The sequence below is a fragment of the Limanda limanda genome, chromosome 19 (genome assembly GCF_963576545.1).
Source record: "Limanda limanda chromosome 19, fLimLim1.1, whole genome shotgun sequence".
In the NCBI taxonomy this organism is placed as follows: Eukaryota; Metazoa; Chordata; class Actinopteri; order Pleuronectiformes; family Pleuronectidae; genus Limanda; species Limanda limanda.
Window position 1 is genome coordinate 15,436,465 of NC_083654.1, and position 571,034 is coordinate 16,007,498.

Below are 571,034 nucleotides of genomic sequence, written 5' to 3' on the forward strand. Positions count from 1 at the left end.
GTGCCTGATGAAGTCCTTGAAACTGGATACTTTCAAAATGTGTTGTTTTTTAGTCCTTTCCTAAATCAGCCATTTAAGTCTTTCCTTAACGCACAGCCCAAGTAAGAGGACATTGCTTTCCCTCCTAACATTGCAACAATCGTTAAACTAAAATTGCACTCAGTCGAGCGTAAACCCTTAACAAAAGCCCAACAGTTGCCTTCAATTAAAACAAGCCATATAGCTAAGGCCACATTAGCTACACATTGTTAGTAGTTACAGGTTTCTAGTTCTATTTGCTATCACATAGCGGTGCAAAAAAATCCAGGAGAGCAGGACTTAGATTTAAGTTTTTTCTCAAAACCCTGCGCCCACACTCAAACAGCTTGTGCTTAGAATTGCTCTGCTTCAGCTGAGACTCTGCGCTTACGCTCAGATTTGTTGTTGCTTGCACTCTGATTTTCTGCGCTCCAGCTTTAGCTCCTCTCCTCTGCACTCATGCTGCTTCTTTGTGAAACATCTGCTCCCAGCGTCCAAAAAAACAAACAGGAACAGAAGAGAAATCCGAGAGAGGCTGAGTGAGGAGATCTGAGTGCAAGCAACAAAATATCTGCGTTTGAGCACAAGTAGAGGAAATCTAAGCACAAGCAGGGGCTAATTGTGTGTGAGTGCAAAATATAAACACGAAATCAATAGGTCCTGATCTCAAACTGAAAGAGAACGATCAAGGCCCTGGTTAAAAGCCAGTTGGTTGGAAACAGGAGAGAGACAATGGTCTTTTATGTCTAAGACTAAATTAACTCTTTACTTAGATGCTGTTGATGCCTCGACGAGGTTCGAACAAAGTGTTAAATCCCCTGATGGTGTCTAAACAGCAGGTGACTATTCTCTCAATCTCCACGTACATATTTCCATCACATTTCATGCGTACAACCAAGTACCACACCACAGACGTCTTTGACTGGACTATTTGTCCAAAAACACACATATACAATCGTCCCCATTTGTAGGATTTATTGTACTCAAACTACAAGGACAAATAAAAGACTCTGGATTCTTGCAGCGCTGCTTTGGATTAAGGGCAGGAACTATAAACTCTATCTTCCTCTGGACAATACAAATGAATCATACTAGTACTTATATAAGACATTTCTAATAAAAAAGCTTATGCGGCTCATTTGAAAGTGTTGACTTTTTCTGTGTGACTGTGGAATTGATGCGTTTCTCATTTATGCTCGTATAAATCTTTTTTTTCTCTAAATGAATAGTAATTCTAAAGATATATATGAGCAAAGATGATGGTACTCATACTAAATCTCATTGCGACTTTATAGACGAATACACACGTTGACTAGTTGAACGTGTGATGGAAGGATCATCGACGCAGTAGGAAATGATTTCGGTGGCTCATTTTTTTGCAGAGCAGCACACAGCTGGTCCTAATAAAACAAATCATGGAGAATAAAAGAAGAGAATATGACCGGTAGAGCCGTCATGGCTGTGTCATCAAGATACATGTATGACCCTGCATGTGTGCTATGAATATGTATGTTGTATGTATAAGATGTGACCCTGGACATTAATATGTATTGGGTGGTAATGAGGCGAATGGCCAGATCAGATGGGTCCTTCTTAACTGGTCACATGTGGCTCATTAGGACGGGGCCGCACAAAGCACCTGACGCCCTCAAGACGACTCCCGCACCCCAGGAATTATTCCATATCATATTTGTTTTTACCAGCAGGACAGAGGGAGACGGGGGGGACACGGCGAGACAAATGTCAACATTGGGACATGAACTCGTCTGACAGGTGAACTGACAGGAAGGGTAGACAGAGGTAGAGTGAAGTTCAAATGGGATTGTTAGTGTCCCGGAGCACGACATTCAAGTCGACCACTGCTCCCGTAGTTGACCCTGACCTCTGACCTATATGTGGACAGGGGGATTTTTAAAAATCATTATGGGTACAACTCTGGAATTGAGGTGATGATATATTTTGAGCCGTTAGAAGTGGTCAATATTACCCCCAGGGCTAATGGGAGCAGGTATTTGAGACAAAAATTATTCTCATGATATTTGGCAGCTATTTGTTGAAATCTTGACCAGCAGGACGACAGTTCATATTAACTACTCACATGTGTGTCATTAGAGTAGGTTGATATACGACAGCTGATGCCCATGTGGGCGTTGTGTGGATACAGAGTTACAGCGAATCACTGAAACCTGGTGTCTCTCAATGCAGCTTTTCTTACTATAAAATCTAAAGAGCATTATGTTTGTGACAATTGACCAGATTTTACGGGTGGTAAACTTTGTAAATAAGACGTCTGGTCCACGTTGGATTTCCCATCTGCGTCATCAACTTGTGAATCGTTGGCTACTTTGAAATAATTCAATTCAAATTCAATTTCAATGATCCTAGGGAGACTTTGTGCCGTAAAGGACCCGCCCCTCTGATTCTTACATTCCCTACATGTTCTAACTTGGAGACATCATCTAATACCTCATTCGATGATATTGCATAAAATCTGTTTGAATATAACCAATTTTTGCCATATTTGCACATGACAATGAAACACCACTTCAATCCATATCCAAGAAATGTGCCTCTGCCGTCAATGTGCAATATGTGATATTAAACCAGGAGCCCATTAGTCATTATGAATCTCCGGCTCTGCTTTGAAACTCTCTTGTACTTGGGAGTTCTCTGACTTGTTGGTGGTAAGCTGCACTCTTCCCTGGTGCTTTACACACCGACAGAGCCCTAACCCCCCCTCCTTATTACCATGTTATAAAAGTTGCAGTGACGGCCATCTTGTTGGGAGAGGATCAACCTCCAGGCCTCTGGTAGATGCTTGTGGAATGATAAAGCACTTAGGGGTGAGGCATGATCATTAGGGAGAAGCCTTCAGCTTGTATAAGAACTGGATAACTGCCTGTGACAATGTAATACCACGTCTGTGTCCCTCATACGATTTTAAAACCATTTCCCTCTGTCAGGGAAAAGGATGAATAGCAGCAAATTAGATGACTTTAAACTGTATAAAAGTTTTCTATCAGTACTAAAGATTCATTTGTTCACATTTAAAAGATTTAAGTCCTTGTACTGTCGAGAATCATGATGTTTATTGGATTCTGTGTGTCGTGGCTCCCTGCGGTTTCATTTCATCTATTTACCGTAAACTGGATTTGCCATTACGCAATGATCTGAACACCTTGTGATATAACTGGTGTATTTGTCTCCCAGTACAATATGAGCACAGAAGGATTTTCCAGTTTTATCACGGACGTTGTTGAGGAAAGGTACAAACTAGTAATGGGGCTGCCATGGAAAGTTAATGTATTTTTGAATGTATGATGGGACAGTTTCACGTTACATGAACAAATTGTAGAATTTGTATGTACATATAGATAGATAGATAGATAGATAGATAGATAGATAGATAGATAGATAGATAGATAGATAGATAGATAGATAGATAGATAGATAGATAGATAGATAGATAGATAGATAGATAGATAGATAGATAGATAGATAGATAGATAGATAGATAGATAGATAGATAGATAGATAGATAGATAGATAGATAGATAGATAGATAGATAGATAGATAGATAGATAGATAGATAGATAGATAGATAGATAGATAGATAGATAGATAGATAGATAGATAGATAGATGAGCAGTCTGACAGGTTTATGAGTCATTAATTCAAACACAGACGGCTTATTAACCAGTCTGTGTCCACAGCTGGCTCACACCTGATACCGTCCATAGCCCCTAGACACCGTCAACCATGTGCGTGTGGATGTGTGTGTGTGTGTGTGTGTGTGTGTCTGCATGTGCACGCATGAATACACACTGATGTGTTTGGGTGCATAGTTGCATGCTCCTGCGGTGCATTAATATCATAGGAAATAAGTCCACTGGTTCCACTGCCCCACTGCGGAGGATGTCAGCTCATATTATCAAAGCATTTAGGCACTTTGTAAGTACTGATGCAGCACATGAGACAAGAGCGCACAAAATAACACTGACAGGAAAAGACAGGAGAAATGGGACATTGCATTAGTGACTTAGTATTCAGTATACTACACGTAGAAGAGTTCCCATACAAGAACAGAATACCATGCTGTAAGAGTGTGTGTCAATGGGAGGATTTGTCAAACATATTGACCGAGGTTCTTTTGGATTTTAGTTGCAGTGTAAATTTCTAAGTGAATTGATGTCCCGGAGCAGTTGAAGGGACTTTGGGGCCCAAGGCAAAAAGGACCTTGGGGTCCTACATCAACACCTCCCCCTAAGTCTTTGACCAAACCCGGCTTGGGGCCTCATTAAGGTTTTTTTCCACCATTATGTCAATTCACAAAATTACTGTTGCTGTGGACTAAAATATCTGTGAGACCCCTTTTCAACACTAAACCAAGATACAGTTGGTATGTTGGTTTAATAATATACTGTATTTGCAGAGTTAACGTTCAGAGTTCATTACTCACAGGTTGTGAAGGGAGTTAGCAAAAGAAGTCAACTCAGATTGTGGCAATTTGAGTTATAACTTGTTTAAATATATATATTTATATTAATAGCCTACAATTTAGAATACAACTTCATGTCGACAAAAGCGACTGTAGCATGCAAACACAACATCTGCTTTAATGCAATAATCCTGCAAAAAGTTTCATTTCAACCTCTGATGGTTGCATTCAGAGCTCTGTGGGAGAAAAAAGAAAAACAGACCTCTCCATAACAACATTTCCATGCAAAATATATCCCTGTATTGATTCTAATTTCTTGCTCTACTGAGATTAAATGCTTGTTTCCTGTAAAATAATCAACAGGAGCTCTTCTGGGTATAAATACATGCACTTTAAATAATGTCAACAATTCCTATTCCATTTTTTGTTTATCCTCTAATTGGAAGGAAGGCAACCAGCAGGAGCACCAGTGATCCATTTAGCCTCCCCACTGCTGTGTAAATGAAACCATCTCAAGTCTGCGTCAGGTGGAGTTTATGTCACCGCTCCGAAATCCAAAGAAATATGAAAATCAGCTCAAATTGAAGGTAACGAAAAAAGCAAAGGTGGTTTGTGATCGATGGAGATGTTTGTTGTTATCCCCGTCGGATTGAAGCTACGTGCAGATTTATTTGAGCTCAGGTCGCAGCCGTGTCAACGTGTCAAAAAGCGAGTTGAACCGTCTTCTCCGTGTGTGATCGGGGACATTTTAGTCTCCATTTGCAAACATGAGAAGGTCACACATGAGGCTCGTCATTTAAATTGTCTCTCGTTTTGTGCAACAACTCCGCAGAGTGATGAGATTCAGCGGGTTAATTGGGTCGAGGGACAGTGCACACACACACACACACACACACACACACACACACACACACACACACACACACACACACACACACACACACACACACACACACACACATCAACCACCAAATAATCCTCTTAGCTTTATAATGAAGGGAGAAGAAGAAGTCGAGAGAGAAATATGGTGAAACGGGGAAGAGGAGAAAGAGGACGAGGATGGAGACACGAGGGAAAGAAAGAAAGAGAGACCGAGATGCTGGTCAAGATAAAAGGATAAACACGGAGGGATAAAAACGTGGGGATGCTGCGGTGGAAGGAAAAGTGAGACTGGAGACAGGGGGGAGAAAAAGTTGAAGGGGTGACAGTAAGGAGTGGATTGTGAAGTAACAATGCTTTGTTGCCATGGAAACAAACATTTTTGTCAGCCCCAGAGGCGAGGAAGTAACCTGCTTGTTAAACCTCTTGTGATATCTTGTTAAGCCGTTGTTGTGTTTGCGCGAGCGGTAGCATGTTGTTGAAGGCTAATGAAACACTGTGGGCACGTGTCTGCCTTTGTTCTGGTTTGGCTTTTATTCGACTCTGGCTTTTTGGATTAATTACTCTTTTCACTCTCAAGTGAATGTGTGGAGTTTTGATACGTTTATAGAGTCAGTAGAAATTAGCCGTTACATTTTTGTTTCCTTTACGCAGCTGGAAGTTCTTCATCTAAGTTTTCCTTCCTTATTCTTTCTTCCATTTCTCACATTCTCGGTCTAAAGCTTCTTTATAACATTTAAAGGTGTTGTAATTAATTTACAGGTCCAGTGTGTAAGATTTAGGTGAAAGGGATCTTTTGGCAGATATTGAATATAAAATAATTCTAGTGTGTGTTTTCACGAGTGTGTTTGATCTAAATTGTATAACTTGTTGTTTTCTTTACCCTAGAATGGGCCCTTTGTATTTAAATACTTTATATGTCCTCTCTACGGAGGCCACCATGTTTTTTTATAGTAGCAAACTGGACAACCTAAACACCTTTTGAGTTTCTACGACGACTGAAGGCTACCACAGGTTCTCTTTCATGTTCGGAAGGAGAGCGTGAGGTGAGGGGAACTCAGCGGCAACACGCAGCTTCACCACTAGCTTTCACTAAATTCTACAACTGAACCTCTAGGATTGGAAAATTGTCTTAATTTGAAAAGAAATGTGTCGTCTTTCCAGAGTTCGTTCACCATAAAAGTCACCAAAAACTTAAATTGGTGATATAAAGTATTCACCAACAAGCTAAGCTGAGGACTTGCTCTGCAGAGACACATACATGTTTGCTTTGATCGTAATTGAATATATTGTATTGACCACAAGCTTTGATCTCAACCCTAAGGGCATTTTCAGGGAACATCTGGACGACGGTTTACATCTCTGTTTACATCTGATCCGGTTAGCTTTGGTTTCACGTTGCAATTTATGGAGCCGTCTAAAGAATTTACAATGAAATACATGCATCCTGTTGTCATCACCTGAACAGGTTGAACCATGTCTTGAATTGGTGATTCTTGAAGGTGCGGTGGAGAAGCTGTTATCAAAAACAGGCCAAGAAGTGATGCATTATAAAATTGGGGATAATGATGCATCAGGTTTACTCAAGATTCTCCTCGAGGGTATTCACAGCGTTGTTAACACAGAAAAAGACAGAGGTGTGGATGTGAATAATGAAAAATAGAGCTTTATTTAATCCTAAAATAAAATACTTTCTCCCCTCTGCCCACCCGAGCTACTCTGGAACTCCAAATAAAGTCTTTCATTCTCATTTTTGCTTTTATGTCAAACCCAGATGTCTTCAGACTTGTATTGTTGCCAGTTTTACATATTTGGACAGAATAGAAATTATTTTGTGCTCCGGCAGAGTGACCTAGATAATAGTAAGTAAGTCCCGCTGCTACAGAGTTAACACAAATACCTCGTTTTAGGGAGAAGAATCTGTCTACTTGAGGCCTCTGCGGAGAACTGTGATCACAGATAAAATACAAGAATCAGGTCAGGTCATATTTACAGCTCCCATGCCTCACATTTAATTCTTACTTGGCACATATACCTTTTTTAGCAGACAGCAGTCTCAACAAAAATATCAGATCTAAATCCTCACCTGACGATCTGAAAACCGACTGACGGGATACTTGCTTTCCAAACATTCACCTTCATGATTTACCCTTTTTTTTAAAAAAACATTAAGTGCATTTGAGTTCCTTAATTTCACCGAAGTCAAATACACAATAACAGTTTTTTTGTAATTTATTAAAGTTTTGCAGTTCTTACACCTAAATCCGGGACATTATGGACAGAAGAGACATAAAAACTATTTTCTACTTGTATTGTGCTTTAAACGTGACTCATCCAAACACGGACGCAGCTGATGGAGCTGTATTATTTTCAGTCTTTGTCAATGTCAGTACATTTATATAGAATTTGAGTCATATATGTGAAATACTGGATTATTGCGTAGGAACTTCTTGGTCAGCTAAGACAGTAAATGGATCAGAGGAGAATATCATATAGACGTTTGGCACAAATATACCCACGTATGCACCGGCCAATCCCTTTCTCTCACTTTTTCCTTCAGTGTGAGCGAGCCTCGCTCTCCCTCTCTGTAATACTGCTGATTCCAGTGTGACAGAGTTGCAGAGCCGTGCAGTTATTCCATTGAGTTATACCGCATCTACTCCAGTGGAGGAGAACTGGATCATATCTCGGTTTCCTTCAGTCGAGACAAGAAGGAAGTTATGTGTTTAATCTCCAGAAACCACATGGACCTCACTGAAGGTTTTTCAACAAAAAGAAAAGACCAAATTAATGATAAGGGATAAAAGGCTTTGATGTTATTATTAACTCAATGAATCTTTCATCGTTATCGCTTTTCATGAGGGTAATAAATTTAATTTCTTTGCCTATGAAAAGTGAAATATGAGAAGACATAATTCTTTGTTCTCTTTCCAAATCTATGGACATTTATCAACACGTTGTTTTGTATTTTATTTATAAAAACAAACTATTCTGGTTCTAGAGAAAAGCACAACACTATTAATCCACCACTCTTGTTTTAAATTATGTAATTTGAAATTTAGATTAAAGTTAGTTTAAATACTACCTTTGCAATTAGAAAACAATTCAGATTCAACATTTTTCATTGCAACACTCTCAGTTCAGGATACATTAAAACTGTTTATTTTTTATTTTTGCTCTCTGCACTCATGTTAATTTCTTGTGATGCTTATAACTCTCGTTACTGCGTTTTTTTACAAAAAGGATGGATGGTCTGTTTCTGTATGAGGAGAGATTTGCATATGTATTTGTTTATCTCTAGGCTCTTATTAGAAAGCTGCTTTTCTTACATTACTTCCATGTTGGTTTGGTCCAGTGGACCACAATGCACTGGGACTAATGACGCTCCTCGTCCCTGGAGCCTACACTGACCTTGGAAGATCTGCTTTTGTCTTCTCTGCAGAATTTACTACAAATGAAGTTAACTGAATTGAACTTTTAGTCACTTTTCAGTAAAAGTTAGAATGACAAATATATAAATAATTTGTATAACCTACTTCAACTGCAATACATGAAGTAATATATATATATGTATTGTTTTCAATGAGTGTCCCTGCTGGTTTTCCTATTTTGTCGGACAAGGGTCCAACAAAAGACTGTCACTGTGGGATGATGAGACTGCGTAAATAGACTGACTCCCTCCATCTGTGTTCCTGTGTGGGTGCATGTGTTACAGGACGCAGGGGGAACAAAGGATTTTCGTGACACAAGGGGCCCAGGACGGGACTGAAGGGTGGGGGTGGGGGATAAGGAGGGAGGGAGGGAGGAGGAGGAGGAGGAGGAGGAGGAGGATAAATTAGGAAAACACAACCCAGTGGAGCCGTGGAGCGACTCTGGAAGAGTTGAGCCACCAGAAGAGGGGGATCAGAGGATAAATGAGGAATAAATGACAAGGAAGTTTCAGAACGACATGCTTTAATGGTTTTAGGGTTGAGCACTTTTGAGGGCTTCTTTTTTTCTCCTCAGCTCGACCTCATTCAACTTTGTGAAGAAGCTCACAGGAAGTGTAGTTAAGTCTGCTTATGTCAGCTGAGTTAACGGGAGGCTGCAGTCGAGTCAGTGCGTAAACTAGTCACCTGAATTCTGGGCCGACGCCGGCAAAGTCAGTCTGACCTTTCGCTCAATGCAAATTTGTAATCCTCGTCTGACTTTGTCTGAAGGACTGAAACAGTAAACATACACCAGCTTGGAGTGCAAATGGATAATAATAATAATTTCAGCTCTAGACAGTGACAGGCTCCAACAGCAGTTTCTACAAAGGTTTTTTTTTTCAAACAATTGGGTACAATTTAGTGTGGAATCTGCTGAAGGGTTTTATGGGAGCAAACAGAAAGAGGCCAGTTTGCGAAACAGAGCAAAGTCTTCAAAGTCTCTCGGTGCCAGATGGTGGAACAAGCAAAAGACCAAAGAACAATTTCAAATGAGGTCATTCAAGTCAAGAAAGCAAAAGTGAAAAAAAGCACATGTTGAATAACACAAAGGATAAAAGATTTGTATGTCTCAAAAACATTAGCATTTACTCTTAACCCTGCATCTATCTGTAAATAATACTGTCTGTGCTCTTATGGTTAAATAAAAACTGCATTTCATTGGCTTTGTACTTGTACTCGACTAGACAATGAATCTTATCTAATCTACATACCAATCGCTCAATGGCTCAAGATATGCTTCTCCAACCTATTAAAATTATTCAACAAAAAGTGAATGATGTTCCAAAGTGTTACGTTTAGCGACAAAAAACAATTATGAGGCTATTTGCTTTCAAAACCTTTATTATCTAACATTTTGCATCATTTTTTGTCAATTCTACTGCATGTTTTTCAGTGTAACTTGATGTTTTTATCCAGTATTCAGTCGCGTAGAGCATACGAACGCTTCCCCATGTTTTCACGCTTTTCCAGAAAGCGTTTTGTAAAATCTGGTTTGATGGCTGATTATCAGCGCTCGCCCAGACGTCTGTTGTTCCCCCAACAATAGAGAACCACCAGCAGCCCCTCTTGCCGCATGTGAGTGTGTGTTAATCACGCGGCTCTTATCAGCAACCGTCAGACCTGCAGAGACTCCGATGTGCTCCCTGCTGATAGCTGCACACACAGAGGTCTCCTCCCCCTTTGGGCTTTTAAACAGAGAACTAATAGACCCCGGCCTGGAAAATAAAAGCCGAAGATCATTACCAAGCAAGAACGACAACTGGGTGGAAGAGTTACTATAGAGAAACAAACAGCTGATGATACGCTGGCCTCTTGATGTGCAGCCGCTGAGTGGGAAGACGCTGAGAAACCCACTGCTGTGCGAAGGCAACTGGCAATAAGTGGGATTTTAACGGTTTTGCTGCAAAATCAGATGAGAATTTGCTTCAAGCAGGTTTTTATTATTCCTGCAGATATGTCATTTAAAAAACAGACCAGTAGTTTAAAGTCCTTAAGACAAAAAAATGGCAAAAACACACGAAATACAGACGTCATTTCTCTTATTTAAACTGACCTATCACAAGATGCATATTTTTAGAAGGCATTTCCTGCATCATATCAACCTGAGGCATTAGAGGTCAGACTGGGTCGACTGTTTGAATCATGTCCTGCAACCCGTGACTCTGACTCTGATTTCAGCTTTGACGTTGAGAGAAAGACACACAGGGAGTGGGGGGTGAAAGGATAAAATCAATCATTAGAGTCTATTCACTCTGTCTCTATGGTGCCAATGGAAAGGCTCTTAACCTGCTGACACACACACATGCACGCACACACACACACACATGCACATAGAAGGAGAGAGAGCGAGCTGTAATGAACAGTCAAGGGAGTCCATTGCCCTTTTTGTTCACATTTAGACCCTTGATTTGTCGAGACCTTTGACCACAGAGGTCAAAGAGGTCAACATTTTGACTCTGAGGAGAAATTCTGCATGTGTGTGTGTGTGTGTGGTTGTGTGTGTGTGTGTGCCCTGGACAGTGATCCAAGATGAAAAATAATATAAAACGATTTCCAGAGGCCATATCAAAAGCTCTGTCCTGAATATTTTGATGGAGCAGTTTAATGGTGAAACCTTGATGAGAGTTGACACACGTGTCTATGAATAAACACATAATGAGGGGTGAGTGTGAATAGCAGGTCAGAGGCACATGGACCTCAGGTCTGCTCGGATGTGTGGGAACTTCAGTCTGCAGATGACAGCTCGTTAACCGGAGGAGGTTTGACCGCCAACCTAATCATTCTCCCTCTCTACCCCCCTTCCCCCCCCCCCCAGGCGCCGCAGCAACAAGGTCAAACGCGGAGGCTGAGGAGGAAGCGTGATCCGAGCAGGAAGGTGTTTGTCTTCATATTTTCGCTCACATGGGTGGATGAGGGGTGTTCAACATATTAAAGGTTCAGCCACAAAACAACAAATTTTCAGATATGAAGACTGCCCAGAAAATGCCCCAAAAATTGGGTACAGACCTTGAAGGAGAAGAAGGCAGTAGGACATTGTTCAGGTCTGATGCGTTCACAACAACAGGAACATGTTCGGGACGTTCAGGTCAGGGACGGAGCCTCGGTAGAGCACAAAGGAGGCAGGACATGACGTATACATTCCAGTGTGGAAATCTTGTGTTTTTATTTACAACACATCCACACCGGTGTTTGCCGTTATCAACAAAAGTTTTCGAATTTTGTTGTCTCTTAAATTAACATCTTTGTCTGTGTGGTCTACACGTATGGGCCTCCTTTTTCATCTTGACACATTTTGACACACTTCAAAGTTAAAGACTCCAAGTATAATTAGAGAGCAATTCCACTTGAAAAATCTTGAAAACCCTCTTAAATTTGAGAAGAGACCCATGAATAATGGATGAAAGGGAAGCAGCACATTTTTCCTCTAAAGTATCACATCACAAACTGAGCTCAGTAATGCACCGTGAGTCTTGATCAGATGACAGACACACTGTGTTTACATTCGCATGGGAAAGGTCAGTGCTCCTTAATGAGGACTAATGACGAGTGTTTTCTTAACTTTCTCCCGGCTCCTGTGGAGAGATTGTGAAATTACAGTGTCAGGAGAGCTTGACTTCCTCTTTTCATCAATTTTAATCTTTGTGTGTCACCATGCAGCCTCTTACCTGCATAATGAATGTTCAGATGCAGCTTTGAAGCATTGTTTACCTCTGAAATGACAGAGAAACATTGAAAATGACCAATTTCTTCAAACCTTCAACACGTCAGCAGACGGATGGCTACGGGAAGAGAGGAGGTAAAGGCGACAAAGAAAAGAGATAAAGAGGGAGAAATTCCTGCAGCGTCATATACACCAAATTTAATTCTTTAAGTTGCAATAAGCAGTTTGGTTATTAATCAGCCTATAGAAGTCTGTGTGGGCTAATAAAATGAACGAATAAATGGAAAAAGAGATAACACTGATGGAGCTGTAGAGATAGAGAACTGGGCCAAGCAGGGATCAGCTTCACACCGAGATCACACACATGGAGAGCTGTATCCATATCTCTATTTTATTTTTCTTCCTGTCTGTTTACCTCCCTCGCTCAATCTTTACCTCCATCACTGTCTGATGTTCTCTCTCTCTTTCTCTCTGTGTCTCAGACTCAGCTTGTCTCAGAGGGAGAGAGGTTGATAGATAAAGGATTAGCATTGACAGAGAGATGGGTCAGCAGTGAAAACCGGCAGATGGAGGGGAGAGGAAGAAGAGAAAGACGACCAGAGGAAATGGAAAGAGTTGTTTTATGACCGCGTCAATGAAAGGAACAATGGTTGTGCATCTCGTTTTCTTTTTGTTTCTCCAAAGGCTGTGGACAGGGCAGTGAGGTCAGAGAGGGAACTACTGAGAGAGAGAAAGAGAGAGAGAGTGAAGTATCACCACCTGATCAATACACTTTTGTTGTCTCTCTATACGCACTGTCTATTTTTATAGATAGATAGATGAATGGAGGAAGGATGGTCAGATGGATGGATAGATAGATAGATAGATAGATAGATAGATAGATAGATAGATAGATAGATAGATAGATAGATAGATAGATAGATAGATAGATAGATAGATAGATAGATAGATAGATAGATAGATAGATAGATAGATAGATAGATAGATAGATAGATAGATAGATAGATAGATAGATAGATAGATAGATAGATAGATAGATAGATAGATAGATAGATAGATAGATAGATAGATAGATAGATAGATAGATAGATAGATAGATAGATAGATAGATAGATAGATAGATAGATAGATAGATAGATAGATAGATAGATAGATAGATAGAGTCATGGGGGTCTAGGTGGTCGTCTCTGTGTGTGTGTGTCTGATTGAACATATTGTGAGGACGGGAGCAGACAAAAGGAGATCATGATGACAAAAAAATATCGTGCACACACTCAGACAAACACACAGGAAGAGAGGGAATGAGACGTGTAATCATCTCCAATCACGATGGTATTGATTTGGTGCTTGATTTCTCTCTCTCTCTCTATCTCTCTCTCTCTCTCTCTCTCTCTCCCCTACCTCCCTCATCCCCTCCCTCGCTCTCCCACCAGCACCTGGCTCTCTCACAGTGGGACACTGAGGCTCAATAGCAGCAGAGACAGTTACACATCATTATCTTTCCATCTTACATGCACACTTTCCTCTTTTGAAGTACAGTACACACACACATGCTCTCTCTCTCTCTCTCTCTCTCTCTCTCTCTCTCTCTCTCTCTCTCTCTCTCTCTCTCTCTCTCTCTCTCTCTCTCTCTCTCTCTCTCTCTCTCTCTCTCTCTCTCCCTCCCTGGCCACTGGCTCTGAAACGAACCACATGCAGATCTTTTCTGCTCCCCTCTGCTCTCCAATCATGATTGGCTGCTTTCCTGCAACAATTTTTGGGACACCGACTGTTTCCATCCTCTAAACTTTACTTCCCATTCACTCTACGATAACCTGGTTAATCTCACACCTCCTTTTCATTTCAAATTTGAAAATGAAAGCTGTGACAAGCTGAAGTAATATTTTCAATATCACATGCCACTTGGAGGTCAGCGCACAAGTGCAGGGGAAACGATCAGGTCTGACTGTCTGCATGGACGGTAACAACTTTATGGACAGTAGTGCGAGCATGCAGCAAATAATGCGCAGCAACAGAAAACAACACCAAGTCTCTGATGTTTGGTTCATTATGATACTGTATCAGGACATGATGGAATATGGTGACCATCACAGTCTAGACACAGCTTTGTGGTGACGAGATGTCTGTCAGTCAGCAGGATTACGTAAAAACTACAGAACAGAGTTCATTGAAACTTGGTGGAAGGTATGAGCCGCGGAAGAACCCACAAACCAACAATATGTTTGTTCTTCCTTTAAATTTGAGAGATTTTGTTTTGAGGGGAAAGGTCCTGTCACATATGAATTTAGATATTTAAAGTAATGTCTCAGTTATGTCTATGACAAGAGATTGTGTGAATTAATCTGCAGGTTGTTTCTTTTGTGTTTGAACTGACAGAGAAAACCCTGGTTCCAGGCTGGCATCACAGGGGAATCCCAGATGTGTGTCAGCGTGTGTGGGTGTGTGTGTGTGTGTGTGTCAATGTGTCTATAGCCGTATGTTAATCAATGCCGTTAATGTTGCAATGAATTAGTAGTTTAGATGTCACGGGACGCTTAACACAGCTGATCCTTACCAGACACCCACCCACATTCATACACACACACACACTCTCTACTACTTTAGCAATTTGGGATAATTAGCCTACTATACAATGTCCGCCTGGGGTCCCCAGGGGTCCTCTGGGATGTGTGTGGGTGGGTGTGTGTAGGTGTGTGTGTGAGCGCCCTCACAGCTGCTCCTGGTGTCAAGCCTTTGATAGATGAGAGATAGAGAGAGTGTTCATTTACCGCCCCACACACACAAACACACCCTCGCACACACCTGACTGCTCATTTATTGGTCTAACAGATTGGTCCTTTGTTGCTCGGTCGCTGGTTCACGCTGGAAGAACTGCTGAAGTTCAGACTACGACGCTCGGGGGGGAAAGCTCCCTGTCGTCAAGCATAAATGCCTTAAATGCTGAGACCAGACCGCCTATGAAATTTGTGTTATAATTAGGAAATAAGAGGCTCCATAAACAGACAGTAGTTTGACGAGGAACAGACGCAGGGGAGAGTAAGTGTGTGATGGATGAGTGAGTGTGATTGCCTTCAGCACCAACAACAAGGTTTCCCAGTTTACACACAGGGAGATTCTGTTGTCAAGTTATCATTTGGTAAAGAAGGTTTTATCTCTTGACCGTAACCAAACATGACAGTTATTTCTCAAAGTTTTAGCCCTTTTCATTGCCTATATCGATAAGAAAACATGTTCATATACTGTTTGTGTATAAACATGTATTTTCATACAGTTAAACATTTATTTACATGCATGTGTGTGTGTGTGTGTGCGTGCGTGTGTGTGTGTTTGTGTGTTTGTCTGTGTGTCGTAAAAGATACACAATAAATCTGTACAACTTTTCAAACATCATATAATTATTATTTGAAAATTAGGCTACTTAAGGAAATTTATTGCAAATATGATCCATATGCACATCCTGTATTTCAATTTGCTCAAAAATTTGCGAATTACCGCAGCTTTTACCCCCTGAAAGTTTCAGTGATAATAGAACTAGAAGTTCTCTCAGAGATCACTTATCTCCACCACGGCCTAACACTCCTCCTATGAAACCACATTTAAGATTTAATAGATCTGCATCAAAATTGAATGGTCTCTTTTCTGATCCATTTCGCATCCTTTCACCAAACTTCATGGAAATCATTTAAGTTGTTTTTCTGTAATCATTCTCAAAAACAGACATTCAAACCCACCAACGGACTGACTGACAGGAGCCTCCTGGACGGAGGTAACGATCCTAAACAACAGTGTGTGGGACATTTGGTTCTATTTTGTGTAGATTTCAGGCCAATAAAGCAGCAATTTGATTTCTTCTCCTTTTATCTCCCTCCTTTGAGACGGATAGATTCCAGGATCTTTTTCTTGACTATTTTGTGAGACAATGATCCCCCCCTCCCCCTTTCCTCAACTCCACCCACCCATCCATCCATCTCCTCATTCCTCCATCCCTCCATCTCTTCGATATTGATGAAGCAATGGGCCCCAGGCTGAGAGACACCACCTCATCTGGTTTAAATTACCTCCAAACCGCATACACACCTGCACCAGCACCAGCACCACGGAGCCTGCATGAGTGTGTGTGTGGCTGGGTGCAGAGGAGGGAGGGCGTTAGTGCCTCTGGGATAGGTGGCGGGGGAACACCCATGACCCCGACCATGCAGATGAACGCACACACAGACACACACACAACAGGAAGAGAGCAACAGAGCAGGTGGGGTGTGACATGAGCTGTAAGGCAGAGGGGATATTAAACTGCCACATGTGTTCTGTTTACTATTCTCTAATTAGCCCCCAGGCTGTCTTATAGACTTCACACACACACACACACACACACACACACACACAGACACACACACACACACACACACTCTCACTCACTCCCTAGCACACACACCGTATCTTGTCTGGAGTTAAATGCCTTTCATATACAATCTCAATAACATCTTCTGTGATACTATGTTGCTCTGGACATTTGAACTGGCGACATCTTGTATATAACATCACACCGGACCCTCAGTGAACTGTACATAAAGGACGAGTGTGTGTGAAGATCATGACCTCCAGGTGCGCCTCCCTCACTCTGCCCATCGGGCTCAGGGGGACGCCATATTTGTCATGTTGATGATGTACGGTTCACCGGCAAACGCAGGCGTACAGAGATGTATGAGTTTCCTCCATGCACCTGAACCGTTGTGAATGGCCAAAGGAAAGATTAGTGTCGCGCTGGGACCCAGAGCTGTGAAATTGAATAATAAGGAAGTGGCTGAAAGAGTTTATTGCTGTGTTTGCATGAATAAATGCACAAAAAAAGTTCACGTGTGTGACTGGGTCCCCCTATGTGCTTCGGCCAGCAGTGGTCGCATGTTGGGTTGCGATCCAGCCTTGTGCTGGATGTGTACCCTGCTCCCTCTCCCAGTTCAGGCTAAACTTGGTCCTATCAGTAAAGGCAACGTAAAAAAATGAGAATTATCTAAAAAATGAAATCTAAACTCGTGTAAAAACACATTTTAATTGGTTCTATCTAGTCCGAAAAATGTCTGAAATGTTCCAAAGGGAAAAAATGAAAAGGAAGGATGGAAGGGAAGGTTGATAACTTGCTGCGTTTTGAGCGTTTTGGAAAATGAGCGGCTCCCTAATAGAATTCACCATGGTGTCGTTCCAGAAGTGTCTCACACACACACACACACACACACACACACACACACACACAGACGCATACACAGAAACACAGAGATACACAACAAGTGATACACACACTTGCACACACACTGAGGTGAGCAAGTTTAATTGAAAAGAACCAAGCAGAGAGAAATCTGATAGCTACAGTTTGGCCTGAGGTGGGAGGAAAAGAAGAGAGGGAAGCAGAAAAAGGACAGGAGGTGAGGGTGGACAGAGAGATGCTGTGACACAATGAAATAGGTGGAGAGAGAGAGCGAGAGAAAAGGAGGGAGAGAGCATATTTAAATAAAAGAAATGCAGGTTATTTGAGGTGACAACTTTTGTGTGTGACGCTGCATGATGTCAACCAACAGTAACACTGAACGTTTATAGGGCCAATTCACCGAATTACAACCCCTGTCTTTCATTCTCCCCTAATAGTTTGTCAAGGTTTTCTTGAAATACTTTGAGGTGAAAGGTTTTTTGTTTATAAATGTTTAAAAACAACTTCCTCTTACACAAAATATAGTGAAAACCCAAATGGCACACAACAACAGTTTTTGCTTCTATTTAATTTATCCTAGTAGATGATCCACTGAGTCATTTCAATAGAAAAGACATTTGTGTTCCAAATAAAGGTGAATTTAATTGCACATTCAACTTTGTTGGGGGGGAAATAAATCTCTTTGAGATTCACGCCTCCTTTTCTAAATCTTATTTCTTCTCATTTTCTACATTGTATTAAAGCTAATAATGATCAAATGTATTTGATGCGTGTTATACAATATGTCTAGTGATCATTTATGTGAAGTGACCTCAACAGCAAAATGAGTCATATTCTTGCGTCACTCAGCAACAGAGTCCATAATCTTATATTTATTCAGGTTCTGCAGCGTTTGAGCTTCAACCCTCTGCTGCAGAGCGACTGGGACTCTTTTAATGCAGGAAACCAAAATACCGTTTGGCACAGACGTCATCAGTGTAAAGTCAGTGCTGACTCGGGCAGATCTGTCACACTCAATGTTTCTTATGATTGACTGCCTTTATGTCCGGCTCGTGTGGCGTGCAATCATTTCTTACTCTGGACCGACAGCGTGTGTACAGAACAGTAAGTCAGAGGAGGGAAATCAAAACAGTTCTAAAGAATGATGCCAGGAAAGAACTGTTTTTGGTTCAATTAGGTACTTTTTAGACATTTTAAAAGACATTGGTACACTTCTTTTAGATTCCTTCAAAAAAGGAAAACATTTTAGACAAATTGTTCAATTTTTCTAAATTACACTTTGATAAATGGACATTAACTGTAAATAATAATATATTTTTACTAATAATAATGAAATAAATATTCTAAACAATACTCTAAGCAAAGATTGAGTATTGTTAAGCAATGATAACAAATCAATCTTGTATACAAAGCATATTGTTGCTTTATTTCACTAATATCAAGATTTTAATAGAAGTCATCAAAAAACTTAAACAATTGCTTTAGTAATTATATGATGCAGCCTACTTCCAAAAAGCAAAAAATAATTTCTTTAATTCTTTATTCTGAGATTATTGCAGGTTTCACAGCATGAACAACAGAACTGTGACAAAGTGGAGAGAAAACAAGAGTAAGAGAGAAAGAGGTCTGTATAACATCCCTTTGTCCTGCCCACGCACACACACACACACACACACACGCACGCACGCACGCACGCACGCACGCACGCACGCACACACACACACACACACACACACACACACACACACACACACACACAGTGACAGGGACACACACAGTTTGGACTCCAACATGGAATAACGTGAGGTTAGAGTCATTTGTGTTTGTGAGATAAAGTAACAACAAAGGACACTTGTTATACTATAAAGCAAACAAAGGACACACACAAACACACACCGCCAGGGTCTTTGTCTTGTTTTCACCGTCTTAACTCTCACATGTAATTAGCCTCACTCTCTCTCTCTGTCCATTGCAGACACCGATAGAACACAGGAGGGGGTCAGTGTGTGTGTGTGTGTGTGTGTGTGTGTTTGCATGCTGGCCTACTTGTCCAACAGAGGTCCTTCCCATTTTTACACACTCCAGCAGGACATCAGTGACCCATAAGAGGACACTTCGGGGGTGGACTTTTGGTCATGTTTCAAATAAAGCTATAATCATGTATAGAAACCCTCTCATGGAGTCATTTTAAATGTAGCCATGACAGTACCCAGTTTGACCAAAGTTTGAATGTCTACCATACAGGACCTTTAAATCACACAAGCAATATTCACTCACAATATATATACTACAAGAAGTTAGATTTTTTAGTATTTCTTAATGTTTCATTTTGTAAAGCACCAGAAATCATGGTCCTCACTTGGTTGATGTAGTCCCACAGTCCCCTGTTGGTAAGGTAGGGATCTATGTGTGGGGTTCTTTTGTATGTGTGTCGGTGTGGGTGGTTACGGGGACAGGGGGGGCCCCAAGTGTCTCAAGGGACAGGTTATGACAAATAAGATTAATGTGTCCCCTATTTCCAGACTGGTGCACTGGCCTCTCTTTCCCTCACACACACACACGCACACACACACACACGTCATAAAAACACATACACGCCTCGTTGATAGCTCTTTCTCACAGGAGAGGGTCCATATGGGGACTAGAGGAGGGTGGGAGGGCATGTGCGCCACACCAGGACGTCACCTCTCTTTCTTTTTCTTTGTTGTCACATACGGCTGAGGAACCATTATATTTCACAATCAATCCCAATTATAATTTAATCAATTTTTGAAAAGCAAAGGGTATCTTTGATCCACTGAAGTTTGTATGTATGTTAACTAAAGAAAAGGGTGAAAGTGAAACTAGAACCTACCAAATATTTGTTCCATTCATTTTCATGGAAAGAAAATACCTAAAAAGTGAATTGTTTAATATCTGGAATAAAGACTCGTTTTAATTTACATCTGCAGGACATGGTCACTCAATAATACGCAAATTGATGTAAATATGATGATATTCCATCTCCACGGTGTTTATTTCTTGCACTGGCAGCATGTGGCTGTAGTTTCACCAACAAACACGACGAGCGTCTCACGGTTCAGTCGACACAAGTCTTGTAATGATTCAACATGAGAACCGATCCGAGCTCAGCGCTGATGAATCTGTTAGCCAGCACTGGCGCTCTCTGTCCATCTGAAGTGTGTTCAGTGGCTTCAGGACGTTTGTGCTTCACCTTTGACCTCAGCTCTTTTGGCCCCTTTATGCTTGAGTGGTTGTTACACACACCACCGAGACAAAGAGGAAATCTGTCTTTGCGCGAGACAAAGAAATGATAGAATGAAGTAGAAAATGTCTTTGTTCTCAATGCACAAGTATGAGTTTAGGTTTTGCAGCTTCCATGATCAATGCTGTAAAAGAAAAACATTCAAAAGTAGGATGGAAATAAACAATAAATAAGGTAAAATATCAATTAGATTAAAAAAATAAATCGAGATGCTGATTCTGTCCACGCCGTGTGAGAGAGAAACTGGGAATTTAAAACCTGCATTTTGCTAGTTTTAGTCATACCCGTCCATACCTCCATTACTATAAAAAAAGGTTCTGGGCAAATAATATTATTATTATTTTGCATTGTATTAAAACTTTTGATTGATGGTAGAGTTCAGATAAAACTCAAATGTGGATTCAACTAAGTCTGTGTATGGGTCTGTGTTTTGTTTTTCTGCGGAAAAGAATCTCACCTCTTCTCAAAGTTCAAGGTATGGTGTGTTGTGTTTGTGTGCATTTGTGTGTGAGTTCGGTTCAGTACATAGTTTATCTGCATGACAAGTTCATTTTTGTGTAAGTGTGTGTGAGTGTGTGTAAGTGAGTGTATGTTTGTGCGAATAAGCCTCAGTGGTGTAATCTTTTCCCCTTGTACTCCCGCTGCGCTCCTCTCTCCTCCTGATCTGAGCCTGTACCCCCGACTGAGACAAAATATATGTGTGTGTGTGTGTGTGTGTGTGTGTGTGTGTGTGTGTGTGTGTGTGTGTGTGTGTGTGTGTGTGTGTGTGTGTGTGTGTGCGTGTGGCTGCAGATACCCAGCAGATTCGCACCCCATGGGATCTCTGCCTCACACATGCCTGAGGGCCCCCAAGAGAGACGGTAAATGGTTAAAAGAAAAAGTTTCCGAAAAAACGTTCATCTCAATCTGCAGATGAACACTGTGCACACAGTGTAATTACTGTGGTTTTTGTTAGTATTACAGGTGTATTATTGTTGCAAGTAGAAGTAAGAGCTGTAGTTGTGGGGTTGTACCGGAGATAACAGGCAGGGACGAAAAAGAGGACACGAGAAAAACACTGACAGAGGACAGAAGAGGAGGACAACAAATCGACAATTTCTTAGAACTAATTGGATTAATAGGAGGCTAAATCAATGTGGGATGATCTGGTGTATGAGTGCTCATGTGTGCGTGTCTGTGTGCAGCGGTTTTTTCTGCAAAAACAAGCCGGAGAAAAATAATATGCAGAAAAAAATGAAGACAGATTTAGATAGACAGCCAGGGAGAGAGAAGAGACAGAGAGAGAAAATCATCAAGGCAAGGAGACAGAGAGTGATGTTCCTCCTCTCTGTCCTGCTCTGAAACTAATTGCTCCCGGATTAGAGGAGATTATGTAAAAAAAAACGATACAAAAATGATACAAAGCCCTCCACAGGTCTGGTTTCCATGGCAATAGTCTGCAACAGGACAACAGCAACAGGGATGGAAAATAAAACCATCGGTTGTCAGGATGATGCAGTTTCACACCAGACGTACAAAACAATTGAGAGGAAGATGGAAGCTCATTTTAGATCTGAACAGGTGCTGAACCTGTGGCTTCACTGCAAGTGGCACAAGTCATGATGTGCTTCCTACGGTAAAATGAATAAAAGAGATTCTTTAATTATCGAGAAAGCTGCACGAAATATATTTAAATAAGGAAATATGGATACAATTTGATACGATACAATACAATAAGAAAAGATAAGAAAATATATAATACGATCCGATACGATAGGATACAATGCAATACATATGGAATAATATCACTAGTGCATTTTATACAGATACAAATACATAAGGATGGACAAGAAAAGATAAAAGTTTGATTAGAGGATTGAAAACACGTCTTCAGGAGCCAGGAGTCAATTCGTTTAGCATAAACACTGGAGACGGATGAAAGCAGCTGACCGAGCACTTTCTAAAGTTCAGAAATAGCCTCCAGCTGGTAACACACTGGTTAATATGTTATGGCTGATTCAACAAGTTGAACGTGATTACTTTATATATCCATCCTTAGCCCCGGAGCATGTTCGATCCACCTTGTGAGCAACAATCAGAGAGATGTTCTGTTCGTGAAATTCTGCTCTGCAGTCAAAAAGAAGAATTCGGGCTTGTTTAGATGTTAAGCTGCAAACCTCCGATGCTGATATTTGCGGTAAAGACACATATAAGGTTTTATTTTTCTGATGATTCCTCCATGTAAGTCATATTCCAGCCGGTGTCACAGTGGAATCGTGCTGCTGAGTCTCTCTGAGGATTTTTTGAGAAGTTTTCCACAGCAGACTTCAGGTTGACCTCCATCGTGCCTGTTGACTATTTACAGTTGCACTGAACTGAGGAAACATCTGCATAAAACTTTGCTTTCCTCTTCTCCTGCTTCGTAGGCATCAATTATTTGAATTTCCAGAGAGCTGAGGGGGAAATTAGCTTCACCTGATTGTGAACAAATCCCGACCCCAGAGGCTAATCAAGGTCCGAGAACTGTAGATTTTATATTTTACTATTGACCGAAATTTCTGTGGCGGCCCAAACTTTAGCATTTTGCTCTTTTCCCTTTGTGTAAAACAAAAACATTAGCACAAATCTTCACTTTGGCATTATACTACACAAAAAAAAGTTTTATACAGTTTATATAGTCAATAAACACACAAAGTGTTTCATAGTTTCTGTTATAAATCAAATTTAATTGGTTGCATAAATCTAAAATTGGTGACCAGTGGGAGGACTGTCATTTCCTTTTCTCGAGCAGTGCACACGGCAGCAGACCACACAATGATACTCATTATTTGCACTCGCTGATAATTAGGAAAAAAGTTCATTCTATACAGCTATGTTGAAATTCAGAGAGAAAGAAAGAAGATGACAGAGTGTGGAGAGAAACAAAAAGCTCCCGAGGCATCACACGCTCGGAAAAAGAACACTGTTGAACTTCAATTATTCACTGAGGCATCGTCTTGTTTCGGCACCTAAAAACCATCTGCCGTTAATTAACAACAAGAGCCTATACCTTCCAGAACGCGGCTAATTCTCTGTCTGACTATCGTGACTGCTTATGGATCGCAGATAAAACACTGACTGCTTCAGGCTTCACATCCAGCTCTGTGTGGGTTTCAGTGCTCGTACAAACGCTCTACATCCTGTCAGCTCTTGTTTTTTCCATCAGTGTCACACCGTCGGTTCGTCTGTGAAATGCACTCGACTCTGAAGTAGCAAGCTTTCCTCTCTCCGTCTGACAGGCTGATCACACAGGCTGAGGCTGCAGGTTTTTTTTCAGTTTTTTTCCTCCTCATTGCTTCTGAAATATATTCTTCAATCTTTATAGAGGATTTGTGAACACAGACACTTGTACCTGAGACAAGCAGACAAACCATTTTACCTCCAAATCATCAAGAAAGTCTGTGTGTTTGCTGAGATGTGACACATGTACAACCCTGTTCAGTTCTGTTCCCTGGTGACCGCATCAAGTTGGGTTTTTTTTTTTTGGTGGGGGGGGGTATCATCTAGTAAATTTCAGATGTACTTTTCTTTTCGATTTAGAAGATTTCAGTAATCCGGTCATTTTCGGAATAATCTGAATACTAACGTTTTTCGAATTTCTGATATGCTCAAATTTTTCCAATAAATCCTATGGGATCTTTTTTACTGGTATACATTCATATAGATTCACTTGATTTTTCCAAGAATTTTGCAGGAAATTCCAAAAAGTTTAAAAGTTATTCTGTCCTGTGTAAAATATATCCTTGCTGTTTGCATGACATACTTTCTCTATTAGGTTGTGTTCTATATTTGCTGTTGTTTGATGCATATGTGTTGAATTCATTCTCTGAAGTTGATTGTTGTCTATTTGCATTGAGCTGCAGGGTCTGGTAATCTTTTAATATGATATCTTGTTTATTAATCTTTGTTAAAAACCTAATCACTGTTATCCCAACAGGCCATATTTCAAACACACACACACACCCTCACAGTCTTTTCCTACTTTCCTTGGCCAGATGTTAGCATTACGATTTTGATGTAAAACCAAGTGTGAGAATAATTTTAATTATCTAGCCACCTGGACAGAGTTACAGCACGCACACATGCACACATGCACACAAACACACACACACACACACACACACACACACACACACACACACACACACACACTCCCTGCCATGATTCTTTGACATCCATTTATGTACCATATTAGAATAACCTATAACCTTTTACTTTCTAAGTTGAATATACATATTTATTTTCTCACTGTTGTGTGTTATTGTGCGACCCTGGGACCATTTGTCAGGAGAAAACAAAAACAGACAAAAGCACACGTGCACACATTGTTTCAGATAACAGATGTTGTCCTTCTCTTAATTAAAGTTGGTAAATTAAGACGTTGTAGTTACTCACTGCTGAAGAAACAGGCCTCATCACACACACAAACACACACACACACACACTCATAGTTCTATCTTCTTCACACTATCCTTTAATTGGCTGTAATACTACAGCTTGTGTCATTGTTATTAAAGGACAGCAGCAGACACTGTTGTTGTCATTGTGCTTCAATGAGTTTAAAGCTATTTCTGAGTGCTTTTTAAATCACAGGTTTGAATCCAGCCATCACACAGGGCGCAGAGTGGACATGTTTTTTTGCTTCGGACGACTGAGCCACAACGTCCACCATGGTGTTGACCCCGTCACTCTGCAAGATCCTTCCTCTTTCTCTGTTTATTCACCCTGTCGTCTGGGTCTTGAGGATCAAATTAATATATTTTATAATAAGAGTGTCTTTCCAATTGTTATGTCACAGCTCACAGCATTTTTGAAATATAAGATTAAAATCTGATGTGTAAGATATAAAACAAATTCCTTCCCTACTACTGCTACTGTTTGAAAAAAATCATTTAAGTATTTTTCCGGTCATTTTTGGATCTTTTTCAGGCTTTCTTCAAATTTGGTAGGGGATGGTTAAATATTTGTGGTTATATCTGGGATATTGGCAACATTTTCAGTAATATATCCAGAGAATTCTTCTGAAATTATTCAAGGATTTTACAAAACAATTTCAGGGATTTTAATGAGGAAAAAAAGTGGAGTCCAGCAATGTCTGTGATGTTCTTGATTTGAAGTAAAGAGCCGAACCATGAATGTTTCGGGAGGTGATCTCTGTTTATTCTGCCAAAACGAGCCAAAGAACCAGTCAATATTTTGCATATGGAGTCCCTACACCAATTGATAACACAAATAAAAGGGAAAATCACACTTTAACTAGCAGGTAAACTCACAAACACAGGAGTACAATGATAAAAAGGGGAGAGGTGAAGCAGGAGACACACTCACAAGAGGGTCCCTCAAAATTGGACTATGGTTATTTGGTCTTTATCACAATAGAAATCAAGACTCACAACTTTATTCATTTGTTTTTCTTTTTTCTCTCATTTCTTAGCCAAAAAAATCTTTCAATTTCTGAAATGCACTTTTTTCTTTGCCATTGCAGAGGGCCGACTGGCAGCAGGAGAAGGTGAAGTCGGGTTCGGAGAATCTGACGGCCAGAGTCATGAAGTCACAGTCTGAGTTCCTGATACATGTGGTGAAGGTCTTTCCTGATTGGGACAAACAATGGGACAAGCATTCGCTCTGTGGACTTGTATGGATGTGTATATTTATATATTATCTATATTTTATTCTGCCTACAGAATATATACAATCAACGCCATCAAACTATATCACACATATATTTTGAACCTTTACCATGCTTACCTGTACTGGTGAGTTCGAGGCAGCTGTCTTCACCCTGGTTACAGTCCTGCTTGGCTTCACAGTTGTTGGAGGAGCCGTCAGGGCACGAGTAGCACTGCAGAGAATCACCTGCACAGACACACACACAAACACAAACACACACGCAGTCAGTGGATTTGTGGAGTTAAATTTGTAGATTAAAGTCGCCAAATATATCATAATCCATCAAAAATGAGAGATGTCATTCTATAATAAATGTTCTTAATAAAATGAAGGTGGCATCAATCTTCTCATCTCCAAAAATTAAAATGTTCCTCTGATGGAAAAGGTAAACAACAGCTCCAGTATTTCCCAAAACCTTTTCAAAGAATGCATATTTGAAATATCTGTACACTTTACTTCCAAGTGCTAAACTTTAAATAATGGAGAAGTATATTATTTTAAATATTTATATACCCGTCTCCAGTGTGTTAAATAACAGCAACATGGCGGAGTGGTACCAACTCAACAATGATGAAGCAAAAATGTTCCTGCCATGTTGCAAATCACAAAACACATTTGTTTGCACTTTCTCCATGAAATATCACACGGAATATTATGAATGATTATCACTGACTCTGCAAAGTGGGAAGTGGAAGCATGTGACACAACAGCAGCACATTCAAACGACACGGACGTGCCAAACTGTTCCTTCGGGCGTCGTGTCCTCTTCCAGAAACACGTAATCTCCCTCTCGCTCCACTTGGCTGCACTTTTCAAAGAGGGGATAAAAAAACCTGAGCATTAATGAAGGAGTTTCTTCTTTAGCCTCTCTCACCAAATCCAAACATGGCAAAGCTGAAGGCCAGGCACAGCAGCAGCGAGCTCCTCATGGTGACTGAAAGCACTGTCACGTCTGAGAATCTGAACAAAAGACACAATTAGAGTTTAGTCAAAATCTGGAGAAAGGATTTCCCCTTCAATGCAGGTTTAATGAGACTTTCTCTGCAGACTCTTATCGCCTATTATTAAATAAATGCTGAGCTGCCGTCGTTAAAACACTCACCTGTGGATGAGAAGAAAATGACTTTCAGCTTGTGAGGATGAAACTTTGTGTGACAGAATCAACAGAAAGAGTAAACAAGCCATTTTTTTGGGTTCAGAGTCCGTGTGTGGATCTGTGTCAGACAGCGACAGATTGGCCAAAACAGTGAACACACATGTTTGTGTAACACAGAAAGTAGATCAGTATCAATACGGTTCAAAAGCTTTCTTTCCGAATTCTAATCCTTGTCTTTATTTCCTATAAATCAACTAATATTTCATTTAGTTTTTGTTATTTTCTTTTCTCATTATTGTGTGTAAAATATAAAAATAACTTGAATTGTGCTTCATGTTTATCTGCTTATTCTAATAGATAAGCAGTGTTTATAGGTTAAGAGTGTTTATAACATGATTCTTATTGTTAGTCCATGGTCAAAAGTTTCTTGCGAGATGAGAAAGATCTGGTGAGGAACTTTTTCTTGTGATAATTTCTTTGTGTTAAAACAAAACAAGCATTCATTTGCATTTTCTTTTTGAAAACTCAGGGCATCAAACTGTTGCACTGGGCGACAGGAAACCTCAGGTCCTCAAATTCACACGACCCCATTTGAATCGGTTTGAAATAAATAGTTCCATTTTATGTTTTTAACGAAAAATGTCAGGAGAACTTTTTCTTTTTGCTGTGATGCAGCGACCCAGGTTTTGTGTCAATTAACACTGAATCGTATATGAGTATCTATAAAGTGTTTTATAGTCCTGAATTCATATTTAGTGTTTCTGTCTTTCTCTCTCTTTCTCTCTCTCTGCAGGTCATTATAAACGTCAGAGCCTGATGGCGTGAAATCAGACTTGACCCACACACACACACACACACACACACACACACACACACACACACACACACACACACACACACACACACACACACTCAGAAGCATGAAATCCAAGTTTGTGTTACAGTTTTTCTACACTAATTATTTTCTTTACGGACCTGCAGCTTTTTTTAATTTGGAGAGATTGTTTCGATGTAAATAATAGATGAAATTAGACCGTAACCTGCAGAGTTTATTTAAGTTTATCGTCATTAAACCTTAAAAGTTGGGTTTTAAGGAGAATTGTTATATTTTAGGGTTATGTTTAATTCAGAGGAGTAAAATGTGTTTCCTTTTTCCCAGGGGGGAGCTCCACATTCTCTCACAGAGGTTTGAACGTGGCCGTGTGAAAAGCCACATGACTTTCCTTTGCCATTGCAGCTATTTAGGTTAATGAGTGTCTGTCCTGCTGCTCATTACTTCTTGTCTGAGGCCAAGCTACAGGCGGCTGTAACGAGGCAAACTGCTGCTTTCCAATTGTTTCTGGTGCCGATGAGGATTTTTTTTCTACCAGCTTTGCAGTGTTCATGCCGACCACATGTGTGTCATTTCTATCTGAATGGGGGGAAAAGACTCTTTTCAATGGTTATATAATGTGCACCGAGCTTATTTGGCCATAAAGGACACCACTGATCGTGAAGTAGAACCAGAAGCAATTATTGCATTAGAAGGTCAGAACTCCTGAGCCATTATGATTATGATTATGATTTGTTAGGATCAAAATCAGAAGACTGATCCGGATAGAATTGAATATTAGTTATAGTGTGAAAAATAAAGGTGCAGAGACAAGTGCAAATTTATACTTTTTTATATCTGCATCAGTGTTTTATATCATTCAACCGTCACACGTCAAACTCAGCAATAAAATAAATGACTTAAATTTGATGGACATCTAGTAAATCAATAAATAATGAATATTAATGATCCTTATTTGACTCCATACACTGCTCACACTACGGTTTAGTATACATTCTTTAAAATTGTGAACTCTTCTTACTGCATCAAATGCTTCATGTGCAAACCCACCACCCTTTCTGATGTAACTGTACATTCTCCAGTCTTCATTTTCTCATTTATTTTTCTTTCTTCTCAACTTGCCCTTCATTCATTCATCCGCTCATTCATTTATTCACTGCCTTGTTTCATTCCTTGTTACATCTCTCTCTCTCTCTCTCTCTCTCTCTCTCTCTCTCTCTCTCTCTCTCTCTCTCTCTCTCTCTCCCCCCTTCAGTCCACCACAATGTCTCACAGTCTTTCATTTCCCAGTCCACTGAGTTAAATATGGGAAAACCAAACCAATCAGGCCATGACATGGTTATTATTTTTAACACATTTTAATTCCCTTTCTCTATGTGTGTGTGTGTATGTGTGTGTGTGCGTGCGTGCGTCCATTTCCATTTCTTCCGTTAGAAGATTTAAGATTTAAACTCATGAATTAATAAATCATTAACATTTGACCAGTGATTGTGTTTGTGTGTGTGTGTGTGTGTGTGTGTGTATAGGTGCCTTTTGAGGCAGTATATGCACAGACACACACATGAGTATTCTCTGATGAATGATCCATAAATTATTCTACATGGATGCAGATTTGCACAAACCACATGTATTATGCAAATTACGCGCCAACCAACCGAAATTACCAAATCCAGGGATTAAACTACAAATGTATAAATAGGGGGATGGAAAGTCTACAATATTTGGAAAGATAATGCAGCAGCAAGGTCAGATTTTTAAAAGTGTAGATCAGGATTGAGCTTATTTTTCCGCCACCTGGGGGCAGTGGAAACTAATTGTGTGACCAACCCTTAAAAGTTGATCTGGTGAACTTCTTAATAAACATCACGGCCACTTGAAACTGTTCTGCCTTTAATACTTTGTATGTTTAGTTGCTATTAAACTGTGTAATCCGTCTCAGATTTTCTACCAGGCATCAATTTTCGAGGCTAAAGTTATATCAGTAAAACAAGTTTTGTGTCACGAGTCTGAGTTTCTCTCTCAGGATGAAGATCTAGAGTGAGAGGGCGAGAGATTTGGCATCAAACTGTTGTGAATGTATTGGTGGATGCATTTTTGCTTTAGTTTGGTTTTATATCATGATGTCACTCTATCTGTGCTTCTTGTGTGATTTATTGTGTTTGACATATTCTTTGTAATATTGTACAGTTGTAATGTGTACTTTTGCTTTGATCTCTTTTCAATGTACCTTCATTTATAGATGGAATTGATAAAATACTCTAAAAAACTCAAACAACACAACAACAAGTTACAGCTTTCAAAAATATTCTAACAGGTGAATTATGGACCTCGGTAAAGCAGTTAAATAAATCGTTAATGTAGTTAGAATTTACTGCAATACTTTTGTAAATGTTTTCCCTTTATACCAAGGTCGTTCCAGTAATGACCAACTTCAGCTTGCATGCTTGCACACAGCAGCACGTGTGACACACAGATCCCTGTTCACTGACGAGGTGAGGACACACGGTCACCGGATCCCACAGGACATTAGTCCTCAAGTCGTCCGGTCACGTTCAGGACACTGACAAATACGTGTTGTAAGTACCCTTTAATTAGATGAGGGAAGAAATAGTGTCCTCATTAGAGACGTAATTAACTCAATGGACGCTGAATTATACCAATTAAACATCACATACATGTACAGTAGATATAGTGTGTGTGTGTGTGTATATATAAGAGAGAGAGGGCGAGAGAGAGAGAGAGAGAGAGAGAGAGAGAGAGAGAGAGAGAGAGAGAGAGAGAGAGAGAGAGAGAGAGAGAGAGAGAGAGAGAGAGAGAGAAAGAGAGAGAGAGAGATGTTTATATCATCTCACATGTCCACCCATTAAAGGGTTAATACAGTAATTTAATAAATGTAGGGGGGTTGACAGAGGGAGCAATAGAATGCAGGTAGTGTAATTATCTGCAGTGACCTGAGTGTCCATGCATGTAGGACATACCTGCCCCCCCCCCTGTCTCTAGAGCCTTGAATCTCACTGTGTTCCCTCCTCCCTCATCTTCTTCCTCTCTCTTCTCCCTGGTTCCTCTCAATGATTTTCAACCTCTCACCTGAAGCGAATTCACCTTCTTCTCTGGACTCTAACTGAAAATTCCTTTTGTGTTGCGTTTTCAAATATGATCTATCACATTGCAAAGACATGCAGGTTAAGTCCTGTGATGGACTGGTGAGCTGGACCCCACCTCTCGCCCAAGGTCAAGTGGGATTGGCTCCGGCCCACCTACCCAAACCGAGCCTGTTCGGGTTTGGACAGAAAGTTGCGTCTCTTTAAGTCCAGATCACGTTGTCTCCAAACCAGGGTCCAACGTTTGTGTAAAGGAAAAGCTCGCGGCCTCTTTAAGAAATGGATTCCAGGGTAAATCTGATTCTCTGTGTTGTGGCAGGAGGATAATACATAACCACTGTTATTGTTTAGAGGACAATTTGGATCAACTGGACATGAGAGGGATTGAGGAGACAAGGTGGAGGAATCCTTGGGATGCAGGCGCTCTGGGGTGAAACCAAGAGTTATTCAAAGTGTCTGTGTGATCATTCATTTTAAAGCCTGTCCCTTAAGAGTCTTCAAACTTTATAGACGCACAGCACTAAATTGCCAGAGAACTCTTTTTAATCCTTGAGAAATTAAAAACAGCTGCCAGCTGGTGCACAGCGTTTCAGGACAGATATCACATGTCGTCAATTAATAAATTATGCTATTTATGAATTAAAAGGAGGAGAAGTGGGAAGAGGGAGATCAGGATCAGGTTCAGGACTAACATCACGTCTTTCTTCCCCCTATCTTTTCACTCCACAGGAAGGTTGTGCAGCTCTGTGGGAAATTGTCCTGGGAGATTAGTGTGTGGATACATGTTGTACTATCTTTGTGAGGACCAGTTTGACGATTAGACTTCTAAGGACTGCTTGAGGGTTGAGGGTTAAATCAAGGTTAGACTGCGGAATGCATTAGTGTCTTTCCCAAATTTACTCAAAGTTCTGTGTGTGTGTGTTTATGTGTGTGTGTGGGGGGGGTGTTTGTGTGTGTGGGTGTGTGTGTGTTTGTGTGTGGATTACCAATGTTTGGTCTTTATTTCCAGCACCCAAGAAAGCACTGTTTGACTCTTTCACAACAGGGGCTCTTGCTTCAATCGCATGCCCCCCCCCCCCCCTCCATGTGTGCGTGTGTGTTTGTGTGTGTGTGTGTGTGTGTGTGTGTGTGTGTGTGTGTGTGTGTGTGTGTGTGTGTACATTTACGTACGGTTCAGTGTGTGCCCATATTTATCCACTTGCAACATGTCTGAGCCTTTGAACTTGTTTTCTTGTGTTTCAACAGTTTGTGTGTGTGTGTGTGTGTGTGTGTGTGTGTGTGTGTGTGTGTGTGTGTGTGTGTGTGTGTGTGTGTGTGTGTGTGTGTGTGTGTGTGTGTGTGTGTGTGTGTGTGTGTGTGTTTATGCATATGTATGTGTGGGTGTGCGTGTCGTCCAGGGAACATATAACTGGATTAGCCGTCATGCTTTTATTTCTGTAATGGAAACATCAGCTTCAGAAGGAAAGTAGGGCTGAGGCCAGGCAGCGAGTGTGTACGAGGCAGTGGGGGAGAGAGGGAGGCAGTGGGGGAGAGAGGGAGGCAGGAGGGGAGACGGGTGTAAGTGGTGTTAACAGCGAGAGACTCTTTATTCAACATGTTTTTCTGCTTCAGATTTGCTTTGAACCGCGGCATTAATACTGAAAGCTTCGTGTTTGATTTCGGGTCTGGATCTTTGATAATACTTTTATCTTTTTAGGGTCCATAAATTCCAATTTGTTTCCAAAGGTTTTCCTGGAAAGCACATGAGAATTCGGTTCTAATTAAATGTAGTCGTTCGTGTTTACACTTCTAGCTATGTCTAACTAAGTAGCATTGACACTTTAATTCAAGTCATAATGCTGCTGGAAAAAATGCCAAATGTTAATCATTTTTTTCAAATGTTATTTTATTTTGGAAAGATATATTTCGAACAGTAATTACTGCACTTTACTTTGTGGTAATTGAATGTGTGAGACATTAATATCCTTTGTGGGCGATTCTAAATATTCCAGCCATTTATATTGTTGTTTCTGAAAAGACAAACTCTCTGCAGCAATGTGTCTGCACTATCAACAACAGATATGATTTAATAAGGATGCACTTTCTTTGACCCACCACAGTGTGTGTGTTTGTGTGTGTGTGTGCGCACAGTGGGGGACTTGATGAATGTGTGTGTTGAGAACATCTACAGGTTTACATGACAGACGGGGTGGCAGAGAGTGACATGATGATGGGGGGCATGAAAACAGGTCACTGGACAGTGTGTGTTTTGTCTAAAAGATTAACCATACTTGCTATGGCCCTGTGTTTGTGTGTGTCTGTGTGTGTGTGTATGTGTGTGTGTGTGTGTGTGTGTGTGTGTGTGTGTGTGTGTGTGTGTGTGTGTGTGTGTGTGTGTGTGTGTGTGTGTGTGTGTGTGTGTGTGTGTGTGTGTGTGTGTGTGTGTGTGTGTGTGTGTGTGCTGGGGCAGATGTCCAGGATCCCATGTCATGAGCGAGCTTGTGTGTGTGTGTCACTGTCTGATCATGTGTGTGAAGTGATGTGCAGCCAATCAACTCAATCTCCTTCCCTCGAGTGATTTATGCGGCTATTGACATGATTTCAGTTCATATTCCAGACGTGAAGAAAGAAAATAACACACTTTTTTTAAAGAGACAATTAAAAGATTAATTCCAGGAGACATTTCGTGTTGTTTTCTGTTTTTTACCGATGACTTATTTCAGTCCAAACTCCAGGGAAATGAACCGGCCGGCTATTCTTGTATATTGAAACATTTTCGGAACGGGTCTAAGCAATGTAAGCGATTTTGGAAATGTTATAGAGCTGAACAGAATTAGCAGAATAGATTACAATACCAAGCTCCGCTGTTGTTTGTCATTTTACAGCTGAACGACTCCAGAACTGAAGGAAACAACTTTTCCAAGCAATCTCAGTTCACACGAGTAAACTGGCTTCATACTCTCACGCAGTAATGAGGTGTTAACAAGATTTGAATCCACTGAACAGTAACAGAGGGTGGAAACAGTGAAATGATGTGGGGACAAATGTGTTAAATTGATGTATGTATACACTATGTAAACTACTGTTTGATGTTTCCATATGTGGGGAACAATCTTTCTGTTGTAGTATTTTCTTCTGCAGTGTCTCATTAGGAAAACAAGTCCATTTCCTTTGCTTTTTATATCCTCCCTCATTGATTCAACTGTGATTTCATGATACATTTAAATTTTCAATCCCAACAACTAACCTGGAATCTTAAATAAGAACTAAAATATGTCCTTGATCATAATTCAGTAGTTATTGTTAAGATAATCTACTAACCACTGCAGGATGGTTGAATGAAATCCAGTTAGACACAAGCTTCATCACTTCTCCACACATTACTTCATAATTTTAATTCTGACAAGGTGATGTATTTAATGCACTTCCTGTTAATCATTGCAACATATACAATTAATTCATTTCAGACCAGAAGAACTTTATTTCTCAGCCTAAAACTAACTTCTAACTTTCACAGGATGGCACAACAAAGATGCATGAATTGCTGTAATAAAGCAACTGCACCATCTAGTGGTTTGAATTAGCAACTGGCAAATACACACACACATTTATAATACAAAAACAAAAAAAACTGCTCGATAAAATCCTATTTTTTATCTATAATAACAGTTATTAACTCTTCACGCACAGCCTCTTAGTTATTCTTAACTTCAACTATTTAAAATCCTTACTAAATAATAGAATTTATCTATAAAACGCATCTATCTATAAAGAAGAAGAGCCACGTTGATGTTTTATTCTCATCTCAGAATAATGAAAATGGGCAAACTGAACAGCTGTGTTTGAAAGTACATGTTGTGTATTTCTGTGATTGTGTGACTGGTTTCAAACTGCAGAGTCGGTGAAAGTACAACAGGATTTTAAAAGTTAAAAAAAGAACAAACAGCATAATCTCACCATTGTTTTGTTTTATTTCCTCATGACTAACAGGGGTTATGAGACCGTCTCTGTATCAGTAACACAATATGATAGAGGAAAACAGCAGCATTGTTAACATATCTGTTCTGTTCCACTGTGAGAATGTGTTGATGAACCTGAGACACACATTCATCAGGTTTCTCTGGGTACTTGTTCTTGTACCAGGGCTGAAAACTGTCCATCAAGGTGTTATGTGGTTTGTTCTCAACACTGGGATGATTATTTGTGCTTGAAACAACCTGAAGATCAAGTTTATATTCAGTTTACTGTAATGCCGAAGCCAAAAGCTGCTGAGCCGCAGCATGGCCCCTCTTTAACTTTAATCTATTGGGCTGAAATACTACTTTTTGGTATATTGGTGTTTATCTTTCTGCAATGCCATAAACCCTCCATTGAAATCCTCACAAGAGACAGTAACTGGCAAAGCCTTTGACCCTCCTCCCTTCAGTTCTTTGACGACTGACATTTAGTTTGATGAACTTCAAGGAAGGAAACATCTTTGCCTTCAAAAAATACAAGATGTCAAGCTATCAGCTTACAAGGAACTGTCCAGAAAGATTAATAACTTAGAGACGACATGTTCTTTTTCTTTAGATACCTCAGTGTTGAATGTCAGGTTGGCCATGAGTCACTGGATCCTAATAACACAACCCTTCTCTGACACGATCAAATTAACACCATGCTCTTCCTCTAAAGACGCATTAATCTGTCTGCACATTTCAATAATGATTTCACATACATGAGGTGTAAAATAATACTGTTGTTTAGGATGTTGGCTTGAGTAGATCAATAGTTCCTTAATGGTTCCTTCCATTAAGATCGCCTGATGTGAAAATAATTTTTAACTTCATCATCGAATCCGTAAATCAGTATCTCAACAGTAGGGACCTTCTGAAATGAACCCATGGATCTATACAGATCAGGCCTACTGCACACAGTCCCAGGGGGCGCTGTCTTTTTGGGCCCCCTATAAGAAGTGAGTGTTAATATTTCTTGTTTGAAAGTCAAAGAGCTCAGTTAAAAGACTAAAAACAACCATAAATAACCTGTCCACACGTCTTGTTTGTGAGATCAGCCTTCAGATAATTTTGTTGCGTTGATATATATTGAGGTACTTTTTTGGGGTGTGCATTTGAGAGCTCCTTGAGGCCTATGTCCATGTTTTATATGTGTGACCTTTAAGTGACCTTGAGATCCTCAGGCAGAGGCGGGATATCTGAGCCAGAAACCTGGTTGAAAACTGAAGAGGACAGGGCAGTCAGATTTCCGGGATCTGGAACAATATTTATTTATCATTTTTTCCCAGATTTTACTTTAATTTTAAAGATTTTACTTTAATTTCAGTTTTAGCAATTTAGTTGATTAGTATGTGTTTACATTATTTATCTGATCATTTAAGTTGAAGTTTGTGAGATATTACATTAAGTAGAATTTGACCATTTTAAATTAATATATTTTACATTTTCTGTCTGAGAATTTTTTTTTACAATTCTGTTTAAAGGATGACGATTTTCAAATTGCTGCCTTGTGAAGCACTTTACAAAGGATCTACAAATAAAAAGGATATGGTTATTATGGTTAGAAATAGGCTGTTGTTGCAGGGCTACTTCAGAGCTGCAGTGCTGAATGTTACCATGAATCCCAGCCTCAGACGTCATGTGGTGGATGTAACCTGTTGGAAGTCTCCACCACATGACATGTGAGGCTGGGATTCATGTTACATGTTGGAAGTCACCATCATGAATCTCAGCTCAGGTGAGAGCAGCTTCAACACACAGGTGAGAGGCATCACGAGCCACCTCTCGGCCAATCACAGCCCAGAGTCGAGGTCCATTGAGGAGCAGAGGTTTGAAACAGATAAGAGCTCAAGGAACTTGTGGAGAAACACCTGGAGCCCGAATCAGCCTCAGTGTGACTCGGTGCCAGCGTCTCCTCTCTGTTTAAATAAGTAGATCTAAGTATTTGTTGTTGGTATTTATAAAGAAAACATGTCTTCCTCCTCCGGGCTCTTCCTCCTCCACGTCCTGTCCGTGTGGGGTGCGTTGGGCTCCGTGTCGGGGTCTCCCGCCCTGGAGGAGGTGTACCAGGCCGTAGTGAGCGTCGTGTCCCCGGGGCAGCAGACTCTGAGCGGGGAATCGCTCGGATTCCTCTTTAATACGCTGGAGAAACGTGTGCAGTGCGGAGGAGCAGTGTCGTGTGGAAAGGTGAGTTTTATGGGGCTTCGCTCCGCGGGCAGAGAGCCGGGCGAGGCGGCCGTGTGGCGGCGGTGAGGAGCGGGAGGTCAAGGTCCAACAGCCGAGACCCGGCCGCTGCACCCCGCTGGGCCCGGGGAGAGCTCCGGGGAAAACCTCCGCTCCTCACCGGAACTTTAAACACATATACAGTAATATAGTAATTTTATCAGCTGGATATGATGTGTGTGTTTGTGCGTTTATATCATGACTTAATCTGCATAAATAAAGAAAATTATTATTATTATTATAATAATTATAACTTTAAGATAAGCATATAATATAATAAGCATTTTAAAACAAATATCCCTATTCATCTGTAGGCTATTAGACCAATGCTGTGTGTACATTAGTATTATTATTACTTTATGATAAGCTTATAATATAATACGATTTTTTCTTAAAGAAACAATATCCCAATGTACCCGTATGGTATTGAGGCCTATATTGTGTGTACAATTATTATTATTATTATTACTTCATGATACGCATATAATGTCATCTTTTTTTTTTTTTAAAGAAAAATATTCCAGTGTACATGTATTCTAAGTTATACAGGCCGACGTTGTGTCTAACATTATTATTATTTTTTCTTTATGATAAGCATTTAATGTAATAAGCATTTTTTTTAAAGAAAGATATCCCTCTGTATATGTATAGGTCGATATCGCGTATAAAATTATAATTATTTTTACAAAATTAAGATACTTTAAGGTTAGTTAGTCATTTGTTGGTTACTTGGATGAACCTGTTGTTTCAGTGAGTGTGAGTAAAGTCCTTGAACTTCCTCTGACTGTATGATCTAATCTGTGTGAATGGACAGTGCGTGGTTGATAAGCTACGTGTTGAACAAGTGCTGGTGAATGGAGCAGATAAAAAGAACAAATGAAACAGTTTTCAATTGTGACATAGGCTTCTATTATAAATTCACTTACACTTGATACAGTGAATAGTAACATAATGTATAACAATACATTGTAAATTAACAAACCCACAGTTTAACCGTGTGAGTTCATATTAAAGTTGCAGCTTTTGTTTCCTGTTTTGAAAGTTTAGAAAAATAATGAACTAATCCAGGACTCTTTTCTCAATACGTGTGTTTTTATAGACACAAATTTCCCAGGAAATGACTGAATCAGTAATTGATTATCTGCTAATTTAATCTGTGTGTGTGTTTGTGTGTGTGCTGTCTGTGTAGTGTGATCTAACAGGTGGTGTTCACCAGCTGTTTGGCAATCACTCCATCCACGGGGAGGAGGAAGCTGGAAGAGTCGGCCATAATGAAACCATCAGCGTCTCCCAGTTCAGCGACCTCGCCGCCGGCAGCGTCCTCTACCTCACTTCTCCTGGCCCGGTCTGCCACGCGATAATTGAGGGGAGGTGGGGCGAGGAGACGGAGCATTTCCTCCACAGGGTCACACACCATGAGGAGCACGAGCATCTGGAGCACGAAGAGGGCCGGACGCAACATGACCACGAACACATAGACGTTCACCAATTAGAGACTGTGTTTGTAGAGCTCCGGCGCCACTATGAGCCGTCACCCAGTGAGGTAAGCTCAGGTCGACAGCAACAGTTTGATCCAACAGTCCCCTCATTGCACAAACTCATGAATATCATTCACCTACACATGTCTGATTTTTAACAATTATCTACTGTAAAAGCTCAGTTCTTTTTCACTCCACATGGACTTTTAAATTAAATTTGTACAGCAGCCAGCGCCCAAATTCAGTGCAACAGTAGTTTTTCTCCCTTACAGTATTTATTACTCAATATATCTTATCATATGGGTGATGCCTGCTGGGGCCGACCTACTAGGCTTTGCCCTGCACTCAGCCACATCACCATAGCACATGAAAGAGAGTTAAACTGGGAAGTCATCACCACAGAAGTGAACAATCAAACTTTTGCAGTATTTAGTTTTACTATGACATCAGTTTGCCAATTAATATGAGGCCTCACAGCAGTTAACATGACTTCACAGTCCTCCCGAAGCATTCAGGAGGAGTTTAAAATATGAGCAAATTTGAACAACTCTATTATAGTTGAGTTCATTAGTTAAAATTCCATCATACCTTCTCTCCCTCCCCCTCATCCCCACCAGAGCTGTCTAACAGCCAGCGACATCATGGCAGAAGTCAACGCATCGTTACCAGACCAGAGACAGGAAGTGGGCGCAGTTCTGGGCCGAGTCCTGTATCACGCTCTGCAAGGTCACTGCTTCGTCAGCGAGTCCCTGCCCGAGGAGAGCTTTTTCCTGGATTACATCGTGGGCCGCCTGGGGTCAGAGAACTTCACTGTCGGGGGTAAATGTCCTGCACAAAAGAATATTGCTCAAAAATGTTTCGGTGGCAAGTCAAATTACAACTTAGACTATATCTGCAAAATGCATTTTTGGTAGTTGTGTATATGTTATACTGTTCTATGCAAAATGTATCTGTTGGTTGCACTTAAATATTATAATTTTCTTGTTTTTATATATTTTCTTTCTTTATGTTATTGGTCACATCATTGGTTCTTGCTGTAAATGTGCTGAACACCCACATTACTCTTATGGTGGTTTACATTTGTCCCCTGCAGATTTGGAGACCCTTATGAGGAGTCTGAACATTGGGACTGAAGACGAACATGGGCACGAATCCCACGGGCACGAACCCCACGGGGATGCACACCAAGAAGACGAACACGGTCATCATGATGACAGCGGTGCAAGACGGAGGAGGAGGAGGAGCAGCCGCCATGAGGGACATGGAGGAAACAGCACCTGGGATAAGGTGGAAACTACATTTCAACATTCAGTTCATACGTGATCTTAGACAGGTGCATAGAATAAGAGAAAAGGTCATGAGTCAAAGTTTAAAACAAAGAACTCCTGCACATTTTCAACATGTTTTCGCTCAGTAAATACCTGATAAAAGTCTTTTGATTGCATCTAAACTGTAATTCTTTTTTTTCTTAATTTCTCCCAGCGCTGTTTCTCGGCTGAGGAGCTGGTCCTGATCTTCGGCCTGGCTGCAAACAGCTCTGCCTCCTCGGTTCAGTCCGACGTGGCTCGGCTCAGCCCGGCGTTCGTCCAGCAGATACTAAGCGGAGCCTGCGCACACATGACTGAGCCAGTGAACCCAGATGATCTCACCAGGATGGAGAGTAAGTGTGTGGACTGGATTTTACGAGGTGACGATGACTAATGCGATCCTGCCTCTCCGGTTGGAGATATTGGACGCGAAGATGCAAATTTGTGTCGATGACCCTGAACTTTCTCTCTGTTCTCGCCTCTACTTGTAGGATACCTCTATGCAACCCTCGCCAATGTGGTGATAACACTCACGTCCATGTTTGGCATCGTGCTGCTGCTGTGTACCTCGTGTACCAGTGTGTTCCAGTTTGCTGTCCAGTTTTGCATCAGTCTGGCTGTAGGTTCACTGACTGGAGATGCCCTATTGCACCTGTTACCCATGGTGAGTCCTTTTTAGACCAATAATAAGAAGGTAAAAGACTGCAGAACAACAACAACAAACATTTTTGTCAATTTTTGTGCAGCACATACTCAGCTGGACTTCGTCTTTGTTCAGTTTCTAGGTTTACACGTTCACACAGACAATGGCGGCGGCCACGATCACGATCACGATCACCAGGAAGAAACGCCAGACTACATTTACAAGATGTTGGTGGTGATAGCCGGGATTTACTACTTTTACCTGATGGAAACCGTCTTCTCTCTGGTCGCATACAGAGATAATCACAGCCATCACCATCACCAGCACCATCACGCTGTAAGTCAAATAAAACACTACAAATAAATGTATTATCACTATCCCACCACTATCCCATTAATTAAAGAAAGCTGTGATTTTTAAAACATTGTCAATGAAAGTATGGAAACTCAATGGTTACAGGTCCCAGGTAAATCTTGTCAAACTAGATTGTGAATAAGCTGAAATAAGAATATGAACAAATATGACAAAATTAATCTTTCATTTTATTCATAATAAGTGTTTTATTTTAGCTTCATCCAGATAAATGATCCTGTATAGTTGTCTCTCTTTTTCTTTTTAGGAAGAATCTGAGCCTCATCACTGTGACCATGGGAGGGTTTTAGAGATGTATCAGCAGGAAAGGAAACAAAGACAAAACAAGTCGGCCTCGAAGGCAGATCTGGTAAGAAACCGTCATTTGGTTTAATGCGGAATATTAATAAATACTGGATATTTATGTAACAAGGATCTTACTCACCTGCACAGAACTAAATAAGTCATATATACAAGACTATAGTACTGAGGAAATCTTCAGCTACTTCTCCTACAGTTTGTAAGAAATAGATCTTATAAAGCTTGATGAGTTATCTGATGTTTTATCAATATTATGTGACATATACATTTCAGGTTACCCTTGAAGACAACCACAAAGTGCGCACAAGAGGTAAGTAAACACAAAAAGAGTGACATCACCCAGCTGTGATGATGGTGCTCATCATCTTGGCACCACTGCTAACTATGACTTTGTCCACCTGCCTCTGCAGAACAGCGTCTGCTGCCTTACATGATCACCATCGGTGACGGGATCCACAACTTTGCAGACGGCTTAGCGCTCGGTGCAGCTTTCTCCCTGTCATGGAAGTCTGGTTTGGCCACGTCTCTGGCTGTGCTGTGCCATGAGCTACCACACGAACTGGGTAAAGAACACACACAAAAGCAGGACATGTGTGGTTTGATCTTTTTGTTTTCATCCAATTTTTAACACCTGTTGCTTTTCTTTCTCTTTAGGGGATTTTGCCATTTTGCTGCACAGCGGCGTGTCAGTACGCAGGGCGCTGCTTTTAAACATCGCCAGTGCCATGACCTCGTTCATTGGCCTGTACATTGCTCTGTCGGTCGCCACTAACCTGGCAACCCAACAGTGGATAGCCGCCGTCACCTCTGGACTCTTTCTGTACGTGGGACTGGCTGATATGGTGAGTGGTTCTGCTCACAGGCAATGCAAGAGAACAGAAGGGGTTATGTTTACAGGATATACAGAGAAAAGTGGTTTGTTGCTGTAAAACTGACTTCCCCAAATCCAGGACAATAAGCTAACTAAGTAACCTCCACCTCTGTTTCTCTCTCCAGCTCCCCACCATGGTCCACATCAGCAACAAGAAACCCTGGCTGATGTTTCTGCTGCAGAATGTCGGCCTTCTCACCGGCTGGGGAATCCTGCTGCTGCTGTCACTTTACGAAGAGAGGTTTTACACCTTTTAAGGCACGGACTTGTACAAACAGCACGCCAGCACATTGGTGTGGCTTGTTTTGGTGCACTCAATGCCAACTGTAAAAATGTATGAATTAACAATATATATATATATATATATATATATATATTAACATCTATGCATGTTACACCTTAAGGACAGTATGAAAAGCAGGAAAAAAGTCGACAGAATACTGTCAGACACAACGGGGTAAAGACACTGTCAGATGAGGAGCTAATCCAGTGTTAATTAAAACTAGCTGTGTCTTCTAAATAACTGTAACTCCAAAGCCCTGTCACCACATAATACAATCCATTACAACACCACTAACTACAGCCAAGAGAGCTTGTGCTTCTCTGACATGTGATTTATTACAAGACTTGTGTAGTGGACTGAATTCTGCCTTTTTAAATAGGACTCTCAGTTTAGGGTAGTTATTGTTTAAAAATTTAAAAAATGTGTCGATAATGGTCTGATGCTTACAAAAGAAAAGAAACGTCAACAAATTAACTTTTTATCAATGAGGCACAAAAAGAGTCAGTGCAGATGTTTTTTTATAAATTCCGAGCACTGATAAATGTCAATAGGCTAATATACATGCGTCACTCTCCTTCAATTCTTTAGTGATGTACTTTTATTATATAGCTTTGTACAGAATTGTTCTTTTGGTACATTTAATTAAATGTATTTGAAATCAAACATGTCACATTTGCAAAGGAAAAAAGTATACAGTTAAGAAATTATATTGAATACACTATGGTATATCTTTTGTATATTTGGTATATATTTTGTACTTTTGTCTTGTTTAAAGATGAATTTAAAGAAAATCTAAAACCTCATTAGGTCATTGAGTAATTTGCAGTTTTTTTCTTCAGCCTTAGTAGCACGTGGATGGAGACTTAAAGCAAATTGTACTTTAAGGAACAATAAGAGTGAATCTGTTTTCACCCACTCTCGCTCATGTTCATGTTCCTTCTTCCATTAGATCATGGGTCTGTCTTTAAAATCGTATTTGCAATATTGATGTGAATGAGGCCAGAGGGGCAGTGGATACTGTATTTTTATGTGTCTCATCTAATCTCTTTGTCATGTCATCATCTTCATTAGGGACAGAGTCCACTGACGACTCATTGCACAAAAACAGAGACATATATGCTCACTGGGCACTTCATTCGAAACACCTGCTTATTTGTGCAATTATCCAATTGGAGAATCACGTGGCAGCCGTGCAATGCACTAAAATCACAGTTTAAAATCAGATAAGATATGCTTTGAAACCTTACTTGAAGGACAGGAACTACTTGCGTTTGCAATTATTCCTCTGAGCAGTCAGAAACGGCCTGTGGAGTTCCACAAGGCTCCAGTCTGGGGCCTCTTCTGTTCAACATATACATGCTACCTTCAGCTCAGATAATGGAAAACAACAAAATGTTTCCACTATCATACAGATGGCACTTACATTTATAAAACCATAGCACCAGGGGACTATAACTTTAAACCTTTACACTCACGCATCATCTAGTCTCCTAATGACATCTGGGAGAAGAGTTTTCTGTCACTGTATTTTATTAAATAATAATTACGTACTCCTTACACTGCACTTTAACCTTTGCTCTTGTATTTTTTTATTTTCTATTGAACTCATGTTATGTAAAGCACTCTGAACTGCCTTATTGATGAAATGTGCAAAATTATAAACCCGCCATGCCTTAAAAACAATGAATCGTGGTTTAAATACCAAAGATAACAAGTCTTGTCAAAATAGTTTGAAATGAATGCTGTCTCTGTTTTTAACTGTGAATATAGTGACTCTTAAAACATTTAAAATGTGACATTACTTGCAAAATATTAAAGATTTAAACTTTGAAATTCATATTTATCATTCTTGCACAACAAATATACTAAAAACAGTATTTAAAGCTGCCTTTGTCAGCAGCTCCTCGCCGGTTTGTCGGTTTATGAACCTTTTGTGTCTATTAGCTGTATTTTGTAACTGCCTGGATGTTTACCTGCCTGTATACCTGCCCGCCAGCTTGTCCACGCATCTACATCTAAGCCTGTTTATTTATCATTAGACTATCTTCATTGAACGGGCCTGCGTTTGTGTTTGCATTTGTTTCCAGCAGGGTGACAATACACCTGTAGGGTATCTTGCCTGTAGGGACGGCAAAGTGAAGACACAACCCTGCTTGAAGTTTTACACATTAGCCAGTTTGTAAAATACAGATCTAAAGACTCAACAGCTTCTTAGTTGTGTTGAGTCAGCACAAAGGGCGACTAAGGATCGGAATTGGCAATATATAGATATATACTATCTTTGAAAAAATTATATTGGCATTATAGTGAGTGGAAAACTGGGCCTGATTACCCAGGGTTCCATTTGGCGAGGTCCATTGAAAAACCTAAATTGTGTGCGTGAATAGGCAGTAGTCCACGACACAGTGTTTGTTTTTGGTTGTGTTGGCTGAAAGTTGGTTTTGCGTTTGCTTATAATATAATCAGTTGTGTTGTGTGTTTTTCCATCTCGACTTTTAATAATAACCCTAACAATTTCAATAGGGCCTCAGGTCTGTCAGTGCCTGTCAGTGCTCGGGCCCTAAATACCATAGAATCCATTCCAGGAAGAAGTAGGAGCTGTTTGCAAAAGTGAAGCCCTAAACTGTTAGTGGTTAGAAGCTCAGTGGTAAAGTTACATGCATGGGGTGCACGTGCAGTATGTGCTTGCACATCTACTTTGTCTCAGACAAAATGACCCATTTAATGACACACACATGTACTTCAGGTTGCTTTACTGATCCTTTAAGCATATGCTGTAAAAAAAAATGACAGAGATTGCAGCATGTGGCTGCTGACTGAGGAAAACGTTTTTTTTCCTGAAGTCAGCTTCTCAGCCCTCTACAGAACATTTCAAGAGGTTCAATGAGCTCTGGGTCTCCTGTAGGTTTTATTAAATGGAACTTTAGAGTCACGTCTAGAACTGGACCTTTGAGCGCCTTATACATTAGACTGGATGATACACCTTTTACAGTAGTGTTGCTGATAGACACAGACAAGAGAGACATCCCTGCCGTATCTGTGGAAATCAGGATGGGAACTTTTACGACTTCATAAAGATGTTTATGAAGCAGTAATCCAGTGACACAGAAAGATGAGAGGAGCCATAAATAAAAAGAGCCACTTAATGCATGAAATGAAAACGCTGACTTCTCGTGTTACTGTAACGTCTGAAGGGTAAATGATCATTTTTGGGAACACGTGTACAGTAAATAGTGGTGAAGCCTTAAGACGACAGGGCATAGAATGAGTGGTTAGACTGAATGACTGTTATTAAGAGGAGCTAATGTGTAATGGACATCCAGGTGTGACAGTGTTACAGTAGGGCTGGTTATACTTGTTATAATGGTCATATCCAACATTTAGACGTCTGTATGTTGTAATGGGTGACGACAAGTCTCGAGTTCCAGTATCTGATACGGTTGCACTTAGTCCTCTTGCTATGCCGTCAACCAAACACAATTTGTGTTCAGAAAGTCAGACAGGGTGTTCCTCGATTTTCCCAGTTCGAGAAAAATTTGTCAGTCACACTCATCACCAGCCACTAAAAGATGATTATCTGTAAAGAGCCTGTACCACCACATGAGAAAATTGCCATTTTGCACGTTGATAAAAAACAGTTTGACAAGTTTATGCTTTGAAAGAAACTACACCCTCTACTGCAGTGGTTTAAAACCTAGGGGCAAGGTCCCTGCCAGGGGCCATTAGGTTAATGTGTGGGGTCATTAGATGATAAAGAAGGAATGATGAATACATTGTGAAAGATTCCTGCTCAAGAGAATTAAGATTTTAAGATTTTTATTTTCATTTGTAATTCAGACTTTGAACAACATTTCATATACAATGCGGTTGATCTGTTCATGAGAATATGAAAAAGAAGAATGAAGGTCAGCTGAAACTTCACATTTAGTCCAAATCTATTCTTCTGAAGGCTCAGGCTTGATCGATAATAAAAATTCCCCGGGAGTGGCTGTTTGCACATCAATCACCGTCACTGACCTTCTTTCGTTAACCTTTTTGGGAAAGTCAATAGCCCATCCCCCCCGGATCACCCTCAGAGATATTTATATTATCACAAGAAAGTAAATAAGCCGAGTTATAGTGTCGGCCATAAACTCTAACAGATTTTTAACATTGCTTTTGTCATGCATGTTTGAAAAAAGCCCTGCTGCAGCACCCTGGTTCAAATTAACTCCTCCACATATATTTATAAATGTTGGAAAGACGACACCTTTGTCCTCACTGGACTGATTTCTTGACATTTTATGACATTATGTCAGAGTCAAAGCAGATATGTAAAAGCCAGAGTCCACAGTAAGGAGAGCTGGCCCGGCTGCCGCCTCAGCCACGCAGTCGCAATTCTGGTTTCAATCCCAAATGTTGCGATGGTGGTGTTTCATTTTCCTGTTGAGTCAAATGAGAAATACCTTCCTCATGTCTGTGCAGTGTACATTAAGCCATGGCCAGGAGACAGTTAGCTTAGTCTACACCCCCCTGGTTTCCATACTTTGTCCTAAACTAAGCTAAGCGGCTTCTCGCTGTGTCTTTATATAAAACATACAAACATCAGAGAGGTGCCGATCTTCTTATCTCTGCATTAAAAAAAGTAATTTCCCAATAAGTATAAACCCTTTCTAGATCAGGTCAAGCTGTTCTAACTTAGCTGTCATAAACAGATGTGCTTACTTTCAGTACATGGGCCTTTACAGCAACATGAGAGAAATAAACCATGCATTGTTAAAGTTTATGACTCACAAGGTCCATGTCTGCTGCTGCAGTTCAGAAACTGATGAACAAAAGCTGATACAAAGGAAAATCCTGAAACTGACTTCAAAGAGGGACTCGTCATAAGAGACTTTATTTTTTATCAAGCAATAGTTAATTAATGATTCCTGTCAATACAAGCCAATATTAGTATTCTTATCTCATGTGTCTTACTTATTGAGTCAACAGTAATATTGACACAGATAAGTGGTGGGAGGAAAATCTCACTTTGTTTTTGCTCTTCTATTTTTACTTCCTCATATCAGTTCATTTCTAGGTCAGGACTTTTCTATTCTATGAGGATTTAGGGTTTTTAGATTAAAACCAAACTAAATAAACACCTTCTCTGCCTACCAGGCTCCTTAAGAGATTTTCCTGACATATTTTAAATGAATGTCACCACACGACCAAGCTAGAAAAATATATTTTATTTAATTACAAATCACACAGAATTTTTTTCACATATATACAAAAACACAGAAAACAGCATAAGTTAAATGATCCAACAAGATGTCGTCAAGGTGTTTTTTGGTAGAATTGATCCAAAACAAAGCTCTAGAAAGTGCACGTCTGTGTTTTTGCATCCTCAGTATGCGTTTCTGTTCATTTCTGGTCAGTTACTTGAAGTGTATGATTTCCTGAGTGGCCAGTCTGATGAGCTGGTTGAAGTCGAACTGAATGTACTTCCTCCAGTAACGTCTGTCTCGGCCGTAGGTCAGGGCAGGATAGCACGGACTTCCTGAGAAGCAGAGTTCAGCTCAAGTAAGTGTTAAGTTGTTACTTTAGGTATAAATCCTCATTCACAGGTAAATGCACTTTAAACTGGGCATGAATTGTGGATGATTTAAACCTGACTCATCCTTACTGACAATCCAGGGAGATACGGGCAAGGTTAGCATTGTTGGTCCCTTTCCGCCTTCATGACACAATGTTACATTCTTCCTGTAAAGTGTTGAATTCAAGAGCTTTTTTTTCTCCACGCATACCTGCACCCCTCTCGTTCGTCATAAAATAAACCAAAGAAGCTGTTAAAGACCTGACTTTTCCTCGTTCTACACAGATCCTCAAAAGTTGCACAAACTTAAATATTTATATATTTTAAAAGGTGATGATAGATAAGTGGATTGTAGTGATATTTCAGGCAGTTGTCTTCAGTTTCACAATCCAGTCATTCAGCCTGTTTAATCCTCTGAGACGTGGTAAAGGCCAGTGGAGATGTGATCTAACCTTCTTAGTTTAACGTGATAACAGTTAAGACTGGACAGTGAAGTTTGGGAAAGTCTGCACCAGGTGAGACAGAATGACTAGATTTGTGTGTGTATGGGACTGATTGATAGGGAAACCAGTGAGCATGTGTAAAGGTGGTTGTGTTTCGTCATTTTGTAAATAAATGTTTTCATATTGAGACAATATAATCTTTGGACCCAGTTTATTTCTATCAATATCCTCTAATCAGAGCTCAGTTCTACTATAAGAGTGCGAATGTCAATTTTTTCCCATTGGACCTATAGCGCCCTCTAGAGGTCATTCACCAATTTCAAAACAAGGTGAAACAAAATCAGGTAAATGTACTGCCAACTGAGAAAGTTGGTGGAGCCAGCACTACTTGTGGAAAAGTTAGTCTGAATCCCTGTTTATGTCTCACCTATGCCATGGAGGATTCTGGCAACTGCTCTTCCAGAAAACTTCTCGTCGCTCCGGTTGGAGAGGAAACTTCTGATGTCGGCTCGGATCTGATTTTCCCAGTCCAACAGCTACAAAGACAAATCAACAAGTAAACCAGAATATTCAGAGCATCTAGGACACAAATTCAGCGAATATATCGGCCCTGTGTGTTTTACTTTGTATCTGTCGAGCTCCTCGATCTCCAGTGTTTTGAGCGTGTGCTCTCTGTCTCGCCGCTTTTCAAAGTATTCAGAGAGAAGGCCTTTCAGCTTCAGACTGCGTTCTGCATCCAAATCATCCACACAGGACAAGACGCTCTTGAAGGCAACACTGCAACAAAGTGCACACACACACACACACACACAAATCAATCAAGGGACTTAAGTGATAGATAGGTGGGATTTACCAAATTAAAACAGATTAGCAAATATCAGTCAAAGAACTGAATAACCGTAAACTGCCAGTAACAACATCCCATTAAAAAGAACTGAAAACACTTATTTTAAGGTTTAAGGAATTGTAAAACACTGTTTACAATATGTTCATACCTCTTGAAGGCCTTAAAACAGGCCGTCAGCTGGTAGAGCTGCGTGGTCTCTTGGTCCTTCACTCGATTATAGAGGAACTGACAAACTCTGTCCATCTCCTCGTCACTCAGGTCGCCGAAGGAGCGGAAGTAGAAGGACGGAGAGGAGAATTCCACGTGGATGCCGCTACGGCCACCAGCTGTAAATCAAATATTTATGATGAAACTCTGCAGAAAAATATATTTTTCTGCAGAGTTTACAAACACAGCCCTTCGACACACCTCTGCTGGTGCTCCACTGCAGCTGCCTGAGCCCCCTCTTCACAAGAGGAAGCTGCCATCCCATAGTGTCCGCAACCTCCACCACGTCAAACTCCAGCTGATCACATGACTCCACTCTCTGGCCCGCCATCCGCATTCTGGCCAGAACCACCGAGACTGGAGGACAGCTGTGGAGAAGAAAAGTAAATTCAAGCTGACTTGATTTCAACCTATTTTTCACACAGTGAAATCTAGTGCAACAGAATTTTTTAACATTTCTTACATTTTTGTGATTTTCTGGAGGTGTCTCGGTCCATCATAGCAGCTGACTTTACACACAGACAGGGTGGGGTGGAGGAGTTCGACGAAGCGCTGAGGATGCAGCTCCAGATAACAGAGCAGAGTTTCCACACCTGACAGACACACACACACATAGAGAGAGAGAGAGACAGAAACAGCTTCAACAATTAGGTTTTGTTCCACTTGTTAGGAAAGTTTGTCCTCTCAGTTTTTTATAATCTTTTAATGGCTGAATCTGGGTTCCGTGCATCAAGTATTCAAAGTATTTAATTATAATAAAAGATAGATAGATAGAGTACTTTATTCATCCCCGAAGGGAAATTAAGTTGTCATAGCAGCCGGTATATTTGAATACAATAAAATACAATACAATACAATAGAATAAAATTAAAAATATTGAGGTAGAAAGAATAAACAAATAGAACAAATAAATGAATACTCTGTCATATCGACTATACTATTTATTTTGTTTTGATTGACCTTTGCTTCATGTACATATTCTTGTGTGTGTTTCTACTCACCTTCCTCTGTGATGTCCAGAGTCTCCACAGTCTGTTGGATGGGAATCGCTCTCTCGTGAGTGTGACACACTCGCTCTCGGGGCCAATCCCTGCTCTCTCCTCTGTCCTCTTTCAGCCCATCGCCGGCTGCCTTCCCCTCCACACACAAAGCATCAGCTCCCTCATCTTTTACAGCCTCCTCCTCTTGGCACGCCTCCTTTTCCTTTCCTTCATCTCCGTCTTCCTGGATTGGTAATGGACCGGGATGTGACGTCTCCTTAAAGTCAAAACATAATTAACTTCGGTTTCAGCCATGTCATTGTCTTTTATAGGGTTAAATGGTGAAAAACAAAAACAAAACATCAAATTGAATAAACCTGTGCAGCAGCAGGTTTGGGTTTGTCTGCGTCTTCTATGTCCTGCTGAGTAGGAGGGTTCACACTGATCTCCTGATCACACACATCCATCATCTCCAACAGATCAGAGTCATCAATGTCCTACACAGTCAGAGAGATACACCATGTTACTTTACATGAAGTTTTAGTTTGAGCAACATGGATTTAACACTTATTGGAAAAGCATTTAGACCACAAACACACACAGATACATGTAAAAGGGGGAGTTACCTTGATGAGCGCCTGTTGTTTCTGGTGTATCAGTTTACATTTGCATGGAGGGAACACTTTCTGGACCAGCCTCTTCACTGTGTAGTGGTCCACTGTGTCCGCATAGATGTGACGACGGAGCTCGTGGAGGTCTCCACCCTTTACACAAAAACACACAGGCAGTGAATTGATTTATTAATAAATGAATAAATAGACAGAAGATTAAGAGACTCCTTCCTAACTGAATAATTTAATTCTCACCTCAGGGTCCAGGAAGAGGTGACAGTGGGCAGGTTCTCCGTCTCTCCCTGCCCTCCCAATCTCCTGCACGTAGCTCTCAAAGCTCTGGAAAAAATAAGCACAAGTTAGGGAATGTTGATGTGGACGGGACATGAGAAGTTCATAGTCAATCAAATTCCATATTCATGCAGTAAACTGTTAAAAAGTAAAGCAAACAAACTCTCTAGAAAACAATACGTTCGGTAGTTGTTCCAGAAATGGAAACTATTTGATTTCATAACTTTTGGTTATTTTCCAAGTTTGTAACAAGCACCATTTAAAATCTCTCTATCTACGCTTTGTTTTTGTTTATGCGACAGGATTACAAAGTTTGAAGAGCCACTGGCAACAACCCACCTTTGGCATGTTGTAGTGGATGATACCACGAACATCAGATTTATCGAGGCCCATGCCAAAAGCCACAGTGGCCACCACCAGTCTAAGCTCCCCGCACATGAAGTTGTTCTGGACACGACGGCGCTCGGAGCCTGACAGGCCGGCGTGGTACGTCTCGGCCTGCCACTTCAGCGGCTTACGTAACTTCTTCCTTGCTGAATACAGACGGGACAAAGAGATGGTTAAAGATTTCAAATGGAGTAAATTATTTTGTTGGTTGATGTTATTAACCTCTATCCTAAACTAGGCTCAAACATTTTTCTCTCTTAGTTTGAATGACAAAAAATGAAATTGAAATACAAGTGGTTCTTACCCAGGTCTTTCTTCCTCTGTGCTGCAGGGTTGGTTTGTGTCTGGCTGCTGCTGTTTTTGTTTTCTTTCAGCAGCACCCCCTGCAGGCAGGTCCTGAGCAGCGCAGACACTCGAGCTGTCTCCTCTCTCCTGGTGCAGTAGACGATGATGGAGTCCAGACAACCAAAGCGGTCGCCTTTCAACAAGGCCACTAAAGACTTCAAATATAAAGAAAGAAAAGACGAACAGGCAGAGTTAACAAATTAAATACACAACAGACACAAGTGGGAAGATGGAGTCCTTGGGCAAAATGTAAATCCTCCCACCTGATCCTTGTCTCTATCCATGGACACAGACAGATACAGGTTGTTAGGCACTGCTGCAGATCGGACTGCGATACCCTCGGGATCGGTGATGTCCAGATGCATAGCGATGTCCACAGCAGTAGATTGAGTGGCTGTGGCAGTGAGTCCCAGCAAGCACTGCACTCCCAAACGCTCCCTTAGTACCTGAAAATATACAAAAATTACAAACCTGCCTATGATGCTCATCAGACAAGTGCAAGGATAAAGAGGTAAGAATATAAATCAATCAGAAATGTTCCCATACAGATGTGCTGGAATTGGGTTATTAATATATTTTCTTTAAAAATCTCTACCTTAATTTGGTAACTATCTAACCTTTAAACAATATTAGTGTTATCACATGTATGTTGAAATTCTTCAGTGCATTGTATTGTAGTATTCAGATGTTTTTTTACCCTTAAATTAACTGAAGCTGGTCTAAGAGGTGAGATATGGGCCAACCTGCAGTCTAGTAACCTAAACACACACAAACAAACACAAACCGACATGCACCCACCTTGCACAGCCTCAGGTAACACGGTCTGAAGTTGTGTGACCACTCAGAGACACAGTGAGCTTCATCTATACAGGCGAAGGCCACAGGAGGGAGCTCCTGAGCAGAGGGTAGACAGCCTGTACCTGAACGACCTCCACCAACAAGAGCCTCCGGAGAGAGGAGCAACAAACACACCTGGCCGGACTTCACCTGGAGAAACAGAGAAGAATGTATGAGGGTTCATACGTAGGCCAAGATTTCAAACAGCTTTACTGTACAGTCAAAAACCTGCACAACTGCATATCAAACAACATGGATGACAACTGTGCGAACTTCATCTCGTGATGATTTGACATTAACGACAGTGATTGACACTGTCAACTACAGTGTACAAAAGAGAGAATAACACTAGAGGTCAATGTATTGGCCTAAACCTTCTATTAAGAACAGTTTGTGAGTTTATCAAGAATCTTCATACACAATTGAGAAGAAGAAGAAGAGTGATGAAAAGGAGATAACAGGAAACTCCTGCTACTCAACTGTGGAATTTCCTTATGTGCGTTACCTTTTCTATGGCAGCTTCCCTCTGTTTCATGGACATGTTGGAGTGGATACAGGCTGCCTTCAGACTGGCTGGCAGACCAGACACCTGGAAACACACATGAAATGAGTGTCAACTGCATCACTGTTTAAAATAAGGGATTCAATTTGCTCTAATCTGTGAATTAAGAAAATGTATATTTCTTACCTGATCATCCATGAGTGAGACGAGAGGCGAGATGACCAGTGTGATGGATTTTGACCTCTTAGCGTAGAGGTAGGCTGGAAGCTGATAGCACAAAGATTTACCCATTCCTGTTGACAACACTACCAGGGTAGAGAGACCTTAAGACAGAGAGAAGAAAGAGACAAACATGAATACAGGTGATAGGTTCACAGATAAACAATATACAGAGCCAGTCTGTGTTGTGTGTGTTGTACCTGACAGGATCCTCATGATGGCCTCCTCTTGTCCTGGTCTAAACGACTCATAGCCGAGTTCTTTCAGAGCCGCATGCACATCAGCAGGTGTCTCTGAACACATGTACACAGACAGAGTTAACTTTTGAGAAAATCACTTTATATCCATTTACCACGTTATTTAACATAAAGGAGTTACGTGTGTTTACCCTGAACTTTCCCATCCTCTGTGAGGGGATAGAGCGGTTCCATCGGGGGCGGAGCAACAGGCTTCTCATAATCAGGACGGATCACTTCCAACAACACGTCCTCTTTATGCTTAGGATCCGCCTCAATGTCCTGGTCCTGTTGGTCCTCATTGACACTGGGGGATGACCCTGCAACACACACACACCAGGATTCACATAAACATACCAAAACCAAAAGTATGTGTGATATTGGGACTAAGAGTTCTTGTGTTTGTAGCAGTGTTTTGGATAAAGTAGTTATATCGATTTATAAATAGATCCATACCTGCCTGCACACATTTATTTTTCAGAAAACAACAAACCCAGACAAACTGAATAAATTATTTATAAAGATGAAGCGACAGGCTCAACAAAGTTTAGTCCTACCAAGCCACTGAGTTTGCAGGGTTCCGGTTGCCCTGGCAACCTCCTCCAGAGTTGGAAGTTCAAACGGCTCCTCTGCAACTGCATCGTCCACGGGAATAGGAGGGGGAGGAGCTACACAACAGAGTTCAGAGGTATTTAATGTTCGTCAGTACACAAAGGTTTGAACCTTGGTTTAGATTTTCAGGCGTCAAAACATCTTTTGTTTTATTTTCTAGCAGTTTACATTTGCCACTGCCCTCATGCAAATAACCTATTAAGTTATGTGTGAACGTTCCCTCTGTTACCTGGTCCTTTGCAGTCCTTGGCCCAGTGTCCAGTCCCGTTGCACTTGTAGCAGGTGTCGGTCTGGCGACTGAACCCCCCCCTAAAGCCTCCTCTCCCTCCTCTGCCAAAGCCTGCACCTCCACCAAAACGTTCACCTTTCAGCTGGAACTTCTGCATGTACATCTGAAACATACACCATGGATTCATGACACCAAGAGAACAAGATATCTTATCTAAACACACATCGACGTGTGGGACGATCGTGCACGAACACACAAAAACACTTGTACAAAATATACCTGTTTGCGTAGACCCATCCCTCTGAGTGCGTAACCTTTGACATGAGATTTCTTCTTCATGTTTATCTTCACAAAGTTACCCTCTCGAGCTTTCACGCCTCTGTCAAAGTAAAACAAAAATCATTTTCTACAGGCTGCAAATAAACTTGCTGCATCACCATTTTGCAGCACGTGGTCATGTGTGATCTTACTTGGGTTTCACAGGCTGACTCTGACACATTCTCTTGGTCAGAAATTCCTCATCTATTTCTCCCATCAAGTTCTCCTGGGGCGCCTTGATGAGAAAAAGACCATATCCAAATATTACCATTTAATGAATTAGTACAAAAATTACATGACTCGACAATATGCTCCATGATAAACATAAAAATTATTAATTTAGCTCCTTACTTTTTGGGGTTCCTTAATTGGTTTCTCTTCCTCCTCTCCATCTTCCTCTACCTTTTTCTTGGTTCTTCTTTTTTTCCCTCCTTCTCGAGATGGGCTGGGGTTCAAATCAGAGCTCTCCTCTTTCTTTTTCACACTCCTCTTCTTTTTCACTCCTCCCTCTGTGTCGTCTCCCTCTCCCTCTCTCTGCCTCTTCTTCCCCCTCTTCTTCGTACCTTTGGCCTTGGGACTGGTCTCACCCTCATCCTCTAGTGTTGGAGTCGGTGTCGGCTCTCTTTGCATCTCCTCACCTCTCTTCTTTTTTTCTTCCTCTCCTCCTTTGCCTTTTTTGGAGGGTTGTCGAGCAGCTTTTGGAACAATATCATCACCTATTTCATCACCATTAATGCTCTTAATGCCTTCATCTCTTCCTGGGTCTATCGCCTCTCCTCTTTCTCCCTCTGCAGCTATTTCTCCTTTGTCTACTCTTTCACCTCCTTGCATTTCTCCTTGTGGTTCCCTCTCTACTTTCCTCTCTGCCTGTACCTCCTGGTTGCCGGCTGCAGGTTTCTCCTCTGCCCCGATCTCCCCAAACACCTGACATCTCTCCAGCCACTTGGTGTCAACAGAACTCAGCCTGCTGACAGGAGAGGGCCTTCCTTCGGTTCCGCTAGCTGACATTCCTCCTCTGAAACCTCCAAGAAACTGACGACGGGGAGTTCCTATTGTTTCAGAATTTGTTTTTTTGTCTGAAGCTCCAATAGTGTCGTTTAACTTTCCTGGTGTTCTAAAGCCTTCTCCTGAGGTTTCTTTATTACGTGGAGGAGACAACGACAACAAGGCAGAAGATCTGGCTGAAGAGGAACGGGGACTAGAGACATTGAGATTTTGTGAGCTAAGCACTTTGCTGGTACTAACCCTACTACTTATATTACCTATTTTAGTAATACTACCACTACTAGCTGCATCTGAAGCTTCATCACTAAACTCTTTAACAAGTTCAAAAGGTGTAAACGGCTCCTCGGTTTCCTCTGATTGTTGGATCTTTGGCGCCAGAGACCCCAAACAAGACTTAACTCTTCTGTGAACAAAGAAGGATTCACTCAAAGATTATTAACAGGCTGTTCGGTTAAAATTAAAGAGGATATGCAATAATATGAATTATGGTGTAATAGCTGGGCTCGAGAATTCATGAAATTCTGCAATTTACAATATGGTAAATATTAAAAAAAATATATGTAATAATTAAGACAGAGATTTACACGTATTATCAAGAATACTACTATAATATTCAAATCATTTAAATCATTATTATTATAGACCAAATAGCAATGCAATCCTCATTTGGTTATACATCTTTGATTAATGATAAATTCCATTGAAATACTTTAATTTCATTACCTCGGTGAAAAGGGGCTGGATTCAGGGTCAGTGAATTTTGCCTTGTCAGTGACAGCAGCAGCAGAAACAGGGCTGCATGTTGCACCACTCTGTCGACTTTTTAATAAGTTCAGAGGAACTCGACCAGGAAGGATTGATTTCCTCAGGGAGTCAGGTTTCTCCTGGAATCACAACAGGAAATCATTACATCGGTGCTAAAACAAAATTTACTGTGGCCATGAACATTTTATCTCTATTTTGGTTCCGCAAATCTTGTGGTTTTATTTTGTGTCTTACCTTACTGAGTTCAGCCAGGTTCTGTTTAAGCTTTAGCCCATAATATTGGGACGAGGCCATTAGACTATCCCGGTCCTCAGATGTCAGTTTGGGACTCGACACGGGCATCATACTGCGATTCAGATGAGCTCCCCAGCAGTCGGACTTCTGAAGGAACAGACAACACACAAAGACAGTCAACAATTTGGACAATATAGTGTAGTTGTATAACTTCTGCCAAGTAAACAGTTCTAGTTTAAATTCTGCACAGGGCCAGATCTCTAATGGGTTTATATTGATGGACGACTTTTTCAAAATAATATGTGACACAAATACTCTTTGCACTAACCTCAGCTGTAGTTTTACACTGTTCATTGCGTTCGCAGGCTGCATCACCGCCGCTGTTCTCTTTGGCTAGTTTCAAATCTCGATATTCTTTATACAGTTCTGAAAACACAGACACACACAGAATGATTATTTCCTGTCTCTGAGCAGATGATTTAAGCAGCAGTTGAAAGAAATGCGAGGTTCAAAGAAAATAAATGTTATAATGCAAATGTAAAGTCAGCACTCACTCCTGGTCTCTTCTGGAGATTGATCAACGTCCTCCTGAAAAACAGAGATTTTGAAATTCACATTTTATTATTGTTCCCCAAGAAATTAATTTGAATGTAAATGTGCTTCCGTAGTTTTTCTATTATTTACATTGTATGCTTTGTTTCTAGTTTAATTTTATTGTTCAATTGTATTTTTTAAGCCAATATTTCAATATGGTGCTGTACTTGTACTGCTGTCGGTAAATGTGTTATTTCATAAAAAAATACAAATGAACATTTCACAGATTTTATTAAGTAAAACTTCTGTTGTATGAATTTGACCGGTTACCTTCAGGCAGACGTTACAAAGCCAAACCAACATAATTCACCCACCTCAATAAGGAAACATCTGGATTGGGTCAAGTATCTCAATGACCTTTGCTCTTTGTCTGGCACACTTCACACTCTGGTTTTGGGGTTTAATACCAGTTTGTTTTTAGTTAGTTTAGTTTAAGTGTTTTAAGCTCACTTTTATTCTGCTGTATTATTAGTATTCTGGGTCTTTGCACGATATGTCCTGGGGTACTGTTTGTTGTACAATGTACTGTTCTGCAGCTGCTGAAGCACTTTGACCCAAGACAAATTTCCCCATTGGGTCAATGGAGTCTATTTGATTTGATCAAACTCAGACAAGTCAGATTCTAAATCGTATTAAATGCCACTGGAGGGGAGACCCAGTGCTTTACAGTCACGGGCAGAGGAAGACAGGTGATGACACTATCTGCAGCAGAGAAGAGACATGTCCAATGTGCATACACTGATATAACACACACACACACACATATAGTGGAAATCACCTTGTTGGGTTTCCTCTGGTGCTGCTGGACGAAATCCTGCTCCCAGTTCTTCAGCAGCAGCTTCACCTCGTTGTAACGACTCATGCTGTCTCCGGGTTGGATGTGAAATCCTCCTGATATCTAACCTGACAGCTTTAACTCTCCCTGTGTGTGAACACGTTCCTGTAGAATCTGAGGCACAACTTCAGGCGGAAGCTGCATCAACACGAAGGCTAAACATTACTGTTCGTGAATGAGAAGCTGTGACTTAACGCAGCTTCTTTTCTCTCTAATAAAAGTCACAGCGACGTCAACAGACTTGTTTTTAATTCATAATAAGACACAGGAAACTTCAGTGAGGAGCCACTTCCGCTTTGTGATGTTTACAATCTTCCCGCGCCGGTGACGTCACATGTCGGGTTGCCAGGTTTTTTCGTTCATCCCCGATCTCTCCACAAAACATTGTGGTTGTTGATTGTTTGATTTCACCACAGACTGATCGATATGAAGACACCAGAGCTGATGTAAGATCTGATGATGATAGCTATGGATGTGTCCATTATTTATCATTATTTAATTTGTAATTTGAAAATTTGTATCTTTTCTTTGTACACCAACACTCTCGGCTCTGTCATTCACTCACATGGCTTTTCCTACCATAGCTATGCTGATGACACCCAACTAATCCTGTCTTTTCCCCGATCAGAAACACAGGTAGCAGCTCGAATCTCTGCCTGTCTGACTGACATCTCTCAGTGGATGACCGCTCACCACCTGAAGATTAATCTTGACAAGACTGAAATACTTTTCCTTCCAGGGACAAACTCTCCCACCCATGACCTGACTATTAACCTTGACAACTCCGTGCTGACCCCCACTCAGACTGCTAGGAACCTGGGTGTGACACTCAACTGCCAACTCTCCCCTTCTGCCAACATTGCTGCAACAACGCGGTCCTGTAGATTCATGCTTTACAACATCCGGAGAATACGCCCCCTTCTCACTCAGAAGGCGGTGCAGGTTCTGGTCCAGGCCCTGGTCATCTCACGCCTCGACTACTGTAACTCCCTCCTGGCAGGTCTACCTGCTACTGCCATCCGACCTTTGCAGCTCATCCAGAATGCAGCAGCTCGACTGGTTTTTAACCAACCTAAATTCACTCGCACTACTCCGCTCCTCCGCTCCCTACACTGGCTACCAGTGACTGCCCGCATCCGGTTCAAAACACTAGTACTCGCATACCATGCTGTAAACAGATCAGGTCCAGTTTACATCCAGGACATGGTCAAACACTACACACCAGCACGTTCTCTCCGCTCTGCTTCAGCTAAACGACTCGTTCCTCCTTCACTGCGAGCTAAACACTCATCAAAATCACGACTGTTTGCTGTCCTAGCTCCTAAATGGTGGAATGAGCTCCCACTCGACATCCGGACATCTGAAAGTTTACACATCTTTCGTCGAAAACTAAAAACATACCTCTTCCGACTGTACCTTGAATAATAAAAAAAAAAAAAAAAAAAAAAACCACTAACCACTTTTGAAAACTAACACTTTGGTAGCACTAAAATGGCACTTACTTATAGCACTCTGTAGTTTTGCTTTATTTCGAAGAAATTTTACTGTCTTGATTCTTGTTGTTCTTGGTTTGTACCCTCAGGGTTGAATGCACTTATTGTAAGTCGCTTTGGATAAAAGCGTCAGCTAAATGAAATGTAATGTAATGTAATGTAATGTAATGTAATGTAATGTACCCAAAAGTCGGTGTCACGTCCTCCCGCCTCCTTTATTAAAGGGACAGGCTTCAGAAAAATCCCACAATGCTCTTTCTCCTTGAAATTAGGTTTTTTCTGTCCCTTTTCAGCACCTTGAATCTACCTCTGTGTATGCAGTCTGAGTCTGCTGTATAATATATAAAACCTTACTTTACCTCCATAATGATCAAAAATTCTGACAGAACCATGAAAGATCATATTTATTTCACCTGTCAAGGGTCAGCCTTATATTCATGAGATTTAAATTATCATAAAATCTACTTTGCAACCCTCTTTAGATTTTTAAGTTGGGTGTTTTTTCAAATTTTCATTTGTTCAGCACCAAACTAATCAAAAATAAATTTTACCAAGTGAAAAAATAAGATCTTCCAAAACATTCTCCACATTGAAATTAAACTATACGGGTAACGACTGTATATAAATATCAATGACTGTAAATAAATATCAGTTATTGAAAATAAAGATTAGTGATGTAAATAAGAATCAATGATGTAAGTAAAGATCAATAATTGTCTTGCACATATTTGCACAGATGATTGTCTCTGAGGATCTGGCTCTCTTATGACTGAGGCTTGATTTGCTACTTTTTTTTATGTTGTCATTTTCTGCATTCTCAAACATGACGGAGAGAAAAATGTGGCAATATTATTTTCTAGATCCAGTGACATTTAGGTTCATTATAGTGAGTGGATCATTTTATGTAATGCACTAAAGCAAAGAACCTTTAAAGTGATAACGAAACAGGAGGACAGAAATAAAGACACACTTTATTTTAAGGAGCTGGTGTGTATAAAACTATTCATATGGAAGTCAATACCACAAATATACACAGCTCTGATAGTGAGGATGGACGTTAATTTCCATTTTTCATGATGAGACGTGACTTCATTCCAGCTGAGAGACCTCATGGAAGTATGCACCAAGCATCTTGGTTCCCTGAATGTAGTTGGATCTGAAAGTGAAATATAAAATAGTGATGAGCTTGTTTAGACAGTGAATAGTTGTTTAATAAAAGCTGCACTGGAACAGACACATTTTTCTCTAACTTGGGTGGAGCACCAAAACAACAACTTATTATAAACACTCCTTACATAATGTTTTCTTTGGCCTGATCAAAACAATTTATTTTCCAGAGAGCTTTTCTTAGCTGGAGAGGTGTGGGTGTGAAATTAAACTAAACTGCACTGTGATGATACCTGTTGAGTTTCTCATTCTGGGAGTGAGCTCCATCATCGGAGGATCCAACCGGAAGCAGCATGACGTTACGCCCTGTGGCCTCCTGGAAGGTCAAGGTGACGGGGATGCTTCCACCCTCGCGGGTCAGGTCCGGCTCCACACCAAAGACTACGGCACAGCAAGGAGGATGATATGAAGGTTAGAATAGTAATCCAGTCAAATGAAAATCCCTCCTTGGCCGTAATATTTCCATCAAAAGGTCTGGAGACTAAGTCTTTGTACCTGTCTTCATGGCTTTTCGACCAGCCATGTAGTGTGGGTGGTTGAAGTCAGTGACCCAGGCCTTGGCTCCATGACCCATATAAACATTGAGTTTGTTTGGGGATCCTGTTTCAGCAAATGTCTTCTTCAGATGGTCGATAACCTTGAAAATAAAAGGAAAGAATATCAGTGAAACCAATAAAGGCATACATACATATATATATGTTTAATCAAAAGGCCAAACAACACCAACATTAACATTCTATTCTTTACTGGCAACATTTTATTTGTAGACATAATTCTATCCAGAACAGCGTAACCAAGCGAGTCATCTGTTTGATACATGGTGATCGGTGAAGTCATTAACTTTACATTTTCACTGACAGGGACTAATATTTTCCACTTAAAAACTACCAGAGGATTTAATTACAGTTAGTGTTAGACACTACCATTCAATGTATGGTCTACCTTCTTCTCCACAACTGCGGGGTCCATGTCAGGGACGAGTCGGATGGAGAACTTGCCAATGACCTTGCGGGGGATAACAGTCTTGGAACCTGCTTCAGAGAAAGCCCCCTCGATCCCATGAAGAGAGAGAGATGGGTACCTCCAGCGGTGCATCAGGATTTTCTCCTGCAAGGAAAAATAATAGGATGAATACACCTTAGCATACACCATATTAATACGGCAGCCATTTCCTTTAACATCTCACACACGTCACGGTTGTACTACCGCGATCCAACTTGCAAGTCGTATAAACCTAGGGAATCTGACAAACTTATCATTTGTCCCCTCATCTACTGATCACTAACTAGAGAACGAATATTTAAAACATGTGTCACGGTTAAACAACATATTCGATAGCCCCATTAGCTACGATTAAAAAATAGCTAGTGTTAGCATTCAACCATTTTGTAGCTAACATTAGTGTTTGATAGTGATCAGTACGACATTTTTACTCTGAAATATTACTGCCCTGGACACATTTATTCCATTCAGGAAGTGAACAGATAAAACTGGTCTATCCTTTGTCTTTTGAGCTGCTGATCAGTCGGGTAGCAGTGACTTTATAATAGTTTGTCAGTTTCTATGCGACAAGGAAAATGGCCTCAGAGAAGTGCCTCAACGTACAGAAGAGAAATAACTTTCTTGCCTTTGTCTCATGCAGCAGATGTTTAACTCCAACATCTTTGCAATACTCATCCAGATCAAACTCAATTTTCTCATACAGCTTTTTCTCGTCTTCCGTCAGAGGGGCCACCTCGTCGCTCATCCCAGGAACCAGAATCTCTCCCTTCAGGTTGACCAGGGAGCCTGTTTAACATGTGACAAGCTAAAGATTAGAACTGCTACAGTTCAGAGAGGCGTTTGTTTATGATCCAAGTTTGCTTCTGATATTGCGCTCAAATGGGTTAATGAGGTTATGATTCAATAATCAGCTTCACTTGCCCATAAGTCCAATAAGGTCGGTCATAGCCTCATAAACAGAGCCGCCAAACACCCCCGAGTGCAGGTCCTTCTCACAGCCACTCACCTTGAAAGATAAGAATAAACTGTAATGGTGATGTGCTGCATACAAACGCAATTTCACAGAATGCAGAATCACAGATGTTCTGCTGCATCATTACATTTTGTAGGACCACAGTTTAATGGATTTTTTTTTTTAAAGTTAAAACATTGCATCAATTTGTCTCCACCTCAATGAAGAAGTAGCAGATTCCTCTCAGACCATAGGTGATGCAGGGTTTGGTCTTGCCCAGCCAGTAGTTGTCAGAGATGCAGACGTAGTCCACGTCTTTTAAGAAGGTGTCTTTCCGAGATAGCACTAGCTCATCTAGGCCCTCAGATCCAGACTCCTCCATCCCCTCGAAGCAGAACTTGATATTGATGGGAAGCTCCTGGAAAATGAAGAAAGTTAACCGAAAAATAAAAGATTTGTTAAGTTTAAGTATGAGATATTTGATATTATGTACACAGTGCCTACTAGTAGGTACACTTTTATGTTTTTCCATCTCCAGGCAAACAGCATTCCAAACAGCAAATTTCGAATGGGTGTTGACGTTTTCCCATCACTGAAGCCATACAAAAGCATCTTCAGGTTTTTCACCATACAGATGAAAGGAGGCTCTGGTTGGCAGGATATCAAACTAATAAAACGATCGTGCTTACAATAGAGAGAGCTTTGTTTGTGTGCGTGTGAATCTGTGGCATAGGCAACCAGCGAGACAATAAAATGTGCTGACAACAAACTGAAAGTGAAGGGTCTGGTTTACTTGGCGCCTGATGTGTCAAGGTAGAGTCTCAAACAGAGAGTTTTAGATTCCACCTGTGGTGATTACAGAGGTAGAAGCCAAACTGTGACAGTAACTATACCTGCTTGATCTGCTTGTATGCATCAATGCAGTTTAACCAAGCCAATACTGGACCCTTGTCGTCAGTAGAACCTCTTCCGTACAGCTTACCTTCAAAGACAAGACAATGTTTTAGAATGTACAAGTACAACTTTCTGGTGATTGATCGTCTTTTGAATTATTCTGATGGTGCATGTTTTTGATTCAGGATGAAGATCATGGTCATGGGCTGGGCTTTGGAAATATAAGGACAAGGATATGATCACAAGGACGAAGCTAATAAAAACACAAAAATATATTTGTACTCAAGGTTGTATTAAGATAATTATGATGAAAACCGCTTTGCTCACCAAAGAACAAATCTGAGCAATATACACAACACACATTTTGATAATGTGAATTTCTTTTTTAAATCTAGCACAGCTGATAAGGTTCTTCTCTCACCATCTTTCTCCACCAGAGTGAAAGGCTCAGTATCCCAGCCGTCATCAAGCTTGGCTGGCTGGACATCAAGGTGGCCGTAGATACACACAGTCTTCTTACCAGGGTCTGAGCCCAAATGCCCCAGGATGACAGGGGGGAGGGGGATCTCTTCTCCAGAAGGAAGCTGCATGAACAAAATAAAATGACGACCGAATACAACTGCTGTAGAGAATTGTGCAACATTTCAGGACAGGTTTTTTCTTTTTTTTAAAGGATGCATTTGGCATAGTTTCAAAGGGAGCATTAAAAGGGATCCATTACTCACTGTGACATGTCTATTCTCTGGAAACTGATTTTTTTTCAGACAAATTCAAACATTAACAGCGCACACTCACCGTCTGTTTGCCAATGTCCACCATCTCCACTTCACCCCCCAGTCTCTTGATTTCTTCGGCAGCCATTTCCATCATCTTCTTGATCTCCCCACGCTTCTCTGGCCAAGCAGACACACTCTGGACTGCTACCCAATCGGCAAGACGCTAGAAAATTTAAAACATTAATTCATTAAAGTTCAATATCATACAACCAAAGAGTGTAAATATTCTAAATTGTACAGTGGAACTCGAGTGATGTTCTGAGATACGCTGGCTCAACATTTTTTGACATTAGGCTCACACATCTGACCCAAGCTCAAGAGAAATGAGGTCTAAACTCACCTGCACATACGTATCCTGTTGTTCGTCCACATGCTTGAAGAGCTTTGGAAGATAAGCCATCTTTACCAGCGACTGGAGGAGCTGAGAGTTCAACAGGCAGAAAGGATACGAATGGTGTGAGTGTGTGGCCCATACCTTGTGTTGTTTTATAGGAAGAAGAACACACCCTATGGCTTGAGGCTGACTTCTGCACACAATGAAAGTGAGAGTTGTGAAACAGTAGAGGAGTTGGGGTGATTTTTCAACGCTAAAAAGATGACTGGCTGATACTTTGTGCATCTTGTAGGCTATTGCTTATAGATATGTGTACATAGGGTTTAAGATTAAGGTTAAAAAAAGTATTTTTATACATTTCATAGATATAATGGCACTTAGTAGAGGTCTTACCTCCACCAAGGCCAAACAGTCCCCTGAAATTCCATGAAGCCGCATCAAATTGCACACACTCATTGAAATCACTCTCCTAAACCTGCCTGATTTTATTCAGAAATTGGTGAAAATGTCAAAGAAACTAACTTTACGCAATGTTCCAGGGAAGTGAAAAAAATGGCTCAGGTCCAAACCTTCCACTGAATTCCTATGTAAATCTGTTCAGTAGCTTTTTGCGCAATCTTGCATCATACGAACAGGTGCAAAACCGCCACCTCCTTGACTGAGATAACAATGGGTACCAGGCACGTGCAGAGACATTTTTGGGGCCAGGTGCTCAAACCAAAAAAAAGGGCAACCATCGCCAAAATTAAAAATAATAATAATAAATAAATAAAAACGTACTGATTATCCCTCATTTGTTTTACTAGTTGATGGCCTGATGCAATATAAAAGAGAGCTGCTACCCTGATCTGCTTGCTGCAGTTCCCTGTCCTTCTGCTTTTGGAGTCTCTCTTTTCTTGACTGCAAATTTTTAAATGAGATAAATCAATTTTGTGCATAATAATCAAGAGTGACTTACATAATCTCTATAAAGCCGACAACACAGTACACACACATTTGTGTTTACTGTTTTCTGAAAGAGTTGCTGCATTACACTAATAATATACCATACCTCACCAGAATGTCATGTAGCTCAACTTAAGACCTACCTTTCGTTTCAATAATTACGATTTTAAATGAAACAAAACTAGTGAACTTGTCCAATTTGTAGAACAGTAAAACTGCCTTTAAATTCTCTGCCTGCCTGCCCGTCTGCCTGTCTTTCTGCCTGCCTGCATCTCTCTCCCTCTTTCTCTTCATTAAACATGACAAACGTCAGTAAACAGCTAGACAAGTTTTTTGTTTGTTTATTTTTTAGGAAACGTCGGACCAGTTGCGACGTAATGTTTTCAGCGGCGCTAAAGTTGTGGTTAATTTATCACCAAACAACGTCGGGGGATTGCACACACAGCGTCATTACCTGCTGTGTGTCTGATTCTGCGGGTCAGAGGAGAAGTGGCTGCAGCCGTTTGGCCCTCAGCTGCATGAGGAGGAGGAGGAGGAGGGAGGGGCCAGCGGGGGCTTGTGACCGCCGCGGAGCATGTCGGGGCGAAATTCTCACAAGAACTCAAATAAATGCCCCGTCAGATATCAAAACACGTTGGGGGGAATTGATGACGGAGAGAGTAATTTTCATTCTTAAATATTGATGAATGAAGAAATAATTGGGCTCCAGCAGAAGGGCACTTTTCTCATCCAGGGCAAAAGGGCTGGTGCTTGAGCACCACTAGGGGTCTATCTGTGCACGTGCCTGATGGGTACGATAAAGTAGAGGGAGCAATAAGGTGAGGGAGTGCCCCAGGCTGCTGGGTGTGAAGACAGTGAGCAAGCAGGTGATCCTGAGCACCAGCAATAGCAGGTTATAGATTTGGTAACAAACAAATTCAAAAAGACAAAGATGACAAGACTGAAACAAGATTCGGTTGAAGCCTTTTTAATTCTCAATTGAGCGATGTTCTAGCACAGAAAGGCTCATGAAACTGGTCCTTTGATCCTTAAAGGAGACCTATTATGCCCATTTTACCACAAGTTGATATGGTTACTTGGGGTCTTAATGAAATGTCTGTAACATTTTTTGGTCAAAATACCACAAGGATCATTTAAAACAGCAGCCTTTTTACCCTGTCTAAAGCAGCCCTCTTCAGATTGACCTGTTTTGGAAGCTAACACTGCTGCAACTTTTGCGGCAAAATGCACTTAAAACCCCGGGTATGAGTCTATTATAAAGCGAGCGACGGAGGCGGCAACGAGCTGCTGGTGACCGGCACCGGGTCGTGCAGCTCGGGCTGCGTGGAGCAAATCTGTAAGAGCCACAAAAGTTATAATGCACAGCTCTCTCCCCCCCTCCTCCTCCTCCGCTCCGCCACCCGGGCGCTGAGCGAGCCCCCGGCACCGGTACAATGCAACCGGAGACCGGGGGGGTCCTTGAACACGTTCCGGTGCTAGCTTCTAACAAAGACAGACACACACAGAAGCTACGAGTCGGGTTAGCCTCCGAGTGCATTGTTTTCTATGTAAACGTGCTGCATGCTCGGGACGCCACACACACACACACACACACAAGCTAGACTCTGAGAGCATTGCTCCTCCACTCCGGACCCTGGGATCTCTCCCCCCACCTCCCAGTGCGATGCTTCCCGGGTGGGGGGCCACATGCAATACTGCTGTAAATACGTTCACAAGCAACCATTCCAGAAAGTGCTGGAGCTCTAAACACAAACTAGCAGCTAGCTACCGTTAGCTCCCTGCTGATACACGTAAAGCATCTAAGTGGCCACAGAGGCAGAGACACGGTCCCCAACACCGGGACGTCCCCGGACTTGCTTAGCTCCCGACAAACAGCTGTTTCTATTTATTCATGCTGCTTCTACCGGGGCAAAACACACACACAGAAGCCAGCGTTAGCTGCTGCTGCTACCCGTAAACACACACTGACACCAACAAGTCACAGCCAGCTGAGGTAGCAGAGGCACATAGTCCACAGCATCAACACAGCTCCGAAGCTCCGCAGCTCCTACCTGGAAAAAACACCAACAGCTCGCGGTGTCTCCCGGCTCCGGGTTCGCGCTGCCGGCTTGCGGCTCCCGGGCTCCGGTGGTTGCGCCGGGCTTCGGGCTACGCGATGGCTCCGGGCTACGGTGGTGCGAGGCAGCTAGTGGAGGCAGCTAGTGGAGACAGATAGTGCGAGCCGGAGCGCGGAGCGGAGGTCCGGTCGGAGCTCCGGCCGGCGGAGCTCCCCGGCGTAAACAAACACATCCACCAGAAGCGAGCAGCTGACATGGAGCCAGCAGCCCCCGTGCGAGCCCGGGCTGAGGAGGGAGCTGTGGCAGGTAAATCACCCCGACCGCAGGCTCTGTTTCCTCCGCCTCTCACCCAGCTGATCGTGAGATCGCGGCTTCTGCCCCGGCAGCCTCCTCCGTGATCACGGAGCAGGAGCCGGGGCTCCTGCTCCGTGATCGCGGAAGAGGCAGCCTGCTCCGCGATCACAGAGCATCAGCCGGAGCCCGAGCTGAGGAGGGAGCTGTGGCAGGTAAATCACCCCAACCGCAGGCTCTGTTTCCTCCGCCTCTCACCCAGCTCCCTGGCTGGTTAGCTCTGTCTTCTGAAGCTGGAGTCACATGAACAGCTTTGTGAGGATTTGTGCAGCCCAGCCCTGAGCATCTCAGTGGTCGAATTCGTTTCATGCTGCTAGTTTGCTTATCCAAGTGTTTCTAAGGCTCGCAAGAATGCAATGGCGGCTGGCCGGACACCATGGAATAAAGTGGGTGGTTCTTAAATCTTTGGTGGTTCCATCTATTGGTGGGATAGATCTATGGGGGAGTGGGTTTTGGGCGAGTGTGACGTACATCAGACCAATAATCCCATTCGACGCACTCTCGCACATAGCTTCTGACATAGAGGAAACACAACAAATCGCGGGGGTTGTTTTTTTCCAGAGTTTTTGGGACGGTAGACATGCCAGATACCCAAAATAACGTGTAGAAGCACTACAAAAGTGGCATTTTCATAATAGGTGCCCTTTAATACTGGAATCCACACCAAGCCAGGAACTCATTCGTACACACCAAACAGGAGCAGCCATTAACCTGGGGACAGAGCAGACACAAACATACTTGCAGAGAATGCAGAATGATAAAACATAAACCCTTAATTCTAATCTTGACAATGTTTGTATACAAGTCTGCACGGGGAACCTCAAGGCTGCTACACACTCGAGGACAATCGGGGCGATTTTAGACCCAATTTGCCCCTTCCGACAATCACAGTGGTGTTCCCAACCGGAGGTAACTCGCTGTCGGCTACCTGCCCAAATAATCTTGAAGTGTGGGAGGTTTACATGATAATCTTAGTGCTACCGATTGACTCGCAGGCTCCCCGTTCTTGAATCAATTATGAGAGAATGCTCAATTGCCTTTCCATTAGACTGTATGTATCTGAGAAAGATCTTTGTAAAAGGGAATACCTCATAGTGTCAAATAAGCCTAAGAGAGCAAGATATGGACTGATCACCTTTAGCAGGGTCCCTGGTGAGGGTGTCTGATGATCACTGTATGACCCCAGGTTCACTGAAGATGTGTACAATGAAAAGCAGCATAAGGTTTGTTAAAGAATCTAGTTTTAATGTTGTGTTCCTGCTCTAATGTACAATGTGTTTAGCTACTGGTATATATCAAGATCCTTACAATCCATTCCATTAACCAGCCATTTAGCAATCATGGGCAGTTTACTACATTGTGACCATGCGCAACAAAGTCTTACTGCAATTACATCCTGGTCGTTTTATGCACATCTCACTTTTAACCTGAGACTAAATCCTGTGACATTACTGTGAGAAGGTAATTGAAGGTACTTATTTAGGGAAAACCCTATCGAGGTGATAAAGAAACAAGACAACAGTAACAAAGAAACACTTTTATTATAAGGAGGCAGTGTGTACAAAACGTAAACTGTGGAAGGCAAATCATACCACCAAGTCCTACAGCTCTGATAGTGAGGATGGACATTCTTTTACATTTTTCATGATGAGACGTGACTTCATTCCAGCTGAGAGACCTCATGGAAGTATGCACCCAGCATCTTGGTTCCCTGAATGTAGTTGGATCTGAAAGTGAAATATAAAATAGTGATGAGCTTGTTTAGACAGTGAATAGTTGTTTAATACAAGCTGCAATGGAACGGACACATTTTTCTCTAACTTGGGTGGAACACCACAACAACATATTACTAAAAACACGCCTTACAAAATGTTTTCTCTGGCCTGATCAATACCATTTATTTTCCAGTGAGCTTTTCTTAGCTGGAAAGGTGTGGGTGTGAAAGTAAACTAAACTGCACTGTGATGATACCTGTTGAGTTTCTCATTCTGGGAGTGAGCTCCATCATCGGAGGATCCAACCGGAAGCAGCATGACGTTACGCCCTGTGGCCTCCTGGAAGGTCAGTGTGACGGGGATGCTTCCACCCTCGCGGGTCAGGTCCGGCTCCACACCAAAGACTACGGCACAGCAAGGAGGATGAGACAAAGTTTAGAATAGTAATCCAGTCAAAGGAAAATCCCTCCTGGGCCTTAAGAAATTCCATCAAAAGGTCTGGTGACTAAGTCTTTGTACCTGTCTTCATGGCTTTTCGACCAGCCATGTAGTGTGGGTGGTTGAAGTCAGAGACCCAGGCCTTGGCTCCATGGCCCATATATACATTGAGTTTGTTTGGGGATCCCGTTTCAGCAAATGTCTTCTTCAGATGGTCGATAACCTTGAAAATAAAAGGAAAGAATATCAGTGAAACCAATAAAGGCATACATAAACATATATGTTTAATAAAAGGCCAAACAACACCAACATTAACATTCTTTACTGGCCAGTTTTATTTGTAGACACAATTCTATCCAGAACAGCGTAACCAAACCATCTGTTTGATATATGGTGATTGGTGAAGTCATTAACTTTAAAATTTCACTGACAGGGACTAATATTTTCCAGATAAAAACTACCAGAGGATTAAATTAGAGTTAGTGTTAGACACCACCATTCAATTTCATGGTCTACCTTCTTCTCCACAACTGCGGGGTCCATGTCAGGGACGAGTCGGATGGAGAACTTGCCAATGACCTTGCGGGGGATAACAGTCTTGGCACCTGCTTCAGAGAAAGCCCCCTCGATCCCATGAAGAGAGAGAGATGGGTACCTCCAGCGGTGCATTAGGATTTTCTCCTGCAGGGAAAAATAATAGGATGAATACACCTTAGCATACACCATATTAATACGGCAGCCATTTTCCTTTAACATCTCACAGCTTGCAAGTCGTACAAACCTAGGGAATCTGACAAACTTATCATTTGTCCCCTCATCTACTGATCACTAACTACAGAACGAATATTTAAAATCTGGGGCGACATGTGTCACGGTTAAACAACATATTCGATAGCCCCTTAGCCACCATTAGACAACAGCTAGTGCTAGCATTCAACCAGTTTGTAGCTAACATTAGTGTTTGGTAGTGATCAGTATGACATTTTTCCTCTGAAATATTACTGCACTCGACACATTTATTCCAGCCATGAAGTGAACAGATTAAACAGGTCTATCCTTTGTCTTTTGAGCTGCTGCTCAGTCGGGTAGCAGTGACTTTATAATAGTTTGTCAGTTTCTATGACCTGCCACCTGGATCACAGGTACAAGGAAAATGGCCTCAGAGAAGTGCCTCAATGTACAGAAGAGAAATAAGTTCCTTGCCTTTGTCTCATGCAGCAGATGTTTAACTCCAACATCTTTGCAGTACTCATCCAGATCAAACTCAATCTTCTCATACAGCTTTTCCTCGTCTTTCGTCAGAGGGGCCACCTCGTCGCTCATCCCAGGAACCAAAATCTCTCCCTTCAGGTTGACCAGGGAGCCTGTTTAACATGTGACAAGCAAGAGATTAGAACTGCTACAGTTCAGAGAGGCGTTTGTTTTATCAGCTTCACTTGCCCATAAGTCCAATAAGGTCGGTCATAGCCTCATGTACAGAGCCGCCAAACACCCCCGAGTGCAGGTCCTTCTCACAGCCACTCACCTTGAAAGATAAGAATAAACTGTTATGGTGATGTGCTGCATCGAAACGCAATTTTGCAGAATGCAGAATCACTGATGTTCTGCTGCATCATTACATTTTGTAGGACCACAGTTTAATGGATTGTTTTTAAAAGTTAAAACATTGCATCAATTTGACTCCACCTCAATGAAGAAGTAGCAGATTCCTCTCAGACCATAGGTGATGCAGGGTTTGGTCTTGCCCAGCCAGTAGTTGTCAGAGATGCAGACGTAGTCCACGTCTTTTAAGAAGGTGTCTTTCCGAGATAGCACTAACTCATCTAGGCCCTCAGATCCAGACTCCTCCATCCCCTCGAAGCAGAATTTGATATTGATGGGAAGCTCCTGGAAAATGAAGGGAGATAAACTTAACTGTTAAAATTTCTCTTTACATCATCTATACGTGACTTAGCTGTTAATTCTGTCTCTTATGTTATTGGTTGTAAAAGTTGTTGAATTATTTGTTGTAGGACAAAATTGTCCATCCAAGCATGTAATCACAAATTATTTTTCTATTCATAGAATCTATAGGTTGTGTCTTTAGCCCTACAGAATGTGATACATCTGACAATAAAAAATTTAATATATTATATTGCATGTAACCTGCTGTGTTAAGTAACTACTGTAACTAATAAGAAAACAAAACATGTGTGATTTAAGTACAGAAACTGTGGTAAAATGAATTAAATATAACCAGAGGTAAATTTGTTAAAGAAATAAATAATGAAATACAATAGGTAAAGGCCAAATCTATCAAGGCCTTATCAATTTTATTAAAGTATGCTGAAGTTTGTCATTTATATTTTTAATCTTTACCTTTTAAAGTTTAATATTGTATTTTGATCAATGCTGTACGCTTTGCATCTGCTGAAACAAATGCAATAAAGATATTAATTAATAAGAGAAGTTGCAGACATTGAATTTGTGCTCAGTATTATAGTAAATGGAGTTCTTTGTAGCTGTTCATACAACTTAAATTCTTGTGCCCCTCTTTCCAGTGTTGAAACTGTGCAATTAAATCACACTATCTTTTGATCATAGAATAGCTACTGGATTTGTTTACTGGAGCTGTTGAGTGAAAGTTAAGCATATCCTGTGTCATTGTTTTGCTTGACAAAACCAATGTCACATGTCACTTGTCGTTTCAGGGATCTGACTTGGATTAATCATTAAGTGTTGATTGGATAAAATGTGCAACACCAGTAACAATTTCGTCCTTTGAGACCTTTGACCACTTTCCCGATGACGGGTCAGACGTGATCGACAACTAATTATCAAATCAGTTCTGTACTTTATCACTGAGATAATTCATTTCTGCAGAATTGCACTGTGCTATATCTTTTCCTTTAATATCAGTTAATCCGACCATGTGTTCATGAATTAAAGTGTGATCTAAATGTTTAAGTTTATATCTACCTGCTGGATCTTCTGGTAGGCCTCAATGCAGTTAAACCAGCACAAAACTGGACCCTTGTCGTCAGTAGAACCTCTTCCAAAGAGCTTACCTGTAAAGACAATGAACCTTTTAGTTTAGACTTTACTTGAGATTGTTACGTCTTTCAAATTATTCTGATGATTGTGTTTGTTTGCAGAAAAAAGTCTGTGTTACGGTCAGTCTCAATGTTCAACTCTTCTCTCCCTTTGGCAAATACAGTTAAGGTAAGCTCGGATCAAATTAAGACTCGTCCCATAGAGCTGAGTCTGAGATAACCACTTGATTCAGGTACCATGATTTTACTTTCTCTGGTGCCATCTGACTATCCTTAGACAGAATGAAAGGGAAGAAAGGTTATCTATCCATCCATTATTAATCTAACATTATATTCTCTGCTGGGAAATTACCTCTTTGGGGTTATTATATCTGCAGCCCCACACAATATGTACAGACAAAGTTGCAGATCGCTTCCACATTAAATACGTGGGAGCAAGGTTAGAAGAAATAGAAATTGAAACATGTTGGCGAGTAAGAAAATAATTCAACAGACAGGAAGCGGACAAGAGGAAGTGGATGTTCTTTCTGTCAGCTGACTGTCACCAGACAAAACACAAGATGATTTCGGTATTGATATTAGTTGAACCAAAAATCCAGCAAGCAAAATAAGGAAGGATGTGAAAAGTTGTATCAAAATGTATTGAAAAATTTACTTGTGACTTTTATGTAATTTGATAATGTATCAGTATGGATGGAAAAGGGAAGCCGTTGTGCAGACACAAAAACACTGGATCACAATAATTATAGTAAACAGCATACAGTTGGTTCATTTTGTGTTGTTTAGCATATGATAAGCACAACCCACTCCAGTGTAGAGTCTAACAATGCATAGGTGGCAGTTGATATTTTTGTCTTCAGTTAGGCTTAAATAATAAAAATGGATTCTAAATATAAACAAAAACACTAAACAACATCCATCATTATGTAATATATTAACTACATTTAGTATCTGACCTCAGCCCTTTTGCCCTCTGGAAAGCCTATTGCTGATTCTACTTAAAAACAACAGCACTGGTTCAACTCGATCTGCAGATAAGACATGATTAAGAATATGGCTCTGGGTTGGACTTTGGAAATATGCAAACAGTGATATGATCACAAGAACAAAGCTGATAAAAGCTCAAAGGATAATTAACTCAAAGTTAAATTTCAGTAATGCTGTTGAAAAAGAAACAAGTTTGATCATATTAGTAAGAGAAAGTGATGTTAAAAGGTTTTACTTTATGCCTAATTCAAACTACTTTGACTTAACTGTGCTCCTCGGTTGTCTGCAGGTAATTTATTTTAGTTTTGATACTGAAAGTTAGCAAAACCAAAAATGAAAATCATTACATGGACGCGTGGGAACAGAAACCTTGCAGTCATTCACAACACATCTCCTCTTACATGCCCAGCAAACAAATTCATTTAACACCTTTACACATTTTCCCAAACTGGCTCCAGGGTAAAATTGTATACAATTAATTGTAAACAGCTGATATAGATTTGTTCTTACCATCTTTCTCCACCAGAGTGAAAGGCTCTGTATCCCAGCCGTCATCAATGCTGGCTGGCTGGACATCAAGGTGGCCGTAGATACACACAGTCTTCTTACCAGGGTCTGACCCCAATTGCCCCAGCACAATGGGAGGCAGGGGGATCTCCTCTCCAGAAGGAAGCTGCGTTAAAACAATTTACAATATAATGGGTATATTATACAGCTACCTTTTTGGAGAGGTTCAAGTTTCTGGAGAGAATTAGGCCCATTGTTTGGAATTCTGTTTCAAAAGTAGCATGAAAAAGTTCCTGAAAACCCTTAAAAGTACACCCTCACCTTCTGTTTGCCAATGTCAACCATCTCCACTGTGCCTCCCAGTCTCTCAATGTCCTTGGCGGCCATTTCCATCATCGTCTTGATCTCCCCACGCTTCTCTGGCCAAGCAGACACACTCTGGACTGCCACCCAATCGGCAAGACGCTAGAAATTAAATACATTCACATAAACGTAAGGTTTGGTTAAAGCCTCGGTTTCCATTAACTTTAACTGCAGCTACTGTTAACATGTCACTGAAGGGATTTGCTGAGGTCCACTAGCTCAACTTTTATCACATTTGGCTCACACATCTAACCCAAGCTCACTCAAAATGAATGAGTGACTATGCTCTTCATTAACAAAGACAAACACAACAGAGCTGCATTGAGTTACAAGAGCTATATGGGAGATACTTCATATCAGTCCAATGATAAGTGGACTATAAGCGTAACACATCAAACATTAATCTTGTGTTAAACTATTGTCAAAACTTCTATCAGAATGAGCTTACCTGCACATACAGATCCTGGTGTTCGTCCACATACTTGAAAAGCGTTTTGAGATGAGCCATGTTTGCCAGCGACAGGAGAAGCTGAGGGTTCAACAGGCAGAAAGGGTGTGAGAGTCTACTTTCAACCCTGCAACGTTTTATAGGACAAAGAACACGCCATCCTGCTAAATGCTGACCAATGCTGGAATTTCCGTCTCAGTCATGCACACATTGTAACTGGGGAGAGGGACAGAAGTGCAAGTTCCATATCAGGAAGTGGGGCTGGTGTGATTTTGCAACAGTGCAGAACTGACTGGCCTGGTATTTCGTACATCTTGTAGTTTCTAAATCAACAGCAAATAGAATTGATGTCAAGTTACCGCACCACAAAATTGAAATGTCAGAATTTAGTCCACCATTGCCCTGGTTTGTTCCACTTTACATTTATTATTTAAAGGATCGGTGTGTAAGATTGAGGTATAAGGGATCTATCGGCAGAAATTGAATATAAAATAATCCTATTGTTTTCATTTGTGTGTGATCATCTAAATTGTACAAATTATTGATTTCTTTACCCTAGAATGGGTCGTTTACCTTGAAATACTTTATATTTACATCAGGAGGGTACCATGTTTTTACAGTCTTCCAAACTGGACATATTAAATATATTCTAATGACAATTGAAGGATGCCGAAGGTTCTCCTTCATGTTTGGAATGGGAGGATGAGGTGAGGGGTATTCAGCTGCTCTAATTTAAAAAACCTCAGTGGGATCATTAAATATTTCACAAAGGTTATACAACATATACTCCCACAAACATTGAGTACCTAAATAAGCTAAATTCATTATTAGCACTGAATCTGAAAATTAACTTTTTGGACATAATATTCAGCATATGCATGGTTTTATGGTTTTCATACATGCACATAACAATTTGTTACATATTCAATTCAGGAAAGTTGTGTATATTATGCATTGAGATACTTTTACAATATTAGTGTAGGTAACATATGCTGTGGTGTTGTATGTTACATAGCTCATTTGTGTAGGGAGACGTTCATAGCAGCTGTGTACTTGTCACTATACGAATATATATATATATATATAAATAAAACAGCGTTACACTGGGGCTCGACTACACTCTGTTACCGGTAGCCTAACATCTTTACATACAAGCCCGACTCAACACATCTTCAACTGAGGGTGACGCAGGGAAACACGTCTGTTAGCTGACAGGCTAACTACATGACACAGCTCAGTAACTTCAGGCTACGTTGGGCGAGAGCTAGCTAGCTTCTCCTCCTGAAACCAGGCACATGATGGTCAGGACTTACTTGGTGTTGTGTTGGTCACCGGGCAGCTGAAATCCACATGTGACTCCTCACCTGACAGCTCCTGTGGACACAAAGTACTTCTACACAGTCTGTGGTTTATTCACTGGTTCACGACAACATCCCCAACACGTAATCCTGGCGCAGAGAATTGTGGGTAAACGTTTCGTCACGTAACGCCGGGTTCACAGCGGACCTCAAGCCCATGTGGAGAATCCGTAGCCCCCCCTCTCTTTTTATCTTTATGACTGCTTGTGTGGCTGTAGTGCAGGGGTCTCAAACTCGCGGCCCGCGGGCCAATTGCGGCCCGCGGGACGATATTTTGTGGCCCCCACCTTAATATGAAAGTTTAATGTTAGTGCGGCCCGCACAAACATTGTAGCAGCTCCGCTGTTAGCTGCTGTGTGGGACAATGTTATGATGTTCTGGTTTCCTACTGTGTGCCTGACCAGTGAACGCAGCATGCAAGTGAGTGACATGGGGGGCGGGGTCGTGTGTGTGTGTACGTGTGAGAGTGAGTGAGAGAGAGAGCCGGGAGAGAAAAGAGTGGCTTTGGATGTGCGGTGCAGGAGGGTGAAATTCATAGTTTTCTGCCCTCTTTCGCGCAGGTCATGATGTATCCAGTGCTTCATTTATAAATCACAAGGTGCCGGAACGCTAAGTACATATCACAGCGCAGGTACGACGAGCACAGGTCCCGGAACGCACATAAAACGCCGCTTAAAACAGCACACACGTGCCACTTACAATGCAGTGGGACTTATTTAGGCTATACTGCAGTGACGATATCAGTCTTTATGTCAGTGATTAATAAAGTGGCGTCTTGAGCAAATGCGACTTCTGTGTCCAGCGGAACGGAACACACACACATACACACACACACACACAATTTGTTAAATTGAAGGCAAATTCAAGGGACACCACGGCTCCTTTACGCACACGCTGCGCTGTGAGGTTTTGGGAGCTTCTTTACGCAGACAGATTATTCTAAACCGCAGCAGTTTATAACACGTCATTGAACTAATATCTACATTTTACAGTCTGGGCTGTTTTACATTATTATTTACACCTGATATGTGTGGATGAATTTTAATGATTTAAATTCCCTCATCCTCTGGTGGTGACATTTACGCACCGAGCCACGGACTGTACATGACGATGTGCTAGTTATTTTGGTTCATCTTAGAAGTCTGCATTTGTTATTATTTTATGAAATTGTGATGCTGTTGTTAAGAAAGCTTTATATATATTTTATTAGATTATCTTGTTATTGCGTTGCCACAAATTAGTAATTCATCCACCGATGTCAACAGGGGCTCCGTAATTTTCTAGTGATTACATTATATTGTTATATTTTATTTTAATCATTTCTTAAAAAACTTTTTTTAATGTTCATATTTTTTTCGATACGAGAGGTACCGGATCTGCTCAAATAAGTCCCAGAACGCAGGCAAGCCAACACGCCGGCACAAAGTAAGCACAAAAATGTATAGAAAAATGTGAGGCTACAGGAGGAATTTGATCATAGATTTGCAGACTTCAAGACGCACAGAGCGACTTTTACAAAAATTTTGCGGATCCCTTCTCCTTTGATGTGCAAGATGCCCCTCCTGTGCTTCAAATGGAGCTCATTGGCCTGCAGTGCAACTCTGACCTCAAAGCCAAGTTCAGGGAGGTGAGTGGAAAGGAAGACAAGCTGGGGCAATTTTTGTGAGAATTGAACCCCAGCTTCCTTGAGCTTTCCCGAATGTTTAAGCGGACCATGTGCCTTTTTTGGAGCACATATTTGTGTGAAAAGCTCTTCTCCACCTTGAACTTCAATAAGTCCAGGTACAGGTCCAGGCTTACTGATGATCATCTTCAAGCCATACTGAGGGTCTCAACTGCTTCCTCCCTCAAGCCAAATGTGGCTCAGCTATGTGAGAGGAAGCGCTGCCAGGTCTCTGGCAGCAAGAAGTAGGCAAGAGAAGCCATGTTTACAAGAACTGTTCGTGTTCTTCAATATTCTATTCATGTTCAGAAGAACCCATTGAAGTTAAATAACTGTTAGTAATGACATTAGAGAAGTTTGGATTTTTTTAGCAAAGTTTTTTTTTTTGTGGAATACCTGATGCGGCCCAGCCTCACCCAGATACTGCCTCCAGCGGCCCCCAGGTAATTTGAGTTTGAGACCCCTGCTGTAGTGGATGGGCAGAGGGGGACATTTAATAATGTGATTGGTAAAATTAAATCTCCAGGACAACAGAAGGGGAATTCAAACTATGGGATGCATATTTGATAATTTATATCATAAAATATGTCATCAATATAGTTTAAAATGATTTTTCAGTGTGTTTCCTGGCGTGGTACGCTCGCATCAAGCGCAAAAAATAGACGCTTGAGATTTTAATAGATTCTAAAGGAAACATTTTAAGTTTTAATTAGTCGTCATTGATGCATTTTAGCCCATAATTGTTTTATGTTTTTAGAAACATTTTTACTAAATTTTTAATTTCCGCGACGCGTCCGTTCCGCGTCGCATTCCGTTCCGCGCCCATTTTAAGACAAAGATTTGAAATGGACAGTTGAAGTTTCCTAAATGTTACCACATTGTCCACCTGCATCCTTACTCATTTTTTTGGGGCAATCTTTACACTCATTGGCACATGAAAACCGCAATAAAATACACACAATTTTGGCTCATTTCAACAAATGCCGTTTTTATATAAAAAAATAATACTCTTCAAAATATTATTTATACATGAACCTTTACCTATCCAATAGTGTGCCAACCTTACTCACCGATTTCTCAGATTATTCTTTTTATTATATAACAAAGGACTTTTGTCTAGTCTGCTTAAACCATGTCATAAGGTCAGACACCAAGTTGTACATGACTTTGAGTCAGTGTTGGCCAGTTTTTGATTCTAAATAATATTTAGAAAAAACATTCACCCTCACAACTTCCAGGTTAGTTGGGGATTCTCCAGGAACTTCAGAATGTGTGGGGAGCAAAGCAGTGATCCCATCTTGTGACTGGCTGTGGTAGTGCTGTTCATAAATCCCTACCTCCTCCATGTTACCAAAATAAAAACTAAGGATTTTTTATTTCATCGCAGTTATCACACCAATGCATGTTCAAAAGTAATTCTAGCAATTAGAGGTTTACTATAAGAAAAGACATTGACAGACATGTGATGGTCGAGCACATGTATGGTGGCAACTTGCTACAGAAGCTTCTAATGTTGAGTGCAAGATGGCAGATACAGTCTAAGCTGCTGTTCCAAAACATGTTCATTGTAATGCTGCATTCAGTGAAACACTTTCTTTTCAGTGTCACAAAAAGTTTGTGAATGTGATTGTTATCAATGCCCTCATGAATAGTTAGCAGCTACTAGATTGACCTAAAAGCTGCAGGTAATCTTCAACAAATGACCAGTTAACCATTCCTGTAACTGATTATATTGAAAAGCAAAGTCTATATAGAATGGTTTACAAGAGAATATATTTTTTAAAGAACCAACAACTGTTACTGTAATTTAAAATATAGCATTTATTTGTTTAGTTAATCTCAGGAGTTCCAGCAAATCCCTATGGTGCCTAGAAGCAAAAGAACATGGTTAGACAACATTTAATAGAATTGACAAATTTTCAAGATTAAGACTCACCTTTCCATCAAATGCATTGCTCTACACAAGTCCTTTCTGATGGAAAACAAACTTCTGTAGAGCACATGAAATAAATCTGCAGAAGAAAATATTTCAAAGCTTTAGTGATCATTTGCAAGTAGTACAGATCCTTCAATACCATTCTCTTAGGTTTAAATGTCCATGGACAGTCAGTGTTAGCCCAGAGTTCTCCACTCACTTCTTCATCAAGGTACTTGTTTGTCGTTTGATCCATGAACTGGAAGGCATTGACTATTAAGCGCTTTGTGTAGCGTGATTTAGTAGCGTCGCTGACTTGAAGGATGGACACGTTGGGGTCAAATGGGTTGGCACATCTACAGAGGCAAACACAAGTTATTTATAGGTGGACAGAGGGCAAGGATATTAATGAAAATGCAGTGGACCAGTCATACTTACCTTTCATAAACAAGCACAAGTGCATTCTTTGCAGAGAAAGGGTACGCTAGACAGTAGTTGACGAGAATTACGGCCTTTGGTAATGGAGTATTCAGCCGCAGTTCAAGATACACCGGTTTGCCAAGGAGCAGGCGCAAGGGTTGGTTGTAAGTGGTCAAGTAACTCGAGTACGTACTATCTGTTAGGATTATACAGACAAGCAAACTTTTACTCCAGTCCAGCAAAGAATATTGCATTTGGTTTTCTAACAAATTAATACCGACCTGTAGCAACTCTCAACTGAACACTATACAAGCCGGCGGCAATGACTGATGATGGCAACGTGGACAGTGGGGTCTTGACCATGTAACCAACACTGGCCAGTGACTGCTGAGCGTCACCATCTTTGCTGTAGCGGCACTCAACCATGAATCTGTAAAGACAGGGGGGTTAAGATTGGCACGTTAGTGTAAAACCAAAACTGCCATTAAGACAAATGATAAATAACTTAAATAGAATTGCATCAACAGATTTACGTGTGCTGCATAGACTACTTACTTGAGTGGGTCATTTCTTGTAATTACTCCATACTTGAGGTTCAGAGCTGTGACAACAGTTTGCACCTCAGCCAAGTAGATCTTTGTCTCACCCACGTCCTGTAAAAGAGAAGTAATTTTCTCTTCAGGTTGGCATGTATAATGTACTTCAAGCATTTTTAAAGCGACAAGTAGCTATGAAGCCCAATAAAATGTATTATTGGAGACATTCAGCAGTTGAGAGATTACTAATCAGTGCTAGGATGTGTTCACATCAAGTGAACTGAGAAACATGATCCTATTTTAAGCAAAAGCAGCACACAAAGTAAAGTTTAGAAGCAATATTAGCCACTTCTTGCCACAAAGGGTGCACTGGGTGAGTAGTGTGTTGATGGTAATATTGTCATTTTGGACAGCTATATTTAAAATGCACTGAAAGCGGCTGCAAACATCATTTAAGCAGGAGCACTATTCAAGAGTCATGGGGGGGGGTCAACTTACATAGGAACGAGCTCCACATTCTGTAACTTTAAACTTGAAGATGGCAACCTGGTCATTAACAATGGCTGGTTTACAATTTGGATATCCAGGAATAACAAGCTTGGTGGGGTCCACAGGGATGGATGCAGAGTTGAGGCGAATGGCAAACACAAAGTACTGATCTCCAGTGCACTCTATAATGAAAATATAGATCAGAACTTTCAGGTTACCGGTTTCTGAATTACAAGAATTTCTTTGAAAACAGATGAACAGAATCCTTACCATCCAGTGGATAGTAGCAAACTGATGAAACAGAATCCACACAGCATCCAAGCTTTTCACAATTTGCAGAGGAGATTCCTGGATCGCCACAAGACACCTTTTCCCCAGAAGCGACTGCACAATCTGAAACAAGTGCAATAGACATTATAATAGTGATCCAATAGAAAAGTCAGACACTTAAGCTTCAGTGGCATAATAATTTATGAATACTTCAGTCTCTTAACTCCTGTTGATGGTACATACTATCCTATATTTGCTCAGTCTGATAGCTGAGGTAAATCTTTGGCCATTACAGCCATTTTTCAGTTCCAGCTAATTTTTGCACAATCCCTGTTTGCACTCACTTTGTGCTGGTAGAACGGGTGGATTTGCGCACTTTTCCTTAGGTTGGTCAGAGCGAGGGCGCATGCCAGGGTCATACTTCAGACTCTCTTCACAATTCGCTGTAGCAACTTGTGTCTGACCAAACTCATTGGCGTACAGTAACTCCAGTCCGTAGCTGTCGGTCTGAAATGACTTCAAAATAGAGCTTTTTGCATTAGACTGTGAATGTTAAGTTAAAAAGAAGCACTACATGTTCTAACCATCTTCTGGAAAAACACAAAAGCAATTAAAAACTTACATGTTTTACATGGCATCCACCAAAAGGTACAGTCAAAGTATTCCTGAGAGAGTTCACATCATAACCACAAGACTCTGGAGCATCCATGACAGGCAACAAGTCTGCTGAGCCTGGAGGGAAATGTATTCTTAAGTAGAGAACATTCATCAAAATTAAACTTGACTTTTAAAATTATCAGAAAATGTAAGTACTTACCCAAAACTCTAACGTCACTTAACTGCCCTGTCTGCAGAGTAATTTGAAAACCATTTTCAGTACAGACAACATCGAGGCCTTTAGAGCCCAAACTGGTGCTACTGGTCCATCTCCTTGGTGGGGGTTCCACAAATTCCTCCTCATATTGATCTGTACTGCTGGGCAGGTTAGTTGAAACAGGACCGTCATCTGCCCCATGGAATCCAAAGTCAGCAAAATCATCCATGTTACTGGTGGCATCACCTTCAACCTCAGGAAGTTCATCTTCAGGAATTGGCTCTAAATCATCCTCATAGCCGACACCTGAAGGGTAGATGAAAAACAAAAACTGTATTGAAAGAAAAAAAAAGGTTCCTAATGTAGAATTCTCAGGTAGATATTTGTTCATTTGTTTGAGTAAAAATTCAGCCACTGAGCTCCAGTATGCACTGATCAATTGAACATTTAACAAATAGCTACAATCGTAAATCCAGTCCATTTAGTTAAAATAAGTCACAACACAGTCCAACCACAAAGGGAACATGTAACTTATTGAACACAAGACAAGGTTAGTTAACAAAAGGTGCTGCTAAAATCTGACTGCACAAGTAGTAAAATATATGGAGAGCACTAACCAGTCAAAACAATTAACCAACATTACTCACAGCAGCAATTGTACAAATTCTACAGCCCTGTTACATTTAAATACTTTAAATCTACAGCAGGTCCTCTAAAAGGAGGCCATGTTTTTTAACAGAATCCAAACTGAGTTTTTTGGACAACCGAAGGCTACCAGTGGTTCTCCTTGATGTTTGGAGGTATTCAGCAGCAACATACCACTAAATGATATACACTGAACCTTTAAAAAGACTCAACTTTCCACCTGAAATACGATCAATTTAAATGTCCTTGCTCAAAAACACTCAAATACATACAGGTCCTCAGGATTTGCCCGTTTCCCTGCTGCTGAAGCACACGTCTGCAGGTTTAGGAGCGTCCAGAGTGTGGAGACACATCAGAGCAGAGACAGAGACATCGAAGTTTACCTTCCGAAGCAAAGCCCCGAGCATCAGTCCAGCGCCCGGCCTCGTACTGACTGATCAGCTTGGCGTCGTCGATCCGCTCCCAGCCCTGCACCGACAGCAGCAGAAGTCCAACCAGCCCAACCAACAGCTCCAGCCCAGCCATGGATCCACGTGAACGGTCAAGCTCACACGGTGATACTCCGGATAATGTCCCTGTGTCCCCGCAGCGGTTCAAGTAGGAGTCTGAGTCTGATTGATTGCACCTGGTGGCTGATTGTCACCTGAGGCCAATTAAAGGCCCAAGTGTGTAAACCCGCCAATCAGCTGCGAGGAAACAGAAAAGGAGGAAGTTCCATGTTTATTATTATTATTAATTATTGTATATAACAAATGAAATGATCAAAATGTTTTGTGTTAATTGGTAGGATTTATTATCATTTAAGCTTTGGCCTGAACTTGTTTTTTTTCGGTAGAAACAATAGAAACACTTCTAATTGTAATGTGGTCTAGTTCAACACCACTTCAGTCATACAAATATGGTTAATTATTACCTCTATCCGAACTGAACGTTAGTACCTTAGTAAAGATCGAACTGAAAACTCCATTAGATCTTATGATTATTATAATCTTATTATAAGTTGAACCTAACAAGGTGGCCTGTGTTTTGAAGAATCTAATTTGAACTATTAATCAAAGTGTAACTTTCTAAATGTTCATAAAATTTCCCAAAAAAAATATATTCTCAAAGATTTTTATAATGTAACGTACATTTTAAATTTGAGCATTAAAATAACACAATCACCGTGAGAATTTTTTATGTGAACAATCAATTACTAAAATCCTCCAAAGTAGAATCAATGTCTTTGAGTTGAAAGTATAACAAGTTTCATACAGATGCTATAATATGTCATACTCTACACATGTAGCCACGCAGACTGATGACTCGGGGTATAAGGGGTCTCAGTGTTGCATTAATTCTAGTAACTTAATGTCACATCACAACAAAATTAGTAAACTCAGTAAACTCTCCCCCATTGATTAAAAAATGTACTCCATAATTACAGATTATGAAGCTCAAGATTATGAAGCTCAATATACTCTTGTAATGAGTTGAAATATACATTTAAAGTAAAATGTTAATATCTTGGTGTGGCCAGAGACTTTATTGCATATATTGAAAGTATACAAACATCCATGTACTCATTGCATCACAGGTCAAAGAAACAAGCAATTCGATAGTCTTTTATTATTTAAAACGAAATGATTTTCAAAAAAACATGGATGTTTTGATTGTCAGACAAAGAGAAAATCACTTGTAGGAGTTGGCTTTATGTTTGGGCAGGAAGTTGAAGGTGTTCGGGACAGGTCCGAGGAGCATTTCACTGGAGAAGGGAGAGGGAAAAGGTTATAGTCATAAAATGCATTAAACGATCTCTTTAGACTTAATGCAGCTCGCTGAATGTTATTTTTTTATATATATACGGGTTTCCTGTTCACCTAATCCTGATCCAGTCCCCAGCGTTTTGACTGGCCATCAGTGACTCCAGGTAGTTTCTGCCCATGTAGTACGGAGGTCGCTCGTTGATTTTCTGAGGCACTCGCTCCAAAAGACCCACTGGAATATATCTGAGACACAGAGTGATGAAGAAGGAAAAATAAACCTTATCATCAGTTTTGCTGTTACAGAATATAAGAATTCAAAAACATGGGGTTTTGACAGAAAAACATCTCAACTTCCTTCCTTTCCACCCATGAAAATGTTAATATGAAACATCATTAACTATATCCCCACAGAATATGAAAAACAGTTATATAATATTTTCTTATAAAAAAGAAATACAATATATTGAAGTGCATGATGTTGCCCACCTGCACAGGAAGGACAGCCACTCCAACATGAAGGTGCGGGTCTTCTCCACACCCCGGGTGTCAGAGCCCCAGTGCTCCAGACCGAAGTTGGTGAAATCTCTGAGGATGTCCAGGCGCTCGCTGGACGAGATGTCCCAGTGTCTGCTCTCCTTTATCTCAGTGAAGATCCAGGGCTTAATCAGAGCACCCCTGAAAAGACAAAATCCAAACATCCAAAACAGAATTTTATGGGATCTGTATTATTTTATTGTCAGGTATTACCATTATTGTATCGATGTTGTGTACCTTGCAATCATAATACCAGAAACTCCAGTCTCTTTTGCCCTCATGGCATCTTCATAGGACAGAATGTCTCCATTTCCTGGAACAATACAATCAAGTCACTTTAGCTCACCTCTTCACCCACAAACAGAATGTTCTTTTATGGCCCGTGCATGACTTTACAAACATGAAACTTCCTCATTGTATTACTGTTTTTGTACAGTAGAGGGGGTTGTTCTCTCTTTCCCAGTATTTGTCTCCATATTAACATTTTGCCCTCTTCAGTTTTCTGTGAGCAGCTGCAATCCTTTACATGTCAACATACCAAAAAATGGGATCGGACTGGCCAGCTGGGAGCAGGTGGTGATATAGTCCCAGTCAGCTCCTTTAGTGTAGCGCTGCTCTCTGGATCGGCCATGCAGCTGGAAGGAAATGACAAGTATCATTATCGTTTGATGCCAAAATCATATCTTTTTAATTTGCAGGTATAACAAGTAAAATCTTTTTATTGGCAGGATAAACAAACGGCTCAAACTCATCTCTCTTTTATTATGCATTAATGCATCTGCTATTTAAACCCTGACCGTGATCATGGAGACGCCCCAATCTTTCATCTCTGGGATGAGTTTGTGTGCCATGTTGCTCTTCTCCTGAACTCCCGTGCGGATCTTGACTGTTAAAGGGACATCAAGGACCTGCCGGAAGAAAAACAAGTTTTCATTCAGCCTTTAACTTTGAATTAGAAACTTTGTAGAATCACTGTCTATGTGATCCCAGCTAAAGAAACACATTGTTTTCAAGGTACAGTTATAGTCATCATTTGTTTTGAGTATTTCCTCTTGTATGGTAAACCGAAGCATAACTGACCTTCTCTATGTTAGGTTTTACAGAAGGTAAATAAGACACTTACATAACTCATTCCCTTGATAATCTGTTCAAACTTCCTGGTGCGGTTCATCAAGCCACATCCTCCGCCCTGATGAGGAAAAGCAAATAAACATCTGTCAAAGAAGTGTCACATTGATGCTTTATATTTCCCGTTAAATGCGGCTTTCCTGCCTTATGTACTCAATTAAAAGTTACAGTGCAGTAACATTATAAGAATGATTTTATATTATACCTTCTATCGTCTAAATTAAAGATTAAAAAGTTTTGATAAAATTGATCAGGACATTTTTCACACTGGGCCCTATCTTGCAACAGCTTACACTGCAGGGAGGGAAACCATAAAAACAATAATGAGACTGATTCTGGAACCCTTCCTTGATGAGGGCTTACCTTCTTGTAGACGAGATCGATGGGGCATCCAGAGTTAATGTCCACAAAGTCGACATCAGTGTTGTTGTTGATGAGCTCCGCACACCTCGTCATGGTGTCGGGGAAGGAGCCCTCCACCTGGAGACACATGTTTTAATTTCAGCACTGATGAAAAAAAAAAATGTTTCACTGAGAAGTAGACATTATCAAAATCACAACATGAGCTTGGATGAGTTCTGAAGAGTTTTAAAATTTTTCCACAATAATTCACCTGGACGCCGAAAAGATCTTCACTTTCGTGCCTCTTGAGCAGGGCCCACTCGGACTGCTGCCCCTGAAGCAGGTTTGTGCACATGGCCATCTCCCCACAGGTGATGTCTACACCAAAACGCTTGCACACACGGCGGAAAGGCAGATTTCCACACTGAGGATAGAGGGGGAAGTATTATTATGGGCATTAATTTGATATAATTTGTTCTCTCATTAGTGTAATATGTTTGTTTTAAACATAAAACAAACATATGTTTGACACTGTTCACTGTTTCACTGTTTTGCTTTTTGCATTGGGCATTGTGCATTTCACCTTTTACTTCACTTTTTATAGCTTTTATCTTTTATATATTTTTATATAGATATGTTTATGTCTAAATAAATGCTACCTTGTATAAATATTAGAAAAAGTGAGTAAATAAGAAGTAAATAGTGAGTAAATATATATTGTTTTTTATTATTACTATTGTTTTTTCTTATGTGTAGTGTATTTATTGTGTTTTTATGTTTCTATGTTCATTGTATGCACCAATAACCAAAGCAAATTCCAGGTAGGTGTAAACCTACTTGGCAATAAATACTTTCTGATTCTGATTCTGATAAACTATACACTTCACAATGCAAATTTTGCAATATGTCACAGTTTTTAATTATTAAACATATAACAGAAACTTCAATATTCATCAATCTGGTCGTACTTACAGTTGTAAGAGGAGCAAGGTAGAGCTTGTCTCGAAAGTCCACCTTCATCAAAGAAACACAAAGACACACATTTCTTATCCATGTACGCACACTACTCATAGAGAAATGTAATGTCTCCAGAGTATTTATCAGCGTGAATTGGCTTTTAATGAAGTGTTTGTTGAGCAAGAAGATATGTATTCTTGTTTTATCTCACTCAGTGAAATACTTTGACACATTATGCAGTAATTTTGGAGGATATTCTGTTTAGTTGGCTGAGATGTACCCGTTTCTTTTCACATGGGCGCAACTTGATGATATCTTCATCAGTCAGTGGCCCGACCGTCTTCACTGGAGGCTGTTTATCTGAGCTGGACTGAAGCTTGGCACAAAGAAACCAAAAAAACTATTAACAAAATGACACACAACACCATGGTCATCTGGTTGATCGACTGATGATAAAAAGCGAGAACTCCAACTTTGTACCTTTGTTTCTGCTTCAGTAGAGACGTGCTGCTCTCCTCCTGCTGGATCTGCTGATACTTTAGTTGCACACGCTTCACCTGAGTGTGTAAAGAACCGAATTATAAAACCAGATTTAATCCATTCAAATTTGAAATATGTCTATTTGTATTTGGATACCAAGCCCTACTTTTGAAATGCTGCCAATTTCTGCACTCTGTCAATGTCAATACAACTTCAACCATTTAAAAGACAAATTAAAAGACTACAATTGCCAGCTGCATGCTTAAGGAGAAGCAGAAATACTTGTAAACACATGTAAATCAAAATCAGTAGATCTAAAACCACTTGAATCCTCTTACCATTCCCTTGCTGTTCTGTTTTTTTGTCCCGGTTGTTCGAAAGTGCTTCCAGGTACTCTTCTGACTTTTTGAAGGGCACAGTACGCTTCCTCAGACGAATCTGGAGGTCTTTGCTCAAGCTGTTTGTCACCGGGTTCCTGCCTTCGAGAACCTTTGTTAGCTCTGTGTTCTCCATGGTTTGAAGGTCAGGTGACGTGTGTGCCTTGGCGAAGCGACAGCAGAGACCATAAGAACATTTTCCAAACGTATCATAGAGGTAGCAGCGTTCCCCGATGTCAGCCGGCTTAGAGGCCAGGTATTCAGCGACGTCATGGTAAAATTGGCATTTGTCTCCAAAGGGACACTCCCTGTTCTCCTAAATGGAGAGAAGATCGGACAGCATCCATCAGCTGACAGAAATATTTCACGTGTTTGTGAAGAGTCAGTTAACGCTTCATACCTGAATTATGGAGAGACACAGTCGTTTTTCATCATGGGCGGTCGGCTTCTTGTGTGGCCTCGACTTATTTTGACCTCGAAGGCGTTTACCATCAGGCCACCCCTCCTTTGCCCTTTCCGCTGGGTCGGCCTTAAACTTTTTCACCTCAGGCCCCGACACACACGTCTCCTTTGTCTCCTCAGCTGCACCATTATCAGCTGCCTTTCCTCCTTTTGCCTCGGAATCTATATAGCCGTGAAATTTTTCTCTGGTTGTTATGAATCTGCAATGACAAGAAAAAGAAGAAGGTCATAATCATCCCGTTGTTTCAGCATACTTCTTTCTGTTTCGAGAATGACTCAGATGGATTTCACAAGGTCCTTACTCAGGTCTGAGGGCCGCTTCGCCCTTTACAGCTACCTTCGTCCCCTTCTCAGCGGTGACCTCCGCGGCTTTTTCCATCACCGACCTCACCAGGTGACCAGCTACGTTTAAAACAGAGCACGACAACATTATTAATCTCATGATCCAGTGAGTCTCGACACAATCAAGCTGCATATCCTCAGGTGTCATATAATCAGAATCACAATATTATGTCACAAGTTATTTTGGGCATTGAAAACAATATGATTAATTATTGCAAAATAATAGTCACACACAGGAAAATCAAAGATGGTAATCAGAATAAAATAAAAGCACACACACACACACATGTAAACACAAATATAAGAATGTTTTGCAATCTGCTCTTCTCTTCCTCCCATTCGTTTAAGAGCTAATTTGAAAATGCATGTGCATCTTGTAACGTCCATCTTTAAATGAACCGAGTTACTTGTGTGTTGTTCCTGAGGTTGTCACAGTAAACTGCTGGTGTGGCATATTCTGCTAACATCAACTGAATGATCGCGACCATGCTACCAAGCTAACGGCTAACAGGCAGTTGACGCGTGCAACACCGCGAACAACGACTTATTCATTCATTTCTGATTGTTTAAAAAAGTATCGTCATAAAGATCAAGACGCATTAAGTGTATAAAACGGACTTCACTAGTGTTTCTCACCCTGAGTCACACAGCAACAATCCGGCAGCGTGAGAGAATGATGTTGTGCAGCTGTCAAGCGGCGTCCGTGCCAAACTAGCAACGAATGATGGTTCCGCCTCTACATGTCTGTGGTGCTTATTCCCAGTTATTATTATGATTAATATAACTATTTGTTATACTATTATTTGTCTGTCGTCAATAGTCAAATAATAATGTATTTTGTTATTTGGGTATGGATAAAAACTTCCTCACATTAAAAGTTACATGTTTATACGAGTACATACACACATGAATAGGAAAATAAAGATAACACATGCAGTCAGATCTTATGTTATTAACTTTTATTTCAAAAATCAATCAACATGTAGTCATTTACAAACACTGTGTATATAGATTTTTTGACAGCTGTCAGCCAAAACAATTATTGTTGATTACTCCACTTGATGTTAGAGATGAAACATTTAACAGTCAGTTTATTAATTAGTGATTCAACATTAAATGAAGAAACTGTTCTGATGCACAATTGTTCATTTAAGTAGTTATTTTCGAAAATGCCAACTATTCTAAATGTCAAGCTTCTTAAATGTGAGAATTAGCTCTGTCCTTATTAAAGTGTTTATAAAGTGAATATCTTTGGGTTTTAAAGAATACAGTATGTTTTATAGGAGGGTGTGATGGTCATGTTCACTACTTGCTGACTTTTTACTCACCAAATAATCAATTAGGAAATGTATTCAGATCTGTCAGAAATTATATTATTGTCACAAAATAAATGAGTTATTGTTGAAAAAAGAAAACATGACTATCCTGAAGCCAAGTTCAAATAAAAGTGCACTCCAACATGATCATAATTATATTTCATCTTCTGGTGAGCCGGCAAGTTTTTCTATCTTTGCATCAAACCGCTTTCGGCTGGAGTCCAGGATGTTGATGCCGTTCTTGTGGAAATCATACCCCACTCTCTTCAGCTCCTCCAGTCGCCCTGTGATGTTCTCTGTGCTGTAGTCCAAAACCTTGGGCTTCTCCACTATCTGATTCATGGTTATTCCCCCTTTCAGCAGGCAGTCCAGTTTCAAGCTTAATGTGCTCGGCCCAATGAACAGGACCATTGGATAGCTCATGATCAGTTTTTTAATGTGATTTCTCCGACAGCCGAGGGAAACCATCTTCTGCTTAAGGCTGCTAAAATTGTTTTTCAAATACTCGTTTGAAAGATCCAGAATTTCCGCCACAGGGCCTTGTAGAAGAGCCAGCAGTTCAGCATCACTCAGCTTAAGATATGATCTCAGGATATCGATGTTTGTCTTGACTCTCTTTGTGCTTCGGATGAGAATGTACAGGTTTCTGGTTATGACAGCTTTTACAAACTGCTCTGGATTCGTCCCACCCAGCTCTGCACAGATGTCTTCCAGAAACTCCACCATTTGCCTGTTGAGCTCTAAACTGTTGGAGAATGTTCGCGGCGCTGTTGTCAGCAGGCGGTGGAGGTCTTTGGTGTTCAGTCCCAGTGACGTCAGAAAATCTATGTTCTTCTCCAAGTTCTCATTATCACTGGAGCGGAAGAAAGACTCAGGTGAGCGATCCAGGATGGTCACAATTTCCGCATCAGTCATAAAGATGTTCCTCCACAGATCCCAGCGCTGTTCCAAGTGTTCGCTCGAGCGAGTGATAGCGCGAGGGTACCGGGATACGATGCTGGCGACTACTCTGCGGCTGGCACCTTTGCCTTGCAAAAACTGAGCAAGGCCCTGCTCGTTGGTGAAAGCTTTCCGAAACACGCCGGGCTGTCGCTGGCGAGCTTTTTTCACATCAACTCCCATGAGGTTCAAGTTCTCTAGCAGAGACTCATTCTCTGTGTTCTCCGGCAGCTTGAGCTCAATCGTTTTGGTGGGACCGGTGCAAAGCTTCCCCGGAAGGCACATTGACCTCAAATGTACATTAACGAGTCTCAAGCTGTGCTGCAATGTCACGGACTGATGGAGGTTGAGGAGAGCCCTCACACCAGGTAACGCAGCCATTTTCTAAGAGGACAGCTGCTCCGTCACATCATCGCCAGTGTCAGTGGAGCTAGAAGAAACAAAACATGAATCACGTTACCACAATAACCGCGTGGTCATAAAGCATGCAGGTTTTAATGAGCTCTCTGATGGTAACATTTAACTAACTGTGACACTGTAGTATATACAAACACTACATACATCTTTTAAGACAAATATATTTGTTATATATTGAAGAATTGTTGTTATTAACATGTGGTTGTTAGAGTGGGAAATATTTTTAATGATTATAAAATGCATCATATCTCAATTATTGAAAATATATTTTTCATGTGTTCTCTGACTCTGCAAGGTAAGCAAGACTAAAGCTGTCACATATATGAAATGAAATACAAAATTAAGAATAACCAGGAGGTCTCCAGGTATTAAATGTAGTTAATGATACCAGTACTGATATAAATGCTAATTATTGGTCCCAAATTAGTCCTGCAACCATGTGTAGTTTACCTAGAAAGTGTTATTAACAGGTAATGCTAAACCTGCCTCAGGACCCATCCTAATTCCATGTACATTAGTTTGAATTAATTAATAATTTAATGTTTCTTTATATATGCTTTGAAAAGTCAGTGTCCATAAATACTTTCTATCTGTTCTCCATATCCTTGATATCATGATTTACTTCCTTTGATCCCATATCGCTCTTTCAGGCCTGTTTTAGATATAAATATGAAATGTCTTTGACTATAACTGTATCAGGACATAAAGTTCCTATATCGTGCAGCACAATTACAAACAGAAGTACATTCGATTTTTAAAGGACATACGTGAGTTGATAGGTTTATAGATATAATTAAGTTCTGCATGAAGTTAACTATTAACTATTAAAACTCTAGCTTAGTCACATAGCGCATGACACACTCGTTATTCATTACAAACAGTGCTTGAGGTCTAATACATGACTTTTAATATGGACCCATTGATCAACCTGACAACCTTTCCACACGACATTTAATAAAACAGCAGATACCTTATTGCTACGAGTGAAAGTCTCCTGTTGGGTTGTTTGTCTTCACGCTGGAGAGAGTTACTCCTCTGACAGGTCTGAGAGCAGCACAAACCGGAAACACACAACTTGGTCGTTTGAGGAAGAACCACAATGTGACCTTGGTAGTTAGCGCCATCTATCGGTGTGGAGGTTAAAAAATGAATTCACTTATTACCACTAGATGGAAGCAAATAGGTATTCATGAAGTTCATGCCTGTCGTTGGACCTGGAGGCACACGTGAGATTATAAAGAAGCAATAACTGATGATATGATGAGGAACAATTTGAAATAAGACGATGATTGTATTAATAGACACTGATTTGTCCATTATGCTGGTTACCCCCTTTTCAATCTCATTAGAATACAAACTCTTGTTTTTTTTAAAGCTTTTTATAAATCCAAACAACCCCAACCCAGTTTTTGGATGAGTCAATTTTATAGAATAAATTAAAAGCTGATGGGGCTTGAGTCCGCCTGCAGCGGCTGCACGACCCCCCCTCCTCTCTCTCTCTCTCTCTCTCTCTCCCCCACACACACAGATAAGATGACCTGAAGTGCTTGTCACTGCCCGCCAACACCATAATGATGTACTTCAGAACGTTATTCATGCATGACTGAGTGATACATATGTTAGATAACAGAAAACCCAGCTATGAGGAATAAATGACTGTTGTTCTCGCCTTCACTTCACTCATTTGCTACATGTCATGTTGTCACAAAGAACAGCATTGACTGTATTCTTTATTTAACAGAAATCTCCCCCACAACTCTTATTGAATAAAGGCTCAAATGCCCAGAAATTATATTTTTTTAAGTAAACGATTGTTTGATCATGTTTACTCTGCATTTCATCTCTATAGTTGATTGCACAAATGTTCAAGTCCTTCTGTTGTTAACTTAATTTCAGCATATATCATTTCTCTGCACCTCCTCAGAGCAATTAAAAAAAAAAGAAACTCCAAGAAAGATAATTTAATGGTAACAAGAAGCAATATGGCTCCAACAGCCCAGTGACCCTTAAAGGATTGATGGATGGAGGAAACAATATTTTATTAGGATAGACTTCAGTAAATAGAACAAATACAGAATTTGAAGCTATATGCAGGAAGAAGAGAAGAAACATGATATATGAGAGTCTGACATTCACCATTTACCATGTGTTGTGGGTCACAGCATGACGCTGAGGAACCTGCTGACCCGTTTCTTCTCTTTACTGATGAGACCCACCACCTATGAATATTTTAACACATGTGATATCTTCCTCGGGCAAATTAACTTTCACTCCGCTGCTGTAACATTGTTGAGAACGTTGTGTGATATTCAAAGCAGCTTTCTCTATGACACGTTTTTCCACATTTTTTTCTGTATTTGCATAATGATGTGAAGACAGAAACTGTTCTGGTCTGTGCTGCTTCCTGCTTTAATGATTTTAGGTGCAGGGTAAAGGGTAGGAGGTGGAAAGTGGAGGACACAACAAAGAAAGTCAAATTTGATCTACACTAATAAACAGGAATGAATCAGGGGCCATTTATGCATTTTACATCTTAGCATTTTCAGGGTGTTATGACTGTCTCCATGCTAACTCAAAATATACCTAATGAAACTTACATTTTAAATTACATTTCATATAAAACGGCAAATGACCGAAAAGAGACTTCATGAGCTTTTTCTCATCCCACAGACTTAAAATATCTGATTAACAAAATATCTCAAACCAATTATGGAAAACAAAACCCTTTTTTCATCTTTATTCTGTATAGTGATAAGAGGCATTTCTGCAACGAATATCAATAATGAATTTCTCTTTAGTTTTCTGAGTCAATTCTTATTTTTAGAGCACTTGCTCTCTCTGAGATGTATAGTGAATGTATGCACTTCTTGCCATATACATTCCCGTTGTTGTGTTTTTAATATTACATGGAATCCTGTCCCAATTCATTTGTTAGTGGTCGACTTGGTAAAGTTGCTCGGGTAACTGGTGACACAGTACTCCTTCAGCAAATCAATAATTTAGAGGCAGACAAAACTTTCAACTGCTCAGAGCATCGTGCAGACGGCGTTGTGTTCACAGGTGGGACCGAATATAGGAGAGAATGTCCAAAAGAAGATGGGTGGAATTCAAGATCTGCCAGACGATAAGCTGCTCTGCTCCTGTCAGCCGAAGACACAGGGCGTCCTCTCCTACTGCTGCTGCTGCCGCTGCTTCTGCTGCTGCTGATGGTATGTTTATTGACCTTGACTATATACATATACACACACACAAAGACATATCTGTATATATCATTCATGCACGTCATCAATGCAAGATTGACTTTCTTATAAAAATGAATACAGATAGATTGCATGAGTTTGCTTTCAGGGAAAAACTGAATTCAAATGGAACTAATAACTTAAATTAAACTAGAAAACCTCTGCAGAGGGAATTTGGACCCTAGAATAAATAATCAAATGATAAAACAGATGATCTTTATGTTATTTTTCCTGTGGGCATAACAAACAGTTAAAGCAAAGACACAAAACTAGAGTAAACAAGAAACTTAATCTTAATCTCAAAGGCCCTTCTAAAAATGTAAAACTCAACAACAATGCCCCTTCTAAAATCCTGCCACAAGCTATCATCCCTCTGAATCACTGCCCACGTCTATTATGATTCATAAGGATTGAATAAATTATGTGAAGATGAAACTTCAGTCTGAGTATCAGTCTAGTTTATCAGCTCTTTCTTTTTTTAACTGTTCACTGGAAATGTCTGTTGAGCAGAAACAACACCAGCCTTCAGTTTACAACAACATGACAATGCATAATCGTATGCTTTTTTAATGGTATGTGAATTATTTGTGGACTCAAATTACATGTGGAGCCTGTGAGTAAAATATCAGCCGTCCCTTTCTTTTATCATCTCCATCTGTCCTGGAAACTGATGCCTGCAGTCTCTCATGTTACCTGCTGCCCCCTGCAGCAAATGCAGTTCAAATGTTTCCTCCATATGGAACCAAAATTTCAGCCTGATGCAAAATATAGATTACACACAGCTCAAGACATGAAGGGATGCCCGATGCTTTCATTAGACAAAAACACAGATTTGCAAAGAAAATACTTAGTGGTCTCAAACGGTACAACTCTGGAAACTGGTTACCATAGAAACTGTGGAGATGTTTTAGCAGAATTCAGACTTCCTCACAATTAAATTGAAGACATTGTATAAAATTGTTGATAGTGTTTTAAATACTTCTTAACAACCTTTTTTGTTAAGATTATCCAGATATTTAGGTATCTTTTCTTTACTAATTGAGAAGTTTAAGTAAGTTTGAAGGTATGATGCATTATCCTGTATTTCGTATAAAGATGAGATTAAGTGGAAAGACTGAACACACATTTGTGCATCAGTTTTGTTTTGTTTTCTTTCCTCCTCCAATTTATCATCACCTGACCCATTAGATTTGTCTTGTGACCCTTTGGAGGAGCATGGCCCTGAAGCTGAGGAGCCCTGAGCTCAACTAACAATACAAAGGAGTTAAACAGCTCCTCTGCACCTCAAGTACCCACAACAGTAAAATACTGATTACACATGGTTGCCTGCAGCATCAATTATATAATTTATTACAAAGGGATTGCGTTTCTATAGTTCAAGGAGCTTTTAACACTTTAAGAAGGCCACATTTAACTGATGATATTTCAGTACTATTATACATTTAAAGCTCTTAATGCAGGAGCATTGTGTTATGAAGCAAAGAATCTGATCATCTTGACATTTTAAATGTACTTGTTTCCACATAATAGTCATTTGTTTACTTTACGAAATATATATGAAATACATATGATATGATATGATATATGTGATATATCTCATGTCATGTCATATCATATCATATTATGCAATGTACTGTTATGTTATGTTATGTTATGTTATGCTATGTTATGTTATGTTATGTTATGTTATGATATGTCATGATACAACATTACGTGACGTGGCGTCTCATGCATGACATATTATATTTAATTATATCTGTATATGTCATGTCATGTCATGATATGATATTTGTAACTTTATGTTTTCACGCACTGGCTTTTAAACACTGGTTTTGTACTGCAAAACAATTGTCGGCTCAGTGTCAGTACAATGTCTGGACTTAGAGCAAAGTGCTTTATACTAGTCAAAAAGTTATTGTGTAACTCCTTCTCCTTGCTGTGAGTCCATGTGTATCTCCCTGGAAACTGTTATTGCTTCCATGTGCTGACTGTTACTAAATCACGTAATTGGCTGATTGCGATAAATTCCGATATTTCTGGCGGCTCGTGAAGGCACCACTGGTGGAATGTCGGTGGGCGTGGCCACGCAGGCACCTACCCAACGTCACCCCAGTTGTGTGTCTCATGTTTACGTGGAAAACATGGCGGCGGCGGCGGAGTCCCAACAAGGAGACAGCCCTCAGTGAGCCAGAGTCCTCCCGTCCCCGGCAGCGAGCGGCCGGGGGACACTGTTGACTCCCGGCTTCCGGTCGCTGGTTGTCCCGCATGAAGCAGCTTCTCTCCCGTTTCCGCCACAGGCCCCGCGGTGATGGAGGACGAGGAGCGGCAGAAGAAGCTGGAGGCCGGCAAGGCTAAGGTAGGACTGTCCGTGAGTTAGCTTAACTCTGTGCTGGTTGAAGAAGTGTGAACTGGGGCTTGCACTGGGTTCCGTGTGTCAGCTGTTAGTCTGCGCCCCCTCCCCCTTCCTCTTCCTCCTCCTCACCCTCTTCCTCACCCGGAACGACCCCTCCTCTCTCTCAGCTGTCAGGCACCACGCGTCCCGGTCTGACAGCCGGGCGGGGAGCCGGGCAGCCGGGCGGGGGCACCGCCGGGGGTCGGCTCGCTGCGGCTAGCCACAGCCTCCCCCCCTTTGTCACGCTGCCCTGACTTCACTGGGGTAGTGTATGTGTGTTGTGGAGTTTAGTGTGTGTGCTGCAGACACACACACATTGTTATATCCACGTTGTAATCAAACGCCGCCGGATGGAGTGAGGCTGACAGGCTGGTGGAACAGGATATACAGGACTTACCCCCTCTGGGCGCCACATGCACGGCCACACAGGCCAGACGTGTGCTGCTATCGACATTTATCAATATGCAGCTTCAAGAACGAGGTCAGGGACCCCCCCCCCCATCACACACACACAGACACACACACACACACACTGACCTCCCACCTCCCCCACTAATGCAGCCATTCAGCAACCCATTCAAAACAATGTTGCTGTAGAGAAGGAAAGAAATATGTCAGTGTGTCAGTCCCAGAAATAAATGTCTGGTGTGATTAGGGTTGCAAAGGGGTGGAAAGTTTCCGGTCAATTTCTGGAAACTTTCCGGAAACTTTCCATGGGAAGTTAGGCTCGGGAATTTTGGGAATTTTGAAAAAAAAAGAAACTACTCAAATTAAACGCTGAGCAATAAAAACATTATTCAGCACACGCTGCACGTTGAATTTCAACCCTCCACTGTGCATTCTTCCATCACATGCACAGATAATTCCCAGCATACTTCACTCTACAGCAGCACTATTGAGGCCTGCTGTAGTGTGCAGGACTAGTCAGGTTAGTTTCGATGATATTACTGGGGAAAATATATTAGCATGCTGATTGAGGATTGTTCATCTGTGCATCTAGCCTATTTCCATTAATTTATCCATCAATTGTAAAATATTTTCACAGACGATTCAAATTGTTTGGCTAACTTTTTATATCTCTGGCATTGCATTAGTGTTTTTTTACAAACTTTTTTCTCATCTTATTCTACAGAACAATGCCACGTGCATTATCTCATGTGTGGAGACATTTCACCCCATCCAATGTAGAAGGAAAGGCTGTGTACATTAGCAAATACTGTGCAAAGAACTATGTTAAGAATGACACAACGATGCAGAAGCATATAGTCAAGGGCCCAAAGTTTCCTCAGGGCTCATATCAGCCTATAACAAAACAAAATGTTTATATTTATGTCTGTATATGACAAGGTTAATACAGTTAGTATAAATTATCCACAAAATTTTCAGTTTATTCCCGTTAATTCCCGTTTATTCCCGTATATTCCCGTTAATTCCCATGGAAAGTTTCCAACTTTGAATATCCCGAAATTTTGCAACCCTAGGTGTGATGAATGACACTGAAATAAATATAATAGATATTCAAGATCAAGATTCAATATTTTACTGCCACACTTGACTGCTGAGGTGTTGCATGGCCCTGCAGGATCTCTGCTGTTGACATTTATATACTCAAACAACCTGGGTATAAATTCTGCAAAATATGTATATCAGCCGATAATAGGCATTATAATAAGAGATGAGAATATTGACTCGATAAAACGCTGCAATCAAAACACTTTCCACCCTGACCCGGAGAAACATTTAATATGCTGTGTTGGTCACTCCTGGTGTCGCAGTGGTTTAGGTTTGCACAGTGGGAGTGGGGGGAGAGAGAGAGACCTTAAGAAAGACCATCTCCCTGGTTATGGCTCAGGCATTTTTGGTTTACAAAAGGCTCCTCTGTTCTGCAGGAGGATGTCACACCTGTTGTCTCCATAGCACCCGTCGCCATGTGCTCCCATGCGGGGGAGAAACACATTGATAGATGTCCACAGGGAGATTCATGGTTTATTCTAAAATGCTCCCAAACTCTGACTGGATCCTTCAAGCTCATGTTGAGTCCAAGCTGATATATGTCACTCAGCAACTATGGGGACTATTTGTATTATGACATGACCTACTTTCTCTAAAAACTTGCCGGGAAGACAAGTTCTTTATTTCTACAGTAATTGCTTTTGGTGATAGTTCGGAGGAAATATAACTTTTTTCAGACTTGCTCCTGTTATTATTTTCCAGTTGAAAAAGCAGAAGCAAAGACAGGGGGTGGATGTTTGTTGAAGCGTCCATGTTGAAGTCTAAAAATGTCCGTCTTCTGTTGTATAACTTGCTTGAAAGGACATTTGTCCCCAGTATTGAGTCATACCAGACGATGAGCAATATGCTGATTGTTTTTCTAAGCTATTGTTCGATGACATTGGCTGCAGACATGTTGTTGTTTTCACTTTCCTCTGAGGACAGTTGCATTACAGAGAGCTAGTGGAAGACTTCAGCTTCTGTTACATGATAGATTTGTCTTTCAGTTTCATCTCCTGAGACTTTAAAAGCACCCATCACAGCTCTGATGAGCTCATGATGGTGTAAGATTGAGTGTCAGGTCAGAATGAACTCACAGGCTCACGGTACCTTTCACGCTCATCAGGAGGGAAGACTATGACTTGAACATCTTGTATTTTCACCAGTCCCATGCTGTCTTAGCCCAGACTTTACAGAAGCTTCTAGGTGTCTAAGTGTAAAGTCAACCCAATCTTTGTACTCCAGTGCTGTTATATTTCATAAACTAAAACATGCAAAAGAGATGTTAGATCTGAATGGGTGTCATGAGTTAAGGAAGGCCAAAAGCTCAAAATGTCTCCATTAAACCACATAAAGGTACATTTTAATTTTTAATTTTTACCCTCTCTGTTCATTAGCCCTATCACTGTCAGTATCTTGAGAAGCACAGATGTTAAATGTGACTTCAGGGAATAACATGTCCCACGCCATTTGTTGTTCCAGCACTTACAGAATTACACTGATTGGCTGAAGAGGGAGGGCACCGCACTGTTTGTTCATTTTGCTGAAGGGCTGCACACGTCACGATTATTTGTTTCCCTGCTTCTGTGATGTGGCCACTGGGCACAAACTAAGGATATGACATTACATTTACCAGCCTCTGTCATTATGATAATGCATTCATGTGTTTAATTTGTATCTATGCAGACGTTCCAATAAGGAGGTTAAAGTTATACTCATTGCTTTTGTCTGTTTGTTAGCAGGATAACACAAAAAAAATATGTAACTTATTTTCTTGAAACTTGGTTGAATAGAAGGTCATAGGCCAATAAAGAACCCATTAACTTTTAGAGATATGTGCTCTCTAAGTCCCCTTCTCCTTTAATACAGAATTCCTGCATATACAATTTAATTATCTAAATTTCAGACCTTAAAAAGTCTTAAATTTATAAATATTATATAATATTTTATATTTAAGATAATCCACAGAGAGCCATTTCTAGACCATGTATAACACAGCTCATTTTAAAAGACTTTCCACACAGCGAAAAGGTCAGTGTCACTGTCGGGCAGAGTTGGAGGCTCTGAGGTCAGCAGAGGTACAAGTTAATCTACTTAGCAAAGGCCTGAATAGCTAATCCTTAAGGTGACTAAGCATGAATACACCCTGCATCGCTCTATGTGAGGATGAGATAATTACCACCTTGGCTTTTTAATTGGTTGATATAACCCTGCAGAATTTTACTGTTTTACCAAAGTATTTATCATCTATAATTCAGCAACAGAACACTGAAATACAAGTTGAAAGTCTTATTTTGGCGTGTCGTCCTGCTTGAGAAGGGATTTTCATTTGATTAATTGAATGTGATGGTCAAACAGCTGCCCAGGTTTAATTAGCTCCAACCTGGATGAGGAACCGCACTTAAATTACTGTGCCGTCCTGAGAACTTTCATGGTAACTGAGCAATTACTTTGAAATGCACAAAGTCTTTGTTTTTGCTTGGCCTTGCAGAGAGCGTCAGAGGCAGGAGAGTATATGTGTAATCTGAGGCTGACACACAGAAATCGTACCACACAAGAGGCCGTCTGGGTTTTAATGTCAGATAAAATGTTTTCAGATAGGATTTATCATCACTTTGCCTAAAACACAACAGTTCATTCATTAGAGCTTTGGTAGAACTTTTTGGGATGGATACACAGCAGAAAGCTTTTTGCAGCTTTTTCACACTCATTCTGGTTTGTTAGGTCATGCAGACCTCTTCTTCTGCCAAACAACTTTCTTGTTTTTGCCAAATAATAAGCTTGAAAGTGCTAAGTCGTGTCACCCTTAACAACTGCAGTCTGTTATGGCTGGAAATATTCTGTTATACAAAGGAATTGTGCAAAAAACATAATTCTGCTGCATATTGGTGGATATGGACACCAGAAACACTGTGCATTAAATTTGGGTATGAAACCATGTGAGAATCTGCAAAAAATCCTCCTATAGGCTACATTCAAACCCAGGATGGTGCTGCTATATGTCACTTGATGCACGTATAGACACAATCTATCATATAGTTGAAGTTACTGAGCCTGGAAATCCGATTTTATCAGAAAAATAATTAAGGCCCATGTCGATGCCGTGGTTTTGCACATGAAAAGACAAAAGAAGGTTTCTGTCTTTTTTCCTCTACCAGGAAACATGTGTCTGATGCACTGTTGTTTTTTCTTTGTAGAAGAAGGAGCCTTTTCTAAGGACATTTACATGTCGAGCCTCCTCGACAGGGAGACTGTGGCTGCTGTCATTAGGATGATGATGGTGCAAAAGCACTTTGATAACTCTCTGCAGAGGCTGGAAGGATACTTGACATTGATTGTGGCTCGGATTTCATGGAAAGGCAAGTGCATGATCATGAGGAATAGGAATAGGTTTCAGAGACAAAGCAGGGTGATTTATCCATCTGCTGCTTTATAGTCTTTAGGTGTTATTGAGATAAGCTTACAGGGATTTTTAACTCTTCATGAAGCACCTTATGTTCGGTACTTGTGTTGCATTACCTTGGTATTATGTTTACTGGCAATATGCTCATGTTGAGTATTGTTCCTGTTGCAGCATAAACACCATTCTAAGTGCAAATTGATTTCAGTGCAGCTTCCAACCCTTTTCTTTAAGACATGCATTTGTTGTGGTAATTGCACTGCCTGTGTCTGCCGCTTGACTCAGATTTATCCACTTGCTGTACTGATGATGAACCAGGTGGTGCCGTGGTAGCTTTAGATGCTGTGTTTCAACCGGCATGTGTGTAAAGCAGAGGATTTCGACCCTTGTGTTGGTGGGTGATGGCACCATTAAATGGATTACATGAAGCAATTAGAAATGAGATTTTTTTCTAATACATGTCTTTAATTTTAAATTAAGACAACTGAAATACAGAGTTCTGAGTTTATTGATATTATTCAGACAATAAATTGAGTTTCCATTATTGTCATTGCTCAATCCTGCTCATTGATCCCAACATTATTCACAATGGACTGATACAACCAGACACAATGCAGAGATAGCTACTTCTGTATGAACTGTGTGTCAGGTAGATTATACTCCAGTGTGTTATATATTGTAATATTTCCAAACCTTTTTACTGTGTGTTTGTATTTCTAAATCCCCAAACTACTACATATTTCTCCTTATACCTCATAAGATGTAGATATATTCAGTTTTCATTCTTGCAGTCACAACATTGACTTGTGTTGCCCCATTAACACCAGATTGTAATCACAATCTGTGGATCTCACCATCGAGGAAATACCTAACACTGGCTGCTGTTTCTGTTAGTCTGCTACTATTAGATTTAAAGGGGGGAAAAAAAAGCCTGTGAAAAAAAAGAGTATGCTTGTGTAAATGTGTTCAGACAGCAGATGGTGATTCACCTACGTAGTCTCTGTTTACGCCATATGTTCAGCTGATGGTCTGGTCTGCACAGCCAGAATAAGGCAGCTCGCCATGATAAGCAGCTCAATAGAAGGCGAGGGTTTCCTCAAAAGTCAGTGTTTTTTTGGGACATGATCTTGGCTGGCGTGTGCTCTGCATATCGCACACAGCCGCTTGTGTGCTACTATGATTCAGTCAGAAAGCACAGCCTTGTTCTGTAAGCCTGATATTCATTCATATCTCTCGCTGTGTGCCCTGGTATTTGACGGATAAAGCTCTCGCGAAAGCACAGATAGCTGGGTATATTTGGACGAGGGGTGGAGTTTGTGTGGAGGTGCAGAGGCACAGATCAAGAGCCCTTTGAGCTTTTTAGCTGTGCGTTGTAGGTGGGAGACGTGATCACGACGCCCACTCGCAGCTCTGTCGTGTCCGCCTCTAACCTTTTGTAGAGCATCGCCAAACCAGTCCAAAAGTGCCCACTGTTAGAGCTCCTGCAGGGGTGGGGTTTGCCTGGTACAGTAGGTGGAAACAATCTGCTGCAAGTGAGAGACAAGTAGCGCTGCAGAAAGTTACTGATTAGTCGATCAACACCCCCCCCCCGAAAAAACTGTGAATTTTTAACTCAATCCCAAATCTCTTTTGGTCATTTTTCAACCAACGAATTCTGGCTCCAACGTCAGGAATTTATTTTGTTTATGTCATAAGTACACAAAATGTGGGTACGGGACTGCAATGTCAAATCCAACAGGCTATAGAAATTAAGTTGTACATTTTATACTATACACACACACTCATTCACTAATTGATTGTTATGGTGCACACAGTCATTTCCCAGACAGGTAAGCAAGTATTGGCGTGGTATCCCTGGCAACCAACCCATCTTTATCTGCTGGGATCCATGCAGCACCTGTGTGGTGTGACACCTGTAGCCCCCGCTGTCTGCCCGCTCAGCTGTTTTCTGTCACCCGTCCATCGTAGATAATGAACACCTGCAGTACCAACTGCTCCGGGAGAGAGAAGGAGAGTGAGTTGTGAAGTAGATTAGAGTCGCACACGTGTCCTTGAACAAACTTTGTAATTAATGGTGTTGATTCAAGGAAAATAGAGACAGTATTTAATTACTTCACTTCCACAAATATGATGAATAAAATATACAAATAAATTAATAATTAATCAATATTTCTGTAGTTATTTATTTATTATTTTCATAGAGACTGTGTTCATGAATTAACAGAAATACTGTAAATCAGCCAGAGTAAACTGTATAGGCTCATTTTCAATCCATCATCCTAATGAACTGTACAAAAACAAACATGATTAAAAGTACATCTTTACAAAAGTCAAAACAAAGCAAAATGTTAACAAACCATGAATAAAAACAAGCAAATACCCTATGATTAACATTACAGTGCAGCATTCAGATACAATACTTTCTTACATAACTTTAATCAGGACATAATTTTAAGCAAAAACTTAGTTTTCTCATAATTGTTTTCAAGGAAATGTATCTGATAAGAGACCTTTAAGACATTACCCAAAATAACATTTTCAGTAAGTGTGAATAGTCATGCAAATGAATAAGTAGAAGATTAAAAGACTGCAATTGAGACTCCGTAATGCAGCATGACACTATTGAGAAAATGAACAATTTTAATGAGCTCTAATCCCAAACACAAAACCTCATTACACACAAGTACTCTCTTGTTCTGTTTTAATGTGTTTTCAATGAAATGAAGTGGAGTCAGTGCCTCATAAATTTGTGGAAATCCTTGAGAGAAAACAAGAGATGTCTGTGTTTTAAGAGATTTATTTAATGCTTAAGGGAATCAAAGAATCAAGGACCAAAAAAAACATGTTATTGGCTGTTTGGACAGATCGTTGACATAGTTTGAAAATGTAATCCCTTTACTTGGGATTAGTGCGCTGGCACACCAAGAGGCATGTGTTGTGTCATATGGACACAGGGAGGGAGGATTCACTTGGAGCTGGGAGGACAACTTTTTTTCCGACAAGATGTTTCACTCAGGTTTCTCCAAACTGTGCAGACTCAGAGTAGGTTCATAATATTTGTATATTTTAAATGAATTAGAAGTATTTATTATATAGGCAGACTAATGGGTTATGAGTGTGACTAAAGCAGGTGGTTATTTCCCTTAAGTCTGAAGATAAGGGTCACGTAAACAAACATCTGAACGGAGGCAACGACTAGGAGTTAAGACGAGAATCATTTATAAAATGATGGTTGCTTAAATGTTTTCTAAAGCATTTTTATATCCAAGAATGTCCTTTGTAACATGTAGTTTCTACATATGTAATAGTCTGATTCCCTCTTTTCTCTCCAGCTGGCAGAGTACCGCCAGAGGAAAGCTCACGCCGACTCCCAGAGGAATCAGAAGAGGAAGAAGAAAAAGAGGACAACGGAGGATTCAGAGGGTGATGTGCAGGGACGGGTGCAGTACGACCCCAATGAATCTGCAGAGGTGGAGGACTTCCCAGTTGGAGGACGAGATGGAGAACGAGAGGGAACTAAAGATCCTCCCACCACAGAGTTTACCTTCGCAAGGACGCTGCGAAGCGGAGAGACTGTCCAGCATGATCAGACCTACACTATAGAGGTAGACCCTCACACTTCCTTCTTTTACTTTTTTTTTTTTTTTGACACATTCTGAACACGTCTATTTAATTCCCCTGGATGACCAGTACAAATGAGTTGTACCTCAAGGCTGACATTTAACTTTTTAAATTACCTTCAACGGATTTTAAGATTTATTTTTAAAGCCTGCAGCTCGGTGCCTCTTTGAGAGATTTCCCAGAGCAGAGGCTGGAAACTAAGGCTGCTAACAATGTTTATATTTGAGAGTGTAAAAAAATCTGTCAAATCGGCCAATAATATATATATATATATAGTTAAAACAAGTATTTACATTTAGATTCCTTTAAGTCCTGTTATGAATAATTTGTGACTAAGATGTAATGAGTATGAGAGTTGAATGAATTTTCTTTGGTCCCCAGGGGGGCCGCCGTGCAAATTTAAGCCAGACTCACACATATACTTTCAGATACTTGATTTAATGCAGTTTGATGGGGTTGTGCTGCTTTCTGGCCATTTTTTAAATAAAAATAATACAGCTTTGATAAGTGTGCATTTTAAATTAACTCAACTTTTTAAAGTTGGTTATTAGGGATTTGGTTGAACTTTCAGCAGCTTAGTTCTTTCATTGCATCAGACATCACTGGCCGATAACTTCATCAAACATGCTCTTTGAAACTTAACACAGGGAGGAGAACATTTTCACTGTTGATGTATTCTGTGAATTCATTTCACATATATAACAGCAACCCCTCTAAGCCTTGATTCTTGCGACTTTAATCAGGGTCAGTCAAATTATTATATATTTTAATAAAATATATGTTTTCACATTTGGTCTGTAAGCTTTGAAAAGATACATGACCTTCAGATCTGCAATGAATTCCTATAGATGAATGGGAGATTTGGAGCAGAGGCTCAATAATGGCCGATAAATAAATATTCCGGCAGTTACATCATCCTCGAATAAATCTGCCATCTAAAGCTCAGGGCTAAGGGTCCTCACATGTTTTTCTCCCTCCATCATTGGAGCCCAGTTAGTCTTTTCATCGGCACCGTGCAGCCTCTCTCTCCTTGAACCCACTGTACGTCTGATGGAGTACATGCCCACAGAACTACCCGTTGTCATGGAAACAGACAGTTGCCTTTAAACAGGTAGTGAGGCGTTAGTCTGTGGGACCAATTCCTGTGGCCTTGCAACACTTTTCTGCAGACCTTAAGGGCTGATGAAAGTATGAAGTGTTTTTTTATTTTTCATTCTTTCAGTTTTTACCTTGGGACTGACCCATAGCTCTTACAAAAAGCCGAAGACGTGTTTCTAAAGAGAGTTTAATTAAATTGGCTCTCACACGGTGCTCGGTTCTTTTCAGAGATTTTTGTGACGATGCTGCTTTCTGTGAGATTTAAGTGGTTGCTGTGGAAACAAAGCGGAAACCGAAAGGTTCCATAATGTCACAACAGTTTTTCGCAGCATCTTTAATGGATTATAATTGCAAGTACAAGTGTTGACTCATTGATGCCTCTTTAACTTCAGCGCCTGGAAGTAAACTTTGCATCATACTCTCTTTTCAAAGAGTTTCTATTGTAAAGAGCATTTTATTAAATTTAGATCCAGTATCTCATCCACTTATCGAATCTGAGTCCTTTTAGATGCCTAATTGAATGTTAATGGGTTTTACCTGTCAACAAGTGACTAAAGGCTAAAATAGCTACGACTTTAAGATGTCTCGTTAACTCTGGTTTGTTGGGAGGGAAGAAGCATTCAATCATGCACTTAAAGTGTTACTATCAGAAAATAATTTATGATCAGAGATTTGTTTCTTTCACAATTAAAACTATCCAGTTTTTCTGCCGACTGGTAACTGGGTCCAAAATGGATCCAGCTTTAGGGCCTCATCCCCTGTCTTGTCACATGTCATCAAACCAATTATCTACTTTGTGCATCCTGCCACCCACAGCTGAGGTGGCGTCCAAGTTCAGCTATCACTTAAAACGAAACCTGGAGGAGTGGGTTAAACCCATATTTGAACCCATAGTTAAATGCAGAGTGTCCTCCGAAGTAGGACACAAGCTAAGCATTGTTACTGATTGTTATGACAGAATATTTTACTATGTTGATTTTATGTTATATTGAATTATATTGTAACTAAAGAAAACTAATGGATTTAAGGGTGATAAATGTGACAAATTCAGTAAAGTTTTCTTAATTCTGTAATGATAAAATGGCTTTAACGTTTTCTTGTTGCAGCCGGAGAGTGAAGTGTCCACTACTGCTGAAGATTATTCCTCAGAGGTGAGATGACCTCTCTCTCAAAATATATATTCTCACCTGTTAGATGAACTTTTATTTGATTAATCTGATGGTTAATCAAAATGTTTCAGTGTTTCTCTGAATCTCTTCATATGACTGCTAGTGTGGTTGTATCAGGGGATTTATTGTCACATCTGTGTCTCTCTATGTTTTTGGGAAATCCTAAGTACGAAGTAACTAATGAGGACTGGTTTAGACTAGGTTTTTGCAGAATTTCCCAGACTAAGGAAGATTTAGCATGTGCCTTGTCAACTTCCACTTGGTATCAAGGGTTTCCGTTAATTATGTGTAGCTTGTTAAATATATTAACAGCATATTCCTGCTGTTTTCTTTTGATATGGTCCTAAAGACTGGAAACTAGTGGAAGGGGGTATATCACTAGTGGCTCAGTATCATGGTTTATCTCATCAGCTGTCCGACCAATTGACAGGTGACAATACGAACCTTAATGTTTCACTGACAACCTTGTGAATTAACAGGTGAATGGATGCCACGATGAGATGTCAGAGAATCTAATGATGTCTGCGAAGGATTTTATCTGGGTACAGTAATCTGATCAGGGGATTCCTCCGGCTCTGCTTTGCTGGCAAACCCTCTGGCTGCTGAATTGACTCTGTTGACTTAACATTTTAGTCTTCTGCAAAATTTCCCATAACCCACTAACCACGCCTGTTTTTATGCTTATGTAATTAACCTGAGCATATATCCACAGTCTGTGGGAGCTATGATATGGGAAATATAAATTATATTTTTAAAGAAGAAATGGAACAGGAGTTGACTCTACAGGACTTTTTGACATATTCGGGTTGCACATTATTTCTGGCAGCTGCAGGAGAATGAAATAAGGGAGGGTGAAAAGTGGAAAAGAAGGAACAAGACATTGCAGTGCTTGAAGGAAAGAGGACAGGAGTTGTTACGTAAAAGACCAGCTCTCTTTAGATTCACTATTGTGATATTCGAACAAAGGAGACAAAAACCAGTGAGATAGCAAGTCAGACACTGAGTGCAGGATGACTCGTGCTGGGGATGAGTTTTAGTACATGAAGTAATGTGTACAACATTTTTCATTTCATTCGTTTTTCAGATTAAGTTAAGATTTTTTTTAATGTGGGATGAAACCTTTATTACTCCCAATTTAATCAGCATTGTACAGCTCTGCATCTTTTAAAGAGAAAGTGAGGCAACAGTGATATGTTAGTGTTTCTGCCCCCATCTCTATAGGGCTTCTATTTTTGGGAAGTTGAAACAAATAGCTCTTCACCAGTTGATAACATTAACATATTTATTATACATTTCTTCATGTGGCCCTGACTCTGGCAACTAACAGCTGTTTCTCTGGAGTGGGGAATATGAGCTAAGCTCATTTGTGAAACCTCATCTTGTGTTGTAAAGCTTTGTAAATGCGCCGCTGCCCCTTACTGTTATTTTGCTGTTCAGGAGGAGGTTGAGTCCCTGCCACAGGTGACAAAAGGAGGTACAATGCAGGACGCACTTGCTGCCAAGACCCTGGCAGTGGAGGAGCTAAGTCCGGAGGAAATCAGAGCTGCCTTTGGTACAGAAGGAGTGCAACAGGTAGATATTTTAATAAAATAATTTTATATTTTATCACTTTCTCATCTTTACTTTCAGGCTAAACTTGCTTAATATCTGTATGTTACTGCTGTATAATGTCAACCTTAATCTGTATGAAAGGTCCTTTTACTTATGCAATATTACTTTTACAGCTGCAGGATTTTGAAGCTGCTCTGAAGCAGCGGGATGGCATCATCACGCAGCTCACGTCAAACCTTCAGCAGGCCCGTGAAGAGAAAGACGAGATCATGAAAGAATTCCTGCAGCTGACAGAGCAAAGTCAAAAATTACAAATTCAGTTCCAGCAGGTGAGAATGCAGAGAATAGTTTTTAGTTAAAACTTGTGTGTTAAATTCCTCTATTCCATTTTTATACAGTTATTGCTTTGTACTTCTGCTTTTTATCCATCTGTCCAATTAGCAATTCATGTGTGTATGAGGAGTTTGTTTATAATATAAACAGAAAGTGACAGGTTTTTCTTTTATTACAGCTGCAGGCGGGCGAGACACTAAGGAACACCAGCCACAGCAGCACTGCAACTGGTCTTCTGCAGTCCAGGCAGCAGCTTGTCCAGTACCAACAGCAGCTGGAGGAAATGAACGTGGAGTCCAGAAAGCACCAGGAGAGGAGCAGTGAACAGCAAGAGCACATCAGCCAGCTCCAACACAAACTCAATGAGATGGAGATGGTGAGAAGTTACTTAGTGTTTAGGTTATCAGATATATTTTAGATTTTATTCTGTTAAATTTGAGTGGTTGCACATTATGTTCTCAATTTAACCCTTTGTTTTCTTTGCAGTCAGGACAAAGATCGGAAGAGTCATTTACACAGAGGATGAACAAAAAGGACCTGTTGATTGCTGAACAAGAAAAAGTCCTTGCGGGTCAGGAACAGCTGGTGATGGAGTTGAGAGTGGCCGAGAAGTCTTTTGTACAAACGCTGGAAGAGAAAAGTCTGTTTATATCAGGGCAAACTGCAATAATCACGGAGCATGAGAGGTCATTAACCCTGCTCAGAGAGGAACTGGCTCTTGTGGCAAGGACTTCAAATGAAAGTATTATACAGCAATCAGACAAGAAAGACTTGATCATAGCCGAGCAAGAGAGGGTAATTTCAGAACGAGACGGCTCTCTCTCACAGCTCAAGGATGAGCTCGAGACCTCTGAAAAACGCCTGCGTGATATCCAGCAGCGAATGGACGCAAAAGAATCAGAGCTTGAAAAATGTCTGGATGAGTTGGAGAGCACCAAATCTGACTTGGAGAGCCGTAAGGGTGAAATGGAGAGTTGTAAATTAGAACTGGAGAATGAGCGAGCAGAGTTGGAAAGTTGTAAGGGTGAACTTTCAAGCTCCAGACAGAAAGAGAGAATGTCTTCTAATGAAATCATGCAGCTCATGGGCACAGTGGAGGACCTGCAGAAACGTCGTCACCAGGGCAGCCTGACGGAAAGCGACGCAATCCAAAAAATGCAGGAAGAGACTGGAAAGAAGCTTGAAGTTCTGAGGGCAGAGCTGGACGAGATGTATGGCCAGCAAATTGTGCTAATGAAGCAGGAGCTTAATTTACAAAATGCTGCGAAAGTGGAGCAAATGACTGAGCTACATAGTTCTGAGCTCGAGCTTTTGAAAGCACGATTGTCTCAAAGCTCCACTCTTAGCGCTGCTGAGGTGGACAGTCTCAATGCTAAGATTAAGGAGCTTCAGGGGACAGTAGAGCATTCCCAAGCAATGCATGATGAAACCATACACAAGCTAAGCCAAGTCAACCAAGAAAAACTCCACCTGCAGGTCAAGGTTGAGGATCTTCTTCAGGATCTTTGTTCCGCTAATGAAAAAGTGGAGCAGGTCTCCCACAGTCTTATTTCTCAGGAAAGCCAACTGGGTGAACTGCACCGCCTCCAGGAGACGATTGACGGTCTGAAGAGCGAGCTGGCCGCTGCTCAGGAAGCTGCTGAAGACGCAGAAACTAAACATGAATCAGAAGTAACCAACTACAAGATCAAGTTGGACATGCTAGAGAGGGAGAAAGATGCTGTACTGAACCGCATGGCCGAGTCTCAAGAGGAAGAGCTGGACCGGCTCAGGACTAAGCTTCTGTTCAGCCATGAGGAAGAGCTGACCCATCAGCGTGAAGAATTGCAGAGGGAGGGCTACATGAACACAGAAAACCTTCTCAATGAAGCTGCAGTCAAACACGAGAGAGCGTTGCATGAGCTGCGTGTTAGTTACGAAGAAGAGCTGCAGCTGTCACGAAGAGAGAAGGCAAATTTTGCCACAGAGCGAGATGAGCTTTTGCACCAAATTCTTGGCCTGAAAGAAGACCTCAAGCTGGCTTTGCACAACTCCAGAGCAGATGAGCTTGTCCAGCAGCTCAAAGAGCTTCAGGTGGAGATTGAGGAACTGAGAAAGGGAGAAGAACAACGAGCTAGAATGGAAAATGAAATTCAGACGTTGCGAGAAAAGAAAGAAGTGCTGCGAAAACAGACAAGAGACAAAGAACAATCCTGGGAGAACAAGTGGAAAGAGCAGGAGTTAGAAAAGACAAGCTTAATGGAATCTAATAACACTTTGAAAGAAGAGTTGGACTCAAACTTTTTGCAAATTGAGACACTGACAACAGAAAATAATCAAATTCAGCAAATAGTAGACAAGCTCAGAGAGAAAATAGAAAACCAGAGGACTACTTTCTCATTCGCCGAAAAGAACTTTGAGGTCAACTACCAGGAGCTAAAGGCGGAGTACATGTGTCTCATTGAGGCAAAGACACAGTTGGAAGAGAGGACACTGAAGGAGACACATGAGTCAGCGGCGAAAATTGCCAATCTTCAGTCACAGATTCGGGATCTGGACGAGAGCAGCAGAGCTATTAAATTGGAGGATGCGAAAAAAGAGAATGAGGCTTTGGTCCAAAAAGTTACTACTGAGCTAATGGAGAAACTGAATGTTACTTTGGGTGAGAAGGAAATCCTGGCTGGGAGGGTTTCTGAAGTTACAGAGAAACTCATGTTCACAGAGAGCAAAGTGGGACGGCTGGAGGACGAGCTGATGAACGTGAGAAAAGAAAATGCAAAGGTCATGGCCCAGAATGAAAGCCTAGGAAAAGAACTGGAGAGAGAACAAGAGATTATAAGAGAGCAGGCGAAGGGGCAGGATGCCCAGAGAAAAGCTAAGCTCCAGAAAGAAGAGGATGCTGCTCAGCCAGTTAGTTCTTTTGAGGATCATCACTCTGAGATTCAATCTCTGCGAGAGGAGATAAAGGCTCTTCAGTCCCTGCTGCGAACAGCTGAATCAGAGAGAGACGACATCAAGCAGACCCTGGATCTCGAGAAGGTTTTGCAGACTAATGCAGCGGCAGTCCAGTCTTTGGGGGAGGGACCTGTGGAAGAACGATCCTCGCCACAGAAGTCCACAGCCTCAGGGTCAAACAGGCGCAAGAGACGGCAGAGGTCGAAGCAGGAGCGCAAAGTGGTCACTTCCCCGTCAGGCAGCAGAGAAGAAACGCAGAGGGAGGAGGAAGAGGACGCAGCGGCGGAGGAAGAGAGAGCTGCAAGTGCCGCAGAGCAGGAGAAGCAGCCTCAGATGGAGAGCCAGGTTATGTCATGTTCACAGGAGAGGGCCAGTAAGGAGGACTCCACTGACGGGTACCAGGGAGACGGAGGCAGAGGCTACATCAACAAATCGGTAGGCACTCACTCGCATACAGCTACTGCACCACTCTCTTATGAAACCACTGCACTGCCTTTTTAAGTCGGAATTAAATTACATGTTAGATTGAATCGGGGGCTTTTCAAAAAATATGTCTAAAAAAAAAAAGTGCATTGAAAGAGGCGTGCATCTCATTCACAATTAATCCTGTGCTGTCTCATGTTGTAATTGGCCTCATCACAAATGCTTGCACAGCCTTCACAGCCACAAAGAGCTTAGACATGGAACATATGACTGAGGGATCTTAGCTGTCATGTTTTTGCCCTAGTGACAGTGCCATGATTGCAAATTGCATAAAGGATTATCATTCAAAGGTAGCATTGAGCTGCACAGTCCAACTATTAGAAAGCCATGTTTCGTTTATTAAGTTTGTGAGGACCATTCATTGGCATCAAGGGGGCACTTGAGGGAATATAATGTTAAAGAGATTCCAACCTGCACAGAGCCGTGAGGTGAGATTTCTACTCGTAAAGGGAGCCATGCAATATTTATAATGTGCTTTCATTTGATGCTGCTAGTCCGCAATCTGAATGCAATGTTGCTTTGGAAAAGGACGGAAAATTTAAAAAAAAGGAAAACAATCAACCATAGTCTTCTGACAGCTTTGAATCATTGCCATTGTGTAGAAATGTGTACATTCTAGTTTCTTTCCATCCTGCAGGGAGTGAAGGGTTTGAGGTGAGAAGCCATTTTACACCAATCACGTCTGTGTGTCTGTCACTTCAAGCTCTGTCTCCGTCACACCAGACAAAAGATAGTTTACAGTGTCCTTCTGCCATTTCACATCTGTGCTCTGTTTTTGCTTTTCGTCAGTTCCTGGGTTGGAGTATTTTCTGTGTGCCTTGACCAAAAAAACAGCTGAAATGCAAGTTTAGAAGCCTTTAAAAAATAATTTAACATTTTCTTTAATGCTTAGTGATGTGGGGAAATGACATTTAATTCAATATGTCTTGATGTTCATGTAAGATGTTCTACCTTTGTACTGTCAAGACCAGAACTTAAATCAGGTGCTTGTTAGATGAAAACTCATGTATAGTCAGTCACTCACAATGACCAACTACATGAAAAGCTAATGCACAGGTTTAATTAACAGCTTCACTGGGGTTCGAATTTGAATAAAGAAAAAACAGACAATCGTCAGAACTATTTCATTCTGAAGTGTAGGCGGACAATTTTAATAACAGACTGTCTACACTCCCTCTCCTTCTCAGGAAGTGATCCATAATGATGCATCTTGTCTTTCTGTCCATCACGTCATATTTGTCTGCATTTGTATTGGGGTAACATTTCAAAACAAAAAAACTACAATATTGTTTCTTCTTCTTGTTCAGGTGAGCCAACATGGGAGTGACGGCCATCACACGGAGCCTGACATGTGCCAGAGAGCCGAGGGCGGAGAGACAACTGAGCATGTAAATGGCACTTAGCCCACTTCCTGCCCTTGACTGTGATAGAAAACCAAACAATCTAATGCTCAATAAACAGATGCTCATATAGCAGTTTTGTATTATTCCAGCTTGGTGAATACCTCCTCTTAATGTGGGGGCGTAATGATATTTACTTAGTGCCCCTGGAAAAAATTCTGCACAAATTAAAACAGTAAAACAACAGCGTCGTGACTGCAGAGCAACTGCAGTCGTATAGTGGGAGAAGATATTTAGCTGTGGGATTAGTTGTATTAGAGGCCTTGAAACATTTACAGAGCAGGGCAGTACTGTACTGTGAAGGTAATAAAGAGGAAATAGTTTGGCTATAAACATCTTTCATCAGCCAACCGATCGTCCTTGACGGCACCCAAGGCAGCTGTCAGAGAGAGATTTCCTAGCAACTACTAAACTGTTCATAAGTTGCTGAACCAAAATTTCCCATGAAATCTAAAAAAAAAATTGAAACCTCTCAGTAAATAGTCATGGAGGGAAGAATAATTAATTTACCATATGTTAATTTGCTCATGTATCTCATTTTGTCATTTAAAGTCATTTAAACTCCAACTGAATTTAGATTCAGCCATCAAGTGGTTTTCCTGATTTGAGGATCTGCAGATTATTGTTGCATGAACCGTAAAACCAAACTTACTAAGAAAAAAAAACATTTGAGCAAACATCAGTATGACAGAAACCATCTTTGAGACATTTTTATTCAAAGTGTGTTTTGACTCTTTATCTACTTACTTGGAGGAGGCTGGGTTTATGACCTACACTACAGCTAGCCACCAGGTGGTGATCCAGATGATTTGGCTTCACAGTTAGGGAGCTGTCATGTCATCCATCTTTGTTTACAGTCTATCATGACACTTAACAACTAACCTGTTTTTCAAGATGCGTTCCTGCGCAAGGGCTAATAAATGCTTCATATTTTTGTAGGTTATATTAATTTAGTAGAATTATGTTTCTCAGAAAAGGCGTTTGTTGGTGTGTGTTTAAAACGTCACAACAAAGCTGTCGTCTGTTTGTTCGTTACTTTTCGTCTTTTGTTATTTTGAGCCGCAACATGTGAGTGATTACAGCTTTAAAAGGCCTTTCTTCACTGCGCCATTAGATATAGTCTGGATGAGGACAAAGCAATATGAACGCAGCTTAATTCAAGATGCAGAGTGCACATTAAAAACGTCTGACATCAAAGGTAAAATAATCACAATTTCACAAATGTGAAGCCCTGACCAATTTGTGCTAATGCATTATGCATTATTAGAGGAAGGCTCACCGTGTGCCTTTTGTTCTCTGTCACAGAAGTGGTAATGGCAGACCTCTTCTCCTGAAAACAGGTGCCTTGTGCAACAGCTCGGACATAGAAACAGGATTCATCATTTAGCCGTTCTAATTAGCAAATATGGTAACATGCTGCTCAGTATAATCTGTAATTAATTATAAGTGATATTTTCCTGTTCTTTTTACGACCCTTCCAACCTCAAATTCCCTGTTTCCCTGCAAAACACATTTTTGCCATAGCTTAATAATTAATTTGCTAATTACAACTGCGATGCGGTAATTCTAGTCTTATTGACTATTTTTAGGAACATTAGGACAAACACTCTCATATCCATGGAAACATGTTTTCCCCTGCGCATTTTACCAACTACGTTATTTATGTTGATGTCTTCTTCCTGTCTTAAGGGTGAGTGCCGGCTGCAGATGGAGGCCCAGCGTATCAGCCTGTCTCAGATCCACGCCGCCCATCTCGAGCTGCTGCAGGAAGAGACGGACGCCCGCACACAATCCCTGGAGCTGAAATTGCGAAACCAGAAAGTTCACAGTGTCCTAGGTGAGCTGATGTGCAGTTGATTGCCTTGTATCTGGTAAAGCATTGTTCCCTTTATGTGCTTTGATGGATCAAAAACAGAACAAGATTTTGGTTGGCTGATATATCAAGCATTGTTTTTCTTCTCTGTTTATCATCGTCTGTGTGTTTTTTTGAAACATGTAGAGCATTTAAAAATTTTAATTAATTATGTTGAATTTTCTGCTTTTTTCACAGATGAGCCAAAATTCTTCAAATATCAAGACTTGTTACAAGCCGTGTCAGAAGAATGCATTGAAATCATTCTGGTAATTATGTTAATAACTAGAATGGCACTCAGTAGAGTGTTGACCTCCGCCAACGCCCAAAAGTACCCTTAAATTTTATCCAACCAAATAAAGCACCCTCAAATATCAAATACTGTTCCCTGGAAAATTGGTGAAAATATCAAAAATAATGTTAAAGAAAGTGATAAAAACTCTTCATGGAAACCTGTTCAGTAGTTTTGTGGGGACAGGGGTGAAAACATAACCTCCCTGGCGAACGTAATTATATAAATACAAATACTGTAAAAAGGGTAAATGTTTTGTGTCTCTACATTAATACAGCCTGCAATCATTTCTCTTTCAGTCTTTTCGGAAGCTGTTTGGTGAAGAGTTTTTGGAAAGTGTTGATCTGAGCTGGCAGCCCCCTTCAGAGGAAAGACCAGAAACTAGTGAATCCACCTCCATTATACAGGAGGCCAGAGGTACATTTTTTCATAAAATTAAAAATCCTTAAAAGTACCACAGAAAAACATGTATTTCAAGTGAATGCAGCATATCTGTGTATAACTGTATATTCTAAATCCAGTGTACATTTTTTAATAAAACAAAAGAGTCCAAAAGGATTTTAATCTATGCCACAATTCTGTCTCTAATTGTAGAGCTATACAGAGGTCTTCATCAGGTGAGGGAGAGGATTGAACAGGAGCATCAGAGACTGTCACAGCTCCAGGCTCTGCTGAGGGTTGATGGGAGCAAGGTAAAATCTGTATTCTGAGTCTGTTGAACGAACAGAGGTGGATAACGGAGTCAACAGAGACACACTAACCAATCCGTCTGTGTCACAGATGATGGAACTGCAGATGGCGTTCGATGAACTGAAGAGCTGCAGTGAGAAAGAGACCTCTGACCTACGTGTGCAGGTTACCAGCTGTAGCTCCTCAAGCAAAGGTAAATAGAGTTAAAGTCAATAATGAAAATTCTAAATCAAACAGGTAAAACAGTGTGATCTGGAAACTTTTCACACCCTGAATGTGCATATACTGAAAAACACATACTTGTAAATAGCAAAGTTATCTTACCTGTTTTTAGATGTGGTCGTACTGTTCACTGTTTTGATTTGTTTATATTAGCACATGAATTTCTTACTTCTCATAGATGAGGAACACTTAAAGTTTAATTTATTCTTATCATAAATACTACCCAGTTGAGCATCTTTTACATTTCTCCTCTTTATTGCTGTGTTCAGAGGAGCAGGTTGAGGCACCACCTCCCTCCATAGCCAGTGAGTTACAGAAGCTGAAGGTGGAGGCTCAGGAGAAGCAGCTCCAGCTGGAGGAGAGTCACAGGCAAGAGCTGGAGCTTCTCAGAGCTCACTACCAACAGCAGGCCACAGAGGCAGAGGAGCGATACGCCACTGAGCTCTTCCTGCTGCAGCAGCAACTGCAGGAGGCCACAAGTACACAGACCTACTACAGGTGAGGACACTGTGAAAACACAACACAAACAACACAAGTTTTTAGAAAATGGGTACAGCGGGTTCATCCTAGACAGGTCACCAGCGTGTCATAGGGCATACATACATAGACAAACGATCATTCTCACTCCTATACTCAATTAAGAGTACTCAGGTAACCTAAGCTGTATATCTTTGGACTTTGGGAGGAAGCCAGAGTCGTCTTAGAACACCCACATAGACACAGGGACTCCACACAGGAGGAACTGAACCCAGATCCCTCTTACTGTGTGACAGTGGTAAGAGAAAATGGTGATCCAATCAATTAAACTTAGTATATTAAGACTATTTTGATTTTGTCTTTCACAGATTCTTCTAATTCAGCTTACTTTAAATTAGAGGAACTCATGTAAATAGTTGATTGACTTACACAGTGCATATATAAACATACTGAGCTACATAATCTAACATCTGCTGGTCTGCACATGCTGTGTAGCATGTGGAAGCTTCATGACCCAGTTCTGTTGACGACAAAGACTCGACTAATGAAATATTCACCAGATTTTTGTAAAGCGTCATTCAGGCCTTTTGTTAGTCCTCTAACCTATAAAAGTGCCTTTTCAACTCTTCCGGATGGCTTCCTGTTGGAAGTGATCATTGAAGCACTGATGTGCTGCGTAGGAAACAAGATGAAATTGAGGCACTCGACATGAAGTGCTCAGAAGATTAAACCAAATTGTTTTTTTAATGAATCTCAGGTTGAAGTGACAAAAGCACCTCTGACTTTAACATATTCAAATATATATATAGTTTTTCGTATAACCTGTTTATCACACATGACTTTTTATTTATTCCTGCGTAAGAACTACAACCTGCAAAAAAGACAAAGTAAACTATAGTTAACTATAGACAATTAATATCTCTGAAATACTAGTGACATATGCTCACAGAATAATTTATATTCTATCATCTAGATTAATGTGGATGGTCCCACTGTTGCTGTGAAAACTAAGATGCTGCTGCCCTCCACTGTTTGGTTCTCTAAATACACTTAATATTATAGTTTCATGTTTTAGAAAAAGATTTCCAGACATACAGTTAAACGTGGATTTCTATTTAATCCAACTCATTAATCAATAAACAAACCAGGACTTGTATTGATAATGAAACTTTTGGTTTTGGTTGCAGCCCAAATATAAATATAAATATCAAATTTGTATGACATTAAATAAATACATTTTTTTTAAATCTGTAAACTTTTAAACTCATGTCTAGTTCACAGAACAATTAATTTTGCTTTTGACTTTCAGCCTGTCCACAGTACCTGAGTCCAGCTCTGAGAAGACCGACGAGCGCAGCGACGACCTAAAGGTTTGGCTTCTTCATTTTGGTCTCATCTAAAGCCCTCATGTCACATGCATCACATCCCACTATGAGCCGAAACGTGCACGTCATTAAGATGCTATGACAGTAGGGGGTTGTTGCAGCCTTTAGGCTAAAACATGCTCTAAATCCCCAGCTTTGCTTCAGAACCAGCATCATGAGCGAACCTATATCTAACGATTAAAAGGGTCACACGTTACATAACCCGCCCTTTAAGCGTGTTACTAGTGAACCAAGTGGACTTACTGTAGTCTTGGTGGCTGCATGAAAGGATTCTGTCTTGCGTGAATGAGCCGCTTTCCATTGAAGTCATCGCCCTCTCTCATCGCTCCAACTTCCATCCTTCCCCAGCCTGTCACTCTCACTCCCTCCAATGTCAGAACTCCACAACTCGCGACTGTGGGCCTCCTGCCTCCTCATCCGCAGAGATCCGCGATAGTGGAAGATTGACAGAGGCAGAGGAGCGAAAGAAACCTAAAAGAAACTGGGCATGCTACTTTAAAGACATTAGATTTTTGGAAATGTTAAGCTTGAGGCGACTGGTAGACCAGGAGCTCCATGACTGTGAAACAAACAAGACAGGGATTCATCACGAGACAGAGCAGTAGTGTGTTGGGGGGAAATGTAGCTGTAATATAAGGCAAGACATCTCATAATCACCCTATCATCCCCTCCCCTAGGGGGAGGAGAGAACAAAATGCTGCATTTATTAGTGGGATGATTTGAGCAGCAGTGAAGAAAACCTGTTTATTTCAGGAATTGTCTTGAGGAACTTTTACTTTTAGAACTTCTTGTAACTATCTTGTAATCAGCATAATTTTAAAACACTCCAGTGTGCTGTTAGCTGGTAGTATAATTTGAATCCCTGCAACTCCTCCTCTTCTCTGCTGTCTTCAGTCTTCACAGGACCAGCTTGGACAAGAGTTGTCAGAGGGAGGTGTAGAGTTGAGTTTGTCTAAAAGGTCCACTGGCCTGACTGCACAGCTGCAGGCTCTGAGGAAAGCTCTCTACCACAAGTACGTCCAAGAGGTGGCCACTCTGAAGGAGCAGCACAACAGCGAGCTGAGGAGACTTATAGAACACAGGGAGCAGGGGACGCAAAGAGAAGAGCGTCAAGGAGAGAGGGAGCAGGATTTGGGCAGTGCTGGAAGCTCCAGTGGGAGCCTTGGGGCGGCCGAGCACGTCCTGCTGGAAGAAAAACAACACTGGGAGAGAGTCGAGGAAGAGGTTGCCAAGGTAGGTGGCCAGGCAATTTGTATTTTTACTCTTGGATGGAGAGAGTTTTAATAATACTGGCGAAGATTGTATTTATTTTTATTGATATGAAAATATGTATTCATGTTATTTAATTAATTGTGATACTTAACTTAATAGTTAAAGATAAAGATGTTTTCTGGGGTTTGGGAAGTTTCATTTTCACCTATTTCTGAACTTTTATAGACCAAACAATTGAACCCTCTCAGATCCCCACTATGTCCCACATGATATATATTCTTTAAAATATCTCTGTATCCATGTTTTCTTTCAGGCCATAGTTCAGATGTCAGTGGAGTTTGCACAGCAGACAGAGCTGGCTCGCATCAAGCGTTCCTGCCAGACGAGTACCTCGATGCAGACGCGGTCATACCAGGAGGAGAGGGAGGACCAGCAGCCAGCTCCCAGGGCTTCATTCTCCCAGGGCGCCTGGATGGAGGAGTTGGAGAGGGAGAGACTGGAGAAGGAGCTGGAGGAGAGGAATGCCGAGATCCGAAAATTAAGGGAGAAGCTGCAGAGAAGTGAAACAGCACCTGAGCAGGTTAGTCAGAGGTTATACCTAATTTGGTGATTTATTTTCACCATCATTTGGACCACATTTCATGTGAGACAACTAGCTTCTGCTGTGGCAATAATTTCCAGAAATGCTGTCATACAATTGTGTCCACACATGCTATATAAAGTTAATATTGTGGTTGAAGCTGTTTTAATTTTGCCTTGTGCAAACTTTGCAGCCACACAATTTGGTTTTCAAGTTTACAGAAACATTAACAATGCGTTGCTGGTATAGTCGGATCCTATTTTATACATTATTTAATCCACTTTTTACCCCGAAAGCAACACAGCACCATTTAAAACAAGATGCACAAGATTCTCTGCTGTTAAAGTATTATGATTTAGTAACCATGCATAGTCATAACCAGATTTAGGAAAATCTATTGGTATGATGTCAAAGAATAGTTTTGATTCTAGATGATTCACATTTTCCTCATCCATATACTTCTGTGTCGTGTTTTCCTCCCGTCCTCATTTCTTGAATAGCTAATCCCAGGGTCTGGTCGTCTTTCACTAACCATTTATTGCATGATTAAGCTTTAACTGTGTGGTAGCAGGGGCTGTCAGGTTCAATGTTCTTTATCAAATAAGTTGCTGCTACACCGACTTGGTGCTGATAGAGAAATTATAAGTCAGAGAAAAAAGTTCTTAAGCTTCTATTAGTGGCTGAGATTAATTTTAATAATGTAAAAAACATCTCAGGCATTTCGTCTTAAGTCTGTGACAACACCCAGCTGAGAGGATTTTGTGCACCGTGTTATTCTCTCCTAAATTATCCTAAATCATCTTATTCTCTAAGAAATAAATCAGTTTTCTTTTTATAGCTATAACCCAATTCTATGCTACTTTACTACAAACCAGTTATTCAGTACTTCTCTTACATATCACAAAGTTTAAAACTTCACTAAGTTTACAGTATAAGATATTGTTCGTAAGAAAACTGTAGAGGGGATATTTAAAACATATACTCATACGTGTCTAAAAAAGGGCTTTAATTGAGATCCGTCTCCATCCTGCTCCTCTGAAGTCTCTGCAGTCGTGTCTGTGTGACTGTAGAAGCAGAGCTGAGTTTAAGCTGTTCTCCCAGGAGGTGGCGCTATTGTCTATGTAGCTCAGGTGCACCTGTTGCCATAGCAGCACAAAGATAGTAGTGTTTCTCTCAGCTCCAAGGGAGTGAGAAGTGCGTCTTTGTGTTTGTGTGTGTGTGTGTCTGTGCTCGTAAAAAGGGCAGTGCGCATGTACGTGTGCTGTATGGTGCCTAATTTGAATTCACTCTCACTGCCGCACATCCAGCCACACTGTCCTCTGCTGCTCAGAGTTTTCAGAAGTCTTTTTATCCCGCCGCGATTTTACAATGACGGGGCTCCTGTCTGTGTTGTCTCTACTGCCCGTCCAGGCCTTAAAGAAGAGGAAGGACGATCAGGAAGAGGCTGAGGAAGAGGAAGATCCAGGTGGGACGGGAATAAAGTTATCCTCACAGAATGATGGAGGGTCTTCCGATACGGACAATGAAAGGTAGCGTTGCATTCATACTGCTCTCTAATGGTCTTATAATCAAATCCAGTGCACACAGAAAGTTCTTCCTGTATGATAACCTGCTGCATGAATCATAAACATTACTTATTTCCTGGTCAAGACAAAGTTGGCGCAGTTTAATATCGAGCTTTTACTGACTTTTCCTTCTTGATGTCCACTTCACATATTAAAGATACTCTTCTTTACTGATGTTGGTATTACCTACACTTTGTTTTCTCTCGTTCTTTTAGAAACCTGTTGCGTAAGGCCAATGAGAAACTTACTCAGGTGCTGGTCGATGTCCTAAAGACCACGGCAGCAGCAGAGGAAACTATGGGCCTCCACATGCAAAGTCGCTGTGATGCTTCCAGTGAAGAGCAGCAGGCTGCACCGCCCCCCTCCACCTCACAGAGAGCAACCTGGAAGAAAGTTAACACATCCCCCTTCAGGCCTCATGCTGCAGGCAAGTATCACAGAGGTTCAGAAATGGTGTAGATACAAATGCTGGTATCTTTATCCTGGCCACAGATGGAAAGACTGGAGAGAAAGTGGAGAAAAAAATTCCTGGATCCACCCCCTGTATCTATGTCAAAATATAATGAGTTTGTTCACGGCCCATGTCCCATCCTAGTTTTATGGAAATCTATTCTGTAGCTTTTGCGGGATCCTGCTCAAAACAACAAACAAACAAACAAACGGATAGGGTCAAAACAGAACCTGCTTGATTATGGCAATTATGATATTTTGTCGAGTGGAGCTGACCACAAGTTTATTTATATTAAGTGTGCTTAACTATAAAGTTTGCAATCCAAATTGTACAAATCTGATGTAAGTAACATTTATTGGGGTTTAAATTTATTTAATTTTTGAATAAATTGGACTCTATCCACAAGTCAGAGAAGCGTGGATAGAGATTAGTGTCAGCTCAGTTTCAAAGTGTCAGATAAACTGCTTCATGACTTCATAATTCATTTCCATAACCAAAGAGGTTTGGTGTGGTTTCTATGTTGAACATTTACATTAACACATAGACTACTGTCTTGTTACACTTGTACAGTTATGACCCACAAATTCAACGTGATCACTAACTGTGCAAAGAGCAGCAAGGACAGTTATTCCTGTAATTCCGATGTCAGGATAAACATCAGATTAGCCTGAAGTGTGAATGGTTCATTATAAATGAATGTGGTGAATCCATGGAAGCAACAGACAACAGCTAGTCTCATGACAACAGTCAAATCCTAATACTGTTGTTGATACTAAGACTTTGCCAAAATCCAAAATGTTGATTAATGACGAACCTGTTACTTGATTCTTACTGTTTTTTTAAAGATGAAATATGACGTAGTATTAAACTGGCCTTATCAGCGGGTCTTCGGTCGGTGTCGTCGAATCACCTACCTGCAAGATAATTTCTTCATGTGCAGTGGAGACTGAACTTTACCTATCTTGTGTTTCTATGCAAATAACTTTCGAATTATGCTAAGCAGAGATATTCCAGTGAAATGGACCGAACACAGAGGTGCAGTTGTGTTCAGGCATCAAGTCACAGAACTGAACGTCATGGAGCACCGGGCTCCAAATCCATTAAATTCTGTAAAACCAATGACGCATGAAAATACCTTGACTGCCTCTGTGCTTTAAAAGATTCAATGCTCTATCCAGGTGTGTCTGCATGTCAATATTGTTCCAGTATGAAAATGTTCTGTCAGAAATAGAACCATAACAAAGTGTCAAGTGCGAATCTCACTGCCGCCTCAAGCTGTCACGATACATCATGTCAACCAGCTTGAAGGCAGTTGTGTGAGCGTTTCTTATGATTTTATTTTTTAGCTCTGCTTTGTATCTGGCTCTGTCGTTAATACAAACTACACATCGTGAGCATTTTTATGACCATGACCGGAGGCATTGTATTTTTCTGGCAGGAACGCTTTGAGAGGATTCATTCAAATTTGGCACAAACGTTCACTTGGACTGAAAGATGAACACATTTGATTTTTGTGTTTAAAGGTCAAAGTCGTTACTACATATACTACATAATCTCATACAACTGAAAGGTGGTAATTCTAGTTTAAGAAGCCTTACAATAACTTACCCTATTTCTGTCAAGGTAATGCGTAATCGTTTGTAATGTAACATGGGAAAATTAAATAGTTAAAAGTAGCTCAACATTTAGTATTTCTAGCCATAATTGTGTGGGTGTACTCTCATGTACTTTTGTTTATCCTTCTAAGCAGGAAAAATATCTCTATTACCTGAAACTCTTCAAGACCGATGTAATAAACCACTTGGTGCTTTAAACCTCAGGTGTGTGTTTGTGTGTGTGATATATTTACACTCTCTGTTCCTCCCTGTCGCTCCAGGTCACGCTGCTGACAGTTGCCAGGGCAGTGAGACCTCCACAGACGATGTGATTTCGTGGTCCGGGGAGACGGAGGCTGATGAGGGTCTGGAGGAGTCCCAGAAGATGATGGAAAGCCTGCTGCTGGGGGCGGGGGCACAGTTAGAGAACGAGGAACATCTCATGGGCATCGGCAGCCGACTCCAAACGGCTCTGGAGAAGATGTTAATGGCCATCACAGACACCACCAACCAGGTACAAACCAAACTCTGTCACTCAGCTGATCTGGTGTTTAGTGTCACAGCATGGATTTACTAGATCACCTCATTTTCTTGCCTTAATGCAAATTACACTTTCTCTTTACCAGGGAACGTTGATTCTTTTTAACCTCAGAAGTTAAATTATTCGGTTTTACAAAAAGTATCTTTCTGAGATATTCTTTTATACTTTGCAAACTGTTAGCTATATTACGTCTCATTTAAATGGGGCAACTTAATATAGGTTGGGCATGAGTTTTAGAATCCTGTTCATATCTCAGAATTGTTAAGTGATTCAAACAATACAAATAACATAATAAAAACATGCCAAACTGCTCAATGAAACAGTTTTGTAAATAAGTAGTTACATTTTTGTGGACATACATCAGTAATTAGAAATTAGTTGTTTTGCAGAGAGATCAGTAAGAAAAGATGATGATGAAAGATGGATGCTGGATATTAAGAAGGAAGCCAGAAATTGGATAGTTTATCTTGGCTTAACATGAAGAGTAAAGCCAGCCTACAGATTCTGACCAAACCATCTTTGTAGGCATTTAAATAATCATCACTGTTAATATTTAAAACCCACCCTGAGTTAAAATCCCTGGTCAAGTGAAGCCAATCTTAAGTGGGTTAATGTTTCAGAAGGGCTCTGTGTTTGTTTTACTATAAGTTACCAATCAACGGAAAACCCTAGTGACATGTTTAGCTTTTGTCAAAACATTTAAATGCCCACTCTTCGCACAGTTAACCCCCTGTGAGCTTCTATGCCTGTTCACGGTCATATAATGGTGATGAGGCTGCAGAATTTGCCCGGCAACAAAGTTGAGTTGTCTAGAATTCACGCACAAAAGAGCTGCCTCATTCTCGGTGGTTGCCTGTAGATACGAGCTGTATTTACACTTGAGCTTTTGTCCGGCTGACCTGCCTACCGTAGTCCAGCGGGACGGAGCAGCTCCACCCCCCTGCAGGCTGTCTGTGTAACGGGCCTGCTGTGTCCAGCGTCAGCCAACAGAGACGGGGCCAGTTTAAGTAGGGCAGTGGATGTGTTACTGTAACTGACTGCACGACACATCTTCCCCTTGGCTGGAATTCATGCGTTATTCACGCCGACATGCATTTTATCTTGGTGATCTAAAAATAGCTTGAAAGAAATTTCAGGTCAGGCATCCCAGCATAGTTGTTCCACCGCCCATCCCCACGCCATAGAACGTTATCACCACAATATATTAATTATGTAAGATTGCGACATGTACATAAGCTTAAATAATACATTGATATATCAGCAATAATTTTGATAATTGATTCATTGTTTAAGTAGGTTTTAAATTAAATTAAATGCCAGAAAATGTTCTCCAACCTCTGAATGAAAAAAGGTCTTCTAAAATAAACGTATCACGAACAGGATATCTTTGAGTTCTGAAATGCTAGTTAAACAAAACAAGACCTTTTTATATACATATGACAACAAGGATTCTGGGAAATTTGTGCTCATCTTTTTTATAATAATAGATTACACACGACACACACAATAAGCAGCAGATAAATAACAAAATTAAGATGACAGTTGCTTGCAGCTCCAGTAAACCCCCACTCGCAGTTTCCAACTCTTCCAACTACACACAATTAACAGCACAATAAACTTGTAATCAACAAAGCCTCTAATGGTTTGCTCAATGATTTTCCTGCTGCTATTGATCCCGTACACATTAATCTTTCAGTGAGCGGAGCCGGGTTCATCATGTCTGTGAAGCAGCGTCGTGAGAGAAAGATTGATGTAACAAGCCGGTCAGGAATGTTAAGTGTCTTAAGCGTTAAACTACTGCTGTAAATGATTTGCTCGGGAAAGGTGTTTGTGTTAGCTCATTGCTCCCCTCCCTTTATCTGCCGGTGAGACGCCTCAGTGAGACATGGAAATAGTATGACTGTTGACATGTCAAACAGAGACAGTAGGTGGGACCTAGAGGCTGAATGTCAGAGCGACTTAATTGCTTCTTTTTGTGTCTGCGTATAGGGAGGGAATCAAGTTTGGCAACATTTTGTGAAAAGGGTGTGTGTTGTCTGTGGTTATTTGTGCCTATAAGGAGTGTGTGCGGGAGATCTATTTGCAAATCTACCTGCTCCACTGGCAGTCAGGATTGAAGCCACGCCTGCTTCCCTCCCACTTTTGCTGAACAGTATCCTGCTGTGAGCGATCCGTGTAGGAAGTGAAAGAAAAAAATCCTCCACTCAGATCGGGGAAAACTAACCTGGAAGTCTAGGATTTAATCTTTTATATTTAAACCACATGAGTGGACAGAGGCAAAGTGAGTTTAACAGAGTGACTGTAGCCCGCCTGGGGTAAGTAAACCGCGCCTGACAGGAGACCTATCCGGCATCAGTGAGTAATACTATGTTGTGAGCACCGAGCATGTGCAGAGAGAGGGAATGACAGTCCTACGAAGGAAGTAAGAAGACTGAACGACTTTACATCCGCACGCTGTCATTTCACCCTCGGCTGGCTGCCGCTTGGACCAAACAATTAAAAGGGGCCCCTGGGAGGCTTCCCTGCAGGTCGGGGTTGCTACGGTGGCATAGTATTGTTAAAGAATCTCCAGAGAGAGAGAGAGAGAGAGAGAGCGAGAGAGAGAGAGAGCGAGAGAGCTGGAGCTGACGTGGGAGCGGGAGCTTTACGGAGCGGCATCATATTGTGAAGAAAGAAGGTCAGAATTAACACAGAGACGACTGGAGCTTTTCAAAGAGGACACAAGTAGGAGAAATGCTTGCCTTTGGGTTGACATACCTTGTGCTGTCATGTTCAGGAATTCCCTTTAAGCTGTCGGACCAAACTGTGGAATACACCTGCTGCCGAGGATGACACTTTTTGTAAAACTTTCGCCGCTGTCCGAGGATTATCTGTCTCAATGTGTACCTGGAACTCGTTCTACCTCTACCAGGCAGCATGTGATCAAGATGACGTGAATGTCACCCTATCCCAATGTTGTTTACTCTTCTGGTGTGTGGCAAACATAGAAACTGTTGCTTGGAGCTATCCACCACCTTCTCTCCCCACTGGACTTCATTCTCATTTGCGGCAGCGCAGCCCAGCCTGACGGATCGTGGCGAGTTGAGACATCTTTTGATGAATCCAGGAAAAGAGCGCCAACGTAACAGAACGAGGTTGGAAGTTCTCCCTTCACGCATCCATCCTTTACCATGGACTCCCACCGCGCTTACTGGAATTCGAGCATGCAGAACAGCACGTGGGTGGAGGGGGAGGATCAGGATGTGTACGAGGTGGAATCTCGTATACCCCTTCCCCGACCTTTCCCACTTTGCAGCATCTTGAACGAGAAAAATGCTGTGTTGGTTCAGACAAAGATCTCGCACATCAATCACAGGACTAATGGTCACTTGCTTAAAGTTATCTCCAAAATCTCCCTGCCTACTCCTCCTTATACAGTAAGTTTTACACCTTCAACCCACAACTGTACAGCTTTTTAAATTACACATACAGAGTAGGTTTGTGCAATTTGAAACAGCCTCAGATGGATGTAGGACATGTAGCTGATTAATTTCTTATGGGCACATTTTCTCTCAGCCTGTTTTATTTAGTTCAGGTCCACACATGCAGATGTGATGCAGTTCTAAGCACAAAACAAGCAGCTCTCTGTGCTGCCTTTCAATAAGTAAATGAAAAAATGAGTTCTATGTGGTACAGTCACTTTGCTTCTTCCTGCTTCCCGTAACATTACAAGACCTTTGCTCAGGTAGATGGAAATCTATGGAAAGTAAATATGAAACGAATGCGAACATGCTGGCGGTTTATTGCGTCGTAATGATTTCACTGCCCTCTGTGACCTGACAAGAAGTGATGTCATAGTGTCAGTGGGTCTCTGTCACGTTTACACATCGCCTCATTTTGCTTCTGACTTTTGTACATGTTGCCTTTTTTGTGCAGCAGCATGTATGTTGTTTTCACATTATGAGACAGTGAACTGTGTTCTCACGCCGTTCGCAGACCTTTCATTTTTAAAGGTGACAACAAAATGCTTTTCTCAGTCAGTTTAATAAAAAACTTGCTTATACATTGATCTATTGACTTGCTCTCTGGCTGCAAATTAAAACGTCATAAAACTAAGTATTTTCTCATATCCTCATATATTGTCATCAGTATGAAAATGTTAAAATAGACATTGACAAGAGATAGTGTCAAACCTGTCATATAATCACATGATCAAATGACAGTTTATCTGTCTTTCCCTTCTCCCATGAAATGAGTGTGGTAAGTGCAGGTTTATTTTTCAGTATCACTACTGACGGTGGATGTCATAAGTGTCCCTTTCACATGATAAATAGATGTGTTGTTTGCTGAGGGTTGATCCAGTGATTTTTACATGTCACTCCATCGTCAGAACTTTAATGATCCTTTCTGGCTCCTTAACTCTTTCTAACTCTTTCTAAACCAATATAACTCTGACGCTATCAGCCGAAACTTATTTCTCCAGCTGAGTAGTTCTTTCTATGACAGGTAAACTGATCTCCATGCGTAAAATTGGTGGAGTGCTCCTTTGGGACAAAGATCTAACATTAAAAACCTTTATGCTTACTGAGATTAAACGAGTCTTTCCTTTCCCCCTCCTCAGGTTGAACATGCCCGGATAACCCAGACCGAGCTGATGCGGGAGTCCTTCCGCCACAACCAGGAGATGAGCGAGCTGATCCAGAAGCAGGAGGAGCTGCAGGAGAGGGTCTCCGAGGAGTCCCGCGCACGGGAGCAGCTGGCTCTGGAGCTTCACCGCGCAGAGGGTGAGTGTTTTTAACAGAGTTTGTGTATTTGGGATTTTTTTATACAAAATAGGATCAGCGTGAAATGATTTCAGTTATATCTTAGTTTGATTTAAATGTTTATCACATTTATTGGGAGGTCGTCACAGAATCTGACTTAAATGTGAAGCCACCTTAAAGATGTTTTCCTCACACCAGTCTTCAAGAAATACAGTTTCTCTCACAGTCTCCATGGATTTTTGCGGGCGATCAATTAATGATTACAGAAAACAGAGCTGCATTAGAGAGCAGAAGGCACTGAGGTGAAAACACATGTGTGCATGGGTTTGGAGGTGGGGGTTGTTACTGGGAGTGAGGGGATCAGCTGTTGGAGTGGAAGTGTAAAGGAGTGTGAGACCATCTGTGCTGAGAAATCGACAAATGCTAATTAGCGTTTGCGAGTCTGTTTCTTGTTTGTGTTTGAACACATTTGATTATATCGACAGCTAAATGAATGCGTATGGATGAAACGGTAAGAAAAATCTTCAGCACAGAAACCTCAGTCCGACGTCTGTGTTTATTTTACAACTGAGAACGTTTTAAGTGCAGCAACAGAGTCTTGTGGGACGGGAGGGCAGGGCGCCTGTACCATCCTTGTCAGAGACAGCTGGTCCATGAGGGTCAACTGTTACAACCACATTCACTCTTTACTCAATTCACTAAGAGTATAGTACAGCATTCATGTCCCACACTCTGGCCTCGTGACACTAAACGATGGTGAGTTTATAACAACTTCTAATCTCTCAGTGTCTTTAACATTTGTAGGATCCTGTTACCATGTTTGTTTATGGTCATAAGGTGCCAGAGAATAGCAAATATTTGCCATCATGTGACCTCTGTGGAAGAGCATTATAGATAATAAGGCTGTAGGCAGCAGCTGTGTTGACAATATCCCAAAGCTTGTTTTGTACGAAAGCTAAACATTTTTGATTTATTGTCGAAGAAAAGCAGCAAATCCATTCATTTTAGTAAATTTTAAGATATTTAATATTTTGTTCCGAAAGAAGACTGAAGCAATCACACAATTTTCACAATAGCTGCCAATAATTTTTCTGTCGACTCACTTATAGTTGTTACTCCAAGAGAGAATAGATTCCACCCCCCGGGTTCTGAGTCACAGAGCATTTTTTTCTCTAACCGATTGTTTTCCGCATCTGCCTACGTGGCATGCTTCTTCTTTATAAACTGTGAAGGAGTGCTTGAAATCTGTTGTCTCATGGACACCTGGTACAGCAAGTGGATGGATCCACGTAGGTAAAAGCTCAGGGTGTGGCCTATTCAAACTGGTTTTGAGTTAAGTGACGGACTCAACCTGGAAAGAATATCTTCTTCACAGGCTGATTTGATACGTCATTGAAATGGGACGAGATTGAGATTAGTCAGATGGCTGCAATGTCATGATGAAGTTGTTGTGCAGATTTTTCGGGAGAACTCTGTGTCTTTGGTGGACAGTGTTTTTTTAGGGAGTAATAATGTGCATCCGTTTGAGGTATCCCTCCTTAGGCAAACTTTACACACAGCTTAGGTTCCTGCTGACATTTCTGAAATCAAATGACAACACAGGTGACATTTACCTTCTGTCTCTCTCAGCTTCAGATAAAGATAAAGAGCTCTTTGTCCACACAAAATTATACACAAAATCTGAAATATTTAGATTTGGCCTCGTTCTACACAAAAATTGTAATCACAGTAAATTAATGAATGGTCTTTGACTGGTCTGTAATTGTTTTCCTACATCCTCCCCTGTATTCATGAACTAAATACCATGGTGCCTAATGCTTGCTGACCTGTGACAGTAATCATAGAGCTTTGCATTGTGTTTACTGCTTGTTCTTCATGTCGAGCTAAATGGGTCAGACGTGCTCACTTGTATCCGTCTCTGCCTTTGAATGCGTGGTTGTGCACGTTGCTTTGTTGTGTGTTTTCGTTTGCTTTTGTGTTGTGTTGGTAACCTTGGATTTTGTCTCCCACTGTTAAGTGCTCATTCATCTGGACGGCAGCCTTATGTGTGTGTGCGTGCGACTGAACCTTGACAACAGGGCTCAAGCTAATTTCGCTGTGTTTTTCTGCTGATTGATTCCTTCTCTCCCACACTGTCCACAATCAGGTGTAATTGATGGGTACACGGGCGAACGGGCTGCGTTGGAGGAGCAGTTGCGTCAGAAGGCAGAGCTGCAAATGAACCTTGAGCAAGAGCTGCAGGTGAGGATGAAGGAGGATAACCTTTCTGTGAGGCAGCATGTCACTCGACCACGTTGAAAGTATATGTTTGTGTTTTGCCTCTACAGAGACAGAGTTGTGAGTCACGCGTAAGCACAGTAACTTCAGGTTGAATTTAATCTGCCAGAAGGAAAAACTAAAAATATGTACATATAGAATAAAATGTGAGGCATTAAAGTAGTGTGATTCTCTTTATCATATATATGCATGAACACATATATTAAAGTGAGGCTTGGGCCATAATTCCCCGGCCATTTTAAGCCGAAGAGAAAATTAACCAAGCCTGAGCAGAACCGACAGGCTTTTTGTTTATTTGTGTCATAACCTGACGTGAGCTAGATGCATTTTTCCCCAATTACAGGCGCATTAAGTTTAAAAAGCCAACGTGACCAAACCTGACCTGAATATTATTTCAAATATTTTGTCTACACCCGGTCTGACCTCAGGCTCGGATCAGATATCCACACATTTTAACGCATATATTCATAACCAACAATAGGTTGATCACACTAACAAATATTTTCTGTGTAGCCGAAGTGCAATATATAGATTTCTTTCCCGTCTGTTCTATGGATATTCATTGTTGTCCATTGAAATCTCATGTAAATCTCTTGGGTACTGAAGTTGATTTTGAGGCAGTCCTACATACTGCATCCCGTTGATGGTGATGCCATTAGTGCAGCAAATGCACCGCAGGGTACAGACAACCCAGCCTTATCCATTAAGTAACAAAACAAATATTTTAATATAATCCACGTCATAACTGGATATGATTTTTCCCTGCAGGTTACAAGTAGCCGGCTGCAGGAGTTGGAGCAGGAGAGGCTTCAGATGCAGGAGGAGCGGGAGCTGCTGTCACGGCAACAGGACGCTATGAGGGAGAACGCCGGTCCCCGTGAGCTTTGTACGTATTCCAGAACTCCCTCGACGAAGATGAGAATAACCTACACTACTTGTAGACAGGAAAATATGCGGAAATCAGTATATTCAGCTTGTTCTGAACAATTAATTGTAAAAAAATTTATGTCTAGAAAAAAAAAAAAACTGAGTAAATTATGACCGGTTATATAAGATTTCATCTCTCTCCTAAGATTTTCTACTCTATTTCATCAGGGCTCAAGTTTCCAGTTCCAGTTTGTTTCGCAGTATTGTATTGCAACGAAAGTCAAACGTTTGTCTCATAAACTGACACAAAAACTTTAAATTACTCGTTAAAGCTTGATTTGACATAAATCATTAACCCAGAGTCAGCTGCATGTCATAGAGTGGTTTTAATCATTGTTTTTAATTGTTTTTTAAACTGCTACTCTTTACACGGTTCATTATATTGACAGTAAGCAATTCCTTTATCTACCTTTATACTTATATCTTAGACTGATTTAAAGGTGCACAGCCCTCATATTGATTTCCTCTGTAGTTCACATGTTGCTGCAACCTAATGAAAGTGATTTAATACATGTAAGAGCGTGAGTGGTCGGGTGGTATAGTCAGTGTCAGGTGTAAAGACCAAGGGTCAAATAGTCAATAAAATAATTATATTTTTGTCAAGTCAACACCTTTGGGCTTATCTACGTTGCTGTAACACTTTTTTGTGACACTGGTCATAAATTTACAGGTATTTCCAGAAACATCAAGTTCGATAACTGCATCTGCTCATTTTACATTATATATGATCAAAAAGGTTTCCCATGGGTTTCACTGTTAAAGTGGTGAGTATTCTCTATCTGAGTTTGGAGACCAAAAGGGGCTGTTTCCAAAAGCTTTTCCTTTCACGACATCCTTTCTGCAGCATTAACCTACAACTGGCAGACAGAAAAACGCACTGCCAGACTATCTCCACCTTTCTTTCTCCTGTTCATGACAAAAACCAGAGCATGTTAAACTCCTGTGCTTTCTTATCCTCCCGTAGGCCTAGTTGAAGCTGCAATGGTTGCAGCACCTGAAGCAGGTGTGTCCACTTTGAGCATGGCTCGCTCATGTCTATATGTTCTTTTAATTTGTCTACTGTAGCTGAGTGACAGTATTCATCTGTTTAACCCTAATCCAGCAACTCACCAACAGAAAATAAATAAAAGCTTGGAGCTTGCTTGCTTTGGGCTCACAATTCACTCCGTTCAATCACTAACCTTCGCTTTGGCTTTTCATTTTCATTGATTTTGTCCTGGTCTGTCGTTCTTAATGTCTTGGAGTCAATGCTAGCACTCATATTAGCATGTTTAAATTAAAGTAATCTTCAGACATATAATTGTAGTCACGATTTCCTAATTGTCAACCATCTTCACTCTGTGTTTTTTAATGGTTTATGTTTATTTTGATGTAGATGTGTGCATGCTGTGTTTACAGCATTTCTTTGAGTGAGATGGTTGGCGGTTCAGGAAGTCCCTCTCCCCCTGCCTGTAAACGCTTATTGGGCATGGGTACTGCTATGTCTGGACTGTCCATGTGCTTGATCTCTGTGTCATCCGCACTCTCTCACCTTGTCACTTTTGCACTAATCCTGTGGGGTTTGATCCTGGGTGAACCGGTGGGGGTTGTTCACTGGTGTCGGCAGAAGGGTAAAGAGGCGCCATGATGGGTGTTCATGTTTGGTAACAGGGCATTATGTCGCGAAGCTGACTGAGATGTTAGAAGAGTCTGATGTTCGCCATTATTTCCGTATGGAGTGGAGGAAAATTAACCTCAATATATGAAACCAGAAGGGCATTAGATACTAGAAGAATAAATACATAAATTAGTGAATAGAAAGAAATACATTCTGCAGCGTTAACATAAGAAATGAGACCACTAGAAACTAGAAGAGTTTATACCTCCGCCAAGGTCCAACATTGCCCTCATGAAACCAAATTTAAATTCACTAGATTTATTTGAATCAGCAACACATTTCACAATCACATCAATATCAGTCCATTAAACATGCCTGATACTTTTTCATCAAAATCGATGAATTGTTCTCTGAAAAATCTTGGGGGAAAAAACATCCTTTCTCGCTATGTTATAGAGATTGAAAAAAATTCCTTTTATATGATTTCTTGTGTAATGTTGCCAAGTAACAGTAAAACAAACAAACAAATGCAGACAAAAACATAACATCTTTGGCGGAGGGAATAAAATGCTGTTTGAAAAGACAGTTTGATCTAATTCTCTGAAATCCACAGTGGTGCAAAATGATCAACATTGCAAAGAGCAAAATCAGCATCAATTGTAATTTACCAGGCGCACAGACGTCAGACTCTTCAGATCCATCTCAGCATCCTGCTCATCACTGAAATCAAACCTGAATGACTAAATCCCTCACGTCAACCACCTCCAGGTGTCAGGCAGTGATGCCTAACCTCTCCCCCTCTCCGTCCCCCTGTAGACCTGCTGGAGGAGACCGAGAAGCTGATGAAAGAAAAGGTGGAGGTCCAGCGTCAGGCAGAGAAGGAGAACACAGGCCTCCTGAAGCAGGTGAAGCAGCTGGAGGCCGAGCTGGAGGAACAGGTCAACAGGGTGATAGAGCTGGAGCAAACACAGATGACCGAGAGCGGAGACCTGCAGCAACAGATCCAAGCTCTGGAGAAACAGCTGGAGAAGAACAGGAGGTTCCTCGATGTAAGTGACAATGAAAAGTAACCCTGCTTTCCTGTCGTCTTTGTTGAATATCTGTTTTAATATCTGTCTATTTCTCATATTTTTTATTTCCTTATTTTTGTGTCCAGGAACAAGCTGTGGACCGAGAACACGAGAGGGATTTCTTCCAGCAGGAGATCCAGAAACTGGAGGAGCAGATGAAGAGTCCACAGAAGCTTCAGACAGGCTCTGAGCAAAGAAACCGAGAGGTAACGGGAGAAAGCTCTGTTCTCTGTGGACCAGGCAGTAATAGAGATGTTCATTGTTGTGGCTACAACACTAAGCTCAGAGTCCACAAAAGAGCTGGTAGAATTACTTGTGCTGTTTGGAAAATGATACCAAACAGTGTGAGAGTTACGCAGGTGAATAAGTGAGGTCAATGTTTGTCCTTGCGATCTTTTGAAAGTTGCGTAATAGTGATTTTATTTGCAATGATCCTCAAATACACAATACGCTGGGGGTGCTAATGTTAGTCACTGCACTTTTTCAGCTTTCACTCAAATACAAGAGTTTGTCAGAAATTGTGTATCTGTATCATGTGAATTCTGACAGAAGGACAATAACATGATGTGTAATGTGACCCATGATGTCAGGTTTCAGAAGTGAAAACTCATGTCAGGGTCATGGTGACAGTTCACAGGAGGTATTCAAATAACTTTGGTTAAAGCGCCGCAATATTTTTATAATATCACATGATGTGAAAGGGCTGATTTGTGGTAATAAACCCAAGTTAGCTTGTGTTCTTTAGTGTTGTAAGATATTTGATTTAATTGTTTTATTAGTTGCTTTTATAGTCCCCAACTATTTATGATCAAAAGTTTAAAGCTTGGTTCACACATTTTAAGACTTCAGTATTGCCACATGAGGAAATTGTATCCGACTCATTCGTGACAGTTACTGTTTCATCCTTGTGTATTTTCTCTGCCTGAGGTGCTTTTGCTTTTCTGCTACTAATTTTTCTTTATCCGAACACCATCTAGTCCCCTCTCTCATCAACACTGTCATCTCATGGAGCTGCAGCGCATTTGAAGATTGAATCTTTTCACACCACAAAGTGTTTTGCATGTTAACGTTTGTGACCAGTTTATAATTGACACCTTATTTGTAATTAAAAAGAAGCAATAAGACACGAAAACCAAGAAATTCAAAACGTTTTCCTATAGATAATATGAAGGAGCAGAGTCTGCTTTATAAAATTGACTTTTCTGGGATATTGGCTCTCAGTGTATTTTACATTTCAAAACACTTTCCCACAATTTCTATTATCTTCAGTTTTCCTGTTTTGTCTTTGGGTAATGCTCTGGGTCCTCTGTGTTTGTTGCATATTTTCATATTATTACCCTGTCGCACTTCTGCTTCAACTTTACCACTTTTATCATATCCAGAGACTTGTGCCACACTTTCCTCACTAAGTGCTTTTTCCTTCCCTTTTGCCATTTTGCCCTTGAAATCTTCCTCCTCTGATCCTTTGTGCTGCTGCCTTTTCTCCCTCGTGACTTTTGCAGGTGGATGGAGTAACCTTTAAGGTATTGCTTCTAGCTTCATGTAGAGTCAAGTCTCCCCCAGAGAGCAATTAGTGCATCTTAAGTGATCCTGCCCGACCCTGTAGCAATTAATGACCCTCTCCGTCTCTGTCACCCCCCGTTTCTCTCAGCTCCCTCTGTTTGGATTTGCATTACAGTTTTACTTCTTTTTGAAATGTCTGAACGTCACAACAAAGCCCTGTCTCATTCTGATCCATCCCTTTAAATGTCCCCATCAGCAAAACAGTTAAAACAAATTAGGTTTACAAAATGTGAATGGAATAAGTAAAATAACCTCACCGTAAAACGAGCCAAGTGGCTTTGCTTTAACGTTGTAAGCTGAGCTTATATAGAGGTATTAGTGTCACTTTGATGCTTTAAAATCATTTCTTAAACACATCTATGCAGGAAAATCAAAAAATCTGTCTCGCCAGGTTTTTTTCTGAAAATCGTGCAGGAAGTGTTGTCGAAAAAGACACTTGAGTTGACTGCATTTCATCCTAATTCTAGTGAAGTCAAGCTTCCAAAAATATAAAACCCATTCTGGGCTCAAGTGCTCTGATGAACAGTCTGTACTACACTCAATATATATTAATATTTGATGAAGAGCTGCCAGTGAAAGGATGCATTTCATCAGCCTTACTGCAGTCTATCTTCTTGATCTGAATTGTAACTCGGATTTCAGATCCTTAAAAAAATCTGTCTTTGATGAAGAAACGTAATTTTCTTGTTTAATCAAGCAGTGGAATGTTTGTGAAAGTAGATACTGTTTCTAGAATAAGGACATTCTGGATCATTTTCATTTCCCAGTTCATCCTCAACAAACCCTTCCTCGTCCTGTTGCTCCCGCTCATTGATCTGCTGCTGTTTTGCCGTCTCACAGGTGGATCAGTTACCTGCCAGCATCCTCCTGGTTATTGTTTGGCTCTGTTTGTGTCCCCCTGAATGAAATCTCTCTCTCCCCTCTGTCCCTGCAACTCTTTTTTCTCCTAGCCCCCTCCTTTCTCAGGTGGATCAGCTGACCTCCCAGCTAGCTGTACATGTTTCAGCTATGCTGTGGCGAGTGGCGTCTGTGAACGAATCTCATTAAAAGACCCCCCCCTTCCTCTCTCTCCCTCTCCCCTCCTCCCTATCTCTCTTCCTCTCACTACCAGGTGGACCAGCTGACCTCCCAGCTGAAGGAGAAGGCGGATTGGTGCAGTGAGCTGCTGCTCAGCTCGGAGCAGATGCGTCGTGAGTTAGGAGAGCGCGACGAAGAGATTGACAAGCTGGAGAGCCGCATCCGCGAGCTGGAGCAGGCCCTGCTGTCCAGCGCTGATTCCCTGGAGAAGGTAAGGAACGGGAGGGGGGGGACAGACACTGCAAGAGAGAAAAACCTGAACAATAGCGCGTGAAGCTTGGCTGATGGGGTGTGAGAGAGCGTTTAGATAAGATGACAGCTAGTGGAGTAATGGGAGGAGGGACGGGATGTTAACAGAAGGAGAACAATATGTGGGTGGGTGCACTTCAGCCATCTCGGCAGTTTGCTGTTAGTGATGCTGACACTGAGCCGTGGCTATAAACTGTCCAGATTGCCCCCAGTGTCGGAGGAGGGCTGTGGTGAGTGAAGGAGGAGTAGTGTAGGTAATTTTCCCGTTTGCTCAGTTGACAAATTGCAAATTAAGTGCTTTTGGCGCGATACAGCGTTTATATGTCAAAGCATCTGTCGCTTCCTTCAGAAATCTGTTCTATTACAAGACTTTGCTTCTTCATGTCTTTCCATGGATGTCGTAAACAACCACTGAGCTAAATACTTTCTTTTATGTGTGTGCGTTGCAGGAGGAACAAAAGATACAGCATGCATCAATCACTGAGACCAAACAGCCAACACTGGAGGCTCAGTTACAGACGGAGAGAGAAGCTCTGGAGCGCAAAGAGAAAGAGGTTTCTGTGACGTTCAGTTTGTGATTTGAGGATTTGTTTTAATTAAATACGAGTCTATATATGCATTATTATATCTTCGATAGTGAAGGTTTATATTATGAGGATATACATAACAAACAACAACAACATATCTTTAATCCTCTATACCTGAATTGCTCCTATTTTATACACTGAAACATGCATAAAATAATCTATAAACACAATAAAAATATTCAACATATTTGTGTTGGATGAGAAAAAGATTGAGAAAAGTTGCAACAATCTCGCAAGTGTTCTTTATGTTAATGCATATGACATTTGGATCATTATTAAACGCTGCAAAAACTGATATTAGACTACTTAACTACCTTTTATATGTAAGATTAGGAATAGTTAATATTTAGTATTGAACAAAAATATGCTGATAATATCTGTAAGGATATTTAGGTGCATGTTGCGTCTCTTCAAACAAACTTATCTTGTTTGCCCTGTTGCCTCAGATCTGTAACCTGGAGGAGCAGCTGGAACAGTTCAGAGAGGAGCTGGAGAACAAGAGCGAGGAGGTGCAGCAGTTTCAAATGCAGTTGGAGATCCAGAGCAAGGAGATCAGCAGCCAGCAGGACTATCTAGAAACAAGGGACAGCTTGATCCAGGTAAACAAACTGCGACAGCTTTACATCTTTGGACAACAAGGGAAGTCTGGATGTTAAATGACAGTGGATTACACTTTCAGAGTATATTAACTGTATTAAACAAGTGATGTGTAAACTTTTAATGTGTGACCTAATGTTTACAAACTGTTCTACTAAAGAGCAAAAGGGAAATCACTGGTAACTGTTTTTATATATAATAGCTATCATAGTTTTTGCCCACAAAATAATTCTTGTGCAGTGGGTGAGTTTTCTGATCTTTTTAAAGAAATTCTCCCTGCTGCTAATTTTAATCTGCACAATTTTCAGGATTTTTTATACCTTGCAAGATTTAAGAACGCCCCTGCCACATATTTCTGCTTTGAATGAGTTTTTGGACTTTCAGTAGTCCACCACCACTTGGCTGACTCTTGATGGACGTGTTTTATTAATAGCCATCGCATTATAATCTCTGACTTTTGAAGGTGATGGAGGAGAAGGACAGGCAAATAGCACTTCTTAATGAACAGATCACTAAGCTTCAACACACGGAAACAGCTTCTGATAACAAGGTAACATAATATGCGTATATGAAATAGAACCAAAGTCTATTTCGAATACGCATAGCCCCGTGCTAGTGCATCAGTGTGTGTGTTCCCTGGTTTTCTGTTCACTTTTATTTTCCACCCCCGGTTTTTGCTGTTGGGTTATTTTGTGCTTGTTTTGTTTTGGTAAGTAACTCCACAAAACCATCATTTGTTGTGAGGTGATCATTTGCTCATCTGAGGTGGCTTATTAAACCCCTGAGTCTCTGTAGAGCACTGACAAACTAAAGAAATATTAATTGAAATTATTTGAATCTATGGCCAAACAAATCTTTCTCAGCACTGCAGGGACTCAGAGGTTTCATCATGTAGCGGTATCACCATGGACTCCTCACATCAGGTGTTTTTATGGTTTTATAATCTTGATGTTCTACTCTGTAGGAGATTGATGCGAGGGATGAGCTGCTAAAAGACCTGGAGTCCCAGGTGGAATGCCTGCGTAGTGAACAACAGCGTCAGAAGAGGAATAATGAAGAGGAGCTTGACCAACTGAATGCAGTCATAGAAAAACTTCAGGAGGAACTGGCCAATATTGAGCAAAAACAGGCTGCAGAGGAAGACGAGGGTGAGGCAGAGAGTGGCACGTGGGGGCCTGCTCAAGAGGACTATGATGAAATGAAGCAGAGAATGGACCTGACCACCAACGAGCTGGACACGCTGAAAACGGAGCACATTAAACTGAAGAAGACATATCTGTGTTTTAAAGAGAGCACGGACGCTTTGGATGAAGCAGAAAAACTGGGTAGTTCAGAGGGCGAGTTTGAAGAACTTCTGAGAGAGAAAACTGCAGGTCTCCTCGTCATGCAGGCCCAAGTTCAAGCTCTGGAGCAGAGTGCAACGTCCAGGGTGGAGGAGTTGGGGCTACGTATCCGGGAGCTGGAGGACATGGTTGTCGAAAAAGACTCTGAGTTAAGCCGCAGTCGCCTCCTTGTGGGGCAGACTCAAAGCGATGCAGATGGTCTCCAGCAGAGGGTTTCTAACCTGGAGGGAAATCTGAGGGAGAAAATGGCTTCAGCGCTGGTGAGCCAAGCCACCCTGGAGGCCTTCCAGCAGCAGCACCAGGGATCCAAAGAAAACCAGGACATGCAGAGACGAACAGAGACACGTGTGAAGCCCGATGACGATCCCCATGTTCTTGACTTTGGTGACTTTGGTATTCCCAAAATGGGTTTCAGCGGACTGGGCCAAGGGAGACACGTTTCCACCGGGAAGGTGGTGCATCTGACCCAGAAACTTATGGAGCTGGAGGTGGGACTGAATGGGATGCAGAAAGACCAGGAGCTCCAGAAGCAGCTGCTCTCCAGCTCTGAGGAGGAGGTGCTGGAGTACGAGAAGAGGCTGGCCGTGCTCATGGACCTGCTGGGTCAGATGAAGGCCAGCACACACCAGAGGTCTTCACCGGCTGTGGAGGTAAGAGTTCAGCCAATAAGTTCGAAAATAGCTTTGGATTTTGGGCAGCCTTAAGAAGTTGTTGAAGATGGTTTCTGTTTTCTTCTTTACCATAGAAAAAAGAAATAGAGCGATTATACTTGGTACTTTATATAGGAGAGCACATTTTTTAAGTTTTCCCTGCACTCAAATTATTGGTGAACCAACAAAACCCCTGTGTATTATCTTGATTAAGTATCAGACGGTGAATTGTTGAGTTCAGCTCTGATAGGTTTGGATCTTTGTGATATTTTTCTCAGGTCTCCTCTGCTGTTTCCAAGCCATCAGTGTCAGGACTTGTTCAGGAGTTGCAGGAGGTTAAAGATGAGACCTCGGCCACCAAGCAGCAGCTCGACAGCTACAACAAGAGCAGCAGCAGACTCCAGGAGGAGCTCCAGGTATGTCACATCAAACAGCTCATCTGTGTTTGTACTAACTCTGAAGATAAGGGATGTTTGTGACAATCATCTGCTTTTCTCCCAAGGAAAAAACTGCAACATTAGAGAGAGTACAGGAACAACTTCAAAAGGTAAGGTACATTTTTTATAAACCAATATTTTCTCAGAAGCAAACGGGCCTACTTTCTACTAGTGTTTTCTAATAAGACAACCTGGTCACTTTAGGTATCATCTAGTGACAGTGGGCAAGTCAAGCTTCAAGAGGAACTCATGGAAGCTCAAGAGGAGGCAGCAGCTGCCAAAGAGGAGCTGAACAGCTGCCAGGAGAGTTTGGAGAAGCTGCAGGAACTGCTGCAGGTACAGAGGCAGCTGGACACAGTTAAACTCTGTCTTTGGTTCTGTGAAATCCATGTGTAAAGACCTTGTTGGTGCAAAAACTAATTTTGAAGTATGTTTCTGAAGTCATCAGCCAGTTAGCTTAGCATAGCTAAGGCAACAGGAGGCCAGGCTCTGTATGAAGGTAACAAAATCCAGCTCTTTTAAATCTCACTGATAAACTTTACATTTACACTAATTTCTCTATGGGTTTATCAAACGTGTACATTTTAGAGGTGGCAAGATGTTTTTTCTGCCTCTGCTTAGTTAAGATAACTAGCTGCTGCCTTTAGTATCATACTTCTTTCATTACTTTAAGTGTGGAAACTACCAATATGTATGCATAATTCAAATATAAATGTAGACATATTTTACTTATGCATATTTCTTTTTTAAGGAACGGGAAATGACCATTGCTCACCTCAAAGGAGAACTTTTCCAAGTAAGACATGAGTGTTTTAGCTTTTTTGTTGTTTTTTGCATTTAAATTTTATGCAGTGTGCTTATATTTTTTTTAGTGTGTTTATAATATTTATCAGTGTATATTTATTTCTTTGTATTCAATCCTCTGCTTAACCATCCACCAGGTAAAATCTGTAGAAGGATCTGACAGGACAGAGCTTCTACAGGAGCTGCAGGAGGTCAAAGAAGACGTGGCATCCACCAAAGAGGAGCTCAACAGCTCCAGCCAGCAGAATGTGAAACTACAGGAAGAGCTTCAAGTCCGTGAACTGTCAATATCCAAGCTCAAAGAGGAGCTCCAGCAGCTGGTTAAGGATGTGGATTCCACCAAAGAAGAGCTCAACCGCTCCAGGCAGCAGAATGAGAAACTACAGGAAGAGCTTCAAGTCCGTGAACTGTCTATTTCTAAGCTCAAAGAGGAGCTCCAGCAGCTGATAAAAGATGTGGATTCCACCAAAGAAGAGCTCAACAGCGACAGGCAGCAGAATGAGAAGCTGCAGGAAGAACTCCAAGTCCGTGAACTGTCTATTTCTAAGCTCAATGAGGAGCTCCAGCAGCTGATAAAAGATTTGGATTCCACCAAAGAAGAGCTCAACAGCGACAGGCAACAGAATGAGAAACTGCAGGAGCAGCTCCAAGTCCGTGAACTGTCTATTTCTAAGCTCAATGAGGAGCTCCAGCAGAACAGGCAGCAGAATGAGAAACTCCAGGAGGAGCTCCAAGTCCGTGAACTTTCTATTTCTAAGCTCAATGAGGAGCTCAAGCAGAACAGGCAGAATGACAAACTCCAGGAGCAGCTCCAAGTCCGTGAACTGTCTATTTCTAAGCTCAAAGAGGAGCTCCAGCTGAACAGCCAGCAGAATGAGAAACTGCAGGAGGAGCTCCAAGTCCGTGAACTGTCTATTTCTAAGCTCAAAGAGGAGTTCCAGCAGAACAGCCAGCAGAATGAGAAACTGCAGGAGGAGCTCCAAGTCCGTGAACTGTTTATTTCTAAGCTCAAAGAGGAGTTCCAGCAGAACAGGCAGAATGAGAAACTCCAGGAGGAGCTCCAAGTCCGTGATCTGTCTATTTCTAAGCTCAATGAGGAGCTCAAGCAGAACAGCCAGCAGAATGAGAAACTCCAGGAGGAGCTCCAAGTCCGTGAACTGTCTATTTCTAAGCTCAATGAGGAGCTCCAGCAGAACAGGCAGCAGAATGAGAAACTCCAGGATGAACTGAACATATGTCAAATGTCTGTTTCAAGGCTCAGAGATGAGCTGAAGGAGGCACAGACAGCTCTGATGAAGACGGCAGACTCTGTTCCTCCTTCTCCATCTCCTTCACCATCTCCATCTCCGTCTCCTCAGCCACTGTCCTCTGCTCCATCCTCCTCCACCACCCAGCCCAAGAGGAAGGGAGCCAAACAGCCGGCTGGTAAGGGAAGCAGTGTCAAAGATAAACCATCTCTGTCCAAGAAGACCTCTGCTGGTTCCAGCCAGTCCTCCCACAGATCTCACGGCGCCCGGCCGAACAGCAGCTCTGAACAGCAACATGTGGCCGTGTCGGACTCGTTCACTCAGACCGAACCTCTCCAAATGTTGGACTTCAGCGCGGAAAGCACGTCTGCCGTTAAAGAGGAGATGGAGGAGGTGATCGGCGAGTTTCAGGAGAAGATCGTGCAGATGCAGGAGCTCCACGCTGCAGAAATCCTGGACATGGAGGCTCGGCATATCACGGAGAGCGAGAACCTGCGGCGGGACATACATGCACTGGAGGATGAGTGTAAAGCACTGAAGTCCGTCATCCTCAAGCTACGCTCTGCTGAGGTAAGGAAACACGAGAGAAGGGGTTTGATCAAATCTGAGCTTTGACTGCAGAAACATGTTGTAGTTGTCTCTCTAATACAAAGAAGAAATCATTTGAATCATATTTTGTCATTTCCAGGCTCCAACATTGAGACAAGAGCGTTCTGTGCCCCAGTTCAAAGATGGATACACCAGTGGTAAGATACAACTCACTCGTACCTCCTCTGGTCACATTAGTGCTTCACTTTGCTTTTCATTTTCTTTGTGTAAAAATACACTGAAACTGACAGTGATTAAGCTTTTATTTTTCTTCAGTGCCCTTTTGTGTCTTGGAGTTTTGCTTCGATAAACAGTTTACATGAATAATCTGAGAGCTATAAACCACATAGTCCTGAGTAAGCAGTCTGCTGTGCTGGTTTCAGCACCAGTGTGTTTCTGTTCTTAGTCTTTGTGGTGATAAATCTCAAGATTAAGTTTTATACTAGAACAGTTTCCCCCCAAAAGATTTGCTCTTTATACTTTTTCTTAATAAATCATCAATTAAAAATAGTTGTGAAAACCTCTCATGTTGATTTTCCACATTTCCATTAGCAGTGATAATAATTGTCATGCTGTGATGATGATGTACCTGTGAGATGTAAATCCAGGTGAAACACTGCCCCCTCAGGTTATCTTCTTCAGCAGATGTCGATGATTGTTCTCAGTATTTAGTTTCAAGCTATTTTTGCTGTACACTTGCAGACAGCAGTTCAGACTACAGCCAGCGGACTGGATGTGACCTCCCGAGTTTGCACCAAGAGTTCAGGACAACACCAGAGGGCGCCAGGAGAGAAACTGATGATCAAATGCCTGACCGCATCAAAGTAAAAACCTTTCCCTCCTGTAAACCTTTATTTATCATTCACAGTTGTTAAAAATGACCAGAGACTCAAAATCATCTCAGCGTTTGGTTACGATAATGATGAAAACATGTGTTGGTCTTTTAAACCAAGTTTTGTAGAGAAACCATGTATTTTCTTCTTGTTTCTGTGATTTCTTAAAGGTGTGTTGCTTAAATTGTGTGGTGTTTGTCTATTTTAGTTGTTGCTCCGTGAGGTTCACCAGGAGGGGATGCAGGTGCTCTCTCTGTCGGAGATGCCGCTCCCTGGAGACGAGCCGGGCAACGTCCAAGACTGGATGAAGGAGAGGGATGATTTGCTAGCAACCGTGGATTCTCTCAAAGGCCTCATCACTCAGATGCAGACCCACAGAGAAACACAGGTATAGGAAACTTGCCTTCACACACTACAAGGTTTTAACAAATCTCAAACAAGTCAGAAACCAAAGAGTTAAAAGCAACAAGGATGATTCAGAAATCGAGTTGTCATTTCAAATGGACGAGTCTTCCTCTCTTTGTGTTCTCATGCGTTGATGTCTGTGTCTCTGCCTTTCTGCAGGCGTCGGGCAGCGTGGACTGGCGTGCCGAGCTCCTGGACGCAGTGAGGCAGGTGTTTGTAAGGGAGCGAAGTGTCCTGAAGAACATCCTCTACAGCCAGTTGGACCTGCTGGACACCAGCGACGCCATCATCCACCTCAATCAGCTGGAGCACAGGCTCAATGAACAGGTCAGTGATAACAGCTGTAAACATGTGCTGACGTAAAAGGTCCGATCCAGTTTTTTGTCAAACGATTTATACTAACTAGGGAATTAAAGTCAGAACTCCTGTATCCTGATCTCTTCCGTTTAAATTTTGACCAACTTTATGTTTGTGTGGTACAAGAATCAGTGGAGTACGTCTTTAAAACGTCTTCTAGGTGTCAACTGTTTGACATAAATTGAAGTTAACTAATGTAGCTGAGGACACTAGACATGACAAGTATAACCTCTAGAAGAATTCTCCTTATACCTTAGTTACTGTTAAAATTTAAAATGTTTGTAACTGCACAGCATGTTTTGTAACTGTCACAGCTCTAGGTAATCTAATCTCTAAATTGTTAATAAGTATGTGAACTATGACAGTTTTAATACTACTTATGTAAATCAACCATACTTGATGGTTGTGACATAATTTCAACCTCTGGCTTTAATCCAAGAGATCAAAAGATAAAGAGTCAGGTCCTCAGCTCTCATTTCTCGTCTGTTATGATTTGAGTCTGTCCATAACTCAGAGGGTTTTGTCTTTTGGATGCTGATGCAGGACGCCCTCCACAGAGACGCCATGGGTTCCCTCCACACTGCAGAGCGGACGAGTCTCATCTCTGAGATTCATCAGCTCCGTGGTCAATTAGAGCAAATCCATCAAGGTGAAAAGAAATCTCTTAATTCGTATAATTTATAATTTATTTAATATGAAATACCACATTTCTGTACATGCTATGTCTGATGTTTATTGTTGTCATTCAGGTGTCCGGCCTGCAGCTTCTTTGGCAGCTGAAGTTAGTATGAGGGAGCAGAGGCAGGGAGGAGGAGCGGGAGGAGGAGTGGGAGGAGGAGCGGGAGGAGGAGAGGGAGGAGGAGAGGGAGGAGCAGCGGGAGGAGGAGCAGTGGAGATGGACAGGCTGCTGGTGGAGGAGCTGAAGGTTGAACTGTCCCAGACGAAGCTGGAGCTGGAGACAACGCTCAAGACCCACCACAAACATCTCAAAGAGCTGGACACACTCAGGTGAGACATGATGTTTGAATCCTACACACCCGGATATATTTAAACACCTGTTGGGGTAAAAATACTTCACATGACAGATGTATGAGGACAAAGGTATTTCAGTAATCAGTGACTTATAATAATGTTTGCTGAACAAAACTATTATGTACCTCATCATTAGGTTTTGCAGATTGTCCTCTGCAGTGACACTTACAATCAAATCTGTTTCATTTGAAAGGCCACTATTCATTAAATCCAAAATCCTACACGAATAAAGCATCCATTTGCTCAGTTCTCATTCAAATTATCTTTTGTCTACAGGGCCGAGGTATCGAAGAAAGCTGCCGAGGTGGACGCACTCAGTGACCAGCTGACAGACGAGAGGAAGAGCAGCAGGGATTTGCAGTGGGCCATGGAGAAGGAGAAATGTCGCACTGGAAGAACTGAGGAGAGTAAAAAGGAAGAGATGGAGGTACGAATGGAGTATTTACACAGGAAGACTTTTAGGACATTTTATTATCTAGTGAGCATTACTTCAGCCTCTCTTATTCTTGCTTTAAGAAGTGGTATTTCTATATTTAGGACCTCCATCTCAGTCTGGAGGAGCAGAAGGGCCGTGTGGCCCAGATGACCCTCACCCTGAACCAGGAGCGCCAGGCCTCGTCCCAGCTCTCCCAGCAGGGTGAGCAGGAGCGTCTGAGTCTCCAAAGACGCCTCCAGGAGCTTCAGGTCCAGTTAGACACTGAGCGAGCCAAGGCCCTGGAGATGAGAACCGCACTCGGGAGAGAAAGGGAGCTGCGGACAAGTGTCGCCTCCGAGAACGTCTCCTCCAATGAGGAGCGGGTAGAGAAGGACAGGAGCGGCGTCGAGGAGGAAGGGAGTCTGCTGGAGAGACTGCAGAGGGAGCTGGATAACAAACACACACAGGTGGGATGTTCCACGTTTTCTCTACAAGTCAGTAGATGTACTACTGACATTTTTTTAATCTTAATTGGATCCATGTCTGGTTTAAATAATTTAAGGGGTTACCACATGTTAGGTCTAACTCCTTTTTAAAACTTGAATGTTCCTCTCCAGATTGTGCATCTCCTCGATCAGGTGGAGGCCCATAAGCTCGAGGTGGTGCGGAGAGAGGAAGAGCTGAATTTGGCGAGTCAGAGGTCGAGGAGGGACCAGGAGACGCTGCTGGAGGCTCGGGCCCAGCTGGAAAACCTGGAAGCACAAATGTCAGAGACCCAGGAGCAGCTGGAGAGAGAGATGGAGAAGAGGAAGAGCCTGGAAGAAGAGAAGGAGAGCCTGGAGGAGAGGATAACCCGAGTCGAAGAGCAGAGAAGACAAAAGGAGGGGAGGGGACCTCAGCAGGCTGACAGTCACACTGTAAGAATCCTAACATCTCAGTGACTCCTCTTACAGAGTCCTGTTGTCATCTGAATCGTGACTCAGGAAGTAATAAATCCATATTGTTTGTATCTGAACAGCAGGCAGACGGCCACAGAGATTCCCCCGACCGCACCACAGACTGGGTGTACCAGCAGAAAGGTGGGAATACGTCCCCCCACCTGCAGCTCTCTCCATCAGCTCACACCAGCGGATCTCATCATGGTCCTTGGCGCACGGTCGACAAGATCGTGGGAAAACTCCATCTGGTTTCCTCAAAGATCCGCAGCATGGCGAATAATACAACTGGCAGGTAATTCAAGTGGCTGCAATCAATATATCTATAGTAACAGTTAAATCTGACTCTCTTGTGTGTGGGTTGTGTGGTGTTTATATGAAGCATAAACAAACAGAATCCATGAATGCATTGTGATGTACCAGCCTTTTCCTATGTGGCCTGTTTACTGATTTGTGCATTGTCTCCACAGGCTGACTGCGGAGGTCGACAGTGAAGAGTTGTCCTGGGTGCAGTCCAGTGTTGATGAGGTCATAACTATGCTGCAACAATCCCCCGGTCTACCCTCCATCCCTGAGGTCAGTCAACTTTTTAACCTTCTTTGGTTTGAATTCTACACACTGAATATTTGTTGAATTGTCTCTTTCTGAGTTTATCCTCCTGAATGAACAGTTTCATGTTTCCAAACATTTGACATCTGTTGTGTGATTCCCCCCCCCCCCCTCCTCAGAGTGTGTCCCTGCTGGCAGGAGGCTCCTCCAGCTCCTCCAACTCCCTGACGGAGCGGCTGCTGAGGCAGAATGCCGAGCTGACAGGTTTTGTAAGTCGTCTGACCGAAGAGAAGAACGACCTGAGAAACCACACGCTCCGCTTGGAGGAGGAGCTCCGACGTTACAGGCAGACTGGACTGGGATCAGGAGAAAGTGTGAGTAAACACAAAAAAACGTGCTGACATGAGACTTCAAAAATAGTTCTCCAAACACTCTCTGTCATTTGATTCTATAATAATCTTATATAATGTACAGTAATAATGAACTTTGCTTACTAGGGACATAATGTATCTTACAAACATCTTAAATATCATCCTTACTGTGTATGTTTAGATAGATATCAACTCAAGCATCCACTTTATTGTTGTTTTTAACACATCATACCAGACAATAAGATTCTTTGATTAATCTACTTCCTCCTGCAGTCCCTCAGCCGGAGGGGAGTGTCTAAGATGGACTCGGCCAGTGTGCTGCTGTCCCACGAGCGGGAGACTTGGACTCGAGAGAAGATTCGTCTGGAGAAAGCTTTGAATCTGGCTCAGATGCAGGTGGCCCGACTTCGAGGAGAGATCAGGAGCGACACCCTGCGAGAGATAACTGGACCTGAGGCGGACAACGCTGCACTGAAGGTCGGCTAATAGCTGCTGATAAGTCCCTTCAAGTCACCTTGTATCAGAGGATTTAGTTGTTTAACTGTAGCTCTGAGAAATCCACCGATCAGATCAACGTTGATGGTTGTTTTTTTCTCTTCTCTTCTGTCTCCCGCTTGTAGAGGATGTATGGGAAGTACCTGAGGTCCGAAAGCTTCCGTAAAGCTCTGATCTACCAGAAGAAATACCTGCTGTTACTGCTGGGCGGCTTCCAGGAGTGTGAGGACGCCACGCTGGCGCTGTTGTCCAGGATGGGCGGCCGCCCGTCGCTCTCCTGCCTGGATTCCTCCAGTCAGCGGCGCCGAGGGCTGACGCGCTTCCGCTCCGCCGTCCGAGTCTCTATCGCCCTCTCCAGGTTGGCTGCTGGAGCTCTGGGTTTATTGATTTACAACTGAGGAAACTTGTATTGCCATTTTAATAAAGACTAAATGTTTTTCTCTGTTAATGCAGAATGCGTTTCCTCGTGAAGCGATGGCATAAAGCAACGGGGATGAACACCACGACCCTCTGCAGCGTGCACAAGAATGGAACAGGTCAGACGTCAGGTAACCAAAACTCAACATTCTATTATATCTACATATCGGAGAAAATCCCCTGGAAGTGATGCTCAGTAACTTATCCCTCTTTTCTCTCTCAGGGTCAGAGGCGAGAGATTCACCTTATCTCCTCCATCCGGGCGGCGTGGACATGTACAGAGATAAGAGCAGCGCAGGAGGAGTCTCCGGCAGCAGCAGAGGGAGAAGTGGACGAGAGTCCCCCCGGTCAGCTGTCTCCTCCACCCCCCACAGGTACAACACACACAGAGGCTGCTACTAACATTGGAATTACTAATATTATCAATAAATGCCTAAATAATGACCAGTACAATACATCAGGTCAAAACAATTTAAAGATATTAGAGAAGCAAATGTTTCAATGTTATAAATTACAATCCTCTAGTTGATCAGCTGATTTATTGATGGATCGTTGCTGCACTGATTAACTGTACGTTTCTATCAGCATCCCTCTTTTATCATTAAAAGTATATTTTGACTTTTACAAAATCCTCAAAATGAAAGGTTAAGCAAAAGCAGGATTAATATGTGGTTTTCTGGATTCACACTCGAGGTGACATGTCCCACTTGTTCCTGTTACTGAGGAGGAGGCTGCTGTTGTTTCTGTTCTGTGCAGGTTCCACTTGTCCGGAGACCACGGAGCTCTCACCTGCTCCCACCTGCAGAGCTACGACCCCGACCGGGCGCTCACCGACTACATCTCCAGACTGGAGGCTCTGCAGAGGAGGCTGGGGAACGTGACATCAGGTAACGTGTGCATCACTGTGGGGTCACGTGCACTGGAGGGACAGCGCTCATGCACGGATTTGATCTTATTGTAGTGTTTACGTATAGAAGAAGCTGTTGTGTGCTTTGAATAAATAAGACTACTTTACTAAACCACCTTTGTTTTTCTCCGCAGGTGCTTCATCGTACGCTCAACTGCACTTTGGCTTGAGACGATAGACGCCGACAAGTTACTCTGGCTTGAAGAAACTCAAGTTGCCTTTTCTCGTGCTGAGCGTTCTGCTGTTTTCTATCACTCTGGTGTGGACTGTATCTTTCCATGTGTGGACCAAAACACATTTTTTTTATTCGTGTACGACATGTGTTCAGGCTTTTTGTCGACAGCACTTGAAAAACAGCTACGTTTGTAATTTAATCTGCCTCTTTGTTGTGGATGATCTGCAAATCATGTATATTTGTCTAATGCTAATTTAAGACCTCGTGATTAATTTATGTTCGTGTTCGTATGGGTGGAGCGTTAAGTAGAGAATGTTTGGGTTCAATGTTGAGGAGGCTGCTACTGGAAATCCTACACTACACTGTGTTATGTTGAGGTCGGACAGACGACAGGACATTTGTAGAGAAAGTATTTTTGTAAAGCGTTAGGAGCTTTGAATTTTCTGGGTATTTTGTCAAAAACTGAAATAAAGAGGACAACATTATTTCAAAGAGTGGTGCGTCTTTCGTCTTTGATTAACCGACAGGCTAGGAAACGTTTCATTGGGTCATTAAAGATGTTTTTCCAAAGGATTAAGGAACATGATGCTTTTCTGTCAAATTACAAACTTTATTTGTTCAATTTTTCAATGTTTTGCATTGTTCATAAGATTGAAGTTAGTGTCTCCATCCTGTTTATTTAATTTCTAGTTACAGTTCAGTCATTCATTATTAGTGGGTTTCCATTTCCATGTGGTTTGTTGCAAGCAGCTGGACATATTGTTCTAAAATATAATGTGATCAAACAGCAAATAAGGGCAAAAAGTAAACTTTTACTTAAGAAGGCATCATTTACACGTGGAAATTCATGGACATCATTGCTACCATATGATCATAAATTGTCCTATAGAAATACAGCCTTAAACCTTAAACCTGAGCAGAGTTCTAATCAGCAACAATAACTGCAAACAGACGAAAGAGTTCAGTTACAGTGGAAAAAAGACAAAACTGAAGTTCTTCTCATCAAACGTCAACAGGATCAGAGCGTCAGCAGAGATAAAACATGAAGGTGCAGCATTGTGATTCAGTTTGAGAGCCGAAGGGTTTCTGTGGAATTGGAGCAGTAAAGTGTTTCATGGTCTGTCTGAGGAAGTAGGATTAATAAAGCTGGTGAAACAATCGCACCACAAGTTTTCAGTTCGTAGCTGTTCTGGAGCTTTCAAACTTATCACATGATCTTCAGCAAACTCATTCTGTTTTTGTGTCAGACCCAACCCGGAAGTTTTCCCTGGTAACAGGCCTGTGCAGTGTAAAAAAATATATCATTGTTCCCGGCTCAGATCAGGTATCACACTATATCTCCATGACAACTGAACAAACTCCCCCTGCTGGTGAAGATCATGTGATGCAGTCAAAAGACACTGGACAGCTCCAAACAAACTGGTCCACAGGCTTTTTTTTTTTAAGAATTCACATTGTGAATATGAGCATCAGTGTTCGAGTCAGAGTCACACAACAGGTGTCTTCTGCTCTGGAAACACTAAACAATGATGTATCACGTTAACATTCAGACAAACCATGGACTCCAGATCTAAATGAAGGAAGCAGAAAAGCACAGGCTTGATATTCAGACAGAGCGAAGTGTGTTCATCTAAAGTTTCCTCAAATCAAGTCCCAGAAAGACAGAGATCCACTTCAAACACTCAGGATTCATTCCTCCCTCCCTCCCTTCTCTCCGTCTCTCAGGGTTTCCTCCTCTTGTATCTGATGATGGGCTTGTGAGGCGTGTGGATCATTGTGGTGTAGTCGATCGTGGGGAAATATCCGTCCACCAGGTCAAACTCATACATGCGCAGTAAAATGGACCAGATGGTTTTGATCTGGACGTAAGCAAAGTTCTCCCCGATGCAGCGATGACGGCCTGAAAAACAGACGAGGAAAATATAGTTTGGATTTGGTTTTATACAAATTGACCCATGTGTCTGTTCCATAGCATTTCATTTCAAATTTGCTCAAATTCGTACGTTAAATACATTTTTTCTATTTTCTAAATTCAATTTGTTTTATTTTAAGGTTTGATAACATCTTAGGAATCAACAAGATACACAACACAAGTTATTGTCAATATAGTTGCGTAAGAATGTTGTTATTAATACTAAAGGAATGAAATCTACATCATTTGACTGACAATTTCAGTAATTCATACAAAATATTCAGTTTTAGTCTCATTCTTCTCACCGGCTCCAAATGGCACGTAGGCAAACTTCTCCCCCGCAGCAGGGTTGTCGTTGAGGTAGCGGTCGGGTTCGAACTCCATCCGCTCCGCCCACGTGTCGAGCAGCCGGTGGTTGACCGTCGGGGAGACGCAGACCTGGTGTCCCACTGGGATGGTGTAGCCTGCAGCAGTCTGAGGGAAAGAACACAACATGTTGTCTGAAAGGTTCTGTTCCACACGTTGAAACAAATGATGTGTGACTGAGGTCAAAGTGAACACTGGGCCCGATGTACTCACCTGAGGAGAGCGAGCCATCCTCATCATCGTCATGATGGGGGGGCGCAGACGCAGGGTCTCCTTTAAACAGCGATCCAACAAACTGAGATCCTTCAGCTGCAGACGACAACAGGACAAAGAATGAGAATATACTCTTTTCAATGTTTTGTTAGATTAAAAAGGGCCAGGTGGGTGTGTGTTTATCGCACCTTCACTGGTTTTTAACTGCAGTACAGTTCTACAACCAGGAGGGGGAGACGCCACAGGGATTGTTTCTCTCACCTGATCGAAGTCCAGTGGCGGCAGGTCCTCTCCGCACACGGCCTTCTGCTCAGCGTAGCAGCGATCCTGCAGAGCCTTGTCTCTGGACAGGAAGAATCCCAACCAGGAGCTGGTGGTGGAGGACGTGTGCTGCCCAGCCAGCAGCAGACCAATCAGCATCCCCGAGATCTCATTGTCGTTCAGGTGGCGTCCATCTCTTTAGAGGTTAGAAATAGTATAGTTTAAGGCTTTGTCCATTTGGATTGATACGTTGACGAGCACTGGGACTGACTGATAAATAACAGGGTTCATACACATTTTGACCAATGGATTTCCAGGACTTTTCCATGACTTTTCAATAACTTTAAACCAAATTTCCATGACCGAACATTTTGTGAAATCTCTGTGTATACGCAAAAGTGACAAAATTTAGTATTCAAACTAACAATGAGAATTCCAAGGCATAAGGTAAACCTTAAATGACACAAACCCAAGTATGCCTGCTTATATTTTGAGAGTATTTCTTTAAAAGCATATGAATTATTTAAAACTCAGCGTAACTAACGACATGAAAATATGAATATAACAAATTTCCATGACTTTTCCAAAACTTTTGGGAGATTCTTTTTTTGCATGACTTTTCCAGGCCTGGAAAAACACATTTTAAAATTCCATGACTTTTCCAGGTTTTCCATGACCGTACGAACCCTGAAATAACTTCCTCAGGGAGGGAAGGGGTCTTACTTGTAGGTGGCATCGATGAGCGTCTGCAGGATGTCGTCAGTCTTCTCTCCGGACTTCCTGCGTTTCTGAATCACTTTGAAGAAAATGTTCTTGATCTCTTTGTGAGCTCGGTCCCTCCTCCTAGGAAAATAATTCAAATTGTGGACGCCGTAAGTTCACAGTTTCTACATCATCGGCTGTAAAAATGTTTATTGCCCTTTGGATTTGTCTTTCTTTCGTCCTGTTACAGATGTGGCGTATATGTCCCCTACCTGAAGCTGGGCAGCGGCAGCCAGCCGGGCAGGAGCCAGGCAGCGTGGCTGAACCCTCCGTCCAGGTCGGCGTAGAGCTGAGCCACGTGCTCGTCCAGCATGCTGCGGATCTCCTTCCCGTGGAGGCAGCTGCTGGCCGTCAGGATGATCAGCTCGGCCAGAGCCTCGAACAGGTCTGACAGGACAGTGACAATCCAAATCAGTCAGACAGCAGAGTGTGAACATCCTCATAGACCTGACGTCCCTCATTAACCGCTCGCTTGGATTCTATTTGCTCTTGTTGTTAAATTAATTGAAACGTGAAATGACACTAACAAAAACGTCACTTTACAAATACTCACAATACAGAAAAACTTGTGATATCAGGTGTTTACTTGAATATGTCTTTTTTTTTTTTTTTTTTTTCTGTTTTTATTTAGAAAGGCACATTTCCATCACATACATTAAATACAGCTTTAGTCTGTCAAGGACATAAGAAAGGATGGATGTAGTAAGTTTGGGTGATTTTGTTCATACTGCCTTTCTTGGGTTTAGTTTTATGGGCCTTAATTACTCCATGTAGGAACAATAGCAGAGGTAAAGAGAACACAACCGGGGAGCGCACATCACATCAAAAAAAGGAGGATCACACAAAACACGAGTATATTCAAATAAAATCAGATCTAACTGGTTTTACAGACTAAGTCCATTTGGTCCAGGTCTTATAAAAAATGTCTTTCTCGACCTTGAGGAAAAAAGAGATCTTTTCCATACTCTAATGTCTTTTAAGGTACAACATATCATAAAACTATGGAAACGATAACAATCCAATGTCTAAAAACAGACGTCTGATTCAAATATTCAGATAAAATCACTCCATCTTACTTTTCTCTCCGCTGTCCCCCCACCTCTTGAAGTAGTCGATGGTTTCAGCCTCGAGGATTTTCACGTGTTCTTTGAAATGAGCGATGTTCAGTCCGGTCTTCAACATCTTCTTTTGTTCCAGAAAGAGCTGCAACATGATGCAGAGAGTGTGTGTTACAGCTAGGGTTGCAAAGGGGCGGAAAGTTTCCAGTAAATTTCCGGAAACATCATTCAAAACTCTATTTTAAAGATGTATGGAATCCAGCACACGCTGCACGTTGAATTTCAACCCTCCACTGTGCATTCTTCCATCACATGCACAGATAATTCCCAGCATCCTTCACACTACAGCAGGGCTATTGAGGCCTGCTGTAGTGTGCAGGACTAGTCAGGTAAGTTTCGATGATATTACTGGGGAAAATATATTAGCATGCTGATTGAGGATTGTTCATCCAGCCTATTTCCATTCATTTATCCATCAATTGTAAAATATGTTTACAGACGATTCCAATTGTTTGGCTAACTATTTATATCTCTGGCATTATATTAGTGTTTTTTTACAAACTTTTTTCTCATCTTATTCTACAGAACATTGCCACGTGCACTCTCTCATGTGTGGAGACATTTCACCCCATCCAATGTAGAAGGAAAGGCTGTGTACATTTGCAAATACTGTGCTAAGACCTATGTTAAGAATGACACAACGATGCAGAAGCATGTAGTCAAGTGCCCAAAGTTTCCTCAGGCCTCAAATCAGCCTATAACAAAATAAAATGTTTATATTTATGTCTGTATATGACAAGGTAAATACAGTTAGTATAAATTACCCACAACATTTCCTGTTTATTCCCATTAATTCCCGTATATTCCTGTTAATTCCCATGGAAAGTTTCCAACTTTGAATATTCCCGGAATTTTGCAACCCTAGTTACAGCTGACTGGATACAGAATCAGAACCTTTCTACTGATTCTCTTCTCCTGAATAGACTCACAGCATTGGGCACATCATAGGCGACCCCTTTGCCGAACACCGGGGTGGTGAGCCGGGAGTAGACGTCCTCTGCGTTCAGGTCCTCGTTCTTGCTGTTGAACATCAGTGTCGCTGCTTCGCTGCCCAGCAGGTAGGTGAACGTGCTCCCCACCATGGTGAAGCTGAAGACTGGGCCGTACTGGGAGAGGAGGGGAATAAACCAGAAACATTTGTATTCATCTCCTGTTTGTTTTTCCTCCCTAGAGTTTAGCTTTTCTGGCATCATGAGCTTTTTATTTGAAAAGTCATAAACCAGGTCAGGCATTTTGTTTCCATTCTGTATGATCTGCACAGTGAGGATCCTCTGGTTTCAAACTCCTGAACAAGGCTGATACAGGTCAATCATGTGTGTGAAAGGTTAAATAAGATAAGAGACTCTATGTTTAATCAAGGCGATCTGACTTGTGAGTGCCATCTTGCAACGAAAAATATTTTATTTACCAATGAACTGGATTAGATCATAAATAAAGAAGTCCATTTCCTGGTGTTAGGGCAATCAAACAATAACTGTCACAAAGAATACTGAATAGTTTGAAAATATGGGGCAGGATATTTATTTTTTAGATTCTAAATAACACAATTATTATAATAAAACAGCTGCAGACACACACACACTTTTTGTCTCCACTTACTTTTTCATAGGCATCTTCCAGAAACTCAATGGGACTTTTCCCGAATGCGATGGCGTGGCCCAGGAAGGGGATGTAGGAGGGGATGTATGGAGGAGGTTTCTGCAGGAAGGGAACCAGAGAACAGGGGTTTAAACATGTCCACCATGTCCACAGCAGTGTGTGTCCCCCCCCAGCAGTGTGTACTCACCAGGTCGCTTGCCGGGCCCTGTGTGAGCAGCAGCTTGGAGACGTAGCCCAGAGTCAGGGTGATGACGGAGACAGCCAGCAGCACCGAGGTCAGGTTCTCGTTCACGGTCCCCACGGTGTCCTCCAGCAGTTTGCTGCTCAGCTGGTACAAGTGCGTGGACATGTCTGCGGCGGGAGGAGGAGGAAGCTTCCCCCGGGGACACTGGAGCCTGGAGGTCCCGCTTCGTGGAGTTAGATGGAGGCTAGCAGCTAGCAGCTAACAGCTAACACCCGGTCTCCGGCTCTGTGGACACTTCCAGAGATGTCCTCCAGCATCTCTACCTGTCAACGGCGGTCCTGCCCCCGCCTGACCCAGCGAGCCCTCCTATTGGCTGGAAGCGGGCGTGTCCGTCAAGCAGCCGCCGCCCTGATTGGCTGCCGCTGCCTGAACCGATGTCTGGCTATATGACGTCACCGCTGCCGACAGGACGAGCGTCGCTTTTTCTTTTTTCTTTTTTGTGTTGTTGCAGGACATCTTTGTTGTTTAACGTGTTTATTCTAAATGAAAATCAGAGTTTCTGTTTGTTTAAAGTTCATCTTATTGTCACTGACACAAAGAGTTAATGAAATATATCTGAGTACAGTGATATTTTTTATTTAGAGGAGGATATTCATCTCTAAACTACATGTGGCATTAAATGAGTTTATTTATCATCTCAACTAAAACAGTCAAGTTAAAAATCTAAATATGTTGTAAATGTTTAAAAAGGTGTTAATGTAAAATCAGCGCTGCCCTGGAACATCTAAATTTAAATGTGTTAAAATTAGTATTAGTATAAATAAGTATGTGTTAAAATTAGTATTACTAGTATTAGTAATTATATATAATTAATATATAATTAGTGTTTTTCAAATGTACTCAATATACTTAATTTATTTAAATTTAATAAATAAAACTGGGCTTATGCAGTAAAATTAGTTGATCCTTCACATTTTTCATCATCTAAATAAAAGCACAGTGAAGTTAAAAATCGAAATGTTTAAAATATTTTCAACTTAAAAGTTTTGTCCCATGTCTATTTTTACTTCATTTAAATGAAGTTTATTGGGAGTACTTATAAATATACTATACTATAAATATCCTTATGATCCATGTAACATAATTTCTATGTTTAACAGAATTCTATCCTCAGTTTGAAGTTATTTGATCAACAATCATCGTTTCATTTTCCACACCACTGATCTGAAAGAGTCAATCCATACATCAGGAAGTTTATTAAAACAAAACAAATTAAATAAGCAACATATTTACATGTCATGAAAAAAGAGGACCTGTCAAAAGACACATTCTGAAGTTGTGACGGATATTGCGAAGCCGACTGGTCTCTGTCCTTATTGCTGTTGAGGAAAGTCAGTGTGAGCAGAATCTGCAGAGACGTTTAGCAGCCGTTGGTTTCTTCTTCCAGCGGTTTTCAACCATAAGCGTATTTATCTGTTACAGTTTTATCGTTTGGAGTCATCTGTCCGCTCAGCTTCATTAAAAGCTTCACAATAAGGCCAGCCTGTGGAGAGACAATCAGCATCAGAGTCCCAGTGTTTTCATAAATCGCCAAGAAGGGATTGTTCAGATGATATTTAGATTATTAAATGGACACCAGGTTGCTCTTACCTGTTTTGTGTGCACTATGAAGTTCATTTTGTTGTCACCACTGTGTATCTGGAAGTACTGGTCAGCGTGTCCAAGCTGCCACATGAACGTGCCATACTCTAAACTGATGAGCAGGGCCTGGGAGGACAGAGTTTTAAAAATATAAAATATTAAATCATGCACCTCATGTTCAATTAACAAATAAACAAAGCCTATTCACTGGGTTTAAATGATTGCAATCCTGGACTATAACCAGTATTTGAGCTATCTAACCACTCCAGCTTGTGGCTTGGTACCTTGGTCTCCATATTCATGAGGTGCATCCCCTTGGTGCTGACCCCGACGTACACACGGATGACCTTGTGGTTGCTGGCGCTGGCCTTGGTGTAGACCTGTCCTGTAAAGAAAGCCGCTCCGTAGGTCGGGATGTCCCAGCAGTTCTGCAGGAAGAGTCGCTGCAGGTGGTGCATCTCTTTGCTCAGCCCCTCACTGGTGCTCAGGGCTTTGTATTCGTGAAGTATCCTGTGGGTCCAGTGGTACGCTTTGCTCTTCACCTTTGATATCGGCACAATAGATTTCAGGTTTTCCTCACTGTTGAAAATAGAAACACAGAAGTGCAGCGTTTGGCTTTATACGTTAACCAGATTTCCTGTTACCTACATACTACAGACAAAAAGCCTATCAGTGCTGTATGTATTAAAGCATAAACTTTTACTTGAGGAAGCCCTGCTTGTGCTTTTTGCTCTCGTAGTTGCCGTAGATGATCTGCAGGAGGAGGCTGGCCAGAGTGATCAGCTTGCTGTCCTGAGCAGGGAAGAATCCCTTCAGGAGGCAGTGACGAGCCTCGTCGAACAGGATGAGGATGGCCAGAGGATCCTCCACCTGGAGCAGTGTGTGGCAGAGTGAGGAGTTTTCAACTGACATAACAAGATATACTGGAAATTAGCAGCCTGTTGTAAAAATGTGATCTACCTTTTTCTCGATTTCAAGAGGCAGCCGCACATCCCTGCGGAGAAAGAGCTGAGGCGTCTCCCTTTGAGGATCCAGCACCGTCAGGTCAGTCACAATTTCCGTCCAGATCCGCAGGTGCTGCAGGGGCTTGTGGTACGGCTTCAGCTGCAGGTCTGTCACACACACACAGACACACACTCACACATGTCAATACTTCCTCTTTTAACGCTTGGCCGTGGTCGGTTTCGTAGCCACTGGATGGGATGTGGACTCACTGAGGTTCTCGGAGCAGATCCAGATGGTGAAGTACTGCTGGGTGTCCTGAGAAAGACGCATGCCCTCCATGATCTGCTGTACCGTGGTGTTGTTGCCGTGCTTCAGCTCCACAGAGCGGTACGAGCCGTCCATGCGGTAGATGCGCACCTTCTCATACTGTGGAAAACACGCACACGTGCAGGTCATAAACAAAACCAAGTGAAACAGCTTAAAAGAGTTTCTCTTTTTAAATCCAGATCACTTATGCTTGAGGAAAAGCACCATCTAGTGACCAGCATGTGTAACTGCAATGGAAACATTTCAAAAACATCTATCAAAAACTGTCATTTTCCTTAATGAACACAACAGCACTTGCACAAGCCTGCATTCAGTGTTGTATTCCCACTCTATTCATGAATACACCATATTCATTTCATATATGCAAGCAGAGGCTATTGAGGAAAAAATATTTCTATAACTTGATTGACCCAAAGTGTTCAGATACTAAGACAAAAGAATAAAACTGAAATCCCCATTTAATCTGATTAACAGGCAACATGCATGCACACACATTTAGTATGTAGCATGACTTCAAAATGTATTTGTTCCCTTTGTCGTCACGTTTGCATCACAAACAGATGAACTGGTGTCTGATGAGCAACTCACAGGTTTGCTGCTGGTCTGCTGCAGGAGCTTCATCGTCTCCTCCCACTCGTTCTGCTTGTTCTCCTCACACACCTGTAGAGGGGATCTCTTCTGCTGGTCCTCCATGTGCTGTTGGTGAGAAGTACTTGTTTATTACCACGTTTTGCTGTCTTAGTCAGTTTCTACAGCGGATATTAAGGTTGAATGATTACATGTGTTTACATAATTCCTGATAGACAGCAGGGCAGGTAGCTGCAGCATTGACATCAGGGCTGTGTTCAAATTATACAAGACATTCAAAGATCATATTAGGGGAAAAAAGAAGAGGAAGCATCACATTTCCTACCCGATCGATCTCAGAGTGCTGCAGCAGGAGTTGCACGATCTCCGCGTGACCTCCCCTGGCTGCAAAGTGCAGAGGGGAGCTGAGCTGACCGTTCAGCAGGTTCGGATTACAGTTCCCTTTCTCCAGCAGCAGCTTGGTTGCCTCCACTTTGCCGTGCCTGAAGAGAAAACAAACAAATGCAACTCGTCGTCAACGAGACAAAGGAAAACAAAGGACACACGGACACTGCAGACGTTCTGGTCGCACTCACCAGCAGGCGTAATGGATAGGAGCCCAGTGGTCACTGTCCAGCTGCTTGACTGAGAAGCCGCTGTCCAGGAGCTTCACGAGCAGCTCAGTGTCTCCTTCACAGGCGCTGCGGTGGAGAGGGAAGTCGTCCACCCACTGGCGCTCCCTGCAGAGACAGGAACTTTGTGTTGAGTGTCACATTTTACAGCAAACAAGAGCAGAAGCTGCCAGCAGACGGCAGTAATGTCAGTGCGGTCCATTGAGAAGAGCTTCTCACTTGTCTTCTGTCACACAGTTGGGGCCGTGCTGCCACTTTTCCCTGTTGGGGATCTGGATCTTGGAGTAGTCCGGAGCTCCGAGCCCAAAGTATGGGTTGATAATAACTTTGTCCACCTGTTCAAAAGAGGACAGAGAGTTTATATAATTAAAAAATACATATTATATGGTTAATATATCAACCCTTCAATTGTATAGTATTTCAAGTCTCTTCTGGTATAAAGAAATCCACCTGAGGTCATGATAGAGATAAATCTTCCTTTACGAATTGGACAGCTGTGGCCAAGAAGGAAGAGTGGGTCATCCACTAACCAGAAGCATGGAGGTTCGATCCCCAGCTACACCAGTCCCCAAGTCAATACATCTTTGACGTGACACTAAACCCTAAATTGTCCCTGAGTTTGAATCATGAGCCTTGTGCCGTTTTCACATACAAAGAAGGCAGCAGGAGACTGTCTGGGTCACACTCTCTCACCCGGTTGGTGTACTGCAGGTCGGAGCCGTACAGCGGGTTGAGGATGCACATGTCCGCCTTCTCCAGCGACATCATCTTGCTCTTGATCTCCAGCGCGGTGTAGCCCATGTGCAGACCCTCGTCGCTCAGCTTGCCCTCTCTGCTGTAGGCCGGGTTGCTGACGTTGGTCTTCACCCGCTCTACGGGAGCCGGCCTGAACAGGGCGGGGATAGCGTGAGGTATGGTGTGCTGCTCTGCTAGCCACCTGCGGAGTTCAGAGAGGAAATGTTACAGCCTCATCCCACCGCTGTCAGTAAGGAGGAGTGTGTTCTCAGATAAATCCTCACTTGTCTAAGGCCAGGAGCATCTTGGAGGTGATGGAGCAGAAGTGAACGCTGGTCTCACTGCACACCCGCATGATGTCCTGGAAACAGTAGAAGCTGGGGCTCCCGGCGCTGTAGACAGGCTTGCTGTTGTCTGTTTACAAAGACTTATTAATAAACAGTTTGTAGAGATAAAAATGAATTTCACAAAATCTGAAGTTGTTTCTCTACTCACCTTTAACACCGACTGGCACAACAAACAGGGAGGCCTCTTTCCCTTCATTGTCCCCATCAAGAGGAAATTTCTTCATGTGCACCACTCGCTTTCCTGTAAACCCAAACTGGTTAGAGCAGTGGTTCCCAATCCTCTTATAACTCCTGATTAGAAGGTAAATTCGCATTTAAGAAATGTGCAGCCTGATCATAGCTTCACTGAAGTTTTTGCAGTGACTCTAATAAAGGAGAAATATTCAGGAGCCTAAAAATGCCACAAATGTCTCAGACTCACCTATGAAGCCTTGATTATTGGTTATTGGTCTGATTGTTTCGTCAACATAATCCAGTATGGATTTAGATTTGTCTCCTGCAGCTTGAATCTTTGTCGCCAGGAGGATTTTCTTTCTTTTCTTCTCCTTCCCTTCCAAAGGCACTTCAATCAGCAGGATCTTTACAGCAACCAGAGGGAATAAGCAGTGTTTTCCTTGTTGCTGCTTCGAACACAATGCAGTTGATCTGAACTGTCAGACTCGGCACATTTACCTCATAGGCTTTGGCTCTGTACTCCTTCGAGCTCAGGCTGACTTGACTCTTCGGGCGGATAACAGCGACGAACACTTCTTCCAGGCGATCCTCGTTGCCCATCGTGCCGACCTCTCCTCAGTCCTCACAGAACATCCCAGGTGACGGCCAAATGCTGTGCAGAGGCATGCCTGCCCCAGAGGAGGACACCTGGAGAGAATATGAGTTCACAGAATGTGTAAAGCTTAGACATCTATGATACATGATATTGGGATGTGTTATTCTAATAGGGGATTAACACAGCTGTTTTCATAATTGATTACTCTGCCTATTATTTGTCTTAATCTGTGGATCAGTTGCTTTGTTTATCAAAATGTCCAGTATTCCCTTAATTATGTGACATAGGAGAAAAACCTAAAATTATTTTCTTTGACAAGCTGAACCAAGCAAATTTTTCACATCTACTTCTTTAAAAATTATATTAAATATTTACAGTGAATTGATTAATCTACTAATAGTAATAATTAATAATAATTATAAACTTAATTTATATATAACTTATATTAAAAACGTTACAAAGCACTTCAAAAGTAAAGAAAATATTAAAATGAAAAATGATCAGAGAAAATAAAACAAGAGATGGATGGATGGGTGGATGCTAGATAGATAGATAGATAGATAGATAGATAGATAGATAGATAGATAGATAGATAGATAGATAGATAGATAGATAGATAGATAGATAAAACAATGAAAAATGAGCAGAGAAAATACATACAACAATAGATGGATGGATGATAGATAGATAGATAGATAGATAGATAGATAGATAGATAGATAGATAGATAGATAGATAGATAGATAGATAGACCCTTATACATTATTGGTCTGACAGATTGTCCACGCTTATAATACATTATGAACATGTTAGTTTCATATGTATTTACAATACTAACCCTAACCCTAATACTTCAGGTTTCACTTTCAAACACAAACGATGTACACACACGAATAAAGTAAAATAGAAAGTTAATTTCACAATAACAGGCGAATAAACACTTTTGTGAAGTATCTTAACGATATAAACGTATTTCTGTTATATTAGTTCGTTTTAAGCATCAGTTTAAAAAAACAACTTGTTGAGTTCACGGTTCAGGTCCCGCCCCGGAAGCCAAACTCTGCGGTCTGAACACAGTTATAACATTAAATATAAAAGATACTGTGTTTCCCATTAAACACCGAGTGGACGTGTTGTTTCCTCCACATCCACCGGGACCGGGTTCGAGTCGTGGATCCTCCGGGAGGCTTCACACTAACATCACCATCCCCGTCTCTTCCGCCTGTTCAGCGGCTTCAACTCACCGAAAGCGACCCGTCTGGTGCTCGTTCTCTCCCCGGGTCAGACGCAGGGTTTACCGGGTTGAGTTACCGGGGAACAGCCGGGACCGAGCTCCGGTTGAAACCTCCAGGGCTGATCTGTGTTTGTTGAAGCGGCGACAGGCCTCTCGTTTTGGGGCAGGGCTGCAGAGACCGACCGAGGAATCACGTTTCAGTTCAGGAAACAGAGAACTCTGGTGGTGGGGGGGACTCAGTGCGACCTGCACCCACACACTGACAACACACACACACACACACTGACAGCACGCACACTAGCAACACTTACAACCTCACAACACACCCTCCTCCAGCCACTGAACATTTGAACATTTGCACTGGACTGTTATTTATATATTTTTTTTTTACTACTGTATTATCCCACCTATAGTGTATTCATATTTATTTATATATTTATCTTGCTCATATTGTATTTGTCGTTCTTATATCATACAATTCCTCTTAATACTGTTCATATTCCATATATATTTCTTACTGTACTTCTTATTTATTTACATATTTGACTTTAAATATGCACAATACTCTGCACTTATACTGCCTTTTTTTTAACTTCTGGTTAGATGCTAAACTGGATTTCGTTGTATAAGTACTTGTAATGTGCAATGACAATAAAGTTGAAGCTAATCTAATCTAATCACACACAACACACACACACACTTCATTCAAGCACAAGATATTGTGTCCTTGTGCGTTTTATCAAACAAAAATACTGTAAATGTTTACAACTAATTCCTTGGGAAACATTGTGATCTCCGTTAGAATTTAAAATTATATTAAGGAGGTGTGAAATAGTTCGGACTGACTTTTAATCACTGGCAGGTCGGGGTGTAATGATTCAAGCAATATTTAAGTTAACTTTTTTTCTAGAGGAGGTGGATTTGTATGTGCTGCAAGAATATGTAGTCTGATATATATTAAGTTACAAATTATATTATTTTAAGTGCTACTATATATTATAGGTGTGATATATGAAGGATGATTAAAAAGTACAATTACATTCTGAACTCAGAGGAATGACCTTATGGAATAGTATTAAATTAAAAGTGAGTTAAATAGTTAAACAAACTTTAGTGGAGATGGAAATGATTTCACAACTGAAACTTATAATTTATACATTTTAATTAAAGAGATTGTATAAAACTTCAGCATTTATTGGTTTGTCGCACAAAGCACCGGAAACAAACAGTGGTCTCTTGGAAACAAAAATATACAATAACAGACAAGTATTGAAATTTTGATTAAAGAATATCAGCTCAATTGCACAAATGCAAACATAGTTTTGGTTCTTATATATATATTTACGTTATAATATAATAAATCTTTTTTGGTTGGTCCACAGCTGAGAGTAAACCCAGAGGAAGTTCTCTCTCCGTTGGTCCATGTTCAGGTGGACTTGACTTTGCACTGACTGAGCACATCCTCCATCTTCCTCTGGATGTCCTCCACCCTCTTCGCCCACTTCTCCCGCACCTCGTCTTCATCGTCCTCTGTAACAGCTGTGTAGGCCATGAGCGAGATGAGGCCCATGTGGAACAGGTGGGTGATGTGCGAGCAGCGGCGCTCCATGATCTCCAGGTCCCCGTCGCAGCTGTCCAGGTACACCTTCAGCAGGGTTCTTCCAAACAGCGTCTTGGTCCCCATCACGCCCCGGTAGTACACGTCCAGGCTCATGTCGCTCTTGTCTCTCTCGTAAATCTTCTCGAAGTTCTTCATGTGGCGCTGGGTGTTGTCCGGATCCTTCTTCATGAGCGCCACCATGCTGTTGAAGGCGTTGTACTGGTGCTTGATGTACTCCTCGTACTTGCCGTAGGTTTCGTTCACCTCGTCGATTCGGATCTGCCTCAGGCATTGCTGGTTCTTCTGTGAAATGGTCTCGAGCTTGGTGTGGACCTCCTTGAAGTCCTTGTCCAGAGCGTGGGCCTCCTCGTCCACCAGGCCCTTGCGAGCCACCCCGACCAGGGAGGAGACGATGCCGAAGATGGGGTCTATGGAGGAGGCGAAGGAGGACACCTTCTCCACACAGCACAGCACCTTCGCTACCGTTTGCTTGATTTGTGCCGCGTCAGCCATCACTGGAGCTTTTCTTCTGCCTCTTTAGGATCCACAAAGTGAGTCTGGAGGCTGGAGAGGTAAAAGGTAAAAGTCAACCACATCAGTAATCAACTATAACTCCTCTTCTCGCTTAACATCATATTCGGTTGCTATGCCTGCAGCCCACATGTCACCAGCTGCTGCATGTGCGCCATATTGTTAAAGGTGTCATCTTTCACGCTCATGGGACAACACAATGTGGGTTTGTGTTGCCTGGACACACACGTGTGAGTGGAGGAAGGACTGGAAGGAATTCATAGTTTTATTACTGATGAAATCTGTAAAAATATTTTTAAAAAGGCAGAAAATAGAAATATATATAAATCAACATATTTATTATGCAAGAATTACTTAAATTAATCAGTGATCAAAATTGGTGCCTGTTCATTTTAAACTAACAATTAAGTAGCACTTAAATGGCACTTACTTATAGCACTTTGTAGTTTTGCTTTATTTTTGAAGAAAGTGTACTTTCTTGATTCTTGTTGGGATTGAATGCACTTATTGTAAGTCGCTTTGGATAAAAGTGTCAGCTTAATGAAATGTAATGTAATGTAATGTGGAATAAACCTGTTTTTGTTCCTCCACAATAACTTCCGAGGAACTAAGGTGCAGTATTCCGGCTGACCATCTTAATATGAATTAATTCCAGTTCATGCTTCTCATAGTTGGGGCATTAATCATCCTCCTCAATGCTGCTCTGCAGGAAAAATAACTTAGGAACAACAGCGGGTGTGACTGGTTTCGAAGTAACACCAGAAAGACTGGAAATCAAGGAATGGTGACAGGTTGAGATCTTCATTCAATCCTCTTCTCCAGTTTCAATAACCTCCGGCAGCTGTTTGGTGCCTTGACCTTTAACTTACAGGATCTGCTGCCGGTTTGTTTTCAAGCTTCTTTCCCCTCATTTCCTGATTTCCAACACACACACACACACACCCACACAGACACACACACATGAATCCACCACCCAGTCTTTCAGTTTCATTTCATCCTTCCCAGCTGACTCGGTTGTTACCCAGAATCCCCATCACCCATCAGATCAGAGATTACAGCAGATGTTTACTCACCAGAGATAAAAGTGTTGGTTCTCTCTCTCTCTTTCTCTCTCTCTCTCTCTCTCTCTCTCTCTCTACAGCAGCCGTCTGACTTTGCTCTCCACCATTTCGAAGCACAGCCCCTTCCTGCCAAGTGAGGGAGTGACCATAAAGGAAGTGACTCTGCACCCTGTGCTGATTGGATGAGAGGCAGTTCCTCCACATGCACCGCAGCTTCATGCTCAAACAACCACTGACACTGAATGACAGGGCATCCTCTCCATTGTGTTGTTTTTAATTACAGGTCCACACACCTCACCAAACCTGCATCAGTGACACACACCACAGTAAAGATCTGAAAATAAAGAATCACCAGGAAACAAATAAAATAATGTCCGTTTTATTTATGTCTGAGTATCGGTGACATTGCTGTGGATTTATTTTTTCAATCAGAATTAGTAAACACATCAAAGACTGATATATATAGAATAGGCTTATACAGAGAATAAGGATGTGAAGGATAAATATGAATTTACTTACATTTATCAATTAATACCAAAGTAAGCAGAAGCTATTTAAAATATAAATTGAAGTATTGGGCTACTAATGTGCTTCAATTACATGAAGGTATTTTTGGTGATTAATGTATTAAATTAACTGGTGAATAAATGAGAATATGTTCTTTATTTTATTACATTTATTTTTCCTCCACCATTATGATGCACGTCTCCTGCATCTCGCCCTCCTCCTCCACGATAACAGCTCCGGATGTCTCAAACATGAGAATACGAGGTAAGTTAATTTTAAGACCATACAGTACTTGAAACTCTATGTATTACATGAAGATTTCGTACTTTGGCACCATCTACTGGTAATATGCAGAATTACACTGTGGCAGACATGCTCCTCCCCCTCAGCCTCTTGTTGCCTGTTCCAGTGATGAAGGGGATGGAGGAGTATACGTACACATGTCAGCCATAAAGTACTTCTCTTGATTGCACTTCCCTTTTTAAGGTAACTGTTTCCCCACTTACTTAACATTACAATACAATTTTACATCGACCTCACAAGAGACTTCAAAGATACTTCACCCCACACAATTATTGTGTTAACTGTCAATGTCATAAACAGCATTGTTTGCACTGACAACAGCCTGAGACACACTGAGGAACATTTACCATAAAGATTTTAAACGCTGAATTGGTTTTATAAAACTTTGATTTCCTGGGTTTCACCTGAATTCACCTGACCTGATTATTATTACTATCTTAAAGTATTCAAGGAATTTCTCTTCTATACACTGTGGGTATTCTAACTGTATTTACAGCTAAACAAATACTATTCATCAGGACAAGGTCAAGGCTGTTGTGTAATGTTTGATTTCCTACATAGTGATATGAGACAGGATGGGAAAACATCTGCAAATTTTCCCAAGATCCCCCCACCCTCTCTCTCGCTCTCTGTCCCTCTCTCTCTCCTTCTTACACACACATGCTAATAACTGACAAAGTTTTTACTTACTTTTTTATTAAATTGAAAAAATATGCAATTACAAACAGATACATTTACACAAAATATCTAAATAATAAAAATAAAAACTTCACATCATACAGTACATATAAAAATATAAAAAACACTAGATTGTTAAAGATGAAACAAACTAGTGGCACAAAACTATGTGACTCATTCCTCCAGTTTGTCTGTGGAGGTGGTTGGAGGTGAACTTGTGTTTCTTCTTCTTTGTCTTTTTGGAAAAGTTGCTCTGAAGCCAGAATGTACTCGTCCTTCTTTTACTTACTATTCTCTGTGTGTCTCTGTTATATTGTCCATCTTCTATTGGTTAAACTGAGGGCAAACAAAGTCAAAAACAAAATTCTTAAAATATTGTGTTATATGCAAAAATATGTCTAGACCTTTCTTTTGTCACACTTTTCTCCATTTGGATTATTACACTCTCTTTGATATATTAGCTCACTGATACCTTATCAATATTCTGTCAACTTTCACTAGCTGATAAGCAACACGGTGGGAAATCACTCAGCTGCAACTAATGTGTATTGAACTCCCATTACTGTGAGAAATCTGGATTTTGACAGAGTCACTCTGATTAGAAACACATTTTGTGTTTTAAAATCCTTTTTGCCTCCATTGTCTGAACTGGCTGTTACAGATAGTGTGACAGAGATGTCACCAAAGGTCACAAAAGGTCACAAAAAGTCGACTAAAACCACTGAGTCAGTCCATTACGCAACGTGTTTCTGACCCACGATAAATGAGGGACGTGACCAGATGAATACCCCTCACACACAAACACACCCCTCCACTTGCACCCCAGCTGAGCTCCTCTATGGTATTTCCCACAATAACATCCCGGGTCGACACATTGACTCTGTCCTTTTGCCTCTGACCCTTACACTCCTCTCTCCCTCTCTGTCCCTCTCTCTGCCCGTCACCCTCCAGGCAGCCGGACCAGTCGGAGGATAAACGCCTCCAGATTTCAGGTAAGAAACCGGTGCAGACGAGAGCAGCACAGAAACACGTCAGCAGGTTTGGCACGGGAGCAGTGGTTGGTTTGGTTCTGTTTCGGGATTAGAAAGCTTTAATCCTGCCATTGAATTTGCCTGGAGGGGAGAGCGAGCTCAGCCTGGACTGGGATCAAATTATTTCCACTCTTTGTTGTTGTGGTTCATTCTATTATAGAGAAAATAAAGGCATATTTAAGAGCATTTTAATTTACATATTAACCTGGCTTTATGTGTGCACTCCAAGTAGCTAGCGTCTTGTCAAAATCTGTCCATTTATTTATCTATTGCATGTGTGTAGGTCCCCAAACTAAGTAAATGTTACCACCATGTTCCTGAGGTTCTGTGTGTGGCTGCTGGTGCTGCCATGACACTTACTCACCTAATTAATTAAATGTTGACTGCAAAGAAAATGACTTCGTTCCCTGGAGCTTGAGATGGGGTTGGGGGAATATTGCACCATGCACTTTGACCGGGTACATGCACTTTAATAATTGCACAGGCGTTTGTAAGCAGTTGCCCTTTATTGGATTTGCAGAGTTTGCACATGGCATATTTGCACACTTAAAAACAGTTCATCTTTATTGATTGGTGATACATTTATTGTCCTTTTTAAATCTGTGCTGGTAGGTTCTGTGATGGCCACATGGTTCCACCTGCAAAAGAGGGACATGAGAGTTAATGTGCATTTGTGGTAACTGAACGCTAAGATGAGATGTGGCTAATATCATATGTTGTGCAATAGTGTGTGTTAGTATATTGGGAAGGGTAAAGTGTGTGTTTGACAAGCACCATATTTATAGTTCCGGGGGCATCCAGGTGGTGATTAGTGTGGGTGTGGGAAGATTAGTGTATGTGATTATTGTAATGTGCTGGAATTGGGTATGAGGGGGTGTTTGTAAATAAATGTGTGTGGGTGTGTGTAAATAGGAGAATGGTGGGTATAATGATAAAAGAAAAGTGTTGTTAAAAGGAGAGCATGTCAGCATGGGGAATGGTTTCTCCCTCCTTAACTAGGTATCCTATATAAGGGCCATTTTGTTATCAGTGGGGAGAGTGTTTTCCCGTGGGGTTGCTGCATGAGGTGGAGGACGTGTGCCATGTTGCCTGAGAGACCACAATAAACCCGTCTGTGACACGCAACTATCCTGCCTTGGTCTTCTTTTGCTGTACGGTCCAGCCGTAAGTGTGGTCGTCCTAACATTGACCTCAGTTGTATTATTCTTGTCTATACCTCTATTGATCATAGCTGTTATCACCTCAGAGGAATCAATCTGAGCAACATGAGAGGACGTCCTCTGAAGATGGTCCCAGAGCTGATCGTCCTGCTGGGGTGAGTGAGATCCTGCCATACTGATTCCTAATGTTAAACATTCTCATGTTAAAGTATTTCATTGAATTTAGAACAACTTCGATCAATAAATAGACTCATGATTTAAAGGAAAAAGAAGAATAAACATTGTTGATCACAAAAGAGATCACTATCAAAGGTTATATGCATAAAATATACAAAAATGTCTGAAAAACACAATGTAGTGAAGCTGCAATTGCCCATGAAATGCATATTAAAAAATATTTGCCAATAAGTCTTTTTTTTAATCAGACAAAAACATATTTATTTCTGTTATCATTCATCATAGTTATTAAAAAATACTAAACAATATAACCCTATTACACCATACATTATATTTCAGGGTCATTGCTTTGAGTTATGGTGCCAAACAGAGACCTGATTATGACGACACACCCAACCCGGAGTTCCTCAACCCGTCCTGGATGGCCAGTATCCCCGATGATCAGCCGCTGTCTGAGGTCACCATGCCTGGGACCCACAACACCATGGCCCTGTTCGGGGGGGTGTACGCTGAGTGTCAGACCTGGAGCCTGGCCTCTCAGCTCCAAGCAGGCGTCCGCTTCCTGGACGTCCGTGTGCTCCATGCCAAGGGGAACCTCACCATCCATCACGGGGTGTCCTACCAGCGGGCCCACTTCGGTCATGTGCTGGAGGGTGTAGCTGACTTCCTGCAAGAGTTTCCCAGCGAGACTGTGCTGATGCGTTTAAAGGAGGAGTACAGTGTGACGAATGACATCTATGGGGCTGTGGTAGACTACATCCACCGCTACGCTCACTGGGACCTGCTGTGGCACAGCCGGCTGGTGCCCACCATGGGAGAGGCCCGAGGGAAGCTCATCATCCTGCAAGACTTCTCTGGGCCAGATCTGGGGATGCGCTATGGATCCCTCGACATAGCAGACAGGTGGAAGGTATGAAAAGTTATGATTATTTTTCAGAATTGACTTGATTAGCTTTTTTAGATAATGCTTTTTATTGACCTTTCCAACCCTTAGACGACACAAGTACCTCAACATAGCTCCCACTGTACCACCACCCACAATACACTGTGTATGAGATTGTAAGAGACTATTATATAATCCTTTGGTAATTCGAAGTCTGCGGTTTTCCGTGCAGGTTCCTACACTGGCGCACGTGGAGGAGAAGTGGCAAAGCGTCTATGACCACCTGGAGGCTGCGCCCACAGGAAACCATGCCCAGATCTTTCTCACATTCAGCAGTGGAGCTGGAGTGTTTGCTTTCCCCAGAGCCGTCGCTCAGCGCGTCAACGCACAGCTGTACGACTACCTGAGCGCCAAGACCGACCTCAACCAGCGCCTGGGGATCATATGCATGGACTTCCCTGCTGCTCCCATGATTCAAATGATCATTGACTTCCAACTTAAAGAGGTGACAAAGAGGAGGCCGAACTTGAGTCCAGTTCTTAGCAAGCGAAGTCTGAAATATCTAATTCCTCCACAGTGGAAGAAGATGAGGAAACAAAATGTTTGAGCCAAAATGTAATATAGGGCACAGTAGATCACATCCAGTAGATCCATCACTATGTATAATCTAAACACGATTTAGATTATACTTCGGATAAAACTTGTCATTGTGTCATTCAGCAAAGATACTGGAAACAAAATAAAGTCACATAAATGGCATCATGTGGAGAAATTGAGCAGAAATAAACTGTGGAACCAGATAATGTGTATTATTTTTTCACAATTCTTGTTCACTGCAGCAGCCATGTTTCACTGTCCCTGCTGCAGAGATGCCAGTCGGCTCTAACGTCTTATTCCAGGTCATCGGTCTTCATGTGTCTGAGACCAGGGGAACAGCTTCGGTGACAAACCATCTTCAACTGTCACACACGCTTTGCTCCACTTGAGCCTCAATCTAACTGAAACAGAAAACTAACCTCTTTACTGCTTAGGTTCACTCTGAAAAACATTAAATAGCTTGCTCAACATTTGAAAAAAGACTCTTTAACTAGTGTTGACGTGTATTAGGGAGGGCCTCGGTGCATAAGAAAATTATATAAATATGTTTGTGACCTCAGGGGGAATCGTGCACAACCTGAACTATTACCTCATCAGTTCCCACTTGGTCTTGCTCCGGCTGCTACACTGAAAAAATTAGAGGAAAAAGTTTGTGATGATTACACCCTGAGTGTTTCGTGCCACACTGAAGAGAACTGTTAATACATGAATTCCTCACTGTGCAATCTAGCTGGTGAACCATAGAGTCTGGCCACATCTCACGTGTGGTTTGTGGTTTAATATGCATGTTGCTCGCAGCTCGTTTTTATCAGATGACAGTGACACATTCTATCAGCAGTTCCTCCTCAGAGATGATTTGCGAAACAGTTGTCGAAATGCTTTAGCTTGAACCGTCGTGTCTTAACATCCTGCCCAGTGTCAACTCTGATGCCGACCGGTGCATCGTTCTACATTTAGTGAAAACTGGAAGAAGAGAAAAGGCTTTAAAGTGTCTCCACTCACAGCTGAACAGGTAGGAGCATGACACTGCTGCTGCTGCAGATCCTCTCCTTGGTGTTAAACGACTTAATTTATATCTCCTCTTTCTCTACAGCAAAGATGATTGGGTATCCAGAAGATGACTTTGTTCCCGCAAATCCTGTGTTGATTTCAGCACTTGGTTAGAGTCCTGTCCTCCATCACATTCACTTCCTTTCACATTGTTTTATTTGTTCTACCGTCCTGCTAACTCTCTGTCTCTCTTGCAGTTGTGGTGAATATTATTTGGTGGATGGTTATGATTGCAGGCATTGGACTGGGTAGGTGTTTTTAATGTTGTTATTTTGAAAGAAGGTGCGTCTTGTTCTTTTGTTGAAATTTCAATAATCTTGTTTTTCTGCAGGAGCCACACATCTGCAAGGTTGTCCAGTACAACCCGGGATTCCCGTCTTCCTGATCGCGCTGGGAGCGGCCACCCTCCTCTCTCTTTGTCTGACCTACTTCAGGAGCGGCAGGAGCGGCAGGAGGGAAGGCACACTCGCCCTCCTGAGTTTGATTTTCATGGGTTTCATGTACATCTTCAGTTTCTTCTGGTTCATTGCAGGTGGGAGAAAAAATGTGAGACAGAGGTTTCAATTTTTATGCTTTTTAATGATGGTTAAAACACCAAAAACTATGTCTCAAATCTTTGTTTTCAATATTTTTCTCGAAAACATGAAGTATTTGTGACTAAATTGGTGACAACCACTGTTAAAGGCCCCTGAAAACGCATGATTCTTTATCTTCTTGTTACTATAAGATGGAATTTTACATGAGATAATTCCTGTATTTACCTTATTTTCTGTGCTCCTATCACTTGATTTAAATGAGCGCTGCTTTTTTTATATAAATATGTTCATTAGATGTTGATTTCCAGAGGAATTTCCTTGAAACAACTATTTAATCTTCATGAAACACAAATAGAATCAAAGAAATCAGAAGAATTCTAAGAAAACAATTGTAAACTACACTGCATCATAGTATTGACACGTTGGAGATGTGTTCACCCCTAACAAAAATCGAATAATAATCCAGACTGTTGTAGCGATGTCAGAAAAAACGTGTTCATGTAAAACTAAAAAAAGCTGAATGAGAAAGAAGTTTTTCATGGTTGCGATTTGATGTTGATTCAACTCAACAAAGGAACTTGAAATTGATGTCAGAGGTTGTGCCGTCTGTTCCCTGCAGGCACCTCCTGGGTTTACTCGATCTACCCTCCCAGCTACACACCAGGAGAAGCCCTGTACTGCCACAAGACAACCTTCCAGTATGCGTTTGCTGTCACCACCCTCACGTGGGTCTTTCTGATGATCATATTGGTCATCAGCTGTTGCTTCGCTGTACTGACCTGCTGCAGGACTGTGAGGGCCAGACGCCATTTGATACCCAACCGCAACACGTTCTATGGCACAACAACCAAACTTGAGGAAACCACAGCTGGTGATGTGTGAATTGAACCCAGGTTTGTGTAGTTAAACTTTGCCCAAATTTGGACAGTAATCACACAGATTCTGCTCTGCACCCTCTCTCATGTGTGTGTGTGTGTGTGTGTGTGTGTGTGTGTGTGTGTGTGTGTGTGTGTGTGTGTGTGTGTGTGTGGGTGTATTTTCAAAGGTATGAATATTTCACAACATTAAGACACATGTTGTTTTTCTGTTACAGCTCACGTGGCAGCTCTGTTTTGTCAGATGTAAGAGCTGCAGAAACATCACTCTTACACAACGGCATTGTCACATCGCATCTCCCGTCAGACAGGAAACATTTGAACCAGCACAGGATGAAATGTTATATAATCTATTGGCAGCTAATATCAATCCAGTATTGTGATGAAACCTAAATGGTCTGAGGTTTTATATTGTTAACCACTGTGTGAGAGATTGTTCTTTCATTGAATGAATTGAAAATTAAAGATTTGTATGCTCTTTGCATCATTGATGTGTGTATCATTGAATATTCTTTATCCCATTAATATCTTACATGAATCCTGTGTAGGCTACTAGTAAACATGTAAGGATTCTCTGCTCATTGCCGCCAGTAGTTATTTGAAATGAGTTGAGGTAGATGATTTTTGAATAAATAAATGCTGGCAGTCATGTACAAAACAGTATTTATGAGTGGGAAGAATTTTTCTCTATCTATCTATATTTATCTATCTATCTATCTATCTATCTATCTATCTATCTATCTATCTATCTATCTATCTATCTATCTATCTATCTATCTATCTATCTATCTATCTATCTATCTATCTATCTATCTATCTATCTATCTATCTTCTGTCTGTCTGTCTGTCTGTCTGTCTGTCTGTCTGTCTGTCTGTCTGTCTGTCTGTCTGTCTGTCTGTCTGTCTGTCTGTCTGTCTGTCTGTCTGTCTGTCTGTCTGTCTCACTATCTATCTATCTATCTATCTGTCCGTCCGTCCGTCCGTCCGTCCGTCCGTCCGTCCGTCCGTCCGTCCGTCCGTCCGTCCGTCCATCCATCCATCCATCCATCCATCCATCCATCCATCCATCCATCCATCCATCCATCCATCCATCCATCCATCCATCCATCCATCCATCCATCCATCTATCTATCTATCTATCTATCTATCTATCTATCTATCTATCTATCTATCTATCTATCTATCTATCTATCTATCCATCCATCCATCCATCCATCCGTTTGTCTGTCTGTCTGTCTATCCATCCATCCATCCTATTCCAAAGTGGTGACTTAAATTCCAGGCTTTGTTCGGGGCAGCTATTGTAGGTGCCTGGGGTCCTTCGACGTCACTAGAAAGCGACGCTGGTTGGCTTCAGCGTGTTTTCTGCGGTCACTCTGTCGAACTGAAGGATTTACTAAACACACAGAGACGATATTGAACCTTGTGGTGACTCGTGTGTATAAAGAGGATTTATCTCCTTGCTGAGGGACCATGTGGAGCTCAGGCCGCCGGTTGCTCCACGATGTGCTCACTGCTTCTGTCCGGAGCTTCTCTCTGACTCCTGCTCAGGTCAGTGCCTGTAAACCTGCTCTGACCCACAACCTGTCCGTGTAACACAACAGTACAACTACACCTGGCTGTCAATATTAGGTTGTTTGTTTTGTGTTTTTCACGATAAGCTTGGTCTCATAACAAAACCCGTCTTATTATTATTAGACAAGTCCAATTATATTTACTATTATTATTATATACTGTTGCTGCCATTATTACTATATACTGCTATTATATTGGTATAATTACTTTCATATATAAATATATATTGTGTTATATTATATACTATATATACTGTACTATTTTTATATACTGTCTAACAATAACATTACCATCATATCATCAGTACTATTATTACCATCATCTTGCCACTGCACCTTATCTACCTATTTATCTTGTGTTTCTGTTTTTATTCTTTCTACCTCAATATTTTTTATTTGATTCTATTTTGTTGTTTTTTTATTGTATTCAAATATACCGGCTGCTATGACGACTTAATTTCCCTTCGGGGATGAATAAAGTAATCTATCTATCTATCTATCTATCTATCAATTAAACCCAATGCAGAGATCCTACAAAGACTATTATAATCTTTTTAAGTATCCTTGTCAGTTTTCCATCTGTGTTTTTTTGCATTCTCACCATGTGTATCAGCTTTTCCATCAAGTAGATTTCCTCCATCGTCAGTGAACATTTCCACTTTATTTCAGGGTCTTTTCGTGTCAAATCCTAATTCGGATCTTTTAGAAACATTTGGGTTCCATTGGTTCTTCAAATCACCAAACCTCAATAGGATCTGAGACGTTTCTGCCCAAAACTGTGATAATGACACAATCAACCTACTATGTGTGGGGCTGTTTGTAAAATAGCTTGAAGCTTTGCACTCTCTTAAAAATAAGTATTTCACCTGGACACGACAAAAGACTTGAAAGTTTGTGACATCGTTTTCTGGTGCCTGATGTTTCCACAGAACACCGTTGTGGTGGAGCGATGGTGGAAGGTCCCCTTGTCTAAAGTAGGCAGCCCCCCCAGGCTCAACCCTCGAAGGCACAGAGTCTACAAGGTAGTTGAAGACACCAAGAACGCTCCCAAGGAGAAAATGGAGCTCATTCTGACTCAGACTGTACCAAGTGAGTATCTTCAGAGCATTTAACTGATCAATGAACTTCAGCATTGTTGGGGACTTAGTTTCTGCTTCATAGGAAGCATTAAAATATGCTTAAAGGTTAATAACATCCCTATTTTCCTCTGTTTGCACCATTAACATGTCTTGTTTGTCCTGACAGAGCTCGGTGGAAGAGGAGACACTGTGTTTGTGAAAAAATCCATCGGCAGAAACAAGCTGCTGCCACAGGCTCTCGCAGTGTATTCATCACCTGAGAACAAACAGATGTTCGAGGAGGAGATAAGAGTATGTACTGCTATGATGTTGTTTCATTATCCCCATCGCGTTACACCTCCGAGTTAAGTTATTCATCACTATCACTTTCTTCTATCCACAGCTTCTGCGTGAGGGGAGACCAGAGGACAGAATTCAAACCCGCACTGGACAAATGGTGAGTTGTGTTTCACCCTTCAAAGACTTTCCTCCTCACAACCGGGCTCTTCTATCGCAGGCACAGGTGACTAACAAGTGAAAGTATCAACAGTGGTCGTTTTTTTAAACAAAGATTTTTTCTTACAGACGATAGAGTTCCTGAAACGCTCAAAGCTGCAGATTATCAAAATGCCCTCTGAGGCATTCCAGCTCACTAAAGAGGTCGTCTGCCGACAGTTTCTCAAGAAGGTATGTCGGTCTTTAATTTCTGCGTCCTCGTATTAACCCGTATGTCCCCTACGCTACCTTTTATAAGCATCTCTGTCATTGTCTTACTTTCTAAATACCTTTTTCTTAGCTGGGAGTTGTCGTGCCACCTCATACACTGAGTCTTCCATTTGAGCCAATCAAGGAGTTGGGCGACTATTGGTGTGAAGTGACGGTAAGAAATGCATGTAGCTCCAACCTCCAAGCTTTAATGATTAGTTTCAGAGTTAGGGTTATCACATTTATAATGCAGCTTGATAGAAAAAAAGCAAAACGCAACAGCCACATATAACTTTAGATTGTAACTTTTTCATATTAGTTACCTTGGAGTTTAACTACTTTTTCTCCCAACCAAGAAAGCTACTTTTTTGCCTCACTTGACAGCAGATGTTGCTGTTGTTCTGCCAGAAATCTCAATCTTAATATTTTGTATTATCTAGGTCAATGGAATAAACACTGTCCGTGTCCCGATGTCACTGCTGCCATATGAAGACCAATCTGCAACTTACCAGCGGCAGTTGAAGAGACAAAAGCAGCAGCAGCAGCAGCAGGAGGCGGCAGCCGCACAAGCTGCAGAGGCTGCTGAGGAAGATGAAGCTCTTGTGGAGGCAGTTTCTGAGGCAGCAGTGGAGGCTGAAGCTGTTAAAGACTCTGTGAGTCCAGTTAGTGAACATTCAGCTTCAGCAGAAGCTTCTGCTGCTCAGGAAACGACCTCGGATACACAGACAACTCAAGATACAACAGCACCGCCTAGTGACAGCCCCAAAAAAGACTAAAGGACTTAAAATGAAGATGTCCACGCAACTTCACTGGATTGTTTGTCTTTAACACACATGATACCTGCATAAAATGTTTCACATCAATTTGGGACCACTGCAAAAACAGTGAAAATAAAAGGTAATGTAGCCTGTGCCATCCTATGGGAAACTATCAAGGACTTTTTTCATAAAGGTTTACAATGAAAGGAAACTGCCGTGTTAAAGAACTCATGGAGAATTAAAAGTCCAACATGATTTAAGTACATGTTATCATGTTTAATGCCTGCATCAATGTGATTATATTAATAATTTAAAAATCTAGGGATAACCCACATGCATAGATAGCATCAGTGCTTAGAACTAAGAGGAAAAACGGTTATGAAAAACTTTTGCAAGCAAATCAAAAAACGTGTTTGTTTTCCAACATATTTATTTTTCTTTATATTTACAAGGTTGTTGATTCAGTGTACAAATAGGTAGTAGATGCATTCATCGTCACTGCTAATTTCCTCGGAATCCCCCATGAACTGTGAATAGAAGAAACATTTGAAAACATTACTTTTGAGCAAAAGTATGAAATTCTTTGAGGCAAAATAAATTATCCTGTTGATCTGTTATTACATTTCAAACTTTATGATATAATTTAGAAATGCTTCTCCTCAGGGAGAATCTTCTCTTTAGAGAAGCCAAAAGCTGAGTGAGTTCACAGACAAATTCCAAGATCTGAATAGAAACCAGCTCAGCAAATCTAAAGCTTTAAAATTAAAACTGAGCCAGATAGGTCTTAAAGGAAAATATCAAAAAATTTGGACAGAAAGACGATAACCAATATTTTGGTAGTACAATATGTCCAAGATACGCTGACCAAAAAGCCAATTTCAAATAATCCCTTGTAGGCCCTGATTTACGTATTAGCACATGACGAAATCAAATAGATGCTGAGAATAATTTGAGCTTTAGCCTTGCCGACCTTGGAAAAGAATCTTGCCAGTTCCTGATCGTCCTGCTGGAAAATAGGAAGAAATTACAATTATTTGTAAATTATTTACATTTGTAACTAGCTTGTTCTTCATTGCTGGTTTCGTCAGAATCAGACGCTGTTACCTTTCTGGGTTGGGGGAGACTGTCTAGCAGAGAACGTAGGCTGAAGTTTGATTCGCTGTCCTGAGCTGAAGTCTTGGTCTCCCGGATCGGTCCATCACTTATTTTCTGGCTAGCTGGCAATAGCTAGATCAACATAATAAAACTTGAAATGCAACATACTTCATAGACTAAACAAGCCCTGTGCAACAGGGCAAATGCATCAACATCAAGAGAATATTCTACTTGTATGTCAATGTGGCTCATCCAAATCAATAGTTCATATAAGGTCCTGATTATTGGAAAAGCGTATCATCTGAGTCGAAAGCCATTCTGAAGAATCAGGTCATAGGTCATGGTTATAAGACACAAATAATGTTAACTATGCAAATGAGATTTTATAATATTTATGTGACACTTGTTTCCTCCCTTTTACGTATTTGTATCCTTTTTAATAAGATCTTCTCACCTGAGGTCGTACTTTCTTCTTTGCTGGTTCGTCATCATCAGAATCAGACTATGGAAGAAAAACACGTAGATTACAAATGACAAACTCCTTACATACCACATGAGCTACAATGTGCAATGATCTCAGTTCTCACATCTTGTCTCTTCCTGGGTTTGAGGAGACGGGATAGCTGAAGAAGTAGGCTGTCGACTGACGCGCTGTCCTGAGCTGAAAGCTGGGTCTTCGTCTCCCGGATCAGTTCATCGTTTCTACCTGCAGACTTTTTGGAAGCAGACAGGAGAGATAAGCACCCTCCTGAGCTGCCTCTGCTCTGTGTGGCTGCATTTAATATTCTAAGTATTTATTAAATATCTGGTTGTTGATTACCACAAATCATTATTCTCCTTTTTCCTTTCTTACATACATACATTTTGTATATCTATATCACTTTTACACACATGGGTCTGATGCACGTAAGTCTTACAATCCATAACTAGTGAGAAAGAGAAATGTTTAGCAAAGAGAATATCAACAAATCTGGACAAAAAGATGATCAAAATAATCTTGGTAGTACAATATGTACAAGATACGTTGAAGTGTTAGTCTTTGTAGGCCCTGATTTACATATGAACACATGATGAAATCTACATCAAATAAATGTCGCGTATCATTTGAACTTTAGTCTTACTGACCTGGTTAATGAGATATGTTATCTGATGTTTGCGCCGCTGTTGTCCTGTAGGTCCTTCTCCCTTTTTCTGCAGGAAAAGAGGAAGAAATTACAATTATTATTTCAAAATTACGATATAAAAGTCTTCCTGCTTATAATTATGTGCCCACCTAGTGAAACCTGCATGAATGTTTGTCTTATATGCTATTTCCTGAGTCAAATGAGAACAACTATACGTATCAAATGCATCCAACATCCTGTCTGTCTATTAATGAAAGACTAAACAAGCCCTCTGCACCAGGGCAAATGCCTCAACATCAAGAGAATATGCTCCAACCCTGTCAGGTCTGAGCCTACACGTGGTTAATATGCAGCCAACTCCCACAGTGACAGAGATCAGGTCACCTTGCTGAAGGACTGACGGTTCTGCTTCTCTTCGGTCATGCTCTTCATCATCCACTGCTGGTTGCTGCTGAACTGGTCCTCTCCCTTGATCTCCAGAAACTTCACCTCCTCTTTGCCTCTTTTTCTTTTCCCTTGCAGCCGCATGAACTGAAGTTACAACGAAAGAAAAATAGTCATTGAGGAGTCACAGATGTCACAGCCCCTGAACACAGGCATGACAACCAACCAACCAAGTTGCAATTATGAGAAAAAAAAACAGTGCACTTCTTACCGCTTCACCATCAAACATGGCAGATTGTCCAGGCTCTTCACCCTCCTCTGTCAATGCAGGGTTCGGTTCTTGGGAATATGACTCATCATAGTATTCCTGCCCAAGAAAATCAAAGGTTTAGGATGTCAGTGGCATGGTGATTGTCCTCCCTGGTCTCTTTGGTATAAATACTGCAGCATGAAGGGCTTAATATGTATGATGGATTATAATGCACAGAAAGGAACACTTGTATTTTTGAATGTGTCATCATGGATGACTCAGCAGTGAAGGTTTCCATGACAGCACTCAGATCTTATAAGCAGACTCTTTATATGTCAATGTGGCTCATCCAAATCAATAGTTCAAATATGCATGTATTATTGGAACAGCATGTAATCTGAGTATAAAGCCATTCTGAAGAATTAGGTTGTATGGTTATAAGACGCAAATATTGTTTACCTGAGGGAAAGCCCACGGAACTGTCAGAGGCGGCTGATTTGGACCCCCCCATGCACCGGCACCCACTTGGCTGCCCCAAAAGTCAAGAGGGGCGTCAGACTGACTAGGCTCATCAGCAGGGGAGATAAGAAGAGGCTCTGCGGGGGCTACTGGCTCAGGGTCTGAGCTTGGGATGACTGCGGGAAGAGGCGGGGAGCTTTCGTTTAGGGAGAAGTAGTTCTGTGGGGTTATGTCCTCCTCATCTTGGTCGTTGGTGGCTATTTGTCTAGCCACCTGCAGGGCAGCCGACTTTGCTGCGGCTTTGATGGCAGAAGGAGACGCACTAGGACCGAGCAGACCCCGAGCGGGCATTCCAGGCTTGGGTCCTTTGTGTTCTTGTCTTTTCGTGAGCGTGTAGGGAATCAAGGATCTGGCGATCTCCTTCGCTCTCACGTTTTTGGGCTGTAGTAGAAGGGAGGACAGGCCTCTGCCGGAACTCTGGAGGAGAAAACATATGGATAGAAAGGGGACCGGTGAATTCAGGGAATCACTGTTGAATTTACTATGCAAAAATAATTTTATAATATTTATGTGTCACTGGTTTCCTCCCTTTTATGTATTTGTATCCTTGTTAACAGAGTTGAAAAGGTGAAAAGAACATCAGGAGGTAGAAGGGTTAAATCGAGGCTTGCATGAGAACTGTAGGCTACACTGTTTATGATCACATACAAACACTACATCATGTTTACACAATCCACATTCATTTCACTCAGCTGCTTTTGCACATCTGATGCACGTAAGTCTTACAATCCATTACTAGTGAGAAAGAGAAATATGTACAATACTAACTAGCTGTTAGCTAGCTAGCTTCTTTTCTGGCAAGCTAACTATACTACATCAACAAAATAAAACTTGAACTATGGCAGTATAAACGTACTAGTCTGATTGATATGCATTTGAAAATATGCTTCTGATTTTCTTTATCAAGAGTGCTAGTATGGCTGGTCACAATCATTTCAGACTTACGTTTGCGGTGGTCATAATGAAGCTCTATGAGGAACAGGATAAGGAAAAGGAGCAGGCAATTCTTGGTCTTGATGCTGAAATCTCTGCTGCTGAGGACCTAGAGAATATGTTCTACAGGACAAGCAGGAGTTGTGGTCCTTTGATCCCAGCTCCCCTAAATGAGGAAGGCTCCTTTGATGACAATCTGGAAGGCTCCTTTGATGACTATGAAGATCGTCATCAAAGGAGCCTTCTCCTAATTGAAGAAGGAAGAATAAGCTATAAAAGAATATAGCAAAGAAACACCCATGCATGAAATAACAAAGGAAATGAATATGGGTCCTTTTTGACCCATGTTGTGTATTTACACGTTTACTGCAGAGACCTGGTGACTCTGAGTTAACAGCAAAGAGATTCAACAACAGACTGGTTTTCAACGTACAAGGTTTATTTTCCGATTATTTGTTAATAAATCAATCATCAAACGCAATTCTCAGGTTAATGATGATCCAATAATTGTTTGCACGTCAAACTCAATGACAGATTCATTTTCTGATGATTGACTAATTGATTAATTGTCAAACTCTCTGACAACTGACCAATCAAGGACACTGGTCGATTTTCTGATTATCGATTAATTGTCAAACTCAAGTAACACAGGTTAATCTGCTGTTTACAAACCAAACAGTTAATGATCAAACTCAAGTTATAGGCTCAATTTCCCGTTGATCCACTAATCGATTAATCGTCTCGCTGATGTGTTTTGATCAAGAACCAGTTCACAGACCACACTGGGTTCAATGGTCAGTTCTGTCTGTTGTCTTTGGGTTAACCAGTGAAGCTCAGACACCAGTTCAGAGGACAGGTGCTGCTGGGACACGAACTGGTTAAACTGGCTAATAAATGAGCCATTTAACTGGAATAACAGATCAACAGCAAAGAACATGAGGAACGAGAGCACGACGCGGGGACGCCTGGTCAACGTGGACGCCTACATGAACGTGCGCCTGGAGGAGGTGTTGTACCGGGACCGGCGCGGTCAAGTCACACAGCTGCAGGACCTGTTGTTCACGGGCAGGAACCACAGGGTGTGCAACTTTGGAGGAGAAGGAGGAGGCAATAAGGAGTTTGCCAAGAAAAAGAAATAGACCAAACTCAGCAGGGTTCAGAGCAGGGCGATACGTGGAGGTTACAGGCGCTTCTTTGTGTTTTTCAGATTTGAGTCCACGCATCAATCTGTTTTTCTGACTTTATTTAAGGTTTTGTTGTGAAATTGGGGATTTGTTCACCTCCTCAGGTCATTTAAAGCCTTAAAATGAAACAATCTGACAAAGAGAACAGACCTCATTATGGTAGAGCTGCTCCCAAAGTGTGTTGGTATAAATGTCATGCTGCTTATCAAGGTGCAGGTCAGGTTAGTTTAAGTTATATTTCTCATTAGAAATCTTCTTTAGGCTACATACAGCCAGAAAGATACTAAACAGTTTCCATCCACATCATCTCATACTTGAGTATGAAACTGGTGTTAAACTTAGTTATGTTATATGTAAAAGTCTTAAATTGAAACCCTGATCAAATGACAATGTACAGTTTGAGTTAAACTTTGTTTTTTATTTTGGACAGTTACCTACAGACAGTTGTTTTGAGATTGTAAATAAAGCTAAATGCTCATCAAAAAATCAATCGATCTTTGTTGTTGTCTTTGGTGAAATCATTATTAAAATGAAAAATGTAGCTCAATACAATACAACTTCTATAATTATCTTTGCAGCAGAGTCATGTTAGACCGTGGACAGGTCTCCAGCGTATCACAGGCTCGACAAGGAGACAAACAACCATTCACACTCATATTCCTGCACATAGCTGCTGTATCAAATCCAGTGGTGTTTCTACATTAGGGGCAGCCCCACCAGATGGCGCTGTTGTGCAGAAAGCTAAATACTGCATATCTGAACTTTGTGGCAAAAATATATTTTATTTTATTTTATATGCAAAGTAGCGTGAATGTGTGTGTGAATAAACTTGACTCACAAGCATTATAGTCTTGTTTTGAAGTAATTTGATACGTGTGTGTTTCTGTCTGTGTGCTCGCTATGTCAAACGCTTCCCTCTCAGCTCTGGGCTCAACTGGCCAAGCGTCAGACCAGTGCCATGGGAGCACCATCAGCGTTAACGACACAGGCCACTGTTAACATTGGAAGGTGGTGATTATTCAGATTGGCCCTACGACCCAGCCAAAACCATATTCAAAATCAGTAGATGAATATCCACAGAAAATAAGGATACAAGCTTTGTTCATAAGTAACACTTCCTCTACAATAATGCCGTACTTTTATGTTTCCTATCATTTTATTAGGTACGGACGAGCCTGAAGGACACAGCTGTACTGGCCGTGTTCTGTCTCTTATGGCAAAGAAGACAAATAAAACACTGGGTTCTTATCTAAAGTGTATCAAATCAGAAAACAAAAGATAAACATTGTTCTAATAAGTGTTCATTTGAATATATAATAAATAATGAATATAGAAATTAACTCTAATTATCCATGACACTTAGCAATGACTCTAAACAGTTGCAGGCCATCTTTAGTTAGGGAGGAAAACACAAAGTGTTGTGCAGATGAAGCTGGTGCATGTCGTCCTCATGTTGATAATAATAAATTAATAAATTATGCAAGTAATTTGAGCTACGTGTCTGTCTAATCTTTTTTCTTTCTTGCAATCATTTTACTTTAATGCTGTATTATAGGCAACATCTTTGTGTCGGGCTGAGCGCTAAAGCATGTGAAATGTATTTGAAATAGGATTTCTGCTCCCTGCTGGCACTCAAAATGCAGCCCATAGTATATCTTACTGGTCTATATAGGCCTACTGCTTATAATAATCAGCTACCTCTATTTTTGTGACGGTGACATGACGTCATACAAAATTGCCCCACCAGAAATTTCAGGCTAAAATAGCCACTGATCAAATCCAAATGGAACATATAACAATTACCAGTGAGTGTGGGTGTGGCTCAGTGTGTGTTTTCTGTTGAGTCATCCTGTCCTGCAGCACAATGCTCCTCTGTCTGTTTGTCTGTGAAAATAAAACTTAACAGCCTACACGCAGGAAAACACTCGTCACTATCAATAATCATATAACACTACTGTTGCTGTGGAGGGAAAACAAACATGTCTGCTGCACTGAGCTGTCACTCTCTCCTGTGACCTGTGGCCGGACAGGTCGGGCCAATGGGAACCAGCAGAGCCGGTGAAAGGAAGAGAGTGTTTCGCTTGGAAACTGCCGCCCCAGTGTTCTCCCGATGCACAAGTACGATTGGGAATTTGAGGAATTTGCTAAAGGGGCATGTTATTCCTACGCTGTGTCAGGAAGAGGACAGGCCTGACATAACACGGGCGGAGGCAGCTGGGGCAGATAAACTCTTCACTGATGGGCGTCCACTCAGCAGCTGTATCATTTAAACTGAGTGAAACGCTGTGTTAAATTGAGAGGAGCACGGACACAGGAATTTCCCCTTGGCACTTGGATCATTGTTTTGGCTCCTGTATGTTTTTAGGGACATATTTTTTTCCAAGCTCAATGACAACAGCCCACATAATGACTGCTTACTGGTTTGCTAAAAACACCAGCGAGCGCCACATCAACACGAGATGAACTCAGAATAGCACTTTACAGACACTCGACCGCGTAAACAACTCGCTGACAATACACAGCACAGACTGGTTCGGTGTCACAGACTCCACCAGTGGTCGGAGAGGCAGTCACAGCATTTACTGCAACTAGCAATTTAAAAAAAAAGTCCTGCATTGAAGGAAAAAGAACGGAAGTAGCAGCAGAATAAAGTAACTGCTTTGCAGGAAAATGACCACTATTAAATAGAAGAATAAGAAATAAATAATAATAATGTTATATCTTGTATTGTCAAAGAAAGACATGGGTTCTTTCCGGACCAATCCTGCATCCCTCCACTAGTTTCATGGTAATCTGTCCTGTGATTTCTACTTATCCTTCTAAATAACTAACGATAAATGGTAAGTTTGATTTTAGGACATTGTATTTTATGAGCCTCCACTTTTTTATGTAAAAACTTAATAAGAAAAAGGAACAATTAAATATGGCTGTGAGGTAAACAAATAAAAGTTGTTGACAACAAACGATGAAAACTCCATTATCTGAAGATGTTATTTAAGTAAAATAAAGAATCATGAGCAAAATGTAGTGATAACTAAAGTTGAAAGTACGTTATAAAGACACTGGAGTGTTTTATTATATCATTCGATTATAAATGTCTGTGTGATAATAAAGTACTATGCAGTACCAGCAAGTAACTCAGTTTTAGTGAGTAAATGTGCTTTGTAACTTCCAGCCACACTTGCTTTAGAGATGTATTTTACTAGAAGTATTCAATTGAAAAGTACCTCAAAGTACTGTAGTGAATGTACTTTATTATGTTCAGCACCTGCTGGTCTGTAAACAGGAAGTCAAACTGATTCTTTTCTCTCCCTCGACATTGAGATTAAAATACACCAAATGCACCACTGCCCGGTGCCAATGGCAGCCGACGAGCTATTTCCTGTTCCACCCTCCTGGATTAACAGTGAACAGACCTCAGTGTGGTGACCATACCCCCCCCCCCCCCCCCCCCCCCCCCTCAGTCCTGGAGGCTCAAATCTCCAGCAAGTTCCCTTTCAACAGGATTTCTATAAAAGTGGAGAGTCCAGTGTGGTTGTGGCTTTTATTCTGGAGACAGTTTAATTTTATCTCCACAGGAAAGGGAAACGCTTCCTGCTCCACTTTAGTCTGAGAGTGTTTCAGGCTGGTCCTCCTCCCTCTGATGGATGAGAGGGAGTGGATCTCTCTCTCTCTCTCTCTCTCTCTCTCTCTCTCTCTCTCTCTCTCTCTCTCTCTCTCTCTCTCTCTCTCTCTCTCTCTCCCTCTCTCTCCCTCTCTCTCCCTCTCCCTCTACCTCTCTCTCTCTCTCTCCCTCCCTCTCCCTCTCTCTCTGTCTCTGCTCCAGCAGCATTATTCTGTCTCTAACTCTCAGTGACCAACAGCCTCTTGCTGCTTCCCTCCTCTGAGACATGGGATCTTATCGAAAAGGCGGCTGACGGATCTGAGACCAGCTCCAGAAAGTCATTGTCCCTCACTGGAAACTTTGTGCTGGTGAAGCCGAGCAGCATCAGGTGAGTGATGCTCTGATTTCAGATGGTATCATGTTAGAATATATTTAATTTGAAATCTAAATCAAGCTTGAATTGCATATTAAAATGTACTTTCTGTCAGGACCAGGGCCGGGTCTAGGCAGGGGCAAGAGGGGGCCTGGCCCCCTCAAATAAATGTTGTGCCCCCTCAAACTAAATCCCAATTTATAATAATAATAATATAATAAAGCACAATGCCCCCTCAAGATTTGTGGCTGCCCCCTCATACATGCCTGTCTAGACCCGGCCCTGGTCAGGACACTTGTCTCTCAGACCTTTTCAAAAACATGTTCACATTTTCAATTCACTCTGCTCTGAAGCTGTAAACTGGTTTATTGGGACTTGCAGCGTGTTATTTAAAAGCCACAGTAGCTACAACATGCAACGAAAAAAAGAAATCATCAACTCTTTGAATTTAAATGAGGAAACCTAAGATTCTGTGGTGTGTTTGAAGACTTTCTCAAGCCTCCTCCCTGCAGCAGCAAGTGTCAGTGACAGCATCTTCCTCTGTGAGAGACCTGCACCGTTCACTACTGTAAAATAATGTCTTTATTTTCCAGTGGGGTTCAGGTTTCATCTTCTGACTTAAATAGGATTATCTGAGCAGGAAACGTGGGAGGCTGGAACGGGAATGTGTTTTACGGGGTCACATAAACAGCTTCAGCCGCTGGGGCTTTGCATGTGTGTAGTTAAGTCGAGAAGTTATTGGACTTGTCTGGAAATGCGAGGTGTTAAATCTGTCTGCCCCGAGACTGCGGCTGCATAAAACTGACATTTGTCTCCCTAGGTTACTTGTGTTGTGCGTCCGACCCGGATCAACTTCACCACACAATGTTGTGAATAAATCTGTGGAGTTGGAGCAAAGCTGTTCTCTGAGTAGGAAAACAGTGTGTGCCGTAAACTTCAATTCGGTAAAATACCTGTGAGTTTTATTGCAAAGAAGTAGAATGAGACTCAAAGGTGCAGCCACCTCCACCAGTATCACCCCAAGAAATAAAATCTGCGAGATCTGGATTTTTATTTTGATTAAATATACCTGATTGCAACCCTAACCCTAACCGTGGCCCTGACCAACCAACCAATCAACCACCACCAACCAAACCAACCAAACCAACCAAACCAACCAAACCAACCAAACCAACCAAACCAACCAAACCAACTTAACCAACTAAACCAACCAAACCAACCAAACCAACAAAACCAAACCCAGCAACCAACAAAACAACCGACTAAGAACCAGTTTGATTTTTGGGGAAATGCAGGATCTAAAATCATCAACCATTTCCTGTTAATCGATCAGGACAGAAAACTGCTTCATGAGATATTTTGGCACCAAACCCCATTTAACAGCAACTTGTTGTTTTTTACACTTTGATTTTAAAGAAATAAGATACAACCTGTAAATCACTGATCCGAGGAGCGAAGGTGGAGAATAAACATTTTACCCGGAACATCAAACTATTCCTATAAATTACAGACAAAAAACCCAGACTTGATTACAAGTTGATATCTGCAGTGTGATAACTGCTCCCAGTTTGATAAACCGTCTGAACCACTGGGTGTAAAAACGCAGTCTTTAATTAGAACAAACATTGTTTGGCTTTACACTGAAAACTAAATTGCCCACTTATGTAGTTAAGGTCTGGGGGCAGCAAATTGAGGGCGCAGATGGAGTCATGCTTCTTCCCATGATTCAGTGGATCTGGAGTCAGACACCAAAGGGACCACCAGCGTAATTAGCCTTTAGAAAGAAAAAAGGCCATAGAGAGGGTTCAGGGTCTGCCAGGAGTCACCAGGATAAAGATCAGGGTGGGAGAGAGAGAGAGAGGGAGAGAGAGAGAGAGGGAGAGAGAGAGAGAGAGAGAGAGAGACCTCACCCCTCCAGTGGCGGCGAGTGGAGCTGGCCAGGGTCTCGTTCTCCCCGGGGAGAAAGCAACAGAAAGCAAAACATTCGGCTCTCACGCACACTGTTGTTGTAATGACAGGGAATGTGAGGGGGTGGGAAATATCAGTCATCATGTTTACATCAAGCTTTTACTGTAACCGTGGGACCATCTGTGACAGGGACTCAGACCAACCCCCCCCCGACCACCACCACCAGCCCCACCACCACCACCAGCACTTCCGCCGAATCTAACCACTGACTAAAGGGTCACTTCATTTAAAATACTGCAGTTCCAATGAGGCTGGTGTGGATTGTTTTGGTCCCAATTCAAAATTCCCAGCAACTAATTGGGTGCATGTTCGAAATTCATTATCCCCAGAGGATGAACCCTTAAGACTTTTATTTGGTTCCCGTGCATTATCTGGTTATAAAAGTTGACTCCGGGTCCAGAGAGTAAAGCCAATGCGAAAGTGCCGGAAGCCTGTATTCTCTTGAATGACCAACAGAGGGCGACCCTATGTCGAACCGAATCCAATCAGCTGTTATCGGGGGGCCTCCATCTCAGCTTGGGGGCCCAAGGCACCCCCCGGCTGCCTAGCGCTTTGTCTCATGACCTTAAGTTCTGAACATTCCCACCAGCGTCTACTGGGCTTTGTGTTTACGCCACATTCACGTCAAATCAGATTTACCGTAATAACCCATTTCCCTCTTGTAAATATCCAACATCCAAATCGTCATTACAACAGTTTTTTCAAATCCAGTTTTTAAATGTGCAGAGGTGACGTAAAACAATAAAAGCATAAGTGTAAATGAGCAAACATTAGCATGCTAACAACAGTCTAAACAAGATCTTCTATGTGCACTCTTTGTACACATTGTTTATATTATTGCTATTTTTTATATTTCCTTATGTTTATATTGCATATTTCCATATTTATTTCCCAATGTTTCTTATCTTTTCTTTGCCTTTTGCTGCTGTAACAACTGTCCCAGAAGATTCTCTTATCTTAACTATACGTCTCTGCCAATTAAACTGTTTTTCCAAAGATGTAATTGTTTCACTACCGTCCCACAACTACATCCAATTTTTACCAGCTGCTGCTCGGCCTCTTTATGCTCACTGACTTTTTAAATCTGCATTTGTCTTATTTATACATGATCTCTGTATGACTTTCTAAAAAGACATCCTTTCTTTTTAAATAAATTGTCAGCTGTGACCACTTAAAAACCTCTGTGGACACAAACATCCGTTCATTAATGATTTTAATATTAAAGAATATAAATAATTGGGGAAAAAAAACAAACAGACACATACTTTTTTTTGTGAACTGGCGCTTTAATTTATAATGTTTGGAGTCTTTCCCCGTTGACGTGAAAATAAAAGCAACTTTTTCTGGCATTTTTTCTCTGGGAAAGAAAAAAGAAAAAAGGTCCCAGTTCCTTGAGACCGGAAGAAAGAGCCTCCTCAGGCCCTGATGTCATAAACATATAAACATCCCTCTCAGACGGAGAGGGCCTCGCACGGCTGTCCTCTCCACCGGCCTGACTGTAAAACACAATGTCCCCCTCGTCTGACCTCTGACACGGCTTTAAATCACAGGAATGGGGGGCGGAGCCTCGGACAAACGTTTTCCCAGGTTCTTGGTTGAGCTCAGTCTTCCACTGTGGCTGCAGACGTGACTCTTGATTGCTCCTCGTTAAAGAAAATGAGATTCCGACGCATGTGTGAACTTGTCTTTGCTCCGTGGCAGGAGCTGCTGCTGCAGGAGTTCGGTGGGAGAAGAGCTGGAGATGGTGCAGAGCTGAACCCACAGTGACCCGGGATGGAGCCTGTGCAGAGGGACATGGAGCTGCTTAGTAACAGCATGGCCACCTACGCTCATATCAAAGGTAAAACAGAGGCAGATCCAGGGGTGGGGCCAAGGGGGGCCACGGTCCCCAGCTGGAATTTTAAATCTGCACTTGAAGTAAATGTTTCCAGCTCTGTGTACATTGTCTTCTCGCTGATTGCGTTGTGCTCCCTCGCCCACGCAGCCAACCCCGAGAGCTTCGCCCTCTACTTCATGATGGGCGTCTGTTTCGGCCTGCTCATGGCGCTCTGCCTCCTGGTGGCCGGCATCACCTGCAGGACCCGCCGCAGACGCAAATCCCCTCCTTCGCCCGAGAGGAGACAGCTGAAGGAGTCCAGCGAGGAGGAGGATGAGGAGGATGAGGACGAGGACGAGGACGAGAGCATCGCAGGCGGGGGCGGCGAGGAGGCGGAGATCCCCAAAGTGACCTCGGGTCCCATGAGTGACCGCAGCAGCCAGTCCACCGGGACCCTGAGGAGCGTGAACGTGTTCGCCTCGGCCGAGGAGCTGGAGAAGGCCCGGCGCCTGGAGGAGAGGGAGCGGATCGTCAGGGAGATCTGGAGGAACGGGCAGCCGGACATCCTGGTCACCGGGACGGGGACGCTGGGACGAGTCCATTACCACTAACACACACTTTGACTGTGTCGAGAAAAAGACACCTGACAGACTGCAGAGGTCAAAGGTCAGGGGGACTTGTTACCTCATCTTTTACCATTCAGAGCCCGGGGGGTCTTACAAAGGAGTGGGTTGAGTTGCATTGTGGGAATTGAAGGGTCAAATGGTAATGGGGGGGTTTCGTCCCCGGTCATGTTGTCTTCACTCCATCCAGAGAAAAGGAAGAGTTGCAGTCGAAGCAGCAGATTATTCACTTCATAGACGAGCAACGACCAAAACTATCAACAGGAAGTCAACAAAACTAAACAAGAATCTCGTAGACAAGAGAAAAACAAATGTGAAAACCATCCAACTAAACTCCAACCAGACCAATCCACAGTTTCACTGAACACTTATTATAGTTCCTTTGTGGGGTCGTCGGAAGTAGAGAGAGGGGGAGGAGTCTAAAAAGTCTTCTCCCAATCCAGAGGCAGCGTTCTCCTCTAATGAACCAATCAGTGTGAGCAAACTAAGTTTCAAATTAAGGTTCATTCACACATTCAAACGTAGTTAATCTTAAGACTGACTCAGTCTTAACCATCAGACTCAGCGTATTCTCTCCTCTTGTGAACTTGTTATTGTAAATTGGTTGTGTTTTTATATTTCTTGTGACATAAATACGATTTTTTTTTAATGTATTTGTCTTTATCTGTATTTTATCTTTATAATGTGAATAATAAAATAATTTAACCACTTTTTGAATCTATCACAGGACACATGTTCATCACTGTCAATATTCAATTAACAAAGGTAAAAATGCTCAAATTTCATAAACTTGAAAGAAAAATTGATAAACTACTTTAATTAATAATCAATAATCAGAATGGTCTCTTTTAAGGATGTTCAGCTAATCCTTTACCCTAAATACCATTTGCAGCTCTGGTGTCAGAGGCAGTTTCACGGTGGCCTGATGTTCAAGGATCCTCACAGAAAGCCTCCAGTCTTTTTCCAACATCCACATGAACCTGAGTCTCTCTCCAGCTCCACACTCGCCCTGGTAGAGACACGTCTGTGTGTCCGACGCCATGAAAGAGTCTTTCACCTCAGCTCCACTGTAGATTTTACCAATGCAGCGTAAAAACCCAGCGACGTCCCAGGAGACTGAGTTTTTCCTCGTTCGTTCATGAAAAGGCTGATTATGTTACAGCTGCACGTCAGAGAGAAAGACTGAAGACACTCATGTCCCGGTGGTTTGTGTCTGAATGAGCCTCATGTTTAAAACCCTGACTTGTTCTTCTCCTACAGCTCAGAAGACACATTGATTTTAAGAAACATAAATTGTGAGGGTGCTTCATACAATTCTACAGGTTGACGAATCGTATGGTCGTATAGAACCTTAGAAGAGAACAATATTTGTAGGTAAATATGAAGCTACAGTAACAGACAAAAGTCAAGAATAAAATAAAATTAGCTTCAGTTCCTTTTGACCCTAAAGGATAAGTGATATGTCAGAAAAAAAATTATTTTCTTAACTTTGACACGTGCAGATCAAGTTTGAGTGAAACTAAAAGCTACAACTTTTCACCTCCACTGTTTGTTTTTGCAGGAATACACAGAAACTACAGAAGAAATAGGCCGAGAGAGAACTCATTAAACGTTGTCATGGATCTGGACAAAAGATGTTTTTTTTTTAAAGTGGTTTATTTCATGGAATCTCAAGAACCACACTTCTGATTTGCCCTGAATCAAAGAAAAATTTATTAGACAAGTAATTCAAAGCTCTTGAGAACAGTAAAAAAAGTCTTGAACTTTTGATTAAACAAAAAAACAAATGATACAGTCCTACAGTTGTGTTTAGTACATGCACTATGTACAGTCAAAAGTGAGACAACGAAGAAGTGGGATCCACAAAAACTACTTCTAGCTTGTGTCGACGCTTCGAATGAACAGGTTCGTATTTTGCTACTTGAAAAAATGTCGTGTCACAGATTTTCAGGTTTCTCTTCACGTATTCAGGTTCAGCACAAGGTTTTAACTGCAGGTCTTTGTTTCGAGAGAATCCCTGCAGTTTGTATTTTTAAAAAAAATGTTGTTTTTCCTCCCTCAGACGTTACGATAAGAATAACTTATGTCGCATAATTCTATACACGCACTATTTCTTTTGATTAAAAGTCTAAACAAACGTTGCCACTCACCTACACTGATATCACAGAGGCAGGAAAACCTAACGTGTCTAAAGCAAATCAGATTTTCTTTTTGTGCCAATTCTTTTAATTTTAATTTTTTTTAACTGAAATCACAAATCGATGAGAATATAATGTAGAACACATATAAAATGTCTTCACCTCCTAACGAGGGGAATCAAGGTGAAGTGAAACAGCTCAGATAACAGCGACTAACATCAAGCGTCCGCGGGTTTAACAGAGAAATGTTCACGTTGTATGATGGTGTGTCGATGACGAGTCACGGGTCAGGTTCCCACCACTGATTGGTCCCATGGAGCGAGTTACGAATCAAACACATCAGCCACGTCAAAGATTTATCACGGCGCCAAAAACAGAAAACAAAACAAAAACAGAATGCCTTCCTGTACCTTTTAAACAGATCACATGAGCACAGTATTTTTTATTTTCTAAGGCACAAACTCCTTTCTTATTTCAATATTTTTCAAGAATATCTGTCTTTAAACTTGGTGGCCTCGGTAATCGCTCGTTTACGAAGACACGGCAGCAAAAGGAAACCGATCAAACTCACTGTCTTGTAAAAAAAAAAAGAAGAAACACACACTCATCTTACAGAAGCTGCTTTCAGACGCACAATGAGGTCCGGACATTTTCCTCGGAGTTCACAGAGAGAACGCAAATGTCCGAGTCGGTTGCTCTGAACATTTCCTGCTCACCTCTCAGGACGAATCTCCCGCTGCGTTCTTTGCGAGTCGAACGGCAAACTCTCCGGAAAATGTCCGGTAAACATTGGGTCTGGTTCACGTCTGTAAACAGCTGCACAAACAGAGCACTGCTTTCTCGGTCTAGTCAGTAACAAGGTGTCACTCAAACTAAAACACATTTTAACCGTTAAACCATGAGATGACTTCGAGGGGAGAAACAAAGAAGAAAGAAAGAACCCCTTCACCACGACTCGGACACGCTGATAAAAATGGGAGGATGGAGGGGAGCAGGTCACTGCTTCGGGCCGGGGGGGTCGCGCTCGCCACCGTGGTCTCCACCGCCGCCCCCGCCGCCCTTCACGTCTTTGTGATCCACCTCTATGCCGTCGTCTCCCATGTCCCGCCCCTCTTCTCCCTGGAACATGTCGTGCGTCCACTTTGGGCTGCTGCCTCCCTTCCGGTAGACGAAGCGGCCGCGGCGAGCCGGGAAGGAGCCCCGCCCCCTTCCGCGGTTGTCAATCCAGGTTTTCTCTCCATCACGGTCATCGTGCTGGAAGGAAAACAAGGCGACGTTAACAGGACAAGGGAGAAGAATTGATCATTTGAATGTTTTCATCCCAGTTTGTTAAATTAACATGTAGGATGTTCAAGTATTAATTATCTTTTTTCTCATTTAATGGGTAAATTAAATAAAAAGAAAGAAATACCAGTGGTTATTGTCTAAACCTGTAGGTGGCGTCTTCATGTCTTGTTTTCTGCAGGTGCTCACCAGGTAATACTTCCTGCTCTTGGGTGTATACTCAGGGTCCCACTCCTCCTCGGGGGGGCGCACTGGAGGATTCATATTAGCAGGATTTCCATTGCCGTTGTTGCCTGGATAATTTCCTCTGTTCCAACCTCGTCCTCTCACTCTGGGGAACTGGAAACAAAACAACAAGGGGAAATATTGAAATTCTAGACAAGAGACAAACACACGTTCTGCAGTAAAATGAGTATTTCTGATAACACTGGTTTAGGTCGGAGTGAGAAACAGAAGAACCAGAGAGGACGGGAGGGACAGAGACACACCGATGGAAATCAGGCATTGGTTTAGTGATGGGGTGAAGCTCCACTGATTTCACTACGTTACCTCCATTAAAATCAGGTAATGCATGGAATATTTATGATAGTGTCATCATCATCATCATCCACATTATGTTCCTTAGCATTCGGAGGAAGGAACAGAGCAGAAGTCTAAAGTGATGAGGTTAGGACAGAGAATTGCAAGATTGTCAGCCACTCAGTGAAAAAACATTTCAAACTTACAAATCCACGACCTCGGCCTCTGTCGGGGGCGTGGCCCTCGTATTCCCGGGGGCCTCTATCCCCGGGACCCCCGCAGTCCCTGGGGGGATAACGTGGGTGAGGGTAGCCCTCCTCCGACTGCTCCATCCCCTCGCCCATGTAGGGTTTACCTCTGAAATGTGAAGGGTAAGGGGATGGAGAGGACGAGGAGGAAGAGGAGGACGGGGAGCGATCACGCTTCTTCTTTCCCTTCCTGTGAAATAAATATATTATTATTAATATCCGGTTATAATCCCTGTTGCTGCAGTAGCGCTGCTTCTCATGTCCAAGAAACCGACACGATCGATGGAACATACTTGGACTTTTTGTGGTGTTTCCCAGATTTCTCAGAGGACTTTTCTCTGCTCGGCCCTCGGGAGTCTCCCGGGCTCCTGGCTCCTTTCACTGCAAACTTCTTGCGTCTTTCAATATCCAGACGAAGGTCCATCACATCACCTTTGAACTTTTTAGTCGGATCCTGCAGGAAGATATTTGTTTATTTACCACTGAACCGGCCGTTTCAAATGGGAAAATTATGAATTGAGCAATCAAACGTACATATTCTCAGATTCACTTAACTTGACAAACCTAAAAATTTACAGCATGAATGTATATATGTAGTGTTCCCTCTAGTGGTGAAACCAAAATGTGAATATTCGTAATATAAACTACATATTACATTTAATTACTTTGTTTAAAATACTATATTCACAAATGCAGTAATGTACGAAACAAATATATGTAAATAAGTATTTGTGGTTACCAGCTGCATGCACGTAGCACATTCAAATAAATTAAAATTCACAGTAGTTTTGTGGCTTGATGTTTTTCTTTTCAGGAAAAATACTTACAAGGTAAAGGCACAGATAATCGTCCCTTGAGAGGCTCGGACTCAGGATGTTAATTCACTTCCTTTTAGCCTTTTCTTGGGTTCGTATATACCCAATCAATAACCATATCTCATAGGCTGGGGGGGCTTGCTCGGCACTTACAAAACACAATTGGGCTCTTTTGATTTAGAAATATGCATCCTTTGAAAGAAAAGCACAAAGCTGAACACTGTCGTCTCAAGTTTGCTTGTTCCAAATACGTCACATTTCAAAAGGGCGCGTCACCTTGTAGCTCGCCTCCTCCATATCCTCAAACAGGTGAGAGTGCCTCTTAAAGGCACTGGGGGAAACATCGATTCTCCTGAGAGGGGGGAGGGAACCACTTCATGTCAGTCAGAGAAAATCAGATACAGAATACTGAGCAGTGGAAATGCTTTGTTTCAATAAATCTGCTGAATGTTGTTCGATACCTGTGGATTTCTGGGCTCTTCCTTGGCTTCATCATTTCTACCTCCGCCGCTTTTCTTTGGTACATGGCAAACCGCTCACTTAAAGTCATGTCTGACGAGTGGAAGTGTTGAGCTGCAAGTTCACAACAGAGAAATCCATCATTCCACATACACAGGAGCAGCGAGTACCGAGAACGTGAAGGAGAAAACGATATCGACAACGGCTCAAACACCTGCTGACTGGACTTTTTACCCGACCGGCACATATACTGTACCTTTGATATAGTGCACGATGGAGACTATGTGCTGAGCAAACAGCTCGGACGGGCTGCGGCGGAGCTGTGCTGCCTGAATGTGCTGGAAAGTGGAACGAAACTCCGGATCTTTCTTGGAGACATTCAGCAGATCCCGGGGCACGAGGCGATCTTTAGACGCAGAGGAGCTGAGAGAACAGAATGAGTGAGGGACACTGTTGAGAGAAACATGATCCAAGGTTTAATGGGACAAATATGGAGAGGGTTGACCCTCATGCAGGACGAGGAGGTTTAATCAGATACGTGGACAAGAGAACAGCGTCAGCAGCTCATTAGATCTTCTGACTGAGCTGAGTTAAGATGTACTGACAGTTTCCAGCTTCTTGCTTCTATCTGCACTGTCTTACTTCTTCATACTTGACATTTCACGTGTTCTATGGTATACACATCAAAAATGAGTTGTCATATATTTGGGTCAATTCACGGAGAGTTCTGTACACCAGTGAATTACCACACGTACCTGGGCAGCTCATCTGAAGAACCGAACTTGAGCTCGAACTCCTCCCTCGAACATGACAGGCGCACGGGCGAGTCCTCACGAGGAGGGAACGCTCCAGGAAATAGGGGGCGCTCTTTCTCTCGAGATGTTGACGTGGCCGGGGACGGACTTCTCCGGGTCTTCTCCTTTTTCTCCTTCTTCTTGGACTTCTCCTCCTTCTTCGAGCTGTGCTTGCGGCTCCGGTACATATCCTCCTCCATGTGATCGATGGGCTCAACCTCTTCTTCATCCCTGCGGGTTTTCTCCTTCACGGACGGGTAGGACGTGGTGTAGGTTGGCTCGTCCCCCCACTTCCCGAAAATGTCGCGAGCCGTCAGGGTGGGTTTGTTCTCGCCGTCCTCGTCAATGTCCTGGTCTTTCAGGCCGTGAGACTTGAGGAACTCCTCTTCTCCAGCATCGAAGAAGGGCTGCGTCTTGTCTTCCTTGGCGAAAGAGGACGACATGCTGAAAAGGTCTCCGGGCTTGCTGCCTTTCTCGAGGTCTCTGTCTTCGCTGCTTTGCTCCTTCTCACGACCGTTCTCCCTTTCAGCGGCCTGCTTGTTTTTATTCTCAGCCAAGAACCTGAAAGAGAGAAGAACATTTTAGTGACTCATTGTTTTCTTGGCATTTATCATAAGAAAATTGGCCTCACACCAGTCAACACTTCATCTTCAGTCATTAAATCACTGCATCACTGGCAGAGATGATTTTTGGTCAGGAGAACATAAAACTGAACAGATAGCGCCTCCTTGTGGTAGGGGCAAATTGTTGCCTTTGGACAGAGCCAGGGCATCAGTTTCCCTGTGTCCTGTGTTTAACTATACTGGAACTTATTGTTAAACAGATAAGAGTGGATTCAATGTTCTCATCTAACCTAAACAAACCTAACTCTCAACAATAAAGCTCATAAGTGTCATCCCCAAAATGTCCAACAATCATGTATTTATCCTGTATGAAAAATGCCCAAACCTAATGTAAACAGTACAGACCAGGACTCACATTGCAATAACTATACTCACTTTATCCGTCATCGTCTTAAGAATGTTGGATTTTCACATAACTTCCTCCGAGCGCACAGAAAATAGCCGGCTACATTTTCAATGGCCTTAAAATCAGGGGTCCTACGTTTCATTCCATTTTAACTTGTAATCTTCCAAGGATCTTTGACAAAGGCTAAACGTGTTTGAAATAAAGATAACGGTCATAGTTTGTGAGGAAGATTACAAAATATAACAATGTGATTTGATTAAAAAAAACAAAACGTAAAGAAACAAAAACTAGACGTACTTTTTGAAGGCAGCAGAGATCACAGTCTTATCTCCAGACTTGGCTTCTTCGTTTGAGAAGAACCCGAAGCCGCCGAAGGAGGCGGTTTGTTCCGACTTGCTGGGGCTCTTGGGTGGAGGGGTCTCGCTGCCGATGGTTTTCCACAGAGGACCACCGCTGCTGCTGGGTCCCTTCGTCTCAGAGCCACTGAGAGCGTCCTCCTTCTTAAGGTTAGCACGTTTGGGGCTGGCGTCATAGTCGATCCATTTCCCCCCGGATGCTTTCTCAATAGCGCTGCCGTCCGCGGCGTGCCCTGGTTTCTCTGGTGGACTTTCGGCGAGCTTGTCTTTGGCTTCCTTGGGGCCGCGCTTGCTCTTGTTGCTGCGATGGCGTGGGGATGAGGACCTGGACCGAGAGGATTCGCTGGAGTGCTTGGAGCGCTGAGATCTGCCCGACGACGAGCGCTCGGAGTAGTGCGAGCGGCTCCGGCTGCCGGAGCGCTTCTTGGGAGTGCGGGAGCGGGAGCGCCCCCTCCTGGGACTGTGCGAGTGGTGGTCCTGGTCGTGGTGGCGTTCGTGCCAGCCTCCGCCGCCGCCTCCACCTCCGCCACCACCCTGCCAGTTGGATTTATGGTTGTAACCACCGCCTCCTCGGTTCTGGTAGTGACCACGATTGTAATAGCCGCGGTTGCGGGGTCTGTAGTGGAACGGCCTCCTGTAGCCGCGGTTGTAGCCTCTGAAGCCGCCGCCTCTGTTGTTCTGATAGTCCCTGCTCGGATAGTTTCTGTAGGAGGGAGTGTGAGAACGAGAGCGGGACCGAGACCTGGAGCTGCACGAGAGAGAGAGAAGGGAAAAGACACAAGAAAAAAAAACAATGTCAGCGAAACAATTGATCTGAATGATTGTTGGTTTTACCCCTGATATCAAAGAAGAAATCCCTTTGAGTCAGGCTCTACAATAACTATTGATTGTGGTCAATGGCAAACAAATACAAGACTCGTGCTAACATTTATTTGACTAATGTTATATGACTCACACCGGTACCAGCTGTCGTGTATCGAACAAAGAAAAGAGTAACTAAATATTGACTTAGTATTTATTAAACGGTTCATTGTGCTTTTAGCTGATCTGCAGAGTTAGAGTAGCTGCTCTATAATCACAAACTACATAATTAAAGATCTGTCAGGACCTGCTGAACTTATTCAAAGAAAAATCTGTTAAACTGAATTGATCTGGTGTTAAAACCTGATCACTGGATTTACCTGTAGCGACGTTTCCTGGATCTTGAGCGGGAGTGGCTCCTGGATCGAGATCTGGAGTAGGATCTGGATCTGGACCTGGATCTGGAGCGGGACTGAGCGCGAGCGTCTGGAGCCTTCGACATCTTTGCACTCAGGTCAATTTAAATATTATTGTCCTGCAAAAAAACATTTAAAAAAAGGGAATTAGCGGTTTAAACTTATGAGGTATTATTACACGGTGACCATGTTGCCAATGGTTACAGTGTTGTGTGAAAACATCAAATGCATTTCAAACAAATCCTTCGAGTGAATCAGGATTGGACAAGCCACACATGTCCAGACCAGCTGACAGGTCGGGACTGGACGAGCATGTGACACCTCATCACCAAGAGATCACACGCTACACCTGAATACTGAAGCAAAACCTAAAGCCTCACATGACCTTCAACTGTCAGACAGAAATAAATAAATCAAAACCAACGTGGTGATAACACACAGCTCCGCTTCAAAATTCAACATGTGCACATGAGACGGCAGCAACGTGAGACCGGTGGAGGAGAGAATCTGTGCAGACGAGATGTTCAGGCTGAAGAGCGAGGATCCAAACATCAGAGGCTAGACCTGAATACTGAAGCAACTCCACAAATACATGGACCTGACCAACTACAGACTGTTTACGCGATCACTCTGCGTGATCATATTCTATGTTATTGGTTTCTTAAAGCAAAACTGAGGCGAGTTAAAAGGTTTTTAGCACAAATTCTTTTCAGTCTGGGATCCAGTGCTGACATATTTGGGTAAACTTAAGTTTATGCCTGCTTAGTACCACTTAGCAGCCCTTTAGCATCTACAGTTGTGATATTTATCCTTGTGAGCTATAGTATGTAGTACACAACTTGAAAAAAATGGTGAGCCTATGTTAAGGTATGTGGGTTTTTTTTTTTTCCTGGATGGATGTCCTGTATGTTCGGGATAATTTATACAAAATGATGCGAGCATTGGTCTAAAGCTCTTTTGTGAATGTTGTATCATGTACAACTCCTGTGATATTAGTGCTCAATAAAAAATATATTCAAAAAAAAAAAAGGTTTTTAGCCTCATAACGTTTATCGATGGTTTATGGGTGAGCTACTGGATAATTGGAATTTACCCAAGCGGATTAATTAAGTATCCAACTATCTTATAACTCTGCCTGCACAAGAGAATAAGATGTTGCAATGTTTTGACAACCTCACCCAACTTATTTCAGTTTGTGTCTCTTGTCTTTTCTGCTTCTGTTTGCAGAGATACATTGCCGAGCTTGGTATAGTGCCGTGTATCAACGAGAATGATTTCACTGCAACAAGGATGCAAACCAGGAGGTGACAAAGAGCCACTGCTGCTGGTGATGTCAACTCATCTGCTGTTGACGTATTTGCATTTTCATCACCTGGAGCCATTCAAATGCAAAACAGGGGTGTTTAACTGCGTGTTGTAGAATGCCTGAAACTATTCCACGTATGAGGGGATAACTGTCGCTGTTGGTTAAACAATGGTTGCTCCCTTTTAGCTCCTTCCCTGAAACTGAAATTTGCAAAAAAACGGGTTTCATTTGGCCCGGGTCTCTTTGTGCTTGTTGGTTTGTTTAGCAGCAGGATTAAGCAAGAATTTTAGTTAGAGGTTTCCAGAAAAAATTGGCTGAGGGACGCTCGGAGGCAAAGATCAGAATTTAGTTATTGTTGCGAGCTGGTTTGGGCTGAAAAGTGAGATCTGCTTGTTTTGTGTCCCGATGACCGTGAATTTATGGAAATGTGTTTGAATTCTGTGCACAAACAAACACAGTGTAAACATGGCAGAAGTCCCGAGCAAAGGCAGAAAACTGAGTTAAAGACGAGTCCACTTTAGTTTGGTTTGCTCGTTAGATATGAACCTGGTTGAATACGGTGGCCTACATGGTAAATAACCACACTTCACTATGACAAGTCACAATGGGTCCAACGTTCAGTTTTTCTTTTGGTTGTTTATTGGGCTGATTTTGTTAATCATCACCATTTATAACTATTTGCTCAGAGGGAAAGTAAGGTTACACGTTTGCTGCAGAGACCTGGTGACTCTGAGTTAACAGCAAAGAGATTTAACTACAGACTGGTTTTCAGAATAGCTGCAGGTTAATTTTCTGACTTTGTCAACGTAAGATGTTTATTTTCCAATTATCTGTTAATAAATCAATCATTAAACTCAATTCTCAGGTTAATGATGATCCAATAATCATTTACATGTCAAATTCAGGTCACATATTCATTTTCTGATGATCGACTAATTGATTAATTTACAATTTCAACCAATCAAAGAAACTGGTTGGTTTTGTGATTATCGATTTATCGTCAAACTCAAGTCACAGGTAAGGTTTACCTGTGACTTGAGTTTGACAACCCAAACAATTAATGATCAAATTCAAGTTATAGGTTCATTTCCTTTTGATCCACTAATCGATTAATCGACCCGCCGATGTGTTTTGATCAGGAAACAGTTCACAGACCACACTGGGTTCAATGGTCAGTTCTGTCTGTGAGTAAACCAGTAAAGCTCAGACACCAGTTCAGAGGACAGGTGCTGCTGGGACACGAACTGGTTAAATTATTAATTATTAATAAATTAGCCATTTAACTGGAATAACAGATCTGCAGCAACGAACCGGATCGAACCTGATCGATCATGTTATTCAATCCACATTTCACCACCCACTTCCGGGCTGATCCACGAACATGAGGCCGGGCAGCAGTTACCTTTCTCCCGGGGAGATGTGGATGTGTACCCGGGGTTGGTTTTAAGTGTCCGCGGGAGAAGAGCCGCCTGAGGCCGGGCTCCTGGCGCTGCTCGTCCTCAGAAACTCCTTCCTGGTTTCACCCTCCGACGGATGTTAGCCACCTAGCTTGTTAGCCTCGGCTGGTTCACCGACGTGCGGGGCACAGACAGACCGATTATCCCCCCCTAAGAGCCGGTGGGTCCGGTCCAGCGTGGTCCCTCCGGCTGGATCCTCCGGGGAGCGAGGGGCTGTGGACGTGGATCCGGCAGAACGAGGCTTTTCTCCGGGTTCAGCGTTAGCTAACGATCGATCTACTCACGATGCTATCCATCTTCTGTCGCTGCGGCCAAACCTCGCGATACTCCGTGAGACTCTGCGAGATCTGGAGAGGTTGTTTACAGTGCTGCTGCTTCTCACTATTTAGAGATTTATATTATTTAATTTAATTAGTTATATCACTGTTAATTAGTTCTATCATTGTTATTCTTATAATAACATTCTTCTTCTTAATATTATAATTTCCCTAACTATAAGTAGTAATAGTAGTATTGTTATTTTTACAGTGGCAGTAGTTGTTGTATCTAGAGCTGTATTTCTTATTTCTGTTACATTTTATACAAGGATCTCTATATGAAAACAAACCCTAGTCCTTTTATCATTATTATCATTATTAATATGATTATGAATTGTTTTAGTAATAGTAGTAATTCAGTTCTACAGTTCTGTACTATAGTTGTTATTATTAATATATATATTATTTTCACCATCTCCTGGAGGGGAGCATACGATTCAATACTTTATTGTGACACATCTCAGTTGTTTCTGAATTTGCCTCAGTGTGCCCACAAAGAGATCTTGTATTCGTAATTCATTTCTTTTTTTCTTTATTTTAGTTTATATTCAACTAAAGACATTCTGCATACCAAATTTGATTTGTTTACCACCAAATCACAACATATGTTATGTAAGTAGTACCTCAGTAGTAGTTCTTTATATTTGTATATACGGTATAACTTGGAAACGTAAAATAAACGACAATAAGATGGCAGCAAAACCGGATTAACTTCTAACTTTGTTTACACACCCTGTAGTAGAAAATGTTGGAACCCACCCAAACACACAACTGTCCTGTAGCTCAGCTTTAAGTTGGCGTCTATACGTCGCACTATTTTTATCAGACTGAGCCACATAATGCCTCTGTACCAGAGACTGATCCAGCCGCTCACTAACCAAACACCAGCACCCAAAGATAGTTATTAAAGTCATATTCAATAACATCTCACTCATATGTTTTCTATCGGTCATAGAACAGGAAACAAATATTTAATCTAAACCTCTCAGACTCTATTTATTTCATTTTTATATTAGTCTGCTCTGTGATATTTGACCCTTGAGATTATTTATTTTTAATTTTATTTGTTCTACCGTTATCCAACGTGTGAAAGACTGAGGAGCTGCAGCCGAGCCTCAAACCCAAATATCTGTCCTGATATAATCTCACACAGTCCACAGCCAGCACAGAAGACCTGGTTTAAATTCTTACAACTCAGCCTGGCACGCAGCGATCAGGTCCCCCCCCCCGTTGACCTTCGACTACCACTGTCATTTTCCTCTGCAGCACAGGTGCTGGACACCCGGATGAGCCCGAGTTAAAATTAACCCAGACAAATCTCTCCTTCGGCCACAATGTAGAACCACACACAGCTCTTTGTCTGTCTCTCGTGGTTACGATCTGTTTATGGTCTCACTGGAGGTTTGGATTCCAAGGGGCAGAGGACAACTTGCACCAGTGAGGTCATGAGATTAAAGTGAGAATAAAGTCAGTAAGACTTAAGGGACTTTTCCCCCCCACTGCAACATGAAACGTGTGGAACATTCGGGTCATCTTTTAAAATAGAGCAAACAAGCAACAACATAAACAGCCAAAAATACAAGCTCAATGATATATATTAATGTATTGAGATTGTTGCATCATATAATGGTTAGATTTAGTTTTTACTATATCTTTCATGTCCATATATTTCATGTTTTCCAAATAATACAGTGTAGACTGAAGAATTTTTTTTAAGGTTGTTTGTTTTGTATTACATTTTTAAAATATATATTTGGGTGGGGTTTTCATAATATATTATTATTATTATCATTAAATAAATAAATCATTATCATTAATAAAATAAAGTAAAAGTCACTGACATCCGCAACTCAAATTACAATGTCCACTTCCTCGGAGAAAAGTGAGAATTCCACTCACCTCTGAAATATTTTTATGGCATCACTGTAAAAAACACAACAGCACAATAACCACGTAAAGCCTTTGTGTGTGAAAATAAAATGTCTCACCTCGCAGGGCAGAAGGAAAGTGTCGTGGACGCAGACCGAGCAAGATGGTTCCTACAACCTCGTGCGGAGGGAAACTTCGGTGAAAGGTGATGAGAAAGTGCACAGCCTCCTGCAACCAGCTGTCTGACAAACACTCAGGAGATCACATCTGACTTATAAGTAGTTCCCTTCTCTGGAGGCGTTTTCAATGATGCTGTTTGAAGAGAGCGGTTTGAAAGAATATTTGTAATAAGCCTCCAGGCCAGTGAGCGGAGAGAGAAATGTACGTGTACAGTATGTGTGTGATGAGACAGGGCAAAGTTTAAAAAGCTCATTAGCGTCAGGCGATGACGGTAACTGTCGGGTGGAATCACTCAGCGACACGACATCTGTTCTGACATGTGTGTACTGGTGTTATTGGATGAAGCACAAGTGTGGCTGCACTTCGGGCTCAGACTCACTGAAGCTCCTCTGTTGAGCTGCTTTATTCAATTCTATTTTATTTGTATAGCCCCAAATCATAATATACATTTTCTCAAGGCACTTTACATGAGAGGTCAGGACCTTCCCAGCACAGGGCAATAAACCAACAGGTTCTTGATTGTTTTTTGTTATCACAGTACTTTTATTTATCCTTTCCTTTTGACATTACTTTTAAAAAGACGTTGTACTATTTCATCTTTGATTTTAGATTTTTCTGTTCCATCTTTTGCCGTCTTTTATTGAAATGAGATTGTGTTGATTTGCTTCTTGTCATGCTGCTCGTTCTATACGCTTAAAAACACTTAAAATAGGTTCCAGCTGTGCCACAGGTTTCATCACATCAGTTTAATCTTTATTTATAAACGTGTTAAGATACCTGATCTAACATATACCTGAAATTGAAAACCACTGCTCTTCAGTCCAGATCCTAAAACTCTTGTTGCCAGTGATAAATTCGAAACTTAGTATGATTGAATTCAGTCCTTCACACCATACAAACCACCTGAATCTGAATGTAATGGAACCTGAGTCATGTTGTCATGTAAACATATGAGCTATTTGGTAAACAATGGAACATAATAGTGTATTTCTACTCAGACAAAGAAGCAGGTGGATTCAGATTATTCTTAATGTGAACTGAGGATGAGAGACTCTCTCTGTATCATATGGTGACTAACCTCTCTATTTATACAATCACCACCCAAACCAAAGTAAACAGATACAAACAACAGGTCCAGGATCACATCTCTGTACCAAATGGCAGGGTTGTCCCAGTGAAACAAGCTCCTGTGTATTGGGTTGGACATTTGATATCCTCTCGTCCCTGTGGCAGATGCTCTGTGGCCGAAGCTGATTGGCTGCTGCAGCCGTGAGATTTCGGTTTGAGGGCAAAGTTACCAAGAGCCGAGGTGAAGACAAGAGCGACCACAAAGCCTCTAATATTTGATCGCTAGAGTGGCATCATAGCAAGTGGACCTGAAATCCCACGCACGCACTTTTGATCCTTTGGCCGGACTTCACCTCAGAGTCTCTTCTCGGTGCAACTCAGAGCCGCAGGCAAACAAACACTGCAGGCTGAAAAACACAGGGAACCAGTCAGATCCTGCTCAAGTTGGCTATATCACACAGAAGGACCTGTTTCACAGAGACACCCACTCACTGTCAAACACAGACAAGAATGCAAGTATTATATGAAAATGACATAAATGTTTCCAATCTAAAAAACATATAAAAACAAGTCTAAGAACTACACCATTAACTTGTGTTTGGTCGAGAGGCTTCTTATTGGTTTGAACTTCACTTTTAAACAACAATCTGTCTCCCCCCCCCACCCTTTACAAAAGTTAAAATAACATTTGGATGACATTCACATATCTTCTAGACATCAGGATTCAGATGAATACTCATCTTTCAGTCAAGTTTTCCCTTAATTTTAATGCTTTGCTGCAGGAATTTCATTTAGTAGTCGTGGCCAGAGTTTCCATTGATTTACCCACATGTCTTGAATAAATAGTCAAATGTTGAGTCGATGTGGAAATGGACTCCAGTGCTCTGCTTCTAAACAAATATCTCAGATTAGCACAGAAATACATAAATTAAGTGTGTGTTTCTGAACTTTTCCACCTCAGTTATAATCTACATTCCCCACACGGATTGTGAAGTTGTGTTTATTGGTGCAGAAAAATAGAAAAAGCATTAAAACCTTCATGAAATTGACTGAGGGAGTAAAACCACAGAGTAAAACAGTAGATTGATAAAAACAACATTTGAATCTCAGTTTCATGAGTTTAAAACAAGTGCTGCCCCCTTCTGGTCTGTTGATAATGATATCTAAAATCTATGATTAAATTCAGGAGTGGAAGAACCACTCCAAAGTTTAACCGTAAAAAAAAGCGAGATCCTAAATAATAAAAAATGAAAATACATATTTTGTGTGTACAGAACTTCTGTGAGGTCATAATTTCAATGAAGGCTCGGAGGCGGGTCCCTTTCATAAAGCTTTATTTCACAGATCTCCTGCAGCAGGAGGCCGAGGCAGCCGGGCTCATTACACATTTACATACACTGTCTGTGGCCAGTCCTTACGATGCTGCTCATGTTAAATAACTCAGAAATTCAAGACAAAAACAACAAACACACTCACACACACATTGTTCAACGTAAGATATAACAATAACAATATCAGAACGACAGTAATAATAACAGCCACTGTTGAATAGTATGTATTTCCAGGGTCTGACGCTGTATTTTCTCAAATTTGTTGCACAGTCAGTCATCTTTAAGGTGCACTGTAAAATCTGCTTGTGACGTTTCAATAAAACCTGACGAATGCTGCACCACAACACGCGGTGAAGACAGAGAATACTTGTTGTAGATTTTTTTTATTTATATATTTATATATATATACTTATATATATATTTCGTATGAGTACTTTCTTCTTCCGGGGCAGAGTTCATCTCCTCCTCGTTATCCTCTGCGGCAGATACCGTCGATGTGGATTCAGCGCACTTTGTTTGGCACACTCAGTTTGTAAGCCGCTGTGGTGAGGCATGAAATCTCGTAGCTCAAGCGGAGACATAAGGCGCGTCTCCATCGGATGTGCGTGGACTCACAGGACTTCTGCAGGGGACAGACCACAGGACGGAGGAAAAGAGGCGATGAGAATAATAGGCACGATAATTGATCGTTACTTATAATGTCAATATCATCATTTAAATAGAAAATAGAAAATGATGGAGACTAGACAAGGAAAAATATCAATACATTTTTTTGTCCTATTTTCTTTTTAGTTCTATTTTATGTTCAACTGTTATTATTTTGTAAGACTGTTGTTGTAATTATAAGATTATTACCATACAGGTTTTATTATTGAAGTAATATATCATTTAATTTTATTTATTTAAAAGATGAAAAAATAGGTTATTATAACTATTATCATTCTTATGAAGATGATGATGATTATTATTTTATTATAATATATTTTTAGCCTCCCTCCTAAGGCCCTCTGCCAGGTGATAATAATAATAACCATCATAATCATCAGGATTATACAAAAGCTACTCAATTGACTTCCATAAAACTTGGTGGAGAGCTGGAGCTTGACCCAAGAAAGAAACATTACATTTTGGTGAAGATCCAAATCAGGGTGTGGATCCTGAATTCCTTTTTTTCATTTTGTTTAATGTTGTGAGATATGTTTACATTTTCTTATATTTCCCTATAGTGCTTTTTATTTTTACCGTACCTGCGACATGCTGAGGCTTCATCGGGCTCGTCTTCATCAGGAAGGGCTCTCCTCCTTCAAACGCCAGGATGGGATCGCCCACCAGCCCGCTCTGCTGCTGAGTTGGGTTACTGCCGTTCTTCAGCTTGATGATCTCCTCGAAGTCCGCCTGCTCTCCGTTGGCTGAGACACCATTTTGGTGAGCGGTTGCCTGGACGCCATTCACGACTGCACTGGGGCTCTGCAGGTTTCCAGGAGCTGCAGGGAGAGGAGGGAAAAATGAATGAGCTCATAGGGTCTTGGTTGATAACATCATCCCTTCACTCCTCATGAGAGGTGACCTTACCTTTGTTGAGCTCTGTGTCTTTGCCGTTGACCTGTGGAGAAGCTTTGACGTCTTTCTGTGATAACAAAGAACAAAAGGTCAGGTGGAGACAAGATGAAGTTTAGTAGCTTTCCAGTTTAAAGTGAATCTTGCTGGCTGACCTTCTCTCCTGCGTCACTCTTCCGAGTCCTCTTCATGATCTCCTCAAGGCGCTGAGGGAGAGATCAATAAGTTAGTCAAGTGTGACACGTGTCGTGCAATGTACAGATTTTCCTCTCCTCTTCCTCACCTTCTTCCTCTCCAGTCGCTCCTGCTCTTCTTTGTGGAAGTGTTTCTCTCGCTCGATGCGCTGACGCTCGGCCTCCTCACGGGCCTTTGACTCGGCCTCCTCCCTCTGCACAAAGAAAACAAAAACACGAGAATGAAGTTTAACTATAAAACCAATTCTTGAGGTTTGAATTTCATGACGTCAATGCAGCTGCAGACAAGAAGCAGCAGCGTGTCAGTCACTGTCAATGGAAACCTGCATTTTATTACAGAATAAAGCAATAACCAAAGTTCATCCCTTTAAAAATCTATGATCATAGTGTCGTAGCAAGCTGCTGTTCTTCCTCTATGATCATTTGCGGCCACCAGGGGGCAGCAGGTGCTCAGCTGTCTGTGGTTTGTTCTGCAGTTTCACGGTTGATGCAGCACTGATATAAAGTGATGCATCCTGGACTTAAACAAACACCTGATGGGTTAAAAAACTTTCTCTGACTTTTAACTGAAGCTGCAGAAAGTCACCGGGTCACATGGTGTTAAAACCTGCAGGAACATGGCGGCTGCAGATGTTAGGGTCAGATGCTGGGTTAAGTTTTACTCTCCTCCTCTGTGATGACATGGAGTGTAATTGTATCAAGAAGATCTGTTATATCCTGAGGTGGAGAGATTTTCTACATCTGTTTTGTCTGGTCTGAACATTTTTTAGAATAGGTGTGTGTCTGTATAGGTTTTGCAAAATCAGACAAATTGAGAGTAGCACAATTTTTAGAAAAAGAAAAACCCCTAGAGCAGCCGGATAAGCCACTGTTGTGAGGTCAGTGAAGCCACAGGAAGTAGAAGGTCTCTGACTCGACCCTCATGTCGGTCAGAGAGAGAGAGGACAGAGACAAACTATTGTATCAGTGACACCATTAAGTGCTTCACTGGGTTTTTAGATCCAGTACAGATGTGTCCAGTCTGCAATGAAAACAGAAATGATGACGTGTGTGTGAATCACATCTGTCGAGGGCAGAGCAGCTGCAGCCTGATTGTTTCTCACGTTTACCAGTTCACTGAGGTCTCCTTCCCCCAGTTATCAGACAGTCTCCACACAGCGAGCACTACTCTTCTTCACCCCTCTTCATCTGAAGTGAGATCTAAAAAAACAAGAGGCCACTCCAGCCCGAGCGAGTTTCCCTGTGGTCCTGGTGGAACAATGGTTTGATTGAGGGCTGAGAGGCGAGTGGAGCCGGTGCTTCGGGCGCTGCTTATCTGACCATCGGCCCACTGAGGAGGACGAGTGTCAGCGCCCGGCGAAGGCGACACAGGCCTGTCACTATCTCCCCGGATCACAATGGCTCCCTGCAGCCTCCGCTCATCAGCGTTATTATGAAGGTCACCAGCTGGCATCTGCCCAGGCAGACAAGGGGCTCTCTGAGGATCACATGACACACATCGCCCGTGGCACGGAGCACCCCCCATGTCCAATCTGCCCAGATGCCAGACAGTCGGGGGGTGAGGGAGTCAGAGCAAGAGGCCTGATGTTTGGGCTCGGGAACACACACACACACACACACTCTGAATGGCTCGTATGCATTAATCTTGCTACAGATGGTTAATGGGCTTACTGCATGTGGGGATCACTGGGATTGGTGTTGGTTAATGGAGATGAGAGGGTTTTCAGTATTTACAGTTGACTGGAAAGGATGTCTTCCGTTTCACCGAGAGCAGAGTTTAATACAAGGTTGAGGGTTCAATTCCCAGTAGATATCAGCAGTGGGTTCAAGGAGTTTTCAACATTTAAACAAGTTTTAATGATAAAGTTCCAGTTCTGACCTGTTTCTGCGCCCTCTCGTTCTCCTCCTGCTCGGCTTTAGCTTTCTCCTGCTCCTCCTTCTCCTCCTGAGCGTCTCTCAGGCGCTGCTGCTCGGCCATGAACTGAGCCTCCTCCTCCCTGCGCTTCCGCTCCTCCACCTCCCGGGCCATCGCCTCCTCCCGCAGGATCCTGGAGAGATGTTAGATATATGAAGGTTTGTGGGATTTCTAAACTTTACACTTTGCACATGAGAGAATTTTCTAGAGATGTTCTTAGTCAGTGCAGAACAAATCAGATGAACCTAAAGAAATTATGAATTATAAATGACATTAACAGAGCTTCATATGAATTACAAATCAGGATCATTCATTCGATTTGTTTATTTAAATCAAAATGGAGCCTGTCTTTCATGGAGATTCCTGTTTTGCACTGGATATCAATTTAAGAAATCACATGTTATCGGGGTTTCTGTTATTTGACCTCTGACCTGTTCTTCTGCTCCTGCTCCAGACGCTCCTGCTCCTCCTTCTCCCGCTGCTCTCGGGCTTGTCGGCGTTTCTCTGCCAGGGCGCGAGCTGCCTCCTCCTGGTTGTTGGTGCCCGCTGACGGCTTGTTGGCCGGGGGGGCTGGGCTGGAGGCAGCGGCGGTGGCGGTGGCTGTGGTGGGGGTGGGGGTTCTGGCAGCGGTGGTGGCTGTGGTGGGGGTGGGGGTTCTGGCAGCGGTGGTGGCTGTGGTGGGGGTACTGGCAGCGGCGGTGGGTGCAGCAGACGGAGTGGGATTACTGGTGGAGGCCGCTGCCGGAGACGCAGCTGAGGCAGTGGGCTCTACACTTGGCACTGGAGAAGGAGAAGCTGCAGGTGGGCTGGGGGAAGAAGGTGAAAGCCGAGCTGAGGACACCGCGATGGCAGGAACGTCACCGGAGTCTGAGAGAGAGAGAGAGAGAGAGAGACAACGAAGAGGAGGAGAGATGATGCTTCTGTTTTCTGAAACCACTGGAATATGACGGTTAACATCTGAGTTCCAAGAGTGAAGCTGGTAAAACCATCTGATGCCAGACACACAGGTCACCTTGAAGCTTGGCGGGCAACACTCACCTTTTTTCTCCTCGGCGGTGTCGGGCTGCTTGGGCTCGTGGCCGGTTTCCACGGCGACCGCTGTGACCGTCTGCGGCTGGACCCTGGCGGGCGTCTGGGCCCGTTTAGGTCGGGCCTTGGTGCCAGTGGGTGTCTTCTTACCCGTGGGAGTCTTGGAGGCCGCTGTCGATGATGCTGATGCTGGCACTAGAGGCGACAGGGGCCGACTTTTGGGGGCCGCCGGCGACGGGGGTCTGTTCTTCAGCTTCTGGGTGCTGAGGAGGAGAGAAAGTTGGGATGAGAGGAGATAGGAGCACCAAGGTAATGAGGCTCCCAGTGCGGAGCCCATAACTAGGTCATGTGGAAGCAGCGAGCGACTCCATCTGAAACCCAACAGTCGCTCGCCAAGGACTGAGGGGAGAGGGGGGGTGTAACGTGAGAAGAGGGGAGGCAGGGAGACATATTTGTTTTAAGCATCAGTCAGGAAAACCCCATTCTGTCTACAAGCTCCTCACGGCCGCACAGACACACCTGCTGCCGGCAGAACGCTGACTGAACCGCGGCCAGCCGAGTCTCTTTAAGAGGTTTGATTAAAGAGCCTGGGACCATCTGTCAGACATGAACCTGCTTTGAGGACAAAGCACCAGGACCAAGCAGATCTGTTTCTCTGTTTCTCTACCTATGTTAGTCAAGTCCTCGATGGAGGTTTTATGTGACATTAGAGATATATCTGGTTATCTGGTACCTGGTCTCCGGTCTGGATCTTGTGGTCGTGGCGGCAGGAGACGTCGTCTGTCTCTTCTTCTGCACTTTGTCTTTTGTGAGCGAGTTCTCCCTCTCTTTGTCTTTCTTCTCTTTCTTCTTCTTGTCCAGCTTGAAGATACAACAATAAGCAGCCGTTACCTCACGAGGCTGAAACATCTGCTAACATCTGGTCAGCTGATAGTGTCAGAGAACGACTTCAAAACAGGAAGGAAAGTTGAAACTATTAAATTTGCAACATTAATATCTAAACTAAGTTTTTGACCACTTGATAAAAAACCTCTCCTCCATGTTAGTGGTTTTAATTAGTTATTTTATGCTCAATCATCAACAGGGGAGACAGTTGTTTATTTCCTGTTTCCTTCACCCATGAAACATCCAAAGAACATGATAGCACCACAAAAGGTCAAGTTCACATTCATTAAGTGTATATGAGGGTCATCATGAATACAGTCTGTCTGCCTACCGGCGTGGAGTTTCGTCTGTGTTGGCGCAGCGTGATGTCCGGCGTGCTGGCGGACGAGACCCTCCAGCGCTCGGCGGAGTTCTGGTGCTGGTGGTGATGGGAGCTGGCGTTCAGCGGGTTGGCAGAGGCTGAACGGGAGCAGTGGTGAGAGTCTGAGCGACACATAGACATGCAGAGAGCGACGGCAGGGCCGAGGTCAGGGCTCACAAACACACACACATACACACACACATACACACACCCATACACACACACGTCCACACACCATGCAGAGTAAGAGAGGCTACACAACGAGCCACCACACTGCACTTCAATCACAAGCTTAATCCAATTTTTCATTTCGTCTATTCATGCATTTTGTAGTTTATTCTTTACTCCGAAATCAACTCATCAGCTGTTTTAACAGTTAATTAATGATTAAAAGCTTCTTTCTTTGCTGGTTCCAGCTTCTCACGTGTGATTTTGATTCTTTTATATTAATGTTAACTGATGTTTTTGAGTGTGTGTGTGTGTGAGTTTGTGTGTATTTTAGACTTTTAAGATGTAACTTTTAGATCTGAGAAGCTCTGGTTTGTATTTCTCATCAGTTTCTGACATTTTTAGCCTTAACGATTACTTGTACAAAGAATTTACATGATTAAAAGTTACTGTTGTGGGAAAAAACGAATCCACAGGGTCTGTTTCTGTTTTGGAATAACTGGGTGAACTCAGATAAAGATTGTGTGGTGTGATACTAAAAGCAGCTTGAGGTGAAACATCTCAACTGATGTTTCTTAAGAAATAAACATCAACTACGACCACATTCACCAAAGGGTTTCTCTGTAAAAACCGAAATAGAAACAAAGAATGAACATACTACTGCGTGTTATGAGCCATTCAAACTTTTCTCCTCTCATAAAAAGCCATAAAACATGAGATCAAAAGTTTCTCTCCCTCTTTGCACACTGCACACACACACAGAGGATTGTGGGTAAACGCTGGTCGGAGGGGGGGGGGTCTTACACTCACGGGAGTCGCTGGTGTTGAGGAGGGTGGCGGCGCTGCGGCTGCGAGCCAGGAAGGACAGCGTCGGCGTCATGAGCCGCTCCACGATCCGGCTCTCCCACGGGCTGAGACGCAGACTGCGGGCTGATACAAGAGGACGCCGTGAGTGTCGTAAATACAGTACACAACTACACACACACTTCTCTCTGACACAAACATTTACACACATATTCACACCCCTGTCTGCCTTCGTCTGATGCACAGTGGAGTTTGTATGATGCTGGAAACATCACTGAGACTATATTCCAAATTTGGATAATGATGCTGGAGAGTCTGAGGACTTATTTAGCAGATGTTTGTCAGTGCAGGTCCAACTGCCCTGAAGGATTAACAAATATGTATTTTACCGTATTGTATGATATCATATAAGTTGAAAAACAAGTTTGTAATGTTGCCAATAATCATGTGAAAATAGTGAGTCTGCACAACCGTCTCCACGTCAGTCAACTGGCTGAACCAGTTCAATCTTTTGTGGGGATTAAAAAGTATTCTGTGTGCTTTCCTTTTCTTTTTCTGAATACGCTTGATTAACCCGATGAGTTTACTGAAAAGTAACCTGATTATGAACTTGGCAGAGCTGCATTTAAGACGTGAGGAACATTACACTTTATCCCAATTGTTTCCAGCTCCAGCCTCTGAAAGTTCTTTCATCCAGTGACACGTTCAATGCTCCTTCTAAATGTTTGTAAACTCAAGTATACAAATCAGACGTGATCAGACTCCAAAGATACAGGATTTGACCTTCACCTGCACACAGAACCAGACGTTGGAGAATAAAACACCAGGCAGCAAACCCACATTAATGCTCATTACTTACCACACAAACACAAACACACACACACACAAACACACACCAGAGAGGCTGGCGTTTACTGGACCTCTCTCACACCCAGAGCAGTGCAGAGGCCGGTCAGTTTCTGGTGAGTTCAGAATTAGTGCCTTATGTCCTGAATGCAACACACACACACACACACACACACACACACACACACACACACACACACACACGTTCCACTGTTCTGATGGGATGCAGCGTCACCGAGTGTCATATGATGACAAAAAGCACATACGACATCCAGCAACAGCAGCATAAAACTCAATGCATTGTAATGACGGATGGAAAAACAACAACAACAATAACATCGTCCTCTCATGAGCAGCTCGATGTCAGAGATCAGTCTGAAAGTGTTTGTTAGAGCAGCATACGCCTGTGTATGCATTTTACAGAGCACGGGACAAATACAAGAAACCAGAGAGAGACAAATATATACGACACAGAGTGAGACTCTTCACACAGAACATCGTAAAACTCTTTTCATCAGAATCTGGATTTCAGAAACAAGAGCAGCAATTTTCGAACTATCGTAGGAACACTTCTGTTTTGTAGATTGTAAATAAAGATGGAGGAATTGACAGTTCCCTATATGTGAAGCTGAAACATCTGTATCTCCTCCTGGTGGCCGGCTGCAGAATAGGTCAAAAACCCTGCCTCCTCCATGTTAGAGGATTGGACATGGGCCATTCAAAAGTAAAAATACACAATACATTTATCTCAAAGATGCTTTCTGGCCAAATCATCCTGTAGTGTGAGAAGTTTACAGTCAAAGTTTAATATCACTGACAATATCTTTGATTTTCTTTTAGTATGAGAGGAACAGCGAGTGGGCGAGTGAGCAGACAGTGAAGCGTAACCAACCAGATGTTGTGTACTTTACAGAGTTGTGGCAACAGTATGAGGATCAGCACTCAAATCACTTGTTTAAAAGTGTGTGGTCCTACTGTGTGGATTCTCACTATTAAAAGATTAAAGTTCAGCTGCATCTGTCGTCGGGTCTGTGGTCTCGCACACTTTCAAATTCAGTAAAGGTTTTAAAATCCTCTAGTTGACAGCGGGCATGACTTTTATTTGATGCAACGAAAAACATGTGTATCAGTGGAACCTCGCTACTGTGGCTACATCGCCTTGATCTCTACTACGACACAAGATGTCAGCGTTCGTAACAGGGATATTTTGGCTTCATTTCTGGATAGTGGGAGGAAGTGGAAACGTGTCGTCCATCTTTACAAACAATCTCTGTTCTGCACCTTGAGACACATCTCACTGAGAGACATCATGTGGTTACTTCCCTGTTGCATCCTGATCCTTTAAAAAACAGCGTGTGAGGTACAACAGAAAACGCACAGGCGACGAAACAGATGGACCTTGAACACCAGGTCTAATGAATCCAGTTTGTGTAGATGTCTTATCTCTCATGTTTTGTTGCTTTAATGCGTTAAACAAACACTAAAATCCCTCCTTGTATCACAGACTGCAGCGCAGGCCGTCCCCTCTGCTGTACAACAGACGAATCCTTTTCACAACCTGTTTTATGACTAACTGATAACCTGACTACCTTCTCCCTGTTGCTAGGCAACACTGGTTTCCCTCCTCCTCCTCCTTCTCCAATGCGGCAAGACGAGGCTGAGCTGCTGCTTGGTGATCGACTGCTCACCCGCAGGTAGATTTATTCCTGCGTATGTAAACGTCACCCTCTCTTCCGAACTATCACTGGTACCCTGGTGACTGTGCAGAGCGTCTCTCAGGACCGGAGACATGAACCCTGACGTCTCCCTCTGACCCTGAACTCACTGTGTTCTCCTCCTCCGTGTCCCTGCAGCACCCGAGGATCTGTACTAGTGAGGATGGAGCGAAGGAATGTGAGTCTCTACTCTGCTGACTGCTCTGTGGGTGATACCATCGATGATGACACATGTTATGAGACGTGACGAATCTGAGATGAAGACAGTGCTGCTTATGTTCAACTCAAGAGTCTGATGAGATTGATAAAACCAGATAAATCATATATTACACTTATCAAGAAGAAAATGTGTTTTTGCCACCATGACCAGCTTCATTCTACAACAGGAAGAAATTCCCATTTTAAAGCAGCTTTTCCAAATCGCATCAAAGCATTTCTCATGGAATTAGGACAGATTTTCTCTTTAATACTTCAAACTGAATTATACTGTTTTTTCAAGAAAAGTTTTCCTGCTCCAACAGCATTTCATTTGGTTTGTTTTATATTATATTATATATATTACAAGTTATATCCTGAAATCTTCCCAGATAAAGCTATTCAGAAACTAGTAATAATGAGAAAATAATTGTCAAAATGATATACAAAGAATATATGATATATATTAGGTCTATACTCTAATAAAATGAAATATAAAGAGTGAGCTAAAAGGAGAAGCTGCTCGTGTTATAATATGAAACTGAGCAAATGTTGTTTGTCATGTTGGCAGTAAATTGGAAATAGCATGGGACCTATTCTGTAAGTAAAATAATTAAAGAAACAGAAATAAAAACACATAGAATAATATAATACAAATCAGCTTCATTTAGTTGCTGTACTTGATTCATTTGCAACATCCACCACCAATACGACCACCACCACACCAAACCACCAACAGTACAGTGGAGGAGGAGGAGGGGGGGAGGGGGGACAACCAAAAACAAGAAGAAGATGTCGAGATGTGAACCCATGAAACAAACGTATCAAAAAAAATAACATATCACAGAATGTGGCTGAGTCATGTCGAGGTGAGAGTGAGGCTGATCAAAAAATGCAGAGGAGACTCAAACCGATGCCCAACCACCAACGGAAAATAAAAAACCACGATGCACACGAGTAGGTGGTAAATGACCAGTCACCAAGCACAGGCAGGCAGGCAGTCCACCAGAGACGATAAAGAAAATAAAGATTAGGGAAGAGGAAGGGAGACAGGAGTGGGGGGGGGATGAATAGGAAGGGGTGAGGAGGAGGAGGAGGAGGAGGAGGAGGAGGCCTGGTGGACACTGACGTCGGGTCGTCCTTACTTCTGTTGGGCGAGTTCCAGAGCGTGGCCGAGGACTTGGACAGCCTGCTGTTAATCACAGGGTCCACCTGTCTGGGCAAGTTGACCGTGGAGGCCGAGCATCTGCCTGCACCGGAGAGAACGCAACACACAACAACTGTTCACAAGGCGGCGCCGAGGGTCCGGGTCTGGAGGCGAGCAGGGGACTCGCCGTGCTCTGAGGTCATTGTGGCTTCCCATTACAGTTTAAAGAGGAGGGTGGGGGGTTAATTTAGATCCAGACATATAGAGGGGAGAGAGGGAGAGGGGAGGAACTTTGAGGAAAGCGTGGGAAGGGTGTGGTAGAGTTAGACGTGACATTTAGAGGAAACTGCTTAAAGCTCTTTTTTTTCACGCTGCCACACGCGTTTCGGGATCCTCGGCCTCTGGAGGAGAGAAACTCGTGTTGACCTCGGGCTCCAGAAGAAGCCGTCACATGTAACAAGACGGTCTGAAAAAAGGGGAATTAGGTCACAGCTCACGGCTAATGAAACAGCTACGTTTCCCCCTCGTGTATTTCTGCCTCCGTGACACGTTGAGGTGATTGCAGCGAAAACCGATTTTTGGCCCAATAAGCAAAAAGGGTTTGACGCCCTCATGGCATCAAACCCTGCACGATGCTATTTCCTTTGCGTTGCGTCAGTGGGAGCAGTGAGTCACCGTCTGTGCTCAACACCAGGACCTCGAGCTACAGTGAGGATGTGACATATTCCTGTGATTGTGCCCCCCCCCCCCCCCCCCCCCCTCTGTTTTCACCCGAGACTCACTTTCTCTGCGGGAGGTCTGGTTTAGTCCGCCCGCCCAGGACCACCTCTGCTGGCGGATCTCGGCCCACGTCTTCTTCGTGGACCTCTTGATGGCCGACTCGTATCTCTGCTGCAGGAGCAAAAGGTCAGAGAGGAGTCAGCGTTCACACCCATCACATGTTTCCACTCTTTGTGCCGAGCTAAGCATCTCTCATCTCAAGCTATAGACTTATCGATATTCACGTCTACCTCTAAAGATAGAGTTCAGCCCAGGTCGCGTCAGAGTCAAAGAGAAAACTCCCAAAGCTCAACGCGGTTGATTTAAACTTTTTGTTTTTCCCGACTACAGATATGTACAGAGTAAAAAAATAAACCATCTGACAGACGGGTTCAAATCAAACTGTGTAATGTCAGCTTTTAGGATGAATAAGCATATTTCTTAAAACAATTCCTTTAAATGAAATTGCAGCTAGAAGGTAACAAAAGCTCACATGTACATGTAACTTTTGACAAGAAGTCACGAGAAGACTTTTCACTTCAAGAGGTCAGGAACCGCTGCAGCGATCAATAACTGATCAATAACTGATCAATATCTGATCCAAGTCCAGCCAAAGAAACATCTGAGTTCATGACCACGAGGAAAACTGGATGTACACAGCAATACTCCACTATCCCCTGAGTTACATATGTCCGCTGTGTATCTCCTGGTGTCACCTTGTTCTTCTCTAGTTTCTGTCTCTGTTTCTCCTCCAGCAGAGCTCGACGTTTCTCGGTCTTCAGCCGCTGATCCTCCAGCTTCCTCCTGCGCTCCTCCAGCTGGCTCTCCCTCAGGCGCCGAGCCTTCTCCTCCTTCTCCAGCCACTGGGTTTTCTTCACCGCTGGAAGGAGAAGTCACAATTTAGATAGAAAATAGTGTTTCATTTTAAGTGTTGTTTAACCAGGTCTGTGGTTAGAAACCTGGCATGTTTGTATTGTTATTAAAAACTAGTTTAGATGAAACCAAGCACATCAGGCTGTGGTCGAGGCTTTCAAACTTTCATCTTACTCTGATTGAAAAAACAATAGATGGAACCAGGAAAGTACGAATACAGCAGAACAAAAAAAACAAACAGGATGTGATGTACGAAGGCTCGAAAATCAATATTGAGAAAGATATAAGTCAACATAAAATGAGAGAGTGAGAAATCAAAGAGGTTTCTGATGATCCTGTTTTTATTCCAACTTCATCAAACGACTTCAAACTAAGTGATCTGAGGTTGAGAAAATAATATTTTCTTATGGATGTCGTTTCAAAGTTATTATCTCAACTGCAGCAGAGTGTAATGACTTCAAGCTTCAGGCCTCGACCGCGAAACGCCAGAAGGGAGCGAGTGAAACAGATGGAGACTGTGTGTTTGTCACACTATGATCCCGATAACAGTAAATAAGCAGAAGATTCCCAGTGTGTTTCCCAGCAGCCTCCAGCAGATCCCAGCTTCTCTGCACACTTTGCTGCTGCGGCTCATTTCTTCCAGGAACGATTAGACGGTGATCAATCCTCTGGCAATAAACTGTCACCATGCAGCTATACGATAACAAACATTTATATATTTCTCTTCTGTTGTGCATGAATTTGATTCATCAACGTGTTGTTCAGCAGGTTTAGGAGTTAAAACAATGGAGGCTCAGTGTGGATGATGATGGGGATGAGTTAGAGTCAATGTGGCGCCATGAAATGTGAAATATTGCTGTAAGTTGCATTTCAGTGGATTGAGCGGCTCTACGAGGACATAGCTGTAGTTACTGTGAGGCAGAGACGTGTTTTCAGTTTATTTCGGCATTCTGCGGCTTTTCTTCCCTAACGAGCCAAAGAGGCAGACGAGTGTTCACTCCGCCCTGAATCCAATTCCTAAAGAAATGCAATGTGTTAAAAGCATTTGTGTTCTTGTCTATATGTCTAGGAAAATAACCTCAGACACTCAGTCAGCATCATGTTATGTGACTGTTTGCAGCCATGCATTCATGCTCTACATGTAAAGAAACCTTCACACTGTACCAGGTAATTACACAGAAGCAGACGCAGCAAACTAAACTGATCTGAGATCAGCTGAATGTGAGTAAACCTCTCTCTATGTTATCGATGGAGACGCAGCAGATCTCCCCTCGACTGCAGCATGACCACATTACTGATGCTAATGAAAGCAGTAATTAAATCTAATCTGTCTGAGAGGCCTGCCCTCAGTTCCCGGTAATGACGGCTCATTCTTCACGCCGAGCGCCTCGGGCTCCGAGGGACGTCTCTGCAGCGGAAACGCCCACCGAGCTCGTCTCTGATTGGCTGCTTGCTTCTCTGGTCTTGTGTTTGAAAACGAGATATGTTCTCTCAAGACTTTGGGGTAAGCTGGATATTTTCACAAGAGGTTTAATTCTGCAGCCAAGACGTAAAACCATGATTACAGGTTTGGGACATGCAGGAAACATAAAGTCAAAACCAAGTTAAACTTAACGTGAGCAGGAACATTCAAGTGAAAACTGGAACGGCAGATAGTTCACAGGGTTCATGAGGTTTCACTTGAACGACAGAAAACCAAAATATTGGATTCATGGAGGAAGCAGAAATGGCTGTTTGGGATGCAGCAGGTGGGGAAATGGAAGGAAGATGGTTTTCCCAGCGCAGGTTGGATGACGAGAGCTGCGAGCGCTCAGGGTTTTAGTGAAGCCCCTTACCTTGCAGCTGAGTTTGCTGTTCTGAGAGCCATGCGAGGAGAAACAACAAGAGACGTCAGTCACGTCAGAGCACAGTCACACAAAGGAGGTGAGGGTTAGAAGTAGATTGGAAAAGTTAGGAACATTTTGTAGGAAAATCCAGAGTTCATGGTCACGTCCACGTCGTTTTTTAATAATTTCTCACCGATATATCGAGCCCTCTCCTCCCTCCGCTCCTTGGCGAGCTTCTGTCGCTGCTCTGAGCTCACGGAATCTGTAGGGAACGGAAAATACAGAGCGTTCAGTTACGACCACAGGGCAGAGGCAGAAAACCACAGAGGGAATATATTAGAATCTCATCTGGCCTGGGGAGGAATGAGGATCCCCCAGGAGGAGGGAGGAGAGAGGAGAGAGATCCCTGCAGGGGAGCAGGAAGTCTGGGTAACATGGCCTGAAGCACGGGTACGAGTTAGAGGTGCATCGACCAATCACAACCTGACACCCTCACTTTCTGATGTGAATGCTGTATTTCTGTTGTAAAAGCTTTAGCAGCACTGTGCATGTTTCCTAAAGTTCCTGCTGCCTCTAAACTCCATCAGCTCATTCTGTCTCTTCATCCAATCACAACCTGACACGCTCAGCTTGAGCCAATCACAAACTGCTTTAAACTAACTAAAAAAAAAATAAAATAAAATAAAAAATAAATAAAAAAGCTGAAACTAATGTACTGATGACTTTGTTTAATGGAGCAGATGATGTTTGTCCAACGCTGATGTTTGCCAGCTTTAGTACAGCTCCAAAGAATGCTGCTGGTATAATTGTTTTGAAACCACAAATCTTTTTTTCCTTCAAAATGTTATTATTACTTTCAATTGATGCTTTGCAAAAGAGTTTATATCTGTAAAATAGAGCATCTTTCATCCTGAAGTGGGAAAAAGTCAATGTTGTAAAAGGTCAATGAATGCACTGGACCTCATTAGTGTTATAGATGTATACATACAGATTATTGTGTCAGAGCATTTTCAGAGAATTGAATTTCAAATAATGGTTTGTTATGTGTATTTTTTGATGAGGATCTGAAATTAAAGTTCTTATTGTAAAGTAAAAAAAATAAAAAAAATAAATAAATAAATAACTCAGGGTTAAAGAGTCGATTCAACCAAATCATAATGAACAAGTCCTCCTGTAGAAAGAGGTTCCAGTGAAAAACGATTTACAGAATAATATGAGACATGTTTTTGTGACTTTTCCTGCTGCAGACGTGAAATGTCCTTTTTTTTAAAGATTCGAGGACTTCGATTGACTTTGAGGAAAAAGACTCAAACGTTGAAATATGAAACCAAAATGTCCTCATTAATCTTTTTAATCATTTGTCAGAACTGAGCCTGTGACAGATGTATAAACAAGACCCTTTTTAAATGAGGACATGGAGGACAATGTGCCAGAGGAAGGTTTAATTCATCCATTGATTCAGTTTCAAGGTCAGTGCAGCTCCTTCTCTCCCCCCCTATGTGTATCTCAGCTGTGACCATTTCATCCACTTTTCAGCCGTCCTCCTCTGCACTGATAACCAGTATGAGTCACGACGGACTGGGACAGACACACTGGTGCACCACGAGGATTTGCGTTTCTTATCCTTCCTTCAGAACGACTGAGGCTCCGCCCACGCCCACGCCGATGGAAACCAGGGACCCCCGGGGAGCACGCTGAACCTCACGTCTCCTTTCTTTTCTGTTTCTTCTTCGCGCTATATGTAATATGCATGCCCGAGTGTTCTCGACCAATCACAGAGGGGCCATGCAGCACTTCAGTCTCCATGGCAACCCCCTCCCTCCCTCCCCACCTCTCGGAGAGTTTCCTGCTCGGCTTCGCTCTGGACGATACGCAGACGCTGTGAAGTGCGCAGGGAAATAAATCTCATCGGCCTGGAGGGTCAGTTAATGCACCAATATCCCCCCCATCCCCACCACCACCCCCCCATCCCCACCACCAGCACGTCTCCCTCCACACTTTACAAATGACGACTTGGCTTTCGGCCACAACCATCTGTCTGATGGAATAACTCAATCTACATCGAATCATCTATTACAATGAATAATTTAATATACTATATATAATCAGAAGGATGAATGTTCCTCGTCTTCATCACCAGTGTCCTTTTGTCTTTCATACTTTAAACCCTGATACTTTGAATGTAGGAGATGTTTGTTCATAGGAGCGTTTGTACCTTTCTTGGGCTGCGGGCTGCCGCTGCTGCCCGGCGTGGAGGGCCGGACATCCGTCTTGGAGGAGGACACATCCGTCCTGCTCGGGGTCTCGGTTTGGGGGCTGAAGTCTGATTTAGGGGAGAGGTCTGTGACGGCCGAGTCGTCTGGGGTCAGGAGGTCTTTCACCAGAGACTTGTCTCCGCTGTGGATGGACTGAGGCTCGATCTTCAGGGGCAGAGCTGCAGGACACAAACACAAAGTGACAGATTAATTAACACAATAATCTGGAGAATCTATGTATCTGCTTCCTCCCTAATTGATGACGTCTTGCTGTGGTGTCACATATCATTTTCTACCTCCACGGCTGACACTCCAACAACCTGTAGCGCCCACAGTGGCTTCATTAGCACCACGCTCACGCCTCTTTAACAATCTCTTTCACACGCTATTCACACACATCTGTCGACGCTTCACTTCTTTCCCAGAAGATCTGAATCCTCCAGAATTACCAGAGTCAAACACATCAGCGGCAGGAGAGATGAAAAGCAGAATCTGCATCTGAAATATGACGTGTAGCCGTAGCAACAGATTGGAAGTAAAAATAAACAAGTGACTCAGACACATATTGATTTTTCCTGCAGGGGAAGATAAAACCACTGGAGATGGAGATATCATGGGGATAATTATAACTGTATTTTACTAATGATCCTGAAGCGATCTATGAATCCCCCGATGTCCCCGAGAGGCAGGAAGTGCTCCACATGAGGACTTTGTGAAATTAAGTAAGTAAAAACAAAAAACATATTTCCTGGTTTCTGCTCATCCCCAATTTGATAATCTGCCTTTTTCTCTGTTTCATATCATTGTCAACTGGAGACTTGGATTTTAAATCGGGAAACTGAACATTTTATAGACTGAACTTTAAAAAGTGGTTTCATCTGCAAACCTTTAGATCAGGAATATCACCACATTTATTGATAAAAACTATATGTATACAGTGAGAAGTGATTTTATGCATATTGTTCTCTCAAAACACACAATTTTTCCAATGTAAACAAATTATATAATAGTAATAGTTGAAAAACTCCTCTAGAACAGGCTCTGTGTTTTAAAGGCTCTGTCGCGTCTCAAAACATCATCAGACTAAATTCAACTGTGACATCCTGATATTCCATGAATAGACAAAATAATAAGTATCAGCTTAACTGAAAATGCTCATTAGCTGCAGAGTTACTCTCATGTTTCCTGTAACGTTAGCATCTTGAATCGTTTAAAAACTTCCACCCGGTCACAAGGCCAGACTTCCTGACCTCTGACCTTTAGAAAGGATGACAAAGAGTTTGCAGAACGCCACAGAACACTTCCTGTTGAAATCCCCTCGCTCTGACTTTGTTCTCACATTCGGCCGCCCTGCTGACACCGACACTGAATTCTCCAGCTCAGCTGCTGCTCGTCCGAGTCTCTCTCTCTCTCTCTCTCTCTCTCTCTCTCTCTCTCTCTCTCTCTCTCTCTCTCTCTCTCTCTCTCTCTCTCTCTCTCTCTCTCTCTCTCTCTCTCTCTCTCTCTCTCTGTGTGACTGTCACACTGGAGAAGTCGGTGACAAACTGCAGTGACGCATCGGGGGGGGAGGACAGGGGGAGGCAGAAGGAGCAGGAAGGAAGAGAGGGGACAATCTGTGCTCCTCCACAAGGACACGTAAAGAGCGAGAGGAGAGATTTACAGAGAGAGAGGAGAGCCGGCGGACAATGAGAGGGGGGGAAAGATGGTGCGACAGGCTTGTCTGTGTAATGACAGAGGAGGAGCCGGTAGCTCAGAGATAAGGAGGTGTGGAGCCGGAGGACAGTGATGTTCTCCTCAGTCCCGTCAAGACTCTCACCGAAGCCACTAAATCACAGATTCACACTAGGCTCCTCCCAACTGCTCCCACTGTACTTCAGCACAGAGGCCGAATGCACAGAACACTGATGGAGGAATAATAGGACGTGAATTAGGGCCCCGTGTGTAGATGCAGGATCATGTCAAGACAGGACAGAGCTACTTCTACCTGATGTTGATAAAAAAAAGGATTTGGTAAAAAGAGGATTGCACTGGAGGAGATTACTCGTTCACCGAGTCCGGCTGCAGTTTACCGGCCTTATATGGCTGTGAGAGAAACAATAAGACGCCGATAGAACAAGCGATCACTTGGATTCCTCAACTTTGAAAAGATAAAAACACAGGATTGTACTTTCAAGAAAGAGGTGCAAGATAATTCTTTCTGGAAAAGATGAGAATCAAGATTTTGAAGATGCTTGATTGTCCCTGAACTGCTGCAGGAAAACAGCACAACAAAACAGTGACCTTTCTGAGATGTAGAAATCGTTTTTGCAAATATAAGAAATCAAATAAAAACACTGTCGCCTCAGAGAAAGAAGGTTCCCGGTTCAAATCCCGATTCGGGCGGCAACCGATGTCAACTGGGTTTGGCTCCAGGAACCAGGATAGAAGATAAGATCCCTGCACGAACAATGTTTATGTTGCAGGGTTCACTCGAACTAGTTATTACCATAAGTACAGCACGGGTGTGGAGGTTGAATCCCTAACAGCTCTTTAAGAGACAAGTGATGACAGAGGTTGTGTTCATCAGAAAGAAGAAGTTACATCTTTCTCTCTGTTACAAATTGAATGTATCAGCAATAGAACACAGACCTGAAGCTTTTAGAAAGATAATGTTGTTAACAAACATCATCTGTACGATCAATAATAGATGATGTTCATAGAGACACAACTGGTGAGTGAAAAACAAAATGAAACAGGAAGTGAGTGGTCAGTCTGGACGGGTCATCACATGTTCCACATCTTCTTCACTGTCAAACTAATCCAGTGATAATGCTAATAGCGAATTTGGTGGTAACCGAATACAGGTTTAAATACATGGAGCTCAGGTTGTGGCAGCTCACTGAGTCCATGGTAAGATTATACCTCATGTAAATATCACGGACATTACTGATGTCTGCAACTTCTTCTGAAAACCAAAGGTAAAATATAAGGCCTCTACTGAAATATGCAGCTTTAGCATTCATGAGAATAGAAGCTCCTGCAGCGACTGAAATATTCACACCGGCTCTCAAAGATACACGTTCAAGTGCATCGCACCCGATCAGATATTCACGTGACACAGAAACACAACTGCAGCCCGACGTTCGCCCGTCGCTCCCTCGGCTCCTCGAACCCGCCGCAGCCATCTCGGGTTTCTGTGCCACTGTGACAGGTTTATAAATAGCGATAAGCACCGTACTGAGAATGTCTGCCATAAAAGGGGCTGGCTCCTGTCGAGCAGTCACCACAAAGTGCAGCACGTGGGCTACCGGGCGGACGGCAGGTTGATTCTGCTTGTGCGTGAGAGAGGTGGTGACCTGCCAAGCTGCAGGCCAAGTTCAATTTCAATCCCAGTGATGGTCTGAAAGGGAAACAAAAGCTCAGCTCTCTTTCTAGGCCGAGGGAGAGTGGAGGCTTGTGATTGTTATTGTTCTTCAGTGAGTGATGCTTGTAGGCGTCGCCTCCGGGGATTTAATGTTTGAACAATAAGGACGTTCATTTTCCTGGTTGTGAAACCGAATTAACAAAATGAACGGGATAATCCATTTCCTCGATTTGCAGGGATGAACTACTTTATTTCCTAGTACGCTTTACTCCAAGAAAGTAAGTGAATGCACATACGGATTTTACCACTCACTGACGTCAGATTCACGCCCGTCTACAAACTAATCACTTCCAGGTTGAGATAGCTCCATGCCCACGTGTGTGATGAGGACAGAGCTCCACCTTCCAGGGACGTTGGGGTGACTGATTTATTTCTCTCTCTACTCAAGTTTCAAGTTTTTCCCTCAAAACGCCCAAAAGAAAGCTTCAAAAGAACCGAGTTCCAAAGCTGCATGACTGGTCTGAGGTCATGTTGGAACTGGACATGTGACTGGGAATCTGCTGCAGACCATCGCTGAAGGTTGTTTAGCACAAATTCAACTGTATTGTCAACACTTTGAACCATCACATGAACAAGTGCCTCATGACGTGAACAAGTAGACACTGACATATTTTCCAAACCATTCAGATCATATGACTTGAGCTCAGCACAACTTCATTATATATTGTAATATTTGGTATTTAACTAAGTTGATAAGTCCAATATTACCACAGCGTCAAACTATCATCGCCTGTTTACATGTGGGATCCATTCATTTAGGTCAGGATATAACCTTTAACTCCATTCTGTAGTATTAATAATTTACAATTGGATAATTGTGGGTTCAGTAAAAACACAATAGCTGACAATCCCTTTAATTAGTCTTTTTGGAAGGTGGAGGGGGGGTGCAGTGCTTGTGTGAAGCAGGTCACACTATTGTTTGAAGAAATGTGCATGAGAGTGGGAAAACGTGTGTGTGTGTGTGTGTGTGTGTGTGTGTGTGTGTGTGTGTGTGTGTGTGTGTGTGTGTGTGTGTGTGTGTGTGTGTGTGTGTGTGTGTGTGTGGGACATGTTGGATCTGGGTCAGGCCAACCTCAGGAATCTCTGGCATCCACACTTCCCTCACACATGTTCCTGCAGCACATGTGTGTCTTTTGTGTGTGTCTGCGTCATGTGCACAGATCCGCAAAGAGGAAAAGACCAACGCACTGTACGTGTGGTCAAAGCAAACAGGATCGAATTGACCCACTTTCTGCGGAGATTTGCAATATTTCCACCAAAATCTGTGTCGGGAGCACATGTCCCCTTCATGGACGCCACATCCACCAAGAAACGGAAATGCTCTGAGGCGTTTGAGCCGCAGGAAAAAGGAGAGGAAGAACATTCCTGAGAGTTTGTTGCAACAAAAGCCAAAACACACGCCTCTAGCTCGGGTGCAAGGAGAGCTGTGTGTCTGTGTGTGTGTGTGTGTGTGTGTGTGCAATGTAAACAGGATAGTTTTCCCATTAACAAAGATTAAGACGGTATCACAGCATCATAGCGTGACGCAACAAAATATGTCGACAACACAAAAGATCACCGAGGCAGGAGAGGAAAACTTCCGGCCTCTCAGACAAATGCTGCCTGAAGCTTCAGAGCCGAGCGACAGCTGTGTTTACGATGAGCTCCAGGTTGAAGCAGCGGCAACAGGCAGAGCTACTCATCACTGTCAGAGGGAGAAACCAGGCTGCTGGTCTGTGATTAAAGAAGAGAAAACCTTTTCTTTTGAAGCTTCATGACAGAGCTGGTGTTTTCTCTTTAATCGTGCAGTGAAAAGCCAGAAGTGAACTGCTCGAAAAGATGCACGAGGCAGATTCACCGGAGAAGTTCTCAGTTATGTTTGAAACACTGTGAATTCAGTCCATTCACCCTCATGCAACAGGAGCTCAGATTGTTTCTACAGAGACCTGATGGGTTTTTGTGTAAGAGCTAAAGCAGATTGAGTCATGACGGTGAGTGAGACAGCGACAGGATCTCACTCCTCTGCAAACCTCAGGGCTCTGCGGAGCTTTTAACCACAGAAGAAGTGGGTTACCCAGTCACAAAGAGACACAACGGAGCCAAGCATGAATCATAGAAAGACAAATCTATTATTCACATTTTTCCTTCGCTACGCTACTCTGGCGCTCGAGGTTGATACTAAAAATAAGGTCAGAGGTTGCGCAGCCGGAGAGGAAAGAGAGAAGAGTTTTCAAGCCGCCGAGAGAGACTGAGAGAAAATAGCTGAGGCGTAGTTTGTTGTGACTGAGGCCGAACTCTGGGAGTTTTACTTCCTCAGCCGGGACGTCATCCTCACGTCTCCACTAACACAGAGACACACACAGGATGTAAATAACTGAGCATAGGGCAAGTCCAAACTCAGGTGTCATCAATACTCGGTAAACTGATAAGAAAGAATGATTTGAAAGAGAGATATTTAAAGAGATGATGTCACAGAAACAAAATGTCAGTTACATAAAAGTGAAACAAAAGAGAGAAAACAGGAAGCGAACACAGATCTGTGGAGCCAGTGAGTTACAGCAGCTGATCTGACTTCTTCTGTTTATCTGTTTCTCTGTCGACCACTAACTGCATCAACATCATCTTTATGTCCTTCCAAAGCAAACTCTCCCCTAATTACATCTTCTTTTCTTTCAATCCTTTTCATTCCGTTTTACCGAGCTGAGCTCTTGAGACGTGGCTGAGCAGACAGAACGTACTCCTGCCCCTTTTCCACTCGTCAAAAACCACTAGCAACCATGTGGCTTGTGTCTGCAATGGAAATGGAAACAATCGGCAATTACTCCCGCGTCGAAATGACTCTGCAGTCCACGGGTTTCTATCTGCTGCGACTGGCAGTGGTAGAAACATGATAAACTAATCAATTTCTTTCTTCTTCTTTATTTTGGCAGTCTAGTCCAATGCAAAGTTATGACTTATGTTGAACTTCCATGCCTAGACGCACAAACAGCTATGAACATTTGTGTATTTATTGTTAAATGCGACACTAGCTCAGTGAAAGGCAAACTCCTCTACTTTCAATGGGGAAGGAGTCAATCGTCTTTTGGTGCCAAATATAGCTGTAAAAGTTTTAAAGTTGCTCCAGATTCTTTAGCGAGACCAAAGATTTGATCGTCTTTTCGCGATGGAAAGTTAATGAATGGAATCAACCCACGCGCACACAGAGCACAGCTGCACCAGCTCACTGTCGGGCTCATTAAATAGGGCATAACTGTATCTGGCTGACTCATGTTGACCCGGCAGCCGGCTGAGCTGTGATGATGGACTAAGTTTAATCCGAGCCGAGGTCTGGTTTCACAGCAGCTCGACACATGACACAGAGAAACCTGGTGAAAGCAGATAAATACACAACTCTATCTCCACAACTCTGATATTCAGATCAGAAAGATATTAAGTTAAAACTACAGCTGGTATGATCGGTTGATTAAAAGACAAAAAAAAAAGTTCATCTATGAGAGTAAATGGAACAAGTTATGCTTCTCTTGAATTATTATAACTCAGCAATATAAATCTTTTGGTAATGAAAATCCAGGTTGAACAAATATCTATAATGTGATTATATTTACGAAAGTTGATTTTAGATCTTATGTCAATATCTTTGTCCTTTTTGTGATGTACTAATACAACATGGCTGAATTAATCCTTCCTTTCATTTCATGAATAATATGAAGAAGAGGATTTGTACCTTCACTCACTAAAGCAAAAATAACCCGGAGCTGTTTAACCTCGACTGAAAGCCTTCATGTAGAATTCAGCTTGAGGTAAACCTGAGTGGCGTCTGTGCTGCAGCCTGGTTTTCATCTCACATCCCGGAGAGACGAGGCTTTCAAGGACGATTTCTGGGAACGAGAGAAACCCGACGAGCATGAAGCAGCGTGACTGTGAGGAGACGGCAGAGGTCGTCCATCGACTGGTGCAGCAGAGGACGCCGTGTTTTTATACTGCTGCTCATCTGGAGGAAAGAAACATGTGGCTCAGCACATGCTGACGGATCCTTACACAACCACAAGTCTCTCTCTCTGTGTGTGTGTGTGTTTGGGAACAATGGATCAGATCTGTTTTCAGTCAAGATGGCCGATGTGTCCGTTTGTGTTGTCGTCCGGCCTCCGAGAGGAAATTCAGTTGTGTTGTCGGTCAAGAGCAAACATCCTCCATCATCTCTGCTCTGATATTTAGAGCCTGTGGGTCCTGTGACTGAGCGGTTGTGTAGTGAGTGAATGTGTTTTTGTGCGTCTGTGATTTCCCCTCCGAGGTTGAAGAAACACTCCAACAGAAACATCCCGGACATGTTGCCAGGTCAAAGGAGGAGAGAACCAAATGCTGACTGCTATGAGGCTTAAATAACAAGTCCTGCTATTTCCGTGAACATGTTTATGCATCTTCTTCCTCAAATGAAGAAACCTGAGCTTGAGACGCCTCATCTGCAGCAACAGAGCAAAGAACTACGGTTTATCCATAAACATGACTCCAGCTGCATTAATATTGATGAATTAAACTTGAATTAAAAGTCGTTGGCAACTGGGTGAGCAGCAGAAAAAGGGAAGGGAAGACAGGGGCCTCGGGGGGGAAAGGCCCAGAGGACACGATCAATACTCTCAGCTCTGTCCAAGACATCAAGGTGAATTTTTCAGGTTGTATATTAAAGACGGTGAAGTGGTCAACTCACAGGAGGAAGGTTCTGGGTTTGAGCTTCATGTCCCACCAAGGTTTTGTTTACATTTGTTTGTTTGTTTGTTTGTGACCAAGATTACACAGAAACTACTGAACGGATTACCATGAGACTTGCTGAAGGGATACGGTATTTGTCAGAAAATAAGCCATTAACTTTTGGTGCGGATCTCAACAAATAATGCAGAGATCAGAGAATAAGGTGATAAAGTTGCCTAAAAGTGTCCTTCTAGTTCGGTAGATGCTTTTATCCAAAGCCGCTTAAAACTGTGACGTTCACGCGAAGCCTTTTCTCCCAGAAATGACGAGAAACTAGCGCTTGCTCATACTGCTTCATCAAAGTCTGAAGAAATGAGCGTACGTCTGCTTCCAGTTCCTCCCATGACTCCCCCTGAATTAGCTCTAAATGCTCACAGATGTGTAGGTGTTGGTTAAATGTGTTCCAACACTTTTCCCGTGCCTCACACTGTTCGCTAACAGGATTACACCGCGAACGGGATTATCAATATCAATGACTTCTCCTTTTTTGAATGCCGGATACAAAGGGGAAACATGACTAATCTGTGGATAAGCTTCTCAGGAAGCGGCGGCCTTCTCCTCCTTCTCCTTCGTAGGCAGCGGCAGATCGGAGCATTTCCTCTGCTTTCCTGTGCAGGCCGTCGTCGTCATGGCTGAATTATGGCGTCTGGTCACAGGGGCCGCCGACGTGGACGGGAGAGCGCTGTGGTCTCCTCCTTCTCCTCCTTCTCCTCCTCCTCCTTCTTCTTATTCTTCTTCGTCTTCGTCAACCATCCACAATAATGAGTCTAACCCCGATTTGGTTTTCAGAGTCATTCTAGTCGGCCCCGGCCCCGCCCGGCCCTCGGTTTCCACAAGTACAAGCACTGGAGTCCCCCCCCCCCCCCCCCCTCCCGGCCTCAGGCCACAGATGAGACACAGTTGGCAGAGCTGCGAGAACTTGAGCTGCGACCGACTGTGGGAGATGAGAGGAGCTTTGTCTTCTGGGATTCTGAGTTTTTTTCCTCATGTAACACTGGAGGAAAAACTCTGAGGTGAATCCGATAAAAACGATCAGTTCATTAATCACTCGGTTGAAGAGAGAAAGCTAATTAATCAACAACCGTTTTCAAAAAAATCTAGTTCCAATGAGTATTTACTGCTTTTATGTAATTGTAAATTAAATATAACAGCATTACAAGTTGTTCTGGGCTTAAACACACTTAAAAGTTTAACTAGATAATCAAGAAAAAGAATCAGCAGATTAATAACTAATAACAAACGTGTGAGTAACTGAGCTTAAAGGCTGTGAACTTCACACCGAGCTCACTTTTCTTTTCCTGAGTTAAATAGATGAGGATGACTAATGAGGAAGGTTTCTTGGCCCAAATCTACATTTCCAGGCCGGCTGCGAGGCGGAGGGAGTGCCAAGAACATAACGTCAGCATGACTGAGGAAACTCGGGAGGCCACAGAGAGTCCACGTCTCATGATCACTTCCACAGAGGAGCCTTCAACTCCCAATCCTTTAGAGAAACAAGGCCGGAAAAAGAGCTGGGTGGCTCCACTGCAGACATCAGGAAGAAAGGAGGAACGTAATAGAAGCACAAACGGCGGATTGTCCCGGGGAAGGAAGCCGCTGCCACTCCTATTGTGAGCCGCTAGCACAGAGTCTTTGAACATGTCATGTCATGGGGAGGCTTGGTTTGACTCCAGCAGTCGCCAGGGAAGAAAGAAAAGGAAGCCGCTAGCTGTGTTTCCCTCAAATACTGTTGAGTAGCTCGGAGTCGGAATCACCAGCAGGCACAGAACCGGCCTCTGATTAAATGGAGTAATGTCTCTGATTGACTGGTTTCAGGGGAGGTGAGGTCAGAGGGGGATAAGAGCAGGGTGGGGGTGTTACAGATGTCAATGTGTTTGCGAACCTCAGACCTTCATAGATGAATGTTACATGGGATTATAATCCACCGTCACAGCTCCTGTTCACTTCGCTTCCTTTATTTTCTTTGTCTTTCTCTGCAGAGACTGAGACTCAGAAAGGAGTCAGAGAGAAGGAATGTCTCTGTTGATCTAACGCCCCGGCCCTCGTTCGGCGTCGAGCATTCCTGTCACATGTTGATCGACCCGGCTGCCGGAGCTCTCTCTCTCTCTCTCTCCCCTCTCTCCGGGCCGGCGAACCAAAACATGCCTTGTCTTTCAGCTGAGATCGCTAATTGAAGGTGGTGGGGTGGGGGGGTTGGGTTGTCTGCTCCAGAACAATACGACCTTGTTGAGACTTTCAATAAAGAGGAGTGAGCAGAAAAGTCTCCAGATGACATCGGGGTTCGGAGCTTCACATCCGACATAGACCCACGAGACATCACGTTGCTCTAAACAACAACATGAATCCTTCATCAAATATGACGACACGTATATTTAAATGCACAAAACCTCACAATTCCAACCAATGCAAACAACTTTATGACCCCAATATAAATCATCTTATCTTTACATGCTTGTAAAGTGAAGATTTTTGCCTTTCTGACTGATTGTGAGGTGAAACGAGCCCAGAGGTCACGTTCCAGTTTTCGTTCTTTCTCGTTTCTAACAGACCGAACGATTGATGAACCTAACAATCGATCGGTCTGCAGCCCTGCGTGTTCCAGCAACTGTAAACTCAACAGTAAACTCCAGTGTTCTCCTTTATCGTGACTGTAACCGAGAGGAATCTAGAACAGGAACCATTTTTATTCCCTTTATCGTCAATGCATACGGCCTCTAACTCCCAGCATCCACTGGGCTTTGGTTGCTATTCTCCTTCTTGCAGCCACCAGTGCTGGTTCAGACACCCCCGCATGCAGCGAGCGAGCGAGTGAGCGAGCGTCATGTCAGCGTGGCAGAAATGAAAAACTGCTGCAGACGTTTCTCCTTCCATCCACTGCTGCACATGTCGAGTAGAAGCGGTGGGGGAGGGCTGATCAGAAAGTCACCTTCTACCATTTGCACACAGGTCAACATGGGATGTATGTGTATGTATGATGGAGGGGTGGAGCATGAAGCTAATTTAAAGGATGTTATTGAAAATTAATGAGCTTGAGTGAGCGCTTACAAGAAACTGCAATTCCATTCAATCCAGACCCAGGTTGGTGCATATGCATTATTTAAAAACACATTCAGAATCAAAAAGAAAACCAACTGGAACCACTTTTATAATCCAGATCATCAGACACTGATTTGTGTTTCACAGTCTTTTCCAGGCAAACAACAAATCAGTGCAGCATCATATCTCAGACACCTCTTTGAAAACTGATGTTGTCATATGAGCAGAACAAGAGGAACTGGAACATCAGCTGCCTCATGATGAGGATTTCACTGAAATGAAATGTCCTCTGCAGTACGGCTGGGAAATAAAACAGAACATATAATCATCGCTATCTGATTGTCATCAATAGCAATACAGCAAAGGTTTGAAATATATCAATATATTGCTTATGCGTTGTGTCAGCACAGTCCACATTGATCCATAGAGAAGAGTGTAAACCCAACAACCTTCACCCAGGAGCAAGAATCTGATAAATAACAATGTGACGTGTATCAGTGGGTCAGCTGCAGGGAGGCTGCAGATGTGTGAGGAGACATCAGCTGGAAACATCTGCATGCAGCTGCCTTAGTGCTCTAGAGCAAGCAGCAGGAGGAGAACCCTCTGCGGTGGATGTGTTGCAGTATAGGAGTGGGAGTCAGCTGCACCACCAGCTCTGCCCTGGTTGTGCATATGTGGGCCACTTCCCCCCCCACTGACGTGTTGGGTAATGGAGACCACAGCTCCAGGCGGTGCTGCGGACAGGAGGCGCCGGTTAGGGACGCTCACAGGCGGCCACAGTCTGCTGCTGCCTCCGCTGCTGCTGTGGAGGAATCACATCCTGTCCTCACCCATTTGCACAGGGGGAGGAAACTGACATCACAGCAGCTGCTCGGGATATTAAAAAACCCCCCTCAGATCATCCTTTTTATTTCTAATGATCAATACTCACATTTGTCTGTTAGTGTCAGCTTCTCCTCCAGTTTATTTCCCAGCTCCTTATAATCCATCGTGTCCATTCAGGTCGCTGTCACATTCCTCAGAGTGGGAGAGAGATGGAACTCCCCGGTACAGATCTGCCCCAAACACGCCCTGGGTAAATCCAGCCGGAATCCAAAATCAAGAAGAAGTGACCAGGAGGGAAGATGTGGGAATAAAACAAGAGGAATAGAACACCAGGATCCGAGAGGAGGCAGAGAGAGGGAATGTGAGAGAGGGTCAGTTAGAGAAAAGCGGTGTCTGATTATTAAACAGAGATAGTGACAGAGAGAAGGTTCAGTGCAGCGGGTCCACAGGTCTTCAGTGGAAAATCTACAGTGTGAGAATAAAAAAGGTTCAGATTTCCGTCAGCGAGGTCAAGCTGCAGAGAGTGGGGACTCACACTTCCGGTCAGGGACTTTAGAAATAAAATAAAGTAGTGGAAAAAATCAATTGTGTGTCCATATGAGTCAAAATATTTCAATATAATGTGAAATATCCCAAATAACCTTTTCTTTATCGTTTCATTTTTTACATACTTGCCACTGTTAGTATCTTGTTGTCATTTGTATTGATATTTACTAATAGGTAAGGTAAAATAAAATTAGGTGTATATCAAGTAATTAGGAGCGAACTATTATATAGACTTTATTATATTTGATTAACGATTCACTTATACCTTTACTTTTCACTTGTATCTTAAACTGAATTCTTTAAGGCATTTTTTTTACTGTCTACTACTGTTCATTATATTGTTAATTTGTGTTGGACAAAGCTATATATATTCCTGTATTTACTTAGTATGAAAAATATACAAACACTAGTAGGACATCAAATATTTGACCTTATCTCTGTTTTTAATTTTTTTTATTCATCCGACCAGAACCAGAACCCATACAAAATAAAACTAAATCCCCAAACAAAGAGTTACTATTCCCATTGACTTTGTTTATTATTAATTATTAATTATGTTTAATCACGTTTAATTTAAAGTGTTCCAGATTGCCCACATTCTTTTATTCTTTTAACTGCATTTTATTCTGAAGGCAAGATGCTTTATTTCCGGTTGTAGTCTCTTTGACTTGACGCTGCTGAGCTCAGACAACCGGACTGTACCAACTGTGTGGAAGGGAAGAAACTCCCTTACCCAGAAAACACCGGGTCAGATAATCGATTAAAGACGAATTCAACTCGTCAAACACGAATTAAATCATTTATCTACAGTCTCTCATTAGTTTCACTGATAGTAACAGAACAGCTGTGTCTGTTTCCTCTTCCCTCCTGAACACCGTGAATGGTTTGATCCATCAGATGATTTCCAGCAGCTGCAGAAGTGAATCTGTCACAACAGAATATTCATCACACTGTCTGGGTCATTACTGCAGTTTTATACACAGTTTATTACAGTAGTAATTGTCTTTACTTCATGCATAAAACATCTATGTGGTGGAAAGTAACTAAGTACATTCACTCAAGTGGGCAAGTACAACTCAGATGTACATGAACTTGAGTATCTGCATAATGTATCACTTTATAATTTATACTATACCACCACACTTCAAGGATAAATATTGTACTTATATGAGTTCTTTATGTACTGAATAAAGTAATGTTAGAATAAAAAACATATGAAAGTTATATTTGTTATATCTAGAGTCTTGTATTTTAAGTTTTACTCTTGCACTGTTTTTATTTGCACAACTTTGTACATATTCAATTAATAATCTTTAAATGTGTATCTATATTTTGCTTCAGTACCCTGCCTCGGTTACTTGTGTTTTTCCTAATACTTATTTACTTAAATATCTGCATTGTACATATCTCCATAGGCACATACTTCTTTACAGTCACAGCTTTGTAATAGTTCTGGCTTCAAGACTTTCATCTCACTGCAGTGAACTTATTCATTTTGACCTTTTATTATTCTGATGCTCGTGTGCTACCTTAACTGACCTCGGGATCAATAGAGTGTCTATCTATCTGGATCATGACAGGAAAACTAATTCACTGGAATATTACTTGAATACTAATAAGAGTCAACCAAAGAATGAATAAATTATCCTATAAGTTTTATGTAGTAATAATATCATGTTTTAATAGAGGTTTGCACAAAAAATATACGAACTCAATGATTTAACCACATTTCTCCTATATAAAAAGAGAGAGGACATGATCTGCCCTTGTGAATCAGTGATGACACGCTTAACACGCTGATTAATATCTGATGTGACCTTGCTGCCCCTGCAGGAGACAGATCAGGTCCACGAGGACATTCACTGTCCAGGCTGATATCATCTGAACTGATAACACGTGAATGAGAAGCAGGGAGATGAGAAAGTCAAAGGAACAGACCCCCTTCCCAGAAATCCATTTATGACACCATGACGGTATTAAACACTTTTTTTTATTATAACGATTTCATCAAAATACAGTTTCTTACTCTTGGAATACTTGGCAATTAATTGGATATAGGGTATAACACATTAACAGTGATTATTTCCCTAAGCTAATGTTGAATATGACTTCATCTCTCACACGAGAAGATAGACAAGGAGCTGTGTGGGAGGATCATTCATTTTTTTAAAGAGGCTTTTTATAAATAGTCTGACCACCATGTTTTTTCTGTCTTTTTGCCCATTAACATAAACAATTCAGATTAATTATAGATGAGTTCCTCATCATCGTCTTTGATCTTGAATCTGAAGGACATAAAGGGCGTGTTCGAGAAAAAGAACGATCGTTTCATTAATGCTCGTTATGAGCTTCTTCTTTAAAACATGCATAGAGGCCAAATGTATGTGAGTGTGAGCAGAGAGATAAAATATGCATGACCCACTTAGCCTGGTGAAGAGACTGAGGGCTGTAGCTGATGTTATAGAGACCTGCAGAATATATACTGTGAGAAATCCAACCATTTACTCCTAAAAATGTCTGCCTAACATTAAATGGACTGTTGAAGACTCTCGATTCCGATTCCTCTTTTAAATGTATCTTTAAAAACTTCAGCAGACTGAGCAAATCTATTCATGTACATTCCTTTAAACATAGTTTGTGGATATCGAGGACTATAATATTTAATGATTATTAACATCTATACAATTCGGTGAGAAAAATGTCAAATTATGTATTTATACACTTATGTATTCGCTTTTTCCACATTTATGTATTTTTTCATTTGTGTATTTCTACATTTCTTTATTCCTGTATTTTTTTCAGTCCTCCATATGTGGAGGCTAAAGATAGACGCTGCTAAAATGCTGCCGATCAATCCACTGGTCGCTCTGCAACACACACTAAAGAAAAGAGAAGCAGCTCCATCAGGGCTAATGGATGGAGCTGAACTGGTGGTGTGTGTGTCTGTTTGTGTGTGTGTGTGTGTGTGTGTGTGTGTGTGTGTGTGTGTGTGTGTGTGTGTGTGTGTGTGTGTGTGTGTGTGTGTGTGTGTGTGTGTGTGTGTGTGTGTGTGAACCATGCAGGGACCAGCTCTGTCGTTCAGCCTGCATGGACTCCCAGTTATAAATGATGTGTTAATGCAGTAATGGGATTTGGAAATGCAATGACTGGAAATGCAATCCAGTGGTAGAGAGGGGAAGAGCCGGGAGCGTTCAATAAACCTCTGCTATCGTGTTCATCTGCATCAACAGCCTCGGTCTCTCTTTCCAAAAACACTCTAGACGAAAAGACTGTTTCCATCTTACAGCTGTCTCCTTCTATCCATCCCTGTATCTCTCACTGGAAACCGATGTTTGTTTTTCCTTGTGAGTCCTCCTGCTCCAGATCATGTGTTCGGGACACGGGTTTGTGTTTTTTAAGGCTTTAACCTCGAAATCAAAATTAATGATCTAATTTATCGCAGGGCGTCTCCATCAGTAAACAGACTCTTTGTTGCACTGCTGATGGTTTTCAGACACAGATGAAATAACAATAAACAGACTTCATCTTTAGTTAAACTCCCTTCAGGCTCCGTAAAGCTGCAGTGACACAGAGGATAAAGAGAGAAAATATGACCGACACACAGATTATTGGAATCCTCAAATGTCCTTCCATGTTCTTTTCGATGTTCCCTCGTTTTCTGAGTCTCCAGGATTCCAGAAATACACCACGCGTCTTTGAACGACTTGAAACTGCAGCAGAACAAATTCTGCCAGTGAATCCACTGATGAATTGCCAAGCAACAGGCAGAAGCTCGCGTTGACGTGATTGGCTCGTCGCTCGGATGCATATAAGGAATAAGGAGGTAATTTCTAATTGGCAAAGATCAATAGAAGACTGATTCAATGTGTCTGTGGTCCTAAAAAAAGAGTTTTCTGAGCCAGATCCTTCGAGTCGGGCAGGCCCACACTCGCCTGCACCTGAGCGAGACAGGTGGGGGTGCAGGGAGCCTTCCACACACCCACAGAGGCATGTAGTTAATTGCCTCTCCAACACAAGACCACAGAAGCAAAACCAGAATCCCTTCAGTTGCAAACATTTGTCTGGATCCTCCCTGTACGTGTTTGACCGGAGGGGAAGGAGCAGAACTCTGTCTGCAAACAGAGGAGTTATAAAATGTTCTTTCATTGTATAAAACCCCCACTTGTGCACAATGGTTTGGTTTTACAGGGCGAGCGAGCACACATATTTGGAGAGAACACTGCTGAAGTCAGAGTCTGAATATAACTACAGCTGCTTCTGTGGAGGAGTCAGGCCCGGCTGCAGTTGTTGTCGAGAGCCGAGCTGGAGAGGAGGGGAAAAAAATAAATCTCCACCTGATGTTCTTGTGAGCAGATGACACTGTTGATCGCATCCTCGGAACTCGGAGATAAGCACGAGGCATAAATAACAACTCGCCGTTGTTTCCGCCGAGCAGACATGTCGGCCTGAAATTAATTTCCACGTTAGCAGCTGCAAATGTCGAGTCAGAATTTTGTTTCAGCTTTGCACAGTTGAACACTTCTCTCTATCCGAGCGATTCTGTGAAAATCGTTTATTTGCTTTCTGCCTCAGTTAATAAAACTAAGATAAAACTGACACATCTGTGTGCAGGCTGTTAGCAACTCCACTTCCTCCAAGTCAGAGAGTGAAGCCAAAACATCCTCACATGGCTGCTGCCATCTTATGTTTCTGACATGAGTTTGTGCAGTTGTGATTGTGAAGCGTCGCCTCAGGAGGATGTTTCATTACTTTATCACCACTAAGTAAGTAAAAGCAAAACAAGCACTTCAAAAAAAGACATCAGTGTGATAAGAACTATACAAAGAATGGAAGAAATCATCTTTAACTTTTTAGTTTGGCCCATGTCCCATCTTCTAACATGGAGAAGGAGGGGGTTTAGGACCTGTACTGCAGCCGACCACCAGGGGGGGATCGTGATGTCTTCATATACAATCTATGTCTCTACCAACTCCTGGGAAAAGAGATAACTTGATATGTTGTTATTATGAAAACTATTATATTAATTAATCAATAATATAAAAGCAAACGCAAATAATGAACCACTGCACAAAAGTGAGGACAGACAACTGCTTCAGCCACTGACCCAACAATGTAACACGGGAACAAGGGAGTGGCTGCTGGGTCCATTTGTCTTTGGGGTTGAGCAGCAGCAGCTCTGCCTCACGCCCGGTCGGCACATTGCTCACATAGACAGTCACACTCCGGCCCTCGGCCTCCAGCAGTTGGCACAGTGTCGTCATCTCAGGCTCTCAGCTGTTAGTGTGAAGCACCAGTGACCGGCCCAGCAGCTGCCGGTCGACTGCAGCTACACTCACTGCTGCATGGAAACTGGGAGTGGGGGTTAAAACATATGTTTTTTGCTCTTACGTCACCACTTGAGATAAATACCGAATATGACTCCTTCCATCTCAGTGTCAAATCTCACTACTCAGATTTAGACTGAACAGCGGCGCAATGATTGAAATGTTTAATTTCTATCCTTCTTCTTTCAACAAATACCGATGTAACAATGTCAAATACATTAAACTCGTGTACATTTAAACATTCAAACCCTTAAGATGAGGACAGTCAGTTACTGTGAGTGTGAAGATTTTATGTTTTTCTCCTTGAAAGCTTCAAACCGGGAGCCAGACTCTGGAATCATTGTAGAAGAAAGAGTGCTTTACCAGAATCTGTGGATCATAGAAACCTGGAAAGAGAAAGAACAACAGCTGTTAGATTAGATGATCTACTGTGTACTTATACTGGATATTAGACAGAGCTATACTTTTGGACGCTTTTATTCTTCCAACTACTGCCTGAGACAAATGGAAAACCTGAGCTGCAGCCACCAAAACTGAATCATGCACTTATGACACGGCTTTCTCATTCGGCCTGAAACTGGTAAACAGGGTGAAGTTTATATAATAGGACAGCTATCAGTTGCAGAGGAGTTACTCGTCTCTCTTGCTTCGGGCGAGCGAGCGCTTGGTCTCTCCCTAAAATCCCCAAAGTCTGGGGCTTTCCCTTTTTCTAAGTGTGTCACAGCCTATTGTGAGGATTTACCTTTTCAGCTCCAGGCCAAGAAAAGTCACTTCCCTGATGTGAATAGTTCTTTTGTGTAAGATTTATGACGGGTTGTAAACAGGTAGAGTTTAATGTTTGGCTCGAGTTGATATCCAGTGACAAAACAGATTAGAAACAGATGTCAACTAATCAGTGAAATTTATGTGGTTTGTGGGGTGAGTGACAGCAAATGTAACATTAGGAGACATCGTAACAAATAAATTATATAGATGATAGTAAATCAAACTTTTACTCAAAGTAATCCACAGTTTATGGTCTCACTTCATTCACATTTTCAAACTTTCCAGGCTGATGACGTGATTTCCATCCTCTTTCCTGCTGCACACAACCAATATTTGTTTGTTCCATAACCACAACAACATGCAAACTCTAGTTCTTACTTAGCACGGGAGCTCATTCTGCTCATAAACAACGGGACTATCGATGGAGATAAATTGTGAAGTGGGGCTGATGAATTTCAAGGCAGATTCCAGAAGTTAATTTATGATGAATATCATTATTACATTTTCATATTCACCTCTTTTCCTTACAACGCCTCATTTACATACGCTCCTGTCAGCGATTTCCAATATTTCCCTACAGTCGTTTCCATCCGCTCTGGTTGGATTTGCAGATTTTTTTTGCAAATCCAGTCTAATCCCACATTATTCATGTAAAGCTGTTAAAATTAGCATGTGACTGCAACCAGCTAACTAGAGAGTGGCTTCCCGAGGTCAGACACAAGAATCAGAGCCTGTTCTGCAACTGTGTCGTAAAAGAAACCTTTTATTTTGCAGGGACACTCAAAGAAGGGGTTTATTGTGTTTTATAAAACGAAAAGGTTTTTCTCTATCCCAGCATTACATCATCTGTATTTGTGGTTATTCACAGGACGGAGGAAAATAACAACAACCAGAGTTTCCTGTGAAATGCTTGTTTTTAAAGCATGATTTGATGATTTGTTTTAGTGGACATTACCTGGACCCGGCTTCACTTCGGTACAAAGGTATTGGGGTAATCTTTCAGTTCTGGAAGCAAACGCTGCAGTGAGCATGGGATGTTTGGACGTGGCGTCACGATTCTGTACATCATACTGCCCGGGGCCCGGCAGGGGCGGATCCTTAGCAACAATCGGGGCAGGCTGTGATCTCGCCAAATAACAACCCCTCCTTGAAACACAGTAAACACAGAATTTACATTTGTAGACGATAGAAAAAAAATAACGTTTAAAAACCTACCCAAAGACGTAAATACAGGGTTTCAACTCACGGTAGGAGGGTCTTCTTCACTGGTGTGGGGGCCCTATGGGGACTGTAGGCTCCGGGGCCGGGGACATGTTTGTCCACGAGAGCAGGGATTCTCTGGGTTTTAGATCTGAAGGGGGACAAGACCACTTTGGAGCTGTTCTGGATCCTGTAGTTGTCCACCTCATAGTGGCCTGTGACAAATGTAGGAGGCAATATTAGAGCTCAAAGATTTAAAAAAAAGGAGTTGTAGAATCTGATTATATGTGATTAGAGTGAAGTGATTACATGGTGAAGGCAGGTTTTTATTTGGATAGAAAGAGTCACGTCCCGTTTTTGAGAGGAACGCTGAAGTACCGACCACCGAGGAGAATCTCTCTCTACTCCCACAGCTGACCTGAGAAACAAAAAGCTGCACATCACTACACCGCTCGACACTAAAAGCAACATAAATAAGTCACATACGTACGTCATATTGATTTGGAGCTGGTGTTATCTGCTTGGGACCGTCCGGCTGCACAGCCAGTGGCAGTCTGAACGCCCTGGAGACGCCAGAGCTAAAATCATACTTGTTTATGAAGGAGCTCTGTGTGTTGTAGACATTTGGTCCTGGGATGTTTCTCTGTGGGTTACTGTAACCCCCGGTTCCCTAGTGGAGAAAATAAGATTTGATATGATATTGGGGTTGATATACAAAAAACCTTTCTCTCATAACAATTAAACCAAATATCTTAAGTGTTAAACAGTTTCATATTTTGTTTTAAAATAATATAAAACCAAGACATGTCACTGGTTTGTTTGATTTGAAATTTCACCGATCAGTTTTTCTTCTTCACCTTTTTTGAACTTCATTTTCATCTTCTGGGAGATTCGGTTCACTATAATTGACGATACAATACAAAACGTGATATAAGATACTTGGAGGGACACACGGCGAGTACTATAATTAACTTTGACTAGTTTTTGAATGACAAATAGTAAATGAATCGGGAATTCAGTGTATCATAACTAGAATTTTACTCCTGAAAGTGTGGGAAACAGAATTTAGGTTTTAAGAAATGTACAGGAAATATAAGTAAAAAATGTTAGGTTCCTGGTACATTTAACATTTCCTTCTTGTTCTGTCACACAGTGGGAAGTTTTTATTCACCATGGCTGATGACAATCAAAGCATTTTTTTCTTTATGTTTTCAAGTCACATTATAAGCTGCCTTTTTTTTTTAGAAACTATGAACGATTCTCATGATTAAATTGTCCTGAACATGTGGACATTTTCACAGAAGTTTATATGGACTTTGATGGAAGGCTATGAGGGGCCGTGAGGGACATTATTCAGAATACCCTCTCACACACACAACTGAAATGCTCTCACACACACTACTGAAAAACTATACCCTCACACACACAACTGAAATGCTCTAACACACACTTATTAAAAGCTCTCACACGCACATATGAAAAGCTCTCATACAGACATATGAAAATTTCAGTTGAAACGGAAGGTGTTTCAGTTGAAACGGAAGGTGTTTCAGTTAAAAAGGAAGGTGTTTCAGTTGAAACGGAAGGTGTTTCAGTTGAAACGGAAGGTGTTTCAGTTAAAAAGGAAGGTGTTTCAGTTGAAAAGGAAGATGTTTCAGTTGGAACGGAAGGTGTTTCAGTTGAGACGGAAGGTGTTTCAGTTAAAAAGGAAGGTGTTTCAGTTGAAAAGGAAGGTGTTTCAGTTGAAACGGAAGGTGTTTCAGTTAAAAAGGAAGGTGTTTCAGTTGAAACGGAAGGTGTTTCAGTTAAAAAGGAAGTGGCGGCCCCTGCCGCCGCCGCCACTGCCACGCCCCCCGCCCTGGACGATGTTGCGAACGTCAACCGGGGCGGACTGCTCGTCACGCCGGGTTCAAACCGGACGCGGAAGCGCCGCCGAAGCGCCGCGCAGCGCTAATCCCTAGAGCTGCATAGAGTGGATGACGGCGAAAGAGCGATTTGTTTACTGCTCCGCCGTTAAAGAGATGCAGACGTCAAAACATTAGCTATAATATTAGATCCGCCTCGCATTCTCTCCTCCCGGTCGCGCGCCTGTTATGCCTCCGCGCCGCACCGGTGGGAGAATCACTGCGCTACACAGGGGCGGCCCTAGCACATTTGGTGCTATATGCAAGAGCCCCCCCCCTCAACAAAAAAAAGTTGAAAAACGGAATTGCAACTTTCAGACGGTATTTTGCCCTGTAAGACTGCATTTCATTTCAAATAAACACAACAACGATCACAACGACATGGTGCAAGCATTCGTTTTAGACAGCGTCTCTCCTCAGGAGAAGGAAACATTACGTAACGTTTCAGCTTGACCTCAGATAATATAAACGTGTTCACCGTTCAAATTCATTATTTGTCATTAAGTTGCGTTTAGTTCAACGTTCTCATAAAAATGAACGCGTTCTTTTTAACTCGTACATGGACAACACTGCCTGAAACTCAATAGCCGACTGGCCTACCTGCCTCGGCCGCCTGCAGGTGACTCTTCAGCTGTGCTGGATTGCTGTTCACTGCAAAGTGAACCCGAATGAGCTCTACTCAACAAGACGTTTGTAGACTAGTGCTCTAAAGGTGGACCAAAGTTTAACCAAAAGTTTAAATATACAGTGGGACAGCGGCATTTAAACTTTTTATTTTAGCTGTCAGGTGGTTCATGTCTTGACATGTCCTCCCAAAAGTTCTTAAATGTTGTGTTGACATGTTAAATGTTTAATGTTTGACATGTTTAATGTCATTGCACTTAAATTTGTAAAGATCTCCTTTAATTAAAAATAACAGTTTTTGGATTGGATTTATGAGCCGTTGTCCTTTTTTGCACTGCATAGGAGCGGCCCCCGCAAGTGCAATTTCAATTGCACTTGTTTTAATAAATAAATACAGATTTTAAAAGCATACATGATCTGTGTAAATATATCATTACTCTGTGATCAAAAGGACTTGAAACTCAAACTGCAGGACTTGGACTTGACTTGAGACTTGTCAGTCTTGACTTTGGACTTGACTCGGGACTTGCCTGTCTTGACTTGGGACTTGACCTGGGACTTGAGGGCAAAGACTTGAGACTTACTTGGGACTTGCCAGAAAATGACTTGGTCCCACCTCTGGAGGATCATACAGCTCACTGTACTTCTCCACTTAAATTATTAATTTAATGTCATCCATCTTCAAGAACTTCTCCACTGTTTGCTATGTCGGGTGTGGAGGGTAAATTACGTATTCTCCACTCAAACCTATGTGGAGAATACGAAGCCCCCCCCTCTCTCTCTTTTTATCTATATGACTGCTTGTGTGCAGAGGGGGACATTTAATAATGTGATTGGTAAAATTGGTAAAATTAAATCTCCAGGACAACAGAAGGGGAATACAAACTATGGGATGCATATTTAATCATTTATATCATATAAAATATAAAATATGTTATCTATATCGTTTAAAATCATTTTTCAGTGTGTTTCCTGGCGCGAAAAAAGAGGGGGTACGTGCGCGGGGGGGGGGGGGTAGATCTTGTTGAGCTGGTCATTTCGAGAGTAGCTCACAAGCCTATAAAGTTTGGGCACCCCTGATCTATACAATGATCCTAGTAGATTACTCACATCACTATCATCATGATTATATCTGGACACAGCAAGAAATGCAGATAGAGTTTGTGTATGATCATCAAGCTCTCTATAAAGCCTCTCCTGACCGAAATTGTTGGATTCCTCCCTTTGCAATGAGTCAATGCATTGCAGAGCACTAGTAAAAAAACTTACAATATCCTCTTCATTGCCTCTCACCTCAAAAAATAAAGTTTGGACGAGAAAAACAAGGAGGATCAGGTGAACATGCATTGTGGTTGAAGTACTACTTCAAATCCAGTAAAAGCACATGCACTTCCTGGTGTGGACTTCCTGTTTCCTTCAGTTGAAAGGAAGGCCTTTTTAATTGTAATGCATTTAATTGTATTCACCACTGAACCGTTATATTCCACAATACTATGCAAGAGCATTTCAGTTGTGTATATGAGCACATTTCACTAGCATGTGTGGGAGATTTTCAGTAGTGAGTAAGAGCATTTCAGTAGTCTGTGTGAGAGCTTTTCAGCAGTGTGTGTGAGTGCATTTCAGTAGTGTGTGTGAGAGCTTTTCAGTAGTGTGTGTGAGAGCTTCTCAGTAGTGTGTGTGAGAGCATTTCAGTAGTGTGTGTGAGAGCATATCAGTAGTCTGTGTGAGAGCTTTTCAGCAGTGTGTGTGAGAGCATTTCAGTAGTGTGTGTGAGAGCTTTTCAGTAGTGTGTGTGAGAGCATTTCAGTAGTGTGTGTGAGAGCATTTCAGTAGTGTGTGTGAGAGCTTTTCAGTTGTGTGTGTGAGAGGGTATTCTGAATAATGTCCCTCACGGCCCCTCATAGAAGGCAATGGTTCATTGAAACAATGGTTCAGTGATGTCTGGTTTGAAGATGATTGAGATCGTACTGACTGAGGTGTGTGGACAGGGCCACCCACTGGTAAATAATGACAAACACATGGAACCAGTAGTATGATAGTGTTTTTTTGTGTGTGTCATCAGAAGATACTGGAAGCAAGCCAGAGCCTAATCGTATCTAAAACCTTACAATGTTTTGTCCTTTGTTATACTAGTATTCCGGGTATTAGACTTATCAATCTGCATCCTACCTGAAAGATTAAACAAATGTATACTGCAGGCTTGATTAAAACATAGGCAGCAATATATGATCGAGAAAGCTGATATAGAATGAAGTCAGTTGAAGAGCTAATACTGAGAATATTCCACCAGCTTTGCAATTGTAAGTTGTTTTTTTGGATTATATAAATATAAATTGCGAAACTTTACTCTAAATCAGATTCGGAAGTAAAAACAAATTTAATTAATTAATTAAAAAAAACTGTCAGACAGCTTTAAAAAACAACAATATTAAATTATATCTTAACAAAATATACTGTTACACACAAATACTAGGTCATGCATTTTCTGTGTTCATTTTCTGTTTCGTTCACACTCATAAAGAAGTCATCCGAGGCAGAATCTTGCTCTTTGAAAAAACTTTAATTGATAAATCCTTAAAATCTTTGGGGGGGTTAAGTATTTCTGATTGCAACTGTACATACATCCTACTCTCATTGCTGTAAAAAGTTAGCCTACTGTATACAAATGAACTTGGCATTAACATGAACATGGATTCAGTGTAACAAGTAATCAACATGCTAGTTAATGACAAAGACGTTCAACAACAACACAAAGTCATAGGCTGCATCCAGGCTCCAGCTGAGCTCGGCTCGCCTACTCTTGATTTCAATTTCCTTTAAGTTCCCTGTTATAGGCTAACTTCTGCAAAAAAGTGTCAAAATTTCCAAAATTCCTGAGCTTAACTTCCAGTGGAAAGTTTCCAGAAAGTTTCCGGAAATGTTCCGCCGCTTTGCAACACTAATCAGGATCAACACAGGTTCTAAAACGTTACATACATTTCATTTCATTTTTCATCATCACACAACCTTCTTTTTTACATTGATTTAGAAAACAACAGCAACATTAGTTCTTTCAAACACATTCATGTCAGTGTAATTATAGATTTTTCTTTACAAAGTGAGAACTAAATATGTGTGTAAAGGAAGGTCAGTGTGTGATTGACAGCTGATCTCTGTGCGGAGCAGAAACGTCACAACAACGAACTTTGATCAACAAACATGGAGACAAAAGAAGTTAAAGATTTACACACATAATCTAAATCACTGCTTTTAATGACTCGAGTCTATTTGAGTTTACAGAACTCAGCTCGAGATCCGGAACAAAAAGCCCTAACTCCAGCATAGAGAGGCTGAGTGAATGTGGTCTGGACTCTGTGGAGGAGAGCCAAGGTGTCAGAGACGCTGTAGAAGGACAGAACACCCTCACTGTGATCCAGGTACACTCCTACTCTGGAGGACACAGGACCTGAAACTCGAGTCTTGATGTTGTTGTAATGAAAGTTATAACTGTTTCGATCACAAACTAACGAACAAGATTTATCATCGAATCCAAATGCACTTAAGGGTCCTGCTCTGCGGATATTCTTGTATGTGACTGCTACATGAACTGCTCCCTTCCCTCCCTGGTCTCTGGCTCTAGTTGTGGCAGTAAAACATCCACCTGAGACACAATCTGTAAAATCTCTGTCTGTGTCTCACTCAGAATGTCCTGTAGTCGACCTCTGACCTGTGACACAGCTGCTGTCACGTCCTCAAAGTACCTCAGAGGACGGATCCTGAAGCTGGATGAGTGTGTAGATTCACTGAGTGGTGACAGTGAGGGGTAGTTGTGTAGAAACTGGCTGTGGTCCTCTGTGTCTGCGAGCTGCTTCAGTTCATGGTCTTTCCTCTTCAGCTCAGTGATCTCCTGCTCCAGTCTCTTCTGTAGCTCTCTGACCTGACTCACTTCAGTTTCCTGCTGGGATCTGATCTGCTGCTTCACATCAGAGCTTCTTTTCTCCAGCAGACGGATCAGCTCAGTGAAGATCTTCTCACTGTCCTCCACTGCTTTATCAGCAGAGCCATTGACGGCCTCCTCCTCCTGTTGAAGCAGCTTCACATCTTTCTCTGTGTCCTGGACTCTCTGCTGGATTGTTTGTCTCCTCAGCCCGAGCTCTCTCTGCCTCTCAGTCCTTTCTGCTGCAGCTGACACTGTGTCGTGGTCTTTATGTTCATCCATAGAACAGAGATAACAGATACACTGCTGATCAGTGCGGCAGAATATCTTCATCACCTCGTCGTGACGAGAGCAGATGTTCTCCTGGAGCTTCTCCGAGGGCTCCACCAGCTTGTGCTTCTTCAATGGAGCTGACTGAAGATGAAGCGGGAGGTGTTTTTCACAATAAGAGGCCAAACAATCCAAACAGGACTTGAGAGCTTTCAGTTTTCTCCCAGTGCAGACATCACAGGCCACATCTTCAGGTCCAGCATAGCAGTAATCAGCAGGAGCAGCTTGGAGTCCAGTCTTCTTCAGCTCCTCCGCTAAATCAGCTAACATGGTGTTTTTCCCCAGGACAGGCCTCGGTGTGAAGGTCTGTCTACACTGAGGGCAGCTGTAGCTTCCTCTCTCCTCCTCTTTGTCCCAGTGGGTGTTAATACAGCTCTTACAGTAGCTGTGTCCACAGACAGTAGTCACCGGATCCTTCAGTAGATCCAGACAGATCGAACAGCAGAATCTTTCTCTGTCCAGTTGATTTTCTTGCTGCGCCATTTCAGCTGCTGACAGTAAGTGCCAAACAGGTTCACTTCCTCTGAACAGAAACAGATCTCTGCTCCTCCCCCTCTCGTTCACTCCCTACAGTGACTCAGCTCCCACAGTCCACAGGTTGTTGTTCACTGGTTCAGTTACACATCTGTGAAGGGTGGAGACACAGACAAATCCTGACTGGGAGGAGCTGGTTGTGAGTTCTTTATCTGTGTTATCACATTTCAAAGTGAATAGTTGCACTGGGAACTGTCACATTCAGCTCACAACAGCACACGTAAGTTTCACATTCTTCAAAGTTTCCAGAAAGGATCTTTTCAGTGGAATAAAAACCAACTAACAAAGGGCTTCTAAAATGAAAAACACAAGTAACCAGGATTGCTCAACCCTGGAAAGTACCAACTATAAAATACAATTTCTAAAATTTCTAGGACTGCAAAGCAGCACTGAGCGGGCCCTAGCACATGTATTTTGAAGCGTTGCATGTGTTTTGCCTGAAAAAAATAAGTTATAATTACAACAACTTCATTTTCACACTGATCAGTAGGTGGCGCTATGACCCTGAGGAAATATTGACACATACAGCTGTTCAGGCTTGGACTCTGATCATGAGACAGAAGTTTGGTGGTGATAGGACAATGCACAGTGGAGTTATGACAACATCGTCTCCTTTTTTGTTTGTCTGGTTATGATACACCTGTGTATACATTTTTGTGAAGATCGGTCAATGTGAACACGTTCCGGGGGTCTCGGGGGGCACCGTTGAGACATTTTGCCACGCCCATTGCAAATTCCTCCAGAATACGTAGATTTTCTCCACTTTCGAATTTTTCGCAAATTTTGGTAAGAATTTGAGCATGATAAAGCCCTCAAAAAGCCAATTCATTTGCCTGAATAATAATAATCCTTACAATTTCAATAGGACCTCACTGTCTGTCAGTGTTTAGATACGATGTTGTTATCGTATCTAAAACCTTAAAATGTTTCGTCCTTTGTTATACTAGTATTCCAGGTATTAGATTTATCAATCTGCATCCTACCTCAAAGATTAAACAAATGCATACTGCAGGCTTGATTAAAACAAAGGCAACAATATATGATCAAGAAAGCTGATATAGAATGAAGTCAGTTGAAGAGCTAATACTGAGAATATTCCACCAGCTTTGCATTTGTAAGTTGGTGTTTTGGATTATATAAATATAAATTGCTAAACTTGACCCTAAATCAGATTCGGGAGTAAAGAGAAATTAAATAAATTAATAAAAAAAAACTGTCAGACAGCTTTGAAAACAACAATATTATATGTTATATTATATCTTAACAAACTATACTGTTACACACAAATACTACATCATGCATTTTCTGTGTTGATTTTCTGTTTCACTCAACTCATAAAGAAGTCATCCGAGGCAGAATCTTGCTCTTTGAAAAAACTTTAATTGATAAATCCTTAAAATCTTTGGGGGAGTTTAATATTTCTGATTGCAAATTTACATACATCGTACTCTCATTGCTGAAAAAGGTATTAACATGAACATGGCTTCAGTGTAACAAGTAATCAACATGCTAGGTAATGACAAAGACATTCAACAACAACTCAAAGTCATAAGTTTACTTTTCTTGTAGACAATGTTCCCAACTAGCTGCATCTAGGCTCCAGCTGAGCTCGTATTGCCTACTCCTGTTTTCAACTTCCTTTAAGTTCCGTGTTACAGGCTAACTTTAAAGGCTAAAATTTCCCAAATTCCTGAGCTTAACTTCCCTTGGTAAGTTTCCAGAAAGTTTCCGGAAATGTTCCGCCCCTTTGCAGCAGGATCAATACAAGCTCTAAAACATCACACAACCTGATTCTACATTGATTTAGAAAACAACAGCAACATTAGTTCTTTCAAACACATTCATGTCAGTTTAATTATAGATTTCTGTCTTTACAAAGTGAGAACTAAATATTTGTGATAAAGGAAGGTCAGTGTTTGATGACAGCTGATCTCTGTGCGGAGCAGAAACGTCACCACGACGAACTTTGATCAACAAACATGGAGACAAAAGAAGTTAAAGATTTACACACAGAATCTAAATCACTGCTTTAAATGACTTGAGTCTATTTGAGTTTAGAGAACTCAGCTGTGGATCCAGAACAATAAACCCTAACTCCAGCATAGAGAGGCGGAGTGAATGTGGACTGGACTCTGTGGAGGAGAGTCATGGTGTCAGAGACGCTGTAGAAGGACAGAACACCTGCACTGTGATCCAGGTACACTCCGACTCTGGAGGACACAGGACCTGACACTGGAGTGTCGATCCTGTTGTAATGAAAGTGATAACTGTCTCCATGACAAACTAACGACCAAGATTTATCATTGCATCCAAATAAAAATTCTTGTAAGAGTTCTGCTCTGCTGATATTCTTGTATGTGACTGCTACATGCACTACTCCTCCCACCTCCACCTCAACCTCCACCTCCCAGTAACAACGTCCAGTCAGACTCTCTCTACTCAGGACCTGAGGCTGATAAGTGAATCTGTCTGGGTGATCAGAATAAGACTGTTGTTTACTCATACGTGTTACTTTTCTGTTTCCCTCAGATAATAACAGATATTTGTTTGCTGTGTTTGGATCCAGTATGATTTCCTGTGAATGTTTTAAGAAGTCAGCTCTGGTCTCTGGCTCTGGTTGTAGCAGTAAAACATCCACTTGAGACAAAATCTGTAAAATCTCTGTCTCTGTCTCACTCAGAATGTCCTGTAGTCGACCTCTGACCTGTGACACAGCTGCTGTTACGTCCTCAAAGTTCCTCAGAGGAAGGATCCTGAAGCTGGATGAGTGTGTAGATTCACTGAGTGGTGACAGTGAGGGGTAGTTGTGTAGAAACTGGCTGTGGTCCTCTGTGTCTGCGAGCTGCTTCAGTTCATGGTCTTTCCTCTTCAGTTCAGTGATCTCCTGCTCCAGTCTCTCCCGAAGCTCTCTGACTCGACTCACTTCAGTTTCCTGCTGGGATCTGATCTGCTGCTTCACATCAGAGCTTCTTTTCTTCAGCAGACGGATCAGCTCAGTAAAGATCTTCTCACTGTCCTCCACTGCTTTATCAGCAGAGCCATTGACGGCCTCCTCCTCCTGTTGAAGCAGCTTCACGTCTTTCTCTGTGTCCTGGACTCTCTGCTGGATTGTTTGTCTCCTCAGCCCGACCTCTCTCTGCCTCTCAGTCCTTTCTGCTGCAGCTGACACGGTGTTGTGGTCTTTATGTTCATCCATAGAGCAGAGATAACAGATACACTGCTGATCAGTGCGGCAGAATATCTTCATCACCTCGTCGTGACGAGAGCAGATGTTCTCCTGGAGCTTCTCCGAGGGCTCCACCAGCTTGTGCTTCTTCAATGGAGCTGACTGAAGATGAGGCTGGAGGTGTTTTTCACAATAAGAGGCAAAACAAACTAAACAGGACTTGAGAGCTTTCAGTTTTCTCCCAGTGCAGACATCACAGGCCACATCTTCAGGTCCAGCATAGCAGTAATCAGCAGGAGCAGCTTGGAGTCCAGTCTTCTTCAGCTCCTCCGCTAAATCAGCTAACATGGTGTTTTTCCCCAGGACAGGCCTCGGTGTGAAGGTCTGTCTACACTGAGGGCAGCTGTAGCTTCCTCTCTCCTCCCCATTGTCCCAGTGGGTGTTAATACAGCTCTTACAGTAGCTGTGCCCACAGACAGTAGTCACCGGATCGTTCAGTAGATCCAAACAGATCGAACAGCAGAATCTTTCTCTGTCCAGTTGGTTTTCTTGCTGCGCCATTTCAGCTGCTGCCAGTGACTGTAGAATAGTTTCACTTCATCTGAACAGAAATAGATCTCTGCTCCTCCCTCTCTTGTTCACTCCCTACAGTGACTCAGCTCCCACAGTTTTGCCTTATGCATGAAAAAAAAAAAAAAAAAAATTACAACAACTTCCTTTTCACACTGACCAGTAGGTGGCGCTATGACCCTGAGGAAATATTGACACATAGAGCTGTTCAGGCTTGGACTCTGATCATGAGACAGAAGTTTGGTGGTGATAGGACAATGCACAGTGGAGTTATGACAACACCGTCTCCTTTGGCGAAGGATGAACCTTCTCCGCACCTCAATGTTTACACAGTTTGAGAAATGTCCCAATTCTGAGAGAGACGTCACCTTTGCAAGACATAAAGATTCCTTTGATCTATGACCACTGACACTGTCAATGCAGGAGTGGAGTTGTTTGTTTACAGCTCAGCATCGAAGGATTCATGGTCCATGTATGTCCGAGATACAAAACACTGTGTTTTGATGGCGTGTAATCAAACTTTGAACCTACGCCACGGTCACACCGTGTGACGAAAAAAAATCAATCTTTGAGTTAGGTTGTATCTCCACCATGTTGTGATGACACTCATCTCAATTTGAAGTTGATCTGATGTAAGCCCTGGTACAAGAACCTCAAAGTAATAACTTGGAATATGGCCAAAATGGCCACTAAATGCAAAATAGCAGGCTTTCTGTTGCGTTTTTCAAATTGCACCTTTAGATTTTTGGGCTGTTTGGTCATGATACACCTGTGTATCGATTTTTGTGAAGATCGGTCAATGTGAACACGTTCCGGGGGTCTCCGGGGGCACCGTTGAGCCATTTTGCCACGCCCATTGCAAATTCCTCCAGAATACATAAATCTTTACCACTTTCAAATTTTTTGCAAAATTTGGTAGGAATTTGAGCATGTTAAAGCCCTCAAAAAGCCAATTCATTTGCCTGAATAATAATAATCCTTACAATTTCAATAGGGCCTCACTGCCTGTCAGTGCTCGGGTCCTAATTATATTTAGTTGCAAAAAGACCAGTAATTGGCCCTTTTTATAAAAGACTTGTTGATATATCGCAATAGGAAATTTCTTGCTGAACAACACAAAGCCATTGTTATTGTTATTACTATCACCCCTGGTTTTCCTCCTATGGCTGTTGAGACATGTAAACACTTTTTATGTTGGCCTGGTGAGTTTCAGGTACTTAAACATGATCTCAGTGTTTTTATGACCTGGGGCCAATAAAATGAAATGAGCAGATGAGTTCCTGACCTTGGACGCCACAAAGCCTGTGGTGCCTTTCTTCGAGAAGGACGGACTTTTAACTTCAGCATTGGAAACACAGTCGTAGCTGCCCGGTCCTGGGTTTTCATTCTGAAGACACAAACAGATCATTCCGACAACATTTAGGATTTTTGATTTCTCGTTAACGTCTAATGTAAGAAGAGTTAAATCTCCTACCGGATGGAGTTGTGATGAAAATCTCTTCGCCTGGGATGAAAAGCCTTTCTTCTCTTGATTTGTTGTCGCCACTCTTTGGTTTTTCGTTGCCATGGACGATGAAGCCAGAGTTTTATCTGGAGTAAGATCAAATTTTATGTTGTGTATTTTTTAGCTTAGTATAAAATGTATATTTCCATGTAGCCTCACTTTAATTAAATCCTCGATCCACGTTTTCCATCATAGGTTTAAATTGGTTTCGTAAATCTGAAGCAATTGATAAAGCGCCCGGGTGGTGTTGCCATAGCGACGTAGAAACAGAGAGCGATGACGTGCAGGGTTGCCAGACCGGAAATTAACGTCAAAGACCAAAAGCGTAAGAGATAAAAGAGTCACAAATCAATGAAATCGGAACACACAGAGATAATGAACACATTGTTAGATTCAGCGTGACTTGTGCTTTCCGTTTATATCATTATATATTTATGTCCACAGCGTTTACACGTCCGGAAATCATAGAAAATCTCAATACAGCAGAACTTGCCTTGGAATCAACACATTTTAAAGTTGAACAACGTACCAGAGCAGCAACGTGACAGTTATGAGGGAATAAAATAATACATATTAAACACAAACTCTTAATTAATCATTCGGCGTACTTTATAATACAGATTGCACACAACTCACACAGTTCAGGGGCAACAATATAGATTTGCATGTACGTGACGGGTTTAAACGAATAATGTGAAAGATTATAGACAAAAATAAATAAAAAAATTAAGTTTAGCTGAATTCAGAATTAGCTGATTTCTGTGAGTCACACGTGGCATCGCAGCTCGGACCCGGGATCCTGCAGCGGTGCACCGGGGACATCTGCCGGTGGAACAGCTGCACTCCAGCGGCCGCCCTTCCGCCGCCTGCCCGCCCCCCCGCCGCTGCTCCTCCGTCCCCAGACCAGCTCGATCCATCATGGCGATGCACGCAAAGGCTACGCCGCCGCAGATCCCGGACACCCGGCGGGAGCTCGCCGAGCTGGTGAAGAGGAAGCAGGAACTCGCCGTGAGTTGAACGTGGTCGCTGGGGTGTTTATCTCACAAAGAAGCAGGGCCATCATTTGTGTTTATCACCAAGAACAAGGGTTAGCTGTGCGTTAGCTTCGTAGCTAGCCGAGGCCTTGCTAAGCGATGAGCTAACTATGCTAATACGAGTTAATTAATACCGGGTTTCTCCCGCGTTCCCTTTGGTTTAACTAGTTTCGGCAATATGTTCAATTTGTAGACTTAAGCTTGTTTTTAAATTGTGCTTAAACACGATGCTGCAGCTGTGTTGACTGCCTGTGCTAGCTAGTTAGCTCGTTCAGCTAGCTGAGCTACATGCTAACCCCCGCCCGGTTTGCAGGAGTTCTCGCGGTACGTTAGCATCGCTGTGTAGCCGCGGCTAGGAGAGCATCACAGGGGGAAGAGGAGCTCACACACACACGGGTCCCCATCTGGTTGTGGATTCTAGAGAAGCTGTTGCAGTTCGTCTTCATCCTGTCGTCAAACATGTGATCTGTGATCCTCTGCAGCCACGATCAGTCATGTGTTTACATCCCTGTCACTAGATCACAGCCTGGGTGGGATGTGATCACACACCTGAGCTGGGTCATTCTGAAAGTGTGGGATGGACAGAGAGAGAGAAAGAGAGGTTGATAGATAGATAGAGGGGGTTGAGATGGATATAAATGGAGAGAGATAGAGAGAGGAAGATGGGGGAGAAATGGAGATAGATATATAGAGAGAGGGGGTTGAAATAGATGAGATTAAGATACATTTATAGATATATAGATAGAGTGAGAGAGAGAGGCTGAGATAGATGTAATGATAGAGAGACAGAGGAAGATAGAGATAGGGGGAGAGAGTGAGAGATAGATTGAGAAAGAGAGGAAGATATATATAAAGATAGGGGGAGGCAGATAGATAGATGGAGAGAGAGAGAGGGATAGAGATTGATAGTGAGAGGAAGATGGGGGAGAAATGGAGATAGATATATAGAGAGAGTGGGTTGAGATAGATATATAGATATATAGAGAAAGAGATAGGGAGAGAGAGAGAGGCTGAGATAGATAGAATGATAGAGAGACAGAGGAAAATAGATACAGAGATATGGGGAGAGAGAGTGAGAGATAGATTGAGAAAGAGAGGAAGATATATATAAATATAGAGGGAGACAGATAGATAGATGGAGAGAGAGAGGGAGGGATTGAGATTGATAGTGAGAGGAAGATAGATATAGAGATAGGGGGAGAGAGATTGACAGAGGAAGGGAGAGAGATTTATAGTGAGAGGAAGATGGATCGAGAGATAGATAGAGATAGGAGGAGAGATAGATGGACTTAATTGATCCCACATTGTGAAATGATTGTTACAGCAGCACGTCAGGAGAGTTTCACACAGAGCGAAGTAGCAATAATGCAGATACGAAGAATTAAAACATCTCACAATATGTAATGAACATAAAATGCACCAAAAACTGTACATACTCCCTGGTATTTATTGTAAATTATACACAATCAAGTACTAAAATACACAGTAAAGTACTAAATATAGTAGAACTAAGATCATTCCTGGGTTTAACATATAATTTGATGTTTCCTTGTTTCCCAGGAGACGCTGGTGAACTTGGAAAGACAGATCTATGCGTTCGAAGGCAGCTACCTAGAAGACACCCAGATGTACGGCAACATCATCAGAGGGTGGGACCGGTACCTCACCAACCAGAAGTAAGAATCGGATTTAAACCTAATTTAAAAAATGACAGGAAGACATTAAGATTTCGGTGGGCCAAGTTTCAAAATGTAGCTTTTATATTCAGCCATGATCCGTGATGTTTGATTTTGTGATTCCTGCAGAAACTCCAATAGTAAGACTGACCGACGGAACAGGAAGTTCAAGGAAGCGGAGCGTTTATTCAGCAAGTCGTCGGTCACATCAGTTGCAGTAAGTCCCTCACTCCCATTGTACTGTTTCACACAATGTCCTTATTGATCCTTCTCTTCACAATAAAAGCTGATCATCCAACCTGGCCCTCTTCACAGGCAGTGTGTGCGCTTGGTGGGATTCCGGATCACATGAATGAGAAGCGTGAGTTGTTTTTGTAACTCTTATTGAGATTTAAACTGTTTCTCCTCGTGTAATTTCCCGACACTGAGTTTGCGTCCTGGGTCCCGTCAGGCGAAGCAGGCAGCGGCACGGAAAGCGACACGTCCCCGGATCTCCAGAACCAGGAGAACGAGCCGAGCCAGGAGGACACGGAAGACGTGGACTCGACGCTGCAGGACCTCAAGCCCCAGAAGGCCGCCTCCTCCTCCTCCTCAGGCAGCCATCACGCAAGCCACAAAAAGAGGAAGAACAAAAACAGACACAGGTATAAAAGTCAATAACAAGTAAATGCATCAGCAGGTTGTTGGATCTCTTCCACATTTTCCTTCTGATTGTTCTGTTAAGTCTGTTAAGATTTATACTGGTTATGACTTTAAATTTGTCGATTTGAAAACCTTCATTGATTTAAATTTAAAGTTTTTATTTAATTAGGCTATTTAAAGATATTAGCACTTACATTTCTTCACTGAAGGGTTTGATAACGACATCTTAGCAGCTGACTGGGATGTTTGCGTTCTCACGTACAGCCCCTTATGGATAATTGAAGGAAAAAGTGAATATAACAGTCAGTAAATACAGTTGTTGGCACCAGTTTGGCGCAGGAACCATCTATTTAAGGTCGGCCTGTGTTTTCCTGATTGTTTCTAACCACTCTGACGCAGCAGGAGCTCCACCTAACACGTGGTGAACCAGCGTCCCTCTGTAAAGTCTGGTCTGCAGTGTAATGTAGGCGTAGGGCTTTAGTCTGTGAACTAACCGCTGCTGCTCTCTTCCTCCCCCCCCTCCTTTTAATGCTGCCCCCCCACTCCCTCAGCCCTTCTGCCATGTTTGATTATGACTTTGAGTAAGTCGTACTTTTACTTCCTGCTCCTGTGGTGTTTACGTGCTGCCTGCTGTAAACTCCCATCCTCCACTTCTCCACCCTGTACTTTATTTTTTCTTTTCTAAACCTGCTCCGCTTTCGTCTCTTCTTCTTCATGTCGAGTTTGAGATGACGCCTGTCGGTCTCGCTGCATGTCCAACACTTCATTCTTCTCATTCTGAATGCAGCATCCAACACTCCCATTAGATTCTCTTGCTTGTTTCTTTAAGGGGTATTTTCGTTTTTCTTCTGACCCCAGATTCATTGTGTTTCGTCGATTCCAGCAATCAGAAAATCATTGCTGGTTCCTGTCAGACGATGGTGTGTCTCATGATTTGTGAATAAAACAAGAACACACACATGATCATTCAGTGTTCTTGTTATAGGCTTGTTTTTTAAGGCTTCTTCATGGTATAGTAGTGGCACCGCTCTTCACCATAACTCCCATAAGACATGTCTGAGGTCTGAGGACGTCTTACTCAACCTTTCTTCTTCTTTTGTTGCAGGTTTGACATGAAGGTTAACAAGAAACCACGAGCTGTAAGTGGAATCCGACACTGATAATAAAGAAATTACCAAACTATTTAATGTGCTGTTACTTCCGTCATTTCTCTAATTATGTGTCTCTCCTCCTCCTGCAGGATTATTCAACTTAAAGAAGTCGACTGGAAAAACCCAAACACACACACATGAGGAGGATGCATGTAGAGAAACAGAGATATCTGGACTTTGTGAATTTTGTATGCCTTGTTTATTTTATTTTTTTAAACCCATCATATTTCAGCCTGTACCGTGTGCATTGCTTGATACATTCCCCCCCCCTGCCACCTACCTGTGGTCATGGTCCAAACTGTGACCTTCTGATCTAAGTAGAACTGTTGCTGGAGGTCTGATGAGGCCGCCTCCAGAAACGCACCATTTTGTATAGTGTTAAAAAGAGAAGTGTATTTATTATGTAGTTAATTTTTTGATGTTTTACATTGTGAGAACGTTTTGCTTTTTTGGTTAAGCATCACATAGTCGTTCAACCCCCCCCCCCCCCGAATACCCTGAATTCTTTTATTACATTTTTTGTTTTGCAAAAAAATAATAAAACACCAGTAGCTGGAATCTGTTCTGGTTATTTGTGCGGCTGTCGGAGAGGGGGCGGGGCCTCGTCTCACTCCACACGGTCGTTAGGGGATTGTCGTAGGTGGAGGTCTGGCTTTAATAACCGTCCTCAGCCTCTGTTGATTCTAATGTCAAACTCTGACAAGACACTGAAACCTTGAACGTGACCGTAACTGTTTGAGTTCCCACACATGGGGTCCATTAAAAAAGTGACATTATGGAACGGGTTCCCTTTTTAAAGAGTCCAAATATTATTCCACTATTATAGAAAATAACCAGCGCATTCTTTAGTGACGGTTTGTTTTATGAAAATAGTTTCTCGAGTAAACAGAACGGACAGATGACAGTTCACTGCCTTACACGTACGGTTACATGGCTTTTCTCAGTCATAAACTTTAATGTCTTATTTTTAACACAATTCATTTGTGATTAACAAATGTCTGGAAGTAAAATCTATTCACCAGTTTTTAATCTGTGCAGTCAGAGTGCAGTATCCCAACTTTTCACTAGATGCCGCTAGAGGACACGGCTGGTTGAGACGTAAACCGACAAACTTTAGATTTTCATTTTTGAAAAGTTAATCAAATCTGAAAAATATACCTGAACTTTAATAGTATTTATACAGATAATCAAAACATACACTTGTTAAAATAGGAGTGTTAAATAAACACTTTACACAATACTGTAGTAAAACTCTTTAATGCATTTTGAGACAATTGCAATATGCTTTGTGTGTGTATAACTGATATTTATAAATGAGTAGTACAATATAAACCAGAGACGGCTTAAACTATATTTAACAACCAAGAAAATAAACTGCAAGTGATGCTGCAGGTGACACTTGTAAAGTTTAAGGAAAGTGGAGTTACAGCAGTTTCTTCTCCTGCGTCTCCGGCTTCACTGTAAATCACCAGAGCGCCGAGATTAAACGTGAGGAATCCAGAAGAACACGGCGACGTGTCGGGAACATAAACTGTGAGCAGGTCACTGATGTAGAGCAAAGCAAGGCCATGGAGTGACCTGCAAATAAGACGCACCTTATAAAGTAATTTCTATAGCTTACTGGCAGCCCACACACACACAACAGAATGCAGGGTTATACAGTATATGTGCAGTGGATGTTGCTGTGGTGAGGTTTGTGTTTGTAATGTTTGGAAACAGTTGTCAAAGTTTTATTAGGCTTAATTTTTTTTTTTTTAAGTAGATTTGAAGCAAACCAAATGAAAACATCAGGATTTATTTGGGGATTTGGAAAAAATCTAAGTGCTTGCACATAAATTAAGGTAACAAGTTATTTGAGCACTTTTATTCACAGCTTCTTTCATTTATTGCATTTTGGCTCTTGCAGTATTTCACCTATTTTAATGAGCCAACTGCAGATTCTCATAAAAAGGAGCCTTTTCTAGTTGTAATGTGTCTAATGAGGTGATCAGATCAAGGTGGATTTTAAGTTAAAGGAGTTGATGGTGAAATAAGTGGATCAGTATTGAATATTTACATAGTCAGAGTTTGAGACTCAGCTCTTTTTCTCCCTGTGTGGATTTTTGGACGAAAAGCACATATTTGAGAGCATTTGTTGAAGTACTTAAATTCTGCAGTGACTAGCACATTAGTCACAACCGGCCTGAAACACCATCACCACCACATGTGGAGATGGAGACGAGCGTTCTGTGGAAACTGAACTCCTGACAAACACATACGATGGTGAGTCTGACTGGGAAGATTCAATTCCTGGAAATAACATTCCTCTGTTCTATCCACCAGCACCACCAGTCCATCCCAGAGTCACATTTCATCTGGTATGAACGACACAGTCATAGGGTTTTCTTTACTCCTCTGTTTCTCCAGCAGTTTGCAGATTTTACAGCCGTGCTAGTAATGTGGTGTGTGGACATTCAAGGTCCTCAGAGGTTGAACCTTCTGACCTTTCCTCAGAGCAGCCACAGTTTTAATAATGTTTATCATCAAAAAAATCACAACTATTGGATGAACTGCTCGGACATTTGGGTATTTGGAGGTTCATGGTTCCCAGGTGATGAAAGCTAACGACTGTGGGGTTTTTTTTAAGGACACAAATTCATTGTCCCCACAGGATGAATTCTAACAACTTTATGAAACAGCCGTTAGTTAGTCAGTCAGTTAGCGTGGTAACTATTTTCTTCCATACAGAAAAGTTAAGAATCCTGATAACTTTGATGTTCCTTCGATGAGATAGAATTTTTCCCTATGACCAAAATGTCTCAACAACTGTTGGCTGAAGCTGCTGTGGTACATTTCATGACTTTATTGCTCAAACACACATCAGGGACGTTGTGTTTTCACCCACATTCGTATTGTTGGTTCATTGGTTTACGCAAAAACAACAAAAACAATCTCCACCAAAAAATATTTTTCCACCTTCGCTCACATGCAGGTTTTGCTGGAGCCTTGACATCTTTACCCGAGGTGATGATTCATAATGACGGGGTATTATGCATTAACACAGGTTTGGAGACATTCCCCCGACAGTGTTACTTCCTCTTCTCCTCCCATGTCTACTCTTACCATTCCAACACATGGATAATGTCAAGGACAGTTTGGACCAGTTAACACGAGAGACCATGACTCAGTCACAAGTCACATTCGAGACACGCAGCATCGCAGTCTACGCAATGCGATCTGGCTGGAGCCTCACACGAGAACACATTCCACACATGTGTCCTGAGGCCGTGTGAGTAATGAGGCCTGAATGTGTGATTTGTGTTACGCTACTTAACAGCAAATTGTTGTTTCATTTTCGCCGTCACGTCAGGGAATTCGCTGGAAAGAACTGACCAAGGCGAAGCTGTAACCGAGCTGTCGACCGTGCAAGATTCCTGAAGTTAAACCATGAATGACTCTGCTGAATAGTAATTTAAAGGGAGAATGATAGTATCTCTGGCGGTTTGACAGACCTCTTTTTGACATTACAATCCAGATTGGAAAAATGATGACAAACCGAGGCAGCGTAAATTGTAGGACAAAGAATCTGGTTTCCTGCCATGTGCTGTGGAGTTTGACCCTTATCCTTAAAATTATCAAACTGGGATGTTGAGTGTCCAGAACAGTGGGTCCCAGTGTTTCTCCTAGGGAGCTGTTGTGGTGTGTGTTGAAAACCAGCTTGTGTTGTATCAAGTGTCAGCGTTAACTACTGACCCTTCAACGGGAATTGAGATATTACAAACAGCCTCACTCCAGCCCCGATGACCTTTAGTGAAAATATAGATTTTCCCATCAACTGTGTTATTTTTTATTTCTTGTGTTGCGACCACTTTCTCATGAAGACCAGTCAGAACCTGACTATTGTAATAAAGTATTGGTATCTACAAACCAACCAACCAACCACCAACCAACCAACCTAGCAACCAACTAACCAACATAACAACTTAGCAACCAACCAACCTATTTTTCAACCATCAAAACCAACCAACTAGATCGTTATTTTCAAGATATATAATCCTCTGGATAAACCTGAAAGACAATTCATTCGATGTACAAATAATTAAAAGAGGAGAAATAATTGACTCATCTCTTACTAAACCCAAATCTGAGGAACAATTGACCAAATCATCCACACAAGGCATTTTTCTTGACACTTGCAAAATGGAAAAAAAAAGAAATCTTCCCGTTCTCATTTTTCTCTTGTGCCTGACCCTATAATAATGTTTCTCTGTAAAAGGGACTCATGAATTTATAAAAACAAATGTATTGGCGAGCTACAAACCACCAGGGGTAAGTGACAAGTGTGTTTTAGGTAATTCAAGTGAACTGACCCTCTTAACATTGTCCTCATCATTCAAACGTTACAACAGGGCGAATCCCAGAGAGACAAAGACTGCGTCCAGCTGGCAGACGCTCACATGTGAATCCCTGTGGATTCTACACAGTCATGTAAGGACTTTAGACTTGAGGAAATATGCAGTGAGGTGTAGAAGCTGCAGGATCTGGTGTCGGAGGCGTAGCCGCCTTCGCTCGTCTGTGGTCTGTCAGAGTCACGTCGTCTAATTATTTCAACAGCCTCCACAAGCGGACCCCAGCTGAGTTCGAGTCCCTGCAGAGGCCGAGCGGGATGACATGGGATCTTCAACCCCCATCCTATCTCCTCCTCCTCCTCCTCCTCTTCCTCTTCTTCCTCCTCCTCCTCCTCATGGGACCAAACAAGGCTGCTCTCTTACAAACAAGGTCAAGCACATTTCGGGAGGAGTCATGGGAAAAGCTCAAACGAAGAGCAGCGCCACACGGCCCCCCCTCTCTTTATTTTTCATCTGGAGTTAATCTGGTGATAAGGTTCTAACAGCATGTAAAGAGCAGGCCCGTTGCAGCGAGTCAACGTTAACACTGAGTCGTAAATGACGATCAAACGCAGGAAGTTACAGCGACTGTATATCACGGCCGGGCAGATGAATTTCTAAGTTTACGAGGGAGTACCACAGGCCCGGAGTGAGGAGGACGGCTCGTAACTTTTATCCGTTAGCACCTGTCAGGACTGACTACCCCTTTAAATCAATTATATTCTGTGGTTTCTCATCTCGTTTTCTAATCGTTAAGATAATATTCTCTAAATTGGCGGCTGGCTGCAGTGCGGCTCGTAAACCCGGCCTCCTCCATGTTAACAGATGGGACGTGGACCAAACTAATACGAGCAAAGTACACCAGGAATTTTTCTCTTCTAATCACAGTGATATATGTTCAAGTGTCACATTTTCAACTAAGAATGTCATGATTGAAACTGGCTTGTGATTGGTCGAGCGTGCGTTTCAGCGGGACAACGTAACCACGACAACATCTCTTCATCGTTTCTAACAACGTATCAACATCGTATCAAGGACAGTTTGGCTTAATTGGATAGTGGAAGGAAGTGGAGACATCCAAATCCATTCTCTGGAGTTATTACAATATTAAAACTTTATGTCTGTCAAATTCAAACATTTTCTAGAAATTTAAAGATGTAACATCGAATGACAACGTGCTACTCCACATATATATACTTTGTCCTTTTAGATCAGTGTGTCCTAAACCAGATCATCTTTCTCATCTTGCTCCTCTGCTCCCCCCCCCCCCCCCTCTCCTCATGACGTGAACAGCAGCCTGGCACAGCCTCCATATAAACACAATCAGAGGAGATCAGTGCAGAGGTTCTGAACTTTAAATATTTATGTAGTTTATGTTATGAAGGAGAGTCTTCATGGGGCGACGAACTGAAAACCTTTGGGAAACGAGGGTAAAGGTTTTTTCAAAGGGAGATTTTCTTAAAAGAAAAAAGTTGAAGACGAAATAATAGTTTTCACAGTAAAGGTTTTCCCAGGAGGTTTTCTCTTGCGACTCCTCGTGAATAAATAACCTGCTGACACCTGCTGTACATCACGGGATCTTCTGTTCATGTTCAATTCACAAGACAAGTATGATATTTATACATTCATTTCATTTATGCTTAGTTTTATTGCATGTACACTGCAGTGAAAGTTTATATAAGCTGGAAAAAAAAACTGAACACAGATGTTTAAATACAAATAGCAAAAGGAAAAGAGTCAGTTTTATAAATGGCAATACAATGTTTGAAACTTTAGCTTTTGTCTAATTACTGTTTCAAATAGTATAAAAGAGTGAGTTATTAGCTTTATGCATAATTAAACAGTTCCATTCAATAGCATGTTTTTTATATTTTATTCATTATTTGATGTGCAAAACATATTTACTGTATCACAGGACAGAAAACATTTGAACGTGCTAAAGTCTGAGTTCTGAGTCGTGAATACCGAGCTCCGCGTCACCGTTTGGCTGTGAGTGAGTTGCAGTGTTCATGTGCAAAGCTGAGGTTCAGGCGTTTCTCCGCTGGTGCCAGCAGAGTTCGATGTCTGGCTGCTGTGGGACCAGTAAGCCGCCCGCGGGTCAGTCGTCGTTGTTGCAGTCCGCACACAGAATCTGGCCGCGGTCGGGGAAGAAGCCGGAGCCCACCAGCGACACGGAGCAGCGCGAGCACTTGAAGCATGGCTGGTGCCACTGCCGGTCCTCGAAGGAGATGTACTTCCCATCCCCGAACCCTGGGAGAGAGACAGACAACACATGAGCAACTGGAGCACCAAGGCCTAACACTCTGCACCAATATATGAAGGATTTTTCATCTAGAACCATGAATTATTCCCTGGGAAAGTGGTAAAAATGTAAAGAAAACCTATTAGGCAATATAAGAAAGAGATTCCTGGATCCACCTCCTGATCTAGATCCGTGGCAAAGCTCAATTGATCCAACTTGACCCACAATGTACGAGTTTTGTGAGAATCCGGTTGTTTTAATGTAATCCTCAAACTCATTTCTACTGACCCGTGATGGCCGTGTTGCAGCCGGCACACTTCTTGGCGTAGAGGCTGCTGAAGCACTTGACACAGTACGGACTCTCGCCCTGAGAGGTGAAGGGCTGACCGGCCAGCTGAGCTTTGCAGCCGGTGCAGGAGAAACACTCCTTGTGCCAAACCTGCTCCTTGTAGGTCACTCCTCCTTTAGTGAGCGCCTGCAGACACACACACATAAAGGGTATAAAGTTTCTGCTTGGCTGTTTATAAGTGGTGCCTGTAGACTGTATAAAAAGATGGACGACATGACAAATAATCAGGATCACCCCCTGGTGGTTGGCTGCAATATAGACCATAAACCTTGCCTCCTCCATGTGAGTGCATGGGACACGGATCTAATTCACAAAATCAACTTCAGATGAATTTTTCTTAAAGATGATTGCTGGGTTTTTTCAGGTAGTTTTTAAAATCACACTGGGGCTATAAAAAACCTTTCCCACTTTATTTATACGTTTCATTTACTTTTTTCCTACCATCCTCGTACTGTCTAAAAACAATAATCACCTTTAACTGCTTAATGAATTAGTTGATGTAATCTTAATTGATAGCAGTTGTGATATTTGATTAAATGTTTAAGTTAAGTTATTAAGGTGAAAGAGGTGTCTCTCTTACTGTATATATTGTGTTGTCTTACTGTATATATTGTTGTTTTATGTACAATTGTTGTTTTATGTACAGTGCACCAACCACACCATGGCAATTTCCTGTATGTGCAAATATACTTGGCAATTAAAAGAACTCTGATTCTGATTCTCTGAAGTGTTGTTGTAAACTGAGCAACTTTGATTCTTGTGTTTGGATTAAACAATATTTACGACATGAGCCGTATCACCCGTGCTGCCGGCTTCACCTTCTTGCAGTGGTAGCACCGAGGAGCCATCCTGCCCTCGTAGCACGGCACACAGTAGTAGTTGTCTTTGTCCGGGATGAAAGCCTCGGCACCGATCGGCTTCTCGCAGCCGTGACACGTGAAACAGTCCTCGTGCCACGTGGAGCCGCCGTACTCCAGCAGCTTGGAGCCTGGCGGAGGAGAGGAGACAAAGCGAGGGAGCAGATGAAGGTGGGGAATGATGAATGCTTTTTCTGTGGGGATCTTTCCTGACATGTTAAAGCTTCTGTTTCCTTTGAGCTGATGACGCTCACACAAACACTGAGAAAACCGAAAGTGAGGATGAACCTGTTCTTCCTCTTATCTCTCGTCAAATCAACCTGACAGGATTGTTTTGTTCTCTAGTTTTAACTCTTTTCTAAGAGGCTGAGTACGAGAAACACCCGTTCACTGAAGAGGTTTTATAGAAGTTGGGAACCACTCATGCTTATGAAAGTGGATGTTATGTCAGGTCCTTTAATCATCGGCCTTGTTTTACTACTCCTGGGAGCTGAAGTGAAGACGAGGAGGCCTGACGGTGTTTAGAACTTGAACTTGGCTGTGTTAAAAGTGGGGTGAAGGTTATAAAGGCATTCCAGGCCCAACAGAAACTGGAGAGAAGTGACTGCTCAGCTCAGAGAAGAACTGGTGAGTTATAATGATCCCACAGTGTAATTTCCAGTCATCCGACACCGCCGCTGCTCTGGTGTCGTCACAGCAGCCGGAGCTGAAACCTCTGCCGGGAGAAATGTTCACCGGAGCAAGGAAACAATCATTGTGTCACATCTGAGCCGTCACACCCGGTTTGACATCTTTAACCCTGCAGAGACTGGGTGTGAACTGTCTGACTCCTTTGTTGTGGTTGCTCAAGGATCTGTCAGCGAGAAGGCTGGTTAACTCGCTCCTCTCTCATTCCTGTCACTACCTGGCATCACCGTCTTGTCGCAGGCCACGCACTTGGAGGAGAACTCGTTGCAGAAGCAGTCGCTGCACACGAGCGCGCCTTCCTGGCTGGTGAAGGGCTCGTCGGCCAGAGAGCGGTCGCAGCGGAAGCAGCGAAAGCAGTGCGAGTGGTAATGTCTGTTCTCATAGAAGAGCTCCTGCAGGGAGAGGAGAGGGGGGGGTCACAGGGGGCAAAGAGGGATGGTCAAACTTCACAGGATCTAAGTGGAGAAACTCTATGATCACATTTAGAAATAGACTGGTCAACACCTTACTTCCTGAACTAAGACATCAGCGTAAGAGACATTAAAAACAATCTAGGATGGCTTTCAGTAGAGAGCAAGAGCCAAGGCCCGACAGTCCCTTAGATTCTGCACCAAAACCATCATGTTCATGTATTTTTTATTTATATCTGCACCAAATTGGACACACTCAAAGATTTTAGTCCACTAAATGAGCGGGATTTGATAAAAATCAAGAAGATCCATGAATTATGGCCAAATGAAATCTATGAAAGTGTCAAAAAACTGATGTTGTAATGTTAAAGAAAGTGTTATCAAACTTCCTGTATCCTGGAGGGTAAAGCTCCACCACAGTCCCCTTCTGCAACCTCATAAATATCAGTCCCCTAAAAATGCATGTTTTTTTCATCAAGTTCCATGAATTAAGTCTCACAATGTTGAAAAAAAGTGATTACAAATTGAACAAGTTCTCTCTTGGCCCATGTTCCATCCGTCCACTTAGTTTTGTAGAAATCAGTACTGTTGTTCTTGCTTATCGAAACCTTTCTTAAGGATTGTGGCTTCTACATTTAAAGCTGCTCTGGTGCCCAGATAAAAGTAAATATAGATTAGATTATTTTGTAATAAGAAATAAAACAATCTCAACATTCAAGATTAAAAGTTTTGTTTATGGTGGTTGATGTTGGTTTAAAAATAAAGCGGGATGTTTCTTCACTGAGGCAGTTTGTGGTTGTGGTGTCTCTCTACAGTTCCTCTGAGGGAGACTCAATGTGCTGCCCCTCATCCGCTCAGAGGTCAGAGGTCACGGTCAGCCACAGGATCCAGTTTCCCACACAAGGACACTTCAGTGCTTTGGATGTTTGCCGACGCGAGAGGCTGAAACCCAAAGACTTTTCATTTTTTTCCGTTCCTACGACATCCTGCTGCCCTCCAAGAAAAAGAGTTAACGCGAGGACACAAACATGAGAAAAATCCACTTTCTCTTCTTTATCTTCTTAAATGTTTCTCTTCAACAGCTGCTCGAGTTCCAGTTCATGTGGTCAGCTCCGTGACAAATGGCTCCATTGAGCGGTGCGGGAAAAACTTATCTTTTGAAGGATGGGGTTTCACAGTAAAAAAAACAACAACATGCTGCGAAGGGCCGAGGACGAATGTTGTTACGTCTTGTCCTTGGAGGACGGAACGGCCCAAAGCAAACAGCGGCGTAATTTACTGCCAGCCCCTCGCAGGGAGTCCATAACTCACAGGACGCCGATGGCCTCATGGCGTCTGTGGGTGTGTCCTCCGGGACGCTGTTTCTCATTCTCACTAACTAAAAGGCATTCGGGCTGTTAAAGGAGATTACAGACAATCTGATGTTCTGTCAGAGCAGCTGAGGTTTCTCAGGAACACCAGCTGGTTCCAGCAGCAGTTTCGGAGAATGATCACAAGTGGAAGAAGTGGGGCCTTCTCATGATCCCTTCTTCTTGAGTAGTGATATTACACTTTAGAAATATTCAACTAAAAGTTAAGTCCCACGTTTGAAGTGGTACTTGAGAAAAGTACCTAAATGTTACAGCTTCTGAGAGGAGGTTATGTTCTTGCAAGATTCCTCAAAAACTACTGAAGGGATTTCTCTGAAAGTAGAGGAAGGATGGTGGAAGGATGGGACATGAGCCAAGAGAGAACACTTTTTATCACTTTCTTCATAATTGTGAGATACAGAAGGTCATTTGCTATTCTAATGCAAAGTACAAATGCTCAGATTCCAGTGCAGCAGTTGAGTACATGTACTTCAGCTCCGTTCGTTCTCACCTTGGCGTTGTGGCCGATGAGTTCCTTGCACTCCTGGCAGGTGTGTGCGTGCAGGCGGTCGTAGCAGGGAACGCAGTGAGGGCTGTCCTCCACCTGGATGTACTTGCGCCCGTACAGGGACTCGTTGCAGTTTTTGCAGTCGAAGCGGTCACTCATGATGCCTGTCTCTGTTTTTTCTGGCTGACCAACTGAAAAACAAAGAAGTCCCAGACGCAGGTTGGTATCAGTATCCGAGGCAGGAAGGAGGAGGAGGAGGAGGAGGAGGAGGAGGACTGGGATTAGAGAGAGAGAAAGCAGGAGGAAGAGAGCTTTGGATCATGAACAACGACCAACAGGAAAGAAACTATAAATGTGGACACCTCCTGAGAAAATGAAGAGTGAAATGAAATGTTAGTTCTGTACAATATGTTTAGGTCGTATTATCTGCTTTTCTCATTCTGATATCCTATCCCTCTGCTCCACTATAGACTTTGTTTATTATGTGCTTATAGACATGAGAAGTTAAACATATATTAACGACCTGAACTTGTGTTTATCCTTGGTAGTAATGGCTGTGAAGATCCTCCTCATCTCACGAGACGTACTTTATAATTTATATTAATCACACATCGCCTGCTTTAAACCAGGTGGAGGAGAACCTCAGGCCTCCAGGCTGCACACGGACCGGGAGACCAAACCAGAAACCTGTGGGTGACGTCATGGAGGCTACACTGATCTTCACATACAGTCTATGAACGGAACAATCACTAACAAGCGTCATGGCGACTGTCAGAAAGATTGAAAACTGGAACATGAAGAGAAAGAACAGGAGACGCCCAAACACGGAGCCCTGGGGGACGCCAGAGGAGCAGCGATGGGGGACCAGTTACTGATGGTGATGACCTGGTGTCAGTCTGGGAGATGTTCAAAGTTAAGAGGGAAGAGGAGGAGCTTGTTGGCGACTCTGGAAAAAAAATGTGAAACCGCCCAATAGAGTCATTAAAATGATTTAGGACGCAGGAAATAGAAACAGAACGCCGGAAGATATTGTTGTGCAGTTTAAATGTAAAGAATGGAGATGGCTGAATGAAGACTGAAGGGTTGATTCATTGTAAATCTTCACCCTCAAGATATAACCGCTTCTCTTATTTCCTCGTTACTCACTAACCAGTGAAAGCTTGTGATGTCGGCCGCTCCCTCCCACTCATTCTTGTTTGAAACCCCCTGCGGCAGGTTTGGCATTGAGACGGAACAACTAAACAATATTAATTGTTGGGAGCTGGAGTGAAACGGTGTTCTCAATTTCAAAGTCTCTCTCTCTCTCTCGAGGGCTTCTTTCATCTGTGTTTGGTTTGTGTTTTAAAGGGCACTCGTTTATCTCGTTCACTTCTTTTGTCCACACCTCACTTGTGAATGTGTAACAATCATTTACTCTTCAAAAGAAAATAACAAAATCCTAAACTGGTAATGACATGTTGTGTTTGCTAAATGCATTTTAACCCAATCAAATTACAGCGATCTTGTTATATTCTATCTAAACATTTTGAGGTTTCTCAATCATCTCAAGTGCATGTCCCACATTTTGCCTCTTGATTAAATCTTAACAAAACTACCAGTGTTTTTCTTTTCAAAAACTGCTGAGGAATAAAATTCCTTTCCCGCACACACTTCGTTATTGCAGCTTCTAAAAGCACAACTTTGTTCTTTTCTAAAAAATATCTTTAAATCTCAATTGCCTCATTATGAATTCTTGCCTTGCCTGCTTTCATAAAGCTGTCTGGGCACAAGTTACAAAACACAATCCCACCGGAGTAATGAGGATGATCTGCAGAGTTGAACTCCAAACATGTCTTTCTCATCATATCCCGACCAAGGAGATGATGTTTAAATGTTAGTTTTCAGCTCATCAGGAACAATAAGGTCTCTGGGTGAAAAAGGTCTATTCTAAAATGTCAAGAAGATACATAGAGACACACAGCAACCAGAGAGATGCAAAAATGACCAGAGACACGTGAACCTGAAATATGTAAAAAAAAAAGAGAGACAATCCAAATGCTTGACCTGAGGCTTGTGGAGCAGAGGAAGGACAGGTGGAAATCAGGCCGGGCGCACAGACAATAACATCATCCCAGCGTTATTACTGAACACAGCGTGGCATTAACAGAATATCTGACCCCATGTTCTGCAACAGCAAAAGGAAATGAGCGAGGAAATGATGTGTGGGAGGTTAAAATACCCTCGTGTGGAACCAGTGGCAGGCCTGAGCATGATCCTGTATCTAAAGTGGAGATTTATGTTCCTGCTCACCACTACAACGTCTGGAATATGTTGCAAAACGGCATAAACTTAAATATTTCTCTTGGAAACAGTTGTCGTTTATAGTGTCTGTCTTATTTTGGGCTGAGTGGTTTGACATGTTTCTGTAATGTCAGAAAAGAGGCGGTGGGGTTAGCTTTGAAATCTCCCAGGGTGGGGGGGTGGAGGAATGAGCCGTCATGTGTTCGGTTGAAACGAGGAACAAGAGCTCAGTGCAGCGATAAAAGGCCGTTTGTTCAGCCGCCATTAGTGGTTGGTAATGAAGCTGTGAAGAAGGAAACGCTCTTCACGCTGAAGGTTTCCCGGCTGCACGGAGCCTGGGTTCTGTTTTCCAGGTGCCGGGCTTCATGCTCCACGACCTCCAAGTATTTGCATCTGGTCCGTGGAGGAGTCGTCCTGAAAGTGCAGTTTACATTCCTCCCGTCTGACTGCTATCAAACATCTGCTTTCTAATAACCAATGATGCAGTAAATTCAGATAAACATGAAAGATAAACACAGTGTGCTCCCAGTCGGGTCCCGAAGCCGACGCCAGCGACAGAAACTCCCCTGTCCCTCCGCGGCGTTTTCTCCCGACACCAAGTTAGAGCAACACCGAGGACGTCCCTCAAACCTCCCAGCAGATAACACAACGCTTCCTCCCACAGAGACTCAGGCCGGCTTCACAAAACATGGAGGAAAAATCAAACTCAGAGAAAAACTCAACATCCTCTGTCTGTTTTCTGTCAGATTGTTGTCTGGATGGGGAAATCAGCTCGACTTCCCCCCCTGCAACGTCTGGAGAGGTTCGGTTTCTATTCTCATCCGTCCACGTCTGTGGAACAATGGCTTTCCTTCCGGACACAGTGTTGGTTTTGTGTCTTTATGTTTCTCTTCCTGAGCCACGACATCTGTGGACACATTCTGTGGCCTCCAGCTGTTCTCCTCCATACATCCACTTCTCCACCAGGGAAATCCTCCAAAACAGTATCTAATTAAAACACTATATTTTATGCTGTCGGACTTTAAATCATCTTTAAAGCTACGTAATTGTGTAGCTTTAAACGAAAAAAAAGCTACATATGTGATTTATGTATGTATGTCAGTGAGATGTATAAGCTACTGGATGTCCTAAATTTCCCACGGGATTAATAAAGTATCCATGTATCAATCTATCAATCTATCTATCTATCTATCTATCTATCTAATTTGCAATTATGGTAAAGACTCATAAACTGTTGTGAAGTAAAGCTGGAGTCAGGAGGTAATTAGCTTAGCTTAGCATAAATACAGAACGCAAGGCAAAACCTAAGATTTTATCAAATGCCTGAAGCTAATGTATTAGTTTAATCCACCTAAAACAGAATTGGAAAATAAATAAATAGGGGTTAAACAAAGAAGATCAAATGTGTTCAGCCTAACAACCTAGTAAAGTGATTTAAAACCTTGCAGTTTATATATTTTATTATGATAATAAAATTAAGCTTAAATATCCTGGATACTTGTGGTCGCACTTAATTGTTATTATACCAAATAACGAACATATGCTTTGTTTTTTTAGCGTGATCCATGTCTGCTAACATGGAGGAGGCAGGGTTATACTGCAGCCAGCCACCAGGGGGCAATTCAGATGTTCTGGCTTCACATTTTGGAGCTTTCTGTTTAATGTACAGTCTAAGGTCACAACTGACGTCTGGTGAGAATCTCTTCATCATCACACCGTTGACATTCAGACATTTGTCTCAGCCGTCTCCTGACTCTGACTCATCTGTTGCCAGCGCCTGGTTTAAGAGACATTCACTTTACAGGTGTTCTCTTGGGACACGCCCAAGAATACTTGTTGCCCCAGTTCTCCTCCTCACCACCCGACATTTAAACAAACGATCCATCTTGTCTAAGTACTTTTCTCTGGAGTAGCACGGCTGCCGAAACTATTTAAACCCACAATTCACCTCGTGGAGTGGACATGTTGGATTCTTCCCTGATATTCTCTGTCCCGCTGAGGGATTTATCGCAGTCACTCCGCTATGAGAGCTTTGTAGTCGCAGCCAAATGGCAACAGGCTCCCAGGATCAGCCACCAGGCCTCCCTCCTGTCTCATGTCCCTTCATGGCTCACTGCTGTTGTTTCACTCTCCGCAACAACCTGACACTTTCTTACGACCGGAGCCAGGAACTCTGCGAGCCATCACAGCTCGGCTGGGTGTTAGTGTTTATTTTCCCCCGAGGAGGAATTTGGACTCGTGTGTGAGGTTTACAAACCAGACCGTTCCATGATGAAAACCGCTGTCACACGTAATAAAACCCAGTGGGACCAGTATATAGGTGAGTGTTAAATCTGTCACAGCCACACAATCTTAAATTGTGCATGCTAAGAAAAAGCCTTTGTGGGGTGACGTTATTACATTCCCACTCGGAATACGAGCCACACTCCCTAGAATCGGTCATAGAAATGTTTAAACTCAAAATCAGGGCCGTCTTTACTTCATCATTCACAAAAGAACAAGTTTGAGCTGTTAAAACAGGAAAGTGAGTAGGAAAGTTGTTTTTTTGTAAATCGTAATGTTGGTCAGCCGCATCCTCACTGAAATATCGTGACAATTATCTTAAATCATTCTTTGAGGGTCGCTGGAGCCAATCCCAGCTGACCTCTGGACCAGTATATCAACCATTTAAACTCACATTCACAACTACAGTCAATTTAAAGTCTCCAATCAAGCTCAGCTCAATCTGCATGTCTTTGGCCTGTGGGAGGAAGGTGTGGCACCGACAGGAAACCCACACAGACACTGGGAGAACATGCAAACTTCACACAAAAGACCCCATCTAACTGAGGATTCAAACCAGTGAGACCACAGCCCTGACCACTGTGCTCCCCTCGCCATAAATTGTAATACATCTTGACATTCATCACGACTAGATGACGTATCCCATGACTTCGGTGATGCTCCAACTTTTCCACCAGCACCACCATTAAGTTTACACTAGTGTCTTTGTGTCTGTGCGTGAACTATTGCTGTATAAATGACACTGCTTTTGACAGTTTGGACTATATATAGCACACATATATATATAATGAGTCTATAGTGCACTGGTGTATATCATAGGAAATACAGCGTTTTGCCTTGAACCAACAATAACAGCCTTTCCTCTGTGCTCTCACTGTAACGGCCTCAGACCTTGTGTGTGCATCCAATTAAAACAGGAAAGTGCGTAACAGAGTTGGTTTTTAATTATGTCGCCACTTCACTGTTTACATCCCCTGCTATAGATTAGGGTGTTTTTAACGGTTGCTCCGCACGAGAACAGTCCTCATATTGTGCGACTCCTGAATTACACAACCTGGATTTGGGGGGGGGGGAGAGCTGGAGCTACAGAGGTGCCCTGCAGCCGCGGAGGAGTGAAGCGACACCCTCATGGTAACAGATATAAACTGGTACAGAAAAATAGGAAAACAAGGCCGGTCTCTTATTGGCCATCAGATGACTGCGCTCGCTTTCACCCCCCGGTACAAAGACGCTCAATGTGGTGCCACTTCCTGCAGGATCACAAGCCCAATATCAGCTGCACGCACACAAATACAAATCAACACACACACTGTATCTGGTGTTGTCTCTAAATTAAAGAATCTCATCGAAGATCAGTCACTGCAGTTTCCAAAGAGAAGAAGATAAAGTGAGTGTCCTGGGTTCAGCTGGTTTGTCTATTAAATTAAAAACTATGATAACTGTCAATAGTAGTGAAACGTAACCTAAGCTGAAATATTGGGGAGTAAAGAGCTTTTTAAGATGGAGTGATTGTTGAGCTTTGTTTTATAAAACTTCCTTCACATCACAAAGCTTATTTCAGCCCCAGAGACAAATTAAAATGTCCAAACAATGTGCAATTCATTGTCTATAATTAAAACTCCCATCAAGATGAATTGCGTCTTTCAGTTTAATGATAGATACTAAAAATATATTTGAATTTCCCTGGAAGATTTCCTGGAACAGTCCATTTCACTTGACCTGATGTTGTGTAGTCAAGAGACATTTCTTTTATGCTCTGTTCCATACGAGCAGTGTCATTGGATATAATGACACACAACCTGCTACACAAAGCTCATTTAAAGATAGACTACGTGTCTGGCTCAGTTTTATAAGTCTCCATTTGGCTGTTTGTTTACTTGGAGGAACAACGAGCTCTGCAGCTGCTGCTTCACCTCCGTCCACTCAAAGGACAAACAGTCAGACAACAAGATCAAAAGACCATCAGCATCATTTCCCAGGACGTTTCCATAAAGAACAATATCATTTAAACACAAACCATAGGTGAACATTTGAATTCTATTTAAAGAAACACCCCAACTCCATCTCAGATCAAATAAATATTTACTCACTGTTCATTTATCATTGGAAACTTAATTAATTTCAACACGGTTTTCATCCTCAACTAATAAGAGTTGGAGAGAAAACTATTTAGACCAGATGATGGCGCTTGAGATCCATCCTCTGGGGAACATGAACCTCTACGTGACTCCACTGAGAGATTCACGTCTCGACCACAGCGGTGGACTGACCGACCGCTCAGGCTGACGTTACCATCCGGAGCCAAGCCACTGGCACAGCTCAAAATACATCGGACACGTCTGAAAGCTTCTGCAAAGGACGGAGAAAACAATCAAAGTGAAAAGGATCATAATCACGTTTGTTTATGAAGTGGATTTAAAAATGGATCCTCACTGAATTTTCTCTTGGCGACTGTGTTATATCACTTGGAGCGTTCAGACCCGACCGTTGTTATCCAGAACACATACACAAGTAAACACGTTTTCCCACCAGGCAGCTGGCAGCGAGTCCAGTTCAAGTCCTGGGTGTTAATGGTAACAAATGTTTGTTTTCCGAGCGAGTGTTGGACGTGCTGTGTCTGTTTTATGTTTGCTGTTGGATTTATTTGTCTTAGATTCCGAGCTTCATCTCTGTGTGTGGAGAGAATCAGAGTCCCTACATAGACAAGCCTCGGTCACCAGGGCGAAACCAAAAAGGTATTGTTCAGTGTTCTTCCTTCTACATCTTCCCTTGATGTATGACTTTGAGTTTTTGAGCGATTGAGTGAGCTTCAGTTCACTGTTTAGCCGTTCAGCCCAAAATTACAGATTTGATTCTCTCTTATTGTTCTCATAATTACATTTTTGGCCCTAAACAAACCCACTGTACACACTACAGCCCTGCAGCAAACAGCAGACACACACAGTTGGAGTCTGGCTGGTGAACAAAGAGGAGATTTTAGCAGCTCCACAGAAAGTTCAAGGCGGTGGAGACCAAAAACAGAGCTAAAAGAAAGTGAATATTGAATTTATATTCATTAGGTGGAGAGAGGATTCATGATTATTCTCTTTAACTGCTGGATGAGTAAATACAAAACAGAATAAGATTTAGTAAAGTCAGTAATCTAATGTCCTTTATATTCAGATTTTAAGACTGTTACTCATTTGTGAATGCAAATTGTCGCCTTCTATGTGATTTCTTCGCCTGCGGCTCGTTTCTCCAGTGACTGAACTCCGGCTCGACCTTCGCCCAACGCAAGAATCCGAGAGGAATGCGACTGTGGTCAAAACGTGGCAGAACAGTGCGGTTCCGACACGGAGCACAAGAACTATTTTTCTACCATCCTCTGCTTTCTAAAAAAAGGACAAGAGTCAAAGAATTCCTTTTCCAAGTGGAACCCAAAAAAACACACAATGCACATGAAAGGCACAAACACACATTATGGATTGAAACATAGCGGTGGTATGAGGATGGTGTGCGGTGGTGGAAACTATGAGTGGTGCTGGGGGAGGCAGCGGTCGGAGGGGGGCGGGGGGTTGCTGAGTCTCCGGAACAAAATTTGTAATCTTCAGACATGACATCACTATAACTCAACAGCAGTGAATGGCTTGACAGACACGCTCGTGTGTGTGTGTGTGTGTGTGTGTAGGAGCTCTAATTGTCTACATAAAGCTTTATTTTGTGAGCCCCCCCCCCCCTTCCTCAGTGCCATTACGCCTCCTGCATGTGAGCCAGCTCAAGATGTGGCTGATTGTGTCCTCAAAGGTCTCCTTGTTCTTCTTCTCAGGACCCTGACTTGAAAACCAGGGGGCTGCAGCGTTTATCCACAGTATCAGTTACTCACTCTGGACCCCCCCACCCCCCCCCTCCCCCCAAATAACCTCCACCAGTTCCTCACTCTGCTAAGAAGAACATCCTCTCTGGTGCATCCATCATGTTGTAGGGGAGAGAAATGTGTTTATACAGTCACATATGGGGACAAATTGCAAGTCTCCATAGTGTAAATCATTAGGTTTCAGATGTTTAAAGGTTCTATTGAGGTTAAAGGTCAGGATTAGGCATTTAAACCACAGTTAAAGTTAGAGCAAGTCTCCAGGAACTCAATGTAAGCCAGTCTAGACTCCTTGAAAGTCAAGCAGACACATACAGTAACAATTCATATTGAGTTGCCAGGTTGGTAGTTGTTTGATATGATTGAGTTGTAGATGTCGAAATGAGCAGGAAATAAACAAGCATTCAAAACTTCTATGAAAGGATTTAAGTCCACATTCCCTGCAGCACTTTCTTTATAGAAATAATAAGTGGAATAAATGTTCTAAAGGCTGAAAGGGCTTCTTCACAACCTGGCAACCCAAAGTATAATACTCACTAATGTATCTTATTAAGAGTCTTATAAATAGGACATTAACCAGTAAACCCATCAATAAGTCTATTTATGGTTTAATTTAAAGTCTCCCTGTGCGCAGGAAAAAGTAGAGATGCGGATCCGGGCAAAGTTAAATAGTTCAGTTAATAAACTCATCGCACAACTCTTCAAAAATCACACGATACTCCACGTTCACGCATTAAAACGTTGCACCTGCATGTCGTCTATTTCTTAACGATATTTAAAAACTGTGGATCAATATAAACGTACCGGTCTTTGCGCATCAGCTTCCTCTGCGGGATCAGGACTCTGCGGGATCGAGTCTCTTCAGCTCTGTGTGTAAAGTGACAGATGATTAAATCCTCCGTGGACTCTGGACCCGGCAGGTTTTCCACGGACTGAAGCGTCTTGAGTCTGGTGCGTAAAAGCCAAACTCATCCAACCCCCCCCACTCTCTCTCTCTCTCTCTCTCTCTCTCTCTCTCTCTCTCTCTCTCTCTCTCTCTCTGTCTCTCTCTGTCTCTCTCTCTCTCTCCACTCCCTCCGTCTCTTTCACCTTGTGAGGAGTTCACGGGCAGAGAAGGTGGCCCCGTGTGTGTTTTTTGGATGTAACAGAATATTTTAAATACATGGTGCTCCAGGATCCACGTGGTTTCCAGCTGCTGATGTGAAACCACTGTATTATCTCTCTAAACGGAAAATCCTCAAAATCATATTTACAGACGTGGAAACATTATATAAGAGGGATCATTTTATGTGATCTACCATATTTAGCATTTACAAAGAATATAATTATATCATCTTGTGTGTATACAATTGATGAATGATAAGTATAACAGCAGTTCACACACATCTTACTTTATAAATAACTTTTGAACATGATTTAAGGAACTAGTCTTACAAGTCTTATAAAACTTTTAAAACTGTTTATTCAAATTATAAAGCTTTTAATTGCTTAAATTATACTTTTGCTTCAAATTATAAAGGGTGTAACTATTTACACATTTAAATTTGACTTTTTATTCAAATTATAAAGCGTTTACTTACTTAAATTATGCTTTTTATTCAAATGATAAAGGGTGTGACTATTTGCACACTTAAATTATACTTTTTATTCAAATTATAAAGGGTGTAACTATTTACACACTTAAATTAGACTTGAATTCCAAATATAAAGCATTCATTGATCATTAATTCAAATATCAAACCATGTATTTGGTTGTTTATTCGAATCATAAAGCATTTATTGTTTATTCACATTAGGGAACATTAACTGTTTGTGTGTAAAGATCATTCACAGTTTGCTTTAAGATTAAATGTCGATGTTTTCAAATCTAGTTTGTCAAACAGAAGTTTAACTAATCTCATCTGAGGCTTTTAGCCACATCCATTTCAACAAATATAAATAAACACTAACATTTCATATTACATTAATGTGTGACTGAGTGTTATAAACAGTGTATTGCTCAGAAATGGTTAAGCACAGTTACACTGACATGGATACGAGCGTTACAGTCTCTATATTGTCTTTCAGATTGAAACCTTCAGGCTTTCTTCTGTCGTACGGTCTTGTGGTTCGAAGCAAACTGCAAAGTCCTGACAGGAAAAAGCCCAGAGAGCAAGATATCATTTTCCCGCTCATTGACCTCCATTTTCCACAGTGGTGAGCAGGAGGTCTGGGGACGATTAGAGGCTTCAGTTGCGGCTCCGTCCTGCCACTACCCATTAACTCAGAATGTACAGTGAGGAGGAGGATGGGATGCAGGCTTTTAATTCATGTGGGGTGTTTTTCTGTTTATTTACACAAACTATTGATAGACTGCAGGGTCCTCTGAAGGCTCTCATGGGATATATATATACTGTATATACTGTATATGAACTCTGATTCCTTATCTGATTATTGCAGAAGCATGAGTCAATTCAAAAATCTCAAAAATGTACGTGTCAATATGCTGCCATCTGCTGTTCAACCCAATTACCTACAAATGTTCAACTGCAGAAAACAGATGCACGCAAACATTCAAGCAATTATAAATAAATAAAACGACTTAAAATTACAATTATCAGGTTTCTTATAAGATACCAAGACATAAAAATTAGTTAAAATCAGTTATTCCCCATAATTAAAACCAAGGAGACAGAAGTTTTAATCATGAGTCTCATTTGTTAGATCATTTGTAATAGTTTTGAATAATTAAACACACTTTTAGAAATAAACAAATAATAAAATGCTGATTCTTTCTCTTTTTTAATTCATGTAATATAAATCTCTCTTCACTTTTACCAAAAAAGCAGAAATAAGCCAACTATTTGCGTGGTCATTTTGGCCTAAGTGTTGATCACACTATAACAAATGAGGCCTGACATGTGAGAGGAAAGCTTCACCAGTCATTTCCCCAACTCCATTAAATCCATCATGTTGTTGCCTCCACTGTTAATGAGCCGAGGCTCTAATGGTGAAACTGGCACAGATCTGGTCGGAGGAGATCCTGAGTCATTATCAACAGAAAACACACTGAAGCACAAACGCTCAGCAGGACTCGTTTGTCACACAAAGGATTAAAGACCTCAAAGAGACAGTGAGCAGGAACATGGAGGAAGACTGTGGTGTGGGATGTGATGAGGGCGAGTCAGTGGACATTTCAGTACTAATACATGTAAAGAAAGTAGGAAACAAACTGTGGCACAGGTTTAGTTTATAACACGACCATCTACACCTGGGACATGCACCACTTGGACGGTACTAACTGTCAATCACATGGTGTCCTCCACACCCCAATGCATAATGTGCTTTATCGTCTATTTGACTCTAACTGGGACCATTAAAGAGGACTTGACACAAGAGACTGAGACAATAATCTCCTTATGAAAAGGTTTTCTGTTGCCATAAATCAAGGGATTAGAGTTATTTTTACAGATTTCTATAGAAAGTGACTTATTTTAAAACCTGCTGGTCATTTGAGAGAATGCAGTCTATGGCTACATCCAGTAGTGTAGCTTTGTTTAGGGATTAGCCTGAGAAGCTATATCTCATTTGTCATAATGGACAAAAAAACAAAAGCGTAAAACAACATGTCCGACAGAAGCAACTTGTTTGATTGCATGTCTCAGATCCTGCCACAAAATTAACATATATACTTAACTATTATATTAAAATGTATTAAAAACACGTGATTGGCTTTATAAGCTTTTTAAAAGAACGACCACAGATTAAGTTTGATGCAGAGTTTCTTCCCAAAGTTTCTGTTTGATATTAAACACAGTTAGTTCAATGTGGACAGAAAACATCGGCTGCTTCAGTGCTGACCGACTCTAAATAAAACCTGTGGCATCATTCCTCATTTTGAACAGTTTACACAGTTCTGTGTTGCCAGCTTCAGATTTAAAATAAACATTTAGACGTGCTGTATATTCAAACCCGTGTGTGATGATACCAACCGGACTGCTCCTGAAACCCAAAGCGACCCACCTTCCCTCTGGAGGCTCTGCTCTCTGAGGCCGAGGCCGGTGCTGGTGTTGATTCTGATGAAAGCCACAGACTCGCTGTCACAGGCCCGACCGCTGCCATCCTCCATCCGTCTGCCAGGAGCCAGGAGACCAGAGGAGCAGCTGGAAACTCTGGATAGAGTGAGGAAGTGATCTCTGGCATCACTTGTTGAGTTTAATGCTTCCTCGCTGTAACTGCAGGAGACATCAATGACGACATCGATCATATCACAGCAGAGTGTGGTGATGTAAATCTCGCTAAAAACGACATTGAACAGGAAGATTCCCCAGCCCAGAGCACCAAGAAACAAAAAGGATGTTAAGAAGAGAGGGAAACACATGGCACCTTCTTATTGTACTGCAATTAAACACAATGACAGAAATACACAACTTACAGATATGAAAGAAACTGAGGAATGTGATCCTGGAGGACTCTACTGAAGGCCTATAATATGGAGATGCTGGCCAGGTAGAAACTGAGGAGGGAAAGAAGAGGAGGAAAAATTACAGGGGCACATTTTAAGTTTTTGTCAGTTGTACAAAGGAAATAAAGTGTTTCAGAGTTTTTTACTTTAATTTCATGAGATGGTTTAACTGTAAAGTGCAAACAGAAGGTTTTTTCACATGAACAGATAAAGAAACAGATTCTGAAGTTTTAAACAATAAAAAAAAGAAAATGAACAACAAACACGTGGAGTTTAATGTCAGATACAGGGAAGTGGATTATAGGCCAGAGCAATTTAAATCTGTATGTGTTTACATTTGAGCAAATCAAATCTTAACTTTAATGACTATTTTCAGTTTATAATTATATTGTATTATTCAAAGTACTGTAAATCATCATTTAATTAAATTGAGACAAAATTTTAAAACAAAGTTCTGAAGTGACTTTATATTTTATATCGTCTTTTTATTTAAATAGAGATTAACAGTGATCATCTGAAATTGTATAATGTACGGAGACACTCTGAATAAAACATACAACATGTTATTTGAAGTATATTCAAATTCAAATAATTTTTGAAGATGCATTCAGGCCCTGATTGAGGGATTACCTAAATTAATCAACCCCTCGTTGTTTTTATCTCCCTGAGCCTCCAGAATAACTTGAGAACCTGTGTATTAAAAACCCAATGTTTCATATCTTTTCTATAAACCATCCTAATAATAAAGAAAACTTCCAAAACTGCCACAAACTTCCACTTTTAGCCGGAAATGACCGGAAAAAAACACCAAACATGGCAACACAGCCTCCTCCAATCTGATTGGCTGTTCGGTCTGAATCATAAACTGGTCATGTGACAGGCAGTCGGACAAACAAGGAAGTGATTGTAGACGGTGAGTAATGATTGAACATTAAAACGCTTTTTAAACATTAAATAAGCTCGTTACAGTAAAAAAAATTCACTCCACTTAACTGCATGTTTGAATATAAGTTAAATATGAAACCGCTCATTAATAAAACGTGTTTATTCATCGATTATTTGGGTTAAAAGCTGAACTCTTCCTTGTGATTCTCTTTGGAAACATGTTGGGCTCAGGGTAATTCCTGGGATCATTGCATTCCCCTTAATCTGTGAAGATACCAGGAAATACACACACCCTAGTTTCTGTTCTGCACAATGATCAGACCCAGATACAAAAATAAAAAGGTATTTTAAAATAAGGTAAAATCACTGGTTCTGTATTTTCCAACTCAAATTGCAGGAAACAATACATCTCTACTAAAGAAGTACTTCAAGTTTTCATGTAACTTATAAATATGTCATGGTACTTTCATCTCGATACTCTTTGAAGTACTGTGACATTTTCCTGCTAACTTTACTTTGACTTAACGTCGATATTACCTGATGGATTCAACCTGTAATCGAGTTTTATTAAATAATGTCTTTGGACTTTTTACCTTTTTCCTGAAAACTAGCTGTGATCCAGGTTTCACACCAACTCTCAGGGAGGACACATCCCAGTCCATGTTTAACCCGAGGCTGACTGGTTTGTTTTGGTCTCTTCCCTGTGCTGTAGGAACTTAGTCCGTCTCTTGACTTCCTGTCTCAGGGACCAGAATGGCGGCTGCTCTCCTGTGTTTCCTCCTGGCCGGTCCTGTGCTGCTGGTCGCTGCCGGACCAGTTCATCACTCCAACAATGGGACCGTACCACTGGTGATCTGGCATGGGATGGGTGAGATACTGCATGTCATCATGAACAGACAGAACAAAAAAAATACTGTGTACATATACACCATATACAGTCTATGATATACACATATACATATTTTAGTACTTGCTCTATGTGCTTTACAAATATATTATTATACTATTATATAATATGAATGTGTTGATTCTCTAGATGTATAAGTCGGATGTGTTTTATTATCAGATTTTGTTGTTGTTAATTCGTGATAATCAAACTTTTGATATCCAACAGAAGCTCAAGTTACAGTCAATCTTGAAATAACTGTATTGTGTGTGAGTGTTAAGATGTTAAAATGGAAAATTTGAGTTCAGTTATTAAATAAAGTGAATATACGTGTGTTCACCAGGTGACAGCTGCTGTAACCCTCTGAGCATGGGATCCATAAAGAAGATGGTCGAGGAGGAGATCGCCGGCATTTACGTGATCTCACTGATGATCGGGAAAAACGTCATCGAGGTACCAGTACACTGTAAAGTACATTTATTACAGAACCTCTGAGGAAGAAAACTTCTCTGTAGTGAAGTGTCTTAGGTCCAAGAGAATAATATAATATAATGTGAATTTCCAGTCTTACCTTTGTTAAAAAGTCCATAATTGAAGCTTCTTATCTTAAGAAATGTCGGATGTTGCACTGAGGCTTTATTTAAGTTCTGTAAACGTACATAAAATCCACCTTTGCTTCCTGCACAAACACACAATGCATATAGAAATGTTTCCACTTGAACATGTAACACTTGCTATTCTTTAACTTTTGCAGAGCCAGTCGCTCAAGTTGCATCAGAAAACGTCTCCTTCACAACTTTTTGTCACTTTTTTGTGTTAATATTCATTGGAAACTTGTTCCTTTTTGCTTTGATCCCTCGCGGCACCTTGACCGTTTCTCCCGTGTGGACACAGCTCGTCTTTTTCTTTCTGATTTGTCCGTCTCGCTCTGAACTTTCCATGTGTCTCCTCCTGCAGGACACAGAAAATGGTTTCTTCATGGATGTGAACAAGCAGGTGTCCATGGTGTGCAGTCAGCTTGCTCAGAACCCCGAGCTGAAGGGAGGATACAATGCTATGGGCTTCTCCCAGGGGGGGCAATTTCTGTATGTACCTCCTGCTTTCTAGTGTGAATGACAGATCCTGTCTTTGTTTAGATTCTCTTATTCTTCTAAGAAGGAGGAAGCTGATTCCTCCTGGTTGCTCTCTTCACAGGAGAGCCGTGGCTCAGCGCTGCCCGTCTCCACCAATGAAAAACCTGATCTCCGTCGGTGGTCAGCATCAAGGTAAAGTCCACTTGTACTGATTTATTGTAATAAAGGTAAAATTCTACATGTAATGTTGGCATCACATGTTATAAACTCCTGAATCTATTGCTGTTGAACTATATTCAGCAATATCTTTATCTATTAATATCCTGTTATGTTAACCATTCTCATGAAAAACCAACAATGAACTGATCTTAGTAACAATGATCATGTTTATTGAAAGTTCACGTATATATATTAATTACGATGAACGTGGGTAACTGTAGATTATTTCCACTTAATCTCGTCTACACCATTTCTAGAGGCCGATGCAATCAGCCCAACATTAAATCAATTGGACTCTGCCTCTTCACTGTGTCTATGATGAAATCAGAAGTCTGTTGATGAACCACAGAGCTGCATTGTTACAGCTGAGATAAATTAGATTTGTATCCTCATTAGATAGAATTAGCTCAGCATTCTTCAACTGTAAATGTTTAAATGTAAATTTTCCCTGCGTGACTATGTCCCTCCAGACAAGGTTTTTATTTATAGCTCCTATCATTTTTTTATAAAATGCAGTGTGAATGTGAGTCGTCATCACAATCTCAGTGGTGATGTGTAAACCCTGCACATGTGTGTTGCTCCTCAGGCGTGTACGGGCTGCCCAGGTGTCCCGGAGAGAGCTCTCATATCTGTGACTGGATCCGCAAAGCACTGAACAGCGGAGCTTACTCCGACCTGGTTCAGAAGCAGTAAGTCTCCGTCGCTCTGACTCCGGTTATTGTGCGGCTCTTTGAGGTTGTCTGCTATTCAACTGATGTGTTGCACTGACTGGATGTTGTGTGTGTGGTTATCAGCCTGGTGCAGGCGCAGTACTGGCACGACCCGCTGAATGACGACCTGTACAAGAAGCACAGCCTGTTCCTGGCCGACATCAATCAGGAGAGGGTCAGTATGTAGAGAGAGGACTTTAGATCAAACCCAGGGAGATGAGTGGCTTCTACCTTCATTCATACTGAAAAGGTTCTTATGTTTTAACTTCTTTCTGCTCTTTAGGTTGTAAACGAGACGTACAAGAAGAACCTTCAGCTGCTGGACAAGTTGGTCATGGTGAAGTTCCTGCAGGACAGTGTGGTGGATCCTGTTGATACTGAGGTAACACACTATTCTGTCCTGTTTACTTTAGACACTGCTATTTCTAAATTCACTTAAAACTTTTTACGCCTTTTTGTCTGAAAAAAGTAATTTACTATCCCTGCTTCTGCTGCTGTGACACAGCAAATGGCCGCGTTGTTTTTATTTATGTTCTACAGCATCAACATCCTGAGTTTACATCACCAAGATGATTATATTAACTCTTAACTTGTTGTAATTTTCCCAACTCTCCTCAGTGGTTTGGTTTCTTGAAGACCGGCCAGGCCAAAGAGACGGAGACTCTACAGGAGAGCGTCCTCTACACGGAGGTAAAACTGTTCCTCCAATATCGACCACCAGCTTTGTTTTCCAGGCAGTAAAGTCTGAGGCTGTAAAACCCTTTGTGAGGTTTAAAGGTTTGAAGTCCGTGTCTCCACATTCAGGATCGTTTGGGGCTGGCCGCGATGGACAAGGCCGGGAAGCTGGTTTTTCTGGCATCCAAGGGCGACCACCTCCAGTTCACCAGAGAATGGTTCACCGAAAACCTGCTGCCTTTCCTGCACTGAAAACATCCAACTTTAAATTCTCATGGACTCCAGTTGAAGTCAAATATAATATCAGACTTTAATATACTGCAAGTTAAGAGTTAAGAAGCTCTGCAGCCAGACCAGGGATGGTTTCTTCATTTTGCACTGATCACTCGTAGCATGGTGTCATTTTCTGTTCAACTTTTAGCAGCTAATGTGTGTTCGATGCTGTAACTCTAACACCAGACTCTGAATCCTTATTTCCACTGTGAGCTCAAATTGTCAGAAATAGAAAACTCTTGAGTTTGTTTAATGTTATTAAAATCTTGTTTTAACAGCCTATTAATATCCATAATATCACATGATGCATCTGTACATCCAATAAAGAACGAGACCAAAACACAGTGGATTTTTATTGCAACATTTTTTTAATGACGTCTCCAGAACTAATGAGCAGACTTTTGATTTTGGACCCAAAATGATAAAGAGGTAAAAGAAAAAGAGACGATGTTTAAAAAACAAAAAAAAAGAAATCAGTGAAGAGAACGAGAGGAGGGTGAGGAGGAAGGGAGGGGATGTTGAGGGATATTTACACACACACACAATCACAGCAGATATTTCCACTGATGTGGAGGTGAAGCGTTCAATAACAAATCAATTCTTTCTTTTAGTCTCTTTTAAAACATGTCATTTTCTTTCTCCTCCGCTCGGCAGCAACATCTCTTTGCTCTTTACAACTTGTTCCTACATTTGCCTCTTTACATGGAATGTTTCAACACTTGGGAATGTTCTATGTGTGGGTTCAAGGGAAAGTGGAATTTTCCTCCTATTTAAATTGCACAACATCATCTAGATGAAGAGTTAGACGGTGTGAAATAGACAGTGGTTTCACAGACTACTTGTTTTATGTCTAATTATGTGCTTTGAGTTGTTAAATATACATTTATATCATCTGCTATTAATGTTCATGATCGTACAGTCAACATCAGTAGCCGTCCTTCTCCTCTGGTACCTGGCTTCTGTTTGACAAGAGCTTCAGTGAATTGCATAAAAAGAAAGAGAAATCCTGAATGAAGCATCATGATGGTGGCGCCTGATTGGCTGCGGTGCTTTCGTTGCAGAGGAATCACTCTTCCTATGTCGGCTATTCTACAAGTTACATTTAATCCAGATATATAGAAAAATGAAGAAAAGAGCATCCAGCTATTGGCATTAATCGTTTTTTTGAAAAGTGCTCCCTGGATCACAGGGGGAAACCCAATTTTAATGACAAGCTACTCCCTGCTGATTGGCTGGAGGATTTGCTCCAGGGTAAAGCAAGCGCTCCTCATTGGCTTATGGAGGGGAGAGCTTCAGCTGTGATTGGCTGTTAGGGGAAGAATGGGCGGGAGATGTAACGCATGAGGTCCGAATCTCAGTCTACAGTGAGAGTTAGCTGGTGGGGAGGTCGATCAGTCAGAGGGGAGTTTGCAAAAAAAATAATGGTGTGGGGATGATGTCAAGGAGGGGAGGGGGTAATTTCATATGCTGCCCCCTGTCTATCCGGCGATCTCGGTTGCTGTGGTAACGAGCTTCTTGCCGTCCCAGAGAGTCTTGAACTGCTCGGGAACAGGAATCTCCGTCTGTGGAGGAAAGACAAAGAGGTTTAAGTTTAAAGCCATAAATCATAAAATGCAGGTTTTATTTTACTGTCAAATTCAAGTTTAATGTAAGTGACTTTATTACCTCCACCAAAGAGGTTGTGTTTTTAATTTCATCCGTTTGTTGGTTAGCAGAATTACACACAAACTACAGAAGAGATTTCCAGGAAATTGAGGTGAAGAATGCATTTTGGATCAGATCCCAACAACAGGTGGATACAGGAAGTCTTTTTTTTTAAATTTTCTTTAACATGGTGCAATCGGACACTTTCTCTGACAGAGACTTCTTCTCAGAGTTTCCTTCCATTTGATACATGAAACTGATGATATGCTGATTTGGAATCTGGCTTGTAGCAAAACTTGTAAAAAACACCTTATTGAATTAAGTCTGTGGTGCTAAAGCTGAATTAACTAATCGGTAGAGTAGCCACAGAGATAAATTGGAGCAAAGAAAAATGCAAAATCCCTTTGTTCCCCGATGGTGATACTCACAAACTCTCCGTCTTTGTCGGGCACCAGGATGTTCATCTCGGAGCTCTTGGCGCTGATGATCTCGCACGTCAGGGACTCTTGGCTCAGGTAGACGTGGCAACCGTCCGTCTTGTTGATGGAGATGGTCGGCACCTTACCGATGACCTGGGAACACGACAGGAAGTGAACGTGAAGCAGCAGGAAACCCCCGGGCGACATCATGAAATGAAACAGCGCTGCTTCGTTAACACACCTGGACCTTGACGTCTCTGCAGTTGATGATCTCCACGATGCCGACCACGTTCTCAAACACCAGCCCCATCTTCTTACAGTTGTCTAATGGAGAAAAACAAAATGCATAAGAAGAATAAGTCTTAAACCACCTTGACATATAGAGAGCAACAATTATGAGTAGATCCAACTCGTGAAGTTGAAATCGGACAGCTGGTTTCCTCTTCTTACCTAAAGTGATGGAGTTGATTTTGCCCTTGACCTGCAGGGTGCTCTTGTTGCACTTATAAGCATAAACCACTTGTTTCAGCTCAGTGTTGCTGATCACCAGACCCTGCTCTCCCTCGTAGTTCTCCTACAGGAGGCAGGCAAGGAAAAGCAAAAAGCACAAAGACAGAGAGTTGATAAAATAGTTTTAAACGGGACTTAACACTGAAGTTGCTGAATATAAATGAGCTTTCAATATCTGGCTCAATGAGTCATTTTGGCAGTGCCCAATCTGTTGCATAAACAAATGACTCCAGCTAACAGTCATAAAAACAAATCTATATTTTTTCAACGTTTCCCTTTCACATGGACGACAGAACTTAAGGATGAACTCAGCTCCTGCTTAGATTCTAGAAGGGTCGTGCACCAACAACTTACCACTTTCCACTTCTTCCCGTCCAGCTCCATCACGGGGGGCAGAGTGCGGGACGGGGCGGGGGCCGCAGCGGGTCGGGGGCTGGAGGAGAAGGGTTTGGGTCCGGTACGCACGGGAGCCTGACTCCTCAGGCCAGGATTCTTGTGGGTCTTCTGGTCGTCACCCACATGCTTCAGGCCTGGAGAGGACGAGAACGGAGGGAATCAAATCACAATTAAAAAACTTAACTTATACCTTATCTGTTTTTAGACTATTTTGGCCACCTACCACTGGTAATGTCGGATCCCTTGCATATGGATTTAAACAAAGCGTTACGGTCTTCAGGCGGGCCGCCGCCGCCGCCAGAGGATGCACTGAGGTCCATGGGGGGAGGTGGTGGTCCAGGGGGAGGAGGGGGGGGACATCCACCAGCAGGAGCCCTGGGAGGAGCTGCACCGGCTGAAGCTACAGGACCCTGAGGTGGACAGAAAAGAGAAATGTTTTTCTACTGAATGATAAGTGGGAATAAAAACACCAACACGATAATTTCCTTTAATTGTTTTTCTTATTTATAAACTTGGATATTGTAGATTCTCTGAGGACTCACAGTCCTGCTCCAGGTCAGTCCTGTGGTGTGGTGCTTCTTGATGTAGTTCTGCAGCTCAGTCCAGATGGAGAGGTAGACCTTCACCCACTCCACGTGGGTCTTGTCCCTGCGGAGGAAGGAAGCAGCAACGTCTGAGGATCATTCAATTCTTGAGCAAGGAACTCAAATCTGCTCATACAACACAAAAGTTGAGTTTCAGGCCTAAACACAGGAAGTTCACCACTTCAGTGTATTCTGCATCAGACAGTGCTGACTCGGCAGAGAGGAACCACTGGACAAACTGTTTTACAAACTTCTCGGCTGCATTTGAATGTTCCGGTTTCAGAGACAAAGTGACACCACATAAATAAAACCACATTGTGGACAGAATAACGGCTGCAGACTGATGCGTTACTTACTTCTCCTTGAAGTCTTTGAGCACGCGGTTGGTGTAGAACATGGCGGCCTCCTGCATATCTTTAACGTAGGGGCCTGGTTTAGGGGCCTGGGAGAAGGAAATGAAACCATTATAAAGACGGCAAATAGGGAGAAACCGCCTGACATGATTCCAAAAGGTGAAAACATGCTAACAAGAGATGAAAAGATGATTTGAGCTTGATGTTACGCTAAGCTAAGCTAATCATCTGTGGTTACAGCTCCATCAATAGAAGATTAGCATCAGTCAGTTTCTATTTAACTCGTAGCAAGAAAGGAAACAAACATATATGTTAAATGAGCAGGTTGTCAAGACTGTTTGTTTGATTAAAGAGCTTTAAATGCAACTGGTCAGAGTCAAACAAAGCTGTTTTTGTAACTTTTCCCATTAGTTATGCTGAGTTGAGCTTATCGCCCCCTGGCTGCAGCTTTATATAAACCATGTAAACAAGAGTACTAACGAAGTTCTTATCTAAACGCTAACTGTACAAACCCTTTCCCTAAATATTGTTTATTACTGCTGCAGATAAGTGGTAGAAGTAAGAAATTCAATTCACACGTTTACAAATGAAATGTTTGAGCTACAGGACAAATAATGAAACTATTATGAGAGTTTGAAAAGCTGATGAATTATTCATTAGGATCCAAAACGACCACGACAGACAGAGTTCATCATCCGGACTGTAACAGTGCAGCTCTGTTGCTGGCGACCACGGGTCGGCCAAGAAACCGTCACTCACCAGACAGCGATGACAGAATCAAAGAGGGGCTTGTTTCCTGCCATTATACACTAATTTACACAAACACACACACACACACACTAGTTATTCCACTCCCGTCTCACCATGGCGATCCACCCGAGGGCGGGCGCGCTCTCGCTGACGGCAGAGAGGTGGTTGAAGAGCGGCGAGGTGCGGTTCTGCTCACGGAACTCCTGCACCTGCTGGATGGCTTTGGACACAGGCTGCACGAGGGCGTTCAAACCTGACTGAATAAGAAAAGAGACAGAAGAGAATTAGATTGAAGAAAAGCAAAGCTTGGGTTCTTTTTTTGAATTCAGATTGCAAGTGTGTGTAACTCACATCAGAGGGCTTCTGGGAGGACGAGGCCATGACGAGGAGTTGTTTCTGACTGGTGAACGCCTGCTTCATCATTTCTGCCTGGAGGGACAAGAGAGGGAATTCAACAAGTCACACACATAGACATAACAAAGTTTCACAAAGAAATAAAATTCTTTACAATATGTAGAAACTCAGCACAGACGTGGGCAGAGGAAGATAGTTTGATAAATGTAGGACTCACGTGTTTCAGAACATCGCCCCCTATCTTCTGGCTGAGGGAGAAGTACTGGGCCACAGGACCATTGATGATCTCGTCAAAGGCATCGACGTACACAGATGCAGCTGCGAAGTGAAAAAAAAATAAAAAAGGGTTTTAAAAGCCAGTCTGCTTAAGCAGCAGGTGGCCTCGGTTAAAAGAGCCTCACAACGTCCTCAGATGTTTTATTGTCAACAGCGATGAGAGCTGCCATCGAAACCAAATGTTTCATGTGCAGCCACAGCAGTGACTCGATTCATCTGCTTCACGAGCGAGGATCTCTCTTTATATCTCTGAAGAGGAGATGGTACGCCTCCGACAGACAGGAAGTCAGGATCCAAGCTTGTTGGGGGATTTCGTCTTTGTTTGATTAAGGAGAAGTTGTTTTTCCACACACACACACACACTCTCTCAACATCTGCATGCAATACTTACATTCACCCGTCCTGACTAATATCTGATCAACGTATCACATAATAATTAAACGTGATGATTACCTCCCGCTGGAGCCTCTCCAGGGCCCGACATGCCCTCCAGGCGACCCACCGCCACCTCCAGCCGCTGCACCAGACTTGCCAACTCTGCCATACCTGTCAGGTGAAGAAGAGGAAGAAACAACGTCAAGCTTTTACTCATCTGTGGTCACAAAACACGTGGAGACCATTTATGTTCTGCTTTATGCAGCATTGCTCAAATGCAGACCTAATGTACATTGCTGGGCTGTATGGAAAAGGGAAAAAAAGACCAAACCAAATACAAAAAGCTTTTTCTAGGTTTTAAAACTTAAGATGGGGACTGCGTTTGTCTTGATCAGCTGTTTTTAACCATTGAGGCACAGTGAGTCTTTCTGTGCCAGCCTTCTAATTGGGGGAGTGAATTACTCCTGGGACACAAGATGAAGACTGCAATTAACAATTAGCTCCTTGGACACGATAATAACAACTGTGCTCTGAATCCTGGACACATTTGCAGTTGGTTGATTAAATCCCACAAGGCTTGTAATTACTCGTGCAGCCATCAGTCATCAGATGTTATGTTCTGTTAGTTCACTCACTCTCTCTCACAGATCTAAGTGAAGGAATATGTGCTGCACTCTTTGGTTGCCATTTCAAAATAATGGTCCTACGTTGCGCTGTTAACGTTAATAAAGACAACTAAAAACTGGCATCTTGAAACTAGCAATTAACATTATTAGATAATCTGCATTTTAAGGTTTCTTTTACAAGAGAGAAAGTCACAGAGTTCCACCTGAACAGCTGTTACGTAGAAAAACAGAAAGAAGATGGTGTTGCAGATGAGCAGGTTGGGACTTGCTGAGCATCAAGGCATGTAGATCATTACACGTTACTGCGGACTGGGAGGAGTGGAGACCTGCCCAGTTATCCCAACTATGTCAGTTGAACACATTTGTTCCACAAGCAAACAAATTCAGCATTAACAGAGCAGAGAGATGCACCAGTATTTTTTAATGGGTACAATGCAGCCCTGGTTCAAATCCGTTTAATACCCTCTCCCACTTTTACCCCCCTTTCCTGACTATCTCCACTGGGGCACAAAAATCACAAATGCCAGAATACAATCTTAAAAAAGCATTAAAGATTAAAGTAGTTTGTTAAACAGTTTACAGTATAAAACAATAAGTAACGTGTGACAACATGATACTCCAGGCTTTCGCATTCAAGTAGATGATTAAATAACTTCAATCCAGGTCTAGCTTCGTCTTACACCTGACGCACATATACACACACACACCCTAACGAGAGAGGCCAGTATTACAAAAGACGACTGTAACCTGAGCCAACACTTGATTCATCTGTGAGGCTGAGGCAGAGAGCCCCCCCCCCCCCCTCAGGTGCTTACACCTTTAGACCATGAACGCACCACTCCCACTAATGAGTCCACGACAAACCCACCGTAGCTGCCGTCTCACTTTCACTACAGAGGCACTGATCTGAATCTGTAGAAATCTAGTGATGTGGAGCTTAATGCTTTAGGTTCTGGAATCTGAAGCTACAGTTTCCAGGATATAAAGATGGAGGGACATGAGTGTATGTTGCATAAACTGGTGTGAAATGAACAGAGCTAAAGTTGTGAAATGTAATAGCTGCAGATATTGACAATTATTGCCATTTTCAAACATTTCCAGCTTCTCAGTTGTGCAGATTTGCTGCTTTTCTCAGTTTTCTATCATTGAAAAACTTCTTGATTCAGGACTACTGATCCAAACATTGATTAATTTCAAAGCAAACTTAAAATCTTGAGGAATATTAACCTTTTATTTAGATTTAGGTCAGGTCGGAAAAGTGGCCTAGTTAGCATTACGCTATTGAATGCCTGTAACCTGGCCTGAGGTCCATATTAATCCTGTTGTTGTTGACGGTATAATTACACCAGCAGGGTGAGGTAGGTCATAAGTCAGCTGTCACGCCGTTAAAGGAGATAACATCAACAGGACTGAGTCTCAGCATAACCAAATAATGAAAACCAGGAAATGTGAACTGAAACTACTGCAGGAAGTGTGATGACTTTTCACCTGCAACCACAAAAGACAAAGCGCTACAGCGAAGACTCTGTAAGACAAAGCAATATTCTTTACAGCGAGTTCTGTTCCTTCTTCACGACGCTCGGGAGCTAAATGTGATCGGAGCAGGACACAGAACCGCACCAAACTTGACCTAAAAGCCTAAATGTTGAGCGCTGCAGCTCCGTCTGCAGACTTCGACAGTTCCACTGGTTGACTTCCTGGTCTCAGCTGAGCAGTGACTCAACAGCAAACCAGGAAGGGAGTGTCCGCCTAAAAAAGGTGCTTGTGGAAGAAATAGACACCAAAAAAGGAAACCTCTAAATGTGACAGTGGCTTTTTCAAAATGCCCTGTGAATGATCCCGGAGAGGTAAACATCTCGGTGTATATATATATATCTTTCAATGCTGGAGATAATTTGCTAAAGTAAAAAGGGAGAAAAGTGCTGATCACGGAGGAAACTGCAACGTCGAGGAAGAAGAATCAACTTTCCAGAGACCCGAGGGCAGATGCCGACCCGAGTTCAGACAGGAAATCCAGCCTGCCATTATATTTTCCTTAGATTGAAGCACTTTAAAACCCTCTTAAATCTGCATGTTACTGGAAAGATGCATATTTCATGCATTGCATATCCTCGCTCCGTGTTCCATCTCTCGCTGATCTTTCTCCAGAATATAACAGACCTACTTCTGTGGACACAAGGCAGGAGATGTCCTGCATATTAAACAGCAGCAGCGTGGTGCAGGGCCAGGGAAGTGGGTTAGGCCTGTTCCTGCATCTCATGTCTGCAAGTCAGCTCAGTGTGTGTGTCTGTGTGTGTGTGTGTGTGTCTGTAGCCTTTGCATTGAACCAAACACACACATCGTCTTTCCCCTTGACGCAGAGTCACACACAGGCTTGGGGCTAATGAGATCACTGGGGTTCGGGGCAGACCTGCAGCTAATGCTAACTAGTGAGCTAACCATGATAATTCCAACACTGTTTACCACTAGCCTAGCATAGCTGGTATAATGAATTAAAAAAGCTAAAGTTGACGTGGTGTAGACAAGGAGACAAATTGTCCTGGTGAACCAAATTTGTTGTGACACCATCGCGGACACACACACCAAAAAAAAGCTAGCTAAAAATGAAACACAAGATAAACCGGTTGAGTGTGTGTGTGTGTGTGTTTTTCCTCCTTCTTCGTGTTGTTGTGGTGTGTCTGCTGTGTGTCGGCATTTCCTGGATTGCTCTTGTCTCTCTCACACATTCACACATACACACACGCACACAGACACACACACAGACACACACACCCCTCCCTGTGTTAAGCTAACGTAGCATCGGACTGCAGCAGGAGACAGAAACAAGAAGTTGACACAATCCTCTCAGAAAGAAGAAGTTAAAAAGGAGGAAGCCGGAAGGTTGACGACATTTAACATTAATATAAATACACATGTGCAGATTTGATTGGTGCAGCTAACCTGTGTTAGCACGAAGCTAGCCGGGCGGTGTTAGCATCACACCGATTTTTACAACAAAAACCGGAAAAGACAAAACTGTCGTTTTCTGGCTTTTTAACGCCGAATAAAAAGCCGCTGGAAGTTGTAACATCAACACAATCATCCTCACAACCATGGCGCTCACCTGCAAACAGTGGTGGAGCAGTGATTTGTCAGTGTGGGTCCGTTGTGTTGCCGTGAATCCGCGGAGCAGACTGACCGAGAGCCTCGCCTCTTTCTTCCGGGATGTGCAGCGAGGTTTACCCGGCAGTCCCCGCGCCGCGGCCCCGCCCCTGCTGCCATTCCTTCCCCATATAAGGAGCGTGTGAGAGAGAGAGAGGAGGAAGAAGAGAGAGAGAGAGAAAGAGAGGAATATGAAGATAAACAAGAGAGGAAACTGAGAAACTGCTGTTTTCTATCAGGGTTTATCTGCAAGAGGCCGTTTCCCTCCTGTAAACACCACAGAGGAGAAGAGTCTGATCTGCAGATACACATGTGATGCATGGGGATCAAACATGTGTCCAGATGTTTCCTGGCTCCTGGTGTGAGCCTGGTATTTACTGCACATGTGTGTGATGTGTGAAAACATCTGTACCTGCAGGAAATACTCCTAAACTCTCTGTACTCCACCCAGCAAGGGACCTGCCATCTTTGTTTTGAGGCCTCAGAAACTTCTCTTTTGCTGTAAGATGAGATCAAACTGTATTGATTTCCAAACCCACCAGGGGAGGTTGGGTTGTTAAAGCAGCAGGTAGGTCAGGAAGTTGTGCACGCCCGGGTCTATTTAACCCAGCTGATCACAGACTAGACGTTTTCTGTCTGAGTAAGTCTAAGCTACAGGGAGATTATTACATAACAGCTGTAAGACGCTGAGTGGTATTAACCCCGAGGAGTGAACTGGTCTGTGGAGAGGTGGAGGAAGACGTAGACGTGGAGCGGAGGTCAGAGATCAGAGGCCTCATGGACAAACTGACAGGTTGGATGTTTATTCTCCTACATAAACCTGACACACCTTCAATCTTCAGCATTAAAGGCGTCTGTGTCTATCCAGCATCACCATCATCGAAAGGAAATCACATTTTTAAATGAGGCAAACCTCTTTCATGAGCAGTTACGGCCTCTCATCATACGGAACATTGTGTTTAATGGAGCAGCAAAGAATGGAGGTTAATGGGATCACAAATGTGGAAACAAACAAGGCAGTGACAGGACGACTGGTTTGTATCAGAGTTTGTGCAGCGACGCTGCAGTAAGAGTGTGTGTTAGAGGGATAGTTTGAAGGAGGGAGGGCTGCATTTATGTGATGTGAAAAACAATGCATCATGCAGCTGTGGAAATAAACAACTTTTGGGTAATCTTGTTAAAAAACACATAAGAAAATAGAGACAAACAGGGAAAGAGGAGGAAATGGAAATAAAAAGATATTCAGTTAATGAGGTGTGGAAAATATCAAGAAACAAGCCGACATGTCTGAGAAAACGCAAGAACAAACATTTTTTATTGGAATTTACAGATGATCCAGTTGCATCAGGTCTGGTCACACGCACAACGAAAGAAAGAGAGGAATAACTTCACTGAAACATTTTAAAATTAAATTCCCTTCATTTAACAGTTGCTACCTGTTTGTCTGTCTGCCTTCACAGTGGACTCCATCAGAGTCGAGGTCAATTCACTTACGTCGACAAATTCCAAATGTGACGGGAAAATGTCGCACATGTAACATGAGAAATGCAGAATTTTGGATCCTTAAATTGATTTTATATATATATATATTCGAACTTTTGGTGAAAGGTAAAGGCCTAAACAAGAAATTAGTGAATCAACATCGAGTCTTGGCAATGACACCAAAATAAAGATGTGCAACAAAAAAAGAAAGAAAAGAGAAATGGCTCAAATATAAAATTACTTCAACGTGTGAAAAGATGAAGATTTACAGTGTTTGCATTTCGATTCACTTGATTTTACTTTGCCTCTCAGAAACTGGCAAAAATAGGCCAAAATATTAAATAATAAACCTCTGAGCTGGTCTGATGCTATGAACAGCAGAAGTAACATCAGCATGAAATGACTGAACAGTAAGAAAACCTGATTGCTTATTTCACACAGAGTAGGAGCCAAACAGAGTTAACACCGTACCCTTTCCACATTCAACAACCAAAGAAAAAGTGTCTCGTGGATCAGTTTCACATTCTGCACGCGAGAGCGACCACACGCTGAGGCGTTCGTAAAGAGGAGTAACGTGGTTAAAGTTTTCATTCAGCCCAGAAACTTCTCTGATTACTGCTCCGTTGTTTTTCCTTCTCTCTCTCTCTCTCTTCTCGGTTACTACAGACTTCCTACTGTGTCCTGGTGTATCCACAGCGATGAGCTCCCATGAGAAGAAGCAAACCTCCCTCAGATTAACCTCCTGATCTTTGTCGTGTTTGTGGGAAGAAATCATTTGTTTCCCAAGGATTAAACTCAGTTTTCAGGTTTCGTTTGAGGACACAACTCGATTTTTATAACAAATGGAGGATTAGTGGTGATTTGTTTAGTCTCGGTTGTGTCACTTATACAGATGGTCTTTTTTGTGATCCTCATGTTACATTTAGTGAAAATGTGCCAGTAGAGAAGCAAAGATAAACGTGGTCTTCAGGGATGATAATTACCTCCGACTAGGAAGTAATGTTTTCATTTCCTTTTGTCTGTTTGTTAACAAAATTACAGAACTCTAATTTTGGAGCAAATCTGGACAAAAGGTCTCCTGGAATGTTTTTATTCACTTTCTCCAACGCTGTAAAATAGGGGCTTTTTCTTTGCATTTCCCCTGATCTCCTTAGAAATAATGAATGGATCTCGATTAAAACAATCGTATTTATCGTACTGATATTCATGAGTCTCTGTAAGTTGGTGCAGCTTGGTTGAATTTAAGGACTGTCGGGCCTTGGCGGAGTCTGGAATTCCAGAAACAGCTGAAGCTTGTCCTATCCTGTTCACTAAAGCAAACATGTTCATACCAAATCACTGAGTTTGCCTCTGGACACGAGCTGCATCCAGGTTGGAGAAACGACATCAGCTCATTTGGTCTTTAAAGTCAAGGATATACAGCGTTTTCTACACTGAAAGCTGCATCGGCCTGTGTTTCCAGCTGAAGTTCCAACTTTAACCATCACAGATCAACCAGCGAGACAAAATAAGATGCAACCTGACAGGAAATCAAAAGTGCACGGACACTTAATCACAGCGTAAAGGTTGTTTGTTTAAAAAATAAAATAAAATAAAAGTGGTCTTCAAGGTTCAAGCAGTCGTTACATGAGATGAAGGAGGAAACAGTGTCGGGACGTTGTTGTGAACTTCATGTCTGTCTCCTCGTTATCTTCCCCCCCGCTGAGAGCAAACTCATTAAAGTTGTGTGATCCAGTGTGTGAGTGTGTGTGTGTGTGGATTTAATCCACAGAGAAAACCTTCACAATAAAAGCACGGTGCTTCCGCCATAACTGACATCACGACATAAAAAAAAAAAAACCGAGCTAAAGATCACATCTTTTGCCACAGCAGCCAAACTAATCCACACAAACATGCAGGCGGTCATTCCAAGGTCATTTTGTACCACAACTGCAATCTGACTTCTCATGCACAATTGTTGTTGTTGTTGTTGTCTGAAGCTGTTCTGTTGCGTTTTTCTCAAACAAAATCCCCAGAGCAGAGTTGACAGTTGGTTTTCACACGGCGCTGTTTGGTAGCACCGGGTCGACCTCGAATAAGTTGTGTGCGAACATGCACGTCTACAAGAGGCGAGGAGTGAGAGTGTCAAGTGGCTGGTGCTCGTGTCATCACAGCAGTGTTTATTTTTGTGTGTTTTATCAAATCCAGGAAGTCAAGTGTAACTCAGGCTAGTGTTCTCTCCCGCGGCCTCTAACTAACGCGTGCCTCAGTCAGAGGGTGACAGTACATTCTTTTTGTCTCTGTGTGTTAAATAATAGGGGTCTATGTTATATTTTATACAAAACACAGTGGTCTCCCCAGAATTCTCATTTAACGTTTTAGTTCTTTCCCTCCAAGTTGGATCAGTGTGGTGATCAGGGACATTCCAGTATAATGGTGTTTTTTCCGTGCCAGTGGGACAACACGTTTCCAGCATGTTTTTCCCTCTCTCCCTTTTTTTAAATCCAGGTGTCCCGCTGTCCGTCTTCATGGATGAGAGGTGTGAGGTTTTTGTGTTGAACAACAACAAAAGAAGCAGAGGAAGAGTGAGGAACAGAGGGGTGGAGGAGGGATGTACGAGAGCCGCGGTGAGCTCCCCCCTCCTCTCCTGCTATAGCAGCTCCTCTCTTTGCTTCTTGCCCCTGACCGGCCCCTGGCCGTTCCTCAGGGAGCCGTTCTGGGGCCGCAGGAGGTGCCCCCGCTCCTGGTCCGTCCACGGGACCCCTCCGTGCCCCTCGTCACTGTCCAGGTCCGAGTCCGAGTGCATGAGGGCGGAAGAGGTGGGGGCTGGGACGGGCTTCATACGGGCTGGGAGGTGGGTGGGGGTGCAGGAACACAGGGAGGAAGAAAAGATTCATGACAATACAACATTTTAGAGCTGTAATTTTTTGACATGATCTGTTGATTATTCTATTGATGCATCATTTTGTCTCTAAAATGTGAGAAACAAAAAATGCAAGGTGTATTTTGCCAGTCAAAACACATGGATCAAAACTGATCCAGTTTTTTTAATTTAACAATCGTTTAGCAGCTTTAAAAAGTATAATATTTATAAGAAATAGTATCTTTAAGTTAACAGTGGATCAGTCGGTGGAAGCTTCTATAACCTTTTTGAGATCTCGTCTGTAATTCACAGCTCGGAACATGCGTTGATGTCGTGTTTGTTTCTCACCGACTCTCTGCAGCTGAAGCTCCAGACCGTCCTGCTCGTCCGCCTCCAGCATCTTGTATCGACTTTTACTTCTGCGCACTTTGCTCTTTCGTCTTCCGGCGGGAAAAAAACACAGAACATATATTCCATCAGCCGTTGGCGTGGTGGGATAGAAAGAGGTGGAGTGCAATCTCAAAATGCTACTGTCTTTTTACCCAAAACACATATATATACATTATAAGTTGAACTCACCTTTTGCAGCAACACACTATCCCCCAGACAATTGTTGCCATGGCAACCAAAATCATAAAAGATGCTATAGTCACATAGAGCACGCTCCACTCTGAAAGCAAAACAATAAGTAGATTACAATAACATATGAGCAGATCAAATATGTCTCATTGATCCTAGAACTAAATTAGCATAAGGAAAAATACACTTATATATTAATTCATGAGAAAACCAAACTATGTTGCTTTAAGGTTCTTGTCCTCTCACCACAGTTGCTCTCTGCGTCTCCGAGCTGAGCTCTGATGAAGTTCTCCATCCAGAACGGGTGACAGACACATCGCCTGGTGAACGAGTCACACTCGCCGTGGCCGGAGCAGTTCAGCTGGCAGACTGCAGAGGAAGGAGGTGACAGAGTGATATGAAACATAAATCTACCTTTAATTGACTGACATTCATATACCCGACTTTATATTCACATCCAGTATTTACATCTCTTTCCTGTTGTTGTGCGTCCCCCTGTATATAATTGTTTTTCTCAGGTACTCACTGACTGTGTCCACACGTCGAGCCTTGTAAATGAGGAAGTCGCTCTTCTGTTTGCGCAGTTTGTTGCGTAGGCCGAGTGCAACGCTGTGACCGGACAGAGGGGGGCGCCCCGGACCGCCTGACACCAGGAAGACCAGACGAGTACTGAGGAGGAAAATAAGAAAATATCATTCCAACCATTTCCATGATTTATTTGTGTGTCTTGTTACTGTGAGGTTGAGGAAAGAGAAAGAATTTGGACATAATATCAAATTTACTACTACATGTATTACAGATTTATATATTACTATTATTATTATTAAGACTCACCTGTGCTCATTATACGCACGGATCTCTCGCACTATGATGTCGCTGTCGAGCACGCCCAGTAGAACCCCAACCTGCCGCAGCAGCATGTCCCGCTGCCGGTGGGAGACCTGCGATACCGAGACCTCCAACACCAGCTCCACCAGGTCCCGCTCCCACGTGTCTGACACAGAGAGAGAGAGATTTTAAAATGAAAAGCAAATGGAGAAAGGTGGGACGGGTGGAGGAGAAGAGAAGAGGGAGGGAAAGGGAACAAGGAAATGAGGAAAACAGGATCCATCCGACTCTCTGAGATCTGGGAAAGAGGCCAGAGCACCAAGCGATGGATTAGCTTCTGGCTGAGTGTGTGTCTGAGCACCGTATGTCACACACTGACCTGTCAAGACTGACAAAATCAGCCTCTCTTATGTTTGCTTGTTAATTCTACTATACAATAAAACTTGGAATAGAAGCTGTTGCTTTTTAACAATGAGGCGATGATGCAGAAATCTACCTGGAGACAGAGAAGCAAACAGTTGTTTTCCCACATTGAGGAAGTGTGTGTCTGATGTACGTGTGTTCACTTCACCTGGTTTGACCTCCAAGGTTCCCCTGTCAGTGCTGGTCTGTCCTTTGCTGTCAGTCACTAACAGATGGAAACTGTACTTCCCAACCACCAGGTTTCCCAGGAACAGCACCGCCTGGTGGTCAGAGTTGTTCAGTACGTCCTGGTGGAATGAAAATCAAACAAAACCTGTAACTTATATTTTTCAAACAATGGAAACATCCAAATTCAATAATCTCAAGTGACCATTTACCATTTAACAAGATCAGATACAGATAAACAAGATCAGAGCAAAAACACAGGTTTCTAGTATTTAGTTAAAGCTGAATGCTGACCCTAGACTATATGATTGCAGCAGGACTGCTTGACAAACCGTATTGAAGTGATCCTTCAAAATGTTTACCCTATCAATGCTGCTAAAAAAACTTTAATCTTGATGATATTTTCCTACACTTGACATCCATTGCACTTCTGTCCGTCCTGGGAGAGGGATCCCTCACATGTGGCTCTCTCTGAGGTTTCTACATATTTTTACCCACTTAACAGTTTTTTTTTTGTAGTTTTTCCTTACTCTTGCTGAGAGTTTAGGACAGAGGATGTCACACCATGTTAAAGCCCTATGAGACGAATTGTGATTTGTGAATATGGGCTATACAAATAAAATTTGATTGATGATTGATTGAATCTAAGGAGATGAATATGTGTCTCACTCCTGCTGCAGGGCTGCTGTCGTCTCTCGTCCATAGGAAAGTGACTCCGCCTTTGTCGTCTGTTGTGTGAGATCCGTCCAGAGTGGCGGTCCTGGCCGGCAGCGAGACAGGTGGACTCGACAGGACGTGAGCCACCGGCGGTTGGTCCAGTTCTGGTGGGAAAACATTGTTGAAAGATGCGAAACGACCTTTTCAACATTGAAGTCAAAATATGCTGACACGCACGCACACACATGCATGTCCTCACCTTCTCTGACGATAACCGAGACCTTGTCGGTGCTCTTCAGCTTCCTGTCATCCGTTACCGTCAGGGTGAACTCGTACTTGCCGACCTCGAGGCCCGTAATCGTGGCAACGGCTGCGCCTGCGTTCTCAATCTTCACATTATCAGGACCACTGATGGACGCACAGAAACAGAGCAAGAGAGAGTCAGAGAGAAGAAATTGTGGAAAGACATTGACCTGGATCTGTCTGCTGTGTAGGGACGGGAATCGGCAGGGACCTCCCGATACGATACTATCACGATACTAAGGTGGCGATACGATATGTATTGCAATTTCTGTGGGTATTGCGATTCTGTAAGTATTGCGAGTCGATATTACGATTTCCTGGGATTTCTTTTGGTTATTTTTTTTTTTTTTAAATACTGGACCATGGAAAAATGTTGAATCATACCTTCAAATACAACACAGTCAAATTCATTTAGAGCTTTACAAGTTTTATTTCAAATATTAACATTAACTTAATGACTGCCGGGCAGCCAATAAAGAAAATAAATAAGATGTGCCCTATTATTGTATAACCCCTGTCAACTACACACAAACTGACAGATTAAGAAATGTATGCCACTTAGGCTTCTTTTAAACAATAAATAAAAGGTAAATTAAATAGAATGAATAAAAGTTTACTTAAAATCTAAACTTTGAAATAAACAAAAAGTAGGCTATTGTTGTTTGCATGTAGCCGATGCAAAGCTAGTGCTTGGGTATGTTTAGATTCTTGTGCAAAAACAAGAGCTGGTCAACATGCTCTGGGGTGATGTTGCTCCCCCCATATATCCCCCCGGTATAAACCAATAAATATGTTTTTGAAAAATAAAAAAATATATATATTTTTTTTTAAATCGATTTGGGAGGCAGCATGGCGATTTTAAATCGTCATTCACAAGAATCGCGATTTGTAACAGAATCGATTTTTCCCCCCATCCTTACTGCGGTGTACGTTGGAATTCCACTTCAATATATTTGAAGAGAAGGTTTTAAAAAGGAGCTCTCCATTGATTCATTCAGCTCTGATGTGCACTTTCTAATGAATGTTGAAGCAACAGCATCAACTGGAGACTAAACCTTTCTGAAAAATAGATAGTGGCTTCATTGCAATTAGAAATGTGTGTGTGGCTATGCCTGTGTCTAACAGACCTGGTTTGTTCCCAGTGGTAGGTGGCGATCTTCTGATCATCGCTGCTCTTACTGCCGTCCAGTGTGGTTCTGTCCACCGGCAGCGTCAGCTCCTTCTCTGGTCCTGCATCTGCCACGGGTGGTTTATTGTTTTCTGGAGGGTGAAGTGATAAAAGGATCGGGGATAAGAAAAAAAAGTAATCAACACAAATCTACACTGTGGAATGGCTTTGGAAAATAACAACATGATAGAGTAGGCAAGAGGAAGAGAGACACAAAAACAATCTTCTTAATTAATAACACATACCAGTAAGATCCAGGAAATATATCAAACTATACCTTCAGATCAGCATATTTATTAAAATATCTATTGTACCCTAACTGCTCTCTTTCAGATAGTATTACCCACATGTTGGACCCAGTCTGACCTTACAGGTGGATGTGTGTCAACGTCACAGGTCCTGTTTAAACACTGTGAAGTTGTCTTGCCAGTGTGAATAGTCTACACTCTTCGGGTTGTGTACACACACACCATCGCCTCCCAAACAGGGAGGGCGTCGCTCAAACCTGGTATTGACATCTTTCTCAGGTGGTCAGATCACATGTGAACACCTCTAACTTCTGATTGGATCTCACTTCGCTGCTTGATATGCAAATCAACATGACGCCATTTCTGTTTGGAACAAAAACTGATGCTGTAGAAATAGAAAAGCTAAATGTGGGAGTCTGTGTTAATGTTGTTTAATCAACGTATCAGCACTGAGTTTAAAAATACTTTAAATATAAATTTCTGCTTCAAACATTAAAAACATAAATCATAACTGTCCCTCAGTGTGCTGCTCACACTTCATGTCTGTATTTGCATAAAGCCTGTGAGTGAGAGAAAAGCAAACAAGGTGTAACTCAGGGCAAATCCACTCCTGTGGAAGTGGATTCTTACAATATGGAGATAAGGCGGTTAATAAAGTCGCAGTTTAAAATGATGCGCAAATACAGAAAGCTGAGCAAACAAAACTTGGCACTATTGGGAATTTACTTAGTCAGCGTTAATGATTGAGTACTCTAAAGCAGGAAAGGGGTAAATAAATCTGTCCTCAGTAGCTGATTAACTTAATATATTTCACAGAGTTGCTGAGGCGGTATTAACAGGGTTTTCCCCCCCCAGCCGTTTACCTGGTTGCACAATGACCGTGACCTGGGCGGTTGCCTGCTGTCCGGATGAGTCGGTCACGGTCAGCTGGAAGGTGTAGTCTCCCTCCTGCATCGCCGACAGCTGCAGGATCGGTGTCCGCACACCCTGAAAAAAGACGCCACCATTAGGTACGATGCACTTGTAAGATGACAGGTGTGAATTCAAATCATGGGCACAGTCCTCGAGTGTCTCACCTGCATCTCCACCACTTTATCTTTGCTCTCCGGGCTGAGGGACCACTCATACAACAGGGTATCATGGTCGTCTGTGCTTTGGTTGCCGTACAGAGTGATGGAGTTCCGTGGCAACTGGAGAGCCTGAATGACGCAAGAGGAAAGATCACCTTCTGGACACCGGGAGCAGGAAACAACTTAGGTACATTAAAGAACTGAGCCATGATTATTGGAAATAACTATTGACCTGGTTTGCGCCGGCATTGGCCTGGGGCCTGTAGTCCTTGGCTTTGTGGACAGAGAGGTTGGCCTGTGTTGAGTTTGTGGCTCCGTCCGAGTCCGTCACGGTCAAACTGGGAGAAAAACACCAGTCAACACATTAAATAAACACTAAATAGAAATTCTACAATATCATACATTTGATTTGCTTGTAATCAGAGTGTAAGTAACTTTAACTTGAGTCTGAGAGAAGTGAGGTCCACTTGTACCTGAACGTGTAGTTCCCAGGCAACAGGTTGGTGAGGGTGAGGATGGCGGTGTCGGCAGAGACCTTCTCCTCCCTCAGGGGACCTTTGACCTCTTCCCACAGCCAAGCAACCACCTTGTCATCATCTGTGCTCTCTGGAAACAGGAAAAAATAGATGTTATTATGTTTCAGCTTGCGTTAAATATGTTTTTGTGTGTGATGTGGGAGACTCACGGCTGCCGTCTATCACCGTAGAGCTGGTCGGCAAGGAAATCTCCTGGAACTTCGGGGAAACTATGGCAACAGGCGGCTTGTTTATCCGCGGCTCTGTCAGATGGAAAACACAAAATTAGTTTATAATCGTGACTGTGGGTGGAAAGCAGCATTGTCTCCCAGCAATAAGATCTGAGTCTATTCAGATAACAGGAGGCGTTGACTGTTCACTGACTCCTGATTAATCCATCAGGAAGGATAAGCACATCAAATATTAGTCACAGCCGTCTGTGGGGGGACAAAACCACAGAAACAATAAAGTATAACCTTTCAGTAAATATCCTGTAGTCAAACAAGTGTGTGTGATGTTTGTTTGTGAGTCTCTTTGCCAAAAGGTCAAGTTGCAGTTTGAATGAATTTAATAAAATATATTAGGTGCATTTTCTGATATAGAAATAAAACTGATTTGATAACTAATGAAAACCGAACCTCACAGGAACATGGACACGTGAAAATTCATCAGTGTGATAAGAACTTAAGAATGACAGAAACCACCTTTAAGCTAAATGTATTCAACATGTACTTTGTCCCATCCACTAACATGGGGGACACAGGGTTTATGACCTATACTGCAACCAGCCACCAGGGTGCGATCGATCTGATTTATTTTGGAGCAGTGTCAGATGATACTTAGACACTGGCCACAAGTTAGGAAGTTAAGTAACAGCCAGCAAATGTGTTTTTGTAGGATTTTTCATAATTTCACAATGAAGTTGTCCTTCAATTTCTTGGATATGAAATTATATTTATGTGGAATTTTGTGAGAACTCATGAGTTATGGCAATCAAAACCACATTACCTACGCCAAGGACGTTATGTTTTCATCAGCAAAAACTACTCAAACAATTTCCATTAATCTGTAGAGAGGTGGGTTATGAGCCAGAGAAGAACCCATTAAATACTGCAGGAGATGTGAATAAAGAGCAGATCCAGTATTTTCCTTTCACTTCCTCTAACATGGCAGAGTCTCTTTTTGACAGAGCTATGCACTCTCCAAGCTCCCTCTTTGTGTTTTGGTTATTTCATGTCTGCAGTAACCTTGATTCGTTTTGAAAAGGAACCCATTAACAAATCACTCCTACGAACGGCTTTCGGGGCCATTAGAATACTCATGAAATTTTTATACAATGCTGAATGTTGGGCCTCACCTGGTTTGACTGTGACATTGACGTAACCTTCACCGTGAGCCCCCTCCCCGTCCGCCGTCAACTCAAACTCATACAGGCCCACGGTCAGCTGAGAGAGGGAGAGCACAAAGAGGGAGTGACCTTTCTGTGTCCTTCATGCACACGTAAAACCTTCTGCCGATGTGTGAAGTGAAGCTCCACCTGCATTTGTGTTCTGTACCTTGCTGAGCTTTAGCGTCTTGCTGTGCTTCCCTTCCACCTCCCCGCTGTAGTCTTTGGGATGTGTAATCAGGCGCCATTCAAATGTATAGTCTGTCCCTGTAGAGAAGCAGCAACATTCAAATCAACCAGGACATTAAACAAAACTGCTCATGCAAAAATCTGGATTATATCCGGATGAAAGATTCTGGTATCGTAGGAGCTCGTCAAGGGAGCGGATCAAAGGATTAACAGAATGATGACAAGCATTTCTCCTGGTAGCTGGATAATCTCTTTCCAGTCTGGATTGAAACAAATATCTCTGGCAGGTGTTTAGTACGACAAGCGACATTCTGACGGTGACTCAGGGATACAACTGTCAAGCAGGTTGACTTACATTACTCATTGAAATATGACAAAACATTTGCCCCTAAGCTACATAACGAGTCAAACTTCGTTCTAACCATTTACAAACCAGAAGGGCAAAAACAACAATGATTATAAAATTAGATCTGCATGCATCAGCGATTGCCAAAAGAATCAGTTTTAATGAGAAAACGTGCAAGAAGAAACATTCACATACCTTCTGGTGATGTTGGGACCACAAAGGCGTTGAGTTCGACCGAGCTGCGGGGAAGCGTCACCTCCACGCTCTCCCCCGCTGACACCACCAGCTCCCTCACTGCCGGGGAAGACAACACAGGATCAGACACTCTGCCAAAATGACAGCATGATGACCGCCAAAGCTGGCACGGCAACCAAAAGAATGGAACTGCTCGGAAAATGGGGCAGTAATCAACACATCTTTGGATCACGGATCTTTTCTCTAGAGATATTTTTCTCAGGAGCGGGTGGAGACCAAAAACAGAGCTAAAAGGAGGTTGGACACTGAAATTATGATTATCAGGTGGACAAAAACAAGAATACAACTGAGCATTAATGTTCCACCATATCTAGAAGTTATGTAAACAGGAAACAGCTCGAGAGGTGAGACTGTGTCTTGCAGCTTGTTTCTGTTTCCTCATAGTTAACCATAAAGCTGCATGTTTGAAAATGAGTTGCTTTAATTCACTCACTGCTGCAATTCCATAGAGTTACAGGGGAATTACAAGCAAGATATAAAAAGAAAAATATGGATTTTTTGTATTCCACTATCCAAGAATAAAATCCAAATCACAGGATATAACTACACAATTAGTTTTACAGACTGACTGTTAAAAGTCTACGATCCTTCTAGGCCTACACCCTCTGTTTGCCTTAAAACCAGCTCAGCTCGTTATTTATTCTGGTGAATCTGTTGCTCAACAGATTTCCTATTAAGTTACACGCATTGTTTTAGCTTGTTGCCATTTTTTCAGTAAAGGTCAGATCGGTGGCGAAAGAATTGTCCTCCAGGGGGAGGAGAAAGTGATCATTCGAGTCGTTCCTGTTTGTAGAAGCCTGGCAGGCCTCAGCACATTCCTATTGATCACACTCGTTCGGCTTCACACTCACACTGCTGCTTTCATCTGGGAAAAATAACATCTGCGCACTCTGCCATAAAATCTGTGGGCAAAGTCCAACTCTGTTTTGTCAAGAAGGGACAGTAAAGGAAGTTTTTGACCTGAAAGTCAAGGCTGCACAGCCACAGCGCTTTATATTAGCTCATGATTAATAAACGGAGACAAGACAAATTACTGAATCTGCTTGAAATAGGCGATCTCTAACATTTGCTTACCAGCCTGTGTTGTAGTGGTGACGGTGGCAGCTTCAGTCGCTGTGGGTGAGGTGACATCACTGCCATTGGAAGACGGAGGAGTCTCAACAGTGTCGTGCAGTGTCGTCGAGCTGATTTGTGATGGAACCTCAGAGGAGTCCGAACTCCCATTGGTTGAATGGCTGAGGTTCTTTTGGGGCTTCTGAAGAAGGGGGATGGTGCTGGGTGCAGAAAGAGTTGGATGATCTGTTTCCAGGTTGGGACTTTCCTGTAGAGACAGTTCAGAATTGTAGGTTTATAAATCACATTGATGAAAGAGCCAAATCTCCTTCCACCAAACTTGTATCTGATCAAACACATCAGTGTGATTCTAAGAACGAGGGTGAGGATGATTTAAGCTTTGACAGCATCTGCTCAAAGCAACAAGACGAAGATCACTATTAACATTCTGTGACGTTACCGTGTCATTCAGGTGTCCTGTGTGCGGCGGGTGGCTTCCTGTTTGCGGTGCATTGCGAGCCTTTCTACGTCTCGCTGTGATGGGACCCTTAAAGTTACAGAAAACAAACAATTTTAGAAAGATACTTGTATGGAATACAAATATATTAACTTATCTCTCTTCTATGAATATCAAAAATGCTGCCGTTACCAGGCCCCAGTACCAGTGCTCTCTTTCTCTTTCAGAACAATTTGATGAGCAAAATGGTCCGATTAATAAATCACAGACATCCGTAGCGATACCTTGGCGATCAGCTGCAGGAAGCCAAGAGACTCCTGGTGGGGCTGGGGCAGGAAGGAGATGAGGCAGCCCCCCTTCTGGGAGCAGCTGAGGAGCACACAGTGCCCGCCGAGGCTCCACACGGCGTCGCAGCTCGGATTCAAGCAGCAGGACTCCCAACACGTCGCCCCGGCTCGGCCCGTTGCTAGAGGATGCCAACCCAGGCCGATGGTGCTGCTCCAGTGGATCCCCAGCACGCCGCCGGTCACCCGGCAGACATCTGCTGACACACCTGGAGCAGGACAGAAGCCAGGGAGGGGGGGGGGGAGTATCAAAATGATGATGATGTTCTGTACTCATAACTACAATTCAAATTTCAGAAGAGATTAATCTCTTTGCATTTAGATCACAATAAAAGGAAGTTGGTGGTGAAAGGGATTAGAACAGTTTTTAGAGATTCTAAAGATGTTTGTGATGCATGTAGTTTGATCAAAGAGACCCTGGATCTGCTACTGCAGCGCTTTGCAAGATCTCACTTGTTCATATCAATCAGGGGCATTGTTGTCTACTCTTGGCAGCGTTGCAGGCAAAAGGGCAAAGTGAAACCCACAGTGAATTCCAGCTCCTGACCAGTGACACTTAACAGATTAGGCTCTGGCTGAACGTTTCTCAGAAAAGCCGACATGCGGCCTCTGTTTGAGCAGTCAGCCAAGTCAGCAGCTGAAAGAGGAAGTGAGCCTTTTCCCTGACAAAACAAGATGCTGATTAAAACCCAAAGCACAGTAAGCAGGACGCACACAACTCCACCCGCTGAGCCAGACTGTCCCACTCATATCAGCAGTGCAGTGAACTGAGACATTTAGCTGCTAAGCGTGTGTGTGTTTCCTCTTTAAGATCGTTACCTTTGGATGATAAAACCATTCTGATTCCATCCCTATTTATATCAAACTAGTTAAATCCATCCAATGTTCCAGATGAGACCTTTGTTGTGCAGCCAAGGACAATAAAACAGCTGCGTTTATAACACAGCACAGAGTGTAAAATGGCAGGTTAGCTGTCACCATTACTGAAGTCAGTGTCCTCAGCAGATGACAAACTGAGTGTAACAGCCCAGGATGAAAGTAAGTGAAGCCGAGTCCCTGTGCATTAATAAATCCAATATTTGGAACTTGTTCAGTCTTGCAGACTTTACACGTAGATAAACAAGGTGCCAATTCTAAATTGTAAATACTGTAACCCATTTAAAACAATACATTCATCTGTACTTATTAAGATTCTGCTAATGAAAGCAACAGAGGTGCATCGAAACAGTGCTGGTAGTTTTGCATGAGATCAACAAAATCAGGTTGATAATCTCCGACAGACCCGAGAATCTTTGTTAAACTTATAAACCTGAAGATTTCAGCCCTGTTTGATCTTGAGTGGCCTCATAAATAAAACAGGGGAGCAGCTAGTGCATAAGTTTAATCTGCACGTCTTTGGAAATTACAACTTTTGACCCTGGAGTTCTGTAAACACAAGAAATGCCAATACCTCTAAATATTTCCAAACCAGTGAATGTTGCTCCCATGGCAACACTAGAGCCAGGGGTGACTTTATGGGATGTGTCAATGTAACTCAAGGCAGGAAAAACACGGATCTTGTCACACACAAAAACACACAGAGGCGCTAATGTTTGTTTGAGAAAGGGGTGTCATCCCACCCCTTGTCCACTGTTCCTGTCCCCTAACCCTCAACACACACACACACGCACGGACACACACAGTGTCAACCCACAAGGCCCTTATTGTCCTGTTTCACATTGTAGCCCACACAGTGGAGGGGCATCTGAAAGCAGACACACACAAACACACACACTCACAATAGGGATGTGAACAATCCTTTGTGTGCCGGCCTCAGTTTGGAGGTACAGTAGATACAGACTAATAATCCAAAACAATGCGAGCGTCATAATCGAAATTCTAAGACGGATGAAGAACCACCCTGAGTAATCAAAAGGTGTGTGAATGTCCTGTGCAGATGAGCGATGGTGATATTAAATAACACAGACGGGTTTCTTTATCAGTCCTCGGTCAACAAGTGTGTGTTTGTCTGCTGAGTTCAAGCTGGCGGATGGTTTGTTTTACCTGTGGCTGGAGCCAGGAGCCAGAGGTAGGTCAGCGGCAGGAGGGTGAGGTGAGGTGAGCTCCAGGTCAGCAGCGTGTGGTCGTGTGCATAGGACATGTTCCTTCAAAGGACCTGCAGAGAGCAAACAGAAGGACTTGAGTGCACTTCCTCCTCTGATGAGTCAGTCGCTGCAAACTCCAGACAAACATCGGTCAAACCCAGCAAACACTTTATTAATTTGATGGCTGATGGCCTGGCAGGACAGACGGGCGTCCCCACCTTTAATTCCGAAACGCAGTCATGCTGAGTACATTCACACATTGTGGGCGTGATCCTGCTGCCTTTGTTTGGCTCTTTTCTAAACAAACAAAGCTGGGATCATGGAGGAGCCTTCTTAACTGCTACGGTATAATGCTATCAAGCGATATTAGGGTAGGATTAGGATTGGGTTACTGAGACATCAGGTATATTTCCTATTCAGAGCTGGAACGAGCCGATTAAGAGACAGATATATGCAACAGTGTTAGACACTGAGGAAAAAGATGAACATCTAACTTTTCCAAGGTAGTTGAAGGGAAACTAAGGTGGAAAACTTTAACTTAAAGGTTTCATGTTCATTTAAAAGAAATGGACCATCAATGCAAAATAAAATAAGCAAGATTACAAAACTAAAAAAGAATTGTGCAAAGTAGGGAATAAAACCAATGATGTCAAACTTAAGTGAACAAAATAAGTGATTTTAAGTATTCTTTTATTTCATCACAGGAAGTTTGACCCCCCCCCAGTGTGGTCTAGAGACTTCCACCTCAGCAACAGGATCTACAGTTGCTTTACTCAAACAGTCTTCAGAAAGCAATCAAGCACGCCTACTAAAAACACGCCACTTCGTTTACCTTTCTCCTGACCAGGCGGAGGAAGCAAAGGAATGCAGGAAGAGAGAGAGAGCGAGAGAGCGAGAGAGAGAGAGAGAGATGGCTTAGGTTGGCAGCGTGGTGCTGCAAGTCGTCGGGTGAAGGCGGGTCGACACCGGCACTCTGAGGAACAGATCCAACATGGCCGCCTCCAGGGCCGTCACAGGCTCAAACAGTCCTGGAGAGAGAGAGGGGCGGACAAAGAGAGAAACATTACTTGACATGTTGCTCATGTTATTACCCCACCGGTCAAGGAGGTTATGTTTTCATGAGCGCTAACCCTCACCCGACGGATGTGTTATGTGTCAGCATTTTGGTGTAGAACCTGACATCTTGTGTTACTCTATCTAACAATGGGGCAAAGTTTATTTTGATATGAATCGTTCAGGTTTTTCCTCTCCACCTCTATTTTGATTTCAGACAGTCAACAGTGGTTCAGCTACACAGAGAAGAAGTGTGAGGAATTTAGAAAACCATCAACCCATCAAACATTCATGCTCCCCTGGGAGAACAGAGCAGAGGAACTTTACTTAAACTGTATTTACTTCGACGACACGATGTGCAGATCGCCGCTTTTACAAAAGGATCGAGATGAAACACAGATTTTCATCCACTCAGATACTATTTATAGAAGAGATTTTTCCAATTCCCAGACGTGCAGAATACAAACACTCCTTTTTTTCTGAGTGCCAGAGAGAAGAGAAAAGAGAAGGTTCCTCGTTTGATGACATAACAAATACAACAAGTCTCTCATTATGAAGCACTTCTGCCAGTATCCTGTTGACAGTGACTCTTCACATGACTCACGCCCTGTGAACACCTTCCGTTTCACCAGCAGCTCAAGCTGAATGGAAGCCAAGTAGAAAAATAAGATAAAGCTAAAGTTAATTTACATACTTCAGTCACAGGGTTTTAAATTCTCAGCCTTAACCGACGAAGACATTGTGAAAACTGTCCTTCATCGTCATGTGTCTGGCCCTCGGAGCCTTGCAGCCTAATACCCAGCAGGTGTGTTCATAAAGCACACATGGAGGACGGCTGTGTGCAGGAGAATACATATTTGCAACTCTCTCCTGTGCACACATTTCTCTCCTCTGCATTAATCACAGCAGTCGCTCAATATGCAGCAGTTTCATCAAACTAATGCATCGCTCACTCGTCCTCAATCACTTGATGCGAGTCACTGTGGGATAAAGTTCAGCCTGTAGGATGCACAGGGTGAACATGAATCTTTGATGCAATATAAATGTCGCCACAGCTCCTTTATCCAGTGTGACAGCAGCGTAGAAAGTATCACAGTGTCTGAGGCGACTTCCTATGACTCAATTTGCTTTTGTGCAGGAAGTGTGAAGAGGAAGTTTCTTATTTCAAAGTAATTAGTAGTAATTAGAAACGATACCGGATATTAATTTGTCACATGTAAAGGAGTCAGACACAGATCGTTGTTCCTCTGCTCGTCTGAACCTGTTGTCTTGAGATATTAAAGGTAAATTCTGCTTTTTCAAGTGAAGGAACACGTTACTGTTGAAGATTATTTGGTGAGAAGAAGCTGGAGTCGGTCCAAATAAGAGAAATCGTTCCCCCTCATAGCTCTCTGACAGCAGAAAGGAATAATAAACGACTCCTATGGGGGTAACAGGGCTTAGAGTCGGGAATCATGTTCTCTACCTCTCTGGGTCAGTATTTACAATATACAAGTAACACAATCCTTTGCTGAATTACAACTTTACTGCAGCTGATAACTTCTGTAGTCTAATGAAAACATGTTTTTGTCTAAGCTGGGAATACTGTATATCTCTAACAACTGTGAAAGTGAACTTTAACTGCTCTAGATTTAGAAACATACCGTTTTGAAAGAACAGTGATATCGATGTGCTGTAAACAAAAACACATGGTTTCCACAGGAGAATGTAAACGCCATGTTTTGCCTCCTGCTGCTCTGCAAAGACGCTGCAGACGTTTTCCTGTTGTGTTGTGAACGTGCGCCTGCTGTGTTTTCATATATGAAAGACAAAGCTTAAAACAAATATCTGGACCAAATTGTCAGGACATTTTCTGAGGGGTTCTAAAAACAGCTCCAGCTTAAAAGACAGTGAAATGTATTGCAAAAAACAGACCAGAGAGAATCCTGAAGCAAGACAAATCAGACAAAACATGTGACTGTGTCAGTGCATCAATCACAAAATAAGAACTGCTGACACAAACCTGTTAAGTCTGCTTCCATATGTGAGAATATGCATTCCAGCCCATGGATGCTTGAGCCTCAGCAGCTCGACTCAGACGGTCCCAAAAATCACAGTCATACGCTCTCAGGTGCTCGTTTCTCACTTCCAGGTAAAACCACCAAAAATAGAATAAAATAAAAATCCAGGCAAAGAGGATTCAGAGGATTCAGAGGATTCTTAGGAGTCAGTCCTTTCTTGAAGTCGCAGTAATAAACGAGTTCTGTTCAGGTGCACTCGGTCACCTGGGCTGACGACGGCTCAGCCATTACAGACTTTTCAATGGCCGGTTCTCCCTTGAGAAACTTCTGCCGAACAATGATCTCTGTGACCAAACACCCCCCCTCTTGACTCTGGGGAGGACAAGTTCTCTCTCTCCTTTTCTCTCTTTGACTGTTTCTTCCTCCTCTTCCTCTCTCGTTCTCAGTTGCAGCATCCAGTAGTTGTATTGGATTCTCAGCAGACACGTTGGTGGAGTCTCACGCCCACGAGTTCTTCTTTCCGGGGAAAATCAGCTTCTCTCTCCTAGTAGTCCCCTTGAGAAATTCTGCAAAACATGAATAATAATAGAAATAAATCTCCCATTGTGCTGTGACAACAACAGAAACATCCTTCACGGCAGCAACAGCTCTAATCCTGGGACTGAATTTCAATGGATACAATACAACTATCACGGCAATACTATAATCCCCTGTGTATAGTTATTTCATAAGAGATTTTACAGTCAGGTAACCTTACAATTGAGAACAACCTCTGACTGAAGAACATATTCAATTCATCCTTTACTGTTTATTGATTTTTCACCAGATGAATCATCAGCTTTTTTAATATTTATCACTTTTTCTGATTCACAGTATTTTTATTTCAGGAATAGAAAATCAAATGCACTTAATAGAATAAACAAAGAATGTTTTTATCCCTTCTCTTGACTTCTTGACGATCACACACATGGTTTTGACTGTTCTATTTTCACTTCTTTCTAAATGGTGGTTTTCATTCTGGTCTGACGCATGGTAAAAGGAAAAACGGAAATGAAATTAAAAGCAGATCATATTTTCTTTACTTTCTCTTTTGAGATCTGTCTTATATTAAGGGTTTGTTGCACACTTGATTTGAATGTAATGCAAAGGAATAACGACATTGATATTCATAATAATATAAGATAGGGTTTTTCAGGTTGCCTTGTCAGAATCAGCTATAGGGACATGGAACAGATGAAATGAGCCTGTACAGCTGACTCTAGCTCATTTACAGTATTTAGTAGAATCGGTCGCCACTTACTTCAATTGCATTGAATTTGGCTGCAAAGCTGTTTACCCCTGAAACTCCTAAAGTGTTTAGTGGACTTGAACTCCTAAGATCATGAGTGAATTTTCATTTGTGGGTGAACTTTCCCTTTAAGAACCTATAAGCTTGTTAAAGTCTCAGATTGAAAGGGAGGTGGGTGTGTACTGGGTTCATATTAGAGATGAAAGGGAAAGTTCATGCTCAAAATAAGGTTGAAGCCATGGTGGCATCAATTTATATGATCAACTAAAGCCTCAGTCTATTAGATTGATTGATTGACTAATTGATTGACTAATTGATTGACTGACTGATTGACTGAAGGTTAAATGAGTGTCTCTCAGTCTAATGAGCTGCATGAGTGATCTCCAGTGGGATGATATCAAGAGATATTTGAGCCAAAATGGAGGATTCGTACATTATGTATCTTAGCAGCAGCAGCCAGGCAGTGTTCTCCTCTCAGGACGGTTCTTATCTCCCTGCTCGAGGACGGATCAGTGAACACAGGCCGGTGGCTGCAGCTGCACGATCACACACATGTACACACACATGGACACACACAAGGACACACAAATGTACACACACATGTACACACACATGAACACACACACTAACACACACATGTACACACACGGGACGCTGGGATCCATCAGGAGCCATTAGATTTATCGAGAAGAAGAACCGGGGACTCACCGGAGCAGGAGGAGCAGGAGGAGGAGGTGGATGTGGAGGAGGTGCTGGAGGAGGAGGAGGCTGGTGCCCCTCGGGTCTGTGGCCGTGTCGTCGCTGCTGTTGTCCCGTGTGCCGCAGGTTCGAGTCCCGCTTCGCTCGACCAGCTGATGCCTCTGTGCCACCGCTGTCAAGCCAATATGAAGCATGAGCAACACTTCCGGTGGCTGGGTTTTCAAAATAAGGCGAAGACGTTTGACCTCAATGACAGTTTTTTTAAATAAAACATGAAATATTCAATCCAGGTTGAAAATTATATCACATAGATGCTTTTTTTAATCCCAGTTACCTCCTAAATCATCCAGTTAATCCCGCTACTTCCACCTGCTGTCACTGTTGAGATACTTCCTTTAGTTAAATAGATTTATTTTTTTAATTTTAATATGAATGCAATACATATTTCAATTATACTTGAAACAATATTTTTTAACTAAATAATATATATATATATAGCACATCCGTTCTCGAAATATTAACGTGACGTCGCTTCTCCGACGAACCAAAATGGCGCCTCCGCCTTCCAACTATCCCCGCTGTGATTGGCTCGCTGACATTGTCCGCGCCTTCTCATTGGCTGCTTGTGGATTCAGTGTGACCGTCCACTTCCGGGTTGGTGTCCACGAGCTGCAGCGACGACTGAGAGCTTATTTCTTTTAAAGTAAGTTCTTTCTCTGAACGTTAACGTTTCTTTTTCAAACCTTGAATCAACCTTTGCGTAGAGAGACTCCACAATGGCATAAATAATAACACTGAATAAATATGGCTGCGCATGTCGCACTCAGTGACGTGGACCTGCTGATATTATCTATTATTTAAAATCTTATTTCAAACTAAAGCTCAACGTTACTTTTTATTTTCTCTGACCGGCTTCCAGGTCGTGATGGCGGAAGGTGCCGACCTCGTGAGCTGCGAGCCTCCCGGGGAAGAGGAGCAGAGAGCCGGGGGAGAAGATGGAGGTGGAGGAGGAGGAGGAGGAGGTGGAGGAGAAGGAGATACTTTGACTGATGCTCAGAGAGACGTGTTGGAAAGGTGTCTTCACACACTCAGACACGCACAGAACGACAGCCACACGCTGGCTGCTCTTCTGCTGGTGAGTCCTGACATGTGTGGGTCCATCATCATATCACCATTACTCCCAGTGTGTTTATTATCCTAACCCATCATAGTCAGGGGGATTTAAACCCATAGATAAACATTAGATGAGTGATTCTCATATTGTAAACTACCTTTATGCCTGTATTAGTTACTTTATACCTGTAAATGGCATCACCACTGATAATGTCGGAGTTTAATCCGTCCTTGTTTCGAAACACTTGTTTGTACTTCCTCGGATTTTCATTATAAATAAGATTTACTATTAACATCTATTTTCAGAAACATTACAATCATTTCAAGGAATGAATCACACAGCTTTGTGAGCCTAAGTACTTCCTGTGGTTGAAATAGGAAGACTCAATCATTCAAAGTGTATCTGTTGGTCAGGCCCCACCCCTCCACAGAATTTCATGGAAATTGATTCTGTAGTTTTTTCGTAACCCTGCAAACTAAACAACAAACAGACGCAGATGAAAACATAACTTCCGAGAGATCTTGTGTATCCTATTGTGATGGAGGCGTACCTCATTACCTTAATGTGTTGTTTCCTCTGTCTATCTTAGATCACTCGTTTGTGTCCGGCGAGCCAACTGGACAAAGCCACCCTGAGACGTATTTTCGAGGCCGTGGGACTCAACCTTCCCGCCCGGCTCCTGGTGACAGCAGTCAAAGGGCGTGAGAGCTCTGGTCTGCCCCCCCATGAACTCCTCTCATTGGGCACAGCTCTGTTGGCCGCCCTGAGCACAGACCCAGACATGGCCTCCCATCCCCAGCTGCTCACCACCATCCCGCTCCTGCTCGGCCTTTTAGCAAATGGTCCCGTATCCAACGAGCAGGAGGAGAAACAAGCAGAAGAGAGTTCAGGTCCAGAAAGTAATCCTGCCAAAGTGGAAAAATCAGCAGGGGAGAGAAAAGCCAGTAAGCAAAATAGTGATGACGGCAACACATCAAACGGAGTGAAAACACCAACAGAATCGCCTCCATGTCCCCGGCTCGATAAGGCCATGGCTGCTGACTGCTACCAGGTGTTGACGGCAGTGTGTGCTTTACCCAGGGGTCTTGATCAGCTTCTGGGCAGAGGGGCCGTTCCTGCTCTGTGTCAAGCTGTGGAACAAAACCAGACTTTCAGCCGGGAGCAGGGTCTCCCCTTGCTCGGCTGCCTCCTCTCTGGCAGAACCAAGGACAAAGCGTGGAGTAAACACCCCGCGGAGCTCCACACCCTGCTGGAGAAGCTCTCCAAAGATTTCTGTCAGTCCACCGAGCAGACCCGACTGGACAGGTGCTCCCAGCTGGTGCAGTTCCTGCCCCCAGTGGGAGTGGCCGCAGCCAGTGATGAGCTGAAGGGAGTCGTGAGCCGGGTGTGGGGGACTCTGAGACCCATGATGCAGTCTAAGTTGACACCGAGGCAGATCAGGCCCATCCTGGTCCTCAGTGCGTGTCTGCTGGATCTGTACGGGTGGGAGCAGGTGGGACCCCCGAAGACCTGCTGCCTACTGGTGAACCGGGCCTGCGTGGAGGTCAGGATGGGCCTGGAGGAGCCGCCCGGCAACGAGCTGAGCCCAGAGCTGCAGCACACACTCACAGGTAGGGTGCTCATTGTTCTGCAGCAGTTAAATGTGATTCCTGTCTGAGGTCGACACACACATCTCCATCTCTTTTCATTGTTTAAAACTCTTCTTTTCGTTCTCAGCCTGTTACAGGATCATGGAGGCTGCCATAGAGCAGGCCTGCAGTCCGGCTCTGACTCAGAGCGCTGCACCTCCTCCGAGCTCCGTGTCCTCCCTCAGTCTGCAGCAGAGCCAGCAGATCCTCACCGTCCTGCAGGAGGCCTTCTCCGCTGTGATTTACCACCTGCAACAGGTGAGGGCATGAAGTTTGAGCTTCTGTTTGTGGGACTTGATCCTTTTGATACCAAACTAGCTGCTTGCTGCTTCTGGAAATGTAATCCCAGTATTCGCATAATTTGAATTAAAAGTGCAAGATGAAATTCATTGCAAAAGACAAATGTTCAACATGATAAAGTTATTTGTCCAGTCTCTCCCTGTAATGAAACCAGCTCTTTGCACTGTACAAACTCAAGCCTCCTCAAAAGTCACACTCCTCCTCTTCTCTTCTGGTTCTTTCAGGTGGATCCAAGTCAATACGGCGACCCTTTCATTTTCGCCACATTCCGCTCTCTGTGCTCGTGGCTGGCCGAGGAGACGTCCTGTCTAAAGGAGGAAGTGACTGGACTGCTGCCTTTCCTGATCGGCTACGCCCAGAGCCACATGCGGGGTGAGAGCCCGGAGGAGGGTCTCTCTGACTGGATGGCTGAGATGTCTTTCTCCGAGGAGAGGGGGCCCTGGACGGGCAGAGAACCTCTGAGGTAAAGATGACAATGATGGTTCAGTAATTTTAGAGCTAAAACAACATATTCGTGGACAGGTTTTACTGGTCTCGTGTCGCAAGGCTTTCAATAGAAATATCTTTGCCTCCAGGTATCTCCTCCCAGCTCTGTGCCACCTGTCGGCAGAGGAAGGTCCCAGGAAGGTGCTGCTCACGCTCGACACCCCGGCCCTGCTCGTGGACTTTCTGACCCACAGCTGGAATTCCCTCAAGGGGAAAGGGGGGGTGGCGTCCAGCAGGGATCCCAGCATGGAGACGGCCTGTTCAGCTCTCCTCAACTTCACCGTCACAGAACCAGAGAGAGTCAGGTACAGAGCTGACGTTCAAATCAAATACTCATTTGACCCCTAAGGATTTAATAAAGTAATTCTGTAATTTCTAACTTTTTGGTTTCTCCGTGTTCTAGGAAGGATGCATGTTTCAGAACTCTGGAGGCTTTGCTGAGTGAAGCACTTCCTGTGTTGGTGCATAAACCCCGCCTCCTCGTCCTTGCAGCGAACATGTGCACTTTGGGGCTAATGATTGGTCGACTCAGATCAGCTCCTACAGGTGAAAGAACAATTAGCGTTTCCAAACTTTTCTTGTTTTAATGGCTAGAAAACTCCGCAGTGTGTGACTATGAGACACTGAGCTATATTCACAGAACCAGGCCAAGTGCTGTCATAACATGTAAAAATATGTTTTCCATTACTAATGTTATGAGTTGCGTCTTGTGTTTCCTTATACAACTCCTTTGAATAATAGCTTGTGTCGTACACATGATTGAGATGGAGGCTATACACATTGACTTTGTGCTGTAACTCAGCTTTTTTCTTCCTTTAATGGTCAACATCGACTAAGCTATAATTTAAAATGTTCTAAAATGAACTATAAGCTTAAAATATCAGTTGTTTGCAGCTTTAAGTCGTCAGAAACCTTAACCTCTGTTATTATTTGTTGTTTCTCCAGGATCAGTGGAAGCCAGCCAGAGGCGTTTCTTCTCCTCAGCTCTCCGGTTCCTCCGCGGCGCCCTGGACACCGGCTCCAGCACCAAGCTGGTTCAGGTGAGCGTCAGCTGGGAGGAGAACTGGGACGAGGTTGCCGAGCTCTGGAGGTTGGGCCTGCAGGCGCTGGGAGGCTGCGTCCGTGCTCAGCCCTGGATCACCACGCTGGTCAGAGAGGAAGGCTGGCTCAAGCACACACTCGCCATGCTGGGCCAGTCTAGCGCACTAGCTGACAAGCACACGCAGGGGGCGCTAGAGGAGGCTCTGTGCGCCGTGGCAGAGCGGTGTCCCCTCTGTAAACAGGAGATCGGAGACGTGATGAGGAATGAAAAAGGAGCTTTGAGCTGCATGCGGAACCTGAAGAAGACAATGATGGTGAAGTGAAACCAAACTGCTGCCGATGGACAAACAGTGCGATTTTAACTTCAAATGTTGAAAATGAAGAAGCACTACGGAAATAAGAAAGCACAGCCATTAATGAAGCCCAAGTGGTGTGTTGTACAAAAGCTGTTATATTATAAAAGCCTCCCAGAAACATGAACACTTGAGCAAACTTCAGACTGATAAAACCACTTAAAATGACGGAAACCAACATTAAACTGCCGTGTATTTTGTATATTTGGTCAATGTGGATTTGCTTGTCGTCCATCTTTATGTAGTTTATGATTCTGACGTGGACAATGTGTCCTCTGGCTTCTCTGTGCAAAGAGATGAAAAGACACCAAAGCTCACAAATTGAAAATAGGTCAAATTATGTTTCTGTCATTTATGTTTTTTCTGTGTCATTTCACCCGTCAGACTGAGACTGAAATGCTTTTTATCTTAACTAGTTACCATAATCTACAGCCACTTACATGTAAAGCCTGTGGAGACAGCTGTGCCCTGGAAACAAAAGGTTTTTCTTTTCCTCCCAGGAATTTCAATACACACGAGCTGTTTCTTACACGTGAACCCTGAGATGTAAAAATGCATTTAATAAAGAATTATTTTGTCAGAGAACTGAAAACTCTCTTGCCAATGTTCTTCTTGCAGCTATAAGACATCAATTTATAAGACTGAACAGTTCAACATTTCTCACTTACATTTTTGGAATAAATGTTATTCAGTTGTTAAATATTGTGCAGTAACTTCAGTATCCAGTGGAATTGGTCCTAACACTAGAAGGGAAAGGTCTATTCTCGCCATTACCACAAGATGGCGCAGTCAGACTTCATGGTGGCTGAAGTTCCTGATCAACACTTCTCTTCCCCTGCGCACAGATCTCTGCAGTTTTATCGTTTTTTAACTAGATTGGTTACTTTATTAAATTTAAACTGATTATTCAAACCCAACAAAATATCCACTTCAAATTAATAAACTTTCCCCAAGGTCATTAAGTTAAATCTGAAAGTAAATTGCTTAATTGAATTTGAAACGTCTCCAAGCAAAAAATATCCCTAAATGTAATATTTACTTTTACTGTCAAATTTGGAGGATTTTTTTTCAGGTTGTAAATCTTTAATTTAAATTGACAAGAATAAGTAAAAAACTATTTGAATACAAAATGAAGATGAAGACACGTTTCTTCACATGTGTGATCCTGGTGTTTACCTCCGGCCTGCCACGTTTCTTCTTCCTCTTCTCCATCACTTCATCCCTGATTCTTTAGTCCAAGTTTTTTTTTTTAATCAACCCCCACCTCAACTCCTGTCACCTCCCGCCCTCCTCTCCTTTGGGTTCTAACCCCCCACCCCTCCCTCCCCAAACAGCCGTCTCTTTTCACTCTGACTCATCCATACAAACTCATGCATCGTCTCAAACTAACTCACTCCTCTCTGCACCTTCAGCCTCCATCCAGCGCGTCACCTTAACCCACGTCACCCAGTAGCACCATCACCACCAGCAGCTTCACCTGCCACCACTATGCTCTGGAAATCCCGAACCAAGACGGACATTTTGCAGGTAAACGAAAAAAAGAGTTTTTTTTTGTTTTTAAATGGTGTATAAATATATACGTTTATTTCAGTAGGTGTAGATCTGTTGTTTAGAAGTAAATCGCAGCACATGGTGACTTGTTTTCAGACTTAGAATCCACACAATAATACTTGTCTGTAATTCAACCTGTCAGTGATTCAGTGTCGATTTCAGAAAGTGAAACATTTGGTTTATTTCAGAGTTTAAAAGTAAGAAACTCAAGATCTTTGGCAAAATAACGTGAATGTTTGTGCGTAAAAATAACAAAATGGTTTTAACTAGTTGGTCTATACCTCAGATATTAGAGAATATTATTTTATATCTTTAAAATTAAATTCAAAAAGACAAATTTAATATAATATTAGTGAAGTAAACGCACAAAAACATCCGTGTAACTTGGTGCGTAAAACCTGGAATTCAGTATAATCCAGTGCCAGTATTTTTGAAAATAGTACAAAATCATAAAAGTGTGGTGTTTGTATGAATTAACAACCGGTAAATGGATGATTATATCTCTTTAAGAGAACTGGGCCCTCTCGACCCCTCCCCTCACTCTGCCGGCTGCGCGCAAAACCTATAAGTAGTGCGCTCATGGAGAGGCTGGAGGATTGTGCTGTGTGTGAGTGTGTGTGAGTGTGTGTGTCTGTCAGCAGCAGCAGCAGCAGCAGCATCTTGTCATCTGTGCGAGGAAAAAGGGAAAGTAAATAACCACGCTTGAGTTTAATGGACCGTTAAAACAGCCTGGATTTACATCTCGGGGAGAATCTGGTTCACATCGTTCAGTCGCTGGAAAAAAAACCTGCGCGTTCCTGTTGAACACATTTCACATTTGGGGACATCCAGAGTTGTCCAGATGTTAATCCACACCTATTCGGCTATGGTGAGTTTGATGAGAGGATTTATATGTTCTGCTGATTTGTGTCAATATCCCTCCTGTATGTCAAGAAGTTCATTTGGAGGAATTCCAGTAGAATAAACTCAGAAAAAATGCGTTATTCCACGAGTGGGAAATACGTCTCCTCGTAATTAAAATGCGTAATTAAGGATTTGATGGATGTGGTGCGTTTGTGGACCTGTGGCACTAAACTGTCAGCCCGTGGAGAATAATAACCCTTGGTGATAATATTCAGTATTATCACCATTATTATGTGTTTTACGCGTAAAGTTAAATGCGTCTCTGGTGCGTCTGGTTTGTCTCCGGTGGAATCCGAAGTGTCAGCCGGTCTCACAGCGAGTGTCCTGCGGGGGAGACAGTCTTTGTCTGCACCGTGTCCCCGGGAGTGAGACCCACTGACAGTGATGTGTCCAAACTCCTGATGACACGCAGGATCCCACAGGACGAGCCGTGCTTTACGCATTGGATTTATAACTTCAACTTCGGGATTTAAATTAGCTACACAACCCTGCACAGTTTGGATGTTGGATGACAATTACGCGTGTGTGTCCGTGCGCGTATGAACCTGGCAGCACCCCCCCGCTTTGCCTCCCAACACATAATGGACATTGTTCCAACACGACACCATTGATTTTGGGTGACCCAGCTTTCAGTAAGAGAAAAAAGAGAAATCCAATTTGAGCAGGATGTGTGTGAGCACAAATGTAGGCTGGTGTTACCACACACACACACACACACACACACACACACGCACACACGCACACACACGCGCACATCCATTCTTCCACGGCTGTTACAAGAGGGTTCAAACTTGTGAAGTCAAAATAACAATTTGTTTTCCTTCGCCTTGCCAACACGAATGAGACATTTTCCCTTTCACTCTCAGTGGTGGTGGGTGGTGGGTGGGGGGGTCAGCGTGTGTCTGTGTGTGTTGACAGATTATTTACAGATGGACCCCCTTGTTGCAGCGACGTGTTATTGTTGTGCACTACCTGTCCATTGTGCAGCTCCTCGGTGGCCGTGACCTTTCTGACCCTGGTGCCACCGGCGCCTCCTGTCGACGCGCATCACTTCAAAGCACCGCTGCTATTTTTCCATCAGTCTTATAAAGAGTGAAAAAAATGTGTTTAATTAGGATTTCTGCTAGTTTCTGTTAAATTAAATCACATTATTTTAAATCAAGTTTGCTCTATTAGTTTGCTTCTAATCCTGACCAAGCAAAATGACAGATTCTCTTCCTTTTTGGAATCTGTGTGATATTTGAATTGTTCAATGAGGATCTTGGAAGCTCCTAATTAATATTAATATTAAAATCAAACTTTCTCTTCTCCTCCAGGACCGGGCCGACGGCCTCAGCGGCTCCTCGCCGAGCGGCCGCCTCTCCCAGCTCTCCTCCCTGAACCAGGCCGCCTATTCCTCGGCCCCCCCGCTGTGCCACACCCCGGCCTCCGACTTCCAGCCTCCCTACTTCCCTCCCCCTTACTCCCAGTCCTCCCTGCCATACTCCCAGAGCCAGGACTCGGCCTACTCCCACCTGTCAGACCCTTACACCTCCATCAACTCGCTCCACCAGCACCAGCAGGCGGCGTGGCACTCGCAGAGGTCGCGCGTCGACGATGGGGGTCTCCTGTCCGGGTCCCACCGGGCGCTCAGCCTCGACCACCGGCGGGAGTACGCCGCCGTGCCCCGGCTGCTCCACGGGCTCGGGGAGGGGGCTGCGGCCCTGGGGGAGGGTCCCCTCGGGATGCACCTGGGACACCACGGCCTGGACGATCTGCAGGTGACGAGACTTTTCCATTTTTTTGGTTGTTGCTCGGAGGTTTTACGCGCTGCAGAGACCGTGCGTAAAAGTCACTCCACAATCCACAAAGTATTAATAAAAACAAAATATACTTATTCGATTATGCTCTATTTGATCCCTTATTATTATTGGTTATTATTGTAAAATCGTTCAAATACACCTGTTTAAATCCTACGTGGCAAGAAGGCCTCAAGGCAAATTATCTTTAATTCTCTTTATTCAGGAGTTAATAAACATATATCACTCTTTAATAATATGTCATTTGCTGGGGCTTTTATTTAGAAAAGTGCTTTATTTTATTTATAATTTTCACCAATTTGGAAATTATTGTAAACTAATAATTTGTAAACATTACCTGCAGGCCTTAAGTCTATTTTATATAAATTCCCCTTTTGGTGTCAGACTCCAAAACAGGAATGAAAAACAGTTTTTCTTTTAGTCCAGACTTTTAAAAATGAAGTTAAATTTAATTAGAATATGACTTCCCATATTTCTCAAACTAAGTGATCAGTTTCTGTCATTAACCTGTTCATATAATGAAGGTTAAATATCAAGTTTAATTTTGAACATCGTTGAAATTTATAATTCTAACCTGATGTGACAGTTTTTAATGTTTGGTTTTTATTTAGAACAATAATTCGTTTTAAACATTTTTTGTAACTTAATGCCTTAAACAATATAGAAATTCATCCAATAAAAACAAAATCCAGCATTTTCCAAAATACAAAACTGCAATTTAAAAAAAAGTGGTGATTTGGTCTCATGCCACTTTGCATCCCCCCCCCCCCCCCCCCCCCCCCCTCAGTGTTACACTCGCAGACACAAAGTGATTCTGCAGCCTTTTCTCTTTTTGTTTTTGGGGGGGTGGTGGTGGTGGTGGGGGGAGAAGAATAGTTCGCGTGGCTTATTGAGCAGTCCTCAGCAGCCGCAGCCTCCTCCTGCAGCAGGTGCAGCTGCAGACGCTGTTTGTTGCCTCCTCTGCAGGAAGAGAAAAGAGAAAACACAGCGAGACGGATCGATGTGCACGGTCATTAATGGGAAAAGGAACGTGTGAGAGCTGCGCCAGGCAAAGAGTCAACCCGGTGCATGTTACTGTTAAACGCTCCCACTCGACAAGGACCTTTTATTTGATTAATGGATTATATCCTACGCGTTTGAACCCTCTTATAAATTCAGCACAAAGGAGACATCCGAGCATCGCCCTGCAAGACGCTTTTATGCACTGAATGAAAAAGATCAAATACACACTGCGATGGGTTTAATTCAGTCTTTGACTCACTCAGCTCCACTGGCTCTTTGTCATTGTTGAAATTTACATTTAAGGCCATTTCTTTGTACATGTTCCATAATAGAAAAGCGTAAACGAGCCCTTTCTCTAGTTATTTTAAAGTGTTAATCATGACAGTGTCTCTTAAGTTGTAGTTATTTTTGGGGCTTTAAGTACATTTAAAGCAATGACCCCTTAAAAAAGGCAATTTCTTGTTAAAATATGATTTAATAACCAACATTTGTAATACACAAAAACTCCAAATATAACACAAAACTATCCATTGATGTATTTTTAGGAATTTCAACCTGCTGATACTTTCGTTACCACAATTCCTTTTGTCGAGCCGTGTAAGAAATGTGATTAAACTGCAGATCCTGTTATTTACATGGATGTGGAGAGTGTTCGTGTTTGCTGTGAGGAGAGAAAGAAAGAAAAACTAAATGTTGGACCTTCCATCATTGCATTGGCCTGAGAGGAAGAAGAGCTTTGTGTATGTGTGTGTGTGTTTGTGTGAGAGAGGGACAGTGTGTGTCTGTGTGTGTTTGCTGCAAGAGTCCAGTTGATAAATGATAGTGACTGTCTGTCTGTCTGACACACAGGGAATGGAGGAAGGATCAGCCCTGGGCATCCTCGACCACTCTGTCATTAAAAAAGGTAAGAGGTGGGAGAGCTGTGTGTGTGTGTCTGTGTGTGAGAGAGAGAGAGCGAGAGAGAGATAGATAGAAAGAGAGAAAGAGAGAACAGAAAGATGGAGTGTGTATGTGTGCGTTTGTGTCTAAGTGTGCACCTATATAATTGTGCTATATATGTGCTGAAGGGGGTTTTGTGTTTAGGGGCTCTCCAACACCAGTCTCTCTCACTGTTACACACACACACACACACACACACACACACACACACACACACACACACACACACACACACACACACACACACACACACACACACACACACACACACACACACACACACACACACACACACTCACACACTATAAATAATTCTGTTTTGCTATTTCATTTGAAGTCAAGAAGTCCTCTAACACTCAGCTGCAGACTTCACCCCAAAGGCACACATTCTTAATGAACTGTTCATGGTCATATGAGAGAGCGAGTGTGCATGAGTGTGTGTGTGTCTGTGTGAGTGTGTGTGTGTGTGTGTGTGTGTGAGAGAGTGTGGAAGAGAGAGGGATTAGAGTGGAGAGGAGAGGGAAGTGGGGCAAAGCATAAAAGGGAGGGAACATGATAAAAGAGGAGTTGTGGAGAAATTTGCGGAGTGTGATCACTCTCATATCACCGAGTGTGAGTGGCAGAAGACACAGGGGCACGATTAGAAAACTCAAGTTGGATTTGGAGCTGGTGCAGTTTGATACTGTGCAAATCTCACTCAGCCCCCCCCCCCCCCCCAAAGAAGAAAGCCCCTGATAGGCCTTCCTGGGGGGGGGGGGGAGTGGAGCGGTGCATGGGAATCAGTGAAGCTCTGAATCCAGCTGAAGACGACACCTGCTGTGCCACAGAATACTTTCTATCTCTCTCGTGCTTTTAAATTCCCCTTTAAATGAAGAGCTTCTGAACAACTACTACTATTTATTCTCTGATTTATCAATTCAAACTCCACGTGAACAACAATCCATTCACATTTTTGCCTCCTTCCAAACACTTGAACCCCCTTCGTGTCCCAAAGTTTTCAACCCAAAACAAGGATGTGATTCTCCGAGTCGAGTCCCCCCGAGGAGCAGCTGTGCACGAATCTGCAAACCAGCAGTCATTTGATGAAGTGACAGGGATTCCACTTGTTTGCCAAACGCTCAGAATTGATCAATTACCCCGGCAAGCACTCACGTACATACAGCAGCGAGAGAGCAGAGCAAAACCTAAAGCCCTCGTGAATAAGAAAATCCAATAAGGAGAAAGAGAACGAGACACAGAATATAGAAAAAGGGAAAGTGTGGAAGGGGGTTGGGGGGGGGGGGTGAGGCACAAGAGAGAGATGATAAGAGAAAAGAGAAGAAAAGAGAGTGAGAGAGAAGGAGGGGCAGACAGCTGACAAAGGAGAGAGGGAGAAAAGAGAGATTGAGAGAGAGAGAGAGAGAGAGAAAGAGAGAGAAAGAGAGCTCTGGAGGAAGCTCTGCTGCTCTGTGGCCTCCATCATGGGCTGCTGGGGAACCAGGGGATTTCAGGAGTTTTTTTCAGTTTTGGGTGGTGGAGGGGGGGGGGGGGATTTGTGCTGTGCGGCCCACCACCCACAGCGTGCAAGGGGGGGGGGGGCGGCGTCTCAGAGCTCAATGATACAGATACAATGTCTTTTTAGAGACAGGAGAGGGAGGATAACAGACTCGTCAGGACTGGAAGGAGAGAGGAACATGTACACACGTGTTGCATCTTCTGATACAAATTCTTCACAATATTATTATATATTTGTAAACACCATTACTGGTTAAATTAATTCCCTGAACCTGATGAGAGCTGGTTCATCCAAATAAGAAAATCAATGTTCTATAAGAAACAGACCAGGAACAACGTCTTTAACTTTAGATTTAGCTTTTTTTGTTTCTGATGTCGCCCTAAACATCAAATTATTTGTCTTAAATATTTTTCCATGTGACCTCTAGTAATCAAATCAATGAAAAATCTAATTATTTTTTGTTATACTGTTTCTTCAGCTGGTGAAAGCTGTGAAAGAAAGACCGATTAGATTTTTTTAAATCTAATTCATACATATTTTAAGGTCAACAAACATTATTCCAATTATTTGCATATGACTGAAGTCAGAAATCTATTAATGAATATAACCATTAAAACAAAAAACATATGGACAATACAGATACTGAGCTACTAAAAGAGACAATATGTATTTATTTATTGTGTAAATAACTAAATATGAACTGAACCTGAAACAAACAGGTTCTTCATCTTTGAGCCATCGAGGGAACAAGATCCTGATCAAATTAACAAAGCGGTTGATTCCTTCAAGATTCAAAACTTTATCGTCCATAACACAGGAATTAATGGGAAATCTTTGATCAGTGTATGAGACGCAAAACATGGAATTCATTGAATGAGTGGATTTGTGGTATTTGATGAATCCAAATGTAATTTCATCAACACAAATATTCAATTATCTATTTATACACCCTACCTTTGTATGTTTCTACTGTTATATTGAATATTTTTAATGTTTTTAATGGTTTAACTTGCTGCTAGTTGGCATTCAACTAGAAAAATCACTAAGATGCTTCAGACCATTTTACTCCTGAAGTTGTTAAAATAAAAAAAAGGCTTCACAAAACATTTATTCCCCCTTTTTGAAGCCACTGCTCTTAAAAGTTTACCCCAGTGCAGACAAGTGAGTGCAAATTGATTTCCTGCAGGTGTGAAGTGAAGCTATTTGAGAATGCGCAGCTGAAATGTAACAAGCTGCAGTTTAGGCAACAGAATCAACAAGCAGCTCTCCAGAATTAGAGCTGTCGACACGGGGGAGGACATGGCGCTGAATAGATTAATCAGGAGGAGGAGGAGGAGGAGGAGGACGCTGTCACACAGTCATTCACACAACACTATTGTCATCGCACCAGACATATGTTTAGAATTGATGAGCTTTATTTATTATTTACCTCCTTGTATTCCTCTCTGCAACCTTCTCTTTGTTGCTGTGGAACTTTCCAAAGCTTGGATTTTCATATTATTCATCTCAAAGTGTGTAACTGAGCTGAAACTTTCTTCCTCTCTCCATCATCAGTTCCCATCCCACACAAGCTGAACGGCTCGTCCCTCTCGGTCCTCTCCATGGGGAAGGACGGCCTCGGCATCGGGCTGGTGTCCAACCCGGCCGAGGTCTTCTGCTCGGTGCCCGGTCGCCTGTCGCTGCTCAGCTCCACCTCCAAGTACAAGGTGACGGTCGGGGAGGTGCAGCGGCGCCTGTCCCCCCCCGAGTGCCTCAACGCCTCCCTGCTGGGTGGAGTCCTCCGCAGGTGAGACAGGGAACCAGGGGGTGGGGGATGCAGGTGGAGAGATGTAACATCAAGAATCTATATTCAAACACAAACATGATCCAAACACTTTTATGACTCTAACTTTCTGATATCTCTCATGAAATACTTGAAACTGACTAATCCAGGCCTTTATGAAGTAGTGAATAAAACAAGGGAAGGATCTGACAGTAACATGTGATACTGAAAGAACCAGTTCCATAAATAAGTTGAACTTTCAGTTTTACAGCAACTCAGCAAATTCTTCTTTAATTCCTATGGATCCCTGTTGGAAATTTAAATTACAACGGGGTCCAATTTAACATTTTAACCACGTAATCACACTTACAATAAATCAAATGAGATAAGGAGTAAAACAAATAAATATTCAGGAGTTTTTATTCTTTATATTTAACATTTATCCTCTTCAGAAACATGAAAAATGATGGAAAAAAGGGCAATGGGTTCATGGGAAATGTAGTCTTAGCTCTGGGCGACAGTACAACCCTAGTTTAGTTTCATAATTTCCTTAATGTAATGATATAAAAATGATAAACTGAAGTCTATAAACACAGCAGACCCTTTCATTAGATTTAATAAATCTTTTCAGAATAAGAGCCTCTGAACTATAGGGCCATGAGGGCTGAGGACCTAATGTGCATCATGGGACTAAATCACAGGAGAAGCCGTGTGGTGTAATTAAACACAGCTTCAGGGCAAGAGCACAACTTTATGAGTCTGGTTTCAGGCTCAATCACTTTAAGGGAACGTAAGTAAAACATATTTAGGGATTTAACTTTATATTAAATTGCTCTTGACAGCTATAACTAGTTTAATTTGAAAATAAATGATTTATCATATAAAATACAGGATTGGTTTGTTAATATCTTGCACTGTTGTTGATAAACCATTCATCTGTATATAAATAGGTTAAATTAGCTCCAGCTACAACAGTGAAATAATCTATTAGGATCAAATATTCTAACATTACATTAATGTATTAGTATTAAACCCCTCAATGTTATTTAACTGATAATGCTGCTGTATTTTAACTTGATACAATTTTCTACGCAGGAAATATACATTATACAGTCGTATCTTCATTCTTTTTACTAAACTACATATTTGCTAAATTTACTGAATGAGTAAGAAGAATAAACACATGAATAAGACCAACTAAAGGAGATGAAAATAAGAAAATACAAGATACTATCAGTTCTGACAGGGAACATAGGGAGGATTTATCTTCTCACACACACAATCACACACATTCCTAACCATACACATAATCCAGAGAAATACAGGCGCACACACACACACACACCAAAAAACCCATAAAGTGAAACAGACACAGAGTACGAAACACACACACACACACACACACACACACACACACACACACACACACACACACACACACACACACACACACACACACACACACACACACACACACACACACGGACCATCTCCTAAAAACTGCTCTCTCTGTCTCCCTGCCCCCCCTCAGGGCAAAGTCAAAGAATGGTGGCCGCTGTCTGAGAGAGCGTCTGGAGAAGATTGGCCTCAACCTGCCCGCCGGGCGACGCAAGGCAGCCAACGTCACTCTGCTAACATCTCTAGTGGAGGGTAGGGACACACACACACACACACACACACACACACACACACACACACACACACACACACACACACACACACACACACACACACACACACACACACACACACACACACACACACACACACACACACACACACACAGTGACCTGCATATATCCTGACAGATAGAGACACATATTCACATGGAAATATCCTCGCATGAGCAAACATGGATAAACAGTCCTGGCTGCGTGGGGGGTGCATGGTGTCGTTTGAGGAAAAGCTGAGGCTGCCTCACAAAAGCCAAAGAGCAGTGAACTGGTTGAGTAGTGAAAGTGAGAGAAATGGCTGCCGAGCTGGTCTCTTGACCCGAGCCGACCCCGGGAAGCTGCACCAGACGATCGTGAATCATTTTAAAGAAGTTATTTGTAATTATTGGATTTGAAAGTCAAACAGAGCAATTAGCTCCTTGACTCTTTAAAGCACTGAAGCAGCAGCTGCATTTTTTTTTATGTCTGACTAACACAGAAGACTGTTCCTCTATTGTACTGGTTGGTGTTTCTGCTTTAGTCACAGTCTCATTCTCTTCCTCTTCTTCCTCCTCCTCCTCCTCCTCCTCCTCCTCCTCCAGGTGAGGCCGTCCATCTGGCGCGGGACTTCGGCTACGTGTGTGAGACAGAGTTTCCAGCCCGAGCCACAGCTGAGTACCTGTGCAGGCAGAGTGAGCCCGAGCAGCTCCCAACACGGCGCAGCATGCTACTCGCCACCAAGTGAGTCTGCCCCCCCACCCAGCCCCCCTCTCTCTCTGCACACCCACAGCTGCAGCCTTTCTCTTTAGCCCATAGATTTTTCTCTCAAATAATCAATTGATTGTTTTGTCCGTCAATCCTCAATAACAAAAAGAGTCAAGAATTTCAACCATGTAGCCGGAGGTGACATCATCAAATTCCAGTTGTGGTCGGAGCAGCTGCTCAAAACCACAGGATTTCACATTCAGCACCAGAGAGAGAATGCTGCCATTTCTCAGATTTGAGAAGTTGAATGAATTAAATCTTTGAATTTATGTTTGAAAAATGATTTGAATCATGAGGCTTTTCTTGCACCAGCTCAGTATTTGAGGAGAAATGAATTTGAAGGCTTAAATTCCCTGAAAAAAAGACAAAGTTTCTTACTCTCGTAAAAATGAGGATAAATGTGCAGATATTTGTTGCTCAATGAGCAAAATATCTACGTTAATGTCTCTTAATAAACTTATAATTTCATTTCAATTCAACTTCGCAATGTAAACATTTTTGTCTATTTCTCTTTCTCCTTTTTTGAGAGTGGCACCTATGAGATTTCTAAAATTGCTGAATGGAAATAGTTGACATATAAACTCCTGTTCCTGGTTTCTCATTTGGCAGTTTAAATGGTTTCCTTCAAGCCCCTCTGTAAAACCTTTTTAAAAACTCGATAAATTTAGTTTTTGGGATTAAATTCCCCAAAAGTAACAACAGTCACACTCAATCCTTCAAGAACCAGGGGCGTGCTAACACGGTTTGCAAAGCAAGACGTTATTTGGGGCTCCGGGCAAATAGGGGGCCCCCAAAAACTCCTGATTATCTTTGTGCAACAAACCTTAAATTATATGATTGACTATGGACAGGAGTACCGCAACGACACCATGGGCACAAACCCCCTTACACCCCCCCATGGCCCCTCAAAATATCCTCATCCTCACCAAAATAACCACTAACCAGCTGCTCTGTTCTCCTCCTCTCAGGGAGGTGTGTAAGGAGTTCGTGGACCTCATGTCCCAGGACCGCTCCCCGCTGGGCGGCAGCCGACCCAACCCGTGTCTGGAGCCCAGCGTCCAGGGAAGCCTCACCCACTTCAGCCTGCTCACCCACGGCTTCGGGGCGCCCGCCATCTGCGCCGCGCTCTCCGCCTTCCAGAGCTACCTGATGGAGGCCATCAAAATGCTGGACAAGGGCGAGGGCGGCGGGAAGAGCCACCACGACAAGGAGATGAAGCACCGCAAATAGAGAGACGGCGGGGGGGGGGAAGGGCGTGAACCGATGTGCGGTTAAATGGACGGAAGGATGGAGAGGCAGAAAGGGAGAGAAACGAGGGAGGGGAAGACTGACTCGTGGCCCCTCTGCGTCTTGACCTTTGCCCTCAGGATAAAAACTGAGACTTTTACCTCCCAGAAGCCCCGGCGGTCCCTCTCATCAAGGAGGCGGGGCTTGAACGACGAAGACGATGACGATGATATCTGTACTGTAATATGTGTCAACAGCCACCTCACTCACACTGACGCATGGACCTCTCTTCTTCAGTAGCTTGTGTCACGATGGTGTCTGCGAAAACATCAGGAGGAGTTCCAACATCTGGCAGAAAGGTTCCAGTGGTTTCTACCCCTTTTTTATTTATTTACTTAGGTCACCTTGAATACGTCACCTTCACCTGTGTTTTAGGAGCCCCTGCCTTCATCACACACACACAAACACACACAGACACACACACACACACAGACACAGACACACACACACACACACACTTGGACATTTCTCTGGACTGAACTCATCTTGGGAAACATCCTGAGCCATATCCCGGAGAACGACCCGCTCCTCTGCAGCCGTGGGAGGATTTTAACTCCACCTGATTGGACGAGCGTAGCTTCCATATGTAGTTGCTCTTAGTGGGTGGTCATGGGAAATTTAGTTCTCTGGGTTCTCTGGCAGCAGGGCGGGGCGGGGGGGAGGTAAGGGGGAGTTAAAGGCAGCTAAAGGAGATTTGTTTTTATTTTATTTTGAAGTGCTGGCGTGTTGGTAACTTAAAAAAAACACAAATCATTTTGTACTTTCTGTGTCTGTTTATTATTAATGTTATTACTGTTGTTATTATTATTATTGTATTACGGCATAAATGTAATATATTATTAAAAGAATTAAGAAGTGACGTGAGTGATTTTATGTTTTGATCTAAAATATCAGATCATATAAACTAATATCTATTTTTATTTTATTGTGATGCTTCCACTCGTCTGTGTGTGTGTCACAGTAATGACATTTTTTATTGACTCCTGCAGGCAAAGTCTCTTTCAACAGGAAGGTCACGACCAGGCCAGCAGCTAACGCTTAATTTCAGTATTGATTGATTTTTCTAATTGATTGAGCGATTAATTGCTCAGCTCATAAAATGTCAGGAAATGATGACAAATGTCTGAGGAACCCAATTTTGTGTGAGCCTCAATAAAAAAAAAAATATTATAAATATATTTAATAGAAAAGAAAACAGATAAAAAAAATCATACGATACAACACAACTATTAGTTTGACTGTCATACATTTTTTTTATGTTTTTAATTTCACCCCTAAAGAATCCAAAGTCTGAAATTTGAATATGGTACAAAAAATGCATTTTGTCATTTTATAATTTAACATCTTGCATCAAAATTTTGAATTAGTCCAATTCTTCGACTTATAATAAAACTAAAATGGTGGAGTTTCCATTGACCAGGCAAATAAATAATCAAAGATAAGAGTTGACATCTTCTAATTGTCTCGTATTTAAAAGCAATTTGTCTTAAAATAACAGTTTAATTGACAATAGCAGCAGATCCACACAAACCCGCTCGTGTTTGGTATTTTTGTTTGATAAACGACTTAATTGCTCATTAAAGCCGCTGTTGATTAATTTTCTGTCGACCGAATAATCAATTAATCAATTTATGCTTTTAAACACTTAATGAGGGCAGGTTCAGCTCCGGAGCTCGAAGGAATCCAGCTTCTTGCCAACACAAGACCCTGAACGCTAGACCCACACACACACACACACACACACACAGACACACACACTCAATGCGTGTGACAAATCTTCTGTTTGCACCCCAAGGGGCCTCTCAAGAAAACCAGGGCCCCTCTCTCTACATGCAGGGTCTCCAGCAGGGGCCCAGGGAGATGAGAGGCCTCCCAGCTGCAGCCCTGAACACTGTCTACCTGGGAGAGCCCCCCCCCCCACATCCCATCATGCACTTCTCTGACCTCTCATGTGGCCTTTGCTTTATTTAACCAGGACGAGATACTCAACACAATTGCGTGTTCCCAGGGAACTGCACACACACACACGTGTCGCCTGCTCGCACGCCCTCACACACCACTCCTACCTGCCGTATCTCCCCTTTCTCTCCTCCCAGCTCATTACCCTCCTGTGTCAATTCCCCCCCTCCATCCCTTCATCTCCCTCTCTGTAACCTAACCATCCTCCCCTCCTCCCTCCTCCCCCTCCTCCTCACCCCACCCTCTCCCCTATTCTCTCCCTCTCTCTGACACTCAGCGGGGCTGCTCTCCATCTCTCTCTCCGCCTGCAGGCAAACATATGCTGCTCTTCCCGTCAGATTCCGGTGTGTTTGAGAGAGGAGGGATTGTTTAATGTTTATTAATCACCTGTCTGTGGTGGGGAGAGGAGACGGTGAGAGAGCCACACACACACACACACACACAGACACACACTCAGTGTCTGTCTCTCTCTCACACACCTATTCAGCTGTGATTTTACCAGCTTGGCCTGGTTTTCCCACACGCAGCTGTACACACGTATGCTCATTTACTGTAACACTTCTCCTGGAGAGAAATGAAGCTTCTTGATAGTTTATCACTGAGGTTGTGTTTTATCACATGAACACTCGTTATCACTTGTTCAAAATGATAGAAAAATAGGCATTAGAAATTGAATTTTCTTGATAATTAACAAGCCCAGGTTTTGTTTTTGCCTATGTGTGTGTGTGTGTGCACAAAATGACTCAGCAATGCATAGATGGATTTTCACCAAACCTGGTGAGAACATTACTTGGGACTGTGTCTCCAGAGGATTTGCTTTTCGAACTGTTAACCCTGTCATCTATAGATGGTCACACAAAAACACATTTTCCATTATAATTCAACAGAAAATAGAAGATAAAGAGAGACAAGGGAAATGATTGAACAGAAAACAAGTCTTCATCATATATGTAACATCATTGAGACAAATAATTCAAAAATTCCTTTTCCAGGTATCTCTGAATCTTATAGGACCAGACAAAGCCTTTATAGATCAGATGATCACATGGTGGGAATGATGTCACCATGATGTCACCATGAGGTCAGATAATGACGTCATATAGTGGTTATAATATATTTTTTACTACGATTAAGATTTAAAATGTTAAAACCCAAACCAATCACTTGACTAAAATATTACAAATTCATAAATTTTTAGTGCTAAATTTAGATGGTACTGATTATTAACCCCATGAATAAAGACACACTGGAAATGCTCTGTGAAATATTTACGATAAACGTTAATTTAGGCTCTTTAACAGAATAATGTTATACAATATTCATATCAGGAATGTTCACTTGTGTTGACCATATTTTTGATTAGTAGGCTTGAGCCTTCAACACATTGACAAGTACGATCCAGTGCAGAATTATACCAGAGTATATGAATTAAATCTTCTCTTTAACTTGTTCTTGGTAATTATATTTATTGCCATAGAGCAGCAAATTATGATATCAGGGGAATCGAGAAGCAAATAGTTTCTTTCTTATCTTTTTTTACTGCAAAAATCTTAAGTAAACATTCCAAACTTTTCACAACCTTTATCAAAGAATTTTCTTAGATATTATAGTTAGTTTGAGGCTTGATTTTCCGAATAAAAGGAGCACATCGATTTAATTCACCCAACTTGGGTCCAAACAGATTTAATCAACTGCTAAGCTAAATAATCAAGTGTTGTCTGATTCATCAGGTCTGTATATGTTAACTACTCAGGCTGTAACCACACATTCACTGACTGTTAGAAAGTGTTGTTTCAACTCAACAACTCAAACTCAAAAACCAAATAGTAATTAATTGATTATTTGACTCATTAAATCATTTGTCATTTAGGGACAAAGAAAAAACTTCTACTTTTTCCAAGTAGCATCATATGCGCAGCCATGTTCTGGTCCACGTGTAGCAGCATGAGCAAGTATACATTACCCGCACGCACACTCGCTGAGAACAAGTGCAGAAGTACACTGCAAAAGTACACAGCCAGAAGGCTGTTCTCTTTCTATGTGCAGATGAGCAGACATGAGAGCAACGAGAAAGCACCACAGGGACAAAGAGCTTGTATCTCAACTGTGTGTGTCACTTTTTATTGGAACAGAAAGAGCAAGGAGGTCAACAGTACAAAAAAAAAAAAGAGAGGGCGTCAGGGTTGTGGTGAAGCAGTGAACGGTCACTTGGCGCCGACGGTGAGCGTCTCCAGGTCATGGATGCCCTCCTTGTCAATCAAACGGACAGTGAAGGAGGAGAGGCTCAGGATGAAGCGCTTGTTCAGCTGGAGACGGGAGAGAAGACACAAGAAATATACAAGAAGTATTAAGATATAAGATAATCAAAAATATTCAGATGAAATTATAACGAATTATAAATAAGCAGAAGGAATGAGGTCAAGAAAAAGGAAACATAAAATGAAGGAAAAGGTGGAATACTGACTATTTAGGTTCATTAAGGAGTCTTAATAAGTGTTTTAACCCAATTGGAAAAATCAATATGCTTCTTCTTTTTCAATTGCAACGATCAACAATGATTCTAACTAAGTCCCTTCCCTTAACCCTGTCATCAAAAATATGCTCACACAAAACACATTTTCCATTATAATTCTACAGAAAATAGAAAAAGACGAGAGACAAGGGAAACTATTGATCAGAAAAAAAGTCTTCATCATATAAGTGACATCATTAAAATAAATAATGCAAAAATGCATTGTCCAGGTATCTCTGCATCTTGTAGGACCAGACAAAGCCTTTATAGATCAGATGATCACATGGTGGGAATGATGTCACCATGAGGTCAGATAATAACATCATATAATGATTAGAGATTTTAAAACCTTAACCAATCACTTGACTAAAATATAAAACATTCACTACTTTTTAGTGGTTACTTGAGATGATTCTCATTATTAACCCCATGAATAGAAACACACTGGAAATGCTCTGTGAAATATTTATGAAAAACGTTTAGGCTCTTGTACAGAATAACGTTAAACAATATTCACCCCAGGAATATTCACTTCTGTCGACCACATGTTTGATCAGTAGGCTTGCGCCATTGGCCCCTCCGGAGCCTTCAGCGCCGGAGTGGATTCAGTGACGGTGAGCTTCTCCAGGTCGTGGATTCCGTCCTTGTCAATCAGACGGACTGTGAAGGACGGGAGGTTCAGGACGAAGCGCTTGTTCAGCTGGAGACGGGAGAGAAGACACATATTAAGAATTATACAAGAAATATTAAGATATAAGATAATCAAAAAATATTCAGCTGAAGTAAATTCATGATAAATAAGCAGAATAAATGAAGTCAAAGAAAAAGAGGAAACATTAAATGAAGGAAAAGGTGGAATTTGGTTCATTAAGGACAATTCATATAGAAAGAGTCTTAATAAGTGTTTTAACCCAATTGGAAAAATAGATATGCTTCTGCTTTCTCAATTGCATCCACCAACAATGATTCAAACGAAGACCCTTCCCTGTTCTTCTTTCTCATGTGGCTTTTAAAGACTAAATTCCACTGTGTAAACCCCACGTTGTGTTAAGTTGTGTCTCTGAACTCTCACCAAATTCCATTTAAAATCACTGACTCTATAAATACAATATTGCTGCTTCTTTCCAGGGAGCCAACATGAAATCTATTTTTGTTGTTTTGTTTGCCGTTTTGCTGTCAGTCAGTCTGGTGAAAACCGTTTAGCCGGCAGCCGACTTCTCAGCCACTCGGCACCTGGCGACTGACACGAGGTCAAAGTTCTGTGTGGACTGACCGGACAGAACGCTTCACTAGAGCCTGAACGCCGCTAACATCTTGCCTTTTCCACTGGATTCTCAGTAGCAACAGTAAATACAAGTCACAGAGGACAGCGGAGAATGTTGGAGGCTTCTTTTGTGGAGGGGTGCTACAAACTGAAAAACTGAGCGATATAATAAACACTTTATTAAGATGCGTATTATTCTTACTCATTCAAAGAGGAAGAGTAAAACTACGTGAACTCACTTCTTGAACGCACATCTTCAGGAGATCCATCGCTTCCTCCCGGGTCAGATCTAAAACAGAAAACAGGTCAATTAAAAAGAGAAAATAACAGAAACAGTAATTACATCTAAAAAGGGATGAGAACATCTTTCATTATCAAGACAAGGGATGTGGTTTGTACTGAAGAATATTAATAGATTAGAAAAACAAATTGTATCTCACAAATCCTCAGAGTCTGTATTAAAGTCTTATTCACCTCCACACGCCACACTCTTAGGTTTTAGTTTAGTTCACAGGAACAATAAACGGCAGAAAAATAAGCAGCGGGTGATTTTCAGCTCTGACCTGGTCTGTAGTGACGGTCAAGAATGGATAGAGTGAGAAAGGCTCCGTAGCCGTGGGCAGCGAAGGGGGCCTTGGCCAGGGCGGACAGGTAGTCCATGTAGAAGAGACCCGGGCCGTCTGTGTCATCGTAGCCCGCCAGCAACAGGTTCACATGATACGGAGTCTGGGGACACAGGAGGGAGGAGGAGTGGAGGAGTAATATTCAGATCTTGCCTTTTATAAAAGGTGTTGACATGGGACGAATAAAGTACTCTATCTATCTATCTACTTGAGTTCAAAATGGGCTACAAGCTCTTTTTACTGTAAACCTCACCCAATAAAGACAGCTTTGACATTTTGGCTTCAGCTAAAGTCAAAATCTAATATTGAAAAGACATTGATATAAGTGAGTTCCATTGAGCACTTTCAGTTTTCACATTTAACACTTCAATACATGTAAAACACAAAATTATCATTCTATCCAAAGCTGGGGGACGAAATGAACAGTATATTACACATGACACCGATTTATTGACTTCCAGCTCTGTGGCACGTGACTAGATTGGTCCAATCGTGACAGAGAAATCCTGCCAGAGGTTGAAGTCAGCTGAGTTTAATTATAGATGTTTAATACCTCTGAGATCTCAGACCTCTAACCACAAGGAAGTCAGCAGAGTGGGGACATTTTGCTTAAAAAAAATAAAAAACAAACAACCAAAGACCGGGTGTGAAGCAAAGGATTCGGGAAAATCATTGGACCACCATCAGACATGTATTTAAATCTGTTAATTTTCTTTCAGGGCGTTTTAGACTCTACAGACTCTTAATAGAGTGGCAGCGGCCGTTGGTACATTACATAACATTTTTAGTAAACCATTTCATCTTCGTAGGAGATCCTTTCTTCCATTTGCAGATAAGATTTGTGTATTTAAGATAAATCAAATTAAAGAATTCATAAAAAGGAGAGTGCTCCTTTACCTGAAGCTGGATTTGAAGACATCCGGCAGCTAATAAACCTTTGTGATCAGTAAACATGAGGTGCCACAATTTCTGTTTTAAGTTATTTTCTTTTCTCTTGCCAATTACAGGTGCTAACATTGACATTAGCATATTACTGTATCGGCAGAATGGTGACACTGACTGAACCTCATTTCATAAAACTCTCTCTCTCTTAACAGCACTGAACCGGGAGCCAGACGCCTCTCTCACTTGAAAAGTACAACTTTCTCAAGTTCTCCCAGATAAATTGCTCCTAATTATCGACTTTGATTTTTCAACTTTGGCGTAGACGGGGGGGGGGGGATGCACACAGCGGCAACATTAACACTCTGTAAACTGCGGTGAGGGAGAGGGAGAGGGAGAGAGAGAGAGGCTGATGTGAGAGAGCAGGGAGGGGAGGCTGGATAGTGATGGAGGGAGAGGAAAGGTGAAAGGGTGTCACAGGACAGAGGAGGTGTGTGTTTGTGTGTGTGTGCATGGGGGGGGGGGTGGTGTCACCGGCAGTGTGTGACATCTGCTGGGAGTCAGCACCCCTGTTGCTCCCTCCTCGTCCCTTCCTTCGCTCGCTCCCTCCCCCGCCCCCCCTCTCCGCCGCCTTCACCCTGTGCCCTGGAGTAGTGCCAGGGCTCATTAAAAACTTCTAAAGTCGTTTCTCTTGCCCCCTACCCCCCCCCCATCCCCTCTCTCTTTTTTAAATTACATCTTTTACGCTTCCAGCCTCTTCTCCCTTCTCTTCCTCCAAAACACTAATTTTCTCCCCTCGTTTTTCTTTCTGCGAGCCCCTGTTCCTCATCTTTTAAAAATCCCTTTAAAGCCTCGACAATTTTCAAAGCAACTTACGGCCTGAGTTCTACGCTCGGTGCCGTGTTCTCGATTAAAATGCAACAAGAAAAAAACATAATGTGGCGGAGGGGCAAATATGATTCATTTGGACGCCAGGCGAGTTGTGATCTACACACCTGCCCTCTCGTTTCCCTGCATCTCTCAGCCGACCTGCTTACGTCTGTGACTGGTGCGTCGGAGCCGTGTTTGCCACAAGGGCCACGGTGATTGTTACGCTCCCTATGGAGTCGGCTCCAGCGTATGTGTGTGTGTTAACGATGGTTTTAAACACACACACACACGTGAGAAAGAGAAACAGTGTTTGTGAGTGTGCACAAGGGGTGTGAATCTCAAGATGAAAATCATGTGTGTTATTGTGTGTTTGTGTATGTGTGTGTGTGCGCTTCAACTCCTCCGTGAGCTTGCGAACGCCCCAGTGGCGTCAACCCCACCCACCAGACACCTGCCTCACTGGTTACATTGTAACAATAATACGGACTTGGCATCAAAATAACCTTTCCTTCCCATGTCACCTCGGAGGGAACCAGGCACCTTGTTAACCCCGCCACCTGAACTCACACCCGGGTTCGGATGCAAACAATACACATCATATGTTTTATCCCCCTGCCGCGAGTCGCGCTCTCAGACAAACGAGGCGAATGATGCGCCGCCTAACAAAAGCTGCACCTGTGCGTTACTACCGGCGCCTTCAGCGAACGCATTAAAACAGCTCCGTCTGCTTTGGGAGCCAGAGTCAGACATTTTGGGAGATTTCTTCACTCACTTGTGGTTTTGATGATTTTTTTGACAAATAGTAAATATATAGGAAATGGTTTGTTTAGTTTAGCTTAGCATAATGTACGGAAATAAAAGGGGAACTGCTAAGAAATAGCTTGACCCAAATATTCAGTAAAAACAACACGGTTTTAGTATTAATTAAACAAACAAGACAAGACTCCAACTAAAGATTTCCCGTGTTGACTATTGTGTTGGAGATTTAATTTGTGATAAACAGGTTTGTCTAACCAAAAATACATTTTCAAACAAACTAAAATTTGCCAATTCTCCCAATTAAGTAGCCGGAAACTTCAAAGGTTTGTTAGAAATGTTTGAAAACGGATTCAGACGATTAATAAGCTAAACGGATGCTGATTTATTTTCTGTCGATTGACTTATTGATCAATAGTTGCAGCTCTCGTTGATTGGCGAGCTTCGCTACCTTTGGATAGAACCATGCTAGCTGTTTCCAGTCTTAATGCTAAGCTAATGAGCTTCATGAAGCAGCCTCACTTTCACAGCACAGACACGAGTGTGTTATTAATCCTCTCATCCGACTCTGATCAAGAAAGTGAATTAGCGTAGCTCCCAAAATGTTGAACTGTTCCTTTAAGGCATCGGCTTCGGAACAAAAACAGCTTTGGCTGTGACACAAATTAAGGTCATGTCGCTCGTAAACCGCCACAAACTCATCCCCAAACTCTCCTCTTCCACGTTCCAGCACTCCCTCCCTTCTTTCCTTCCTCCCCACTCATCCCTGCCTCCCTCCCCCTATTTTTGCACTCTGCCCTGGGGCGTGTTCTCTTTATTGGCATTTCTCCTCAATCTGCTGTATTAATTGTTCATCTGTGCAGGAGCAGGGGAGCTGCATGCAATATGGCACCAGTAATTATTTGTGCCCATTGTGTGCTAAAATATATTTTCCAAACCCATATGGGGCCAGCTGTAGATCACCACCGCACTGAGGCTAACTGTTGCTGTGGCCTCACAGACAGAATCCAAACTTCACACTTCTTCAGCTCACTGCAGCAAACATCCACACAGACATAAAGTGATGACTGCGAGGCTTTTGGGCTTCTACAAAAACCTCTAAAAAAAATAAAAAATGAAATGTGGTATTTATAAACTCCCTTCCTCCCCTGAGTCTTTTCGGTTTCAATTTAACCTTGTGTCTCAGCCTCCCAACACCTACCATCCTGCTAAACTTTTTAGACTACCTCACTAGGGCACCTGCCAATATCCATCAGTTCAATCTGTATTTATCTTAAACACACACATAGATCGCAGCACATGAAACAGGGGAAAAATAAAACAAACAGAATCAGAGCAGAAGCTGAATTTCTATGCCCCCAAAACTTTGCAGTTGTTGTTTTGTTCTGTGGTGAATTTCATGTGTATCATTACTGATATGCATGCAGCAGAGCCGAGGCCTCAGGTGATTATGCTTACCGCTCGTGTGTTTTTTTCTCTTCTCGTTTCTTTGTCTGCTCTCTAAAGCTTGAGTGAACGCAGTACTCCAGAGGTTAGTGGAGTTGTTTTTCTGGACGGCAGACTGGTAAGTACACAGTCGTATGTGAACAGGGTTACGCTCACTCTGCTGCCGACATGCGCTGCTGACTTTAGCTAACTACACCTCCTGGAGGTCTGAAGCCACTTGGGTAATTTCATCTGTAATTTATCCTGCAGGAATAAGGCCATCAGAATTAACAATATACCACTGATTAATTTATCAGTCAGTGGGTTTTAACCTGGGGGTCTGGGCACGCTGGCGGGATCACGTCACGTATTTTTTGGAGGGGGGCGTTCAGAAGATAATTTAAGGATAGAAAAAAAGATTTGATATTCAAGAGCAGATCATTATCTGTGCTTTCTGTCAGGGTTGAACTTTCATCTGCAATGATTTAATCAGATTAATTAAAACCGATTCCAACATATGCAGCCACGTCCCCAGACAGGAACTGAGCGAGGTCGGTAAAAAAAGAGAAAATCTGCAATTAAATTCTCTTTTAAGACAACAAATGAGGTAAATCCATGTCTGGGAAACCAGCCTGTGGTCAGAGAGCAGTTGTGTGTTGCAAGTGGAAGATGTTGGGCATTTAAAAATTGTAAAGACTAGCAGGTGAACTGTACGGCTTAAATTCGTCTGTATAGTTGTCTGGAATTTTGTTTTGATTCTAGTGTAATATATCCCGATTCAATATTATTGAGGAGCTAACTTTTGATGAAACCAGTAAAAGATTTATTAAGCTTTGGGTGTTTTAAGCCCAAAATCCTACATTTCACTGCTTTTTCAAAATCATTTTTAATTGATTGCTTCAGTTTATTTGACCATTTGCACAAAAATAAGAAATATGAAGGCCTCAGCTTGAGCTCTTGAAAATGTTTGATAGAATAATAGATTAGATTATAATAGATAGATTAATCGCTAATGAAAATAATCAGCCATTGACTGAAACCCCAAAGTTGTGCATAATTGTACCAAATGATTTCAGTGCTAAATATGTACACTTTTTAAACAATATGACTATTGATCCCAATAAGATATGAAAATTAAAAATTCTTCTACGTTCTATTAACTCTCCTGCATATTTTCTTACTCATCTTAAAAAAAAACTAAGTTTCTACCACAGTTCAAGATTTGAGCAGATGATTTCTTTCCCTGTTTCACATTCAAATAGACAACACACATTAGATATTCTACATACTCAGGATGTTCTGGGGGGCTATGAAAAAAAATCACCATAAAAAAAACCTGTTTATACAACATAATTTGCAAATGTCCATGTACTCTGGAGGTTGATGAATGTGAAAAGAGCATAGCTGGAGGAAGGTGTGGGATGCAGGAAAGAAACTGCTATTGCTTCAGTTTCTGAGCACTCCTGAGAACGTGGCATTAGTAAATCCTGCACTCATGAAACCATATTCATCACCGTGAGGCATGAAAATAACGATACAGTTGCAACTTGTGACAAGACATGAATATAAATGTTATCCTCCGCAACATATACAACCTTGACTGAAAAACACGATCCTAATCCTATAGGTCCCTCTGTGTGCATGTATATTGTATTAGTGTACATGTTGATGTCATTCTCACACTCACACACAGTCTGTTGTCTACTGGGCCTGCTTGTTCTCCCCTAGGACGCCCACTCCTCCTCCTCCTGCTCGATCCCTATCCTCCATTCGATGTGTCCCACATTCCCTTCTCTGCCGCACTAATTGTTTTTTGTAATTATTTTCACCCTTCTGCTATTGTGACAGGCAGCGGCTGCACTACTCTTAACAAATTAGTGCAAGAGATGCAGTGAGCAGATTCAAGGAGCAGAGACATCTTAAGGAAGAGTGAGTTACTTCTAGAAAACAAAAACAATGGCGGAAAAGAAGCAATAACAAACTATGTTGTGACATAATTATCACTATATGCGAGTGATCTGCTGTGTATTTTCGTTTTGTTACAAAAATACCATTAAGAAAATATTAACTTTACTACCATTTGAGTAAAGTGGTAAGTGGTGGAGGATTAATGAGCCATGCATCGAAACATATATTTAATCTTAAAAGATAAAAAAAAGTGTGAAGTCCTTTGCTCTCATATATTCTCTTAACTACTAATTTTGTTAGTGTTGTAATTTTGTTTTATACACAGTATTAATATCCTTCAATTCATGTGATATCACACTTATCCCCTGATGGTTGTAGGGGGGGGCAGGAGGCCGGATACACCCTGGACAGTTCACCCAGTCTCTCACACGGCTGACACATGGAGGTAAAACAACCATCCACACGCACAATCACACTTTTGAACAACTCAACATACATACATACAAATAAATCATCTGGTTAAATCAAAGCTTAAATAAGTAATAGGAGAAGAAATTGCATCTTCACATGTCTTGATGGTTACATCTTGGTAAACCAAGTACTAAAGGTCGAAACCCGGGTATTTTGAAAATATACCCAGAGGAGCTGTGCTGTTGGAGTGGGTGGGGGGGGGGGGGGGGGGGCACAGGCTCAGGTGTTGTCTTGAAGTCTCAGAGGGAGGAACCTTGTTCACCACTCACAACAAGCTGACAAATGTACCTGCCGCTGTCAAAATGCATCAGCTGGTTCAGTTTCGATGTCTCACGCTGATAAGGACACAAACGCAGGTGTAATTGCAGGTGAGACTCGGTTCCCACCTGAAAATGAGACAACTGCTCCTCTATAACAAACATGACTGAGTCACAACATCCAGACAAGCCAGGACTCTGTAGTGTTTTAATTTCCTGTTTTGGTCACAGCTAATGTTAAGCAGAAATGTGAACACATTGCTGGTAGCGAGTGCTGATTCTACCTGCAATTTGAATTGAGAATTACATTTAAGTTATGGAAATGAGTCTTATTGCTACAGGTATTGAATTGATTAGGTTAAAAAGACAAATTTGAAACCAACATGAGGTCTGAGAACACATAGTAACACCAACTGCAGCAGATGGTGCATCTATACAAGATTAGTTTACATCTGGGGAGACACCATAAGGCTGTTCAGCTTGTTATGTGTGAAAAACTACTTGCAGTCGTACTTTCAAAGACAACTGTTGATTTCACAGAATCTTATTTAATGGTATAGTATGAAACATCATATATTGCTGGTTCCCTTTAGTTTACTTTGACAAAGCTGCATTTCAATTAAATACAGATATATGGGGCTAAGCTAACAGGTTAAATAATTTTGTCTCGTAAATTGTGAGTAACTGCTTTTTATAAAAGTTTAATATGAACATATCTGATTATGTCTGTGATGCTGTTCAAATTCCACAATGCAAAAATTACTAAGCCTGACCTTGGTACCAGGGTATTAGGGATTTTCAATGTAACACTATCAAGGAGCTGATATATTCAGTTTCTAAAACTTTGGACTATTAAAAGTTCCTCTAACTATATTGCTGACAGTTACATATGTGTTTTCCATTAACGCTGGTTTGCAGCCCAGGAAAAGTTTGTATTTTTTCTCTAGATTACACTGCGAAGAAAGTTCAAAGTGGTTTCAAAGGACTCATGGGAATATCTCCTCAGTTTTAGGCTGTTAGCTCTTCAAAAACAATTGCTAATGGATTGTGTTTTTGAATTCATCGTGGTAGTTACCCTGCTCCGGAGATAGTCTGCGAGGTTCTTTCGTGTGAAGTTGGCTGCTGCTGATGGACTGAGTTCGTAACCTAAGAAATAGAAAGTGGGGTGGAAAGGCATCAGACACAAAGTTGTGAGTTTGTTCTCGTTTCTATTCTTGTCACAATATTATACATCCACTATATTAATGACCAGGACAGGGCACTGAAAGTTAGCATAAGATGATTGATTTGTTATTTACTTCAGCAAATGTCTTATTTCAATCAAAACCTTATACTTCAATCAATCAAATTTAATTGTATAGCCCATATTCACAAATCACACTATGTCTAATAGGGCTTTAACATGGTGTGACATCCTCTGTCCTTAACCCTCAACAAGAGTACTTCAGACAACTTTTGAATTTGCACAAGTTGATTAAGATTCCTTCTCATTTAAATATGATCAAACATGTATAGTTTGTGTAGTGTAAATATCAAAAGATGCCCAAACATGGAGGATATCTTACCATTCCTCATTTTGTAGAGCTGCACGTTCTTCTGGATGTACTCTGCAAACTGCACAGTGTCTCCTGCCTCACCGACACACAGGAGCAGGATCTTCTCGCTGAGCTTGAACATCTTGTCCTGGTCTGGAAAAACACATAAGAACATTGAAAAACGGGTAAATATCTGAACATGGATTTAAAAGCTACGTTTCAATGGACGTTGCTGCAGTGATGACTTTCACTTTCGCTGTCTTACGTGTCTGATTGAAAAGCTTTAATTTGACAAAACAAAAAACTCAACCACTTGTTTTGGTGTTTTATAAATTAAATGGAGCAATTACAGGAAGGTGAAAAATCCAAACTTTTCAACAAGAATAGCACGATACGGATTATTTGATACTTAAGCTAGCTCCGGTTAGCCTCGTTAGCTCCCATCACATTCACAACACGCTGTTTAAATAGCAATGTGAGCATTTAGGCTAACTCACACAACGGTGCAACATACAAAGATACATATTTAGGATATTTGTGAAATGCATAAAAGGAGAATATGGACCTAAGTGTGTTCAATTAGCTACAGCAGCCGGGCTGAGTGGCTAATGCTAAGCTAACGCATTGTCATACCGTGTTTCATCTTAATGATGCTGCTCGCTGCGACGTTATCGGAGGCGACGAGCACGAAGTCCGGGCCCGTGATCCCGAGTAAATATTCCATGGTGGATATTCAGCTGCGAGTTTTGAAATAAAGTGTGAAAATAAAGTGTGGTGGCGTCTCCTGCTAGCGTGTGTACAGATTACACAGCAAAAGTTTGAGACAGCAGTCGCGCGTTGTTGACGTCACCGGAAGAGACGTCACTTCTTCGCGACTGAGGCGGGCGATTTGAACGGATCCAGCCACGATTCCCCCGGACACGGACGGTTTCTTCCTCGGTTTTAAAGACGATCCACCCCGGGTGTGATCCCCGGTGCAGGTCGGTATGAAGGGTGGGACTCCTCGAAGCGTCATGACCGAGTCCAACAGGCCGAGCGACCCGCTGAGGAGACGCTCTCCTCGGCTGAGTTCTCCTCCTCCTGGGGCCAACTTGAAAACAGACAATAAAATGGCGGCCACGTCTCTCGCCGTCAAACGCAGGATAACAGTGAGGAAGATCGCCCCCAGGAAGACCACCGCGCCGTCGGAGCACGACAAGGAGAACACCCCGAGGCCGGATGGAGACCTCCAGCAGAAGGTGTCCACCCCGGGTCCCGCCCCGGACCACGGGAGCTCCTCCACGGCGAAGAAGAAGAAGCAGAAGGCCGCCCTGCCCTCGCCGATCCTCCCTCCATCCCCGCCGCCCTCCCGGCCCCAGGAGTCGGACCCGGACGCGGTGTGGTCCCAGAAAGTTCGCCGGTCCTACAGCCGACTCAGCGACCGGTCCCTCAACAGCCCCGACCCCCGGGAGACTCTCTTCGGCTTCGAGAAGCTCACGACCCCCGAGGTGGGCCCGAGAGGGCGGCGGTGTCACCCGGGTCAGGAGGCCTCCGGCTCGGTCACCGGGCTGAGCTCCTTCACGTCCCTGCTGGAGGCGGAGGACGGGGGTCCAGCTGAGACCGAGCGGGACCCCAACATCCCTGGGGTGCCCCTGGGGAAGGAGAAGAGGAGCAGGAGGAGGAAGGTGCCGCAGATCGCCACCGTGGAGCTGGAGGCGATGGCTGCGGAGATGAACGCAGTGTTCGAGGAGGCGGAGGAGTTCGAGCTGGTGGTGGAGTGAAGGACTCAGACTGAGAGACTGGAGGAATCCCATGTTCAGTGTGTGTCTGTGTGTGTGTCAGTGACATGCTGGAAAAAAGACAGACTCTGGGACTCTTTTTGTACATTTCTAGTTCTTTATATTGTATATTTTTGATTATTTTGTGTTTATCTGTTTGGTATTTTCATTTAAAAGCTCTTGATGTGGTTGTTTAGGTCGTTATGTGCATATGACATCTGTAGGTAGACCAGTAAGGTATGTTCCTTTCCCCCCAGTACAATTAAAGCCTTTAAACTGATTATCTTTCGAAGATGCAATAATTGATTGGTTGGTTGATTTGACAGAAAAATGATCTTTTAACTGATTATTGTTCTCATAATTTTCCATGCTAAAAAGAGTTTGATAAATGTTAAATATACTCTGATTCCATTCTCACATCAGATCATTGTAAACTGAATATTTTGGGGGTTTAATTGGGAAACCCAACAACTCATTTCAAGATGCCAGACTTTAAAATTGGATAAAAATAAAATTAATACTTGGCTTGTGTAGAAGAAACATCGAGAGGAAACTTATCGATGTAACACAGATTATAAGCGTATGTGGAGGCTGTAGGTGGGATAAAGGTCATAAACATTTTTCAGTACTGGTAGGATCTGAACATCATGAATGAACAGATATAGTTTCAGGTGTTTCTACCCTTTTTGACCGTAGACGCATTTGTATCTACTTGTATTTCAACTGCTGAAGAAATGTGAGCAGTACTTCAGAGTCTTTTAATAATGTGTTTACATTCTCATTCCATAAGTAGGATCATAAGAAATCACCTGTCAATGTTGTTAATGGAAAGTTTTCTCACATCTGTCTTCTCGACCAGAGAGGATAATCAGTTTATATCTTTGATTGACTATTCATGTAAATAAATATTCAAATTCAGTCAAAATGGCAGATTTCTTCAAATGTTCTTGTTTTTTTTCCAGTTATGATTTTCTTTACACCAATTTTAAATAGTACACTCATAGTGTATACCTCTACCTGGACTCACCTATCCAGTCAAAGAATGAATGAAAAGATCTGCCCATTCATCACAATTTAAAGGGACCGTTGGGTCATGCTCCACCACTCCCAAACATTTCATGTAAGTCAGTTCAGTAGTTATATTGTGAAAACAATCTCCTGGATAGAGGTAATGAAACAAAAACATGCATTTATAGTATTTAGAACTTCATGCATTTTATCTTTTATCCATTAAAAGGGAAATCAGGCAGACATTAGTGGGTTAAACACCACTTAGCTGAGTCGCAGGCTTGTTAAGCAGCATCTCAGTTACTGTATATCTGAATTTAAAAGTGACACCAGATTGGAAACCTTTGGAAGTCTGTTGTGTGCAAGTGTTTGTTGGATGATGGCTCTCACCACTGACCCTGTTCACTTGAATGGGGTCTAATCAGATACTCCAGCGGTGCGTTTTGACTCACAGCACGTTCCTGCACACAGCAGAGGTCTCCTGTGCCGGGGATGGAGCCGGCTGAGTGAGTGGGTGGGTGATCCGTCTGTATTTAATGAGAACGGTGGACAGGTAGAAACACTTCTCCTCCAGAGTCTCTTAAAGGTCTAAGTGGATGAGCTGCGTAATTGACACTAACAAGGAAGGAGGGCCTTCGATTTACAGCCCATCAGTGTGACTGGGAACACTGGGAAGAAACAGTGCAGTGACTTTGATTGACTCATTATTTGATCATTAAACAAATGTTGAGATTTTCACCTGTACAGAGAATTTGTGTTTCTTTTGATTCACAAATATTAGATCAACCAGATGAATACAAAAATGGATAAATTAGATTCTTCAGACTCAAATAACACAGAGTTCAGTTGGAGAGTTTTGGACCCACAGGTGTCTGCGGCCCCTGGGTCCCCCCCCCCCCCTTAATCTAATTAATAATCCAACCTTTTGCTGTAAAAGCAAAGTCTGAGCTGCCACGTCTTCCACCGACACACATTACCAGGTGGAATCATAATAAATAAACCATGAGCAGATCTCTATTTAAACACAAACAAGCGGAGGATGCTGACAAGTACATCTTCACCTGTAAAAGGAAACCAACCTTGAAAAAGGAAAAAACACCCATCCCTGAATAAGCTATGAAGTTAGATGTTTACCTCTGCTTAGAGTGTGTCTGTGTGTGTGTGTGTGTGTGTGTGTGTGAGCGACACACACGTGGAGAAATAATGAGTGTGTGTTTGAGTGTGTAGCAGTAAATCCACAATTTGCTCTTGCATTTGTTTTCTTCCTGCAGGTGCCATTTCATCTTCATACTCTTCATTTGGCATCTCAGCTCCCGAGGAGAGGAGACATCTCTCTGTCTGTCTTTCTTTCATTCTCCTGCTTCTGCTGCTGCTTCTTCTTCTTCTTTTTTTATTTATTTTTTTTTCAGAGCACAACTCACAGTGGCTTCTGCCTCTTGTATATTTTTAACAAGGTATTCACGTCGACTTTACACTTGCACTGGAAGTTGCAAACAGAGGGAAGCAGGAGCTGTCACTGCCAGGAACTGCTATTGATTTACAATGATGCTGCTGCTGCTGCTCCTGATTTTTGCTTTTTGCTTTGGAGTCTGTTCATTTTTTGGGATGTTGGATATTTTACACTCATATTCATGCGTGCCTCCCAACCCCTCCACCCCCCAACACCACCACCACCACCCACACACACACACTCCCACACACACACACACACCACCACCACATTTCACTCACGGCACTTGTCGCTGGTTCAGCTTGACTGCTTCGTTAGGGCTCATCATTTGCATTCAGATTAATTATCTAATTACCGACAAATGTCCGGCGGCCACCCCACACTCTGGCTCGTCAGCTCTCAGCCTGTAATTATTTTAATCATTTACTTTCATCTGGAGCGTTCCTGCCATACTCCTGTGTTTAGAGGCCATTCTTAATTACCCTGCCAAGACACTCTTTTCATGAGAGGGAGGGAGGGAGGGAGGGGAAAAAGGGGGGAGAGAGGGAGGGTTGGTTTGAGGGAGAAGAGAGGAATTGGGTGAGGGAACATGTGTGTGTGTGTGTGTGTGTGTGTGTGTGTCTGTGTGTGTGTGTGGAGGAGAAAGACCAATGGGGACATGATCCAGAGGCTTTGACAGCACAGAGGAAGCTCCCTGCACTGCTGGATGCTCTTTCCTCTCTCTTCTTCTTCTTCTTCTTCTTCTTCTTCTTCTTCTTCTTCTTCTTCTTCTTCTTCTTCTTCTTCTTCTTCTTCTTTTTCTCTCTCTCTTCCCATCGCACCCCCACCCCCCCAGTCCCCCTCACCCTGCCACCTCCCCCAACCAACTTCCTCATCCCTCCTCTCTCACCCCCTCCACACCCCAACCCACCCATCCCCTCCTCCACGCCCCGCTTCCACCGTTATACTTCCTCCCTTTTTTCCCCTTTATCGCGAGCACACACAGGAATCGCCCGTGGGCTTCAGTGCTCTGACTGCTAATACACTGACACACACACACACATGCACGCACACACACACACACACACACACACACACACACACACACACACACACACACACACACAGAGAAGCAGGCAGACAAGAGAGTCATGCGCCCTGGTTGTGGCACTCATCACCATGCACACATCTTTCCACTATCTGCCTGGAAAATCTATACTCCTCTCAGCTCATCTGTCTGATCCTGTCTCTTCCTCACTCTCCCACCATCCCTCCATCCATCAGACCTGCATGGCTGCCCCCCCCACTCGTCTGTATCTCTCTGTCCGTCCCTGGCTCCTCTTCTCCTTCTCCTCCAGCCCCGGTGTTTGGACAGGCCCAGCGTCAGGCCTGCTGCTCGCCGTCCTCATGCACCAGGGGACAAGAGGTCATCTCTTCCTTCCCCCTGTGTGACCGCCTCGTAATGATGCTCTCACTCAACCCCGGAGCCACTCACCCTTCTCCCCCGACTGCTCTAGTTAAGAAAAACAAGAGTGAGGGGGAATGAGGGAAGGAGAGAGAGAGAGAGAGGGAGGGAGAGGGAGATACAAGCTCTGTAATTGGGCTCTTGAATATTTAAGTCACTGGGGATGAAAGTTTAATGAAAAGATGATTATCTACCAGTTTATCACACCACTGTTTCATATTTCATTTTCATATTCCCCGTTCCGAGCTTCATTGTCCATTTGGCAGCTGCAGATACAGAGTTTAGAGCCAGAGCGTGTTGGAACATACTGAGCGAAAAGACGAGAAGATGGAGGAGACACTTTGAAAGAGACACTTAGGACCAAGAGTGTCTTTAATGCCACTTTTATTTGGTCCTTGCATTGTCTGTTTTGACAGCTGCCAATTACCAGAGTTATAATTAAGTATGTGATGAATTAATCTGCAAATTGTTTTTTAAATGATAGGGTGACATGCACACAGTCATTAACAGTGTCCAATGAAAAGTGTCTTACTTAGTCTTATTCTGATTTTAGAAGTACGCAGGCCAAAAGTGTCAATACACGTGACTGTTTTACCACAAATTTGAAATTGAAGTTTCTTTCCCACAGTAGTTCAATCATTTTAACATGAATAAAGTGAGAAAACTATATTTTAACTGGACCTGAACCCCCTTTTAATAATGTATATTGCATATTATTCACTTTGCTGTGCTTTCTATGTGTGCATCAAGAGTATTGTGAATGTTCGTGTCCCATTTGAGTCGTAGTCTTTGGCCACCGAGTCTTGAATTTCACACAGTTCTGAACTTAATTAATATTTGAAAGCAATTTACAGATATCAGTTATAGTTTAAACTGCATTTATTTATCGATAAGCTTCATAACAAGAGTGGAATTGTGGAAACATTGTGTAACAGGTAAAACACAGTAACAAGGAATAGTTGAAATGACGATAAAAAAACTCATTAACCTTAATGATGAGTAGATTTTTCTAATTTGTTCAGTTTAAACCAGATAAATTAGAATATTAAAATTGAACTTCTTAGATAACAAATGATATTTTTTTACACTTGGACATAAACAACAACCCCTGTACTATGCAGCGCAAAAATAATTAAATAAATGTAAAGAAATACCCCAAAATGTATATAGTGGAATATAATCACACCACCTCGTCGAGTTTCTAAAACCTGAATTCACAGTTAAAAGAAAATACATAAATGTAAGGAATCGTTCTCAGTAGAATCACATTCTTCCTCCCTGGCCAAACAATTCTACACATGACTGTCTAATTCTTAAATGATTTATTTGTCATAAAACCCACAATTGACATTTTTTGTTCTTAACTTCATGTTTATGCTCAAGAGAAATAAACTTAACACAGTTTTATACAGCAACAGAAAACATGTCAACTATAGAATGACAACAGAAACAATTTTAAGAAATATATGGATCAAATTTAACACACTCTACAAGTCTAGATCTGTGTGTTATTCACTAAAACATAAAAAAACTTCCTATATGCTGCAATGTTGTAGAAATAAAAAAGAAAATCCTGGATCGATAATTTAATCTACATCTGCACCCAAAGGTACCAGGTTGTCCCCAGGCCCAGGAAACATCCCCCCCACTGAGTGTGATGAAAATTAGTTTTTGCGTAATCCTGCTAACAAAAAAACAAACATGGCGCTCAGTAAAGTTCAAACCTCCGCCAAGACCCAACAGTTCCTTTTAAATTCAATCAAGCTTTTCCAAATTGGCACCAATTTATTTCGCGATAATCTGTCCGTTAGTTTTTGAGAAATCCTGCAAACAATCAAACAAACAGATGAAAAATAAACCAACTAAAAAGAATAAAGAGAGGAGAGGACCTCAGTGTCATCGATGGTAAAACATCCCCCCCCCCACAAGCTGTCTGTCGTGAGCTTTAAATACACAAAACACTCTTTTCACTGATATAATTAACGTCTTCTTCGACAGCGATGAAGAGATGAGTCGACTTCCAGCTTCTTTGGCTCAAAGCACCAGACGGTGAAACTTAACTTGCCGATTTCATCCCATTCTGTTGATTGTGTTTCACCTCCACAATCACCCTGAAGACAGTTCAATACAACAACAAAAAAAAAAAAAAAAAAAAGCACAAGGACACTCTTTCCTTTATTTAATCGCGCCGGATAAACAGACGGCTGTTTGTTATTCATTCTCATTATTCATAATAGTCGGGACATTAATCCCCTTTTTGCTGGAAGATGGTGCGGGAAAAAAAAGCAGCAGGCATTGAGCGTCGCTCCGCTTTGACGTGTCGCACTTCTTCTCTCCCAAACCCCAGTGGAATAGCAGGGACCGTGGCGTTTCGAGGGGGGGATTATGTTGAGAACCCACACGCAGCCTCGGGCCACAGTTTGGAATGGGGACACAGTTGGGATGGTGGAGATTAGAGACCGCCGTACCTTGTGGTGTGGTGCAAAGAGGCCATTTCCAGGCAAAGACACAGAGAGGGTGGGGGGGGCGACGACAAATCTCCTCTGATAAACTCACTCCGGTATAATACGACTTTATTGTGAATGCATGAAAATACAGATAAGAGGCGATTCTTCCATTAAAGCCGCCTGATAAGTCGGAGATTTCCAAAATGTGCTGTTGTGATTAATTTATCGGCGTTTAAATGCAACATTTAACCGTTTTTCTTCCACATCGTCCACACGTCGGCGCCATATGTTGACGTCTGCGAGCGAAGGACGAGTCTGGAAAGGACGCCACTGGGGAGGTGGCGTTAAACACTGCGTTAACCCGAGTTACTTGGCATTCACTTAACGCTCCCTCACCAAAAAAAAAGATGAGGGATTCTACGATGCTTATCAGTTTAATCCACAATTACACGGCGCTGAGGCAGGCCACGACCTGCGCCGCTTGTCGCCTTTGTGGACCGGGGTGTCACCGTTTAGCCCCATCTCTGGGAGAGAGAGGGGTCGGGGGGGGGGACCTGGGAGACCAATGCTCCATCTCTGGGGTCGAAAAGGATGGAGGGTGGTGGTGGGGGGGGGTGAGAGAGAGGAGAAAAGAAAAAGAGCAAGTTAAATGGGAGTGACAATCTGCAAACACATTCCTGTCGGCAGCTGCTGTGTGCGGCATTCTCCGTGTACTTGCTCACCCCCCCATCCCTCCACACGGTGACCGAGGCCCCCCCACCCCAACCGTGACCCCCCCCCCCCGAGCCCGGCACACGCACCTGCCGCGCTTTCACCGACAGCCAGATAATCTATGGGCGGATCGCAGCCGGGCCTCCACTCAATGTGCTCTTGAGAAAACCCCTTATGCGTGAAAGAGCTCCTTTCTCTGCCTTTTGTCCGGAGCAGTTTGATGGGCGACCATCGGGCTTTATGAGGTTTGGGGGATTTTCCACGGGACTCTATTGAAGGGGATAATCCTTTCAGGCACGGGACGAATAAAAAAGTTTTAACCTGCTGTTTTCATATTTATTAGCTGGTTAAAGCAGACGAGGCAGCTGAAGCATCCACACAGAACCCTACTGCTCCTCCTCCTCCTCCTCCTCCTCCTCCTCCTCCTCATCACACACACACTTCACGTCCTGGAATTGACAAGCATCTTGAGTGGGGGTCCTCATAATGGAGCTGATTGCTTTAACTGATTCAGGCCGGAGAGTCAAGTGGGCGAGTGACACCCGGGTCACAGAGGCCTGTTGTGTGCTCGGCGGTGTGTCAGTCAACAGGTTGTGACAACACGTTATCACATGTTTCACTTCATAAAGTTCTGACTCTTTTTAAAGGAGGAGTTTGACCTGAGTTTGTTTCCTCTGTCAGTTTTCACGTGGACCAGGTTTTTCCCATCAGGTCACGTTGAGACACTTTTGAGCACAAAGGTCACGGAGGAGTTTGATTTTTTTTCTACGCATGTTGTCAAGTAGTTAAATGTGCTCTGCAGATATATATGACAAATCAGAATTAACAGTTGAATATTCTGAGGAAATCTAAATCAAGCTGTTCAATTTAACCAGGATCGTCTGCTCAGAGAAAATCGCTGAATATCAGATGAACTTCTAGATCAATATAAATGAATATGGAACCAACAAAAAGGGACGTGACTGTAGAATAGATGGAAAATAAAGAAAGAGGCCATTAAAAAAACTTCAAAACTAAAAACCACCTTTTCAGGACTAAAGAACTTGTGATTGAATGTTAAAATAGTCTAATGCAACTAATGTCCAAGTGATATTTACACTTTAAATGACAGGAATAAAGAAAAGAGGAAAAACTGTAAATCTCTTGCTCTCTTTATCTATCTATCTATCTATCTATCTATCTATCTATCTATCTATCTATCTATCTATCTATCTATCTATCTATCTATCTATCTATCTATCTATCTATCTATCTATCTATCTATCTATCTATCTATCTATCTATCTATCTATCTATCTATCTATCTATCTATCTATCTATCTATCTATCTATCTATCTATCTATCTATCTATCTATCTATCTATCTATCTATCTATCTATCTATCTATCTATCTATCTATCTATCTATCTATCTATCTATCTATCTATCTGTCTATCTATCTGTCTATCTATCTATCCATATCTCTCTCTCTCTCTCTCTCTCTCTCTCTCTCTCTCTCTCTATCTATCTATCTATCTATCTATCTATCTATCTATCTATCTATCTATCTATCTATCTATCTATCTATCTGTCTATCTATCTATCCATATCTCTCTCTCTCTCTCTCTCTCTCTCTCTCTCTCTCTCTCTCTCTCTCTCTCTCTCTCTCTCTCTCTCTCTCTATCTATCTATCTATCTATCTATCCATCTATCCATCTATCTATCTATCTATCTATCTCTCCATCTATCTATCTGTGTCTATGAGTTGTTTCTCCTCTGACGACAGGTCTTTCTATCCAGTTCATCATACTCGGGCCTCGGGCAGCAGCCACCCTCACCCCTCCTCACCCCTCCTCTCCTAACTCCCTTCATCCCTCCCTCCCCTGCCTCCCTACTCCTCTTCCTCCCTCCCTCCCTCCATCCCTCCCTCCCCACCACCACCACCACCCCCTTTCTGTCAAAGCTGATTGTTTCCACGCCAGCAGAGTGCTGCGGGCGAACACACTGTCACACTACATCAGGCAGAGGGAAGAAGGGGAGAGAGAGTGGATGATAGGGTATATATGTATTTCTCTGTTAGAAAAAAAAAGAAGAAGAGAAGCTCCGCACAACAGCTAAAGCCGCGGCTGCAGAAGGGATTCCCAAACTTTTCATGTCAAGGGCATCCGGACGTCAGAGAAAACACAGACCCCCCGATTGTGTCCTGAGGAATCTTAATCTGAGAGACTGTGTGATCTTAATCTGACAGCAGCGAGATTCTCCAGCTCGACATCGTCCTGAATGTACATTGAGGTTTTCATGGCATTATAGAAATTAGGTGAATGTCTTTTGCTTGTTTCTGGATCAACGTGCACCGATAAATCTGTGTTTTTGAACTTTTAGACGATAATAAAACAACATTAAACCGTTTTAGAAGCTGAACGCTGAAATCCTCTGTGTCCAAATTGACCCAGATTGAGTCAATATGTCTCAGCGCATGTATGGAAGCGTTGACTTGACCCAGTCATAGTGGGATACTGAGCTTTATTGCTGGTTTAGTTACACAAACTGGGTCAAAAATTATTGGTGACAGTCAAAACAATTAGCCTTAAAGTTACCATATGAAAAAAGGCTCCGGTAAAATGCTTTTTAAATAGAATTTCCATTGAATTTGTCTGTTTTGATTGGTTGTCAGTGTTTCTATCTTTATTGTTTGTGAATGTGATCCCAAGGATATTGTTTCTATCATCCTGGTGTGACGCCATCGGGTTATTTACTTTAAATAAAACATGTTTGTTTGAACCATTGTTCGACACAAAAAAACCTCAGGCTGTGTTTTTAGATCTGCCACAATTATTTTTCGACAGTTGTATAAAACAATAAATTACATTTAAACAGCAAAAGATCTGTGAAAATGAGGACCACAATAAAAGTTGCTACCAAATTGTGTAATATTTCTTTCTTTCCTTGTCATTTTAAAACGATGAGACTTTTCCATAAAGGGAAAATCAAATAATCTCAGTGACCATGTAGAAAAAAAATCAATTGTCATTCATGTGTCTTTTTTCTTTCTTTCATTTTGCAATAATCTGTTATTTCCAGATGGAGTAAAACCATAAAACTATGAATCAATAAACAGCCATCAAGCCACATTACACCAGTGTTGCTCAACCCTTTTGACCTCTGACCCCTTCACACACAGTGTCATTGCATGTGTCTGCAGTCAGTTCAATCAAGAGCTTTTATTTAAATTGTTTTAAACAGTCAACGAGTTATTTGTACACTAGACATTTGTTTTTGTTTACTTTTCTCCTGCTCATCATCACGTGGTCCTGACCCTGTGTTGCTCTGCTTGTCGTTATTCAACACGCAGTGACAAACAGGCTTCTCCTCCCAGTGGGGGTCCTTTCATGGATCCCAGGTGGCCCCCAGTTAAGAGCACCACTGTTACACACATACACACACACACACAGATCCACACACAGTGCACACTGCTGCCCCCTGGCGTCAGAGCACGGAGGCAAGCACAGGTGATGGTCTGATCCGAGCTGGGTCTGTGATGGAGTGTCGCCCCCTCGTGGACACTATTCACTGACGTGTGCTCCAGGTCAGAGGTGCGTGTGTGTCCTGTGTGTCTCTGGGTCCCTGAACTGCAAAGGTTTTTTTTTTATTAAATTAACTATTTTAATACTCTTAGGAGCAAACATTAAATATTTCTGGACAGCAACTATTGGACGTCTGAAGAGGTGAAGTGAAATGATTAAGAGAAAAAGAAAGTATGAAAGAATGGTTTCATGTATTTGTTGTTAAAAAGAACATTGACATTTGCTTTAATGTGATTTTACTCTTGATATTATACTACTGCACTTAATTTTATTGTCTTTTTAATTATCAAATAGCTAATAAATTAATTAATTCATCAATATAAACGTAACAACGTCTAGAATGGCAGCTAAATGTTTACCAGAAAGCAATGTCAAATGTCTGTTTCTGGGTAAAATGCTGTGCAAGTTTACAGTGTATCTGCAAATGTGTTTTTACCATGCAGACACATTAGAAATAGCTCAGAATGTCATCTGACTTCCTCCGTGACAGGAACCCTGAACACGACGTGAACCACAGGCAGAAGCATGACGCTTGTTTCTCTGTGGAACACGAGCATTAAAAACCCTCTTTCAGTTGTGTGTCTGTCGGTGGGTGAAGGAGGTGAAGTGAATCAAAACACAGAGAAGATGCAGATCCTCCTCCTGGTGCTCCCTGTCGCGCTGGGGGGGGTGCCACCACCAGGAGCAGCTGGGTTCACCTCCCCTGCTCCCCACAAACACATATACACACACACACAGACACACACACACACACACACACACACACACACACACACACACACACACACACACACACACACACACACACACACACACACACACACAGACACACACACACACCACACGTCCTGCAGAGAGGACACTTTCTTTGCTGTGACCTTTCATCCCTTTGGTTGATCAGGAGTTTGACCTCTGACCTTCTGGAGAAGCTCTGGTCTCACAGAGCAAAACTGCTACGGCCCAGATTTGGTCTCACCAGTCAATAAATATATTTTCTTTCCACGACCTGTCAACCTTGAAATCGATCTTATTAACTGTGCAATTAATAATTACTACTAAACCATATTAAATTTGTGTCTTATCAGAGGGTGGAACTGGAGTTTTGTGGGTTTTTTTGCTCTCAGTTACTGGATGAAATGGTTTTGTTTCTAACACCAGAGGATATTTTTCTATATTTTCACACTGGATCCTAGAAACACAGTCACATGTAAATGTGCTGACAGTTTCCCTGAGGCGGATCTGCTCAGGAGCAGCTTCTGCTTCTTGTTGGACTCGTTTCTCTTCATGTCTCCTGCTCTCCTTCTCTTCTTCGTTTCTAAACAACGACCCTGAAATCAGGTCTTTGCTCGTTTACACAATCAAAGACGTGTTTTCCTTTTTGAGGTTTGCTGCTCGCCTCGTCCCTTCCAGTGTGTCTCCCGGTGTAAACGTGTTATCCGCTGAGCTGTCACACATCCACCTTCAGCCAGAGAACAACGGATCAATATGTAAATGGCCTCAGACTTTCTCAGCCATGTCTGCGTCCAACACAGAGGCGATAAGCTCTGGGAATGAACTGGGAGTTATGGTTTGGAGGCATCTAGCCGGGGATTATCCCAAAACTCGCCCCGGGGTTTGGCTCTCTCTCTCTCTCTCTCTCTCTCTCTCTCTCTCTCTCTCTTTCTCTTTCCCCGCGTTCGCAACCGGACCCGCGTCTGTCCGGGATTGGACCTGCAGGGCCCCGGGGCTGCAGACCCCCAGCCTCCCCGGGGGGTCCTCCAGCTCGGGTGAGAGGCTCAGGGTGGGAGATTACAGGGTGGCAGTGGTATCTCTACACGCACACAGACACACACATACACACACATGCATGCAAGGAGGTGAGATGATGTCGCAGCGCCCGCGGCTGCAGCCTTGCACCGTAAAGATTGACGCCCCCCTCCCCTTCAGAACACACACACACACACACACACACACACACACACACACACACACACACACACACACACACACACACACACACACACACACACACACCCGGGTCCCCTTGTGATGAGCCCGATACAAACCAACTTTGTTCAGCTGACAAAGAAGCGATTGTGCTCTGAAAGGTCATTTGTCCCCGAGGCCTCGAGAGCAGCAAGTACAGAAGATAAGAAATAAAAAAAGAAAGAAAAGTGAACTCCTTCAGTTGTGTTGTGCACTGAGGGAGCTTTGATAAAAAAAAAACCTGCTCCTTGAAATCAACTCGCTGATCTGGGATGAATTGAAAGCTCTGGGCTCTTAAAAGATGAATTATCCCCCCCCCCCCCACCACCCACACCCTCATGTTAATGTGTTAGAAATGAGATAAAAATAAACTTTAATTTCATGTGAACACATCTGAAGCGTGTAAAGGGGACAAAACAAACCACACAACACAACATTGAGGTATAAGGTCGTTTTATTTTATTCTTTGATTCTATTATAACTATGTACAGCATCTATAAATCATCTCTTACACTTATATCTTTTATATTCTCAAATTATTTTTTGGTACAGGCAGAGTTCTCTACACACAAGTCAATACAGGCGATGACAACATATGCACATAGATCTTTTTTTTTAGATATAAACATTTTAATCTTTCTTTTCTCGATTGCTCTGAAAAGAATACATCCTGAAATCATACGTTTAGATTTGGAAACGGAACATTTAGGTCTTTTCGTGAATGAAGATGAGTCGAACACTTATTGCTCCGGTGAAGAAAATCTACAAAAACACACGTCATCGCAATCAGCAACATGCGCGTGAGTCACTAAAATGAAAAACAGGATGATGGGAGATTGTGTTTTTTTAGGGGATATGAGCGGTGGCCGAGAGAGAACGCACTGAAAACTGTTGCAAACAGAAAAAATCCGTGCAAATTAATTAATTAAGTAATAAATCAATTAATCAATTCAGATCAATCACGTGCAGATTGCAAAAACGACACAGGAAATGTTTCCAGGGGACCCAAAAAAGTGATGCACCTGCTTTGTGAAGTTCCATCCATCTATGGTTCCATCACTACTGACGAGCAGCAGACTTCAATAACTTCACATTGAACTATAGCAGGTGCATCACTCATTTGGGTCCCCTGGAAACATTTCTGTTGTAGCTAATGCAGCTTGTTCCTGTATTTGCTCATGTTGTGTCTTTTTGCAGAGCTGCAATGTTGTTTTTCCAATTTGCACTTTTTATTTTCTATTTGTGTTTTCTTAATTTGCAGCGCTTTGAGCCCTCTAGGCCACCGTAGAAATGCCTTCAGGAAAGAAGTGAATCGAGCAGAAATACAGTGTTTTTTGTTTTAACCACTTCCTGTCACTCCCTCCCTTCTCATGACTGTCCCACAGCCGCGGTGGGAGCGGCGTTGGCCACCGTGGCGGCGCCCATGCGCAGCAGCTCCTTCCTGTTGGTGAGGATGACGTCGAAGCTGGACTGCAGGCGGTTCTGCTGCTCCTCCACGTGACCCTGCAGCGTGCGCACCCAGCGGATCAGCGCCAGGCGCCGGTACATGGTCAGCTGCACCTGGTGCTTCTCCATCTCCTGGGCCTTGAAGCGCTCGCGGTCCCGCAGCGTCCACACGGCGTCCATCAGCCCGCCGTCCGAGTCTGAAGACCGGCCTTCCTCCTCTGCTGCTTCCTCCCGGAGCTTTGCCAGCACGCTTCCTGGCAGCGCCTTGCGGCTGTGGTGGCGTGCGGCTGGTTCTCGGTTGCTGTTCGAGGGCCGGTCGCCTTCCTTGTGGTTGGATTTGGGTTCTCCGACTCCCACGCGGTCCCAGCCTCCCATCAGCACGCCCTCGCCGCCGCCGCCGCCGCCGCTCTCCGGGTTGGGCTCCATGCTGCTGCCGGAGCGGTTGCTGAACTCGGAGCCGGAGTCGCTGTCGCCCCACTCGTCCCCGTCCTCCAGCTCCAGTAATCCATTCTCCTCCTCTTTCCCTTCCACCCCCGAGCTGCCCTTCCTCCTCTGCAGCTGCTTCATCTGCTGCTTCATCTCACTGTGGCTCATCGTCATCCCTCCCTCCTCTTCCTCCATCCTCCTCTCCTCCGCTCCATCCGGGGGAACCCGTCCGTACCCGTCCTCCCCGGGCTCGATCTCGGGCAGGGGCTCCAGCGGGCTCCAGCAGGGCATGCGGGCTCGCTGGGCGTTGTGGTGGTACGCCGGCGAGGAGCTGGGAGGGTCTCGACCCAGCGGGCCCAAGCTGCGCGGACGCACCTGGTTCCGGTTCTCGTCCCCTCCTCCGTTGCCCGTGTAGCCATCGTCATCTTTCCCGGGCAGGAAGTTGAAGTTGCCGTCCTTGTCGCCCTTCCTGTTTCGAAGGGAGGAGGAGGACTTGTGGTTCGGGCCCCCCGGACCCCCGTAGCCTGAGTGCAGAGGCTGGTCCTGATGGTGGAGCATCACTGACCTCGACTGAGCCTCACTGAAACGACAAGGAGAACACGTTACAGCACAATTCACCTTCAGTTACACTTTTGAATTTCAGATCTTTATTGGTCTTTCTCTTCCAGACGAAGAAGAGTTTCAGTTCATATCAACACAACGTGAAACTGGTTCCAACGGTAATGAATCCACGGTGTTGAAGACTGTCAAGTACGGAAAGTTCACATTGTGATTTTTGATCTAAGGACTTTGAGACCTTTTAGTTTGAGTCAGAACTATTTCACTTTTGAGAAGTTTGCCTTCTTCTGAAATGATACTTCCTAAATTTAAAGGAAATAACGACCCAGTCATGAAGGGACAGAAGCAAACACTCGTCCAAACAACTTGAGGAGGAGAAAAGAACAAAACCCAACAGACGACGACCTTTTCCAATTCGCAAAGTCAGGCGTTAAATATAGAAATCGAACTTGGGCGTTAAGAAGATTCACGAGGAAAAGTGTGACACCGAGGACAAAACAACAACCCCCCCCCGTTCACACAGAACGTCCTAATCAGCTGCTCGACTGCGAGACAAATCACAGCCTGTTCGCTCTGATCTCTCCAGGCCTGGGATGCACGCCACTTTCACAGAAGTTCCCCGACTTTCTGGGAAAAGACAAGTGAGGCGTTCAGCCGCGTTACAGGGAACGGGACAGGAATAGACTTTGGAGGAAATGGTTGTTTTTAAAGGAGGGTTTAACAAGTCGGGGAGAATGTTGCAGAGGTGAATCTAAAAGAACGGAATATAAGAAGCGACAATAAAAGCACACACACACACACACACACACACACACACACACACACACACACACACACACACACACACACACACAGGTCGAACCCAACTCCCTTGTTTGTGTCTGTAACTACAGGCTGCTCTGTGCACTCCACTTCTATCAGCATCAAATATTTACATGTCTCCTCAGAATGGAAATCTCTCTAATCCTGACTGCAGGCTGCTGTCAATCACTGCCCCCCCCCCACCCCTCCCTTCATCCTCCCATCCTCCATCCTTCATCCTCCTCATCCTCTCCTGTGCCCGCGCGTCCACGTGGTGCTGAAGGACAGCGACCGTGCGGCCCTGTCGCGGGAGCGCGCACGCAGCAGCAGCCGCAGCAGACTGATGTTTATGTGACGAAGAGATGGGATTAAAAAAAAAACGGATCAATGCAGAAATCGATATATTTCTATCAATATTAAAGCAAATTCATCAATTTTAATTTGAAATAATAAGCATTTTTGTCTATGTCGTGTGTAACAAGGCAGAAAAAAAACAGAAAAATATATTAAATGTCATTAACGCGATGAGTGAAAAATAAAAAATAATACCGAGACAGTCCTCGTGATGGATGGATGTGTCTGATCTGCGCAAAAACACGCACGTTTGCGCAAGGACGGCGACGGAAAACGGTGAAGAAGAAGAAGAAGCGGCCAATGGCGCAGCTGGAAGTGTGCATGTTCCCATCCCAGGGAGGAAAGTCAACACAACCACCCTCTCACGTCCGAGTCCACACACACACAGACAGACACACACCAGAGGTTCTGGGCAGAGAAGAGAGAAGCTCCACGTCCTCCTCTGGGATGAGGAGGAACCGCAGACAGATGAGAACCAGCTGGAGAACAACGCTGCGTGACGTAACGCTCACCCCATGTCGGTGCTGCGTCCTCTCTCTCCTCCTGAGCACACACTGACTCACACTCACACTGGATCATCTCCTGCTAACCGGTTGCGTAACACGCACACACACACACCAACACACGGACACACACACATGTGGGGATATATTTGCATGAGGTTGTGGTTTTGTTCTCACCGTTTTCTCGTCGCTTTGCTGCTCGATGGAGACGCTGCGCCCTCCCAGTGTTTCCCCTCCTCCTCCTCCTCCTCCTTCCGAGCCTCCTGCGTGATGCTGATCTTCCTCTCTCTCCTCCTCTTCCTCCCCCTCCTCCTCCTCCTCTTCTCACCAGCACTGGAGCGAGCTGACCATGTGATGAAGACTTCCTGAACTGGGCTGGAACCAGAAGGAAACAGGATGAACAGAAACAATGGGAGGATGTGGGTGTTGTTACTGGGATGGGCTTTGTTGTTTTACTGGGATGAAGGTAGAGCAACAAGTCTACACGCACACACACACACACACACACCCAAACACACACACACACACACACACACACCCAAACACACACACACACACACACACACACACACACACACGAATACATAAACACATGTACAGTACAAACATAATTAAACACCCACACAAATATACACAGACACACATATACATATATATTCCCTAGCCCCTTACCCTAATCTTAAACATCCAAATTAAATGCCTAACCCTTAACCTAACCCTTAACCTTTAACCTAACCCTTAACCAACCCTTAACCAACCCTTAACCTAACCTAACCTAATCCTTATTCTAAAACCAAGTCTTAACTCTCAAACAGTCCATTACAGGTAGTTCAGAAAGGGACAGGGACACACACACATGATATCATGACCCCGGCAGCCACATGATGTTCTGGTGTTTACATAATGTTACGACCTCAGTGACATCATCATGTTTGTGTCTTCAGTCCGATGGGAACAAGCTGTTCTGGAATGTGTCCACACAGGCTCCAGTGTTTCCGTTACAAGTGGACATGACTTCAGAAGAGCAGGTGACACATGGTGAGGACACAGGCGTGATAAAGACGACTCTATGTCTGTGAGACCTCTTCAATTCAATATAACCACACATGACCTGACACCACATTTACATTTGGGGTCAAATGACATTTTTCCTACTGTAGTTGAACATTTTAAGGTTAGAATAATATTCTCTCTTGGGCGGGAGAGTTGAAATCAAACAGGTCAGTAGTTTCAATCAGATTTTAGTCCGTTTCTTAATCTAAATTCTGTATTTTATTTGAGAAATGTTTCACATGTTGTTACTTCATGATTTAAACATTGTCTCATGTTTTATTTATCTTATGTTCAAGTCTGTGTGTGTTCTCTGGTTTACCGTTGGAAACAGAAACACACCTGTGGGGACTGGAAAGTTAAAGATCCCCTGCAGCGACTGGAGAGGATCCAGTTCCAGTTTCTTCTCTTTAGTTAAACCACAACGTGCACCTTCTATGTGGCAGTTTATAAAAACCACAGAGAAACAGCTCAGGAGCTTCAACGTTCATGATCTCATCCACTTTAATCATGTGATGTTTTTTACAGTTTTATACTTTTTGTGAGTTTCCTCGAGTAACTTAGAAATATAAAAAAGACTTTTGTTTGGTTCCACCTGTGTTTCTAACAACCAGGGGAGCAGCACTGTTCCTGTTTCCCTCATCGCCTTCTTCTTATTGATGCAACAAGCAAGGTCGTGCCCTCTGACGGTCGCTGCAAAGCATCCTGGGAAATGGAGGAAAGCATCCCAGAATTTGAAGCAGAACAGGAAATTCCTAAACTGCCAGTGAGGCAATGAACACGCATCATTGTGTAGTTGTGTGTGAGGCAAACAGAGAATGGATTTTTTTTTATAGATCAAGTTGTCTACAGTTACAGGTTGTTACCCACAATGCAACACTAACAGGCGACGTCATATCTGCAGCTCTTGCACTGGGACGGCTACAGGATTCGACGTGGTGTGATATTTCTCCAAACTGGTTACTGACTGCTTTTGTGATTGTCAATCTCAGATCAGAGGGCACGGCAGTTGAGTGTGTGTGCGTCCGAGTGTGTGTTATCTGCTGTGTGTGTGTGTGTGGTATAGGGAGGTTACATCAGACAGATTTAACAAGTGTGCACTGTCTCTATCCTTCCTGCCCTCATCTCCCTGACATGTCGTCGCTGAAGGCAGAAATAAAAAAGCCTCAACCTCCCCCCTTCTCCCTCACACTCACACACACACACACACACACACACTTCTCCATCCTCCCCTCCCTCTCTCCTCCAACAACATCCCCATTCAAGTGCACCAGCTCCAGGCGCCGTCCCTCCCTCCCTCCCTCTCTCTCCCTCCCTCTCCATCGTATCAGTAGCCTAAGCACATAAAAAATACATCAAACGCAGCCGTCCGCCCCGAGGCCTCGTCACACGCAAAATCATCTCTCTCTCCATCTCTCTGTCTCTCTCTGAAAAAGACAAAATAAAAAAACAAGTTACAAAAGACAACTACAGAGGACAGTGATGAGGGGGGGATATAGAATGAACTCGCTAGGACTGAGGGTCATCTGTGAGGCCTCCTGAGGGCAGGCGGATTATCGTGGGCTAATGTTGACACCAACACACCAACACACACACAGATGAAAAGAGTAAAAAAAAAAAAAAAAAAGGAGCATGACTTACCTTGTGCATAATAAGACCTTGTCTGAATTGCACCCGGCCTCCAGCGCCATGACCCATTTCCCTCAGTTCAGCTCCACATCCGCTGCAGCACCAGTCTTGGCTGTGACAGGGGCCGAGGGCGGCCGGCGGCCCCCCCGGGCCCCTCTGTCACATCCTTGGTGCCCAGATGCACGGAGACTGCGGAGAGAGAAGCCTGCCGGACCCCGAGCTCACAGCCGGCGCTCCTACAAAATCAGCCAAATCAGCCAAGACGTGCTAAATTGAACCACTAATCCAGCGCTGGGGTCGCTTTTATTTTTAGGGCCTAGATGTGAGCAGACACACACATACAGTGAAACACAGGCGAGCACACCCCTGGGTGCTGCAGCTCATGTATCTCCTCAATTATTCCACCCTCAGCCTCCTCTCCTCCTCGCAATCTGAATAAAGCCAGATCTGTGTCCTCTAGATATTTAGAAGCCGGGGCCTCGATGCCAAAACACGTAACCTTCCTCCTCTCTCAAGTGCCGGGTGAATCAAGGCGGCTGGTGGTTGTGCGTTGACCTCCTAATTTCCTCTTGGAGGTTAAACAAAGTTGTGAATCTCAGTTTGGAAGAAGTGGGGATGATGCCGAGGAAGAGAGAAAGAACAATTATGCCAAAGCTTTATTGCTCTCCAACTTGCAAAGACGTTATTCCTATTAAATTCGAATTAGAGCTGATCTCTTGTCTTGACCCTGCAAACAGAGCCTCGGGATCAGGAATCAAGTCTCCGTCTCGGGTTAATTGCGTTGTAATGGTGCAAAAGTAATGATAGATGCAGCTCTACAGGAAAACCTCTCAAATCTCGTTGGTGCAAAGCAACACGATGCTTTTGAATTCATGGAAATCTTCCCTCTCTGGCAACAAACCAAACATTACACTTCTTTGACAAAGGTAAAAAACGTAATCGCTGCAGTAACAACAGCAGGATTAAGGCTGGTCCGCCTGCAGGTACGACAGCTCGCCACAGGCAGGGCCCAGCGTGGGGCTCCTCCCAGAGCCTCCTGGCGTTGGCCCCTAATGATGTGTAATGGGGCCTCCTGCGCCCGCTCCTAACCCCGGGACCTCCCCTTAATCACCGCGGCCACTAATGAGATGGAGAGACACAGACTCGTTAGAAGAAACTCCCTTTAATGCCGGCCTATTAATAGCTGCTCGCCAAATCATTAGTCCCTAAACTGCAATTATTCCTCAAACCTGCGAGATAAAGTGAAAACGAGGCGTCCCCAAGTGTAGAGAGACGAGCGTTTAGGCTTTGATTCAAACTCCTTCCTCTGAGCCGGGATCTGTGTCAGTGGATTTAATGGTTTGCTACTTTTATCAGGTGTAGAAATTGTGTGATTTGATGTCTGCATGTCTTTTGAACTGGTTTCCAGCAGCCCAGTTGTGTTGTGGTTACTGGGATTATCAAAGAAGACACTCAACAATTTACCTAGTGGTATTTTTAAGATGAGATACAGTTCATTCTTGAGGCCTCACAACAAGCTGTGACTTTAAAGTGGTGGATGGTTTGTTTTCCTTCTCTTTGTGAATAATATTTCAAATCTCAAGAGGCGACAAGTAACTGGAGATAATGTTTCTGATGGTTTTTAAATATATATTTTAGATTTGACACATTAACCCTTTGTCAACAGTGTTTTCTCACAACTGCCTCCCCGTCTACTTATAGGTCCAGATTCCCAAATGCTTTAAAGTCTATTAATAAAGTTGTGTTAATAATATTCACGCCTCTTTATCAGATTTGACACACTGAACAGCATCTGATGCATCGACACCATGTGATAAGTGTTCTCTGTAAGTCAAGCTTTTCAAACAGCTTCCTTCAATGTGCATTACGTAAATGAACTTGTAGCTCTGGGGAAATTGTTTGAAAATCCTTCTTAAAGTAATAAACTAAAGTTAATTGGTTATAAAAGATGTAAAAAGGTTGAATGTTTAGCTCTGACATTAACATTTGTTTTAGAGACAAAAACATGCAATTTAATTTACCCTCATTTCATGTGTACATAAAAATGTAGAGCCACACTAACTTTGACTGTGCAACAGCGCCCTCTGCAGCCACATGGTGATAAATTCAGTTGGGCTCTGTCTTCAAGTGATGAAGTTGTGTTAATGAACTCACTGAGCTGTGGATATTACCCATGATCCCCGGCCTCCCTGAACCAGAACTCCATTTTGAAAAGTTCATATTTACAGTCAGCTCCACACTTATCAGGAGATCTTACCAGTAACTCAAAGTCACACAGAACAAGAAGAGGTTCAGGGTGAGGAGTGGGAAAGAAGGAGGAAACATTCTCCTTGTTATAAGTCACCGAACCATCAAGCTCCTTTAGAAGCTGATAACATAACCCCTGGTAACACTGAGTAAAATAGAGTAAACACAGCACTGTCTTAAAATACACTTTTATTTACACTGTAAAACAAACACAAAAAAATCATCATACAAGAGAAAAAAAATCCCTATTCATTAAAAAACTAGTTAATCCTATTTACACGATAAAAAAACCTTTTTAAATGGACAAACGTAACGGAGCCAAGATCAAGTGGAGTGAGATGTGACGGACGAATGGTGCGGATGACGTTACGTAGTTAATTTAACAATATTCACCAAGTAAAACACAGAGAGGATCCCTCACTGCTGGTCTTTCGTTTTCCATTTTGAAGCAATGTAAACACACACTTGTCCGTCTACATGTGTGTAGCTTCAGACACACACACCTGAAGGTGTCTGATCACCACATCCTTCGTTGGCTGTGGAAACACTGGACGTGGCTGATAAAGTTCTGGTTCTTATCCAATAATAATAATAATAATAATAACAATAATAACAATAATCATCAGTCACGCTTGGTGTTCTTGCAAACTCAGTGACCCAGGTAGCTGAAGATGCTCCTCTGGGGGCCTTTCGTCTGTGCTGCAGGTTTGTTCTCTCCACAGAGACGTTTTGCTGCCGGGTTCATCGCCTCCGTCTGCCCCCTCTTCTTCATCATCTGAAGACCAAACACATGCAGGTCAGGCACAAAGACTCATTCAAAACACTGACTCTTTGTTATAATGTTTAAATCCTGGCATGCACAACACTAACAGGAGTGGTGGGCTTTGGCTCCACCTAGTGTCGCATTGAGGAAACGTCAGAAACAATGAATTCAAGCGTTATTTTGTTTTGGTTCTTATTTTAGAACAGGAACATCTTATGGAGAGAACACGACATGAAATAATCGGAAAAAAGCACAGTAGTAGAATAAAACAATGAAGATTCGACTAAAATTCCACGATATTCTTGTTTAGAATTGATTTAGATGTTTATCGATCAGTGCAAACTGTTTCCTGAGCTTCAGCTTTTCTCCCACTCACCTGTTTCTGAGGGACATTCGAGTTCTTGTTGTCCTTCTCAGGAGAGAGCGTCTGAAACAGAAAGCCACGGCTGTTTCTGGGCGCCAGCGGATTCCCGTCTGAGATCGAGGCCAGTTTCTGGAGGACGGACTGAGGCTGACTCAGAAGTGAGCCTCTCTTTAACTGGAAGAAAATCAATAAAACATAAATCTTACATGGGACAGATCACAGAGATTCAGTGAGGAACTGGTTGAATAACACAGAAGGACGATCTCACAGCCTCACGCTGCATAATTTCAGCGAGGTTTGTTTTCCGTAACATAAAGTACAGAGCAGAAAATCAATGTTCTACTACTGCGGCCACAATATTCTGACTTTTAAACAAACCTGTCAATTTACGGCATCAGATTCGACACTTTTAAATAATAAATCAAATCTAATATCTCGTGTGAAGAGATAGTCACAGAACCACGAGATTTCCTCCCAGAATAAAACCCATAGAAACGGCTTCAGGCAACGAGTGATGAATTAGCACTATTTTTATAAAGTCAGCTGCTCAAGTTACAATGAGCCACCTTCCCACCGCCAGGCCGTGTGCAACTGGACCCAAAAGGAAAGTTGAACGATGAAATGAGAAATTCCTCATACGTAGAAGTACAGATATTATAACAACCAATAAACCGTTTCAATATTAAGCCGTTTCCGCCTCTTACGTAACCAACAGCAGTGACGTACCTTCAGGGGCTGTGAGGGTCTCTGGAAGGGATTGAAAGCTGCAGGTGTCGTCTTCCTCTCAGGTTGAGGGGCCACAGGCGACTCTGGTTTCAAAAATTGAAAAGTAAATTCGTGAAATACTCCGTGAACCCTTGAGCTTTGTTTTGAAAGGTGCTGCTACGTGTTTCTGTAATTTAAAAAAGGTGTTTTTAAATCTCGTCAAACATTGTGGTGTAGATTTATCATGTAGATGCTCTAAAATAGTAAGCTATCAAAACCTAAAACTCTTGAATATGATGTTTAACCACATCCCTTCTCCCTTAAATCCTCAAAATTAGGGTTTGTTTGGTTTTCAGTGTTATTGAAGGTCTTTTATCAAACAGACCTTTTCTCTGCAGGGTCTTGGCCGTCAGTTTCTTGGCCACCTTCATAAAATGACTGTCTTCGTCTCCGATCCTTTCATCGTCTGCATCCACATCGTCCGCATCGTCTCCTTTCTTGGCTTTTTGTTCGGACTATGAGAGAAAAGACACAGAGAAAGAATTAAAAATGATATAACAACACAGTCCCTTGAGCTCATACTGATAATGCATGGTTTGTTAATTAATGGTTCCTGTATCTGTGAAGGCCTTGTGACTTTGTGACCTACTTGTTCTCTGAGCCACTGTTCTCTCTCCAGTCTCTCTTTCCTCCTTTGGATCTCACTTTGGTCGACGTCTTCATCTTCTTCATCCTCGCCCTCACCCTCTGCTCCCATTCCGTCCAGGTTGAAACCATCATCTGGAGGAAAGATTCAAACGGAAACTGTGAGTGGCACCGTAAGAAGCTTTAGTTAATTTGTGGGATCTGTAATTAACCTTAACCCCTAAAAAACTTCAACAGTCATGATAAAACTTTCTATAGCCAAGAATCTCTGTCGTTCCTGAGCCAAACAACTGTCACGAATCCATTATAATTCAAAATGAATCACCAGGACATGTTATTCTATCACCCTGGAAACTCACCCATGTTTTTCCAGCGGAAGCGTCGAGCTCGGCCCGGACCATCGGAGTGCAGGTCGCCGTCGGCCAGGTAGCGCTCCTGGTAGAGCCGCAGACGCCGCTTGTCATCGTCCATTATCTGCTTCCTTTAAGAACAACAAAACATACATTTTAAACTGAGATGCAAGTTTTAAAGTAATCCACCTTGCATTATGACTACAGGCTTCTTTTAAACAGCCTTCCTCCTCCTTTAAGAAGAAAACGGGGACAGGCTTGTCGGCTCATCTCCACCGGCTTCCTCTGCTCTTGCATTAATGCATTTTAACCAAAAGAAACAATTTCAACCGTGAAAGATATAATGACCACAGTTTATCCCATTACACAGAAATTAGTTGACAAACATGGTGTAAAAGCAGCTGTTACTCACATGTGGATCTTGTTGACCTGGTCCTGCAGCTCTTCATCAGACGGAAGCTCCTCGAGAAGCTCCTCCTCCTCGTATTCGCTGCCCCGGTCCCCGTCTTCGTCATCGCTCCCGGCTTCGCTGCCCGACAGCTCGGCCTCGGATTCCAGGTAGTCGTTCATACGCCTGTAAACAACATGCAAGAGGCGATTGTGTATTAGTAGGATTATAGCAGTGTTTATTCATTTTTACAAACAAACTTTATTCTACCATGTTACGTTAAAAGGTTCAATACACATGAAGTAAGATTTGCTTTTAAACTTACATTTTCTTCCTCTTCATGACCCGGTTGGGTGCGAACACACCTTGCATCTCTTCCTCTTCTACATCGTTGGAACCTTCCTCTTCGCCAACATCATCTTTCTCTTCTCCTCCATCCTCATCCTCCTATAAAGCCACATTTCTTGTCATTTGCATTTTATACACCACACACTAATTTAAGTAAAGGTTTGTTCCTAAATCATAACAATGCCATGGATGAAGTTTGTGTTTTCAGACTCTTCTTACCTGTTCACTTTCTACATCTGAGAGAAGCCGGAATTCACAGTCCTCATCCTCTTCTTCCTCCTCCTCCTCCGGATTCTGCTGCTCTTCCTCCTCTTGGTCCTTTTCACTATATATAGAGAAATCTCTATGAGAATCTTGCAATACTTTGAAATATCAATATTATATTCTTCTATCAAAAGGACTGAAGGTATGAATAAAAAGGAGGAACATGGAATCTGTACCTGTCTTTTGCTGGTGAAGTCATTTGAGTACAACCTAAAATTGTTAGAAAAGAAGAGAAATTTAAATATTGAGTAACTGGAAGGAAAAACAACTTAGAACAGACGTTCTCAACATTTTAAAACGAACAATAAAGATATGTGAATCAACTAAACACTTAAGTCTTAAGGGATATTAAGAAAATGATAGAAATTAATGTTTACACTTTTAACAACCAGGCATAAAAATTGATTTAGAATAATTGAGTAAACATTTAAATACAAAATGCGACAAGGGGCCACACACTCGTTTACCTGGACTAGGGAATTTTCCAGAGCACATCCCCAGGAGCTGGTCCATGGTGTTGTCAGATTCTTCGTCCCGCCCTCGCTCATTATTCTGGTTTCTTTCCATCTGCCTCTCTGTTCCCGTCTGCGTCGGTGGAAACGCTCCCGAGCACAACCCGAGCAGCTCGTCCTCCTGTGTGGATCCGAGGCCTCCGTCCCGACCGGAGCCGCTTTTTGCCGTTGCAAAAACACCCGAGCAAAACCCTAACAGCTCCCCCATGTTGGCATCCATCGCGTTTTCATCCAAACTGTCGAGGATCAACTGTCTCTTGTGGGAGCGAGGTGCACCGGGGCGAGGTCCCACGTTGAGGAAGCCGTCAGCGTCAAGCAACTGGGAGTGACCGTCGTCCTCCAATGAGAAGCGACCTTGGGAGTCTCCTCCCAGGCCGGTGACAGAAGCTGCTCCACCCAGGGGCCCCGAGTCAGTACCTGGGGATGGGGGGGCATAGAGGTCTTGGGAGTCCTCGACCGGGAGGCAGAGGGAGGGCTCAGAGAGTTTGCCTGAACTCTGAGGACGGAAAGAAATGACAAATTAAACCACAATTTCAGGCAAACAATATTTTATGAATCGTATCTTTGTTCTTCTTCAATAAGAATTGAAACCCTGATGGCATCACACTGAAAAAACGTGTTTATTACCTTAGAAGCCGAGCCGAGGAAGCTGGGTCTGAAGAGGCAGGGGGAAGGGGAGCGGAAGATGGAGGGGACACCTCTTCCTGTGGAGCGCTGGTAACTCTCCGGCTGGTAAGAGGTGATCATCGAGCCTGCGAGCTCAAAGCTGCTGTTGTGGCTGTTGTCCTTCACCATTGACTGAGAGTCATCCTCTTCTGGAGAACGAGGAAAAGTGTCAATAGAAGTAGTGTTATCAATACGTTTTATAATTTATCTTCAGTAATAACAAGACATTAGTTTGTGTTGAGTGAATAAACTAACTGAACTCACCCATCTTATTACCGCTGTCCTGTCCAGAAGGACCAGACCGCCGGAGACCATCACTAAAATGGAAAATAATAAAAGTTAACCTTTGCCAACAATAGCAATGAAACCACATGCACAATTTATGATTTAATCTAAGGCTGCTCTATAATTCATTTGTAGGGTGTATTCTCTACAGTCACTTATCAAGTCAGACACACACACACACACTCCGAACGCACTTACCCAGTGCGAGAGCAGGAGTTGCCGGGGAACAGCATGAGTGTTCCTTCTGTGTGAACAAGGTCATGAATCCGTGAGGGCCGAGTCAGTGCCACAGGAGAAGAGCTCCTGATACTCTGAACTACACTGCCTTCCTCCTCGTCCTTCTCCTCTTCCTCACCATCGTCACCTCCCAGTAAGTCCTCCACGCCCTTTAAGAGAAGATAAGGCCTGACGTGAGCACAACGAGATAAAAGCACAAATGTGTCATTGGTTTCGAAACAGCAACAAGAGAAAATTATTGTTACCTCTTCGTCTGACTCATCCGTCAGCTCTTCCTCCTCCTCTTCCTCTCCACACTCCTCGTTGTCGAGGCGATTCAGCGCGGCCTTGCGTGCCCTCTCCTCTTGTCTCCGCTGGGCCATGGCGAGCTGCAGCCGCTGCTTCAGGGTCAGCAGCTTCTCTCCTGAGCAAAAGACCAAAGATTGAACAAACCAGCGAGTTCATGTGGATCCTGTGGGACCAGTTTAAACTCTGGCCTGTACGTGCATGTATCACATCGATCCTCACCAGGTTTGGTGGTTACCGGTTCGTCTGCTCCCTCCTTTACGGTGACAGCTACCGACTCCGTGTGCAGCTCCTCTTGCCCGGCCGGGGTGCTGTCCTTGCGGATGATGTTGAGTTGCATGGTGCGCTCCCCCTGGGGCCTCGCGGGAGGCTGGGCATGACGAAGGTAGCGCTCCTTAAGAGCCACCACACCTGAGTGAAGAAGAGGGGGGGAACACCGGGGATCATTTAGACTTGACGCATTCTCGTTCTACATTTCTCGACATACAAAAAGAACCAACACTCACCAGGGTTGAGCTGCGGAGCCTCAAGCTCAATAAAGGCTCCATCATCTTCACACAGTTTAGCAATAGGTGGGGGGTCCAGTCCCAGCTCCTTCAGTCTGGCAAATTTGTCCCTCTTGGGCTTAGTGTGTTGTTGCATTAAAGGTTCCTGTGCAGCTGAATTAGAAGTCCTGGCTACAGGTGCAACCCCAGTTACAGGCTGTACCTGCAGGGTTTCAGAGTCAGGCACTACTGCAGTCTGAATTTGATCAGTGGGTACAGTAGAGGTTTCTTCCCCAGAGTCTGAAACAGATTTCTCTACTCCATCTGCCGATTCCTGCAGACTCTCAGAGAGGTAAAGCATCGGGCCAGATTCCTGGTTGGAGTCCAGGCTTGCGGCTGCTTCTCCGGCCTGGCTGTGGCTCTCCTGCTGCCGGGATGAGGCGGCGGCGGGATGAGACACAGGCTGGATCTGAGTCCATGAGGGGTCCAGAGAAGGAGAAGAGTCCTGCTCGGTGGATGATTGCTGGGGCTCGATCGGTGGGTTTACAGGAGGTGCTGGAGGAGCTGGTAGCGTCTCTGACATCATGATGGAATACTTAGTAGATCTGAAAAAGACAGGATTATAATTAACTTGTGACCTTTGACAGAATTCGTTCAAGTGGGTCTTTGTTGCTGCCCTGGCATGTGTGTGTTATCTATTATGTTTGTCTTTACTTCAGCAACGCCATGGCGGGACCCTCTGGCCTGGCTCTCTTCCTGAAGAACTGGTCGATGGTCTTGGGCTCGGGGACGTGGTAGGGAAGGCCAGACATGGACTCTGCAAAGACACGAGGAACATGTCAAAGATCAGGATGCATCGAAGACAAAGAAATAGCTAAGTTAACAGGTTGCTACATCAGATAAAGAGACAAGAGAACCGTTAACTGACCTCTGACCAGCCTCTGAGTTTCACTGTGGAGTTGTTTCATGGCCTCTTTACTCGCTCGTGCAGCTTTCCTCTCCTGAGAACATCACACAAGTAGAATTATATATTTTCTGCATAATTTCTTTTACAGCATTTAGACAAAGTTTAAGCATTTTGCAAACACATACCACACGCTGAGGTTTCTCTGGTGCCTCTTCATCATCGTCCTCCTCCTCTTCATTCAAGAGAGGTTCCTGCAGCAATAGTTAACACTGATCAATATACTTTAAATTAAATTATATTACAAGTATTACATATGATTCACTGTATGCATTTAATATATAAATACAATGTTTGTAAAAATTCAAAAGAAAGCCAACACAAGAAGGCCACAAGAAAAAATCTTTATAACCCGATTGAACGATTCCAAATCATCTTTGTTGTACCTTATGTTTTTTCATCTTTTGTTGGACTGCGGCTCTGATGGCCTCCAGAGACTCTTCCTCCATTTCCTCCTCATCATCATCCAGACCAGTGTCAAACAGTTCTGTGTCGCCCAGCATACACCCGCTGTCATTCAGAGGCCGAGGGGGAGGTGCGTCCTGATAAAAAAGATAAAATGGTCTTTAAAATCGTACAATATAGGATTGATGATTTGGGTGGTTGGTGTTTAAATGTGAAGAGAATATAAAGTGACATGTAGAGGAACATGTTTTTTAAATACATAACATACTTATTCAAGGTTTATGAGCAGATTTCAAACAGAGAGTAGAAACCTGGAATATCTGACCCTGGGAACAAGAACCACTGAGAGAAAACACCATGCTGCACTTACCTCATTCATTTCAGAGAACCTCTCTTTCTTTTTTAGTTTTTCCACTGCTTTGCTGCGTTTCTCCTTTTTCTCCCGATGCCTCTGGCTCTTCTCCCTCTTCTTAGATTTTGCTTCCTTCTTCACCTCCTCCTGTCGTTCCTCCACTTTTCCTTGCTCAGACTCGCTGTCTTCACTATCAACGGGTGCTCGGCTTATTCTCCTAGACTTCTTTGGCCCCTTTTCTCTCCTCTCATCAGTCTCCATCTCCTCTCCGCTGGAAGTAGACAACTCTAGTGCTTCAGTCATGTTGACACTGCTCTCCGCAGCCTCCTCCTCGCTGTCACTGTCTCTGATGGCGTTACGACGAGGCTTCCTGTGAGCTGTGATGTCTTCTTCATCATCAGAATCTGGAAGAAAATTGACCTTTTACAATTAGACAAATATCACAATGGTCACACTACATCTATTTAAGACTTGATTGATTGATATATCCTGAATAGATACATATGTACTATTTTGTGGATTCCAAGGAAAGTCACTCAATATCACTTAAGCCTTAACAAAACAAGAATATTAGGATCATTGGTATGGAAGTACAGGCTCTCAAGTTCTTGACAATTTACAGGCAAATTTTCACATATTCTAAGAAAAGGCAAAACACTGTCACAGGCAGATTTCTCTTTAGTTAAGTATTGCAAATCTTGAGATGACATTCAAATACTTTTGACATGTAGTGTTTGCCTGTTTACTAGGTGTCATATCCACTATTTACCTAAACTGTATCAAACAAATGCCACAGCCCTTAATGGGTCTCTCATTTACACAGCCAGGGTGGCTCTGCCCAGTTAAATTGTCCTCTATTGTTGTGATTCTTCACCTTGTGGCTTCTCTCCATTGTTGATCGTCTCCTTGACCATCTCCTCGGCTGGAGAGCCCACCCCGCTGTCTGAATCACTCTCTGCAGCTGTTCGGGCCACAGCTGGAAGCCCCACGGCCTGGGTACATAACACACACACATTATTCAACCAACATGCAACGTGGTTTTTTTCTGTCACATGAGGAAATTGCAGTGTACTCATGTCTGCTAGTGAGAAAAAAACATGGAGGCTCCCCTTTGACATCTATAATCTTCTAATGGTGCACACTGCTTGGTTAAAATATACATATTAGTTTTCTGTGCAACATTTACTGAATCTATACTGTTATGTAAGATATGAGTGTTATTATTAATTTAACTGGAAAAACAATAGATTTCTACCATTCCTAGCAATGCCACTCGCTGCACTCGTTTTCCTAAGATACCAAAGTATTTCAAGTTGCTGTTATTATCAAAAATAACAGGAGAAAAGGTTTTTGTATTTGTAAAGTGAACATGAAACACGGAGGTCGCTTGTGTAGTTTTAAGCAGCTTAATGACTTTTAAACTGCACTAATGGCGCCTCGAAACAAACCAAACAATAGTTAGCAGGAGACATGGCTTCCTCCGTTCTCCGCTTGTTGTTGGCTAAACGTGCTAATTTTACAGATAAGTGCTCACACACCACTGACTTATATCCGTGAATAGTCCAGAAGAATATAATGTATTAAGAGAAGTTAAAGGAAATGTTAAAATGCATGATAATCACTCATGTAATGGAGGTGAACCAGGCCAACGCTGGCTAAACCAACCTGGCGAGCTAGCGAAGTGGCTACAGCTAACGTTAGCAGCATTTACTTAATTTGTGTAAACTCTTTATCTTCAATCAAGACTTATAACAAACCCCGACATGTTTATTTAAGTGATAAATCCACGTTGGGACACATGTCCACCGTGGATCTGAGTGTTTTGTCCTCACCTGCTGCTGAGAAAGGACCGAGCTCATCTTTGTCCTCCGGCTCGTTTCAAACTCTCCAAACACAAGAAGCCGGGAAAGTCAACAGGTCCACGGGGCTCGACACCACCAGCGGCCGTGTGGAGCTGGATGTCTGCGGGGGAAGAGGTGACTTCAGCGGGTTAGAAAGTGTTGTTTCCCCGGAGCGGATCCTCGTCCTCCCGCCTTCCACAAGGACGAATTGAAAGTTTTGATCTTTCGCGCGTCGTGACAGCTGGTCCGAGGCGCTTCCGCCCCGAGGTGTCACTCTACGAGATCCAGCCTCCCCATTGGTCCGTTCGGGGGTGAGTTGTATCCGCCCAGTGTGACGACAAGGCCGATTGGGGAGTTGGTTTTAAGCACCGGGGACGCTCAGGCGGGCGAGACAGAGAGACAAAAAAAAAGAAAGAAAGAGAGAGAGAGAGATGCAGACAGAAAGACAGACAGACAGAGACAAAGAAAGGAAGACAAAAAAGACAGAGAGAGTAAGGAAGTAATAAAGACAGACAAAAAGACAGACAGACAAAAAGAAGGATAGAAAGAAAGAGAGAAAGAAAGAAAGACAGACAGACAGACAGACAGAGAGACAGACAGACAGACAGACAGACAGACAGACAGACAGACAGACAGACAGACAGACAGACAGACAGACAGACAGACAGACAGACAGACAGACAGACAGACAGACAGACAGACAGACAGACAGACAGACAGATAGAAAGAAAGACAAAAAAGACAGAGAGAGAAAGAAAGTAATAAAGACAGACCAAGTACAGTACAGTAACAAAGTATTTGTACTTCGTACATTTGACTTCAGTGTGAGTAGTTTTACTTTTAGTACATTGGTCAAGATAAGATAAGACAAGATAAAATAAGACAAAGTGAGATAACATAAGAAATAAAATTTGAAACTAACAATTTAGTAGCACTTAAATGGCGCTAACTTAAGCACTTTGTAGTTTTGCTTTATTTTTGAAGAAATTGTACTTTCTTGTTGTTCTGGGTTTGCACCCTCGAAGTTGAATTCACTTATTTTAAGTCACTTTGGATAAAAGCGTCAGCTAAATGAAAAAAAGGATAATATGAGACGAGAAGTTTTGTTTTTAAATGTGCAGTATTCAATGAAAACCACACCCACATGTATCAATAACATGAAAATAAAAAACACACAAAATACATGTTTATTGTATTAGCACAAAAGAGAAAATGTGTTAATATATGTCTATATTTGTGTTTCTGTCCCACTCCTCCTGGATCAGTGAAGTTGGAGCAGCCAGTGCACTGGGAGGAGAGGGGGCGAGGGGGGTGAAAAATTACGCATGCGCACTGCGGCTCAAACGGCCCTCTAAGTGGCGCATGCGCACTTACAAATCGCCAGAAGCAGCAGCAGCGGTGGTTCGGCTCCGTCGCTCCAAGTCGTCCACGCATCTATTTTATCCCCTTTTCTTAAGAAATTAGCCCCGTTAAGCTTCGCGATACCGCCCCCAATCTCCGCGTCGGGACGGAGCCGCCAGGCCGGGACAGAGACGGAGAGCGAGGACTCGGCCATGGAAGCCGTCGGACCCGGTAAGAGCTTTGAGAAACGACCGGGGACGAGGGGCAGCGGGAAGCCGAGTGAGGGACGCGTGTGGGGCCGCTGCGCAAATCACTGTGGGCCGAGGCTTCAAGCGAGGCCTCGACGGGGGAAAAACAAACCCGAGGCCCAGCCCGTGTGCGTGGGAGCGTGCTCACACCGACAGGGGGGGGTTGTCCTCCACGCGGGGACAGCGGGTGTTTGTCTCACCCGTCGTCCTGTCCCGGGTGTTCTCGGGTTATATTCCCCTCGTCGTGTCGGGGTTAGGTGCATTGTGCGACCGGGGGATTTAACCAGGGACCTTCCTTCCGCGTCGTGGGTCTGTGTGTTTACGTTGTTTGTCCGCCGTGTGCGTGTCGTTTCCTCCGCGACCCCCGTCTCAGCACACGACCCCCACAAAGGAGGCGTCGAAATTTTATCTTTATAATATCTCCATTTTTTTTTTTTTTTTTTTATACCACCCTGCGTGGAAAGGGTTCGATTCCGCAGGAACAGCTCGTCCAAGATGACAGCGGTGGGTGGAAATACAAGATGAATGCCAGCACAACACATGTTGGTGGCATTTTTTATTTGTGTGTGTCCGTGTGTGTGTGTGTGTGAGTCGTAATTTCTCATGGTGTTGCTGTCACTGGTCTCCACGCAGCAGGGAGGGATGGAGCTGTTTCCATCGATCACATCTGCAGCCCGGCTCCATATTACTCATCTCCTATATGATAACAAAGGCACTTGGATGTTGTGTGTGTGTGTGTGTGTAGCAGCGGTGCAGTCTAACCATGACGCCTGCAGAGGATGCACATCAAAATCCATGCAGTGCGTTTTTAAACTGTCACATGCAAAAACAACCTTTCCTCTGTGTGAATTGGATGAATCTCAAGCAGGATGAATCCACCGATTCTTGCAAGAGGAAAGAAGCTGTTTGTGTGTTGGTTTTTTTTGTCGCCCGTCCACACACATCGCACACTGACTCCCAGGGAGATGCTGTTGGCATGAGACGAACCAAGATTTATTATTTAAGGAGGGAATTTTGTTTTGCAGCAAAAAATGAAGCAGCCAGAGGAACAGTGGGCGATAATAATGTTCAACCATCCACAGGTGTGTGTGTGTGTGTGTGTGTGTGTGTGTGTGTAGGTCCTGGTGGCTGACACACAATCAGTGCAGGATTTGGGAGTTTTAATTCAGCAGCTGCAACAAAATGAAACTTGTACTTTCTCCCATTTTACCAGCGAGCTCCCTTTTTATAAATAGTTGTGGAGTGTAGCTGCAGATTCTCATATCGCACTCATGAGTAACACACACACAACGATAGACGGGTAATGATGTTTGTGGCTAATGTAGGAAAAAAAATGCAAAACAGGTTCACAATATAAACAAGACGATCATTCATCAAGTTGTGTTTTGAAAACCACTTTGTACGTGTAAACTTGTTGACGTTTACAGGTACAAACGTAAATGTGAAGTCTGATGAGGAACACAACTTGTTTTTAAAGGTCAACTCTTTCAAAATAAAGTTCCATATTCTCTCCTGGAGTTACAGCTGTATTAAGAGGCAAACTCTTAGAATGAGATTGTTAAATTTCACCTCAGAAATTGGCCAAGAAGTAGCAGCCAAGTAGTTTACTAGAGTTTGGGCCACAGCTGGAGGTCCTGTCATACAACCGCTCAACAATAGAACCTCCTATGGTTCAGTTTTTGCAGATTTCTTAAGGAGCATGTCATATTATCGGTGCTTTCGCTTCACTGTGGCTGGATTTACATCGGCAGGGTTGCGGTGATTTCACAGGGCGGCCTTCTTTCTTCTTTTGTATCCAGCTGTTTATAACGTAGAGTGTTTGAATCCAGACTCGCAGGAACAACGTATGGACGGAGGCGAACTGACAGTTTTGTGTATGTGCTGTGAACTGTGGACGAAGCTGAGTGGACTGAAGTGGAAGCGTTTTCAGCTTAAGTGAGAGATTCGCGAGGATCCCAAAACAAGTGCGTGGCTCAATTTCATGAAATATGGTCGCAAAAAGGCCAGGGGGAAGTTAGAAGGAACCACCACAGTTTCTGATGAGAATTCAAATTTCAGCGGCCACACATATTTACACTGCCTGGTGGATATTTACATTTGGTGAATGGTGAAGAAGCCTTTTCTTTGTCCCATGCTCCGTGTATCGTACCTTTTGGAATCCAGGTGACTTGCAGGTGTGGGCGTCACAGCCTGTTAACTCTGACTCATGCTCAGCTGAAGCCCGGCTGTCCCACGGCTCCATCGGACCGTGGTTGTGTTTGTGTTTGCGTGTTCAGCAAGCGGCTCTGCACACTGATGGTATTTAAACATGGGATTGATGTAGAAGGAAGACGAGCAGGTGATAATCTTTGTCTCGCGTCGCTCCTTGAAGCTAGTGGTCAGGTTGAGTCCAAAGCTGCTTTCAACTTTTATTGTCTTTACCAGGAAAAGCTCATTTCACTTCCTCTGTGACTCAAAGTGGATTCTTGGAAGGAAGGAAGCTTCCTTGTCGTGTTGTTTTAAACCGAGACTTAGATGTCACGGTTGTAAAGTCTGCAGGGCGTCTTTGTGTCATACCTTGAGAAGTTGAGTCTGACGGGGAGGAAGTGTTTCAGTGATCCTCAAGAATAGGACATGGCTGCTAAAGTTGTGTATGAAAACACACAAATATAAGTTGTTATCCAGAGCAAAAGGACTTTCTTCATAGTCTTTTGAACTTTTTATCGCTTAAATTTGTAATTAAGTCATAGCTACAACCGACGCAGCAGCACTACATGTTTTGCTGCTGGAATTAGTTTTGACATCTGGTCAGAGAAGATGAATCATTTAGTCAGAAGTCTGTAGCTCCTCAAATGGGAGGATTTGTCTCACCTGGATATCGTTGGATTTTGGATTGTTGTTGTGGAATTTGAAGATCCCAACATTGGGCTCTGGAAAGTTGCAGTTGACATTTTATGTTTCCTAACTTTCATTGTTGCCATTGGTTGTGCACGTAAACAACCTTTTTAAAAGGTGAGAGCGGTTCAAGTTACAAACAGATTCAGAGCTGAAACAACCGGCTGATTTAAAAACTCACGGACAGAAAGTTAATAAACAACTGTTCGATATTCAAAGTAATAACTTCAGTTTAATTTTAACAATCATACATTTAACATCTCTTCCCAACTGACATTTTGTTATCTTTTCTAGACTTGATGATTGATCTACGTATCAAGGAAATACCGATCAGATCAATTGATAATGAGGACGTCAGAGTTGGGTGTGGCGATGTGGATGGGGGGGGGGGGAGGAAATGGAGAAGTTGCAGAGTAAGGATGGGTTCTGGCGTTTCTAAACGTGGTAGCGTGGCAGCTGAGGAGGCTATATTTAGATACAGGTCTGTTTTTGGTGAAAGTGGAAGAGGACGACCTCGGACTCACTGAGCCCCACACGCACACACACACACACACACACACACACACACACACACACACATACACACACAGTGTAAAAGCCTTTCTGTTGTACCTGCATGCACCCAGTGAGCAGAAAGAATAGAAATGTACATACAGATATTAAAGTTTTTTATAAAGCATTGTGCGTTGTCTTCTCCAAATATAGCGAAGAGGGTGTCACAGTCTTAAATTTAATTCACCACCTTTTATATTGTCTCTTGCCTGCTGTCAGGGGACGTTACCAACCTATAAACATGAAGTGGGACCATAAAACACTTGTTATTGTGACACAGCATTAAAAAATGCACTGTTTAGTTAATTATCATGAGGAATTATTGTTGTATGCTGCAGGGAAATACAGAAAATTGAAATAAATAGTTCCTCTGAAATTGCATTGAAGTATATAATACATTTTATGTTCATAGTTGCTGATGGTGGTGTTGCATTTAATTCAAACCTTTTGTCCACCTCCTGTGCAAAAAGAGAACTTTCCACACACACCATGAACGCAAAGCACCAAAAAAAATGGAGGGAAGAATACATGTTCCTCAATGACTATTCAACTTCAGTGCACTTGAAATGTTGTAGCGTGCCTGTGACACATGATGCAACGCTAAGCTTTGCCAGGCTGCAGCACAGCGAAGGGAAACTTGTGTTGCCAGTCGCAAGTCGAGCGAAACCATCCGACGATTTAAATCCAAGTCGCCACAGACCGGCTTCTTACCGGGGACCTTGTAATAAAGCTGAATGATGTTACAATCAAGCTGATGGTTTGTTTGTAGGAAAGAGGAAGCGGAGCGGGAGAAGGAGGCGTGGGTAACCAGGGGCGGGGGGTGATTTGGGGCCCCGGCTACATGAGGGCATGTTGGGAAGCGTGTTCTCAGGAAGTGATGGGGAGGGTCCCGATTGTCTGTGCTCTTGCGCTTCACTTGCTAACTGGAGCGTGCGGGTGCATGCAGTTCAGGAGGACCCCCGCAGTCTCTCAGCCGTCGGTTGACAAAAGCATTGAGCCGCCTCCTCCCCCCCTCCTTCACTACCACCAAGGAAATATTGTTTTAACTTTGTATTTCTGTTTTTATTTTTGTCTTGAGTTTGATCTTCAGTCCCAAGTAAAAGCACAAAGAACCACCCTGTGTACTCTTTGAGGATTTAGCAGATTTTACCAGCATCGGTGCCTCCTTCCTTCAATTACTATTCAAACAGGTTATAATAATGTGTGTGATTGACGACTCGTTATCAGGGTTTCTGTCACTAGCAGCGGCCTCAGGTCTTTAAAGCCTCTCAGATCTAATGCACCTTCATTGCCTGCAGCTACTAATGCAAAAGTGTAGGATTCACAGGTACCACACCTGCGTGCATGCACAAACACAAAGTGTATGTAATGTGTATGGGATGCGTGCGTGTGGCGTGCACTTCTCAACGGTAATCCCAGACCCTCCGCGCGGCTCCCCTCCATATGGCCCTGCTGCTGTCTGTCTGAGAGGAGCTCGCCCTTTGTCTCTCGGCGTGAGGGGTGGGCGCCCCGTGTATCTGGGTGGAGCTGGGGGCGGGCCCAAGCATAATTGTTGTCATTGTTTCGCCAGCCCCTTGTTGACCCATGTAGGTCAGGCGCCAGAGTAGCACATCAGTCAAAGCGTATCCATGTGCGCCAAGGCTATTTCAGTGCATTCAAGCAGGTGTCACTGATGAGATGGTTTGCAACGAGCTTGGCGTTGGGCGGCGCTCGTTCATCCTTCAAGTCTGACGTGACCCTGTGACACATAATGAAGAGATGAATGCATCCTGGCTTCCAGAACCCGTGTTAGAACACCAAATTAATGCAGCTTTCAGACAAGCATGGACGTCCATGCGAGAGAACAGCAGGAAAATTCACAGCCATGGACTTTCTAACATATGATTACATTACATTACATTTCATTTTGCTGACGTTTTTATCCAACGCGACTTACAATAAGTGCATTCAATCCCGAGGGTACAAACCGAGAACAACAAGAATCAAGAAAGTACAATTTCTTCAAAAAAAAAGCAAAACTATGATGCAAAAAAGCGAAAAAGAAAGTGTGTATTCACCATTTAAACTCAACAAAGTGAAACCGTTGACATGTATTAGTTGCACTGTCAGTTTAAGCCCATGTTAACCCTGAGCCAGAGCCAATCATCACTTCTCATGTAGAGAATTATTTAGTGTGTAACTGCATATTAAATAAATAAAAAACACTTTCCTCCTCTCCGTTCTCTGCAGGCCCGCCAGCCCCTCCTCCCTCTCTGTTCCAGCCTCCGCGGCGTCCCGGCCTCGGCACGGTGGGGAAACCCATCCGGCTCCTTGCCAACCACTTCCAGGTGCAGATTCCCAAGATTGATGTCTATCACTATGATATCGACATCAAGCCTGAGAAACGGCCTCGGAGGGTCAACAGGTAAAAACCTCTAGAAAGTCTTTATCCTAGCTTCTTTTCTTTTAAATTTCGTTTTGAAACGCCAATTGCATCTGTTGCCCTCATAACCTAAGACTACTTGTTTCTCTAGTGCAAGAAGTTTCTGTTTACACTGTCTCCAGACATGTTTCCTCACCGCTGTGTGTGTGTGTGTGTGTCTCTGCCTTCCAGGGAGGTGGTGGACACCATGGTGCGGCACTTCAAGATGCAGATCTTTGGAGACCGGCAGCCTGGCTACGATGGGAAGAGGAACATGTACACAGCACATCCACTGCCAATAGGAAGAGACCGGGTTAGTATCTCAAACAACGTGACCTCCCACTAGTTTGTGTGTGTAGTGAAACTCTGTCCGCACGGGGGAATTCAAAGAGTGAAAGTGTTTGGATTCGAACCAAGTGATTTGTTCTTGTTTTGCAAGTGAAAGGTTTGTAAAGTAGTTCAGTGGATTAGCTGGAGCAGGCAGTCTTGATTTATGTAAATTTGTTCATGGAAAGTTGCCAGCTTGAATTCCAGATAAGAAGAATGTGAGACTTCTAAAAGAAGAAACGACCCCCGCCGAGGATAATCTGTTATTCACTTTTCTCCATAAAGAGAATTTAGTATATTCTTCTCGGCCTGTTTACACCTGTTGCCTCCGTGTCTAAATGAAACGCAGTAAATCTGCTTCCTCGTTTGTCGTTTCAAAGACAAATCGATTTACCAGTCTGCTTTGCTCTCGGGTATTTACTACTTATCTCTGTCCGTCCACCGCTCAAAACAATTTCCCCTCACCCGTCCTTTGTTTGCCTCACGTCCCTTTCCCTCCATCCTCAGGTGGACCTGGAGGTGACCCTGCCCGGGGAGGGGAAGGATCAGACGTTCAAGGTGTCCCTGCAGTGGGTGTCCGTGGTCAGTCTTCAGATGCTCCTGGAGGCGCTGTCGGGTCACCTTAACGAGGTCCCCGAGGACTCCGTTCAGGCTCTGGATGTCATCACGCGGCACCTGCCTTCCATGAGGTACCGCCGCTCACCCGCCTCCGCCGCTGCACGAACACACGAACCGAGTTATTGCTTTTTACCAGCTTTAATTTGAGCGTATTGCTTTAATTTCCTGCCGTCGTGCGTCTCCCTGAACAAATACAATCTAAATCTGCTATCGACGGATTCAAGGATTCATCTTTCCATTGTTCTTTACAGTTCTATGAATATATTTTCATGGAATTGACTCTGGGTTATTTTAGCTTTTATAAAACTAATACACTGCCTGTCTGACACATTGAATCCAATTGTAAATCTAACATCTTGACTTTAATTGAGCTTACACGGCAGATTTACTCAACACACTCCTGCGTTATGAGATACTCTAATATTCTATTTTAATCTGATATTGATATTTACCTTTTGGTGTGTTTGTGTGTCTATGAAGCAACTACTCAACATATTTATTAGATCTGATCTCTTTTTCATCTTGTTTTGCAAACATTGGACATTCTGCACGCGTCAACATACACAGAAATTATTCAGTTTGTTTCATTCAAAATGAATTTCACTCAAAATATGTTTTACTTGAGGCCGTTCAACCACATTCATATTTTATAGTCTAAGCTGAGGGCATGTGAGTCCGTCTCCAGCTCCTTGTCAGAGTCAGTGTTGATAGATTTTGAAGTTATCAACTTGGAATCCATTTTTGTTTTTATTCCTACAACACACGAATATCTATATATTGGTTTTGTAGACATTTAGTAGTTAAATAGTGTGTTTCAGTGACGCTCTCCCAGTTCAGTCAGATGATCGTATCTCTGATTTATCTTCTGTGTCCCTCCACACAGGTACACACCGGTTGGGCGTTCGTTTTTCTCACCTCCGGAGGGTTACTACCATCCCCTCGGTGGAGGCAGGGAGGTGTGGTTTGGTTTCCATCAGTCCGTCCGTCCTGCCATGTGGAACATGATGCTCAACATCGATGGTAAGATCCGAATGGAAATGATCTGCTTCAGTGCTGTGGGTGAACTTTAACTTTGTTTTTAAGCTCAACCCAGTGGTTGGATCTGGTTTTGAACTCATCTAGGGGTTAAGTTGACGTTCACCATGGTGGTCAGGTTAAAAATGGTTACATGCACAAGAGAAAAAGGTTGTAAATCTTTCTTAAACAGTTTAAGCTAGAAAAGAATGCAGAAGTCAGATGAATATAGGTTAATTAATCGTGTAATGTTTGTGGGAACATGTGACCACAATGAACTAATGTGAGTTTAAGTTAGAAAGATTGGCCACCGTGCACATGTGCAGCTGCACTGATCAAACAGCTTTCAGGTGAGAGCAGCTTTCAAGCGGCAGAAATAATTACAACAAACGTGTGGTCGAAACCTGGTTCAACCTTTACTGCAACTCAGTGCAGTGTGATTTGGTAAATGTCCTGTCAAATACACACGACCACACTTCACCGGTTTTACTTGTGATATTGATTGTTAAGATGTGCGTTTTGAAGAAATCACAAACTGCGACAGGATCTTATCGTCATGTAAAATGTTCAACAAACCCAGGATTGTGATTATCTAGCTTATAAACATAACGTTTGTTTGTGTATTGAAGAGTCAAACCTCAAGCAGTTGACATGAGACTATCATTATGGCCGATAAGGAGCTTAAAATACCCATTTTTAATGTTGATGCCTCTCTCCCCCCCGCCTCAAGGCTCCAGACTCAGCCTGTGATATAAACCATCCTGGACTTTTTTTGTCTCGGTCGTATTTATTAATTTATGAGACTGCTTGATAAATAATGCCTCACCTCTCTTCTTTTTTCTTTTTTGACAGTGTCAGCCACTGCTTTCTACCGTGCTCAGCCCGTCATAGAGTTCATGTGCGAGGTGCTGGATATACAGAACATCAACGAACAGACCAAACCACTGACGGACTCGCAGCGCGTCAAATTCACCAAGGAAATTAGAGGTGAGCCCCAGTTTACCAGCGTGAAGTCCGAATAATGTGTGCATAGCTTTGAATTTATCAAGAGGAGGAATGAGCCTCTCTGTATCCAGCTCACCACAGAGACTACATGTAGGTGTGAGCCTGAAAGAACAGGCTTGTGTTTTATGCAGTATAATACACATAATCATATTCAGATTTGATGTAACTTTAAAGCCAGACATTTAAATTTCAGCTGCATATGTTCTACGGTAGATTCTCATAAACTCTCTGCCTCCCCCTTCTAGTTTGTTTAATGTAGTTTTGACAGTTGTGTGCAAGGAAACTGCAGAGATCTGTAAAATTCCCTCTTCACATCTCGCTGCCCTGTCACCATTAATCTTCACCGTGGCCTAAAAATCCAGTCGAGGAGCAAGAAGAGTAGAACAGCTAAATTTACATGCATCTAAATATTTAAAACGTCAATTGGTGGCGTGGAGGAGAAACCCTGCTCCCCTTTTTCTTCTTCAGTTTTGTGACTTCGTTTTTTTTCTTGTGTGTGTTTTGAAAAAAAAGGTTTGAAAGTCGAGGTCACACATTGTGGTCAGATGAAGAGGAAGTATCGAGTGTGCAATGTCACACGCCGACCTGCCAGCCACCAAACGTAAGCGGCGCTCACACACTCATCAGTTTGCTCAACTTCATGTGTCTGCAAAGGCAACACTCTGTAGAAGAGGTCACATTGCTGTGAGGCCTCGTGAACATGCATCAATTCCACTTTCCTCGTGTGTCATCATCCACCTATTCCCTTTATTCACAGGTTCCCCTTACAGCTTGAGAACGGCCAAGCCATGGAGTGCACAGTAGCTCAGTATTTCAAGCAGAAGTACAATCTTCAGCTCAAGTATCCTCATTTACCCTGTCTGCAAGTCGGGCAGGAACAGAAGCACACCTATCTCCCCCTGGAGGTGAGGAACAAGCTGTTTTGATACGTGGGATTTATTTTTCATCTGCACCAGCGACCTTTCCCCGTTGTTTAATTTCCTGCCTTTGTTCCTCTTGTTCCATTCGATTTTGTTTAAGACACGTAAAGTATTTGTCCTGCTCCTGTAGGTCTGCAACATCGTAGCAGGCCAGCGCTGTATCAAGAAACTGACCGACAACCAGACGTCCACCATGATTAAAGCTACAGCTCGTTCAGCCCCCGACAGACAGGAAGAGATCAGCAGACTGGTGAGTGCACTTTCCCCCTTGGGGTAGAAGTTCAAAAAGCAAGTAGAGGAGCTAACATATGGTGCAAATATTAATTTTAAGCTCTACTTGCTGCTTTGAACTACTTTAAGCTGCTTCTGTAAAATGCTGAATAACCTCGAGCAAACCTGGAAGAATATACTGTCTCCTTCTCGTCCTCAATCGGTCAATCCCTTTTTATCCTCTTCCTCTCCCAGGTCAAAAGCAACAGCATGGTCGGGGGCCCGGACCCTTACCTGAAAGAGTTTGGCATCGTCGTGCACAACGACATGACAGAAGTAACAGGGCGTGTTCTCCCAGCGCCCATGCTACAGTACGGGGGCCGAGTTAGTACGGATACAGGACGGGACTGTGGCAGGGTGAGTACTGGGCAGGGGCTGCACTCCAGGGGGCGCAAGCCTTCCTGGGGACACACAGGGGGTGGGGGGGGGGCCTCACTGTGTGAATGTTTTGGGCATGGGGGAAGATCCAGGTTTGCAGGCGTCCATAATCGAAAGCATGAGATTTGCATGGGCTGGGTTCAACGGCCAGTATTTTGGGGCCTCTGGTGTAAACAGCAGATATACGATTCTGTCTTCTGTTCGCCGACAAGTTCCTTTTGTCAGACAAATTAATGTTTCCCTCCAAAAAACATAAACAGTCATTCTTATTTAGAGGTTTAGAAGCGTAAACCAGGAGGTTACGGCCCTTTTTCCTCGCCTACAGATTCTGCATATTCACATCAAAATCTGTTTAAAAAGATTACACGCAAGTTTAACTGGAAATGAAATTGATGTATCAACTCAAGCGGAGATGCGGCGCTGAGCTTTTAAATATGCAGACTCCTGGGATCTGGATCTTTCACTGTGTTTATAATCCTGTGGTGAAGCTCAGCAAGTCTGTTCCGTGTGTGCATTTACTTTAAACTCTTTCCCTTCATCGACTCGGCTAGTAAATATGTAAACGACACCACAGCGTGTAGATGAGCGCTCAGATTTTCACTTGTCGCATTCAGTCGCGTCTGTATTGCTGAAGGAAATGAGATGAGCAGCCACTTAACTGCAGAATGCTGAGATTCACCATCTGAATCTCAAATCAGCCGTTCTCCAAGATCCAAACTGGATGGTGCATGCAGAGGAGAAGTGGAAAAATATTTTGTGTGGATGTGAAAGGCCTCATTGTCTGCATCCACCAAGTTGGCAGGAAACATAATTTTGTAATAAGACATTTGCATATTTTTGTGGTGTGTGCAAAAACACAGATTCTAAATGTGCTTGTAAGATGTGAGGGGCTGAGTTGAGATTCGAGGATTGTGAGTTTGGGAGATAAAACTGGATGTGCTGCCAAAAGGAGGAGGATAAGACTCGTGGCCACCCAGCATGGAAGTGCAACCTGTCTGAAATATTCACCAACGCCTGCGGAGAGAATTCGATTTGTTTTTTATCTCCCATCTGAAAATTAAAATGTTAATATAAATACTACCGGGGCTGGAATAAGAGTCTCTGTGCGGTGACGGAGTTCAATGATTCTGAGGAGATGAAACTTTAATGATCCCCGTGGGCAGGTTGCCTCAGTCTTTGGCTGCTGCTCTGAACTTCATTTTAAAATGTTCCTCAGAATTAAAGCAGGTTGTTGGTTAATTTACAGAAGATCCCTTCACAACTCTCTCTCTCTCTTCCTCCTACTCCACTTGCCTGCTGGGATATCGAGTCTAATCGGCTTCCAGTGTAATACCTTTAAATGTAGACTGAAGGCTTTTCTCATTTCTGTGATCACTGTGTATGAATTAAACGCACACTTTAAATTGTATTCAATGGCCTGATGCTTGTGTGCATCCAGCTGCATCAAAGTATTCACAAAAAACCAAGGTGGACTCTCTCTGATGTGACTGAATGCACATCATGTAAGATGGAAGACCTGTTTTACATAATGTATTACTTGGTTTTAAATCCTGAAACCATGTTGAACAGTTTTTCTAGACGATCTTTCTTGTGTCTTGTAATAAGACAGAGAAGCTCTTAACTTTTCTTGGCATTCTCCTCTGAAGTAGTTCATTGTTTTCGCCTGTTTTGGAGGAAGAAAGCTCCTAATGGTCTTTGGCAAATCTTGTTAACGTAATTGAAAGCCACTGCCCTTTTGGATTTGTATTCACCACCAAACTCAAAGTCGGAGCACTCGCTTAATGAGGTCTCTTTGAGGAGATGCATTAACAAGCCTCACAATGTTTGGCTGGAAATTTTGGGCAAAGTGATCGAGTGCCTTAAACATAAAAGAAGAAAACAGCGTTTAATAGATAAATAGTCAAACTGGTATTAATATATCAAACCTGTCTGGAGCCTCTCAAGATGTGTAAAAAACTTTATTTGTGCCAAGTTGGACAATGTGCATTAGGACTCTGTGGAGTTTTAATGCGTCTTGTTTCTCCGAAAATCAAATTGTGGGGCTGGGCTGTGTTGTACCTTTCGTGTTGCTTATTCAAACGGGGGATTGACTAAGAGAGTAGGGACTCTCTCCGCAGAATAAAACCGTGGCCACGCCCAACCAGGGCGTGTGGGACATGAGGGGGAAGCAGTTCTACGCCGGCATCGAGATCAAGGTCTGGGCTGTGGCCTGCTTCGCTCCGCAGAAACAGTGTCGGGAGGACCTGCTCAAGTGAGTCCGGGACTTCAGTCCTAAAGCGTCTTGAATGTGTTTGACAAATATACATAATTGAATGTGTTTAATGGATAAGAAAAGATTAAACTTGACATTTAAATACTGGATTTTCTATTAAAACTAAAGCCTGTGTATATTTGTACATCTCTGACAACTTCTAAAAAGAAGCACTTGAAACATTTCTGTTTTTATCTAATAGGTTGGTTTTCAATGTGGCTGTAGATTATCTGACGGTTTCTGTTTATGCTCTTACTTCATATTTCTGATGAGTGTTTACTGCTTTTTCTGTAGGAGCTTCACCGACCAGCTTCGAAAGATCTCAAAGGATGCTGGGATGCCCATTCAAGGCCAGCCATGTTTCTGTAAATACGCCCAAGGAGCCGACAGCGTGGAGCCCATGTTCAAACACCTCAAAATGTCTTATGTTGGTCTTCAGCTGATTGTGGTCATTCTGCCTGGAAAAACACCCGTCTATGGTAAAAAGTTAAAAACTCCCAAGTTTGCATTTCGGTGAATGAGAAAATCAAATGTCTGAGGTATTGATCTTTGTGATCTATATCTCTACCTGCAGCTGAGGTCAAGCGTGTGGGCGACACCCTCCTCGGCATGGCCACCCAGTGCGTCCAGGTGAAGAACGTAGTGAAGACCTCCCCCCAGACCCTCTCCAACCTCTGCCTCAAAATCAACGCCAAGCTGGGAGGCATCAACAACGTCCTGGTGCCTCATCAGAGGTCAGCATGGATTTTATTTTTCATTTCCTCGTCGCCTTCCAGATGGGATTCTGGAATGCGCCTTGGCTTTAAATGTCTGAGAATGGTTGTTGGATGCTTTCTGAATGCAAACGGTTTAATCGTGTGGTAAAGAGCAATCTGAGTTGGAAGTCAAACAAATCTGCATAATTGTGCACTTCCTTTTTGGAGAGTATAATGACATTTCAATCTTTTTCCCTGCACATCATTTTCTCCAGAATTGTGTTTTGGTTCCGACTCTGAATCAGAAATGTGATGCACCGTCTCCCTTCTTCTCTGTGTGCGTCCTGTTCTCGGTTCAGGCCCTCCGTGTTCCAGCAGCCGGTCATCTTCCTCGGTGCGGACGTGACTCATCCTCCAGCCGGCGATGGCAAGAAGCCGTCCATCGCAGCAGTGGTGGGCAGCATGGACGGACACCCCAGCAGATACTGTGCGACGGTGCGAGTCCAGACGTCTCGACAGGACATATCCCAAGTAACAACGGTTTGTACGGTTATTTGACAGTTTAGGCAATGTTATTAAAACACCTTTCTGATAGGGTGATGATTTATACATGTCTGAAATCCATTTGATTTGAATGCATTAGCAGTTTTCTGTGTTTTTGTTAACTGCTAACCCCCCCTCCTCTCCTCCTTTGTCTCTCCAGGAGCAGCTCTTCAGTCAGGAGGTAATTCAAGACTTGACCAACATGGTGCGTGAGCTGCTCATCCAGTTCTACAAGTCCACGCGCTTCAAGCCCACACGCATCATCTACTACCGTGGCGGCGTGTCTGAGGGGCAGATGAAACAGGTGAGACACTCGCAGCATGTTTCTGTTTTCACTTGTTTCTCTTACTCTTTTGTTTTTGACAGTTTGGTCGAGCCTAAGTGTAAAACGATATTTGTGTGTGTTGTCAGGTGGCGTGGCCGGAGCTGATAGCCATCCGTAAGGCCTGCATCAGTCTGGAGGAGGACTACAGGCCGGGCATTACCTACATCGTGGTCCAGAAACGACACCACACGCGTCTCTTCTGCTCCGACAAAGCTGAGAGGGTCAGTGAGACTTTCCTCTGCCTTCACATGTGATTATTATGTTTTTTTTTTACTGTACAACTCACTGATTGCTCCCCCCCCCCCTTGCAGGTTGGGAAGAGTGGTAATGTCCCGGCCGGCACCACAGTGGACAGTACCATCACACACCCGTCCGAGTTCGACTTCTACCTGTGCAGCCATGCTGGGATTCAGGTGACTTTCACAGGAGACCCGACATAAACTGTACTCTAAAGAATTCAGAAGATTGTGTCCAGCTCTCTGCAATCCTCAGTCCCCTCTGCAGCTCTGGAATGAATCAGGGATTTGGCACATTTACAGGCAGTAAAGTGTGAATTATGGTCGATGATTTGTCCTCGAAATGGCCATTTTGCTGCGTGGTTACTGCAGTAATGAGGCTCAATGAGAGTAAACGGCATGGTTGGGATGTTTCTTTGACCCGTCAGATGGTTGTGACTGTTATTCTGAAGGAATGCACCGTCTACAAACATCAAATTATCATTGCACTATTGACACGTTTTGTTCCGTCCTTCCTCCAGGGAACCAGCCGTCCCTCCCACTACCACGTCCTGTGGGATGACAACTGCTTCACGGCCGACGAGCTGCAGCTCCTCACCTACCAGCTGTGCCACACGTACGTCCGCTGCACCCGCTCCGTCTCCATCCCAGCGCCGGCCTACTACGCCAGGCTGGTGGCTTTTCGAGCCCGCTACCACCTGGTGGACAAAGACCACGACAGGTAAAAAAAAACAACCAAATCTGTGGTTCAACAGCTGCCAAATCTTGTTTTCACCCCTCTAAAGCTCATTTCCTGTGGTTCTTTGTGATGTGAGGTAATTCCTGAGAGCTTCACAATACAAACCCGGCTCTTCTCTGTGTTGCAGCGCTGAAGGCAGCCACGTGTCGGGCCAGAGTAACGGTCGAGACCCCCTGGCGCTGGCCAAAGCAGTTCAGATCCACTATGACACCCAGCACACCATGTACTTCGCCTGAGCTATGGAGCACGACAGCCAGTCCACCCGCAGATCCCCCCCCCCCTTTTCTCCCCTCTCTCTTTATATCTCTTATTTGCCAGTCTTTCTCTCTTCTCCTCCCATGTTTCTCTCGTTCTCGATCTCTTCGTGTCATCCGTCTCCCTCTCTTCATTGTCACTCTACATTTTCCCCCGAATCTGCACCAAAGCGACTCTTGGACGGGAGACTCTGCTGCGTCGCGGCAGTTTTTTCACGGAACAATCTCCAACCAGCGTTCCCAAAACCGAGTCGCCTTACTAACCAGCAATCCAGCACTGTGAAACCCCCCCCACACCCCAAGAGGCTTCACAGTGCACGAAAGAAAAAAAAAAAAACTAAAAAAAACAAGAAAAAACAAAAACAAACCATACACACACATACAAGTTGAGCCATTATTTCTTTTTGTTTGTTTTTGTTTTTTCTATTTGAATGTCTGCACTCTTTGTGTTTGTAAGATACACTGAGCGGCGGGAGTGGACTGGCACCATCTGTGTCGGCACAGCTCTCCCAGCTCTCCCAGCTCTCCCAGCTAAGCAGGACTCTTATCTACTTTTACCTCAAAGCCCCTTTGGGCAAAATCTGTCACAAGGTCTTGGGTTTATTGGGTAGTGGGGGAGGGACATGAACAGAGACGGAATGGAGCCGACCTTTGGAGAATGATATATATATATATATATATACACATGTATATATATATTTTTCCTTTTTATGAGCGTGTGTTTTAACTTTTTCTCCTCTACGGTCTTTTACAAAGCGAGGTGACCAGGGTGTCCATGCCCATTATTACTTTCCTCCCATCTTGGCAAAGAATACGCAAAGGTGTGTGTATGTGTGTGTGTGTGTGTACCTGATTGTGTGTGTGCGTGCATCTCTGTATATATACATGTACTGCTGTATGAGAGTGTGTTTGTGTGCATGTGTTTCATGGCAGGCCACTGAATTGTAAAGGGAAATCAAGGAGATAACTGCTGTAAATGCCTCAGATTTGTTGTTTTTATATTCACACATACAGTACAAATAAGCATATATTTACATCTCTAGAGAAACTTTTGAGACATATGACGTAAACTGGCTCAGCAGAGGCAGGTGGCGGGAATTTCTATCAAGTCCTGCGTTTCACTTCTTAGTTTGAAATGTTTTGAGTTATTGATCACGCGCGTTCGTTCGTCCTGCTGCTGTTGCACAGACGAGCGGGTTCTTTCCTTTCTTGCATCTTAGGGGCACCGGCTTCTCCTTTTGTGCCTGGAAACATCACTGAGTCCCAGATCAAACAATAAGTAGCTTAATCCATTTCGAGCAGGAAGTGAGGGCAGGTGTGACGTGTAGCAGGAGCGGCTGTGGTCTGGCCTGTGAGCGGCTCGGCACTGGGACCAGTTCACTGGCACCAGGCGCAGCGGGTGTGGTTTTATCAGCCTTGCTTTCTGTATGAAGAGCAGGATCTTTCTTTTCCTTGGACCTGATTACCTGAAAGATTATATGATGACATTGCTGGACGTTGCTTTTCTTATTTTTAATTTTGTCAAATAGTAATTTCAAGGGCCGGAAACCAACATTTATTTTTTATTTAATTTTTTTTTCGAGGTCTCCTTTGCTAATACTGGCCAACTCATTGCACTGACCCGGGACGCTAGGCAAGCAACAGAGGGCACTCTCAAATCTCTCTTACCTTTATGCATTTATACATATGAATCAACAAAGCAGATTTGTAAAAGTTTAATATAAGATGTTTTGTGGTTATCTTAAAAAAAAAAAAACTGTGTAGAATTAGTAGTTTACCATTTGATGTTGTTGTTGTTATCGTTGTTGTCAATGTTGTTACTATCGTGATGAAATTTTAAGGATGGCAGCAAAGCCAGTTATATAGTTACTAGAGCCACTTCAGGAATAGACTTCGGTTGTCAGGCTGCAGGTTTTTTAAGGAGTAGAGCTTTGGGTTGGAATTTATTTTCTGTTTTTTAGCATTCTGGCTAATGGCGAGAAGACGTAGGCCCCCGGGACGGATGAAATCAAGCTTCCTCTGTAGATTCTGACGCGAGTAACGGTCAGCGGCAGATTTAAAAGTATTTTGAAGTGTAGCACTCCGACAGGTTAAACAGATCTGCCGCCCTCGTTGGTTTTTGATCCGATGGATGGAGACAATCGGGGATCGTAATCAGAGTGAAACCAGATTAAGGGATTTGTTTAAACGCGGTTTGTGATAGGCAATGAGTTGAATTTGTAGGCTTTTTAAAAAAGAAAAAAAACGGTTTATATTATTCTTGTGTGTATTTGAAGTATACCCATCTTAAAAGTCTCTACTATTTAGCAGTGTTTGTTTCCTGTTTTTATGCATTTTTAACACTGGATTAAATGAATTGACAATAAGCATAAGCACTGCCCTTGAACCCCCGGTTACCATGGAGAGAATTATGGTGACGTTGGCACGGTGACTGCTGCAGAAGTTGCGCCCCCTGTTGTTTCAGATGAAGATGTTAGACGTGGAGGGTTTTTGGAGAAATAGTCGGCGCACACGCCTCCTCAGGGAGGCACAGCTCAGTGAAAACTCTTTTGTAATAAACCACCCGTAAAGCAGCAGGTTTACTATGAATGAGTTTGAGCACCTGCCTGTTGAAGGCGTGGGCGCTGGCACCAGTGAGGAGAGGAAGTACAGAAGCTGGGCTGGTGGTGGTGGTGGTGGTGGGGGTTGAGAGGGTGTTGTCCAGGCACTGCATGCAATAAGTGTTGGCGGATCAGATTTTTAAAACGTGCACTAGTTTTACCGAGCCAAGTGGGCTGTGACTGAATATTCATCTGGCATCTCGAATAGGGAACGATTTGACGTTTTTTAATCACAATATTTGATCGTTGAACTCCCGTCAGATAATTGATCACTCCCAGTTTTGTAACATGACATTGCAAAGCAATATTCACCCAGTTGTAGTTTTCAAATGTGGAAAAACAAAGCTATAATTCTACTCATTGTGGTTGTTGGTCTAGTTTTTACGCTATTGTGTCTCTGTACTTATATATATTTTTTTTATTTGTGTTTATTTTATTTGCTTGTATCAATCAGTGGGAATGTGCATTTGGTGGAATAGTTCTGTAGACGTTAGACCATTTTCTTTAAAGCAACTCAATTTAGACTTTGCTCGCCTGCATGCCAGAGTATTGTCCTTGTTTTTTTTTGTTTTTTTTTAAGAAAAACTAAAAAAATCTTTTTTGAAATCATATTTATTATGAGAAAGGAAAAAATATAAAGTCTTTTTCTTTTTGGGTAAATGTTTTATCGACTTAGTGGGACTATTTTAGGCTAGCAATATTTGTCCAGTCTCTCTAAGATGTATTTTAAAGATTCCTACACAAATGTCAGTAATTTGTGAGGTACAAGCTGTTTTTTCGGAGGCGGGGGGGGCGGGTGTCTGGCTCTTTGCGTGTTGTTCAAATTCAAACGAGGTACTTTCTTCAATCGTGGACCCGTTAAAGAGCCAAACCCCCCCCGCCCCCCTCCTCTCCGCCAGGTTACCGTAGCGAGTGTTGTCTCCTCGTTCCTGGTTTGTACCTGTGGCCACGCCTTTAGATGGGATGGGGGCACTCTCCTGTCTCCATGGCAACTCTGCAGACCCCTTACAAACGCACTTCCTCTTTGTGGAGGGGTCCCCATAGCATCGACGGAGCAGGATTACCTCTTTTTAAACCTTTTTAAAAGTATACCCACAATTCTTTCTGTGCCCCAGTAGAAAGAGAGCATGAATTATTTTTTAAATTCCTCTACCTTTGATATATTGTTATATCTTAACGGATTTGTAATTTGACATTGTATCGTGTATTTTAATTTAATTTTATAGTTTCCTTTTTCTTTTTTTTCGGGGTTTGTTAAAGTTTCTGCTCTGTATCTTTTTTCTTCTTTTTTTTTTTTTTTTGCTAGTGGTCTCTGAAGCTGTGTGTGATCGTTTAATAGCAATAGAGCCGGGGTAGAATTGGAACATTCCAATTCTGTGAATGGAGCGTTCCGATCTTGTGAATGAACACAACCGCTTTCTAACCATTTGTGAGGGGGGTGGGGCGTGTCTTAGCTCCACCCCGCCAGCAGAGGGCCATTCACTTACTGTTATTGCTATTATGTGACATGTTCAAATAATTTTTTAGCCTGCAGGGAATTCTTGTGTTTATGTGCAAAGTAATAAATTGGTATTTTATGCCTGAAACTAAGTTTTTCGTGTCCTCGCTTTTAACCAATCAACACCAAGGGTTCTCTGTTTATTGTGTTTTGTCACTAGATGGCATTCTTCACCAAGGTCATTGGATCACATGACTACTGGGAACTGTTAAAATATTAATTATGTCACTGGTTCTTCCCCTTGTTGATCACTTGAGCAGATAGATGTCACATGTTTCATCAGAGACCATTGAACTATCGAGAGGTTATGAATCAAGGAATACAAACACACTGGATTCACAGTTATAGGAAAGATTAAATTATCAGTAATGTAATTATCCATTTAAATGTTTCAAATCTTTCTCTTGGTCAAACATAAATATGAACACAAACATTTCAGTTACAGTTATCTTAAATACACAGTGAATATCACAGGTTTAAAAAGAGGATTTAAACGAACGTAAAAATATTTAGATTAATTTCAAGACTACTAATACAAATATTTAAATATAAATTTCCGCATGCAAACCTGTGTATGTTTCTCAAGTTTTCTATAGATCTTTATTTATTACAAACTAGCAAAACAATATAAAGTTCACAAATAAACTAACATAACTTTGTCAAACCACCAGGGGTTATTGACAAAGTTTCACAAACACAAACGGATGAGAGAAATCATTTTAATATATTTATATTGACATGTTTAATTTGATAGGATATTTGATTTCCTATTAAAGGACGTCGCTTGTTAGGTTTTATCTTTTCAGAAGTACCAGTACGACGCCACTGTGTGTCACCTTCCTCTGCCTCCCTCTCTAAACGTCTCCTCTCCCGTTTCCTGTGTCCTGCGCTAGTTGTCATGGCCACCGTTGCCAAGGAGAGCGGAGGCTACAGAAGACACGAAACCCGAGCCAGAGATCTTGATGCCTCGATATTTAATTCATCAGCACAATGGAACACCACCACGGCTCAGTGTGATGCAGATGGAGAAGCCTTGGGTGAAAAAAAGGAGATTTCTGCGTGTGGAAACAAAGAGCTGCTGTCACAACCTCCTGTTACACAAAGTCTGTTTCTCCTAAAGCTGCTGGACACACATTGATAATAAATGAGCCAGTTCTGCGATCAAATATTTATGGTTAAACACAAAACACTTTAAAATCCAGGGTTTTGTCATGACACAATGGCCTGTGACTTTTGTTTTAGCTCTAACCTGTGGATTTTCAGCTTGTCCACCTCATTGTCGGAGGAACTCTGACCCCACTTTGCAAAGCTGTCAGTGCTGCGTCGGACAAAAAGGGCAAATGAAAGCTAATTTCTGTGAAAGCTTCTTTAAAACATGCGTGAGTTTGTGCGGCACGGAGCCACACAAGCGGTGTAATCCCCATTGTCGAGGCCCCCCTGTGTTGTCTTTGTGTGAACTGATCCACCTACAGACGCCGCTCCGTCCACCTCACCCTCCTTTTGTTGTCTCACCCTCTTTTTGCCCTCTCCCCCCTCCCTCCTGCGTCCCTGTGTGTTGGTTTCCTGGGGTTCAGTGTGGCTTGCGTAGGTACCTGATGCTCCGTTTGCCCAGAAGTCTCACCACGCTGCCTTGATTTGTTATTTATGCTCCTGCTGGAACTGGATTGACCCATTTGGGCTGCGTGGATACCAGAGGAAGCGGTCGGGGGGGAGGGTGAAGCCGAGCGGCTGCTGAAGTCTGAAGTGGCCTCGTCAAGGCTTTGGACCCCGGCGTGTTTATTGTCACTGAGGACGCACTTCAGCTGGCTGCGGCAGCGGCTGATGAGATCTGCTGGTTGTTTCCCTCTGGAAACCTCAGATAAATCACCGGAAGAACCTTTTTTTTTGGATTGACTGGTTGGCCGATTGTTCATCTCCTGTGGATTATCTCCTTTATTTATTCTGGGAGGACAAAACCTTGGATTTCTGTCGACTCGAGGTAACAAAGCCAGGACGGTTTTTAGTCTGTGTAATCAAGCATCACTGTTTTGAACCTGGCGGTGACAGGAGACACTCACAGCAGCATCAGTGGCCTTGAACCCAAGTATCAGGTTTTTATTTGTCTCATCCACGTAGGTAAGACTACACCAAACCAGGAGAGAGGCATTGAAATACACTGCAGCTCAGCAGTCGGCCTCCTGGGCTCGAACCACAGACGACGGCAGAGGAAACACTTTCTTACACTAAAAAATCCAGCCTGGCTGAGATCCATCTTTTCCCCACCAGGTCTGGAAAGTGAAGCCTGATTGATCCCTGCTCCTGCGGGCTGTCACAGGTGGCTGCACAGCTATTGGCTACTCAATAATTCATTGACTCAAACTCAGCAGTGGAAAGACAAAAGGGGGGAAAGTGTGCGAGACTCTGATCCTTTTGAAAAAGGAGGGACGACTTCCGAGGGAAAGCCGGCGATTACATCTGGATAAACCAGAGAATTGAGCAGATGTTGAAGAGAAAGAGGAAAAGAGAAGGAAATGGCTGCTGACAAAGTGAGAGCGAGGCGAGGACCTTAAGAGACGAGGACCAGACAATAGACAGACGAGTAAATCCAAGGAGTGGACTTGGAAGAACAAGCGAACAAGAAGAAAATCTCACCGCAAACAGAACAGATAATATATCGGTGATCGCTCAGGAGAAGCTGTGAGACAACCAGGAGGTTGTTGTCATCATGGTGAACACTGGCATGCAGCTGATCAGCTTCACCTGCGCGGTGACCGGCTGGATCATGGCCATCGCCGTCACGGCCTTGCCCCAGTGGAAGGTGTCGGCCTTCATCGGCAGCAACATCCTGACCTCGGAGATCAAGTGGGAGGGCATCTGGATGAACTGCATCTACCAGAGCACCGGTCACATGCAGTGCAAGACGTACGACTCCATGCTGGCCCTGCCGCCGGACATCCAGGCGGCCCGAGCCCTCATGTGCCTGGCCATCTTCATGGGCTGGCTCTCCTGCACCGTGTCCTGCTGCGGCATGAAGTGCACCACCTGCGCCGGGGACGACCGACGGGCCAAGGCCGGCATCGCGCTCTCGGGCGGCGTGCTCTTCATTCTCACGGGCCTGTGCGTCTTGATTCCCGTCTCCTGGACCGCCAACACCGTCATCCAGGATTTCTACAACCCCAACGTGCCCCTGATGCACAAGCGGGAGCTGGGTCAGGCCATCTACCTGGGCTGGGCGTCCGCGGTCATCCTCATGATCAGCGGAGCCGTGTTGAGCAGCACCTGCCCCCTCATGGAGAGGAGCGGCCGATACCGCAGAGGCTACATGGGCCGGAGCTTTGCTAATTCACCCGCTTCGGCACCGGATCCCCCGAAACCCATCACATCCAACAGTCTGCCCCTGAAGGAGTATGTATAGGAAGAGAGAGGGGGGAAGATGACGCTGGTAAAAACTCTATCTCTGGTTCTTTCCCAAACTTCCTGTCCCAGGTTTGAAGTCCGTGACTTTTAAGCTACAAATCGAGATCTATATATTTATCATATATTCAGTTTATATTTTGTTTAGTTTGTTTATCTCTTTCTATGGTTAAACCTGTCTCCAGTATTTAAACACATTCCTGTTTGTGTGAAGTTTGACTTTTACCGCACTGTGATCTAAAGTAGTGCCTGAGAAGAGCCCGATGCCTTGAATGTCAAATCAACAGCATTTCACACAACAAGTATGAATGTGAAGATGGCTTTAATGATGGCTGTGTTGTGAAGAATGCAGTGATTTCGTATATTTATTCTCTGACAATGTCATTACCTCCACATCTGACACATGAAGCCTTGACCAAGTTTTGCAAATATCAGAAATGTGAAATAAAACAAGTTTGGTAAAGTGTGATTGTGTGTGTTGGATTTCTCTGAAAAATATTTTTGCTTTGGGTCATTTTTGCCATCACAGAGTGTGGTTTGTGTGGTTTCTCTCCCCTTCATCTTGGAGAACTACTTGAAGGTATTTAGAGTCTGATCCTCACAGATACTTCCCATCCTCTAACTGATCTGGAGAGGTTTATCAGACTAGATAAAAGCATCTGAACATCCATCCAAGTTGAACACGTACATTTAGAAAGTTCTCTTCCAAATTCCCGAGCTGCTCAGAGTTCCACTCATGTTCATTTTAATTGTCCTCACTCGGAATCCACAAAGAAGGACACTTTGCAAAGTGAATCTGAAAGAGGACAGAGAAATAATTAGGCCGCAGACAAATCCTCAGCGTTATTTATTTAATATTATGTATCCTCACTACTAACACTGGCAGTGATAGAAAATTATTTTTGTCTACCATTGGTCTAAGTGCAGCTTGAACTAAAACAGTTACTCAAAGTGGCTTTAGATCAATATTACAGCATTTGTTTGTTAAGTCAGGAAAACCAAACCCTTTTAACAGTAATTTAAAGTAAAGAAAATAACCAAAAAGACAATATACTATGAAAAATCTTCCATTTTACACTTTAAAAAAGGATTTCGCAATAAAATTTCCATTTTATTGCACTAGAGTTTTATAGGAATTCGCATACTTTGATCAACTATCTAAGTGAATAAAAGCAACATCTACAAAACCCAGCTTGTGTCATGATACATTCATAAGTGAATGGACTGATTAAAATGGTCTGTGAGGGTGTTACTTAATGTTTTAAGTTATTTAACCTATAAAAACAAACTTGCCAGATATAATAACATGTATTTTCAAATGCTAAATACTTCTGTTATTTTTTCATAGCACAAAACAGTGCTAAACATGTTTTGCAGTACAACAAGGCCAACACATAACAATATTTTGTTTAGTTTATAAAGTAAGTAAAATATTGATAGTAGAAGAGAACATGAGATCTATGATTTGAAATATTAACATTAATCAACAACATCATACAGGGACATGTTACCTGTGATGCGGTCTTCTGCACTCGGAGACTCTAACGATTTCCATCTGTTGGGAGCAGACTCTATAAGAGAGAGGTTATCGGCTCTCAGCATCTGAAGAAGTGTTTTCCTCCTAAGGAATCTGATCACATGAGTTGAGGAGAAAAACAAAAAGCTCCAAATATAAACATAAAACCCAATGCAAACAAATACATGAAAGGATACTGCTGCCGATAGTGACGCTCGGCATCCTGCAGCCACTCCAGCATGTCGGCGATAGACGGGGTGATCGGCGAGCGCTCGGTGACGGTGAGGACATCCAGACTGTCGGTGTTCTGCTCGTAAAGTTGGATGACCAAAACCACCTGGTTGCTGATGGCATCTCGGACAGACTGGAGCGAGGACCTGAGGGAAGAGGGAGGAAGGGATTCAAGGGCTGAGACATGGATGGATTGATACAACATATCTCCTGCTCACATGTTCAAACTATAACAAAACCTGACATATGGGAGAATAACAGTGTGTAAATATAATGAAGAATCTATGTGTGATATATGTGCCAGTAGTATCTGATGCTATAACAAGAGCGGCATCGGCAAATGAAACAGGGACAACACACACAGCAGCATTTCTTCATTTGGGGACAATAAGACTTGTCGAATATATCAATGGCCAAAAGGGCCATAAGCCCAAAAAATTACAGTTGAACACCAATAATCAATATTCAATTTTAATGACTATCATCACTAAAATAGGACGTTTTGATCTCAGGGTGGAACTGGTTTTCAGTAATGGTCCATTGAACACATTCCCTCTGTCAGACTGTGACCCTGCTTGACGGCTGCTTTAATGACTGATTTTCTGACTGATTTCAGTGATGAGAGTCTGTACATCATCACTATTTTCCAGATTAAAGAAGGTTTATTGTCATGAGGCACATGAGAGGGAATGAAACTAGAAGTCACCGGTAAGCAGCAATGAAATAGAAACACTAGAATCTAAAAACTGAGCAGAAGCAGCAAATAAAAACAATAAAACAATAGAACCTCAAACTAAACAAGATTTAACAACAATGCAAACAAAGGTGCACACGAATATGGATTTTCTGAATCTGAGTTTACACGGTTCCTCCCACTCACTCACATCTTCTCGTGGAGTCGGAGCAGGACCGTGTCGGTGGCCAGAGACAGCTTGAAGCCCAGTCTCTCCTCCAGGTCAGGGAAGTGTCTCAGCGGCGTGTTGGACATGTTGATGCGGGACAAGGCTCGGCTCTGCTCGGCCAGGTTCCCCAGAGACACCATGAGAGGACCGCACTCCTCCAGCACACTTCTCCACACCGCCTGGTTGCTCTCCACAGTCTTGAAGCCTTTCCTCAGCGCCTGATGGACCGATGATACCGCGGGTTTGGACATTTCAGGAGCCGATTTTACACGTAAATCCACTTAAAAAATAAACGTGAGTGTGTAAAATAAACTATTCATTGTGTTAAAAACATGTTCCTATAGTTTAAGATAAAATAACATAGTTAATTCGCCTCCTTTCAGCCTTTTAACACTGTGTTTACGCTGCTGCTGAAAGAAATCACATTTCCACCATGTTGCTCTGAACACCACTTCCGGTATTCTGACGTCAGCCCCCTCAACGCGCCTTCCGATTGGCCGAGAGCTGCTATTTCCGCGACGTACAGAGAACGCGCGTCCTGATTGGCTGATTCGGGATGTGGGTCCCTCCCCGCGCGTAGATTTGAAAACTGCACCGAGAAGAAGGAAGAACCGAGAGTCCGAGCAGCAGAAAACACACAACCAGGTAAAGAAAAACACACAAAACACACCACGCTGGTAGAACACAACAGTGTGAGTTGTTGGTGAAGTATTTGTACTCGAGGAGGAAGTGATACAACCGAGGAAAGCGGATGTATTTACCGGGAAAGCTACGGAACATGCTAAGTAGCTAGCTCCAACGGCTAGCTCGCTAACGCTAACCCCTCCTTTTTGTTTTTTAAATAAAGATAACAATGGAGTCCGGTGCTTGTTGTGTTGTTTCGTTGTTGTTGTTGTTCACTCGTGTGTAAACTGACTTTCTGCCCCCGGGTTCCGCAGACATGGCGCCGAGGAAGAAAGCCACCAAGCAGCAGAAGAAGAGCCCGAAGCTCGAGGCTTTCCTGGAGGACTTCGACAGCGAGGGTGGGTGACCACAGAGCTCTACAATAAACAGAATTAGACCGAAGTTATTGAATAATATTCATCTTTCAATATTTCCCCAAATCACATTTCCCCAAACTTAGTACTGTAGCATAGCCAGCAGGAGACCCCGGATCTGTGACATGATTTTGGTGACAATATACAGTATTAGACCGAAGTTATTGGATAATATTCATTGTAAATATTTCCCAAAATTATGCTCAATCACTTTTTCCCAAACGTAGTACTGTAGCATAGCCAGCAGGACTCCTTGGACCTAAGATGTGATTTTGGAGGAAATGTACAGTATTACAGTGAAGCTATTGAATAATCCTCATCAAAAATTAGGATAAATGACATTTTTTAAAACTTTGTACTGTACCATAGTCAGAAGGACTCGCTGGATCTGTGACATGATTTTGGTGAGAATATACAGTTAACTGATATTATAGAGTCACACGAGTCATCACAGTTAAAGTTAAAGCTGTTTAAACAAACACTGAAACCTTATAAAAGCATCTGCATCGATATCTGCTGTGTTTTTATCAATGAAAACCCACATATTCTCACAGAGGAAGTCCAATTTAGCTGATTTCATTCATGTTAATATCAACCACTTGTATTGACTGTAGTAGTAGTTTTAAGTCGAGTGTAATATTTTATAAAGTCTTCATGTGCTTTATCTCTAAATACTGTGATGGACTGGATTGCGGAAAATAATTACTTGAACTACTTAATCATATTCAACTATGAAAACCGTGTTTTTCTAAAGTATAAAGATAAATATCAGTGCAATAGACAGTAAGGCAGATTAATGTTCCTATTGAGTCAGTGATGTTCTCAGAGGGGGAGACAGATCCTGACATGTAAGGGCAACGATGTGAGATGAATATTAAATATTGTCGTACATTAATTTAATCAACCGATAGGTATTCTATCAAGGCTTCCTCACATCAGTTTGCAGTGTTAACAAATGTTATCCACAAACTGATACTGATGTTTCTCTAACTTTCAGTACAGCGGGTTCTAACAAGTCGATTTATCCTTATCTTACTTTATAAACTACCGGGTTGTGTTTTCTGTGACGCTGCCTCAACATCAACACCTGCTGTTTCTCTAGTGAAAACCAGAGTGGGACAAATGAAGGAGAAGCTCAACCAGCTGCTGAAGAGTGTGGACAACAGCTACAACATGGCCCTGATCAAGTTGCCCATGCACATCAGGCAGATGCCCTGGATGGAGCAGTGCAGTGAGTAAAACCCAAATGACTTTTATAACCACAAATGCTTATTACACTTATTAAACGGCCTGAATGTTATTGCACTCTTCTGTTTTGAATTGTTGAATCGTCTCAGGGTATCTGCAAGTATGGGTTTGGATTTCTCTTGCTGCAAATATCTTGAATACTCTCTGTTCTAGACCCCTGACCTTGTAATGTAATTCAAATAATTTACCCCACCTCTGTCTCTGTAGTGCCTGAGAAACAAAAGTCACCTGAGGTGGATGTTTCAAAGGTGAGTGGATGATCTTCAGACCACGTCTCCTGATTCACAGAGACACAAGTTTAGATGGTGTCAGCAGACATGGCTCCACACAGTCAGTCTCTTCCTGTGATGAGTTCAACACTAATTAGAGTGTTTCCTTCACGTCTGTTCACAGAGAGAAAAGGAAGCTGCTGTTGTTGAGAGCGTTGTGGCGGAGGATCATGCAGTCCTTCTAAAGTCAGTCAAGAAACGTAAGTTCTGAAAATAATAAAGCAAAGCAAAGTTCCATCGATGATGCTAATTGGATAAAATGGAGGATTTTTGCAGAAGAATTAAATCTTATTTATTTTTTTCTGCAGCATCCAAGAAGAAAGCTGGAGCCAAATCCAGTTCAGAGGATGAAAACAGCCCGAATACGACAAGGAGGGTTAGTGGCTGTTTTTCATTCGTTTACATACAAAAGAAACAAAACACAACTGAATGTTAAGAGCCAAGTTGGTGAATGAACATATGGGATGTTGTTCTTAATCAGGGGAAAACAGCGAGAAAGCCCCCGACTACATCCAAAAGAGCGAAGGCGCTGGCCGTCAGCAAGCAGGGCGCCTCCATCAGACGGTACGACATCATCCTTCTCTGATCTTTACACCCCCCCCTGCTTTATTATGCCATGTGTGTGTGACTCTAACATGTGTGTGTGGGTTCAGATCGAGCAGGAAACCTCTGGTGACGCCTGCCAGGAGCATGATGGATTCTTCCATGATGATGGGAGCCACCCCCCTCATCACGCCACGCTTCGACCCGAGGTAAACGTTAGTGCTCGACTCTTTCAGGACTTAGGTCGGAGATAAACTTGTTTTTCAGCCACGTGTTCGTGTGGACGACCAGATGTGTTGTGATTGTTCACACACTATCGGCACCGGAGACCTGTTCTAGCAGCTCTCTCGCTAATTTGAAATGCTCCTGTATTTGGCCGTCTTGTTCAATTTACTCTCTCGTAGCTTGTGTGCTTTTTCTAAACCGGAGACATTATCCTCATCGAAGGGCTCGCATGACTCACCACGGCTCTCTTCTCTCCCCTCAGGCTTCCTAAGACCCCTGCTGTGAGAGTTCCTCGCCACAAGGAGAGGGTCTATAGCATTTCAGTCAATGGCTCTCCCATCGCAGGAGGAAACGAGGACATCGTCATCAACGTCCCCATCGGCAACGGAGAGGTGAGCGCACAGGGACTCGGGGCTCCGGGTCCTACGAGTTGGTATTTAACTGATAAATTGTCTATTGGTATTAAAGTGCCAAGAAAATCAGATCTAATGATATACATCAGTGTTCTTTCAGTTATGAAATTAGGATTTGTCCTGTTTCTTATGTTGAGGTTTTACCTGTGGGTTTTATTTGGGCTTTTTTGGGACGTGAAGACCTTTTTGTTGTGGACTGATTCACTGACACTTTGTCTTGTGTTGTGTTGGAGCAGAGCGTCCAGCTGTTGGCCAGTCAGATGGACTCAGTGGATCTGTCGCTGCTGGATGAAACCACCATGAGGAGCATCCGACTGCTGAACGTACGGTTTATTGATCACGTCTGCAGGACTTCTACCACAGTGTCCCTCTGGAGCTTCTTGTCTCATCATTTTCTCTCTCTCTCTCTCTTACAGAGTCGACTCACCACCCTGTGTGAGAAATGAGCGACCGAAGCGTCGACTGCTCCTTCTCAAGACTTTTTCTTTTTTCTGATACCATTGGTTTGAAGGGGACGGCAAGATTTGAGTAGTTCTGCCTTTGCAGCTTTTAAAAGAAGATTTTACTGTTTATTCTTTGATTTCTTTTGTAAATAGATTCTCATCCTACATTTTTTTGTTTCCACTCAATCTTTCTATACAGTAGCTTGCATTTATATTGTTAGTGCAAATGCATTCGTCATGTAAATACTTTAATCTTTGTCTGCAAAACTGATAAAAGGGTTTTGAAGAACAGTTGTGAATTTCTGTGATGTGGTTTTTCTGGGGGATTCAAACTTGATGGTTCAATAGGATTAATGAGTGCATCGTTTCCAATGGGTCAAAGTCTAGTATTTACACTTTAAAAAGTCCTTTATAGGTCCAAATCATATCAATGTTTTTAATGCTTCTTTCATTGCACTTTTAAACAAATTATCATTGAGAGAAATGTTTTGGTGGAGTCATGTGTTGTAGATATTTCTCAATTATACATATTAAACATGAAATAAAACTACAACCAAGACCAACAGGTAACTTGGACATAAGAAATCATCTGTTTCAGTCAAGAATTCTCAGATTCATGGACAGTTCAAGACTTTCCAAACCGACTGTACCTCTACATAGTGACCAGTAGGTGGCAGCATTTCACCATAAGAAATGAGCTTGCCTTGAAAAATCTACTTAAATGTCATTGCTTCTCATTTTTTTACAGTAGTCAAATAAATGATCGGTTCAGGCCGAAGATAAAAAGACCGATAGAGACGTGTCAATTGGCTGCATCTTTAATACTGTCTTTATAGTTTATGACATTTTATTGGCGGAATATTTAAATGTTCCATGTGTCTGGTTTAATGTAAACTGTCAAGTTACAGGAGACAATGGAAATCTTTATTTATTTATGATTCTGGTGATTTACAGGCTAATAAATCTGCCTCAAATCATCTTTAAAAATGGATCAACTCATAGCAGAGCTGCTGCCTCCTGGCACAGGAACCAGCGCTCTGACCTTCTCCTGTGTGTCGTTTCCCCTCTATAGGTCATCAAACTCTTGCTTTTGCTTATGTAGGAAGTTCCTCTTGTCCTTTTCGCGACTTTGTTTACACAGAGGGACATTAGCGAGTCACGTGACCTGCTGTTGGCAGGAAGTGGCAGCCGATCCCACTCCTGGCACGGGAACCTGCACTCTGACTTTCGGGGGACATCATAACGCTGCCAATTAGAAGTGGGTTCAGGTTGGTTAGGCCTGATGAGCTTGTTAGGGTCCCCACCTGGGATGATGAACTGGGTCAGACCGGGCTTCACCTTCAGGCCCAGACAGACGAGCAGAACTCTTGTGTTATTCCCGGCGGATTCTCATGCATCATATACTGAGCTGCACCACGGAAACTCTGTGGCCCCAAGCTGAAACTAAGGCCTAGCACCTTCCATCTGTATCCATCTCCAGCGCTTTATCATCTTCTCCCTCTCTCTCTCACTTTGTTGCAGAAGCAAAAAACCCAAACTCTGCATCCCCACAAACGACAGATGTTGTGGTCAGTGGTGCATGCAGCTCTGCTCCCTCGTTAGCGGAGCACCGAGCCCTCGCGCACCTGCTCTACATATCACAGAGTTTCCCCCTCGCATTGCCTCTGAATGGATTGGATTCTTTTTTTATTCTCTAGGTGGGTGGAAAATTGCCATTTTGCACGGATGGCTTGGTTTTCAGTAAGCACGCAGGCAGTGGCACGGTGACAGGTGCGGTATGGATGGGGCGGATTCTGAGGTCACAGAGCAACACCGCTTCATAAATCATCCGCTGCGATGTTTAGGATGAGGGAGTGGAGGCCGAGGGAGAGAGAGAGAGAGAGACACGGGACAGACATGCTGTGGCACACCTGACTCTCCGGTGGCGTTCTCTCTTCTTTCATTGTGTTAATACTTTGCAGTGTCGTTCAGCTCATGGTTTTGGTTTTAACGACTCATAATTAAACACAGTTTGGCTCATTAATTAAAGCAGTCTTCAGGAAAGAAGCTCCTTCAAACTTAGGAATATATAATCAAACATTTAAAAGGTTAAGAGCTGGATAATGGAATATAAAGAAAATAGAGGTAAAACTGTAATAATTAACAAGAGGTACATTTTCATCAGATGGTTGTGAAGACAAGAACTCCCATGATGCCACACTGCCTCTCAACGTCACCAAACTGGCTCTTTTGTTATTGTTTTGATTGAGTGATCCCTTGTGGCCAAAGTTAAGTATTGCAAGTTTAAGCGCCCTTAGCTTCCATGGCTGTTTTCGTTACCCGTCTTTTGTTCCTCGCCACCAAAGCAATCCCCAAAACCCCATCATCGCCTAACTCAACCCGTCTCACGTTTGTCTGAGTCTAACCTGCAGTACCCCTCCCCCCCCCGCCCCCTCCACCTCCACCTGCTGGAGCCGTTGGTTAATTGAGCCCCCAGACCCCCAGAAACTGCCACATTTTTTTCCACCAAGACGAATGAACCCGGCCGGGGCGAGTCCTCCCAGCGAAATCAATTATCTGATGCGTCGGCGCCTCCTAAAAATCCCATCCGTCAAGTGCGGCGCTAATCGATTTATTCATGTACCCACACCTCCGTCTGCCATTGTCCCTCACTCAATTCATATCAAGTCAGCCAGGGGTCGAGACTCGTGCTTTGCTAAGTTGGTTTGTCAGCACAAACTTAAAAAAGAAAAGTGGCAACGAACGCCTCTGTTCCGTCGGTGGTGGAGACACAGAGTGATGGTAAAGTGAAGTGGCGTGGGCGGGGGGCGGGGGGGGAGGAAGAGGCAATTCTGGGCATGTGTTCATCTGGTGGCCAGCAGGGCCCTTATGGCGTTTTGATGGGCGGCGCCCTCTGTCGCTCGCGCCCCCCCGACGCCGGGTGAGGTGCAGAGGAACATCTGCTGCCAAAGAAAATCTTGTGGCAAAAACAGGCCCTGAAAATTATGAGCAGCTCCGAGGAGCCGGCGGGGGGGTAAATTCCATTCGCTGATTGCACAGAGGTGAACTTCAGCTGGAGGAGCTTCTCTGAAATACAGACGTTTGTTTGCTCACTGACATTCAACCTGTTCTGTGATTCCAAGAAGTCCTGAACGTTAGTGGGTCATGTGTAAATGAACCGATCTGACTTGTGTAATTGTCATGATTGAACAAACAGAGCAGGAGACGTCTCCACACAGGAAAAGCCATCACAACCAAAAAGAAAAAGGCAAAATCTTGTCAATGGAAGGTTTGTAGCTTTAAACTCGATTTTCACAACTCGTGTCCTGTGGTTGAGAGAAAGTTGGGGCGACTCTAAATTGTTCGTAAGTGTGAATGTGAGAGTGAATGGTTGATTGTCTTTGCATGTTGGCCCCGCCCTCTCGCTCAATGTCAGCCGGGATTGGCTCCAGCCCCCCCGACCCTCACGTTGATAAGCGGTATAGAGAATAGATGAATGGATCCTTCTTCTGTGTGATGACATTCAACCTGTTCTGTGATTCCAGGTAGTCCTTAACGTTTGTGGGTCATGTGTAAAGGAACCGATCTGACTGTGTAATTGTCATGGTTGAACAAACAGAGCAGACGGACGTCTCCACACAGGAAAAGCCATCACAACCAAAAAGAAAAAGGCAAAATCTTGTCAATTGGAAGGTTTGTAGCTTTGTTTTAAATTTGAGGGAACGGTGAAAGTTGAGCTTGAGAGAAAGTTGGGGCGACTCTAAATTGTCCGTAAGTGTGAATGTGAGAGTGAATGGTTGTTTGTCTTTGTAGGTTGGCCACGCCTCTCGCCCAATGTCAGCTGGGATTGGCTCCAGCCCCCCCGACCCTCACGTTGATCAGCGACATACACTTGGGGCCGTCTGAGATGGAATCTGAAACCAGACACTGAGCCCAATACAATCACCTGATATTCGTTTTCTTCTGTGCTGCCTTGTTCTGGCTAATCTTTCAAATTAAGAGCAGTTTAACAACAAATCCATGTTAAGCATTTCCCCAAAGTGAATTAAACACAGTCTGAATTCCTCAGTTTGGTTCCTCTCTTAAATTGCTCCACAACAAATCCCTTAAATACAACTTTCTTCCCTCTCCCAGTTTCAGACTCAAGGGCACCGACTCGTAGTTTCCTAACAGGAGGAACGGACGCTGTGCACTCACATGGTTTTAATGTGGAAAGCATTAATAGTGGAGTCACCATCTTCAGCGTGTATTCATTCCTAAGCTGGACCTTGGCATGGGCAGGTTAAAAAACAAGCTTTTCTTATTCGGTTAAGACAAATATGAGATACAAAAACCAGGAAGGGCGACGGAGCGCAGATGAAATAAAGTGAATTCTCACCCCGTTCATTACCTCCATCACAGAGAGAGCGGGAAAGTGACCATAAAATAAGCGGCGGAGCTGTGGCCGGGATTGCCTTTGAGAAATAATTAAAGCCTCTTTGCAATGCTCCCCAGCCTCCGGGGGGGGGGGGGGAGAAAAAAAAATTCCCCATCTTCTGTTTGGTCTCCAATTGATGTTTGGTTTACCAGCTCCTCTGTATAAAGCAGACCTTCGATAAACTATATCACCCTATTTGTGAGAGTAATACAGCCCACTGCAGTCCTCAATTAGGTGTAAATGACACAGCAAATTGGAAAATTAGGAGGAGAGGGAAGGATAATTTACTCCAAAACGGGCTAAAACCAATTCATTAGGACATCAGGAAGGAGAGTACGGGTGTGTTTCTGTCCTCCAACTATAAATCCCCGTGCACTTTTAACTTCGACTGCTCACCTCGTGCACAGGCTGCAGTTCTAGGCACATTCATATGACTCATTATGTTATAAATAGAATGTGGAGTTACAGGTTGAACCAATGGGTGAAGTGGGAGAGAGAAAAAAATCTTAATCGAAATTTTCCAATTTAAAAAATGTTGATTATGATGGAACACTAAACAGATCACACTGATGATGCATGGTTCTGTGAGGTCAACACAGGACAGTGATGCTGGTCTCGGACGTATGGTGATGCGACAATGTGTGTGTGTGTGTGTGTGTGTGTGTGAGTGGGGGTCTGTAAAGTTGACAGAACCACAAAAAGTCCAGAAGCTCTCATCAAACTCTACCTGTCTGGAAGCAGCTTCACTTCCTCTAGGGGTCACACAGAACTTGATATCACTTCTCAGATACGGCTGTTGCTCTGTAGTATTCTGTCGAGTGGTCCCTCATATCATCTCATTTAGGGGATGTGCTTACGACCCATATGTCTACTGTACATAACCCGCATGCTGTTAAATATTACAACACAATCCAAAAAACATCTGCTGTGGAAACGAGCTGCTAAAAAACTTCCACCCGAAAGGTGTGTCTGTGTCCGGTTGGGATTCTGGTCACAAATTAACAAAGAGATGAAGTTAGTGGTGATTATTGGTGCTGTGAGACAGTGATTACACACACACACACACACACACACACACACACACACACACACACACACACACACACAAACACACACACACACACATTGGAGAAACACCTGTCTCTCTTGGATTCATGGCGACATGATCAGATAAACTGGAGGATCTATTTGTCTTCATTTGCAGACTCTCTTTTTATTAGATGCTGTGGGGAGTGATATGATTGGGGAGTGATATAAATTTGCAGTGATTTATTACTAACAATGCATCAACCAAGTTTAAGAACATTAACATGAACATTTTGGACAAATGGATAAATTGCATCAGCCTCAAAACAACAAACTCCTCCATGTCCCTATTTCCTCGTCTGTTTTCCTGGAAACAACATGTGACGTTGAAGAACTCGTAGAAAGCTCATCAGGACTGTGGAGCTGCTGAGTCACTGATTTCTCCCTCGGCTGCACAATCAGTGTGAATGACCTCAGCAGTAATTTGAGGTATGTTCTTCCGTGTGGCCTCCGTCTGCTGATGGAGCAGATTACACCGAGTCGCACTGAATCCAGATAAAAATCTATTTCAAACCTGCTTCAAGCCGATATTCCAACAGTTACACAACGTCTTTAAAAGAGATTCTTCAGGTTTCTTGTTGTCTCGACGCTACAGTAGCAGGAGAGCAGAATCACCGCCTCTCTCCCCCCCCCCCCCCCCCCGACACGTCTGAGTGCAAGTCGTGCTAATCTAAAGTTTCACTGTGCTCATAGCAACTCGGAGCTTATTCAAAGCGACTGAGCCGGGCGACGGTGAGGCTGCACCTGCCAGGAGCTGCGGTAATGCCACAGCTCAGCAGGTTTAACACAGATTATTGCTGCTCTCCTGCTGAAACACTCTTTCCTCTGTTCTCCGAGTTCTCCTTTTACAAGAGGCGACAGCTGACACACAGTCGGACGCACGGACAAGTTCGGGAGGAAAAGCAAAACAGCAAAAATAAGTGATTGTTCACTTTCATTTTTAGCTTGTGGGAAGGACAGGTTCTGAATATGATGTGATTTAAAGACAGCGTGTAGAATTTAGGAGGCAGAAATTGAATACATTTTGATAGTTGTGTTTTTGTTTGCTTTGAACGAGCCCTTCACACACAGCTGGTCCTCTTCCACGCCATGTTGTGCCGCCATGTTTTCAGAGCAGCTGGGAACAGATACACAACAGCTGTGTCTCAATTTTAAGGGCCACAATGTTCAGAAGCTGCATTTAGGCTCCGGGAAGCAACGGGTCAAGCTTCCTCCAACGGCACCTCATGGTATAAAGTTTCTTATCGTGTCCAACTGCAGTTCTGTTGCCAGGCGACATACTTCGGTCTACGTGGCCCATGACGGAGGCGGTGGGCTCAGAACTAGACGACCCCCCGGTATTGACATGCAGCTCATAATCTGCTGGCTGCCATTGTTTCTCTCACATGTTTGGAACATGAGGGGTGAGGGGAGGGGTATTCCTTTGGTTGCAATCTGCACCCTCACCACTAGATGTCGCTAAATCTGAACCATAGTCGCGAGTCTCAGTTAATCTTTCTCCCTCAGCAATATAAATTAATTCTAAACCATCTACTTTAAACTATGTATTCGAATCTATTTTACAACGTGCTCTCGGATATTTAAAACTAAATTTCTTTTCATATGTAAATGGCCTGTGATGCGTCCTCACAGCAGCTTGTTGCTCCGTCTCTTTACCAAAGGAGAGTGATGCCGCCATATGCAGCATCATATGGCGGCATCTGCAAATATATTATCCATTAAATAAGCATCACTGCAGCAAACTGTCTTCATCTCTTCTTCCCTCACACTTTTTTCTTTGCTGGGCAGCTGCTTTCCAATAATTAAAACTGCAACTTATCACCTCAAACGATGGACCTGCTTTTCTCTGGCAAATTTCAGGATTGAAGATTAGAACATTAATTAAAAGGTCTTATTTGCCGCGTGCTCGTAAAATTCTGTGCCATGAAATCCAAAGGTAACATGCTCCTGACAGGCCAGGACAGACATTTTGTAGATGAAAATGTAAATAAATATATGTAATATAAGTGATATTAAAATGTTGCAGCCTTATGTGAATAATTTCCCCATTATTTAATAAAAGCATTACAAGAAATATAAAGGTATATGAGGTCGTATGGTGACCATATGCAATAAAACAATGCAGCATAAAAACAAACTGGTCAGAGACAGAATAAAAACCTACTTAAGAACATCCTGGAAATAAAAACGCCAACTTTAAGCAGCATTTAGTTTCACACACAAATCAAGACTCACATAAACATAATGTGTGATTTTATAACTGACATTTTAATATGTGTCTATTTTTATTGAGGGACAAACCCTGGACATGCCTCCGCCATTCACACCCACATTCACACCTATGGTCAGTTGAGAGTCTGCAATTAACCTCAATGTGAATTTCTTTGCACTGTGGGAGGAAACTGGAGGAAACCAACAGAGGAACAGAGAGAACATGTGAATACCACCTACCAGAAATATTAAAACACCTCAATATACAGCACAATTCATGAGAGTTTCTGATTGGACTGACAGCTCCGACAGTGACTGACTCTCACCCTGTGATGTGAAGGTCGTGAAAGAAGAAAGTAGTGGAATTGATGCAGATATTGACTTCTCTTGCGACCTTGCTCCTGAATGACAGGTCGTTCCACTTGCTGCATGAAAGGGCCGCATCGGAAAAATGTAAACAGGCAACAAGAAAAAAGAAACAAGGGCGAAGTCGAGAAATAAATCTCTGTCATATTATCATATAGCTGCTAATAAGACAAATGTGAGAAAAAAGAGAAGAAAGTAATTTCGGGGAGCGTTCAGCTGTGCCAAGCTGAAATTATTTAAACCACTCGAGGACTTGACGTGACAGGAGAGGGAATTTTGTGAGAGCTGGTAAAGTATGTGTGCATTGATCTGAGGCTGAGCAGCTTTAATACTGAATCGATACGTGTCAGGCCGACTGTATGTGTGCCGACGCATTAAGTGTCAGATGGAGGTAATGAAAAGAAACTCTTAGCTGTCAGATATGACCTTATTATCAAGCTGCAGAGTCAACACGTCCGCAAGTTACCAGTTCATGTGTTTGTCATTAATTGTAGCACGGCCTGCTGAGGGTAGACACGATTATAAAAAAACCTTTTTTATCACGTTTAATGCATTTTTAACCATATAAAAATACGTAATCTTTCCACAGGAGGAAAAACAAGCTTTTTTATAGTTTTACATTTTTCGTTACTGATTAAAAAAACTCATCATGTTGCAGGGGATTTTTTAATTTCAATGATTCTTGGCCTTTATATTCCTCACACGCTTTTCTTTGCATATGCTTCATCACCTGAAAAGCAAAAAAAAAAAAATCTTCATATGATGTATTTCTTGTTCCTTCTCCCTTATTTGTCTCCAATCCCCTGATATCCCGGTGGTTATATTACACAGCTGAGGCTATCTGTGAAGGAATCGAGGCAATAAAAATGTTTTATTTACTCTTATCTGGAGCAGAACCCCCACCCCCCCTCCCTCTCCCCCCTCCCACAACAAAAAAACTGACTTTCAACATCTAGCCCCGAGAACGGTTCCCGGTCCCGTCTCCTGGCAGGATTTTTTCCGTTTATTAAAAAAGTCTTATTCCTTGTCGCCGTGCATTGAACATTATTGCGGCAGATTTCTTCGTTGGGAATCGTCTCTCTCCCGTGAGCTGCTGAGGCTAATGGGGGGGGGGGCGGCCCAGGCAGAGGAAGGAGGAATGAAACCTCAGGTTGCTAAATCAGGTCTTGCCTTTGACCACTTAATAATGAAAAACCAATTACAGGCCGGCTCAGCGAGGGAGTTTGCTTTTTCTTTTTCTTTATTATCGAGGCTCCGGTAGCACTGGAATCCTAAAAGCATGTTGTCAAGGAGAGTTTTCAGCAGAGCTTCCTGTTGTGGAGCAGCACCGACTTCACTGTCGGCTGGTTTTCACACACAAAGCGTCTTTGTTTCTTTTGTCGGGAGAAGAAAGTGGCGACTGATTTCTCCTTAGACACACTTACCATTCATGTCTCTCACTTTAAAAGAACATTTACATCTGTCCTTTCAAATAACTGTCACATTGAAGTCACTTCCAGCCGATTGACGAACGTTGGAGAAAGTCTTCAGGACTTCAGGCATCTATTGGTAGGAATAAAGTATTTATGGTTATATTTTAACTAGTGTATAATGACATGTAACTATGAATCTCTGAGCTCCTCATATCTAAATATTTTATTTTTCACCCTCACGTTACACAATGAAACTGAAATCTGTTTTTTAGTTTTTTCATTTTCTCACCAATCGCTCATCTGACCAACTCCAAACTTTCAGGTGACATATTAGTGTTTGTTAGGATTCGGTCCAGGATGTTGATTGTGCCTTCGTTTGGCTTTAGCAGCAGTTTTATCAATAGTTTTATCAATAGTTCTTTAAGAAAGTAATAAAGAATATTGGAGTGAAGTATTTCTGTTGTTGAGAAAACTGAAATTCCTCTATTTCCTCTTTTCCTTTTCTTTTGAATTGAAACTCAAACCTTTGCCGTGACCAAATATGTCTCTGTTCAAGTTGTTGGACAAATTTCATATTTCTTTTGGGTCCAAAAGACGTTGACTAAAATAAGTGACATAATGAGACAAAAATATAATTCCTGTCCAGCTGGTGATGCTTTGAAAGCCATCACCGTTTATTTTGGGATATGAGGATAAGACTGGGATCTGTAGGAGGATCAGAGATTAAACCTTTGACCCCAAGACCACACACACACATACATACCTGTGTCCTGTGTGTAGCACCTCCAGCCGGGAGTGTATAGTGTCTTTCTTCATTAACAGTACGGTGATAACTCCAGCTGGCGTTGTGTTAAACTGTGTAACTCCTACTGTGAACCCTCACTGTGATGCATTAATATTTCATCCTGCAGCGAGAGACCCTGGGGTTAGAACTCTTACGGCAGACGGAGGATTTTTGGCAAATCGTGATGACGCAAGGTGACCTTGTTGCTTTTGGCTTTGCTGTGCAGCGGTAAATACATTAAAAGTGAAGTGTGCATCTGCAATTGTGTGACAGCCTCCGTGGCATTTCCTGCGAGGTGTGATGGATGGTGCGAAGCCCCTCGCAGCGTGGGCTTGTTTCCACGGACCCTCCATGGCGTCTCGCCGGCGGGACGATGAGCCGAGGCAGCGAGTCGGGATGAAGGTCGTTCGGAAAACTGAGGTGTCTAATTTGCTGTTTGTGAAACGCGAGTTGAACCGAACTCGTGTCACCGTGCTCGGCTCGCCGTGACCTGCGGGACAAACCACTTTTTACAGACACAGGCGGCAGCAACGTGATTCTGCTTTCCAGGTTTACGCCTCCTGAACTCAGACTCACACTTTACCTCCATGACCCGTTGTCGCTGAAGCCACAAGGCTCGATATAAATAGAGACGATTGCAGTATTCACTCCCCACTAGAGGTCTCCGTCTGAATATAACCTGCAGTTTGTTCCCTTGGAAATATCCGTTATCGTAGCTTTTTATTGTCCTTGGGCTGTTTCTGTTAATATAGCCCTTCCTTCCCCTCTTCCACGACTGGGATCTGTGCCCTTCATGTAAATATCCCCCCGTGACGAGGATTCAGAACAAAGAGGAGCCGTATCCGGTGAGCTACCCTTGCTCCGAGCCTCGGGTTGAGACATTCCCGATGGGGCCAATCTATCACGGTGTGATTTATAGGCTTTACAGGGTTTGGGGTGTAAGAGAGGGATGAAAAAAGAAAAAAGAGTAAAGGAGTGGGAGGTGTGAACGCAGGTGTAGATGGAAAGAGGTGTGGGGAAGAACCGTGGGGAGAGGGAGAGTAAAATGAAACAGAGATAGAAATTACAGAAATAATAATCACCCGACAGAAGCTTCTCATTCCTTACACACGATGAGCTTTATTACAAATGGACGAATTTTTGTGCTTTTTCTTCACAGACCGGAAGAAAAAGCACAAATCTATATCAGTGCTGCTCGGAGTGAAAAGACACACGGACGTGACACATTCACAAGATGAAATCGCCGATGATCCTGTTGTGATGCAACTGGTGTCATTGCATTAAAAACAGCAGTTGCAGGGAAAAGCCAAATTGCCCATTGGTTTAAAATGCACTAATTTGGTTATAATGTACAGCTCACAGCTAACATGACGTTTGATTGCACTCATCATTTTGAGGTGAGACTGAATTAAATAGAAATAAAATAATCTTTCATAATGTCTCAGTCGCCTCTCTGGTGAGGTTAAACCATCTCTGACTCCGAATCTTTCATACGTCTGTTCTTGGTGTTTGTGGAAAAGAAAGATGACGAGTGAATTAAAAATTAAAAACTACTTTCAATGTCATATATATATTGTTTTTTATTGTTTTTCTTATGTGTGTTGTATTTATTGTGTTTTTATGTTTCTATGTTCATTGTATGCACCAATAACCAGAGCAAATTCCAGGTAGGTGTAAACCAACTTGGCAATAAATACCTTCTGATTCTGATTCTGACACTGTGCCGCACGATATCTTGGAAGATTCTTCTTTTAAAAACTCATCTTCTACCTGTGGACCACCCGGCTGCCGTCCTTCCCTCCTGCCCCCCCGCACCGAGCGCCGGCCGCCCCTGTTGTGACCCAGAATGATGAGCGTGAGGCTATCAGTCCCTGTCAGGCCACACAGTCCGGCCCCTCTCCACTAAATCCCAGTCAATCACTCAGCTCGGTATCACACGGTCCCAGGCGGCAGTGACCACGTCAGGAAGCTGTCCCGATCCATCACACGTCCGATTCCGAGACGCATTAGGTATTAACCGTGTGACACGAGGCTTTTTACCGCTCCGCAAACCTCACAAATCTGCCAGAGTGCAGGTTAGAGGTGACTCTGTCCAGAGCGGGTGACCTCTGACCCCACCCACTTCACTGTCCATTACTCAGAACTACTGCTCACGAGGCGGCACCACCTCTCCTCACCTCCGATGTTTCACCCACTCACAGCAATTTCTCTGTTCGTCTGGATGTCTGTGCACTAAATCACACGCACACACACCTACCGTACACACACACCCACACACACACACACACACACACACACACACACACACACACACACACACACACACACACACACACTCACACACATGTATGCAGGCACACGGCTCACTGAACTACTGATCTACTCCCACAGGCTTTCTCCTTGTCCAGTGTTGAGCTGATGATGTGTATAACTAATACAGTCAGTTTACTTAGTTTAATTAAACTGTAAATGGAATAAACAGTCGTAAAATAAAAAATGTTTTTAATGGATTTTGATAAATTATCCTTTGAAAGGATCTCGATGCATTAAGATCAAATAAAATAAATAAAATGACAAAGAAAATTGTGCTACAGGAAAACATACATGAATTCTATAATGTAAAAATGATCATTAGAAATCATCAGCATAGATTTTTTTGCAAAACACTTTGCTCAATAAGTTCAGAGAGAGACTGATAAGCCTGTGTTCAGGAGCTCTCTGACTACCCACATACTGAATATCAAACATTTTTACTGTTTATATTTGGAGATTTTTCAAATTAAAGTCCAACATTTTCACTGTGGAATAGATCATTTCAGGATTTTCACTGTAGAAAATAAATAATTTCAGGATATTTCAAAGTACTGTGAAAACACTTTGCTGAATAAGTTCACAGAGAGACTGATATGCCTGTGTTCAGGGCCTCTCTGACTACCTACATACTGAATATCAAACATTTTTACTGTATGGATGTGGAGATTTTTCAAAATAAAGTCCAACATTTTCCCTGTGGAATAGACCATTTCAGGATTTTCACTGCAGAAAATAAAACATTTCAGGATACTTCAAAGTAGTGTAATAACACTTTGCTCAATAAGTTCAGAAAGAGACCGATATGCCTATGCAAATGTTGCAATGCCTAAATAAAGAAAGTGAAATATGTCTATATACACAAACACAAACCCTTTGCTCAATAAGTTCAGAGAGAGACTGATATGCCTGTGTTCAGGACCTCTCTGACTACCTACATACTGAATATCAAACATTTTTACTTTAATCATTTCAGGATTTTCACTGTAGAAAATAAATCATTTCAGGTTACTTCAAAGTACTGTAAAAAAACTTTGCTCAATGAGTTCAGAGAGAGACTGATATGCCTGTGCAAATGTTGCAATGCCTCAATAAAGAAGGTGAAATATGTCTATATACACACACACACACACACACATCTAAAGACTTAAAGACAAAACCGCACACAGTACACACATGATACATACATGACGACACTCACAACAAAGATTTTCCATTTGTGCTCCATATCATTGGCCCCGATGTGAGACTCCCTCTCACCCGCCTCGGGCCATTTATTATTTTAATAACCAAGCCGCCTGACCCTGTTGTCACTGAGCCGCTCCTGCTGTCCCAGTTCAATCCCTGGAGTTGCGGCTGCATGCAAACACTGAGCGTAAATCATCGCTGAGAGAATAAGGTCGGACACCGACGACCTTTCAACTTTCTTTGACCCTTTTTTATTTTTTGGGCTGATGTTGCTGCAGCATCCTCAGGGGAACCCCCCTCGCTCCGTGAGCCTGATTTAAATAGTTTCTGGAGGGATGTTGGGGAATTTTATATTATTAATTGGATTGGAGAATTCCACAGGCATCAGCAAAATGTCTGCGTTCCTGTCGTCTCATTATTATCCAGCATTTCAGCAACTTCATCCGGACGATGGGAGTTTGTGCTCTGCTCAGTTTCTTATTGTTTAAAGTTTAGTGGAGAAGATTAAAAAGATCGATTCCCCGACAGAAAAACACGTTATGCCAAAGTTCCGAGATCTTTTCCAACTTTATTTTTCTGCCAATTCACAATTCAAGTCGCTGGGGAACCTCAGGCTGATTAAAACACAGACATACAGCTGAATATAGATTTTGAAATCTCTCCAAAGGAACAACACAGAACCATATGAGGATGGAGATTTAAGGTAAACGCAAGAAAAAAAGGTAATTAAAAAAAAACAACATATATTTTAGGCAAATCCCCGTGTTTTTAGATGCAGTACTTTTAGATTAACAGCTAATTATTCATGCCATATCTTGAATGATCCCTGTGCAACTAAAATATCCACTAACCAACGAATATATCAACCTTCTAGTAAAAGCAGGCTGTATAAACTGTACGTATATGTACACACACTACAGAAACACTTTGTAATATTTGTTCCATTCACTCCTGGCTCTCTCCCACATCTTGCACTGCCTATTTACTTGTTTACCTCTTGTATTGTATATTGCATGTTGTTGATGTTCTCACCCACTGGCTCCTGCATAATTGCCATATATGTGTTGATTTACTTCCCGGGCTTTGTTACTGCTGCTGTGTGTACAGTGTGTGGGAAAACTGAGCCACAGCAAGCCTGAGTCATATATCTCACACTATATTGATGTAAACCTATTGAAAATAAAGCTGAGACATTAATATAGACTTCAGAGTAGCAGCCTGTGCATTATCCATCCATCCGTTATCTTTATCGGTTAAGCGTTGCAGGAGCTGGAGTTGATCCCAGCTGAGTTTGGCCGGGAGGCGGGAACCACTCTGGACTGGTCGCTGTGGTCAAAGACAAACAACCAGTCAGTCTCACGTTCTTTTTTAAATGCTTTTAATTTATTTTAATAAATTATTTTTAAATCAGATTTTTGTTTTTTCCCTTTGTGAAGAACTTTCTAACTATTATTAATTTCTCTCCCTCAGTTTTAATCATAGTCTGAATATAATTGTAATGTATCGTTCTTTCCATTTGTCTGAGTCTCTGCTTTTCTTCCATTGCTTTGTGTATTTTACATATTGTGTACTGTGTGTGTCAGTGTAGCTGCTGGGTTTTAGTCGATTTTAGTCTGTTGAGGTTATTTCTAGTTTTATATCATATCATATAATATACAGGTTCCCTGTGGTGAAGGCCTGTGAGTTTGCTGAGCCCCTGGTTGTGTTGTTAAACTGAGGATTGTGTTAATCAGGCCTTGAAGGGTGTTGCATGATGGGAACTTTTGTGAGATAACACAACTTTTTACATCATATTTTGAAATTACCTTTCTTTCTGTGTTTTGTGTTTCTGGTCCCTGAGCCCTAATTGGTTCACACTCACCATTGTGTGTCATCTATTTCTATCATATAATTATAATAATACACAGGACTTCAACATGTTCTATGTACAGCATCACCCTCAAAGTTCCGCTGCCTTATTAGATTCATCAAGACACACACAAAAACACTGTGTGTCCCAAAAAAAAGGCCTGAGAGCGGAACAAAGTGTGACTCAGTTGGAGACACAATGCACAAAGTGTGTAATGAGGATGAGTAGCTGAGGTTTCTTGCACAGGACCTGGCAGATTGTGGGAGTTGTGCGACAGTTTGCAGCTTAAGTGTGAAGATTCATAGCTAAAGTTACATTTCCTCACACTGACAGAGCTTTTGCTAATGCGGCCCGGTAAACAACAGATGCAATTTGTTAGAAATAGTTTTCTCAAGGGGATTCTACTGTGTGTGTGTCTACAGAACAACAAAATGTCTGATTTTATTTTATGATCCTATTCAGAGGAAAAGCATTAAGTGACCTAAACACAAAACAAGACAATACATAGAGGAATAAGAACAAAAGGGAATGGTGAAAAAGGAAGGAATACATATAGACATTTTCTGTCTACAAAGATGGAGGACATGACAGCTCCCCAGAAGGGAAGCCAAACCATCTTGATCTCCCCCTGGTGGCTGGCTCCAGCATTGGTCCCAAAGCCTTTCCCCCTCCATGTTAGCAGATGGGGCCAAACTAATAAGTCAAAGTACAAGTTACACATTTTTTCTAGTTCTTGTCACACTGATGAATGTTGAAAGTGTAACGTTTTCCGATAAATTCGGTTTTTAATTAGTTATTTGATTGCAGCAGGGACTGACTCGTGATTGGTCGAGCGACTGGAACCTCGATACGGCGAATCCACAGCACGATCACTTGTGGTCAGATTTGCTCTAAAGCAACTTTCAGCACCTGTATCTGGGATATTTTAGCTCATTTTAAACCTCCGTCTCCCTCAGTGTCCTCCTCTCTCTGAGTTCTTCCTGGTTTCTCTACAAACTTCTGTCCCTCTGCAGCTGCTTAATTCCTTATTAGCTGTAACATCCCTCTGCACCTGCCGCCCCCCCGGCCGACCCCTTCCTCCTCCACTCAGCCGCCTGCACACTCGCCACCGCACTTCCTCAGCTTGTCAGCGGATGGACAGACACCCGGGCGGTGGAGGTGACACCTATCAGCTTGTTTATTCTTCATCCTTCCATCACAGTGAGGAGGGCAGAGGCCAGCTGCTCCGGAATCTGCACTTTTGGTAAATAAGGAGACAGGTTGTCTCTCCGTCACTCTCTCCCCTTGCAGCCCACCTGACGGCTGCTACATATATCCACCTGCATGTCTGTCAAGATGCTTCATTCCTTTTTGACTTTATAAAACTGTTTCTAAGACCTTTTATGCAATTCTTGTCTTTCCATTGTCTTTATTTCTCTCTCTTTACTATCACTAGTTACCTGGAAGACAGAGTAGGTTGTTTTTCGGTGCCTTTACAGATTTTTCAGATTTTCTGATGTGTTTACTCAGTTACTGGGTTTGAATCCAGCCGGTGGGTTTTCTCCAGGACCTGCAGGAAAAGTGAAGTAGGGACTCAGGTGTGTTTTTGAACGGTTGTCAGTCTATATGTGTCGGCCCGACCTTGTGACTCACTGGTGACCCTATCTAAGGTCAACCCCTCCCCTTGTTCTAATATTAGCTCCACAGCCCCACACTGGATAAGGGACAAATTCACGGATAGAAAAGCATTGCAGAACCATAAAAGTTAGAGTTGGGTCCTTTTGTTGTTTGCGGGAACAAATGTAAAGCTGTATTTTGTTTATTTTGTTGGTTATTTCTACATCCTTCATCACAACCTCCAAACAGTCTCCTTACTCATCATCCTCATCCTCATCTTCCTCGTCTCCTTCCTCCTTCCTCCTGCTCTCCTTTCACCCATCTTCACCTCCACACTACTTATTTACTAATGATGTGCAGCAAACGCTTACTCTTGTGTTTTCACGCTCCCCTCTCCACCTCCCCTCTTCACCTCCCTCCTCTCCACCTCCTCATCCCACAGCACCTCCCTCTCTCCCCCTTCGTCCTGCTCCCAACCCCTGACTCCACCTCTCCTGACCCCCCTTCAAGGTGAAACCTGAGGGGCTTTAATTGGCTGGTATCAATTAAATTCTGTGAGCACATGGAACTCACAGGGGGTGCGAGTGTAAGAGGACTTCACTCCAGCTAGTTATCTCCTCCTCCCTTGCCTCCTTGGACTCCTGGACCTTTGTTCAATTGATGCCTCTCGCTCTCCCTCTCTCCAGCCTTTCATTACACGGCCATCTCTCTTTCTCTGTCTTCCTTTTTTCTTTTTTTAAACCTCCTATCTCTCCCTTCCTTATTCGCTCTGTCCGCCACTTTTTAAATAGATCCCTGCGGCAGTGACTGAGCCAGACATGGCCGCCATCGTGGGACCAAGAGGAGGCTAATGCCTTTTTAATGAGGCCTCGGCCACAATGTGACACAGTAAAGTGGCAGGAATCGGTGGCTGGTGAGCCCTTGGTCCAGGGTATTTATCACCTAAAACCCTCTGATCCACTGTGCCTGTGGGACGGAGGGAGAGGGGGGGAGAGAGAGAGATTTAGAAAGAGAGTGGGAGGTAGGCAGAGGTGGAGAAAGTTACCAAAAAGCCCAAAAAAGCAGGATGGAGGGAGCGAGGTGAAATAGATGGCGACGAGAAAGCAGGCTAAACGGTAGGGAGCGGAAAAAACATGTTTTAATGTGTCACAGAAAGAAACTGAGGCAGGAAAAGAAGAGTAAGAGCACAGAAGAAAAATGGATGGTTTTTAAAAAGCCCTTCTTTCTCCTCCCTCTCTCTAACGTCTTAAGTGGCTCATACCTGTTTAGCATCCCACCGCCGATTGCCCCTGGAAGCTGCATAATGTGGAATCATAATAATAACCATAATGCTCTGACAGTCATTAATATTCCTCCATAGATATATTGCTACAGAGCCGGAGAGAAAGGCACCGAGCGCGGTTTGCCTCCAGTGAGGGAACTCGCATTATTATAATCCCACTTCATTCAATATTAATGTCCACTGGGCCCAGCGTTCTAATATGAGCTCCAGTAAAATGGCCTTAAGTGGCTGACTAGCAAATAAGACAGATTAGCAACAAAAGAAAACCACCTATTTTATTATTAACACACATGATTGAAGCTAATGTGCAGGGCAGAGGCGTGAAATCAAAGAATCTCTGAAATATGAACTGGTGGAATCTCTTTAAACTCGCCCCCAAGACTTCAGTGGCGAGCTCTTATTGTTCCGCCGCACATAAAAGAGAGTGTGAGGGCCAATAAAATGGCCGTGGTAAGAACCGCTCGTTGTAGTTATGCTTGGATCTCTTCACACGGCTGCCTCCAGCGCTGAAGTGGCTGCATGTGGGATTTATGTGGTTCTGTGGTGCTATAGTAGATCATATACATAATTAGAGATATTCATTCTATCTAGTTTCGGTTCTACTGACGCTATGGACGTCACTTTCTTAGAGCACTTGATGTATTTGCGTCTGTAGAAATCCAGGAAAGGTCGACGTGTGTGCACAGCAGGGGGTCTGTGTGTCTGCAGAGAACCTCCCGCTGTGCTGTGCATGTGTGAAAGGAAAACCTCTCTCTGGATTTTTACCCGTATAGGTCATGTCTGAAAAGAGCTTTAGTCTGCCTACTGCTATACTGCCTGTGATTCACAATCTCCCTCTGTGAGTAATGGTGATTAAAGATCTACCAGAAAAGTGGGATTGTGATTTTATTTTTGCTTTTATTGATGGGACGTGTAAAATGGGGAGAGATTCTTGGAGTTGTGGCCAAAAATATGTGTTGTGAGGTCACAGTGATGTCGACCTTCGACTTCCAAGTTCTAATCAGTCCAATTGAACGTTACCTCCAATTCAATCACGTCCATGAGTCTAAAAATGTCTTTTGTGAGGTCACAGTGACCCTATACCTTTGACCTTTGACCACCAAATTCTAACCAGGTCATACTTCAGCGTAAGTGAACACTTGTACCGGATGTAATGAAATTCCCTCCGGGCCGTCCTGATGAATCACGTTCACAAAACCTAAGGTCACATCCACCTTGACCTCAAAATTGCACGGATTCCCTCCAAACTCTAACTGTGTGGAGGCATGAAAACACAATAACAAGTTTATTCCCACAGTTGAAGATGGGGACATTGCAGGAGAAGTCGTCTCCAGTGCCGGTGTTGTACCACTATTGTTTTAAAACAGTAAGTAGGTCTACAATACCCTCGACACTTCAGATGAGATTTGACTCTCCTACACTCATGCCCAAGAAATGTGCCTCAGTATAATCCTGTTCTCTAATCGCAGAAAGTCCATTTTAGGCTCAACTCTCTTCTATTCAACTTAAATAAGGCTTTTAATTAATTTGCTTTACAAAAATTCCTCAGTACAAACCTCAGAGCAGTGAGAACACAGACACGCTGCCAGAGACAGACAGCAGCAGCTGAGAGAGATGCAAGTGGAGCAGAAAAGAAACCCAGGAGGGCAGGGAAATGGCTTGTGACAGGAAAGTTGCTGTTGCAAAGCTCAATCTGAAATGACTCAGCAGCCAGCATCAGGGTGCCCTTGAGCAAAGGGGGGCTGGCGTGTGGCGGACAGGAGACCGCTGTGATTACACTGCCCTGATCCTATGAGTGTAAAAGTTTCACACACGGAGCACAGTCGACTTTCTATTTCACATAAAAAACTTCCCGGAGAGAACAAATAAAAAGTGAGGTGTATTTATCTGTGGAGATATTGTCGTCTCAGAGGTCTCACATTTCACGAGCTTATCACCGCTGCCGAGGAGGATCTGGATTTACATTCACACGAGAAGTAAGATGGACTGCACGTGGTTGTCGTCCCTGTGGGGAAGTTTGTCTCGGACTCCACACGCTGCTTTTTCTTCAGCAGAAGTTTTAAGCAGGGTGCTGACACCAAGACAAAAAAGACACTTATAATAAGGGACTTTCTGAGTCACACTCCACCATAAGCTGTTAGACAGTAATACTACTGGTGTTAGCATCAGAATATATGCCCTTCAGTTTCCTGCTGAAAGCCTGTGTTCCAGACAGTCGTAAATGTTGTATGAGTCTGTTGAGGGCCTGGGGAGAGGAGAGGAGAGGAGGGGAGGAAAGAAAGGAAGGAAGGAGGAGAGGAAGTAGAGACGAGATATAGGAAGAGGAAAAGGAAGAAGAGGAAGAGGACATGAGGAAAAGATTCAAGGCCTGAAAGTGTGTTTTCAATTCAATGCAAAACACCTTTAATATCTTAAGCAAGTCTATTTTTATACGTGTGCAGGAGTTTGTATAAGATAAGAAACTTTATCGACATCAGTGTCTGCAGTGTTAAAAAAAAAAGAAAAAAGCCATCAAATACATTCATCCATCACACATTCATCTACATATATAGCAATATACATATAGTGCAGTATAAGACAGGGATTGATGAGATGTGGACGAGGAAAAAAAAGATATATAGCCTATATTTATATTCATGATGTCACTGCAGTGGTGTGTGTTACTTTCATGTTTAAAGACTCATGAATGATCTTGACCTGATTTCATACCAGACCTCATATTACTGAAAGGTTTAGAAGCATCTAAACATGAGAAGGAGTCTCCTCAATGAAAGAGATTTACATTTTTTGATCATATGGACTGCTGTAATGAGTGTGTCTGTGTGTGTGTGTCTGTGTGTGTCTCTCTCTGTGTTTGTGTGTGTGTGTGAGAGAGGACATCAAAGTAATGATCTGCCGAGCATGACCATGTACTGTGCATGCTTTAGGTTTAATCAGGATCCTAAACACTAAATACGTCCGGCTTGTAAATGAAAACAGAACCATTTACATTAATTTACATTTGCTATCTGCTCATGGACTTCACAACAAGCGTATTTAACCATGGGAGGCATCAATTCATTTATTTATTTATCACAACTCACGGTAGACTATAGACGCTTATGATTCAGAAATGTATTTGATGTTTTACGGTTTGACCATACTTTTTTATTACACAAAGCTATATATATATAAAGAAAATGCAAACAAATGTATATAACTTTTACCTATATTTTGACATACCTGCAAATCTAAACGCTGATACCAATTTGTGAAAGGTTCAGTTATTGGTCAATTGGACTGAATTTAGAATGTGGATACTGGAGCCTATCATGAGCCGGACCGGGGTCAGACAAGAATTTTGAAATGATAGTCATGTTGAGTCACCTAGGCTGGACTTTCTATACTTTTTGTTTATACTGCACTTGCTTATAATTGGGGAAAACATCGGGTCTTGGGTTCGGAAACAAACCCGGTCCTGTTGGGCTCGGACCATTTTCTCTCTGACTCCGTCGGCTTCTCTCAGAAAAGACCTGCTCGCAAATCCAAATATATAATTTTTGAGAATTAGACAAGAAAAAAAGTGTTTCCGCGTCTCATTTCTTCTTTGTTTTGTTTCACCCATTCTTCCAAATACAATCCCTTCATTGCATCATTGCTTTCATTTCGGGCTCCAGCTGCTGTATTGATTTTTGTCTCCATTTTTTTTTGTGTTAGTGATTAAGGTGCAGATTATTTTCTCCAATCATAATCTGGTTTATAGAAAGTTTTGCCCCCTGATACTGAAACATACTCAGAACATGAGAAATTAAATATCCAGTTTGATATCAAATGAGACAAATTGTTTTTTTGTCGCTCGACGAGCTAATTGATCCACGTTTCATTCCTCTGCACGTTTTCTTCCTCTCGTCCAAACCTCAGTTCCCCTTTTGCTTTAAATTCGGCCAAAACCCAAACATTACTCCTGAATCAACCTATTCTCATTCTTAATTTATCTAATGTTCACTTTAATGTATTCTGACTCCGCCGGCTTCATCAGTCTTTATACTAAATTAATTGCTGGGAAACTAGGAGGCAGAGAAAACCACATCCAGAGGCAGGAGAGCTTTGGCAACAACCAGCGTTTCTCCGCGGGCTGGTGTGGAGCAGTGATGAATACACCGGCTTCCCCCGTCATTAATCAGAGCGCTGCTTGTCTCTCTCTGGGACGGCCCTCGTCAGACACCCCGGCCCCCCCTGGAGCGGCCTCGGCAGACACCGTAGAACCCCCTTATTTTTTTCCCTTCTTCCTATCTCCCTCCTCGTCCAGCCTCCTCCACCTCCTCCTCCTCCTGACAGCTATCGGCCCCATGCTGCAGTCCCTGTGGTGATAGGGCGCTCCCTCAGTGTAGAGGCTAAAAAAAGGTGCTGTGGAGGCTGGAGAGCAGAGAGGAAGTACACAACATTAGAAATGGAAGAGCAGGACCAGAGATGTAAGTAGGGAAACGTAAGAGGAGGAAATAAGGTGTGAAAAAGTAGATTAAGTGGAGCACGGGGATATCAGGGTGCTCCTTTATTTCTAATCCCCCCCGGCCCACCTCCTCCACCCCGGTTCGCTCCCACAGACGGAACTCGCCGGCCTGTCTTTAACAAGGCGCCTGTCCTTGGGAGATTTCTCTCATCATCAATCAAACCGCAGCCGGGGGAGTCGCACAGGGCAGGGAGTGGGTGAGAGAGATTGAGAGTATGTGAGAGAAAAGCTGAGAGAGCGAGAGAGAGATGGAGAGAGATGGAGGGAATGAGAATAAAAGAGAGGCAGAGAGGAGGAGGGTTGAAATTGACTTAATTAATAGATGGAGGGAGAGAGCTGAATGAGGTGAAGGAAAACTCTGCGCTGAGCCGCTATTCCTCATCTCACACAACCGGCTCATTGAATATGAAGCAGCTGCAACATGTGGAGGAGCTGGTGCAGCGTCAAGGCCGAGCTGGTGTCCTCGGGTATTCCAGGTGGGATTTCTCTCACTGATTCATTGCTCGGATATAAGTTTTGATCTCTAATCCTTCTGTTGTTGTTTTGTCTGCACATGTTTGATGGGCGAGACTTAAAGAAAAAGAAGAGAATCCAAGTTTAACATCCCTTCGATTGCCCGGCGGACCCGGACACTAGAAATTCATCTCCGGCCGCCGATGAAAAATCGAGCCCCCCCCCCCCGAACATTTACAATACCTAGCAGCCGATGTTCAGAATGAGATTGGAGATGTGCCAGCCTCCAATCAGATTGTCCGGGATGTGGGCGGAATTTGACTTTACTCACCCGGTGTCAAACTTTACTCACGGTTGGTTTTAATGTGTCTCTCGCTGCATTTGTTACCGTAGTTACTGGATGTCTGTTGCATGATTAGCAGATTAAATGTCGAGAAATAACTTTCCCAAAGATCTATGAGCGGTCCAGAGTCATTTTTTTTTTGCCGATGAATTTCTAAGCAATACAAATAGAACTGATATCAATGTATTGAAGAATAGTTATATTCTTTAGCTAAGCACATAACATCAAGGTATAATATTGATCTGGATCCTCTAACAGAGATTTTTTTCTCAAACTACTAAAGCTAGTACTACACTAATCTAAAATTTAATCAGGGCTGTGCAATTAACCGAAAATGAAGCGAAACCAACATTTATAACCTTAAACCCATAACTTAAACATTTCGCTCATTAGTCGTTATCAAGGTAAAAGTTTGAAATAATCATGATATTGATTTGAAGTCATATTGCTCAGCCCTACTTGGAATTCAGTGCAGAAATAAGTTTTTCTTCCAAAAGACTTTATACTGATCCCCCTTTTTTAAAAGTCAGCTTGTTTACCGTCGTGAATGTGATTGGTCAGCCACACTTGAGAAGATTCTGCGGCTGCACACTTGTGTAAACACAGATGCAAGCAGATGTTGTGTAACTGTCACGTGTGTAACTACACTCCCTCTCCCGCTTGAAAATTACCAATGAAGACGGTGAACAGCAGTTGACAACAATGGTTCCTTTTTTAATGGATGCATAGATGCACTGTGTGACTGCAGCAGGGTAAAACACTATACAAGATAATAAGGTAAACAAAACTATACAAATCATAAGGAATGAAAACATGGGTTCTGTGTGTGAAATGCATGTATATACTAAGTTGCGTGTATTTCATCATCATAATCGCAGCTGTAGCTCAACCGAAAGGGGATGTGAGGCCAGCTGATCTTGTTTTCGTGTCGGAGTAAAGTCCAGCGAACCAGCTGATCCGTTCAACCCAAGAAATGGGGTCAAGTGTTCGTGTGTGTGTGTGTGTGTGTGTGTGTGTGTGTGTGTGTGTGTGTGTGTGTGTGTTTGCATCAGCTCATCTCTTCATAACCCAGTCTCTCCCCGAAAACTCTGTCTCACTACAAAGACAAACGGAATCTGATTCATGTATCTCCCTTGACGGGACATTATTGCTGCTGATTAGCATACAATGATCGGTGGACACACACACACACACACACACACACACACACACACACACACACACACACACACACACACACACACACACACTATGATAAAAGCTCGAATCGTCTCTCGGGCACATGTCAACCAGCTAATCGTCCGTCTTCCTGGTCGTCCCTTTTCTCTCTCTCTCTATTTCTTCTCCCTCTCCTCACCCGGCTCTACCTTGTTTTTCCTCTTCACCTAAACAAGTCGTGTGCTTCTTTCCTTCTGTACGTGGGACTCGACCGTTTGCCAACAAGCAGGCGAGCGTCCAAACACGTGACTCTCAGCACAGAGGAGGTGTCCTTCCCCCCCACCCAAACCCACCCCCGAGACCTTGTCCAATATCTCTCTCAGTGCCGACTCCTAATGGAGATTGTGACTTGTCGGATAAAAGATGCAGCACATTGGCAGGAGGGTGCACATGCAGACTCTGGTTTGAACCCACTGGCACGGACACAAGCACAGGCCACACACACACACACACTGGCCACAGGCGGAAAAACTGATGAAATTTTATGTCAACTCTCAGAAGGTTTTTTTTCTTTCTTCCCCCCCCCCCCGGTCTCGAGCACGTCACATCTCCTCGCTGCCTCCTGCGAGTTCATGTTCATGCCAGCTCTGTCTAACTGCTGAGGTAATTAGATTAGTGAAGGCTGTGTTCAAAAATAAAAGCCTCTCATGTTTCTCAGGACTTTTGCCTCATTCGGGGGTGTGAGGCGTGTGAAGGCCGACTAAACGCCGGGCTCTCGTCCTCGTGTGCCGGCGCCGGAGGGAGAGTGGCGATCAGAGGGAGAGAAACTTTCATTTCACAGAGAATGAGCCGGTTTGTTTCCTCAGAGACACGAGAGGTCAGAGGTCAGAAGATGTTTTGTCCTGAGGAAAAAGATTTGGATCACATCACAGAGACATTGAATTTTGTCTGTGTTTTGTCTTGTCACCCTGTTGTCTGTTGGTTCTGTCTTTCTAACACAAAATTGCAATCAATACCATGATATTGACGAGACAAATAACATCTTATGAATTTACATTCCAATGCTTGTGTATTGAGTGTTAAATCCCACGGGTTGTTGTAGTCGTTGCCAACCTGAAAATCTCTCAATCCTCCAAGATACTCTGATGAATATATCTGTATTATATTTATTCAATGCACCATTTTCCCGTTATAGTCCATCAAGGGTCTTTTAACTCGTCACAGAATTCGATTTTTGTATATTTCTGCAAAAGTATTTCAGCCATATTACTTCTTTCTCATAAGCAGTGTTTTTTTTAATGTACAATAAAGCTTTATTTGAATGTTGCTGAATACTTTTGCATTTTTATCTCTTTGTAAATGTTAACTTTTTATCTCTTATTGCTATTGCCCACTGGCAGATGCAAGGAATAACAAGTTAAAAATACAGTAAACATAAGAAACAAGCAACCAGACAAAAAAATACAAATAAAAAAACAACTAAAAAACAAAAAAAACAAAAAATATATAAAATGACACTCAGAACTAGATGGCACGCTCATTGGTACATTGGCAAAGGGTATTTAGCAGTGGTATTGAACCCTGCATACACAGCTGAAGCGATGAGGGGGTAAAAAAGTTTTACTGCAGGTAAACTCACTTTTCCAGATGTGCCCTGATGAGGTGACGTCACGGTGGTACAACAAGCAGCCAAGGTCCCTGACTGGAATCAAACCTGTGTCACTGCAGCAACAGAGTCTTACAACCACTACACCTCCAGACTTCAGTCCTACACATCTACCTCTGCAGCTGTTGCTCACTACAGCAGTTACAAGGATTCCCAGGAGGCAACTTCCTGTGTGTTTTCTGTTCAAAGTCAAAGATAAGCATCTGAGATGGTTTGGTTTAATTGAAGTTTTTTTGGAAAGCACTGGAGCTCTTATCGATTTTGTTTGTCCTGATTGACATTCTCTCTGCGGTCCACCGTTCACAAATCTTTCCAATTTAAACGGTGAGTGAAATGTTCTCGAGAGCCAAACTGGTATTAGTCTAGAAAGCAGAAGAAAAGGAAAGGTGGGTCACAGGAGAAGTAGATTCTCATTTCAGACACTCGGATGAGTAATGGGAGTCATATGCTTTTTATACTGGTACCTGTGGTGTGTGTGTATGTACCCGTGTACACATATGTCCCCTTACATACCTGACAGAGCCCTCTCTCTGTATCTACTCTGCCTCTCCCTCTCAGGTGTGAAGGCATCTGGATCGATCGTGCGGGTTTCACGCTTGATTCCTGGTGATTGATGATGTGAAGGTGATTTATTAGTCACGTCCGAGGGACAGGCAGCGGCGAGAAAGCTCTTTTGTCCCCGTCTCTCCAGTGCCTGGCTGTTGTTTTTCATTTCGTGCTCTCTCTCTTTCACAGAACAGCTCCCTCTTTCTTGTTTCTCCGGCTGTGTTTTATTGTCGCCCTGAAGTGTCCTTCTTTAACAGAACCTGGCTGTGAAGTCGCCTTGTTGTGAGCAAACGCCGCACATGTCTTTCCCTTGTATAGATACATAGCATCGGTCAGTAGAGACTGTGTGAAAGAGCCACAGGCAGCAGCAGCAGCGTTCTCTGTAATGTTTGTCTCAGATTCTTTGTCCTCGTGTTGCTCTCTCTCTCTCTGACTCGGGGCCTAATGGCTCGCTAATCACAGGCTTCACCAGGTAACCCTGCTATGAGCAATTTCCTATGAATGTGGTTTGATGGGGGGGGGGGGGTGGGGGGGGGGTGGGGGGGGTGGAGAGGGGGGATGAAGAAAGAGAAAGCGACAGGTTGCCAGCACCGCTCTCGTACTTGTTGCATCACACTGACAGCGAGCAGAGCAGCCGAGGGCCGCGGCAGCAAATTGATTGTGACTGTTCACGAGTGGCAGCGTGAGACGGAGGCAGGTGACAGGTTCCAGCTGCTGCACCCGAGTTCACACTTCAAACTGGTTAAAACATGACAAATGTTTCACAAATCTGAGGTAGAACTTTTGTTTTAAACATTTAAAATGACTAGGAAGGAGCCTCATGGGCACATATCTCCCTTTGTTGAATAAAATGTTATAGTTTCTGCCTCGGTTCAGGTTCCAACCATCCATAACATCTAAAGGAAAGCAGTTCAGTAGTTCTTGAGTAATCGTCAGGAAAACAATATGAACATTGTGTGATGGATATTCATAGGGTTAAAAAAAAGAAGACATGCCAGAACTAATACAAAGAGGTGCTTCATAAAACGTAATATGAAAAAGACATGAAATCCTCCTCTGTGTCTATCTGCTGTGTTCGTCCACTGAAGCAAAATCCCGGTTTGGCAAGACCACAGCAGTGAGACACCTGGTCAGTTGAGTTTTCCTCCACAATTGCAACAAAAACCTTGAATCCTAAAGCCAAACTTGCACAATGCATTCCCCCTATTTCTGGACGTTTGAGCCAGTTCCTACAATTTCTACCTGTTCGTTGATTTGTATGTTTGTTTATGAGCAAGATTGCGTAAAAACAACTGGGATGGATTACCACAAACCTAACTTAGTATTAACACACACAATAAAGTATAGGTAGTTAATTATTTGCTATTTTAAAATCACAAATCTAAGGCTCAGTTACTAAGCTAATCAACAATTGGTGATTATGTTTGTATCAGAGCAGACAATTACTTTATATTCTGCACTTTAAATGCACAGAATGTTCCCGAAGCCGTCAGATATTGGAGGCTGTACATTTTTCCAGGACAGTTTCTATTCTAATGTACTTGTTATATATTTACATATAGATGCTGAGAGTTTTTTATGTCCCTGTTTTGATCTGCAGCCGTCGTACGAGCTGCTGCCTTTTTTCTTTACACTTTTCAGATGAGAATGTTTCCTTCCCGGGACTCTGCATCATACATCTCGACGTATGTTCAACGATCCAATTCATAAATGATGTATCTCAAGCTGGGGTAATTTCATATTGCCTCGTTTCTGTGTGTAATGCAACATAATGTGGAATGATGTGATGTGATCCAGTGGAGCATAGACGGCTCCATTTTAATTCTGCTATGTTTTCATATCGCTTGCATGGGGGAGGGGGGGGGGGGGGGAGAAATATCCCGGTAAACATAAATCAGCACAATGCAGTTAAGCGAGAGAGAAATTGAAACGGGTTCCTTCGCCTGCTGTTGCGTTGACATTTATAAAAATGTTCTGGATGTTTTTCAGCAGATAGAAGAAAGTCGGGTCATTTAAGGCTTTAAAAGTGTCTGTTTATAAATGTGTTGCTTCAGAATTGGAGACTAAAACAATATGTTGACTGCCAACAATACGTGTGGCCCCAACTTTTCACTGGGACTAGTCCAACCGTACGTGACATTAAAGGAGACATATGATGCTTTTTCAGTTTTTCTTTTCCTCTAGTGTGATATTGTGTTATTGTGAATGTAAAAAGTTAAAAAAGCCTCAGGCGAAGGGAGCTCCTCCATTCACCGATAACACTGAAGCTCCTGAAACACCTCGTGCATCATTGTGATGTCATGTGACCCCACTGATTGACACAGCTGGCCAATCAGGGCAGACGTAAAGAGACAGGAGCTAAAAACCAAGTGTTTCACACAGAGGCTGAAAAGAAGAGCTTAGAATATGCATTTTGGGTCATTTTTATATCATTATTTTATTGATTGAACAGCATAAGTGTGAAATAGGGAGAGAGAGTATGGAAGACGTGCAGCAAACCAAACCTGCGGCAGCTGCTGGACTTTACTCTATGAGGTGTAATTGCAAGACTTCAATGAAAATCTGAGGTGAAATAAGTTATGTTTTGGTGGAGATGTAAATATTTTAGTAACTTTAACATCTTGTTATAAATCCTGACCACCTGTGCTTCTGCCATCATCAACATCCACTTGTTCTCTTCTCTGACACGTGGTACAGAAGTGAAGGTGGGAGAAGGAGTCTACTGCTCATCAGAGTCTCGACTTTAGTCTCTGAAATCACCAGCAGGTTGTCTTCATCTGCTCCTGTGGTTTGGCACAATCAGAGAGATGGTTGGGCTTTTCTTTATCTCCCTCACAGAGGAATGAAGTAGTGACTCTATGGTTGATTCAGACGGGACCATTACTTCAGCTTCCTCCCCAAGAGAGAAGCAGGTGGACACTGAACTCTGCTACGTCTCTCAGGGGAGTTCAGATCCACTCGAGCTCCAGTGGCAGTGATGTCACGTCTTCTTCACTTTCTCAAGCTTTTCTGCTTCACTCTTCACATGTAGAGTTTTCTGTGATGTCATATTTACCCTCTGTTTTTTTTTCACATCGGTGTCATCTGGGTCTCGAATGTTGCTCTCGGCCATTTACAGAAGTTTGTGATTGTCTTGCACATCATGTAAATGAGATTATATATGAGTGGACGTCGTACTTTCCTCACATGGACACAACATTATTAGATTTTGTTTGCAAAGTGGTAACTTGCCATGTTTAAAGAAAGTGAAAAGAAATCCTGGATAATTTTCAAAGAATTCTTTTGAAGAAACACACAAAGAAACAACACGCCTTCTAAATTGGCTTGAAATTGTTTTCAGTTTTTTTCATTCATCAGCAAAACAATGGCATATTAGCCCTTAGTGAGATATCTGCAGTGATATCTCGTGATATATTTATTGAGTTCAAACAGTTGGACATTGCATTTTGCAATGTTGAAAGAGATTCATATAACTGTATTTTCAAAGCTGGGTAAAATCTGTTTTACAAAGGATGGAAAGAAGAACTGAAGCAGGTCGGGGATGCGATCACACGCTGGTTTGTGCTTTTTGTTGCAGAATTGGAGTTTCTCATTGTTGAACGCTCAGTAGGAGGCAGTTTGACAGTTTTGAGTAAGTGTGTGTGTGCGTGTGTGTGTGTGTGTGGTAATAAGAGAGAGATGGGAGTGTTGATTCACTGTGCATTTGAAGTAGGTGCAGTGATACCTGGAGAGAGCTCTCACAAGAACTGAAGAAACTGTTCTTTCACACGTGTGCACGACGCACACAGACACACAAAGACACACAAGCACACATTGCTACTGACAAACACACACTTTATGGCTAGACTCTGAGTATTGGGGTTTTATTTAGATGCAAGAGAATTTAGGACGTGTTGAAATCCAATTCTGGAAATAAAAGGCATAATGCATCGTTCATTAGGTTTGTACTTTGTCTCTTAATTCATCATTAATATGTATATCTGTATCTATATGTACAGTACTAGGAATGATCACATTGATGACAATGAAGGTGAAGAATACTTTGAATCAACTTGATCAACAGGGAATAATCAACTGTGTTTGTACTTTGTACTTTATAAAAAATATTGAAACTGGCCAAAATTATTAAAATATTCTCAGATTGCAGCTTCTCAGATGTTTTAATCACTGTAAACTCCATTTTTGATGTTTAATATCCAATTAATTGTAAAACACAATCAGTTATCCATCAGAAAATGATTGTAAGATGTGGTTCTTATGTGTTTATATTTATTTACAACAGGAGATTCACAGGTTTCCTTGAAAACAGTATTAAACATTACTCCTCCCACCAGCCTCTTATTTCTGTCCCTGAGCAACATTTATTTAAAAAGATTCCTTTATTGTCTTTCTCTTTAAACTTCTGTCCTTTATCATTATTATCAATGCTGCACGTCTGCGCCTCCTCCTCCTCCTCCTCTTCCTGCTCCTCCTGCTCCTTTACCTTGAACAACCACTTTCCCTTCTCCCTCCTCCACCTGCGTTTTGTTTCATTTTCAGCTGCCGGTCGTATCTAAGAGATGATCGGCACTTGCAAGAACGTTTAAAAAAAACAAACGTAATCTCTCCTTCTTCCATTATGAAAGAGATTAAGTTGAATAATGACTGAGGATGGATCAGAATACATCAGAACAAACAGGACACATCTTCATCGTTCCGCAGAGGCAGCAGGTGAAATACTGCGGTGTATTTTTGGTATCATCCACTGGGATGTAGGAAGGAAGTACACTGTGTTATTTTGACTTATTATTATTATGAGTATATTCTGAAGTAAAACAGTTTTGACAGAATTGCACATTTGCAAACATTACTTTTTTTTTGTTTGCAGATTTCCTCTCTGACCTTTTTGACCCTTTGTAGTTTGTGACCTACAGAGGGCGCCCTCTGACTGCTCAGTGTCAGACGAGCATGACCTGACATTATCTAACACACTGATGCTTCATTGTTTCTCTCTCTCTCTGTGTCACACACCTTCACACTCACACATACACACACACACACACACACTCCAACCTGTCGTTCCCTGGCTGTGTCCGTCCTCCCGCTCTCAAGAAAGGAGTGATGAGAGTCGGGCGGGAGAGTGATGAGCGGAGGGCAAGATTGGCTCGGCAGCAGATGATTTGAAGATCATTCTGTTCCCTGAAATAGCCTCGGCATGTACGAAGGTTTTCTGACAGCATTAAAAAGTAATGACCGACCACTGGCCCCGGCTTTGTGGACTCATGTTTTGAGACATAAACTTTGAAACATTGAAAGTATCTCAGTGACTGCATGTGTGTGAGTTTTTGATTCTGTCTGATTGAACATAGGAAATCAAATTGTCTCTATCCATTGTCTCTGTCCATTAGTTCATGATGTGACACATCATATCTAATCTGGTTCGTGTGTGTAAATGTCTGTATATGAATAATATTTTGAAAAACAGTTTTCTCAGATGCCTCTAAAATGGAAACCATGTTTGCAGGTGTCAAAACCACAATCCATAATGTGAATATAAACAAAAGGATCATGACACTGTTTAAAATCAAAGAACAATGTTAGAACCTGACGTCTCGTTCACTTTGATCGATGGGTTCTTTAAATTCTTCCTCAGGAACTTTTTTATTTGAGGCGTTAAAGAACTGACACAAGATAAATGTGCTGTTTGTTTTTTGAGGGAAAAAAGCACCTCTGCTCTTTTTTTCACTTCATGATTAATGATTTATTTAATGAAACCGTATTAGATTTTTATGATGTTGGCAAAAGGTGTTTTGGGTTTAAGGTGAAGTGGATCATCTCGGCTATAAAACACTATTTAAATCCTTCCTTTAAAAAAAGCACTGATTCATGCAAAATGTCAACTACACCCATTTTAAAGCAAATGTAAAAGGTTTGTTATGATATCCTGAAGTGGGAAAGTTAAATTCTGCAGAAGGTCGATACATTTTAAATGTGACCTCTTTATGTACAGATTATTTCAAATACTTGGAATAAGACAGGACGTTTTCTCAGTTTTATCTTTCCTAAAGTGTGATGTATAGTTTTTGGGGTATAGTAGAAGTTTGTAGTAAAACTCAGCTCCTGAGCCGTCTAATAAGTATTTCGGTCTATACTTTCGAATGATCGTGTTGTCATGTTCCCAACAAATCATTCAAATAATAAACCAAATTAGAATTATCAAGAGACATGGCCCTTTCCTGCATGTCTTCCCCTCTACGATTAACAAAAATTCTCATACAAACCTTATATAAAGCTGAATATGAGCGTACTATGTCTCCTATACTCTATATGAGATATATTTCATAAATTTTTGCACAGGCTATGAGCAAGAGAGCCCTTCTTACATTTTCTATATGTAGCTTTGTTGATGTTTTCAGACATAGTCTCGTCTCGAGAGGAAAAAAATAATTGTCTTCCATCCCGACAAACGCCCCAACTGAGCTAGCGTGGAGTTCACACTGTTTCCATTTACATTCATTTGTTGCCAGAGTTAGTAGGTCTTTTGTGTAGTGGCCATTTTGCATTTTTATCCCTAGTAAACACTCAGTTTAATTTGACTGGGGACTCAGCATGTTGCAAATTAAATCAACTCCCTGTGTACAATCATTTATTTTAGAAGGACAGAGAGAGAGCAGCCAGTTAGGATAATGCGGACGGGCCATAAATCTGCCACCCAGCCTGACTGCAGAGCAGATAGCTGCTGCAAAAACAAAATGATGTAATCTCAAAACTGTCATGTTCCTTTGTCCTCTGCCGCCTAAAGAGACTTCATCTGGATCCGAGCCGGGGTGTATTTTGCAGACCTTTTTTAGTTCTGAACGCTCAATAGGCCAGAGCACCTGGACGGCACTAATAGATACACGGGTGTAATTTGTCCCGAGTTAATCAGCCCTGTGAGTGGAAGAGAGGAAGAAGGAGGGTGAGAGTGGATGTGAGGGGAGAAATGTGTAGATTCACCAAGAGGGGAAAGAGGAGAGAGGGTTCACGCAGAGAGAGAGAGAGAGAGAGAGAGAGAGAGAGAGAGAGAGAGAGAGAGAGAGAGAGAGAGAGAGAGAGAGAGAGAGAGAGAGAGAGAGTCCGCAAAGAGAAGAACCAGAGGAGAATAAATCAAGTCATCATGCTTGGTCAGTAATAAGCCATTTTTCTTTTAATAAATGACCTCCGCATGCTACATAAATATCATCTTTCACACACAAGTGTCACTTCCACTTTATCTCCCGCCGGCGACAGACACATCGGGGGAGGAAGAGGAACTGGGGAAAGTGGTGGCGTTCTCTATCTGTGTAAGGGAAAGGATGCAGGGATATTGGATTCATGTATCTTCACGTGGGTAATAAAAAACTGTGCGATAACGGCCAGAAAACGTCCTGGTCCCACAGATGTCGGGCGCAAGGAATGAAAAGTGTGTTAGTCTCAACGATTTATCATTGTATCCCATGTTTAGTGTCATAGAGGAAAACACAGACTATATAAAGATAGTCTCAAATCGCCCCCTGGTGGCTCGCTGCAGTATAAGTCGTAAACCCCTGCCTCCTCCATATAAGTGGTTGGGACATAAGACAAACTAAAAGGGCAAAATACATGAGAAATTGTTTTTGTCAAAGATAGTTTCTTCCATGTTTTTGATTCTAATAAAACAAGGTGAAATGTCGTGATTATCAACGCTGCCAAAAATCTGCTTTTATAAATTGACTTAATTCTCTACTTTGTGTCAAACTTGAATTTTCAAAGTGCTTTTTCTTTCATGTTTCAAGGTCCATGCGCTAATTTCTGGAGACACTTCTGTTGGATTCCTTGAAAGCGAACAAGCTTTCAAAAACTTAATTGCCGTCATTATCGTCTGAAAAGTAATGTTTACTACTTCTAGGATAAAAGATCACAAACTCAATATCTGAAGGGCAAGTTTTTTATTTGTAGAGCACTTTTAACAACAATTTACATTCAAAGCAACTTGTGTGAGTTTGTGTTGAGTTCTGGTGTGTGAGCGTGTTTTGTTTGTGTACATGTGAGGATAGTGTATAAAAGGAACGATTACATTTGTTGTTCCCACTTGTGTGTGTGTGTCTGTGTGTGTGAGCTTGATACAGAAATGTCTGCATGAACGGGGACTGACATGTTCCTCATCTTCCACATCCTCTGGGGACGTCCTCAGCATTTGTCCTGCAGTTTCTCTCAGTATCTCAGCACCGAGCCTCGGGGGAGGAAATGCTTCATTGTTCACCATGATAGCATCAGAACCCACGATGATGATTCCCTGTCATGGTTCCCATTGTCTCTGTGATGTTCTCCTAATGCACCTACAGCACAGTGAGCGTTTCCCGTCCCCAGGCAGGGCTGCAGAGCTTCCTACTTCAGGAGCAGAAATTGAGGGTTACGTTTAATGCCATTACTTTGACCTGGTTTACAAATATTGTGACTTAAATGGGTGGAAAAAATTACATAACTGGGAAATCACGTGTATTTCTTCCAGCTGTGGCCTCAGAGAAAAGACGAATGACCTTGATGACCTATGAAAGCAATGTTTTATAATTCAGCCTGTTAAGAATATTTTAAAATCCTGTCCAGAGAAGCTTTAAGGGTAAATGCCAGGGTTTTAACAGGTAACCTTGAGCGGGATTACACTAATATAAATACTTAAACTACACTTTTACAAGCGTTGAATTGGATTACACTAATCGAACGCTTGTAAGTGTTTTAGAGATTAGCGTTTAGTAATTTAAATAGAAAAAGATGGAGAATTTGTTACTGCTAAAGGCCAACTTATGCTGATTATCATCTTGAATAATATAAAAGAGGATTGAAAAAAAAGCCCATTATCACTTTAAGCCTAAGGTTAAATATTCAGCTTTGTTTAGTCTGAAACTTACTTTAACAACATTTAAGGAGCTGAAACCAAGGACCCGGCATTTTAACTTAAAAAAGACATGTTATGTAAATACTTATCAATATAGCTGCTGATTGATTTTCTATCAGTCTAGAACCTATCAATCTAGATAAGATAAAGAAATAGATTTTCAGTTAATTTGATTAAGTGCTCTGTCTATTAAGAGGTTTTCATGACATGAACTCTGTGACATGAATGGATCTGGACATTTCCCAGAATGCAGCAGGAGATTGTGTGGGTCAGACAACGTGTCTACAACAATGTCACGATGCTCTTTTCGCCAAAAGCTCTCAAATCTCGTTGTCTTTCCAAGTTGACATCTTCATCTCCTACGTGAGTGACTCCTCTTGCTCATCCTGAGGTATTTGTATTCTCAGTTGCTGGGAATTTTCCAAATATTTTCCTGTTGGATCTCACACGAGCTCCGGGGGCTTGTATGAAAATGTCTGGAGCAAAATCCTCAAACATTTGGGTTCTCACTTACAGCCCCTCTGGACAATATCGGGAGATGTGTGACCAAAACTTGGCATCGTTTGAAAGCAGAACGACAAGTTAAAAAACAAGAGTGGGAAAACACAGCTGCTGTGGAAAGTAAATACCTCCACAGGAGACTGGTAACGGACATTTCCAGGCCAAACCCAGTGCCCAGCGGACTGGTCTAATAACGTCAGATCTGAGATCTGTGGCTTTCCAAAATAGCAGTGACATGAAAACAGACAAAGTGATGGGGAGAAGGAAAGAAAAGAGGATAAGTAAAGACAGGAAGAGACATGAAGAACCAAGTGGAATCTGTCATGTCTCTCTCTTGTCTTCTGAGAGCCAAAGTAAGACGGACTAAACTTTAAATGACTCCTCACTCTGTTCTGTCCGTCCCTGTCCCATCAATGCATTAGCAGGCTCGGGCGTGAAGTCAAAGCAGAACAAGGAGAGAGAGAGAGTCAAAGATGAGAGTCTGAGAGCCGTTCAGATGTGCTGCACTCTATTTCACCCTCTTCACCGCCTGTCCTTGCCTCTCTGTTCATCTCGGATGTCTATTTCATTTTTCTTCTTCGTATGCATATCTCTTTCCGCTCTCTTCACCTCCTCAGGTGCCTGCTCCTCTCTTTTACCCCCTCCGTACCCTCTCAATTTTCCTCTTTCAGTTTTTCTCCATCTCTGCCTTCGTGTTTTTCTTTTGCCACGTTTTTTTCGCTCTCTACCCATGTGAGATTGGGCATTTTGCTTCCTAAGTGGCACTGAACGTGTGTGTTTGTTTGTGTGTATGTGTGTGTGTGTGTGTGATTGCATGTGGCCCAGCCATGTGTGTCTAGGAGCCATCTCACAGTTGGTTCTATTCAAAACAATATTCAGCAGCAGGGTAATTTCATCAGTCGCTCTGTGGTTCAGGGGTCAACACCGTTTCAAACCCGTTTTTCCATCTACCTCTCCGCTCTCATTCTCTCACTCCCTCCCTCATATGCTCTTATACTTCTTCCACCCACATGTCCCCCGTGCGCACACACACGCACACACACACACTCACACACACACACACACACACACATGCATACATCAGTAGGTATATATATAATGGTAATGCAAGGGTGTAATTTTCATTTTAACTTGGCAGGAGACATCTACTGGGACTTGCTCAGGCCATTACAATATTAGTCCATCACCAGTAAGAGCAGAGTGATTTTAATGGAACACACTATGTTACCGTGTGTAGGTTAACATCACATTCTGACCTGTGCATTAGGAAAAGAGGGAGATTATATATCCGCTGGTATTCTGACAGCATTTGCAGGAACAGTATGTCCTCTACAGACGGAAATTACACATATTTATATTTTATAAATATTAAATCTGGGACACACCGTATTTTATTGATTACAAATTGATTCTCCACAGTAATTTGGTTTAAGGCAATTAAAAGATCACCAAAAAACAAATATAAAATTGCAATTTAGTTAAAAAGGCTAAATGTTATAAATCAAATTGATTAAGCAAAATATCAGACTGACCAACACTCAGATTTGAGAACCTGTAAATTATCTGTTGTTGAAAAATTTGCAGATAACTTGCCTGTCGATTAACTAATTGGTTAATTGGCCAATCGCTGCAGCTCCAAAATAGCAACAAAATACAGACAATGAATAAAAAGGGTGTAATAATCAGAACAGCCAGCTATAACAAGCATAAAAACCTAACTCAATAAAAATCGTTGCTTCCTTTTTCTTTTTTTTTGGTAATACAAGGTCAGTAATTGGTGAAATTGCTGAAAACTACAGACTTGAGTGAACATGTCTCTGGTTTGGAGTCACCGACGCAGGTCCCATGATTTAAAGCACTGATTAGGTCACAAAGAACACATGTTTGTTAGGAAAAGTGCGACGCCATCATTTGTTATGGCGGCGTAGTTCTCTCAGGAAGATTAATTTACTGCTGCTTTGCTTTTAGAAATCTCTATCACTGTCGGGTTGGCCTTTCAACGCAGCCTTGTTATCACCGGGGCCGTTTCTCTGGCCGCTTCCAAATGTCTTTCCCCCCCCGAAAACCGTCTGCTTCAAATCAATGCAAGCAATCTGGCCCGCTGATATTTTGTATTGACCTTTTAACAAGAGATTCATCACAGATCACTTTTTCATCTGCCCGGGCTTCACCCGAGGGAGCGGCTCGGCGGTGCAGGCGAGCCGCGTCCCGGCAGCTTCACGCCGCCATTACAGCGTGTTTAGCCTTTATCAGATGAAAGCCACTTTGTCACTGTAAATGTTATGTTACAAACACTTAGCAATGCTGATCATTAGAGCGGACACCAGGACATGAAGGGGGCGTCTTTGTATCACACTGACAAATAAATGAGGAATTTATACTCGGTTGAAATTCTGGCCTGATTTCAGCAGCAGCTTCAACTCCTACATGTAAGTGTTGGATCAGACGCCTCAGAACAAGCTGCACCCATCAAGTGTTGTTCTCAAGCACTTTGTGTTTTACTGGTGTCTGACTTAAATAACTTGATGGCAGATTACTGCGAGAGCGAGAAGTTTTGTTATCGGCGTTATTGTGGAATAATCACACAGGGTTTCTTTCATAGAGGGTGACAGCGATGTTATTATATTTAACGCTATCACTGCGTGGGTGGGCGGCGAAGGAGCAGATTATGCAAGAGTCTTTTTGTGACACTGAGTCGATGGCTTGTGGACTTGATGTGCGAGCGAAGGCTGCAGCACGGGCGGTAGTTTCACACAAATATGAACACAGTGAAAATGCAAAAAAGGAAGATTTGCATTTGTTTCCTGGCTGAGAAGAGAAACCATCACAGCGGGAGGTGATTTCTCTATCTGGCAGATCACGTCTTATTCTTATCGCTGTGTAATTTGTGCTGCAATGTATTTTAATATCAGGCTGCATATCTCAGGTTAAGGAAGCGATATCTTTTTGTGTCAGTTGTTCTAAGACTTGAAGTGAGTTGCTGTTGTTATCTGTGTCTATTGTTGCATTTGATTAATTTTGTATATTTGTCTAAACAACTAAAGGCCGTGTTTAGACTGTTAAAAAATAAATACAACAATACGTGAGCTTAAGAAATCTCAAAACGACTTCCTCTCCAGCTCAGTGCCTCTGATTTCTTCTTCATGGGCTTTTCCGCAGACCTGACGTAACTGAGTAATACAGACACATCCAGCCTCGTGATAGATTTAACTGCTGTTCGCTGTGTGAAATATGATCGTCCCAAACTGACTAAATATATTATTAAAGTGTCAGCAGTGACTGTAGTGGCCTGCGTCGTACTGACAGTACAGATGTTTACTGTCGTACGGACTCTGGGTCAGCAGCTGTGTTAACGTTGCACACGCGTGAGATATATGGTATGTTGTTGTTATCAATGTCTCCATGTGCAGCCCCCCCCCCCCGGGGTAGATACTCTATCAAAGAGGTTTATTGCAGAATACGTGAAATCTACAAGCTGGGCGTGTTTATCTCCTTGTAGGTACATGGTATAATCAGATAAGGGTGTGTGTGTGTGTGTGTGGGTGTGTTTGTGTGTGTGAACCATAGATTGTATATAAAAGAGACTCCAGGTATGGAAAGTTAAGCCAATGGGGACCTTCCTGAAACCTGTATTCTCTCGAATGACCAGCAGGGAGCGACTCTACCGGTTGCGTTTCTATTGCTAGTTTCAAGTCTTCTTCAATACAGATCAATATTCATCTTGTATATTATGGTCCCATGAAGAGTCAAGTAGACGATAAAACTCTGTATACAAATACGACCAATCCCCAGAAGTGAAGCCAAAACATCTCTATCACCTCCTGGTGGTTGGCTTATGTATTGGTCATAAATCCTCAATGTTGGCGATGGACTGAACTTAGTCAAAGTTCACGTCAAATACATTTTGGGTTAGTTCCTATCACACTGATCTATGTTTGCATGTTCTTTTTCCCAGTAATTGAATATTTGATGCTTTAATTTGGTGTTTTGGTGATGATGGTGGTCGAGCACATTATCTAACATCACTTTCCATAACCTTCCATGAGGGTCACCTTGGTCGAGATCTGCTCGCTCACGATTCACATCATTCTCACTCTCTTCAAACCATCTCAGTGACCCTCGACCCCTCTGGACGCTGGTTTCTCCGTCTTATTCCTCCAATCACCTTGCGGGTTATTCCTTTAATTTGTCACCAGTCTGGGTTCGTCTCTCCACTCGCGACTCCCCCCCCCTCCACCTGGAGGTCAGCTCCACCTGGAGGTCAGCTCAATCATCGTGTGGAGGAGCGCAGGGTTACAGATATGAAGTAAGGAGCCCTCACCATAATGGATTAATGCAGACCCCCATAGCACCCCACTCCTGCTCTGCCTTTTCTTTCTCCCTCCGTCCCTATCATTTATCTCTCCCTCCATCCCCCCCCTCTCTCATCTCTCCATCTCCCAGACAGTCGTTCATCTTCCGCCGTGTGCTGCCGCTCCCATTTGTTCTCTCATGACATGGCCTTTTACCTCAGATCCAATTCCCACCATTTTAATCGAGACAAAATCACATTACGCCGGGCTCCTGTTCCTGCTGTCCTGCCTGTGTGTGTGTGTGTGTGTGTGTGTGTGTGTGTGTGTGTGTGTGTGTGTGTGTGTGTGTGTGTGTGTGTGTGTGTGTCTGTTTGTGTGTGTTTGTGTGTGTCCTGCCATCTTTGTGGTTGTGACAGGGTGTGTCTACCTGCATGTAGGGCACACATGTGCTGTTTTTATTGTCTTTTTGCTTCCTTTTATCTAAGTGGTCGCAAGAGTGTGTTTGTGTGCATATTTAGAAAGAGTGTGTGTTGGTTAAATGAGTATAAACATTTATATAAACCAATTTTTGTTATATGAACCTTTTATTCTTTTGTCCATCTGCGTTGGCAACATAAACAAATGTGTGTTCTGCAAATTACAGCATTCAAATAGCAAGAGAAAACAGTACCTGTCATCCATTTTGTATTTGTGAGAGATAGCTTTGGCTGCAGCGACATTCTGCATCGTGAATAGTATCTGATTGGCTCCAATAACTGTGTGTGTGTGTGTGTGCACAGTGAATTTGTGTGCAAGTGAATTTTCTTTTTTATTTGTCTCCGGTCCCATATCCCCCACTATTCTTTGGCAGGCAGAGCAGCAGAGGGAAGAGGAGGAAGAGGTGGTTGGAAAGAGAAAAAAGGGGAAAAGAGAGAATGAGAGAGAGATGAGTCACTGGAGCAAATCGCTCTTTTGCCTGTGAGAGAGGAGACATCAATAGCCAAGTTTCCATCCAAAATGTACCACGGTTTTTAAGATCTAATTTCCAGAAAATCTGCAAAAGAAAACGTTAAGTAATATGTGATCCCTGTGGAAGGGGGTTGCAGCACGATGGTGGAATGAACAGGACACAAGTCAGACCTGAAAAGGTAGAAAACATGATGGAAAATTAGTGTTACTGTTTGTTTGGTGAATCGGTCTGTGGAAGGTTACAGTCGTCTCACCGCTCCACACAAATCTCATGTTTTCATCTCGCACCTGCTTCATACTTTGTTGAATTTTGCATTTTATCAGCAGCCAAATCATTTTCGAAAATGAAAATGTGCAAAATCAGGTGGATGGAAACACTTAATATCATTTCATCAGAGGTAGAAACTCCGCTCCCAGTTTTTTTTTACTCAGCCAAATCCCAATTTCCTCATCTTATATGTTTCTCATGTAACCTCCCACAACTGTCCTCATTTCTGCTCAGGTTTATGTAATATTGTTGTTGCTCCCTGTGCAGAGAAGAAAGTTGCTGGTGAGCCTGTAGCTGCGGGTCAGTTCCTGGATTCGATCAACTCCATGCATCACTATACACTTTGGGGCAGTCTCAATATATAACTCTTATATAATCTTGTATAAATAGTTGTTTAAACTCATGTTCCAGTAAAGGAAATTGCAGATAAAGCTCATTGTCCTGCTGAGAGTGTTGAAGGTTCAGAAAATGCTTGTTCAGGCTGTTTTTGGAGATTTATGTTGTGGCAAAATTGAATAAACCATATTTAACGTTCACAACTTGATTAAATATCTTCCTGTAGCTTGTTAGCGAACGTAGTGAAATTAGATTTTAAAGTGTTATGACTGCTGGGTAATGTGTAATTATGAGTGTGCGTGTAAAAGTGAGAGGGTTCCATCTACACTCATTTTAAAACTAATGAGCTGTAATGTGCAGTGAAGCACTAAAGTATTTGTTTGTTAAATGTTGTCTCACTGTTGTTTCACACATTTAAGTCAGAAGTAAAATGTTAAAAAACAGAGCTTAGGGTGAACTATATATTTGTGGCATCCCATTGCAGCACATAATTTATATTACTATTTAAAACTTTCTTTTGGCTGGAGCCTCCTTGCATCTGGAAGAATCCCAACACTGGTTATGAGCTTGTGAAAATGAAGCGTCTGAGATACGCTAGTGGTCAGAGCCATTTGTCCTGAACTCCTATAGGAGCTGGTTTCCCTGTGTGATGCTCCCTCTCTGTCCTTTGCAGGTGTGTGCTAAGTGTATATATAAATATTTAAAGAGAAGCCGGAGGTAGTGTGTTGTGTTGCTCTCTGAACGTGCTGAGGATGCAGTCTGGCTGAGGCCACATTTAGGCTTTGACACGTACTCCTGCTCAAGCACAAAAAGAGCACAGCTGCTGGGATCATTAACAGAGCAGCGGCTCAAAGGGACAAGAGGGGGGGGGCAGCATCGTTCTTGTGGCGATGCACCGACTGTGTGACAACCACTTGTGATTCATCCATTTACCTTATTCTGCAGCAACAGAGCAGATACTGATGTTGACGAGCTTTACCCGGAGGTTTGAGGATTTCAAATAAAACAATACAGCAACACTTGTCACGTAAAGAAAAACTTTATAGGGCGACTATAAATTGCATTTCACCCTTTTTATTAGAATTCATTATTTCTGGCCAGTTTAATTTGTGCAGATGTGACGTTATTTTAACTGTCGCTGATCATGTGACATCGTATAGTTTTCCGATTAATATAATTTACAGATTCTGTCTCTATTCTTTGCAAAATATCTTGGAAAATGTGTTTTTGGTCCATATCTTTGTTCATCTTGACCTTTTTAAAGAAGTTAATTATCTGGAGAGACTCTCCCAAGTTATTTGGCAAAAATCTGTCCATGCAATGTTGAGTTATTTTACACACACACACAGAGACTCTTCTTCATGAGGGCATTGGGAGTTAAAACGACGTAAGTAAGTTTCCTGATCTTTTAACTGATCCTGAGAAGTTAAAAGACGTAGTAGCCTGTCTGAAGCACGGGCTCCGGACTCCTCTGGCCGTAATGCACTGATCCATCTCTTCGCTGGAGGAGAGACAGATACAGACGGTGAGAATTAAGTTGACCGAGGCCTCAGAAGAAGCAACGTCTTCTCAAGTGTCCTTTCGTCCGTTTTAAAGCATATCTGCGTCTTTCTCCTCCACAAGCCTTGAAAGAAGAGGAAGTCAAATGAGGACGGATAGAATGGAGCTGCTCTTGTTGTGATTAGTCTCCCCCCCGTCAGCCAGATGAGACCACTACGCTCCCCCTGCCTCTTTGCTTGTCTAAACAATAGATAATATCTTTTTAGTGAATGAAGCGGAGGCAGAGAGACGGATGAATAGAAGAGGACGAGTGTCCCCTCTTGCTGTTTATGCTCATCAGACGTCTGTAGCTCTCTCTCTCTGTGATTTTTAAGCATCGATAACATCTTTATATTAGAAGAAATTGAGAAAGCAGTGTTATGCAGGCAGAGAAGATGAGTGTCCTCTCCTCTGCGCTTGTTGTAGTGTCCTCGAGCCGAGGTTGCCTGTCAGCTCCGGCTGGATAAGTTTGTAATTGGATAAAAGCTTTAAGCCCTGAATCCAGATAAGAGCTGGTTATGTAAGATTAATTTGGCGATACAGCCCTTCAAGAAAATTGGGGAGATTGAAATGAAAAAAAGGGAAAGTGCCCCAGAAATGACCACATTTAATAAACCCTCCTTTTGAAATAGCAGCTTTCTGCAGCATCGGAATAAAATCTTGGGTGTAATGCAATGTGAGGAGTTGTGTGACTCATGAAACAAACAGCAAAACCAATAGAATAAGAAAAAAAGAAATAAAATTTATTAATTTTCCATAGTCCTTCATTCAGATTTATCCGATAGTAATCCTGAGGACAGCCTCACTCATCCCTCGTCTCTAATGCACCTGTCTGCTTTGTGGTGACATAACGGTGTGTGTGTGCACGTGTGGGCGAGTGCACGGAGCGATGTGCACGTGATGAAATGGTTTTTACAAGTGTGTCGAGTGTGTTTCAGAGAGGAAGAGGGGACGGAAGGGATGAGAGAGAAAGAGCTCTTAGAGGATACTTGTTGGTTACTGTTTGTTATAATGAGTCTTTGTATGAGTGTGTGTGTAGTTCAGATGTGCATGGTACAGATTTGACAACTTTGTGCATTTAACACCTTTTTGTGAATGTCTTATTTTTTTGGGGAGCTGCTCTCCGAACTCCCACAACAGATTTTAACCAAACTAAACTTAAACATAAATGCAAATATACATTCAGGAAAAGTTGTGTTTAATGTTATCGAGAAGAAGACACTTTCTACATTCAAGCATCAGACACAGAAAATACTTTGGATGCTTTGGATGCTCTCAAAATGCTTCTGTTAATTAAATTTAACTCTCGAAATAAACTTTTTTTCCTATTGCACTGTTTGCCAGTGGGTGGTGCTGCGTCCCCCCCTTAGCTTGAATTTTAATCGAACAATAGTCAATCAAACAGATTTTATTAATAGTACCTTTCATGCAGGTTAGTACATTTCAAATAAATTCACATATAATGGACAATATGATAATAAGAGAGACATGGAAAAAACAACATGCAAGAAAAAAAACTATACAAAAACAATATTAGACAAATGCAGCAGTTGCAGCTGTTAATAATGATAATAGATGAATACAAAAATATCTAGCAGACCTTTCTGAAGAGATAGGTTTGAAGTTTATGTTTAAAGATTTCAAGTGTGTGTGTGTGTGTGTTTTTGTCATGAAAAAAACTAAAGAAAAAAAAACAAATGTACATTTTTAAGTCCCCAGATGCAACTGCAGAACTTTGGGGTGCTGTTTCTTTTTAAACCTAGCCAAACATTACTGTCTCCATCGTTCCAGTGTGTATGTGTTCCTTTCTGCCCTCCCATGACTGTGTGCGTGTGTCTTATCAGTCTCTCTATCTGTGTGTGTGTGTGTCTCTCTGTGTGTGTATGTGTGTCGCTGCACTCCAGGCCCTCCCACGAGGTGGCAATGAGAGCGAGTGAGCCCTCCGCCCCCCCCAGTGTCCGAGGGGACCAGCATCTGTCAGTGTGATGCACTCTCGACTCGTACAAACTCCATTACCCAGTGTCCTGTTCTCTGTCACTGTCAGCGACCCCCCCAGCACCCGGACTGAGCATGTGCATCAAATACACACATAAACAAACATTGGAAGCATGTGTTGTGAGTCATATTCGTATACACGTGTACAACACATGCACACACACGCACACAAAAGCGTGAAGCCGAAACACGAGCACTTCTGACAACGATTACCCCGAGATAACCCTCTTCCCTGATGTCTACCTATCTTTGTGATTCTCTTACGCTCATTCAGGCTACAGGGCTGTACACAAAACCACACAATGACACACGCACAGACACACACCACACTCCTACAACACATTACCTGGACAAGAGCTCATTGACGCCCCCCTCTCTCCCTCTCTATGTTTCCACGAGGGCTCGCCATCACGGCTGCTGGAGTCCGGGGAGCTTTCCTCCCGCCACTCGTGAGCCTCTTTCATTAATGAACAGCAAACTCCCTCCGTTAGAAAAGCTGAAATTTTGTGTTTTTACATCGAATCCATTTCAAGCCTTCCACGGTTGTCAGATGTAAAGTTTAACATTATTTTCAGATGTAAAAGTCCTCTGTTATCTGCAGAGGTAAATGTGCAAGATTTCATTCAGATATTGTTTGAAGGTGGATAAGAAGAACAATTAGAGGTGTGGTAGTTTCTGTCTTTCTTGTTTCTCAAATAGATCAACAGAGACTGATTTGAATCCTCTTTGTTTTGTTGTCAAAAGCTTATTTAATGGAATAAATTACACAGTTTATTCTCGAGTTTACAGCAGTTTACAGACTTTAGGAATCATTTTATTATGAGCAGATTTGTGGCTATTTTCAGTATGAATCCGACTATGTCAAAAATAGTCTTAAAGCTTGTTTATGAAGCCTTTTCCAAGAAGAAACTGACGTGAAGCTTTTTCCATGTAAGAACGTCTCTATTTAATTTTGTAATTATTACAGGGAAGATATAGATAATGTCCAATTGCTCTCCATTAATTAATTTCACTTAATGCCCAATTTCCCAATTAATAGGGACCAATTTAACCTGTTAGATTGTATTAACGAAGAAATTAGACCTGTTACATAATTGTATCCCCTACTGTTCTTCTATGGTATTGTCTTTAGGAGCATCTACTATTAGTTGGTGTCTCGTCATTGGAATTGTATTGACTGACTTTATCAAAACCATATATTTTTAGCCTTGAGACTTATTATCAACACATTAAAGTTGCATAAACAGGCCAATGTGTTGTTTGAAATCTGCTTGATCATTGTTGTGTCCGTTCAGCGTGAAATTGTGCGTTTACTTATGTGATTCTTCAGCCGGGGGAAGTCACTGTTCACCACGGGAATGAGAATGAAAACTAATTTGTATAATAAGTGTTGAAATGAAACACTGCTTCAAAATGTACTTCTTTGCTTTTGTCTTTTTTGTCTCTCGTCCATCTGTTTTCATTTTGTCAGTGGAATGAGATTTTATATCTGCCATTTCCTTCCAAAGCACTTCAGATAAGTGCGCGAGTTTGGTGAATTGCATTGAATTAACTACCTGAGTGAAATGAATTAGGGCATGATTCTCATTATGGCCTCGCTCTCCCTCTCTCTCTCTCTTTCTGCCTCTTTCCCTGAACCTGCTCACGTTTTTATCTCCCATGTCGTATTAAAACATTTAACAAAGATTAGAGAGTGCTCCTGATAATAACCTGAAAAAACACAGTATCCACCATCCACAGGTCTCTTTGCACTATTATCTCCAAACAATGTACAAAATATAGAAATAATAATCATTATTAAAATAAAGTTTTGTAAAATATGAGTGTAAACTTAGTGTCTGTGCACACACATCCACTCAGGTCCCTCTGTCCTCTGAGATCAGTTATGTAAAAGCTCTCCATCGAAATGTCTTTTCATTGCATCATATCCACTTTTCCTGTGGCTTTGCTCGTCTCTGCTATAATTTCCAAGGGAAACAACATTTGACAAAGGAAAAACAAACTTTTATTCTCATATTGGATCATGATCTGTTCGCTGCTTTTTGCTGCATAACGTGAATAAAACTTTAATATATGAACTCATCCGAGTTGCTTCAGGTACATTGATCTCATGTTGTGTCACAACTTCATCAAATGAGGTATTTATGGTAAGTTTATATTTAATCCAGCCACAGCAAACTGCAGATGTGAGTCCCCTAAATATGATTCACAAATTAGTCCCAGGGAAGATTAGTAAAAAGGTCAAAACACACATTCTAAAGTGAGACAGAAATAACTGAATATTCTCCTTTGTCCAGATCTGCACCAAAAGGCAAATTTCTTGGCCCATGTCCCTACCTTCGAATGAGGAAATCTATTCAGGAGTTTTATGTATAATAAACAAACAAACTCTGTCGCCTAAGAGGAGGCCTTACAGTTAAAAACAAAAGAAAGAAAGCAAGTCTGACGTTGAATGAGAGCGGTGTGAAGTGGAGGTGTGGAGGTCAAACAAATCAGTTTCATGCTTATTTTACCACAAAATATCAGACTTTGATGGAAGATGTTATTTAAAGCCATTTATAACTTAGCGAGTCAGTGTTTCAGCTCAAGGACACCTCAACAGGACCTTAGTGGTCATGTGAACACACAGAGAAATATTAACAACTGCAAAAATCCACTTATGAGACGGTTAATGTTCAGAATCTTGTGTTAATAAGACCGAATACACACCAGACATCAAACACAAATTGAGCTGACAAGGCACAAATTAGCCTAGTTGCACGGTTTCGCCTTAAAAGAGCTTGTGCACACGCTGCTGCTGCAGAGATCACACATTCTAAATGTTCATTTATGTGATGATCTCAGCTGCTCCCCCTCCCCCCCCCCCCTCCCTCTTTAGCCTGTTTGTGTCACAGCCGATTTGTAGTAATGATCAGTGACTCAGTGTGAGCGATTCATATTCCGGAACTCTGTATATCTACAAAGCAGCCTTCACATCAGGATCCTCTGACACCTGCTGCGACTGTTGTCCACAGGTTCACACACAAACGTGACACACGAACGTGACACACACTTGACACACACACGCACATACCAACACGACACACACTTGACAGACGCACTCTTATTATACATGAATGCATTCATAAACACCTATATTTCATGCATGCCTACGGAGATAAACTCAAGGTGAATATATGCATGTATGCACAAAGCGCACAGTGTGTGTGTGGATACACTGTACAAACACACACACACACACACACAAACACACATATACTTATTGTTGTCCTCGTGGTGCGGTGACACAAACAAATTGGTCCTGCCGAGCACTTTTGGACCATATGGCCATTCATCAGCGTGACCTCGTTGTGGGACAGACACACTTTGTACTGTGTATGTTGCACAGGGCACGGGGGGCTCACAAACACACAAACACATATATACACACACACACACACACACACACACACACACTCACAAGGATGTAGGTTTGGTTTCAGACGTGGTGGCGACACAATGAAGTCAGAGGTCCTTCCTTTAAATACATTAATAAGGAATTAATGTTGCAGGGAAATTGGTTGTTGTGCTTTAAAAAAAAATTACGACAACATTGTGATAGATAATGATCGTATATCCATTTTAATAATAGAGCACTCTGTCTTTCTGTCTGTCCTATCATCCTTAGATCCCATTTTTGTCGACAAACGTTCAGTCAAACTTGAATATTAGATTTTGTTGGTCAAAGGTCAAGGTCACCCTGACCTTACAAAACGCTTTTTGTCTTCACATAAATTATCACATGGACTCGAGTATGACCTTATTAGAAATGGAAAGGTCAAGGTCACTGGCAGCCTTTTTTAATGAATCCCTAGAGAAAATGAAAATGAAAATTAGGCAAAAAAATGCAATTGGACTCACAGATTAAATGAATACATTTGTAAGGTCAAAGGTGAAGGTCTCAAACTTCATAAAATCACAACATAAGTCTGGCTTTTAGAGAATTTATATATTATTTTTACTTGAGGGTTGTTGGGGCTGTGATGCTGCAACAACAATAACCAGCCTGCGTCCATGTTGCCTGAGAGACAAAACTGAGGGTGAAACAAATCACCTGTTGCGGATCTTAAAGGTTAATTGCTTGTGAGCACGAGGTAGAAAATTAAAGGCAATCGACATTTTTGATCGGCTCCTCACTCACATGGCTGTTGGCAGCTGGACGCTCAGATGAGAGCGTTACAAAGATATTAGAGTCACAGTCACGTTGAGAATGAAAAGTGGATCCGAAGAATAGGATTTTAAAAAATGTGCCTCCATCCCCAGCGGAAATTACTCAGGCATTGTCCATGCGTCACCTCTTTACCTCCGTCTACAACAATCTCACCTGTTCATCTGTGCCTTTATTCTAAATTCATTTATTTTTCACCTGTCCCACGCTCTCTCTCTCCCTCTCTCTCCCTCTCTGTCTCCGGCTCCAGCACTAGCAGCTTACATTAATGATGTTGGCATCAGGGGGACGAGACACTTCATTGTCCTCTCGCCAACCCACATGCGCCCGCTCCCCATTTCCATCTTTATTCATTTATGCCTGTTCCCTCTCTTCCCTCAAGATGCATATTAATACTAATGGCGATAAGGTGCAGAATCCCAGAGACGGGGAAGGAGACGGAGACGGAGAGAGAGAGCGAGAGAGAGATGGGACGGACTGAGAGCCGGTCCGGCTGATGGGATGAGGAGAGAGACAGTGATTGACTGGGAGAGAATCAGAGGGGGGGGGGGGGGATAGAGCGGGAGGCTGAGGGATGGATGGAGAGCGGAGGAGAAGAGGGAGAGATCAACATGGCACTAATTGTTTCCTCCGCACCCCTGCCGAGCCTGGATCAGCCATTCATCACCCCCCCGCAATCGGTCCAGCGCCGACACTTTGGCAAATGAGGCCGTCCGCTCGCTCCATCCGCTCAGACAGCAGCAACATATGTAGGTGTGTGCTTGACGGATCTCGTGTGTGTGTGTGTGTGTGTGTGTGTGTGTGTTCATGTGTGTGGATGCTCGAGTGAGTGCGACACACAAAAAATTACGTGATCGTCTGCAGATTTTCTCTCTTTACCGGATAGTTGGGGCAAGAAAAGGAATAAAACGCAAACATGTGTTCTTTCATTTCTTCTCATTTGGGGCAACACCATCAATCAGCCGTGGCAAATCGTTGGCGGAGCTTTTCCTGCATGATGCCGACGCTGTTCTGTGAAAGTCGAGCCGACGCCACGCGGAGAATTAAGAGCCGAGCCACGACACTGTAAAACACGGCCTTGAAGCTTAATGCTTTTATTAAATGGCAGCAAGGAAGCAGTCTAATAAGCAAAACGACAAATTTGCTTAGCTCCAGCTCCGCGGGCCGCCGGCTGAGAGTGTCTCCGGAAATGAAAACGTGACAGTGAACAATCAAATCAGCGATAATATCTGCAACTGAAACCTGACAACCAACATCACTGCGTTCATACACTTAGCGGCGACTTCTTCTGTCGAAAGAACTAAGATGTGAACATATAAATCATAGTCAGATCCACCAAATCACCCAAATCCTATTACATTCAGTCTGAAAATGTATTTATCTCCACTTTTAGAGACTTTCAGCTTCATCATGTCTCCTTTCCTCAGAGGATGGAGGTGCTCAGTTGTCTCTGTGACGGAGCTGCTGCTGTTTCTAATATCAAGGATGAACCTTTGTACTCAACAGCCGGGATTAAGCAGATGATTTTTAAAATGTAATTACTTCTACTGAGGAAGTTGTGTTTTCGCCTTCATTAGTTTGTTAGTTTGCAGGAAAATGGAAAAATATTTGAGGACAGATGATCAGGAAACTTGGTGGCAGCTTCACATCATGGCAGCATAGTGGTGGAACTATCTTTTTAACCGTTGTCTATTTGTTTAACAAATACACACGATTTAAATGCCTGAACGTCTTTTTTTATTTTCTGCAAAGTGTAATATTGTGCACGTATATTCTACAGAGTTACACAGGCTAGGGTTATCCAGTTCAGAGAACCCTCCCACAATCCCACCTACAATGTTCAGATCTGCTGTTGAAGGTTGAGAACATACTCTGCACATCTCCTGCATAAATTACTAATGTCAAGGATCAAAACTTTAAATTCATATCCATGGAAACAAATAAGGTCAGAGGTCCTGTGGGTGCATGTAGTTCTATATTCATATATATGCAGTTGCAGTTTCCACACGAGGAAAACGAAAAGACACAAATGTAATGAAGGAATTAAACATTTTTCCACATGGTGTCAGATCAGTTGCTTCCTTTAGTAAAAAGCACAAAAAGAAAGGAGATGGGGGAAATTAAAATTCATCATCTACATTACATTTCTGTCACTAAGGAAATTGGAAATAATCAAAGAAATATTCATATTATATTGGTAATGTATGTACTGAAGTGAAAAATGTATTTCTCATCACGACGTGTAGTTTTAAAGCTCCTGACGTACCTACAGTGTTTCTGATACAAACTATTAGGGATGTTTTACAGTAATGCATCAGTGATGTAGCCAATTACAGTGGAGCAGCGCTGGCGTTCTCCAGAGCTGTCAATTAGACGCTGGCCTTTCGCTCCCTGATACCGAACACCAACCTCCACCCGGCACCTCCCGTGTTTTTTCATCATCTCGATGTAAAGTGCATCCCCCTCCGTGTTGCCCGCGATCCAGCCTTAATTCTATTTTCCCCTGTTCTAAATTAATTACGCCACATACCGAGAGGAGTTTATTTATTTATTTATCGCTTGAACATCTAAGAAATTGCATTAGATGGGATGAGGCGAAGCCCCTTGGGAGCCTTCTCCTCCCGAAAGCTGGGTGATTGTTCGAAGTGTAATTCGCATTTGTTTACGTGGCGGCATTGTGTGTGTGTGTGTGTCTGTGTGTGTGTGTGTGTTTGTGTGTGTGTGTGTTTGTTTCATTAGAGGTGCCTCAATTAAAGCAGCTTCTTACCGAGACAGTAGATGGGGTGAGAATGGGAAGAGGGCGACGTGAGAAGAGATGGCGTGTGAGACAAAGAGCACGTGCAGCCGTGTTCATACGTGTGCGTGTAGAAGTGTGCGATTGATTAATGTGCAAATTTAATTACAGTTGCATGCTTATATTATCTCCAGTGAGGAGACTGTAAAGACAGGGAGCCGCTGGCGAGAGATACAGCGGCATCATGGGAAAGCGGAGAGAGGTTGGATCCTATAGGCGCGGTATCCTCTTGAGATTGTGAGTCCCTTTAACCATCCTGATGTTGGAAATCATCCTGGGCCTATACTATATAACGTCAGGCGTTTGTGATAATATACATAAGTCTCACTGATGCCTGCAGCTGAGATGTAGATGACTTTGCGGGCGGGGGTGTGCTGGTGCATGCGCGCCGCACGATTACATACAGTATCTGAGTGACGCCTTCATATGTGTATGCAGATGAATCAATAATGCCTTGTGATATGATGCAATGGATTTGAAAGTGGCCCCAGTGGGGGGCTCACTGCGCCGGAGAGGACAGCATTAAGCTTATCGGTCCCGCTGATCTTTGCCTGGACCAATAATCCACTTCCTCTCCTCCTTGGTCTGATCTCACTCCTTTTTCCACGAACTCCACCGAGGGCTGTATTCCTGTCGGTCAGAGAGGAGCCTCTCTCCTCCTTTGCTTCAGGATTTACTCATTCTGTTCATTTATCTGCTCATCGGGGACGTTATTGCCTCTCAGGTCAGGAAGCATCACGGCATTAAAGAAAGATTTAGTTCTTTCCAACTTGAGTGTAACCCTGGTTATCTCTGGTCTTGGCTCTGTTGTTTTATTGATCATTTCTTTTTGTACCTTTTAACGTTTCTCTCTAATCCACAGAACTGTCCTTCCAAAAAGCGATCTATCTTTTTATGTTTCATGTCTTTGTATCTATGGCTGCAAGTCAAATGATTATTTTCATTATAATTTCATCTGTTGATTATTTATCTGTGTAAGTGTTGTAATTGTTTTGATCATCAAATAATCACATATTACAAAGCCCTGTGGTTTTATACCTGCGCCAACCAGTGCAGTTTCCGTCTAGGGACATTTACTCATGTGACGTCACAGTGATCTTTGACCTGTGAACACCAAATTATAATCGGTTCATCTTTGAGTTCAAGTGAACGTCTGTACTAAATTTGAAAAAATTCCCTAAAGGCGTTTATGAGATATCATGTTCACAAGTATGATGATGGATTGAAAGCAGGAAAAATAGCGGGTCCCACCAGAATAATCAAATCCCCATGTTTGCTGATTTGGGTGATGTTTTCTTTACTTATATAAAATTGTTAAAACTCAAACTTTTTTTTTATTGAAATGATTATAAATGTATATTATTAATGTATATATGTTTTAATCGATTGTCTAATTGTTGAGTCTAACAGCTTTTTAAACAGGTGTCATTTTTATTATTCTAGTGCGGTGATTTGCCTTTTTTCCTTTTAAAATCTGCATTGTTTGAAGATAATGACTGATAATAAAACATAATTTTCTTATTGGAACAATGTTAAAACACTTAAATCTGAATCCAAGAAGAAATTAAGCATTGAGGCATCGTTTTTCTTCCTCCTCCCAGCGAAGGGAAGGCGTTCTCCTTGACTTGCCCTTGTGTTTAACAGTGATGAGGTAGATTTATGTTTGCCTCTCAGGCACATGGACGAGGCTATCATGTCATAAATTAAGAAGAGATGATGCACCGAGAGAGAGAGAGGGAGAGAGAGAGAGGCTAGGGGGGGGGGAGCGAGCTCCGTGTACACATGCTGTTGGTTTATCATAATCACATCTTCATCCACCTGCTCCTGTTGTCCTGCCATTTTGTCTCGCCCACACGAACTCTCCCGCTCGTCCTTGGCTTCATCCCTTCTTGCCTCTGTCCCTTTCTCTCAGTATCCTCCTCCTTCTTTCCCCTTCATCCTGTCTTTTCCCCTCTCTTCCACCTCTGACCCCTTCCCCGTCCTTTCTGCTCCGTCCTGTATTTGAAGCCGTCTTTGTCGGCACATGAAACATGTGGCGTTGACCCGCTCACCTCACGGCTTCTCATTGTGTCTGTCAGCATTATGCAGCTGCCGGGAAAAGACGAGGAGAAGAAGATGAAAGAGAGAACGTAGAAATATGAAAAGAGCAAAATGCAAAGAGTGGCACAAGTCCTGGGTGTTGGCATGAGATTGCATCAGTGTGTGTGTGTCTATGTGTGTGTCTGTGTGTGTGTGTGGGTGATTTAGTGAACGGAAGCAGGGGATTGATGCAGTGTGTGGCTGTGTGTGTGTTTGGCAGCGATAGATAAAGCAGATGAAGTCGCTATCACACACACCGAAGTCAGGAGGGTTAAATGTAATAAGCAGCCACACAGAGCGGCTGCATCGAGATAAAACCCATTCAGCTCCGCTTCCAACCTCTTTTTATTTTTTATTTAATCCCAAATCCTCGTTCTGTTATTGTTCTTGTTCGTCATCAAATCTTTTGTGTGATCCCATGCAGCTGAGTTTAGCCGTGCTCGACTACTGGATGTAGTAGAAGAAATACGGGATATTCATAAATGCACTTGTCAATTTAAATCCATTTAAGTAGAGCAGAGTTGCATCTCTGTCTCTCTCTGTTTTCCTCACAGATCTCTCCTCTCTTTTTCTTTCTCCTCCTTTTACTGTCTCTCTCTCTCCCTCTCTCTCTCTCTCTCTCTCTGCCAGCTGTAAGAGATAATTATTTCCAAACAAGCGGTCCCCTGGGTGAGACCGTATTATCCAAAGCTGCCTTCATTAAAAATTCCCGCAGCTGCGTGGACGCCTTGCACTGCGGTGAAGGGGAAGAAGGAAGATACGGAAAGAGTGGCACAAAACGAACAGAAAGAAAGAAAGAAAGAAAGAGAGAGATGGAATAATAGCAATCTTTCCTGAGTGAGGAGGTTTGTGTCCTGGTTTAGACTTTTAAACAGAAAACAATCAAATGAATGAAGAGTGAAACAAAAAGGAGCCGAGTCGTTAATCAGCTACAGTAACCAGACATATGGTATTCATATCTCTAATGGGAGCCATCAATACATTGAGGCATTGCTGATGTCCTTCAGTCGCCAGTAATTGTTCCAAATGTCCTATGGCTACACACACACATGCACACAGACACACACACACACAAGTACACACACATGCACACACGCTTGCACGCTCAGCATCACGGAAACAATGAGTTCTGCAGGTAGATTTATGACAAATCCAACGTGACAAGATTATATGTAAATGCCCATATAACCGCCAGGCCTGCAGCCATGTACACACACACACACAACCACACAAACAGACACACACAGACACACACATGCTCACGGTCATTCACGAGCAGCGAGAGGAGCAAGCTATTTACATAATAGAGTTGGACAATGCATAGTGTAAAGTTAATGCGTTCCCCTCTTATGTCAGCGTTGCTTCTGGTGCAGCAGCGGTCGGTGACACGAGGTAAAAGATTGGCTCGTCTGACTCGATTTACACGGAGACGCTCTGTGTGAGGTTTAACGTGCAGAGGTCACCGCGGAGCTGCTGGGAAGGTGAACGTTTTCTATCATTTTGGGATTTCAGGCGTAGTTAATGCACGACCACGATTACCATATCGTCCGTACAATGGACTTAATTTAAAGCTGCATTAACTGATAAACAGTTTACACATCCAGTAGCAACATAACGATTCATTTGAAGCTGTATTTTCTATCCATCTGGTGAATGAAAACCCAATTTCACTTCATAGTTATCAATATTGACATTTTTTGCTCCGTTTTTGGGCTCCACCAACACCTAAAAGAGAAATGTCAATCTTTGTAGCCGCTAAATCATATTACGATTGTCAGCTTGTCTCTTTTAGATGCCCCTTGGTTCTTATTAAGACTTCATACCCTTTCCTCCTTCACTAACAACGCTGTCATTTTCCATAGGAGCTAAAGAGCTTTGTCGGTTGAACCTAAACACATGTTGTTGCTGGCGCTGCTGCTTGGGTTTGTCTTTGGAGGACACTCTCAAGATCTCTGAAGGACGCTGCCGTCATATCTCGAGCCGCTAAGCAGCAGTAGCCGGAGCCACCAGTAAAATCCATTTCACTTTGACTCCGTCAGCAGTTCTCAATGATAAAGCCAAGGTCATCTCCTGTCCTGAAATCTGACAGGGTCCAAATCTTCAGAGGGGAAAAAACATCAGAAGCTGGAGGCAGCAGATTTAGCTGACTGTAGAAAATCACTGGATCAGGAGCAGCTGGATGTTTCCAAGGATGATGAATGTGGCTGCCATATATGCAAAATTCTTAAATCCTTGGTAAAGCTGCATACATAAAGCAAAAAATACTGTCTGAAAATGTTCGTTTGAGTATTAGAAAAAAAAAGATTCTTCTGATCTCAGACGTAACTTTTAAGAGGAATGGGGACAATGGTTACTTAGTATGTAACATACCTTTTATAATACGGTTTCATTTCCTGCAAGAAGAAGGTGTGACCTTTGATTATAATACCTGATATCTCACTTTCTAATGGAATCCTACTTCATTTGCAATTTATTTTAGTATCTGTGTTCACCCAGGAAAGAAAAAAATGAGGAATTGTTATAAGAGGAGTCAGTTTCTCTCGGTACGTCTCCATCTCACCGACTTTCTTTCAGATCATCTTCAAGAGTTACAGATTATCTCCATTAAAACGTCTCTGAAGACAAACAAAAGTTTCCGGGGGTGATTGACTTATTCAACTTTCTGAATAAGTTTACTGCACAGTACAATTCCCTGCTGCGCTTCATTAGTTTAGTTGAGCGTACAAAGTTAAACTGATTTGCATTCTGGGACAGGAGCCAGAAATTCACGGGTTGTAGGTCGTATAGTTGTGACCTGAGTGAACTCGAGTTGTGTTGATAGTTAACTTTATTTACAAAGAACATTTCATGCAAATCCAACGAGCTTTAGGTTAAAATCAAAGTAAAGAAACAAAGGAAGAAATAGCCAATGATATCTTTTAGGGTTTAGCAAAGAAAAATTAATTTTTGACTGAATTTTGTTAAAACACACACATGCATGTTTCATGTATTACAATTATTTCATTCTCCTTAAACAGCAATCACACAAAACTGGTAAAAAGAAGTTTGTGAGTTTAACTTTTCTTCATGCAAGCCAAACAACACTTTTCCGACCCGTGCTGTGTTCTAAGTATAATCAGATGAAGCCTGTGGAATTGAAGTGATTGGAGTGTTTGTGTGTGAACTCATTCTGAATGTGAGTGGAAGTTTTCCCCACTCGTCCTACAGGTGGAGGAACCGGGGTCGTCTCCTCGACCTTTCCTCAGGGAGCAGGACGAGAGACATCCACCGCCGGTGAGGAGAGAGGAGAGAGATGAGATGAGATGAGAGGTACTGTGAGGGGAGAAAGGGGGAGTCAACAAGACAGGAGGGGGAGATGGGAATATGAGAGAGGGAGGGTAAAAAAAAAAGCGAATAGATGCTGAGAGGCGAGGTTGAGTGATGGAGACGACGAGAGTAAATAGAAGAAGAAGTGGAGAAGGAGCGAGACAGACAAACAGCAGACGAGACGAGCTGGGAATAGACGGAAGGGAAGTGAGAGACGTTTAGAGAGGTGGAGGAGGTGTGGATAAGCAAGGAGGAAGAGGAGGATGAGACGTGTGTGGTGGGTGGGGGGGCAGCAGACGGTGTGTGTGTGTTGGGGAGAGAGAGAGAGAGAGAGAGAGAGAGAGAGAGAGAGAGAGAGAGAGAGAGAGAGAGAGAGAGAGAGAGAGAGAAAAGTGAGTCCGACACAGAAGGGTATTGCTGCATAAGCAGTCTGTCCAACTGTCTCGCCTCTGAAATCCGGCGGAGACGAGTGACGTCAGGACTCTTCTCTCCAACATCTCTCTCTCTCTCTCTCTCTCTCTCTCTCTCTCTCTCTCTCTCTCTCTCTCTCTCTCTCTCTCTCTCTCTCTCTCTCTCTCTCTCTCTCTCTCTCTCTCTCTCTCTCTCTCTCTCTCTCTCTCTCTCTCCCCCCCTCTCTTGCTGTTTATTGGTTTATTCATGCAATGTTCAGATGTCTCGCAGCTGGGATTAGAGCTAGAAAACAAGGTCTGCATGCTCATGAATGTTAGTGTGTGTGTGTGTGTGTGTGTGTGTGTGTGTGTGTGTGTGTGAGTATTTATAATGCACATCGTCTGAATGTGTATTTATTTGTGGTTTTATTTGTTGTATTCACTGTATTATGTGTTTTTTGCCTTGAGCTATCTGTGTCCACATTGTCCCCTACTGTATTTCCAAGCAAAATGCTGTGTGTATCTTAATAGCATGGGTCTGGGAGTAAATGGAAACATTTGCATATACATTTCATGTTCCTGTGGGGGTCACGTAGTGGAGGGAACGAGCCGGCTAATGACGCAGTTGACCAGATAGGCAAGTGTTGCACCATGCAGAGACGTTAAATTGCTTGTGGGATGGGAGTTGGTGCTCTGACTTCACACTGGGGGCCATCTTGTCGTCCCAGTGCAAGACCGCACAGAGCGTGACCCCAGTGTTGTTGCTATAGTTCCAGGCCCGATACAGTTGTCATTTTCTCCTCCAGTGCTCAAATGCTCTCGCACCCATCTGAGCATCAATGTGTGTGTGTGTGGTCATGAGCTTTGCCAAGTTCGAGCAGCAGAAAACTTCAATTTTAACAGCGCATTATCTAGAGAGTACATGCACCTGTATAGGCACTTTATGCACAAGTAGATCTGTTCTCTTTGCAGAGAAGCATCCTCTGTTACAAACTGATAGATCGTCCGTTATAATCTGTCAAGATGCAAGGGCACCTAACTTTAAGAGGGAGTTTTAACCACACAGCCAACTCCTTGTCAAGCTAGCAAAAGTGGATTAGGACACATCCCTAAATGCCCTTGTACCATGTGCTCGGATTGTTAAAATGCAACCGACCCTTTCTCCCTTTCAGTAGCAAGAACGAGTACAAAAAGAGAGAGGGAGAGAAACGAGGGAGAGGTTGACAAGAGGAGAAAGATCTGGGAGAAAAGGCTTCCTGTCATATATATGATGTATATAAAAAGAGAAGAAAGTGAAGTGTATTTCTTCTCTTTTTGGGCCGTCAATGTGACTGAGAGCAACAAATCCTGACACCTAAGTTCTCTCCGACAGACTCGTATACAAGGATTCACGTGAACGTCTTCTTATCTGCGTAAAGTAAAGGTTTCAGGTCGATTACGGGCGAGTGAAACTACCTGGTGATGGTTGGGGAAAGAATTTGATCAAGGTTAAAAGAACCTAATGCTCGGTGTTCTGTCAGAAAGCGGCGTTCAAATAAAAGAATACAAGAGGAGGGAGTGTTGGTGCTGAACATCCCCAGTTCGCAGCCAACTGGGGACCTGTTGGTGCATGTGATTTCCTGTCATCCCTTTTAATTTTTAATTAATACAAATGATTGTATCAGGAGTAAGCACTTCAATTGGTAGCATAACGATTATTTAGTTAACCCCTCACACTTCAGGATTATTTGTTCGGATAATCTTCACTGACTGACCTTCCTGTAGGGAAAGCCCCCCCCCCCCAACTATTGTCAGAAGGGTCAAATCGGGTTAATAATCCCTTTGGGGGAAATTGGCGTATTGCTGCAGTGAAGATCACAATGTAAGAACACAACAATAAGATCTGAGCATCATCTGAAGAAAGATCTGTCCTCATAATCTCTCTCGTCTTCACAGGTTAGAATTAAACCTGTCAAAAACTTGTAGATGATAATATTTGAAAAGTAGCTAAGTGAAAAATATATATCACGGAGAATAATTGCTTCTGTTTCTGTCCCTAAACGACTATGCTCATCACCATAGTAATTAAATCAGACGAATTCAGAATGAAATGTGAGAAAAATAAACGTGTGGAATTTCAGCAGTTTGTCAGATGGATCAGAGGAAATGCTGCTGTCGTGATACTGAGACGTTTGGATAAATGATGACTTGTGGGGTATCGATGCTAAATGTTGTTTCTTACGTGTCAGCTCGTTGCTGTGAATGTTAACTGTAACTTGATTATGGTGATAATTTATGATGATGAGTCTTTTTGCTTTTTCTTTTACCCCTAATTTGACCTTCAAACATCCTGAATATAAATGAATAGGATATTTCTATGTTCCAGAATGTAATTGCAATCGGAATATAGTGAATCAATGAATATATGTTGTTAATTAACATTGGTACAAGTTGCAAATGTGTTCGAACATTTTTGTTTCCAGCATTATATCGGATCTTGCAGAGAACAATGTCCACACTCCACCTCGTCTTGTGTTTATGAATAAACATTTAATTAATTTATTCATTCATTTGTTGATCTGCTGCCTCTGAGCATAATCCAGACGGAGACAATACTTTCTACAAAACTTTCAGAGTTGCTGTTTAGTTGTAAACAAATTTCTTGGAGGCAAGTCTGGATCCACCTCAGCTCAAAATTATGCTCTTTTAATTTTATCTCAAAAAACTAAAACATACAATTTGCCCTTGAGCTCATGGACTGATCTGACTTTTAAAAAATAAAAATAGTCAAGTTCTTGGTTATAACTAACCAAATAGAGATGTCAAGATAAACAAACTTCTTCTTTCTTTCGGTGCTCCTCCATGATGAAACACTGACTGCTGTGTTTCCTGTTATTTCCCAAACCAGTGGCATTTGTTTTCATCCGTTAGACTTCCGCTATGGGATGAACTGTTTTTATTCTGTGTGCGAGAGAGAGAGCGAGAGAGTTAGTGTGTACTGTATATGTGTTTTATACATGGGTGTAAATGCATTCACACATTCTTTATGCATGGGTTTAGGTGTGTGTTAGTATACACCGTGTGTGTGTGTGTGTGACAGTCCTAATAAACATCAGCATTAAGGCAGAACTGAGCAGGAGCGTGGGACACCTGTCTTCCTCTCTGTCCATTAAACTTCTTCTGTTCTTTCCTCAGGAGGTAGAGAAGCGTCTTTAGCTGTATACGCAGTGGTAGTACTTAGGAGGCCTTTATGTGTCAGGAGAGGGAACTGATAGAGTTACAGCCTGTCCTGGCTGACATGCCTGGAAGCTTAGCTCCGCTCCCCTGGGCGTCCCCTTATCGCCCTGCACACCACGGCTAAGTGAAAACTCTGTAAATCAGATTCTACTTGTTTTTCTTTCTCTCTGTTTTTTTTTTTTTTATTTTTTTTTTACGCTCCTTTTGGAAATATAGATCATCCTCAAAGTGATGCCAGTCCTGCCCCGAGTTCCTCACGGGGGGACGGCAGGGGAATCGCAACCGACTCTAAAAGATTTCATGGCATTCTGTGTGAACTTGGTTTTCACAGAGAGGCAGCGATGTTGCCGTCGGCGTTTTAATCAGAGGATTAATCCGACAGGGAACAAGTTAACACCAGCGATTCATTATTTAATTTTACACAAACAGGCCTCCTTATTTATATTCTTTGATAAAAAAAAATGATGATTTGGAAATTCAAAAAGGTAATGAGGTACATTTTGAATCTGGGCCTGAAGAAAACATCATCTTCTGAGTTACTTCTTTTTTATTTATGATGGAAACACTAATGTTTCATCTCATGGTAGATAAACATACAGACTGTCGTTAGTGGACGGAGCCTTTTATCCGTACTCTGCGTTCATTACATCCGTATTATTTCAAGCGAGACTTTGAGAGAGGGTGAGACATTTGCAAGTTGTGAAGAAACCACAGAAGTCTACTTCGGCACTTTTGCCTCTGAACTAGAGCTACATCATCACTTCCTCCAGCATTGACTTGTTTGTTGTTGTCAGAAACTCTCGACCCTCCCGAGGGCACATTGCTTAGCTCCTACTCCAATGACGGCATTGAAGTATGTTGGCAGTTATATCTTTGCAGATGTGATGCAGCATAATTGAGCCTTTACATCCAGGCTGAATAGCATTTTTACAGAAATAAACATTTATAATAATGACATATTTCTAGGAAATGAATTGCTCAACCTTTATTTCTTGAGAGAAAATGTATAATTTTTCTGCCTACAGACAGAAATACATCCACCATTCCACAAAGTAGAATGTAGCTTCTACATTGTCACTTTCACAACAACACTAATGTCTGTTTACAAGCTTTTTTACCTTTAATTTCCTCTGCTAGACGTTCGTAGATGGTCCTGAATATTAAACACGGGCGTGCCTCCACTCGGGCTGCAGCCGTCTCCCTCTTGTTAAACAGGAACAAATGTTCTGCTGATGTTCGCCGTCCTACATGTCAGAGCTGGCATATAGCATATAGCTCCCCCACCCCCCACCCCCCCCGGCTCTGAGGCACAGCCATATGGTGAGGCAAGAACTGTAGGAATATACAGTTCTACTCCACGCTGCACAGGCAGGTGTGTGTGTGTGTGTGTGCTGGAGAATAGAGCGAGTGCTTGGCTGTGCATCAGTGCCATATGGTGAGAGAAGCCATTCCTGCACCGCTGCATGTTCACTGCTCAGTCTATCAAATGTAATCAGTGGGTACGGTGAATATTATGCATTCCTGTATATATATATATACAGGCTGATGTTAGAGAATGAGATGTGTTGCATTGTGCTGCTGCTCTAAAGTGAGCTTGGCACTTAAAAGCAATAAGGGTGAGACCGGGTAAGGAAGGTTTTATTTATGAGCCACATTTCATCCAACAGGCAAATTCAAAGTTCATTAAAGGCGCCCAGAATATTAAAATCACAGAGCTTATAATAATTTAATACAAAGTGGTATTACAGAGATTTGTCACAGAGGTAAATTTTTCACAACAGTATTATTATGGTTCTCTGAAGGCCTCTCGGTCTGTTATTAGTGGTTATTTTAAAAAACCCTTGGCTAATTTACTTCTCTTACTTTTAATAAGTAACATGTCACCTGACTATTACTTTATATTAAAAAGAGCCGCATATAACTACAGCGCTTTCATATTACCTTTTTCAAAAACATTTAGCTGCCGTGCACTTAATGCTGCCAAGTCTGTTTTATAAATCACCATATTTAAATGTATATCTTGAAATTAAACTCTATTTTTAAACCTGCAGACATCATGTAGGACGCAAGCTGCAGTTTCTTTTCTTCGGTTCGTTAGCCACATGGTTTTTGCAAAAGATTCCATAGGATGTTTCACCTTCATTAATTAGATAAATAGATAAAATATAAATGTTTTTAAAAAACACGATAGAAAGACATGTTTCAGGGGCGAAGGGTCGAGCTGACTGACTAAACTACCACGTCTGCATCTCTCTTTCTCTTTTCCATCACTCGCTCTGTCTCCACTACACACCTCTCCTCCCTCCTCCTCCCTCCCCTGCTTCCTCGTGCAGACAGCTGATGTTGGTGTGTCAGCAGTATAGTTACATTTCAGGTGCAAGCTGCTCTTCCTACAAGAGTGTGTGTGTGAGTGAGTGCCCTGTGTGCGACTTGTGTGTGTGTGTGTGTGTGTGTGTGTGTGTGTGTGTGTGTGTGTGTGTTGCTTGCTGCTGCATCAGGCAGCTGGATTGCTCTCTGCATTTGCTGCATAAGGTACTTTGGAAGTGTAAGTGTACACTACTCACAATGTGACGCATTGTATGGCTCTATTGTTTTGCTGCATTGAGTATTTATACAGCCCAGTATCCGTCTCTGCACTGGGGCCACCTTCTGTTTCAGTGTATCTGCATTATAGCAGAATGCTCCAGGGTGTTCATCCTGTGAGCAGCTACTGGGATCTCCTGTATCTCACTCGAGCTACTCAGCCGTTTCTACTTAAATGTGTGTATTTCTACTTGAATTCTTAATTTGAGGAGGAGTAAACATGATGTAGGTGCTACTACAGAGGCACAGATTTGATATTTTTGGGTGTTGTTGGGGTGGAAGTGATATGAAACTGTAAAAAGATAATGTTTACACTATTTGTTTAATTCTTTCAGCTTGTAAAGACTGGTCAGTTATAGTTTTAACTTGACAAGAGGAGGGGTACACATTAAAAATCTCCATTTGACCCAAACCCCAATGTAAATGTCTTTGGAATGAACCGTCCAGATGAATTTAAACCTTAGAAATTACAAGTTAAACAGTAAAAACAAACCAAAACTGAACAAGCAAAAACCCTCCTAAACTTTAAAAGATGAAAAATGCTGCTTTTATCTTTGGCTTTTCCCTTCATGACTAATGAGTTTTTAATGAGTGAAATCAGTACAAAAAAAAAACAAGTCTCCCTCTTGTATTGCAGACAGCGGGTCTCAGAATACACAAAGTGTGATGCAGCACTATCTGGCAGTAACACCCAGCTTAACGTAGAAAACTAATGCATACAAAGGATGTGCAAACATCTCATGCTGCCAGAAACACTCAGAGCTCTTCTACTTGAAAGAAAGTATTTATATTTTTAATTTAGATCAGTTTACCGGCTCTAATCGTAACTGTACTGGAGTTTATATTTCAAAAAGTTTGCATTGATTGTGTTTCTAATGGTTTGTTTGACAAATGACAGTGAAAGTAAAACAACACCAGTCGCTCCATCATGTTCCGTTTGGACAGGGCCCTCTGTTCACGATGCTTCACCCGTGTAACCCACACACTCCTCCATGCAGATCACCACATTACTCTCAGCCTCTCTCTAAACCTGCGAGACACGAGCATCAGAAAACAAAGTCCCCACCGACGTCCCATTCTTCTCCTCTTGTTGTCTTCATTCTCCCTCTATCATTCAGTCGCTGTCACCACGTTTCTCATTCAGCTCCTCCGTCCCAGTTTCCCTTTCCTCTGACGTCTCTCCCTCCTCCCTCTGTCTTTCATTGTGGAGAAGTGACGCTTTGACTGAACGTCTGTCTCTCTGTGGGAAATGAGCCCGCTAATGTGGCGAACTGGGCTTGTTCCATATTCATCTGCGAGCCCGTGAATCACTGCGCCGCCGTGGCACATCTGCTTCCTCACCAAAAAGTCAAAGAGAGCGCGAAATGAGCGGTGAATATAAATCCATTTCCTGTCTCTTTCAGCTCTTCATCAGTCCATCTCTCTCTGCCTTTCACTTTGGCTCCTGATCCTCTCCCTCCGTGCCATCTCTCCATCGCCCCTTTTCACCTGCTGTCACAGACACACTACCATTCTTTTCTTCCGCTATTGTGACCGGCCCATTCTCTTTTAATCAGCCCATCCCTCATTCTCCTTATCTTCTTCCTGACTGTCTGTGCCGTCATCCTCAGCCACACAGAGAGAGGCGGCTGTTATGAAAAGGTATCAGGAAGTCAGACGGACTGACACTCTCCTCTCCGGCTGCCAAGGAGAAGGAGAGAGAGAGGGAGAGAGAGGGAGAGAGGCTGAGAGTCATTAGGGATAGCTGCAGGGATTAAGGTATAAATAATCTACAAGTCAGACACAAAGTTGTGGTTCGGTACAACAACCCCGGCAGACCTGGCCGGACAGCTCGGCAGCAGGCCAGTGGTAATGAGTGGCTTAGCCAGTAAATTACACTCGGTGGTCAACAAAGCACACGAGGCGAGTGTGTTCCATGAGGCCTGATATCAGTGAATGTTAAGTAGCTGCACAGTGGAGCGTGAGACCTGAGAACACAGCTGGTAAGAGGTCATTTTACAATGGAAGCCTGCAGTGTTTTGGCAGAATGGTTTACAGGAGACAATGAGACATCCTCATCTCTTCAAGGATTTAGTCTGAAGGATTCAGGTGAAAATGAGCTATTGGCAAGAATTGAATATTTAAATAACACTAGTAATGTTTAACTTGTGTGTTTTATCTAAATTGTCCAAAACTCTGGGTAAACTCAGTGGCCAATTTTCAGGTCATGTCTGAAAATGTACAGGGACTTAAACTATCACCCAATGCTGTGCTGTTGTTTTTTTTTTGCAAAGAAAGAGAAGCGCTGATTAAAACTGGAAACACACAAGAGTTACGAGCCACAAAGCAATTGTCCACCCCCCTCCCCCCTTCCCCCAAAACTACATTTGCAGTTTCTAAACTTAAAACCGTATTAAAGTTATTTCTACAAACCTCATTTGCAGCGTCTCCCCCGGTCGTCCTGCTGTGCGCCTTCATTTAAATCCTCTCCGTCCAGGAACTTGTTCCACAAATGAAACAATTCTTCTCCCATACAGAAGTAACTGGGCGTTCAATGATGGATTATCATACAGGCCGTGTTATGTCCATACTATTATGCAAAGCTACTGGTGACTGACTGAGTAATGTAAAATGGCAAATTAGTTATGAATTGGCTCACTGGTGTCAAACTTACGCAGAGCGATTTCTGTTTTTATGAAATGGTGCTTAGTTCACGGAGGACATTCGGCCATTCAGCGTCATTAAGCACTTTTTTTTTTATCCTTCTCAGTGTCGATAAAGCCTTAATGTAATGTGGGAGATTTAAGAGCCTTTAATCCACATGACTACATTTGGACTTCTTGAGAAAATTCAAACAGAAATGGGCAGAGCACGAGAAGCTAAGTGCAACAACTGACCTTTAACCTTCAAACTGACCTTTAACCTTCAAACTGAAATGGACAGGGGGAGTTCACTTTTCATACGAGAACTGTTATTTTTCTTGGATTTCAAGTCCTCATAGATTTTCCTGTAGAAATATATGAATGAATGTTTCAAATTGAAATCAAGCTTAACCAAAAAATGTTGCTACCTATAACTACATAAACTATTTTGGGGGATTTTTTTACTTAACATGTACTTTGCCTCTTTGTAGTTTGGTCCCATCTACTAACATGGAGCAGGCGAAGCACCGCAGCCAGCCACCAGGAGGCGATTCCAGATGTTTTGGCTTCACTTTTAGAAGCCGTGTTCTTCATATACAGTCTGTGATCTCATTTCTTTACAGTGAGTGTGCACAGACTGCGTTTGATTGACATTACAGTGTTAGTGTGGTGTTAGTTTTGTTGCCGTAGTCCCGATAAGTCAATGTACTCTGTCATCCCAGTTAGTTCATAGAGTTAGTTTACAGTCCCAGCGTATAGCTTCACCCCGATTAAACCTGACAGGAGTTCCAATCATTATAAGGACATGTACCATATTCTTTGTGTGAGTCAGGTGTGGCTACAGGAACGATGATCGCCTCAACTTCAGCTATAAGCACATCCAGAGGCTTGTATAGTATTTATGAGGTTATATTGACTTCATGCATGCGACTGTTAAGTTGCACCGGGTCTGATCGAACAGCAACTCTCAGCTCCGAGGGGCTGTAAACGAAAAACACGCTTTCCATTTTCTCACTTATATTGGACTGAGAAAAGTTTTACGCTCCCTTGAGCTGCCGAGCTGTGGATGTGACACTCGGTTGCCTCGTTAACCGTCTTCCCTTAAAGTGCCAATCATCTCCGGATGAAGACCGGATTGAAACCGTGAACGCCTCAGTTTCTCAGTTTCTCAGTTTCTCAGTTTCTCAGTTTCCTGGCTCCCGGCGCTCGTCCTCCTCGTGTGTTTTTCTCACCGCTCCGGAGAAGCCCGACATGTCGACATGATCAATGTCACAACGTCACCACTAACATCCACATGCCCTTCAATCAGCAAGCTCTTAAACAAATCAATTAATTTGTTAATTAATCACACATAGTGCATTGTGCTGTATGTGTGGACATTGATCCACACACACACTCCTCATTACACCAGCCTCCAACACTTACTCCCACACCTCCTACATCCTCCTCTGTGGATCTCACTATGAAAGGATCCTTCGCTCAATTCTAATTTCATCTCCCATCTCTTTTTTACACCATCGATCTTCATACACCCCGTGCGGCTCAAAGTGATATTGAGAGAGGGACTGATATGGAGATGGACATTGATTGGGAATTAAGAAAAAAACGGAGAGAGGTGCTGGATGTGTCCCTGTGCTGGAAGAGAGGGTTCAGAGGAGAGTAGAAGCGACTGAGACGGAGAGGAGGAGGAGAGAGCTTCAGCGATGATGAGATTAACTTCTCCTGATGTTATGACAGTACCTGTTTCTTCCCATTTCCACCGCAGCCGAGAGAACTTCATCAGGAGACACTGCTGGTTAAAGGCTTTTGCTCACACTAGCCCGAGGTGCAGTCTCAGTACAGCGGGACGTCTTGCTCCGGCTTTGGGTTTTACTTTGGTTTCAGGATGTCGGGTTAAGGTGTAAAATGCCTGTTAACAGCTTTGATTTACTGCTCTGGGTGTTTATGATGATGATGATGATGATGTAGAAAAAGAAACGCAGACCCTCGTGGCTTTTTCCTTCCTCACAGGTTTTAAAGTGTAAACCTGGATCTTAACTGTGCAGCGGTAATAAAACCTCAGTGGTCATTTGGAGATAAGCCGACTACATTTCTCACACACACACAGCTTCTATGTTTAAATGACCAACAATAACTGGGAATGACAGCTGTGACAGAAGCAGGCAGAAAAAAGGCCCTCAAAGACCGGTTCCACTGTAATTCAGCTGACTCTCAGTAATTCCAATGTAGCAGCAGCTGCCTTGTATTGTGTGCTACACAATGATTATAGTGCTGCGCGGCCTTGGCCTCAATCAGGAAATGGACTTTACCTTGGGTTGAAAAAGGCAAAAAACACACACACACACACAAGAGCAAACATCTGAAGCATCTGAATTTGGTATTTTTTTCAGTTGGAGATTAAATCTGGTTCACTTCACCATACAGGGATCTAATGTGTCTGCACACTGGGTGATTGGCAGCTTCTTTAATATTGTGGTTATACCTGCAATCATGTAATTGTGTGTGCATGAGAAATGGTGAGAGAAACATTAAGATGCTTCAGTCAAAAAGTACAGAAATAACCAATACAGCAGCATAAAAGTACTATAATCCTAAAGTTAAAGTAGTGGTTTGGTACTTCTGACAAATATACAGTATATAATTGATGATTATATTGCAGCGGCCTTCAGTATACGTGAGCCTGTATGTCACTGTTGTGGTGAATGTGTGCACGTGGGGATCACGCTGGAGTCTTGCAGTGTCACCAGAGCCCAGACCAAGTCACAGGTCACATCAGCAGGTTTTAATTCTTTGGCCTTGTGTCTTGATTTTTAGTTTCAAAAGATTTTTGTTGGACTTCAATTACAAAGAGCTGCCAGATTTTTTATTTTCTTCTTTGTGTCCCTCAGTTATTCGTCCATTTCTCTCACATTTTTGGCAGGAACCTGTGACTCCCTCACTAGGATTTCCTCTGGCAGAGCTCGCTGTGGAATTATTTCAAAATGAAGGGCATCGAGCAAAATGACCGAAAAAATAAAAAATAAAAAAACATTCAAGAGACTGAATAATGTGAGGAATTTCAATGAAAGGGACTTTTCTGCTGTTTGTTACCTTTGACAAAGAGGTTGTTTGTATTTTCTGAACAATATTCGCAAAATCCAACAACAGATTTTCTTGAAACTTTGTACGAAAAGTTTTAGTTGAAGTCTGTTTTATTCATGTACGATACAGCCGTTCAACCAGGGCATGGTAAGGTTAACATTATTTTAAATAAAAGAACATTTTTGTGATAGTCTCTAGTCTCAGCGGCTGTGTTGATGTGAGTTTAGACTTTTTCTTGTATTTTGTACATTCTTTAACACTGTGAGATATAGTGTTGTTTTGACCTTTGCACCAATTCATGGCTCTAAATAAACCAATACAAATCTGGGATATTAAAGGGACTCTCACCTTTGTTGCATTTTTACACTTTTTTTGGATAAGGTTAAATTGGTATTAATAAGGTAATGACACTCTAAAATGCAAGACAGACCCACCAGGAGTAAAAACAAACAATTATTTCACTCTCATAATATTTAGTGAAAACTTCAACCAATAAAATTCTTCGGACCGAAGGACCTTATTGGCCGACAGACCTGTCTGTTTGCTGCATGGACATGCAGGTTTTCCGTCTGCTAAAAGAAAGCAAATTAATGGTGCAAATAACCATTGAACTGAAAAATATATATGTGAATGTAAATGTATATAACTTACCGGTGCTTCTGAATCCGAATCCATTGCTTTGGTAAACAAAAACTCACGTGCGTGCGCGGAGGCAGTAGGTTGTAAGTCTGCTTGTAAATAAAGTTTCTTCAAAAAAATAAAAACACCGGGATGGTTGTAAGTCTGCTTGTGTAAATAAAGTTACTTAAATAAAACACCGCGGATGGGAACGAGGGGGTGGGGCATTGGAGGAAGGCGGGATGATTTGAATGTGCTGTAATTCTCAAATGCAACAAAGGTGAGAGTCCCTTTAAGGGAACTGATATCTATGAGTTTGTGCAGCTTGGTCAAATTCAAGGGGTTGGGTTGTTCACTTATTTTTTGTATCAGTGACATAACATGGAGGCACAGAAATGTCAAGCTACACCTTCAGCTGTGTGATGTGAGGCCCGAGGGCGGGGGGGGACCTTGTGCTCACCGGTGGCCTTGGCCTGACTGATCTGAGGCCAGAAACCTGCTGGGCTCGTTTCACCTCCTCCGCTTTACCCTCACACACCCGGCCGGAGACAGGGGGGGGAGAAAGAGGTGAGGAGAGCAAAAGAGAACAGACTCTCGCCTCCCTCCCACCTCCATTCTCCCTGACTCCTGTGGATCCCTCTCTCCCCTCTGCCCTTCACATCCTCCCCTCCCTCCGTCGCTTCTCGCACCGCGGCCGGTTTATTTGCAAGGGATTCCTGTCTCGTGCCTGTGTTTCTTCTCCGTCTCTCCCTCCCTTTGTCTCGTTTTCTCGAGGGGGGCAGGAGGTGTAGAGGAGAGGAGGTCAGCGGGTGAGGATGAGAGAAGGAAGAAAAAGAACAGCAGCATCGAGAACTGAGAACGATAGATGGTCTCTTCCTCTGCTGTGGGTGTCCTCAACCTCACCGCAGCCCTCTGTGGGATGTGCAAGCCCACTGACTTGACCTCAGGGTTGTTCAGCTGCTGTGTGTGTGTGTGTGTGTGTGTGTGTGTGTGTGTGTGTGTGTGTGTGTGTGTGTGTGTCTGTGTGTGTGTGTCTGTGTGTGAGGATATTTCATGAAGCTGTGTTTGTCTTTGAAGTGTTCTCACGCATTAACTCTAATTATCTCAATCCCTCTCTTTCTTCTGTGAGTTTACGAGCAAACACATATCTGTGAAGTGAGGAAAAAATTGTTTCTTATGGAATCTACACATGAAATGCTCAGGTAATCCACTGATTCTCAAACCTCAGAAGGAAAAAGCTAAAGTTAGGACTAGAAATACTGTATGAAAGTGGGTTTTAATTGTATGTATCAGTATCTTATACTATGGTTGATGGACTGTGTATACATATATATATATATATATATATAACGTTTTTCTAGTCTTCTCTACGACTCAAAGCTCTTTACATTACAACTCTGTGTTTCTTGCCCAAGGACACTTCAGCGTGCAAACTGGAACAGCTTGGGATTTAACTACCGACCTTCTTTAGTTTAAGTGCTAAATATTATATATAATAGTTGTTTAGTAAAAAACAATCCTGCTATATCCGACCTTTTCCTGTTCTTCCAATGACTTCTCACTTCCTGCAACACAAACCGGATAAACTAAACATTAGAAACACTTAATAGAGTCAATTCATCATCCTCCGAAGTGACAAATCAACGCCACTGTAAAGTAGTTTCAGCAGAATCTAAACATTATAATCCTCCAGGTGATTTAAAGCACAGAGCACATAACGGATGTGGCATCTCTGTGACCTTGAGCAGTGAAATCGAGTTTTTTTTTCCAAACATGACCATCCATTGATTCTTTAGGAAATGTGACAACACCCCAGCTCCTAATCAATTATCACATAACATGATGGATGCACTTGTCAAAAAGTCTATTAGGCCTCCGACAGCAAACACACTATCAGAATTCAATGGAAAACGCACAGAGTCTTGGATTCGTTGGGAAAAAGCTCCTCAGTCTTAGGGAGATTTAACGAGTATTGTATATTTCATAAAACTTCGGCTCCTCTATGAGTACAAGACATAAACCATTCTTGTTTTTTTAAGCTTGATAATGACGAGCCATATTTTCACCAGAGCTTTGCGTGATATTTATCTCCAGGTTATATCGTATAATCTTTGTCAATACCCATAAAAGAAAAGCTTGCATTAGTCAATTATTATTTCCCACAGCCAGCGAGGTTCTGGGAACTCTTTACAATGGGAGTTATTAGAGAGGAAATCCAGACGTTCTGTCTACCAGACAGCCAAACAGCCTCGTCTTCTGAAAGCCATTAAGACTTTAAGATGAGGCCATAAAACCAACTCCAGCCGGCCGTATTCCTGGATGCCCCCCCCCATCTCTGTCCGTCCATCTGTAGGTCTGTCTCTGTGAACCCTCTGTGGTCAGCATTAGAATCACCAGAGGGCCAGATAATTACAGAGTTATTATCTCTGTAAGTCCAGAATGAATTTCATCCCAATGGAAATGGCCATGTAAGTGATTTTCTACAGACCTCCGGGGTGCCCTGCTAATTATTTTTCAATCCGTAAAAAAATCCAGCGCAATCGTCTGACTCATGCTGCGGTAATTACTTGATGTCTGGAATTAAAGAAATTAGTATTTTTGGACTCTTGCTTGTTTCAATAACTTGGAGGAGAATACTTTACAAAGATTTGATTTATTTTGTGCCTAGTTCACTGGATGTAAGCTTCCATAACGGACAGTATAAAGCATTGCTCAGGATGGATGTCGTCAACAAACAGAAACTCTTGCTTCTATTAGGAGAGACTGAATATTCCATCAGATCATTTTCCTTTTATTCCAGCTGGCATGACCATCAGCGTTACAATGACTTCTGGGGAAATTGATATTTCTGCTGCTGGATCACACACACACACGATGTCCTTTCCCTTTAACTGACACTCACCTCCTGATTATTTATCTATTCCATATTAACTTTTGCCTTTGAAAGCACCTTTTTAAATATGAATGAGTTCCCCCACCTCCTGTGTTTTGACTCAGCTGAGGCTCCCCAGTCATCAGCTTTTATGATGTTAAGCTGCCATCAATTAGATCTCATTTGATTCCGCTCCCTCCCCGGCCCCCCCGGTCTGACGGAGCTGTGTGCCACCGGCGGCGGCGGCGGCTGGGCGGGATGCGGCCCCTCGGCAACTCGCTAATTAAAGTAGTAATTAGACCTAATCCAGGGCTTCAAATGAGCTCCTTAGCGAACCAGGTGTGCCAGCGAGGAGAGGGAGATAAATTCTTCTCTTTGGCTCGCTCTCAATTTCCACGCTTCTGGGCTTTTGTGTCTTTTATTAGATATGTTTTATGGCGTCTAATGGCTGCAGTGTGACGCGAGGACATAGGATTTCACATTCTTGACCAAAGATACATGGTGATTTAGTAAAAGTCAAAGCAGGCATTGTAACTGAACAACAGATCAGTTAGTAATTTGGCCCCAGCTGAAAAAAAGCTGCTAGAATAAACAGCCGTGTCGTAACCAGCCTTTCAATGTCAAACAGGTCTCAAACCACAATAACTTTTTGTATTTTGTCCTTGTTATTAGAGGACAATCACTCTATCATACCTAATTTTCACCAAGATATCTTTTAAAGTTTTAGTCTCAGTGCTAAGCAGTGAAAAAGTCTGTGTTCCCACCAGGTTTATTATAACCATTTGAATCGAGGATGCATCATTACTCAGGCAGCAGAGGAGGCATCATAGAAGTTTGCAGGACATGTAAAATTCATTCAAACTAGATTTTTGGAAGAAGTGACGACCCTCATATACATGAAATAAACACCAAACTTTGAAATGCATAAAAGCAATTTTTTATTTTGACTTGTGTTAAAATGATTATAAATCAATGTGAAACCTAATTTGTCTAATTAGCCCCGATAAACCAAGGCTATATGTTATATTTCACATTTCATCTGCAGCCGGTGAAAACCATGGCAAAAGAAAACCTACAACGGAGAACTAATCCCATGACCCTTCTGCAGAATGTAACAAACATCTCCTCTCCTGTCCGTGCCATCCACATCACTAAATATTAGCCGGACTGAACCCGTCTCTGACACGGAAACATATTTCACCGCGTGCGAATGTGTTCCGTGTGGAAATAAATAAGCGGCGCTGCGAGTGAGCCGCCTGCGTGAGTGTAAGCGCGGTTCCATCTGTCGGCTCCGAGCAGAGGGGGGGTGTGGGGGGGGCGAGGAGAGGAGCTCGTGATGCCGGCACAGATGGTCGGTTCTTTCTGATAATGTTTCGCAGTCGGAGTCGTCAGTGGAGAGAATGTGTGAATTAAAAAATCCCAGTTGAATAATAAACTCTCAGAACAACTCTGCAGGTCCTCAGCTGTGATCTGTAGAGAAGAGCTGGCCGAGTGGGAGATAGGGGGGTGGGGGGTGATGAAGAAAAGGAAACTAAGAAATGGAGAATTGGAATAACATGAAATGTGCGTGGGAGATATTTTACGTGTTCCTTTCTAGAAGAGAGAAAATGGAGAAGAAAGTCCGGAAAGAGAAGAAATACAATAAGGGCAAATGGGAGTGTTTCCCTAAGTGGGGTTATCAAGAATCACAGAGCGGTGCTGGGAGAGAGAGGAGGAGACAGTGAGGAGGCGCATGTGATTTCTTGAAGGAGACACGTTGTCAAAAGGGACGGGAGGAGATAGGTTAGAGAGATTAGTAGTAAGAGGCGGGCAGGAGGTGAAGAGACAGAGGAGGGATTACAGGAATCCCCCGATCTCGCCAGGCAGCCATTAGAGCAAAACTAATTACCAGCCAGCGACCCTGGAGATGGAAGTCAGTGCCCCCCCCACACCACAGTCCTCACCCACACTCACACAAGTGGCCCTCTCTCCCTGCATGTGTGTGCATACTCACTTCCCCAGACCCAATCCATATGATGTATGAATCTATGGGAGCAAAGGGAAATGGCTAATCACCTCTGAGAAATGAGAGCGAGAGCGAGAACACCTTCAAGGGACCTTTACTGGACCTCCTCCTCCTCCTCCTCCTCCTCCTCCTCCTCCTCCTCCTCCTCCTCCGCCCTCCTCCTCCTCCTCCTCCTCCTGCTCCTCCTCCTCCTCCTCCTCCTCCTCCTCCTCCTCTTCCACCCTCCTCCTCCTCCTCCTCCTCCTAGCCCTACACCTCCTGCTCCATGCACTTTTAAAAAACATGTTGTGATGCCTCTTTTCCTCTTTTTGAAGAAGCACTATACTATAATGCATTTACATAATCTGGTGTGTGTTTAGTCAGCAGGTGGGTTGAGCTGCTGATTCTACAGAGATGCGTCTTTGCTGATAAGGGTGTTATCGGTAATCATGGGGGTTGCAAAACGCCTGTGCATGCACCTCCTCTTCTTGATTGACGTTAGCCTACATGCACATTTGAAAGCTATTAGATGCTGGATTAATAACATATATGATCCTACATTTCATAAATGTAGTATTGCTAATATCTTAATAGTGGATTTTACAACATTCATGACACACGATAGCAGCTTGTTATGTGTTGATTTGAGCTCAATCACACTAAATGCTGCCATTTGTACGTTTACTGCGAAGTACCAACTTCGAAAAACCCCAACTTTATTAAACTTTCAATATAAAAGCGGAACAGAGCTGCGAGAGTTTGATTTAATATGAGATATTGTACAAAGGGCGAGAACTACATAGAAAAATATGCAATATTGCATTATTCCTTCACTTTTCCTATAGGGACACTAAAGAATCTCATACATTTCTTCATATCGTCGAGCAGTTTGAGTTCATAATCGACGGCAAAGGGAATATCAGTGAGGAAAATGTTTGTCGAGGAAAGAAGACGGAAACACTGACTCTGTGTTTGTGGACCTTTTCCTCTCAGTGGAGGCTTTCAATGCAATCAATATTTGATAAAGCCAGAGTGAGGAACACAAGGTGTGGCACACAAGCAGCCGCTGCTCTGTTAGGTGTCAGAGTTCCTTTTTGTCACAGCTCGTGCTCGCCCTGCCGCTGCGCCTCACCTCGGAGCTTAGAGGAAAAAAGCCACAGGTCGGTCGGAGAGACGAGCAGAATTCAAAATAAACACGCACACCTATGAATTATACACCGACTCACCCTCGCACACAGGTGCACGCACTCTCTCTCTCAGACAACACTTGACGTTTCTCCTTCAACTCCGGGTTTGAGATGAAAGTCTTTAATCTGAGCGCTGCCTTTCATCACCTGGAACACACTCGTCAGACTGTCTAAAGATGCCCTCTGGGAACTCCGATCCATTACCTGCGAGACGCTCCTGCCCTGCAGCCCACTTCACTGTCAGGCCCTGAAGTTTGGACATCATCATTAAGATATCCTCCTTTCATTATCCACCTGAGGCCACAAACGCTTTCTGCCTTTGTGTGAAACATTTCCGCCTGCAGGATTTCGAGCAGGGATCAAGATTTCCCTTTTTGCTTCATGATCTTTTATTTTTTGTTAAATACCTGGAGGTGCCTTCATCAAACCAAACTGAACCCGTGTGTGATACCAAACCACATTATTCCAATTTTCAAAAATGATTCTAGTAATGTAAGTAGTAGAGCTTCAGACACACATTTAGACAGTTTAGTCTTCAATCAAACCTCTAAAATTATGCTTTTGGCAGAAATTTGGTAGCTTGGAGCTTCTGCTTAAACAGGAGCAGAAGAGTGAACTATATTTTTGTTTGTAAAATGTATTTTGGAATATTTTTGAGGATTTGCTGCTTGTCTTCTTTTGGTTTTTCTGGGTTGTGCCTGGGGAGAAATTTCACTTATTAATCAAAAAGTGAAATAAAGCAAATCTTATATTTAAATGTTGTTGCACTTGCTTTTTGAATATTGGAGAATAACATCTTGTCCTGTATAGATTTTTGTAACCTGAAAAAAAACTCATTCATAGTATTGCCTTCTCCAATAATCACTTATCAAATAGCATATAGGGGATACAATAAATAAATAATAACCATATTGCCAGAGATATGGGAGCTGCTGATCAATACATACAATATGTGCTTGACCTACTAAGATCAAACTCCTATTAGGCATGATGAATCAAGCATGTAGGGATGTATTGATTTTATATTCATGGTGAAATCAACGTGAGGTCAGCCTAAAAAGTGTCGACTGATGGATTCCCACTTAAGCTCCTTCTATATTTAAAGGAAAAGAGCTGTGTGCAGCACGACCTGATGTGTTAAGCTGAAATGAAGCATAGAGGGAATTAAGATTACAGAAAAAGATTACATGCGTCTTAGAGTTTACTATGGGGCTTAATTTTTCTTTCTTTACAGTTTCTAATAGTAGCAGCGTCCTGATCAGGATGTAAACAAACAAACAATAGAGAATACAATAAAGAGAAGTTAAAATAAGACGTGTATACAATTGTGTGACATATTTGTTTTTGCTGTATCATATTGAAAAACATACCTGGCGTAGATGCCGTGCGCTTGAATGACGCGGATTGTAATTATAACCATATTAGGATTGTACTGCACAGACTCCACTTAGCTTTTGTTTTGCATGAGTGAAAATGACAGCAGACTCATCGACTGCTCCATTTAGCCACGTTGTCATGTTTACTTGTTCGACAGACAGACGGATATTGTTGTATAATTGAGTCTATCAAGGCTTTAGATTCCTCCTATTGTAAGAATTTCTATCCCTTTATTTCCCCTCATTGCCTGTCTCTCACTTGTATGAACAGACAACTGAAATAACAAGCAAACAAGGCGGGTGAATTGGAATGTGATGTTCCTAATTAAAAGTTAATTTATTCCCCTGCTCGCCCGACGTTTCATCTTATGTAACTACCGCTATCAAGCAATTAAAAGATAACCTTGCACTAGGGGGAGGGGGGGGGGTCAATATTTTCCCCACTTATTCTCAAATAAAATTCCACACAAATAAACAAAAAAGCACACAACTGCAAAGCCAAGGCCACAGCGCTGCCATGTTTTATTAATGGAGCGATGGCCTGAAGTCAATTTGTCCGATACTTTCAGGCATGCTCTTTGTAAACAGCTCTACCTCAGTATATAGAGCAGCGCTGACGTCCTGCTGCAAATTATTCTAATGAGTTTTTTAATGTGTTTGCTGTAAACATCATCGCTGTCCTGCGGAAACATCACATTCCACTGCTGCAAGTTTTAGATAATAAACCCAATTTTCTTTAACTTTTTGTTTTAAGATAAAGTTTTTAGCGTCTTAGCCCAGGGGATCAGATAAATGCTGTAATAAATTCTGTGTGACGTCTGTGTAACTGTATTCAGGAATATGTCAAGCTTCATTTACCAGTGGATCAAGTGGCAGGGAACAAGTTATTGTGCTATTCCACTTAGCTACTTGTGATTTAGTTAAGAGTAACTATTATATGTGACTTTATATACAATTTACACCATAGATGGTATATACAAATATGGATGAGAAATTATGTTGAGTGCCCCCTGGTGGCAGGCAGCCTTATAAGTCATGAACCCTACCTCCTCTATGTTAGTGGATGGGACATTAGTCGATGAGACAGAAGTCGAAAGTACATTTCAAATACATTTTAAAGATGGTATTTTAGTTATAGTTCTAATGAAATTGTCTTTTCAAGTGTTGATTTGTTCCAGTTATCTTGATCTTCATTTGTTATTTGATATTAAAAATGGATGAAAATGTCAGGAAAATGTCAAAACCCATATCTGAGACTGGCTCGTGATTGGTTGAGCAGGAACCTGGACACGTCCTTTCTGCTACTTTGCAGACTCGGGATCCAAATGGCTGAGAAAGTCCATCTTTATACTCGGTCTATGATTTACACATTTTCTGTATTTGCTAAAGTGCCTCGGTGTAAAAATCCCTGAGCTGACAGGAATGTCTGAGTATTTTTAGCGGAGCAGTCGAGCTGAAGGGCCTCGTGTGTCCGTTTGGAATCAACCAGTGATTCCGTATGAAACTGTTGAGCCCACGAGAGCAAGAGAGATGAATGAACATGTTAGGCACAGAGGCGGCCATGATGTGAGCCGTTTCCTCTGCTTTCCATTAAACTGACCACTAAGAGATTTATAAACCCGGCTGCCACTAAGTGGTTACTACATGAGAAGGACCTTAATGTTGGCCATTAATCGACTTCTGTTCACCTTGGAGGATGATTTGCTTCCCTTCCCTGACACCTAAGGCACCTCGGCTGCTAAAGCACATTACAGTATACTATCCCAGTGGCCTTTAGCATGCTCCATGTTGCTTTCCAAGTTTTTGTGGACTGGCTAATGTGATTTGATTGTGGAGTCTGTTGCTGGCTGGCTTGCTGTCCTCTTGGATGTAAATGGGACGAGTTTGGGTATTTTCTTTGAGAGATGCCATTTGCCAACAGCTGTAAGAGAGTTAGTAAATATTGAGTATTACAGTCGTCAGCCCTGATTCTGTCAGAGCAGAAACATGTGTCTCCTTTAACTAAATCTTAACACAGGGCGCATTATTTAATTATTTTTGGAAACAACCTTAGGACGTATCCAACATTTCAAATAAAATAAGCAGAGATCAGAGAGCACTCCAAACATTTTCCCAATTTACATTTCCAGCTCATCCTGGGACCCTTTGGGTTAATCTGGCTTTGCTGGAACCATCTTAGGCAATATCATCAGTAATATTAAAAAGTGATTAGATTGCCTGAGCTCTGGCTGTTGGCATTTGAGACGCTGTCGAACATCTCTTGATGAAAACCCCTCTCATTGGCCGGGGCATTTGAAGCCATTTTTCCTTAATGACACTGACTGTTAAAGTTTTCCGAGAGTGCAGGACCTGAATGACAAATGTAAAATCTTATCCTGGGAGCCGGGCTCATTAAAGCGTATTACTGCTCCTGTCATGTGGGACCATCAGGCATTAAGCCTTTGGCCCATTTTGGGTTTGCATAGTTACAGTAATCATGATTCATGGTGAGACAACCCAGTAATTACAGTGTTATTGTCTCTCCCTTTGTGTTTGTATACATGCATGTGCTCATGTGTGTTTGGTTGAACGCTTTGTGAATTATGAGCAGATTAGAAAATAGCTTCCACACACATAACTAACATTGTCCAAAGAGAAAACTGTGCATTCATTCACTAAAACTACACAACACCTTCTTCACCTCCTGTATGTGATCAATTTTTGTTCCATTGTGGGTATGTGCATAGGAAAGTAATCATGATTCATGGCGATGCAACCCAGTAATCTTAATTACCAAGTGTGTGTGTGTGCGCTTACTGTACAGCGATTATCTGCACCAACACACGGGTAAAGTGTTTTGGGGAACAACATGTATTAACAGTAACAATGCTTCTCAGCATTCACAAACAAAATAAATTAAAAAGATAAATATATAACAAATCAATCATTTCCCAAGATTTACATGTTTGCTTTTGCTTTGCCGAATTATAATATTGACGTTAGTAAATTGGTTTTGTCTAAAATGTGCAACCCAAATAACTAAACAATAATAAAGAATCCAAAACCTTAGATAAAGACATCAGACTGAAATCAATATATTCAAAATGTGTTTCTCTTCTTCTGCCTCTGAGGTTGCTGCAGCATATTGAGTTGCTGCAAATCTCTGGGTTCAGGTGGGATTTGTTGGTTTTTCTCCCCGAAAGAACAGGAGCTGTGAAGAAGTTTGACATAATGAGTTGAAATTCTTTTCCCTCCTCACGCAGCGAGGATCAGAACCAGTGTGATGATTCTTTTTGCCCTGAACTCTCTGATCTGCGTCCACTGTGTTTTAGGATGTCGTGCGTAAAGCAGAAAAACACAGAATCACGACGGAGAGCACAGAGGCGCTGAGGTTTGAGCAGCGGTTACGCAGCCGAGTTCTGGTTTGTGCCTGATTTAATCAAGGTAACCACGATGGATCATTGTGCGTAATGGTGCATTGCTTTTCAAATCAGAGGCTGCAGATGGACCTCCCATATGTGTCCTGTAGCCATCAGCGAAAAAGGTGCAGGCTTCAACAGTTCAAAAACAAAGAGATGCTGGTAGAATTACCCTGAAGCATTTAAACTGTGAGCTTTTTGTCTTTTTTTTTCAGTCAAATTAAGAAATAGCAAACTACACATTGTCGGGGACAGTTTTTGTGAAAAACCCACTTTCAATATAAACAGAAACCAATGATATTATAATCTTATAATAAAGTTTTAACAGATTATTGCTGCCACACAAGATCCATCATGTTGACTGATGGCTTTCTGGCTTATCTCCTTGTATCTTATAAAGACAAGAGTGATCGTTCCACTTTATAAGTTATGAAATAAAACTAGACGCTCACAGTAAATTAAAATACTAAGCCAGCCTGTGCAGTTTTTGCCGTGTCTTCAATGTTCATGGTTCTGATTTGGGAATTTATTTGAAATCTTAAATAAGTTTTCTGTTGTTTTCAGAAGATCACAGCTGTAATGAGAGATTATATTTATGTGACTATATTTCAGGTTTGGCCTGTGCATGTATAGTATTGCATTAAGTGTGGAAGCTGGGGACTAGATTCAGGATTAGGCCGTGTGGGCTTTGTTTGAATTGATTTGCGTGAAGCATTAATTTGAATTTCAAGACTTGAGCTCAAGGATTTGTTGTGTTATGTTTATCTGAAATGAACATTTTTTGATCATTTCATGATCATTTAAAAAAAAAAATACCAATATGAAGTAATGGTGCTTGTTCTTTCTTTCTTTCTTCTCTCGCTTATTTCTATATCCCTGTCTGTTTCGCTCTTTACTAAACTTTTTCCTCCTCCCTCTCTTTATGTCCCATTTTCCCTCCAACGTTTTATCTACCTGCCCCTCCCCCCACCCTCCTCTTTAGTGGGCTCCACTGGTGTCTCCTGATGCAGCAAAATTAATTCGAACTCATCCCATTAACTCATAGGACCAGCCTATGCGGAAACAAGGTGTGTGCTTCCGTCTAAGTATGAATGAATTTGTGTGTGTGTGTGTCTGTGTGTGTGTGAGCTCAGCGAGAGAGGCTGTAAAGACGCAATGCACCGACCTGAGCTCGACTCCATTCCCTTCAGGCACCTGCAGCACTTTGGGACCTGCAGCCGAGGGAATCGAGAGACTTAAAGTAATATAGATATGTAATATTAATGTAATAAAGATATGAGGAGGAAAGAGACGGAAGAGATGAGCCAAGGAATTAGATTAGATTTCTTTATTTATCCACACAACGGGAAGCCAAGTTAAAACAGGTGTGAGAAGAAAGAAGGAAGGTAGAAAAGTAAGTGATGGAAACTCATGCAATAATTCCAGTAGGCAGTAATTAGGATTGGTTAATGAAACAGCAAATTACACTATTATCAGCAGAAAACTGAACCTTACTGACAAATGAAGACGAAACCTTGTGGTGAAGGTTGGGGACAGAAAGACGGATAGCAGAGAAAAAAGATGTAAAAGTAAAGGAGGAAGAAATAGTATGAAAGAGTAGAAGGGGTGAAAGGGAAGGAAGCAATGTTGTGGGTTGGCTGTGAGACAAAGTGTGTGTGTGTTTGTGTGAAGTGTGTGTGTGTGTGTGTGTGAAGTACACGCTTTACCTTCCTGTCACTTGTTGGAAAGCAAATCGAATCTTTAATGGTGACCTCATCCTGCACTACCGCTGTGAACATAATATCTAAGCATCACAAATTATTAAGCTCTTCCGTCCCTCGTATGAAAACGGCTTTTTTTTAATAAGTTTTAAAGGAATTATTGGAAACTAAAGAAAGGAGTTTTTTTTACCATGGTTAAAAAGTTACTGACAAAACAATACATGTGTAGTGATGATGTAGAAAGTGTGTTAACGTGTTCTCCTGTGCTGGCATCTCTGTAGTCGTCCTGTTTCTCTCATATAATGAGAATGTGCATGTTCATCATTACCGACAGAATGGTTCACCGTGGAGCAACTGACCTCACACAAGGTCGCCTCGCTATCAGAGGCCGGTAATGATCGAAATAAGACGGATTGTGGCCGGTACGGTGAATGTTGGACAGGCTGGAAAAGATGGAGCGAGCAAGAAAGGGTTTTTGTCAAGTTTTGTCCTCGTACACTTCCTAATTTGTTTGCTAAGAAAAGAGGACAGAGGGAAATGATATAAGAGCGATGAGCATCAGGCTGCGTAATGAGAACAACACATCATCATCAGCTCACCTCACATCACTTCCCTCGGCCACCTGAGGACACGACACGCACGCAAGCTCGTGAAATGCCATCTGCTCGGCCGCCTGGTGTCAACACTATGAGCACATACACACACACACACACACACACATACACACACAGTCGGACCCATATCCTGCTGACCCTTGCTTCAGCCTGAACTCTAACCCAGCTCGTTGACAGGTGTCTGTTCGGGGTGGAAAAGGTGCTTTACCCTGTGAAATGTCAATTGCACCCAAAACCTCCTTGGAAAAACAGTTCATATATGAGTCTGCTGCTGTATTCTGTTTCCCTTCATTAACTTTAGATCAGGAATTTATCACATTTTTAACCGATGGCTAGAGAACCTCCCAAGTTGGCTGATATCTCAGATTAATTGCTCGGAAACTGGGTCACCAATATATTTAGTTTTTTCCCCCAGAAAGAAAATGGAGCAGCTCCTCCGTTTCCATTGTGCATTGCATTGTGGGAGAATGATTACAGTATTTAATATGCATAACATCAACTTAGTCACTTTCTAGTACAGCCCAACTCAAATCCTGCTTAACACTGATTTAAACCGATATTATGGATTTGGAACAAGCACCAAAAGCCAACACAGGAGTTCTTTCAGCTAAATGAATTGTATATTGTAATTGAAAACGTGTTTTAACCACACGTTCATCCAACAAGGATGTTTGTCCAAGCAACCTCGGGATGTATATGATGTATATGAATAAGTGTGTGTTGGTTTATGACCAGATTCAAGGACACACACTCAGTTGATCCTATTGATGGACTTGGAGAGCAAAGAACCCGGAGACGAGAGCTACAGCAGCGCTAATGGCTGATTCATCTTGTCTTTGAAGTGCTCTTCATTCACTTCATATGAAGAAGCTTCGCTCGGATGAAAGTGGAGTTGAGCTTGAGAAGGAAGTGGAGTTGAGAGACGGGTGGGGGGGGGGGGGGATTGATGGGGACATCTATCTGACTGGGTCATAGTTTCCCCTCCTTCATTTCCATCAGCGGCCCGTCACTCACACCTTCATTTCCTGTCCGCCTGTTTACCTGCCTCACCTGTCTGCGGGTCACTTTCTCCGCTTGTACATACTTTATTCATATAAGAAGGAAGACAGAACTGGGAACAATGAAAATAAAAGCCTGTCTGTCTCATCTCCTGTCTGTCTCATCTCCTGTAAGTCTCCTCACCTGTCTGTCTCATCTCCTGTCTGTCTCATCTCCTGTAAGTCTCCTCACCTGTCTGTCTCATCTCCTGTCTGTCTCATCTCCTGTCTGTCTCATCTCCTGTCCGTCTCATCTCCTGTCTGTCTCCTCACCTGTCTGTCTCCTCACCTGTCTGTCTCATCTCCTGTCTGTCTCATCTCCTGTCTGTCTCATCTCCTGTAAGTCTCCTCACCTGTCTGTCTCCTCACCTGTCTGTCTCATCTCCTGTCTGTCTCATCTCCTGTCTGTCTCATCTCCTGTAAGTCTCCTCACCTGTCTGTCTCATCTCCTGTCTGTCTCATCTCCGGTCTGTCTCATCACTTGTCTGTCTCATCTCCTGTCTGTCTCATCTCCTGTCCGTCTCATCTCCTGTCTGCCTCATCTCCTGTCTGTCTCCTCACCTGTCTGTCTCATCTCCTGTCTGTCTCCTCACTTGTCTGTCTCCTCACCTGTCTGTCTCATCTCCTGTCCGTCTCATCTCCTGTGTGTCTCATCTCCTGTCTGTCTCCTCACCTGTCTGTCTCATCTCCTGTCTGTCTCATCTCCTGTCTGTCTCCTCACCTGTCTGTCTCCTCACCTGTCTGTCTGCTCACTCCTGTTTAACTCTCCGTAATGTTCAGCCCATTTTACATCGCTAACAGAAACATCACACAGCTGCTCGCTGCCATTCTGGCAAACATCTCCTGTACTCAGATTTGTATTTCCCTGCACGAAGCCACAGACATTAAAGTGCAAATTTTGTTTATGTGAGTGAAAGAGAAACCCGGCCTGTGGTGGTTTTCCGAGCCAGAAAAATGTCTAAACCATCGACCAGCCATCAACAATCCTCAATTACTGACAAAACCCAATTTAAATGTGCTGATTTAGTCCCAAATATCTGTTGTGTTTAGTTTAGGTACTAGGCCACACTGCAATGTGGTATCAACAACGCACATGGTGATCAGATTTGATTTAGACACGAACAAAGATCACGCAGTACCCACAATGCACTGAGAATTCAGATAGGTTATAGAATAGATTAGAAGCAAGTGTTGCCTGTTTCCAACCCTCTCATTTTTTCACAGATTTAAAATATGATAGAATATGACGTCTGATGATTAGAAATTCCAGCAAAGGAGCATGGAAGCAAGCTTTTATTTAAAGGTAACCGTGGTTACTCCCCCAAAACATCAAGACGCTGGACCTTTATTTACAAAATCTTTTTAAATCAGGTTGCGAGCTGTCAGGAGACGAACCTGTAAACCAAAGGTGTGACTCTTTCGACAGTGGATTCTGTGCAGGAGGCCGTTCAATCTGTTTCTGTTGAGTTTCACTCAGTCCTGTTAGACCTGTGGCAAACATCTGTCACTAGTGATCACCACGGAGGCTGGAAGCTACTGTGGCTGTGACATGTGCATTCAATTGCATTCTGTGTGGATCAACACCAAGTTCAACACAGTAAATAAATAAAGGCAGCTGACAAAATACAGACTGGAAGGTAGAAACACAGTTTGAATAGTGAGCTGAGGCGTTTTAATGCACTGAAAAAGGCAGCGTGATGAACCTGAAAGCTGTGGGAAAACCTCATAGGTGAAGTTTAATATTAAAGCAGGTGTAGCTGGAATTTCATTAATACAGTGAATGACACACAGACACACACACACACACACACACACACACACACACACACACACACACACACACACACACACACACACACAGACACACAGACACACACACACACACACACACACACACACACACACACACACACACACACGTAGCAGCTGTTGATGAAGCTCTCACTCTCGCTCTTTAATTGTGTGATGATGTGTGTTGGGTAAACTGTAAGTATTTAGACTCACATTAGCATGTCTGCTGTTTGTGTCTGTATGTGCTTGTGTGTTTGTGTTTTGTGTTGGATTGTCTAAAAATATATGAGGTTTACACTCTGAAGAAAGTGAGAAAAAAAGACGAAGAGGCGAAAAAAAAGGAAGGTTTAAGATAAAAGAAGAGCAAAGAAGCGAAAGAGAGACATTGAAAAGTAGACAGAAAAAAAAGTGGATGAAAAGATGACAAGCGTAAGAGAAGTGGAGCAGGGGGGCGGGGTTGGGGAGTGAGGGATGAAGGCTGCATCACAATAAACAAACAGAGGTGGATGTGAGGGTGCAAGGGGCCACACCAGGAGGATGGAGGGAGGGGAAACAGGCAGGAGGGAGAGATAGCTCGCTCCGCACGGCAGGTAAACACAGTGATGGAGAGGAAGGCAGGAGGAGAGATAGCAAACCTCCTCCAGAGGGACTCGCAGGTTATGAGAGACAGTTCGGAAAGGAAAGATAGCGTCTCTCGTTCTTTCTCTCCGTCTGGTTTGGGATGCCGACTGAAACACGGGTAGCCTATCTTGGTGTAAACACACATTAACGAGGGATAATGGAGGAGAGAGAGAGAGTCGGAGGGTGCGGCGGAGAGGAGACATGCTGTCTGTGTCACATTCCTCTTCTCTTCATTTGCCTTTTCTCTCCTCTTTTCTCATGTCAATTACTCCTTTTTTTTCTTTCTGCCTCTCTACCTCCCAACTGGTGGGTGGTGTGCGTCGGCAGCAGCCCCCCCGGTGCTGACAGCTCCTGATAGAGCCGTTCTAATGGGAGCAGATGATGATTGACGGCCACGCAGCGAGCTGACAGCACGTAAAGGTCACATTAGCTCCCACTGCGATAGAGGAGAAGATGGAAAGAGGCATCGAGGGAGAGGGAAGTGAGGGGAAGCAGGTAGATGAGAGGGAGAGGGAGAAGCTGAGAGGGAACGGGAGAGAGGAAGACAGACAGTCAGACGCAAAGATGAAATGTCAAAAAGCTCGGGAAGGTAGTTGAGGATAATAAAAATAGAAAGGGCAGACAGAAGAAGGGAAGCGTCGCCAAAAGTCTCAATTCTGAAGAAGAAACGGAGACGGGAACTTGTTTCTGTTTCCACCTGTCGTCAGAGTGAACGTGTTTATATCACAATCACGTTTGTCGGCCAGAGATGACGTCAGTGACTTTGTGTAGAGCGGCCCCCTCTCAGGCAGAACTACAGTTATGAAGCTAGGAATTCAAATTTGCAAGTCACAAAGAGCAATTATTCAAATTCAACTCCGAAGGGCGTCATTTACAACGTGTTACAAACCTTTTACAGAAATCGTCTGAAAACTAGCAATTAAATCTGGGATTTTTAGACTTTTAAAGCTGCAACAATAGTGAGAGAATTTGGAAAACTTGGTTATTAGAGCCCGAGCACCTACGGAGGGAGGCCCTATTGTATTGCAAAGGATTTGTATTTCCCTTCTGGGCTTTTTCAGGCCTAGACATGCTCAAATTCAAAACCCAAAAATTGAATTGTATTCTGGAGTAATTGGAAATGGGCGTGGAAAAATGGCTCAACAGCGCCATCTAAGGAAAAGCAGTTAGCTTTCACCATTCTTCACAAAAATTGTAGCCAAGGTGACTAGACAAAAAAAAAAAGTCAGAGGTGTAATGGGAAAAAACGCAACAGGAAGCCCACCATTTTGGCAGTTTTCAAATTTTTTTCTTTAACGTACTTGTCCCAGGTTTTTCAACAGATCAACTTCATATGGACATGAGTGTCATCACAACAAGATGGAGATATAAACTACCTTGAATTTCAAACTTTTAATCACACGGTGTGATCGTGGCTGGCGTAAAATTTTGATTACACGCCATCAAAACACAATGTTCTGTATCTCAGACATATTTTGTCCAATCAAGTCCAAACTAGATTTGTAAGACAAGAGTCCAGGCCTGATGACATCTACACAGAAACCATGGATTAAAATCACAGAGCCCCCTGGTGGCAACAGGAAATGTCTTGTTTTTTGCAGTGTCTCCTTTGACGAAGGAGACAATGTTGTCATAACTCCACTCTGCATTGTCCTATCACCACCAAACTGCTGTCTCATGATCAGAAACCACAGCTCTATGTGTCATTATTTCCTCAGTGTCATAGCGCCACCTACTGATAACTTGTAAATCCACTCTGCATTATTCAACCAGCTCCGAACTACTGACCTATGATCACAATCGTGACCTGAACACATCCATATATTAATATTAGTTCATGGTCATAGACAGTGTTGGGAAGGATACTTTCAAAACGTATTCCGTTACAGAATACAGAATACATGCACAAAAATGTAATCTGTAACGTATTCCATTACATTAACTAATCTGAGTAACGTATTCTGAATACTTGGAATACTTCCGGTTTGTATTGCATTTTTTAAGTGTATGATTGCGGCGTTGTTATAGTCAGTGGAGCAGCAGCAGTTTAAACTCTCTCTCCGCCGATGCTGCGGGCCCGCTGGATGTCCGGCTCCCATCCACTCCCACCTCTGTGCCGGTCCCACCGGAGGCTGAAGCCCCGCCCTGCGCCAAGGCTGCCTCGCGCCGTGCAGCGATCGTTTCGGCGTCGAGTCTATTTTTTGCGCTTGACGCGAGCGTATCGCTCCAGGAAACACACTGAAAAATGATTTTAAACGATATTGATGACATATTTTATATGATATAAATGATAAAGCATGCATCCCATAGTTTGTCTTCTGTTGTCCTGGAGTTTTAAATTTACCAATTTGACCGATCACATTATTAAATGCCCCCCTCCATACAGACACACAAGCAGTCATAAAGATAAAAAGAGAGGGGGGGGGGTGGAGAATACGTCATTTACCCTCGACACCCGACATTGAACGGAGCAAACAGCGGAGAAGTTCTTGAAGATAGATGACATTAAATTGGGACGCTGTTGCAGTTAATGTTGGAGCAACAAGTGACCATATGCTTTTATACTACTGGGTCAACGGGTGATATTATTAGCGCTGCCCGGCGCTTCAGCGTCCGGTGTGAACCCGGCGTGCCTCGCTGGCCTCCTGCAGAGCCATGACAGCGGAGCTCTGGAAGCGCAGGTCGGTCTTCTCTCACCAGGCGCTGGAAGGGCAGCTTGCGGATCAGCAGCTCCGTAGATTTCTGGTAGCGACGGAACTCTCTCAGAGCCTCGGTCCCGGGCCTGTAACGGTCCCGAGCCGGTCGCGGTGAGGCTCCTTCACGCCGCCGGGGGCCCGGGCGATCTTACGGCAGCCCTGGTCTCCAGCTGCTTCCTGGGGGCTTTGCCTCCGGTGGATTTACGAGACAGTGATTAAACTCGTGAAACAGAGAAGTACCGTCATGTAATCCACTGATTTCGACAATGTAACTGTATTCTGAATACCATCTATTTAATTTGTAACTGTAACGGAATACAGTTACTCATAATTTGTATTCTAAATACGTAACGCCGTTACATGTATTCCGTTACTCCCCAACACTGGTCATAGAGCCACCTACTGATTGGTGTGAAAATTAAGTTGTAACATTGTCCAATGGACACAAAATTGCTCATGCTACATCAGAGCGCCTACTGGAACTGATATATTAGTCTATACGTAATAGTAGTGATGACGCCACCTACTGGCAACAGGAAGTAAGCTTTTTTTACAACTATCATTCGATTTACATAACATCTTCCCAGTCTGATGTGCTATTTGATAGTTGATAGCGTGGACCGTAATAGGCAATTAGCAGGCATTTTCTCCATCCCCAACCGCCCTCCTCCCTCCTCCCCTCTGCATTCCCTCACCTCCATTTTTCCCTCCTTCATACATATTGCATTCTCCGGTTACTCCAGCCTCACACTACATGCAGCCTGACAGTCCCCACATAACAGGATCCTGACATTTCCTGATGGATATGGAGACAGCAATGAGAGTTTACCTCTGCTTCCTCCTTGTACTGCCGCGTCTCACCCGCCTCCTCCCCTTCTCCTCACCCTTCTCACCCCCATTCTCCCTCGTGTGCTGTGTGAGGACAGAGAGAGAGAGAGACGGATGATGTGTGTGTACGTGTGGAGGGAAAGGTGTGTGTTTCTCTGCAGGCTGTTTATACTATAGTCTGGAGTTTTCCCCCCCGTCCTCGTATGGCAAGTGCTGTGTCCTACCAGCCATATACACACACACAAACACACCCACACACACTTATACAAGGGGCCAAACATCTCATTATGTCTAGAGTGCGAAGTGTCTGTGCGTGTGTTCAAAGCTGCGTTCAGCCCATAAACAGACAGTAAGAGCACTTGCTCAGGTTGTTTGTATGTGACAGAGAGAAAAGAGGCAGAGAGCATTTGTATGCATATTTGTATTTGAGTGTATGTGTCAACGGGGGAAGATTAAGTATGCGTGAATGTGGGTTTTTATTTCTGTGCAACTCATCCAGTGTGCGTGTAAGTGCACATGTGTGTGTTAAATACTGTCAGTGGACAGATGGTTGTGAGAGCCGTTACATCGTTTTAGAACAAGACGTTTGTAGAGTGTTGATGAGTGTGTGTGTGTGTGTGTGTGTGTGTGTGTATACTTGTAAATATGTAAAAGTATTCATGCCCTTTTATCATTATGAAAACCAGAAGTCCACCAAACTCATTTCGCAGGTCATCGCACCGTAAAGGGCACAAAGTGTAGTTGAAGGTGAGGGATGAAGGAAAACTCCGGCCTATTACAACTGCAGGCCAATTTAATTTTTTTTACTACCGTTGGGTACAACGACGTTGTTGTTGTTGCCAAGGTAATTAGTAAGATCTATAAGAACGTTACACGGTCAGACCGGTTGTAAAGTTGTCAGCTTGATATTTGCTGCTTTTCTTAGTGGAATGCATTATATGACGTTGTAAAAAACAAAACAAAATCAATAGATTGAAAAATAAATACACTTTTAGTTGCAGCCACATATGCAAATAACAACTTCATTCTCGCACCCTCCTACTCTCCCTCTATATATAATACTTCATTGTCACAGTCTGCTCATCTCCTGTCTGCTGGTATTTTTCCACTCCTCTGTCTCTGCTCCACTCTACCTGTTAGCCACGCCCCCTCATCAGGCCAACTCTCCACACCTGTGACAGCCCTGGCTGCATATAAGCCTGCTCCTGTCTCTGCTTCAGTGCCAGATTGTCTTGCGTAAATGCCTGACCTCCAGCATTTCTCTCTCCGGCCTGCTACCTGTTATCTGCCTGCTACCTGCTCCGGCCTGCTACCTGCTACCTGCCTGCTACCTGCTCCGGCCTGCTACCTGCTACCTACCTGCTATCTGCCTGCTATCTGCCTGCTACCTGCCTGCCACCTGCTTGCTACCTGCTTGCTACCTGCTCCGGCCTGCTACACAGCTCACCACTGAACCTGTCTGCATCTAGGTAATCCTCCTGCTGTGGACCTTGCCTCCACTCAGCAACACCAGACTCACTCCTTGCCGGATCTCGCTGAAGATCACTGGGAACAAAGACTTTTCACCCTGCCACTGTTAAGAACTGTTTTAGACTGCAGTGAAAAATAAAGTTCATTACCAATTAAGATCTCGTCTGCCTGTGCTGCATTTGGGTCCTCACCATACCCGTGACATTCATATTAATGTCATTTACTCATACACAAAAGTCACACTTATTCTGCAATTTTTCCCTTAATGTTCTGTTCTGTTCTTTGAAGCACATTTTTTTTTTTTTGTGGTATGAGTTGTATTATGTCTCTTTATTATGTTTGTTTTTAAAATGTAGTAGCCACAGATAATACCAAAGTACAATGCACTTAAAGTCCCACATTTTATTCCTTTCCAGGGATCAGTTGCATTAAACCTACATCAACAGATGCAGAACTCTACTCCTAAAGCTGTGTGCACTCTTTGGGACTTTTAGTTTGCCATCTATAAATCCTGGTGTGACAATGATCAGCTCGTTGGAGCCTGCTTCGCTCAGGGACGTGTTTTGTCGTCCACGTTTGAAGGACATCAGAGACGACTTCAAACGCAGCCACCGAAGAAGGAGGCGCAGCTCATGTTTGTAAATTTATGTATTATTGACACAGGGTCCAATTTACAGAACATTTTTCATCCTCAAAACTTCATTACAAGTGATGAATGCGTCTCCGTTGTTCCAAACACTGGCTCCCTTTACCAAATTTAGAGAAATAAAATAGCCTGATCTTGCAAATCACAGATAATGAAGTAAAAGGGAGGAAGGTTGAATGAAAGAGAGAAAAGAAATTGTGAATTTGAGGCGGTTTAAATCTGGACGTGATCGTTCCTGTGACAGGACTCGATCACGTCTCTCCTCCATTGTCCTGCTTCACCTCATCCTTCCCTATATATATGTCCTTTGCTCAAGTATAGATTTTGGTGTATAAGCCGGTGGACATGAGGCTGCAAACTTAAACGGCTCCTGGGAGACGTGATGTGAAAAGTCCCAGTCAGGGAGGGAAGCGTGGAGCGCCGCGGTGAAAGACGAGCATAAATAGTGTAGAAACGGATCTGTGACACACGCCGGGGATCCTACATCTTACCTTGTTTGTTTGTATGGAAGAAGGAGATAAAGTGTAATGCACGAGCTTTCCCCTCAGCTCATGACAGTGTTCAGTGTTTCAGTCTGTGCCAGCTCTGGTTCTATTCTTGTGAGAATCATTACTTCCGTTTAAATCCTTTAAAAAGGAGACATTTTCTAAAAAAAAGTATTTCATCCTCACCTCTTTGATATTTGGATTCGCTTCAGGGCTCAGGTTAAATAAAGGTTAGTGTGTGATTAGAGGACGGGTTAACATCCGTGAGGTCGAGGATTAAGTACATAGAAAGTCCCGCTAAAGGTAGAAATACATGAATTATTAAGTTTTACAAACACTCGATACATAATCAAGTATTTGTTTATTGATGGACACTGTGAGACAGATTACTTCTCATTAGTACTTTCTTATTCCGAACCATTTGTCTTGCCGTACACACAGTTTTTCTCCCCATCTATAAGTCCTGATGCATTTATTGAGAATTGCTTGAGTTATTGTCTTTTAAAGGGAATATTCATGAGGCGGAAAAAGTCTTTATCCCTCATTTGATTTAAGTACTGGCAGCTGCCACAGATACTACAGCGCCAAAAGCTCATTAAAAATGCTGAGTCATTCCTGGTCAGGGAGAAGCTGAGTCTGCAGAATGCTGTGCTGCTGCAGATCTGTGAGGTCGACTGACCTGAACTTACCTGCGTCCTCTCTTCTCTCTCTCCCGCGTTTCTGTGATCGATAGATTCCTGCATCCTCCGTCTCCCGGTGTCAAAATCCTCCTGGTCTTTTATAGAAAGGGCAAAGCTTTAGCGGCGGCAGCCATGTTGACGAGAAACAAAGCGACTCAGCTCGTGATTAGAGCCGATGTGAGGAAGTGAAATATGATTAGGCCATCAGGGTGTTTGTTAATGTTCTCTGCCCCGCTGCACCCAAAGGCAGCTCCATCATTACAAATGCACACAGTGCAGAAAGTTATCCAAACTTCCAGGAGTTTGTTTTTATTAGCGTTCTCCCTGAACTTGTTACTGTGCTCGTATAGTGCTAAATTCAAATTTGTTCCAAACATATTATCTCACACCTCAGATACACTGTGTGTCAATCTGTCAGACAGTGATTGTAAGTTAAAGGAAGGGTTTGACTTTTGGAGATTAGCTCAGCAGCACCAGGCCTGGAAACAGAGGTAAACATCTGGCCTGGTTCTACTGAGAGCTACTATATTTGCAGGTGTATTTCTTGGCCATGTTCAATGGATCCTTGTCATGGTTTTGTTGTGGTTTAAAAGATATATTATATTCAACCAGATCTTTCCCCTCTCTGTTTTCACACCAACTGTTTTTCCGAATTGATCAGTAGTGGAGTAAAAGTAAACAGGGAGAAATTATATTTTGTCTTCATGCTGCCCAATGACACCAGTTCCCAATGGATATTAAATCTGCCCCAACAATAACTTTAAAATCATAACCTTACAAACGTCTCTCTTCTCCAGTGCTTACAAATAATCACTCAATTATGGACATTAATTAGACATTATCTGCTTTATAATTTCTTCTTTGTCCTATTTGTTAAATGTTTTTATTGATTTTTCCTTTTTAATGTTTTACTGTTTATCCGATCTGTACAGTCCGTACTGACCCCCTGGTTCTACCATTGTATTTATTTACCATGAAGCGTTGGAAGGTTACATTTTGTCCGATGTAATGAATGAACCTTGATGCCGTGTCATTGGCAAAACAAACAAACAAACAAATAAATAAATAAATCTCTGATAAAGATGTGTGGAGGGAAGGAAGCAGGGTTACAAGGTGTCGGCTTTGATAGATGTCAAAGACTCAACTGTGAAGCATTTCCTCTCTCAGCGGCTATCGATTGACCTCAAGGAGCGAGGGAAAGAAAGGAGGCAAGGAAAGAAACAAGAGTACAGAAGGACATGAAAGAGGAGACTCGGGAGGAAGGAAAAGACAGCATGCGTCTGAAGGTGAGGAGAAGAGGTGAAGGGGGGGGGCAGAGTGTGAGGGGGTAAAAAGAGTCAAAGTGAAAGAGGATCTGATGAGGAGGGGGAGACAGATGAAAGAACAGGGGGGGAGAGAGGGAGAGAACAAGTGGATTTGGCAGGAGGATAGCTGAATAAGAGGTGAAGTGGAGTTCACCGGGGGAAGGAAAGGAGTCTTTCATATTTCGGTAATTATCAGTTTCACTCGTCTCTTTTCTCTCCAGCTCTTTCACTTTCCTTCCCACAAGCTTCCATTTCCACTTTCTCCCAATTCTTCCCTCTTTCTCGATTTCATCTTTCTCTCTCACACACACACAGACACACACTCCCCTTCCTCCCACTGTCCAGAAATGAAGGTGTGCAGTAACCTGGGGGTTAGTATCGTCCCACCAATATTTAACGCTTGACGAATGATGACTGATGATCCGTCTCGTTCTTACAGCATCAAATAATTAAATAGGACATTTAGGCCAAGGTCCAACAGTGCCCTTATAAAACCACATTTAAATGCACTGGATTTTAGATTTTTATTTCTGCTCACACACTCATTAAAATCTGTTCACTAAACCATGAATTATTCTCTGAGAAATGAAGAATATGTTGAAAAAGCTGAAAGGTTAAAGAAAGTAAAAAACATGTCTGGATCCGCCCCCGATCCGGTTCCCTACCAACAACTCAACAACATTTAATTGAAAATTGATTCAATAGTTTTTACATAAACAAACAAATGTGGATCAAAACATAACCTCCTTGCTGGACCTGAGTCCACTGCAGGTCTCAAACAACGTCCCATTTACTAACATGGATGAGGCGGGATTTTACGACCTATACCGCAGCCGGCCACCAGGGATGATCAAGACGCTTCTCTTCCAGGGAGCCGTCCTGTCGTCTGTGTTTATGCAGCGTCTATAATTCACAACATGTTGTGGCATAAGATGAGCTCAGATAGTCAGTTTCAGCCAAAACCAACAAAATGTACAAACATGGCACATTATTAAGTCTGCATGTTCAATACCTTCTCCATTTCTCTCTCTCTCTCACACACACACACACAAACACACACACACACACACACACACAGACACGCACACACAAACCCACAAACCCACAAATCATCTCAGTTGTCGTACTTTGTTTTTCTGTCAATTTCCTTTCTCTCAGGCGTCGCCTCAGAACTACAAACCTCAACAAAGACACTGAAAAATGATGTTTGTCATATTTGTGTTCGTTTTTTATGTTGTTTACTCCGTTTTGTCAAGAGGAAAACTGCCTCATTGTTTTGTGTGTAAATCTTGTGCGTGTGTTTGTGAGTGTGACGGACAATGACGCTGTCAGAGGAACGAAAGCAAGACGAGCAGTGAGTGAAAGAGAGACGGAGGGAGGAGAGGGAGGTATAAACGGCAGTAGGAAATTAAAAAGGCAGAGGAGAGCTATCAGAGAGCCTTTTAATTAGCCATCCCGTTTATCACCGTGGGCAACCCTCGCCGAGGTACCCTCTGTTGTCGAGTCGGGAGAAAGTCGGGGAAAAATCACTTTTCTCAGAGGCAGCGACATGAAAGAGAGACGGCAGATGAAAGAGACGAGGAAGAGACAAGGGAAAAGAGTTAAGATAGAGAGGGAGAGAATCAAAGATTAAAAGTAGGGCTTGTTTATTAAATAACACACCACAATAAATATGTCTCTGTATACAAACATAAGCATATATATATGCTCCTGGTATTTGTTGGACAGATATTCAGAGAAATATGAATATGGAGTTTTTATAGCAATAACAATAAGAATGCGCTCTGACAAACAATCAAACATAAGAAGAAATGTCATTATTACAGATGAATCAACATTATTCTTTGCCTCATTTCTTACATAATTATCTTCTCAAAATCCATTTCACCGCTTATACATTCCCCTTATTCGATTTTATGTAAGAATATTTAATTTCACTCTGCCACTACTATATTTTAGTTTTAAAACATATCACTGTTGCCACATTTACGCCTGGTGCCCCCACTACTGCCAGTTTGAAAATGGTACTTGTCCCATTTCAGCTAGAGGGGAAGACAATGCGATAATAACAAAGTAAAAGTTCCACCTCGTCGTCGGCCCAACAAAATAAATCCCTGCTCTCCAAACAGAAGAACAGAACTGTTTCTTGTTGGGTCAGTTCTTATCACTAGAGCGCGCATTTACTTTTGACATTTCCTCTCTTAGCATCAAAGTGCTTTAGCACCGCAGCACTTTGGGAACTTTAATATTTACAGGCTTAAATGGAAAGAAGCAGCGACTGCCTCTGTGCTGCTGCCATGTTAATCAGTGGAACGTGCCACGGCAGGGAAGTGAAGTGAAGCACTTCAGAGGCGGCATTGCTCAAGTAGGCTCCAAACTCACGCTTCGGTTGGAGCATGAACTTTATTTTTGGAAACTGGAGCAGTGTTGGCCACTGTTGTCGTGATTTCTTTGTCGGCATTAGTTTTGTTTTCCAATCAAAAAGTGATTGTTTCCTCTCAGGTTGATGCGTTTGAATGGATTTTAACAAGGAGAGATTTCAATGAAAAACAGTTCTTAAAATGAATGTGTTTGACTTGCACAGAAGGAAAGGCTGAAGAGATGCAGCATGTGAGGGGTGTTTGTCACTGAGACCGAACCTTGGTTTTGAGCATTGCACCTTTTCTCACCGGCAGACGAATATAAAATATATCGACGCAGAGAGAAGCTGATAAAACCCTGAAGAGTGACAAATATTCAGTGACTAATTATAAAGAGGCAAAGTTTAGTGTCACTAGTGAAACTGACGAGCATGCAGAGCTTTCATGGTCCTGAGCTAATTATACTATAGTTTTATACTTTAACTATATTCTGAACACAGCCACAGGACTCTTTCTCTTTCTTTATGGGGGCGGAGAGTAACCTCTGAATGACCATTTTGTTATTTACCGTGTTAATTGTGAAATTAGTAAAGTAATTAGTGTGAAGGAAGTTTTCTGGACGCAGCTGAAGAGTTTAATGTAGACTTGAGGCGTCTAGGAGACCAGAAGATGAAAACAATATATGGACGTTTAACGGAGTAACACCAGCAGTTGTCAACCCCCCAAAGTCTGAAGATGTCTCACACGGCCCCCCCAACTTAACTCTGACCCTCCCCACCTCGCGTCACCCATTCTGTCACTCTCTATTTCTACATGTAGGTATTCACACCCTATTAGATAGTAAAACATAAATAACGTCCCTTCGTTGTGTCCACGAGCATCAGTCACTAGTCAACATGTGTTTTTATGTCCATTCAAGCGTTTACTGAAACTACATGTGGGATGTTGGGACTCAATAGTATACCCTGTGGTGCTGGAGCTTCCAATCTAACTGCCCTCTGTATACCAGCCAGATCTAATTGAATCTAATTGGGACAATTAAAGTGAAATCTGTAGTAATTAGGGAGTAATTGGCCTATTGTTATTTTTACAAGTCTCTGAAGGGCTGACAAAGACCCAGTGCACACTCCTGGAAGAGATGCACCGTCTTCCTGTCGGTGTATTTGCTCCTCTTCCTGCATATACATGTAACCATGTTTTTCGAATTACATTTGCCTGAAGTCGTATTTGTGCAGGAAAATCAATTATAGATTTATTATAATATACAAATATGTATATGATATACAAAAACAGAAAGAAATACGATAGACTGAGAAAGAGGGATTATATAGATTATGTTAGATGAAGAGTAGAAGAGAAATCAGGTGAGATAATGTCATTTGCGCTGCACAGTACAGTACACGTTTGTATAAAACATCTAAAGGTGGTTTATTGGTCTGTTCTAGTCTAATATACAGTCTAGGTTATAAACATATGGTAGTGACTTTCACTAAAAGCCTCGTATACCACTAGATCGTATATGTCTAATATGGGCGGTGTAAACTGGAACCACTTTGTTGGTCTAAATCTTCACATCTGTGTGAGATGCTCCACTTGAAGACCTCGTATACATTTTAAAACATTCTTTAATATCTATAATTTATTGAAGGCAGCGCATGAGAAGGTCTGAAAAGTACATTAATGATAGTTCACGCACTGTAATTTAGTAGATAAATAATAAAGTGTGATCATATCACGTCAGTTTTGTAGTAGTTTGGTGCAGGTTGGAAGTATTCTCAATAAATACTAAATAATTAATCTTCGCTTTTTGTGTATTATTGAAACAAGTGCATGATGAAGACTGAATGATACATGAGTGATACTTAATATACTTTGATTTAGCATTTTACACCCTGATAGTCAATTACAAATAATGCAATAGCATATATCCATGATTGTTTAATGCAATTTAAAAGAATAATAAAACGTACTTGTAGTCTTAAAAGTGTAGTATAGAACATAATAGATATTATAAACTGTAAAAGCACATTCAACCCCTGTTAAAGATATAATATGTAAGGATTCTTCATCAAAATGTCTGTAAACAAGGACCAATGTTATATATTTTGTTGACTTGTGTACTTACATCATCCAAAAGGTTTTCAAAATTTACAAACCCACAGGAAACCACACTTTCTTTTAAAATAATAGCACGTTTCAGTTTGGTTTAATTTCCGCTTTATCTTCATCGGCAACAGTGGTGAAGACAAGAACTCCCATGATCCCACGCTGCTTCACGACATCATCAAACTAGGTTTTTTGTTATTGTTTTGATTGAGCGGCCACAGGTGGATATTGTACGTTTAAACTACAAAACTAAATTTCACTAATACTGAACTTTAACTGCAGCAATGTAAATCTTCACCCATTGAGATAATACTGTACATACTGAACTATCAGAAACTTTGTTTGTTTGTGCGCTGCAAGTTGGTTTCGTTCTGAATATGATTTTTAAATACAGAGATGTAAACATCCTCTCAACTGATTTCTATGTTAATTAAACCTGAGAGAAGAGATGTAGACGATCATGCATACGGGCGGAAGGAGAGGGATCAGGTCGGGAAAATAAAGGTGCCACATTAGCATGCCGTCTTATATGGTGGAAATTCAAATCAAATGCAAAACATTCCATTAAAATGTCTAATGAAGTGAAAACAATAGTGAATGTGTTTCTGGGGAAATGCATTACCACCGCTCTAATCCCGAAATAGTGCCGAGGAGCGCACGGGGAGGAAATCTCCTTCAAAGTGAAGACAGCCATGTTCCTTATTGTCGTATGTACCTGGGAGGATGACATGAGAAAGTACATATAAAGATGACATTAGGAGCCTTGTTATAGGAAAATCCTTTCTAAGAATTAAACCTGAAACAAATAGAGATCACCTTGTATTCCTCCTTTTTCATACTTTATGTTTACTCCAACAGAAAAATGCATCACGATGTGGATAATGGGGTTTGAGGGCGGAATGTTTTTCTCAAATGTCAGACCTCAAAATTAAAAACCTGAGGCTGGTTTCTTGTTCTTTCTTGTTCTATTCTTTTGTGCCGATGCTCAGAGAGATATTAATGTCTCCCTGGACAACAGCTAAACTAGATCAGAAAGGGCAAGACAAATACAAGCTCTGCTCTGTTTTATTACAGTACCTGTTTGGTAAAAGCCTGAATGTAGACAACAGGAACAAGATGAGTTTATATTCATAACCTCACCAACTAGAGACACTGCAAACGTATATATAATATCGTCAAAAGTAACACTTCACATCATTTTCTTTTTTACAGCAGTCTCTCTCAACAATCTTACAAAGCGCGAGGTCAAGATTGAATTAAAGACTTGTATATTTCTACGCTAGGAAGACTTACCTTTACCTCGCTACGTATTAAGATGACAAGCTGTTTTCCTGGTCAACAGTTTTTTTACTGACTGATTTCAAACAATGAATAAATCTGACATGGAACCAGTAGAAACCAAACTGATTGTTTACCGGGTTTACATTCTTGCTTTGTATTTGTCCCACATAGACTACTGTCGTCCATCTTGTGCCGATGCTGTCTTTTAGAGCTCTTGTCTGCACAGTAACGGCCTTTATTTGTTTTTTAGCATCAAATAACCAATTAAAACCAAATTAGCAGAACATGAACTTGAACGTGTGCTTTGACTATTTGCTGTATTTATACATTTTGTTGATAGTCGCTATTATTCTTTTAAAACCTTGGGGACAACATTTCCAGTCCCCTCCTCCCAAGTTCAACTGACCCTACAGTGAAGTGATTACAGAAATCAATATGGATCTGGTAGATGTAAACAACTGTTATGCTATCTTCACACCTTTAAAGCACATCTGTAAATATATATATATATTTACTATAAAGAAAAAGGGGACGGGTTCTCTTTCTTTCTGTTTGTGTTCTGTGTCACAGCTGGAGGACAGATTCACTATGAAGCCTGCGGAGACAGAAAACTCACTGTTTCTCTTTTTGTCACCTCGTCCTCCCTCCCTGAGTCTCCCTATTCTCTCTCTCATTATGGCATAAGGCAGAGCTCGCGCCTCACTCGACGCTCACCTTCCCCCCCGCCTCTGAGGTTCTATACCTCTCTGTTGGTTCTGTCCGTCTCTTTCTCTCCCTCCGTCACATCTTCCAGGCGACCACAGGGTTCAAGACAAACACCTCCAACCTCTCAGCTTCTTTCTTTCTTTGTGACTCCTGTTTTGCTCCCTCTCTTCTTCTTCTGCCTGAGGGAGCCCCCCCGTCAGGGCGCTCCCCACCTCCCCGGTTTTCTCCTCCCTCACTTCCTCCCCCCTCTCCTCTTCCTCCTCCTTCCATTTTCCTCAGTTTTCCATCTTATCCTCCTGGGATTCCCGGGCCTTAATTATTCATTGTAATTTGTAGATTAATTCTGCACGGCTACCTCCCTCATCTCACACACACACACACACACGCTAATTTCCTCTCCTCTATGTATCTTCATTTCTTTCTTTCTTTCCTTTCCTTCAATCCACACTTTCTGTCCTCTATCTCTTCATCCTCTCTCCTTCTTGCCTCCTATGATGTTCTTTTCTTCCTCTTTCTTTTCTCCTTGTCCACTTCTCTCAGCCCTCCCCTCTGGTTCTATACTAGTCTTACTTTACCTATACATCCTTTCCTCCTGGCTCCCTCCCTCCCTCCCTCCCTCCCTCGTTCTCTCCCTCCCGGTGACAGGTTCCATTATCATGTTTCTCACGGCTCGCCTGCTCTCCCCCTGATGGATGACCTCACACGAATATTAATTTACTGTAGCATTAACAATATCACATCTTATTCTACACTTACCTCTCCTCCCCCCACTTCCCTCTCTCCGTCTCCCTCCCTCTCTACCCTCCAAACACCCTTCAGCCACTTCTCTCTATTTTCTTTTCTCACTTCTCTCCCTCTCCTCCACTCTCACCACCACGTCTTTATCGCTCTTCGCACTGTCTCCCAAAGTTAGCGCGCCTCGTTCAAAGTGAATCCCTTCACGTCGTTTCGTGTGCATTCAAAAAGACAATAAAATACATTTAGCTACGGAGCAATTCCATTACCTCGCCGCAGCTTATCGTCTTTCCATTTGGAATCCAAATGCAATCTTCACACAAAACCTACAGCAAATGTACACTGCAGGAATACAACAATAAATTGACTGGCATATACCAAGGCCCCTTGGGATTTGCATAATTCATGCAGTGCATCATGACCCGCAATGCATAATGGAAATGTTGAGTGAAAGGTGCTCGCACGATATATGGATCGTAGGTGTGAACAGAAAAGCTGTTGACACGAGAGGAGATGGAGTTGAGGAGGAAAGATGTGGAAAAGAGGAGTTCAAGTCGTTCATCGCTCGTACTTCTTCATCTTTTCTCGTGCCTCTTGCTCCTCTCTCTCTTCCTCAGTCCTCTTTACTCTCGCACATCACATCCACTTCTCACCCTCTTCTCTCCCTTCTCCATTCTCCACGCATCACCTTTTATCCCATCATCTTTCTCACAGTCTTGAGAGGCTCATGCACAATACACACAGTATTTATCATCACCTGTCTAAGTTCATTTGATCAACAGGACGCTTCGTGGGCTTTGGCTGCTGCTCGTCCTGAAGTCAGGAGTATTGGACCTCGCAGACGGAGATAAATGGCCTATAATTTTTTGCAGATCAGAGATGTTATGTGGATAATATCGGTTGTAGGGAATTCGCTGAGGTCAAGAAACCCCTTGTAAAGGTGCAAATTGTCCCACATTTCCAGGTGGAATCAAATGAACAGGGGAGCCTGGGAGATGTCAGTCAAGAATAGAATGTGCACGTCCACACTAGGAGGTCCACTGTGTGTGCATTAATGAAATGTACATTACAAAGTGCTTATTTGGCAAAATGAATGCATACATACTATTGTACTACATACTACTGTAGCTATATATCATTCTATTCTATCAGTATTATTATCGCTTTCTTTTTATTGCATGTTTAACTATATACTAATAAAGGAATATGTTATTTTAAATCTCTTCGATGAAAAACATGCATTTGTAGATTTTGCTTAACTTACTATTTTCAAATCTATTTTTTAACGCTCTAACTCAAAACCCTGCACTTGCACTCTAATAGTCCCCTGCTTGTGGTTGGATTTACTTTGCTTGTGTCAGATACTTTGTTGATTGGATGTATTTCCTTGTTCTCGTGCTCTCACTACTTCTGTGTCAATCAAAATTACCCCAAACCGTTAGAAAGACCACGCTCTTTAATAGAGATAGAGAAAAAAACTAAATTTGTTATAGCTGGATAAATTACAAGCGATAATAATGTAGAAAAGTAGGCTTGGTGTACTGGAGAAGAATTGTCATTTTAGGAAAGAGCATAAGACACATATAGTTGGATGCTCTACCTCAACTAAAAAAAAGAGAAGAAGAATTCTCTCTCTCTAAAATGTTGCAGCGGTAATTAAAAAAAGTCACCTTGATCATTTTTGGATAATTTTATTGCTGACTAATGGACTGACAAATCTACTGACCCATGTCAGAGTGAAACCTTCATTACAGCGTCTGTGTATGACTTCAGTGATTTCTCTTTTTATAGGACACATGCATTCAACAATTATCTGGTTCTGTGCACATGTAAAACTAAAAGTATCTGCCGGTAATTTCCTGTTTCCTGCCGTCTCTTTGCAGCCCATCCAGTATGTGTATAGGAATAATGCACACAGTGTAGATTCTAAAATCCTGCTGGGCAGAATAATCCCAACTCTAGAATAATGAGGTGTTGGGATGATGATTCAATGAGACATATATACAGTTCATCTACCACAGAGTTAAAAAAAAAGACAACCATTTCTTTGCATTGCTCTTATTTACAGTACCTGTCAGTGTCAGTGACAGTTAGAGTGTCCGCCTTTCAAGCCAGTGAGTTAACTGGAGAAGATTAAAAGGAATTCAGAAGACAGACAAAGACATGACAGTTTGAGATAAAAAAAAGTCACAAATGGTTTATTGGTAAGAAAATGCAAAGCTAGAATAAAAGGACGTGTGCAAGAGGGATAAAGATGAAGAGAAAGCGATCGTGTGAGGAGATAATAATGTTTCTGTATGAATACTGTAGTGAAAGGTGCTTCTATAGGAGGCAAATGTAAAAGATGCATGAAAAGGAGCCAGTACATTGGAAATTTATCTTGTTCCTTCTCCGCGTTTGCAACATCCGTCCGTCTCCATCCTCATGAATTTCCTCAAACCAGTGCAGTGCTCGTTCTAAACATTCTGCTGCTTCCTTTCCATCATCATCAGGGGTTATGATCCCAATTTCTAGTTTTAAGTTTTCTTCAATACAGCATGATGTTCATTTAGTAAATCAAGGTCCCCATTAAGTGTCAAGTAGATGATAAAGCATCTGTATGCATTGGTGTCCACTGAGTGCAGCATGAGGTGTAGGTGGGCGTGCACCAGGCTCCACCCCCTCTCTGCAAAATATGGTAACATCTGGTTTCCCAAAAAAACAAGATGGGAAGAACCTGATTTTATTTTCATTCTTAATAGGCACCGCTGTTAAGATGGTGATTTGTTTTCCATTGACCCATTAGCAAATCTGACCTGAAAGCGGCTATTTTGTGTAGCTAAATAGATTTCTCTGGTACATTTCTGGCACATTTACAACTGTGTGTTTAATCACAGTCGAGCTAATGAGATGAAGTGAAGCAGATTTATAGAAACTACAAACAAACATTACTCATAATAACCAGCATTAAAGCAATAGAGGCTTATTTGACTTTGAAAACAGTGACTTGGACTTATGAACGATCCCACACTTAACCGCCCAGAAGTTTGTTTTCCTCTCATTTGTCAGCATTCACAAGAACAGGTGTCGTAACTTGTTGCCTGAAGGACATTAGATCTCACTTTGACACTGTATCTTTCTCACTGCATAATGCCAAGGACTGCGTCTCTAGTGTTAATACAAAATAGATGGAGGACAAATTATTGAGTACCTCGATGTTTGCTGTATTCTCTCACCTCTGTCCTTCGGGTTCCTGCTTCCCTCAGTGACTATTCTGCTGCTGACTTGAGCGTCACTTTGTCCAATTGTCTGTTTGTCTGTCTGCCAGCTTTAATGCACCGGAGAGGAGTAGATTGTGTAGTAATTTACGATCCCAGTGCAGGCAAAACTCAGTGATGTTGTAGAGTTACACTGAGCATAAGCAAGAAGTTAATTAAAAGTTAAATCTGTTCTGTTTTCTATGAAATGTTCAAATTAGAACACCACCTGTGCACTAAAGTTTCCGCCTTTATGAAGCTGTTTTCCATCGGAACATTTCATTCCCCCCCCTCTCATCTGTCTGTATCGGTGTTTACGTGAACGCAGGTGCAATCGGCGCAGATGAGCGTGAGCAATTCCAGAGTAAAATTGAAGCCACTGGGTTGTCGGCTGAAATTCTGTGCTCCAGTTTCTGCAGACTATTGGTCCGGACAGCAGACGAATACATTTACAGGCTGATGGGCTCACAGTGTTTTCCGACTCCCACTCGAATGCAAAAGCAATTCACTCACTCCCTCATTTGCCTCTTCTTACTAAAGGTTTGTGAACTTTCTCCTTTTTCCGTTCGAGCAATTCCAAATTATTGAAAACCCGTACACCACTTATCTCTCCAGTAATTAGATGATGCCAGATGGTAGTGATGCTGATGATACTTGCACAAATGCCAAGAAGAGCTCTTGAGGTTATGTTTGTTATTTTATCACAGGCCAGAGAGAAGCACTGGAAGTTTCATGTGTTGTCCTTCAGTTTTTGCGAAGGCTCTTTTTAGATGAGATGACACTTTGTCTGGTTCTTGCAAAACACTCTTCACAAATCATCCTTCTGAATAAGGTTTCAGATTCTTATCTATACGCTCACTCATCAATATTTGCCTACATGACAGTGCCTCTGTCAGGATGCAGTCTTGTGGAAGCTGCTTGTCGGGGACTCAAACTCGGTCGAGCACATTTGTCGTTGCAACTAATCCAATGTAGCTGCATGTTTCCAGCAGTAATGACTGGCCTCTCCATGTTCCCTCCGAACCAGACTCACTGGTTTGTTTTTATACTTCAACAAAAAGAAGGATGCTCATTTATTCTGCATCTATTTTTCTTTTCTCGACAATAGATGGATGTCAGCGATGACACTCGACAGCTTCACGTGTGTTTCCTTCGCCCCCACTGAGACGTGACGGGCGTAAAGGAACCCTTAAGGAAATGTGAATCTACAATTTTGTTTTACTACTGCAGAACAAACAATCAATGTCATGACAAACACTCAAATGCAAAACCAATGCAAAGCCATTCAATCCCTTGAGTGCTTCCTCTAACTGAGAAAATAAACCACAGAGCTCAAACACAAGCTGCATCACCAGAAATGTACAGCATGATACAAACATGTAAATTATTGGCTGAAAACTTGACACATGCAAAGCACCAGATCAGAATTTAACCGTTTCTCCTCAAGCAAAAAACGTTTTACCTCTCCCCCCCCCCCCCGAGTGGATAGAGACTCTTCTCCACTTCTGTTCACTGTCAGACTCAGACTGTGAGAGCGACTCACAGCAGCACTTACACCTTCACTTCTCGGTGAAACTCGCTGAAACAGAAGGGAAAGACTGTGTCCCCACTGGGAACTGGTTGTATTTCAACAGTCTGCAAAGAGAAGAGTGCACCTCTGTTACTGAGAGACTAAATCACAGCATGAACTGTTTCAACAGTATCCCAACATTTGTGAAAACCGCGTTTCCACAAATTGCACATAAAAGAAAAATAAACACCTTATCTGTCAAATTTTCCTCCTGAAGGTGGAAATCTCACAAGAGGATAATTTTGTAAAAATTCTGAAATTATTTCCTAAAACATCAAGGCAATATAGTTTTGTTCAAACATTACTCTGACGGGAGTAAATACTGCATTTGTGGAGGAATGTTTTTTCATACTAATGCATATTTGATGCTCTACTGTGTATTTATGGCAGAAGTGAAGTAAGTAGTATTCATTATTGTGATTAATATGGTGTTTGTTTTTTCATGGACTTAATTGACATTTAATAAATATATGAACATCATCAGCCTTATAATTTGAAATGGTAATAAATCAGATTTTAAAATACCGTTTCCACACTTTCTTGTTTGATTGTTATTTTTTTTTCAGTTCCACCACATAAAAACCTGCACACTTTTCTCTTCCCTTTCTGTGACCACATGATTTTCTAAAAATGACCTGTTGAGTGCTTCTAGGTTCTGTTGCATGGAACGTTAAAGCTGTGTGATGTCAAGCTGACACATTTTGAGGGGGGGGTTGGGGGGTGGGGGGTGGGGCACCAGGGGCCGGGTGGCAGCTTGTCGACCTCTTCCACTTGTTGATGAAGGACACTGAGATTGTGCAGGTTGAGTTTGAATCACCTAGAAAACTGAGAAAAGGTTTTAAAGCCATCAGTTGCTGAAGTGGCTGTCCTATCGAAGAATGCACACACACAGACACAGACACAGACACAGACACACACACACACACACACACACACATACACACACACACACAGCACACAGTACTTCTCTCAGCTGACAAGATCACCCAGGTCTGACACAGTGACACAGTTGCAATGGCCACTCCAGGCTATTACTCCTCTAAACCTCAGAGAGAGAGAGAGAGAGAGGGCAAAGAAGAGATGGTGATAAAAACATAAGGGAAATAGAAAAAGTGAGCGTAATACTGTTCATTTCTCTAAATCGATTGATGCTTGAGTAAATGTCCAATTAATCTGCTTTATGAGAGCAGGACGAGCTCTGTGGGATGAAATATGCATGAGGGTCCTTCAGACCGGTCTGCATTTAAAACTCCTTTTCATCTTATACCCTGAGGAAGTGTGTCCGATAAGTGTGCGTCTGTGTGTGAGTGTGTGTCTGTGTGTGTGCCCAGACCTCTAGGAAGCTCAGGAATATATAAACTCAGAGGGGAGGAAGCTTCGCTGCGAGTTACACGCATAAACACACATATTGACTGAATCATCCATCTACAGAAGAATACAAACTCACAAGGAGAGACATAAATCCACAACAGGTTCCTTTAAACACATCGGGACATTCAGAGTGTGTGTGGACGAGAGCGGTCACCCCAGCTACACACCACGCTCAGCACCATTACTTTGATTCAAGCACAGACGCACAAAGTTGGGCAGTTGCAGTATCTCTGGGCCGGGTGATCGATCGATCATCGAAAGCCAATAATGGGACAGGACCCAGACGCTGAGTGGGCAGGGTGATCATTGTTAGTTACACAACACCACCATCACCCCTGCACGCACAGCTGCAGCAGCGTGTGTGTGTGTGTGTGTGTGTGTGTGTGTGTTTGCGTGTAAATGCAGGAGGTAATCTGGTTGTACTGGAGCAATATGGCTGTTTGGTTTGCACTGTGTGAGGCTCATATTAAATGTGCGTGTGGGTAGAAGTGTGTTTCTGGCTAAACTTTCCCTCTTGAACTCTGCCTTATTCAATATTGTGCTTATATTACACAAAACTGCACATATTCCATATGCAGTGATTGTAGTTTAAATTTGCACAAGAGTTGGAGTATGAGGATACGACCAGATGGAATAGAGGCTGATTGCAACAGGGTCTTCTTTGTGCTAGTTTTGTATTTTTGTGTTTTCTTACTAGGTTTTGTGAATGTGTAAATGAGTATTTTAATCCAGTTAGGCACATTTTTACAGACCACATTTTATTTACTTGGCACAGTTCGTACATTCGACAGTTTCAGAGCACGACAGGGTTGTAAACAACCTTGAAAAGACAGAATTGGAGAAAGTGTGAAAACATGTGCACATAAAAACGTGTTTTGAGAATCGTACGACCACTGGAAATGGTTTAAAGATTTAGATGCGGTTCCTCTTCTGCAGTTGGTTTTCCTGTCACACTGTCAGAAGCTAGATCTGGAAATGCAAAATAATCATTTTAGGTGTCACGCATCTATAATGTATCAAAATATGCCTCATAACAGACGTCTATTTTAACTCTGTAATCTTGTTTTACCCGCTTTATATTCATATTACATACTCTTCACATCACATAATATGCTCATAACACCACCTGGAAGTGCACTTTGATTTTCCTTTTCAGATTTTTTGCAAAGTTAAATAAAATTGTCAGGCGCAAAAACAATTTTTTTCTCCTCCTGAATCAATCTCCAAGCTGTTCTATGCAGTAGATTTACTGCAGGTCACATATCAAAAGAACAAACCAGAATTTAAATTTAATCTTCGTAGGATTTGAGGATTTATCGAGGATAAAACCTAAATGTATTTACATGTACGTCCTGTGTCCTGCTGTGTTTCAGCCTCACAGAGTCAGAATGTCTCAGATTCTCTGATCCTTATATCCTTCCTCCATATTTTTTCGAATCCAAGATCATATCTGTTTTTATTCCCCGAGTTCTGCCCTGCAAATATCCACGTGCCCTAGCATTTCATTTGTGTGTGTGTGTTTGTGTGTGTGTGTAGGTGTGTGTGTGTGTGTTTTCTGTGTGTGTGTCTGAATTGAAAAAGCCATGATGTTTGGCATTATGATTTAATTTCCATGGAAATAGGTTGCGGGGGAAAGCCCAGAATGAAATGGGAATTTCAGAGGCACCAGCACATACCATAACAGCTGGAATTTACCATTCAGCTTTTTGGTTGCATGCATGTAAACACACACACACACACACACACACACACACACACACACACACACAGACTCCACGAACATTCCTGCTGTATCAGGTCTTTAAATGTAAAAATGTAAAGCAATTATTAAAAATCACGCATATGCTGCTGATATGAAACTACATGAATACATTTTCTGTTTTTTTCTTTACAAAAAACATTGTGGAACTGACTTATCTTAAATTCAGAAAGCGATTACAGGTCCCAACAACCAGTTCTGATGGAATGGTCACGACAGAATGCAGTCTCCTAAACTGTGTATAATTTGAACTGGCTCAATAAGAGCCTTTTCCAATATCCTTCCCACACCTGGGGCCTCGGCCCACACCACAGTGATTCTGAGACACTGCCTGGTGGGCAAAGCAGCCTCTTGCATAATCACAGGAGCAAACATAAAGACATCTGCGCCCAGAGGGTCCAATTTTTATTATTATTATTGCCTAATAACACAAGCAGCCTTCAGGAGGGGTGATTGGAATTCAAGGAACAGGAGGAAGAAGAAGTATCAAACGTAGAAGAAGTGTTTTAACAAGGGGTGAGGGTGCAAAGTGGAGGATGAGGACATGCTCAACAAAACCAGAGGAGGAGGATTTTAATATTCACAACATGGGCCCAGACTTCATGTGCACAAGGAAACGCGAGAGGAGATGAGAGCAAAGGAAAGAAATTAGAATATAAGGTGACTTCTAGCTCAATTACAGAGCCAATGAAAGCCTGCAGCTTCCACATTGGCGTTCTTTCTCCTCGTGCTTAGTTTTCTCAACATCCACATCCTCTCTTCCTTAAACTCTTGCCCTCTGTCTTTTCCTTGACTTCCTTGTTTCATCACTTCTCACTTCCTCACTTCTCCTCCTCAGGGCTTCTCTGTCACACGGGGCCTGCAAGTGAGTGTGGGTAAAGCCAAATCCAGCGACAGGATCTTTTATAGCGCAATTCCAATAATGAGATGCACTCCTCTTGACCCGCAGACACTTCAGAGGAGGGAACCTGCAATGGAAAGTTAAATCCGACACTTCCCTCTCTTTGGTAGAGTTTAAACTTCCAAATCGTCGATGTGCATTTCAGAACTTTACTGGAGGTGCGACGCAGGGAGAGATAGAAAACTCTGCCTGTAAGAGTGGAAAGGAAATGTGGAATGATTTGGAAAATGGACGACAAGGTTTGCACTGGTCCGAACAGTTGGTCCGAGCAATGGTTGAACAGGACCGTAAAAATAAATGTCCCTGGTAGAAATAAAAATGTACTTCCAGATTTTAGGACGTCTCTACAGGAAACTTTGAAAGAACTGCCTGTCTGAGTTTAAAGCCTCATATCTCGTGGAGAGGCTGTCATTTTACCCACAATACTGTTTCCATTAATTAACTGTCATTTCCAAATGTTAACAAATGCCCCACTTGGATGTGGGAGCTGACAATAAAAATGATTTGTTTGATCCGTCTCCTCTAACACAAAACCACCCTCCACACAGAGAGCACCAAGGTAATAACCATGCGGTATCATTACCAGAGATTAATAGGGCCTTTAATATAGTCATTAAACTGCAGTCTGAAATATGGATGACAGTCGTCAGCCACGATAGGATTCGGTTCCATTTCAGGATGCTGGGAGGATCGTCTGGGAGCCGCGGTTATAGGCGCCACCGGAACCATCAAGAGCTAACCACATCCTTTGGCATTTACACCTCATCGGTTTCCAAACTGTGAGGGCTGAGCTCGCCTGCGCTGAGGCGACCTATCAGTGAGGGAATGGCCTTTCAGTGTGTAGCTTTAGAAAATGATATTGTAAAACATTTACTTTGACATAACTGTTTGAGTTTTGGGACATTTCACACCTTTGCACAATGTATAGGGGCTTTTCAGCAGGTTCGGAGACATGTGTGACCCTGGAAAGATGCTCTAGCTATAACAGAATAATGTTAGTAAGCAATCCAGCACAAATATAAACGAAATAAACAAATCGATCAATCACAAACTGATAATAAACAAGCTATAATATATATTACAATTTTAAACAAAAGTCCAAAAAGTACCAACAAGGACATTTGGGCAAAGAAAACATTTGCTTGGTCACACAAACAAAAGATGTGAACGAAATATGTTGCACATAGCAAACTCTCAATCCGTGCACATTTATAAAAGACAGCAAAAGAAAAGCAACTTTCCCATTAGGGATACACACAGTAAAGTATAGTTAGCGTGTGATGTATTCACATGGTCTGAGCAGCATGCTGTAAAATACCACCTGTCTTTATCTGACAGGTATTTATGTAGATCGGATGTAATCCTGCTGCCGAGCCGCACAGATCTCACATCTCATCTGAGATGTGGCCGATACTTTTCTCTGAGGTTTAATTTGCATTATCTCCTCATGTACATTAGACGGGACTGTGTGTCATCAGGAGGATTTCAAAAATGTTATCACCAAATGATCACGGCTCTTATCTTAAACCCTCTGGTCGGACGGCAGTAATGGTTCCTCTGTGTGTGTGTGTGTGTGTGTGTGTGTGTGTGTGTGTGTGTGTGTGTGTGTGCTGCAGCTTCCAGCTAATGATTTAACTTCCTTTTTACTTCCTCGTCTGTTATAACTGCCATCACTAATAGGCCAGATTCGATTAAGTTTGGTGCTTGGATTCATGGATCATAGAGGCAGGGCTGTTGACAACAGTTCAGGGGATTTAGTTTCTCACATTCAGGAATCATCTGATCCATGATCCTATGTTCTCTGTGTGTGTCTGGTGTGTATGTTCTTCTGGGTTCTCTTGTGTCCTCCCCATGTGAGCAGGGATTGGCTCCAGCCTCCCATGTGAAAAGCTGTATAGATAATCAATGGATGTTCTGAGTAAGTAGTTCAACAACTAATGAGACTAATTCATTTTGTTGTCAACTAATTAGTAATTACTTTTATGTGTAATTAGTGTGTGTCAGAGAACTGGCAACATGTTTTAAAAGACAAGTGGTCCAGCAGAGCAGAGCCAAAACACCACAGCAGTTTACTGTTGGACTCTCAGTAGATGAGACTTGGTGGTTGTGGTGATTCTGTAGATTTGAAGTGATGAGTTTAATCCTGAAAACAGACTCAGTCTCTCCTTCAGGTTTAATAGTTGGAGGAAATTAAACCTGGTTTCCCTTGTAGCTGAGAAAAAGGCTGACACAGTGAAACTAATGACCTCTTCTACCTGCTTCTCTAGCTGTGTCTCAATTCAGCAGCTGCGTCCTTCGGAGGACGGACGGACGCCAGCTGCATCCTCCGACAGTAATACGTGTCGGCCGAACCATAATGAGACAGTCTCGTCTTCCTATTGTGTCACCAGCTTGTCCCGTCCTCACAGCCGTCACCTAGCAACACAGCTACAGATGAAAACGTTCTTTGGTTGATTGAAAACGTTCAAAAGATGTTTTCTAACATGTGTTCCGTGAGCTGTTCAGTTGAGTTCTTACATTTAGAAATAACTTCTTCTGACGGTTTCACCACCCCTCTTTGTAAAACAGTTTGTCACTTTGTCATATCATGGGATATGTTGTTCTGGGAAGGATCCAGCTGGTGGAGCCTCCTTTGGTCGAGGGTGGAAAGACACGTTTGTCGGAACCTTTTGAATTGGGACGGCCTAGATGTGCTGCTGTGATATAACTGAGAGCATATGTCTCTCTCCTCTCACCCTGTCCTCCTGTCAAATCTCTGATTGGACGAGAGCTGCTGACATCATGAACTGCTCGTCTCCTCCAGGCTTCGGCTCGATAACAATGTCTTTCTAACACTGCTCACAATCAATCAATCTATCACTCGGCCGAGCAGCCGATCACTCTCACATTACTCTGAACACATTTCAGTGATGTAGCTGACAAACGTGGCTCCTCACAGCCGCCGACAGACGAGCTGCTCCGGATACACAGTTTCCTGCAGAGCGCCGTGCAGAAACTAGTCTAACAGCGGAGTAGAGGATTTCCTACCAAATAGAAAGTCTGTTGGATTGTGGGCTGGTTGCTGGATTTAGTTTTTTGACTCATTATATCAAGCACGAGAGGATGAGAGTGATGTCCTGGGTTTTAAGCCAAAAAGTCCACATATCCACCTTTTATTTTGGTGCATTTTAATGTGTTTATCTCGATGATATTCTCCTTTTTATTCTTGCAACAAAAAGAACAAATACCTCCACACAATTAAGTGTTGTTATCACTTCAGGCGGCTCTCATTTCTTCCTTCTTCAAGGTGTAGACATCAAGCATTCACTGTAAATCACGATGAGAGAGAGAAATCCTGTTCATGTTACTGGTTAAGATGCTGGTTCTCAAGCTTCATGATCCCTCACAGTGGCTACACATGATTTATGTATCTCAAATCCAAATAATGGAAATGTGTTGCCTGTAGGCTTTTACTAATAATTTATGAAGTGAACATTTATGTGCATTCACCTGTTGGAGAGGTTGATACGTTAGGAAATAGCTTTTCACTCTCCTGTGGGCTGAGTAAGACGTTCATTCTTACATCTGTTTTAAAGATGTTGACCTGGAACCATGTTTTAAGGGTGTGTGATTATGGATTTAGAATACTTACACTTGAAATGTCTTTCTTTTGGTCTTGAATCCGGCACAAAGGCTTCAAACAGGCCTGTGGGCAGGAGTTCCTCGGCTCGCACACACCTAACCTTTCTGTGTGGACACGGTGACTTGTGGTTTTAATGAGGACGAGAGGCTGCTCAGTTACTTTGTCTGAGGTCCTCTGCTGATTAGTGTTTTACTCTTTACCTGCAGCGGGTTTTAATTCACTGATGTTTGGAATTCTTTCTTTTTACAATCCTGGTTTTTCAACAGTCGTCTGAAAGGAAGATCAGAACATATTCTCACCACATGACTTCTTAAAACAGCTTATTCATTTTACATGCAACACGAGAAAAATTATATGGCATATATACTTATTAAACAGGGAGGACAGGAAATGGAATCGTCGCACACAGTTGTGTTGATTTCTCTGCTGCATTTCCAGCTTCACAACATCTAGGATCCCTTGTTTTTACAGTGAGAGCTCACAGGGCTCGGAGCTCACACCGTTTCCAAGTCTGAGTTTGGTCAGGTGCACAAAGCAAAGCCAAGGATCCGGGTTGAAACAGCAGGTTGGTCTTCTGGGAGGGGGGGCCGTGTGTTTGCACGTGTGTGCCTGCATAAATGGACTCACTGTGTTCTTTGGACACAGTTTTTAACTTGCACATCCTCTTTTTTTCAGAATGCGTGTTTGTGAATTTGTGTCTGTGAATAATCAGCCCGAGTAATCTGCTTCACGCCACAATTTTTCTTTGCATGTACGAGCAGCCTGTGTTTAAGTGGAATTTAAGTATTCCTCAGAGTATTGAATACAAAATGACTTCATCTGTGTTTAACACAGTTTTGCATAAATAGTGTAGAGTGAGTGTCGTGGTGGTCCTCATAAGTGCAGATACAACTGAAAGACAATGATGTTTTATTTTACTTCACCAAAGTCGAGTCACCAGATGTACCACTTGTCTCGTCCAAATTTATTCTGTGCCATGTAATGATTTGTCACAATATCCCTGTAGTGCAATATTTTACGTCTGTGTGTGTGTTTTATGTTCCCTAGTGAATAAATGCACAAAATGACGCCCTGCATTAATGCTGCGTCCTGTCTTTAAAGCTGGACGGGGCCATTCACTGCAGTGAGGCTCATCAATAGCAATTTCCATGAACACGGAAAGGGAGGAAGTTTTTGTATACACTTGCAAAAAAAATACACAACCGCATACACAGACAACTGTGTCTCCATGACCTCAGTGGACCTTATATAGGACATTGTTATATATTTTACCTCATAATGAGACTGGGTCAATTGAGGTCCATCAAAAACACTTGTTCTTGGCAAATATGAGGACACCAATCGATGTCCCTGCATGTACACACACACACACACACACACACACACACACACACACACACACACACACACACACACACACACACACACACACACACACACACACACACACACACACACACACACACACATATGCATACACACAAAATGACCGACCCTCAGTCTCCACGGAGCCTCGCTGGAAATCTTTGGAGATTGGCTCCCATTGTTGTGTGTTGTGGTTCAGTCACCGGCCTGTGAGCTGGAAGATGATGAAGAGGAGAATAAACAGATTTTTACCCCCCCACAGATCCTCTTCAAGTGCAGGGAAACACTCATGATGCTCATCAGCACCAGTCGTTGTGTGTGTGCCATTAGCAGCGATGGTTCTATGCTGAGCTGTAGAGGAGCCATTACCTAGAAATTCCTTCTTGTCACATTTCAGAAACTCGCCGGCTTAAAATCATATTTTTTTTGTCAGCTCAAAACAATTTAATTATAGTTTAAGGCTAAATCCAGATCTATCCCTGAAAAGCATTTTAGCGGTTGTGTCCTCACTGGTAAGAACGAAATGAGTCACCTTGAAAAGCAGAGTAACTCCACCTTTGTCTCTGCGGCCGTCCGTGATTTCCTAATCAAGCACTACAGTCAGAGCAAGAACAGCAGTGTTAACAGCAGCACGTGTCTCTGGTGGAGCAAAATATAAAATAAAACACCCGCTACCTTGGAAACCTTCACAGCAGCAGGTGGACCTCTGCTCAACACTCGCTATGGTAAGAGCTGATAATTGTCACTGCACCAGTCCAATGGAGTTCTGTAGATGCCCTTTAGAGTTGAATAAAGGAATAAAACACACAATACAACCTATAGACACAGTAATGCCATTTATTGTGTGTGTATCCAGCTCATTTAGTGGAAATCTATTTTGTAGTTTTTACGTAATCCTGCTGACAAACAAACCAGCAACAAACAGATGAACAGGGTCAAAGGAGGAAAGAAAAGTCACATTCAAACCCAATAATTATCTCCTTAATTAATAACAAAACTCTAATACGCCTGCTCATCAGCGTGATAGATTATATTAGCCGAGGCGGCGGCGTCACTGCGAGCTCCTTCTAATGGATTTTTGAAAACAACAGGAAGACGCCACTGGAAGGAAGTGCAACGCTGCAGTAGACCTTTCATTAGCAATAATGACTACAGGAGGGAAAAAAATCAAAATTAAAGCAGCTGTTATCCTTTTAATCCTTTAAATAAACCTTGGCAGGAGGTTCTGATGAGAGCCAAGTGCTTGATGAAGGCGGAGGGGCTAGGTGAGTGGAGTGGAGGGGGCGGGGTTTGGCTTTAAGTACCCGTGATGGAGGTGGTCACACGTGAAAACCTTACACAAATTTTTTGCCCAGTGATCAGCCGCAGCTGGACCCCTGCTGCTGTCGGTTTTTCAACCTGTCGTCCCAGCTCACTCATGAATAATTTGTCCGAGACCCCATAAAATCACATCTCTAGAATCACAGATTAACACACCAGGGGATGAGGGTGATAGGAGACAGGGAGGAGAAGAAGAAGGGGGGGGGGGGAGCCTGATCTTCCACCTGCTTCTGACGTGTCATTGATACGTCTTTGTTGCCTCCTTCGCATCTTCAACTCTATGTTCTCCAAAAGATGATGAGGGAAAATTATTTATTAGCAGTGTAGGGTTCAACATGGACATCTGTGCCCATTAATATTTCAATCTGGCTGAGGAGGTACAGTGGGTTATCCCCCAGTCACAGAGAGAAAAAGAGCTACAGCCATTTGCATCCTTTAGCATTGACAAAAATATAAAGATAGATGATCATCCTGGATAACGATGCTGCCATCTTTTGCGATTTTGACGATTTATGTGGAGTCACGGTTTCAAGGTCATTCTCATACAGGCACTCGACCAATTGAGAGCCAGTCTCATGATGTTTATACCCATAAACACGTAAACAAACATCAGTGTGATAAGAACAAGTTTTTATTTAGGCCCATTTCCCGTTCTCTTACGTAGGGTGTATAACCTATCTTGCAGACAGCCACTAGGGGGCGATCCAAATGTTTTGGCTTTAACTTTCAGTCCCAAAACGTATGAGATTATCTCACCTGATAGAACCGATGCATTATCTGACAATCCAAAACACATTTCTTATCGCCGCCCTACATCTCCTGGCTTTTCCCCTCTGCTCCGGTCGACCTCGGCCCCCCCGAGGAAATCAATACATTTACATGCTTGGATTTAATGGCAAAATTGGCAGCTGCACTTCTTTGAAATTGGGGTGAGAGTAAATTCTGTGACAGCCGTGTATTTATAGCGACCCCGTCTCACCCAGCGCTCGCTCGCTCGCTCTCTCTCCTGCTATTTGTGCTCCCATCATGCTCTCACAGTGCTATCAGCAGAGAGAGAGAGAGAGAGAGAGAGAGAGAGAGAGAGAGAGAGGCAGTCCGCTGCCGTGCTTGTACAGATGTGCTGGAAAATTTGAGGAAGGGCGGCTGAGTGCATGCTTTCACAAAAAGTGTCAGTGGCTGGCGGTCACCTCACTGTCGAGGCTCGGGGGGGTTTAAGGGGAGATTAAAGTTACTCGGCATCTGGTGATTGCCCCTCACATCATCTTTCTACAAGGGCTTGTGTAAAATATACTGTGTCTGCTGTATCTTGCAGCATAAAACTGGGTGTTAACATTTACCCCTGCTTGTTAAATGTAACTTTAAGAGGCGTTGTTATCTTTCCTCAGTTTCCCTTTACAACTCAACTCCAGCATACGAACGAGAACAAACCCTTTCCCTACCAGGCCGCTTTATAATGACAATTTTTGACGACGGAGATATGAATGTGTTTAAGGTGCAGGCTCCGAGGTGTGTGATTACAACTGTGAGGGAGGCTCTTTGAATTTAATGAAGCTTCTGTTGTTTGTCACCCTCTTTAGTCTGGAGAGAAACTGACGGGAGTCAATAGGAGGGAGCACAACATCTGTTCAGACTGAGCTGGTGCAGAGTAAACAAAGCTCAGACAAACTGATCCTAAATCTGCTTTAATCATGTGGTGATTTTTGGTTTTTGTTTGCTTTGTTTCTTGGATTTTGCCTTTTTAACGATTCTGAGAGTGTTCCACGCAGGTTGAGGATTTATTTGTGGTGGTGGGCGTTTGACAATCTGATATATTAACTCACATTAAACCCTTCTAGCCGACGCTTTGGAAAAGATTAAAAAAAATACATATATTTACAGGAGCTGCCCAATTAATATTGGAAAGACTGATTGTATTCAAACTGCTCTGGTAATTACAATTTAAAGAAACTTTAATTAAATTAAATTAGCTGTCTTTAACTATTTTAATTTCTTCCCTCACCTTATGTCTCAATTTATATGAGAGATTTATTTTATTTTCTGCTCTTTGTAAAGTTGTCAAAGTCTTTTTAACTTTTCTCCACAGAACATTGTTAAACAAATTGTTTTACTGGGAAATGACACAAACATCATTATTACATCAGATCTGCCAACAAAGACTTTTGTGCAGCTTAAAAAAAACTTTTATATAACAGCCAAGATTTTTTTAAAAGAAGAAAAATGTCCTTTGGGTCATGAGAACAAAAAAGAAAATACATAAAAGGGCTATTTTCCTCATGGGGCCACTTCATAAGCACACTAGAGAACAAACAAGGCGACAAATTAGTCAATAACAAATGTCTATATTTCCTTCCCTGGCCCCTTTGTGACCCTTGTGCTGTAGATTTATGTCTCACTGACAGGCCTCTCTCCTCAGCGCGACAACAGACTGACAAGGCATCAATCTCTGCTCCCTAACTGAACGCCGTGGCACAGAACACCCACAGGGACGCCAGACGATCGATATTCAGAATACATTCTACCTTCCACTTCCTACCGGCCCTGCGGGGGGGAGAGGGAATGGAGAGCGGAGGCACACACAGCTGCACGCACACGCGCCCGCTTGTGCTCTGGCAGCTCCGCGCACGCCCGAACACCAGGGAGGGCGTGTGCAGTTGACATGTCAGCGTGCTGCAGGCGGGCGGCAGTGAGCCAAACCCCCTGTGGTGAAACCTTAAAGTGTCATTAGCTTCCTCTGTCGCAGACACCACCTGCCTGGCTGCCATTCAGCCTCTTACATGCAGTCACTGTGCCCCAGAGTGAAAAAAGAACGGTGGCTCACACTAAAAATACACGTTTATAAAAATAATAACGTCTTAGTCACTGAGGCTATACACCAAACTCTGAATAAATTGCAAACTTCTCTTTGAGGTAGGTTTGTCCTGTCGTTTATTAGTTTAAAAATTAAGAAATTGGGAATTACACGCATGTCTTAAACATGAGAGTTCATCTGGACACAAAGCGTGAATGCGTGGGCAAGCTAAAGGGCAAGTTCATTTGTGCAGCACATTTCAACAACAAGGCGATTTGAAGCACTTTACATATGATGATAAAGACGTCATGGAGGAGCAGCATAAGACAAAACAAAGAAGCATTTCAAAACAAGTTCAATAGGAATAAAATATGGAATAAATCTGTAAAATAAGAAAGAAAAGAATAAGAATAACATTGCAGTGTTGGAAGGAGTCAGAATTTGATTTAATAAAAGGCCGTAGAGCAAATATGAAAGTGTTCAGCATTGATTTGCAGCCGACCTGCAGTTCTCTGGGAGCTTGTTCCACATGTGTGAATAGAAGCTGAATGCTGCCTCTCCATGTTTGGGTCTGACTCTGGAGGGTCCGCAGCGTAGCAGCTGATCCGAAATATATTTTTTATAAGTGTCCAAACTTTTGAATAATGTGATGAACACCTTAAAGCTGCCGGAGAAGTGGTTCATCACACTGCTAAAAGTGACATGAACTTTTTTTCACCCCTGCGCCGTCACACTGTTTTCTGCAAGAGTTGAATTTCTGCAAACGTGATCACTGTGTCATCACAGATCCGGAGCTCCCTCCTACGAACCGGCTTCTTTCTCAACTTTTGAATGCATTTATTCTCGGCACCAACTCAACAATGTTTTTGTTATGCTCCATTTTTGCAGCGAGGTAAAGGCCAAACAGAGTTTAGAGTCAAAACAACTTCTGCATTGCTGAAGGTCAAGATTTCTCCCTGAAATATTGTCATTTTTAATTACAAATTACTTTAATGCACTTAACTACAGTATTGACTAAATGCTGTCTCTATATTTTTAAATTCCTCCCTTCGTTGTGACAGCAGATTAACGACTGAAGGTAACATTTTGTAAGTATGACAAACCCACTCGCTGACACCAAAGCAACTGAAAGGGACAATTTCAAAGTGACAATATCGCACAGATTTGTGATTTCACAGATGTGGAGACCCGGCTGCTCTTGTCGTTATATCTTGTTGTTGCTCTCTCTCACTCTCGCTGAGACACACTAACCCTCTGTTATTGCTTTTTGACCACACGGCTACAAACTCCTGAGCTGCCTCATGACTTCCTGATCCTCCGGGAAGTTTTTCAGAGACAGACACAGAAGCAGTGTGGGTGTGTTTGTGTACATCGCTCCGCCTGGTGATATTAAATATAAACACAACTGCTGTCATATAAACGGCGGTATACGCAACTCTCTTTATTTATGTTTCATCAGCGAGCGTAGGCTGTCGTCCTCTGCTGCTGTGTGTTTATGCAACTGGTTATCAGATATGAGCCAGCCTTCTTATCATATTGCATGTCTCCGGGCAGTGAGTGGGTTCGCTTCAACTTCTCCCAAACTAAGCGATTGAAACGGAACAGAAAAACTTTTCAGTCCTCAAGACTCGTTGCCCGCTGCATGAACCCCAACATTTCAAATCCCATTTCTGCAGTGTGGAGAAACGGGGGGGGGGGGGGAGAAGGGAGGGAAGGAGATGAGCACAGGGGAAGAAGGGGGAGAAAGGATGTTGGGGGGGTGGTAGGGGAGGGGGCTGGAATGCTCAGTTGTCTCAGCAGATAAGAAATAAGCTCATATGGCTTGAAATCTCCCTGGATGTGCTTTCAACACGGCGCATAAGCAGATATAAATATATTAATGGGAGCAGCCTCTACATTTATTAAAGAGGGAATCCGCCACTTTTCTGTTGCACCCTGAGGGGTAATGAATGACACAGTGATTCATCGGGGTTTTGTGCGTCTGCGTGTGTGTCTGTGTCTGTGTGTGTGTGTGTGTGATCAGTGTGACTCTCCAAAACATGCAGACATCTGTGAGCTGTCATGGAGTTTGTGCTTCAGTCTGAGAAAGGCCAGATGTTCTGTAGCATCCATGAGGATCTCAGCAGCGGTTCGATCTCCTGTTGTCGTGTCATTGTCCCGGCGCTTCTGTTTAATTAATAGCAAACTACGTGAAAGAGAAACCCGCAGATATCAGCTCTGGTTTAGCTGAGAATCCTCCGTCTCTTCTCTTCTTTTCCTCACCTCATCGTTTCCTCTCCGTTTCTGTCCTCCCCCTCCTGATGCAGGTTTTCATTTCTCCCGTTGCAGCTCGCCTATAGGCTCCTATATTATTCATGAACTCCATATTGTTTTTGGGGCGATGCAGAATACATGTTTTCCCTCCTATATCACCTACAGCACACCAAGCAGGCTCTCCTCCAAAGACCCATCCACAATTTAGCAGGGCCAAACTTCAGGATTACTGTGTGTGGACTACTGTATTAATAATTAATTCATATCGCTTCAGTGTTTTTTTTATATCAGGCCTGTAGTGTTTTCTGTGACAATTCAGGAGAGTGAGCGGGGGGGATAGTGTGACAGATGCTGTGAACCGGATGTAATCTTCACCTGCTGATACTGGAGCCTTCCATGTTCTCATTCATGGCAATTTGCTTACTTATCCAGACGGGTGAGCACTGATCATGAAAGGTTTCCCAGAGTTCACGGCGGTGCTCGGGTTTTCTTTGGTAGCAATAGTGGGAGAAATACTGAAAAACCCAAAAGCATGAATTTAACAATGTGGAAAACATTAATTAAATATCTTGTGATGAATCTTTTAGTCAAGTAAAATACTGTTTCAGTTTTAAAACTTAGAACTATGCTTCAGGCCCCATTTTAGTGTGAAAACTCTGGGGCTGTGATATTATGGCTTTTCAGGTGTGTTAATATGGACTGGAATTATTACTGATATGGCACTCAATCACCAAAATGTTGGTTTGAATACAACAAACACGTGTTGGTGTGAATGAAGCACAGAGTCAACAACAACAACGAACATGGTGATGGTGCAGGAGGTTGTAAAGATAAATCTTAAATAAATAATTATTCCTGTATTGGTGCAAAGTGGCATCATGTATTTTTTCACCAACTTGCATAATCGTTCCTCAAACAGTTCTTTCATATTAAAATTCCTTCCTTGTGTCCTACAAGCATCTTGCCTGAACTATTACACACAAACTTCCCGATGCTACTTCTCCATTTGTCCTGTTTTGTTCGTATCAGAAGTCAAATATGAACAAACTGAACATTGAGAACGGACAGAAAGAACCTCTGTCAAGTTCTCTTTACGTATCTAACATTCAGCAAAATTGAGAAATACTCAGAGAGCTTCCTTCCAGACATTGACTCTGCACGACACCACTTGCTGTAATCGTTTCAAAGTCCGTAAGTCACTCGACCTCACTGTGTCTTTTCTTCAGATACAGACAGATGAAGTGATTGTGTCGTTACAGACGCACATCTTGTTCTCGGTGAGACTTAAAAGCAAATAATTGGAGAGGGAGAGAGTCTGTGAGCAGGAGCAACGTCTGCACGGTGTCACCTCCCGTTACATCTGCACTCGCACGGTGTGGAGACTCCTCGCTCCTCACTGTGTAGATTTATGTTCCTCAATTTGTTGTGATTGCCACTGATTCTGCTTCTCGCCTGCAACACTGACCTTCTCCAGCTCGCCGGAGTTTTTTGTTCCGCGAGACGCGAGGTCGACTTTGAAAAGTTTAAATCCAACTTTCCCACTTTTCCGTTTAGTTTTCCTCGCAGCTGCCAATCTCCTCCCCCCCCCTCTCTCTCTCTGGCTCCCACCCTGATAGTGTAAGTCGCAGATTTCTCTGCCAAGTAATCTACCCCCATCAAATGTGATGATATGCAAATTGGTTGATTATAACATGACAGCAATCAGTGGGACCCCTTTTCCAGCCATCGTACCGGATCTAAAAACGGCTGGAGCGATGACACTGAAGCCAGGCATTAGCGAATCTGGACGAGTCATTATGCGTTGCGTGATTATGGCTCGACAGTCAGCACACACACGTACGAGATGCGTATAATCCATATCATTCACATCCTGTAGAAACTTATATTTCTGGACGGTTGCCGCTGCCATTTAAATTCATGATTCCATCTTTTATTCCGTTAGAGAAATAACAAAACGAAAAAGTGCCGTTTCCCCCCGAAAGCCGCTAAACATGTAATTAAAGTATCATTTATGCAAAGTTCATGCATGGATCATTTTCTATTAGTCGCCAACAATGTTTCCCTGATAGACTCTTTGTGAGCCGGGTCAGCGTCGGCTCCGAGGGTCAAGTTAATTATCCCAAACTCGCCGTGTGATTTTCATCCAGCCCTGACCTCTGACTTTCCTCCCGACCTCCAGGACCTCTCGTGTACCCCGAGTCTCACTGTGTGTGTGTGTGTGTTTGCAGTCGAGGGCCCGTGTGTGTGCCTGTGTGTGTGTGTGTGTGTGCGTTAAAGACCTGTCTGCGCACCAGACACTGAAGCAGTTTCATTAGGATCGCTAGCTCCCAGGAGGGGGGCATGTGAATAATTACCAATTAGACTGTTGTCAAGAGTCAGTGGTTGTGCAGCGCTGTGGCAGCCGTGGAAGGTGAGGGTGGGTGTGTGCATGCCTACGTACTTGTTAGACACGACTCTGTGTGTGTGTGTGTGTGTGTGTGTGTGTGTGTGTGTGTGTGTGTGTGTGTGTGTGTGTGTGTGTGTGTGTGTGTGAGAGAGACGTTTTCTGATTGCACTCCCCAAGCAGTGGAGCGTGTGGCCTCGGCCGTTATAAAACAGAACATTGTTTAATCTAATGCTTCAGTCATTTGCTGGGGTTTTTGTCAGCTCTGTCACCTAATTATAAAGTCGCCACACGGATTACACACACGCTCTCCGTCTCTCTCGTGAACCTCCTCCTGTAAAAGGGCCTCTCGTCCTTATTTGGGACGACAAGCTTATTTGTCTGTGACACACCTGCATCAAACAACTTGACCTTTCTCAGTAAACTCCCTTCTCTCTAAGAGGCACAGAGGTTTTTAATATTTCTGAAAAACGCTGGTAAGAGTCATATTTCTGCCAGAGCTGAAGGTTTATACATTTAAAAAACCTTGTACTTTTATCACAGCTTCTTTTTGTTGCCTTGGCTTTATTCTCACTGTGTCTATTGTAGTTTTTTTGGGTTGTAAAACACATTGTGATACTGATTTAAGAAAAGTGTTATAGGCCTATATTTACATTTAGTTTAGTGATATTCCCTTTCGGAGGTTTTTAGTATTTAAATGTTATTGCAATTGCATGTAAATTAGATAACTCATCACCATAAAGTCTTATAATAGCTCAGATGAGAGAAAGAAAAGTAAACAGACCATTTTTGTGGCTTCATCTTACTTTCATTTAAGCCCTTTGGGAGGATGTCGGCACCACGGGGTTCTCCGGAGTTTGCATTTCACGTACGACCAATGTCAAACGGAAACTATTTATTTTTATTGCTTCGCCAAAAAGCGAGTGATGAAAGCGGGAGTCATCTTCTTCTAGAGTCTCCTCTCCTCTCCCAGGATCCTCTGCATGCAGAACAGGGAGATGAAGGAGAGCGATACATGACGTTACAGAGTGGTCAAACTCACCTCTCCTCCTCCTCCTCCTCCTCCTCCTCCTCCTCCTCCTCCTCCTCCTCCTCCTCCTCCTCCTCCTCCTCCTCCTCCTCCTCCTCCTCCTCCTCCCTCCTGTTTCCCTCGTTCTTCATTCTGCTCGGCTTGTTCCGTGACAGGGTGAGATGGGATGGGATGATAGGAGAAGAGGCGAGGTGGTTTGGGTGATGGGTTGCGTTGTCAACTCTCTATCTCCCCGATCTCCTCTCATCTTGTTCTGCTCTCCCCTCTTCTTGATCTCTCCTCACCTTTTGTCTTGCTCTTCATCCTTTTTTTCCGACCCTACAGCTACACTTGCCGGCTCTTTATGTTTCTCTTCCTACATCTTTCACTCCTGTTTTGTCTGCCTGCCCTGAGAGATGAGGAGGAAGTGTGGATGTAAAGAAAGAGAGAGACATATTGTTCTCTGGCTTGGACATTTCATAACACCCTACAAAGTTTTCTCAATCCCCTCCTCTATTTTTAATGCTCTTTCTTTTTGAGTGTCTCTTGCCCTCACCTGTCTGCCTGTGAGTTTACTCCAAGAACAACAAAAGCCTTCAGTTTCACAAGTCAGTTTTTATCCCACCTTTAACTCCCACACCAAGAACTGAGTGTTTAGCAACAGAGAGAGAGTTGTACTTCAGAGAAGACGTGAAACTCTATCCTTGGGTCTCTTTCTGTTATGTCCTTCTTATTCCCTCATGAGTGACACCCTGTCCTCCTTATCCTCCATCCATCTATATTTCAGCATGTCTCAGTCTTTGTTTGGCACTACAGCCAAACAAGAACCTGCCCGGTTGTATGGAGAACCATGGAAAGGAGGCTGGATGTTGTTGGAAATCTTCAGCCATGCTTGCAGCTTTGGCTCCATTGTAGTTTGTTAGTCGGTCTGTCCACAGGTTTCTGTCTCCATCGAAATACTGCATCTCGACAACAAAAATGCAAATACTGCCACTAATTTCCACACAAACATTCATGGTTCCCGGAGGCTACTAACTTTAAACGAACTCCACTGCCAACATTTTTAAGTTCTCCTGAAATGTAACCTCAGCTTTTGGATGGATTGTCCTGAAATTTAGTGAATTGAGCTATTCTGCATGTACGTGCACATATGATTTGTATGTATAAGTCAAATAATTTATTGGTTAAACAATAACAAAGAAATTCAGCTGGGAGAAAAACACTTCTTTTTTTACGTGTTGCCATTCTGCATGTGCATGAATGTGAGTTAGGTCGGTATGAGTTGAAGACGGTGCACTGCCACGGAGTCGCTCATCAAGATGTGCAATTGTGTGTGAAAGAAAGTTTGCCAACGTGTGCGCTCACATGTGTGGGAGAGAGAGAGTGGAAGATTTCCCCTGCTGGCTGAGCACGTCAGGCCTGTCAGGAGATGAACTCGTCTCCCGGCCTCACGCCACCGGCTGCTGCTGCTGCTGCTGCTGCTGCTGCTGCTGCTCTCTCCTCTTCCAACTCTCAGCTCAGCTCTTATATGACCGTCAGAGAGAGAACAGGCAGAAGAAAGTCACATTCAAACTTTACCGCCCACACACATGAGACCAATGAGATCAGCAGGAACCGGCCACACCTACGATCCTTCTAGTCAAACATAGCCATTTGTGTGGCTGAGATAAAAAAGCAGTTCTTGAATTCTCATCAGGAGATTTTCAAGCTGGTTCAGGGGATTGAAGATTAACATTTCTCAGATTAATGCACAGCAGTAGGTTACTTTGAATTAAGAGGAAAAGTCTATCATGACTCAGATTGACCCTCACTGTCTTCTTTCCCTCTCTTCTTTCACTACTGTGTCTCAATCTACTGTAATGAAACCAGAGAGCGTAGCATCCTCATGTCTCCAGTACATCATTTGTCCCACTATCTAACTTTTTAGAAGAATATTTCTGTCTATATTCATAGAAATGTGCTGTATCCAGCCCAATTTGTGAAGTCTCTTGGGGAATATCTGGGGGAGTAAAGCACATGACATTTAAAAGTGCTCATAATTCAACCACTGAACCGCGGATAAATCTCAATTTGAAAGTTGATGAAATCCCCAACCAGCACAGTTTGGTGTGAGTTCAGGAAAAGGACCTGGAGTTGTATCAGACGGCCAAGACTTGTATTTATCTCTATTTATTTCTATGATTTATTTGTGTGTGTGTGTGTCTCCATGTGTCCATAAGTAATTGCAGTAAGTGATTGTGTGTTTCCAGGAACTTGCTGAACCCCATGTCTGCCCCAAAGTCCTTTCACATTCCTCCTCTAGATTTAGGAGCTGTCACCGTCAATTAACTTTCCTCACATCAGTCACAGCTGGAGAGGAACAAAAGGTCATCTGAGGGGGGGGGGGCAGCGCTCCGACAGGTCAGGTGGTCGGGAACCGGGGAGAGAAACAGAGCAGGCAAAGTGAAGAGGAGAGGAACAGAGTCATGTACACACGTACTGTTACAGTACCGGTGGTGGCAGCGGCCGTGACGGTGGCGGCGGGGGGGCGGGTTGTATAATTTGATTTGGATTAAGTGTTGCTTGGAAGAATGACACAAATTCTACAGGGATTAATCCGGCTTTAATTCAATCTGGCCACCGCAGCCTGAAATAGCCTCGCTCCGGTCCTGCTGTTCCTCCGTGAAAGCACAGCTGCACCTGGCATGGGGTCCAGAGGCCACACATGCAGGTGTGTGTGTGTGTCTGTGTGTGTGTGTGTGTGTGTGTGTGTGTGTGTGTGTGTGTGTGTGTGTGTGTGTGTGTGTGTGTGTGTGTGTGTGTGTGCGTGTGTGTGTGTGTGTGTGTGAGAGAGAGCACAAGACAAATGTGTCTAGGTGTTTTTTAATTGTGTTTGGAATCATTTGGACACATCACTGACGGGTGTTTGAGTGTTGAGAACAGAAACAGATGATAAAGCTGACTGTGGTTTCATCACCTTAAACCCAAAGAAGACTTCAAATCTGATTGTCAAGACATATTTTTCCCCCAAAAACTATTTCCATGTTGAGGTGATGGTAAAGACACTACAGGTGAGCTCTCAGGTGAATTTCTTCTGTCTTGAGGGTTTTTGTTATGGATCTACAAAAAGGTTGTCTGTAGGTCGGATAATTTTGTGACAAGACATCACCAGTAGGTTTAATCTCAATTAAAGGAACAATGCATGTGATTAAAGGAACATTTAAATGGGCAGAACAGCCAAAACAATGCCAGTTACCAGTTTCAGTGTTGAGTATATGTGCTGTAAGTTCATGACGTTTGTGTGTGTTTTTCAGCGTGTGAGAAAGAAAGAGTTTATTTGCTTTAATGCGGCATCCCTCCAACCTCTCTCTCTAGCACACACACACACACACACATACACACACACACACACACACACACACACACACACACACACACACACAAATGGCTGTCTTCCACCATCTGCCTCATCAGTATCATTTGGCTCGTTGCCTCCAAGCAATCTACAGTTCAACACAGTTTCCTCTTAAAGGGATCATCATTGTACCACATCTGATTTTAAAACCCGTCCTAATCACGACTGCAGTGGTCGCTTTGTATCTGCACCTGTGCTCAAAACACCAATGAAACAATCAGGACTGTGAGTTTAAGTGTGATATTAAATCTGATAAAACGGGTCAGAATAATGCTGCGTTGATCCTGAGTCTTGTTAAGCAAAACAGAGAAGCTGTAAAACCAACACTAATGGACCTTGTGTGTCGAATTAGCAGTTAACGCAACATGCTAACGCTGTTGTCCTTCATTTAGCCTTCAAAGGAAGCAGAGGAAAGATCCATGTATTGTAGGATATTCCAAATATCCCTCTCCCCAGCTTTCCCAGCTCTTCCTGTGGGATCCCGTGGTGTCCCCTGGCCAGATGGGATTTGTAGTCCCTTCAGTGGGGTCTACCGATCCAGATCCATCTCCATCTTCTCCCGTCTCATGACTCACTTTGGGAACGAGGAATCGTTAATTAGCCAAGAACGTACGAAAATACTTCATAGAAGAACATTGTGACCACTGATCAGCCAATGAGACATGGCCTTCGAACACTGAACCAAATGACTCCAAGATGATGAATCAGTCACGGATGCTTGGGTGGCAGATGACGAGAAGAGAATGATGATTAGTTTGGACGCCACTCGGTTAGAGACGGGTGAATAAAGGCCGAAAAAGAGAGAGAATGGATGAACAGAACAAAATGTGACCAGAATGACACATGAACAATGCAGAGGGTGGACGGTCCAGAGGTGAGATTGTAAACACACACATCCGTGCAGAGTCCAGAGATGGCTGGAGGCGTAGATGAATAAATCAATTAATGAAAACGTGGAGTGGGCGGGTTTCAGATAAAGGTTAGGGTCACGGTTGAGAGGTCAGGCTTAGCATTAGCGGACCCTGTGTGCATGATAGCTCTGGTTTCATGGCAACCCTGTGTCATATTACAAAAAGAGTAGTGTATATATTACTAACACACAAAATGTGTTTCAGGAAAATGTACCTTCTGCCGAGATACATATTTGGTGGCAGCGCTTTATAAAATGGGCTTGCACACTGACTCCCACAGCAAAACCAATATGTTAAAGGTTATGGTTTCTGTTTGAACTGGAACAATATTTTCTTAGTCTAAGTCTAAAAAATCCCCCTTGAAAACCTTGACATTGTCGTCAGGGAACATGTTAGTAATAACTTGGCAGATATGCTCAATAGTAAAGCTTAATTTATTGGCATGTGCTGCTTCAAATAAAATGCATATGAACATTATTTCCGTGAGACAGGTTTGCACATGCAGGTAATGTGACAAAGACATGTGATGTTTCCATTACATTCCTGCTGACCACAGAAGAATTAATGGAAATCTGTTTTCCCTACAAACTAAAAAAAAAAAAAAAAGATAGAAAGAGAAGGTGCAAAACATCTTAAAGAGTCATCACCATCCTCATCATTTTTCAATTTAAAGCGTTAGCCGCGAGCCAGGCTTGGATGTCAAGGTGCCAGAAATGATTAGAAAAGGAAACGCGTCAAATGAAAGGCAGCCGCTGCACAGCCTCCCTAATGGGAAGGCTTTCCACATATTCCACGAACCGACTTTATCCTCGAGCGCGTGTGGTTTTCTGAGAAACACTGGTTAAATGTAAATAAAGTGTTTCGCCGCAACCTCTTCAGAGTAAAAGGGAAACGTATAAACAAATAATATCAGCGATGCAAGTGTATTAATTGAAAAACAAGATTTACCTCATGTACTGCAATAAAAGGGTACTTAATACTTTGTACTCGTTAATATTTCCTTCTATCGCAGATCAAAAGGATTCATGTGGAGAAACAAACACTGACCCACATTCTTAATGGTCCTTTCTAATTCCCACCGGGGGGCCCCTCATGCTAACAATATTTATACTCGCTGTAACGCAAGGTGCTTCGGATAAAAGCTTCGGCTAAATAGCTGTTATCACGTTGCATTACTCACATTTGGACTCGCCGGTGCCGCCACGAATTAGGCCACTCGTTATGACTCATTAGAAACGAGCCTCACAGCCCACGCTGCCGGAGGCCTCATTTATAAAGATGAGGCTGAAATCTCATCGTACCAATGTTTGTCCACAGATATTCATCGCGAAATAACTTATTTATGAATCTCGGCCTTGATCATTAATTTCGCTGCTTCGTTTCCGAGCCGGACTCAGAAAGACTTTTCCTCATTTTGACGTTTACCAAAGCGGTGGTGTTGCAGACTCCAGAGAGAAGAGAGCAGAGAACAGATCAACTTTCTGCTGTGACACAGTTTGTCACAGCAGAAGGGAAGTGGAGGAACTTTGAGTCTGAAACAAGGATTCATTCAAACAACATCTCTAAAGAACCTTGTGTTCACACTCATACTTTCGTCATCACTTTTCTTCATACTCATTTAACTTACTAAACTTTCTATCTGGTAGAACTTTAATGTATATCCAGAGAAATCTTCAGTGTAGTTGAAAACTTTTAAAAAAAAGTGTAACATCAAGGCAGAAAAGAAAATACGCTGTTCAGTATTTTGCCGCTCATCCCTTAACTTAAAGTAAAATTGCAGAATTTGTCAACCTGCCACAGGCTCTGTCCTGAAGCTGGCTGGACTCTTACAAATCATTACAACAAACACACACACAGACACACACACACACATGCACATGCGTTGACCTTGTTTCCAAGAGTTTGGTGTGTGTGTGTGTTTGAGAGAGAGAGGGAGGGTTTAAATTAAATCCCAATACCTGAACACGTGCACTAAGTGTTTGAATGCCCTTTTATTGTGTGTAGCTGTATGTCACGGCAGTGCAGAGTGTTAGTGCTGCATGGTTAGCCTGGTGACTTGGCATTTAGACTGCAGGTGATAGCAGCGCCCCGTGGTGTGTGTGTGTGTGTCTGTGTGTGTGTTTGTGTGTGTGTGTAAGGCAGACAGAGGGTGCTGAGGACGCTGATTAGCCTTATAGCCTTTTGGCCTAGGGATTGTGTGATTATAATGGTGTGTGTGTGTGTACGTGTGTGTGTCTCCATGTTTATCCACATACTAATTTGTTTGTGTCAATGGGCTCTTGAGTGTGTGTTTGTGTAGCTTAGTGAACTGTCCCTCAAACAGGCAATGTCAAACTTTCTAGGATCAGATCGAATTGATTCTGTGACACTATGAGAATAGTTGGTATACATGAAAGCTTGAGTTTATTCAAAGACTCATCTTGGTTTGTAAAGTCTGAGAGAATTGATGTTTCAGAACAGCTGCCATGTTTATTCAAATAGAAAATGAGCAGCAAAGTCTTATCACGGCCCAATGAGTGGTTTGTTGACCCACTTATTTTATTGTATTTTCACAGAGACATTGCAATTTGATCAATGTTTGGAACAGGAAGTAGATCAAGAAATGTAAAATTCAGGCCTTGAATAAAGAAAAAATATATATTCTTTTTTGTATATGAAATGACATCTGTCTCATACATGACCACACTGAGTAAATAAAATATATTCAATAGATATTTTTTCAATGCTGGGAGCTGTGTTACTGTACATGACATCTGCACGTGTGTTTGCATATTAGTGCGGTCATGTGTGGTCTAACATTTGCCGGTGTGTGTGTGTGTGTAACTGAATATGTGTCCTGTTGGATGTGGTATCATTTAATTGTTTGTGTGTGAGGCTGGTGGTGGGGGGGCGGGCGTTCTTCCTCTGTAATGGCTATCGACAGCTTTAATTGTAGCTGTGCTGACAAACAACTACATTTCATCCTCGTCTTCATTTACTCCAGTTAGGCCCAAACTCCCCTGTTACCACAGAGTGTGTGTTCACGGAGGACAGCAGTGTGTCTCCAACCAGCTGCCGTCTGTCGGATATGGTTAGAGGTCAAGAGAGGCAGTTGTGTGTGTTGTGTATAGAAACAAGGTGTATGTGTGTTTACTCCGAGACCCTTCGGTCGACTGACTTTTATCCGGGGACATTTTGGTCCCCAGGAGCAGCTGCTCTCAGGGGGGACACCAATCCACTCTGGGTCATCCTGTCCACTGTGTGAAGGTGTCCCCGACCAAAAGTTACTCTGAGAGAAATTCAATTCGACTTTTGTTTGATATCCACGGTCGACAAAACATGTTGTTGCACATTCCGATCGTCATTAGCGCAGCTAGCACGTAGTAGCTCGGAGGGATAACCTGACTTGTTTACTATACTTCATGAACAAAGCTGTCACTCTCCAAACCCAGTTCAAGTATCTGGAATCTGGTTTGACCTACTTCTTCTCCAGGTAAAGCCCTGGTGCGTTTCTTTGTTGCACATGTTTGGGGTTGGAAAACATGAAAGAAAGACGAAAAGGAACGCATTTTAAAATTCTTCTTGATCCCTGCTGGGTATGTCAACAAAGGGCTGATTGAATCCGACTTGCTCGTGTCAATCTGCCCGTCTGCATTGTGTCTTTGACTTTTTGTCTCTTTCTTTCCGTCTCTCTGTCTGCGGTTCACGGAAAGGTCACGCAGTCGCGTCCCCGTCATTCTCCGCGGTGCTCCCGGCCGCTCACGTTCTCAGCGACTCCTCGTTACAGGTGTTTGGATGAGATAGGAAGGAACAAGATAGGGAGATGGAAATAAAAGATGCAAAAATAGTTTGAGGCGTGTGAGGAACTTGTTTTGAAATCTGTGTCCCGAGAGAGGATGTTCGAGAAGCACTGACTCCAAACTGTCAGGGTTCACTCAGAGTTCAGCTCGTGCTCCTGTTGATTTCAATTAATTTCTTGTTCCTCGTCTTCAGCCAGAAGACATTCGTGACTTTAGCAACTCTGTCTTTATTTTTATCTCTCAGAAGATTCGGTTCATCCAATTATTTTTGGGGTAAATTATTGAGCATATTCAGAGAAGCCGAATGGAAATGGGTGAACATTTAAATGTTTTCTCCTTTGGAGCAGATTTGTCGCCCAATTTTTTTTAAATAGTGTTGAAAAATAAGTTTCTGTGGTAAATTGTGATGCTCGTGTAGAAATAATTGACGTTTCTTTTTGTGGTTTTGAAGCATTTGTCCATCATCACCTGAAAGAAGTGTCACACACAACAAGCTCCATCACAGCTCTTTGTTTTTGATAGCATGAAATATAAAAGACACTCGCGGGCACAAAAGTTTTACTCTTAATTAAAAAAAAGTTATATTTTTCAACTCGCAAAAAGCTCATTCAGATTTTGTTCTAGCAAATTTCAACGGTTTCAATTCAAATCCCTTGATATTCCATGTCTGTGTAAACTCGTCCCTGTCTGTCCTTCGCTCTCTCTGTGCTGAATTTTTCCCGAGCGCCCGTCTCTCTCTCTCTCTCCGTCTACTTGACCTCACCTTCTCTCTTCCCTTTCAGCGTCTAAATTCCCATGCACCTCGCATCACCAGCCGCCACAGTTTGATGCTCCTGTCCTCCCTCTGTTTGTCTTCATCCCACCTTCATCTCCCTCTCCCTGCTTCCCTCCATCCATCCAGCTCCTCGGGGGCAGAGAGACTTTGATGCTCCCCCGGCCGCTCTGCTTTACCGCCGCCGATCCGCTGTGAAGGAGAATCATATGGAGCCTTTGAGCAGGATTTTGCACTGCTCTGGGTGCTATACGTTATCTCCATCCTATGTGTGTGTGTGTGTGTGTGTGTGTGTGTGTGTGTGTGTGTGTGTGTGTGTGTGTGTGTGTGTGTGTGTTTGAAGCCAAGGAAATGCATTCCCCCAAGAGCTCACTAAAATTCCTCCGTGCTCAGCCATAAGGTAGCGGTGAGCAGACACAGGAAGAGGGACCCTTGGGAGAAGTTGTGATAAAACACCTTCCTCTCTCTTCCTTTACGTGTCCACTCATTTTCATTCAGTCTCTCTCTCTCTCCCTCTCTCTCTCTCTCCTCACCTCCTCCGTCTTTACTGATGCTTTGTTGGCGTCTGAAAGGAAATGAAGCGCTGTAACATGAAAAGGATTTTCTCCTCCTGAAGTTGGACCATCTCTGTTTTTTTTCATCTCAGCTCAAGTCTGTTTACTGTTGCTATTATTATATATTTTTTTTATTGTAATGATCCTATTCTCCTTGTGTCGCTCGCACGTTGGATTATTCATAGAGGGCGGTGACTGGTAAATAAAGGAGAAGTAATTCAGTCAGCTGAAGGGTATTCATTTTTCTTACTTTGCCGAGGAGGGTTCGGTTTCTCTACCATTTTGTGAGATTTCAACTTTACAAATGTAAAATGTGCTGTACAAATAAAATCAAATTTAATTGAAACCATCAGCAGTTTGACAAGTTAACACTTAGGTGTATTTTGTTTTCCGATGTGCCAACTGAAAACAACAACACGAAAGCTGCAATTGAACATCATTTACCAACCTGCCAATCATCCTTTCTGTTTCTGTAATATTAAGTCGTCACAGTTGAACATTTTGGGGATTTAATGCCACTTTTAACTGAGCGTTGCTGTTTGACATCTTTAATGACAGCTACGTGGGAACTTTCTCCCTCTTGAATGTGACAAGCGACTATGGAGCTGTTTGTTTCCGTCTTTGACAAACAAAACTCTCATGAGGCGTAATTCAGCTGCACTGAGGCACAACCCAGTCAGAAATCAGACAGCGTTTGTCGGGAACAATGCGGAGCCTTTGAGAGTCGAGGTCTTGGGACTGGAAACAGGCTTTTATTTTGGCAGCGCGTCTGGATATCACGTCTCAGCCCGACCGTGCTCCTCTCCTCGAACCCACAGCCAACGAGCGCAACATTACAACTCTCAGCAGGGGGGGCTGAAGAAAGAGATGGCAGGGAGGAGAGAGAGATAAAGAGAAAGACAGAGTGGACCAAATAATGTAAAGCGAGTCCGTGAGTAACAGGGAGCGAAACAAATAAAAGGAGAGAGTGAGCAAGGTAACAAAAGCGCCAGAAATGAGCCGCTTAAGAGCTTAGCCGGCATTAGAGACGTCTAATGTCCCAGTGAAACCATCTCAGCCTCGGCTCCACAGCGGCAGGAGGCAGGAGAACAATGAAGAACCGTTTCATCATTTGTTTCTCCCTCCGCTGACATTTATTTATTTGCTGTATTTATTAATCCTGGCTGCTCCATCGTTACTCAACCCTCCGAGGTGTTGAGCGATTTGCCTGCACGTGAAACTGTTTACGGGGTAGAAGGGATTTTCTTGTCTCTTCTGTGTGAGTGACGCCGAAGCAACAGAGACATTAACCTGCCGCAGATATCTCACAGTCGATCAACTCGACTTTTCACAGATATATCCTGTTTGTAGAGAGGAGCTGCAGCTGATCCGTGAATCCACTGTATCTCTGGAAGTTAACGCGCCGCCTTCGCTCTCTCTCTGCGCTCTGACCTTTCCTAATCCCAACTCTCAGAGCAATAGATGTTGAGATTTAGTGATAAAAGACGGGAATTGCTGTTCGGGTTCACATGCGCTCTTGCAGAAGCCGAGAGCGTTCTTGCATCAGCTCACTTTTAGGTATTGTTGGTATTTTAAAGAGAGAGAGAGGTGGAGGGGAGGAAATGGGAAAATGGAGAAATAAAGAGGGAGGGAAAGGGAGATAAGAGGGGAGGACAAGGGAGGAAAGGATCATAGATTAGAAGGAAGGTAGAGACAAGACCCTGCACTCTACAGAGGGAAGGTAAAGCTTCTCCTGCAAGCGTCAGGGGAGGAGAAATGAATAAAGACGACTAGAGAGCCTTATTTTCCCCTCTCACAGGAGAGGGGGGGGGGCAGCCAGAGTTCACCGAAAATTCACGGGAGGAGAGAAAGAAAAAAGGTAGAGCGGGAGAAACCACCAACGCACATGAGATGAAGTCTTTATCTCCACGTATCCTCTCCAAACACATCCCGCCCTCTGCAAAAACACACTTATCTCATTTTTATATGCTGTTTAAATAACGGGAAAAGTTGTTTGGTAACCTAATTTTTACCTCTTCCTTTTGCTCGAGGCGACGCGTTGAGGATTAAGTCAAATTGGATGGTTAGAAACAAAGCGGCGTGCATGAGGGAGGAAAGACAGATGCATACACACACACACACACACACACACACACACACACACACACAGACGCATATTTTCACGGTTTTGTTTTGGATTCACTCCAACTCCTATTATGTTGTCTTGTTTAATTAGTTTCGTCTAATGTAATGTAATCCTTCTTTTTCATGGTGGTTTTAAGATGTTGTGCTTTTACTTCATCTCGTAGAGAAACGGCTCACAAGTACATTTTTGATTCCTGTTAAAACCTCAGAGGCTCTGAAAGATGATCTCAAGAAAACGCACTCGGTTCTTTGAAACTTAGATCTGAGGCTGCACCGCACCGACAAGCAGGAGGAAGGTAATGGTTCAGGCTGAACCGTGGGATTCCAGGGTTCCTCTTCTCTTCAGCTGGTCATATGTGAGATAACAAACCCTCTGACTTTCTATGATGATTTATTTTTATATGAGCAATCCTCCTTATTGCAGTTGATCCGCTGCTCGGCAGGAGTGCACTCGTGTGTAGGAGGACTTCCTCCCCCTCCTGTCTTGTTTCTTCATTTCAGTCAAAGCAGTTGTGTGTTTGTTCACCAATAAAATCCCATAATGCAGATGGATTGAAGCACTAAACTACTGTATTTTATATTTATTTTATTTCTCTCTTGTTTGTTTAATGCTCATGGCTGCAGCTGAAACAATGGGTAAAGAACTAATAACTTCAATCTGACTACTAGTCTGATTTGAAGCCAAGATTTACTTCTTTGCTGTGTTTTATTCAGAGTTACAAAGCTGTGACTAGAAAATATCTGTCACTGTCAGTTAATGTCTGTCTGATTATTTATATATTAGCAAATAAAAAAACATTTTTGTTACCACAGTGTGAATAATATTTCCTAACTTGCCAGGTGAGGCCTTCAACTGTCCAAAAATCAAATATGACCCAAGATTAAACACTATTTTTGAGAAGCAAGGAGCTTTTTGGAGGTTTTCGTTTATTGATAAAACTTTTTCATGTCAATCATTTCAGCAGAAGTGTGTTGGTTCCATCTGCTTTGCTCAGTTCATTCTTTATGAGGTTGAACCTGGATGTGTGCCGTCTGCAGGGTGCAGCAGGAGGCGTCGCTCTAAACCCAGCAGGAGCAGTGTGATGTTAAAAACACAACAACTACACAGCTCAATTTCAAAATACGTTTCATTTTGGCGAAGGGAAAAAGCAGGAGTCACCCCGTGGGAGGGTTTATCTCAGTGGTCCACATCACTTCAGGTTCTGGCTTCATGACAACATGATGCAAACACACAGTGATGACACACGGCTCCCGAGGCCTCCACACCGGCTCCGCTGCCTCGTTCTGTCCCAGCTCGGTTCTCATGGCGACCTGTCAGATTCACACTAATCCCCAGGATGAAGATGCCATGTGGCCTTTGGTGCTTCGCTTCTCATTGTTCCTCTTCTGCACTCCTCTGTTTCACTCCTCTCTCCGTCCGCCTCCTCTTCTCTTCTTCTACTTCACTGTGTCAGTGCCGGGGTAAGTCTGATCTCTCTCTCTCTCTCTCTCTCACTGTCGGTCCCTGTAATCGTTTCTCCAGACAAATCAGGACTGAGCTGTGTGGCTGTGTGGTGGAAGGTTTACTTGCAAAGAGTGCGTCAGCCTGTGTCTGTTTGTGATGACATCAACATGTGTGACAGCTGATGACCTTGGTTGACTCTGCTTTCACGTGCATTCAGGAAAGTAGTGAAGCTCGGTTTAGAAGTTCAATGGAACGACTATTTTTAATGTTTAAAGTTCTAATCTTTAAGATTTCTGCCCCTGTTCCCATATATTCTATCATCTTTAAACAGTACGGACAGAAAACCCCACAATGCATTAATATAAAAGTCAGGAAAAACAAGAACCATCAGATTTTATGCCTTAAACAGAGCGAGCACTCTGCCTCACAGCAGCCAGGCACAGTGAGGTTGGTTAAAGGTCAGTTCCTGATAAAGGTCAGGTAAGCTTTAAGGTGAGCCAAAAATAATGGTTGTCATGGTAAAGTAAGCATAATGTACATGTTTACACCTTCTCGTAACCACTGTCAAATCTAGGATACGACTGGAAGGGCAAACGGAGAGAACACACCTCCACCAAGGCTGTTTGACCACGTTATCACCATATTCAGTATCGAGTTCATATAAACCATGTACACAGACATATTCTGCCAACTGCTTAAATTAAATAAAGGCAAAATATCTGTATTTGATAGTGTAAAGTACACAAAAATACTTACTTTGATTGACAAAATCAAGATCTAGATCTAGATCTGCATACAATTTCAAATGTTAATTGGTATTAAAATACTGCAGATCGTTTCTTGAGAAATGTACAGAAATCACCACATTTAAAGGACTCTTTCCTGACCAGTAACACATCCTCCAGTAAACAAACAAACAAATCAAATTAAATAATCTAACTTGAGCCTGTTCTGTCCATAGTTAACATAAATAACAGACCACTCTCTAATTTAAAGTACGGTATACGTATCCTTCAAGCTGCTCTAGCAGAAAAAGTTTTAATTGGATTTTAATATTCGGATCCATGCAAAGAGCCTCCTCGCCCCAAGAGGATCCACTTGCATTAGAGGAAAAAAAATCTGTAAAAGTAATATTGCAAACATCAAATCAACTTCCAGCTAAGATTTGATTAAAGAGCGACACCTCCCTTGATGTGCATCCTCCCCCTCTCTGAGCTCCACTCTCCCTCTCCCACACACACACATGCACTTGCTCCCTGAGATTTATTTCCCCCCCCCCACTTGTTTACCTGTTTCCGACCTGTCATTCCTCGCCAAAGGAACGGAGAAGAGACGCACTACACCTGACCAAGAAAGGGACGGGGAAATCATAAGAAAAACTATTTGCATAAGCCTCAGGGGAGGGAGGGAGAGGGGGGGGGGGGTAGCGGGATAAGGACGATGTTCTATTTCTGTGGGATCTGGGCTGGGATCAGTGGCAGATTGGGGCTCAATGCATCACTCAGCCACTACAAAGATAAATATATAATTGAAAGAGAAAGAGAAACAGAGAAGACAGATGCACGATTCAGACTCCAGTCCAAAGCTCTGAGGCGATCGGACGCTCTGATCTGAGGCACATCATTAGCCAATGTTCTCTTCTCCTCCATGCATACCTGCATGTGTGTGTGTGTTGCGTAATACATGTGTGTGTGTGTGTGTGTGTGTGTGTGTTACAGAGGACTGAGAGGAGTATTTGACAACTGCCATGCGTGTGTGTGTCTGATCATCTCTTTATGTAAATCTTGGATTTTGAGCAAAACCAATTTCTTTACATTCATTCTGACATGTGATTGCAAGAGTCTCTGTGTGATTTGCTGTCAGTGGCGTTTGTGTGTGTGCGTGTGTGTGTGTGCGTGTGTGTGTGTGTGTGTGTGTGTGTGTGTGTGTGTGTGTTGGATCTTTTCATTCGAGCATGCATCTGTGTGTCCATGCGTAGCCCCGTGCACAAAGCAGCACCTATATATGTGTAATCACGATAAAGTTTGCACACTCCCTGGTTGAAGGATATAGCAGAAGAGCGAAGGGGATATAAACAAGGCTGAATGGGAATTATGTGAGAAGGAAGGAGCCCCCTGGGGCCAATAAACTTGCTTAATTATAGGAGGCCTTGTTAATTCCGTCTCTGGCAAAGCAGAAGATCTTTGACTTGCCAAGGAAACGCAGCAGCTGCAGCGGCTGACTCTCCCCTGAACTCTACGTTTTTCCAATCTGCAGCACAGAGAGACTTACATGCGGCTTGTGCTTTATTTATTTTTGTTCTTCAATATTTGGAGAATGTCTCCGTTTAGACTGTTTAGACGGTTGCTAAGCTACAGGAAAGGTCAGGATGGAGAGGGAAGTGGATGGCATGTGTCTACAAGTTTTGTATTATCTTCATTTATGCCACGTTGGAGGGGGCTAATGTTTGAGAGCAAGTATTTCTGATTCTGTTGCTCTTGCCTGGAGGCTTCAGCAGTTGCAGGTGAACAGTTTGTTGCCAGGGATGTCATCACTAATACAGACGAAGGTTTGTTGTCTCGCTGCACAAACAGTTTATGTTCCTGTTAATGTTTCAAGCAAAAGATGTATTTGCCTTGTTAATGTAAAGTGTATTTATTACAATACGTTTAGGATGCAGGTATCTGCTCTTCCATACGCCACTGATGATCCTGAGAGACGTATTCTCTTTATACTTTTTTGTAACTGCCTCATCAAAGAAGATTTTAAAGACACAATAAAGAAACAAACAACCAAAGAATTGACCCGGTGGGAATAATATTAAACTACATAGCCTGTGGTCCTGTTCCATAAGTTGTGGTGACGAGGAGAGTTTGGGTTCGAGACGTTATTGCCGCCCTCTCCTCGCAGATCATGTGTGCGTTTGTGTATATCTGTGTGTAGGGAGTCATATTATAGCTTATTTCTACACAAATGGCCGGGGTGTGAAATGAAAACTGCCATAGAGGGAGCAAGGGAGCGTGGATTTAAAATATAGAGGGAGAGTCATTGATTAAATGCTGCAAAGTGAGAGTAATTCAACAAGCTTTGGGAATACACGCAGTACACTCCTTCCATTATTCATGCCTCTGCATTTCTCTCTTCACCTCCTCTCTCTCTCTCTCCCCACCTCCCCCTCTCTCACCTGTGAGGCGGCTGTCGATGCACGATGATGAATTGTGGCCGGTTGGGAAACCAGCGCTTGGTTCTGTCATTATTCAATAACAGGTGCTGCAAAAATCAAGGCACTCTGGCAGTTATTGTGCTGCTGCTGGCGCCGGGAGATTTTTATGCCATAATTTACTTTACTGCCCTTGTCCCATAGAGCCAGCGTTAGGGTGAGTTATTTGTCTAACTGGGAGACGGGAGAACTGTGGGCGTCCACCAGTTTGACTAACTACTCCAGTTTAATAAGAAACAAAGTGTTCCGCAGTCGTCGATAATGACGAAGTTGGCAGCGGTTTATCAGGGAAGTGGAGGATGGGGGGGGACATTTATCTCTGGCAGCTTGTGCAGACACAACATTGAAGCTGCAGAGAGTTTACTGGCGATATGGATAAAAGAACAGGAGTCATTGACAATAGATAAAAAGTATATTAAACAGATATATCGTTCTGCAGGCGAGTTTGTGCAGCTCTCTCACAGGACTCCCAGAGTTCAAGGTGATATCCAAAACTCAAATATTTATCTAACAACATATGTGGATATTATGCTGAACAACTGAGGTCAAAGCTGCATTTTCCTTAGTTTATAAGTCAGCACCAGTTAACGTTACATTTAGAAAAGTAAACAAAGAAACAGCATTGATCTTGTACTGCAGGATAGAAATTGCCCAGGTAGGATTATAACAGTGTGTTCTGGTCTCCTACAAGTTAGATGTACCCAGATGACTTGAAATGCTTCACATGCAAAGAGGGGACAATAGGGGTCCGAGGACAGACCCCTGGGTAGTCCCGCAGGTCATCTTCACATGAGAATAACACCACAGGAAAGGTAAAACCATTTAAAAATTGAAATAGAGGTGAATAACAGCAAATGCAGAATTTTTGATCTAATATGATTAAAGTAAAGATTTTCAAGCCCCTATGGCAACCACTAGATTAGTTGTGACTTTTGCCGCGACTGTGTCAGCGTTTAAAAGTGAGATCAGTTGTTTTGCTTCAACTTTTTCAAACACCCTGGCTAGTTTGGAAACATTTTTTTGAGGAGGGCTGAACAATTGCGTCCTTAAAAGAAGCAGAGACCAAAAAATCAATACCGAGCTGATGAGTATATAGGCTGATGGATTTATACTCTTCATTCAGAACTCTCAGGATGTTAGGTACACAATTAGGGTTACAGTTTGTTGTAAGTGGTGGTAGATGTTTTGTTGAAGGAATAAAAGTAGTTAGTAGTTTTAAAAGAAACGTGTGTCCCCTGCTGGAAGGAGAATGTTCAGTCTAACCCCACATATCTTTGAGGAGGAGTCTGTATTGACATTTGGATTTGTGTTATGGTTACTAACATTAAACAAAGCCCTCCACTTGTGTCTGTTCTTTTCGATAAGGTCATAAACATATAGTGCTTTGACCTTTCTAACCTATATTTTACATTTTTAATTGTCTATTAAAATGTCAAGTTGTTGGTTTAGTGGTTCAAGTCATCAGAGGAGCCAACTTTTACTTTTGGCTCCTCTTATAATAATGGGCTGTGGTGAGTTACAGCAACAATATTATTCTGAGTACTTTGATTATTCTGTCCAGGTGTTCCTGTATTATACTGCGGTCCCTGATTGATAATCACTGTGCACTTCTTCAAGGGGATATAACTTTACAGTGATAGAATTAACAACATTAACTCCAAGCCACAAATACTTTATTATGCACCATGTGACCAGGCTGGGCAGGTGGCAAAGGGAAACCGGGGTTTAACCGTCTGTAATGGGAGAAGCAGCAATATGGTCCCTACACAAGAGGGAGTTAGTGGCAGCAGATGATTCCGGTATTTGGTGGAAGGAGAAGAGAAAGAAGAGCCGGGGGGAGACCTGTGATATAAATAGTCACTGATGTAGGGAGGCTGGTGCAGGATGCTGCAGGTGAGATGCAGCCATGCAACGTGAAGGATGCTACATGAAAACCAACTGTGAATAAAACCAAACAGGAGCGAGTTGGACCAACTGGACCCAGTGGGGTCGAACGTGTCAGAAAAGCATCGGTGAGGTTCAGCAACTTAGATTGTTCACTTTTCTGGCTCAAGTCCATCTTCACCACAACGGGACACCGGAGTGATCTGCCTGCTCATTTCCTGTTCCCTCCCCCAGATACCTCAGGTCCAGCAGTGGGAGTAAGGAAACACTTGATTGATGGACGTTTTATAACTTAAACTGTTGCCCCATAAACTGAAGTCAGCTATTATTGTGCTCCCTGACATTTGATATAAGTTATACCCTAACTTGTCCCCCCCTCACTGCTATTGGCTAGAAACAGAGCTGCAGCTGAACATGACGATAAGTTTTAAGGCCTCGAGTTTGAAAACAGTTCAAATGTCTGTTCCTCCCAGTGTTGCTGTTGTGTTCTGCTGGTTCTGTACACATTGCTCTAAAGAGCACTGTTTAAGCGGTTGCTGTTTTGCTGAGGTAAACAGTTCTGAAACCTTCCTTCTTGCCTGAGAGTGTTTCCTGTGTATCACGACTTCGGCAGGAGTCACTCTTACTGTCCCAGCTGGCAACTTGCCAGCCCAGCTGACCCCCTGCAGGGGCAGCAGATATGTCAGCCCGCTCTGCTTAAACTGCATTGATATGTGGGGGGGGGGGATTTATCTTATGTTAAGCCCGCGGGCTGCAGCCTGCTGACTTCTACCGGAGCTGGCCACAGCGGACGGCGCACAGGGGTTAATGGGTTGGCAGTGGGAGCTGAGGACACAGGAATTACGTCTCTGCCACTAATTGCACAAGGGAAAGATTTGTTTAAATTGGGAGAGAGTAAGCCTGCAGGGCTTCAATGGGGGGGGGGTTCTCTGCTGAATATGTCGAAGCTCTAGACCAGTGGGGCTGCGTCTTAGGAGCACTGGGATATTTGCTCACTTCATGGATATCACATGATTTACTCAATTTATGATTTCCCCTCGCAGCTCGGGCCCAGATAGTTCAGATGCTTTAGCTTGAATTCAAGTGGGACAGAGAAGGTTTGGTGAATATGACTTGTTTCTGTTCACATACGGTAAAGACTAAATTAATTCCTCTTTTTCGGTTTCTAAGGTTGTGTACACCATCATAAGCTGCTTTTCAGACATGACCTACGGGTAAAATCCGGAGAATTGGCTACGGAGTTTTACCCACAGTTTTTTTTTCTGCTCATCCACAACACAGCGGGAGGTTTTCTGCTCAGACGCACTCACAACAGCATCGAATAGTGAATCTCCAACTAAATACTATTCCAAAATCAAGCTGTTGAATCTGAGGATATTATCTGTCTGGTGCTTTTAGTTCCAACAAGGACACTGAAATGCTTTTCTTGTCTAGTTTGTAGAAACCACAAGGATCTCAGAGTGAAGATGCAGGACAGTCAAATACAGTGATCTTCTATAGGAGGACTAAGGCTGTCTCTCTGAACCAATTCAAACTGGTTCTGTAAGCGCAGGATGGGAGAGGAATCTGAACACTGACAACTGATTTACATGTGCTTCCTTTGGAGATAAACAGACATACATTCAGTTCTTTAGGGAGTCTACAGGTTCTGACAGTTTTCAGGTCAAACACAGTTCAGACAATTAAAACAGTCCAAGTCATAAAGTATTTAGACAGGTTGTGTATGAATGTAGATATAGGTCATAAAACTTACTTTTTAACTACAACATAGGTTTCACACATACTTGGTTAATTTTTCCATTACACATCTCAGCCCAGTGGAATGCATGTTTTGTAAACGTGATAGCGGTTGACGTCGGGCAGCTAATCCAATGTGGCCTGCGTTCATTTGATGTAAACAAACTCACTGATTCCACGGTTCTCATTGATCGTCTGAGGGATGGATGACGGATTAACATGTGTCCACTTCTTGTGCATGTTTTGCTTTGCTCCCCATCTTGATCCACCACCTATTTATCATACTGGGAATGGCACCAACAACAAATACTACATGTTATTCCCAGTTTCCCTCTCTCCCGGCTAATAATCGTGTTCATTCCATCGCTTCCAGTCCCGGGAGCTACAAAAACAAACCCGGTTTAGCAATATTTGTATTTAGCTCAAGATGAAATCACATCTACGTGTTTTTAAACCCTTTTTCTCTTCCTTTTTCAGAATGCTCTCCTTCTCTCCAGCCCTCTTCTGTGTTGCTCACGTTAAGCCTGCTATCTGATGTGTTAATGAGGCGATAATGAGACAAGGTCCGCCTTAATCTCAGGCGGAGAATCAGAGCGGCGGACGATCTGAAACAGTCGGTGGGATTAGGGCTCTCTGTGACGCGAGGGCGTGAGAGAAAGAAGTGGAGGGAGAGATGGAGAAGGGCAGAGACAAAGGTGAAAAGTATATATGTGCGTGTGTGGTGTAAATTAGTGGCAGACTTAGTGTAATGTGCTTTGCTGGTGATTACACAATACGTGTAGGTGGGAGTTGTTGACCTTGATGGGAACCGAATGATGAGGCATGCTGTGCACAATCTTCACATTTGTTTTTTAAAAAATCCATCATGTGTGACGGCTCTTTTATTGTCTTCAAAGTTTTTTCCTCTTCTCTCATCTTCTCTCGCTCGGCCCGGTCCAGCTGTCCTGCAGTCGCCTCTTTGTCTTTTTTTCCCTTGCTCTCCGCTCTCTAAAAAGATGAAGGGATGTCCTTTATTTCTCTTGATGAAATACCGGGAAGCTCCTCTGCAGATGTTCCTCGGCTCCCACCTCGTTCACCGGTGGGATTCCTCTAATCAATCAAGTCTATTACCACTGAAGTCTCATCATTTCCCCTCATCACAGATTTATCCGTCTTTGATTTACTTGAAAGTTAGCCAGAGTGACTTTCAACAGAACTTATGGGGACTAAAAGTTTTTGATTTCCTTGTGGTTGAACTTTGAGGCATAAATTATCTCGAGAGCAGCAAATTCCTTTTCTCTTAACTTGTCGACGCTTGGCTTCGCCACGAGTCAGAGGTTCGAGGACTTTTGACTTCCCGCAGACTGGTAAAGCTGACAGCTGAGTCCGGCCGTCCCAGTCGGCAACTCGTCTGCCAAGTTCCTCCCCTGCTTCCCTTCACACTCTTTTTCCGTCTGACACCATATGTTGCTTCTTTGACCGAGATTCTGCCCAAGGGATTATCTTGGATTATCCCAAAGTCTTGTCTTCTAGCTCCAATCCCACTTCTGGCTCCTTCCTCTGACTTCTGATTTCCCTCTGCAACAGGAAACTTTCCTTTAAGTGGGACACACCAGTACCCTGGACCATTATTATCAAATGCATTGATTGATAGGTATATTATGATAGGTATCAGTATATTCCAATCATATTTTTCATGAGGAGCAATGATTAATTACTACCATACAGCATAATGAAATTAAATGGAAATGAATGCAAAGTGAAAGTCAGTAATACATTTTTCGATAAACGAATATGTTTGAAAAAACAGAATCTATTAAATTATTTCATAATTGTTGCATTTATTACAACAACACCAGTGAATGCTAATTCTACATTACTTTAGTTCTTCTTTTTGGTTATGTTTCCCTTACTCATGAAGAAAAGTGCAGAAGAATGCATGTGAGAATCCATATTGAAACACGCAGTGCTGGTCTTGGTGGAAGTGACAGAGGGATTATGGGAAACGGAGCTGCAGCAATCTGTCTCCTCGTTAGCAGGACTCGGTCTCACGAGTCACGACAC

At 42.5% G+C, this 571,034-nt stretch overlaps 37 protein-coding genes across 51 annotated transcripts; 14 read left to right on the forward strand and 23 right to left on the reverse strand.

Moving 5' to 3' along the window:
* Positions 1-26,088: 26,088 nt before the first annotated feature.
* On the reverse strand, positions 26,089-27,820 carry LOC133025804 (CD59 glycoprotein-like). The gene is made up of 4 exons (XM_061092561.1): positions 27,723-27,820; positions 27,495-27,580; positions 26,699-26,806; positions 26,089-26,541 (listed from the first exon to the last, which is right to left on the reverse strand). The coding sequence occupies exons 1-4, from the start codon at positions 27,803-27,805 to the stop codon at positions 26,381-26,383; spliced, it is 438 nt and encodes a 145-aa protein (XP_060948544.1). The 5' UTR covers positions 27,806-27,820; the 3' UTR covers positions 26,089-26,380.
* A 9,450-nt stretch (positions 27,821-37,270) lies between these two features.
* slc39a4 (solute carrier family 39 member 4) lies at positions 37,271-43,149 on the forward strand. Its single transcript, XM_061092911.1, has 12 exons — positions 37,271-37,810; positions 39,036-39,389; positions 39,942-40,143; positions 40,418-40,611; positions 40,807-40,984; positions 41,123-41,295; positions 41,410-41,610; positions 41,894-41,995; positions 42,220-42,256; positions 42,357-42,509; positions 42,601-42,788; positions 42,943-43,149. Exons 1-12 carry the CDS (start codon positions 37,595-37,597, stop codon positions 43,072-43,074), a joined length of 2,130 nt encoding a protein of 709 aa, XP_060948894.1. The 5' UTR covers positions 37,271-37,594; the 3' UTR covers positions 43,075-43,149.
* Positions 43,150-48,406: 5,257 nt separating this feature from the next.
* On the reverse strand, positions 48,407-59,181 carry recql4 (RecQ helicase-like 4). Its single transcript, XM_061093139.1, has 28 exons — positions 59,098-59,181; positions 58,280-58,313; positions 58,060-58,151; positions 57,726-57,872; positions 57,450-57,610; positions 56,073-57,129; positions 55,874-55,956; positions 55,683-55,782; positions 55,404-55,566; positions 55,120-55,230; positions 54,715-54,882; positions 54,527-54,619; positions 54,294-54,430; positions 54,111-54,194; positions 53,567-53,755; positions 53,032-53,214; positions 52,728-52,923; positions 52,376-52,569; positions 52,001-52,084; positions 51,761-51,898; positions 51,512-51,631; positions 51,156-51,411; positions 50,618-50,747; positions 50,356-50,522; positions 50,096-50,273; positions 49,724-49,877; positions 49,528-49,636; positions 48,407-48,621 (listed from the first exon to the last, which is right to left on the reverse strand). The coding sequence occupies exons 1-28, from the start codon at positions 59,179-59,181 to the stop codon at positions 48,500-48,502; spliced, it is 4,734 nt and encodes a 1,577-aa protein (XP_060949122.1). The 3' UTR covers positions 48,407-48,499.
* Positions 59,182-61,689: 2,508 nt separating this feature from the next.
* Positions 61,690-65,838, reverse strand: LOC133025886 (cytosolic non-specific dipeptidase-like). Its single transcript, XM_061092677.1, has 11 exons — positions 65,779-65,838; positions 65,458-65,601; positions 65,084-65,246; positions 64,662-64,750; positions 63,986-64,186; positions 63,738-63,822; positions 63,442-63,602; positions 62,757-62,921; positions 62,310-62,451; positions 62,048-62,195; positions 61,690-61,803 (listed from the first exon to the last, which is right to left on the reverse strand). Exons 1-11 carry the CDS (start codon positions 65,836-65,838, stop codon positions 61,737-61,739), a joined length of 1,425 nt encoding a protein of 474 aa, XP_060948660.1. The 3' UTR covers positions 61,690-61,736.
* A 4,809-nt stretch (positions 65,839-70,647) lies between these two features.
* Positions 70,648-78,065, reverse strand: LOC133025885 (cytosolic non-specific dipeptidase-like). Its single transcript, XM_061092676.1, has 12 exons — positions 77,929-78,065; positions 76,616-76,696; positions 76,126-76,269; positions 75,808-75,970; positions 74,237-74,325; positions 72,965-73,165; positions 72,719-72,803; positions 72,482-72,642; positions 71,795-71,959; positions 71,360-71,501; positions 71,097-71,244; positions 70,648-70,852 (listed from the first exon to the last, which is right to left on the reverse strand). The coding sequence occupies exons 2-12, from the start codon at positions 76,673-76,675 to the stop codon at positions 70,786-70,788; spliced, it is 1,425 nt and encodes a 474-aa protein (XP_060948659.1). The 5' UTR covers positions 76,676-76,696; positions 77,929-78,065; the 3' UTR covers positions 70,648-70,785.
* A 3,514-nt stretch (positions 78,066-81,579) lies between these two features.
* On the reverse strand, positions 81,580-85,250 carry LOC133026475 (zona pellucida sperm-binding protein 4-like). Its single transcript, XM_061093370.1, has 11 exons — positions 85,109-85,250; positions 84,084-84,386; positions 83,889-83,998; positions 83,611-83,773; positions 83,267-83,389; positions 83,006-83,178; positions 82,527-82,624; positions 82,253-82,401; positions 81,990-82,167; positions 81,772-81,907; positions 81,580-81,648 (listed from the first exon to the last, which is right to left on the reverse strand). The coding sequence occupies exons 1-11, from the start codon at positions 85,248-85,250 to the stop codon at positions 81,580-81,582; spliced, it is 1,644 nt and encodes a 547-aa protein (XP_060949353.1).
* A 1,066-nt stretch (positions 85,251-86,316) lies between these two features.
* dus3l (dihydrouridine synthase 3-like (S. cerevisiae)) lies at positions 86,317-91,765 on the reverse strand. The gene is made up of 16 exons (XM_061093062.1): positions 91,729-91,765; positions 91,053-91,152; positions 90,689-90,950; positions 90,250-90,604; positions 89,912-89,988; positions 89,712-89,807; positions 89,447-89,488; positions 88,746-88,898; positions 88,496-88,612; positions 88,128-88,193; positions 87,802-87,912; positions 87,543-87,639; positions 87,242-87,317; positions 86,957-87,145; positions 86,585-86,713; positions 86,317-86,469 (listed from the first exon to the last, which is right to left on the reverse strand). Exons 2-16 carry the CDS (start codon positions 91,127-91,129, stop codon positions 86,397-86,399), a joined length of 1,920 nt encoding a protein of 639 aa, XP_060949045.1. The 5' UTR covers positions 91,130-91,152; positions 91,729-91,765; the 3' UTR covers positions 86,317-86,396.
* Positions 91,766-92,085: 320 nt separating this feature from the next.
* LOC133026050 (transcription termination factor 1, mitochondrial) lies at positions 92,086-94,813 on the reverse strand. The gene is made up of 2 exons (XM_061092875.1): positions 94,735-94,813; positions 92,086-93,777 (listed from the first exon to the last, which is right to left on the reverse strand). The coding sequence occupies exon 2, from the start codon at positions 93,726-93,728 to the stop codon at positions 92,562-92,564; it is 1,167 nt and encodes a 388-aa protein (XP_060948858.1). The 5' UTR covers positions 93,729-93,777; positions 94,735-94,813; the 3' UTR covers positions 92,086-92,561.
* A 4,303-nt stretch (positions 94,814-99,116) lies between these two features.
* Positions 99,117-154,877, forward strand: akap9 (A kinase (PRKA) anchor protein 9). 2 transcript variants are annotated; one of them, XM_061092854.1, is made up of 55 exons: positions 99,117-99,359; positions 107,619-107,891; positions 110,112-110,156; positions 110,654-110,716; positions 111,612-111,746; positions 111,899-112,054; positions 112,237-112,434; positions 112,545-115,427; positions 116,783-116,863; positions 118,565-118,712; positions 118,926-118,996; positions 119,319-119,436; positions 119,614-119,711; positions 119,800-119,902; positions 120,201-120,429; positions 121,718-121,778; positions 122,688-123,026; positions 123,319-123,585; positions 124,996-125,114; positions 125,366-125,577; positions 127,478-127,710; positions 132,338-132,500; positions 134,626-134,720; positions 135,525-135,642; positions 136,648-136,686; positions 138,097-138,329; positions 138,437-138,556; positions 141,025-141,201; positions 141,689-141,793; positions 142,273-142,425; positions 142,887-142,973; positions 143,388-144,416; positions 144,695-144,832; positions 144,919-144,963; positions 145,058-145,189; positions 145,605-145,649; positions 145,795-147,474; positions 147,593-147,650; positions 148,195-148,316; positions 148,534-148,713; positions 148,890-149,057; positions 149,631-149,736; positions 149,837-150,095; positions 150,396-150,546; positions 150,657-151,001; positions 151,152-151,451; positions 151,553-151,764; positions 151,940-152,045; positions 152,198-152,392; positions 152,663-152,866; positions 153,010-153,242; positions 153,338-153,432; positions 153,525-153,675; positions 154,058-154,188; positions 154,343-154,877. In XM_061092854.1, the coding sequence occupies exons 1-55, from the start codon at positions 99,312-99,314 to the stop codon at positions 154,384-154,386; spliced, it is 13,299 nt and encodes a 4,432-aa protein (XP_060948837.1). In that variant the 5' UTR covers positions 99,117-99,311; the 3' UTR covers positions 154,387-154,877. The 2 variants fall into 2 exon arrangements, with proteins under 2 accessions (XP_060948837.1, XP_060948838.1); XM_061092855.1 differs by lacking the exon at positions 142,887-142,973.
* Positions 154,878-154,972: 95 nt separating this feature from the next.
* Positions 154,973-161,116, reverse strand: LOC133026048 (lanosterol 14-alpha demethylase). Its single transcript, XM_061092871.1, has 10 exons — positions 160,802-161,116; positions 160,615-160,713; positions 159,945-160,121; positions 158,974-159,100; positions 158,110-158,284; positions 157,859-157,978; positions 157,136-157,331; positions 156,875-156,970; positions 156,601-156,769; positions 154,973-156,283 (listed from the first exon to the last, which is right to left on the reverse strand). Exons 1-10 carry the CDS (start codon positions 160,961-160,963, stop codon positions 156,105-156,107), a joined length of 1,500 nt encoding a protein of 499 aa, XP_060948854.1. The 5' UTR covers positions 160,964-161,116; the 3' UTR covers positions 154,973-156,104.
* Positions 161,117-162,037: 921 nt separating this feature from the next.
* Positions 162,038-168,209, reverse strand: krit1 (KRIT1 ankyrin repeat containing). Its single transcript, XM_061092865.1, has 16 exons — positions 168,006-168,209; positions 166,665-166,853; positions 166,414-166,570; positions 166,141-166,233; positions 165,930-166,059; positions 165,604-165,847; positions 165,130-165,245; positions 164,875-165,018; positions 164,625-164,781; positions 164,300-164,407; positions 163,654-163,810; positions 163,400-163,551; positions 163,143-163,309; positions 162,724-163,018; positions 162,449-162,565; positions 162,038-162,341 (listed from the first exon to the last, which is right to left on the reverse strand). Exons 2-16 carry the CDS (start codon positions 166,764-166,766, stop codon positions 162,252-162,254), a joined length of 2,229 nt encoding a protein of 742 aa, XP_060948848.1. The 5' UTR covers positions 166,767-166,853; positions 168,006-168,209; the 3' UTR covers positions 162,038-162,251.
* A 975-nt stretch (positions 168,210-169,184) lies between these two features.
* On the reverse strand, positions 169,185-171,290 carry rpz2 (rapunzel 2). Of its 2 annotated transcripts, none has more exons than XM_061092884.1 (2): positions 171,200-171,290; positions 169,185-170,159 (listed from the first exon to the last, which is right to left on the reverse strand). In XM_061092884.1, exon 2 carries the CDS (start codon positions 170,106-170,108, stop codon positions 169,422-169,424), a length of 687 nt encoding a protein of 228 aa, XP_060948867.1. In that variant the 5' UTR covers positions 170,109-170,159; positions 171,200-171,290; the 3' UTR covers positions 169,185-169,421. The 2 variants fall into 2 exon arrangements, with proteins under 2 accessions (XP_060948867.1, XP_060948868.1); XM_061092885.1 differs by lacking the exon at positions 171,200-171,290 and adding an exon at positions 170,996-171,056.
* Positions 171,291-173,471: 2,181 nt separating this feature from the next.
* si:dkey-266f7.9 (uncharacterized protein LOC100006223 homolog) lies at positions 173,472-176,716 on the forward strand. 3 transcript variants are annotated; one of them, XM_061092878.1, is made up of 6 exons: positions 173,472-173,516; positions 173,627-173,667; positions 174,706-174,870; positions 174,953-175,021; positions 175,383-175,953; positions 176,159-176,716. In XM_061092878.1, exons 4-6 carry the CDS (start codon positions 174,972-174,974, stop codon positions 176,531-176,533), a joined length of 996 nt encoding a protein of 331 aa, XP_060948861.1. In that variant the 5' UTR covers positions 173,472-173,516; positions 173,627-173,667; positions 174,706-174,870; positions 174,953-174,971; the 3' UTR covers positions 176,534-176,716. The 3 variants fall into 3 exon arrangements, with proteins under 3 accessions (XP_060948861.1, XP_060948860.1, XP_060948859.1); XM_061092877.1 differs by lacking the exon at positions 174,706-174,870 and having other exon boundaries at positions 174,938-175,021; XM_061092876.1 differs by lacking the exons at positions 173,472-173,516; positions 174,706-174,870 and having other exon boundaries at positions 173,536-173,667; positions 174,938-175,021.
* A 905-nt stretch (positions 176,717-177,621) lies between these two features.
* Positions 177,622-178,991, forward strand: LOC133026476 (transmembrane protein 272-like). The gene is made up of 4 exons (XM_061093371.1): positions 177,622-177,682; positions 177,771-177,821; positions 177,905-178,105; positions 178,729-178,991. Exons 1-4 carry the CDS (start codon positions 177,622-177,624, stop codon positions 178,989-178,991), a joined length of 576 nt encoding a protein of 191 aa, XP_060949354.1.
* Positions 178,992-180,325: 1,334 nt separating this feature from the next.
* Positions 180,326-183,339, forward strand: mrpl9 (mitochondrial ribosomal protein L9). The gene is made up of 7 exons (XM_061092879.1): positions 180,326-180,535; positions 181,488-181,647; positions 181,804-181,928; positions 182,020-182,073; positions 182,202-182,303; positions 182,413-182,496; positions 182,762-183,339. The coding sequence occupies exons 1-7, from the start codon at positions 180,458-180,460 to the stop codon at positions 183,095-183,097; spliced, it is 939 nt and encodes a 312-aa protein (XP_060948862.1). The 5' UTR covers positions 180,326-180,457; the 3' UTR covers positions 183,098-183,339.
* A 1,132-nt stretch (positions 183,340-184,471) lies between these two features.
* LOC133026477 (proline-rich protein PRCC-like) lies at positions 184,472-187,411 on the reverse strand. Its single transcript, XM_061093372.1, has 7 exons — positions 187,397-187,411; positions 186,392-186,868; positions 185,954-186,049; positions 185,683-185,829; positions 185,300-185,365; positions 184,629-184,676; positions 184,472-184,492 (listed from the first exon to the last, which is right to left on the reverse strand). The coding sequence occupies exons 1-7, from the start codon at positions 187,409-187,411 to the stop codon at positions 184,472-184,474; spliced, it is 870 nt and encodes a 289-aa protein (XP_060949355.1).
* A 5,007-nt stretch (positions 187,412-192,418) lies between these two features.
* Positions 192,419-197,607, forward strand: eva1bb (eva-1 homolog Bb (C. elegans)). The gene is made up of 3 exons (XM_061092889.1): positions 192,419-192,560; positions 196,215-196,353; positions 196,498-197,607. Exons 2-3 carry the CDS (start codon positions 196,287-196,289, stop codon positions 196,938-196,940), a joined length of 510 nt encoding a protein of 169 aa, XP_060948872.1. The 5' UTR covers positions 192,419-192,560; positions 196,215-196,286; the 3' UTR covers positions 196,941-197,607.
* Positions 197,608-198,641: 1,034 nt separating this feature from the next.
* On the reverse strand, positions 198,642-208,837 carry thrap3b (thyroid hormone receptor associated protein 3b). 3 transcript variants are annotated; one of them, XM_061092238.1, is made up of 11 exons: positions 208,460-208,836; positions 205,716-205,870; positions 204,476-205,282; positions 203,171-203,770; positions 202,672-202,838; positions 202,418-202,529; positions 202,233-202,308; positions 201,435-201,595; positions 201,100-201,331; positions 200,564-200,713; positions 198,642-200,344 (listed from the first exon to the last, which is right to left on the reverse strand). In XM_061092238.1, exons 2-11 carry the CDS (start codon positions 205,835-205,837, stop codon positions 200,087-200,089), a joined length of 2,685 nt encoding a protein of 894 aa, XP_060948221.1. In that variant the 5' UTR covers positions 205,838-205,870; positions 208,460-208,836; the 3' UTR covers positions 198,642-200,086. The 3 variants fall into 3 exon arrangements, with proteins under 3 accessions (XP_060948221.1, XP_060948219.1, XP_060948220.1); XM_061092236.1 differs by having other exon boundaries at positions 202,672-202,865; XM_061092237.1 differs by having other exon boundaries at positions 200,110-200,344; positions 200,502-200,713; positions 202,672-202,865; positions 208,460-208,837.
* A 4,434-nt stretch (positions 208,838-213,271) lies between these two features.
* Positions 213,272-242,247, reverse strand: LOC133026042 (MAP7 domain-containing protein 1-like). Of its 5 annotated transcripts, none has more exons than XM_061092862.1 (17): positions 241,904-242,247; positions 229,769-229,987; positions 227,747-227,815; positions 225,571-225,734; positions 224,878-224,986; positions 224,094-224,198; positions 220,199-220,318; positions 219,191-219,318; positions 218,708-218,835; positions 217,984-218,237; positions 217,377-217,812; positions 216,910-217,078; positions 215,120-215,224; positions 214,992-215,042; positions 214,852-214,906; positions 214,527-214,763; positions 213,272-213,901 (listed from the first exon to the last, which is right to left on the reverse strand). In XM_061092862.1, the coding sequence occupies exons 1-17, from the start codon at positions 241,968-241,970 to the stop codon at positions 213,891-213,893; spliced, it is 2,427 nt and encodes an 808-aa protein (XP_060948845.1). In that variant the 5' UTR covers positions 241,971-242,247; the 3' UTR covers positions 213,272-213,890. The 5 variants fall into 5 exon arrangements, with proteins under 5 accessions (XP_060948845.1, XP_060948844.1, XP_060948842.1 ...); XM_061092861.1 differs by having other exon boundaries at positions 219,191-219,342; XM_061092859.1 differs by having other exon boundaries at positions 219,191-219,342; positions 220,193-220,318.
* A 5,719-nt stretch (positions 242,248-247,966) lies between these two features.
* stpg1 (sperm-tail PG-rich repeat containing 1) lies at positions 247,967-263,097 on the reverse strand. Its single transcript, XM_061093373.1, has 8 exons — positions 262,953-263,097; positions 262,151-262,266; positions 261,962-262,063; positions 250,123-250,302; positions 249,942-250,050; positions 249,679-249,847; positions 249,388-249,578; positions 247,967-248,053 (listed from the first exon to the last, which is right to left on the reverse strand). The coding sequence occupies exons 1-8, from the start codon at positions 263,095-263,097 to the stop codon at positions 247,980-247,982; spliced, it is 1,086 nt and encodes a 361-aa protein (XP_060949356.1). The 3' UTR covers positions 247,967-247,979.
* On the reverse strand, positions 254,700-256,995 carry LOC133026344 (E3 ubiquitin/ISG15 ligase TRIM25-like). The gene has a single exon (XM_061093227.1). The coding sequence runs from the start codon at positions 256,887-256,889 to the stop codon at positions 255,738-255,740; it is 1,152 nt and encodes a 383-aa protein (XP_060949210.1). The 5' UTR covers positions 256,890-256,995; the 3' UTR covers positions 254,700-255,737.
* LOC133026343 (tripartite motif-containing protein 16-like) lies at positions 258,222-260,667 on the reverse strand. Its single transcript, XM_061093226.1, has one exon. The coding sequence runs from the start codon at positions 260,665-260,667 to the stop codon at positions 258,985-258,987; it is 1,683 nt and encodes a 560-aa protein (XP_060949209.1). The 3' UTR covers positions 258,222-258,984.
* meaf6 (MYST/Esa1-associated factor 6) lies at positions 263,086-267,241 on the forward strand. 2 transcript variants are annotated; one of them, XM_061092886.1, is made up of 7 exons: positions 263,086-263,188; positions 264,775-264,890; positions 265,020-265,107; positions 265,206-265,251; positions 265,342-265,534; positions 266,638-266,671; positions 266,773-267,241. In XM_061092886.1, exons 1-7 carry the CDS (start codon positions 263,099-263,101, stop codon positions 266,785-266,787), a joined length of 582 nt encoding a protein of 193 aa, XP_060948869.1. In that variant the 5' UTR covers positions 263,086-263,098; the 3' UTR covers positions 266,788-267,241. The 2 variants fall into 2 exon arrangements, with proteins under 2 accessions (XP_060948869.1, XP_060948870.1); XM_061092887.1 differs by having other exon boundaries at positions 265,351-265,534.
* A 5,553-nt stretch (positions 267,242-272,794) lies between these two features.
* Positions 272,795-286,806, reverse strand: fhl3b (four and a half LIM domains 3b). The gene is made up of 6 exons (XM_061092808.1): positions 286,670-286,806; positions 277,456-277,643; positions 275,403-275,577; positions 274,460-274,629; positions 273,581-273,767; positions 272,795-273,300 (listed from the first exon to the last, which is right to left on the reverse strand). Exons 2-6 carry the CDS (start codon positions 277,609-277,611, stop codon positions 273,149-273,151), a joined length of 840 nt encoding a protein of 279 aa, XP_060948791.1. The 5' UTR covers positions 277,612-277,643; positions 286,670-286,806; the 3' UTR covers positions 272,795-273,148.
* Positions 286,807-291,182: 4,376 nt separating this feature from the next.
* ppt1 (palmitoyl-protein thioesterase 1 (ceroid-lipofuscinosis, neuronal 1, infantile)) lies at positions 291,183-295,374 on the forward strand. Its single transcript, XM_061092447.1, has 10 exons — positions 291,183-291,222; positions 291,907-292,062; positions 292,424-292,533; positions 293,038-293,165; positions 293,275-293,345; positions 293,959-294,061; positions 294,167-294,257; positions 294,366-294,464; positions 294,701-294,772; positions 294,887-295,374. Exons 2-10 carry the CDS (start codon positions 291,948-291,950, stop codon positions 295,007-295,009), a joined length of 912 nt encoding a protein of 303 aa, XP_060948430.1. The 5' UTR covers positions 291,183-291,222; positions 291,907-291,947; the 3' UTR covers positions 295,010-295,374.
* Positions 295,375-295,379: 5 nt separating this feature from the next.
* cap1 (CAP, adenylate cyclase-associated protein 1 (yeast)) lies at positions 295,380-304,507 on the reverse strand. The gene is made up of 13 exons (XM_061092446.1): positions 304,421-304,507; positions 300,770-300,862; positions 300,258-300,358; positions 300,038-300,115; positions 299,800-299,943; positions 298,940-299,025; positions 298,542-298,647; positions 298,223-298,409; positions 297,958-298,133; positions 297,544-297,667; positions 297,335-297,417; positions 297,103-297,246; positions 295,380-296,592 (listed from the first exon to the last, which is right to left on the reverse strand). Exons 2-13 carry the CDS (start codon positions 300,858-300,860, stop codon positions 296,509-296,511), a joined length of 1,404 nt encoding a protein of 467 aa, XP_060948429.1. The 5' UTR covers positions 300,861-300,862; positions 304,421-304,507; the 3' UTR covers positions 295,380-296,508.
* Positions 304,508-305,744: 1,237 nt separating this feature from the next.
* Positions 305,745-326,053, reverse strand: kiaa0319l (KIAA0319-like ortholog). Its single transcript, XM_061093031.1, has 25 exons — positions 325,903-326,053; positions 323,909-324,472; positions 321,686-321,881; positions 320,813-320,924; positions 318,710-318,978; positions 318,429-318,515; positions 317,990-318,236; positions 316,856-316,954; positions 316,295-316,392; positions 316,096-316,183; positions 314,909-315,001; positions 314,697-314,829; positions 314,456-314,561; positions 314,230-314,352; positions 314,017-314,140; positions 312,865-312,997; positions 311,694-311,842; positions 311,447-311,598; positions 310,761-310,899; positions 310,196-310,355; positions 309,888-310,030; positions 309,608-309,730; positions 309,362-309,452; positions 309,131-309,222; positions 305,745-308,766 (listed from the first exon to the last, which is right to left on the reverse strand). Exons 4-25 carry the CDS (start codon positions 320,907-320,909, stop codon positions 308,570-308,572), a joined length of 2,943 nt encoding a protein of 980 aa, XP_060949014.1. The 5' UTR covers positions 320,910-320,924; positions 321,686-321,881; positions 323,909-324,472; positions 325,903-326,053; the 3' UTR covers positions 305,745-308,569.
* A 487-nt stretch (positions 326,054-326,540) lies between these two features.
* ncdn (neurochondrin) lies at positions 326,541-331,407 on the forward strand. The gene is made up of 8 exons (XM_061092678.1): positions 326,541-326,596; positions 326,813-327,028; positions 327,597-328,617; positions 328,724-328,893; positions 329,160-329,398; positions 329,511-329,726; positions 329,825-329,967; positions 330,367-331,407. The coding sequence occupies exons 2-8, from the start codon at positions 326,819-326,821 to the stop codon at positions 330,783-330,785; spliced, it is 2,418 nt and encodes an 805-aa protein (XP_060948661.1). The 5' UTR covers positions 326,541-326,596; positions 326,813-326,818; the 3' UTR covers positions 330,786-331,407.
* Positions 331,408-332,303: 896 nt separating this feature from the next.
* tfap2e (transcription factor AP-2 epsilon) lies at positions 332,304-343,913 on the forward strand. 2 transcript variants are annotated; one of them, XM_061092872.1, is made up of 7 exons: positions 332,304-332,342; positions 334,586-335,029; positions 336,920-336,974; positions 340,059-340,290; positions 341,798-341,916; positions 342,521-342,659; positions 343,652-343,913. In XM_061092872.1, the coding sequence occupies exons 1-7, from the start codon at positions 332,304-332,306 to the stop codon at positions 343,911-343,913; spliced, it is 1,290 nt and encodes a 429-aa protein (XP_060948855.1). The 2 variants fall into 2 exon arrangements, with proteins under 2 accessions (XP_060948855.1, XP_060948857.1); XM_061092874.1 differs by lacking the exon at positions 332,304-332,342 and adding an exon at positions 333,208-333,234.
* A 4,109-nt stretch (positions 343,914-348,022) lies between these two features.
* Positions 348,023-359,271, reverse strand: psmb2 (proteasome 20S subunit beta 2). The gene is made up of 7 exons (XM_061092679.1): positions 359,066-359,271; positions 358,463-358,585; positions 357,973-358,043; positions 350,269-350,431; positions 349,945-349,994; positions 348,959-349,141; positions 348,023-348,235 (listed from the first exon to the last, which is right to left on the reverse strand). Exons 1-6 carry the CDS (start codon positions 359,154-359,156, stop codon positions 348,995-348,997), a joined length of 645 nt encoding a protein of 214 aa, XP_060948662.1. The 5' UTR covers positions 359,157-359,271; the 3' UTR covers positions 348,023-348,235; positions 348,959-348,994.
* A 69-nt stretch (positions 359,272-359,340) lies between these two features.
* cdca5 (cell division cycle associated 5) lies at positions 359,341-361,011 on the forward strand. The gene has a single exon (XM_061093207.1). The coding sequence runs from the start codon at positions 359,419-359,421 to the stop codon at positions 360,190-360,192; it is 774 nt and encodes a 257-aa protein (XP_060949190.1). The 5' UTR covers positions 359,341-359,418; the 3' UTR covers positions 360,193-361,011.
* A 12,948-nt stretch (positions 361,012-373,959) lies between these two features.
* Positions 373,960-376,986, reverse strand: LOC133026181 (UPF0500 protein C1orf216 homolog). 2 transcript variants are annotated; one of them, XM_061093047.1, is made up of 2 exons: positions 376,876-376,986; positions 373,960-375,230 (listed from the first exon to the last, which is right to left on the reverse strand). In XM_061093047.1, the coding sequence occupies exons 1-2, from the start codon at positions 376,878-376,880 to the stop codon at positions 374,147-374,149; spliced, it is 1,089 nt and encodes a 362-aa protein (XP_060949030.1). In that variant the 5' UTR covers positions 376,881-376,986; the 3' UTR covers positions 373,960-374,146. The 2 variants fall into 2 exon arrangements, with proteins under 2 accessions (XP_060949030.1, XP_060949029.1); XM_061093046.1 differs by lacking the exon at positions 376,876-376,986 and adding an exon at positions 376,559-376,716.
* Positions 376,987-382,441: 5,455 nt separating this feature from the next.
* Positions 382,442-391,669, reverse strand: LOC133026322 (claspin). Its single transcript, XM_061093200.1, has 23 exons — positions 391,643-391,669; positions 390,685-390,802; positions 389,829-390,214; positions 389,440-389,595; positions 389,182-389,247; positions 389,018-389,090; positions 388,804-388,906; positions 388,111-388,694; positions 387,827-388,015; positions 387,565-387,722; positions 387,281-387,468; positions 387,062-387,114; positions 386,759-386,946; positions 386,077-386,627; positions 385,575-385,680; positions 385,333-385,454; positions 385,032-385,193; positions 384,629-384,750; positions 384,274-384,404; positions 384,010-384,139; positions 383,646-383,728; positions 382,932-383,093; positions 382,442-382,567 (listed from the first exon to the last, which is right to left on the reverse strand). Exons 1-23 carry the CDS (start codon positions 391,667-391,669, stop codon positions 382,442-382,444), a joined length of 3,984 nt encoding a protein of 1,327 aa, XP_060949183.1.
* Positions 391,670-393,051: 1,382 nt separating this feature from the next.
* ago4 (argonaute RISC component 4) lies at positions 393,052-412,832 on the forward strand. Of its 2 annotated transcripts, none has more exons than XM_061092589.1 (19): positions 393,052-393,223; positions 398,896-399,070; positions 399,260-399,380; positions 399,902-400,083; positions 400,896-401,032; positions 401,879-402,013; positions 402,545-402,632; positions 402,789-402,936; positions 403,082-403,201; positions 403,417-403,578; positions 405,702-405,850; positions 406,145-406,329; positions 406,425-406,584; positions 406,905-407,085; positions 407,249-407,392; positions 407,500-407,634; positions 407,725-407,826; positions 408,171-408,370; positions 408,516-412,832. In XM_061092589.1, exons 1-19 carry the CDS (start codon positions 393,205-393,207, stop codon positions 408,622-408,624), a joined length of 2,652 nt encoding a protein of 883 aa, XP_060948572.1. In that variant the 5' UTR covers positions 393,052-393,204; the 3' UTR covers positions 408,625-412,832. The 2 variants fall into 2 exon arrangements, with proteins under 2 accessions (XP_060948572.1, XP_060948573.1); XM_061092590.1 differs by having other exon boundaries at positions 405,717-405,850.
* A 2,612-nt stretch (positions 412,833-415,444) lies between these two features.
* On the forward strand, positions 415,445-416,134 carry cldn35 (claudin 35). Its single transcript, XM_061093250.1, has one exon. It carries the CDS (start codon positions 415,445-415,447, stop codon positions 416,132-416,134), a length of 690 nt encoding a protein of 229 aa, XP_060949233.1.
* A 544-nt stretch (positions 416,135-416,678) lies between these two features.
* On the reverse strand, positions 416,679-419,219 carry airim (AFG2 interacting ribosome maturation factor). The gene is made up of 4 exons (XM_061093251.1): positions 418,765-419,219; positions 417,847-418,026; positions 417,645-417,763; positions 416,679-416,929 (listed from the first exon to the last, which is right to left on the reverse strand). The coding sequence occupies exons 1-4, from the start codon at positions 419,031-419,033 to the stop codon at positions 416,889-416,891; spliced, it is 609 nt and encodes a 202-aa protein (XP_060949234.1). The 5' UTR covers positions 419,034-419,219; the 3' UTR covers positions 416,679-416,888.
* A 150-nt stretch (positions 419,220-419,369) lies between these two features.
* cdca8 (cell division cycle associated 8) lies at positions 419,370-423,199 on the forward strand. Its single transcript, XM_061093249.1, has 11 exons — positions 419,370-419,427; positions 419,721-419,804; positions 420,922-421,050; positions 421,275-421,315; positions 421,461-421,536; positions 421,645-421,712; positions 421,818-421,900; positions 421,990-422,088; positions 422,367-422,496; positions 422,754-422,840; positions 422,934-423,199. The coding sequence occupies exons 2-11, from the start codon at positions 419,723-419,725 to the stop codon at positions 422,961-422,963; spliced, it is 825 nt and encodes a 274-aa protein (XP_060949232.1). The 5' UTR covers positions 419,370-419,427; positions 419,721-419,722; the 3' UTR covers positions 422,964-423,199.
* The last annotated feature ends 147,835 nt before the right edge of the window (positions 423,200-571,034 follow it).

Bases quoted from the DNA above. Each gene is read 5' to 3' on its own strand.
- LOC133025804 (XM_061092561.1), bottom strand. From the start codon at position 27,805: ATGGCTTGTTTACTCTTTCTGTTGATTCTGTCACACAAAGTTTCATCC. The intron at 27,581-27,722 runs GTGAGTGTTTTA...TCTTTTGTTCAG, and splicing joins CATTTTCTTCTCATCCACAG to ATTCTCAGACGTGACAGTGC. The intron at 26,807-27,494 runs GTGAGAGAGGCT...GTGTCTGTGCAG, and splicing joins CTTTGCCATGTTTGGATTTG to GTGATTCTCTGCAGTGCTAC.
- LOC133026042 (XM_061092859.1), bottom strand. From the start codon at position 241,970: ATGGACACGATGGATTATAAGGAGCTGGGAAATAAACTGGAGGAGAAG. The intron at 219,343-220,192 runs GTAAGACCCCCC...TGTGTCGCTCAG, and splicing joins CACCAGCGACTCCCGTGAGT to ACTCTCACCACTGCTCCCGT. The intron at 218,238-218,707 runs GTACCAGATAAC...TCTCCTCCTCAG, and splicing joins AGATCCAGACCGGAGACCAG to CACCCAGAAGCTGAAGAACA.
- LOC133026477 (XM_061093372.1), bottom strand. The intron at 185,366-185,682 runs GTGACCTGATCT...CTTTTCCTGCAG, and splicing joins ACCGTCAGTCCTTCAGCAAG to AAAAAGGGAGAAGGACCTAC. The intron at 184,493-184,628 runs GTGAGAAGATCT...CTGATTCTTCAG, and splicing joins AGAAGAAAGTACGACCTCAG to AATGGCTTTCGACTCAGATG.
- eva1bb (XM_061092889.1), top strand. From the start codon at position 196,287: ATGGAGCCTGTGCAGAGGGACATGGAGCTGCTTAGTAACAGCATGGCC. The intron at 196,354-196,497 runs GTAAAACAGAGG...TCGCCCACGCAG, and splicing joins CACCTACGCTCATATCAAAG to CCAACCCCGAGAGCTTCGCC.
- ncdn (XM_061092678.1), top strand. From the start codon at position 326,819: ATGGCGGAAGGTGCCGACCTCGTGAGCTGCGAGCCTCCCGGGGAAGAG. The intron at 327,029-327,596 runs GTGAGTCCTGAC...TGTCTATCTTAG, and splicing joins CGCTGGCTGCTCTTCTGCTG to ATCACTCGTTTGTGTCCGGC. The intron at 329,399-329,510 runs GTAAAGATGACA...CTTTGCCTCCAG, and splicing joins ACGGGCAGAGAACCTCTGAG to GTATCTCCTCCCAGCTCTGT.
- psmb2 (XM_061092679.1), bottom strand. From the start codon at position 359,156: ATGGAATATTTACTCGGGATCACGGGCCCGGACTTCGTGCTCGTCGCC. The intron at 349,995-350,268 runs GTCAGAGCTGAA...TTTCTGTTTTAG, and splicing joins TGACCGTCACTACAGACCAG to ATCTGACCCGGGAGGAAGCG. The intron at 349,142-349,944 runs GTGAGTTCACGT...TCCCGTCTCCAG, and splicing joins TGAAGATGTGCGTTCAAGAA to CTGAACAAGCGCTTCGTCCT.
- cldn35 (XM_061093250.1), top strand. From the start codon at position 415,445: ATGGTGAACACTGGCATGCAGCTGATCAGCTTCACCTGCGCGGTGACC.
- LOC133026048 (XM_061092871.1), bottom strand. From the start codon at position 160,963: ATGTCCACGCACTTGTACCAGCTGAGCAGCAAACTGCTGGAGGACACC. The intron at 160,122-160,614 runs GTAAGTGGAGAC...CTCCTCTCCCAG, and splicing joins TGGAAGATGCCTATGAAAAA to TACGGCCCAGTCTTCAGCTT. The intron at 156,770-156,874 runs GTGAGTACATCG...TCTTTCCCTCAG, and splicing joins GGATGGCTCGCTCTCCTCAG to ACTGCTGCAGGCTACACCAT.
- akap9 (XM_061092854.1), top strand. From the start codon at position 99,312: ATGGAGGACGAGGAGCGGCAGAAGAAGCTGGAGGCCGGCAAGGCTAAG. The intron at 134,721-135,524 runs GTGAGGATGAAG...TTTTCCCTGCAG, and splicing joins ACCTTGAGCAAGAGCTGCAG to GTTACAAGTAGCCGGCTGCA. The intron at 151,002-151,151 runs GTGGGATGTTCC...GTTCCTCTCCAG, and splicing joins TGGATAACAAACACACACAG to ATTGTGCATCTCCTCGATCA.
- LOC133026475 (XM_061093370.1), bottom strand. From the start codon at position 85,250: ATGGCTGGGCTGGAGCTGTTGGTTGGGCTGGTTGGACTTCTGCTGCTG. The intron at 84,387-85,108 runs GTAAACTTCGAT...TCTACCCTTCAG, and splicing joins TCGGGGCTTTGCTTCGGAAG to GTGTCGGCTATGAGGATGAT. The intron at 83,390-83,610 runs GTGAGTGCAAAC...CACTTGTTTCAG, and splicing joins ACCCGTTCTACCAGCACAAA to ATTGTGCAGTCGCTTCTGGG.
- LOC133026050 (XM_061092875.1), bottom strand. From the start codon at position 93,728: ATGGCTGCGTTACCTGGTGTGAGGGCTCTCCTCAACCTCCATCAGTCC.
- thrap3b (XM_061092236.1), bottom strand. From the start codon at position 205,837: ATGTCGAAGGCTCCAGACGCTCGCGCTCAGTCCCGCTCCAGATCCAGG. The intron at 201,332-201,434 runs GTATGTTCCATC...TTTATTTCACAG, and splicing joins AAACACCACAAAAAGTCCAA to GAAGGGAAAGAAGAAGCGTG. The intron at 200,714-201,099 runs GTAAGTTTGAAA...TTTTGTTTCCAG, and splicing joins GAGGCCGAGGTCGTGGATTT to TTCCCCAGAGTGAGAGGACG.
- LOC133026344 (XM_061093227.1), bottom strand. From the start codon at position 256,889: ATGGCGCAGCAAGAAAATCAACTGGACAGAGAAAGATTCTGCTGTTCG.
- slc39a4 (XM_061092911.1), top strand. From the start codon at position 37,595: ATGTCTTCCTCCTCCGGGCTCTTCCTCCTCCACGTCCTGTCCGTGTGG. The intron at 41,996-42,219 runs GTAAGAAACCGT...TATACATTTCAG, and splicing joins CGGCCTCGAAGGCAGATCTG to GTTACCCTTGAAGACAACCA. The intron at 42,510-42,600 runs GTAAAGAACACA...CTTTCTCTTTAG, and splicing joins TGAGCTACCACACGAACTGG to GGGATTTTGCCATTTTGCTG.
- LOC133025885 (XM_061092676.1), bottom strand. From the start codon at position 76,675: ATGGCTCATCTCAAAACGCTTTTCAAGTATGTGGACGAACACCAGGAT. The intron at 72,643-72,718 runs GCAAGTGAAGCT...CATGTTAAACAG, and splicing joins CGACCTTATTGGACTTATGG to GCTCCCTGGTCAACCTGAAG. The intron at 71,502-71,794 runs GTAGACCATGAA...TTTATTTTCAAG, and splicing joins CCGCAGTTGTGGAGAAGAAG to GTTATCGACCATCTGAAGAA.
- LOC133026181 (XM_061093046.1), bottom strand. From the start codon at position 376,686: ATGCACACTTCCAGCTGCGCCATTGGCCGCTTCTTCTTCTTCTTCACC. The intron at 375,231-376,558 runs GTATTATTTTTT...TTGTCGTTTCAG, and splicing joins CCATCACGAGGACTGTCTCG to TGAGGCTCAGTCGAGGTCAG.
- meaf6 (XM_061092886.1), top strand. From the start codon at position 263,099: ATGGCGATGCACGCAAAGGCTACGCCGCCGCAGATCCCGGACACCCGG. The intron at 264,891-265,019 runs GTAAGAATCGGA...TGATTCCTGCAG, and splicing joins CGGTACCTCACCAACCAGAA to AAACTCCAATAGTAAGACTG. The intron at 265,252-265,341 runs GTGAGTTGTTTT...GGGTCCCGTCAG, and splicing joins GGATCACATGAATGAGAAGC to GCGAAGCAGGCAGCGGCACG.
- LOC133026322 (XM_061093200.1), bottom strand. From the start codon at position 391,669: ATGAGCTCGGTCCTTTCTCAGCAGCAG. The intron at 387,115-387,280 runs GTAAGTGCGTTC...TTTCCATTTTAG, and splicing joins AACTCCTGCTCTCGCACTGG to TGATGGTCTCCGGCGGTCTG. The intron at 384,751-385,031 runs GTGAGTAACAGC...TTGTTCTTAAAG, and splicing joins CAGGTCAACAAGATCCACAT to GAAGCAGATAATGGACGATG.
- ppt1 (XM_061092447.1), top strand. From the start codon at position 291,948: ATGGCGGCTGCTCTCCTGTGTTTCCTCCTGGCCGGTCCTGTGCTGCTG. The intron at 293,166-293,274 runs GTATGTACCTCC...CTCTCTTCACAG, and splicing joins TCCCAGGGGGGGCAATTTCT to GAGAGCCGTGGCTCAGCGCT. The intron at 294,258-294,365 runs GTCAGTATGTAG...TCTGCTCTTTAG, and splicing joins CCGACATCAATCAGGAGAGG to GTTGTAAACGAGACGTACAA.
- cdca8 (XM_061093249.1), top strand. From the start codon at position 419,723: ATGGCGCCGAGGAAGAAAGCCACCAAGCAGCAGAAGAAGAGCCCGAAG. The intron at 421,051-421,274 runs GTGAGTAAAACC...CTGTCTCTGTAG, and splicing joins GCCCTGGATGGAGCAGTGCA to TGCCTGAGAAACAAAAGTCA. The intron at 422,089-422,366 runs GTAAACGTTAGT...CTCTCCCCTCAG, and splicing joins ACGCCACGCTTCGACCCGAG to GCTTCCTAAGACCCCTGCTG.
- LOC133026343 (XM_061093226.1), bottom strand. From the start codon at position 260,667: ATGGCGCAGCAAGAAAACCAACTGGACAGAGAAAGATTCTGCTGTTCG.
- LOC133026476 (XM_061093371.1), top strand. From the start codon at position 177,622: ATGATTGGGTATCCAGAAGATGACTTTGTTCCCGCAAATCCTGTGTTG. The intron at 177,822-177,904 runs GTAGGTGTTTTT...GTTTTTCTGCAG, and splicing joins GATTGCAGGCATTGGACTGG to GAGCCACACATCTGCAAGGT. The intron at 178,106-178,728 runs GTGGGAGAAAAA...TGTTCCCTGCAG, and splicing joins TTTCTTCTGGTTCATTGCAG to GCACCTCCTGGGTTTACTCG.
- kiaa0319l (XM_061093031.1), bottom strand. From the start codon at position 320,909: ATGTCCTATGCACACGACCACACGCTGCTGACCTGGAGCTCACCTCAC. The intron at 316,184-316,294 runs GTACAGAACACA...TCCCTCTCTCAG, and splicing joins AGACGCTAAAGCTCAGCAAG to CTGACCGTGGGCCTGTATGA. The intron at 310,900-311,446 runs GTGAGACACATA...TCATTCCACCAG, and splicing joins ACAGCAGCCCTGCAGCAGGA to GACGTACTGAACAACTCTGA.
- cdca5 (XM_061093207.1), top strand. From the start codon at position 359,419: ATGAAGGGTGGGACTCCTCGAAGCGTCATGACCGAGTCCAACAGGCCG.
- cap1 (XM_061092446.1), bottom strand. From the start codon at position 300,860: ATGGCAGAGTTGGCAAGTCTGGTGCAGCGGCTGGAGGTGGCGGTGGGT. The intron at 298,648-298,939 runs GTAAGTAACGCA...CTTCCTCCGCAG, and splicing joins CTCAAAGACTTCAAGGAGAA to GGACAAGACCCACGTGGAGT. The intron at 297,668-297,957 runs GTAAGTTGTTGG...TGCCTCCTGTAG, and splicing joins ACGGGAAGAAGTGGAAAGTG to GAGAACTACGAGGGAGAGCA.
- LOC133025886 (XM_061092677.1), bottom strand. From the start codon at position 65,838: ATGGCTTATCTTCCAAAGCTCTTCAAGCATGTGGACGAACAACAGGAT. The intron at 65,602-65,778 runs GTGAGTTTAGAC...TAAATTTTCTAG, and splicing joins AACAGGATACGTATGTGCAG to CGTCTTGCCGATTGGGTAGC. The intron at 62,452-62,756 runs GTAGACCATACA...TTTATTTTCAAG, and splicing joins CCGCAGTTGTGGAGAAGAAG to GTTATCGACCATCTGAAGAA.
- ago4 (XM_061092589.1), top strand. The intron at 401,033-401,878 runs GTAAGATCCGAA...CTTTTTTGACAG, and splicing joins CATGATGCTCAACATCGATG to TGTCAGCCACTGCTTTCTAC. The intron at 406,330-406,424 runs GTAAAAAGTTAA...CTCTACCTGCAG, and splicing joins TGGAAAAACACCCGTCTATG to CTGAGGTCAAGCGTGTGGGC.
- krit1 (XM_061092865.1), bottom strand. From the start codon at position 166,766: ATGGGCAACGAGGATCGCCTGGAAGAAGTGTTCGTCGCTGTTATCCGC. The intron at 165,019-165,129 runs GTGAGAAGCTCT...CTGTCTCTGCAG, and splicing joins AACTGTGTGACAGAAGACAA to GGAGCGCCAGTGGGTGGACG. The intron at 162,566-162,723 runs GTACCAAGCCAC...CTGTCCTCCCAG, and splicing joins TCATGAATATGGAGACCAAG to GCCCTGCTCATCAGTTTAGA.
- mrpl9 (XM_061092879.1), top strand. From the start codon at position 180,458: ATGTGGAGCTCAGGCCGCCGGTTGCTCCACGATGTGCTCACTGCTTCT. The intron at 182,304-182,412 runs GTATGTCGGTCT...CCTTTTTCTTAG, and splicing joins GCCGACAGTTTCTCAAGAAG to CTGGGAGTTGTCGTGCCACC. The intron at 182,497-182,761 runs GTAAGAAATGCA...TGTATTATCTAG, and splicing joins ACTATTGGTGTGAAGTGACG to GTCAATGGAATAAACACTGT.
- fhl3b (XM_061092808.1), bottom strand. From the start codon at position 277,611: ATGAGTGACCGCTTCGACTGCAAAAACTGCAACGAGTCCCTGTACGGG. The intron at 275,578-277,455 runs GTGAGAACGAAC...CTCTCCCTGCAG, and splicing joins TCATCGGCCACAACGCCAAG to GAGCTCTTCTATGAGAACAG. The intron at 273,768-274,459 runs GTGAAGCCGGCA...GTGTGTCTGCAG, and splicing joins GGTGCTACCACTGCAAGAAG to GCGCTCACTAAAGGAGGAGT.
- recql4 (XM_061093139.1), bottom strand. From the start codon at position 59,181: ATGAGTCGTTACAACGAGGTGAAGCTGCTGCTGAAGAACTGGGAGCAG. The intron at 53,756-54,110 runs GTAACGCACATA...CTGTTTCTCCAG, and splicing joins GGGAAGCTGCCATAGAAAAG to GTGAAGTCCGGCCAGGTGTG. The intron at 52,570-52,727 runs GTAAGAACCACT...GTCTGTATTCAG, and splicing joins ACAGAGGAAGAAAGACCTGG to CAAGGAAGAAGTTACGTAAG.
- si:dkey-266f7.9 (XM_061092878.1), top strand. From the start codon at position 174,972: ATGAGAGGACGTCCTCTGAAGATGGTCCCAGAGCTGATCGTCCTGCTG. The intron at 175,022-175,382 runs GTGAGTGAGATC...ATTATATTTCAG, and splicing joins GAGCTGATCGTCCTGCTGGG to GGTCATTGCTTTGAGTTATG. The intron at 175,954-176,158 runs GTATGAAAAGTT...TTTTCCGTGCAG, and splicing joins ACATAGCAGACAGGTGGAAG to GTTCCTACACTGGCGCACGT.
- tfap2e (XM_061092872.1), top strand. From the start codon at position 332,304: ATGCTCTGGAAATCCCGAACCAAGACGGACATTTTGCAG. The intron at 335,030-336,919 runs GTGACGAGACTT...TCTGACACACAG, and splicing joins ACGGCCTGGACGATCTGCAG to GGAATGGAGGAAGGATCAGC. The intron at 340,291-341,797 runs GTGAGACAGGGA...GCCCCCCCTCAG, and splicing joins CTGGGTGGAGTCCTCCGCAG to GGCAAAGTCAAAGAATGGTG.
- dus3l (XM_061093062.1), bottom strand. From the start codon at position 91,129: ATGGAAAAAGCCGCGGAGGTCACCGCTGAGAAGGGGACGAAGGTAGCT. The intron at 88,194-88,495 runs GTAAGCCCTCAT...TTTCCTCATCAG, and splicing joins TCGATCTCGTCTACAAGAAG to GGCGGAGGATGTGGCTTGAT. The intron at 86,470-86,584 runs GTGAACAGGAAA...TCCCTTCTCCAG, and splicing joins GGGGACTGGATCAGGATTAG to TGAAATGCTCCTCGGACCTG.
- rpz2 (XM_061092884.1), bottom strand. From the start codon at position 170,108: ATGGCTGACGCGGCACAAATCAAGCAAACGGTAGCGAAGGTGCTGTGC.
- airim (XM_061093251.1), bottom strand. From the start codon at position 419,033: ATGTCCAAACCCGCGGTATCATCGGTCCATCAGGCGCTGAGGAAAGGC. The intron at 418,027-418,764 runs GTGAGTGAGTGG...CTCTTCCCTCAG, and splicing joins CTCCGACTCCACGAGAAGAT to GTCCTCGCTCCAGTCTGTCC. The intron at 416,930-417,644 runs GTAACATGTCCC...GTCCTCTTTCAG, and splicing joins TGCAGAAGACCGCATCACAG to ATTCACTTTGCAAAGTGTCC.
- stpg1 (XM_061093373.1), bottom strand. From the start codon at position 263,097: ATGGATCGAGCTGGTCTGGGGACGGAGGAGCAGCGGCGGGGGGGCGGG. The intron at 250,303-261,961 runs GTCAGGAACTCA...TTTCTCCACTAG, and splicing joins CAGGCTTTGTGGCGTCCAAG to GGAACCGGGGGTTACAGTAA. The intron at 249,848-249,941 runs GTAATCACTTCA...CATTTGTCACAG, and splicing joins TAAAAACCTGCCTTCACCAT to GCCACTATGAGGTGGACAAC.